At 42.5% G+C, this 576716-nt stretch overlaps 15 protein-coding genes, 1 long non-coding RNA gene and 4 pseudogenes across 28 annotated transcripts; 8 read left to right on the top strand and 12 right to left on the bottom strand.

Annotated features, from left to right (window-relative positions):
- Positions 1–10019: 10019 nt before the first annotated feature.
- Positions 10020–10967, top strand: LOC119514047 (olfactory receptor 139). Its single transcript, XM_037809582.1, has one exon. The coding sequence runs from the start codon at positions 10020–10022 to the stop codon at positions 10965–10967; it is 948 nt and encodes a 315-aa protein (XP_037665510.1).
- Positions 10968–93797: 82830 nt separating this feature from the next.
- LOC119514629 (olfactory receptor 1L4-like) lies at positions 93798–97666 on the top strand. Its single transcript, XM_037810446.1, has 2 exons — positions 93798–93896; positions 96698–97666. The coding sequence occupies exons 1-2, from the start codon at positions 93798–93800 to the stop codon at positions 97664–97666; spliced, it is 1068 nt and encodes a 355-aa protein (XP_037666374.1).
- A 3210-nt stretch (positions 97667–100876) lies between these two features.
- LOC119513743 lies at positions 100877–101822 on the bottom strand (annotated as a pseudogene).
- Positions 101823–149124: 47302 nt separating this feature from the next.
- LOC119513662 lies at positions 149125–150069 on the bottom strand (annotated as a pseudogene).
- Positions 150070–161745: 11676 nt separating this feature from the next.
- On the bottom strand, positions 161746–162690 carry LOC119513578 (olfactory receptor-like protein DTMT). The gene has a single exon (XM_037808908.1). It carries the CDS (start codon positions 162688–162690, stop codon positions 161746–161748), a length of 945 nt encoding a protein of 314 aa, XP_037664836.1.
- A 34321-nt stretch (positions 162691–197011) lies between these two features.
- On the bottom strand, positions 197012–207873 carry LOC119513547 (olfactory receptor-like protein DTMT). Of its 2 annotated transcripts, XM_037808860.1 has the most exons (2): positions 207863–207873; positions 197012–197945 (listed from the first exon to the last, which is right to left on the bottom strand). In XM_037808860.1, the coding sequence occupies exons 1-2, from the start codon at positions 207871–207873 to the stop codon at positions 197012–197014; spliced, it is 945 nt and encodes a 314-aa protein (XP_037664788.1). The 2 variants fall into 2 exon arrangements, with proteins under 2 accessions (XP_037664788.1, XP_037664787.1); XM_037808859.1 differs by lacking the exon at positions 207863–207873 and having other exon boundaries at positions 197012–197956.
- On the top strand, positions 201882–204547 carry LOC119513744 (annotated as a pseudogene).
- Positions 207874–208006: 133 nt separating the features above from the next.
- On the bottom strand, positions 208007–246675 carry SPATA22 (spermatogenesis associated 22). The gene is made up of 8 exons (XM_037809656.1): positions 246633–246675; positions 244870–244998; positions 242926–242986; positions 242701–242796; positions 237004–237346; positions 234963–235092; positions 209886–209983; positions 208007–208198 (listed from the first exon to the last, which is right to left on the bottom strand). The coding sequence occupies exons 1-8, from the start codon at positions 246673–246675 to the stop codon at positions 208007–208009; spliced, it is 1092 nt and encodes a 363-aa protein (XP_037665584.1).
- Positions 246676–254453: 7778 nt separating this feature from the next.
- On the top strand, positions 254454–285041 carry ASPA (aspartoacylase). The gene is made up of 6 exons (XM_037810257.1): positions 254454–254823; positions 258025–258220; positions 259738–259831; positions 266216–266323; positions 278631–278740; positions 284233–285041. Exons 1-6 carry the CDS (start codon positions 254588–254590, stop codon positions 284425–284427), a joined length of 939 nt encoding a protein of 312 aa, XP_037666185.1. The 5' UTR covers positions 254454–254587; the 3' UTR covers positions 284428–285041.
- A 3060-nt stretch (positions 285042–288101) lies between these two features.
- TRPV3 (transient receptor potential cation channel subfamily V member 3) lies at positions 288102–325080 on the bottom strand. Its single transcript, XM_037809975.1, has 17 exons — positions 324962–325080; positions 315062–315166; positions 314808–314894; positions 313939–314093; positions 313083–313259; positions 307597–307737; positions 305438–305718; positions 302834–303010; positions 301708–301866; positions 300879–300980; positions 299676–299749; positions 297336–297501; positions 295764–295830; positions 294158–294432; positions 292711–292823; positions 291528–291607; positions 288102–291264 (listed from the first exon to the last, which is right to left on the bottom strand). The coding sequence occupies exons 1-17, from the start codon at positions 325078–325080 to the stop codon at positions 291170–291172; spliced, it is 2373 nt and encodes a 790-aa protein (XP_037665903.1). The 3' UTR covers positions 288102–291169.
- A 5656-nt stretch (positions 325081–330736) lies between these two features.
- Positions 330737–393585, bottom strand: TRPV1 (transient receptor potential cation channel subfamily V member 1). 6 transcript variants are annotated; one of them, XM_037810626.1, is made up of 23 exons: positions 393081–393216; positions 392504–392598; positions 386283–386424; positions 378322–378505; positions 377600–377752; positions 376474–376649; positions 372901–373101; positions 367825–368114; positions 355103–355407; positions 354294–354460; positions 354063–354215; positions 353489–353629; positions 353033–353331; positions 351980–352159; positions 349411–349569; positions 348182–348277; positions 346880–346950; positions 341033–341198; positions 340558–340624; positions 338230–338555; positions 337159–337286; positions 336518–336633; positions 332650–332822 (listed from the first exon to the last, which is right to left on the bottom strand). In XM_037810626.1, exons 2-23 carry the CDS (start codon positions 392594–392596, stop codon positions 332650–332652), a joined length of 3786 nt encoding a protein of 1261 aa, XP_037666554.1. In that variant the 5' UTR covers positions 392597–392598; positions 393081–393216. The 6 variants fall into 6 exon arrangements, with proteins under 6 accessions (XP_037666555.1, XP_037666553.1, XP_037666556.1 ...); XM_037810627.1 differs by lacking the exons at positions 332650–332822; positions 392504–392598 and adding an exon at positions 330737–331510 and having other exon boundaries at positions 393081–393585; XM_037810625.1 differs by lacking the exon at positions 392504–392598 and having other exon boundaries at positions 332007–332822; positions 393081–393585.
- CTNS (cystinosin, lysosomal cystine transporter) lies at positions 392762–416933 on the top strand. Of its 3 annotated transcripts, XR_005212872.1 has the most exons (14): positions 392762–393828; positions 396449–396528; positions 400304–400382; positions 401687–401771; positions 404531–404634; positions 404758–404889; positions 408264–408363; positions 408453–408572; positions 409655–409825; positions 412151–412268; positions 412571–412685; positions 412983–416183; positions 416321–416521; positions 416662–416933. XR_005212872.1 is itself a non-coding variant. In XM_037810641.1 (12 exons), exons 2-12 carry the CDS (start codon positions 396468–396470, stop codon positions 413098–413100), a joined length of 1203 nt encoding a protein of 400 aa, XP_037666569.1. In that variant the 5' UTR covers positions 393862–394076; positions 396449–396467; the 3' UTR covers positions 413101–415623. The 3 variants fall into 3 exon arrangements, 2 of the variants coding, with proteins under 2 accessions (XP_037666569.1, XP_037666570.1); XM_037810641.1 differs by lacking the exons at positions 392762–393828; positions 416321–416521; positions 416662–416933 and adding an exon at positions 393862–394076 and having other exon boundaries at positions 412983–415623; XM_037810642.1 differs by lacking the exons at positions 392762–393828; positions 416321–416521; positions 416662–416933 and adding an exon at positions 394632–394862 and having other exon boundaries at positions 412983–415623.
- On the bottom strand, positions 405317–408573 carry LOC119514893. 2 transcript variants are annotated; one of them, XR_005212873.1, is made up of 4 exons: positions 408442–408573; positions 407750–407814; positions 406944–407053; positions 405317–406275 (listed from the first exon to the last, which is right to left on the bottom strand). It is a non-coding gene; the product is annotated as an uncharacterized LOC119514893 (long non-coding RNA). The 2 variants fall into 2 exon arrangements; XR_005212874.1 differs by lacking the exon at positions 407750–407814.
- TAX1BP3 (Tax1 binding protein 3) lies at positions 414926–419781 on the bottom strand. Its single transcript, XM_037810644.1, has 4 exons — positions 419549–419781; positions 416783–416902; positions 416294–416371; positions 414926–415967 (listed from the first exon to the last, which is right to left on the bottom strand). The coding sequence occupies exons 1-4, from the start codon at positions 419585–419587 to the stop codon at positions 415830–415832; spliced, it is 375 nt and encodes a 124-aa protein (XP_037666572.1). The 5' UTR covers positions 419588–419781; the 3' UTR covers positions 414926–415829.
- A 41-nt stretch (positions 419782–419822) lies between these two features.
- EMC6 (ER membrane protein complex subunit 6) lies at positions 419823–420706 on the top strand. Its single transcript, XM_037810645.1, has 2 exons — positions 419823–419965; positions 420146–420706. The coding sequence occupies exon 2, from the start codon at positions 420194–420196 to the stop codon at positions 420524–420526; it is 333 nt and encodes a 110-aa protein (XP_037666573.1). The 5' UTR covers positions 419823–419965; positions 420146–420193; the 3' UTR covers positions 420527–420706.
- Positions 420707–422662: 1956 nt separating this feature from the next.
- On the bottom strand, positions 422663–439667 carry P2RX5 (purinergic receptor P2X 5). Of its 3 annotated transcripts, none has more exons than XM_037810638.1 (13): positions 439207–439667; positions 435569–435719; positions 434843–434914; positions 434514–434589; positions 434348–434429; positions 434035–434115; positions 433541–433679; positions 431718–431854; positions 431272–431365; positions 431079–431144; positions 428876–428958; positions 427988–428218; positions 422663–426480 (listed from the first exon to the last, which is right to left on the bottom strand). In XM_037810638.1, the coding sequence occupies exons 1-13, from the start codon at positions 439341–439343 to the stop codon at positions 426411–426413; spliced, it is 1419 nt and encodes a 472-aa protein (XP_037666566.1). In that variant the 5' UTR covers positions 439344–439667; the 3' UTR covers positions 422663–426410. The 3 variants fall into 3 exon arrangements, with proteins under 3 accessions (XP_037666566.1, XP_037666567.1, XP_037666568.1); XM_037810639.1 differs by having other exon boundaries at positions 439260–439314; XM_037810640.1 differs by lacking the exon at positions 427988–428218.
- A 14626-nt stretch (positions 439668–454293) lies between these two features.
- Positions 454294–548640, bottom strand: ITGAE (integrin subunit alpha E). Its single transcript, XM_037810646.1, is given in 33 exon segments — positions 454294–454606; positions 455619–455729; positions 480059–480154; positions 480692–480787; positions 481053–481109; positions 484550–484657; positions 484745–484808; positions 492199–492276; positions 493107–493186; positions 493706–493804; positions 495512–495644; positions 498797–498870; positions 501350–501478; positions 502678–502841; positions 504217–504347; positions 505754–505884; positions 507102–507326; positions 507965–508065; positions 508068–508105; positions 508396–508481; positions 508483–508538; positions 509024–509159; positions 509853–509920; positions 510368–510518; positions 511147–511300; positions 512072–512223; positions 512886–513001; positions 513414–513569; positions 513798–513915; positions 514309–514376; positions 515562–515653; positions 524076–524196; positions 548544–548640. Coding segments are annotated over 33 exon segments (3522 nt in total). The 5' UTR covers positions 548581–548640; the 3' UTR covers positions 454294–454510.
- HASPIN (histone H3 associated protein kinase) lies at positions 481316–484028 on the top strand. The gene has a single exon (XM_037810631.1). It carries the CDS (start codon positions 481316–481318, stop codon positions 483686–483688), a length of 2373 nt encoding a protein of 790 aa, XP_037666559.1. The 3' UTR covers positions 483689–484028.
- Positions 527520–528843, top strand: LOC119514886 (annotated as a pseudogene).
- Positions 548191–575962, bottom strand: NCBP3 (nuclear cap binding subunit 3). 2 transcript variants are annotated; one of them, XM_037810632.1, is made up of 14 exons: positions 575741–575962; positions 573774–573839; positions 571690–571795; positions 561948–562073; positions 558988–559116; positions 558683–558759; positions 557818–557926; positions 555272–555371; positions 554867–554970; positions 553391–553688; positions 551814–551968; positions 550181–550342; positions 549172–549334; positions 548191–548706 (listed from the first exon to the last, which is right to left on the bottom strand). In XM_037810632.1, exons 1-14 carry the CDS (start codon positions 575921–575923, stop codon positions 548598–548600), a joined length of 1887 nt encoding a protein of 628 aa, XP_037666560.1. In that variant the 5' UTR covers positions 575924–575962; the 3' UTR covers positions 548191–548597. The 2 variants fall into 2 exon arrangements, with proteins under 2 accessions (XP_037666560.1, XP_037666561.1); XM_037810633.1 differs by lacking the exon at positions 548191–548706 and having other exon boundaries at positions 549076–549334.
- Between the last annotated feature and the right edge of the window lie 754 nt (positions 575963–576716).

Raw genomic sequence — 576716 nt, 5'->3', positions numbered from 1 at the left:
AACTCTACATCTGACTTCAGAGTGGGGAAAACATGTAATATGTGTGGGGTGACTGCCTTCCTTGCTATGCTCAGAGATGTTTTTTCTATATTGTTTTGATATAGAGTGGCTGAGAATCTGCTGTTTTTTTCTCAGGTTCATATTTTAGTGAATAGAGAAAAATGGCTTGATTTAAGCAAGACCTCTCACAAGTAAACAACCTGGGTATCTCACGTGCTTCTGTATTAAGGAAATGTTTTAATTTGTCCTTCTTAACCTGCTGATTTTGGTGAGATCTAAAGTCACTTTACCTGCATGTCCTAACTCTTCCTCAGACTGGGATTTCCCCTGTACAGGGTCCCGATTACTGCAGCCACAGAACTCTGTCTTCCTAGTTTTGCAGTTTCCTCCCTCCTGAAGGTTCTCATTCTTGGTCATGCTGAACCCAGGAAGGCAGCCTGTTAACCTCCCTGAGCATCTTTCTGCCAAACTAGGTCATGATCTCCTTAATGGCAAGGGCCACATGTTCTCCTTGCTTTGTTGCTTCCAGAGCACTCTGGTTAGGAAAGCTGTTTCTGGTAGAGGAATCATGGTCCAGATTTCTAGAAAGGGGGTCTCTAAGGAAATGTGTCTATTATTTAGGGCAAGGCAGGCTTTGCCATTCTGCTCTGTATCTGAGTACAGCCCTCGATAGAGCTGAAGCTTGCCCAAGCCTGGAGTTGAGATGGAAAACATAACCTCAGTGTACAAATCTAAGGAGTCAGTAGCTTCTCACCTGAAGGGATCAGTGGTGGTCCCGGTTGGGAGGTAAACTCTGAAAAGGAAAGCAGGGCTTGTGAGAGGCTGGAACACATTTTTTCCCCACTGAAGTCAGCACTGGCCCAACAGAGTTCAAGCTCAACAGAGCTGAGAGTATTTGCAGAAAACAACAGGATGGAGGTGTCACCCATTAACAAAATGTATATTCTTTTTTCAGTTCTATAATTTTGAGTGGCCCTATGTGTGACTTTGGGCAAGTTTCTCCTCTTTGTAGCTCAGTTTCTGGTCCCTTTCCCCATGTGCAGTATTAAAATTACTCAGATTATGAATTGTGTAGGGTATCAGAGGAGAGAAAGAACAATTGAAGACTGGGTCCATAAGGAGGACTTCTTTAAGGAAATGGGAAAATGAACCAAGTTTGAGCCTTGAAGGATGGATAGAATTTTGATATGTGTAAGGAGGCAGAAAGAAGCACTAACACAGTCATGGAGAGAGGGATGGCCCAGCATATGCCAGAGTCCAGAAGAAGAGGACCTCAAAGATACCTTTCCAGACTCACCTGTCCCACTCACATCTGAAGAGCTTTGGACATCCCAGGTTCAGCCCTCAAATGTCCAAGAAGCCGTGGGAATACCGTAACCGCCACCATGTGTCAATGAATGGAAGTCCACTTAATTTTCTCTGGACAGCAATTTCCCTCTTCTCTCTTGGAAAAGCTTCTGATCTCCAACCCCCCAAAAGAAATCATCAGTCGTTCCCATATCAGTTAATAGTAACTCAATCTCTCCAATTGCTCAAGCCAAAAATCTTGGATTGATCTTTGCACCTTCTCTTTCTCTCATACCCTATGCCCAGCTGTTAGTTCTACCATCAAAATAAATCCAGAACATTAACACATTCAACAAATAGATAATTTCAGAATGAAAGGATGAGTAGATCTTGACTTCCTTGAATAACCATAATGATGCTAATACCTAAAGTTCTAGGAACACCATTCTTCCCTTTATCACACACATTTTCACTTATAAAGCCTCAATAACAACACACGTACAGACAATATTGTATTAAGGTTGGCTTGGGACAGTACCAGGTTTGAGACTCAGCTCTGTCAAGAGCTTTGTGATCTTTCTAAACCTCAGCACCTGATTATACGGACATAATAGTAGTTTCCCGATAGAGTTTTATGACACTTAAAAGAGAAAATAAATATAAAGTGTATAGCACAAATTTCATAGTGTACACTCCATAACTGCTGTTAGTATTTTCTTAAATTGCTTTCATGTCAATTTTTAGCCTCTGTGTATTTCTGTACTTTGATCTTTTCCTTGCTCCTCTCTTTCCTCACTTTCAGTCATACCTCTTTTGATATCATGGGATCTTGTCTCCTATCCTTCTCTTTCTTTTTTTTTTTTTTTTGTTAATTTCTTTTTTTTTTATTAAATTCAGTTTTATTGAAATACATTCACACACCATACAATCATCCATGATATATAATCCACTGTCCACAGTATGATAACATAGTTATGTGTTCATTACCAAAATCTGTCTCTGAACATTTTCCTTACATCAGAAAGAACCAGAACAGGAATAAAAAATAAAAGTGAAAAAAAACACCCAAATCATCCCCCCATCCCACCCCATTTGTCCTTTACTTTTTATCCCCATTCCTCCACTCATCCATACACTAGATAAAGGGGGTGTGATCCACAAGGTCTTCACAATCACACTGTCATCCCTTGTAATCTACATTATTATATAATTGTCTTCAGGAGTCCAGACTGCTGGGTTGGAGTTTGGTAGTTTCAGGTATTTACTTCCAGCTATTCCAATACATTAAAGCCTAAGAGGTGTTATCTATATAGGGCATAAGAATGTCCACCAGAGTGACCTCTCGACTCCATTTGGAATCTCTCAGCCACTGAAACTATTTCATCTCATTTTGCATCCCCCTTTTGGTCAAGAAGATACTCTCAGTCCCACGATGCCGGGTCCACATTCATCCCCGGGAGTCATACTCTGCGTTGCCAGGGAGATTTACACCCCTGGAAGTCGGGTCCCACGTCGGCGGGAGGGCAGCGAGTTCACCTGTTGAGATGGCTCAGTTAGAGAGAGAGAGGGCCACATCTGAGCAACAAAGAGGTACTCAGGGGGAGACTCTTAGGCACCATTACATACAAGTTTAGACTCTCCTTTGTGGTAATGAGCTTCATAAGGGCAAGTCCCATGCTCGAGGGCTCAGCACGTCAAACCGCCAGTCCCAATGTTTGTGACAACATATGCTAGGGGATCAGCATCTCAAAGTTTAGAGATAGGCCTTACACTTCAGGGATAGAGTTAACTGCTGTAAGAGCTTACAATCTAGGGACTATTACAATTATTGTGTCCACATTAGGCTATGTTCTAAGATTCAATTCTGAGTTTACACATTGTAGTTAGTCCATATTGGTGAGGCATCATCCCTCTCACCATGTTTTCTTCAACACTTTTACTCCTATATATATATTTTCCTACAATTTTATAGAGTTATATTCACATACCATACATTTATCCACAGTGTACAATAAGTTGTTCATGGTATCATCATAAAGTTGTACACTTATCACCACAATCAGCATTTGAACATACTTATTACTACAAGAAAATTTTTTTTTGTTTTTTGTTTTTTTTTTTTAGCAATAAGAAAAAATGATAAAAAGAAAAATAACATGTCATACAATACAATATACTACTAAGGAGAGCAAATAACACCACTACCAAGAATCCCATATTACTCCCCTATATCCCCTTCTCATATACATTTAGCATTGGTGTATTGCCTTTGTTACATTTAATGGAGGTATATTACAATGTTACTGTTGACCATAGACTCCAGTTTGCTTTGATTATGTTTTTTCCTGAATACCATCCCTTTTTCAAATTTCTACATGGTTGACATTCATTTGCTTTCCCACATGCAAAAACATTTTTATATTTGTATATTTAGTAACAGTCATTGGCCACTCCAGTTTTTGCCACATTATACAGTCTCAGTCTTTATCATCTATCTTTACCTCTGGTGTCATACATTCTCCTATCCCACCTCTTTCAGCTTTACTCACAGACATCTTTGTTCAGTGTACTTACAATACCATGCTACCATCACACAGTATTATCCTGTCTATTTCTGGATCTATGCAATCAATCCTAAACATTCTGTAGTCCTTCAGCATCAAATGGCTGATCTCTGCCCTCTTTCTATCTCCTGGTCGCCTGTGTTGTCAGCTTTTAACTCCCAAAGTTTGTTCATTAATGTCTGTTCATATTAATGAGACCATACAGAATCTGTCCTTTTCTTTCTGGCTAACTTCACTTAACATAATGTCCTCAAGGTTCATCCACATTATTACATGATCCATGTCTTTGTTCTTTCTTACAGCTGCATAATATTCCATCATGTGTATATACCACAGTTTGTTTATCCACTCGTCCTTTGATGGACATTTGGGCTGTTTCCATCTCTTGGCAATTGTGAATAATGCTGCAATAAACATTGGTTTACAAATGTCTGTTTGTGTCTTAAGTTTCAGTTCCTCTGAGTATATACCCAGCAATGGAATAGCTGGGTCATACGGCAAATCTATATTTAGCTTCCTGAGGAACCTCCATACTGTCTTCCAGAGTGGTTGCACCATTCTACATTCCCACCAACAATGAATAAGTGTGCCTCTTTCTCCACATCCTCTCCAGCACTTGTCATTTTCTGTTTTTTGGATAATGGCCATTCTGGTAGGTGTGACATGATATCTCATTGTGGTTTTGATTTGCATTTCCTTAATAGCCAGTGAAGTTGAGCATTTTTTCATATGCTTTTGAGCCATTTGTATTTCCTCTTCAGAAAAATGTCTGTTCATGTCTTTTGCCCATTTTTTAATTGGATTGTTTGTCTTTCTGTTACTGAGATGCAGGATTCCTTTATATATTCGGGATATTAAACCCTTATCTGATATGTGGTTTCCAAATATCATCTCCCATTGTGTAGGTTGCCTTTTTACTTTTCTGACAAAGTCCTTTGATGTACAAAAGTGTTTAATTTTGAGGAGATCCCATTTGTCTATTTGTTCTTTGGTTGCTCGTGCCTTGGGTGTGAGGTCTAAGAAACCACCTCCTTTCACAAGATCTTTAAGATATTGCCCTACATTTTCTTCTAAGAGTTTTATGGTCTTGGTGCTAATGTTTAGGTCTTTGATCCACTTTGAGTTAATTTTGGTATAAGGTGTGAGATGGACATCCTCTTTCATTCTTTTGGAAATGGATATCCAGTTCTCCAAACACCATTTATTGAACAGGCTGCTCTTTCCCAGTTGCTTTGGCTTCACTGCCTTATCAAAGATCAGTTGTCCATAGATGTGAGGGTCTACTTCTGAACACTCAATTCGATTCCATTGATCGGTATATCTGTCCTTATGTACCATGCTGTTTTGAGCACTGTAGCTTTGTAATATGCTTCAAAGTAAGGTAGTGTGAGACCTCCCACTTCACTCCTCTTTCTCAAGACATTTTTGGCTATTTGAGGCACCTTACCCTTCCAAATAAATTTAGTTATTGGTTTTTCTATTTCTGTAAAGTAAGTTGTTGGGATTTGAATTGGTATTGCATTGAATCTGTAAATCAGTTGAGGTAAAATTGCCATCTTAACTATATTTAGTCTTCCAATCCATGAACATGGTATGTTCTTCCATTTTTTCAGGTCTTGCTCAATTTCTTTTTGCAGTTTCTTATAGTTTTCTATGTAAAGGTCTTTTGTGTCCTTGGTTAAGTTTATTCCTAAATACTTGATTCTTTTGGTTGCTATTGTAAATGGGATTTTCTCTTGATTTCCTCCTCTTGTTGCACATTATTTGTGTATAGGAACACTACAGATTTTTGCGTGTTGATCTTGTAGCCTGCTACTTTGCTGTATTCATTGACTAGTTCTAGTAGCTTTGCTGTAGATTTTTCTGGATTTCCTACATATAGAATCATGTCATCTGCAAATAGTGAAAGTTTTACTTCTTCCTCTCCAATTTGGATGCCTTTTATTTCTTTTTCTTGCCTAATTGCTCTAGCTAGAACTTCCAGCACAATGTTGAATAGCAATGGTGATAGTGGGCATCCCTGTCTTGTTCCTGATCTTAGAGGAAAAGCTTTCAGTCTCTCCCCATTGAGTGTGATGTTAGCTGTGGGTTTTTCATATATTGCCTTTATCATATTGAAAAAGTTCCCTTCTATTCCTATCCTTTGAAGTGTTTTCATCAGGAAAGGATGTTGAATTTTGTCAAATGCCTTTTCTGCATCAATCGAGATGATCATGTGGTTCTTCTGCTTTGATTTATTGATGTGGTGTATTACATTAATTGATTTTCTTGTGTTGAACCAGCCTTGCATACCTGGAATAAATCCCACCTGGTCGTGGTGTATAATTCTTTTAATGTGCTGCTGGATTCGATTTGTGAGTATTTTTTTGAGGATTTTTGCATCTATATTCATTAAAGAAATTGGTCTATAATTTTCTTTTTTTATAGTATCTTTGCCTGGTTTTGGTATTAGGGTGATGATGGATTCATAGAAACAGTTACGTAGCTTTCCCTCTTCTTCAATTTTTTTGAAGAGATTGAGCAGGATTGGTACTAATTCATTCTTGAATGCTTGGTAGAATTCACATGTGAAACCATCTGGTCCTGGGCTTTTCCTTTTTGGGAGCTTTTTGATGACTGACTCAATCTCTTTACCTGTGATTGGTTTGTTGAGGTCATCTATTTCTTCTTGAGTTAACATTGGTTGTTTATGCTTTTCTAGGAAGTTGTCCATTTCATCTAAGTTGTCTAGTTTATTAGCATATAGTTGCTCATAGTATCTTCTCATTATCTCCTTAATTTCTGCAGGGTCGTTAGTTATATTTCCTTTCCCATTTCTGATTGCATTTATTTGCATCTGCTCTCTCTTTCTTTTTGTTAGGCTAGCCAGTGGTCCATCGATTTTATTGATTTTCTCAAAGAACCAACTTCTGGTTTTCTTGATTCTCTCTATTGTTTTCCTGTTCTCAATTGCATTTATTTCTGCTCTAATCTTTGTTATTTCTTCCCTTCTGCTTGATTTGGGGTTAGTTTGCTGTTCTTTCTCTAATTCTTCCAGGTGAGCAGTCAGCTCTTCAATTTTTGCTCTCTCTTCTCTTTTAATATAGGCATTTAGGGCAATAAATTTCCCTCTCAGCACCACCTTTGCTGCATCCCATAAGTTTTGATAAGTTGTGTTTTCATTGTCATTTGCCTCGAGGTATTTACTAATTTCTCTTGTAATTTCTTCCTTTACCCACTGGTTTTCTAAGAGGGTGTTGTTTAGCCTCCATATGTCTGTGAATTTTATGACCTTCTGCCTTTTATTTATTTCCAACTTCATTCCATTGTGGTCTGAGAAAGTGTTTTGTATAATATCAATATTTTTAAATTTGTTGAGACTTGCTTTGTGACCCAACATGTGGTCTATCCTAGAGAATGTTCCATGAGCACTTGAGAAAAAAGTGTATCCTGCTGTTGTTGGATGTAGTGTTCTATAAATGTCTGTCAAGTCTAGTTCATTTATCATACAATTCAACATCTCTGTTTCTTTAGTGATCCTCTGTCTAGATGTTCTATCCATTGATGAGAGTGGTGTATTGAAGTCTCCAACTATTATTGTAGAGGTATCTATTTCTCCTTTCAGTGATCGCAGTGTTTGCCACATGAATTTTGGGGCATTCTGGTTTGGTGCATAAATATTTATGACTGTTATGTTTTCTTGATGAATTGACCCTTTTATTAATATAGTGTCCTTCTTTGTCTCTTTTAATTGTTTCGCTTTTGAAGTCTAACTTGTCTGATATTAATATAGCTACTCCCGCTTTTTTCTGGTTGTTGTTTGCATGAAATATCTTTTTCCAACCTTTCACTTTCAGTCTATGTTTGTCCTTGTTTCTAAAGTGAGTTTCTTGTAGACAGCATATAGATGGGTCCTGTTTTTTAATCCATTCTGCCAGTCTGTGTCTTTTTATTGGGGAGTTTAATCCATTTACATTTAGTGTTATTACTGTAAGGGCAGTACTTTCTACTACCATTTTGTTTTTTAAAATTTATATGTCATATCTTATTTTTTCCTCTCTTTTTACCTTTCCTGATAATCTTCATTTCTGCACTCTTCTCCAACTCTCTCTCTCCTGTCTTTTCCTATCAGCCTGTAGCACTCCCTTTAGTATTTCTTGTAGTGCCGGTCTCTTATTCACAAACTCTCTCAGTGTCTGTTTGTCTGAAAATGTTTTAATCTCTCCCTCATTTTTGAAGGAAAGTTTTGCTGGATATAGAATTCTTGGTTGGCAGTTTTTCTCTTTCAGTATCTTAAATATATCATGCCACTGTCTTCTTGCCTCCATGGTTTCTGCAGAGAAATCTGTACATAGTCTTATTGACTTTCCCTTCTATGTGATGGATTGCTTTTCTCTTGCTGCTTTCAGAATCCTCTCTTTGTCTTTGACATTGGACAATCTGACCAATAAGTGTCTTGGAGTAGGTCTATTGGGATCTATTCTATTTGGGGTACATTGTACTTCTTGAATCTCTAATTTTCTGTCTTTTATAAGAGTTGGGAAATTTTCAGTGAATATGTCTTCTATTACTCTTTCTGCCCCTTTTCCCCTCTCTTCTCCTTCTGGGATACCCATAACACGTATATTTGTGCGTTTCATGTTGTCACTCAGCTCTCTAAGACCCTGCTCATATTTTTCCATTTTTTTCACCATCTGTTCTTTTGTGTGTATGAATTCAAACAAAGTGTCTTCCAGTTCACTGATCCTTTCTTCTGCCTGTTCAAATCTACTGTTGTGTCCCTTCATTGTGTTTCTCATCTCCTCCATTGTGCCTTCATTCCCATGAGTTCTGCCATTTGTTTTTTTAAGTTTATGAATTCTTCTTTATGGTCAGCCAGTGTCTTCTTTATATCCTTCAGCTCTTTTGCTATATCTTCCTTCATTTCACCAAATTTATTTAGCATTAGTTGCCTCCACTCCTGTGTCTCAGCTGAGCTATTAGTTTGTTCCTTTGGCTGGTCCATGTTTTCGTGTTTCCTGGTATGGCTTGTTATCTTAAGTTGTTTAGGCATCTGATTCTCTTGATTAGTTTATTTTGGAGCTTGTTTTCTGTCTTTTACCTAGTGGTTTTCTTGTTGGTTGGCTTTGTTTTCTGGCCTCTGTTATTCAGTTCAGCTTATTCTAGACCTCTAACTTAGGTTCTATTTAGTTGATCAGAATTTTTCCCCTCTTGTTTTTTCTGTTTCTTGCTCTGCCTCTATGTAACCTTTTTGTGAGTGGGTCTCCTCAGATATGGTCGACCCTAGTCAGATTTTCCCAGTCTAGTGAGGCCCAGGTCTCAGTGGGAGGGTATGGAGTTTTCCTGAGAATGAGACCCTCCTATGAGGCCTTTAGAATTGGTGCTTTTCCTCTCCAGTCCAGCAGGTGGCACTGGCCAGCCCGCAGCTCCCCCACCAGTGTAAGGAGGTGTGGAGCCTTTAGTTCTCCTGGTGACTCTGATCCTGTCAGGGGCATGGCTGACTGAAGCCTCCCGTGTATTGCAGAATGTCATAAGAAGCCTGGGTGTCACTTGGGACTTCCACACTCCCTGGCATCCACCATCCTAATGTTCGCTGTGATCTCAGCTTTTCCTCCAATTCCAAACTTGTGTCCAATGTGTGACTGGTTACTGGAGACCACGAAAACACTGTTTCATATAGTTCTTGGGTAATTGCCAGCTGCTCTAGGGGAGAGACGAAATTCTGCTCCTCACCACTCCACCATCTTGCCCCGCCTCCTCACATCTATCCTTCTCTTTTGCATTGTTAACTTTTTATGTGGTGCTTTATAGAACTTTAAACATTTATTCATTTATGCTGCTATTCAGTTAGTATACGTTCATGCAACCTTAATAGTTGTTAAAATACTGAAATACTTCCATATCATATTGATAAATAGCCACTGTCCTGGGCCTCCAGAGTAGTTCTCTCCACCCCAGTCTCTTCCCTAAGCTTCCCCCTGAGCCAGCAACTAAAAGGTGAATGCCTGCTACAGAAGGAGCCTCTGGGATCCTGGTCAAGCTCTAGGCTGGTATCCATTCCTATTGGTTGGTGCCCATGACATTATCATCCCAGCACCCAGTAGACCTGTATTAAATGCCTACCATGTGTCATTGTTTTCCCTTTGGCAGGTCCAAGTCTCCTCCCACTACCACTCTCAGCAGTGGCCTATGGAGCCAGGTGCCCAAGAGAACAGGACAACTGTCACTGAATTCATCCTTCTTGGCTTGACAGGAAACATAGGGCTGCAACCCATCCTTTTTGCTCTCTTCCTCTTTGCCTATGCAGTCACAGTTGGGGGCAACCTCAGCATCCTGGCTGCCATCTTTGTGGAGTCCAAACTCCACATTCCCATGTACTATTTCCTGGGAAATCTCTCTCTGCTGGACATTGGCTGCATCACTGTCACTGTTCCTCCAATGCTGGCATGTCTCCTGGCCCACCAGTGCAGAGTTCCCTATGCTGCCTGCATTTCCCAACTCTTCTTCTTCCACCTCCTGGCTGGTGTGGACTGTGACCTCTTAACAGCCATGGCCTATGACCGCTACCTGGCCATCTGCCAGCCTCTCATCTATAGCACCCACATGAGCCACAAAGTCCAGGGTGCCCTGGTAGGTATTTGCTGCACCGTCTCCTTCATCAGTGCTCTGACCCACACAGTGGCTGTGTCTGTGCTTGACTTTTGTGGCCCCAATGTGGTCAACCACTTCTACTGTGACCTCCCACCCCTGTTCCAGCTCTCCTGCTCTAGCATTCACCTCAATGGGCAGCTGCTTTTTGTGGGGGCCACATTCATGGGAGTGATCCCCATGATCCTTATTTCCATATCCTATGCCCATGTTGCACTTGCCGTTCTACGAATCCGCTCAGCAGAGGGGAGGAAGAAGGCCTTCTCCACATGTGGCTCCCACCTCACTGTGGTCTGTATCTTTTATGGAACTGGCTTCTTCAGCTACATGCGTCTGGGTTCAGTCTCAGCCTCCGACAAGGACAAGGGGATTGGAATTTACAATTCCATTCTCAACCCCATGCTGAACCCGGTCATCTACAGCCTGCGGAACCCTGATGTGCAGGGTGCCCTGAAAAGGGTGCTCATGTGGAAGAGGTCCCCAGCATGAGAAGGCAGTGGTATCCAACTGCCCCTTCCCTTACTCCTTGAGCACCCCCTATGCTTTCGTAGGCTGAAAGCCTCAGGGTTAGGTTGAGGGATGGGAGGAAAGTAGATACTATGGGCCAGGATAGAATATGGTTTGCTTTGAATTGGGGAGAAAGGCTAAATCTTAGATAAAAGAATATATAAGTTGCTAATAGAAGGTAAATTAAGGAAGAGAGATAGCAGAAAACTATAATGTGGGTCAGGAAATTGGGACACAAACTATTTTTTTATTATTATTTAATGACTGTTCAATTAAAATAAATTGCAGATTGTAATAAAAACAAAAAGTGTGGCCCACTTTTTAAGATAAATTGTATCTATGCCAGAGTATAGGGTCTAGATTTTTAAAGATTCTTCTTCAAGAAATAAGTCCAGGATTGTGAAACTAAATTGGGGTTTGTCATGCTCTAGGAACAGGGTGCTGACCCCTACCAGAAAACAATGCCAACACCGTTCTTCAGAGCAACATCAAACATATGTTCCCCAAACCAGTGTTCCCATCCTAATTCATCAGTAATTCATCCATAGAAACACAATACATACATACATACATTTGATGATACATAAAAGCATCATATTTTCATGAGAAGAAACATTGAGAAGTAGTTTTATGTTTCCTTTTAATGGCAAAATGCACTGATTACATTTGGCATTCTGCTTAGTGTACACATACAGATAATTAGAAAATGTGGGGAGACCATTAAAGAAGGGAAGAATAGAGTGGACATTACTTTTAATTCAGTGTGAGAGGACTGGAACCCATGTTTTTTACAAAAGGCACAAGGCCTCGGTTAAACCATTTAAGGAAATCCAGGAAGGAATGACTAATAGATGGGTCGTCCATTTCATGTGCTCTTGTGGCCATTTCTAGAATTTATTTTGTGAACCATTTAAGATACTTCCTGGTCAAGAAGTTGGAAGTCTGAAAAGATTGACCTTTCCTGGCATGCTTTTTGGTTGCTTGAACAGGAAAGCATGAAACTTTAAGGTGTGTGGGAATTTTTCCCAGTCAGGCAGAGGTATTCTCCAAATCCAGCCACCCACAGTCATTCTCCAAATCCAGCTACCCACCAGGTCCTGCTGAATATTCCACAAAAATCTCTTACAAACAAATTCCTGTCTTCTTTTGGACAGCTGCTACCCCAGTTGCACCCCCGGCCATTCCACTGGGGCTCCTGCAGTTGCCTCTGACATCTGTCCTCCTCCCATTCAGTGATGCCTAGACTGCCAATTAATCCCCCTGGAGCACTGTCTGACTATTGTAGTTTCTTTATCCAGAGGCCGCCAATTTCTGATCACCACCACATCAAACCTAGACCTTTGTCAGGCAAGTGAGGCCCTCCATCATTTCTTCCTGGCTTTTCCACTCAATTTTCACCTCCCCACTACAACTTTTACTCAGGGCTGGCTTTTCCTTGACAGGTGACTTGTGCTTCCTCTATGCTGTCATTCATTAATCTACTCTACTCACAGCACAGCACAATCATATTCTTTTATGCATTTCTTGCTGCTTCTTTTACTCTTCCCAACTAGATTATAAGCTCCTTAATGACAAGGACCATGTCTTATATTATACTGTGTCCTCCAAACACCCAGCATTGTGCTGAATACATGATTGATGTTCAGTCAATACTTGTGACTTGATTACTTAATCACAGAAAGCCTAACCTATGAAAAAAACTTGTCTTCTACATAGGAGGTCAGTGAAACTGCTAGATGTTTTCAAAATACTTCAAAGGGTCCAATATTAGGAAGAGATAAAGATATAAAGAGAAAAGGGGGAAAAAATAGAAAAACTTGCTTTTGATGAAATAAAGATACTCTTTGAGTTTAACATAAACAGGAAGATTTCCTGACTTTGTGTGTGAACTGCGATGCCATTTCTTCTTAAGACCAGGAGAAATTGTTTGAAGCTAAAGCCAAAGAAGTGTCTCCTTCTTGCAAACAATTAGGAGACAGCATTTAGTTAACAAAAGCTAAGCATGGACCACCGGGTTGTGAAATCCTGTAATATCCAAAGACTCTCCATTTAATTGGATGCATATTGCACAGAGGTGAAATAATAACAATAAATGAATGATAAGAAGTTATGCCAAAGTGTTTGCCTTTCTTTAATTCTTGCTCTAAAGTTTTTAACTCTGCTATGCAAATATGAATAATGAATGTTGCATGTTGTTTTAATAAAAAGCATATTTTTGTTTAAAAAGAAGACCTAATATAGTGACATGAAAATATGTATATCACATACTGCTAAATTTAGAAAGTGCTGATAATGTGACATGTATATGTGATTATGGTGAGAAATCCTGGAGCCTCTAAGCTATAGATAGTGACTTCCTCTGTGGAGGGAATAGGGCTGGAGGGAGCAGTGGGAAATGGAGAAGGACTTTACATTTTATTCCATCTGCTCTGGTGTTATTCAAAGTTTCACACTGAGTTCTGTAATTTTAAAAACCAAGAAAAATAAATTTTAAAAATGCTACTAGTGAGAATGTTGGAAGGGAAGGTGAGTTGACTCTAATGTCTTCTCTCCAATTTTCAAAGTTTCATGTATAATCCTCACCTTTGAGAAAACTAGCAAGTTGGCCCCATACAATGCAAGGACACTGGGTTCATTGATCAAGATTCGGAGGCCAGGAGGAGACATGAAGTGGTCATCAGTTATCTTGTCCGTCCCTCGTCTTCTGAGTTAAGAGCCAAACCAAGCCATCCCTCTCCTTAAAAGATTCCCCTCAGTGAACCCTCTGCCTTCTCACCCTATCGCTTAACCTCAGAAATTCAAACATCAACTTCCATCCCATTCTGTTTCAATTTGCTAAAGCTAACAAAATGCAATATACCAGAAATGGGTTGGCTTTTACAGTGGGGATTTATTCACTTACAAGTTTACAGTTCTAAGGCTGTGAAAATGTCCAAATTAAGGCATCAATGGGACAATACCTTCTCTGAAGACAGACTTCTGGTGAGTACATGGTGACATCTGCTGGTCCTTCTCTCCCAGGTTTCATTGCTTCCAGTTTCTGGTTTCAGTGTCTTCCTCTCTTAGCTTCTGTGTGTTTCTCTCTTTTAGCTTCTCTATCTTAGCTTCAGTGTGGGACTTTTTCTCTAAACTTCTCTGGGGTTTTTTTCTGTCTTTTATCCTCTTAAAAAGGACTCTAGTAAGAGGATTAAGGCCCAGCTTGAATGAGGTGGGTCACCTCTCAGCTGAAAGAACCTAATCAAAAGGTCCCACCCACAATAAGGTTAAAAGAACGTTATTTTTCTAGGGTACGTAGCAGCATCAAACTACCACACCTACGAACACTCATCCTTGCTCTACCAACACCATTTCCTTCCCTTACCACTCTTGCACTGTTGCCTTCTTCTGAATCACTTTTATATGATTCCAGTGAAAGGTGCTAATTAATCTTGGTTGATACCGATGTGTGGAATTTCACAGTTCTCTGCGCTGTGCTCATAGGTTCACAGTGTTCTGGCACAATAAGGAACTTTCAGAGATTTTTTGATCCCATGGACCTGACTTCAGATAGCTAACATCCAAAGAAACAAATTCCAGATTTTATCAGTCTTCAAAACACCTATGAACTTTTTTTTTTTTGGAAAATGGAAGTTGTTCTTTTTATTTGTTCTTTTAAGGTATGACAAGTAATTTAAAACACATACACACACACACATAGTGCATAAGAGTTTAAAATTATCAGCCAAATTCTTGATTTTGTTGAGAGCAATTTTTGCCAAGAAATTTTAGAACAACTGATCAAGAAAGTAAAGTGGAAGACCATCTTGGAAATGTCCACCAATAGCATTGTAAAACATTTAGAAGCACTGTTTGCTGACTGGCATCCAGCCTCGGATTTTTTTTTTAATTCAATTTTATTGAGATATCATCACATACCATGCAGTCATACAAAGCATGCATTCAGTTGTTCACAGTACCATTATATAGATGTGCATTCATACCCAAAATTTATTTTTGAACATTTTCATTACCACACGCACAAAAATAATAAGAATAAAAATTAAAGTGAAAAAAACAATTAAAGTAAAAAAGAAAAAAAACACTGGGTGCTTTTTTTTTCTTTGCCCCCATTTTTCTACTCATCCATCCATACACTGGACAAAGGGAAGTATGGTCCATATGGCTTTCCCAATCACATGGTCACCCCTCATAAGCTACATTGTTAGACAATTGTCTTCAAGAGTCAAGGGTTCTGGGTTACAGTTTGATAATTTCAGGTATTTACTGCTAGCTATTCCAATTCATTAGAACCTAAAAAGGGTTGTCTATATTGTGTGTAAGAGTGCCCACAAGAGTGACCTCTCAGCTCCTTTTGGAATCTCTCTACCACTGAAGCTATTTCATTTCCTTTCACATCCCCCTTTGGTCAAGAAGATGTTCTCCATCCCATGATGATGGGTCTAGATTCCTCCCCTGGAGCCATCTTCCATGTTGCCAGGGAGATTTACTCCCCTGGGTGTCAGATCCCATGTAGCGGGGAGGGCAGTGATTTCACCTGCCAAGTTGGCTTAGCTAGAGAGAGAGGGCCACATCTGAGCAACAAAGAGGTATTCAGGAGAAGGCTCTTAGGCACAATTATAGGGAGGCCTAGCTTTCCTTTGCAGCAACAGTCTTCCCAAGGGCAAGTCCCATGGTAGAGGGCTCAGCCCATCAAACCACCAGTCCCCAATGTCTGTGAGCACGTCAGCAACCATCGAGGTGGGGAAGCCCAACACCCCTGCATTCCCCACCAGCTCCTCAGGGGGACTCTGCATAACTTTTCTCATTTTTTTTAATTAACTCTTCATTTTAATTAATTATTAACTATATCCAAAACAATTTTTAAACATACAATAAAAAACATTTCAAACAACCATAACAAGGGAGTAAGAAAAAGACAACTAACCTAAAATAACTACTTTACTTCCAACATTTTCCTACTCTATCCCAAGAAAATAACCTAATATAGCAACATTTCTGTGAATTTGTTCCTACCATACCCAACAGAAATTAACAAACCATAGTCATTCCTGGGCATTCCCAGAGCATTAAATTTACCCATGATAGCTTATCTATTCTTATTGGGTTACCATTCTCGCTTCATTAATTACTCTCTATTACTAGTTCCCCTACATTCTACATTATAAACCATTTATTTTACATTTTTCAATGTTCACATTAGTGGTAACATATTTCTCTTTTTGTGCCTGGCTTATTTCGCTCAGCATTATGTCTTCAAGTTTCATCCACATTGTCATATGATTCACGACATTGTTCCTTCTTACTGCTGTGTAGTATTCCATCACATATATATACCACATTTTATTTATCCACAATATAGACAATCCTTTTCAGGTTCTAATGAATTGGAATAGCTAACAGTAAATACCTGAAATTATCAAACTACAACCCAGAACCCTTGAATCTTGGCAATTGTGAAAAACGCTGCTATGAACATTGGCTTGCAGATATCCGTTCATGTCACTGCTTTCAGATCTTCCAGGTGTATACCAAGAAGTGCAGTTGCTGAATCGAAGGATAACTCTATATCTAGTTTTCTAAGGAACTGCCAGCCTGACTTCCAGAGTGGCTGAACCGTTATACAGTCCCACCAACAATGAATAAGAGTTCCAATTTCTCCACAACCTCTCCAGCATTTGTAGTTTCCTGTTTGTTTAATGTAGCCATTCTAATTTGTGTGAGAGGTTATCTCTTTGTGGTCTTAATTTGCATCTCTCTAATAGCTAGTGAAGCTGGACATTTTTTCATGTGTTTCTTGGTCATTTATATTTCTTCTTCAGAGAACTGTCTTTTCATATCTTTTGCCCATTTTATAATTGGGCTGTCTGTACCGTTGTCATTGAGCAGTAGGATTTCTTTATGTAAACAAGATATCAGTCTTCTGTCAGAAACATGGTTTCCAAAAATTTTTCCCATTGAGTTGGCTGCCTCTTCACCTTTTTGACAAATTCCTTTGAGGTACAGAAACTTCTAAGCTTCAGGAGTTCCCATTTATCTATTTTTTCTTTGGTTGCTTATGCTTTGGGTGTAAGGTCTAGAAAGTGTCCACCTAATACAAGGTGTTGAAGATGTTTCCCTACATTATCTTCTAGGAGTTTTATGGTACTGTCTTTTATATTGAGGTCTTTGATCCACTTTGAGTTAATTTTTACATAGGGTGTGAGGTAGGGGTCCTCTTTCATTCTTTTGGATATGGATATCCAGCTCTCCCAGCCCCATTTGTTGAAATACACTGTTATGTCCCAGTTCAGTGTCTTTGGGGACCTTATCAAAGATCAGTCAGCCATAGATCTGGGGGTCTATCTCTGAATTCTCAATTCAATTCCATTGATCAACATGTCTATCTTTGTGCCAGTACCATGCTGTTTTGACTACTGTGGCTTTATAATAAGCTTCAAAGTCAGGAACTGTAAGTCCTCCCACTTCGTTTTTCTTTTTTAGAGTGTTTTAGCAATTCGAGGCATCGTCTCTTTCCAAATAAATTTGATTAATAGCTTTTCCAAGTCTGCAAAGTAAGTTCTTGGAATTTTGATTGGGAGTGCATTGAATCTGTAGATGAGTTTGGGTAGAACTGACATCTTAATGACATTTAGCCTTCCTATCCATGAACATGGAATATTTTTCCATCTTTTAAGGTCCATTTCTATTACTTTTAGTAAAGTTATGTAGTTTTCTTTGTATAGGTCTTTTACATCTTTGGTTAAGTTTATTACTAGGTACTTGATTTTTTTAGTTGCTATTGAAAATGGTATTTTTTTCTTAAGAGTCTATTCAATTTGTTCATTTCTAGTATATAGAAACATTACTGACTTATGTGCATTAATCTTGTATCCCGCTACTTTGCTAAATTTGTTCATGAGCTCTAGTAGCTGTATTGTCAATTTCTCAGGGTTTTCCAGGTATAAGATGATACAATCTACAAGTAATGACAGTTTTACTTCTTCCTTTCCAATTTGGATACCTTTTATTTTTTGTCTTGCCAGATTGCCCTAGCTAGCACTTCTAGCACAATATTGAATAACAGTGGTGACTGTGGGCATCCTTAACTCATTCCTGATCTTAGAGGGAAGGCTTTCAGTCTCTCACCACTGAGTACTATGCTGGCTGTGGGTTTCTCATGTATGCTCTTTATCATATTGAGGAAGCTTCCTTCAATTCCTACCTTTTGAAGTGTTTTATCAAAAAGTGATGTTGGATTTTGTCAAATGCTTTTCCAGCATGCATTGAGATGATCATTTGATTTTTCACCTTTGACTTGTTGATGTATTCTAATACATTGATTGATTTTCTTATGTTGAACCATCCTTGCATGTCTGGAATGAACCTCACTTGATCATGGTGTATGATTTTTTAAACTGTCTTTGGATTTGATTTGCCAATATTTTGTTGAGAATTTTTCCATCTATATTCGTTAGGGAGATTGACCTATAGTTTTCCTTTTTTGTAGCATCTTTGCCTGGTTTTGGTATTAGATTGATGTTAGCTTCATAAAATGAGTTAGGTGGTGTTCCATTTTCTTTGATGTTTTGAAAGTGTTTAAGTAATATTGGTGTCAGTTATCTTTGGACAGTTTAGTAGAATTCCCCTGTGAAGTCATCTGGCCCTGGGCATTTATTTGTGGGAAGTTCTTTGATGACTGATTGGATCTCTTTGCTTGTGATTGGTTGGTTGAGGTCTTCTATTTCTTCTCTGGTCAGTCTAGGTTGTTCATATGTTTCCAGGGAATTGTCCATTTCCTCCACATTATCCAGTTTGTTGGCATACAGTTGTTCATAGTATCCTCTTATAATTTTTTTTTTTATTTCTTCAGGATCTGCAGTAATGTCACCTTTCTCATTCATTATTTTGTTTATATGGGTCTTCTCTCTTTTTGATTTTGTCAGTCTAGCTAGGGGCTTGTCAATCTTGTTGATCTTCTCAAAGAACCAACTTTTGGTGTTATTTATCCTCTCTAATGTTTTTTTGTTCTCTATGTCATTTATTTCTGCTTTAATCCTTGTTATTTCTTTCCTTCTACTTGGTTTAGGATTGGTTTGCTGTTCATTTTCTAGTTTCTTCAGTTGATCCATTAGTTCTTTGACTTTAGCTCTTTCTTCCTTTTTAATGTATGCATTTAGTGCTATAAATTTCCCCTCAGTACATCTTTTGCTGCATCCCATGGGTTTTGGTATGTTGTGTTCTCATTTTCATTCATCTCTATATATTTATCAATTTCTCTTGCTATTTCTTCTTTAACCCACTGATTGTTTAGGAGTGTGTTGTTTAACCTCCAGATATTTGTGAATTTTCTAAGTCTCCAATGGTTATTGACTTCTAATTGTATTCCATTGTGGTCAGAGAATGTGCTTTGACTAATTTCAATTTTTTTAAATTTATTGAGGCTTGTTTTATGTCCCAGCATATGATCTATTCTAGAGAAAGTTCCATGAGCACTAAAGAAGAATGTGTACCCTGGTGATTTGGGATGTAATGTTCTATATATGTCTGTTAAATCAAATGCATTTATCAGATCATTTAGGTTTTCTATTTCCTTATTGGTCTTCTGTCTGGTTGACCTGTCTATAGGAAAGAGTGATTTGCTGAAGTCTCCCACAGTTACTGTGGAAATATCAATTGCTTCCTTTAGTTTTGCCAGTGTTTGTCTCATGTATTTTGTGGCACCTTGATTGGATGCATAAACATTTATGATTATTTCTTCTTGTTGAATTGCCCCTTTTATTAGCATGTAGTGGCCTTCTTTGTCTCTCATAATATCCTTGCATTTAAAGTCTACTTTATCTGAGATTAATATTGCTACTCCTGCTTTCTTTTTGCTGTAGCTTGCATGAAATATTTTTCCCATCCTTTCACTTTCAACTTCTTTGTGTCCCTGTGTCTAAGATGAGCCTCTTGTATGCAACATATTGATAGTTCATATTATTTTATCCATTCTGCCAATCTATATCTTTTAACTGGGGAGTTTAATCCATTTGCATTCAATGTTATTACTGTGAAGGCATTACTTGAATCAGCCATCCTATCATTTGGTTTATGTTTGTCAGATATATTTTTCCCTCTCTCTCTTAATGTTCTTTAATGTACCCATACTGAATCTCTTTAGTACTGAACCTTTCTCCATATCTCTCTCTCCTTTCTTTGTTTCTCTGTCAATTGGGCTCCCTTTAGTATCTCAAGTGGGGCAGGACTCTTGTTAGCAAATTCTCTCAGCATTTGTTTGTCTGTAAAAAAATGTAAGCTCTCCCTCAAATTTGAAGGAGAGCTTTTCTGGATAAAAAATTCTTGGTTGGCAATTTTTCTCACTCAGAGTTTTAAATATGTCATGCCACTGCCTTCTCGCCTCCATGGTGGCTGCTGAGTAGTCACTACTTAGTCTTATGCTGTTTCCTTTGTAAGTGGTGAGTTGCTTTTCTCTTGCTGCTTTCAGAACTTGCTCCTTCTCCTCAATATTTGACAGTCTGATCAGAATATGTCTTTGAGTGGGTTTATTTGGATTTATTCTATTTGGAGTTTGCTGGGCATTTATACTTTGTGTATTTATGTTGTATAGAAGGTTTGGGAAGTTTTCCCCAACAATTTCTTTGACTGTATTTCTAGACTTTTACCTTTCTCCTCCCCTTCTGGAACACAAATGAGTCTTACATTTGGAAATTTTATATTATCTATCATATCCCTGAGATCCATTTCAATTTTTTCATTTTTTCCCCATTCTTTCTTTTGTTCTTCCATTTTCCATTCTGTCATCCTCATGGTCACTGATTTGCTGTTCAGCTTCCTTTAGTCTTTTACTATGAGTATCCAGAATCTTTTTAATTTGGTCGACAATTTCTTTTATTTCCATAAGATCATCTATTTTTTTATTTACTCTTGCAATTTCTTCTTTATGCTCTTCCAGGGTCTTCTTCATGTCCTTTATATCCTCTGCCATGCTCTTATTATTTGTCTTTAGTTCTTTGATTAATTACACCAAGTATTGTGTCTCCTCTGATCTTCTGATTTGGGTGTTTGGGTTTGAGTTATCAATATTGTCTGTTTTTTTCATATGCTTTAAATTTTTCCATTGTTTTTGGCCTCTGGGAATTTGCTTAACTTGATAGGGTTCTTTCAGGGTATGTATACTGATTCAAACACTTATCTCTATTTGTCAGATTCACAGGTTGGCAGAGTACACTTTCTCTAACCAGCAGGTGGTGTCCACAACCCACCAATTCCCCTCAAACCAGTTCTCCCCAACTTTGTCTTTGTGGTTGAGTGGGGGTCTGAGTCTTGCATGGGTCCAATTAGTGCACCAAGTTTGCAGGTGTAGTTGGTGCTGCCTGCCCTGAATGTGGGGCATGTGTCTGAGCGGTTAGGGAGGGAGGGTGGCTTTAATAATCAAATCTCCAAGGTGTCCCTGGAGATTTAAAACTGTTGCAATAGTCTTATCCTTCACTTCAGTCTCACCACAGTTTGTCTCTGCTGCTGACCCACAAGTCCTTGGTATTGGTGTATGGTCCCTGGGACTTGTGAATGGGTCCCTCTTCCAAGCCGTGCCTCCTAGGGCCTCTGCTGGGGGAAAACTGTGCTGCATCACAGGTGAGTGCCATCCCCCAATGGAAGTTCTGGGCCACAGGGCCATGTAGGGGCATTCCCAGCCTGCTGAAATGATGGCTGTATTGGGTGTGTTAATTTCCCCCTTTTCACACAGCTCCACCTTCCCAGCTCTGGGACAATTAGCTGTGGGTGTGCAAAAGGCTATTGTCCATGCCACATATTGTGGCATGTGTTCGTGTTGCTGGAAACACTTCCCATCACTCTGGGTTGTTTGGGGCAGCTCTAGGCTGTAGCTCTGGCACCATGCAGGAGCATTCCCAACCCTCTGGGAAGCCCCCTTTTCTTGGGAAGTTATGGTGTTTAGTGAATTTTCTCAGCCACTAGACTTATTGCTTTGTCCCTCAGAGCTATCTTAGCTCTGCTCTTGCCTGGGCCCAAATTGCAAGACTTTGAGGCTTTCTGTAATGGGCTTTTTAGAGTAATTATTTTAGAAAAAGAGAAAAAGATTTTAAAAAAAGAAGAAGAAAAAGAAAAAGAAGGGCCCTCCTTGCAGATCTAATGGGCTATTGAAATGATAAGAAACAAGGAGATTAGGATCATTAAGGAATAATCAAGAAAGCAGATAAACCAGCTTTTCAGCCAAGGGTCTTCACCCTCTGGATTTGCATATGCGCCTGATTCTGTTTGAGCCCTGCCCATCTCATTTTATGTTCACCAGAACTCGAAATAGTCTCTGTTTTTATTTGGGGGATTTTTTTTTTTCTGTTTCTGCTAGCCCTATCTCCTCTCCACCAGGCTGACTGCTCCCAGATTCTCCAGTGTCTGGTCTCAGTCTATCTATGTTTGGAGTTTTGATCAGCTATCTGAGTTTTCAATCAGAGCTTCAACTGCAGTTCTCCCTCCTGGTTCCATCACCGATGGCCGCTCCTCCCCCTGGACTGAGCCTGGCAGGGAGGGGTGTGGGTCCCCTGGCCATGATAACTTACAGATTTCACTGATCTGAGCTGTTCCACACATTCATGAGTGTTGTATGGAGTATGCCTAAAGTCAAATTGCTCTGTGGTGTATGGTCCACACATTCATGACTTTCCGTCTACTGCCTTGGAGGAGTAACTAAAACCCACACCTCACCACTCTGCCATATTGCCACCTATGAACTTTTGAAGACATCTATGATCCATTTGTCAGGCTCAAAAGATGTCACTTCCTATACCATGTGCATCTATATATGTCTACTTGGTGATGTTGTCATACACATTCAACAATACTGCCACCCTCAACATCCATCATGCCATCTAGAGCTTACCAAGATATCCAGCACTGAGCAAGATACTATTAGGACTCAAGAGAGTTATAACTCTTATTATTATTTTCTCTTATTATTCTATTAGCCCATAACAATATTTACAAAACACTTTAAAATCTATGTTCTTATTTGAATTTTGCAACAGAACAGTTAAATATCACCCACAGTGACAACTGGGGCCAGGATTAGAGCATAATGTTATTGCACATGGAATGGCTGCTTTTGAAAGACTATTGCCCAGAAGAAAAGATGTTTGGTTTTCACAAGCCAAAGATGTGCTGATGTATAGAGGGTTGCTGTATTTGCAAGGCTAAGTCCTCCAGTTCTTGATTCACTGACAGTAAACACTATGAAGAAGGCTTCCAAAGCTGTTTTGGGAGATATCTGCAATGCTTGTCTTGCCTGTGAAAAGATGGAAGAAGCTGCCAGCAGGATTACTAAAAAAAAAACAAAACTGGAATCATGTGGTAGATACAAGGGCAAGATCCAGTCTAAAGGCTACAGTGAAACCAAAGAAAGTGAACACTGTCTGGAAACAGGGTATAAAGCAGCCAGATGAGTAAACTACAGAACGAATGTAAATGTCACGATCTTGATGCTCACATACTACCTCAAGGGGCTCCCTAGCCCAGTCTCCTGGTTACAGTAACCAGTTAGATGATGGCTCAGATACCCAGATGGCTTCTGGCTCTAAAGGAACACTAGTCTTTTCCTTTTTAGATCTCACATACAGGAAGAGACAGGAAACATGTTGTGGGATTATCTATAAAGACTATTTTGGGGGAGTCCTCTTTGACACACATCTATTCAGACCTTGCTGCAGCAATAAGGAAACAGCTGCTGAGATGCTGAAGGAGCAGGGACAGAGCCTCTACCCTTCTCCACTCAGGAGTGGTGACTGATGTTTATGTAGAAGGGGAACAAAAAAAATAATTTTGGAATGACAACAAAACAACAAACTGATGCTCCTATTTTTAACTTGGATACTTGCTATTCTGCCAAAAGACAATTTTTAGAATGGTTTTGAATTGGTTATTTTTCCTCCCAGTTGCACAAACTCTGAAGCCAGTGTTTAGCTTACTAAAAGAAAGAGAAGTATATATAATAGTTAAGATGCTGAGTATTTCTTAGGAAGCTGAATGCTGCCATAAAATGTTCTTCAAGTCTTTTTTAAAAATCCCCTTCTCATGAATGAAATTAGGGGAATTTCAAAGGACAGAGATGGGATTTGCTGTATGATAAACCATATGTAGTTTTAGTCTTTTCTATGTTGAGAAGCAGTGGTTGGGGCATTTTTAAAGACTTTTTACACCTGTTTTCCCTCATGATAGTAAATCTGTCATAATTCAATAATATAGACTTGCCCCTAGAAGTATTTGTTAATAATTTCGAAATATTAAGGTCTTGTCAAAGTTCTCATGATTCAAACTTGTGCTACTGAAATATTAAGCAGAAAAGACTAAACTTTCTGGTACAAATACCTTGAAAGAAAAAGTAATTACTAAATACACAGAGAGGTAACTTGACTGCATATGTTGCATCTTGTGTCACCTCCCTCTATATTAATATTTTATAAAGATTTTAATTTATATGAAACTTCAAAAGCAGAATCAAAGCTCCTCTTGGGGAAATGGCAAGGCATCAGGATAAGTGATCCTATATGAATAGTACCAAAGCATTACCACATGGTAGAGAACACACACTATCAAAAATGTCTGAGAAATAAAATGAGCAAGTCTTCAAGATGGCACAAAAAAAAGGTTAAGGCTCCTTGGGGCACATTTCTTAGAGGGCTTTCCTAGTGTGTATATAACTGACTTTTGTTTGTGCTATGTAACAGTTTGGTGACTTCACTGAAAATCTGTACAATTCAGTTTTAGCTCTGGATTCCTTCAGTTGACCTTTGCAAAGGTTTTATCTGTGTGGAGTGGGTGTTAGACTTGTTTTAACCTATTAGGGTTTTTTTTTTTCTTTTCAATATTTAAAGTAAAATTCTACTAAAAGAAAGGAGGTATGTGTTAATGCTGAGTGGGTTGGTTTTTGGTTTGGCTTCTTTTAGTCAGGCTTTCTGAACATTGACATGTTAGGTGATAAATAAATCCTGAACATGGAGCTCTTCAATTCTAAAATCTCTATTAAAAACCTGTCAAAAACCTGTCCCTTGAATCAAATTAAAAAAAAAAAAACAGCAACAACGACAACTAAACAGTGATATTGACTCTAGGTGCAATGAATTTCAGAAATAGGAAAGGTAGCTCAGTTTAATGAAAAAGAGTCTTGGTGCACCTGCAGATCTAGGTTCTAATCCAGTCACTGCTGCTTATAGCCCCACATGTCCATTCTAAGCCTCAATTCTTTTTATCTGTAAAATTAGTCTCTTACAAATATCTTGGGCTTTTTTCATTCACCTACCACATGATAAATACTCAGGATGCCAAAGGCTGGAGAAAACTAAGGGACTGAGGGTAATTAAATGCACAGGGTACATGGTTAAGAATGGGTGTACCCATTTTTTCATTTTCTTTGTTTTTGTTTTTGTTTTTGTTTTCATGCCAATAATTTATTGAATGGAGGTCAGTACACAGGCAAACCCTACTGTGAAAACTAAGATGTCAGGATCTCTCCCCAACCCCCAGGCCCTCAGGGTGGGGAGAGGAGGGTGGAGAACTTAGGACAGAGGGGAGACACTGCATTGAAGGGGGAGGGGCCAGGTCAGATGGGGCAAATTGATGTTTTCTTTAAGAAAAAAATTATAACAGTCTATTTACACCTGGGGGCCAGGAAGGGAGGAGGAGCAGGGTCTGGTCTGGTTCTATTACAAGGGACCCAAGATGGAAAGGGGGTTGGGGAGGTGGAGGCCCGGGTGGGAGGGGAGGCAGCCAAGGGGGTGGGAGGTGCCCATGCCTCCAAGCCTGGCTTTCCTTCCTTCTCTTGCCACCCCCACAACCAGTTAAAATCATCTTAAAAATCCCACCACAGGGGTGAGGCTGGTGAGGGAGGGCCTGGAGGTGGAGACAGGGACTAATTTACCTCTGTCCCTAGTTTAGGGGCCCAGCCAGGGCAGGAGGAGCATGGTGGGCTCTGGCCCCCTTCCCAGCCCTCCTTGGTTTACTCAGGAACAACTCATGCATGGTGGGTCCCTGATGGTTAAAAGCTGGTTTCTGGGCTTCTTCAGCTGGGAAGATGCACAGATCAGAGATGGTAGCCATAGGCCAGGCAGACATAGGAAGGGTGGGAAGCAGCAGTAATTGAAACAGAAAGAACTAAGCTTGGGGAGGAATCTTGTAAAAATCTGCCAGAAAATATTTAACCTTGTTTTTAGAGTTTATGTTTCTAGGATCTATGGAGATAAAGATCTCAGGGGACCTAAAAGAGTTCAGAGTTTTATTTGGAATTTACAAATCAGGCTAGGATTTAAGGGAAAGGAAATGTCAATCAAGCATCTTTGCTACTCTAGGCAGCAAGCTGGGAAGCCCATGTACTTTGTAGCATGAAATCAGCTGTCATAAAGTGAAGACAGCATGGGAGTGAAAAGTTGGGATACCTGGGTTCTGAGCTAACATTGCTACTTGCTAGCTGTGTTTGTTGGGCAGGCCACTTAGTCCCTGTGGGCCCCAGTTTTCTCACTTGTGAAATGGGAATCATAACATGCACTACAAGTGACTATTCTGAGGATTAAGTGACTTGAAATATAGAATCATTAAGTCAACAGGCACAGTACAGACACTGTTAAAAATCCACTGGGTTTTGAGTTGAAAGGGTTAACATGTTTCTGAATTTGTGCCCTCTCTCTGAGGGGCTGAACAGGGATTTATCCCCCCAAACTCTAGCCTTCCAGGCCTTTGTACCACACTTGCCTGCACCTCCCTTCATGAGCTAGTAAAAGACTCAGGCCTGTAGAAGCAGCCTTTTAGAATTCCTCTGTGAACACTGGGAGGGAGCATGATTAATCTCCTTTCTTCATTAGCTTTCTTTTAAGCAATAAAAAATGAATTGAAACTTTGTCAACTTGCCCAGCTAGGCAGGGACTCAGGAGACCCCTGCCCAGCAACTGTTCTAACAAAGCTTCCCACTGAGACAGCTCAGGGCAAGGATGGGGAATGAAGTCCTTGCAAGTTCCACAAACAGAATCTACTAATTAGCTCCCAAATGAGGGCTCAGGATAATACATCCTATGGGCCAACAGAAGACTGGGATTTACTGACTGTCTTCTGTAGCTCTGTTAACAAGGCCTGAGGGAGGGGATGCCCAGAAAAGATTTGCTTTCTTTTGGGGCATTAGTCTGAAAGAAACTGAGACCTTAGAAAGTAGAGCAGAGGAGGCTAATTAGTGATGGGTGGTTTCCATAGTGATGTTAGCAGGACTCCTTAGCAAAGCCGTGAAAAGCTGTGAGTAGAGGGACAATGTGAAATGAAAATGCCTGGGCTTGAGATTCAGCCTTGTGAGCACTGGCCTGCCATTTCTGCACTTTTTGTTCTAGTTGTTGGGCTAGCATTCTCCCACCCCCCTTCATGCCCCAGAAGCCTCCTGTTCTCCCACTCCCCCACTGCACACTGTTGTTGTTGTTGTTGTTTTAAAATCCCACTAATGATAAACACATCTGATTCATTGTTTATGTTGGCTATATTATTTTATAACTTCATCACAATCTCCTTAATCAATCCCCTAGTTTGCCCCTTCAGATTGTTTCCAGTTTTTCATTATTACAGGCAATGCATGCTTCAGTATGTCTTTGCACAGCTATTTCCTTGAACTGACTACATGTATGTGGATTTTCAACAATTTTATGCATATTGCCAAATTATCAACTAAATAGTACCATTTTGCTTTTCTACCAATTCAGTATGAGAGGGTCACTTTCCTAACCCTAACTAACCTTAGGTAGAATCATTTTTTAAATCTTTAAAATGTGATAAGTGAATCACTATATCCCATTGCTGTTTTAGTTTTCATTCTTTGTGATTGAGACTGAACTTTTCTTCTCATATTAATGCAAATACTAGCCCTTTGTCATATATGCTGCAAATGTTTTCCTTATTTGTATTTGTTTCTCATTAATGTTTATGGTGCTTTAGTCATACAGAGCTTTTATTTTCTGTATTCAAGTATATCAATATTTCTCTATGATTTGTCTTTGCTGCCACACTTGAAATTATTTTCCCTGTCTCAAATTTTTATGTATATATTTATATTATTTTCTACCATTTCCTTTAAGATTTCTTTTTATATTTTATTTTGTAAATCTGAAATTCATTTTATTACAGGATGTGATATAGGGATAAAATTTTCTTTTTTTAATTCTATAGCTTGTGACCCAAAAGGACATTTGAGGGATCTCTTTTTATCAAATATTAAATGTTTATATATATTTGTATCTGCTTCTGAGCTTTATGTTCTGTTACATCATTCTGTCTAATCCTGTGTCAGTATCACATTCATTATCATTTTATAATACATATTTACATCGCAATCTGGAAATTCTCCCTCCTAGCTCTTTTTCCTCCCAATGTTCTTGATTAGTCTTGCATGTTTTCTCTTCCAAATCAACTATAGAATCATTTTATTGATTGGGATTTTCTACCATTTGTATTTTGATTAAAATTGTGTTAAATTTATAGATTAATTTGAAGAAAATTGACATCGTTACAAGTGGATCTTTCCAAGTAGGGATGTGGTATTGTCTATCCATTTAGTTGAATGTTTATTTCTAGAGAAGAGTTTTGTAGGTTTTTTTAAAAAGTGTCTACTTTTTGGGGGATGCAAAATGAGACGAAATAGTTTCAGTGGCTGAGAGATTCCAAATGGAGTCGAGAGGTCACTCTGGTGGACATTCTTATGCACTATATAGATAACACCTCTTAGGCTTTAATGTATTGGAATAGCTAGAAGTAAATACCTGAAACTACCAAACTCCAACCCAGCAGTCTGGACTCCTGAAGACAATTATGTAATAATGTAGATTACAAGGGGTGACAGTGTGATTGTGAAGACCTTGTGGATCACAGCCCCTTTATCTAGTGTATGGATGAGTGGAGGAATGGGGATAAAAACTAAAGGACAAATGGGGTGGGATGGGGGGATGATTTGGGTGTTTTTTTTCACTTTTATTTTTTATTCTTGTTCTGGTTCTTTCTGATGTAAGGAAAATGTTCAGAGACAGATTGTGGTGATGAACACATAACTATGTTATCATACTGTGGACAGTGGATTATATATCATGGATGATTGTATGGTGTGTGAATGTATTTCAATAAAACTGAATTTAATAAAAAAAAAGAAATTAACAAAAAAAGTGTCTACTTTTTAATTCAGTTTATCTCTAAATATTTAATCTTTTTTTTTACTATTGTGAAGAGGATATTTTAATACGAACATGAATATTTTAGGGCTCTTGATACTTATTGCTAAGCTATCTACCAATAGGAAGGTGACTGCTTTAGTTTCCATTTAGAAATGACCCATGTCCATTTCACTGTATTGACACAAGTATTAATTATTTTAATCAGTGATAATTTGAGAGGCAAAAATGTATCATTATTTTACTTTTTTTCTCTGCTTACTAGTAAAGCTGAGCATTTCTTCCTGTCTGTTAACCATATTTACATTTTTTTGTGTGTCTTTTGTAAATGGCCTGTTTATGTTCCTAGCTTATTCATCCATTGAGATCTCAGTGTTTTCCTATGTATTTCTATTATACTGTTACAGAGTAAACATATTAGCATTTTCATATTTTCTGCAACTATTTCCCTAAGTTTGTTGTTTGCCTTGTAATTTAGGTAATTTTTGTATGTTTTTTTAAAAGTTCCTGTAGTCAAATCCACCGATCTTTTCCTTTATGACTTCTTCCACTGTTTGTATGTCCATAATGCATGCCATCATTCACAATTATGTAAATATTCACTTATATGTTCTCTAGGGTTTTTGTAAATTTTTAGTTTTACATTTAATTCTTTAAAACATACCACATTTATTTTGGTACATTGTATAAATGCATCCAGGAAGGTTTTTTTTAAATGGACAATCAATTGCCTCAATGCTATTTATTGAGTATTACATTCCCCACCAGACTCTATCGATTCATGATCTTTAAGTAATCCACAAATTAAATTATTATAAGTGCAAAAATGTATTTGTGGTCTGCATCTTTCATTTCATCAATTGTCTACTCCTAAATTAGTATCAGTATAGCTTTATTATTGTTACATAATAATAATAATCATCATCATCATCATCATCATCATCATCATCCCCACTTATTTCCATTTATTTAGAGACCAGCCAAAGACTAGGCTTTAAAAACATTATTTCATGTAATTCTTAGAAAAGCCTTATAAGGCAAATGCTAGAATTTTCATTTTACAGATAAAAAAAGCTGTAGGAGGATAAATTCTGACAAAAAATAAATTCTAACACTATCTTCATGTTTTATAATTTGTTTAAAGATACACAACCTGGCTTCTCTCTGTCCCCAATTAATCTTATTTAATGCCCTCAAGACTGAGAATATTGCCTTTCTTTCCACTCATCCTGAGTTGGATTAGCAGTCAGATCAAAGATCTGCCCAAGGTGCCAATGCATAATGAATGCTAAAACATCACTGGAAAATTTCCCCTCTGGTTTTCTCATGCAACTCCTGACATAATTAAGATGTGAACTCCTGCCTTTTCCTGCTGAAATCAACAGAGGTCCCCAGTGGAAATTCAAATCCCTGTCAATTCTGGCCTACCTTTGTTCAATATTTTGTGACGTGCATATAGAAATAATGACCTAATACCAGCTCTCAAACCAGCCAGGGACTGGTCATCTGAAGACAGCTGGTGAACTGGACTGAAATTTTAAAACTGAACAAGTCACCATATAGCACTTTTTAGGGAGAAAAAGTGATTTTATTTTATTATATAAATTTTTAATGCTTTAACCTGTATCTTAAAAGGTTATCTAGGGGACCCAAATAGTCAAAACCATCTTGAAAAAGAAGAATGAAGTTGGAGAAATCACACATTCCAATCTTAAAACTTACTAAAAAGCCACAGTAATCAAAACAGCACTGTACTGGCACAAGAACAGGCATATAGACCAATGGAATCTAACTGAGAGCTCAGAAATCAACCCTCACATTTATGGCCTATGGATTTTTTAAAAATTTATTTTTTATTGAAATATATTCACATATGATACAATCATCCAAAGTTTAAAATGATTGTTCACAGTATCATCATATAGCTTGCATTCATCATCACAATCTTGAACATTTTCATTACTCCAAAAAATAAAAATAAGACAAAAATAAAAGTAAAAAGAACACCCAAACCATCTGTGCCAGTTTGAATGTATTATTTCCCCAAAAATGCCATTATCTCTGATGGAATCTTGTGTGGGCAGACACATAAGTGTTGATTAGATTGTAATTTTTTGAGTGTTTCCACGGAGATGAGACCCACCCAACTGTGGGCGATAATTCTGATTAGATAATTTCCATGGAGGTGTAGCCCTGACCATTCATTGTGGGTCTTGATTAGTTTACTGGAGCACTATATAAGCTCATACAGGAGTGAGCTTGCTACAGCCAAGAGGGACCCTTTGAAGAATGCATCGAAGCTGAGAGAGGAGCTGCAGATGAGAGGCAGTTGGAGGATGGCCATTGAAAGCAGACCTTTGCTCCAGAGAAGCTAAGAGTTGGCAAACACCCCAAGAGCAACTAAGAGTGACATTTTTGAGGAACTGTGGCCTAGAGAGGAACGTCCTGGGAGAAAGCCATTTTGAAGCCAGAACTCTGGAGCAGATGCCAGCCACATGCCTTCTCAGCTAACAGAGGTCTTCCGGATGCCATTGGCCATCCTTCCAATTGCTGATGCATTACCTTGGACTCTTTATGGCCTTAAGACTGTAACTGTGTAACCAGATAAGCCCCCTTTATAAAAGCCTATCCAATTCTGGTGTTTTGCAAAAAGGCAGCAATAGCAAACTGGAACAGATTTTGGTACCAGAGAAGTGGGGTACTTCTGAGTTTCCAAATACCAAACATGTTGGAATGGCTTTTTAAATGGATATGGGGAAGATTCTGGAAGAATTGTGAGGAGCTGGATAAAAAAGGTCTCAACTCCTTTGAAGAAACTGTGGAAATATGGACTCTAAAGATACTTCTGAAGAGGCCTTGAGCAGAAATGTTGAATGTGTCATTGACAACTGGAAGAAAGATGATCCTTGTTTTAAAGTGACAGAGAATTTGGCAAAATTGAGTCCTGGTGTCAGATGGAAGGAAGAATTTGAGAGTGATGAGCCAGGGATACTTGGCTGACGAGATTTTGAAACTAGAAGTTCTGGATATAGCCAGTTTTGGCCACAACAAACAAAATATCTTTCTTTGAACTTTCTATAACTTTCAATATTTATCTAGGTTTTGGGTTTTATCTTCCTTATTCTGGAGCAATAGTCATTTTACTTTAAGACAAGATTACTTTTTTTTTTAATAAAAAATATGTCCTACATACCTTTTGAAGCTACATATACCTTTAGGCTGACATATTATAAAACATAATTAATGTTGAAATAAAATTTATCAGAAAAACAGAATTTGCTTAAACATAAATTTATATTTATCATTATAAATATCTAGTAGATATGCTAGCTTATTTGATCAATAAACATTATAAATTAAGCAAGAACATACACAAGTAGAATAAATTTTATACTTGTAGTTAACTTTAATAACTTAGAAGAGAGCTATTTTTATAAAGCCTTGATGTTGGAAATATTATAGATTTAGCTTTTTTTAAATTCTGGAAATTTGAGGAATATTTAATTTATATAAGCATTTATTTATCTTTAAACCAATTCTAACAGAGCTCTTTTAAGAGATTTTGTAAGTTAATTTGGTAATACCATTCAGAGGTGAGAAAATATCAAATATATAACATATGCACATAAACATATAGATAGACATTAATAGAGGATTTATAGTGTACTCAGCTATGAGCCAGATAAACTGACTCAGAAACACAGAAAGATAAAATACAGACATTTCTATATCCCATAGAAGAGTGCAGCTGTGTAAAGTCCATTTAAAGCTATTTAAAGGGTCCTGTTTTTATAGAAACACTTAATCAAAGAATTACAATCTAATCAACACTAGTACATCTGCCCACACAAGATTGTATCAAAGACAATGGTGTTTGGGTGGACATAATACATTCAAACTGGCATATATATATATATACCTAATCTTCCTCTTTCAACAGTATTCACAGTCATCTTTTTTCAGTGTACTTACATTATTGTGCTACCATCACAGAGTATTGTACTATCAATTTCTAGATCTACCCAATCAATCCTCTAGAAAATACTATACTCCTTCAGCATAAAATGCCTGATCTTTACCCTCTTTCCATCTCCTGGTATCTTCATCTCTACACTCTTCTCCAAACCTCTCTCTCCTGTCTTTTCCTATCTGTCTGTAGTACTCTCTTTAGTATTTCTTGTAGAAGAGGTCTCCTGTTCATGAACTCTCTGTGTATGTTTGTCTGTAAATATTTTAAACTCTCTGTCATTTTTGAAGGACAGTTTTGCTGGATATAGGATACTTGGTTGGCAGTTTTTCTCTTTCAGTATCTTATATATACCATACCACTGCCTTTTTGCCACCATGGTTTCTGCTGAAAGATCCACAATTAGTCTTATCAAGCTTCCCTTGTATGTGATGATTGCTGTTTCCTTGCTGCTTTCAGAATTCTCTCTTTGCCTTTGATGTTTGAAAATCTGATTAGTAAGTGTCTTGGAGTAGGTTTATTTGGATCAGTTCTGTTTGGGGTATTCTGTGCTTCTTGAATCTGTAATTTTATGTCTTTCATAAGAGTTAGGAAATTTTCATTGATTAATTCCTCTATTATTCTTTCTGCCACTTTTCCCTTAGCTTCTCCTTCTGGGACACCTATAAAATGCATATTTGTGTGCTTCATGTTTTCCATTCTTTTCCCTATCTGTTCCTCTCTGTGCAGGATTACAGATGTCCTGTCCTCCATCTCACTGATCTTTTCTTCTGCCTCTCCAAGTCTGCTGTTGTATGTCTCCACAGTGTTTTTCATCTCTTCTATTGTGTCTTTCATTCCCATAACATCTGCCATTGGTTTTTCAAGCTTATGAGTTCTTCCTTATGATCACCCAGTGTCTTCTTTATATCCTTCATCTGTTTTGTCACATTCTCTCTCAACTCATTGATTTGATTTAAAAGATTTATTTGAACATCTATAATTAGTTGTTTCAGTGCCTGAATCTCAGTTAAGGTATTATTTTCTTCCTTTGACTGGGCCATATCTTCCCATTTCCTGATATGGCTCATGATTTTTTGCTCTCTAGGCATCTGATTTTCTTGATTGGTTTACTCTGAAAGTTGTTTGCTCTCTTTCACCTAAGGTTTTCTTGTTGATTGTCTTTGATCTCTATCTTTTCTTTGTTTCTCTCCCTGGCCAATTGTCTGATTGGCTCTGCCCCCCAGTCTTCGCCAAAAATCAGGTGTCCACCATGGCCTGCCACAAGAATGGGAGGTAGGCACTGGGCACACAAGCAAGTTCACATTGTGTGGTAGTATAGATCTGCTGGCTTACAGTGGTGCTGTATTTTCCACCAGCTAACAATACCTGGATTTGTTTTGCAGCCCTGCTTTAACAATTGGGTCTTACCTCTTCCTCAGCCAAAATAGTGCTGGGTTTCCATACATGTGCTAGACCAGCTCCTGTGCTCGTAAGAAAGGACCTGAAGCATCCTTTAAAAAGTATTTTACCTCCCTTGCACTTTCCAGACTTTCCAGCAGATGGCGGTGTTCAGTAACGTAATTGTCCTCAGAAGCTTCTTTGCCTCTGAGCACAAGCTTTGTATGACCCAGGGAAGCTGAAACTGTGGGATTCCTATGCCTTCAATTTTCCAACCAAAACCTACTCAATGTGGGGCTCCACCTGTAGCAAAGTACTCCCTCAGCTGACCCAGCACTCCAGCTGTCTCCAAGGAAACAGCCACTGGCTGCTGCTTCCCTCAAGGGTGGGGGGAGAGCTTTCAGACCCAGGGCTGGAAACAGCCTTTGTCCAGGTTTTCTCAGGCGCTTTGTCCCTCACTGATCTGGGTCTTGAAATGTCCTCCCCTGTCCCCTGGGTCTTCAAACGGTGATGGTATTTTTCACTGCTGTGAGAGATTTAAAATCTGTGTCCCTGGTGGGAGAGTTCCCATCTGCATATTCTTGCCTTTCCTACACTGAGCCCAAGTGAGGGTGAGAGGAAAGGACTGGCTGGTCTGGATTGGAAGATTCCTACCTGATATTTCTTCTCTTTCTTCAATTCAGCATTTGCAGGGTCTTTCCCCCATCTATATCCTCCTCCAGAGTTTCAAACAATTCAGAATTGTCCTCTTTTTTGTTGAATCCCTGAAGAGAATTTTTCAGTAGCTGTTTATGTCACCATGTTGATGACAACAGCTGGCCAACTGATTTTTGACAAGAGGGCAAAGACCACTCAATTGGGGAAAAATAGTCTCTTCAACAAATGGTGCTGGGTAGACTGGATATCCATTTGTTTAAAAAAAAAATGACCCCAACCTCACACCATATACAAAAATCAACTCAAAATTGATCAAAGACTCAAAATATAAAAGCTAGAACTATCAAATGCCTAGAAGAAAATGTAGGGAAGCATCTTCACAACCTTGTGTTAGGCAATGCTTTCTTAGACTACACCCAAGGAATAAGCAAAAAAAGAAAAAATATATAAACAGAACTGTATCAAAATTAAAAATGTTTGTGCCTCAAAGGACTTTACCATGAAAGTAAAATGACAAACTACAACCTACAACCTTCCAAAAATATTTGGAAACCACATATCTGGTAAGGGTTTAATATCCAGAATATATAAAGAAATCCTTCAGCTTAACAACAAAAAGACAAACTACCTGTAATGGTTAGGTTCATGTGTCAACTTGGCCAGGTAATAGTACCCAGCTGTTTGGTCAAGCAAGGAATGACATAACAATAGCTGCAAGGATATTTGTGCCTGGTTAATAAACCAACAGGCTGGTTTATTAAATTATCAGTCAATTGGCTGCATCTGTGACTGATGACTCACTGAAGGGTGTGTCTTCCACAATGAGAGAATGCAATTGGCTGGATTTAATCCAATTAATCAGTTGAAGACTTATAAGTGAGACAGAGGACCTTCATTTCTTTGACTGCCCAGTGAAGCATTTCCTGAGGAGTTTGTTGAAGTTGCTGGTTTGTTTCCTGAGGAGTTCATTGGACATCCTCCTTGGAGTTGACAGTTTGCTGACTGCCCTAAAGAATTTGGACTCATGCATACCCACAGTTATGTGAGTCACTTTTATAAATTTTATAGTCATAGATATCTCTCATTGATTCTGTTTCCCTAGAGAACCCTAACTAATACAACTTGGTACTGGGAGTGGTTCTTGAGAAACAGAATCTTAAAATGGGCTTTTGCAATTTGTTAGCTACTCTGATTATATTCAAAGGCACTAATGACTCTATTTCCAATAATCAAGAGGACACTGACAGTCCATGGCATGAGTTGGCAAAGAAGTTATGCAAAATAGCACCATTTGAGTCTCCTAATCATGCTCTTGTACAAAGCAAGACTCTGGGTGACAGTGTTTTTGACACCTTCACAGAGTTTTGCAGAATTAAGAGGTATAATGATGTTGGCTGGCTGCTCTTAGATATATTGGATAAAGTTGTAAGAGAAAAGGATGAGTTAAAGGCTTCAAATTCAAAACTTAAATGCTGTATGACAGATGTAAAGGTTTCTATGTGTGCCCTGAAATAAAATCTTTATTTCCTGTTCCTTCAGACTTGAGGTTTCTGAAAACCAGATGCAGACTCTCATTGTGTGAGTAGCAGATTTACAACATAAACTAAAATCTCAACTTCTCAGGGTGTCTGCTGTTAAAGGAAAGGCATTGATTGGAAAAGAATGAGATCCCAAAACTTGGGATGGGGACGTATGGATTGATAATAATGGCAGTGAGGACATTGGAACTCTGCATTCTGCTGAGTCATTATTTGATTTACCTGTAGAGGGCTGTCCTGAGGAAACAGCTTCCCCACCTCCAGTCTGCCCTAAGTAGCCTGCCATCCAACCCCCACTTAAAGAGATTAACCCTTCAGTGTCTGCTAATCCTGTAATCAACTCCCCTGAGGAAGCAGCCCTCACATGTCTGTCTGGAGAGATTAATCCTGTTTTAAGAGATGAAAATGCAACAGAATGTCCTGAGGTAAATGGCTTGAGGGATAATTCTAACTCTTCATGACCCACCCCCACCACCAGTCTTTGCTTCAAGACTTATAACTAGACTAATGTCCAAACAGGCCCTGAAGGGTGAGATACAAAGTGTGACTCATGAAGAAGTACACTACACTCCAAAAGAAATGTATGAGTTCTCCAACTTATACAGCCAGAAAGCAGGGGAATATGTGTAGGAATGAATATTAAGGGTGTGGGATAATGGTGGAAAGAATATAAGGTTGGATCAGGCTGAATTTACTGATATGGGCCCACTAAGCAGAGATTCTGCATTCAGTGTTGTAGCTTGAGGGATTAGAAAGGGTGTTAACAGTCTGTTTGGGTGGTTGGCTGAAACATGGATCAAAAGATGGCTGGCATTACCAGAGGTTGAAATGCCAGAACTGCCCTGGTACAATGTGGAGGAAGGGATTCAAAGGCTTAGAGAGATTGGAATGTTAGAGTGGATTTATCATGGAAGACCTGCACAACACACTGCTGGAATGTCCAGAGGACACACCTTTTACCAGGACTGTAAGGAATAAATTTGTGAGACTAGCTCCATCATCCCTGAAGAGCTCTGTAGTTGCCCTTCTCTGTAGGTCAGATATTACCATGGGAACTGCTGTCACTGAGCTGGAATCCTTAAACACAATGGGGATAATTGGGTTCCAAGTTGGCAGAAGCCAAGTGGCTGCAGTTAATCACCACAGACAAGGTGGGCATGGCTACCATAATGGGAAACAGGCTCAAAGCAGCAATCAAACTAGTATGACTTGCAGAGACTTATGGCATTGGCTAGTGGATCATGGAGTACCAAGTAGTAAAATAGATGGGCAATTGACTAAATTCTTGTTTGAACAATATAGGCAGAAGAATTCTAGGTCACATGAACAAAAGTCTCCCCTGAATTACAAAAACAAAGAGTCACAGCCCCTTAATCAATTTCCAGACTTGAGACAGATTACAGATCCAGAGCCCCTTGAATGAAGGGAAGGTCAGGTACCTTTGGGGAAGGACCCTGTTATACTGCCAAAAATTTATAGTGTTAATTCCTCCTAGCCTTCCCCAGGGGGACCTACAGCCTTTTACCAGGGTAACTGTGCACCGGGGAAAAGGAAATGATCAGATATTTCATGGATTATTAGAACAGCCTCAGAAGTGACATTAATTCCTGGACACCCAAAATGTCACTCTGGTCCACCAGTCAGAGTTGGGACTTATGGAGGCTAGGTGATTGATGGAGTTTTAGCTCAGGTCCATCTCACGGTGGGTCCAATGGGTCCCCAGACCCATTCTGTGGTTATTTCCCCAGTGCTGGAATGCATAATTGGAATAGACATACTCAGCAACTGGCAGAATCCTCGCATTGGTTCCCTGACTCATGGAGTGAGAGCTATTATGGTGGAAAAGGACAAATGGAAGCCACTAGAACTGCCCTGCCTAGCAAAATAGCAAACCAGAATCAATACCAGATTACTGAAGGGATTGCAGAGATTAATGCCATTCTTAAGGATTTGAAGGATGCAGGGGCAGTGATTCCCACCACATTCCCATTCAACTCCTATTTGGCCTGTGCAGAAAACAGATGGGTCTTGGAAGATGACCGTGGATTATCATAAGCTTAACCAGGTGATGACTCCAATTGCAGCTGCTGTTCCAGATGTGGTATCATTGCTTGAGCAAATCAACACTTCCCCTGATACCTGGTATGCAGCTATTGATCTGGCAAATGCTTTTTTCTCAATTGCTGTCAGTAAGGACCACCAGAAACAATTTGCATTCATCTGTCAAGGCCAGCAGTTTACATTCATTGTGCTATCTCAGGGTTATATCAACTCTCCAGCCCTATGTCATAAGATTGTCTGCAGGGATCTTGATCATTTCTCCCTCCCACAAGACATCATACTGGTCCCTTATATGGATGATATCATGCTGATTGGACCTCGTCAGCAAGAAGTAGCAACTACTCTAGATTTGTTGGTAAGGTATTTGCATGACAGAGGATGGGAGATAAATCCAACAAAAATACAGGGGCCTTCCACCTCAGTAAAATTTCTAGGTGTCCAGTGATTTGGGGCCTGTCAAGATATTCCCTCTAAGGTGAAGGATAAGCTGTTGCATCTGGCCCCTCCTATAACCAAAAAAGAAGCACAACACTTAGTTTGCCTCTTTGGATTTTGGAGACAACATATTCCTCATTTGGGTGTGCTATTCTGGCCCATTTACCTAGTGACCAGAAAAGCTTCTAGTTTTGAGTGGGGACCAGAACAAGATGAGGCTCTGTGACAGGTCCAGGCTGCTGTGCAAGCTGCTCTGCTACTTGGGTCATATGATCCAGCTGACCCAATGTTGCTGGAAGTGTTGGTGGCAAATAGAGATGCTGTTGGAGCCTTCGGCAGGCTCCTATAGGAGAATCACAATGCAGGCTCTTTTGATTTTGGACTAAAGCTTTACCATCCTCTGCAGATAACTACTCTCCATTTGAGAAATGGCTGTTGGCCTGCTACTGGGCCTTAGTAGAGACAGAATGCTTAACCATGGGCCACCAAGTTACCATGAGACCTGAGTTACCTATCATGAGCTGGGTATTGTCTGACCCACCAAGCCATAAAGTTGGGTGTGCTCAGCAGCACCCCATCATAAAGTAGAATTGGTATATATGAGATAGAGCTCAAGCAGGTCCTGAAGGTACAAGTAAGTTACATGAGGAAGTGGCCCAAATGCCCATGGCCCCCACTCCTTCCACCTTACCTTCTCTTTCCCAGCCCACAGCTATGGCATCTTGGGGAGTTTCTTACAATCAGTTGACTGAGGAAGAGAAAACTCAGTCCTGGTTTACAGATGGTTCTGCACGATATGCAGGCACCACCCAAAAGTGGACAGCTGCAGCACTGCATCCCCTTTCTGGGATATCCCTGAAGGACAGTGGTGATGGGAAATCCTCCCAGTGGGCATAACTTCAAGCAGAGCACCTCGTTGTTCACTTTGCTTGGAAGGAGAACTGGCCAGAGGTGCATTTTTATACTGATTCCTGGGCTGTTGCTAATGGTTTGGCTGGATGGTCAAGGACTTGGAAGGAACATGATTGGAAGATTGGTGACAAAGAAGTCTGGGGAAGGGATATGTGGATAGACCTTTCTGAGTGGGCAAAAACATGAAGATATTTGTGTCCCATGTGAATGCTCACAAGAGGGTTTTAATTGGATTTTAATAACCAAGTGGATAAAATGACCCATTTGGTGGATACCAATCAGCCTCTTTCCCCAGCAACTCCTGTCATTGCCCAATGGGCTCATGAACAAAGTGGTCTTGGTGATAGGGATGGAGGTTATGCATGGGCTCAGCAACATGGACTTCCACTCACCAAGGCTGACCTGGCCACAGCCACTGCTGTGTGTCCAATCTGCCAGCAGCAGAGACCCACACTCAGTCCCTGATATGGCACCATTCCCCAAAGTGATCAGCCTGCTACCTGGTGGCAGGTTGATTACATTGGACCACTTCCATCATGGAAGGGGCAGCAATTTGTTCTTACTGGAATAGACACATACTCCGGATATGGGTTTGCCTTCCCTGCACAAAATGCTTCTGCCAAAACTACCATCTGTGGTTACAGAATGTCTTATCCACCATCATGGTATTCCATGCAGCGTTGCTTTGAATCAAGGAACCCACTTCACAGCAAGTGAAGTGAGGGAATGGGCACATGATCATGGAATTCTGTGGTCTTACCATGTTCCCCATCATCCAGAGGCAGCTGGGTTGATAGAATGGTGGAATGGCATGTTGAAGACTCAATTACAGTGCCAACTACGTGGCAATACCTTGCAGGGTTGGGGCAGTGTTCTCCAGGAGGCTGTGTATGCTCTGAATCAGCATCCACTCTATGGTGCTGTTTCTCCCATAGCCAGGATTCATGGGTCCAGGAATCAAGGGGTGGAAACAGGAGTGACACCACTCACTATCACTACTAGTGATCCACTAAGTAAATTTTTTGCTTCCTGCCCCTGCAAGCTTAAGCTCTGCTGGTCTACAAGTCTTTGTTCCAAAAGGAGGAGTGCTTCCACCAGAAAACACAACAATAATCCCATTGAACTGGAAGTTAAGACTGCCGCCTGGCCACTTTGGGCTTCTTATGCCTCTGAATCAACAGGCAAGGAAGGGGATTACTGTACTGGCTGGGGTGATTGATCCTGACTATCAAGGGGAAATAGAACTACAACTACACAATGGAAGTAAAGAAGAGTTTTCCTGGAGTACAGGAGATCCCCTAGGGGGTTTCTTAGTACTACCATGTCCTGTGGTTAAAGTCAATGGAAAACTACAACAACCCAATCCAGGCAGGACTACCAATGGCCAAAAAACAGAAAAGAAGTTTTGGCTCACCCCACAAGGCTAAGAACCATGGCCAGCTGAAATGCTTGCTGAGGGTAAAGGGAACATGGAATGGGTAGTGGAAGAAGGTAGTGACAAATTGTGAACTATGGCCATGTGGCCAATTCCAGAAACAAGAACTATGATGGCATAAATATTTCCTCTTTGTTTTGTTATTAGTATGTTTGTATTTGTCTGTAAAGCAAATACATTTTCTTTCTTCTCTGTCTTATCCCCCATCATATGGCATAACATGTACTGTTCATCTTGCTATATTTAAGATGAAGAAAATCAATTTTAAGAGCTAATGTCACCCAAGGACTTCCACCCTATTCTGGAGAGGTTTAGTGTATTTCCAGTTGTATGCTGCACAGCAGAATATTGTTAGGCAAAATATATGTGTATTATTGTTATCTACTTAGAGATAAAGTATGGATTTAGGTGATGTGTTGAACTGCCAAGGTGACAAGGGGTGGACTGTAATGGTTAGGTTCATGTGTCAACTTAGCCAGGTGATGGTACCCAGTTGTCTGGTCAAGCAAGCACTGGCATAACAATTGCTGCAAGGATGTTTATGGCTGGTTAATAAACCAACAGGCTGGTTTATTAAATTATCAGTCAATTGGCTGCAGCTGTGACTGATGACTCACCAAAGGGTATGGCTTCCACAATGAGAGAATGCAATTGGCTGGATTTAATCCAATTAATCAGTTGAAGACTTATAAGTGAGACAGATAGAGGACCTTCACTTCTTCTTTGACTGCCCAGTGAAGCGTTTCCTGAGGAGTTCATCAAAGTTTCCAGTTCATTTCCTGAGGAGTTCATCAGACATCTTCCTTGGAGTTGACAGTTTGCTGACTGCCCTACAGAATTTAGACTCATGCATAAACACAGTTGCATGAGTCACTTTTATAAATTTTATAGTCATAGATATCTCTCATTGATTCTGTTTCCCTAGAGAACCCTAACTAATACACTACCAAACTAAAAAATGGGCAAAAGAGTTAAATAGACATCTCTCCAAAGAAGACGTATAAATGGCCAAAAAGCAATGAAAAGATGATCAACATCATTAACCATCAGGGAAATGTGAATCAAAGCCAAAATGAGATACCATTTTAGACCCATTCTAGGCTGAGATAAACAAATGGAAAATTACAGGTGTTGGAAGAATGTGAAGAAATAGGGACACTCATTCATTGCTGGTGGCAATAGTAAAATGGGGCAACCACCATGGAAGACAGTTTTGTGGTCCCTCAGAAACTTATGCATAGAATTATATATGACCTGGTAATCCCAATTCTCAGTATACGCTCAAAAGAATTGAAAGCAGGGACTTGAATGGATTATTTTCATACCAGTGTTCATAGAGTTATTATTCACAATTGCCAAAAGATGGAAGCAACCCAAGTGTCCATTAATGAATGAATGGATAAATAAAATGTGGTATATACATACAATAGAATATTATTCAGTTGTAAAAAGTAATAAGGTTCTGATTCATGTGACAACATGGATGAAACTTGAAGACATGTTGAATGAAATAAGCCAGACACAAAAGGACAAATATTGTATGAGATCACTGATATGAAATAATTAGAATAAGCAAACTCACAGAGTCAGAATCTAGAAAATAAACTATTAGGGAATGGGTAGGGAAAGGGAATGGGAATTTAGGCTTAAAATGTACACAGTTCCTATTTGGAACAATGGAAATGTTTTGATGATGGATGGTGGCAATGGTGGTACAACATTATGAACATAATTAACAGCACTGAAATATATGTTGAATGTGATTACAAGGGGAAATGTTAGGTTGTATTTATGGTAACAGAACAAAATTTTTTAAAAAAATCCATGTTACTGCACTACACAAGCAACACACCCTAAGTTGAACAATAGACTTTAGAAAAGTTATTTAATTTTGAAAATCAGAAAAGGATACTGGAGAGAGAATAAATGGAAAGTGTTTTGTTGATGTGAGTGTCAGGAAAATAACAATTTTCTTATAAATTTTGACAGAAATTTAAAACTATATTCATATAAACTACTAATGATGTTCATATATAAATGGTGGAGTAAAACATGAAATTTAAAAAAAAAAACAATTTCCAAAAAGTTAAAATGTTATGTTCAGTGCAAGTCCTATGTCCATTAATGGTATCTAAATGAAGGAGATATACAAGCTTTATTAATTGAAAGTCCAATTCTACACCTGACAATAAATAAATCTGAGTAAACTATAAAGAATATCAATTTGAAGATGTAACCAAGTATTAGACTGTCTGGGGAGTTCAGATCCCTCAGTTTAGCTCTGCTCACACCTGAGATGCCCTCCCAATTCTTTCCCCTATATACTAGACTGAGATCTCCCCAAGATCAAGAATTTGTGTATTTCTTGAAACTTCCCCAGAACCTGCAAACATGGTAGCCATCAATAAATACTTATTGAAAGAAAAATGCTGCAACCCTCCTCACTCCCAACCTAACTCCCAGTTCTTCTTCTGCCCAGGAAGACAAGTTATTCCACCCCTTTGATTGTATTCTGCATCTTATATGAAAACAATTAGATGAACAACTAGAGACCAATCAAGGGTAAACCATGCACATCAGTTCTGATATATGTGTCTGATTTCACCTCCCCTTCCATTTCCAAACCCCATTTCCAAACCCCAAACCCCAGTTAAGCCCATGCCTCCTTCTTATATGAAAATCTACTGCAAAGACAATACAAATTTGAATTACTGACCAAAATACACTCAGTATCCCCTACTCAATGACTCACTGTGGAGAACACTAAGGTTTTACTGTTCTTCTTTCTTTCATTGACTGTCATGCATTCCAGGAAACAGAAACAAAGAAATAGAAGCCATGGTCCCTTCCTGCCATTCAATAGCCTGTCATGGGGAAAACTAAGACAGAAACTCAATGATTTGAGTTCTAAGTGAGGGGAATGGGATAAAGAAAGAGTTTAGAGGGAGTACATCAAGATGTTTTCAGCATTGTATTGGAAAGTTTAGAATTCATTTGGTCACAGCTTTCCTAATACCCATATCACCTTCTCTCTTTCTTGACAGTAGTCTAATCCTCATCAAACCTTCCCCCTCCCTGATGCAGCCCATGTGCTTTTTGGCAGAATATAATGCCATCCCCACCTATCCCTGTTGCTTCCTGATTGGCGTAAGTAACCCAAGCCTAAGTGAACCAACACTTGAAATTTTCTCCCATTGCCACTGGCAACCTATAGAATCAAAGAAGCAGAAGGGGAGGTTTGTGATCCTACTTTGTCTAGGGACTTTTTCCCATTTTAATCCATGATTTATAATACATCTTAATGTCTTCACCTTGTTGTTATTTTACTCTACAATACATAGAAGATATTAGCATATTGATACACAGACAGCTTAGGTTTTTGTTACTTAGCACTGCTCCTTCTTTTGGTAACCACATTCTGATTTCCCTTTGAGGAACCATGCCTCAACCCTTTTGAAGTTCTTGAGCATAGGGTGGTGGTACACTCCAGCTCCAAAATGGCAAAGCAGTGTACCAAATCTCCATGGTTATTGGTTTAAGGAATTACATGTGACTCAAGTTGGTTTAATCAGAGTAAATCCTAGACCTCATGCAGAGCCATCTGGAGGGAATGTGTCTTCTCTCCCAAGAGGCTATAAGGGAAAAGGTGCTGCTGCAGCCACCTTGCCACTATGAGGGAAAAGTCCATCATTGGTTCAGGGGGATCAAAGTCTTCAGGACTCAGTTTCTCTCTGTCACTTAGAATTGCCTTTTGCTGTGTTGGCCTCAACTTCAAATGGGCTGAAGAGAAAGGTGAAAACAACAAAAGAGTGAAATGTCTCTAAAAAGCATGACTGGATGGAAATGACAGGCAAGGTGAAGTGGACCTTAGAAAGGAAAGATGGTTTCATGGTGCAGATACAGGTAATTTGATAAATTCAGTGGAAAGATGTTAGGTACAGGCAAGTCATTAGAGGATTACTTTCTCAAGAAACTGACAAAAACAAGTACAAAAAAGATATCCAAATACTAATAGTTAGAGACCAACCAATTAAGTAGTATAATTACATCCATTGGTCTCCAACCCTACCCCTTCACAGATATTCCAATCTGCATTTTTAGGGGCTCTCTCTCTTAAATAAAAAGTGCAACCAAAATCATCCAAAAGAAAGTGAAAACAAGATCAAAAGTGAGTGGGGGGAGGGAAAGAGAAAAAGAGAGAAAGAGAGAGAGAGAACTCAAGGGAGCTGAATACTCCTTAAAGAAGTACTCTAGGGAACAGAAGAAAAAGGAATTATAATTGGCATCTTCAGAAAGCAAAGGATATTTTTGCACATACAAAACAAGACCAGAAGACCAACAAAAAGAACAGTTAAATACCAAAAGATAGATCTTGAAAATTAAAAATTTAATCACAGAAATTCATTTAGAACAATAGAATAACTAGAAGATAAAATTGAGGAATTCTCCCAAAAAGTAAAAGAAAAAGAAAAATCAATGGATAATGGAAGAGAAAGAAATTTCTAAAAAGGACCAAAAGTTTCAGCCTTTGAATAATGGAGTTCCATTAAGAGAGAACAAAGAAAATGAGGGAAAGAAATCATGAAAGTAATAACTCAAAAAATTTTCCCAGAACTGCAGAAAATTCCCAGATTCAAAACACAATGGATAAAAATAGATTCATACCAAGGCAATCCTTGTGAAATTTCAAAATCGAAGAGACGTGTCCACAAGCTCCCCAAGTGGGGGTGGGGGAGAGCTAAAGTATCAGTGCACATGCAAAAGGATAAGGACTCAAATGGGCTTACACTTCTTCTAATGGCAGCTAGGTAACTTGGACTAAGCCTCCATACAAGGACAATTAGAAAAGCTAGACACAATTTTTAAAATATATTCTTGAAAGCATCACAGATTTTAAAAGTAAAGAATTTCCAGGATGGGAGCCTAAGAGGGATGGAGTTCTAGCCAGAGGAGCCCAGCTTTCGGAACTGCTTTTTCCCTGGATTGATTTCAGAAAGGGCAGCTGAGAGAATAAGAGGACAAGCAGTACTTTGAGGAGCTTCAAAGATCTGGGAGCAAAAAGACTGGAGTTCAGGGTCTAATAACCATGAACATCACCCACACATTTATGAATAAAACAATAGTAGTATGCTGTACAGTTTAAAATATATATAGGATTAAACTACACAACAATGTCAAATAAGTTAGGAGTAGGTAAAGAGAATTAAAATGTTTTAAGTTCCTAGCATTATTTGGACAAAAGGTAAATGTACCCATTAATATTATATTTTAGTACATTTTTATTGTGAAATATATATACAGAATACTGATAACATTCAAAGTACAATTTAACAAGTAGTTATATGAGCAGTTCCAAAGAATGCTATGGGTTACAGTTCCATGGCTTCAGTTATTTCCTTATTGCAAAGTATAACATATATACAGAAAAGTGATAATTTTCAAAGTACAATTTAATGAGTAGCTATAGAGCAAATTTCAAGGACTGTCATGGGTTACAGTTCCACCATTTCGGTTATTTTCTTCTAGTTATTCTAATAGTCTGGATTCTAATATAGATAGATAGATGATAGATAGATAGATATAGATAGATTGATTCAGTGTTCAAAATCCTTTGTTAAATCCTATTTTTTCTATTGCTACCCCTTCCTCTCATTTAATCACTTTCTCAATCTTCAAGGATGTCTAGTGATGTATGGATGTCAGTGACCACCCTAACTTGTTCATATTGAAATACGTATCAACATTATGGGGAAGGGGGATGCATCTGATTGATGTTCTTGGAGAGGTGGATGCCTCTGGGTTTTGGTGCTTATCTGGCATAGGAACACTCTGGGGGATTTAAGTCTATGAAAAGTAAACTTAGTAAGTGAAACTTTTATAGAGTCTCAGATAGGGACCTAAGTAATTCAGAAGTACTGTTGGTTAGGGATTGGCATCCTGGGACCATTTGGGACATCTGGCTGGAGCTTGCATAAGAGTAACCTCCAGGATAGCCTCTCCACTCTATTTGAAATCTCTTAGCCACTATAACCTTATTTTGTTACCTTTCTTCCCTCCCTTTTAATCAAGAAGGCCTTTTTAATCTCTTGATGCTAGGGCCAGGCTCATTCCTGTCAGTCATGCCCCAGGTCACCAGGGAGGCTCACTCCCCTGGGAGTCATATCCCACAGAGAAGGGATGGTAATAAATTTATTTACAGTTACACTTAAAGAGAGAAAGGCAACATCTGAGCAACAAAATGTTTTCTGGAGGTGCCACTTAGGCATAATTATAAGCAGGCTTAGCCTTCCTTTTACAGCCATAAGTTTCACATGAACAAGCCTCAAGATCAAGGACTTGACTAATTTCACATAGCATATATTCTGTCCAAGATAAACAATCTGTGTCTCACATTATCTTCACTTAGTTGTACAATCATCATCACTCTCAATTTTAAGCAATTACCATAACACAAAACACCCCAATGCTCTTTTCAGCCCCTAATTATTCATCCCTAGTATTAGTGTAGTACTGGTAAGGTATTCCTATTAAATATTGTCTATAATACGCAATGAGTAGTTTTTCCCATATACCATTCTGTTGTTAACTCTTTATACCAATGTCATACCTAAGAAGTATAACCTGCAAACATTTATATTTTTAGTGCTAATCTGTGGGATACATGCCTTTAAACAACCACTTTTGATCATGTTCATCTTCAATGCACCACTGATACTTATCCTCCCATTAAGGAACAATCATCACTCCTGTCAATTCCAATACTTTTAAGTTCACCCTCATTAACATATCTGCATATGTTAGGTTATCAATCCCCCTTCACTAGCTTCTGTCTATCTCTAGATCCCCTATATTCTACATTAGAAGATACTGATTTCACATTGTTCAGGGAGATCATAGTACTGGTTACAAACAATAGCTCTCCTTTAGTGTCTGACTTATTTCACTCATCATTATGTATTCAGGGTTCTTCTATGTTGTCATGTGTTTCACAACCTCATTCCTTCTTACTGCTGCATAATATTCCATTGTGTGTATATACCACATCTGTTTATTCACTTGTCTGCTGATGGACAATTAGATTGTTTCCATCTCTTGGCAATTGCAAACAATGCTGCTATGAATATTGATGTGCAAATGTCTGTCTATGTCACTGATTTCAGATCCTTTGGGTATATACCAAGAAGTGAAATTGCCGGATCATAGGGTAACTGAAATTTAGTTTTCTGAGGAACCACCACACTTTCTTCCATGGCAGCTGTACCATTATATATTCCCATGAGCAGTGCATAAGAGTTCCAATTTCTCCACATCCTTTGCAGAATTTGTAGTTTCCTGTTTGTTTAATGGCAGTCATTCTTATTGGTGTGAGATGTTATCTCATTGTGATTTTGATTTGCATTTCCCTAATAGCTAGTGAAGATAAACATTTTTTCATGTGTTTTTTAGCTATTTGTATTTCCTCTTCAGAAAAATGTCTTTTCATATCTTTTGCCCATTTTACAAATAGGCTGTTTGTACTGTTGTCATTGAGTTGTAGGATTTCTTTATACATGCTGGATATCAGTCTCTTATCAAACATATGCTTTCCAAATATTTTCTCCCATTGATTTGGCTCCCTCTTTACCTTTTTGACAAAGTCCTTTGAGGTGCAGAAGCTTTTGGTTTTGAGGAGCTCTCATTTCTCTATCTTTTCTTTCATGGCTTGTGCTTTGATTGTAAGGTCTAAGAAGCAACATCTTAATACTAGGTCTTGAGGAGGTTTGCCTGCATTATCTTCTAGGAGTTTTATGGTACTGTCTCTTATATTGAGGCTCTTGATCCACTTTGAGTTAATTTCTGTGTAGGGTGTGAGGTAGGGGTCCTCTTTCATTCTTTTTATTATGGCTGTCCAGTTCTCCAAGCTCCATTTGTTGAAGAAACTGTTCTGTCCCAGTTCAGTGATTTTGGGGGGTCTTATCAAAAATCAGTTGACTATAGATCTGGGGGGCTATTTCCAAACTCTCAATTTGATTCCCTTGATCAATATGTCCATCTTTATGCTGTTACCATGCTGTTTTGACTACTGTGGCTTTATATTAGGCTTTAAAGTCAGAGATGTAACTCCTCCCACTCTGTTCTTCTTTCGTAGGGTGTTTTTTGGCTATTTGTGGCCCCTTTCCTTTCCAAATAAATTTGATAACTAGATTTTCCAAGTCTGCAAAGTAGGTTGTTGGAATTTTGGTTGGACTTATGTTGAATCTGTAGATTGGTTTGGGTGGAATTGGCATCTTAACATCTGTGATAGTTAGGTTCATGTGTCAACTTGGCCAGGTGATGGTACTCTGCTGTCTGGTCAAGCAAGCACTGGACTAACCATTGCTGTTAGGACATTTGTGGCTGCTTGATAAACCAGAAGGCTGGTTTGTTAAATCATCAGTCAATTGACTGCAGCTGTGATTGATGATATCAATGAAAGTGGTGTCTTCCACATGAGAGAATGTAGTCAGCTAGATTTAATCCAATCAGTTGAAAACTTTTAAGTGAGACACACAGAGGAACTTCACTTCTTCAGCTGAGCAGTGAAGCATTTCCTGAGGAGTTCATCAAAGTTGCCAGTTCGTTTCCTGAGTTCATTGAACAGGTCCATTGAAGTTGCCAGTTTGCAGCCTGAGGAGTTCATAGAACATCTTCATTGGAGTTACCAGTTTGCTGCCTGCCCTATGGAATTTGGATTCATGCATACCCACAGTTGCATGAGACACTTTTGTAAATCTTATATTTATAGATATCTGTTGTTGCTTCTGTTTCCCTAGAGAACACTAACTAATATAACATCATTTAGACTTCCTATCCTTAAGCGCAGAATATCTTTCCACCTTTTTAGGTCCTTCTTAATTTATTTTAGTAAAGTTTTGTAATTTTCTGGGTAGAGTTCTTTTACATCCTTGGCTAAGTTTATTCCTAGGTACTTCATTTGTTTAGTTGCTATTGTGAATGGAACTTTTTTCTTGAGAGTCTCTTCAGTTAGGTCATTTCTAGTGTGTAGGAACATTACTGACTTTTGTACATTAATCCTGTATCCCACCACTTTGCTGAATTTGTTTATTAGTCCAAGTAGTTTTGTCATCAATTTCTTAGAATTTTCCAAGTATATGATCATATCACCTGCAAATAATGACAGTTTCACTTCTTGCTTTCCAATTTGGATGACTTTGATTTATTTTCTTGCCAGGTTGCTCTGGCTTGAACTTCTAGCATAATATTGAATAGTAGTGGTGACAGTGGGCATCCTTGTCTCATTCCCAATCTTAGGGGGAAGGCTTTCAGTCTCTCACCATTGAATACTATGCTTGCTGTGGGTTTTTAATATATGCCCTTTTTTGTATTGAGGAAGTTTCCTCCAGTTCCTATCTTTTGAACTGATTTTAACAAAAATGGAAACTTAATTTTGTCAAATGCTTTTTCAGCATCTATTGAGATGATCATTTGATTTTTCCCTTTTGATTTGTTAATGTGTTTTATTATGTTGATCGATTTTCTTACATTGAACTATCCTTGCATAACTGGAATGAAGCCCAGGTCATAGTGTATGATTCTTTTAATGTGTCTTTGAATTTTTTTGTAAGTATTTTGTTGAGAATTTTTGCATCTATAATTGTTAGGAAGATTGGCCTGTAGTTTTCCTTTCTTGTAGCATCTTTATCTGGTTTGGGTATTAGAGTGATGTTAGCTTTATAAAATGAGTTTTCCTTTCTCTTCAATTTTTAGGAAGAATTTGAGCAGGAATGGTGTCAGTTCTTTTTGGAAAGTTTTCTAAAATTTCCCTGTGAAGCAATCTGGCCCTTGGCTTTTATTTGTAGGAAGCTTTTTGATGAGTGATTGGATCTCTTTAATTGTGATTGGTTTGTTGAGGTCTTCTATTTTGTCTGGGTTCAGTCTATGTTGTTCATGTGTTTCCAGGAAGTTGTCCTTTTCCTGTAAATTGTCTAGCTTGTTAGCATACAGTTGTTCATAGTATCCTCTTCTGAATTTTTTTACTTATTCAGGATCTGTAGTAATTATCCCCTTCTCATTTCTGATTCTGTTTATTTGATTCTTCTCTCTTTGTGACTTTGTCAGTCTAGCTAAGGGTTTGCCAATCTTGTTGATCTTCTCAACAAACCAACTTTTGATTTTATTTATTCTATTTGGTTTTTTGTTGTCCATATCATTTATTTTTGATTTAATACTTGTTATTTCTTTCCTTCTACTTGCTTTAGGGTTAGTTTGGTGATAATTCCTGAGCTTCTTCAGTTATTCAGTTAGGTCTTTGATATTGGCTCTTCCTTCCTTTTTATTGTATGCATTTAGAGCTATAAATCCCCCCTCAGCACCACCTTCACTACTTCCCATAGATTTTGATATGTTGTGTTCTCATTTTCATTTATCTCTAGATATTTACCTATTTCTCCTGCAATTTCTTCTTTGACTCACTGGTTGTTTAGGAATGTGTTTTGTAACCTCATGTTTGTGAATGCTCTGGTTTTTTGATGGTTATTGACTTCTAGTCAAATTCCATTATGGTCAGAGAATGTGCTTTGAATAACTTCAATCTTTTAAAATTTATTGAGTGATGTCTGGTGTCCCAGCATATGATCTGTCCTGGAGAACACTCCATGAGCACTAGAGAAGAATGTATATCCTGGTAATTTGGGAGGTAATGCTTTATATATGTCTATTAAGTCTAATCCATTTATCACATTGTTTGGGTTCCCAGTTTCCTTATTGGTGCTCTGTCTGGTTCTTCCACCTATAGAAGAGAGTGGTGTATTGAAGCATCTCACTATTATTTTAGAAATGTCTATTTCTTCCTTTAGTTTTGCCAATGTTTGTCTCATGTGCTTTGGAGCAACTTGATTGGGTGCATAAACATTTGTGAGTGCTATTTCCCCTTGGTGAATTCTCCCTTTAATTAATGTGTATTGTCCTTCTTTGTCTCTTATGCTACCTTTGCATTTAATGTCTATTTTGTCTGATATTAGTATTGCTACACCCACTTTCTTTTGACTGCAGCTTACATGGATTATTTTTTTCCATGTTATCACTTTCAATCTCTTTTTGTCATTGTGTCTAAGATGAGTCTCTTATAAACAACTTATTGATGCATCATACTTTTTAATCCATTTTGCCAATCTTTATCTTTTAATTGGGGAGTTTAATCCATTCAGAGACAATGTCATTACTATAAGGGCAGTTCTTGAATCAATCATCATATCCTTTGGTTAAATTTGTCAGGTTTCTCCCCTCCCCCAACTCTTTTCTTCCTTTAAGTTTCCCTTACTAATACTCTTCAGTTCTGTGTCCTTCTCCAGACCACTCTCTCCTTTATTTTTTCTTAGCCAGTAGAACTCCCTTTAATATTTCTTGTAGGGCAGGTCTCTTGTTAACAAATTCTCTCAGCATTTATTTGTCTGTGAAAATTTTAAGCTTTGTGTCAATTTTTAAGGAGAGCTTTGCTGGATAAGGAATTCTTGGCTGGCAGTTTTTCTCTTTCAGAATCTTAAATATGTCTTACCACTCATTTCCATAGTGTCTGCTGAGTAGTCAGTACTTAGTCTCATGTGGATTCACTTGTATGTTGGGTGAATTGCTTCTCTCTTGTTGCTTTCAGAACTTTCTATGTCTCTTCAGCATTTGACAATCTGTTTAGCATATGTCTCAGAGGGGGTTTATTTGTATTTATTCTATTTAGAGTTTGTTGGGCATCTGATTTGCATATTTATATTGTTTAGAAGGAGTGACAAGTTTTCCCCAACTGTTCCAGTTTGAATGTATTGTGTCCCCCAAATGCCATTATCTTTGTAGTTTTGTGGGGCAGAAGTTTTGGTGCTGGTTGGATTTGCTTGGAATGTGCCCCACCCAGCTGTGCATAATGATTCTGATGGGATGTTCCCATGGAGGTGTGGCCCCACCCATTCAGGGTGGGCCTTGATCAGTGGAGCTATATAAATGAGCTGACTTGGGGGGAGGAAACTGAGTGCAGCTGGGAGTGATGTTTTGAAGAGGAGCAAGCTTGCTAGAGAGGAATGTCCTGGGAGAAAGCCATTTTGAGGCTAGAGCTTTGGAGCAGATGCCGGCTGCCTTCCTAGCTAGCAGAGGTTTTCTGGACACCATGGACTGTCCTCCAGTGAAGGTACCCGATTGCTGGTGTGTTACCTTGGACGCTTTGTGGCCTTAAGACTGTAACTGTGTAGCAAAATAAACCCCCATTTTATAAAAGCCTATCCATCTCTGGTGTTTTGCATTCTGCAGCATTAGCAAACTAGGTCACCAACTATGTCTTCAAATACTCTTTCTAGCCCTTTACTCTTCCCTTCTCCTCTGGGACACCAATGATTCTTATATTTGTGTGCTTCATGTTGTCCATCATTTCCCTATGATCCATTTCAAATTTTTATATTTTTCTCACATTACTTCTTTTGTGCACTTGCATTCAATTGTTCTGTCCTCTAGTTTGCTTATTCTTTCTTCTTACTCTTCTGTTGTCTGTCTCTGCTATATTTTTAATTTGATCAATGGTATCTTTCATTGTCACAAGACCTGCTATTATTTTTATTTACTCTTTCAAATTCTTTATGCTTTTGTAGAGTCTTCTAGATGTCTTTCATGTCCTTAGCCAACTCACTGAAGTTGTTTTGGGGATTTGTGTGTACTTGTTTGATTAATTCCTCCAAGTTCTGTGTCTCCTCCAGCTTTTTAATTTTGTCATTTGGCTTGTCCATATCTGCTTGTTTTTTCATGTTTTATGGTATTCTGCTGTTGGCTTTGGACCATTTGCTTATCTTGGGAAGGTTATTTTGGGATACGCAGGATTACTTGGACATTCATCTATAATTTGGCAGAGTTGCATATTGCTGGAGTGCATGCTTCCTGTCCTCCCAGCAAATGGTGCTCTTGAGCCACCTTTTACTCTCAAGCCATCTTTCTCTCTCAACTTTGTCTGTGCACTGGGCAGTGTCCAAACTGGGTGTCCATTCTCCATGTGCACTAGAGACTACTAGCCCTGCAGGTGGGGGGCAGGCCCTGTGCAGTTCAGGAGGTAGTCTGCTCCAGGGCACAGTGGGTCCAACAGATTCTGCATCTCTGAGTGTGTCACTCTTGTGCTGCAGGGCCACACATCTCAACCCCTAGGTCAAATGTGACCCAGACCCTTTCTGCCATGTTCCTGTGAGTCTCAGTGATTGGGGAGGGGCCTCTGGCATTTCATTTGGTGCCCCTGCTGCTCCCCACCTCCCAGCTGTGCACACCATGGGCTTCTGTGGAGGAAGAGGAAATTTGGTCACCACAAGTCCACTGAATCCTGAGTTCCCTCATGGGAGCTCTCTGCCATGGGGTTGTGGAGGGTTGTCTCCCCAGCCAACTGCTGAGATGGGCACATAGGGCATGGAAAGCTGCTCCCTACCACACTTGATGGCTGGCTCCAGCCACCAGTCCCTGCTGGCAGACCCAGCTGAACACCATCACCCCATCCCTTCAAGTGCAAAATTGCCACCTCTCCATCTAAGTCCCCACCATGTGCTGTAGAAGACACTGTCCTTCTGGTCACAACCTGGAACTACTGTTCCAGAGAGATTTCTACCCTTTATCTAGTCTTTTACATGGAGGGGAAGTTTCCCCTGCCTCTCCTAATCTGACATCTTCTTGGAAGTCCTGATATTACATTTTGATAAGTCAAGGATGCCTATGCTCATCACTAAAATAATATTTAAAGAGAGAAGTTAATAGAGGGATGGAAAAGATTAATAATATTTAAAATCCAAAATAAAGCAAAAAAGAAGACCAAAACTATAAAGAGAAAATTCAGGACATATAGAACAATCTTTTTTTTATTCATTTTATTGAGATATATTCAAATACCACACAGTCATACAACACAAATCGTACATTCTATTGCTCACAGCACCATTACATAGTTGTACATTCATCACCAAAATCAATCCCTGATACCTTCATTCCCACACACACAAGAATAACAAGAATAATAATTAAAGTGAAAAGGAGCAATTAAAGTAAAAAAGAACATTAGATGCCTTTGTCCGTTTGTTTGTTTCCTTCCCCCATTTTTCTACTCATCCATCCCTAAAAATACACAAAGGGGAGTGTGGTCCTTATGGCTTTCCCAATCCCATTGTCACCCGTCATAAGCTACATTTTTATACAATCGTCCTCAAGATTCATGGGTTCTAGGTTGTAGTATGATAGTTTCAGGTATCTACCAACAGCTACCCCAATTCATTAGAACCTAAAAAGGGTTGTCTATATTGTGTGTAAGAGTGCCCACCAGAGTGACCTCTCGGCTCCTTTTGGAATCTCTCTGCCACTGAAGCTTATTTCATTTCCTTTCATTTCCCCCTTTGGGTCAAGAAGATGTTCTCCATCCCACGATGCTGGGTCTACATTCCTCCCCAGGAGTCATATTCCATGTTGCCAGGGAGATTCACTCCCCTGGGTGTCTGATCCCACACAGGGGGAGGGTAGTGATTTCACCTTTCAAGTTGGCTTAGCTAGAGAGAGGGCCACATCTGAGCAACAAAGAGGCATTCAGGAGGAGGCCCTTAGGCACAATTATAGTGAGAACTAGCCTCTCCTTTGCAGCAACAGTCTTCCCAAGGGCTAGTCCTGTGGTAGAGGGCTCATCCCATCAAACCACCAGTCCCCTATGTCTGCGAGCACATTAGCAACCATCGAGGTAGGGCAGGCCAATACCCCTGCATTCTCCACCACCTCTTCAAGGGGGCTCTGCATATTTTTTTCCTTGTTTTTTTTAATCAGCTGTATAAAAATTAAAAAAATTTAAAAAACAAACAATAAAAGAACTTTTCAAACAGACCATAACAAGGGAGTAAGAAAAAGACAACTAACCTAAAGACAACTAACCTAAGATAACTACTTTACTTCCAAATGTTGCTACTCTACCCCAAGACAGTTACCTAATATAGCAACATTTCTGTGAACTTGTTCTTACTATACCCATCAGAAATTAACAGACCATAGTCATTCCTGGACATTCCCAGAATGTTAAGTTTACCCACAATAGCTTATCTGTTCTTATTGGTTTATCATTCTCCATTCCTTAATTGGTCTCTATCACTAGTTCCCCTACATTATACATTACAAACCATTTGTTTTGCATTTTTAAAAGTTCACATTAGTTGTAGCATATAATATTTCTCTTTTTGTGCCTGGCTTATTTCACTCAGCCTTATGTATGCAAGGTTCATCCATGTTGTCATATGTTTCACGACACCGTTCCTTCTTACTGCCACGTAGCATTCCGTGTGTATTATCACATTTTATTTATCCACTCATCTGTTGAAGGACATTTGGTTTGTTTCCATCTCTTGGCAATTGTGAATAATGCTGCTATGAACACTGGCGTGCAGATATCTGCTCGTGTCACTGTTTTAAGATCTTCCGGGTATACACCAAGAAGTGCAATCACTGGATTGAAGGGTAACTCTATATCTAGTTTTCTAAGGAACTGCCAGACTGACTTCCAGAGTGGCTGAACCATTATACAGTCCCACCTACAATGAATAAAAGTTCCAATTTCTCCACATCCCCTTCAGCATTTGTAGTTTCCTGTTGGTTTACTGGCAGCCATTCTAATTGGTGTGATATGGTATCTCATTGTGGTCTTAATTTGCCTCTCTCTAATAGCTAGTGAAGCTGAACATTTTTTCATGTGTTTCTTGGCCATTTGTATTTCCTTTTCAGAGAACTGTCTTTTCATATCTTTTGCCCATTTTATAATTGGGCTGTCTGTACTATCATCATTGAGTTGTAGGATTTCTTTATATATGCAAGATATCAGTCTTTTGTCAGATACATGGTTTCCGAAAATTTTTTCCCATTGAGTTGGCTGCCTCTTTACCTTTTTGACAAATTCATTTGAGGTACATAAACTTCTAAGCTTGAGGAGTTCCCATTTATCTATTTTTTCTTTTGTTGCTTGTGCTTTGGGTGTAAAATCTAGAAAGGGGCCACCTAATACAAGGTCTTGAAGATGTTTCCCTACATTATCTTCTCGGAGTTTTATGGTACTTTCTTTTATATTGAGATCTTTGATCCCTTTTGAGTTAATTTCTGTGTAGGGTGTGAGGTTGGGGTCCTCTTTCATTCTTTTGGATATGGATATCCAACTCTCCCAGCCCCATTTGTTGAATAGACCATTATGACTCAGTTCAGTGACTTTGGGGGTCTTATCAAAGATCAGTTGGCCATAGACCTGGGGGTCTATCTCTGAATTCTCAATTCAATTCCATTGATCAATATGTCTATCTTTGTGCCAGTACCATGCTGTCTTGACAACTGTGGCTTTATAATAGGCCTCAAAGTCAGGGAGTGTAAGTCCTCCCACTTCATTTTTCTTTTTTAGAGTGTCTTTAGCAATTCGAGGCATCTTCCCTTTCCAAATAAATTTGATTACTAGTTTTTCCAAGTCTGCAAAGTAGGTTGTTGGAATTTTGATTGGGATTGCATTGAATCTGTAGAAGAGTTTGGGTGGAATTGACATCTGAATGACATTTAGCCTTCCTATCCATGAAAATGGAATATTTTTCCATCTTTTAAGGTCCCCTTCTATTTCTTTTAGTAGAGTTATGTAGTTTTCTTTGTATAGGTCTTTTACATCTTAGGTTAAGTTTCTTCTTAGGTACTTGATTTTTTTAGTTGCTATTGAAAATGGTATCTTTTTCTTGAGTGTCTTTTCAGTTTGTTCATTTCTAGCATATAGAAACATTACTGATTTATGTGCATTAATCTTGTATCCCGCTACTTTCCTAAATTTGTTTATTAGCTCTAGTAGCTGTATCATCTATTTCTTGGGGGTTTCCAGATACAAGATCATATCATCTGCAAATAATGACAGTTTTACTTCTGCCTTTCCAATTTGGATGCCTTTTATTTCTTTGTCTTGCCAGATTGCCCTGGCTAGCACTTCTAGCACAATGTTGAATAACAGTGGTGATAGGGGACATTCCTGTCTTGTTCCTGATCTTAGAGGGAAGGCTTTCAGTCTCTCACCATTGAGTACTATGTTGGCTGTGGTTTTTCATATATACTCTTTATCATATTGAGGAAGTTTCCTTCAATTCCTACCTTTTGAAGTGTTTTTATCAAAAAGGGATGTTGGATTTTAACAAATGTTTTTCAGCATTTATTGAGATGATCACTTGATTTTTCCCTTCTGATTTGTTAATGTGTTCTAATACATTGATTGATTTTCTTTTGTTGAACCATCCTTGCATGCCTGGAATAAACCCCACTTGGTCATGGTGTATGATTTTTTAATGTGTCTGTGGATTTGATTTGCAAGTATTTTGTTGAGGATTTTTGCATCTATATTCATTAGGGAGATTGGCCTGTAGTTCTCCCTTTTTGTAGCATCTTTGCCTGGTTTTGGTATTAGATTGATGTTAGCTTCATAAAATGAGTTAGGTACTGTTCCATTTTCTTTGATGTTGTGAAAGAGTTTAAGTAAGATTGGTGTCAGTTCTTTTTGGAAAGTTTGTTAGAATTCCCCTGTGAAGCCATCTGGCCCTGGGCATTTATTTGCGGGAAGTTTTTTTTGGCTGATTGGATCTCTTTGCTTGTGATGGGTTGGTTGAGGTTTTGTATTTCTTCTCTGGTCAGTCTATGTTGTTCATATGTTTCCAGGAAATTGTCCATTTCCTCTACATTATCCAGTTTGTTGGCATACAGTTGTTCATAGTATCCTCTTATAATTTTTTACTTTCTTCAGGATCTGCAATAATGTCACCATTCTCATTAATTATTTTGTTTATATGGGTTTTTCTTTCTTTGATTTTGTCAGTCTAGCTAGGGGCTTGTCAATCTTGTTGATTTTCTCAAAGAACAAACTTTTGGTGTTATTTATCCTCTCTATTGGTTTTTTTTTTTTTTTTTGGTTCTCTATGTCATTTATTTCTGCTTTAATCCTTGTTATTTCTTTTCTTCTACTTGGCTTGGGGTTGGATGGCTGTTCATTTTCTAGTTTCTTAAGTTGTTCCATTATTTCTTGGACTTTGGCTCTTTCTTCCTTTTTAATATATGTGTGTAGTGCTATAAATTTCCCCTCAGTATTGCTTTTGATGCATCCCATCGGTTTTGGTATGTTGTGTTCTCCTTTTCATTTGTCTCTATATATTTAGCAATTTCTCTTGCTATTTTGAACAGTCGTAGTATGCTGCTAAATTTATACCCAAATATATCAATAATTTCTATCTTACATTCAATTTAAATTGACAATGCTCCAGTTAAGACTGGATTTTAAAAATAAAAAGTTTTATTACGTTTCAATGCAGAAATTTCTAAAGGATGAAGAGGCAAAAAGGGCAAAAGGAGAAATTGCAAGTTAAATGATTAACATAGGTATATTATATACATCACTTATTTGAAAACACCAGCCAAAAAACAGCTACTATATCTAATTAACATCATATACAGTATACATGAAGACAAAAAATTACTAGAGATGAAAAAGGATATTTCATAATGACAAAGGTTTCAATTCAACAGGAAGATAAAGTAATTCTAAATTTGTATGTACCCTAATAACATAGCCTCAAAACACAAAGTGAAAATTGACAAAACTATCAAGAAAAAATGCACACTGAAGTACCCAGGGGTAAAAATCACAATACCTGCAACTTTCTTTAAAATGATTCAGCAAAAGAAACACATATATATGTGGCTAGACAGATAATAAAGGAAATATGACAAAACATTCATAATTGTTGATTTCATGTGGTAAGCATGAAAATGATCATTGTACTATTGTCTTAACTGTTCAGTACAGTTTAATATTTTTATAATGAAAAGTTCAGAAAAGTCACAATTCTAAAAAACACATGGTTTGAAGCAGAAATCACAATGGGAATGAGAAAATATTTTGACTTGAATTATAATGAAAATACTATATATCAAAACATGTGAGACTGGCCAAAGTGATGCTGAGAGGGAAATGTATAGTCTTAAAATCTTATTGGGGAAGAAGAAAAGCTTTCAAAATCAATGATCTAAGATTATCAGAATATATTATTAATAACTTTATTCCAAAAAAATATTTAATATAAAATAGAAATTAAATGGACAAACTCCCAGAAAATTCAAATTACTAAAACAAACACAAGAAAATTATGAAATCTGAACACTTATAATTATTAAAGAAATCAAATTTCTAATTAAAAACTTTTGCACAACAAAAATATTAGGTGAATTTCTTCCCAATATTTAAGGATTAAATAATGCTAATTTTACATGCTTTCTTCCAGAAAATACAAAAACAGAGTTCATTCCCTGACTATTTATAAAACTAGAATAACTTTGATAACAAAACCTGAAAGGATATGTAAAAAAGAAAACGTCAGGCAAATGTTATCATAAACTTTAATGGGAAAATTCTAAACAAATTAATGGTAAAATAATTTCATCAATAAATAAAATGGATATTTACAATACAACCAACTTGGATTTATTCCATATTTGCAAGGTTTTGTTATTTTAAAAATCTGGATAATTCACTGAATTAGCAGAATAAAGGAGAAAAAGTCAATTGATCTTGTCATTTACATGGGATAAAAGACATCTGATAAATTCAACATCTATTCATGTTAATAATGCACAGCAAACTAGGAATAGAAGGGAACTTCCTAAATGTAACAAAGAATATCTGCTAAAACCTATAGCATACATTATACTTAAGAGAAAAATGTTGTGAGCTTTCCCTTTGAGATCAAAAACAAGGCAAAGATGTTTACTATCATCACTTCTATTCAACATTGTTTGATGGGTGGGGGTAGGGATGAGAGGTGGTCCTAGCCAGTTCAATTAGGCAAGAAAAATAAGTTAAAATAATATTAGAAAGGAAGAAATATAATTATCATTATTTCTGTAGAAAATGTTTGTATATTTAGTAACTAAAGAAACATGATAGATTATTGAAATTTAATAATTAAGTTTATTATGATTGCTAACTACAAAGTCAATTGCATTTTTATATACCAGAAACAGTTGAAATAAAATAAAAAAAATTTGCAATAGCATCAAAAATATCAAATATCTAAAAATATATTTAATAAAAAATGTGCAAGACTACTGGATATTGAAACTTCTTTGCTATAGCAATTAAGACATGTGGCCTTGTTGCAAATATAGAGCAATAAACCAGTGGAATAGAAGAGAGTCCAGACTCAACTTCACATATATGGATACTTGATTTACAACAAAGATGACACTACAAAATACTGGAGAAAGGATGGTTTTGCCAGTTAATTGTGCTGGGGCAATTGATTATCTAAACAGAAAAATAAGAAAGTTGACCTCTACCTTACATCATATGCAAACATCAGTTCCAGGTAGACTGTAAGTCTAGATGTAGAAGCAGAAACAATAAAGCTCCAAGAGGACATCATTGGAGAATATCTTCAGAACTCAGGGTAGAAAAAATTTCTTAAACAAGGCACAAAAGAGCTTCAGTCATAAAGGAAAAATTTGACACACTTGGCCTCATTAAAATGAAGAACTTCTGTTCATCAGAAGATACCATTAAGAAACTGAAAAGTCAAACAACAGAGGACCAGATGCAAACACACACAAATGACAAAGGACTGGAATTCATAATATAAGAGGGATGTCTACAAATCATTTAGGTAGAAAGGTGGACAAGAAACTTAGATATCACACAAGAGATATCCAAGTGGCCAACCAACTTATGAAATGGTGAACAGCTTCTGTAATTAGAGAAACGCAAAGTAAACCACACACAGGGCAGACATGTGGGACATGCTATCACTGCCACCACTGGAGCCTGTGCACCCCGCTTGCCATGGACTGTTTCTGGGCTCCATTGTCCCTATTTCTTAGGCAAGGAACTACTTGTGTCCTGGCACCAGCAGAACCGATTGTCCTCATCATGGCAATGGCCTGGAATATTTCTGCTAAAGAACTCTGGGCACTCTCTGGAATCTCTGTCAACAACCAGGCACCCCCATACACAATGGTGGGTGATGGCCACCATCCTCAAGAAATTTGTAAGTGGGCAATAGTGGGTATAGTAAGAGTTGCTTGCTCAACATTTTTGCAAGGACCAGTTCTCAGAGACTTCCACAGGAGTCATTTGAGAACTCCCTTGCAGACATGGAGGTGGAAAGGAAGCAGGTGGAGCTAGCTCTATGGGACACAGCTGGGCAGGAAAACTATGACCCCCTGAGGCCTATCTCCAAGCCAAAGGCCAACAATATATTGATCTGCTTCTCCATAAGTTACCCTAACAATTTACAAAATATCCCAGGAAAATGGACCCTGTAAGTCAAATATTTCTGCCCCAATGTGTCAGTCATCCTGGTTGGAAACAATGAAGACCTTCAGCATGATGAATGCAAAGCAGGAACTATCCCAGGAGAAGATAGAGCCAGTAAAACCAGAAGAAGTCCCCCAGATGGCCTATAAGATTGGTGCATTGCACTACCTAGAGTGTTCAGCAAAGACCAAAGACAGGAAGTGGGGGGAGGGGGTTGAGATGGCCACAAGAGTGGCTTTGCAAGCCTGAGATAATAAAAGGGCTAAATATCTTGTCTTGTAAAACCTAGCTTACCTGGGAAAGCCCTCACACGGTTAATTTTTATTTATTACTGGCTTTTATGGATCACCTACTATTATAAATTACAAGTCCTCTTGCCATCAGTATTTTGGAGCCAGCTAGGATTATTAATAATTGCCCCATGATATTGGACACAATGTCTAAATCAAAATCAAGTTCTAAAATCAAGTCTCCTCTACATTCCTATTCCTCACATCAGACCATAGGAATCTCTTAATTTTTACTCATCTTTTGAAACAGAGAAAGCTCCTAACTCCAGTGAGTTAGTTTGTAACTACATTGCAATTTATCATTTTTCAGTTGCCAAGCACTCTAAAGTTATCACTTTAGAGCGGGCCTGAAAAACTCTTGTAATAGCTTTGAGATAGCAGCAATTTTTCGAAAAATGTGTTGTGCTGGTTTGAAGCTGTTATGTACCCCAGGAAAGCCTATGTTCTTTAATGCAACCTTGTTGGGACAGACTTATTATGGGTGGGATATTTTGATTAGATTATTTCCACAAAGGTATGACCCACCCATTCAAGGTGGGTCTTGATTTGTTTACTAGAGTACTTAAGAGAGCCTGGGGGCTGACACAGACTCATACACAGGCAGAAAGATGTTTGGAGATGGTAAGCTAAGAGATAAAGACCAGAGTTTACCCAAAGTTAAGAGAGGATCCCCAGATGCTTAAAAAGAACAAGCAAGGATGCACAGTACCTGAGAGAGTGATGCTAAGAGAGACAGACACCAAAGACATTTTAGAGAAAGCCATTTTGAAACCAGAACTGAGGACCAAAGGAGCAGCATTTGCCAGCCATGTGCTTTCCCAGCTGACAGAGGCATTTTGGATGCCATCAGCCTTTCTTCAGTGAAGGAATCCTCTTCTTGATACTTTAGTTTGGAAACTTTTCTGGCCTTAGAACTGTAAATTTTTAACCTAAAAAATCCCCTTTATAAAAGTCAACCCAGGGGTGATGTCATCAACATGGTGAGGTAAATAGCTACTGGAAACTCCTCTCCAGAGATTGGATGAAAAAAAAAGATAATTCTCTATTGTTAGAAACTCTGGAGGAGGATATAGACTGGAGAAGTACCTGCAGATGCTGAATTGAAGAAAGAAGAAATATCAGGTAGGAGTCTTCTGTCCCAGACCAGCCAGTCATCTCCCCTCTCCCTCACTTGGGCTCAGTGTGGGAAAGGCACAGAATCAGCAGATGGGACCCCTCCCACCAGGGACACAGATTTTAAAATCTTTCACAGCAGTGAGACATACCCCCACTGTTTCAAGACCTGGGGGACAGGGGAGGACATTTCAAGGCCTGGGTCAGTGAGGGACAAAGAGACTGAAAAAATGTGGAGAGAGACTCTTTCCAGCCCTGGGTCTGGAAACCCTTCCCCCACTCTTAAGGGAAGAAGCAGCTGACAGCCATTTCCTTGCCTGGGGACAGCTGGAATACTGGGTCAGCTGAGGGAGTACTCTGCCACAGGTGTAGCCCCACAATGAGCCAGATGTTGGTTGGCAAAGTGAAGGCATAAGAACCTGTGTAAGATGCAGCCTGTGCTTGGAGGCAAAGCAGCCTCTGAGGATGCTTGAATTACCAAACAGCACCATCTGCTGGACAGACCAGAAAGTGAAAGAGAATAAAAACCCTTTTTAAAAGATGCTCCAGACCCTTTAGCAGCACCATAGGAGCTGATCTACAGGACCTACACAGAAACCAAGCCTAGTTTGGGCTGAGAAATACAGAAACCCCAACTGTCAAAGCAGGGCTCTAAAATAAACCCAGGTCTTGCTGACCATTGGAAAACAGACCACCACTGTAAGCCAGTAGATCTATATTACCACACACAGTGAACTTGCTGGGGTGCCCAGTACCAACCTCCTATCCTTGTGGCAGGCCAAGGTGGGTGCCTGATTTGGGGGGAAGACTGGGGACAGAGCCAATCTGACAACTGGCCAGCAAGAGAAACAAAGAAATATAGAGATCAAAGAAAACCAACACGAAAACCCAAGGCAAAAGAAAGAAAACAACGTCCAGAATAAACTAGTCAAAAAAATCAGATGCCTAAACAGCATAAAATCATGAGCCACACCAGGAAACATGAAGATATGGCCCGTCAAAGGAACAAACTAACATCTCAATTGAGAATCAAGAGTTGAAACAACTAATTAAAGATGTTCAAACAAATCTAAATCAAATCAATTAGTTGAAAGAAAATGTGACAAAAGAGATGAAGGATATAAAGAAGACATGGGGTGACCGCAAGGAAGAATTCATAAGCTTGAAAAGACAAATGGCAGAACTTGTTGAATTACAACATGAAACCCATGAATATACATGTTATAGATGTCCAAGAAGGGAAAGGGGGCAGAAAGAATAATAGGAAATAATCAATGAAAATCTCCCAACTCTTATGAAAGACATAAAATTACAGGTCCAAGAAGTGCAGCATACTCCAAACAGAATTGATCCAAATGACCTACTCCAAGACACTTACTAATAAGATTGTCAAATTTAAAAGACAAAGAGAGAATCCTGAAAGCAGCAAGAGAAAAGCAATCCATCACATACAATGGAAGCTCAATAATACTAAGTGCAGATTTCCCAGTAGAAACAATGGAGGTAAGAAGGCACTGGTATGATATATTCAAGATACTGAAAGAGAAAAACTGCCATCCAAGAACCCTAAACCCAGCAAAACTGTCCTTCATAAATGAGGGATAATTTAAAATATTTACAGATAAATAGACACTGAGAGAGTTCATGAACAGGAGACCTCCTCTACAAGAAATACTAAAGGGAGCACTACAGACAGATAGGAAAAGACAGTAGAGAGATGTTTGGAGAAGAGTGTAGAAATGAAGATAACAGGAGATAGAAAGAGGGTAAAGATCAGGCATTTGATGCTGAAGGAGTACAGAATGTTTGGCAGGATTGATTGTATAGATCCAGAAATGGATAGCACAATATTGGATGATGGTAGCACAATATAGTAAGTACACTGAACAAAGATGACTGTTCCTATGGTTAAAGAGGAAGGTTAGGGGCACAGAAGACACCAGAAGTAAAGATAAAAGATAAAGACTGGGACTGTATAACTTATTGAAACCTAGAGTAGTCAATGATTGTGATTAAATGTACAAATATAAGAATGTTTTTACATAAAGGAGAGCAAATGAATGTCAACTTTGCTAGGTGTTAAAAATGGGATGATATTGAGGAAAAATACAGCCAATGCAAACTAGTCTATAGTTAACAGTAACATTGTTAATATGCTTCCATTAATTGTAACAAAGGCAATATACTAAAGCTAAATGTCTATAAGAAGGGAATATAAGGGAGGGATATGGGACTCTTGGCATTGGTATTGTTTTCTGACTTTTTTATTGTATTTTATTTTAATTTTTTCTTTTGTTGATTTTTCATTATTTTTTCCTTCTTTTTCTTTTTTTCCTTTATTTTTTCTCCTTTTTTACTTCTTTCTCTTTCTTCATGGAAAAAATGGAAATGCCCTCATATAGATAGTGGTGGTAAATGCATAACTATGTGATTATATAGGGAACCATTGATTGTTTACTTAGGACGGAATGTATTGTGTGTAAATAAAACCATCTAAAAAATAAACAGATGGACACAAGTTCTGGATAAAATGTGGAGAAAGAAATGTACCTCATCACCATTGTGGGGAAGTAGAATGGTGCAGCCCTTCTGAAGGACAGTGAAGTAGTTCCACACGAAGCTAAGTATGGGGTTGCTGTATGGTCCTGCAACTTGGCTATTGGGTATATACTTGGAAGAACTGAAAAGAGAGGCACAAATGGACATTTGCACAGTGGGGTTTATGGTGGCAGTATTCATGATTTGCAGTGGATGGAGGTGGCCTAAGGGTCCGTTGACTGATGAACAGAATGGTGAGCTGTGGTGTATTCACACAATGCAATATTGAGCTGCTACAAGAAGGAATGAAGTTGTGAGGTGAATAGACATTGAAGACAGTATGTTGAGTGAAATAAAACAGAAATGAAAAGAGAAACGGTATAATGCCTCATTAACATGGACTAAACTATAATGTGCAAACTCTGAGAATTGAGTCTGAGAGCACAGGTTATCAGCGGAAGGCTTATTGTAAATGTTCTGAGATTGCATGCTCTTAAAACAGTTACATCTATCCTGAGTTGTAATGGCTATTTCTAAATTCTAAGATGCTGAGCTCTTTGTGTATAACCTAGTCGGTCTCTAGAACTTTGGGTAGCTGTGTGAAACCTGAGACTTGGAGCCAGAGTTCAGCAGCTATGAATGTCAGCATTATCCCATACAGAAAATGTTAAAGAGTCTGAAAAAAGAGATCAGACTTCAATTAGAAATAGGAATGACATGGACTTGGTTAGGCTAAGGTAAGTCAGACTAAAGGATAAAGGACGATATTGATGGTGTGTTAAAACTTCAACTTCTGTGTGAGACCAAAGGAAGAGATGTTTATTAGGTGCAAAATCTACATTTTTTGTAACACACTATATAATTTAACTTGTATGGTTAGTTTATTCAAACACTGTATGTGCCAGTTTGAATGTATTATGTCCCCCAGAAAAAGCCATACTCTTTGATGCAATCTTGTGGGGCAGACATAATAGTGGGGATTAAGTTGGAACGTTTGGATTAGGTTGTTTGCAGAGAGATGCATCCCACCCAACTGTAGATGATAACTGATGGGATATTTCCATGGAGGCATGGCCCCACCCATTCAGGGTGGGCCTTGATCTGTGGAGCCATATAAATGAGCTGACTCAAAGAGAAGAAACTGAGTGCAGCTGTGAGTGACATTTTGAAGAGGAGCAAGCTTACTAGAGGGGAATGTCCTGGGAGAAAGCCATTTTGAAACCAGAACTTTGGAGCAGACACCAGCCATGTGCCTTCCCAGCTAACAGAGGTTTTCCAGACGCCATCGGCCATCCTCCAGTGAAGGTACCCGATTACTGATGTGTTACCTTGGACACTATATGGCCTTAAGACTGTAACTGTGTAGCTAAATAAACCCCCTTTTTATAAAAGCCAATCCATCTCTGGTGTTTTGCATTCCACAGCACTAGCAAACTAGAATACTATACTTACATGGAACCTTGAATAGAGGAGAAATCTGGTCAGTTTGTAAAGGTTAATGTGAAGCCCCAATACATACCTGAGTAATTTGGGCAGAGAATAAAAGTGTATTTGCAAAGACCCATTGAGGGACTGGGGGGAAATTTAGAAATATTAAACTTCCCCACCTGGGGAATTACTGATATTCTCACAAGCATTGGGAACTACCAATTTAGAAGGCCAAGCTCTCAATCTTGGGACTTACCCCTGTGAAACTTATTACTGCAAAGGAGAGGCTAAGCCTACTCAAAATTGTGCTGAAGATTCACTCTCAGAGAACCTCTTCTGTTGCTCAGATATGGCCTCTCTCTCTAAACCAGCTCTGCAGGTAAACTCATTGCCCTCTCCCTACATGAGACACGACTTCCAGGGGTGTAAATCTCCCTGGCAACATGGGACATGATTCATGGGAATGAGCTTGGCCCTGGCATTGTGGGTTTGAGAAAGATTTCTTGGACCAAAAGGGGGAAGAGAAATGAAACAAAATAATGTTTCAGTGGCCAAGACATTTCACATAGAGTTGAGAGGTCATTCTGGAGGTTATTCTTATGCATTATATAGATATCCCTTTTTGGTTTGTAGTTTATTGGAATAGGTAGAAGGAAATAACTGAAACTGTTGAATCAGTAGCCTTGATTCTTGAAAATGGTTGTATAACTATATAGCTTACACTGTGTGACTAAGTGATTGTGAAAACCTTGTGGCTCCCACTCCCTTTATCCAGTTTATGGACAGATGAGTAGAAAAATGAGGACAAAAAGCAAATGAATAATAGGGAGGGAATGGGATATGGGATGTTTTGGGTGTTCTTTTTTACTTTAATTTTTATTCTTATTCTTTTTTTGTGTGTGGTAATGAAAATGTTCAAAAATTGACTGTGGTGATGAATGCACAGCAATATAGTGGTACTGTGAACAACTGATTGTACACTGTAGATGATTGTATGGTTTATGACTATATCTCAATAAAATTGAATTTTAAAAAAAAGTCAATCCATTTCTGCTATTTTGCACAACAGCAGCTTTAGCAAACTGGAATATGTGCTCAGCCCAAAAGGCCTTAGATGTGCAGCTGTGACACAGTTACAGATCTGTAGGCTCATATTCTTTACTCTATGGAATTAGTGCATCTATGTTACCACAAATGAGCATATTTACCCCCAGCTTAGAGTTTTTTTTGTTAAGTTTGATTTTCTCAAGCTCATATTTGTCATCTGTGCAAAAAGTTTCTTTAATAAGCAAAGAGTACTTGAAAATAAAGTCAGATAGAAAATTCATTTTTTGGTTCTATTATCTTTTTACATTTTTTATTGTGAAATATAACATATACAAAGAACAATGAAAACTTTCAAAGTATGATTTAACAAGTAGTAAATTTAAAAGAATGTTATGGTTTGCAGTTCCAAAATTTCAGTTGAAAATTCATTTTTAAAGTTCTTGTTCTGTCAGTTTCCTCTAAGGAGAATCAGTCATACATTTCCTTGCTCAGGACTGGGCTAAGTGAATAGGAGTTTGGTATCACCCCTGAAGTCATTTGGGAAGAAGGCAGGAACTATGCAGCACTGTCAGCTGGGAAGCACTCCTGGAATGCATGAACTCTGACCTTTATGAGCTCCTGGCATCACTCTATTCAAAGGTGATCAAATGGCCTCTCTTGGACCCTGGCTCACTCCTTGGCCAGGGGAGGATGTGGCATTGGAACATGGCAGAAAACAATATGCAAAGTAAGATAGGTAAATTGCACAAAAGAAACAGGGGTAGAGAATTAAGGAAGGATGAATGGTAGGTAGAAAAAAATATCCACTATAGCCTTATTCTGATCTTTTAATTCATAATTTCTAATCCTTTCTTTCTGTTTGTTTTTCTGTAATCCTTCCTACAAAGTTCTGAAACCTTTCTACTCAGAGTGTGGCCAGTGAACCAGCAGCATCTGCATGATGGGGTAACTGGCTGGAAACAGGCAGAATCCCAGGCTCCTACCCAGACCTACTAAATCAAAATCTGCATTTTAACAAGATCCCCAGGTACTGTGTATGAATAGTAAAGTTGGAGAAGCATGGTTCTAGAGTCTTAATTCCATTTTCTACGCTGATAATCCCAATTTTTTACTTTTAGAAATTGAGGAGAGGTGTTCTCCAAGAACTCTTTCCTGTACTTATATTGAGGAACTTTCTTTTCAAACTTCTCTTGGATTAACAAAGCAAGGTCTTTCAGGATCTAATTACAATATGCCTTAGAACTTATAAACAGTCTCCTCTGTCTACCATTAAATCTGTTCTAAAGAAAACATCTACTCAGATGATTCAGTGTGGCTCTCTCTCCTAGTTGAAAATTCTCTTACATGTCTATTAATTTTCCCTCATTTCTTGATTCTTGTCTTTAGGGACCCAAACTACCAGCATCATGAGCAAGCATGAGTCCCCTAAGCTTCCATTTAGGTCCAGCCTCAGAACTGTCCCAGGGTGGGGATGGGATGGGGTGATGTAAGTGACAGCCTGGAAACACTCCTTTGAGCAGTTTGGGGAAGACCTCTGTGTTCTCAACATTATCCTCATGTCAAAATCTCAATTCTTGGCTGTGGATTTTACATCACCCAAGGGAGAGGAGCAGAGACAACTATCCCATGGCCCTCAGTGAAGTCTGAGGACAGGAGCATTTGACTCCATGCAGTTATGCTGAATTTACATCTCTTTTAATCCCAAACCCCATGAGGTGGAGTTATTTCTCCAGCACCTCCTGACTTCATCCATCCCAGAGTTTAAATCTTTAAGTCCCTGAGACACCACAGAGCCAAGAACTCCTGGTTCTGGTGCAAGCCTTTTGTGGGCAAAAGTTGTATTCATGTTCCAGAGGGATGGCACTGGACCATCAGCCAGGTTCAAATTCCCATAGATTGTCCCCACAACCCACAAGATTTGCCTGTTGAGAAAATCACTGAATTTTGTCAAATTATACGTAATCCTTTTATTGGCCTTGACCAGAATCAATTACCCAGTAACAGGGACATGCCAACAAGCTCAGTGTTCCAAAATTTCTGTCCCAATCTTGTTAAATGTCAATAAATTATTTTAATAAGGATCATTGTTCTAATTATTAAAGCAAAACCACTGTGAAAATGGACATATTTTAAAAATACAAGGAAGAAAATGTTATAATCCTACTGTTGTCATTTTGGTGTACTACCTCCCATTATTTTTTTTTAATGACTTTTTTATATTTGTTTAACTTGGATGTCAGCTGGGGGACCTCCTAACTCAGAGATCCAGGTAAAATTGCCTTGAATTTTCAAGGGCCATAGTCAGGGCAAGTCCCAATTCCTCCACAAGACTTCTGGGGCTTCTGGGAGGGCTACAAAATCCCCTGGAGTCTAACTTCCAGATGTGAAAAAATTTTGCTGCATTACATCGGCCCAGATTGGAAGCTGGACCCCTTCTTTGACTTCTACATTCTCAATCCAGTCCCTGAAAAGTGTCCCATCATTCCCTCATCCCTGCAGTTGCAGGGTAAGATCTGTCTTATTCCCTAATACAGACTCTTCTTTCTACTCCCTTTTCCCAAGTCAAGTACTTTCTCACTTCAAGAATATACAGCAGTGCAAAATTTAAAACTCTCAAGGAGGTTGAGTCCCAGGCAATTTTGGGATGGGGTGTATGAGGCCATGGGATAGGCAGTGGGTGAATAAGGAAGGCAAAAAAGAAATCTCCTTATAACATCGATTTCAGGGACTTTAAGAGAATCAGGGTCTCAATTACAAAATAAATTTATCAAATCTCAAAATACACAAAACCTACTTTTTTAACACATTTTTATACTTTGAAGATCAAAGTAAATCTTGTCTGTTGACGTGGTCCTATCAGGGACTCAAGAGTAGGAAATCACACAAGCAAATTTGTGTTCCTCTTCCTAGAGCTCTCCAAGGTGATGAAATACAAAAAAACAATGTGTATCACCATTAACATAATTTGGTGTAATGTATAATAATTGCATTATTATAATAAAATATCATTTGTTATTAATAGAATGTATAGTTTTTTTTTTACAGTTAACATTTCCTGAATTTCTATTTTGTGCCAGACTCTGTACTAAGTGCTTCACATACATTATTTCATCTTTACACACACACAAAAATCTCAGGGATAGGTATCATTACACTTATTTTGTGTATAGAAGACTAAAGCTCAGAGTGATTTTAAAACTTGTTCAAAGTTCACACTGTTAGTGGTGGTGCTGGGATTCACCAGGACTGTGAGACAATTGCCCGAAGCCTTAGTAGTACTCCTGACACTGCTGAAGGCTTACTGAGCTTGTGGGGCCTGGGCTGCTGAGTGAGATGGTTACTGAGCTGAGGTCAGCCCTGAGTTGGGAGCTGAGTCAGGGGAGACCCTTTAATGAGATGAGTTGGAAGTTTTTGTCTAAATCTGTACTCTCCACTATGGTGGCCACTAGACACATTTGGCCACTGAGCACTTGAAATGTGGCTAGTGAGACTGACAAATTAAATTATTTATTTTATTTAACTTTAAGGAATTTAAATTTAAATTTAAAATTGATACTTGATTCAGTTTTTGGAAAACTTTTAAGTATGTTTGGGAAAACTTGGGCAGGTAAATCTACCTTTGCAATTGTAAATTTTATGAAATCTAAATACAGATCAATTTATTTCTGATGAAATTTTAGCATCAAATTGAGAGTGTTGTAAGTAAAATATATACATAGTATTTTGAAGACAGTACAAAAAAGGATATAAAATATGTCATTAATAATTCTATATTTATTGCATGTTGAAATGACAACATACATTGGGTGAAATATAATTAATTTAGTGCTTTAAATGTGGATACTAGAAAATTTTAAATTATATATGTGAATCACATTGTATTTATATTGGACAGCAGTGATATAGATTAAGCTTGAACTTCTTAATAACTGAAAATGAAACTGTCCTATTATCTGAAAGTAACCCAAATGTTATGGGACCTGTCCCAGAATCTCATCCAGGGCAAATTGTTCTACAAGCCAGTCATCTTCATTCTACCAAATAAGTAATTTAGGCAAAATAATATATAACAAACAGCAGATATTAAACAGAAGTATTCCAACTTGAATTTTCAGTTTCTTCCACTATAAGAAATTGGTAAAAATCTCTCAGCCAGATGTGGCTAAGAGAATAGTGTCCCCTCTCTTCCAATGTAGAATTCTCTTCTGCTTGTGTTCTCCCAGCTCAGCTGATCTAATTCTGTTCTTGCCAACAGAGATCTGCACTCAGATGTGCCTTCTTTTAGTCAAAGCTCCTCATACCCTTGCTCAAAGTTCCCTTCAGGTTCCAGATCTTTAGCATTCATATTGCTAAAGAGTTTTACTTCCTGTCCTCTGCTCTACAAAATACTTATCTTTACCCGGGGCATGCATTCTCTCCTTGTTCTCCAAACTGAACATTGTGTCACCTTATGCATTAGGAGGAGGGGCTTGATGATGGATAGGTCATATTTTGTTATTTTTTGTAGGAATATTAACTGCTGATTTGGTCTGAGGAAGAATGAGATTTTTTTCTATATGTTAAAACCAATCTGTTAGAGACATTTATTTTTACTTGCATCAACCTTTGCAATGATCCTAACTTAATAAGAAACTTGTTCTCATATAATGGTCAGATAATCTATAAAAAAGATCAGTGAGGTAAGAATGAAGGAGTTAGTTTTACATGGTTGGTGAGAAAGAACGACATCTTCTAACAAAAAGTTTATAACTTTGATGATCAGACATTATCTTCCACCACAAACACTCCAGTAATTCTGGTTATCTGTAATAAATGAACCTAGATATCACCAATCAACAGTGTTTGGGAGCTATCAATTAAAACAGAAAAGTTTTTTGTTCTATTTAACAGACTTAGACAAAAACTCAACTCTTGATGACAATAGGCAAAATAATATATTACATATATAATAATATGCTCATTTTATAATAACTGTATATAAACATTCTCCAACTTTCTCTCACCTTTCTAATAAAAAACATGGCTAATACTGAGTTAAAAACTTCACTTGTGTCAATAATTTCTTCACTGATAGGTTCTCATTAAGTACTATTGAAACTCCTGGGCCATAATTTCAACTATAATTTTAACTAAGTCTCAATCAAAAAAAATGGGAGCTTATGTAAAGGTGAAAATCAATCCCTACTTGAATACCCTCTCTTCTCCCCTTGCTGCAACAGCTCAAGAGTGTGCCTGTTTAACCCCTTCATGTTCACAGTCATGTATGTAACAGTAGTGGGTCCCAAATGCATCTGTAAATCCACATCTTAATAGGTGATACTGATATAGCCAGTCCACAAACCAGCCTTTGGGAACCCTAGGGCTACATTATATCCACAGTGGAGACTGGAAGCATAGGTGAAGAGTTTGGACCTTCCAGGGATAAGGTGAGAGATGTTTCCTCAAATTCCCCAGGACTTCTCCAGGGTATCATCTGGGATTCTATCACTTAATCCCTGGTAGAAGACCCTGGGACATCCAGTTTCCTGTAATGGCAAACTACTTAATTCCAACTCACCCTTCCACTGAACAAACACAACTATAAAAGTCAGGTGAAATAGTAAAAACATCTTCTCAAAGGCAATGAAGAGGCCTTGCCCAGCAGAGATCAGGGTGTGGACCAGAGTTCAGAGAGGTCATTTCTCAATGAAGTTTCTGCATGTAGAGCCACTTTTGTCCAGAGGGATTTGCTGATCCAGAAGAGACCTCTGAGAGGTGAACCTGTGCTTTTGGCAGGGTCATTGCCTGAGAAAACAACAGGGAAACACCCTTCCTGGCAGCTGAGTTATAATCCTATCACTATTTTAAAATTAAAATCAGTACACTAAAAACCTACCCACAAAGAAAACTTCAGCCCCAAATGGTTTCACTGGTGGGTTCAATCAATCATTTAAAGAATAAATAACTCAACATTACACAAGGACTTCCAGAGAGTAAAAAAGGAGGGAATATTCCACAATTAATTTTATGACTACCATAACCTTGATACTCAAATCTGAAAGGAACAGTTGAGATGAGAAGGAAAATGTATAATGGAGTCTCCCTCGTGAACATAGATGCAAAGTCCTATATGAAACATTTGCACACTGAATCAATACACATATATGCAGATTACATAGTTGAGTCAATCACAGGAATGCAAAATTGATTTGACTTTAGAAAACCAGTGTCATTTTTCACAAAAACAGATTAAAGGAGAGAGATCATATGATTATTAAAATAGAGGCACTTATGTTTTATAAACCAGAATTTATTCATGATTTTTAAAAAAAACTCCTAGCAAACTAAGAATAAAAGGGAACTTGCTTAATCTAATCAAAGGTATGCACAAAAATACTTCAGCAAACAGCATATTAAATAGTTAAATGCTAAATGCTTTCCACCTGAGATAAGAATAAGACACATATACCCTCAATCACCACTTCAATCTAATATTATACTGGAAGTCCTAGATAGTACAATAAAGCAAGAAAAAGATAAAAACAGAACTAAAACTAGGACAGGTATTTTAAAAAGAGAAAAATATATCAGGCACAAGAGATGTAATTGTATATATAGAAAGCACAAGAGAATTTATAAAGTGTTAGAGTTAATAAATTTTAAAAGCTAAGGTCCTGAAATAATGACTACAGAAGAAGTAGGTAGCCTGATATGTTTATTTTAAATGTTTATCAGTAAGAAGAACATGTAAATGTAAAGGTCAAAAATAATAAACCACTGAAATAATCACATAGCTATCACATTGTTCTGATGCAATTCCATTATTATATCTAGAGAAATGATTTTTTTGAAAAATTAGCAGCAACAATGACAGCTAAAGAAAGTTATCTAACCAAGTCCAGACCAATATCTGACCTAATAAGATTCTCTCCCATAATCTCTGTAATGGGTACAAAGTGGTCTTTTGGCCACAACAAACTCCAGATGATGTTGTTACAGTTCACCAGCCCACTGAAGGAGAGTGTTATTATTCTTTGAGAAATCTAGGAAACAGCAATTCATTCAACAAATATTTATTGTTCTGGGCTCTCTGTTAGGTATACGGGGTGTGATGGTTTAGAGGCTTTATGGACTTCAGAAAAATAGGTTCTTAAGTTAATTCATTCCTGTGGATGTAAATTTCTTGTGGGTGGGACATTTTGATTAGGTTATTTCAGTTGAGGAGTGCCCTAGGTGAGTCCTAATCCTCTTACTGGAGTCCTTTATAAGGGGATAAAGGACACACAGAAAACCAAGATAAATTTACAGAAGAAAAGCTACACAGAGACACTGAAAGAGACAGAAGCTAAAAGAGAAAAACAGGCAGCCAGAAGCTAGAAGCAATAAAACCTGGGAGAGAAGCACCAGCAGACATCAGTCATATGTCTTGTCATGTGACAGAGAAACCCCAGAATGACAGCAGCCTGTCTTTGGGGAGAAGGTAGCATCATGTCTATGCCTTAATTTGGACATTATCATGGCCTTAGAACTGCAAACTTGTAAGCTAATAAATCCCCATTGTTAAAAGCCAGTCCATTTCTGTATATTGCATTTCACCAGCTTTAGCAAACAAAAACACTGAGGTACCACAGAAAATAAGATTGATGAGATAACTTCCTATACAAAGCTTACAGCAAGGATAAATATAAAGTTCATGGAAGGAGATGCAAGATGATGAGTGCCACCTGCTGGGAGGATAGAAAAAGCACAGAATCTAGAGGCTTCACAGGAGGATCTGACAGCCAGTGGGGTCTCATTCTCAGGTAAACATGATACAGTGTACACCCTCCTCCTGAGACCTGGGCCTGTCTGGACTGGGAAAATCTGATTGGGGTCAATCATATCTGGGGAGACTCTCTCACAAAAAGTTACATAGAGGCAGGGCAAGAACCAGAAAAACAGCTAACTAAAAAAGTCTGATCAACTAAACAGAAGCTATGTTAGAGGTCTAGAATAAGTTGAACTGAATGCCAAAGAACAGATAGAGAATAAAGACAACCAACAGGAAAATCCTAGGTAAAAGAGTGAAAATGAGCTCCAGAATAAACTAATCAAGAAAATCAGATGCCTAGACAGCTAAAAATAATGAGTCATACTAGGAAAAATGAAAATATGGGCCAGCAAAAGAAACAAACTAACACTTCAATTGAGACACAGGAATTGAAACAACTAATTAAAGATGTCCAAACAAATCTCCTAAATCAAATCAATGAGATAAAGGAAAATGTGGCAATGAGATGAAGGATATAAAGAAGACACTGGATGACCATAAAGAAGAATTTGTAAATTTGGAAAAATAAATGGCAGAATGTATGGAAATGAAAGGCACAATAGAAGAGATGAAAAACACAGTGGAGACATACAACAGTAGATTTGAAGAGGCAGAAGAAGGGTCAGTGAATTGGAAGATAGGACATCTGAAATCACACACACAAAAGAAAAGATAGAGAAAAGAATGGAAAAATATGAGCATGGTCTTAGGGAAATGAATGACAATATGAAGCTCATGAGTATACATGTTATGGGTGTCCCAAAAGGAGAAGAGAAGGGAAAAGGGACAGAAAGAATAACAGAAGAAATAGTCACTGAAAATGTCCCAACTCTTATGAAAGACAGAAAATTACAGATTCAAGAAACAGAGCATAACCCCAAACAGACTAGATCCCAATAGACCTACTCCAAGACACTTACTGAACAGATTGTATAATGTCAAAGACAGAGAGAATTCTGGAAACAGCAAGAGAAAAGGAATCCATCACATGCAAGGGAAGCTCAATAGACTATGTACAGATTTCTCTGCAGAAACCATGGAGGTGAGAAGACAGTGGTATGATAAATTTAAGATAATGAAAGAGAAAAAGTGCCAACCAAGAATTCTATATCTGCCAAAACTGTCCTTCAAAAATGAGGGAGAGATTAAAATATTTTCAGACAAACAGATACTGAGAAAATTTGTAAATAAGAGACTTGTACTACAAGAAATACTAAAGGAAGTGCCACAGGCTGATAGGAAAAGACAGGTTTAGAGAAGAATGTAGAAGTGAAGACTATCAGAAAAGGTAAAAGGAGACAGAGAAAAAAATAAGATACGACACAAAATACAAAAGACAAAATGGTAGAAGAAAGTACTGCTCTTACAGTAATAACACTAAATGTTAATGAATTAAACTCCCCCAATAAAAAGACACAGACTGGCAGAATGGATTGAAAAAAAAAACAAGACAGGAGTTTCTAGAAGAAACTCATTTTAGACACAAGGGCAAAAATAGGTTGAAAGTGAAAGGTTGGAAAAAGATATTTTATGCAAACAACAATAAAAAAAGTGGGAGTAGCTATATTAATATCAGATAAATTAGACTTCAAATGTAAAACAATCAAAAGAGAAAAAAGGACACCGTATATTTATAAAAGGGACAATTCATCAAGAAAACATAAAAATCATAAATATTTATGCACCAAGCCAGAATGCCCCAAAATACATGAGGCAAACACTGACAACACTGAAGAGAGAAGTAGATACCTCTACAATACTAGTTGGAGACTTCAATAAACCCCTCTCATCAATGGCTAGAACATCTAGACAGAGGATCAGTAAGGAAACAGAGATGTTGAATTGTACAATAAATGAGCTAGACTTGAGAGATATTTATAGAACACTACACCCCACAACATCAGGATACACATTTTTCTCAAGTGCTCATGGATCATTCTCTAGGATAGACCACATGTTGGATCACAAAGCAAGTCTCAATAAACTTAAGAATATTGGTATTATACAAAACACTTTCTCAGATCATAATGTAATGAAGTTGGAAATCATTAACAGGCAGAAGGTTGGAAAATTCACAAATACATGGAGGCTAAACAACACATTCTTAAACAACCAGTGGGTCAAGGAAGAAATTACAAGAGAAATTAGTAAATACCTTGAGGCAAATGAAAATGAAAACACAACATATCAAAACTTATGGGATGTAGCAAAGATGGTGCTGAGAGAGAAATTTATTACCCTAAATGCCTATATTAAAAGAGAAGAGAGAGCAAAAATCGAGGAATTAAGTGTTCACCTGGAGGAACTAGAGAAAGAACAGCAAACTAATCCCAAAATAAACAGAAGGAAAGAAACAACAAAAATTAGAGCAGAAATAAATGAAACTGAGCATGGGAAAACAATAGAGAAAATCAACAAAACCACAAGTTGGTTCTTTGAGAAAATCAATTAAATCAATGGACCCTTAGCTAGGCTAAAGTAGATAATAGATAGATAGATAGATAGATAGATAGATAGATAGATAGATAGATAGATAGATAAAGTTCATGGGTAAACTGGAAAAATAATCTGGATCTGATGATCCAAACCTTTCTAGGAGCAGCAATTTTTTTTAATTGGGAGAGAGAAATAAATTCAGAGAAAAACAAATTGTCATATACATGAATGTGTGTCAGAAGCCACAGCACTGAATTAGTCACATTTTGTCCTTATCAGTTAGCGCTTTACTTTAGTCAGCATCTGGTAGGCTATGCTAAGGTAACAAATTAACTTCAAAATCTTGGTAGCTTAACAAAACAAAATCTATTTCTCAGTCATGCCATATATCCATATAAGTGATGATAATGCAAGCTCTCTGAAGGCAGGGATTTTGGTCTTCTTTTTTCCCTGCTGTTTCCCCAACAACTATAACAGTTCATAGCACAAAGCAGATGCCCAATAAGTATTTGTTGGCTGAATAAATGAACACATGATCTATCCCATCTAACAGGGTTGGTTTCCCAAACAATTCCCAGAGACAGAACTCAACCCAGCTTCTCTGTCTTAGAGTGTTTTTAATCATCTAGTAAACCTTTTCATTATATTTTTCATAATATAATATACATAATTATATATTTGGGGGGTTTGCTCTTCATACTAGCATCCTCATCAATTTCTTTGTTTAAATTTCATGTTCTCTTAGAGATGTTCATTCTTCAAAAAATATGACAAATTTTCTCTCTCCTTTACACCTTCATAATTTGTGATTTCAAACATGCATATCTCTATTGCATCTCAATAAAATGGCATGCATAGGATTCTCTCATCTTGAGCATCTTTATGAGGAACTGACATTGGTCCAATATGTGATTTAATTTTATTCTAGATTACAAATAGCCATCTCTTTAAATTTTAATTTTCAAGTAGCATGTGCTGGTAAAACTAAACGGAACTTTGACTATTGGAAACTCTCTCTTAGTTTGACTTTTCAAAGAGACTCCCACTTTATTTTCCCCTCTGAGATTATATTCTCAAACATTTGACTGACAAAAACTAACAATTTCCTTCCATTGAAAAGGCATCATAATTTTGACAAATTGATATTTCTTTAGGGACTGCCAATCAAGAATCCTTCTCTATTTCAATATTTTCTAGACCTGATGGTACACTTTGTGCTGTAATGTCAGAGATACCAATACCTGTATCTTACTGTGTGATCTTGAGTGACTTCTACACAACTCCTACTTTGAAAACAGCATCTTAGGAAGCAGATCTACATACTCTAAAATGTTGGCCTTAACTCATTTAGAGTCTTTGGACCACAAGACATTAAGATTGCCTTAAGTAAAGAGTACAACATTCATGCAGAATCATTGGCTTAAGACACATTTATAAATTATAGAATTCTCCTGGCCCAGAATTAGAACACATAATGCATAACACATCATTGTAACAAAGTCTTTTAGATTTATTCATAACAAATTAGATATGTTCTTAATTTTGCAATATATAATCAATATCAAACTCCACACCTAATTCCATTTGTATGAAAGAATATTCTAATGAAGAAAATTATTCAATATAAATTTTTCCCATGAAACCAAGCGATCACATCTCCAGTTGCAAATAAATTCCTCAAAAAATAAAAGATACTTAAAAAGAACCCAAGGTGAAAAACTTAATAGCATGGAGGCAGGGCAAGATGGTGGAGTGGTAAGGTGTACATTTTAGTTACTCCTCCAGGGAAGTAGGTAGAAAGCCAGGAACTGCATGGACTGGACACTGCAGAGCAATTTGACTTTGGGCATACTTCATACAATACTCATGAACACGTGAAACTGCTGAGATCAGCAAAATCTGTAAGTTTTTGTGGCCAGGGGACCTGCGCCTCTCCCTGCCAGGCTCAGTTCTGTGGCAGGAGGGGCTGTCAGTGCTGGGAACAAGGAGGGAGAACTGATCCAAACTCCAGTCATAGATAAACTGAGAACAGACACCAGAGAATCGGGGAGCAGCCAGCCCAGCAGAGAGGAGATAAGGATAGCAAAAACAGCAAGAAAAACCCAAAAATAAAAGCGGAGGCTTTTTGGAGTTCTGGTGAACATAGAAATGGGAAGGGCAGAATTCAGATAGAGTGAGGCTCATATGCAAATCCAGAAGAAAAACCATTCTCTCTGCCCCCCGGACCTTTCCTTAATGGCCCTAATTGCTCTGTCTCTTAACATTTCAATAACCTATTAGATCTTCAAGGAGTGCCCTTTTTTTTTATCTTTTTCTCTTTTTCTAAAACAATTACTCTAAGAAGCCCAATACAGAAAGCCTCAAAGACTTGCAGTTTGGGCAGGTCAAGACAAGAGGAGAACTAAGAGAGCTCTGAGACAAAAGACAATAATCCAGTGGCTGAGAAAATTCACTAAACACCACAACTTCCCAAGAAAAGGGGGACATCCTCTAACAGCCATGATCCTGGTGGACAGGGAACACTCCTGCCTATCGACAGCCCCATAGCCCAAAGCTGCCCCCAGACAGCCCAGTGTGATGGAAGTGCTTCCAATATCACATGCACGCACCACAAAATTGGGCGTGGACATTAGCCTTCCCTGCACCCTCAGCTGCTTGTCCCAGAGTTGGGAAGGCAGAGCAGTGTGAAATAACATGCCCCATTCAGCCATCCTTTCAGCAGACTGGGAGCCTACCTACACAGCCCTGCAGCCCAGAACCACCCTGGGGGGACAGCACTCACCTGTGACATAGCACAGTCATCCCTCAACAGAGGACATGGGGGTGCAGGGCCTGGAAGAGGGACCCACACACAAGTCTCAGGGGCCATACACCAATACCAAGGACTTGTGGGTCAGCAGCAGACACAAACCATGGCAGGACTGAACTGAAGGATTAGACTATTGCAACAGCTTTAAAACTCCAGGAATGCCAGGGATATTTGATTGTTAGAGCCACCACCCCTTGCTGACTGCCCAGACATACGCCCCATATACAGGGTGGGCAACACCAACTACACATGCAAACTTGATACACCAATTGGACCCCACAATACTCACTCCCCCACTCATCACAAAGACAAAGTGGGGGAGAACTGGCTTGAGGAGAACAGGTGGCTCATGGATGCCACCTGCTGGTTAGTTAACGAGTACTGCATGAAACTGTAGATCTGACAAATTACAGATAAGGATTTCAAATGGTCTACAAATCCTAAAAGAACCCTATCAAGTTCAGCAAATGCCAAGAGGCCAAAAACAACAGAAAATTTTAAAGCATATGAAAAAACCACATGATATGGATAACCCAAGCCCAAACACCCAAATCAAAAGACCAGAGGAGATACAGTACCTGGAGGAATTAATCAAAGAACTAAAGATGAACAATGAGACCATGGCACAGGATATAAAGGACATCAAGAAGACCCTAGAAGAGCATAAAGAAGACATTGTAAGAGTAAATTAAAAAATAGATAATCTTATGGAAATTAAAGAAACTGTTGACCAAAATGAAAAGATTCTGGATACTCATAGTACAAGACTAGAGGAAGTTGAACAATGAATCAGTGACCTGGAAGATGACAAAATGGAAAATGAAAGAACAAAAGAAAGAATGGGGAAAAAAATCAAAAAAATCGAAATGGACCTCAGGGATATGATAGATAATATAAAACTTCAAAATATAAGAGTCACTGGTGTTCCAGAAGGGGAAGAGAAGGGTAAAGGTCTAGGAAGAGCATTCAAAGAAATTGTTGAGGAAAACTTCCCAAATCTTCTTAACACCATAAATACACAAATCATAAATGACCAGCGAACTCCAAATAGAATAAATCCAAATAAACCCACACCAATACATATTCTGATCACATTGGCAAATACGGAAGAGAAGGAGAAAATTCTGAAAGCTGCAAGAAAAAAGCAATTCACCACATACAAAGGAAACAGCATAAGACTAAGTAGTGACTACTCAGCAGCCACCATGGAGGCAAGAAGGCAGTGGCATAACATATTTAAAATTCTGAGTGAGAAAACTTTCCAACCAAGAATACTTTATCCAGCAAAGCTCGCCTTCAAATTTGAGGGAGAGCTTAAATTTTTCACAGACAAACAAATACTGAGAGAATTTGCTAACAAGAGACCTGCCCTACTTCAGATACTAAAGGGAGCCCTACAGACAGAGAAACAAAGAAAGGACAGAGAGACATGGAGAAAGGTTCAGTACTAAAGAGATTCAGTATGGGTACATTAAAGGATACTAATAGAGAGAGGGAAAAAACATATATGACAAACATAAACCAAAGGATAAGATGGCTGCTCAAGAAATGCCTTCACAGTTATAATGCTGAATGTAAATGGATTAAACTCCCCAATTAAAAGATATAGATTCATAGAATGGATCAAAAAAAATGAACCATCAATATGCTGCATACAAGAGACTCATCTTAGACACAGGGACACAAAGAAATTGAAAGTGAAAGGATGGAAAAAAATATTTCATGCAAGGTACAGCCAAAAGAAAGCAAGTGTAGCAATATTAATCTCAGATAAAATAGACTTTAAATGCAGGGATGTTATGAGAGACAAAGACAGCCACTACGTACTATTAAAAGGGGCAATTCAACAAGAAGAAATAACAATCGTAAATGTCTATGCACCCAATCAAGGTGCCACAAAATACATGAGACAAACATTGGCAAAACTAAATGAAGGAATTGATGTTTCCACAATAATTGTGGGAGATGTCAACACATCACTCTCTTCTATAGCTAGATCAACCAGACAGAAGACCAATAAGGAAATTGAAAACCTAAACAATCTGATAAATGAATTGGATTTAACAGACATATATAGAACATTATATCCCAAATCACCAGGGTACACTTTCTTCTCTAGTGCTCATGGAACTTTCTCCAGAATAGATCATATGCTGGGACGTAAAACAAGACTCAATAAATTTTTAAAAAATTGAAATTATTCAAAGCACATTCTCTGACCACAATGGAATACAATTAGAAGTCAATAACCATCAGAGACTTAGAAAATTCACAAATACCTGGAGGTTAAACAACACACTCCTAAACAATCAGTGGGTTAATGAAGAAATAGCAAGAGAAATTGCTAAATATATAGAGATGAATGAAAATGAGAACACAACATACCAAAACCTATGGGATGCAGCAAAAGCTGTACTAAGGGGGAAATTTATAGCACTAAATGCATATATTAAAAAGGAAGAAAGAGCCAAAATCATAGAACTAATGGGTCAACTGAAGAAGCTAGAAAATGAACAGCAAACCAATCCTAAGCCAAGTAGAAGAAAAGAAATAACAAGGATTAAAGCAGAAATAAATGACATAGAGAACCAAAAAAAAAAAAAAAAACAATAGAGAGGATAAATAACACCAAAAGTTGGTTCTCTGAGAAGATCAACAAGATTGACAAGCCCCTAGCTAGACCAACAAAATCAAAAAGAGAGAAGACCCATATAAACAAAATAATGAATGAGAAAGGTGACATTACTGTGGATCCCAAAGAAATTAAAAAAAATTATAAGAGGATACTATGAACAACTGTATGGCAACAAACTGGATAATGTAGAGGAAATGGACAATTCCCTGGAAACATACAAGCAACCAGACTGACCAGAGAAGAAACAGAAGACCTCAGCCAACCAATCACAAGCAAAGAGATCCAATCAGTCATCAAAAAGCTTCCCACAAATAAATTCCCAGGGCCAGATGGCTTCACAGGGGATGTCTATAAAACTTTCAAAAAATAATTGACACCAGCCTTACTTAAACTCTTTCAAAACATCGAGGAAAATGGAACACTACCTAACTCATTTTATGAAGCTAACATCAATCTAATACCAAAACCAGACAAAGATGCTAGAAAAAAGGAAAACTACCAGCCAATCTCCCTAATGAATATAGATGCAAAAATCCTTAACAAAATACTTGCAAATTGAATCCAAAGACACATTAAAAAAATCATGCACCATGACCAAGTGGGGTTCATTCCAGGCATGCAAGGATGGTTCACCATAAGAAAATCAATGTACCACAACACATTAACAAATCAAAAGGGACAAATCAAATGATTTTCTCAATAGATGCTGAAAAAGCATTCAACAAAATCCAACATCCCTTTTTGACAAAAACACTTCAAAAGGTAGGAATTGAAGGAAACTTCCCCAATATGATAAAGCACATATATGAAAAACCCACTGTTATTCAACATTGTGCTGGAAGTGCTAGCCAGGGCAATCTGGCAAAACAAAGAAAGAAAAGGCAACCAAATTGGAAAGGAAGAAGTAAAACTGTCATTGTTTGCAGATGATATGATCTTACATCTGGAAAACCCTGAGAAATCGACAATACAACTACTAGAGCTAATAAAGAAGTTCAGCAAAGTAGCAGGATACAAGATTAATGCATGTAAGTCAGTAATGTTTCTATATTCTAGACATGAACAAACTGAAGAGACACTCAAGAAAAAGATATCATTTTCAATAGCAACTAAAAAAATCAAGTACCTAGGAATAAACTTAACCAAAGATGTAAAAGACCTATACAAAGAAAACTACATAACTCTACTAAAAGAAATAGAAGGGGACCTTAAAAGATGGAAAAATATTCCATGTTCATGGATAGGAAGACTAAATGTCATTAAGGTGTCAATTCTACCCAAACTCATCTACAGATTCAAGGCAATCCCAATCAAAATTCCAACAACCTACTTTGCAGACTTGGAAAAACTAGTAATCAAATTTATTTGGAAAGGGAAGATGCCTCGAATTGCTAAAGACACTCTAAAAAAGAAAAACGAAGTGGGAGGACTTACACTCCCTGACTTTGAAGCTTATTATAAAGCCACAGTTGTCAAAACAGCATGGTACTGGCTCAAAGATAGACATATTGATCAATGGAATCGAATTGAGAATTTGGAGATAGACCCCCAGATCTATGGCCGAATGATCTTTGATAAGACCCCCAAAGTCACTGAACTGGGTCATAATGGTCTTTTCAACAAATGGGGCTGGGAGAGTTGGATATCCATATCCAAAAGAATGAAAGAGGACCTCTACCTCACACCCTACACAAAAATTAACTCAAAATGGATCAAAGATCTCAATGTAAAAGAAAGTACCATAAAACTCCGAGAAGATAATGTAGGGAAACATCTTCAAGATCTTGTATTAGGCAGCCACTTCCTAGACTTTATACCCAAAGCATAAGCAACAAAAGAAAAAATAGATAAATGGGAACTCCTCAAGCTTACAAGTTTCTGTACCTCAAAGGAATTTGTCAAAAAGGTAAAGAGGCAGCCAACTCAATGGGAAAAAAATTTTGGAAACCATGTATCTGACAAAAGACTGATATCTTGCATATATAAAGAAATCCTACCACTCAATGATGATAGTACAGACAGCCCAATTATAAAATGGGCAAAAGATATGAAAAGACAGTTCTCTGAATAGGAAATACAAATGGCCAAGAAACACATGAAAAAATGTTCAGCTTCACTAGCTATTAGAGAGAGGCAAATAAAGACCACAATGAGATACCATCTCACACCAATTAGAATGGCTGCCATTAAACAGACAGGGAACTACAAATGCTGGAGGGGATGTGGAGAAATTGGAACTCTTATTCATTGTTGGTGGGACTGTATAATGGTTCAGCCACTCTGGAAGTCAGTCTGGCAGTTCCTTAGAAAACTAGAAATAAAGTTACCATTCGATCCAGCGATTGCACTTCTCGGTATATACCCGGAAGATCGGAAAGCAGTGACACGAACAGATATCTGCACGCCAATGTTCATAGCAGCATTATTCACAATTGCCAAGAGATGGAAACAATCCAAATGTCCTTCAACAGATAAGTGGATAAATAAAATGTGCTATATACACATGATGGAATACTACATGGCAGTAAGAAGGAATGATGTCGTGAGACAAGACAACATGGATGAACCTTGAAGACATGATGCTGAGCAAAATAAGCCAGGCACAAAAAGAGAAATATTATATGCTACCACTAATGTGAACTTTGAAAAATGTAAAGTAAATGGTTTATAATGTAGAATGTAGGGGAACTAGCAATAGAGAGCAATTAAGGAAGGGGGAACATAATCCAATAATAACAGATAAGCTATCGTGGGTAAATTTAACGTTCTGGGAATGCCCCAGAATGACTATGGTCTGTTAATTTCTGATGGGTATAGTAGGAACAAGTTCACAGAAATATTGCAATATTAGGTTACTTTCTTGGGGTAAAGTAGGAACATGTTGGAAAGAAAGTAGTTATCTTAGGTTAGTTGTCTTTTTCTTACTCCCTTGTTATGGTCTCTTTGAAATGCTCTTTTATTGTGTTTTTTTTTAATTTTTTTAATTTATTTTTATTTTTTATACAGTTGATTTAAAAAAAAGGGTTTAAAAAAAACAAACAAGGAAAAAAATATACAGAGCCCCCTTGAGGAGCTGGTGGAGAATGCTGGGGTATTGGCCTGCCCTACCTCGATGGTTGCTGCTGTGCTCGTGGACATGGAGGCCTGGTGGTTTAATGGGTTGAGCCCTCTACCACAGAACTTGCCCTTGGGAGGACTGTTGCTGCAGAGGAGAGGCTAGGCCTCCCTATAATTGTGTCTAAGAGCCTCCTCCTGAATGCCTCTTTGTTGCTCAGATGTGGCCCTCTCTCTCTAAATAAGCCAACTTGGCAGGTGAAATCACTGCCCTCCCCCCTACGTGGGATCAGACACCCAGGGGAGTGAATCTCCCTGGCAACATGGAATATGACTCCCGGGGAGGAATGTAGACCCGGTATCGTGGAATGGAGAACATCTTCTTGACCAAAAGGGGGAAATGAAATAAGCTTCAGTGGCAGAGAGATTCCAAAAGGAGCTGAGAGGTCACTCTGGTGGGCACTCTTACACACAATATAGACAATCCTTTTTAGGTTCTAATGAATTGGGGTAGCTGGTGGTAGATACCTGAAACTATCAAACTACAACCCAGAAGCCATGAATCTTGAAGATGAGTGTATAAAAATGTAGCTTATGAGGGGTGACAATGGGATTGGGTAAGCCATAAGGGACCACAGTCCCCTCTGTCTAGTTTATGGATGGATAAGTAGAAAAATGGGGGAAGGAAACAAACAAACAAAGGCACCCAGTGTTCTTTTTTACTTTAATTGCTCTTTTTCACTTTAATTATTATTCTTGTTATTTTTGTGTGTGTGGTAATGAAAGTGTCAGGGATTCATTTTGGTGATGAATGCACAACTATGTAATGCTACTGCGAACAATCGAACGTACGATTTGTTTTGTATGACTGCGTGGTATGTGAATATATCTCAATAAAATGAATTTTAAAAAAAACTTAAAAAAAAAAATAAGAACCCAAGGTGAAATTCAACAACCTGTGTCCTTAACTCCTGGAGGTGGTGACTCACATATTTCTCAAGTTAGAATTCAGAGGTCCAGTTGTGTAGAAAGTCTTGACCTGGCAATCTGGGGTTTGTTCACTGGACTCTGGATTTATATTTTTTCTAAATCCAAACAAGTCCATTTAGACTTTTGATCCATGGTCAATAATAAATATAATTTATAATTTCAGCATCTTTATACGTCCCTAAATAATAATCAACAAAAAACTAATGTGATATCCTCTACAAAATGTAATGCTAATAATTGTCCATAGAGTGTAAATCCTCACTTTGATACTTCAGAAGGAAAGATGAACATCACAATTATTCAAATGTTTAGATTCATTACATTGCAACCTGATATCATACATACATATACATATATATATTTTACATTTTGTATTCACATGACATGATATATCTTTAGAAACTACTCCACAAGCTAGTTCAAATCAATGTGAAATTTGATGATAGTCTCATCTTGTATTTATCGTTTGTCTGAAAATTATAAATGTTAATATAAAAATAGAATATATTTTAAGAGGTTTATATTAAACAGAACATGCAGGCATTAAATGTCTTTTTTATAGCTTATTACTTTTCAGGAGCAGGGCCCACGAAAGGCCAAGATGCTGATTTGGATTTGGAGATCCTGTCCTGGAACCAAGCAAGTAAAGCACGATAAGCACAGCTACATCTCATGTGACTGTGGAAAATGCATTTAACAAACAAAGAAATTAAAACAAAGCCCTATATTCCACAGAGCCAAAAGTCAAGAAAAGAAAATTTTATGTTAAAAATAATACTAGTACTTCAGTGGGAAGTGGGGAATACCGTGAGGAAGAGGCACATTCACCCATTGCTGATGAAAGTGTAATTGGTGAGAAGCTTGCCTGATAAATACTTTCTCCATATGTGTCAGGAGTAACAGAGACCCTGGGTTGTCTCTTTCTGGGGTCTTAGGAAAACTTCAAGAAAGGAAAAGAAGTTATGTTGACATATGTTCCTGAATAGATTGTTCAAAATTAGAATAATGGTTAAATAACTCATGGCATGTACCCTTCAGGGAACATTGCAGTCATTAGCTTGAATACCAGATTGTTGTTTTTGTTTTTTTTTTAACTTAAGGTGTGTGATTTAAAATGAAAAGAAAAAGTATTCAGCACTGTATATGTACTAGAAAGGAATAAATACAAATGAAAATACTTGTTTTGCTAGGATATAAAAAATTTTGCCAATATTTCTACATATTTTCTATATTCCCTTTATGCTGAAAAAGTATATTTTGAAAACTATAGTTATGTGAATGTGGATATAGATAGATAATAGATATACAGATGATAGATTAATAGATAGGTAAGATAGGTAATAGATGATGCTAGATAGATGTTGGACAGATGGATAGATAGATAGATAGATAGATGATGGATAATTGATAGATGGATAATAGACGAGAGGAGGTGGGAGAGGTGAATGGATGTGAGTTTGTATGAGCTGGGGGGGCTGATTACTTCCAGAGGCTGGGATATGGGGAGGTGGTCAGGAGATATGATTTTTTTCCTTATATATCTCTGTATTTGTCATTTGTTAAAGCAAGTATATATTACTCTTAGAATGGGAAAAGAAAAATACCTAATAAAGAAAATTTAAAGATAAGAAAGGGAAAAAACAAGATTTTTTATTTTTAGGAAGAGATAAATTTCAATAGAAAAGATTCTTTTAGGAATTTATGGCTGGCAATCTCTGAAGGATCCCTTTATTCCAGGTACCCAATTGTAACCACGTTTCCATTGTGCAGTAGTATTTTGCATCATCAAACAATAAGAACACATTAAATGGGCCTACATATCACCACATGCTGTAAGAACATTGATATTCTTAGGGCATTACTCAGTATCCTCAAATCTATTTGAAACAGCCACTAGCAACATGAAGTACCATGACCTCTTTAAAGTTGGCCAACTGTCATTTCATATTTATCAGGGGAATGGAGAGTTTCCAAGTGGCTTCTTCTTAAAAAAAAAAAGTCCAGGTCAGGAGTGTGAAGGATAGGACAAAGCCTAGAACACCCATTTCTAAGCTCTGTTAAGTGATTCAGCACACAGTAGGAATGACTAAGAGATAATAATAGTACTAGACAATATTCGGCTAGTGCTTGCTGTGCTCCAGTCACTGTTCCAAGGGCTTTATGTTATTAACTCATCTGGTCTACATAACATCCATATGAAGCAGGTTTTACTATTTTCTCATTTTACAGGTGAGGCACTGAAGTACAGAAAATTTGAGTCACTTCCTCAATATCTCACAGTTAGTAAGGGCTGAGTGGTGCTGGAGTATTCGAGAAATAGACTCATGGATCTTCTCCCCTACTGGAAATGTGCACAGGCAGCATTTTCTTCCCCTTGTAGTTATCACCTCTGCATAAACTGTGGTTCCTAGATACCTTGCTTTGCCCACACTTCCCTCCCCGTGCCCAAATCTTCCCCATTCTTCTGCTCAGTTTAAACCCAACTTGCTCCCACAAGTGCTCCTGGAACACCTAAGCCTCAGGTGTGCCTTCCTAGCCTAAGCCCCTGGGGCACTTACTGCCCAGCACTGTAACTACCTGAGTGCAAGAGTACTTCCTCAGAATTTTACATCCACAAACATAAAGGGATCATAATCACGCTCCACCGCTTCACACTCTCAATTTACCAGTGAGGAACTGAGACCCAGAGAGGGGTAGTGACTTGTGCAGTGTCCCATGGCTAGTTGGCAGCAAACCCAGGACTTAATACCTTGCTTGCTCCAAAACTACGCTTATGCTCCTTGGAGTACAACAGGGCTGGGTACCCCATGGATGCTGAGTAAACATTTTCAAATGAATGAGAAGTCAAGTTGGAGAAGTTCATCCCCTGGGATGTGGCAATCAGTTCTGCAAACTTTAAAAGGCACACCAGGTGGAGGAAGGGCAGACGAGAAAGAGAAACCTTCCTCAGGAGAAATTGGTCCAGCTTGGGGAATTAGGTTAATCCTCTAGATTCAGGAGGGCTTCTTTGCTGAGGTCAGTGAGGAGGAGAGGACAGTCAAAAGGCCTCAGAACATGGAACAGAAGTCATCTTGCTCTAGCATCAGCTATTCCACCAGCTGGGCAGGTGAAAGCAGGCGAGCAGGGGTGGGGTGCAGGGATTCAGCTGGGCAGGGCTGAGATCTTACAACCTCCAACTGGGCCATGACAGAGGGCAGCAACCCTGAAGCCCACAAAGAGCAGCTCCTCTTGGGGTGTGAGCCTCAGGGGCCATGACACCAACCTGCAGACTCCTGCACAGCTCTCAATGTGCTTGAAAGAATCCATGAAGGTCCCTTTAAATCTCTGGCACATGTTTGCATTTGTAGGTCTGTATTTCAGTCTTCATGTATTTGTGGATTCCGGGCATGTATTCTACATTTTCTCTAAGTTCATGTATCTGTGTGTGTGTGAATATCTGTGTGTAAATGACTGTAAGTGTGTCTTCCTGTGAACCTGTGTATGTTCCTGTCCTGCAGGGGGTGAGTGTGTCCTGGGTGTGCAGGGGGTGAGTGTGTCCTGGGTGTGCCCATGTATCTGGATGTATCAGGATATGTCTGTGTCTGTACAGGCATGTATCACTGTATATTTCTGTGTCTTTGTGCATCTGAGCATTTGCTACCAACAGTGACCCTTTCTGCATAGAGTTTAGGGTTTGGGGGAGTGAGCTGGCTGGGAGGTAGAGTTTCTGGCTCTTGATCCTAAGAATCCCTGATTCGTTTTTTAAATTTAAGTAAATACTTCCTACCCATTTCAAAGCAGACACCTGCTATACCTGGGCCTCAGGAAAGGGTTCTGAGTCAACAACAGCAGCTCAACATCCAAGGAACCCAGTCCCGTACCAGGCACCACAGGCAGAGCCAAAATAAATTCAGTCAACATAGCTCGCTATCACCAAAAGTATTTGGGACTGGGGTGGGGGAGGAAATTGACATTTATTAAGTACCTGCCATTTGCTAAGTGCTTTTATATATTATTACCTCATTTAATCCTCACAGCAAACCATAAGGATGGTATTATTATCCCACTTTTAGAGAAACAAAATGAAGCTCAAAGAAATTAAGTAACTTCCCTGAAGTTTCCCTTGTAATTTCCTTTGTACATGCTAGTCCCTCTTTCTAGAATTCTCTTCCACTCTTGTATGTCCATGGAATGCTTGTCCTTCAAACTTGCCCTGCTCAAAAGCCACCTTCTCTGTAGAGCCTTCCATGACTGTCAGAAGAGTTACAACTAAGCCCTGTGACAGGCTTAAGGTCAGATGGGAAAAGACAACTAAGTATCTTTAGAAGGTTCATCATTTCGTGAGGAAGATAAGAACCACAGCAGAATGCCGGGCAAGTTAGGGCTGCAAGAGATAGAAGAGAGAGGCATTCATGCGGACTGGGAAAGTCAAGAAAGGAGGGGGTGCTTCTTGGAGGAAGTGAGGCCAGAGCTGGGTACTGAGATAGGGTAGAGAGAGTATTCCAAGCAGGGAGCAAGGAGCAGTGTGTGGGGAAGGAATGTGAGAAAGGTCCCTTTCCTGACATGGCCAGGGCAAAGGGAAGGGAAAACATGTGGAGCTAAGACTGGACAAGAACACTGGGAGCCATGTTGGAAAGCTTTGAACACCAAGCTGAGCAGTTTGCACTCTCCCTGGGCAATTGGGAGACTGCCAGGGCAGTAAAGCAGAGTGGGAAGAGCCTGGTTCAGGAATTCCCAGGGATCTGACAGCTTGGGCTTTCTCTCTCTAGAGTTGCTCTCTTTGCCCCCAAGAAACATGCTGAAGTCTCTGGGCTATGATGGATGACAATGAGTCGGCCCTTAGGACTGGGAACCTCTGGCCAGGAGAGCGATCAGCCCACAGACCCTCCAGACAGCGCTGAGGTCTGGTATGCTACCCTTCAGGGGGTGAGACAACCTGACATTTCTCTGCTATCTTCTTGCCTTGTGTCCTGTTTTCCTCCCCATTCCATCTCCATTCTGCCTCCAGCATTAATGAGGAAGAGCCACATTTTATCTCCAATCCACCCATAAAGCATCTTTCTGTGCCTTCACATGCTCTTCCCCCTGCCTGGAATGCCTTTTCCACTCCCATGCCTCTGTATACCTGGCAATCTCCTGCTTATTTTTCCAGACCCAGTTCAAACCCCACTTCTTCCTTGGAATTTTCCCCGAATCACGTAAGCAGAGGAAATCACTCCCACTGTGTTCATACCGTTACTGTAGTGCTTATTACATTCTGCTCAAGGACAGTGGCTAATCTACATCTGTAGCCCCAGAGCCCAAAACAATGCTGGGCCTAAAGCAGGCACTTACTAAATGGGTATGAAGTATGTGGTTGAGCTTTTATACTGCCCCAGGGAACTCCACACCGTCCAACCCCATTTGGAACACCATCACTAATCACCATTGAAAAAAATATTGACAAGGCAGAGGGCAACCAGAATGGGAAGGGACCTGAAAATGAAGTCCTATTAAAAAATTATAATCTAAGGTACCAGGGGGGTTTGGGTTAAAGAAAATAAGACTTAGACACAATAGATTCCTTCAAAAGCTTTGGGAACACAGACTTGGTCTGTTAGTGCTGGGGCCAAAACTGGGACCATGAGAAGTTACAGGAAGCAGGGCAGCTGAGATTAAGAAAAACATACGTAAATAACTACAGCCCCCCAGAGGTGGTCTGGATAGCCTCAAGGAGCCACTAGAGAGCAGGGAGAACCCATCAGAAGTTGGAGGAAAGGGAACTACCATCTATTGAGCCTCCATTCTCTGCTAAGTGCTTGTACATGCATTACCTCATTTACTCTTCTCATCAACCATTTAAAATAGATATCAATATCCCCATTTTATAGAAAAGGAAAGTGAGTATGAAATAAAGGTGGGCCCACATTTACACGGCCAATCAGGATTACACAGCCAATCAGGATTACACGGCTCTGACTCCAAACCTGGTTCTTTTTTCTCTACATCACACAACCTCTCAAGTGGAGGTTGAAGGGAAAGGTCTCTTAAGAGGAGGATCCTCTGAAGGAGAGGTGCTGAGGTACTGGCTCTTTGAAACTAAGATTTATATCAGGGGTGAGGGGCTGGGGTTGGCACTAGCATAAGCATATTACTTCTCTGGACTAGCCATTGGGTGACAATAATAGAGAAACAGAAAAATGAAAAAATAGGATATATCCTATTTTTCTGGGAAATGACAAGTGTGGTCACAGGAGTGTGCCTGTCATCTCCTCTCCTTTACCCTCCCTTTGAGTCTGTTTTCAATCATTGCTCTCAAAAAGCTTTGTTCAAAAACAATTGTAGGATAAATTTTGTGTACAGATCACTGGGCAAGACAGAAAGATGCAGACCCTACCAGCAAGGAGCTTCCCTGCTAAGAGCTGGCTTAGTCTTTTCTCCAAGATCTTGCTGCAGCTCCTCCCTCTTTCCTGATAAAGGGTGGGTGGGTTAGGTTAGAAATAGAACATTTCCAGAAACTTCGGAGCAATGTGAGAAGAGAATACGTTAAAGGAAGAGACTGAGTGTAGGACAAAATGAGTGCATTTTTTTGCTAAGATAATTGAAGTCACTTGGTTAACTGAGAAACTCAAAAGTTTTCTGTTTGTTCAATGTGGTAAGAGCAATAAGGTTAGAGCAAGAACAAGCCTTGTCTCTGGACATTCTTACCCTCCTTACTCCATGCCTCCTCTACAACAACCCCACACAATCTTGTCCCTCCGTCTGAGTGCCCCCTCCCCAGTAGTTTCTTCTCTAGATGATGAATCTCTATTCATTCTTCAAGACCCAGTCCAAATATCACCTTTTTTAATTCTTCCCAAACTCTTTCAGACAGAAAAATTTACTCCCACTTGGTTCACAAAATTAACAAAGTACTTAACACTTTGCAAGCTGCTTCAGGTCAAACTGAAAGCAGAAGACTACCATTCCCCATAGTATCTATTGCAGGGTTCAGCGAACTACAGCCCTCAGGCCAAGTACAGCCTGCTGCCTGTTTTTGTATATAAGTTTTATAGGAACACAGTGATGGCCATTCATTTATATATTGTCTATATCTGTTTTTGTGCTACAAGAGTAGAGTTGAGTAGTTGGAACAGACACCAAATATTCCATAAGCCTAAAATACTTACTACCTGGCTTTTTACAGAAAATGTTTGCCAACCCTTGAGCTAGCACATAGAATAGATGAATAAACATATAGCAAATTTGGTAAGGAGTTTTGTGAGGAAATGTAGACTAGTAGTCAGAAGACCTGGGTTCCAGTCCCAGCTATCTCTAACTACTTGTTTGACTATGCACAGGCAAATAATGATGATGATGATGATGATTGATAGATAATGGTTTTGCATGCTTATTATGTGCTGGGCACTGTGCTAAGTATTTTAGGTTTATTATCCACTTTATCCTCACAACCCACTTCAGGCAAAGCTACCAATACTTTCCTCATTTAAAGAAGAAACTGAGGCTCAGAGAGCCAGGATTATAGATCAGATCTACTCCAAAGCTTAAGACCTTACCCATTACCCTAGAACACCCTTCTGAAGTTCAGTTTCTCCATCTATAAAATTAGGATTATTGGATAAGCAACATGATTTTCAAACAATTTTAGCAAGGAGAAATTTTTTTTTAATTACAAGGAGCCCCAATATCGCAGGAAGTCTACCTAGAGCTCCCGTAATTCAGGCCTGCTGCCTAATCTCTCCTCTCAGCACTGGCACCTATCCGGGCACTCCACGGCTCTGGCCAACCTCACGTCAGTCCCAGGATTCCTCCTCCTCGGCCTGATGGACAGACCCAACGCCCACCCACTGTTGTTCCTGCTCTTCCTTGGCGTCTACCTGCTCAATGCCCTGGGCAACCTGAGCATGGTGGTGGTGGTAAGGTCTGACAGGGCTTTGCGCTCTCCCATGTATTACTTCTTGGGTCACCTGAGCCTCGTGGACATCTGCTTTACCACCGTCACGGTCCCCAGACTGCTGGCCTGCCTGCTCCAACCTGTCCAGGCCATCTCCTTCCTGGGATGCTTCGCCCAGATGTACTTCTTTGTGGCTCTGGGCATCACCGAGAGCTACTTATTGGCAGCCATGTGCTATGACCGCGCGGTGGCCGTGTGCCGCCCCCTCCACTATGGCACGGTTATGACTCCCTGGCTCTGCGCGGCGCTGGTCGGGGCATCCTGGGCGGTGGCACATCTCCACTCGTTGCTGCACACGCTGCTTATCTCCGCTCTCTCCTACCCTTGCTCCGCCCCTGTGCACCACTTTTTTTGTGACATGACGGTGATGCTGAGCTTGGCGACTTCGGACACATCCATGGCAAAGGCTACCATCTTCTCCGAGGGTCTGGCGGTGGTGCTGACCCCGCTGCTCCTTGTGTCCCTCTCCTACGTGCGCATTCTCGCCACGGTGCTCAGCATGCGGTCGGCAGGGGGCCGGCGCCGCGCCTTCTCCACCTGCGGAGCCCACCTGGTGGTGGTGTCGCTTTTCTTCGGCTCGGTTCTCTCCGTCTATTTCCGGCCACGGTCTGCCTACTTTGCCAGCTATGACCGCCTGGCCAGCGTGGTCTATGCAGTGGTCACTCCGACCTTAAACCCTTTCATATACAGCCTTCGCAACAGAGAAGTCAAGGGGGCCCTAAAAAGGGGGCTCAGAGGGAGGGCTACACCCCAAGAAGTGTGAGGGCAAGTCTGGATTCAGTGGCATTTCAGTTATAACTTTATTAACTTTCCAGAGAACTATCAATTTTGATCCTACAGATCTTATTTCTTGTTAAATAAAAATTAGACGTCAAGCAAATATGGCAGCACTCTTAGTGATGGATACATAGCAGGTTAAATTAGATTCTATATTGTCTGAATGTTTGAAATAGATTTTACTTTTAAATTTTAGAAAAATTAAAAACAAGGGTTAGGAAGGTTGGAGAGAGGTGTTATTGTACAAGTCTCGTGGTTTGAGGGAAGGGGGAAGGAAGAAGTTCAACCAGCAGCAACCTGGTGGAGAAAAGCCTTGGGAAGCAGCAAAGGTCAAAAGAGGATTTTAAAGAGGTTTTGTTGCAGGGTGACACATCCCTACAGATATCCTCTGGAAACTTCAGTAAAGATCTGGTTATAGCTTTAAAGTATTTTATTTATTTTTATTCCCTAGATACCACACCCACAATTTTCATGGTAAGAATTCAAGTAGAGATAAAGTTCTTAACTACCACCCAATCCAATCCCCATTCCCATCCCAGTTATTAGTTCTATCTCTCCTTGTCTCTCTCTCTTTCGCTCTCTCTATATATAGATATAGATATAGATACAGATATAGATATAGATATAGATATGCATAATACATGTCTACATACATATCACTTTGGTTGATACATAAATGGTATCATCTCAACATATTGTTCTGCGATTTGCTTTTTTCATGAAACAATATATCTAAGAGATCTTTGCTTATCACTACAAATAGAACACCCTCATTCTTAATCTTATGCTATGCTATAGAACCCTATACCACAGATATTCCCATTCATTTAACCAGTCCTTTACTGATTAATATGTATGCTTTTCCAATGTTTCACTAGTACAATGGTGTAATGAATATCCTTGTAATAAAAATGGATATCAGCTAGCATTTAGCAAGGAATTATTATGTCAAGCACTGTACTAAGTCATCTACACAGATGTCTTACTTAAACCTCACAAGTTCCGTAGGAAGATACTTGTTATACTCATTGTACAAGAGAAGAAATAGGCATAAAGAAACCAAGGAACTTTCCCAAAGTCTTAAGTCTAGGCAGCTCATCCCCTTCAATGATCTGTTGTCTATTAAATTTTTTCTTGTTATGAGCAAATTTTAGTAATATAAAAACTCCTGGAAGATAATTTTGTCCACATTCTCCATTTTTGGGTTTAAAGTAGTTTATTGTATTCTCATTTTTAAATTGCTTTTTTAGCTGTTAATTTTGCTCCTTTTTTACTCCTAAAGTTCTTTATTTATGCCTTTTCTATTTTTGTCTTGTTTTACCTAAAGTTTTATCTGTTATATTAACCTTTCCAAAGAAACATTTAGTTCAATGGTTATTATTAGCTCTGTTGTTTCTTTGCTTTCAACTCCACTGACTTTTACTTTCATCTTTATTAATTTCTTCATATTTTCCTTGTGTTGATTTTGTTGTGCCTTTTCTAGATTCTTGAGGCTCCATAGAGAGGTGTCTCTGCTGATACCAGCTATTGATGGTATTGTCACCTCTTCTCTCAGCACAGACAATATATGAATGTTATTTCCTGGGAGGAACTGACAGCCTTCTCAGGTCTCAAAGGTTCTGTTAGGTTCTCTTAGATTCCTCTGTTCCTCTTAGGTTTGGTTATGTCTTCCTTCTGGTTATGGGCTCTGGCTTTAGCTGCTGCTACAATGTCCCCTCACCCCTTATAGTGACAACTTCTGGAAGCACAGTGGCACTTCCTAATGTATTTTTAAGTTGAAAAAATGAGAAAATAGCATGTATAGTGAAATTATTTTTGTTTATTGCATATAATGTTAGTCTGTGCACAGAAAATATCTGAAAAAATATTCCCTCTCTTGTAACTGCCTTCACAGAGGGCTGAACTATGGGGAACCCTCACATTCTACTTTATTCCTTTCTTTATTCTTTGGATGTTTTCCAATGAACATGTATTAATTTAGTAATCAATTAAAATTTTTTGAAGGGATACAGTGGTAAGCCTAAGAGGCACAATGAACCCTCCCATAGTAAAACGTGGGAAAACTCCCCCCAGAGGTGGTATGGGGCTATATTAGAAATGCCAGGCTTGGGTGCTACTAAACTATTCAGAATACTATTCATTTTCACTATTACACCTACTGTTTGAAAACATACTTTAATCTTTGGCATTATAAGGAAGAATTCATTTTCAAAGACATAAATTCATTTCAAGAGAAGCATAAAAATACATTAAAATCAAATCAAATATTTATTCTATATCTAACAGATGCAAGGCACTGAACTACACATTAAAGAGATTAGAAAGTACCTGCTTATAATACATTTGGGGAAAAAAAAGAAACAAAGAAAGCATCAAATAATTTCAACATAATATTCCAGAAAATAAACCCACCTATCTAGAAATCATAAATAGATCTGCATTACCTCAGGCTGTCCTGTGGGCCATCATTTTATTGTATGTAAACTAAACAATTTATACTAGCACCCTATGATCCATATCATATTTCATATTATACAATTTTAATTCAAAAGAGGAATTCTCATCCAAAATATAGATACTATCAAAAGAAGTAATTCATCATTAACTGACAAACGATTAGTAGAGTCAATTCAGACAAGAAGTAAAGATAATTGTAGAATGTGATAATTAAATAGGTGAATCAATCCACAAACCTGAAAAGAAAATTAGATGCTGAATAGACAGGCAAGAGGAGACATGATGGTTCTGGAGAGTAAAAAAAAAGTACAAGAACACACACACACACACATATATATTAAATTAGAAGATATTCTTCACTGAATAGATTTGTTTGGCAGAAACAAAGCACTGAAGTGGCTGAGGAATTGGAATTTTATTTCTTAGGGAATTAGAAATAACTGTAAATTCTGTAAGTACAACGAACACCAAGGTTAGAGTGGTTATTTATTTAATATTGAATAAGTTTATTGTGTCCACTATATGTCAGGCTTTATGCTACATCACAGCTGAGGTACAGTGGTAAGCCAAAGAGGCACAATGGACCCTCCCATAGTGAGACTTGGGAAGACTCCCCACAGAGGTGGTATGGGGCTACATTAGAAGTACCAAGCTTGGGTGCTACTAAACTATTCAGAATGCTACTCATTTTCACTATTGTACCTACTGTTTAAAAACGTACTTTAATCTTTGAGAGTCACTATCTCAGAGAAAAGTGAATTATCTGCTTTGAAAAGACTCTTCCCAAGGCTCCCTGTATGTCCTTATTCCTTAGGCTATAAATAACAGGATTCAGCATGGGGGTCACCACAGTGTACATCACAGCCATAACAGTCTCCTTTACAGTAGAATTATTAGTTGAGGGACATAAGTAGAGGCCAATGATTGTCCAATAAAAAAGCAACACCACAGAAAGGTGGGAGCCACAGGTGGAGAAAGCCTTGCAGATGCCCCTGGCAGAAGGCACCTTGAGAATGGAGAAAACAATTTGTACATAAGATGAAAAGATCAACAGGAATGGAACAATAATGACAAGCCCACCCAAGATAAATATCACCATTTCATTTATCTCAGTGTTGATGCAGGCCAACTTCAGTAGAGCCAACATGTCACAAAAAAAGTAGGGGATCACATTATCTTCACAGAATGAAACTGAGCCATAAGTAAGGTATGCAACAGAGATAAATGTAGACAGCGCCCAAGACAGCGCTACCAGGGAGAGGCAGAGCTTGGGGATCATGATGGTGGTGTAGTGCAGGGGGCAACAGGTGGGCACATACCAGTCATAGGCCATGGCCATTAAGGAGGAGGATTTCCAGATCTGCAAAAAGTAGGAAGAAGTACATGTGGCCCAGGCAGCCTGCATAAGGAATGGAGGGGACTTGGCTCTGCATGATCTGTAGTAATTTGGGAATGGTCACAGAGGAGAAGCAGAGATCAGAGAAAGACAAATTGCTGAGAAACAAATACGTTGGTGTGTGGAGGTGGGAGTCCAGTCGAATCAGAGCAACAATGAGGAGGTTCCCCAGGATGGTGGTAAGATACATGACTAGGAACAAGGCATAGAAGAGGTTCTACTGCTCTGGCTCAATGGGCAGGCCCAGAAGGAGGAACTCAGAGATGACAGTTTGGTTTACCCCTTTCATGTTGCTTTTGTTTTACCTTTTTAAATTTAAGAAAAAAATTTATGAAAATATTAATAGATATATACACATATATACACACTGCAGAACTTTTGGAAAGATATTTTTAAATTAAATGCCCATAAATCATAAGGATTAAGTTCACAGTACTTTCTTTGTCCTCTCCCAAGTATATAAATAAATATTTACATAAAGAAAAGCTACAAAAGCATATGAAGTTATGGACAAGTTTAACAATATTCCATAATTCTATAAGAATGTTCCATAACTGCACCATGGGTAGGACCAGATTAGCAATGTCTGAAAGTAGGTAGAAAATGGTCTAAGCAAACACTTCTGTATACCTCTAACTTAAGGATGCAAATAATATACTACCAATCAGCAAACCAATCACTAACCTTATCATTCAGGAATGACAGCGATAGTGATTATGATAATGGTGATGGTTGTGTTGATGATGATGATAATGCTGACAATGACAATCAGACCACAACAATATTTGTTAGTGCCAAACACTGGACTAAAAGCTTAATATGCATTAGCTCATTTCTTCTTCATAGCAATTCTATAGGGTAGATATTATCTTCATTTTATAGAGATTTACACTCATTAAGTAACTTGTCCCAGATTCCACACCCATTAATCCCAGAAGTCTAACTTCACATTTGACCCTTAGTCAGGTGTGCTTCCAGAACTGGTTATATATTACAGACTGGTATGTATTATAAAGATAAAGTCTTACAAATGGGAGTGGAAACAGAATGAGTTCTGAGAGTAAAGCATTCTGGGGAGGGAGTGAGAAATTATCATCATCATCATCATCATTATTATTATTAGTCACACATCTAATAATTAGAGAGGAATACCTATAGTCAGCTTCATATTATCCAGACATACAACCACTTGTCTTGGTCAGAGAACTCAGCAGGAGTATGAGCATCTAAGTGCAGTGGAGATCTTGTGTGGTGGAGATAACACAAAATGAATGTCTTGGAGCCATTGAAAACCATGATAAACATGGTGCAAATCAACCAATTCATGGATTGGGGAATTAAACATAGTCCTTGAACACTCTCAATTTGTTAATATTTCCAAAAAATGACCTTATGGATTAGATTTTTGAGACAATCTTTGAAATTTTTGTTTCCTTCTTTTCTACTTTCTCTTCTCCCTATTCAGGTAAGTAGTCAATTCTATGCTCATTGCCTCAAGAAAGAGATGTCGCAGGAAAGCAGAAGTAGATCACAAGATTTCCTGACTTTTATGTACAAAAGCCTGAGCCACAAAGTGAGATCAGAATTTTCTGGCACAGAAAAAAAATGTTGGCTAGGATTGGGAAGTGATGTGACTTTCTTCCCAGCAAAGCAGAAAGACATTCCTTTGATGTGGGGGCAGAGGCAGTGTGCCAGTTTGAATGCATTGTGTCCCCCAAATGCCATTATCTTTGATGTAGTCTTGTGGGGCAGACGTTTTGGTGCTGATTAGATTTGCTTGGACTGTGCCCCACCCAGCTGTGGGTGATGACTCTGATGAGATATTCCCATGGAGGCAAGGCCCCACCCATTCAGGGTGGGCCTTGATCAGTGGAGCCATATAAATGAGCTGACTCAAAGAGAAGGAACTCAGTGCAGTTGTGAGTGACGTTTTGAAGAGGAGCAAGCTTGCTAGAGAGGAAGGTCCTGGGAGAAAGCCATTTTGAAACCAGAACTTTGGAGCAGACGCCAGCCACATGCCTTTCCAGCTAACAGAAGTTTTCTGGATGACATTGGCCATCCTCCAGTGAAGTTACCTGATTACTGATGTGTTACCTTGGACACTATATGGCCTTAAGACTGTAACTGTATAGCCAAATAAACCCCCTTTTTATAAAAGCCAATCCATCTCTGGTGTTTTGCATTCCACAGCATTAGCAAACTAGAGCAGGCAGGTTGGAGAACAATCAGTGGGTCCCAGGAACAGGAGGACCTGGCAGTGCCACCAGGAATATAACAAACCAAGATACAAGCATTGATTCAGAAAAGAGTAAAAACTTTTTTAAAACACCAAATGTAACTTTATGCCAATAAATCTGACGATTTTAACAAAATGGTTGATTTTCAAAGGAAAAAAATAATTTACCAATATTTACTCAAGAAACCAGACAGTGACCAACATTAGGCTTCTCCCATTGTGTCTCTGGATCACCCGGAGGCATTGGGTTGAATTCAGTGTTTCCCTAACCAGGCAATTAGAATCCCAGTCTTCCAAATAAGGAGTCATGACCTCAAACTTCACTGGAGCTGTAAACATAATAAACACTCTAGAGAGGACCCTCCATGAAGGCAAAGACCATGTCTATCTTGTTCATTTTGAATGTCAAATTGTCTACCTGTATTTTTGGTCTCTTTTTGATGACACCTTCATCGTTATATGTTTAAATATCGCATGATGGACAATAAAATATAATAAATTTCTACAGAACTTACAGTAAAAAAATAGAAGTTGTAAAGGCCACATTATCTGAGCATAATGCAGTAAAATGAAAAATTAATAACAAAAATATTAATGTGAACTACTTGGATACTAAGAAAGTCTTGCCTAAATGACTTTTGTGTAAAAGAAGCAATCAGCACAGCAATAATGCTGTATTCACAAATAAAATAAGAGGAATATACTACATACATGACTGTAAAAGAAAAAAAAACAATGCCTGATTTTTATCAATAAACTAGAAAATGAAAATAATGGATAAAGTATTAAGCTGAAATGGATAAAAATAAAGAATGGCAAAAACTCAAAGAAAGAGGATTATCAGTAAAACTAAAGTAAAATTCTAATAAATTAGAAAACAGAAAGCATCAGTAAAATTTATAAAAGAATTTAAGAACTATTTCTTTCAAAAGACCAATAAAAGAGACACAAATGGCAAATCTAACATTTAAAAAGATAAAGATAGAATGTTAGGAATTTTAAAAAGGATATAATCATAGAGACAGATTTTTAAATCTTCCTAACACTTCTCAAATAAATTTGAAAATCTGAATGAAACACATTTCTTAGCAAATATAAACTGCAAAAGTTGGCTCAAGAATATACACAGTATTTGAGTAAACCATTAAAATAAACCTGCAAAATGTAGGAAAAAAATGAAATCAACAAATATAAAACAGAAAAAAAAATTTAAATTATCTCCAATAAAAATCCTCCGGCCAACAATAAGCATTTGAAAAAATACTCAACATTATTATTCATGGGGGAAATGCAAACTAAAATCATAATAAGATACAACTACACACCCAACAGAACATTAAAAGTGAAACAAGTTGACAATGTGAAATGTTAGCAAAGATGTGGAACAACTAAGCACTCCCAAATATTGCTGATAAGAATGTAATATTACCATTTTTAATAAAGTTTAACATTTACCTACCCTAAGACCCAGAAATTTTACTCCTGAGTATATGCCCAAAAGAAATGAAAACAAATGTCCACCAGAAAGTATGTACAAGAATTTTCATGCCAGCTTTGTTAACAAAAGACAAAACTGGGAAATAACCCAAATGTCCATCTATGGATGGACAAAAGGATAAACAAATTGTGGAGTATTCTTACAGTAGAATACTAGAGAGAAATGAAAAAGAATGAACCTTACTGATTCACACAGTGATATGAAAAAATCTCAAGACCTTACATTGAATAAAGTGTCCAGACTCAAAAGAGCATTGTATGACTCCATTTATATGAAGTTCAAGAACTGGCAAATCTAATCTCCGGTGACAGAAATCAGAATCATGGTTACTTCTGGGGGTGAGTGGGTATTGACTGGGAGGGGAATGAGGGAAATGTCTGGTGTAATATAAATGCTCTATATCTTGATCCGTTCAGTGGTTATATGGGTATAAATATCAGCAAGCTGCATGCCTAAGATTTGTGCACTTTTTACTATACATAAATAATATTGACATTTTAAAAAATCATTGGGCCAGGAAGTTTTCTGGGTTTTCCAAACTTTCAAGGAAAAAACAAACCACAGGCTCTATATAAATCATTGCAGAACCTAAAATCAAATTGAAAGCTACCTGATTTATTGAAGGGAAAAAATACATGAAGAATAAAATTATAGGACAATTTCACCTATGAATATGAAAATCAAGTCTAAAATGCTAATCCTATCTTTTCATATTTTAAATTGCACAAATATGTTCAATAAGAAAAATTTAAGAATAACTTATTAGAAGCAAAAAACATTTGAAAAAAATCCATACCAATTCTTGATCAAAGCTCAGAATAAAATAAAAGACTACTTCCTTAACATAATGTTAGATCTGCCAAAATAAGGACTGCTCCCCGCTCTCTGGAGGAGTACAAATGTTATTCTCTAGATTGAAATGAAATGGAAATCACAAGATCCCTGGAGACTTAATCCTATCAAAGTATTTTGCTCTCCAGCTTTGGGGCCCCAGAACTCCGCAGTGGGTTGCTTGTTCCAGACTTACCATCAAGTCTCTGCTAGCAAGACTGGGTGACTGTTAATAGTGGAGCAGATTGTTCTCAGACCTTTAACAGCTTCACTAAGTGCTGATCATGGTGACATCCAAATACCCTCTCCTTTTAGCCCATTTAAGACATTTATGGGACAAACCAGCAAGCAAGCATTCTTTTTAAACCAAAGGGACTTTCAACAAAGTATTTGTGGTCACTGCATATAGTTTGATAGTGATTTAAACTATCAAAATTTGGAAGCAATCAAAAAGGAAGTGGTTAATTAATTAATTAAAGGCAGCACTGTCCACCAAAAATAAAATGCAACCCACAAGTGTGAACCACATATGTACTTTTCAATAAACACATTAAAAAAGGCAAAAAGAAATAAGTGAAATTAATTTTATTAATATTTTATTTAAGCCAATATATCCCAAATATTGTCATTTCAGCACATAATCAATACTAAAAATTATCAATGATATACTATACATCTATTTTGCATAGTCATTGAAATCCAATGTGTATTTTACACTTACAGCCAACTCATTTCAGACTAGCCACTTTCAAGTGCTCAATAGCTGCATGAGGCTAGTGGCTACCATATTGGACAGTGCAGATCTAAGGTATAGCTTCTCCATGGCATATTCTATAGTCAATTAAAATGAACTGTAATTTTTTTTTAAGTGAGTAGCAATGCTGGAAAACAGAGAATGGTGTCATTGACATGACAAAAGTTTTGAGAATTTCTGGAGAATATGAAGCTGGTGGAAATAAGATGGAGGAAAAGTTAATCAAGTAACCAGTTCTCACACAAAGGAAGCAAAGAAGAGACTTGCCTAGAAAATAAAGGGTCCGTTTTCCCCAGAAACTCTAGAAAACTTCCAAATTCAGAAAAGAAAAACCGGGTGTTATAGTTTGCTAATGCTGCCGGAATGCAAAACACCAGAGACGGATTGGCTTTTATAAAAGGGGTTTATTTGGTTTCACAGTTACAGTCTTAAGGCCATAAAGTGTCCAAAGTAACACATCAACAATCGGGTACCTTCACTGGAGGATGGCCAGTGGTGTCCGGAAAACCTCTGTTAGCTGGGAAGGCACGTGGCTGGCGTCTGCTCCAAAATTCTGGTTTCAAAATGGCTTTCTCCCAGGATGTTCCTCTATAGGCTGCAGTTCCTCAAAAATGTCCCTCTTAGTTGCACTTGGGATATTTGTCCTCTCTCAGCTTCTCTGGAGAAAGAGTCTGCTTTCAATGGCCGTCTTCAAACTGTCTCTCATCTGCAGCTCCTGTGCTCTCTTCAAAGTGTCCCTCTTGGCTGTAGCTCCTCTTTAAAATGTCACTCTCAACTGCACTGAGTTCCTTCTGCCCGTCAGCTCATTTATATGGCTCCAGAGATTTAATTTAGACCCACCCTGAATAGGCAGACCAACACCTCCATGGAAATTATACAATAAGAGTCATCACCCCCAGTTGGGTGGGGCACATCTCCATGGAAACACTCAAAGAATTACAGTCTAATTAAAACTGATAGGTCTGCCCACATAAGATTACATCAAAGATAATGGCATTTGGGGGGACATAATACACTTAAACTGGCACACTGGTCATGAGGCCATTGGAGGGCAGGAGGGAGGGCAAACAACAAACTCTCGGAACAGAGTCCCAGATGGGAAGCATTTGATTCAAACCCAAACCTAAACATCATCCTAACCACACTTGGCCCACTGAGTATATTGGACACTTTGCTGAGACAAGCTCCTAATGAGGCCAGTGAGGCCAGATATGGAGGGAAACAAGATCACACAGCAAACACAGCAATTAAGTCCCTGGAGCTAACCCTACCCATGACTCTTCCTACACATTTACAGGGCTGCAGCCCCTGAGAGTCCACCAGTGCATGCTGAAGGAGAAGGGTCAGGGACCAGGCAAGAGTGAGCAAATCAAAGAGCCACCTGAACCTTGAGCTTTACCTGGAGCAGGCACTGTGCAACACTGAGGAGAGGATCTGCCACCCACACATTCATCAGCCACTCACCTCCTTCTCATTGATCTACTCCCATGGCTCCTACAATCCAAAAATATCTACCTACCTATTTATCTACCCACCCAACTTTTCTCACCCCCTGAGCCACCCACCTCAGTGACCTGGGGAAGAGAATAACCAGCCAAAACTGATCCAAGTCCATGCTCCCTGTCTACTTAGCCTGAGGACATCTAAACACACCTGCAGAATGACATGAAGGTCTGAGTTGCTCAAGATTAAAAGGCGTTAGAAGCTCTCTTGCCAATGACAGGCACTGAGCTCTCCCAAATCTTGGAGATCCAATCCACAACACTTGGAACTAATGAAAAATGACTCCTCCACTTGATTCTTTTGTTACCTAGATTAATACCACCACATGAACATCTTGCCTCCTTTCCTTTTGAAGACCTCGTGACCCAGAGAACATTGGTCAGGAAAGTGAGAGTTAGAAGGGAATAAGATTGAAGGGGATGGTCAGGGGACATGGGGCAAGCAACTGGGATTAGAAGGACTCCAGAGCAGCACATAGCGTTTGCATGCTAGATCTCTGGAGCTGGATGGCCTGGGATCACCTAACACCATCCTTTTCCAACTTCATGACTTTGATCAGGATCTTAACCTCCTAATCTGGATTCTCTCATTGGTCTTATGGGGATACAACATGCTACAGGGAGGAAAAAATTTTAAAATCCTTGTAAAAAATAATGTGGCATATAATATGGCATATACATATATGTAGTAAGACAAAGATGAGGCATAAGGGAGACTTACTGTCATGTTTACCTTTTGTAACCCAGATGCAGTATTTTCACAAGTACCCACTATGATTATCACCCTAGTGAACCCAGCACTTCAGTGTGGAGGACCACTGAGGAATGAAAGAAGCTACTGGCCCAAAAATGACAGATCAGAACCCAAATAGGAGGAGTGTTCCTTCAAGTTATACATTGAATCTACCCTATTCCCTGGTTAAAGATATGAATACTAGGACAGAATGATGGAGGGTGAGGAAACCAGTTTTGTGGAAAGGAGTTCCCAAATACTTCTTACACTCTGCTTTCCTAGGAAGGTCCCTTCTAGGCAAAACATTCAGGAACCCAGATGAGTTACACTCCATTTCCTACTGGCCTGCAGCCTTGGCAACTTGCTGAACTTTTTCAACCCTCCATTCCACAATTAATTAATCTTACAAACAAATAAACAATTGATTAGTTCCTTTTAACAGGTCTGGTGATTCCCCAATTACATATGGAGATGGGGGTCACTGCTGGGAGTGGAAAACAATGAGGATGATGACTTCTAAATCATCCTGCAGAAATCTAATTGTAGAATTAAGGAATACTAGTTTTTGGTGTTAAAAAGGACTTTCAAACTCTCTCCCAGCTTACTCAGTTTTTTTGAGTGTGGCTCCAGAGCTTGCTTCCTGTTTCCTACCTCTGCATTATGCATTCCCAGCCCAAATTCCTGTAACTGTCTTCTGACTTCTCTCTTCTGCAGTGCTCTGATGCCTGGGATCCCTGGGTCCCAAAGAAACTCATTAGCAACAAACCTAGTATTTGCCCCACCCAACTTCTACACCTTTCCGAGCCACATTTCTGAATAAGTCACATCCAAAGATGGAATTCTGGATTCACCTCAAATCTAACTTTCTCAGGAAAGCTTTCTCTGACTATCACATCCCACACTGATATCTCTGTTCCATATCGCCTATACTATCAGAGCTTCTACAACAGTTATCAGAATCAAATACTATAACACTTGATCCCCACTGCTTTTTGTTGTCCAGTGATTGTCTCCATATATAATGACCTTCTCTCCTTGCCTGGACTTAAAGCTCCATGATAGCAAGCAATATGTTAATCAATTCACAAAGAAAATATTTAATCCATTGGTTCATTAACGCTTCCTTCAAGAAATATTTACTGGATAATTACTATGAGCAAAGCACTGAACCTTGTGCTGGGGGAAAAACACTGACCAAGGTAGACATGATCCCGGCCCTCAAGGAGCTTACAATCTGGCTAGCAGAGGTGAACACTAAACAAGCTACGACCACTTATTACAGATGTTACCTTAAGGGAATACAGGTTGCAATAAGAGCATGTATCAGGGACAAATAGCCTTATCCAGTGGGTCAAGGAGGATATTGAAGAAAGGTTTAAGCAGAATCTGAGTTTTCCAGGAGAAGGGAATGAAACTATCCAGAGAGAGGAAATGGCAAAAGGAAAAGCCCAGAGGTGAGAGAGAGCCTGGAGCTTTTTACAAATTAAGAAAGTTCAGTATAGCTGAGGTATATAGTGTGCATGCTGGGAGGAGGAGAGAGGATGGTGGGGTGCAGATAGGGGGCAGAAAGGTGAGTGATAAAGCTGGAGAGGCAGGCAGAGACAGGTCTTATAGGGCCATGTAAACCAAGGTTAGAAGCTTATATTTTACACGGAGGTCAATGGAAAATCATTGAAAAAGTTGAAGCAGAGGAGACACATAATCAAACTGGCATTTTAGAAAGATCTCCCTGGCTGCTGTACAGAGAATGGATTGGAGTCATTTGAGACCAGAGGCAAGGAGTGCATTTAGGAGAGTGCCACAGACACCCAGGGGGAGGTAGATGGTGATGGTAGCCTAAATTTTGGTTGTTAAGAGTGAGGATAGAGAAGGAAACAGATTTGAGAGATAATTAAGAGTAGAATTTTCAGAACTTGGTGATTGTCTAGATATAGCAAGTAAAGCAGAGGAAGTAGTTCATCACACTTTAGTTGATACCAGTCCATTTGTTCTATCTGGTTGCATTGTTCCATCATCCTGCTGTATCCCAATTCACTTATAATATATTGGACAATTGCATTGTTCCATACTTTTTAAAATAATAAGCTGCATGAAAAACTTCCTTTAACTAAATCTTTGCATAAAACTCTAGCCATTTTCTACTAATTCCTAGAGCTGGAATTCCTGTGTCAAAAATTGCAATGCCTTTCAGAGGATTTTCATCTATATTGCCACATTGTCCTCCAAAAACTTATACCATTTGCTGTTCCATAATCAGGTTATGAAAGTACCCATTTCCTTGTATGCTGGCTATTAATATTATTTTGGAATGTTTTCTTAGCTTTCAAACAAAAATTAATCTCCTTTTATGTTTTAATGGCATCTTCTCTTTTTGTTGAGGAATTTTTTTCACATGCTTAGTGGCCATTTTTACTTCTTGTGTATCAGTCTGGATCCTAGCAAGAGAAAGAATTGACTCCACATCATTCAAACAAAGAGATTTTAAGGAAAGGATGAATGACAAAGGTGTGATCTGAGTTAAGGGAATTCACAAGGGAATTGAAGCACCCAAAGACTAGCCAGAATCTATTATTACCCCTGGGGCTGAAAGACAAGAGGAGAAAATAGTGTAGACCAGAAGGAATTGGAGCTGTGGAAGAACGGCCATGGGCAGTGTAGTCACAGAGAGAGTTACTGCCAGAGTCATGACACTGAATCTGAGTGAGAACAAGGAAGAAACTGTGAAAGAGTGACCACAGGGCAGTGCAGTCACAGAGAGAGAGAGCTACTGTCAGAGTCATGATACTGAAACTGAGTGGGAACAAGGAAGAAATTCTCTTTCTTTCAGCCCACCAAACTCTTTCTGTTTTTGCATATGTTAAACTCAACAAGCAGAGAGTCTTGCGATGCATTTGTATGAGTCAGCTTCACAAAAACAAAGCAGGCCCTAGAATGGCAGAGAATGGATCTGAAAAGGAAGGAGAAGATAAGGAAGCAACAAAATGGAGACTAGCCAGAAGATCTTCTTTTGTGAGTTGCCTGTTCATGACCCTTAGCCATTTATTTAATTAGAGTATTCTTATTTTTCTTCATTATTTATATGGGTTTCTTAAATGTTTGTGGATAACTATTTCTGTATCATTACATGCAAAAATACACAGCACCAACAAGGTAAAATTAGCAATGCCTGGCATCCAATCAAAAATTACTAGGCATGCAAAGAAGTAGTAAATTCTAAATCATAATGAGACCAAAAATCAATCTGTTGAGAGGCAGGGCAAGATGGGAGCACAGTGAGGTGTGGAATTTAGTTAATCCTCTAGAGCAACTAGTAAATAGCCAGGAACAACTAGTACACAGCCTGGAACTCTGTTGAGGGACATCTGTGACTTGACACACATTGTACACCAGCCTGGAATAGGTGGAATGGCTGAGATCATAGCATAGAACTGTGAGTAAAGCTCCCCAAACTGTGGAGCTGGAACCCACCCTCCCCACCCCCCACCAGCACAGCAGGCTGACTAATAAGATTTCCCTATGGGAAAAAGAAGCAGGCTACCTGGAGCAAGGGAAAGTGATTTAACCAAGCTCCAATTGTGGTTTTAATTAACAAATTTGAACTACTGAATACAAGCTACAAGCACAGATAAACCCAGAGCAAGCAGGAAAGGAACCCAGAGGTCTATCCCAGCAGAGAGGAGGTGGGGCTGATGGAAAAAAAAAACAAATAAATAAAAACAGAGGCTTTTGGAGATGGCTGAGGTCAGAATACTGGAAAACATCTGTGCCCCAAGAAAGGGGCACAGAGAATCGGTACCAACACCAGTTGACCAGCAAAAGTGGGGGCCTGAGGACTAGCTCTGAAAAGGGATTTTCCTTCTTTTTCTTATTTTTTTCTCCCATTCTAAGTAGCTCATTAGAGGAAGTCTCAGGCATTTTTGATTGTCAGTGGTAAACCAGGCAAGGGTGAAGTTAAGAGAGACAGAGAGACAAAGGAGGAATTCAAATGTAGGAGATAATTCCCTAAAGGGTATATCATCCCTAAGAAAAGGGGGACAGGGTCCAGCTCAAGTGGCTGCCCTCCGTCAGAGAATTCAGATCCCAAGGCCTTAGGGGGAAAAAACAGAAACAACTTAAGCTTGGCTTCTGATACCCTCAGCCCCTGGCCAGAAGAGGGTCCACTGAGAATTAAAGGACCACACCTCTTTTTACAACAGTGGGGAGCTGTGGGCTGACAAGCACCACCTGCTGAACAGGATAGAAAAAGCACAGAGTCTAGAGGCCTCACAGGAAAGTCTGACAACCTGCTGGGTCTTATCCTCAGGGAAATGTGATACTGATTACACCTTCAACCTGAGACTGGGCCTGCCTGGTCTGGGAAAATCTGTTTGGGGTAATCAAGGAAACCAGAAGCCTCAACAACAAAAACTTACAAGTCACTTTAGGAAAAACAAAGATATGACCCAGTCAAAGAAACAAACTTACTTCAAATGAGATACAGGAGTTGAGACAGCTAATTAAAGATCTTCAAATAAATATGCTAAATCAATCCAAAAAATCAATTCAACAAGTTGAGGGAAGATGTGGCAAAAGAGATGAAGGATATAAAGAAGACATTGGGCAAACTTAAGGAAGAACTCAAAAGTTAGAAAAAACAATTGGCAGAACATATGGGGATGAAAGCCACAATACAAGAGATGAAAAACAAAATGGAGACATACAGCAGCAGATTTGAAAAGACAGAATAAAGGATTCATGAACTGGAGGACAGGACATCTGAAATCCCACACACAAAAGAAGAGAGAGGGAAAAGAATGGAAAAATATGAGCAGCATCCCAGGGAATTGAATGGCAACATGAAGCACATGAATATATGTGTCATGGGTATCCCAGAATGAGAACAGAAGGGAAAGGGGGGCAGAAACAATAACAGAGGAAATAATCACTGAAAATTTCCCATCTCTTATGAAGGATATAAAATTACAGATCCAAGAAGCACAGCATACCCCAAACAAAACAGACATGAATAGACCTATGCCAAGACACTTAATAATCAGATTATCAAATGTCAAAGACAAAGAGAGAATTTTGAAAGCAACAAGAGAAAAGTGATCCATCACATACAAGGGAAGCTCAATCAGACTATGTATGGATATCTCAGTAGAAACCATGGAAGCAAGAAGGCAGTGTTATGATACAATTAAGGTACTGCAAAAGAAAAGCTTCCAAACAAGAATTCTATACCTAGCAAAACAGTCCTTCAAAAAATGAAGGAGTGGAGGGTTGGCCAAGATGGCAGAGTGGTGAGGTGTGGAATATAGTCTCTCCACTAGGGCAGCTGGTAATTAGCCAGAAACTGTTTGAAACAGCATTCTTCAAGTCTACAGTGACCAGTCATGCATTGTAGACTAGCCTGGAGTGAGTGGAACAGCTGAGGTCAGAGCAAAATTTGTAAGTTTCCCCAACCACAGGTGTGGCACCCTTCCATGCCCAGACCCCATGGACTGACTCACAGCTGGCTCTCTGAAGGGAAAAATCCAATCTGCTGGGAGAAAAAGGAGGGCTCAACCCAGCCTAAACTGCAGAATTAACAAATTATTTTATTAACTATTGGAGTTGGGGGTGTTTGGGGTGTTAGAGAAGGGCTAGGCTCCAGGATGTGGGGGCACATAGAAGTGGGAGCCCATTCTTCAGCTCCAAAAAGGCTTCCTTTTTGCTTTTGGTTTTTTCTACATTTTGTCCCCATTCCTCTATAGTTTTCTGACTCCTTATCTTCTCACACTTCAATAGTCCCTGGCAAGGGCAGAATTAAATCTATTGGAGAAACCTACAGCTGGCTCTCTGAGAGAAAAAAATCTGCTGGGAGATAGAAGGACGTCTCAACCCAGCCTCAACTGCAGAACTAATCAACAAATTAATTAGCTTTTGGAGTTGGGGGGGCACATAAAAGCAGGTACCCATTCTGCAGCTCCAAAAAAGGCTTGCTTTTTTATTTTCTACATTTCGTCCCTTTTCTTTATTGCTCTGTGACTTCTTATCTTTTGACATTTCAATAGCACCCTGGCAAGGGTGAAATAAAAGCTGTTGTAGAGTAACTATCCAGCTGAAAGAGAAAATACACTAAAGAGCATATTTTTAAATAATCTTTACTGACATTGGAGAAAGGCCCCAAAGGGGGATATTTTTTCTTTTTCTATTTCTTTTTTTTTCTTTCTTTTTACAATAATTATTCTAAGTAGCTCTTAACAGAAAGCCTCAGATATTTGCAATGACTCCTGAATATAGGCAGTGGAGAGCTGAAAGAGATATGACAGAAAGCAATCATCCTAGTGGGGGAGACAATAGCCCAAAGGGCATAACTTCCCCAAGAAAAGGAGGCATGGTCCAGCTCAATTGGCAGCCCTCCTTCAAAGAACACAGAACCCAGGGGCTGAAATTCAGAAACCAGTTTCAGTCAGTCACAGCCCAACAGGCTCAGAGTCTGCAGAGAACTAAAGTCTCAGCACCTCCCTACACTAGTGGGGGAGCTGAGGCCTGGCAAGCACCACCTGCTGGACAAGATAGGAAAAGCACACAATCTAAAGGCCTCACAAGAGGGTCTCATTCTCAGGGAAACTCATCACCCTCCTCCTGAGACCTGGGCCCATCTGGCAGGGGAAAACTTGACTAGGGTTGACCATATCTGAGGAGATGCTGTCACATAAAAGGCTACACAGAGGCATGGCAAGAAATAGAAAAACAAGGGGTGTGTTCTAGTTTGCTAATGCTGCAGAATGCAAAACACCAGAGATGGATTGGCTTTTATAAAAAGGGAGGTTATTTGGCTACACAGTTACAGTTTTAAGGACATAAAGTGTCCAAGGTAACGTATCAGTTATTGGGTACCTTCACTGGAGGATGGCCAATGGCGTCTGGAAAACCTCTATTAGCTGGGAAGGCACATGTCTGGCATCTGCTCCAAAGTTCTGGTTTCAAAATGGCTTTCGCCCAGGACGTTCCTCTCTAGCAAGCTTGCTCCTCTTCAAAACGTGACTCACAGCTGCACTCAGTTCCTTCTCTTTGAGTCAGCACGTTCATATGGCTCCACTGATCAAGGCCCACCCTGAATGGGTGGGGCCACACCTCCATGGAAATATCCCATCAGTTATCATCTACAGTTGGGTGAGGCACATCTCCATGCAAACAACCTAATCCAAACGTTCCAACTTAATCCCCACTATTATGTCTGCCCCACAAGATTGCATCAAAGAATATGGTTTTTTCTGGGGGACATAATACATTCAAACCTGCACATTCCACCCCCTGGACCCCAGAAAAACATATTCTTTCCAAATACAAAATACATTCATCCCACAATACCACAGAAACTTAAATCATTTCAGTAACAATAGTTAAGTACAAAATCCCATCAAAATCAAATATAGGCATGGTCAGTCCTAAGGCATACTTTTCCTTTAGCTTTGTATCTGTGGACTTAGAACAAGTTATATGCGTCCAATATATAAAGAAGAGACATAGGATAAACATTCCCATTGCCATAAGGAGAAAGAGTAAGGAAAACAGGGTTAACAGGACCAAAACAGTTCCTAAAACTCGCAGGACAAACTCCATTAGATTTCAGAGTCTGAGAGTCATTTACAAAATGATGTTGCATCCTTGTGGCTTGAGAGAGTGGGATTCTAACCCTTCCTAAGGGCCTTTGTGGCAGCCCTTTCCTCTCCAAACGCTGGGGTGAGTGCGCCAACATATCCACACATTGGGGAGACCACCTTCTCGGCTCCACCCTCCTCAAACATCGGGGCTGCACCTGGATTCCCTTCCATCTCCAGGGCACATGCTCAACCCCTTCAGAACAATGTGGTGGCAGCCAGGCTCTCCCCAATTCCCTGGGAATGTGCTCCACCCTCTTTGGGGCTTGAGGTGGCAGGACATTTCCTGAGCATTGAGGCAGAAGGCCTGCCCTCGACCTCCAGGGCAAACTCACCCTTTCCATGCATGTGGGCTGCTCTGCTCTCCCAGCCCAAGACCTCTTGACTCCAGACCTCAACCTCCATGGCTCTGTCTTTGAAGAAATTTTTCCTTCAGTTTGTTCCTTGTCTGTCTCCTCCAGTCCAGACTGGCAACGGCCCTGTCTATAAAGATCTCACAAAAATTCTGTTGGCTTCGCATGAAGCATACAGGGGTCAAAGCCATCAGACAATAGGACTTTCAACAAATCCTTTCTGGATAATTCCATCTCCAATCTTGGCTTGTACTGAAATGGCGGCTGGGTTCCATGTTTGGTTACATCCTCACGTTGGGCTGTAGCTTCTGGGATTCCACCCCTTGGAATCTCATAATTTTCCAAGCCATTGGCTTCTGGTTTCTTTGAACCCAAGAGTTCAGTTCTAAGTTTATCTCTCTCTGCTCACATTTTACTATAAGCTGCAAGAAGAAGCCAGGGTCTCTCCTCCACATGTAGTCTGGAGATCTCTGCAGCTAAGTATTCCAGGTTGTCACTTTCAAATTCTTCCTTCCATCTGACACGAGGATTCAATTTTGCCAAATTCTCTGCCACTTTAAAACAAGGATCACCCTTCTTCCAGTTTACAACAACACATTCATCATTTCTGCTCAAGTCCTCATCAGAAGTATCTTTAGAGTCCATATTTCCACAAACAGTCTCTTCAAAGCAGTTTAGGCCTTTTGTATTAAGCGCCTCACAATTCTTCCAGAATCTTCCCCTTATCCATCTAAAAAGCCGTTCCAACATGTTTGGTATTTGCAAACTCAGCAGCAAAAGCACCCCACTTCTCTGGTACCAAAATCTGTTCTAGTTTGCTAATGCTGCAGAATGCAAAACACCAGAGATGGATTGGCTTTTATAAAAAGGGGGTTTATTTGGCTACACAGTTACAGTTTTACGGACATAAAGTGTCCAAGGTAACATATCAGTAATCGGGTACCTTCACTGGAGGATGGCCAATGGCATCTGGAAAACCTCTGTTAGCTGGGAAGGCACATGTCTGGCATCTGCTCCAAAGTTCTGGTTTCAGAATGGCTTTCTCCCAGGACATTCCTCTCTAGCAAGCTTGCTTCTCTTCAAAACATCACTCACAGCTGCACTCAGTTCCTTCTCTTTGAGTCAGCACACTCATATGGCTCCACTGATCAAGGCCCACCCTGAATGGGTGGGGCCACGCCTCCATGGAAATATCCCAACAGTTATCATCTACAGTTGGGTGGGGCGCATCTCCATGCAAACAACCTAATCCAAACGTTCCAACTTAATCCCCACTATTATGTCTGCCCCACAAGATTGCATCAAAGAATATGGCTTTTTCTGGGGGACATAATACATTCAAACCAGCACAGGGTGAAAAACTCTGATCAACTAAATGGAACCTAAGTTAGAGGTCTAGAATAAGTTGAATTGAACACCAAATGTTAGAGAACAAAGCCAATCAATAAGAAAACCCTAGGTAAAAGAGTGAAAGTGAGCTTCAGAATAAACTAATCAGGAATATCAGATGCCTAGATGGCTTAAGATAATGAGCCATACTAGGAAATGTGAAAATATGAACCAGTCAAAGGAACAAACAAATAGTTCAACCAAGATGCAGGAGTTGAGAAAACTAATGCTAAATCAATTTGATGAACTGAGGGAAGAACTAACTAAAGATGTTCAAACAAATCTCCTAAATCAATTCAAAAATCAGCTCAATGAACTGAGGGAAGATATGGCAAAGAGATGAAGGATATAAGGAAGACACTGGATGACCATAAAGAAGAATTCATAAAATTAAAAAAAAAAACAAGTGGAATAACTTATGGAAATGAAGGGTGTAATGGAGGGGGTGAAAAACACAATGGAGGGATACAACAGTAGATTTTAACAAGCAGAAGAAAGATCAGTAAATGGGAAGACAAGAAATTTGAATTCATACACACAAAAGAACAGATGGTGAAAAGAATGGAAAAATACAAGCAGGGTCTTAGGGAGCTGAGTAACAACATGAAAGACATAAAAATAAGTGTTATGGGAGTCCCAGAAGGAGAAAAGAAGAGAAAAGGGGTAGAAATAATAATAGAAGACATATTCACTGAAAATTTCCCAACTTTTATGAAAGACAAAAACTTACAGAATTCAAGAAGTACGGAGTATCCCAAACAGAACAGATACCAATAGACCTTCTCCAAAACACTTACTGAGCAGATTATCCAATGTCAAAGACAAAGAGAGAATTCTGAAAGCAGCAAAGAAAAGCAATCCATCATATACAAGGGAAGCTTGATGAGACTAGGTACAGATTTCTCTGCAGAAATCTTGGAGGTGAGAAGACAATGGTATGATATATTTAAGATACTGAAAGAGAAGAACTGCCAACCAAGAATTCTATATCCAGCAAAACTGTCCTTCAAAAATTAGGGATAGTTTAAAATATTTTCAGACAGACACAGAGAGAGTTTGTGAATAAGAAACTGACACTACCAGTGCTGGAAGGTGAGGGGAAAAGAAAGAGACAGTTTGGAGAACAGTGTAGAAATGAAGATTATCAGGAAGGGTAAAAGGAGAGAGAGAAAAAAAAATACGACATGCCTTATAAAATCCAAAAGACAAAATGGAAGAAGAAAGTACTGCCCTTATAGTAATAACACTAAATATTAATGGATTAAACCCCCAATAAAAAGAAACAAACTGGCAGAAAGGATTAAAACACAGAACCCATTTATATGCTGTCTACAAGAAACTCACTTTAGACACAAGGACAAAAATCAGCTGAAAGTGAAAGGTTGGAAAAAGATATTTCATGTAATTGGTAACCAGAAAAAGTGGGAGTAGCCATATTAATATCAGACAAATTAAACATCAAAAGTAAAACAATTAAAAGAGACAAAGAAGGACACTATATATTAATAAAAAAGTCAATTCATCAAGAAAATATAAAAATCATAAACATTTATACACCAAAGCAGAGTGCCCCAAAATTCATGAGGCAAACTCTGAGAACACTGAAAGGAGAAGTAGATACCTCTACAATAATAGTTGGAGACTTCAATACATCCCTCTCATCAATGGCTAGAACATCTAGACAGAAGATCAATTAAAGAAATAGAGATGCTGAATTGTATGATAAATGAACTAGACTTGACAGATATTTATACAACACTATGACCCACAACAGCAGGATACACGTTTTTCTCAAGGGCTCATGGAACATTCTCTAGGATAGACCACATGTTGGGTCACAAAGCAAGTCTCACCAAACTTAAAAATATTGATATTATACAAAACACTTCCTTGGGTCATAAAGGAATGAAGTTGGAAATAAATAACAGGCAGAAGACTGTAAAATTCACAAACATATGGAGGCTAAACCACACACTCTTAGAAAAACAGTGGGTAAAGGAAGAAAATATAAGAGAAATTAGTAAATATCTTGAGGCAAATGACAATGAAAACACAACATATCAAAATTTATGGGATGCAGCAAAGGCAGTGCTGAGAGGAAAATATACTCCCTAAATGCTTATATTAGAAGAGAGAGCAAAAATTGAGGAATTAACTGTTCCCCTGAAGGAACTAGAGAAAACAGCAAACTAACCCCAAAGCAAACTGAAGGAAAGAAATAACAAAGATTAGAGCAGAAGCAAATGAAATTGAGAACAGGAAAACAATAGAGAGAATCAACAAAGCTAGAAACTGATTCTTGGAGAAAATCAATAAAATTGATGGACCCCCTACCTAGGCTAACAAAAAAAGAAAAAGAGAGCGAGAGAGTGGATGCAAATAAATGCATGCAGAAATGGGAAAGGGGACATAACTACTGACCATGCAGAAACAAAGGAGATAATGAGAAGATAGTAAGAGAAATTATATGCTAATAAACTAGACAACTTACACGAAATGGACAACTTCCTAGAAAAGCATAAACAACCAACACTGACTTGAGAAAAGATAGATGACCTCAACAAACCAATCTCAACTAAAGAGATTGAGTCAGTCATCAAAAATCTCCCGAAAAAGAAAAGCCCAGGACCAGACGGCTTAACATGTGAATTCCACCAAACATTCAAGAAAGAATCACTACCAATCCTGCTCAAACTTGTCAAAAAAATTGAAGATGAGGGAAAGCTACCCAACCCATTCTATGAAGCCAACATCACCCTAATACCAAAATCAGAAAACAGTACTACAAAAGAGGAAATTATACACCAAACTCTTCAATGAATATGGATACATAAATCCTCAACAAAATACTCACAAATCAAATCCAGCAAAACATTAAAAGAATTATACACCATGACCAGGTGGGGTTTATTCCAAGTATACAAGGCTGGTTCAACACAAGAAAATAAATTAATGTAATACGCCACATCAATAAATCAAAACAGAAGGACCGCATGATCATCTCAATCAATGCAGAAAAGGCATCTGACAAAACTCAACATCCTTTCTTGATGAAAATACTTCAAAGGATAGGAATAAAAAGGAAATTTCTCTATATGATAAAGGCACTGACAGCTAACATACTCAATGTGAAAAGACTGAAAGCTTTCCATCTAAGATCAGGAACAAGACAGGGATGCCCACTGCCACCATTGTTATTCAACATTGTACTGGAAGTTTGAGCTAGAGCAAGTAGGCAAGAAAAAGAAATAAATGGCATCCAAATTGGAGAGGAAGAAGTAGAACTTTCACTCTTTGCAGATGACATGATTCTATATGTAGAAAATCCAGAAAAATCTACATGAAAGCTATGAAAACTAATCATGAATACAGCAAAGTGGCAGACTACAAGATCAACATGCAAAAATCTGTAGTGTTCTTACACACATGTAATGTGCAACAAGAGGAAGAAATCAAGAAAAAATTCCATGTACAATAGTAACCAAAAGAATCAAGTATTTAGGAATAAACTTAATAAAGGCAACAAAAGACCTATACAGAGAAAACTACAAGAAGCTGCTAAGAGAAATCAAGCAGGACCTTAAAATATGGAAAAACATACCATGTTCATGGATTGGAATACTAAATATAATTAAGACATCAATTCTACCTACACTGATTTATAGTTCAATGCAATATGAATTAAAATCCCAAAATCTTACTTTGCAGAAATAGAAAAATTAATAACCAAATTTATTTGGAAGGGCAAGGTGACCCTAATGTCCGAAAATATCTTGGAGAAGAAGAAAAAAGTGGGAGGTCTCCCACTACGTGACCTTAAAGCATATTATAAAGCTACAGTGCTCAAAACAACATGGTACTGGCATAAGAAGAGATATACTGACCAATGGAATCAAATTGAGAGTTCAGAAATAGACTCTCAAATCTACAGAAAATTGATCTTTGAAAAGGCAGTCAAGCCAAAGCAACTGGGACAGAGCAGCCTCTTCAATAAATGGTGTCTGGATAACTGGCTATCCATTTCCAAAAAATGAAAGAGGATTCCTATCTTACACCTTATACAAAAATTAACTTGAAATGGATCAAAGACCTAAACATTAGCGCTAAGACCATAAGGCTCTTAGAGGAAAATGTAGGGCAATATCTTAAAGATCTTGTGATATGAGGTTGTTTCCTAGACATTTCACCCAAAGCATAAGCAACTAAAGAACAAATAGACAAATGGGATCTCCTCAAAATTAAACACTTTGTACATCAAGGGACTTGGTCAAAAAGGTAAAAAAAAAAGTAGCCTATACAATGGGAGACTACATTTGGAAAACATCTATCAATAAGAATTTAATATCCCAAATATAAGAAACAATCCTACATCTCAACAATAGAAAGACAAACAACCCAATTAAAAAATTTACAAAAGACATGAGCAGACACTTTTCTGAAGAGGAAACAGAAATGGCTCAAAAACATATGAAAAAAAATGCTCTACTTCACTCGCTATTATGGAAATGCAAATCAAAACCACAATGAGATATCATCTCACACCTACCAGAATGGCCATTATCCAAAAAACAGGAAATTACAAGTGCTAGAGAGGATGTGGAGAAAGAGGCAAACTTATTCACTGTTGGTGGGAATGTAGAATGCTGCAACCACTCTGGAAGACTGTGTGGAGGTTCCTCAGGAAGCTAAGTATGGATTTTCCCTATGACCCAGCTATTCCATTAGTAGGTATATACTCAGAGGAACTGAAAATTAAGACATGAACAGACATTTGTAAACAGATGTTTATTGTTGCATTATTCATGATAGCCAAGCGATGGAAACAGCCCAAATGTCCATCAATGGATGAGAAGATAAACACACTGTGGTATACACACAAGATGGAATATTATGCACCTGTAAGGCAGAACAAAGACATGGAACATATAATAATGTGAATGAACCTTGAGGACATTATGTTGAGTGAAATCAGCCAGAAACAAAAGGACAAATACTGTATGGTCTCACTAATATGAACTAACATTAATGAGCAAATTTTGAGACTTAAAAGCTAATAACACAGGCTATCAGGAGAGAGAAAGAGGGTAGAGATCTGGCATTTGATGCTGAAGTACTACAGAATGTTCAGCAGGATTGACTGTGTAGATCCATAAATAACATAATACTGTGTGTTGGTAGTGCAAAATTGTAAGTACACTGAACAAAGAATTCCATGAGTAAAGCTGAAAGAGGTGAGCTAGGGGCATGTATGACACCTGAGGTAAAGATAGAAGATAAAGACTGGGACTGTTTAAGTTAGCAAAAACTGGAGTGGTCAATGATTGTGGCTAAATGTACAAATACAAAAATATTCTTGCATGTGGGAGAACAAGTGAATGTCAACCATATAGAGTGTTGAAAAGGGGAAGATATGGGGGAAAATATAATCAAAGCAAACTGGAATCTATGGTAAACAGTAACACTGTAATATGCTTCCATTAAATATAAAAAAAGGCAATATACCAAAGCTAAATGTGTATGAGAAGAGGATATAAGGGAGGGATATGGGATTCTTGATAGTGGTGGTGTTGTCTGGCCCTACTACTATATTGTATTGTATGTTGTGATATTTTATTTTTCTTATTATCTTTTTTATTATTCATTTAAAAAAACTTTTTCTCATAGTAATCAATATGTTCAAGTTCTGATTGTGGTGATAAATGCACAACTGTATGATGATACCATGAACAACTGTTTGTACACTGTTGATAATTGTATGGCATATGAATATAGCTCTCCAAAATTATAGGTAAAATATAAATAGGGATAAAAGTGCTGGAGAAAACATGGAGAGAGGGATGTACATATTTATTGTTGGTTAGGAGGCAGAATGTTGTACCCTTTCTGGAGGACAGTGTGGTGGTTCCACAAGAAGCTAAGTAAGTGGGTGCCATAAGGTCCTGCAATCTCATTAGGTGGTATATATTTGGAAGCTCTGAGAGCAGGGACATGATGGACCTTTGAATGCTGGTGCTTATGGAGGCAATATGCATGATTTGCAATAGGTGGAGGTGATCTAAGGGTACATCAACTGAGGAACAGAATAGTGAACTGTGGTGTGTGCATACAATGGAAAATGAGCAACTGCAAGGAGGAGTGAAGTTGTGAGACCCACAATGAGGTGAATGGATCCTGTGGACAGCATTTTGAGTGAGCTGCATCAGAAACAAATCTAACAGTATAATACCTCACCAATGTGGACTAAGTACAATGTGTAAACTCAGAATAGAATCTTAGAGCACAGCTTATCAGGAGAATGCTTATTGTAATGGTCCCTAGATTGTAAGCTCTTACAGCAGTCCCATCTTTTCCTGAATTGTAATGGCTATCCCCAGATTCCGAGATGCTGATCCCTTTGTGTATAACCTGATCAATCCCTGGAACTTTGGGTATATGTGTGACACCTGAAATTCAGAGCCAGAGCTCAGCAGATATGAATGTCAGAATTAGCACATACAGCAACTGTTTAAAAAGCTGAAAACGAGTCCAGATTTCAATTAGAGATATGAATGTTACAGATCTAGTTAGGACTAGGCAACTTGGGCCAAAGGGTAAAGGACAATACTGACTGTGTTTTAAAACTTCAACTTCCATGTGACACCAAGGGAAGAGATGTTTATTTGGTTCAGGATGTATATATTCTAAGCAATTTAACTCATACAGTACGTTCAAATACCACAACTACATGGAACTTTGAATAGGAAGTTAGACCTGGTAGGTTTGTCAGGTTAGTGTGAAATAGCGACACATCCCAAAGTAATTTGGGCAGGGTATAAAAATATATATGCAGGACCCCCATGAGGAGCCAGGGGAAAATGTGGAAGTGTTGGCTGTCCTCACATAGATTGTTGCTGATATTCTCACAAACATTGAGGAGTGGAGTTTGATATGCTGAGCCTTCTATCATGGTGCTTGCCCTTATGGCACTCATTACTGCAAAGGAGAGGCTAAAACTGCTTATAATTGGGTCTAAGAGTCTCCCTCTGAGTACCTCTTTGTTGCTCAGATGTGGCCCTCTCTCTCTAGGTAACCCAACTTGGCAGGTGAACTCATTGCCCTCCCCCTACATGGGATCTCACACCCAGGGGTGTAAATCCCCCTGACAGTGCAGGATATGACTCCCAAGGAGGAATCTGGACCCAATATCATGGGATTGAGAACATCTTCTGGACCAAAAGGGGGATGTGAAATGAAGCAAAATAAAGTTTCAGTGGCTGAGAGACTCCAAATGGAGTTGAGAAGTCACTCTGGTGGGCACTCCTATACACTATATAGATAACCCTTTTTAGGTTTTAAGGTATTGGAATACCTAGAAGTAAATACCTGAAACTATCAAACTGCAATCCAGTGGCCTTGACTTTTGAAGATGATTGTATAACAATGTAGCTTACAAGGGGTGAGAGTGTGATTGTGAAAGCCTTGTGGCTCACACTCCCTTTATCCAGTGTATGGATGGATGAGTAGAAAAATGGGGACAAAAACTAAATGAAAAATTGGGTGGGAAGGGGGGATGATTTGGGTGTTCTTTTTTACTTTTTTTTATTCTTATTTTTACCTTTTCTAGTATAAGGAAAATGTTCAAAAATAGATTGGGTTAAGGGATGCATAACTATATGATTGTACTGTGAACAGTTGATTGTACACCATGGATGATTGTATGATATATGAATATATCTCAATAAAACTGAATTTTTAAAAAAAGCAAAAAAAAATGAGGGAGAGTTTAAAATATTCTCACACAAACAGACACTGAGGGAGTTTTTGAAAAACATACCTATCCTACAGAAAATACTAAAGGGAGCACTACAGGAAGATAGGAAATGACAGGAAAGAGAAGTTTAAAGCACATTATTGGGTGATGGTAGCACAATATGGTAAGTACACTGAACAAAGATAACCGTGAGTATGGTTGAAAGCGGAAGGTTAGGGGAATGGAGGACACCAGAAGGAAAGATAGATGATAAACACTGGGACTGTATAACTTGATGAAACCTAGCATGGTCAATGATTGTGGTTAAATGTACAAATATGAGAATGTTTTTACATGAGGGAGAACAAATGAATGTCAACTTTGCAAGGTGTTAAAACTGGGGTGGTATTTGGGAAAAAATATAATTAATGCAAACTAGAGTCTATAGTTAACAGTGACATTGTAATATGCTTCCAGTAATTGTAACAAAGGCAATATATCAAAGTTAAATGTCTATAAGAGGGGGATATAAGGGAGTGATATGGGATTCTTGGCAATGGTGGTGTCTGACTTTTTTATTGTATTTTATTTTAACTTAATTTTTTCTTTTGTTGCTTTTTAATTGTCATTTTTTTCATTCTTTTTCTTTTTTCTTGTTTCTTTTTTCACCTCTTCCTCTTCCTTTGTGGAAGAAATGGAAATGTCCTCATATAAATAGTGGTCATGAATGCATAACCATGTGATTATATAGGGATCATTGATTGTTTACTTAGGATGGAATGTATGGTGTGTGAGTAAAACCATCTGTTCTGCTTTGTTAATGCTGCCATTTTGAGAAACACCAGAAATGGATTGGCTTTTATAAAGGGGGTTTATTTGGTTACAAAGTTAGAGTCTTAAGGCTATAAACTGTCCAAGATAAGGCATCAACAATAGAGTACCTTCACCAAAGGATGGCCATTGGCATCTGGAAAACCTCTGTTAGCTCAGAAGTCACATGCCTGGAATCCACTTGCTCCCAGGTTGTACTTCAAAATGGCCTTCTCCAAAACATTGCTCTTGGGGCATTTTGTCCTCTATTAGCTTTAGCTCCTCTTCAAAATGTCACTCTCCATTGCTCTCCAAGATGTCACTCACAGCTGTTCCAGCATCAGGGCTGTGTGGCTCTTTTTAAAGTACTCCCATGATCCAATTAAGACCCACCCTGAATAGGTGGGGCAACACCTCCATGGAAAGTATCCAATGAAAGGTTTCACCCACAGTTGATTGAGTCACATCTCCATGGAAACACTAAACTAATAGGTTCCAGCCTAATCAACCATAATACATCTGTCCCCATAAGATTGCATCAAAGAATATGGCTTTTGGTGGGACATAATATATCCAAACTAATACACCATCTAAAAAATAAACAGAAGGATACAAGTGCTGAGGAAAATGTGGAGAAAGGATGTACCTAATCACCATTAGCAGGGAAGTGGAATGGTGCAGCCCATCTGGAGGGCAATGTGGTGGTTCCATAGGAAGCTAAGCATGGGGTTACCATATGATCCTGCAACTCTGTTTTTGGGTATATACTTGGAAGAAATGAAAATAGGGACATGAATGGACATTTGCACAATGGAATTTATGGTGTTAGTGTTCACAATTTGCAGTGGACAGAGGTGGCCTAAGGATACATCAATTGATGAACAGAATAGCGAACTGTGGTGAATACATACAATAGAATATTGAGCTGCTACAAGAAGGAGTGAACTTATGAGGTGAATGGACCTTGAGGACAGTATGTTGAGTGAAATAAAACAGAAGTGAAAAGGCAAACATTTTAATGCCTCACTAACAGGGACTAACTATAATGTGCAAACTCTGAGAATTGAGTCTGAGAGCACAGGCTATCAGGGGAAGGCTTATTGTAACTGTTCCTAGATTGTGAGTTCTTACAGCAGTTGCATCTATTCCTGAATTGTAATGACTGTTTCTCAATTCTGAGATGCTGAGATTTTTGTGTATAACCTGGTCGGTCCCTGGAACTTTGGATAGCTATGTGACACCTGAAACTCATAGACAGGGTCCAGCAGCTATGAATGTCTACATTACCCCATACAGCAAATGTTAAAGAGTCTGAAAAAAGAGACTAGACTTCAATTAGAGATAGGAATGAAATGGAGTTGGTTAGGACTAAGGTTAATCAGACTAAAGGGTAAAGGACGATATTGATGGTGTTTTTAAAATTTCAACTTCTGTGTGAGACTATAGGAAGAGATGTTTATTAGATGCAAAATCTATATTTTTTATAACATGCTATATAATTTAACTTGTATGGTCAGTTTATTCAAACAGCCTAATTACATGAAACGTTCAATAGGGAGTGAAATCTAGTTGGTTTGTAAAGGTTAGTGTGAAGCCCCAATACATGCCATAGTAATTTGGGCAGAGAATAAAAATATATTTGCAAAGCCCCCTTGAGGGACTGGGGGAAAATGTGGAAATATTAAATTTCCCCAGCTGGGGAATTAATGATATTCTCACAAGCCTTGAATGCTACCAATTTAGAAGGCTGAGCCCTCAATCTTGGGGTTTGCCTTTATGAAGTTTGTTAATGCAAAGGAGAGGTTAAGCCTACTTAAAATTGTGCCTAAGGGTCACCCCCACAGGACCCCTTTTGTTGCTCAGATGTGGCCTCTGTCTCTAAGCAAACTCTGCGGATAAACTCACTGCCCTCCCTTCTAAGTGGGACATGACTCCCAGGGTTGAGCTTGGCCCCGGCATCTTGGGATTGAGAAAGCCTTCTTGGACCAAAAGGGGGAAGAGAAATGAAACAAAGTTTCAGTGGCTGAGAAATCTCAAATAGAGTCAAGAGATCATTCTGGAGGGTATTCTTATGCAGTATATAGATATCCCCTTTTTAGTGTATTGGAATAGCTAGAAGGAAACATCTGAAACTGTTGAACTGCAACCCAGTAGCCTTTACTCTTGAAGATGATTGCATAACTATATAGCTTACATTGTGTAACTGTGTGATTGTGAAAATTTTGTGGCTCCCACTCCCTTTATCCAGTGTATGGGCAGATGAATAGAAAAATGAGGACAAAAAGTAAATGAATAGGGAGAAAATTGGGGATATTGAATGTTTTAGGTGTTCTTTTTTACTTTAATTTTTATTCTTATTCTTTTGTGTGTGTGGTAATGAAAATGTTCAAAATTTGATTGTGGTAATGAATGCACAACTATATAATGGCATCGTGAAAAATTGCTTGTACACTGTGGATGATTGTATGGTATATGAATATATCTCAGTAAAAATGAATTAAAAAATCAATTAGTTGAAACTGACAAAGAAATGACACAGTTGATAGAATTAGTAGAAAAGGACATTAAAGATGTCATTATCACTGTATTCCTTCTATTCTAGTACAAGCATAAAAGATACATAAAGGGCTCAAATAAAACTTCTGAAGATCTACAATGTCTGAGATGAAAAAGACACTGGGTGGAATTAACAACAGAGTAGACACTACAGAAAAATAATCAGGGAACTTGAAAACATAAGAAACTATCCTAAATCAAACACATAGGAAAAAAAATTGGGGAAAAAAATGAACAGAACACTAGATAGATGTGGAAAAACTTCAAACAATCTAACACATCTGTAATTGCAGTCCCTGAGAATGGTAGAGGGGAAGATAAAATATTTGAAGAAATAAAGGCCAAAAATTTTCCAAATTTATTGAAAACTATAAACCCATAGATTCAAGAAAGCTCAACAAATCTCAAGCACAAGAAATACTAAATGTACCTACACCAAGGTACATACAACCAAATTGCTTTTAACAAGTAAAAAAAGAGAAAATCTTAAAATCAGCCTGAAGGAAAGAACAAATTACATACAGAATAACAAACATAAGGATGACATCAGATTTCTCAATGGAAACAATACAATCCAGAAAACAGTGAAGTAACATCTTTAAAGTACTGAAAGAAAAATGATTAACCTAAAATTCTACACACAGCAAAAATCCCTTTCTAAAATGAGGACAAGTTGATATTGTTGGAACCCTGGAAAACAGTTAAAAGCAGCAATCAAATAAATACTGAATTAAGAGAGAGTCTACCTAAAGGGACAGGAGAATTTTGTGACATTTTCATGCCCCTCCTTGATTTGGCAGCAGGCTTCAAGATAGAAGCCCATGTTTCCAGTGTGGGACCCTGGTCCCTGGTCTTGGGGATCAGTGCAGGCCTTGATCTCAAAGAATTGTGTTTGTCTGTTTTAACCTGTCTGGGGACTATGTGATTAACTGATGCAAGACACAAATGGAAGGACAGAGCTGTATAGCAGTGGAGTTTTTGTGTACTATTGAAGCTAAGTTGGTATTAATTCAAAATAGATTGTTAAAAGTTTAAGAGATTAATTGTATTCTTCACAGTAACCAGTAAGAAAATAAATTTTTAAGATACAGAAAAGGAACTCAGAAAGGAATAGAAAAACGGTATATCACAAAAAGTCAATTATGTAAATTATGGACTATGGCTAATACTATAATTATAGTAATATTGTTTCATCAATTGTAAAGGTACCACACCAATGCAAAGTGTTAATAATAGGGAAAAGTGCATGTGTGTGGGGTGTATATGGGAACTCAGTATTTTCTGCATGATTTTTCTGTAAACCTACAACTTCTCTAATTAAAAGATAAATTTTTAAAGAGTCAATTAAACCCAAAAAGGGCAATAATGGAGGAATTAAGGAAGGAAAAAGCTATCAAACATATAGAAAACAAATAAAAAATGACAAAATATGCCCTTCTTTAACAGGATTAAACTCTAATTAAAAGGCAGAAACTGGCAGAATGGATTTTTTAAAATGATCCTATAATATGTTGCCTACAAGAGACTCATTGTAGATCCAAAGACACAAACGGATTAAAAATGAATGGATGGAGAAGAGAACCTAAGATGGCAGCTAGGTGAGACAGGGCAAAAAAACACCTCAGTGAAAAATACTAGATAAAAACCAGAAAGTGACCCAGAACACCACTGCCAGCGATGCACCAGCCGGACAAGGTCTGCTAAATCCACAGGGAATGTGCATTTGGTGAAATCAGGAGCCTGCATTCTGAAATGAGTGAGTAAGCCGGATGAAAGCCCGCGGCCACACTGCAGTGTGGGGAAATGGTGGGCTGGTGCTTGGAGATGGACTAGTTCTTTTAAAAAAAAGCCCAGGAGTGGCTGCAGATATGACGGGGAGAGCCATGCAGTGAAGCACGGTGGGAGTGGGCTGGGCTAACGCCTTGGTGTCTGGCATGGAGGATACCCCTTACCATACCCACTGCTGATTGTCTCAAGACCAGAGGAGCAGAGGGGAGCCAAAAGGAGAAAAAAAATGGCATTCCTTGCAGCCATCTCCCCAGTGAGGGGGGACGCTCCTGCCTGGGGCCAGACCCACAGCCCAGAGCTGTGCCAAGAAACCCAGTGTGATGGGAAATCTTTCCCACAGCACTACACACAAGCCACAATATTGGCCGTGCACACTGGCCTTTAATACACCCATGGCTGATTGTCCCAGAGCTGAGAGGGCGGAGCTGTGTGAAAAGGGGGAAGTTAACACATTCCATTCAACCATCTTTGAAGCAGGCTGGGAGCATCCCTGCACGGCCCAGCAACCCAGGGCTTCCCTGGTGGGCCGGCACACACTAGTGATGTGATGCAACCCTCCCTCAGCAGAGGTCCTGGAAGAGCACAGCTGGGAAGGGTGAACCACTCAGAAATCCCAGGGACCTTATGCAAATACCAAGGACTTGTGGGTCAGTGGCAGAGACAATCAGTGGAAAGACTGAAATGAAGGCTTAGGCTCTGGCAAGACTTAAATCTCCAGGAACACCTGGGAGGTTTGATTATGAAAGCTGCCCTGCCTGCCTAACCACCCAGACACATGCCCCACATTCAGGGTGGACAGCACCAGCAACACACCCAAACTTGGTGCACCAATTGGACCCCACGAGAATAAGACCCCCACACATCACAAAGACAAAGTGGGGGAGAACTGACTTGAGGGGAATAGGTGACTCACGGATGCCATCTGCTGGTTAGAAAAAGTGTACGCCACCAAGCTGCAGTTCTGTCAAATTAGGGATCAAGTAAAGCAAATGCCAAGAGGCCAAAAACAACAGATAATCTTAAAGCATATGATAAAACCAGATTATATGGAGAACCCAAACCAAAACACCCAAATTAAAAGATCAGAAGACACACAGTACTTGGCACAATTAATCAAAGAACTACAGACAGGCAACAAGAGCATGGCTCAGGATATAAAGGACATGAAGAAGAGCATGGCACAGGATATAAAGGACATAAAGAAGATCCTAGAAGAGCATAAAGAAGAAATTGCAAGAGTAAATAAAAAAAATAGAAGATCTTATGGAAATAAAAGAAACTGTTGGCCAAATTAAAAAGACTCTGGATACTCATAATATAAGATTAGAGGAAGTTGAACAACAATGCAGCCTCCTCAAGGACCACAGAACAGAAAATCAAAGAAAAGAAAGAATGGGGAAAAAATCAAAAAAATCAAAACGGATCTCAGGGATATGATACATAAAATAAAACGTCCAAATTTAAATGTCCCAGAAGGGGAAGAGAAGGGTAAATGTCTAGAAAGAGTATTCAAAGAAATTGTTGGGGAAAAATTCCCAAACTTCTACACAATACACAAGGCATGAATGCCCAGTGAACTCCAAATAGAATAAATCCAAATAAACCCACTCGAAGACATATTCTGATCAGACTGTCAAATACTGAGGAGAAGGAGCAAGTTCTGAAAGCAGCAAGAGAAAAGCAATTCACCACATACAAAGGAAACAACATAAGACTAAGCTGTGACTACTCAGTGGCCACCATGGAGGCGAGAAGGCAGTGGCATGACATATTTAAAACTCTGAGAGAGAAAAATTTCCAACCAAAAATACTTTATCCAGCAAAACTCTCCTTCAAATTTGAGGGAGAGCTTAAATTTTTCACAGACAAACAAATGCTGAGAGATTTTGCTAACAAAAGACCTGCCCTACTTCAGATATTAAAGGGAGCCCTGCCGACAGAGAAAAAAGCTGAGGGTCTTCACCACCAGTAGATCAGTCCTATAAGAAATGCTAAAGGGAGTTGAGCAGGCTGAAAGGAAGGGACACTAAGCAATTGACTGAAACTACGTGAAGAAATAAAGGGTACCACTAAAGATCACATGTTAAATGTAAATACCAATACTACTGTATTTTTGATTTGTAACTCCACTATTCACTTCCTACAGGATCCAAAATACATAAACTGTAATGATAAATCAGTGGTTTTGGACTCAATGTAAAATGTGTGATTTTTGACAAGAACTACATAAAAGTGGGGGAATGAGGGAGTATAGGAACATAGTTTATGTGTCATATCGAAGTTAAGTAGTTATCAAAGAAAAACAAGATTGTTATAGATTTAAGATGTTAAATTTAAGCCCCACGGCAAACACAAAGAAAGTATCAGAGAATATGACCATAGAGATGAAAAGTAGAGTAGGGATTCCAGAAGTGGGGGAAGGGGCAATGGGGAGTTAAGAAATGAGAGTAGGGTTTCTGTTTGGGGTGAAGGGAAACTTCTAGAAAGGGATGGTGGGAAGGTGATAGCATTGCAACATTCTAAATGTGATTAATCCCACTAATGGAATGCTAGAGAGGGGATGGAATGGGAAGATCTAGGCTGTATATATGTTTCCACAATTGAAAAAAAAAAAGACAGTCTAAATAGATGACAATTAAATGCCAAGGATGATACTTGATGGGATCTGAGAATAGAGGAGAGGAGGCTCAAAGGGACACAGATGGGACATAAGGGAAAAAAAAGGAAATATAGAATGTAAGCTTTGTATAAAGGTTGAATTTCTTGAACTTCTTAACTGTGTTTAGTGGGATTGCATAAAAAAATGTTCTTGTTCATGGGAAATGTATATGTGAATTATATTGTATTTTCAAGAATGTGTGCAGCTTGCTCTCATATATTCAGAAGACAGAGCAATGGATCGTGGATGATAGGAAGGGAGAGAGGGAGGGAGGGAGGAAGGGAGGGAGGGAGGGAGGAAAAGAAAGAAAGAAATGGTGGTGTGACAGGATGTTAAAGGTAGTGGATCGGGGTATTGGTGGAGGGGGGTTGGGGTATGCTGGAGTTCCATGTATGGGGTTTGTACTGTTTTTCCAACTGTTCCTGTAAGTTTGAATTTATCTCAAAATAAAATTTCTTGTAAAAAAATGAATGGATGGAAATGATATTCCAAGTAAACAGTAACCAAAAGACAGCTGGGGTGCCTATAATAATATCATGTAAAATACACCTTAAGTCAAAAACTGTTTCAAGAGACAAAGGAGGAAATTAAAAATTACTAAAAGGTTCAATCCATAAAGAAGATATAAACATTATGAATAAACATAACTAACAACAGATCCTCAAAATACATGGTGTAAAAATTGACAGAGCTGAAGAAAGAGACAGATTTACAGTAATAGTTGGAGAGTTCAATACCCCACTTTCAATAACAGATAGAACAACTAGACAAAAGATAAATAAGGAAATGGAGATTTTGAACAACACCCTAAATCAACTAGACCTAATTGACACTCCACTCCAAAACAGCAGAATACAAATTTTTTCTCAAGTGCACATGGAACATTCTCCAGGATACATCAAATGTTATGTTGTAAAACAAGTTTCAGTAATTTTTAACAGTGATATCATACAAAGTATCTTCTCTGATGACAATGAAATGAAGCTAGAAATCAATAACAGAAGGAAAACTTGAAAATTCACAAATATGGTAAATTAAACAACACACTCTTAAACAACCAAAGGGTCAAAGAATAAATCACAAGAGATATTAGAAAACTACTTTGAGACAAATGAAGATGAAAACACAACATATCAAAACTTACAGGATGCAGTAAAAGCACTGCTCAGAGTAAATGTATAGCTGCGAACGCCTACATTGAGAAAGAAGAAATATCTCAAATCAATAACCTAACTTTTTTTTTCTTTGTTTTTTTTAATCTTCATTTTATTGAGATATATTCACATACCACGCAGTCATACAAAACAAATCGTACTTTCGATTGTTCACAGTACCATTACATAGTTGTACATTCATCACCCAAATCAATCCCTGACACCTTCATTAGCACACACACAAGAATAACAACAATAATAATTAGAGTGAAAAAGAGCAATTGAAGTAAAAAAGAACACTGGGTACCTTTGTCTGTTTGTTTCCTTCCCCTATTTTTCTACTCATCCATCCATAAACTAGACAAAGTGGAGTGTGGACCTTATGGCTTTCCCAATCCCCTTGTCACCCATCATAAGCTACATTTTTATACAACTGTCTTTGAGATTCATGGGTTCTGGGTTGTAGATTGATAGTTTCAGGTATCCACCACCAGCTACCCCAATTCTTTAGAACCTAAAAAGGGTTGTCTAAAGTGTGTGTAAGAGTGCCCACCAGAGTGACCTCTCGGCTCCTTTTGGACTCTCTCTGCCACTGAAGCTTATTTCATTTCCTTTCACATCCCCCTTTTGGTCAAGAAGATGTTCTCCGTCCCACGATGCCAGGTCTACATTCCTCCCCGGGAGTCATATTCCACGTTGCCAGGGAGATTCACTCCCCTGGGTGTCTGATCCCATGTAGGGGGGAGGGCAGTGATTTCACCTTTCAAGTTGGCTTAGCTAGAGAGACAGGGCCACATCTGAGCAACAAAGAGGCATTCGGGAGGAGGCTCTTAGGCACAACCATAGGGAGGCCTAGCCTCTCCTTTGCAGCAACCGTCTTCCCAAGGGTAAAACCTATGGTAGAGGGCTCAACCCATCAAACCACAAGTCCCCTATGTCTGTGGTCATGTTAGCAACCATGGAGGTGGGGTAGGCGAATACCCCTGCATTCTCCACAGGCTCCTCAAGGGGGCACTGCATCTTTTTTTTTTTCCTTGTTTTTTTTTTTTTTTTAACTTTCTCTTCTTTTTTAAATCAACTGTATGAAAAAAAAGTTAAAAAGAAAACAAACATACAATAAAAGAACATTTCAAAGAGACCATAACAAGGGAGTAAGAAAAAGACAACTAACCTAAGATAACTGCTTAACTTCCAACATGTTCCTACTTTACCCCAAGAAAGTTACCTAATATAGCAACATTTCTGTGAACTTGCTCCTACAATATCCATCAGAAATTAACAGACATTACTCATTCCTGGGCATCCCCAGAACGTTAAACAGCTTATCTGTTCTTCTCGGATTATTGTTCCCCCTTCCTTAATTGCTCTCTATTGCTAGTTCCCCTACATTCTACATTATAAACCATTTGTTTTACATTTTTCAAAGTTCACATTAGTGGTAGCATATAATATTTCTCTTTTTGTGCCTGGCTTATTTCGCTCAGCATTATGTCTTCAAGGTTCATCCATGTTGTCATATGTTTCACGAGATCGTTCCTTCTTACTGCCACGTAGTATTCCATCGTGTGTATATACCACATTTTATTTATCCACTCATCTGTTGAAGGACATTTGGGTTGTTTCCATCTTTTGGCAATTGTGAATAATGCTGCTATGAACATTGGCGTGCAGATATCTGTTCGTGTCACTGCTTTCCGATCTTCCGGGTATATACCGAGAAGTGCAATCGCTGGATCGAACGGTAACTCTATATCTAGTTTTCTAAGAAACTGCCAGACTGACTTCCAGAGTGGCTGAACCATTATACAGTCCCACCAACAGTGAATAAGAATTCCAATTTCTCCACATCCCCTCCAGCATTTGTAGTTTCCTGTTTGTTTAATGGCAGCCATTCTAACCGGTGTTAGATGGTATCGCATTGTGGTCTTAATTTGCATCTCTCTAATAGCTAGTGAAGCTGAACGTTTTTTCATGTGTTTCTTGGCCATTTGTATTTCCTCTTCAGAGAACTGTCTTTTCATATCTTTTGCCCATTTTATAATTGGGCCGACTGTACTATTGTCATTGAGTTGTAGGATTTCTTTATATATGCAAGTTATCAGTCTTTTGTCAGATACATGGTTTCCAAAAATTTTTTCCCATTGAGTTGGCTGCCTCTTTACCTTTTTGAGAAATTCCTTTGAGGTGCAGAAACTTCTAAGCTTGAGGAGTTCCCATTTATCTATTTTCTCTTTTGTTGCTTGTGCTTTGGGTGTAAAGTCTAGGAAGTGGCTGCCTAATACAAGGTCTTGAAGATGTTTTCCTACATTATCTTCTAGGAGTTTTATGGTATTTTTCTTTTATATTGAGATCTTTGGTCCATTTTGAGTTAATTTTTGTGTAGGGGGTGAGGTAGGGGTCCTCTTTCATTCTTTTGGATATGGATATCCAACTCTCCCAGCCCCATTTGTTGAAAAGACCATTATGACTCAGTTCAGTGACTTTGGGGGCCTTATCAAAGATCAGTCGGCCATAGATCTGAGGGTCTATCTCCGAATTCTCAATTCGATTCCATTGATCTATATGTCTATCTTTGTGCCAGTACCATGCTGTTTTGGCAACTGTGGCTTTATAATAACCTTCAAAGTCAGGGAGTGTAAGTCCTCCCACTTCGTTTTTCTTTTTTAGAGTGTCTTTAGCAATTCGAGGCATCTTCCCTTTCCAAATAAATTTGATAACTAGCTTTTCCAAGTCTGCAAAGTAGGTTGTTGGAATTTTGATTGGGATTGCATTGAATCTGTAGATGAGTTTGGGTAGAATTGACATCTTAATGACATTTAGTCTTCCTATCCATGAATATGGAATATTTTTCCATCTTTTAAGGTCCCCTTCTATTTCTTTTAGTAGAGTTATGTAGTTTTCTTTCTATAGGTCTTTTACATCTTTGGTTAAGTTTATTCCTAGGTACTTGATTTTTTTAGTTGCTATTGAAAATGGTATCTTTTTCTTGAGTGTCTCTTCAGTTTGTTCATTTCTAGCATACAGAAACATTACTGACTTATGTGCATTAACCTTGTATCCCGCTACTTTGCTAAATTTGTTTATTAGCTCTAGTAGCTGTATCGTCAATTTCTCAGGGTTTTCTAGATATAAGATCGTATCATCTGCAATGACAGTTTTACTTCTTCTTTTCCAATTTGGATGCCTTTTATTTCTTTGTCTTGCCAGATTGCCCTGGCTAGCACTTCCAGCACAATGTTGAATAACAGTGGTGATAGCAGGCATCCTTGTCTTGTTCCTGATCTTAGAGGGAAGGCTTTCAGTCTCTCACCATTGAGTACTATGCTGGCTGTGGGTTTTTCATATATGCTCTTTATCATGTTGAGGAAGTTTCCTTCAATTCCTACCTTTTGAAGTGTTTTTATCAAAAAGGGATGTTGGATTTTGTCAAATGCTTTTTCAGCATCTCTTGAGATGATCAATTGATTTTTCCCTTTTGACTTGTTAATGTGCTGTAATACATTGATTGATTTTCTTATGTTGAACCATCCTTGCATGCCTGGAATAAACCCCACTTGGTCATGGTGTATGATTTTTTTAATGTGTCTTTGGATTCGATTTGCAAGTATTTTGTTGAGGATTTTTGCATCTATATTCATTAGGGAGATTGGCCGGTAGTTTTCCTTTTTTGTAACATCTTTGCCTGGTTTTGGTATTAGATTGATGTTAGCTTCATAAAATGAGTTAGGTAGTGTTCCATTTTCTTCAATGTTTTGAAAGAGTTTGAGTAAGATTGGTGTCAGTTCTTTCTGGAAAGTTTGGTAGAATTCCCCTGTGAAGCCATCTGGCCCTGGGCATTTATTTGTGGGAAGATTTTTGATGACTGATTGGATCTCTTTGCTTGTGATGGGTTGGTTGAGGTCTTCTATTTCTTCTCTGGTCAGTCTAGGTTGTTCATATGTTTCCAGGAAGTTGTCCATTTCCTCTACATTATCCAGTTTGTTGCCATACAGTTGTTCATAGTATCCTCTTATAATTTTTTTAATTTCTTCAGGATCTGCAGTTATGTCACCTTTTTCATTCATTATTTTGTTTATATGAGTCTTCTCTCTTTTTGATTTTGTCAGTCTAGCTAGGGGCTTGTCAATCTTGTTGATCTTCTCAAAGAACCAACTTTTGGTGATATTTATCCTCTCTATTGTTTTTTTGTTCTCTATGTCATTTATTTCTGCTTTAATCCTTGTTATTTCTTTTCTTGTACTTGGTTTAGGATTGGTTTGCTGTTCATTTTCCAGCTTCTTCAGTTGATCCATTAGTTCTTTGATTTTGGCTTTTTCTTCCTTTTTAATATATGCGTTTAGTGCTATAAATTTCCCCCTTAGCACTGCTTTTGCTGCATCCCATAGGTTTTGGTATGTTGTGTTCTCATTTTCATTCGTCTCTATATATTTAGCAATTTCTCTTGCTATTTCTTCTTTAACCCACTGATTGTTTAGGAGTGTGTTGTTTAACCTCCAGGTATTTGTGAATTTTCTAAGTCTCTGATGGTTATTGACTTCTAATTGTATTCCATTGTGGTCAGAGAATGTGCTTTGAATAATTTCAATCTTTTTAAATTTATTGAGGCTTGTTTTATGTCCCAGCATATGATCTATTCTGGAGAAAGTTCCGTGAGCACTAGAAAAGTATGTGTATCCTGGTGATTTGGGATGTAATGTCCTGTATATGTCTGTTAAATCTAATTCATTTATCAGATTGTTTAGGTTTTCAATTTCCTTATTGGTCTTCTGTCTGGTTGATCTATCTATAGGAGAGAGTGATGTGTTGAAGTCTCCCACAATTATTGTGGAAACATCAATTGCTTCCTTTAGTTTTGCCAGTGTTTCTCTCATGTATTTTGTGGCACCTTGGTTGGGTGCATAGACATTTACGATTGTTATTTCTTCTTGCTGAATTGCCCCTTTTATTAGTACGTAGTGGCCTTCTTTGTGTCTCAAAACATCCCTGCATTTGAAGTCTATTTTATCTGAGATTAATATTGCTACACCTGCTTTCTTTTGGCTGTAGCTTGCATGAAATATTTTTTTCCATCCTTTCACTCTCAGTTTCTTTGTGTCCCTGTGTCTAAGATGAGTCTCTTGTATGAAACATATTGATGGTTCATTTTTTTTGATCCATTCTGTGAATCTATATCTTTTAATTGGGGAGTTTAATCCATTTACATTCAACGTTATAACCGTGAAGGCATTTCTTGAATCAGCCATCTTATCCTTTGGTTTATGTTTGTCATATTTTTCCCCTCTGTCTATTAATATCCTTTATTGTACCCATACCGAATCTCTTTAGTACTGAACCTTTCTCCAAGTCTCTCTGTCCTTTCTTTGTTTCTCTGTCTGTAGGGCTCCCTTTAGTATCTCCAGTAGGGCAGGTCTCTTGTTAGCAAATTCTCTCAGCGTTTGTTTGTCTGTGAAAAATTTAAGCTCTCCCTCAAATTTGAAGGAGAGCTTTGCTGGATAAAGTATTCTTGGCTGGAAATTTTTCTCACTCAGAATTTTAAATATATCGTGCCACTGCCTTCTCGCCTCCATGGTGGCTGCTGAGTAGTCACTACTTAGTCTTATGCTGTTTCCTTTGTATGTGGTGAATTGCTTTTCTCTTGCTACTTTCAGAACTTGCTCCTTCTCTTCTGTGTTTGATAGTGTGATTAGTATATGTCTCGGAGTGGGTTTATTTGGATTTATTCTATTTGGAGTTCGCTGAGCATTTATGATTTGTGTATTTATGTTGTTCAGAAGATTTGGGAAGTTTTCCCCAACAATTTCTTTGAATACTGTTCCTAGACCTTTACCCTTTTCTTCCCCTTCTGGGACACCAATGAGTCTTATATTTAGACGTTTCATATTATCTATCATATCCCTGAGGTCCATTTCGATTTTTTCAATTTTTTTCCCCATTCTTTCTTTTATGCTTTCATTTTCCATTCTGTCATCTTCGAGGTCACTGATTCGTTGTTCAGCTTCCTCTAGTCTTGTACTATGAGTGTCCAGAATCTTTTTAATTTGGTCAACAGTTTCTTTAATTTCCATAAGATCATCCATTTTTTTATTTAGTCTTGCAATGTCTTCTTTATGCTCTTCTAGGGTCTTCTTGATTTCCTTTATCTACCGTACTATGGTCTCATTGTTAATCTTTAGTTCTTTGAGTAGCTGCTCTAGGTGCTGTGTCTCTTCTGGTCTTTTGATTTGGGTGCTTGGGCTTGGGTTATCCATATCGTCTGGTTTTTTCATATGCTTTATAATTTTCTGTTGTTTTTGGCCTCGTGGCATTTGCTGAACTTGATAGGGTTCTTTTAGGATTTGTAGACCAATTGAAGTCCTTATCCCTAATTTATCAGATCTACAGCTTCGTGGAGTACACTTTCTCTAACTAACCAGCAGGTGGCGTCCACGAGCCACCTGTTCTCCACAAGCCAGTTCTCCCCTGCTTAGCCTTTTGGTGAGTGGGGGAGTGAGTCTTGTGGGGTCCAATTGGTGTACCAAGCTTGCGTGTGTAATTGGTGTTGCCTGCCCTGTATATGGGGCGTGTTTCTGGACAGTCGGGGGGGCGGTGGCTCTAACGATCAAATCTCCCTGGTGATCCTGGAGTTTTAAAGCTGCTGCAATAGTCTAATCCTTCAGTTCAGTCCTGCCACAGTTTGTTTCTGCCACTGACCCACAAGTCCTTGGTATTGGCGTATGGCTCCTGAGACTTGCAAGTGGGCCCCTCTTCCAGGCCATGCACCCCGGGTCCTCTGTTGAGGGATGACTGTGCTATGTCGCAGGTGAGTGCCGTCCCCCCAGGGCAGTTCTGGGCTGCTGGGCTGTGTAGGGAGGCTCCCAGTCTGCTGAAATGATGGCTGAATGGGGCTTTGTTAATTCACACTGCTCTACCTTCCCAACTCTGGGACAATCAGCTGAGGTTGCAGGGAAGCCTAATGTCCATGCCCAGTTTTGTGGTGTGTGCCTGTTATTTGAAGCACTTCCGTCACACTGGGTTGTCTGGGGCAGTTCTGGGCTATGGGGCTGGCGATGGGCAGGAGTGTTTCCTGTCCACCAGGATGATGGCTGTGAGCGGACACCCCCCTTTTCTTGGGAAATTGTGGTGTTTAGTGAATTTTCTCAGTCACTGATTTATTGCGTTTTGTCTCAGAGTTCTCCTAGTTCTGCTCTTGACTTGACCTGCCTAAATAGCAAGTCTTTGAAGCTTTCTGTATTGGGCTTCTTAGAGTAATTGTTTTAGAAAAAGAAAAAAGGATTAAAAAAAACCCAAACAAACAAACAAACAAAAAAAAAAACGGGCCCTCCTCAGAGATCTAATGGGTTATTGAAATGCTAAGAGACAAAGCATCCAGGGCCATTAAGGAAAGGTCCACAGGGCAGAGAGATCAGCTTTTCTTCGGGATTTGCATATGCGCCTCAAGGCCCTTCCCCTTTCTATGTTCACCAGAACTCCAAAAATCCTCCGCTTTTATTTTGGAGTTTTTCGTGTTTTTTTTTTCTATGCCTGTCTCCTCTCTGCTGGGCTGGCTGCTGTCAGATTCTCTGGTGTCTGGTCTCAGTCTATCTATGGTTGGAGTTTGGATCAGTAGAATGAGTTTCCGATAAGGGCTGCCACTGCAGTTCTCCCTTCTCCTTCCCGGAGCTGACAGCCCCTCCTCCCCCGGGACTGAGCCTGGCAGGGAGGGGCGCGGGTCCCCTGGCCGCAAAAACTTACAGATTTTGCTGATCTCAGCAGTTCCACGTTTTCATGAGTGTTGTATGAAGTATGCCCAAAGTCAGATTGCTCTGTGGTGTCCAGTCCACGCAGTTCCTGGCTTTCTACCTACTTTCCTGGAGGAGTAACTAAAACATACAGCTCACCAGTCTGCCATCTTGCCCCGCCTCCAATAACCTAACTTTATAATGAGGAAACTAGACAAAGAGCAAAGTAAACCCAAAGCTAACAGAAGGAAGGAAATAATAAAGATTAGAGTGGAAATAAATGACATAGAGACTAGAAAACCAAAGCACACAAAAATGATTATTATAATAAAGGGGATAAAAATATCCCTTTAGGATCAGGCCAAGTTAGAAAAGGCAATGTAGATGTGAAAGCAGATTTTTAAATGATATGATAGAGATAGGATGATATGAACATTTGAGCAGGGATAGATAAATAGGAGACATATAGATCAACGAAACAGAATAGAAAGTACAGAAATACATCCACACATATCTGGTCAATAGATTTTATACAAAGGTACTCAGGTAATTCAATGGGAATAGGACAGTATTTTTCAACAAATGAAAATAGAACAATTGGATATCCATAAAGAAAAAAATGAAATTTGCCCTTAATCCACACTATCCACAAAAATTAATTTGGTATGAGTTACAAACTTAAATGTAAAATCTAAAACTAAAAAACTTTTGGAAGGAAACAAAATTGTTACAATCTTGGATTGGGCAAATATTTTTTAGACAGGACCAAAAAAAGCAATAACCATAAAAAATACACTGGACTTCACCAAAATTAAAAACTTATGCTTTCAAAATACATTGTTAAAGAAATGAAAAGGCAATCTGCAGACTTGGAAAAATATTTTCAATACAGATATCTGACAAAGGGTTTATATTCAGAGCATGTAAGAACCCTTACAACTCAATAATACAAAGACAAACACTCCACTGATAAATAAGCAAAAGAAAATCTAGGAATAGCCAGTAGGAACAAGAAAGATGTTCAGTATCTTTAGTCATCAGAGAAATATAAATTCTGCTATAAAAACCACAAAGAGATACAATTCTCCACCACTAGAATAGCTGAAAATTAAAAGACTGATAATACTAGGTGTTGGAGAAGTTATGAAGTAACTTGAACCCTTATATATATTACTGACAGGAATATAAAAGGTACCAACACTTTGAAAAACTGTTTGGCAGTTTCTTATGAAGTTAAGCATATTTTATAAACAAGAAATTCCACCCCTAGGAATTTTGCAAGAGAAATGAAAACATATATCCACAAAAATTTGTTAAGTGTTAGAGAGAGCTGCCAGGTGTTGAGGTGATCAATTAAGACAGTGCGCCAAACTGAAAGTAACAGTCAAACCTTTATTCACTTACAAGCAAGAGACTAACCAAGAAAGGGTGTGAGCTCCACCACTGTTCCATTCTTCCCCATGGAATATCACTGGTCAAGGGTCGAGTGGATCAGTGCAGACTAGAGGGGATCATCTTACTGCTGAAGAAGCCCAGAGCAAAAAGTTCCTGCTGGTTTTTGGACCCAGGAACCACAGGAGTGGGAGAAGGGTTAGATGTGGAAAAGTTCTGAGTCAGAGTAGAGAAAGTGTCTTCAAGGACTCCCAGTAAGGAGGTCTTGGCAGAGGAACTGACTACTATCTCAGCCAATGCCTGCTTCCCCTTGAAGAAGGCCTGTGAATGGAAGTGCCTGGATTAGAAAAGCAGATGTGCATGAGTATGGCCAACATGGCATGGCAGGGCTGAGTTCTTGGCTGTAACTCCTTCCAGAGGCTGCAATGCACTAGCGGTGCACAAAGTCTGGGTGGAGAAGGCAGCCTTTCTCCCTTTGTGGCCTGCCAATTAAAGTCTTTGTAATTCTCTTTGCATGTTCAGGCCCAAAAGATCACACATAGAAATTTGGCCTGAAGCTAGACTCCTCACAAAAATGTTCCTATCACCTTTATTCAAAATCTTCAAAAACTTGATACAACCCAAATGTTTATCAGAAAGTGAATAAATGATCAAAATTCCTTTCACAAAGGAATACTACTCAGTGATAAAAAGAAATAAGCTACTGATACATACAATTACATGTCTGAATCTACAAAATATAATGCAGAGCTGAAGAAGACAGATACAAAAGAATACACATTACATGATTCCATTTATACGAAGTTCAAAAACGGGCAAATCTAATTGTAATGATAAAAATCACTTCAGTGGTTGCCTGAGGCAGGAGATGAGAAATTGATTGCAAAGGGTCACAGGGGAATTGAGGGGTGATGGTATTTTTCAGCTTTACATTGAGGTGGAGGTTACATGGGTGCTTATAATTTTAAAAGTTCCTTGAACAATACACTTAAAATAAGTGAATTTTATTGTATGTAAATTATACTTCAAGAAAATTGAAAAACATATATGAAATCCCCCTTATTCCAACATCCTTACTATTAACATGGAACGTCAATCATTTATAAATTTATCCATTATGTGCCCTATGATCATTTATTGTTTTTTTCAATTTGCTTTTTCTTGGTTAGCATTGAAATTGAACTTTTTATACTTCTTATTCTCCTATGAACTTTCTGTTCATATCCTTACGCCCATTTTTTAAGTTTTTTAATTCTTATTAAATTTTGTTTAGGAGCTCTTTGTATATTCTGAATTTCACTCTTGTGTCTGTTAGATATGTTGTAGTCTGACACTTCACTTTCAAATTTGTTTTTTTAAACTTTTGTCCTAGAGAAGAGTTCAATTTTAATGTGGTCAAATCTGTCAAACTTTTTATATAGATTCTGAGTGTCAAAAGACAAATGGGAGTCAGCTTGCAGTTCACAGGATTTTATTTAGGACAACAAGTTTCCTGCAGCATGGAAACCATTCACTGGCAAAAGCGAAAGCAGCTTTGAGGTTAGGGAATTTGTGGCAGTTTTTTAAATAGAATGAAGGAAGTTGTCTAGGTTTTCTTGATTGGAACAGGGACTTGTTAGTCTTATGGGGGTTAGGTGTAATCAGGGCTTTATTTTTCATGGGAACAGATACACTTAACTAGAGGTTTAATTGGCTTTTTAGGGTTAGGTGTCCAGGCAGGGACTTTCCAAAAAGGATGTCTGTCACATAATTCTTTGCTAGTTCAGGGAATTTACTTTTTTGTTGGTTCTGAGAAAGCCTAGGAGCTATTTGTTATTACATTTATCATGTGTTTTGTGGAAATTACATTCTTTTATATTAGAATATTTTATAGATTATTTACTTTTAGCTTTTTAAGCCATCTAAAATTACTTTCACTTAATGTGTGAGGAATTGATTTAAAATTTCCCCATGTCAATTTCCCCAATGCCATTCTTGGAGTAGTACATCCTTTTCCCATTGATTTGAATTGCCATATTTGTCAAGAAATAAATCCAAACATACATGGAACTACTATTCTTGACTTTCTTCCTACTCTATTGATTTTTTTCCTATTCCTACATCAATATATACTGTTTGAATTACTGGGGTTTTTCAAATATATATTGATATTTATTAGGTCAATAACCAATTTATAATATTTTTCAAATATGTCTTAGAAATTTTTACACATTTTCACTTTCAAGTGAACTTGAGAATAAGCTTGCCAATTTCCACAAAAATAGTTCCATTGATATTTGGATTTGGATTGCACTGAATTAAGGACAAGCGATGTTAAAATATTGAGGCCTCAAAACTTAACTGTAAAATTTTAAATGGGGTAAGTTTTATTGCATAAAAATTAAACTTCAAAAAGCTGTTAAAAATGAGCCACTCTAGCACTGAATATGTCCATTTATTGTGTTATGATTTAATGTCTTTCAGTACAAGTTTAAAGTTTTCTTCATATAAGTCTTGCATTAAATTTGTATTGCTATTGAGAATGGGATTCATTTTCCATTGCTTTTTAATTGGGTTTTGGAAATTATTTATTTATTTACAGAGGAAAAGTAATTTAATTTGAATTAATCTTTTATCTTGCCACTGATATTTCTGTTGTATTATGTCACTGAGATTTCAGGGTTTATCTGTAACAGCAACTAGTGTTACCTTAACTACCCCATGGAAAGTATTCAGATACTTCAGGAAATACATATTAAATTTAAAAGGCATAATGCAAGCTTGTATGAACTATAATCTATTTTTGGAAATATATACAGATATACAGAAGATGCCACTCAAGTAACTGGTTGGAAGACGATATCATAAAGAAAGAAATGAATACAGGACAAAGAGCAGGCTTGGGGGAACTATAAAGAGTTCAATTTTGTGCAGGCTGAGATTCAAGTATTCATAGAGCCTCAAGGAGAGATGTCCACCAGATGAGAGTAACAGTTGGGAGCTCTGAAGGAAGATTTGGGCCATAGATAGAAATTTGGAGGTCAGAACAATATATCAGAGGATTACAATGATAGAAGTGAATGCCATTATTTAGAGGAGAAAATTAAGGAAACAAATGGATCAAAGTTGGAATCCTAGTCCATGCCATAAGTGGGGCTAGAAGTATAAAAAAGAATGGCTGCTCCCCTTCTATCTGAGGTGGGGGAAAGTGACAAGAAACTCCAGAATCAGAGAGTCTGAATAGTTTACCAGGCTTGATGACTGTATCAATGACACTGTATGAATAGCAAGTCATAACTGTATGAATGACACTGTATGAATAGCAAGTCATACACTGTATGAATAACAAGTCATCATGCTTCATATGTTTCAGTCTATAAAAGAGTGATAATATTTTTTCTACTTTCGTGGAATTGTCATGAGGGCAGAATAAAAGCATTGATCTAAAGTTTTTTTTTTTTTAATGAAGTCCAAAATACCAAAAGAAGAGAGGCATCAGTAAAAGCTGAAGTCACTTACCAGCTTCTAACTTCCTTCTTTGTTGTTCTAGTTTGCTAATGCTGCCAGAATGCAAAACACCAGAGATGGATTGACTTTTATAAAAGCGGGTTTATTTGGTTACCCACTTATAGTCTTAAGGCCATAAAGTGTCCAAGGTAACACATCAGCAATTGGGTACCTTCACTAGAGGATGGCCAGTGGTGTCCGGAAAACCTGTTAGCTGGGAAGGCACGTGGCTGGCATCTGCTCCAAAGTTCTGGTTTCAAAATGGCTTTCTCCCAGGATGTTCCTCTCTGGGCTGCAGTTCCTCAAAAATGTCACTCTTAGTTGCACTTGGGGTATTTGTCCTCTCTTAGCTTCTCCAGAGCAAGAGTCTGCTTCCAACAGCCATCTTCAAAATGTCTCTCATCTGCAGCTCCTGTGCTTTCTTCAAAGTGTCCCTCTTGGCTGTAGTTCCTCTTCAAAATGTCACTTTCAGCTGCACTGAGTTCCCTCTGCCCATGAGCTCATTTATATGGCTCCACTGATCAAGGCCCACCCTGAATGGGTGGGCCATGCCTCCATGGAAATATCTCATTGGAGTTATCACCTACAGTTGGGTGGGGCGCACTTCCATGCAAATCTAATCAGCACCAAAATGTCTGCCCCACAAGACTGCATCAAAGAATATGGCTTTTTCTGGGGGACATAATACATTCAAACCGGCACACTCGTTCCTTGGGGAACACTTTTAAAGGCCACAGGATATTAGTTAATTCCCAGATGAAGAAAAAATACACTATTATAATAAAGAGGATTTAAAAATCCCTTTGGACACAGGTCAGGACAGATAAACAAAATTGACATGAAGATAAATTAGGAGCATTAAGCAGTGATAAAATGATGTGAAAATTTGTACAGGGACAGGTAAATACGAGACAATTTTATACAACAAAAAAGTTCAGTCTAGCAAAGGGAGATAGGGCAGTTGAGATTTTTAGATTTTATATGAAAATAAGAGTTAAGAGAACTATTTAAAATGATACCACTAGTAAATCAGAATTTTAGTGTGTTTTAAAACAAAATTTTAAAAATGCTCTTCTGATAAAACAGTGCTGTAGCAACCTAGGCATGCTGATCATTTAAAAGTATATTTCTTAAACCATGCATGCCTAGGGTCACATGGTAAAGACAAAGAAGAAGACCTTGCCAGCAAATCACCAAGATCCCTTTGCTACTTTGATAACTGAACCCTACTTCATCTTGTTTACATATTGAACAATTATATAGTATTTAAGTTTAACAGAAGCATCCACAGTGGAAAAAAAAAGAGTTCAGGAATAATATTCCAGTACCTGTATGTATACCAGAGGAAACTATATAAAAGTTCCAAGTGTTAACATCACAGAGAGAAGATGATTTTCCTTTTACAAAAGATTCTTACCAAGGCTCCTTTAATGTCTCTGTTCCTCAGGCTGTAGATGAAGGGGTTCAGCATGGGGCTCACCACCGTGTACATCATAGCCATGACAGTCTCCTTAACAGTAGAATTATTCGCTGATGGGCATAAGTAGAGACCAATCACTGTCCCATAGGACAGTGACACCACGGAGAGGTGGGAGCCACAAGTGGAGAAAGCCTTGCGAATACCCCTAGCAGAAGGAACTTTGAGGATGGAAGAGACAATTCATGCATAGGACATGATGATGAGGAGAAATGGGATGACGAGAATAATTCCCCCCATGAAAAATATCACCAACTCATTAACTCGAGTGTCAGAGCAGGCCAGCTTCAGCAGAGCAAACATATCACAGAAAAAGTGGGGAATCATGTTGTCAACACAAAACCACAGCCGGGCCATAAGCAAGGTGTGCAACAAGGCATGGAACGTGGTCAGCACCCAGGACAGCACCACCAGGAGGAGGCATAGCTTGGGGCTCAAGATGGTGGTGTAGTGCAGGGGGAAACAGATGGCCACATACTGGTCATAGGCCATGGCCACAAGGACGAAGCTCTCCAGATCTCCAAAAAACAGGAAGAAGTACATTTGAGCCAGGCAGCCTGCATAAGGGATGGATGGGACTTGGCTCTGCATGATCTGTAGTAATTTGGGAATGATCACAGAGGAAAAGCAGAGCTCAGAGAAGGACAAATTGCTGAGAAACAAATACATTGGTGTGTGGAGGTGGAGGTCCAGTCGAATGAGGGCAATAATGAGGAGGTTCCCCAGGATGGTGGTAAGATACATGACTAGGAACATGGCATAGAACAGGTTCTGCTGCTTTGGTTCAATGGGCAGGCCCAGAAGGAGGAACTCAGAGAGGATTGTTTGATTTTGTCCTGTCATGCTGTGTTTCTAGTATCTTCAGGAAGAAATAATTACTGTCCATTAAAAACCTGAACAAAATATAGACATATTTTTATGATACATGGTCTATTAGGTGTTCTGCACTAGTATGCGATTTCACCCTCCTCACTACAATTACAATCTCTCAATCTTTATGATCCAATTCTCTAATGAGAAATGACTTATTTTCCTCACTTCTCTTTAACATGTAACAATATTCTCTGCATCCTAAAACACTCTCATCTATTATCTTCCAAGACACAAGATGCACTGGTTTTCCTCATATCTATCTGACCATTCATTCTCAGTGACTGACTGGCTCCAACTCTGAGAGTGCCTTACATGATGATGTTCCTGAGGGTTTTTCACTAAACATTATTTTCTTATAATTCCACATACATCCAAAGACAAATTCATGTACTCCCATAGCTTCTCTTATCATTTCACCTCGGGTATAGACCTCTCTCTAACCTACAGAACTGTATACTCAATTGCCTGATGATTATTTTTCTAGAATGTATCACAGGCAACTTAAGTTCAACAGAGCCCAAACTAAACTCATGATCTCACCCTGCCTGTCTCCTAATCTGCTCTTCTTCCAGACTCCCATATCTCAGAAAAAGGTATCCAGGTGATCAATTCAGAAACCTGAGTTTTCTTTCATTCCTTTCGTTCCCTCAACAGGAACATCCAATTTATCATCAAGTCCTATAGCTTCTGCCACTTAATTCTCTTTCTAATTAGCAACTCCCTACCCCAGCTGCCTTCATCTTAGACACCATATCTTCCATGGACTACTGAGACAGCCTCTTAATTCATCTCCCTGCTTCCATGCTCACTCTCCTGTAATATTTTTCATTCACACTGTGGCATTCTAAGATGAAAATGTGATCATCTCTCTCCTCTTTTAAATTGTCAGTGGATTTGCATTGCTTTTAGGTCAAAGACAAAATTTCTTTCATGGACATAAAATGGTACTTCATGACCTGACCCTGTTCTACCGCCACAGCCTCATCTGGCCCTAAAATGATACTTGGATTCTACTCTCCAGCAATGCTGGACTTAAAAGTCATAATTTGTTGCTTGTAGCCTTTCACGCTTGCTGTTCCTCCTGCCTAGCACCTTTCTCTGCTCCCTCTTCACTTGACTTACTCCTCCTTATCAGGCATAATCTTAAAGGCCTCTTACTCAACAAACCTTCTCTGTCCCCTCACACTTCTATGTTTCCACAGCATCCTCTATTGGCCCCATAGCATTCAATGCACTTGAGGTGACTTGTTACAACTGTCTTCCCTACCCAATTGTAAACTCCATGCAGGAGAGGCCATGACAGCATACTTGAGCTGCAGCATCAGAACTGGCAGTGCCCAGCATATAGCTGATATTTTGTAAATATTTATAGACTTGCCTTCAGGCTGAAACATGCCTTCCTCCATTTAAAGGCAGTAAATTTTCTAGTTAAGTTAGAATAACCACTTCTACTAAATTCTCCCACAAGTACTCACCAGCTTTAACCCCTTAGCACTAGTTTTGACACCATTATAGACTTCATGGATGCAATTTCATACCCATGGAAAACATCAGGGTACCTCAGATACATGTCTGTTTTCATTAATACAAATGACTCGGTCTAAACATCCTTATATTTAGCTCTGCAGGATGTCATTAACATTGGCATGAAAAAATAAGTCTGATGGGGAGTTTTAGAAATTAAGTGATAAACAGAAAGGGTAAAGATAAATTCTACACTCAGGCCTCTGCTCCAGTTCTTCCCATAGATCCATATATCCCAATATGCCTCAAACCTGACAAACAAAGCAAAGAAGGAGCATAAAAGAATATGGGAAGCTCCTTCACTGAAAACACAAAATAAGTCCAACTGCTGGGAGTTTCACCCTGCTGATGCTATTTAATTCAGCAACATTAACATTTTTATACTTGGACATGAAGTGCTAGCATCATGGGGGAAGAAACATCTAGGGAAAATCATACACCTGGTCTCTCAGAATTGTGTTTCTCTGGTAAACAAGTGGGTTCCATTTCTGCTTTCAAGAGTATGATTAGGGAAACAAACCAGGGAGACATCACTTGCAGATGCTGCTGCTATGAAGCAATAGGCTTATCATTTTCTACACCAGTTAAATCCATAGTTCTCAACCTGCACATAAGATGCATTTAGGGCAGTGCTTCCAAAATTTTAATTTAAATACAAATCATCTTACCCAAGGTGTCTGAGGGTGACTCCAAGACCCTAACCCAAGACTCTGCTCTCCTTTATTCACTACAAGCATGTGAAGCAACAGCCGCTCTCATCGTCACTTGCGTCTGCATCATCCCTTCTCACAGCTCCCATTCTATATTTCCCTGGGCCCAAAAGCTCCCCATATCCCGCAGGAGACTAGATCCTGGTGGAAATCATTAAATACAAAGTAATTACCCAGGACATTTCTGGGATGAATTCTCTCAGGGTCCTGGAGCAGGGACAGATAACAGGAAAGTTGGGGATGGAGAGAAGCTTTTATATGGATGTGTAATCATTGCCTCTTTAGTGGATGGACAGTAGTCCTGTATGGCTAGAGCCTATATTTGGGAAGTCAAGGAGAATGATTGGAGAATTCACAAAAGTAGGCAGACACCAGGCTGTGAATATCCTAAAATATCAGGATTTTAGGAGTTTAGGCTATATGCTGTGAGCAGCAAAAAGTCACCAGCGGTCTTTTAGCTGAGAACCACCCTGAAAGGTAACATGTTTTAGATGCAGTTCCAGGGTGGCACAATTTCTCACTGTAACTCAACTCCCCATAAACCTACCCCAGGTGAGAGATAAACCTGCCCCAAATAGGATCAGACTTCTATGACCCATCCATATGCAGTTATATAGAAAGAGCAGAATAGGAGATCTCAGATCATGGTCAATTCTTCCTCAGACCAAGATAGAAAAGGAAACCCAGTTCCCCATCCCACTGAATTGCTTCTAGCTTCTTACCTTTCCAAGAAAACCTGAATAGGACCTCACTACCACCATCATCCCTATCACTTTCCATCTATGTAAGATTGCCACCCTGTGCCCACCTCTTCCTGACCCTGCAATTGATCACATGAAGTCATATAAGACATCTACAACACCTTCCACTATCCATTCCATGTTCCCTTTGTCCTGAGCCATCACCTCAAATCATGATGTTCTTTACACAGTAATATAATGCAAATTTGCATTCTTAGAGAGTCTGCATCCTCAGTGTCTTTGCCTTTGTTAGATTATTATAGTTTTCCATCAACATTTATTATTGGACATGGAAGTATCAAGTGGCATCCCAAATAATCCCCAGAGTTCAGATATGGTCTTCCCTGTTCCACTTGGGTAGTACAACCCAGTTTTCTCTTGGCAATCAATATCAGTCACCCCAGCCAGAATGGCATCCCTGCTCCTTGTATATCAATTCACATAAGAATGACAAAATAACCCTGTGATAGGCTCAACTCCAATTCAATGGAACCACTGTTACATCCCCTGGTAGAAGCCTTCTTCCCTTGAGAACTGTATCAGACTTCTTGTGCACCACTTTTAGTTCTCTCAGCCTCATCTCTTACTCCAGCCACAGCTGCAGTGACCACTTCTGGGCTGGCATTAACTAGAAATGCAACCTTACAGTGCCCCACCTCAATTCCCCTCCACAGTCTTCTTGCCTCCTCCTCTAAGATCTCTGAAGTTCCACAGAGCAGGACAGCATGGGGATCCTGTTCAGCACTCATACGACAAGAAAGTTCAAAGAAGTCAATGTCTCATAAGGCAATGAAACGATGAGGAAGTTATTTATTTGATTCCTATCTCTGCTTTGTTTAATTCAAATAAAATTTATATTTTTAATTTAAAATGGTACATAAAGAATGATCCATAAAGTTATTTTGTTCTACCAAGCTTACTTTTTCTCCAATCTATACAGATGTCCTAAATGTTGAAAATAATATCTTCTGGATAAAATCTGAAGGGATTTTTATTTGCTTTTTTCTTAATTTCTCTGTATCAACTGAGTTATTAATAATGAGAATACATCATTTTTATAAAAACAGGAAATTTTTTAAAATGTTTTATATATTAATAGAACTATTTTAAGCAGAGAAAACAGTAGCTATCAAAACATAAAGATGATAATCTGAATGCAGGAAAATGCTTTAATTTATACCTTTTAAATGTCCTTCATAACATTTAAGTTGAATTCATACATTAACATATTATCTCATTTCAGTGTGTGCAACTTTTAAAATATGCTGGGAAAGCTTATTCAGAAACAGATGCCAGTCTGACAGAAACACACTTGGAAATGTTTTATTGATCATAGTTTCCCATGTACTTATGAACTTGGTTTTTTAGGTCTTAGAAGTTCATTATTCTGTTGTTGTTTTTTAATAAATATCAAAACAGTTGTTTATTACATCATATGAACATCAATATTTTAAAACTAATAATATTGTAGTCAACTAGATATGAATCACCCCAAAATAGCATAATTCTCTCACATGAGTGAGGGCCCCATTACTGACAGGACCATGATAGCTGGGCATATATGGGTCCCCTATCACAGGGGAAAGACTCTCTCTTGGTTACGGCTTCATAAAAGCTAACTATTGTTTCTAAAAGGATTAAATTGACTCTCAATGTAATGGCACATGAATTATCCACTCTTCTATCAAACTGCCAGAGTTCCATTCCAGTGATGGCAGACCAGGTGAGTTGGATTAACTCTCCACTGAGAGTAACAGAAAAGATGGATGAAATACTTTGTGAAAATCTCTTTGTAAGTATCATAGAGCCACCAAGGCCATGAAGAATTGCAGAGTCTGGATCTGGAAGGGTAAGGCAATCTAGGATGAGTATAATATTTGGGGTCCTTTCCATGAGAGGTGTCTACCAATTCCAAAAGAGGCATTTGAAAATTTGAAAAGCTGAGAAGGACTTTTGACAGATTCATGGGACTAGGGAGACAAGAAATGCAGTTTCATAAATTCAGATACCAAAGGAAGACAGAATTTGGCAAAACTTCTCCCTCCCCCAGTCTTAGGATTGGGACCCAAAAGGGCTATGCCTTAGGGGAATGGTAAGCAAAACAAACAAACATATGCCTCGTAAGTTCTGGAGCCCATCTTCAAAACACCTCAATCTCGGATTAAAATAAAGAATTATGGGATAGCTCATGGTCCTAAACTATTTGCCTACCATAATCAAAAGTATTCCTATATGGAAGAAATTAAACATCATCCAGAACTTAAGATTATCACTAGCTTTCCACATACAAGACCTAGCATTCACACAAAAACAAAATCAGATATGGGTGTGGTCTATCTGCTCGTGGTCTGCCTCTCTGCTCATGGTCTTGTGAAACCCAGAATACAAGTTACCTTCTTCCAAAATACAATGGTGTGACAGACAATGGATAAATATTCCCATTCTTAAAGGGAGAAATAGAAGGAAAATAGGGGTCTTGTGTCCCAAATAAGTCCAAAATCCAGGAAACTCTATTAGATTTCAAGGTCTAAGAGCCTTCTGTGTCTTGAAGCTTTGTATTCCAGGCCTGCTGGAGCAGCAGCCCCTCCCTTTCCAAATGCCCTTGTCATACTCATGCTCTCCCTGAATGGCTGGTCCTGGGTTCTACCCTCTCAGAGCACTGGTACAGCAGCCTAGTTCTATCCAAACACTGGGGTGTAGGTCCCACCCTCTTCAAAAACTGAAGTGGCATCTGAACACTCCCAGAATGCCTGGGCATAGACCCCACTTTCTTCGAGCTTTGGTGTGGCAGCCAAACTCTTCTCAATGGGGTGGGAGCCCCGCCCCCTCAAGTACCAGGGCAGAAGGCCTGTTCTCTCTAAGCTTTCCAATGATGCATTCATCATTTCCTTCTAATGTCTCATCAGAGGTACTTTGAATTTCCAGTATTTCCACTAACAGTCTCTTCAGAATAATCTAAATATTTGCTATCAAACACCTCACAATTCTTCCAGCCTGTACCCATTACCCAGCTTCAAAGCCATTTCCACATTTTTAGGCTTTTGTAATAGCAGTATGCCACTTTCCAGTACCAAAAACTGTCTTCATTTTCCAGCTGCTCCGGAAAACACCACACAATGGGTTGGCCTTAAAACAGGAACTTCTTGGCTCATGGTTTCAGAGGCTAGAAGGTTTCCATCCTCTCGGGGTCAGTAGTGTCCTGACTGGTTGGCAATCTTTTGTTTCTTGGCTTTCCTGTATATGACAATGCCTTCTCCTTCTCTTCTGGGTCCACTGACTTGCATATTCTGGCTCCTCCTGGTGGCATTCTACCCTAATATATGTGAATTTCTTTTGCTTATAAAGGGCTGTAGTAAGGCCAATTAAGGCCCACCTTCATCCAGTTGGGACAGACCTTAACTGAAAACTAACATCTTCACGAAATCCTATTTACATGAGTTCACACCCATAGGAATGTGCCTTAAGATTAAAACACGGGTTTCTCTACCACCACCACCACCACCCAGTGGGGCATAACTCACTCTGCCACAGTATTTTTCTCTCATTTTGAAAGTGCGCATTTTCCCACTCCTTTTTTCTCTTTTTACCTCTGTTCCTTAGAGACTTAAGCAAACATCACTTAGTTATTAGATGGTACAACCTGGATTTGAATTCAAACTACCTGGTTCCAAATTCAGTGTCCTTCTGCACAACTTACGATCTATTTAATATAATCCTACTAAAATCATGCAAACCTTAAATATGCCTCTTCAGTACATCACCAGTATCCACAAGTTTCTCAGTCCAAAATGCAAGAAAATCCAGGAAATTAACCTCGAACCAAACTGTCTACTCATAAACAGCACTCATGCCAAGCTTCTGCCAGGACCAGAGTGGTAGGGGAAGTTCACTTGCTCATTCAGGAGCAACCCTTATATACTCGAGAGACTCCATTTTATGTTGCCTAATGTACCTTATGGACTATACCAATCATAGAAGGACTAGATAAAAATGGCTCTTTCTTCTTGAAGCTCTTGAGAAGCACCCACACAAGAAGTAGTTTCTCCCTTTTGAAAACTCATAGCACTTTGTTTAGAGCACTGCATTACCACTTACTGCTTACTGCCTCACTGTAATGGTTGTGACTGCCAGGATTTCACTCCAAGAATAGGTGCTCCACCACTTCCACAACACCGGTCTGAGAAACACATATGTATGTTATATCAGCTTTAGCAGACTCTAGCTGAAATCTAGACAAGGGAACAGTGTGGGCAATGCTACAACTTCTCATAGGGTGAGCACTTCCCCACTCCCGCCTTTCTAGTGTCCTGTCAATCTTTCCCACCTCTCACCCCTCTTATGCAAAGAATCTACTGCCTACTCTCATTATAAATGTATTTAATAGCTAATATAATCTATAATACACAAACTTTTCATACTCTGAGGGAGAAGCGTGTGAAAGGGAAGGAGGACCCTAGGAAAACAAAAGTCTGAATCCATGTCATGAAGCAAGCAGCTCGGGTAGACTATAATAGAAAGAAGTTACAGAGCTAGGTGTAGTTTAGGTTCTAAACGCAGCACACCCAGTAAAAACTTCATATATTCAAAATCACCATGTAAATGCCTTAGCAAGGTGCCCCATTGTCTGTCAGTGACTCAACGCACCAAGATTTTCTTTCATGCTTGAAACAGTTAATACTTCTTTAGTTGCAAGTCACAGAGGTATGTGTCTTGTACTTAGAGGCTGTGATAGAGAAAATAAATGTGTCTCTAAACATTGCACAGTACATGGGATACTCACGGTTCATTCTCATTCTCTCTTTTCTATCTCTATCTCTCTATTTCTATATCTTTCTATGGTTCCTTTTGGAGCATCTATGAATTTATTCAGGTGAGCTCAATTCAAGATGACACCAGTTTGCCTAGGATGGTCTTATTTTATGCCTGTTGTTATTCCCCTTTCACTCTTAAAGCATATCCCAGTGTGAAATGCAAAGGGGTAACACGAGAGAGTTCCTTTGTGGTGATGGAACAATTCAGTACCATGAGAGTGGTGGTGGACATAAGAATCTATACATCTGACAAAAGATATGTGACAAAAAGAATGATCTCATACAAAAATCAGTGGAATCCATGTAAGTCTGTAGACTGATTAATTATATTGGGCCAATGTCCATTTCCTGATTTTGATAATGTACTCTAATAACATAAATTGTTGTTGTTTTGGTTTGGTAAAACTGCCAGAAAGCAATATACCAGAGATGGGTTGGCTTTTACAATGGGGATTAATTAGTTTACAAATTTATATTTCTATGGCCATGAAAATGTCCAAATTAAGGCATCTATAGGAACTTTTCTGCAGAAAGGCTGCAGGCATCAGGGAGACCACTGTCACATGGGAAGGCATATGGTCACGTCTGGCTTACATGGGTTCCTCTCTCAGCTTCTGTGGGTGTGATCTTGTCTTTCAGCTTCTCTGAGGTATCTCTGAGCTCTCTGGGCTTCATCTCTTACAAAAGACTCCAGTAAAAGAATTAAGGCCCACCTTGGGGCAATTCCTCAATGGAAATAACCTAATCAAAAGGTCCCACCTACAACAGGTCTGCACCCAAAGGAATGCGTTAAAAGCATGAGGACTTTTCTGGGCTACATAACAGCTTCAAACCACCACAGTTGTCAATGGGGAAGCTAGATGATAGGCATAAAAAAACATTTCTGTACTGTTTTTGAAACTTCTTGTGAACCAAGTATGTATTTCCAGATTTATATGTATATAAAACTGTGTGTGTGTGTGTGTGTGTGTGTGTGTGTGTGTGTGTGTGTGTGTACACAGTTTGGACAATAAATTATACTGTTCTCTTAGCTAAATGTACATAGTTTAGTCAAACTAAGTTCCTATTTCTGGATTTGCAGTTACTTTATGCAACACTCCTGAGTAAGGGTAGCCACGGGAACTAAGTGGACATCAAAAGTTCATGCTTGATTCTAAAGTATATGTGTAAATACAGATGTGTGTGGAGAAAATTTCTCAACCCTCAGTCCTTGCATCTACTTTGAGCTGTGTGGTTTGAGTTCTAGAGAACAAAATTTAGGTCCAAGTGATGTATCTCACTTCAAGGCCTGGTATATTTCCCGTATGATCTTCTACCCTCAGTCTTCTTCCAGCTGGATGTTAATACCTGGGGCAACTTTGAAAACCCTATGTTAAAGATCTCAGATTCTCCATCAGCCTGAAAGCATGAAACATATTCCCTCGTACAACCAAATGCCAAGTGGATTTTACATGAACAAGAGAAAGCTTTTATTGTCTTACACCACTGAGATTTCAGGGTTTATCCATTATAGCAGCTAGCTTGCCTTACCTAGCACATAGAGAATATTAAAACAAATCAGGAAATATAATATTAAATTAAAAAAGAAACACTGCAAACAATAAAACACTTTTGTATTGTATATATATATGAACAGACACACACACATACATAAAGAATTCCTTAAGTTACTAGAAGGAAGGTAACGTCATGATTCAAGATGTTAAATATTTTTAAAGAGCAGGCTTGATTGGAAATTTAAAGACTTAAACTTGTGCGTATAAAGATTGAAGTGCTTATAGAGACTCAAGAGGAAAGAGAGGTCCACTGGGAAGATGGGAACAAAAATTGGAAACAGGACAAAAGTCTGGGCTGCAGATAGAGATTTGGAGGTCCACAGAATGTAAGAAGAATTAAAATGATGGGTTTAGATGCCTTCACTTAGAAGGGACAATAAGGAAACAAATGGTGCAACATGGAAACCTAGACAATGACCTACATGGAATAAGATTTAAAAATGAATGGCTGCTCCCTTATGTCAGAGATGGAGGAAAATGAGAAGAAATCTCAGAATTAGATAGTGTGAGACCTTAAATAGGCTCATTACTGACCCACTCTGGGACCTTGGAAAGCCATCAAATTTCATATTTTTCAATTTAGAAAATAGTCAAAAGATTTTCTTTCCATCTGTGGAATCATCACAAGAGTAGAGTAAGTTTAATTTTCATTCTTGTTATTTTTGTGTGTGTGGTAATGAAGGTGTCAGGTATTGATTTTGGTGATGAATGCACAACTATGTGGTGGTACTGTGAACAACAGAATGTACGCTTTGTTTTGTATGACTGCATGGTATGTGAATATATCTCAATAAAATGAATTTTAAAAAAAAGAGTAGAGTAAGATCACAGGGTTAAAAGTTGTTGAAAAATTCCAAAACACCAAGCAGGAGAGAGAGAGCCATAATGCGTTAGGGTTTTTGCTAGCACCTGACTTTCTTCTCCATTCCTGGGGGAATAATTTTTAGGGACCCTGGGTATTAGCTCCCAGGTAAAGACAAACACAAAATAAGCTACTGTGGTAAAGGAGTTAGAAAGTACCTGTTAGGCTCAGGAGAGGTCAGAAAAGACAAAGGAGACATGAAAATAATCAGAGGATAAAAGCTAAGAAGGAGAATTCTGTGAACACTTGTTCAGGAAGACGTAACAGAATTTTGTATTAAAAAATGAAAAGCTTGGTTTCACAGGAGGAGTCTGGGGGCTGCGATGTTAGGTTTCAGCCAGTATTAACCTGGGAGGACAGAGAATTATTTAAACCAGTGTTTTGTTTTAAAAAATAAACATACGCAAAATTCTTGGGTTACCCACTAGAGACAGATATTGTTCCAGTTTGCAAAAGCTGCCAGTAGGAAAAATACCAAACTGGATTGGCTTTTATAAAAGGGACTTATTAGTTTACAAATTTTCAGTTCTGAGGCCATAAAAGTGTCCAAACTAAGGCATCAACAAGTGGATACCTTCACTGAAGAAAGGCCAATGGCATTGGGAACTCCTCTTTCAGCTGGGAAGGCACATAGCTGGTGTCTGCTGGTCCTTTGCTCCTGGGTTCTGGCTTCAAAATGGCTTTCTCCAAAATGTCTCTGGGCCTCTGCATCTCTTAGCTTCTCTCTCTCAGCCTCTGTGCATCCTTGTTTGTTTTTTTCAGGGCATTTCTCTCTAAGCTTCCAAGGGTCCTCTCTTAGTTTCTACAGGGCAAACTCTGGGCTTCATCTCTTAGCTTAGCATCACCAAACGTCATTCTGTCTAAATCTCCCAGCATCTACAAGCGTCTAGGTCTGTATTTTCTCTTAGCTTCTCCTGGGGGCAAATCCTGTATTACATATCTTACCTTCTCTCCAAAATGTCTCTCTCAGCTTCTCTGAGCTCTTTCTCTCAGTGAGCAATCTTACAGGATTCCAGAATGGGTGGAGTAACATCTGCATGAAATAATTTGATCAAAGGTCTCAAACACAGTTGGGGGGGGTCACATCTCCATGGAAACATTCGATCAGAAGATTCTACCCAACATGACTGGAATAACAGATCATAGCTTTTCTGGGGTGAATAACAGTTTCAAACCAGCACAGATTCACCACTTAAAACAGTTTTAAAACTATGCTTCTCCAGAGTCACTTGGGATGAAAAGAGGAAGATCTTGCCAGCAGGGCACTAAGAAACCCTCATTATTGCAACTACACAGCTTCACTTCATCTCCTCTGTTTATTAGAAAATTACATAATATTTCACTTTTACAAAAGATTCAGTGGCAGATAAAGAAGATTGGAATAACATTCCAATATCAATATATCTACTGGATAAAATTACTTAAAAATCTCAAGGGTTACTATCACAGAGAGAAGATGATTTTCCTTTTATGAAAGACTCTTCCCAAGGCTCCTTTCATGTCTCTGTTCCTCAGGCTGTAGATGAAGGGGTTCAGCATGGGAGTTACCACTGTGTACATCATAGCCATGACAGTCTCCTTAACAGTAGAATTATTCGCTGATGGGCATAAGTAAAGACCAATCACTGTCCCATAGAACAGCGACACCACGGAGAGGTGGGAGCCACAAGTAGAGAAAGCCTTGCGAATACCCCTAGCAGAAGGGACCTTGAGGATGGAAGAGACAATTCGCGCATAGGACATGATGATGAGGAGGAATGGGGTGACGAGAATAATTCCTCCCATGAGAAATATCACCAACTCATTAACTCGAGTGTCAGAGCAGGCCAGCTTCAGCAGAGCAGACATATCACAGAAAAAGTGGGGAATCATGTTGTCAGCACAAAACCACAGCCGGGCCATAAGCAAGGTGTGCAACAAGGCATGGAACGTGGTCAGCACCCAGGACAGCACCACCAGGAAGAGGCATAGCTTGGGGCTCAAGATGGTGGTGTAGTGCAGGGGGAAACAGATGGCCACATACCGGTCATAGGCCATGGCCACAAGGAGGAAGCTCTCCAGATCTCCAAAAAACAGGAAGAAATACATCTGGGCCAGGCAGCCTGCATAGGAAATGGATGGAACTTGGCTCTGCATATTCTGCAGCAATTTGGGAATGGTCACAGAGGAAAAGCAGAGGTCAGAGAAGGACAAATTGCTGAGAAACAAATACATTGGTGTGTGGAGGTGGGAGTCCAGTTGAATGAGGGCAATGATGAGGAGGTTCACCAGGACAGTGGTAAGATACATGACTAGGAACGTAGCATAGAACAGGTTCTGCTGCTTTGGCTCAATGGGCAGGCCCAGAAGGAGGAACTCAGAGATGACAGTTTGATTGTGTCCTGTCATGCTGTGTATCTAGTATCTTTGGGAATAAATAAATAAGTTTTTCCCTTTAAAAACCTGAACAAAATATATACATATTTCTATGATACATGGTCTATTAGGTATTCAGCACAAATAAGTGATTTCACAGTAATCACCACAATAACAATCTCTATATTCTCAATCTCTATGATCCAATTCTCTAACAAATGGCTTATTTTCTTCATTTTCATTAACACATAACAATATTCTCTATTTTCTACAACACTCTCATCTATTTCTTCTGAGACACAAGATGCACTGGTTTTCCTCATACCTATCTTGCCATTCGTTCTCAGTGACAGAAATTGGCTCCAACTCTGTCAATGCCTTTCTTGAGGATGTTCCAAGGCCTTTTTGATAAACACTATTCTCCTATAATTCTAAATATATCCCAAGACAAATTCTACAGTACTGTATGCTCTATTGCTTAATGATTATTTTTCTAGAATGTATCACAGGCAACTTAAGCTCAACAGAGCCCAAACCAAACTCATGATCTCACCCTATCCATCTCCTAATCTGCTCTTCTTCCAGACTCCCTTATCTTAGAAAAAGGTACCCAGGTGATCAATTCAGAAACCTGACTTTTCTTTCATTCCTTTTGTTCTCTCACCAGGAATATCCAATTTATCCATATGTCTTATAGCTTCTGCCAATAATACTAATTTATCCTAATTTTCCACTCCCTACTGCCTTCCTCGCAAATACCATATCTTCCCTAGACTATTGAGACTACCTCTTAATTCATCTCCCTGCTTCCATGCTCACTCTCCTTTAATATCTTTCATTCACACTGTGGCATTCTAAGATTAAAATCTAATCAGCTTTCTCCCGTTTTAAATTGTCAGCAGATTCTCATTGTTTTTAGGTCAAATGCAAAATTTCTTTCATGGACAAAAACTGGTACTTCATGATCTGACCCTGTTCTACCTCCACATATTCATTTGGCCCTAAAATGCCACTTGCGTTCCACCCTCCAACAGTGCTGGATGTAAAAGTCACAATTTGTTGCTTGTAGCCTTTCACACTTGCTGTTCCTCCTGCCTAGCACCTTTCTCTGCTCCTTCTTCACTTGCCTTGCTCTGACTTATCAGGTATAATCTTAAAGACCTCTTGCTCAGCAAACCTTCTCTGTCCCTTCACACTGCTATGTTTGCAAAGCATCCTCTATTGTCCTCATAGCACTCAGTCCACTTGAAGGGACTTGTTATAACTGTCTTCCCTACCCAATTGTAAACTCCATGCAGGAGAGGCCATGACAGCATACGTGAGCTGCAGCATCAGAACTGACAGTGCCCAGCATATAGCTGATGTTTCATAAATATTTATAGGCTTGCCTTCAGGCTGATACATGCATTCCTCCATTTAAAGGCAGTAAATATTCTAGTTAAGTTGGAATAACCACTCCTACTAAATTCTCCCACAAGTACTCACTAGCTTTAACCCGTTAGTACAAGCTTTGACACTATTATACACTTCATGGATGCAATTTCATATCCATGGAAAACAGTAGGGTACCTCAGATACATGTTTGTTTTCATTAATACAGATGGCTTGGTCTAAAGGTCCTTATATTTAGCTCTGCAAGATGTCATTAATATTGATATGAAAAAATAAGTCTGGTGGGAAATTTTAGAAATTATGTGGTAAATAGAGAGAGTAAAGATAAATTCTACCCTCAGGCCTCTGCTCCACTTCTTACCTTAGATCCATATATCCCAGTATGCCTCAAACCTGACAAACAAAGCAAAGGAGGAACAGAAAGGAATGTGGGAAGCTCTGTCACTGAAAACACAAAATAAGTCCAACTGCTGGGAGTTTCACCCTGCTGATGCTATCTAATTCAGCAATATTAACAGTTTTACACTTGGAATTTAAGTGCTAGCATCGTGGGGAAGAAACATCTAGGGAAAATCATACACCTGGTCTCTTAGAAGTTTGCTTCTCTGGCAAACAAGTGGGTTCAATTTCTGCTTTCAAGAGTATGATTAGGGAAACAAACCAGGGAGACATCACTTGCAGATGCTGCTACTATGAAGCAATAGGCTTATCATTTTCTACACCAGTTAAATCCATAGTTCTCAACCTGCACATAAGATGCCCTTAGGCCAGTGCTTCCAAAATTTTAATTTACATACAAATCACCTGGAAATTCTGTTAAAATACTGATTCTGATTCAATAGTTATGATTTTGCCTTTTAAATAAGCACAAAATGATCCAAATGCTGCTGGTCCACACAACACCCATGAGCAGCAACACGTACAATGCTCCATAAAAATACAGATTACTAGGACTCCCTGGATAAATGTAATCAGAATCTCTGCAAGGAGGCCTGTTCAGAAGTTTTCTTAAGCTCCCCAGGTGATTCTAACATGAAGCTAAGGGTTAAGAATCACCTTATGAAAGCTTACCTCATGTATCTGTCATCTGATTGAAATGTTACAATCTCATGAGAGTATATCACCCAGTGAAGACATTTATGAATACTATCATTACCAAAGAGATTGCAACTGATTAGCATTAATCAAAGTGTTTCTAGAAAGTGCAGAAGTCTTGAGAGGCAGAGGGAAAACAGAGGTATTATGCTACTTGCAAATCTATCCTTCAGAGCAACATACAACCTGGAAAATCAAGACCCTCTGGTTGGAAGGACCTTAATGGACCACCTCATTCACCCTACTGCCCAACTTGCCCAAGGTGTCTGAGGGTGACTCCAAGACCCAAACCCAAGACCCTGCTCCCCTTTATTCACTACAAGCATGTGAAACAACAGCCGCTCTCATTGTCACTTGTGTCTGCAACATCCCTTCTCACATCTCCCCTTCTATATTTCCCTGGGCCCAAAAGCTCCCTATGTCCCACAGGAGACTAGATCCTGGAGGAATTCATTAAATACAAAACAATTGCCCAGGACTTCTCTGGGATGAATTCTCTCAGGGTCCTGGAGCAGGGTCTGATTACAGGAAATTTGGGGATGGAGACAAGCTTTTATATGGATGTGTAATCATTGCCTCTTTAGTGGATGGACAGTAGTCCTGTATGGCTAGAGCCTATATTTGGGAAGTCAAGGAGAATGATTGGAGAATTCACAAAAGTAGGCAGACACCAGGCTGTGAATATCCTAAAATATCAGGATTTTAGGAGTTTAGGCTATATGCTGTGAGCAGCAAAAAGTCACCAGCGGTCTTTTAGCTGGAACCACCCTGAAAAGATAATGTGTTTTAGATGCAGTTCCAGGGTGGCACAATTTTTCACTGTAACTCAACTCCCCATAAACCTACCCCAGGTGAGAGATAAACCTGCCCCAAATAGGATCAGAATTCTATGACCCATCCATATGCAGTTATATAGAAAGAGCAGAATAGGAGATCTCAGATCATGGTCAATTCTTCCTCAGATCAAGATAGAAAAGGAAACCCAGTTCCCCATCCCACTGAATTGCTTCTAGCTCCTTCCCTTTCCAGGAAAACCTGAATAGCACCTCACCACCACCATCATCCCTACCACTATTCATATATGTCAGAATGCCCCCCAGTCCCCAGCTCTTCCTGACCCATGCAACAACTTCTCAGTCTGATAATGTCCCCACTCCTACTTCTCTAGTGTCTTATCAATCTTTCCTTCATCTCAACTCTCTTATGCAAAGAATGTACTGCTTACTCTCATTAAACTGTATTTAATAGCTAATTTAATCTATGATATACAAATTTTTCATACTCTGTGGGAGAAGTGTGTGAAGGGGAAGGAGGACCCTAGGAAAACAAAAGTCTGAGTCCATGTCATGAAGCAAGCAGCTCAGGAAGACTTTAATAGAAGGAAGTTACAGACGAGGTGTTGTTTAGTTTCAAAAGGCAGCACACCCAGTGAAAACTTCATATACCCAAAAGCACCTTGAAAATCCCTAAGCAAGGTGTGCCATTGTCTGTCAGTGACTCAAGGCACCCAGTTTTTCTTATATGCTTGAAAAAGTTAATACTTCTTTAGTTGCAAGTCACAGAGGTATATGTCTTGTATTTTACACTACATGTGTAAAAAAATTATCTCTAAATGCATAACATTGAGCAGTACATGGGATACTCATGGTTCATTCTCATGCTATCTCTTTCTATCTCTCTCTCTCTATTTCCATATTTCTTTCTATGGTTCCTTTTGGAGCATCTATGAATTTATTCATGTAAGCTCAATTCAAGATTACCCTAAACACTAGTTTGCCTAGGACAGTCTTCATTTATGCATGTTGTTACTCCCCTTTCACTCTTAAAACATATTCCAGTTTGAACTATAAAGGGGTAACATAAGAGAGTTCCTTGGTGATAATGGAACAATTCTGTATCTTGAGAGTGTTGGTGGATATATGAATCTATACATCTGAGAAAAGAAATTTAAATAAAAAAAGAATGATTGAATACAAAAATCATTGGAATCCAACTTAGTTTGTAGTTTGGTTAATTATATTGTGCCAGTATTAGTTTCCTTGTTTTAATAATGTATTCTAATAATATAAAGTATTATCAATTGGGGAAGCTAGAAGACAGGTATTAAAAGAAACTTTTTGGTGACATCAACATGGCGATATAAACAGTTACTGAAAACTTCTCTCCAGAGATTCAGTGAAAAAAAGAAAATTCTGAATTGTTTTAAACTCTGGACAAGGATATAGACTGAAGAAAGACCCCACAAATGCTGAATCAAAGAAAGAGAAAAAATATCCCTGGTAGGAATTTTCCATCCCAGACTAGCCAGTCATTTCCCCTCCCCCTCACTCAGTCTTTCTGTGAGAAAGGCACAGAAACAGCAGACAGGAACCCTCCCACCAGGGACACAGATTTTAAAATCTCACAGCAGTGAAAAATACCCTTAGTGTTTGAAGACTCAGTGACAGGGGAGGCCATTTCAGGGCCCAGATCAATGAGGGACAAAGAGACTGAGAAAATGTGGACAGAGATGCTGAGTCTGAATGCCCTTTCCCCAAACTTGAGGAAAGCAGCAGCCAGTGACCATTTCCTTGCCTTGGAGACAGCTGGAGTGCTAGGTCAGCTCAGATAGCCCCAAATTGAGCCAGATTTTGGCTGGCAAAGTGAGGGCATAGGAATCCTGCAGTTTCACCAGGCTGGGTCAGACAAAGCCTGTGCTAGGAGGGAAAGCTGCCTCTAAGGATGATTAAGTTACCAAACAGCACCATCTGCTGGACAGTCTGTATGCCCCGTAAAGAAACCAAGCCCTGTTTTGGCTGAGAAATAGGGAAGACCAAACTGTTAAAGCAGGACCCCAAAACAAACCCAGGTCTTGCTAACTGGTGGAAAATAGAGCACCATTGGAAGACAGCAGATTTGTATTACCACATACAGTGAACTTGCTGGGTGCCCAGTGCCTGCTTCCCATTCCTGTGGCAGACCACAGTGGACACCTGATATTGGGGGGAAGACTGGGGGGACAGAACCAATCTGACAACTGGCCAGGGAGAAAAAAAAAGAAAAGATAGAGATCAAAGTCAACCAACAAGAAAACCTTAGGCAAAAGAAAGGAAACAACCTCCAGAATAAACCAGTCAAGAAAATCAGATACCTAGACACCAGCAAAAAATCATGAGCCACATTAGGAAATGGGAAGATACGGCCCAGTCAAAGGAACTAACATTTCAACTGAGATTCTGGAGTTGAAACAACTAATTATAGGTGTTCGAACAAATCTTTTAAATCAAATCAATGAAGGGAGAGAGTGTGTGACAAAAGAGATGAAGGTTATAAAGAAGACACTGGGGAGATCATAAGGAAGAATTTGTAAGCTTGAAAACACAAATGGCAGAACTTATGAGAATGAAAGGCACAATAGAAGAGATGAAAAACACAATGGAGATGTACAACAGCAGACTTGGAGAGGCAGAAGAAAGGATCATTGAGGTGGGGGACAGGACATCTGAAATCCTGCACACAAAGGAACAGATCGGGAAAACAATGGAAAAAATATGAGCAGGGTCTCAGGAAACTGAATGACAACATGAAGCGCATGAATATACATGTTATAGGTGTCCCAGAAGGAGAAGAGAAGGGAAAAACAGCAGAAGGAATAATAAAGGAATTAATCAATAATAATTTCCCAACTCTTACGAAAGACATAAAATTACAGGTCTAAGAGGCATAGCATACCCCAAACAGAACTGATCCAAATAGACCTACTCCAAGACACTTACTAATCAGATTTTCAAATGCCAAAGATGATGAGAGAATTCTGAAAGCAGCAGGGGAAAAGCAATCCATCACATACAAGGGAAGCTCAATAAGACTCAGTGTGGATCTCTCAGCAGAAACCATGTAGGTGAGAAGGTAGTGGCACAACATATTTGAGATACTGAAAGAGCAAAACTGCCAATGAAGAATCCTATATCTGGCAAAACTGTCCTTCAAAAATGAGGGAGAGTTTAAAATATTTACATATAAACAGACACTGAGAGAGTTCATGAACAGGAGACCTCCTCTACAAGAAATACTAAATGGATTGCTACAGACAGACAGGAAAAGACAGGAGAGAGAGTTTTGGAGAAGAGTGTAAAAATGAAAATATCAGGAGATAGGAAGAGGGTAAAGATCAGGCATTTGATGTTGAAGATGTATAGAATGTTCTAGAGGATTGATTGTATAGATCTAGAAATGGATAGCACAATACTATTATGATAGCACAATATTGTGAGTACACTGAAAAAAGATGAACTGTGCATACAGTTGAAAGAGGAGTGTTAGGGGTCTGTATGATACCAGAAGGAAAGATAAAGACTGGGACTGTATAACTTGATGAAACCTAGAGTGGTCAATAGTGTGATTAAATGTAAAAATATAAAAATGTTTTTGTATGAGGGTGTAGCAAGAAGGAATGAAGTTGTGAGGTATGCAATGAAGTGAATGGACTGTGAGGACAGTAATTGAGTGAAATAAACCAGAAATGAAAAGACAAACATTAAATGCCTCACAAACTTGGACAAATAATAATGTGTAAACTCTGAGAATTGAATCTGGGAGCATTGGCTATAAGGGGAAGGCTTATGTAAATCTTCCTAGATTGTAAGCCCTTACAGCAGTCACATTTATTCATGTGTTGTAACAGTGATTTCTAAATATTGAGATTCTGATTGTGTGTGGTGTGGTCAGTCCCTGGAGCTTTGGATGTCTCTGTGGCACCTGGGACTCAGAGCCAGAGTTCAGCAGCTGTGAGTGTTAGCATTGCCCCATGAATCAACTGTTAAAGAGGCTGAAAAGAAGGTCAGATTTCAATTGGAGATATGAACAAAATGGACTTGGTTGAGATTGGGATAGATCAGACTAAAGGGTAGAGGATGATATTAACTGTGTTTTAAAACTTTGGTTTCTGTGTGGGACCAAAGGAATAGATGGATATATGGTGCAAAATCTATATTTTCTGTAGCACATTACATAATTTAACTTGTATGATCAGCTTATTCAAATGCCATATTTACATGAAACATTGACTAGGGAGTGAGACCTTGGTTTCTACAGGTTAGCATGAAGCCCCAATACAACCCAGAGTAATTTGGACAGAGACTAAAAAGTATTTGCAAAGCCCCCTTGAGGGACTGGGGGGAAATGTGGAAATATTAAACTTCCCCAGCTGGGGAATTCCTGACATTCTCTCAAGCATTGGGGACCACTAGCTTAGTATGTCGAGCCCTACATTGGGGCTTGTCCTTATAAAGTTTATTACCACAAAGGAGAGGCTAAGTCTACTCATAATTGTGCCTAAGAGTCACCCCCAGAGGCCCTCTTTTGTTGCTCAGATGTGGCCTCTCTCTCTAAGCCAACTTGGCAGGTAAACTCACCGCCTTCCCCCCTACATGGGACATGACTCCCAGAGGTAAAAATCTCCCTGGCAATGTGGAATGTGACTCCAGTGATGAGCCTGGACCCTTCATTGTGTGATTAAGAAAGCCCTCTGGGGGAGACCTGAGACATCCCACAGCTAATACCCGGACGACGCTGAGCGATCCTATTGGAAAAGGACGACATGAGCTATTGGGGACGACGGGGACAGGCTTCTGGCTGGGACCGCGACAACACTTCAACTGTTTACATAGATGGCAACTGCAAAAATAATGGAAGAGATGGTGCACGAGCAGGATTCGGAGTCTCCTGGGGACCTAACAATCCTCTAAATGTAAGTGAGAGGGTTTCTGGATGGCAGACAAACCAGAGAGCTGAACTGCAGGCAGCCCACAGAGCAATTGAACAAGCAAGGAGCCTCAACATGGATAAACTCACTATTAAAACTGATAGCAAGTTTGTCGTCAGAGGCATGACAGAATGGATTGATAACTGGAAAGAAAATGGATGGAAAACAGCCTCCGGAAGGGATGTTGTCAACAGAGCAGATTTTGAGAGGATTGATCAAGCTTCCCAAGGAATGGATATTCAGTGGAAGTATGTTCCTTCTCATTCCGGCATCAGAGGCAATGAAGACGCTGATAGACTGGCCACAGAAGGATCTAGAAAATAAGAACTTTCCTCATAGGAGTTACTGTCCTCTTGGAGAGAGCTGTATCTGCTGACACCCATTTCCAAAACCATCCTGCCATGAGCATCTCTATGTGTAGAACTTGTCTGCTCACCTTTACTTGTTTCTACCTTTTTCTGTTGCTGATAGTACCAACCTCTTTGTCAAGTACAGTGTAATAAAAGCAAACTTCCTGCTCAGCAAAAAAAAAAAAAAAAGAAAGCCCTCTGGGCCAAAAGGAGGAAGATAATTGAAAGAAAATAAAGTTTCAGTGGCTGAGAGATTTCAAATAGAGTTGAGAGGTCATTCTGGAGGTAACTCTTATGCATTATGTAGACATACCTTTTTAGTTTTTAGTTTATTAGAATAGTTAGAAGGAAATATCTGAAACTGTTGAACTGCAATCCAGTATCCTTGATTCTTGAAGGTGATCATGTAACTATATAGCTTATATGGTGTGACTGTGTGATTGTGAAAACCTTATGGCTCACACTGCCTTTACCCAGTGTATGGACAAATGTGTAGACAAATGGGGACAAAAAGTAAATGAATAACATGGAAGAGGGGGATTTGGGATGTTTTGGGTGCTCCTTTTACTTTTATTTTTATTCTCATTTTTTACTTTTTAGAGTAACGAAAAAGTTCAAAAATTGATTGTGGTGATGAATGCATAACTATATAATGATACTGTGAACAATTGTTTTACACTTTGGATGACTGTATAGTATGTGAATATATTTCAATTAAAAATTTTTTTATAGTAAATGAGGAGGGAGAAGGGGTATGGGATGTTTTTGTTTGTTTTGTTTTGTTTTTTAATTCAGTTTTATTGAGAAATATTCATATACCATACAGTCATCCATGGTGTACAATCAACTGTTCACAGTACCATCACCCCAATCTATTATGCATCCATCACCCCAATCTATTTTTGAACATTTTCCTTATACCAGAAAGAATCAGAATCAGAGTAAAAAATTTAAATTTACATTTAAATTTAAATTTAAAAGAAACCACCCAGATCACCCCACTCCCATCCCACTCTATTTTTCATTTAGGTTTTGTCCCCATTTTTCTACTCATCCGTCCATACACTGGATAAAGGGAGTGCAATCCACAGGGTTTTCACAATCACACTTACTGTCACCCCTTGTAAGCTACATTGTTATACAATCATCTTCAAGAGTCAAGGCTAGTGGGTTGGAGTCTGGTAGTTTCAGGTATTTACTTCTAGCTATTCCAATATATTAAAACCTAAAAAGTGTTATCTATATAGTGTGTAAGAATGTCCACCAGAGTGACCTCTCAACTCAATTTGAAATCTCTCAGCCACTGAAGCTTTATTTTGTTTCACTTCGTATCCCCATTTTGGTCAAGAAGATGTTCTCAATCCCATGATGCTGGGCTCAGATTCATCCCTGGGAGTCATATTCTGTGTTGCCAGGGAGATTCACACCCCTGGGAGTCAGGTCCCACATAGGGGAGAGTGCAGTAAGGTCACCCACCAAGGTGGCTTAGTTAGAAAGAGAAGGCCACATCTGAGCAACAAAGAGGCACACAGGGGGAGATTCTTAGGCACAGTTATAAGCAGGTTTAGCCTCTCCTTGCAACAACAAGCTTCATAGGGGCCAGCCCCAAAATAGAGGGCTCAGCATATCAAGCTGTCACTCCCCAATGTTTGTGAGAACATCAACAACAATCCAGGTGAAGAAGTCCAACACCTCTGCATTCTCCCCCAACTATTCAGGGGGCCCTGAATATATATTTTTATTCTCCACCCAAATTACTTTAGGATGTGTTGCTATTTCATTCTAATCTATGCAGACCTACCATAGCTCACTTCCTATTCAAAATTCCATGTAACTGTAGTGCTTGAACAAACTGACTGTAGAAGTTATATTGTTTAGAAAATATAGATCCTACACCAAATAAATATCTCTTCCCTTGGTCTCACATGGAAGTTGAAGTTTGAACACAGTCAGTTTCAACCTTTACCCTTTGGCCCAGTTTGCTCTAGTCTTAACCAGATCTCCTTTATTCATATCTCTAATTGAAGTCTGGGCTCTATTTCAGCTTCTTTTTTAACAGTTGCTGTATGCATAAATACTGATATTCATATCTGCTGAGCTCTAGCTCTGAGTTTCAGGTGTAAAACAGATACCTAATGTTCTAGAGACCAATCAGGTTATATATTCAGGGATCAACATCTCAGAGTCTGGAGACAGCCATTTCAATTCAGGAATAGATTTGACTGCTGTAAGAGCTTACAATCTAGGGGCAATTACAATAATCATTTCCCTGTTAGGCTGTGCTCTAAGATTTAATTCTGAGTTTACACATGTAGTTAGTCCATATTGGTGAGGCATTATAGTGTTTGACTTTGTTTCTGGTGTACTTCACTCAACATGCTGTCTACAGGATCCATTCACTTCATTGCTTGTCTCACAGCTTCACTCCTTCTCATAGTTGCTCAATATTCCATTGTATGCATACACCACAGTTCACCATTCCATTCCTCAGTATACCCTTAGGCCACCACCTCCCATTGCAAATCATGAACACTGCCTCCACAAACACCAATGTGCAAATGTCCAACCATGTCTCTGCTCCCAGATCCTCCAAATACACACCCTACAATGAGGTTGCAGGACTCCATGGCCCCACATACCCAGCTTCATGTGGAGCCACCACAGTGACCTCCAGAAAGGCTACACTATTCTGCCTCCTCATCAACAGTAAATAGGTACATCCCTCTCTCCCTGTTTTCTCCAGCACTTTTACCTCTATGTATATTTTTTCCTACAATCTTATAGAGATATATTCAAATAACATACAATCATCCACAGTGTACAATCAGTTGTACACGGCATCATCACATAGTTGTACACTTATTACCACAGTCAGCACTTGAAAATATTGATTATTATGAAAAAGTGGTATATTTTGTGAATAATAAAAAAGATAATATAAAGAACAATAAAATGTCATACAATACAATATAATAGTAAAGACAAAAAACAATATCACTACCAAGAATCCCATATCCCCCCCATATCCCCCTCTCATATACATTTAACTTTAGTATATTGCCTTTCTTTGATTTAATGGAAGCATACTGGAATGTTACTGTTGACCATAGATTCCAGTTTGCTTTGATTATGTTTTTTCCCAAATACCATTCCTTTTTTCAACACTCTGGATGTTGACATTCATGTGTTCTCCCACATATGAGAACAGTTTTTTGCTAAGTTATACAGTACTAGTCTTCATCATCTATCTTTACCTCTGGTGTCACACAAATCCCTATCCCTCTTTCAGTTTTACTCACAGACATCTTTGTTCCATGTACTTACAATATTGTGCTACCATCACACAGTATTATGCTATCCATTTCTAAATCTCTACAATCATCCCTGCTGAACATTTCTGTAGTCCTTCAGCATCAAATGCCTGATCTCTACCCTCTTTCTATCTCCTGGTAGCCTGTGTTATCAACTTTTAACTCTCCAAATTTGCTTATTAGTGTTATTTCATATTAGTGAGACCATACAGTATTTGTCCTTTTGTTTCTGGCTAACTTCATTCAACATAATGTTCTCAAGGTTCATCCACATTATTAAATGTTCCATGTCTTTGTTCTGTCTTACAGCTGCATAATGTTCCATCATGTGTATATACCACAGTTTGTTTATCCACTCATCTGTTGATGGACATTTGGTCTGCTTCCATCTCTTGGCAATTGTGAATAATGCTGCAATAAACATTGGTTTACTAATGTCTATTTGTGTCTTAGCTTTCAGTTCCTTTGAGTATATACTTAGCAATGGAATAGCTGGGTCATATGGCAGATCAATACTTAGCTTCCTAAGGAAACTCCACACAGTCTTCCAGAGTGGTTGCACCATTCTACATTCCTCCCAGCAATGAATAAGTGTGCCTCTTTCTCCATATCCTCTCCAGTACTTGTAATTCTGTTTTTTGGATAATGGCTATTCTGGTAGCTGTGAGAAGGTATCTCATTGTGGTTTTCATTTGCATTTCCCTAATAGCCAGTGAAGCAGAGCATTGTTTCATATGTTTTTGAGCCCTTTGTATTTCCTCTTTGGAAAAGTGTCTGTCCATGTCTTTTGCCTATTTTTTAATTGGGTTGTTTGTCTTTCTGTTGTTGAGTTGTAGGATTGCTTTATATATTAGGTTAATTAAAGCCTTATCTGATATGTGGTTTCCAAATATTGTCTCCCATTGTGTAGACTGCCTTTTTACTTTTCTAACAAAGTCCTTTGATGTACAAAAGTTTTTAAGTTTGAGGAGATCTCATTTGTCTATTTGTTCTTTGGTTGCTCGCACTTTGGGTGTAAGGTCTAGGAAACCACCTCCTATCGCAAGATCTTTAAGATAGTGCCCTACATTTCCTTCTAAGAATCTTACGTTCTTAGCACTTATGTTTAGGTCTTTGATCCAATTAGAGTTAATTTTTGCATAGGGTGTGAGGTAGGAGTCCTCTTTCATTCTTTTGGAAATAGATATCCAGTTCTCCAAACACCATTTATTGAAGAGGCTTCTCTGTCCCAGTTGATTTGGCTTGACTGCCTTATCAAAGATCAATTGTCCATAGATGCAAAAGTCTATTTCTAAACACTCAATTTGATTCCATTGGTTGGTATCTCTGTCCTTATGCCAGTACCATGCTATTTTGAGCACTGTAGCTTTGTAATATGCTTCAAAGTCAGGTTGTGTGAGACCTCCCACTTCATTCCTCTTTCTCAAGATATTTTTGGCTATTTAGGGGACCTTGCCCTTCCAGATAAATTTGGTTATTGGTTTTTCTATTTCTGCAAAGTAAGTTGTTGGGGGATGTTTTTTGAGTGTTCTCTTTTATTTTTATTCTTCTTTTCATTTTTATTTTTTGGAGTAATGACAATGTTAAAAAAACTTGATTGTGGTGTTGAATGCCCAACTATATGATGAAACTGTGAACAACTGTTGTACACTTTGGATGATTGTATGGTATGTGGATATATTTCAATAAAATTGCATTTAAAAAACTTTCTGTACTATTTTTGAAACTTCTTGTGATCCTAATATTTCAAAATACTAGGTAGATACATAATCCCTGTTTGGACAGTAAATTCTATGGTTTCCTTAGCCAAATATACATAGTTTAGTCAATCTTAGTCCCTATTTCTGGACTTTGCAGTTACTTTACACAATTCTCCTGAGTTAGGGTAGCAAAGGGAACTAGGTGTACATCAAAAGTTCATTCTCTTTGAGACTTCCAGGAAGACAGTGGAATAAGGACAGGCAAATGCAGTCCTCCACCAAAGGCACCTATAAAATAGGCAGAAATGATCCAAAACAGTGGTTTTGGGGCTGAGCAGACCAGAGAAGGACCATTTCAGCATTTAAGGAAAAGCTGGAAGAGAAAATGGAGAGAAACTAAGACTGAGAAATTGTGGTGAATGATCTCAGTCATGGCACTTGGTGCCCCTCTTCTCCCCTGAGCCTGGCAGCTGTGGGATGGCTTGGTTTTTGCTAGCTGTTGAAACACAACTAAGTCCTCCAACTGGGGGCCGGCAAAGTTAACTCTCTTGGACCTGCAGCCTAGAGCCTTTTTATGTAGAAGCTCAGAAGCTCACAGTTCCATTAATCCTACAATCTGGGAGACTGCAGCAAGAGATTAATCTCCATTGTGGTTCATGTCACCCATCCCCCACCCCTGTGGCTGGCAGACAGGCACAGTCCTAGGCAGGCTCTTGGCCAGTGAAGTTAATGCTCTCAGTCCTGCAGCCTAGAGCCTTCCCACATAGAAGCTCAAGAGCCTGCACCTCAATTAGTTCCACAAATCAAGAGACTGTGGCAAGAGTCTGATCTATACCAGAGTGCCTGGCATCCATTCCCCACTGATGAGGCAGGTAGATCTTGGTATGTCTGGCTCTCATCCAGCTGCTGCAGCAGGCTGGGAGAGACAGGGAGGTCCTCCCCTCATGAAAAGTGATGGACATGGCACAGCTCTGTTCCAGCTGCTGGACAGAGGGGTGACCCTCTGTGTCTCACAACTTTGAACCTTTCTACACAGGAGTCCAGGGAGCTTATGACTGAGCTCCACAGCAGCCCCAGGTGCCCTTCCCCCCATCCCTGTGGCCAACATCCACAAGCATGCCTGGGTCTTTCCCAGGGGGCTGCAATAGTCTGAGAGAGACAATGAGGTCCTCTCCTTGGGAAAAGAGGGGGACATAGGACAGTTTTGACCCAACTGTTGCCTGTTAAAATAGGACAGTAGATGTCCACAACTGTGGTCTTTTCTGGACAAGCACCTAAAGGGGCCTTAATACCCACTCACTGTAGAAACAGAGGGGTCAGAGGGATTAAAAAATAACTTACTTTTGTAGGGCTCTACAGAATAGTCACCAAAGAGAACCACCTGCTGTGAAGGCTGGCAAAGTGCTGTTTGAGAAGCTACTTTCCTGACCCTTTCTCTAGGACCCTTTGGTATGGGTCTGCATCCCCTGGTTGGGTTGATGGCCCTGGTTTCTATGAAGTACTGATGAATCAAGTGCCAAAGGAAACCTTCAGTACAAATCCAATCAACAACAAAATCTTAGATGAGAGGGAAACCAACTTTCAAAATAATCTTATCAAGATCATCAGATGCCCAAAATTCAGCAAAAAAAAATTACAAGGCACTTTAAGAAAAAGAAGATATTGCCAAACCAAATGATCAATTTTAAAAATCCAAAGAAATCCAGAATTTGGAACACTAATCAAAGATGATCAAACCAATCTCCTAAATAATTTCAACAAGGTGGTTAAAGAGATAAATGATATTAAGAAAACACTAGGAGAGCATAAAGAAGAATTTGAAAGATTTCATAGAAAAATAGCACATATTGCAGAAATGAAGGATACAGTAGATGAATTTTAAAATATACTAAAGACACACACAGAAGATTTGAAGAGGCCAACAAAAAGATCTGTGAACAAGAGAACAAAGCAACTGAACATGCAAAAGAACAAATGGAGAAAAAATGGAAAATTTTGAGTTGGATCTCAGGGAAATGAGGATGAAGCACACAAATATATGCATTACAGGTGTTACAGAAGGAGAAGAGAAGGAAATAGGGCCAGGAAGAATATTTGAGGACATAGTGGCTGAACATTTCCCACCCCTTATAAAAGACATAAATATGTGAATCCAAGAAGCCCAATGTACTCCAAATAGAATAAATCCAAATAGACTTACCCCAAGACACATACTAATCAGACTGTCAAATGCCAAAGAGGAGGAGAGAATCCTGAAAGAAGCAACAGAGGAGCAATTCACCACATACAAGGGAAGCCAAATAAGGCTCAGTGGTGACTTCTCATCAGACACCATGGAGGTGAGAAGGCAGTCATATGATATAGTTAAAATACTGAATAGAAAAATTGCCAGTCAAGAATTCTTTATCCAGCAAAGCTGTCCTTCAACAGTGAATGAGACACGATGGAATACTACATGGCAGTAAGAAGGAACAAGATTGTGTAACATATGACAACATGGATGAACCTTGAAGACATAATGCTGAGTGAAATAAGCCAGACACAAAAAGAGAGATATTGTATGTAACCACTAATGTGAACTCTGTGAAAAATGTAAAATAAGTGTCATATTGTAGAATATAGGGGACCTAGAGATAGACAGCAACTAGCGAAGGAGGAATGATAATCTAATAAGAACAGATAAGACATTGAGGTTTAATCTTAATGATATGGGAATGCTCAGGACTGACTATGGTTCATTAATTTTCTTGGGGCATGGTAGGAACATATTGGAAGCAATGTAGTTATTTTAGGATACTTGTTTTGCTTATTCCTTTGTTTTATTTTGTTTTGTTTGTTTTGTTTTGTTTTTAGTTTTTTGATAAATAACATTTTTTTAAAAGTGAGAAACTGAAACTATGGTATTATAACCCATAACTTTCTTGGAAATTCCTATATAACTACTTGTTAAATCATACTTTGAAAGTTACCACCTTTTTGCATATATGTTATATTTCACAATAAGGGAATAACTGAAACTTGGAAGTGTAACCCATAACATTCTTTGAAATTTGCTCTCTAACTACTTGTTAAATTTCACTGGGAAAGTTATCACTTCTATGTAAATATGTTATATTCCACAATTTAAAAAAAAAAACTCATTCACAAATTTCCAAACCCCAAGTGGGTTTTATCCCAGTATGCAAGGGTGATTTCACACAAGAAAATCAATTAAGGTAATACATCACATCAACAAATCAAAGGAAAAAACCACAATCATCTAGATTGATGCAGAAAAGGCATTTGACAAAATTCAGCATCCTTTCTTGATTAAAACACTGCAAAAGGCAGGAATAGAAGGAAACTTCCCCAAGATGAAAAACCCACACACAACATAGTACCCAGTGGTGAGAGATTGAAAGCTTTCCCCCTAAGATCTGGAAAAAGACAAGGATGCCCACTGTCACCACTGTTATTCAACATTGTGCTAGAGGTTGTAGTTAGAGTAATCATGCAAGAAAAAGAAATAAATTTCATCCAAATCAGAAAGGAAGATGTAAAACTTTCGCTATTTGAAGAAAATATGTTTGTAAAGGACATAAAGGATGTAAAGGATATGTATACAGACAACTACAAAACACTGCTAAAAAGAACAAAGTTAACCTAAAATAAATCAAAAGACATCCCATGTTCTTGTATTGGAAGACTAAATGTCATTAAGATGTCGAATCTACCCAAATTGAGCTACAGATTCAATGCAGTATCAATCAAAATTCCAAAAGCCTACTTTGCAGAAATGGAAAAGTTAATTATCAAATTTATTTGGAAGAGTAAGGGGACTTGAATAGACAAAAACATCTTGAAAAAGAAGAATAAGGTGGAAAGACTCATGCTTCTGAACTTTAAAGCATATTATAAAAACACCATGGTCAAAATAGCGTGGTACTGGCACAAATATAGACATACTGATCAATGGAATCAAATTGAGAGTCCAGAAATAGACCCTCAGATCTATGGTCAACTGGTCTTTAACAAGGCTCCCAAATCCACTCAACTGGGACAGAATAGTCTCTTCAATAAATGGTGTTGTAAGAACTGGACAGCCATACCAAAAGAATGAAAAAGGACCCCTATCTCAGAGCCTAAACAAAAATTAATTCAAAATGTTTCAAAGACCTAATTATAAGAGCCAGTACCATAAAACAAAATAAAGTTTCAGTGGCTGAGAGATTTCAAATGGAGCCAAGAGGTCACTCTGGTGGACATTCTTAGGCACTATATAGATAACACTTTTTAGGTTTAATGTATTGGAATAGCTAGAAGTAAATACCTGAAGCTATCAAACTCCAACCCAGTAGCCTGGACTCTTGAAGATGATTGTATAACAATGTAGCTTTCAAGGGGTGACAGTGTGATTGTAAAAACCTTGTGGATTGCACACCCTTTATCTAGTATATGGATGGATGAGTAGAAAAATGGGGACAAAAAACAAATGAAAAATGGGTGGGATGGGGGATGATTTGAAAAATGGGGACAAAAAACAAATGAAAAATAGGGTGGGATGGGGGATGATGTTCTTTTTTACTTTTATTTTTTATTCTTATTCTGATTCTTTTTGATGTAAGGAAAATATTCAAAAATAGATTGGGGTGATGAATGCATAACTATATAATGGTACAGTGTACAGTTGATTGTGCATCATAGATGATTGTATGATATGTGAATATATTTCAATAAAATTGAATTTAATTTATAAAAACTCTTAGAAGAAAATATTAAACAAAAACAGGAACCCACAAGGGTTGGAGAGGGTGTGGAGGAAGAGGAACACTTATTCACTGCTGGTGGGAATGTAAAATGTACAGCCACTGTGGAAGACAGTCTGGCAGTTACTCAGAGACTAAGTATAGAGTTGCCTTATGATCCAGCAACTCTGCTACTCATTATATACCCAGAAGATCTGAAAGCAGGGATGCTTTCACACCAATGTTCATAGCAGCATTATTCACAATTGCCAAAAAATGGAAACAACCCAAGTTCAAACAACAGATGAATTGATAAATGAAATGTGATATATACATATGAAATATTATTCAGCAGTAAGAAGGAATGAAGTTTTGACGTATGCATGCATGAACCCTGAGGACATTATGATGAGTGAAATGTCAGACACAAAATGACAGGTATTGTATGATCTCACTAATACAAACTAATTATAATATGTGAAGTCACAGACATAAGATATAGAACATAGGTTACCAGAGGACAGAATGAGTCTAGTGAACAGGGAATGGTTGCTTAATATGTGCAGAATGTTTAACTATGTTGAACTTAAATGTTTGGAAACAGAGAGAGGTAACAGTAGCACATTATTATAGGTATAATTAATAGTGCTGAATTGTGAGTGAATGTGGTTGATAGGGGTAGTTTACAGTCATGTATATTACCAGAAGGAAGGCTAGAGATGTGGTCCACAAACACTGTGATTAACAGTAAAATTATTAAAAAGTCTCTTATGAACTAGACAAAGATATGACACTATTACAAAGAGTTAATAATAGAGGGAAATATGAGAGTAAATGAATTTATTGCAAACTAAGGACTATAATTAACAGTAATATCTGAATGTTCTCTCAGCAACAGTAATAAATGTACTACATCAATACTAGGGATCAAAAATGGGAGGGGATAAGGAGTGTGGGATATTTTTGTTTTTCTTTAATATTTTTATTTTTATTATTATTAGAGTAATGAAAATGTTCTGAAATTGATTGTAGTGATGACTGCACACCCATGTAATGACACTGGGAGGCATAGATGGTATACTTTAGATGGATTGTATGGTGTGTGAAATATGTCTTAATAAAATTGCATTTAAAAAGTTCATTGTAGTTAGTCCATATTAGTGAGGTGTTATAAGGTTTGTCTTTTCATTTCTAGCTTATTTCACTCAATGTACTGCCCTCAAGATTCATTTACCAAGTTACATACCTCACAACTCTATTTCTTCTTGCAGCTGCTCAATATTCCATTGTACATATACACCACAGTTCACCTTTCCATTTATTAGCTGGTGCACCTTTTGGCCACCTCCATCCATTGCGAATTGTGAATACTTCTGCCCGTAAACACCAATGTGCAAATGTCCATTCATGTCCCTGCTCTCAGTTCTTCCAAGTATATACCCAATAACAGGGTTGCAGAACCATATGGCAACCCCATATTTAGCTTCCTGTGGAACCACCACACTGCCCTCCGAATTGGCTGCACCATTCCAGTTCTCCACCAACAGTGATTAGCTACATCTGTCTCTCAACATTTTCTCCAGCATTGCATTCCTCTGTTTATTTTTTAAACATTCAATCCTAAGTAAACAATCGGTGGTTCCCAGTATAGTCACAGTTACACATTCACCACCACAATCTATATGTAGACATTTACATGTCTTCCACAAAAAAAGAGGAAGAGGAGAAAAAGGACAAAAGAAAAAATGATGAATAAAAAATAAATGAAAAAAAATAAGATACATTAAAAAGTTCAGACAACACCACCACCACAAAGAATCCTATACCCCTCCCTTATATCCCCCACTTACAGTCATTTAGCTTCAGTATATTGACTTCACTACAATTAGTGGAGGCATCTTACAATGTTACTGTTAATTATAGACTCTAGCTTGCATTGTTTGTAATTTCCCCCAATACCATCTCATTCTCAGCACCTTGCAAAATTGACATTAATTTGTTCTCCCTTGTGTAAAAACAGTCTTATATTTGCACATTTAATCACTATCATTGACTGCAGGATTCACTAAGTTATACAATCCCAGTCTATCTTCTGTCTTTCATTCTGGTATCATACATGCCCCTAACCTTCCTCTTTCAACTGTACTCAAACTCATCTTTGTTCAGTGTACTTACAGTATTGTGCTACATCACACATTATCATGCAATCTATTTCTGGAGCTATACAATCCATGCTGTTGGACATTCTGTACTCCTTCAACATCAAATGCCCACTCTCTAACTTCTATCACGTGATAACCTGTGTTCTCAACTTTAACTCACAAAGTTTGCTCATTAATGCTAGTTCATATTAGTGAGACCATCCAGTATTTGTCCTTTTGTTTCTGGCTAATTTCATTCAACATAACATCCTAAAGTTTCATCCATGTTGATATATGCTCTTGACTTTATTCTGTCTTACAGTTGCATAATATTCCATCATATGCCTATACCACTGTTTGTTTATACACTTATCCATTAATGGACATTTGGGCTGTTTCCATCTCTTGCTAATCATGAATAATGCTGCTATAAACATTGGTGAGCAAATGTCCATTCATGTCCTTGCCTTCAGTTCCTCCAAATATATACCTAGTAATGGGATTGCTGGATCATAAGGCAAATCTCTGCTTAACTGAATCTGAGAGCATAGGCAATCAAGGGAAGGCTTATTGTAATGGTTCCTAGACTGTAAGCTCTTACACCAGTTACCTCTATTCCTGAGTTGTAATGGTTATTTCTAGATTCTGAGATGCTGAGCGCTTGTGTATAACCTGCTTGGTCCCTTGAACTTTGGGTATCTGTGTGACATCTGAGACTCAGAGCTAGATTTTGGAGATATGAAATGTCAACGTTCATACCACAAATGTTAAAGAAGCTGAAAAAGAGATCCATCTTCAATTAAAGATATGAATGAAATGGCCTTGGTTAGGACAAAGGTAAATCAGACTAAAGGGTAGAGAATGATATTGACTATGTTCTAAAACTTCAACTTCTGTCTGAGACCAAAGGTAGAGATGTTTATTTGGTGAAAAATTTTATTTTCTGTAGCATGCTATATAATATAATTTGTATGGTCAGTTAATTCAAACACAATAATTACATGGAACCTTGAATAGGGAGTGATAGCTGGTTTGTTCAAGCAGCTTAGTGTGAAGCCCCAATACATCCCAGAGTAACTTGGGCAGAGGATAAAAGGTATTTGAAAAGCCCCCTTGAGGGACTGGAGAAAAATGTGGAAATATTAAATTTATCCACCTAGGGAATTCCTTATATTCTTGCAGTAAGCCAAGCCCTCGATCTTGGGGCTAGCCCTTATGAAGCCAGTTTCTGCAAAAGAGAGGCTAAGCCTACTTATAATTGTGCCTAAGACTCTCCCCCAGAGACTAGCCTGGAGTGGGTGGAACAGCTGAGGTCGCAGCAAAACTTGTACGTTCCCCTGACCACGGGTTTGATGCCCCTCCCCAACCAGACCCCACAGACTGTCTCACAGCTGGCTCCCTGGAGGGAAAAAAAACAATATGCAGAGCAAGAAGGAAGGGGCAACCCAATCTGAAATGCAGAATTAATTAACAAATTATTTAATTAACTTTTGGAGTTGGAGGTGTCCTGGATGTCAGAGAAGGGCTAAGCTCTGGGAAGGGGGGACACATAGAAGTGGGCACCAATTCCACAGCTCTGAAAAGGCTTGGGTTTTTTCTTTTTTCTACATTTTGTTCCTTTTCTTCTATTGCTATCTGACGCCTTATCTTTTTACACTTCAATAGCCCCTTGGCAAGGGTAGAGTTAAAGCTGTTGGAGAAACCTACAGCTGGCTCTCTGAGGGGAAAAAACAATCTGCTGGGAGCTAGAAGGAAGGCTCAACCCAGCCTCAACTACAGAACTAATTAACAAAATAAGTAATTAACTTTTGGAGTTGGGGGTGTCTGGGGTATTAGGGAAGGGCCAGCTCCAGGGGGCACATAGAAATGGGCACCCATTCTGTGGCTCCAAAAAGGCTTCTGTTTTTTTTCTACATTTTGTCCCTTTCTTTTATCACTCTTTGATTCCTTATCTTTTTAAACTTCAATAGCATCCTGACAAGGGCAGAATTAAAGCAGTTGGAGAGTAACTAACCAAGTGAAAGAGACAACACACTAAAGTACAGATTTTTAAATAATCCATACTGACACTAGGGAAAGGCCTCAAAAAGGTATGTTTTTATTTTTTTTCTTTTTTCTTCTTTCTTTTTAAAATAGCTATTCTAAATAGCTCTTTGCAGAGAGCCTCAGATATAATATTTGCAACTGGCCCCTGAACACAGGCAATGGAGAGCTGAAATAGATCTGAAAGACAAAGCAATCAAACTAGTGATGGAGACAATGCCCCAAAGAGCGTAACTCCCCCAAGGAAAGGGGGTGTGGTCCAGCTCAATCAGCAGCCCTCCTTCAAAGAACTCTGACCCCGAGGGACAGGAATTCAGAAACCAGCTTCAGTCAGTCACACCCCAACAGGCTCAGAGTCTGCAGAGAACTAAAGGCATTGCACCTCCTAACACTGGTGGGAGAGCTGTCACTGGCAAGTGCCACATACTGGACAGGATATGAAAAGCACAGAACCTAAAGGCCTCACAGGAGGGTCTCATTCTCAGGGAAATTCCATATTATCATGAGACCTGGGCCTCTCTGGACTGGGAAAACCTGACTGGGATTGACCATATCTAAGGAGACCCTCTCACAAAAAAAGCTACATAGAGGCAGGTCAAGAAACAGAAAAACAGGAGGTGAAAAACTCTGATCAACTAAATAAAACCTAAGTTAGAGGTTGTGCCAGTTTGAATGTATTATGTCCCCCCAAACACCATTATCTTTGATGTAATCTTGTGTGGGCAGACCTATCACTGTTAATTAGATTGTAATTCTTTGAGTGTTTCCATGGAGATGTGCCCTACCCAACTGTGGGTGATGACTCTGATTAGATATTTCCATGGAGGTGTGGCCCGACCCATTCAGGGTGGGCCTTGATCAGTGGAGCCATATAAATGGGCTGACAAACAAAAGGAACTCAGTGAAGCTGTGAGTGATGTTTTGAAGAGGAGCTACAGCCAAGAGGGACACTTTGAAGAAAGCACAAGAGCCGCAGATTAGAGAGAGTTTGAAGATGGCTACTGAAAGCAGACTTTTGCTCCAGAGAAGCTGAGAGAGGACAAATACCCCAAGTGCAACTAAGTGTGACATTTATGAGGAACTGCAGCGTAGAGAGGAATGTCCTGGGAGAAAGCCATTTTGAAACCAGAACTTTGGAGCAGATGCCAGCCATGTGCCTTCCCAGCTAACAGAGGTTTTCCGGACACCATTGGCCATTCTCCAGTGAAGGTACCCAATTGCTGATGTGTTACTTTGGACACTTTACGGCCTTAAGACTGTAACTGTGTAACCAAATAAACCCCTTTTATAAAAGCAAATCCATCTCTGGTGTTTTGCATTCTGGCAGCATTAGCAAACTAGAACAGAGGTCTAGAATAAGTTGAACTTAACACCAAAGGTTAGAGAACAAAGCCAACCAACAAGAAAACCCTAGGTAAAAGAGTGAAAACAAGCTCCAGAATAAACTAATCAAGAAAAACGGGTGCCTAGACAAGTTAAGGAAACGAGCCATACTAGGAAACATGAAAATATGGACCAGCCAAAGGAACACAGTAATAGCTCAACCAAGATACAGGAGTTGAGACAACTAATGCTAAATCAATTCAATGAACTGAGGGAAGACAAATTAAAGATGTTCAAACAAATATCCTAAATCAATTCAAAAATCAACTCAATGAATTGAGGGAAGATATGGCAAATGAGATGTAGGATATAAGGAACACAATGGATGAACATGAAGAATTTGTAAACTTGAGAAAACAAATAGCAGAACTTATGGGAATGAAGGGCATAATGAAGGAGATGAAAAACACAAAGGAGGGATACAATATATATTTGAACAGGCAGAAAAAAAGATCAGTGAATTAGAAGACAAGACATTTGAATTCATACACACAAAAGAACAGATGGTGAAAAGAAAGGAAAAATTCAAGCAGGGTCATAGGGAGCTGAGTGACAACATGAAGCACATGAATATACATGTTATGGGTGTCCCACATGGTGAAGAGAAAGGAAAAGGGGCAGAAAGAATAACAGAAGAAATATGCACTGAAAATTTCCCAACCATTATGAAAGACTGAAAATTTCCCAACCATTATGAAAGACTGAAAATTACAGATTCAAGAAGTACAACATACTCCAGAAAGAACAGATCCCAACAGACCTACTCCAAGACACTTACTGATCAGATTGTCTAATGTCAAAGACAAAGAGAAAATTCTGAAAGCAGCAAAAGAAAAGCAACTGATCACATACAAGGGCACTCAATAAGACTATGTACAGATTTCTCCGCAGAAACCATGGAAGAGAGAAGATAATGGCATGATATATTTAAGATACTGAAAGAGAAGAACTGCCAACCAAGAATTTGATATCCAGCAAAGCTGTCCTTCAAAAATGAGGGTGAGATTAAAATATTTTCAGACAGACAGACACTCAGAGAGCTTGTGAATAAGAGACTAACACTACAAGAAATACTAAAGGGAGTGCTACAGGCTGATAGGAAAAGACAAGAGTTCTGGAGAAGAGAGTAGAAATGAAGATTATCAGGAAGTGTAAGAGGAGAGAGAGAAAAAAATAAGATATGACATATAAAATCCAAAAGACAAAATGGTAGAAGAAAGTACTGCCCTTACAGTAATAACACTAAATGTTAATGGAATAAACTCCCCAATAAAAAGACAGATTGGCAGAATGGATTAAAAAACAGAATCCAACTATATGCTGTCTATAAGAAACTCACATTAGACACAAGGACAAAATAGGCTGAAAATGAAAGGTTGGAAGAAGATATTTCAAGCAAACAACAACCAGAAAAAAAGTGGAAGTAGCTATATTAATATCAGACAAAGTAGACTTCAAAAGTAAAACAATTAAAAGAGACAAAGAAGGAGAGGCGGGGCAAGATGGTGGAGTGGTGAGGAGCAGAATTTCGTCTCTCCCCTAGAGCAGCTGGCAATTACCCAAGAACTATATGAAACAGTGTTTTCGGGTCTCCAGTAACCAGTCACACTTTGGACACAAGTTCGGAATTGGAGGAAAAGCTGAGATCGCAGCGAACATTGTAAGTTCCCCGGACCAGGGGTCTGGCACCCCTCCCCATCCAGACCTCACAAACTGTCTTGCTGCCGGCTCCCTGAACGGGGGAAAAAAAAAACCAAAACACAGCAATCTGCTGAGGGCAAGAAAGGAGGCTCAACCCAGCCTCAACTGCAGAATTAATTAACAAATTAATCAGCTAACTTTGGGAGCTGGGGTGCTAAAGAAGGGCTGGGCTCCAAGAAGTGGGGGCACGTAAAAGCGGGCACCCATTCCCAGACTCCAAAAAAGCCATTTTTTTCCCCTACATTTTGTCCCTTCTGGCTTCTCACTGATCCCTTATCTTTTTGCATTTCAATAGCCCCCAGAAGGGGTGGAACTGAAGCGGTTGGAGAGTAATTATCAGACAATAGCCCAAAGCATATCTTTAAATGCTCTATTCTGACACTGACAAAACTTCCAGGCTGGGGAAAGACGTTTAAAAGAGACTCTTTTTTTTTTTTTTTTTTTTTTTTTTCCTTTTTTTCTTTTTCTTGATTTCTTTTCTACTTTTTTTTTTTTTTAATTTAAAAGTAATATATGTGGTTATTTTCTATCGGAAAGCCCAGGTTGAGGGACTAGGCTGGGCTTGGAGGAGACAGAGTACCCACAGTGTCTTTGAATTCCGTATTCACTACTGAAGGCCTCCACCCCCGTCTTTAATTGGCAACTCAGGCTGACCAAGGAATCTACCTGGAGAGGCCCCAAAGAGGAGAGAGGAGAAGGGAATAGTGCCCCTGAGAGACAACAGGAGTTCTGAGGATTGGGAGAGTGGAGGGAGGTCCAGCTCAACTGGCAGTCCTCCTCCTGGGAATTCAGACCCCAGGGGCTGGAATTCAGATTCCGGCTTCAGTCAGCCACGCCCCTGACAGGATCAGAGTCACCAGGAGAACTAAAGTCTCCACACCTCCTTACACTGATGAGGGAGCTGCGGGCTGGCCAGCACCACCTGCTGGACAGGAGAGGAAAAGCACCAATTCTAAAGGCCTCATAGGAGGGTCTCATTCTCAGGAAAACTCCATACCCTCCCAATGAGACCTGGGCCTCACTAGACTGGGAAAATCTGACTAGGGTCGACCATATGTGAGGAGACCCACTCACAAAAAGGTTACATAGAGGCAGAGCAAGAAACAGAAAAAACAAGAGGGGAAAAATTCTGATCAACTAAATAGAACCTAAGTTAGAGGTCTAGAATAAGTTGAACTGAATAACAGAGGCCAGAGAACAAAGCCAACCAACAAGAAAAGCACTAGATAAAAGACAGAAAACAAGCTCCAAAATAAACTAATCAAGAAAATCAGATGCCTAGACAACTTAAGATAACAAGCCATACCAGGAAACACGAAAACATGGACCAGCCAAAGGAACAAACTAATAGCTCAGCTGAGACACAGGAGTGGAGGCAACTAATGCTAAATAAATTTGATGAAATGAAGGAAGATATAGCAAAAGAGCTGAAGGATATAAAAAAGACACAAGGACAAACATAGACTGAAAGTGAAAGGTTGGAAAGAGATATTTCATGCAAACAACAACCAGAAAAAAGCAGGAGTAGCTATATTAATATCAGACAAGTTAGACTTCAAAAGCAAAAAGAGACAAAGAAGGACACTATATATTAATAAAAGGGTCAATTCATCAAGAAAACATAAGAATCATAAATATTTACGCACCAAACCAGAGTGCTCCAAAATTCATGAGGCAAACACTATGAGAACACTGAAAGGAGAAGCAGATATCTCAACAATAAGAATGGGAGACTTCAATACACCATGCTCATCAATGGACAGAACATCTAGACAGAGGATCAGTAAGGAAAGGGAGATGTTGAATTGTACAATAAATGAATTAGACTTGATGGGCGTTTATGCAACACTACACCCCACAACAGCAGGATACACATTTTTTGCAAGGGCTCATGGAACATTCTCTAGGACAGACCACATGTTGGGTCACAAAGCAAGTCTCAACAAATTTAAACATATTGATATACAAAACACTTTCTCAGGTCATAACAGAAAGAGTTGGAAATAAATAAGAGGCAAAGATAGTAAAATTCACAAATATATGGAGGCTAAACAACACACCCTTAGAAAAACAGTGGGTAAAGGAAAAAATTACAAGACAAATTAGTAAATGCCTCGAGGCAAATGACAATGAAAACACAACATATCAAAATTTATGGGATGCAACAAAGGCAGTGCTGAGAGAGAAATTTATTGCCCTAAATGCCTATATTAAAAGAGAAGAGACAGCAAAATTTAGGAATTAACTGTTCACCTGGAGGAACTAAATAACGAACAGTAAACTAACCCCAAAGAAAACAGAAGGAAATAAATAAAGATTAGAGCAGAAATAAATGAAATTGAGAAGAGGAAAACAATGGAGAGAAGCAACAAAATCAAAAGTTGGTTCTTTGAGAAAATCAATTAAATTGATGGACCCCTAGCTATGCTAATGAGAGACAGAGAGAGAGAGAGAGAGGGAGGGAGAAAGGATGCAGATAAATGGAATCAGAAATGGGAACGGGGACATAACTACCAACCCTGAAGAAATAAAGGAGACTATGAGAAGTTACTATGAGCAACTATATGCTAATAAACCAGACAACTTAGACCAAATGGACTGCTTCCTAGAAAAGCATAAACAACCAACATTGACTTGAGAAGAAACAGATAACCTCAACAAACCAATTGTGCATAGAGATTGAGTCAGTCACCAAAAAGCTTCCAAAACAGAAAAGCCCAGAACCAGATGGCTTCACATGTGAATTTTACCAAACACTCAAGAAAGAATTAGCACCAATCCTCCTGAAAATCTACAAAAAAATTGAAGAGGATGGAAAGCTACCAAACTCATTCTGTAAAGCCAACATCACCCTAATACCAAAATCAGACAATGATACTACAACAAAAGGAAATTATAGACCAATCTCTTTAATGAATATAGAGGAAAAATCCTCAAAAAAATACTCATAAATCGAATCCAGCAAAACATTAATAGAATTACACACCACAACACAGTGGATTTATTCCAGGTATGCAAGGCTGTTTCAACACAAGAAAATCAATTAATGTAATATGCCACATCAATAAATCAAAGCAGAAGAGCCAAGTGATCATCTCAATCAATGCAGAAAAGGCATTTGACAAAACTCAACATCCTTTCTTGATGAAAACACTTCGAAGGATAGGAATAGAGGGAACTTTCTCAATATGATAAAGGCAATATATGAAAAACCCACAGCTAACATCATACTCAGTGGGGTACTACTGAAAGCTTTTCCTCTAAGATCAGAAACAAGACAGGGATGCACACTTTCACCATTGTTATTCAGTGTTGTACTGGAGGTTCTAGCTAGAGCGATTAGGCAAGAAAAAGAAATAAAAGGCCTCCAAATTGGAGAGGAAGAAGTAAAACTTTCACTGTTTGCAAATGACATGATTCTACATGTAGAAAATCCAGAAAAATCTACAGCAAAGCTACTAGAACTAATCAATGAATACAGCAAAGTGGCAGGCTACAAGATCAACACACAAAAATCTGTAGTGTTCTTATATACAAGTAATATGCAACAAGAGGAAGAAATCAAGAAAAAAATTGCATTTACAATAGCAACCAAAGAATCAAGTATTTAGGAATAAACTTAACATAGGCCACAAAAGACCTATACAGAAACTACAAGAAACTGCTATAAGAAATCAAACAGGACCAAAAAAAAAAAAAATGGTAGAACATACAGTGTTCCTGGATTAGAAGACTAAATATAATTAAGATGTCAATTCTATAGATTCAATGCAATACCAATTAAAATTCTAACAACGTACTTGGAAGAAATAGAAAAGCCAATAACCAAATTTATTTGGAAGGGCAAGGTGCCCCGAATACCCAAAATATCTTGAGAAAGAGGAATGAAATGGGAGGTCTCCCACTACCTGACTTTGAAGCATATTACAAAGCTGCAGTGCTCAAAACAGCATGTTACTGGCATCAGGATAGATATACCAATCATTGGAATCAAATTAAGTGTTCAGAAACAGACTCACATCCATGGACATTTGATCTTAGATAAGGCAGTCAAGCCAAAGCAACTAGGACAGAGCAGCCTCTTCAATAAATGGTGTTGGAGAACTGGATATCCATTTCCAAATGAATGAAAGAGGACTCCTATCTCACACCTTATACAAAAATGAACTCGAAATGGATCAAAGACCTTAACATTAGCACTAAGACCATAAGACTCTTAGAAGAAAATGTAGGGCAATATCTTAAAGATCTTGTGATAGGAGGTAGATTCCTAGACCTTACACCCTAAGTGCAAGCAACCATAGAACAAATAGATAAATGGGGTTGCCTCAAAATTAAACATTCTTTTACATCAAAGGACTTTGTCAGAAAGGTAAAAAGGCAGCCTATGCAATGGGAGACAAACTTTGGAAATCACATCTCCGAGAAGGGTTTAATATCTTGAATATGTAAAGCGATACTACAACTCAACAACAGAAAGACAAACAACCCAATTTAAAAATGGACAAAAACATGGACAGACACTTTTCTGAAGAGGAAATACAAATGGCTCAAAAACATTTGAAAAAATGCTCAACTTCACTGGCTATTAGGGAAATGCAAATCAAAACCACAGTGAGATATCTTCTCATACTTACCTGAATGGTGATTATCCAAAAAACAGAAAATTACAAGTGCTGAGTAGGATGTGGAGAAAGAGGCACACTTATTTCACCGTTGGTGGGAACATAGAATGGTGCAACCACTCTGGAAGACAGTGTAGCAGTTCCTCAGGAAGCTAAGTATGGATTTGCCATATAACCCAGCTATTCCATTACTAGGTACATACTCAGAGGAACTGAAAGTTAAGACACAAACAGACACTTGTAAACCAATGTTTATTGTGGCATGATTTACAATAGTCAAGGGATGGAAACAGCCCAAATGTCCATCAACAGACGAGTGGATAAACAAACTGTGGTATACACACATGATGGTATATTACACGGCTGTAAGACAGAACAAAGACACAGAACATATAATAATGTGGATGAAACCTGAGGACATTATGTTGAGTGGAGTTAGCCAGAAACAAAAGGACAAATACTGTATGGTTTCACGAATATGAACTAACATTAATGAGAAAACTTTGAGAGTTAAAAAGCTGGTAACACAGGCTACCAAGTGATAGAAAGAGGGTAGAGATCAGGCACTTGATGCTGAGGACTACAGAATGTTCAGCAGGATTGACTGTATAGATCCAGAAATAGATAACATAATACTGTGTGATGATAGCCCAATATTATAAGTACACTGAACAAAGATGTCCATGAGTAAAGCTGAAAAAGATGGGCTAGAAGCCTGAGGTAAAGATAGAAGATGAAGACTGGGACTGTTTAACTTAGCAAAAACTGGAGCGGTCAATGATTGTGACTAAATGTATAAATATAAAAATGCTCTTGCATGTGGGAGAACAAATGAATGTCAACCATGCCGAGTGTTGAAAAGGGGAATGTATGGGGGGAAAAGTATAATCAAAGCAAACTGGAGTCTATGGTCAACAGTTAACATTGTAATATGCTCCCATTAAATGTAACAAAGGCAACATACCAAAGCTAAATGTGTATGAGAGAGGGATATAAGGGAGGGATATAAGGGAGGGATATGGGATTCTAAGTAGTGGTGTTGCTGTCTGACCTACTGTTGTATTGTATTGTAGGATACTTTATTTTTCTTTTTATTATCTTTTTATTACTCATTAAGAAAAAAACTTTTTTGTGGTAATCAGTATGTTCAAGTGCTAACTATGATGATAAATGCACAACTATATGATGATACCAAAAACAACTGATTATATACTGTAGATAATTTTATGGTATATGAATGCAGCTCTATAAAATTATAGGAAAAAATATAAATAGGGATAAAAGTGCTGGAGAAATTATGGAGAGAGGGATGTACCTATTTACTATTGGTTAGAAGGCAGAATGGTATAGCCTTTCTGGAGGACTGTGTAGTGGTTCCACAAGAAGCTACGTATGTGGGTGCTATAAGGTCCTGCAACCTCATTAGGGGGCATATACTTGGAAGATCTGAGAGCAGGGACATGAATGGACATTTGCACATTGGTGTTTATGGAGGCAGTATGCATGATTTTCAATGGGTGGAGGTGGCCTAAGGGTACGTAGACTGAGGAACAGAATGGTGAACTGTGGTGTGTGCATGCAATGGAATATGGAGCAACTGCGAGGAGGAGTGAAACTGTGAGACCCGCAATGAGGTGAATGGATCCTATGGACAGCATTTTGTGTGAACTCCACCAGAAACAAAGGCAAACACTATAATGCCTCACCAATATGGACTAACTACAATGTGTAAACTCAGAATTGAATCACAGAGCACAGCTTATCAGGGGAATGCTTATTATAATGGTCCCTAGATTGTAAGCTCTTACAGCAATCAAATCTATTCCTGAATAATAATGGCTATCTCCAATCTCTGAGATGCTGATCCCTTTCTGTATAGCCTTATAGGTCTCTGGAATGTTGGGCATCTGTGTGGCACCTGAAACTCAGAGCTAGAGCTCAGCAGATATGGATGTCAGTATTAGTGCATACAACAACTGTCAAAAAAAAAAAAAAAAAAAAAAGGCTAAAAAGAGCCCGGACTTCAATTAGAGATACGAATGAAGCAGATCTGGTTAAGACTAGGGCAAATCAGGCCAAAGGGTAAAGGTCGAAACTGACTGTTTTAAAACTTCAATTTCCTTGTGGGACCAAGGGAAGAGATGTTTATTTGGTGCAGGATATATATTTTCTAAACAATATATCTTCTTCAGACAGTTTGTTCAAACACCCTAATTACATGGAACTTTGAATACGAAGTGAGATATGGTAGGTTTGTATACACATCCCAAAGTAATTTGGGCAGAGAATAAAAATATATATGCAGGGCCCCCTTGAGGAGCTGGCGGAAAATGCAGAGATGTTGGACTTCCTCACCTGGATTGTTGCTGATGTTCTCACAAACATTGAGGGCTGGTGGTTTGGTGTACTGGGCCCTCTATCTTGGCACTTGCCCTTATGGAACTCGTTACTGCAAAGGAGAGGCTAAAATTGCTTATAATTGGGCCTAAGAGTCTCCCCCTGGGTACCTTTTTGTTGCTCAGATGTGGCCCTCTCTCTCTAGCTAACCCAACTTGGCAGGTGAACTCACTGACCTACCCCCTACATGGGACCTGACTCCCTGGGGTGTAAATGTCCCTGGCAACACAGGATATGACTCCCAAGGATGAATCTGGACCCAAAATCGTAGGATTGAGAACATCTTCTGGACGAAAAGGGTGATGTGAAATGAAACAAAATAAAGTGCCAATGGCTAAGAGATTCCAAATGGAGCCGAGAGATCACTCTGGTGGGCAGTCTGATGCACTATATAGATAACCCTTTTTAGGTTTTAAGGTATTGGAATAGTTAGAAGTAAATACCTGAAACTATCAGACTGCAACCCAGTAGCCTTGATTCTTGAAGACAATTGTATAACAATGTAGCTTACAAGGGATAAGAGTGTGATTGTGAAAGCCTTGTGGCTCACACTCCCTTTATCCAGTGTAAGGATGGATGAGTAGAAAAATGGGGATAAAAACTAAGGGAAAAATAGGGTGTGATGGGGGGATGATTTGGGTGCTTTTTTTTACTTTTATTACTTATTCTGATTCTGATTCTTTCTGGTGTAAGGAAAATGTTCAAAAATAGATTGGAGTGATGGACGCATAACTATATGATTGCACGTGAACAGTTGATTGTATGCCACAGATTGTATGATATGTGAATATATCTCAATAAAACTGAATTTTCAAAAAATGAGTGGTTGCTCCCCTTATGCCAGAGGTGGAGGAAAATGAGAAGAAACCTCAGAATCAGATAATGTGAGACCTTCAATAGGCTCAATACTGACCCACTCTAGGACCTTGGAAAGTCATCAAATTTCATATTTTTCGATTTTTAAAATAGTCATAAGATTTCCTTTCCATCTGTGGAATCATCACAGGAGTAAGATCATAGGGTTAAAGTTTGTTGAAAAATTCCAAAATACCAAACAGGAGAGATAGCCTTAAAGCATTAGGCTGTTTGCCAGCATCTAACTTCCTTCTCCATTCCTGGGGGAATAATTTTTAGGAACCCTGGGTATTAGCTCCCAGGTAAAGACAAACACAAAATAAGCTACTGTGGTAAAGGAGTTAGAAAGTATCTTTTAGGTTCAGGCCAGGTTAGAAGAGACAAAGGAGACATGAAAATAATCAGAGGATAAAAGCTAAGAGAGAGAATCGTGTCAACACTTGTTCAGGAAGAGGTAACAGAATTTTGTATTAAAAAGTGAAAAGTTTGGTTTCACAGGGGGAGTCTGGGAGCTGCAATGTTAGGTTTTAGCCAGTATCAACCTGGGAGGACAGAGTATTTTTTAAAGCAGAGTTTTGGTATAAAAAAATACATATTCAAAATTAGTAGGTTAGCAACTGGAGAAAGATACATCATTTAAAACAGTTTTAGAACTATGCTTCTCCAGAGTCACCGGGGATGAAAAGAGGAAGATGTTGCCAGCAGGTCATGAAGAAACCCTCGTTATTTTAATCAAACAGCTTCACTTTATCTCCTCTGTTTATTATACATCTACATAATACTTCACTTTTACAAAAGATTCAGTGGTGGATTAAAAAGTCTGGAATACTAATCCAATTATCAATATCAGTATATATATTCTATAAAATTATTTAAAAATCCCAAGTGTTAATATCACAGAGAGAAGATGATTTTCCTTTTATGAAAGACTCTTCCAAAGGCTCCCTTCATGTCTCTGTTCCTCAGGCTGTAGATGAAGGGGTTTAGCATGGGGGTCACCACCGTGTACATCATAGCCATGACAGTCTCCTTAACAGTAGAATTATTCGCTGATGGGCATAAATAAAGACCAATTACTGTCCCATAGAACAGTGACACCACGGAGAGGTGGGAACCACAAGTGGAGAAAGCCCTGTGAATACCCCTAGCAGAAGGAACTTTGAGGATGGAAGAGACAATTCGTGCATAGGACATGATGATGAGGAGGAATGGGATGACGAGAATAATTCCCCCCATGATAAATATCACCAACTCATTAACTCGAGTGTCAGAGCAGACCAGCTTCAGCAGAGCAGACATATCACAGAAAAAGTGGGGAATCATGTTGTCAGCACAAAACCACAGCCGGGCCATAAGCAAGGTGTGCAACAAGGCATGGAACGTGGTCAGCACCCAGGACAGCACCACCAGGAGGAGGCATAGCTTGGGGCTCAAGATGGTGGTGTAGTGCAGGGGGAAACAGATGGCCACATACCGGTCATAGGCCATGGCCACAAGGAGGAAGCTCTCCAGGTCTGCAAAAAACAGGAAGAAGTACATTTGGGCCAGGCAGCCTGAGTAGGGAATGGATGGGACTTGGCTCTGCATGTTCTGTAGCAATTTGGGCATGGTCACAGAGGAGAAGCAGAGGTCAGAGAAGGACAAATTGCTGAGAAACAAATACATCGGTGTGTGGAGGTGGGAGTCCAGTCGAATAAGGGCAATGATGAGGAGGTTCCCCAGGATGGTGGTAAGATACATGACTAGGAACATGGCATAGAACAGGTTCTGCTGCTTTGATTCAACAGGCAGGCCCAGAAGGAGGAACTCAGAGATAAATGTTTGATTTCTTCCTGTCATGCTCTGTCTCTAGTACCTTCAGGAAGAAATAATTACAGTCCATTAAAAACCTAAACAAAATAAATAAACATGTATCTATGATACAATGTCTATTAGGTGTTCCGCAATAATACTTGATGTCACCCTCAAATCCATAAAATGAGAAATATACCATATTACTAAATCCTGCCACTTTTCAGAATTTTTTCTTCACTTCTCATTATCATGTAACAATATTGACTCTTTCCCCTCTCTAAAATGCTTGCCTCTTTAGCTTCATGCTGTCCTACTGGTTTTCCTCCTACTTATCTGTACATTCTTTCTCAACAACTGTAATTGGCTTCTCCTCAATACTTTATATGTTGGTTTTGGGGGGCTTTTTCTGAAACACTGCTCTACTAGAATTCTACATATGCATCCCTAAAAAAGCTCATCTATTCCCATGGCACTGATTATCATCTAAATCTGAGTGGACCTCTCTGTCATCTTCAGAATTGTATTACCAATCACTTTCTGATTATCTCCCCATAGACATATCACAGGCATCTTAATCTCAAATATCACGAAATGAAACGTGGTCTCACACTGCCCCCTCCAATCCACTCCTGCAGTCTCCCAAATCTCAGTAAAAGGTATCCAGGTGCTCAGTTCAGAAAACTGAGAGTTTTCTCTTATTACTTCCAGTCTCTCACCTGGAACATCAAATTTATCATCAAATCCTACAGCTTCTGTCTGCCACTTGATTCTTATTCTAATTATCCATTCCTTACACCAACTGCCTCTATATCCTTGGCACCATATCTTGCGTAGACTACTGAGACATCTCCTTGCTTCCAGGCTCACTCTCCTTCTTACCCTTCATTCACACTGTGGCATTCTAAGACAAAAATATGATCATTTATCTCTTGCTTTAAATCTAGTGGATTCTCTGTTCTTAAGTCTTTTCATGGACAATAAAAGATAATTCCCAACCTGACCCTTATATATCTCCACAGCCTCATCTGGCCCTAAAATGACACTACATTCCACTCTCCAGGAATGCTGGTCTTAAAATTAATAATTTTTTGCTTATTGTAGCCTTTTGTATTTGCTGTTCCTCCTGCCAGCACCTTCTCTCTGCTCCCTCTTCACTTGGCTTACCCTTACTCATCTTTCAGGCATAATCTTACATGTCACTTACTAAGCAAACATTCTTTGTTCCCCAGACTAGGTTGTACTTATCCCCATAGGACTCAATGCAGTGGGGTTCTTGTTTATAGCAGTCTTCTGGCCTACCAGATTGTACACTCCATGCAGGAAATGCCATGCCTGCCTTCTTGATTATGCAGCACCAGTACCTGGCAGTGCCCAGCATGTAGCCAACATTTCATCAATATTTACTGGCTGTTCTTCAGACTGAGAATTGCATTCTTCCAATTTTAAAGACAGTAAATACTCTAAGTTAAATAACTACTACTACTAAATCCTCTCAGAACAGGGACTCATCTTTAACCACTTAAAAGTTTTTGACACCTTATTACAGAATTTCAGGGTTTAACTTTAGATGCATGGAAATATTAGACTAGCTCAACCACACTACTCTTTAGCTAAAACAGACAACCCAGTATATACACTCATGCTCTCACTGTTCCTTGTGCTGATACCCACATGATTCAGTGATATAGGTGTGAAAAAAATAAATCTTACAGAGAATCTTAGCAATATGTAAAAGAAAAAATAAAGATAATTTCTACCCCTGAGACTTAGCTCCAACTCTTCCAGATACCCATACCCCAGTGTGCCTCGGAACTGACTAAGAAAACTTAGTAGAAACATTAAGGGTCATGGGAAGTTCCTTCCCTGAAGAAACATAACTGAGTCCAACCACTGGATTTTTATCCTTCTGATGCTGTTTAGCCGATCAACATTAATAGTTTTTTACACTTGGACATAATGTGTTGACATTGCAGTGGAAAAAGCATAAAGTGAGGTTTCATACTTCATGAAACTTAAAATATATTTGATTAAAGTTCTCAGAACTTTGCTTTTCTGGAAAACAGATGGGATACATCTCTTTTGTCAAGAGTCTCATTAGGAATCACAAACTAGAAAGACCTCATCTGTGGTGAATGCTGTCACTGACATATGAGCTTCAGCTACTCCATTACCTATGTCTCTCATCTTCTTTACCAGGTAAATCACTTGGACTGCATGTAAGAATAACCTAGGTCAGTGCCTCTAAAAATTTAATTTACATACAAACCACCAGAGGATCCTGTTAAATGCTGATTTTGATTCAATAGGTCTTGTGTGGGCTTAAAACACTACATTTTACAAAGCTCGCTGGTGATGCCAACCCTTCTTCCTACGGACACTTTGAGTAGTAAGGATTATAATACTTTTTTAAAACTACAGATTACTGGGCCCCTCCCAGCAAATTTTATCAGAATTTATATGCAAAGATTTTTTAAAGCTCCCTTAGTAATTTGAATATAAATTCAAGGTTAAGAACCACCATATTAAATGCCTACCTCACAGAGCTGTCTTTATGTTGAAATGATAACAATCTTATGAGAGCATATTGCAAAATAAGTGATATTAATGAAGGCTATGATTAACAAAGAGATTGTAATGGTGAATATTAATCAAAATATTTCTAGAATGTGGGGAAGTCTTGGAAGGCAGACAGTTAGAAAAGAGAAGGATTATACTACCTCAAAAACTATCTTGCAGAGCATCACACAAGAAATTAAGACCCTCAGGTTGGAAGGACTCTAAAAGGACCAGCTCATTCACCCTCCTACCCAACTTACCCACTGTGTCTCAGGGTAACTCAAGACCCTCACTGACCCCGACTCAAGATCCTGCTCCCCTTTATTTACTACTAGCATGTAGAGTAACAGCCTACATCATAGTCACCTGTGTATGAACCATCCCTCTCACATCTCCCATTCTAAAATTTTCCTGGGCCTAAGGGACCATGGATCCCAGAGGAATCTAGATCCTGAAGGAACTCATTAAAGACAAAGTAATTACAGGATGTCTTTAGGACGTATTCTCTGGGAGGTCTGGATCAGTGACTGATCACACACCTGACTATTCTTTGAGGCAAGTTTGGGTGTGGAAAAGTTCATGTATGGATGTTTAAGGACTGCCTATTTGGGGAATAGATATAGTCCTGTGTGGATGAAGCCTACAACTTTGAAGGCAGAGGAAAATGGCTGGAGAAGCCATAATTTAAGCAGGGACCAGACTGTAGAGGTCTTAAAATATCTTAGGAGTATAGGCTTTATCATCTGGGTAACAAGAAGCCATCAGTGGTAATTTAGCTGAGTACCACCATGCAAATATGCTTGTTTGGCAAAGGCTCCCATTGTGGCATGATTTCTCACTAAAATTCAACTCCCCCAGGGGAGAGAGAAGCCTGCAGTTAACAAGGATCACCTTTCTGTGACCCAACCGTATGCAAATAAAGGGTAGGAATAGGAGAAAAGATAAATTCTCTCAGATTATGTTCAATTCTTCCTCAAGCCAAGATAGAAAAAGAAACTCAGGGTCTTATCCCATTGAGTTACCTCTAGTTCCTTACCTCTCTGGGAAAATCTGAATGGGACCCGTCCACCAGCATTATACCTACATTCTCCATATATGTCAGATTGCCTCCTAGTGCTCACAGATGTTCCTGATCCTGCACTTGATAAGGCCATAGTTGACTTTATAATGCCTTCTTCCACTACTCATTCCATGCTCCCTTGGTCATCACTTCAACTGGATGGGATTCCTTACACTCAACCTTCACTCCTTGGGAGTCTGAATCCTTGGTGTCTTCCATTAACTTTCACTATTTATATGGAATTATCAAGTGGCAACCCAAAGAATCATCTGGATATCAGGCATGGTCCTCCCTTTCCCCATTTCTTACAGAAACCCAATTTTTCCTTAAGCAGGGCGGAATTAACCAGGCAGTATGGCAGCCACCCTCCCTCCCCCCAAATTTTCTTTTCGCCTGTGGTTCAGTGACATCAAGAACCCAAATGGCCAGGTGTCAGGCAACTTCCAATTCAACGGAACCACTGAAGCATTACTGATAGAAGTATTTCCTCATTTGGGAAATATATCAGACACTTCTTGCGTACCACTTCAAATTACCTCAGTCATCATCTCTTACCCAGTCACAGGTGATGTAATCTGCACAGCTTCAACCAGCTTCATATAGATGCATCCTTATAGTATCACCTCAGGCCTGTTCCACTTTCTTCTTGTGTCCTGCTCTCAGGTTTCTCTGACTCCATGGTATGGAATATCATGTGAAACCTGCTCAGCACTCATACATACACAACATGAAAATATAGAGCATGATCCAACCCTTAAACAACATATGATGAGAGCTGATGGATATACGCTTTCCCCTATTTTCACTAAAGTGGATGGTCCTGTGATGCATTTCATCAGCCCTAATATCAGTTCTCCTTTTTTTCTTATTTTACACTCTTCCATCCCTCATTCCTCTTTATAACATTCTCAAATAAACTACTTGTAAATAAGACTTTGTCCCAGGCTCTGCTTTCTGGGTAACCCAGGCTACGCTAGAACATATGATCTCCAAACCAGCAGAGCCCAAAATTGTGGGGATGGGAAGCAAAATTTCTGTGAGTGCATTATTTGGTGTAATAATGAGAGGAGTCCATTCCCAGACTTATGATGGCTATGGGAGAATCAGCACCATATATCGGTTGCTGGTTCAAAACACCTTGCGGTGGGGGGGGGGGGGGGCGGTACGCAGCAGAGCTCCGTGTCTGGGCCTGGAGAACAGCAGGGGGTGGCAGAGGCGACAAGCAGTGCAGGAGCAGTGCCCAGACACAGTGCGGGACACGGGCGCCAGGAAGGGGGAAGAGTGTAAAGGTTCCTAAGAAAAATCCTTATAGTTAACAGCAGAGGCTTCAGAGTGTAACCTATACTCGGACCTAGAAATTATTTCAAATGGTGACTGATAGTCTCAAGATGAACTGTCAGTCCTAAGGCACTCCCATTTATAGTAGAAGCTCAGCTGATCCACTAGGACAAGTTACGCGAGAAGGCAGAAGATAGTATCATGCCATTCATCGAGCTGTGAATTCTACCTGGGAAACTCCTCCCAAAAGCAAGCTTGCTGCAGGCAAGGAATAAAAGCCAGAACCACACATAAGTTCAGAGAAATCTGTTTCCACTGTGGAAGAGCAAGAGAACGAGTCTCCACTGGCTACATCTAGTGAGACAGAACAACCAAAGGGGAATCTGAGAATGAAGAGAAGGAAGAAAACAAGTCTGCTGAGGAAACAGAAGGGATGAGAAAGATCAGCCTAAAGAAAAGGAGAAGAAAGTGAAAAAAAAAAAAGCAGTACCTTCCTGGGCTACCCTTTCTGCCAGCAGCTAGCCAGGGCCCAGAAACAAATACCGATAGATGGCTTCCTCCCCACATCCCAAGATGGATGCAATCTTAACTGAGGCCATTAAGGCATGCTTCCAGAAAAGTGGTGCATCAGTGGTTGCTATTCAAAAAATATATCTTCTATAAGTACCCTTCTCTAGAGCTGGAGAGAAGTGGCTATCTCCTTAAACAAGCACAGAAAAGAGAATTAAATAGAGGAGTCACCACATAGATAAAAGGAAAAGGTGCTTCTGGGAGTTTTGTGGTGGTCCAAATATCAAGTCAAACATCTCAAAAATCCAGAAACAAAAAGAAGAGGAGCTCAGAAGTGGATCCAGACCCTCAAGTAAAATTGGAGGATATCCTCCCTTTACTCGCCTTTGTGAACTTAAAAAAGCTTCCTACAGTCTCATCAGGAAATATGTGTCTCAGTATTAACCTAAACTTAGGTGGACATCAGGCCTCAGTTGTTGAAAAATGCTCTGCAGAGAGCTGTAGAGAGAGAACAGGTAGGACAAATAACAGTCAAAGGTGCTTCAGGGACTTTCCAGCTGAAGAAATCAGGGGAGAAACCCGTACTTGGTGGAAGCCTGATGGAATATGTACTCGTCTGCCACTGCTCCCATGAATGAGCCGAAGACCTGCACCACTACTGCTCTGAAGAAGTATGTCCTGGAGAACCACCAAGGAACCAATTCTAACTATCAAATGCATCTGTTAGGAAGAAAACCCTGCAGAAATGCAAAAAGAATAGGTGGGTGGAACATACCTCTGATTCAGTGGCACCTTCCAGCTCTGTTTTCCTTATTACCCCAGCCGAGGAGTTCTATTCCCAAAGAAAGAGCCAGATGATTCTAAAGATGAGGATGAAGATGAAGACAACTCATCAGAAGAAGACGACTTTGAGGATGAAGAGCTACTACCTCAGAGAAGGCAGCAGAAGAAAATCCCAGTCAACTCCCAATGGAAGGCTGCATCCATGAAGCAGACAGGGTCCAAGCCCATACCTAAAGTGCCCACTGCCCAGCAGAAGAAAGCTAGGCCCCTGCTCAAGAAAGCCCCTCCCAAGGCCAAAACTCCTGCCAAAAAAAGTCAAACCCACACCCCCAGTCATCAAGAAATCTAGTGGTGGCTCTTCAAAGAAGTCTACAGCCAGTGTGAGAAAGGAAGCAAAATTACCTGGCAAAGGCAAATCCACCATGAAGAAGTCTTTCAAAGCAAAATAGTAAATTTTATAGGAAAAGAGGGTATCATCATGAAATTCAAAATCTTTTTTTCTAAGATCAGTGTGCATTTGTTTGAGTTTTGATGCTTTTGAAATTACATTTTTTTTTCCTCCCCAATGAACATTGTGAGGAGGGAATATAAACAAACCAACTTAGGCATTTGTTAGCTTTAGCCACTTTTCTTAGTGACTGCCCCTTCCCTAAGTCATTTTAATTTTCACAATAGTCCTGGACTTTCCTAAACTACGTAATCTATTGCTTGTCCTTTTTTCCCCACATCCACCAACCCCCCCATCCCCTTTCTTTTTTTATGGTCAGCTTTGGCTTTTTTGTTCCTTCCAGTTTTATCTAAATAGTTGCAAAGATTTTTATATTTGTGGGAAACATCTAGAATAGGATGCTGGTCAGGTGCTGAAAGTTCAAAAGGAGGCAGTACAGCACTAGCTGAATTGTAAAGCCTCGTGCCTGGAGACTTCAGTTGTAACTGTAACAATGAATCTTATTTCTAAAACTACTCCAGTAACCCTTTCTCTCCAACTACAGACACAGATGTCTTCTTAGCTTTGGGAATAGGCCAAAAATATTTTGATCTTACTAGATTCTGAAGATACACAATGCCCCAGTAATCAGTTTCCAGGTATTTTTCACTGACTCAGGGCCTTGTAGCCCTTAACAACAAGCACAAATTCTCTCCACCACTTGGTTTTTGACTGAAGGAAAGTATGGGAATATATTGAATTTGTGATTTCTGGTGTCACCCATGTTACCAAAAACCGAAACATAAAATCTTCTTGATGAAATTTTTAAATATATTTTTAAATATTTGGAGCATGAGTTGTCACTTCTATTTGCCTTTTTATAAGGAAAGTTGGAGAGTTACATCATTGCTAATGTAGAGATGTTAAGTGGAAAAACATACAACTTGCTAAAATAAATCAAATTCCAGATTCATCTGTGAGTTTTTTCCCTCCTTTCTTTCCACAGCACTTTTGATATCAATAAGTGGCTTCCTTTTTTGGGATATTAAAAAAAGAAAAAAAGCAAATGAAGCCCAACTACCTACCCTTTACTTGTATTTGTTTTGGTATTGTGAAGTTGTATTAAATAGTACTAGCTTTCTACTTAAGAAATATTGATTTCTGCAGCACTTGACATTTTAAATGTCTTAAGCTTTTTGGTGTATATCTTCTGGCCCTTTGAGTACTGCCGGAGGCTAAAAATGTTTGTTTCATATTCATTCCACTTGCATTGTCTTCTGGGATCCCTTCTGCAGCTAAACTATGGCTGGGAAATGGTCTTGAGAAAATTGGCTTGAATTAGATCCATAATCATGTGTGATCCCAACGTGAGTTCACTGGAATTTGTGTTGCATGTAAGGCAATCTTTCCTACTGTAAATCTTCCTTTTATGTGTAAATATGTTTTGAAAAATATGAATAAACATGAAATTTTAAAAGCTACTGACCTTTAGCTTATATTTTTAAAAAAACATATATTGTATTTTGTAGGCAAGCATACAAAGATTTCTGGATGTGGTCTCCCAACTGGTGCCACAGCTGAACCTGGCAGGCATAACTATACAGCTTGAAAAGAACTTGATATCATCCTCTATATCCTCCTCCTTTCATGTATCTTCCTGGAGATTCTTCCAACTTTTCTGCTTTTAAATCTACAGAATATCATCCCCATCCAGCAAGGACTTGCAGAGGCTTGCTTTATAGGTTGGTAAGAAAGAGATTTAAAGATGAGGGCAGAGAAAGGATGAGAGGAAAGGCCAGAGGGTAGATATGTTCATACGGATAGGCTTGAGAAGAGAGAGAATTAAATAGAAAAAATTCATATATTTAGAAATTTGACACTCTTTCCTTCAAATGGTGGCGCCTATTCCTCTCCCCATAAATGTGTACCAGGCTTAGTGACTCCCTTCTAGCAAACAGAATGGGGTGGAAGTAATGCTATGTGACTTCCAAGACTAGGTCATAAAAAGGATAGCTTCCACCTGGTTAAGTCACTATTAGATCCTTCACTCTGGGGGAAATCAGCTGCCATGTCATGACATTAAAGCATCCCTATAAAGATCCTCACATGGGAAGAAACTGAGGCCTCCTGCCAAAAGCCAGCACCAACTTGTCAGCCATGTGAGTGAGCCACCTGAGAAGTAGATTCTCCTAAGAGACCCCAAGCCACAGCTGCCCAACCAAGCCACTCCTGACATCCTGACCCTCTGTCACTGTGAGAGATAATAAATGTTTTAAGCCACTAAATTTGGGGGTGATTGGTTATGCAACAATAGGTAACTAATGTGTCTAAGGCTTTATAATATCAAGATGATTCTCCATTGTTCTTCTTTTATGGAGTATTCCTGATTATTCTCATTTATCTTATATAATCCTTAGTATCAGCTTGGCTAATTATATACATTCAGAGACACAGAGATTACATAATTCCAAATTAATTTGAGTTACAAATTAATTTGAGGAAATTCAACAACATCTTTGTATTGAGTTGTCCTATCCGAGAAAATGATATGTCTTTCCATTTGTCCAATTCTTCTTTTGTATCCTTTAATAGTATTTTAAAGTTTCATTCATATACTCTCCATCATTATTGTTTAGTCTTGATTAGTCTTGGATATTTTTTCTTCATTTTTTTTCTATTTTAAATCATGTCTTTACCCATTTTATACTCTAATGGTTGTGGACCATATATATAACATCTACTGGTGATTTCTGCTTATTAAATTTTCTGTTCCACTGCCTTATCACATTATCTCATTTTTGCAGTAGTTTCTTTATTTCTTTAACATGGATAATATTACCATGTTGATGATATTCTTGGTTGATTCTCTCAGATTTTCCATATATACAATTATATCATCTGCAAATAGTAATGATTATTATACCTTGAATTTTTCTATTTTGTCTAATGTGTTCTCTGGGTCAAAGAATATAAATTCCATAATAAACTCAGAAATTTTTGTTGCTTTGTTACCTGCTTTGTCTCTGGTACTTGAAAGAGTGCTTGGCATACAGTGGATGCTCATTAAACGAATTGCATAGATGAGCAGCTCCAGTACAATGTTTAAAACTAGCACTGACAGTGGACGCACTTGTCTTGTTCTGACTTGAGTAGGAATGCCTGTGGTATTTCCCCATTAAGCCTGATGCTGTCCTTTGGACTAACTCAGATGTATTATTATTATCCATGTCAAAGAATTATCTATCTATTCCCAATAAATTGAATGTTTTTATCTGTAATGATTGTTGAATTTTAACAAATACATCATTTTTATAAAACAAAATTATTCTCCAAAAACTCTTTCCACATTTAAAAGAATTTAAATATTTTAATTCAACAGGTGAAATACAAACAGTAAATATAAAACCATAGAAACAGTAATTCAAACAATAACAGAGGAAAATGCTTCAAATTCAACTATTTAAAGTTAGTTCATTATTTTTTAAACTTCATTCATAACATTAGTATAATACCTCATCTCATCATCCGCAATTTTAACAAATGTCTGGAAAGTTTTTTGTTCAGAAACAGATGCCGGCCTGACAGAAACACATTTGAAAATGTTATTTTTCTGGTCATAGTTTCCCACACACCTATGAACTCGCCCTCTAATCAGTCTTGGAAGTTCACGGTCCTGTTTATCAAAAAATGAATATCAAAAAAGTATTACTTCATTTGAATTTCAATTTTTTTAAAACTAATAATATTATCAATTAGATGTGAATTATCCCAAAATGTTGTAATTCCTTCACTGAGCAGGGCCCCTCTGCTGACAAGATCATGATAGCTGGGCATATATGAGAGTCCTGACACTTGGGTAGAACTTACTACAAGACAGCTACTGCTGCTTCTTAAAAGACTGAGTAATTTCCAATGTAATGGCACATGAATTATCCACTCTTTAATCAGACTGCCCAAGTTTCATTTCCAGTAGATAAAACTACTACAGACCAACTTTTCAGCTGAAAACAACTAGACTAGTTGGATTAAATATTTTATTAAAAATTCCTTGTAGGCATCAGAGAGATACCAAGGCAGTGAGTTATTAGAGAGCCTTGATCTGGGAGAGGATGGGAATATAAAATGGGGCCTCTCCCTGAGGTATCTGCCAATTACAAGCAAGGCACTTGTGAGTCTAAGAAGCTGAGCAGAGCTATTGATAGATGAATGGGACTGGGAAAACAAAAAAAAGGAATCTGAGGCCTCAAAGGAAATAGTCCTCTAGCCCACCCTACCCCAACCCCCCTCACCAGGACCTAAAGGGGTTATGACATAAAGAAAATGATAAACAGAAAAAGACCAGTCAACACCAAATCCCAATCTTGGGATTGCTTTCATTAAAAGGTCATAAAAATCACTAGCTATAAAAAAATTGATAAAATGACTACACTAAAATGAACTTTTGTTTATCAAAAGACACCACTGAGTAGGAAAAGGTAAACCATGGAGTATGAGAAAATATTTGCAATACACATAATGGACAAAGAGCTTGTATCCAGAACAGTGTTTTTTAAACTCCTATAAATCACTAAGAAAAAGACAAATAACTCAATAGAAAAATGAACAAGAAACTTGAACAGACTTTACAAAAGAAGATAACTAAATGACTAGTAGACATATGAAGAGGTGCTCAACCTCATTAGTCATCAGGGAATTGTAGAGAAATGAGAAACCACTAACTGAATGGCTAATTCAGTTTGGTTTTATCTCAGAGTGGCTAAAGTAAAAAAGACTAACAATAACAAGTGTTGACATGAATGTGGAGAAACTACAACTCTCCTATGCTGCTTATGAGCATATGAACTGGTACAATCCTTTGGAAAATTATTTGGCAATAACTAATACATTAGAACATATGAATGCACCATGACCCAGCAATTTTACTTTATGCAACAGAAAAGTCTACAAGTGAACAATAAGAGACATATACAAGAACGTTCATAAAGCATTGTGCATAATAGCAAAAAATATGAAAAACAACCCAAATGCCCATCTACAGTAGAAAGGAAAACTAAATTGTGGTATATTCAGTCAGCAAAATACTATCATACTATCCATCATATTACCATGTAATGTAAACTCTTTTAAAGAAAGAGCAATTTACCACTTATATTCTGCTTTGAATTGCTTTTCCTGGCACATAGTAGACTTTCAGTATTAGTTAAGCAAATAAAAAACTTTAACACCCAAACTAAAATCAAACAAAATGTTGAGCGTGCAACTAAATTGTTAAGAGAATTTCTATTGCAATGGAATTACAACCTGTATTTGTATGTTTTGTTGGCATAGGCTCTGCAAAGAATAATGAAACAAGTACTCACAATTTCATAAAATACACAAGACAGAGTATTTTTCCCATCTCTCATAAGAAACATCTTTGAAGAATATGGGCCAGGTGAAACCGCCGAATCAAGAACAGCTAAGCAACATTGAAACAGGAAGGAAGAAAATTATCAATGCTGGTAAAATGGAAGAAGTTAATATTTAAAATAACTTTTCCCACAACCATCTCTCATAGTTCTATTTATACAGTAATAAAGAAGACATTTTGTAAGAAAAAACTACTTCTGAAACTTTTATACCAAGGAAAAAATTTCTGGCTCTCTGCAACTTAGGAAAAGGTTATAATGCCAAAGTTCATACAACTAAAATAGTTGGCCATCTGAAGCATTTCCCTTAGAATGTATTCTATGGAGTGGTTAAATTCTCAGACCAGTCTATTACATTGTAACAATAAAGTATACATTTAAAACAAATGAGTGTCATGGTTTAATGAAAAGAAACATTGAATTAATTAGAATCAAAAGTCATACATTTGAGTCCCAGATCTTCAACTTACTAATATTTTGAGACTTTGAGCAAATTGTTTAACCTCTTTTAAATTTTTCTTCATCTATAAAATACAAATAGTAATTTATCAAATGAGAGCATTTATCCATCCATTTAAAAACCATTTATTGAGTCTGTTGGAGGATATTTGTTATTTTGAGGCCAGCCTCGATTTCCCCTCCCAGATTTTCCTTTCGGAAACCCATTCTAGGGACAGGAAATCTAAGGGTAACCCTTGGCTTAAGCCAATCAACATATTCCATTCCCCAGCTTACAGATCAGTTTCAGTGACAAACATTGTGCCCAGTCAGAATGATATGAAACACAAGATATTTATCTAAGAATATGACAATGCAGATTAAGGATGTACGGTCTAGACAAATTTGATAATCATTTTGCTACCATAAGAGGAAAGCCAAAAGCTGCTAGAGGCCACAGTGTGGAGCTTTAGGATAAAGTCAACACTGTGGCAGGACAGAAAGATGGAGAGAAGCCATTGTGCTATCTCTTGAGCAGCTAGATCAAGCCTTGCCTGAAGTCAGTAACCTAGCAAATTTTCAGTTCTGTAAATAATTCCTTGCTATTAAACAGCAAAAGTTGTCGGTTTTGTTTGTATTGTCACTTGAAACTGAAAGGAACTTCCTACACGCCAACACTGTGCTAGGCACTAATGTTGAATAAAATGAAGTCTCTACCTTTGATAAGACTAGAGTCTAGTCTGAGAACTTGGGGTTATTATACACTATGGTAGATAACTATCACATATGCTAGGAACATCTACTGCTGTTTATGTCAGGTACTGTGATATTTTGAAGAAAATTCTCAGATGGTGGGTTAGAAGAGACAGAGAAAAATTCTCCTCCATGAAAAACACTATATAAAAGACAGAAAGTGCTCCAGAATAGTGGTTCCAAGGTTTCACCAGCTGGGCAGGGATTTCTACACCCATAGTGACTGTGTACTTCAAAAAACTGAGAGACTGTGTTCAGAGACATGTGAGTGTTCAGTCCAGAAAGCTGCTGGGGAGTCGCAGTCGAGTGCAGTGGGGAGAAACCAAGAGATTACATCCAGTGACGTGTGAGTGTTTGGTCCAGAAAGCCACTGGGGAAACAGCAGCCAGAGTCGCAGTTGAGCATGGTAGGGAGTACCTTCCACGCTCCAGGCACCCACCTCAGTATCTGTCATGGGTGATAACCCTTCGTACGCCTGCAGCTAAGAGTTCCTGTGCTAGGGATGGGCCGCTGCAGCAGGCGGACTATGAAAGAAATGGGTAGTTTCACGCTCTGAAACACCCCTTCAAAGTGCAGTGGCCGAGAGCTTCCTTAAGGGAATTCAGGATTTGGCTAGCTTGTGACGGTACACACTCCTCCTCTGCAGAAACCTGCAGTGTGCATAGCCTAGGGGCAGGTGTGCCTCACGGAAGTACCAGGAGCCCTACACCAATCCCAGGGACTTGTGGGCCCTTAGCAGAGAGGGACTGTGGGGAATATGAGCTGAAGGGTTAGACACGTTCTGCAGCCCCGAGAATGGCTGAGAGTACTGTGTCTTAGAGCCATCTTCATTCCAAATAGCACAGGGCATGACCCCCAACCACAGGGCTGTCAGTCCCCATTGTACATGGAAAACTGGTACACTGATTGGACTGCCACATAGTTGGGCCCCCACTCAATGCACAGAGGAAGTTGGGGAGAACTGGCTTGAGAGTAAGAGGTGGCTCAGGAGCGCCATCTGCTGGTAGGTCAGGGAAAGTGCACTCTACCAAGCTGTAGCTCTCTCAAATTATACATAATTATTTAAATAAGCCTGCATATCCTAAAATAACCCTATCAAAATAAGTAGATGCCAAGAAGCAACAGAAAATTATAAAACACATGAAGAAACCAGAAGATATGGATAACCCAGATGGCCAAATTTAAAAAACCAGAGGAGACACAGAACTTGGAGCAATTAATCAAAGAAATAATCACAAACACCAATATCATGGCTCAGGATATAGAGGACATCAAGAAGACCCTAGAAGAGCATGAAGAAGAATTTTCAAGAGTAAATAAAAAATAGTGGATCTTATGGAAATAAAAGAAGCTGTTGATCAAATTAAAAAGATTCTTGAGACACATAACACCAGATTTGAAGAAGTAAAGGAACGAATAAGTGAACTCAAAGATAGTGTGGTGTAAATTGAAAGCAAAAAAGAATGAATGGTGAAAAAAATCAAAAAATTTGAAACGGATTTCAGGGACATGATGGACAACATGAAGCACACAAATATAAGAATCATTGGTGTTCCAGTAGGGGAAGAGAAGGGTAAAGATCTAGGAAGAGTATTCAAAAACATTGTTGGGGAAACTTCCCAACCCTTCTAAACAACATAAATACACAAATCATAGATTGCCCAATGAACTCTGAATAGAATAAAGCCACTCCAAGACATTATTCTGATCAGACTGTCAAATGCTGAAGAGAACGAGAAAGTTCTGAAAGCAGCAAGAAGAGAAGCAATTCACCACATGCAAGGGAAACAACATAAGACTAAGTAGTGATTACTCAGCAGCCACCATGAAGGCAAGAAGGCAGTGGTATGACACATTTAAAATTCTGAAAGAGAAAAATTGCCAACCAAGAATTCTTTATCAAGCAAAGCTCTCCTTCAAATTTGAAGGAGAGCTTAAGATTTTCACAGACAAATAAACAAATGCTGAGAGAATTTGCTAACAAGAGACGTGCCCTACAAGAAATACTAAAGGGAGCCCTACCAGCTGAGAAAAAAAGAAAGGAGAGCTCTGGAGAAGGGCACACAACTAAAGAGTTTTAGTAATGGTACATTAAAGGAAATAAAGAGAGAGAGGAAAAAATACATCTGACAAATAAAAACAAAAGGTATGACGGTTTGATTCAAGAACTGCCTTCACAGTACTAACACTGAACTTTAATGGATTAAACTCCCCAATTAAAAGATATAGATTGGCTGACCTGGATGAAAAAATATGAACCATCAATATGTTTCCTACAGGAGACTCCTCTTAGACCCAGAGACACAAAGAAATTGAAAGTGAAAGGATGGAAAAAAAATATTCCATGAAAGCTACAGCCAAAAGAAAGCAGGGGTAGCAATATTAATCTCAGATAAAATAGACTTTAAAAGCAAGGATGTTATAAAAGACAAAGAAGGACACTATATACTAATAAAACGGACAATTCAACAAGAAGAAATAACAATTACAAATGTCTATGTACCCAATCAAGGTGCCCCAAAGTACATGAGACAAACATTGGCAAAACTGAAGGGAGCAATAGATGTTTCCACAATAATTGTGGGAGACTTCAACACATCACTCTCTGCTATAGATAAATCAACCAGACAGAGGACCAATAAGGAAACTGAAAACCTAAACAATCTGATAAATGAATTTGACTCAACAGACATATAGAGAGCATTACATCCCAAATCACCAGGATACACATTCTTCTCTAGTGCTCATGATCATATTCTGGGGCATAAAAGAAGCTTCAATATATTTTAAAATATTGAAATGATTCAAAGCACATTCTCTGATCACAATGGAACACAACTAGAAGTCAATAACCATTAAAGATCTAAAAAATTCACAAATATCTGGAGATTAAACAATCAGTGGCTTGTTTAATAGGAAGAGAAATTGCTAAATATAGACAAATGAAGATGAAAACACAACATATCAAAACTTATGGGATGCACAGGGATGAATCTGGGCTGGCATTGTGGGATTGAGAACATCTTCTTGACCAAAAGGGTGATGCGAACTGAAATGAAATAAAGCTTCAGTGGCTGAGAGATTTTAAAAGGAGTCGAGAGGTCACTCTGCTGGACATTCTTATGCATTATATAGATAACACTTTTTAGATTTTAATGTATTGGAACAGCTAGAAGTAAATACCTGAAACTATCAAACTCCAACCCAGTAGCCTTGACTCTTGAAGATGATTGTATAACAATATAGATTACAAGGGGTGACAGTGTGATTGTGAAAACCTTGTGGATTGCACTCCCTTTATCCAGTGCATGGATGGATGAGTAAAAAACTGGGGACAAAACCTAAATGAAAAATAGGGTGGGATGGGGGGCATGATTTGGGTGCTATTTTTTATTTTTATTTTTTTTTCTTATTCTGATTCTTCCTGGTATAAGGAAAACATGCAAAAATAGATTGAGGTGGGGCTCGATCTAAGATAGCGGCACAGAGAGGAGTGGAAGCTAAGCAGTCCCCCTGGAACACTAAAAAAAAAACAGAAACAACTAGTAAATAACACGGAATAACTGTGGGGGGACAAACGTGACCATCCCCTCATCATACACCAACCTGAATTGGGAGGAATGCCCGAGATCACAGCATAAAATCTGTAAGTAAAAACTGAGGATCCAAATCGGGAGACCCCTCCCCCCACAGCCTGAGCTGCAAAGCCTCATGGTACCAGAGAGAAGCTCTCTCCCAGCAAGTGAATATAGCTCAGCTGAGCTCCAACTGGGGTTTTAATTAGCGAATGTGAACTGCTCACTATGAGGTACAAATCCCCAACAAGCAGACAGAGGCTTTGGGTGACAACTGACCTTGGAGAGCCAGAGGGTCATCACGGACTAGCTCTGAAGGGGACTCTCTGTTCCTTTTTTGGCTCAGTGGAGAAAGCCTCAGCCATTTTCAGTTCCCAGTTCTGTGACCCAGACAAGGGTATAGCAAAGGCAGAGAGAGACCACTGAAATGCTAATGACCTCTGCATAGGGGGTCTATCTTCTCTAAGAGGAAAAGGGTGGGGCCCAGCTCTACTACCTGCCTTCCATTCAGAACCAAACCCCAGAAGCCTGGGGGAAGAAAACAGCCACACTTTCTTACACCAGTCAAGAATTACAAGGACTAACAGGCGCCACCTTGCTGGGCAGAAAGGCACAGTGACCAGAGGCATCAGAGGGTTGTACCCAATTTTCTAAGACACCACCCTCAGGGAAACTGGATACTGAGTATTTCTTCCTTCTGGGACCTTAGCCCATTCTGGTCCGGAGAGGCCTGATTGGGGTAACCAAGGAAACGATGCCTAGACAACAGAAAACTACAACTTACACCAAGAAAAATGAGGTTATGGCCCGGTCAGAGGAACAAACTTGCACTTCAACTGTGATGCAGGAATTGAAACAACTAATAATAAGTCAATTCAAAAAGTTTAGGGAAGATATGGCGAAAGAGCTGAACCATATAATGAAAACACAGGACATACATAAGGTAGAAACTGAAAGTTCAAAAAACCAACTGGCAGAATCTATGGAAATGAAAGGCACAACACAAGAGATGAAAGACACAATGGAAACATACAACAGCAGATCTCAAAGAGGCAGAATAAAACAGGAACTGGAGAACAAGGCATCTGAAAGCCTACACAGAAAAGAACAGATAGAGAAAAGAACGGAAAAATATGAGCAACGTCTCCGGGAACTTAAACACAAAACGAAAAGCAAGAATTTATGTGTCATTGGTGTCCCAGAAGGAGAAGAGAAGGGAAAAGGGGCAGGAGCAATAATAGAGGAAATAATCAATGAAAATTTCCCATGTCTTACAAAAGACGTAAAATTACAGATCCAAGAAGCGCAGTGTACCCCAAACAGAATAGATCTGAATAGGCCTATGCCAAGACACTTAATAATCAGATTACCAAACACCAAAGTTAAAGAGGGAATCCTGAAAGCAGCAAGAGAGAAGTGATCTATCACATACAAAGGAAGCTTGATAAGGCTATGTGTGGATTTCTCAATAGAAACCATGGGGCAAGAAGGAAGTGGGATGATATATTTAAGATACTGAAAGAGAAAAACCACCAACCAAGAATCCTATATCCAGCAAAACCATCCTTCAGATATGAGGGAAAGCTTAAAATATTCTCTGACAAACAGACAATGACAGAGTTTGTGAACAAGATACCTGCTCTACAGGAAACACTAAAGGAAGCACTGCAAACAGAAAGGAAAAGACAGGAGTGAGAGGTTTGGAAAACAATTTTGGGAGATAGTAGAACAGCAATGTAAGTACACTGAACAAAGATGACTGTGAATATGGTTGAAAGAGGAAGGCTGGGACCATGTGTGACACCAGAACAAAAGACAAATGATAAAGACTGGGACTGTGTAACTCAGGGAAACCTAGGGTGCTCAACAATTGTAATAAAAAGTATGAATACGTTTTTACATGAAGTAGAAAAATGAATATCAACATTGCAAGGTGTTAAAAATAGGATGGGTTGGGGGAAATACAGTCATTGCAATCTAGAGGCTAGAATTAATAGAAACATTGTATTATGCTCCCTCTGATGTAAGAAAGGAAATATACCAAAGCTAAATGTATATTGGGTGGTGCAGAATAGGGGATGGGTGTGGGACTCTTGGCATTGGTGATGTTGTCTGACTCTTTTTTCTACTTTAGGTTAATGTTATCTTTCCTTTTGTCGCTTTCCAGCTATCAATTTGTTTGTTTGTTTGTTTTTCTCTTTCTCTTGCCTTTTTCTTTTGCTTCTCTGCCTTCTTTGACTCTTCCTCCGTCTTTGTGGAAGAAATGTCCTTATATAGAGACTGGCGATGGTGGTCAATACATAAATATGTGACTATGTGGGGAACCAATGATTGTTTACTTAGGACAGAATATATAGTGTTTGAACAAGACCATCTTAAAAGAAATGGGTTGATGATGAAAACTTGAAGGCACTATACTGAGTGAAATAAGACAGATACATAAAGGTAAATATTGCAGGGTCTCACTGATATGAACTAATTACAATATGTAAACTCATAGACATGAAATATAAGTTACCAGGATACAGAATGAGGCTAAAGAATGGGGAGCGGTTGTTTATTATGAGCAGAATGTTCAACTAGGGTGAACTTAAATATTTGGAAATGGACAGGGGTGATGGTAGCACGTAATGAGAATAACTAACAGTGCTAAAAGGTGTGTGAATGTGGTGGAAAGGGTAAGCTCAGAGTCATGCATGTAACCAGAAGAAATGTTGGAGGTTAAAAGATGGAAATGCATAAAACAGTGAATCTTTGGTGGACAGTGTCCATGATTAACTATACAAATATTAGAAATCTCTCTCACGAACTAGAACAAGTGTATGTCACTACAACTAGAGGTTAATAATAAAGAGGCATATAGGGAAAAAATATATACCTATTGCAAATTATATACTATAATTTGTAGTATTTTAACATTCTTTCATCAACAGTAACAACTGTACTATACCAAAACTATGAATCAATAATGGAGGAGGGGGTGTGGTTAGGGGTATGGGAAGATTCCAGTTTCCTTTTTTTTGTCTTTATTTCTTTTCTGGTGTAGTGAAAATGTTCTAAAAATTGAAAAAAAAAAATAATTGTGTTGATGGATGCACAGCTGTATGGCGGTGCCATGGGCAACTGATTGTATACTTTGAATCTTTGGATAGTTGTATGGTATCTGAACAATCTCAGTAAAAAAAAAAAAAATATATATATATATATATAAAATATATTTGGTGATGAATGCACAACTATATGATGGTACTGTGAACAGCTGACTGTACACCATGATGACTGTATGGTATGTGAATATATCTCAATAAAACTGAATTTAAAAAAAATAGATAGGGGTGATGAATGCACAACTATATGATGGTACTATGAACAGTTGACTGTATACCATGTGTTCTAGTCTGCTAATGCTACCAGATGCAAAACACCAGAAATGGACTGGCTTTTATAAAAGGGGGTTTATTTGGTTACACAGTTACAGTCTTAAGGCCATAAAGTGTCCAAGGTAACAAATCAGCAACTGGGTACCTTCACTGGAGGATGGCCAATCATGTCCAGAAAACCTCTGTTAGCTGGGAAGGCACTTGGCTGGCATCTACTCCAAAGTTCTGGTTTCAAAATTGCTTTCTCCCAGGATGTTTCTCCATAGGCTGCAGTTCCTCAAAAATGTCACTCTTAGTTGCACTGGGGTATTTGTCCTCTCTCAGCTTCTCTGGAGCAAGAGTCTGCTTTCAATGGCCATCTTCAAACTGTCTCTCATCTGCAGCTCCTGTGCTTTCTTCAAAGTGTCCCTCTTGGCTGTAGCTCCTCTTCAAATTGTCACTCTCAGCTGCACACTGAGTTCCCTCTGCCCGTCAGCTCATTTACATGGCTCCACTGATCAAGGCCCACCCTGAATGGGTGGGGCCATGCCTTCATGGAAATATCTCATCAGAGTTATCACCTACAGCTGGGTGGGGCACATTTCCATGCAAATCTAATCAGCACCAAAATGTCTGCCCCACAAGACTGCATCAAAGAATATGGCTTTTTCTAGGGGACACACATTCAAACTGGCACACCATGGATGAACTGTATGGTATGTGGATATATCTCAATAAAACTGAATATTAAAAAAAATTATGGGATGCAGCAAAGGCAGTACTGACGGGGAAATTTATAGCTCTAAATGCCTACATTAAAAAGGAAGAAAGAGCTAAATTCAAAGAACTAATGGAACAACTGAAGAAGCTAGAAAATGAACAGCAAACTATTCCTAAACCAAGCAGAAGGAAAGAAATAACAAGGATTAAAGCAGAAATAAATGACATAGAGAACAAAAAACAATAGAGAGAATAAATAACACCAAAAGCTGCTTCTCTGAGACAAACAAGATTGACAAGCCCCTAGCTAGACTGACAAAATCGAAAAGAGAGAAGACTCAAATAAACAAAAAAATAAATGAGAGAGGCAACATTACTGTAGATCCTGAAGAAATTTTAAAAATCATAAGAGGACACTATGAACAACTGTATGCCAACAAACTAGATAATGTAGAGGAAGCGGACGATTTCCTGGAAACACATGAACAACCTAGACTGACCAGAGAAGAAACAGAAGGCCTCAACCAACCAATCACAAGCAAAGGATCCAATCAGTCATCAAAAAGTTTCCCACAAATAAATGCCCAGCATCAGATGGCTTCACAGGAGAATTCCACCAAACTTTACAAAAACAACTGACACCAATCTTACTTAAAATCTTTCAAAACATTGAAGAAAATGGAACACTACCTAACTCATTTTATGAAGCTAACATTACTCTAATAGCAAAACCAGGTAAAGATGCCACAAGACAAGAAAACTACAGGCCAATCTCCCTCATGAATACAGATGCAAAAATTCTCAACAAAATACTTCCAAATCGAATCAAAAGACACATTAAAAAAATCATACACCATGACCAAGTGGGGTTCATTCCAGGCTTGCAAGGATGGTTCAACATAAGAAAATCAATCAGTGTAATACAACACATTAACAAATCAAAAGGGAAAAATCAAATGATCATCTCATTAAATGCTGAAAAAGAATTCAACAAAATCCAGCATCCTTTTTTGATAAAAACACTTCAAAAGGTAGGGATTGAAGGAAACTTCCTCAATATGATAAAGAGTGTATATGAAAAACCTTTGGCCAGCACTGTTCTCAATGGTGAGAGACTGAAAGCCTTCCCTCTAAGATGAGAAATGAGACAAGGATGCCTGCTGTCATCACTGTTACCCAACACTGTGCTAGAAGTGCTAGCCAGAGCAATCCAGTACAACAATGAAATATAAGGCATCCAAATTGGAAATAAAGGAGTAAAACTTTCATTATTTGCAGACAATATGCTCTTATATCTGGAAAACCCTGAGAAATCAACGACACACCTACTTGAGCTAATAAACAAATTTAGCAAAGTAGCGGGATACAAAATTAATGCACACAAGTCAGTAATGTTCCTGTACACTAGAAACGACCTAACTGAAGAGACACTCAAGAAAAAGATACCATTCTCAATAGCAGCTAATAAAATCATGTACCTAGGAATAAACTTAACCAAAGATGTAAAATACCTATATGTAGAAAACTACATAACTTTACTAAAAGAAATAGAAGGGGACCTAAAAAGATGGAAAAATACTCCTTGTTCATGGATAGGAAGGCTACATGTCATTAAGATGTCAATTCTACCCAAACTCATCTACAGATTCGATGCAATTCCTATCAAAATTCCAACAAACTACTTTGCAGACTTGGAAAAGCTAGTTATCAAATTTATATGGAAGGTGAAGATGCCTCAAATTGCTTAAAACATTCTAAAAAAGAAAAACGAAGTGGGAGGACTTACTTTCCCTGACTCTGAAGCTTATTATAAAGCCACAGTAGTCAAAACAGCATGGTACTGGCACAAAGACAGACATACTAATGGGTGGAATTTAATTGAGAATTCGGAGATAGACACCCAGATCTACAGTTGACTGATCTTTGATAGGCCCCTAAAACCACTGAACTGGGACATAACAGTCTATCCAACAAATGGGGCTGGGAGAGCTGGATATCCATATCCAAAAGAATGAAAGAGGACCCCCCCATCTCACATCCTACACAAAAATTAACTCAAAGTGGATTAAAGACCTCAATATAGGACACAGTACCATAAAACTCCTAGAAGATAATGTAGGGAAACATCTTCAAAACCTTGTATTAGGAAGTCACTTCCCAGACCTTACACCCAAGACACAAGCAACAAAAGAAAAAATAGATAAATTGGAACTCCTCAAACTTAAAACCTGCTGTACCTCAAAGCAATTTGTCAAAACGGTGAAGAGGCAGCCAACTCAATGGGAAAAAATATTTGGAAACCACGTATCTGATAAAAGACTGACATTTTGCATATATAAAGAAATCCTACAACTCAACGACAATAGTACTGACAGCCCAATCATAAAATGGGCAAAAGAATGAAAAGACAGTTCTCTAAAGAAGAAATACAAATGGCCAAAAAACACATGAAAAAATGTTCAGCTTCACTAGCTATTAGGGAGATGCAAATTAAGACCACAATGAGATATCATCTCACACCAATTAGACTGGCTGCCATTAAACAAACAGGAAACTACAAATGCTGGAGGGGATGTGAAGAAATTGGAACTCTTATTCATTGTTGGTGGGAGCATAACAATGAAGACAGTCTGGTGGTTCCTTAGAAAACTAGATATAGAGTTACCCTTTGATCCAGCAATTGCACTTCTCAGTATATACCCAGAAGATCTGAAAGCAGTGATATGAACAGATACCTGCACACCAACGTTCATAGCAGCAATATTCACAATTGCCGAGAGATGGAAGCAACCCAAATGTCCTTCAACAGGTGAGTGGATAAACAAAATGTGGTATATACACATGATGGAATACTATGTGGCAGTAAAAATGAATGATGTTGTGAAACATATGACAACATGGATGAATCTTGAAGACATAATGCTGAGCCAAATAAATCAGGCACAAAAAGATAAATATTGTATGTTACCACTAATGTGAACACTGAGAAACATAAAATAAATGGTTTATATTGTAGAATGTAGAGGACCTAGCAATCCCAGGAATGACTATGGTTTGTTAATTTCAGGGGGGTATGGTAGGAACAAGTTTGCAGAAATGTAGTTATTTTAGGTTATATGCTTTTCTTATTCCTTTTTGGGTTATAGACTTGTCTATTTTCTTGGGGTAGAGCAGGAACATATTGGAAGCAATGTAGTTATCTTAGGTCATTTGCTTCTTCTTATTCCTTTGTTTTGGTTTTGTTTGAAATATTTTTTTTAATTTTTTGATAAAGTTAAAAAAACAATGAATGAGTGTGAAACAAAAGGAAATGAACAATGGGGAGAGGAGGGAAATGAAATGTTTTGGATGTTCTTTTTTATTCTAATTTTTATTTTATTTTTTGGAGTAAAGAAAATGTTCAAAGATTGTGGTGATCAAAGCACAACTATGAACAACTGATTGTCCACTTTGAAGGACTGTATGTTATGTGAATATATCTCAATAAAATTGCATTTAAAAATGAGGGATAGTTTAAAATATTTACAGATAATACACTGAGAGAGTTAGTGAACATAAGACATGGTCTACAAGAAATACTAAAGGGAGCACTACAGGCAGAAAGGAAAAGACAGGAGATAGAGGTTTGGAGAAGAGTGTAGAAATGAAAATTAGCAGTAAGAGTAAATAAAAGGGTAAAAAGAAAGAAAAAATAAGGTATGACTTAAATTGCAAAAGAAAAAATGGTTGCAGAAAGTACTGCCTTTACATTAACCACATATACAGGTTGAAAGTGAAAGGCTGGAAAAGATATTTCACACAAACAACCAGAAAAGAGCCGGGGTAGCTATACTAATATCAGACAAATTAGACATCAAATGTAAAACAATTAAAAGAAACTAAGGACACTATGTATTTTAAAAAGGGACAATCCATCAAGAAGACATAACAGTCATAAACATCTATGCACTAAGCCAGAGTGCCCCAAAATACATGAGGCAAACACTGATAAAACTGAAGAGAGTAGTAGACACTGGAGAAGTAGACATTTCTACAATAGTAGTTGAAGACTTCAATTCACCATTCTCATCAATGGATAGAACATCTAGACACAAGATCAGTAAGGAAACAGAGATTTTGAATAATATGATAAATGAACTAGACTTAAGAGACATTCACAGGACAACGTACCCAATAACAGCAGGATATACATTTTTCTGAAGTGCTCATGAATCATTCTGCAGGACAGATCTCATGTTGGGTCACAAAGCAGGTCTCAATAAATATAAAAAGATAGAAATTATACAAAACACTTTCTCAGATCATATATGAACTTAGAAAGCAATAACAGGTGGAATCTTCACAAATATATGGAGGCTACACAACACACTCTTAAACAACCAGTGGGTCAAGGAAGAAATTACAAAATAAATCAGTAAATATCTCGAGGGAAATAAAAATGAGAACACAACATATCAAAACTTATGGGATGCAGCAAACGCAGTGCTGAGAGAAATTTATAGCCCTAAATCCCTGTATTAAAAAAGGAGAAAGAGAAAAACTTGAAGATTTAACTGCTCACCTAGAGGAACTAGAGAAAGAACAGCAAACTAACCCCAAAGCAAACAGAAGGAAAGAAATCACAAAAAAATAGAGCAGAAATAATTGAAATTGAGGACATGAAAACTATACAGAGAATCAACAAAACTAGAAGCTGGTTCTTTGAGAAAATTAATAAAATCGATGGACTCTTAACCAGGCTGACAAAGAAAAAAAGAGAGAGGATGTAAATAAATAAAATCAGAAATGGGAGGTGGACATAACTACTGACCAAGCAGAAATAAAGGTGATAATGAAAAGATACAATGAACAACTATATGCTAACAAACTAGACTACTTAGACGAAATGGAAAACTTCCTAGAAAATCATCAACAACCAACACTGACTTGAGAAGAAACAGAAGACCTCAACAAATCAATCACAAGTAAAGGGATTAAATCAGTCATCAAAAAACTCCCAAAAAAAGAAAAGTCCAGGGCCAGATGGTTTAACATGTCAATTCTACCAAGCATTCAAGAAAGAATTAGTACCAATACTGCTCAAACTCTTCAAAAAAATTGAAGAGGATGGAAACCTACCTAACTTATTCTATGAAGCCAACATCACCCTAATACCAAAGCCAAAAATACTAGAAGAAAAGAAAATTACAGACTAATCTCTTTAATGAATATAGATGCAAAATTCTCAACAAAATGCTTGCAAATCTAATTCAGCAGCACATTAAAAGAAGTATACACCATGACCAAGTGGGTTTTATTCCAGATATGCAAGGGAGGTTCAACACAAGATAATCTATTAACTTATTACACCACATCAATAAATTAAAGAAGAAAAATCACATGACCATCTCGATTGATTCAGAAAAGACACTTGACAAAATTCAGCATCCTTTCTTGATGAAAACACTTCAAAGGATAGGAATAAAAGGAAACTTCCTCAACATGATAAAGGGAATATACAAAAAACCCAAAAAGCTAACATCATATTCAATGAGGAAAGATGAAAAACTTTCCCTCTAAGATCAAGAACAAGAAAAGGATGCCTGCTATCACCATTGTTATAGTCAAATTGTGCTGGAAGTTCTATCTAGAGCAATTAGGCAAGAAAATGAAATAAAAGGCATCCAAACTGGAAAGAGAAATAAAACTTCCACCATTTGCAGACGACATGATCCTATATGTAGAAAATCCAAAAAAATCTACAGTAAAGTTACTAGAACTAATAAACGACTACAGCAAAGTGGCAGCGTCTAACATCAATGCACAAAAATCAGTAGTGTTTCCACATACTAGTAAGGAGCAATCTGAGGAGGAAATCAAGAAAAAAATTCCATTTACAATAGCAACCAAAAGAATGAAATATTTAGGAATAAATTTAACCAAGGACATAAAAGATCTACACACAAAAAAACTACAAAAATTGCTAAAAGAAATCAAGGAAGACCTAAATAAATGGTGTCAATTCTAACCAAATTGATTTATAGATTCAATGCAATATCAATTAAAATCCCAACAACTTACTTTGCAGAAATAGAAAACCAATAGTTAAATTTATGTGGAAGGGCACGGTGTCCCTAATAGCTAAAAATATCTTGAGAAAGAAAAATGAAGTGGGAGGTCCCACACTACCTGACTTTAAAGTATATTACAAAGCTACAGTGGTGAAAACAGCATAGTACTGGCATAAAGATAGGTATATTTATGACCAACAGAATCAAACTGAGTGTTCAGAAATAGACCCCCTCATCTATGGAAAATTGATCTTTGATAAGGTGGCCAACTGGGACAAAGCAGCCTCTTCAAAAAATGGTGCTTGGAAAACTGGATATCCATATCCAGAAGAATGAAAGAGGACCCCTACCTCATACCTGATACAAAAATTAACTCAAAACAGATCAAAGACCTAAACATTAGAGATAAGACCATAAAACTTTCAGAAGAAAATGTAGGGAAATATCTTAAAGATCCTGTGATAGGAGATGGCTTCCTAGACCTTATATCCAGAGCACAAGCAATGAAAGAAGAAATAGATAAATGGGATCTCCTCAAAACTGAAAACTTTTGCACATCAACGGACTTTGTCAGAAATATAAAAAGGCAGCCTATGCAATGGGAAACAATATTTGGAAACCACATATCAGATAAGGGTTTAAATCCAGAATATGTAACGAGATCCTACAACTCAACAACAAATGACAACCCAATTAAAATATGGGCATGTAGGAAAACATCTTCAAGACCTTGTATTAGGCGGCCACTTCCTAGACTTTACACCCAAAGCACAAGCAACAAAAGAGAAAATAGATAAATGGGAACTCCTCAAGCTTAGAAGTTTCTGCACCTCAAAGGAATTTCTCAAAAAGGTAAAGAGGCAGCCAACTCAATGGGAAAAAATTTTTGGAAACCATGTATCTGACAAAAGACTGATATCTTGCATATATAAAGAAATCCTACAACTCAATGACAATAGTACAGTCGGCCCCATTATAAAATGGGCAAAAGATATGAAAAGACAGTTCTCTGAAGAGGAAATACAAATGGCCAAGAAACACATGAAAAAATGTTCAGCTTCACTAGCTATTAGAGAGATGCAAATTAAGACCACAATGAGATACCATCTAACACCGGTTAGAATGGCTGCCATTAAACAAACAGGAAACTACAAATGCTGGAGGGGATGTGGAGAAATTGGAACTCTTTTTCACTGTTGGTGGGACTGTATAATGGTTCAGCCACTCTGGAAGTCAGTCTGGCAGTTCCTTAGAAAACTAGATATAGAGTTACCATTCGATCCAGCGATTGCACTTCTCGGTATATACCCGGAAAATCGGAAAGCAGTGACACGAACAGATATCTGCACGCCAATGTTCATACCAGCATTATTCACAATTGCCAAGAGATGGAAACAACCCAAATGTCCTTCAACAGATGAGTGGATAAATAAAATGTGGTATATACACACGATGGAATACTACGCGGCAGTAAGAAGGAACGATCTCGTGAAACATATGACAACATGGATGAACCTTGAAGACATAATGCTGAGCGAAATAAGCCAGGCACAAAAAGAGAAATATTATATGCTACCACTAATGTGAACTTTGAAAAACGTAAAACAAATGGTTTATAATGTAGAATGTAGGGGAACTAGCAGTAGAGAGCAATTAAGGAAAGGGGAACAATAATCCAAGAAGAACAGATAAGCTATTTAACTTTCTGGGGATGCCCAGAAATGACTATGGTCTGTTAATTTCTGATGGATGTAGTAGGAACAAGTTCACTGAAATGTTGCTATATTATGTAACTTTCTTGGGGTAAAGTAGGAACATGTTGGAAGTTAAGCAGTTATCTTAGGTTAGTTGTCTTTTTCTTACTCCCTTGTTATGGTCTCTTTGAAATGTTCTTTTATTGTATGTTTGTTTTCTTTTTAACTTTTTTTTTCATACAGTTGATTTAAAAAAGAAGGGAAAGTTAAAAAAAAAAAAAAAGAAAAAGAAAAAAGACAAACAAGGAAAAAAAAAAAAAAAGATGTAGTGCCCCCTTGAGGAGCCTGTGGAGACTGCAGGGGTATTCGCCTACCCCACCTCCATGGTTGCTAACATGACCACAGACATAGGGGACTGGTGGTTTGATGGGTTGAGCCCTCTACCATAAGTTTTACCCTTGGGAAGACGGTTGCTGCAAAGGAGAGGCTAGGCCTCCCTGTATTTGTGCCTAAGAGTCTCCTCCTGAATGCCTCTTTGTTGCTCAGATGTGGCCCTCTCTCTCTGGCTAAGCCAACTTGAAAGGTGAAATCACTGCCCTCCCCCCTACGTGGGATCAGACACCCAGGGAAGTGAATCTCCCTGGCAATGTGGAATATGACTCCCGGGGAGGAATGTAGACCCGGCATCGTGGGATGGAGAACATCTTCTTGACCAAAAGGGGGATGTGAAAGGAAATGAAATAAGCTTCAGTGGCAGAGAGACTCCAAAACGAGCCGAGAGATCACTCTGGTGGGCACTCTTACGCACACTTTAGACAACCTTTTTTAGGTTCTAAAGAATTGGGGTAGCTGGTGGTGGATACCTGAAACTATTAAACTACAACCCAGAACCCATGAATCTCGAAGACAGTTGTATAAAAATGTAGCTTATGAGGGGTGACAGTGGGATTGGGAAAGCCATAAGGACCAAACTCCACTTTGTCTAGTTTATGGATGGATGTGTAGAAAAGTAGGGGAAGCAAACAAACAGACAAAGGTACCCAGTGTTCTTTTTTACTTCAATTGCTCTTTTTCACTCTAATTATTATTCTTGTTATTTTTGTGTGTGTGCTAATGAAGGTGTCAGGGATTGATTTAGGTGATGAATGTACAACTATGTAATGGTACTGTAAACAATCGAAAGTACAAAAAAAATAAAATAAAATAAAAAAATAAAATATGGGCATGTAGGAAAACATCTTCAAGACCTTGTATTAGGCGGCCACTTCCTAGACTTTACACCCAAAGCACAAGCAACAAAAGAGAAAATAGATAAATGGGAACTCCTCAAGCTTAGAAGTTTCTGCACCTCAAAGGAATTTCTCAAAAAGGTAAAGAGGCAGCCAACTCAATGGGAAAAAATTTTTGGAAACCATGTATCTGACAAAAGACTGATATCTTGCATATATAAAGAAATCCTACAACTCAATGACAATAGTACAGTCGGCCCCATTATAAAATGGGCAAAAGATATGAAAAGACAGTTCTCTGAAGAGGAAATACAAATGGCCAAGAAACACATGAAAAAATGTTCAGCTTCACTAGCTATTAGAGAGATGCAAATTAAGACCACAATGAGATACCATCTAACACCGGTTAGAATGGCTGCCATTAAACAAACAGGAAACTACAAATGCTGGAGGGGATGTGGAGAAATTGGAACTCTTATTCACTGTTGGTGGGACTGTATAATGGTTCAGCCACTCTGGAAGTCAGTCTGGCAGTTCCTTAGAAAACTAGATATAGAGTTACCATTCGATCCAGCGATTGCACTTCTCGGTATATACCCGGAAAATCGGAAAGCAGTGACACGAACAGATATCTGCACGCCAATGTTCATACCAGCATTATTCACAATTGCCAAGAGATGGAAACAACCCAAATGTCCTTCAACAGATGAGTGGATAAATAAAATGTGGTATATACACACGATGGAATACTACGCGGCAGTAAGAAGGAACGATCTCGTGAAACATATGACAACATGGATGAACCTTGAAGACATAATGCTGAGCGAAATAAGCCAGGCACAAAAAGAGAAATATTATATGCTACCACTAATGTGAACTTTGAAAAACGTAAAACAAATGGTTTATAATGTAGAATGTAGGGGAACTAGCAATAGAGAGCAATTAAGGAAGGGGGAACAATAATCCAAGAAGAACAGATAAGCTATTTAACGTTCTGGGGATGCCCAGGAATGACTATGGTCTGTTAATTTCTGATGGATATAGTAGGAACAAGTTCACAGAAATGTTGCTATATTAGGTAACTTTCTTGGGGTAAAGTAGGAACATGTTGGAAGTTAAGCAGTTATCTTAGGTTAGTTGTCTTTTTCTTACTCCCTTGTTATGGGCTCTTTGAAATGTTCTTTTATTGTATGTTTGTTTTCTTTTTAACTTTTTTTTTCATACAGTTGATTTAAAAAAGAAGGGAAAGTTAAAAAAAAAAAAAGAAAAAAGAAAAACAAGGAAAAAAAAAAGATGTAGTGCCCCCTTGAGGAGCCTGTGAAGAATGCAGGGGTATTCGCCTACTCCACCTCCATGGTTGCTAACATGACCACAGACATAGGGGACTGGTGGTTTGATGGGTTGAGCCCTCTACCACAGGTTTTACCCTTGGGAAGACGGTTGCTGCAAAGGAGAGGCTAGGCCTCCCTATGGTTGTGCCTAAGAGCCTCCTCCCGAATGCCTCTTTGTTGCTCAGATGTGGCCCTGTCTCTCTAGCTAAGCCAACTTGAAAGGTGAAATCACTGCCCTCCCCTCCCCCCTACGTGGGATCAGACACCCAGGGGAGTGAATCTCCCTGGCAACGTGGAATATGACTCCTGGGGAGGAATGCAGACCTGGCATCGTGGGACGGAGAACATCTTCTTGACCAAAAGGGGGATGTGAAAGGAAATGAAATAAGCTTCAGTGGCAGAGAGATTCCAAAAGGAGCCAAGAGGTCACTCTGGTGGGCACTCTTATGCACACTTTAGACAACCCTTTTTAGGTTCTAAAGAATTGGGGTAGCTAGTGGTGGATACCTGAAACTATCAAACTACAACCCAGAACCCATGAATCTCGAAGACAGTTGTATAAAAATGTAGCTTATGAGGGGTGACAATGGGATTGGGAAAGCCATAAGGACCACACTCCACTTTGTCTAGTTTATGGATGGATGAGTAGAAAAATAGGGGAAGGAAACAAACAGACAAAGGTACCCAGTGTTCTTTTTTACTTCAATTGCTCTTTTTCACTCTAATTATTATTCTTGTTATTTTTGTGTGTGTGCTAATGAAGGTGTCAGGGATTGATTTGGGTGATGAATGTACCACTATGTAATGGTACTGTAAACAATCGAAAGTACGATTTGTTTTGTATGACTGCGTGGTATGTGAATATATCTCAATAAAATGAAGATTAAAAAAATAATAATAAAATAAAATAAAATAAAATAAAATATGGGCAAAAGACATAGACACTTTTCCAAAGAGGAAATACAAATGGCTCAAAAGCATATGAAAAGATGTTCAACTTCACTAGCTATTAGTGAAACACAAATCAAAATCACAATGAGATACCATCTCACACCTACTAGAGTAGCCTACAAGTGTTGGAGAGGATGTGGAGAAGAGGTACACTTATTCACTGTTGGTAGGAATGTAGAATGGTGCACCCACTCTGAAAGGCAGTTTGGTGGTTCCTCAGGAAGCTAAGTGTAAAACTGCCGTATCATCCAGCAATTTCATTACTAGACGCTCTGAGGAACAGAGGGGTAGGACACAAATGGACATTTGTAATCTGATGTTTACAGCAGCATTATTCACAATTGCCAAGAGATGGAAACAGCCCATCAACGGACAAGTGGATAAACAAACTGTGTTTACAATGGAAGATTGTGTAGCTGTTAAGAATAACGTCATAACACGTGCAACAATGTGGATGAAACTTGAGGACATTATTTTGAGTGAAATTAGCCAGTAACAAAAGGACAAACGCTGTATGGTCTCACTAATATGAACTAACTATAATGAACAAACTCTGAGAGTTCTAGTTAATAACACAGGTTATCAGGAGGAAGAGTTTGGACATTTGATGCTGAAGGAGTAAAGAATGTTCAACACGATTGTAAAGATCCAGAAATAGCACAATGTTATCTGAGGGTAGCACAATATTTTAAGTATAATGAACAAAGCTGAGAGTGAACATGGTTGAAAGAGGAAGGCTAAGGGCATGTATGACACCAGAAGGGAAGATAGAAGATAAAAGTAGGACAGTATAACTTGGCAAAATCTAAAGTGAACCATCATGGTGATTAAACTGTAGAAATATAAGAAAGTATTTACATGAGGGAAAACAAGTGAATATTGACAACGCAAGGTGTTTAAAATGGGATGGTATATGGGAAAAAATACAATCAATGCAAACTAACAATAACATTGTAATATTCTTCCATTACCTGTTACAAAGGCAATACACCAAAGCTAAATGTCAACAGAGGGGGTTACAAGGAAAGGGTATGGGATTCTTGTTGTTGTTGCTGTTGTCTCTCCTTTTTTATTTTATTTTATTCTTTATTCTTTTCTTTTTTTCTTCCTCTTCTTTTTTTTTTTTTTTTTTTTGCTGAAGAAATGGAAATGTTCTCATATACATTGTGGTGGTGAAAGCATAACTATGTGATTATACCAGGAACTACTGATTGTTCACTTAGGATGGATTGCATGGTGTGTGGATAAAACTGTTTAAAAAATAAACAGAAAGATACAAGTGCTGGAGAAGATGTAGAGAGTGAAATACACCTATTCACTGTTGGTAGGGAAGTAGAATGGTGAAGCCCCTCTGGAGAGCAGTGTGGTGGTTCCACAGGAGGCTTCGTATGCAGGTGCCATATGATCCTGCAACACCGTTATTTTGTATATACTTGGAAGAACTGAAAGCAGGGACACGAATAAGCATTTGCACACTGGCATTTATGGCAGCAGTATTCACGATTTGCAATGAATGGAGGCAGCTTAAGGGTACGCTGACTGGTAAATGGAAGAGGAACTGTGGTGTATATATACAACGGACTATAAAATGGCTGCAAGAAGGAATGAAGTCATGAGACTTGCATGACTAGGTGACTGAAACTTGAGGACATTATGTTGAGTGAAATAAGCCATAAATGAAAGGACAAATATTGTAAGGCCTCACTACTATAAACTAACTATAATGAGCAGATGCTGAGAATTGAATTCAAAAGCATAGGTATCAGAGGATAGAACATGAACAGAGACAGCAATTGACGATGCAGGAGTGTGGAGTGTTCAGCGAGACTTGTTGTAAAGGTTCAGAGACTGTAGGCTCTTACAGCAGTCACATCTGTTCCTGAGTTTTTACTGTTATTTAAGAGATGCTTATTTGATACAAACTTTATATTCTCTGTAGCACACTTTCTAAATAACCTGTACGGTCAGTTTATTTAAACAACACAGTTGCATGGAATGTAAAATGGGGAATGAGATCTTGTTATTCTGTACAGGTTAATGTAATACCCCGATGCTCCCCAGAGTATTCTGGGCAGAAAATTAAAAAGTATTTGCAAAGGACCCCTGAAGGGCTGGGGAAATGTGGAAATATTAAACTTCCTCACCTGAGGAATTCCTGATATTCTCACAAGCATTAGGGACTTCCAATTTAATAAGTCTAGCCCTTGATCCTGGGGCTTGCCCTTATGAAACTTATTCTTGCAAAGGAGAAACTAAGCCTACTTATAATTATGCCTAAGAGTCACCCCCAGAGAACCTCTTGTTGTTGCTCAGATGTGGCCTCTTTCTCTCACCCAACTCTGCAAATAAACTCACTGTATTAGTTAGGGTTCTCCTTGGAAACAGAATCAACGAGAGATGTCTCTGATTATCAAATTGTAAAAGTGACTCACGCAACTGCGGGAGCGCAAGAGTCCAAATTCTGCAGAGCCGTCAACAAGCTGTCAACTCCAAGGAAGACGTCCGACGAACTCCTCGGGAAACGAACCAACAACTTTGACGAACTCCTCAGGAAACAAACCGGCAACTTCGACGAGCTCCCCAGGAAATGCTTCACTGGGCAGCCGAAGAAGAAGTGAAGTTTCTCTAATCGTCCAGCTTATAAGCCTCCAACTGATCACCCAGACCAAATCCAGCCAATTGCATTCTCTCATTGTGGAAGGCACGCCCCCCTTGATGAGTCATCAGTCAGCTGCAGTCAATTCACTGATGATCCGACAAACCAGCCCACTGGTTTATTAACCAGCCTCAAATATCCTCACAGCAATCGTCAGGCCAGTGCCCGCTTGACCAGACAGCTAGGCCACCTAGCCAAGTTGACACATGAACCCAACCATCACACTCACTACCCTCCTACCTATGTGGGACATGACTCCCAGGGGTGTAAGTCTCCCTGGCAACGTGGGGCATGTCTTCCGGGGATGAGCCTGACCCTGGCATCCTGGGATTGAGAATGCCTTCTTCACCAAAAGGGGGAAAAGAAATGAAACAAAATAAAGTTTCAGTGGCTGAGAGATTTCAAACAGAGTTGAGAGGTCATTCTGAAGGTTATTCTTATGCATTACATAGAGACTGCTTTTTGGTTTCTAGTGTATTAGAATAGCTAGAAGGAAATACCTGAATCTGTTGAACTGTAATATAGGAGATTTGATTCTTGATGATAATTGTATAACTATATAGTTATTAAAAAGTAACTAATTACACCTGCATGAACCACCATGGCTAAAGCTCAAAAACATAGTATTGGGTGAAAATATAAGATGTATATTTTTAAAACACACCCCACAATACTGTGTGTGTGTCTATACATAATTTATGGAACCAGATATATATAGTAAAATTATAAAGGCATGGACAGTAAAAATACCATAGTGGTTATCCTCAAGAGTAAGAGGAAAAATGGTGGGGCTTAAAATATATCCATAGCATGGTATGCAGATATTTATTATATTCTGTATATTCTTCTATTTGTTTGAAGTATTTCACAATTTAAATGAAATATTTATTTTATTTAAACTATGGAAATAAATATGTTTTGAATCACTACTTCTTAGATGTTTATCTCTTCACTCTAGGTAAAATCAAGTGCCAGAAGTATTCTATAAAACTCTTCCCCTTTTAAATAATAATTTATAAAACAGCTCAATTTTAGGACATTTACTCATATTGCTAAAAGATTGTTTATTTTATAAATTTTCTTCCATAACACTTAAAATGTGAGTTAATTTATATACAAAATTACAACTGGATTTAGTGTAGTATAGTAGAAAGAACACTAGATTGAGAATAAGGAGACTTGGGTCCTAGATCCATTTCTGCTGCTAACTAACTTTTTTTTTTCAATTAAATTCAGTTTTATTGAGATATACTCACATACCATACAATCACCTATGGTGTACAATCAGCTGTTCACAGTACCATCATATAGTTGTGTATCCATCACCCCAATCTATTTCTGAATATTTTCCTTACATCAGAAAGAATCACAATAAGAAATAAAAGTTAAAAAGAATACCCAAATCATCTCCCCCATCGCACCATATTTTTCATTTAGTTTTTGTCCCCATTTTTCTACTCATCCATCCATACACTGGATAAAGGGAGTGTGATCCACAAGGTTTTCACAATCACACTGTCACCCCTTGTAAGCTACACTGTTAGACAATCGTCTTCAAGATTCAAGGCTACTATGTTGGAGCTTGATAGTTTCAGGTATTTACTTCTAGCTATTCCAATACATTACTATATGGTGTTATCTATATGGTGCGTAAGAATGTCCATCAGAGTGACCTCTCGACTCCATTTAAAATCTCTCAGCCCCTGAAGCTTTATTTCGTTTCATTTCAGATCCTCCTTTTGGTCAAGAAGATGTTCTCAATCCCACGATGCCAGGTCCAGATTCATTCCCAGGAGTCACATCCTGCATTGCCAGGGAGATTTATGCCCCTGTGAATCAGGTCCCACGTAGCAGGGAGGGCAGTGAGATCACCTTTCGAGGTGGCTTAGTTAGAGAGAGAGGGCCACATCTGAGCAACAAAGAGGCACTCAGGGGGAGATTCTTAGGCACAATTATAAGCTATGCTGCTAATTAACTTTTGATTTTAGCCAAGTATATTTTAATTATTTGCCCGATTTCCTCACCCACCTGAAAAGGTTGGGTTAAATTATTTGTAAGATTCTCTCCAGTTTTAACATTATGAATCAGAAGAATACTAACACTTTTTTTAAAAATGCTTATTTGCATTAATTCACACAAATCAGTGACAGATCCAGGAACTGAAGAAATTCCTAACAAACCAAAAATCTCATTTTGCAAAGCTTCATTTTTCCTTACGATCCCCTGGGTATTACCATTGACATACAAAACTGTTGTCCAAGTATTATACCTACCCAATACTTCAAACAGAAGTACAGTTTTCTGTGTATGTTCACGCCAGTACTTCATGCTTTCAATAACTGCAGATATAATTCTTAAAGAATTATCTTTTTCCTTAAATTTTAACTGATATAATGAGCCTTCCTTTTGAAAAAAGAAAAACACAGCATTAGAAAAATCTTTCCATTTTTTCACCACACCTTTTCACCCTGTATGTAAAGTTTTTAAGTCCTTGCACCCATAGCAATTCACAAATGTGTAAAAAGAACTCTGGAAAATTTTAATACAATTACTTCCTTAAATTAAAGGCATCATTAGTACATTATAGGAGGAGAACCCAGGATTCATTGGAGACAATTAATCAAGATGAGAATTACCTATATGAGCATTCATTCACACATTCACTCATTTGTTCATTCTTTGAATATTTTTTAAGTACCATCTGCCAGATCTTGTGATAAACACAAGTGAGTAAAACACAATTCCTTTCCCTAATGTGCTCATACTCCAGAAAGGGATCCAGATACATTCATCATTCCAAAAATACTTATTGAGCACCTACTGTGTGCCAAACATAGCTCTTAAGGAAGTGAACAAAACAGATAAGGTATCTGCCCTCACAGATTTTACAGTCTAATGAGGGATTCAGAGTATAAATAAATATAAAATAAAATGTCAGGAATTGATTCATTCAGTGCATTAAAAATAAAATAAAGGGATAGATACAGGGATTATTATTTTAAATGGGTTGCTGAGTGAGGACAGAAGGAACAAGTATAAAAGCCCTGAGAAGGGAAAACACTTTGCATTTTTGAAGACCAGTTAAGAATAATAGTGTGTTAAGATACTAATTTTCAAGGGTGGAGGATACTTTTATTTGTGGGGACAGAGGATATTTCAAAGAACACCTGATGGGACATGTTTTTATAACTACCAATACCTTCTTTTCTCCTCCTCCTCCTAATCAACATTCTGATATGCCTCCCATTGAGGATTACTGCCAGTGAGTCACTGTTACCAAGGTAACTATGCCATATCTTAGTTGAGAAACACTGTGTAGCAAACTATGTTAGTCGAAGTTCCAGAAGAACCAGAATTCACCCACCCACCCTTTGATGTCCTGCCAGTGACTCCCATTGGCTGACCCCTACCAGAAACCAGCAAGTAAGGGTTCCTGGGATGATGCATTGCATCTGAAGATTCAGCACAGAGAAGGGCTGTGTACCAGTGAAGAATCTATTGGGCCTGTGGGCAAGGGAGGGAAGATAGAGAACAACCAGCACACACAATTATAAAAGGCTTGTACAAAGAACAATGAGAGACTGCAAAGAGAGGACGTAAGATTCAGGTACAGGTACAGGGAAGAATATAAACCAAAGCAGAAATATATTAAAGTACATGCCCTGTTTAGAGAATTGTGAGGAGTCTGAAATGGCTAGAGGATTTCCGAAGTACTGAAACATGGAAAATGAGGTTGGAAAGGTAAAATAGGACCAGATTACAAAGCAGGGGTTGGCAAACTACAGCCCACAGGCCAAATTTAGCCTGCTGCTGCTTAACTTTTATTGGAATACAGCCATACTTATTCATTTATGCACTGTCTATGGCTGCTTTTGAACTGCAATGGCAGAATTGAGTGGTATAGTTGAGTAGCTACAACAGATACCATATAGCCTGCTAAGTCAAAAATATTTGCTGTCTGGCCTTTTTCAGAAAAACTTTGCTGATTTCTGTAATCAAAAACTTAAAATGCCATATGAAGAGTGGTATACTATCTGCAGACAACAGATAAAGTGTCATCATCTCAATAATTAATACAGTGAACGATGGAACACAGTAGGAAACTCTAAAGCAACTATGAAAGGGAGCAGCAATTCACACTTTCTGAGAAAATATTTTGGAAATTAACATTCACCCACTCCAATGGAATCTGATATTTGTGCTAATCAAATAATACGTCATAGGATTGATTTCAAATGCTTTTATCTCTGTAACTTTCTAAATAGTTATTACATTGTTAACATGTAAATAATATATTAATATTTTAACATTTACCTTGAGAGTGTTTTCTTCTGGAATATCATCCAACATTTTTTTCTTAAATTGATTTTGATGAAAATTGGGTTGAAATGCATGTAACGCACTGTTTTTGTCTAGAGCTCTCACTGTGGAGCCAGATATATTTGATGAATGTGTTTGTTTGAGTACTTCCATTTCTCTCTGGTGAGATAATTTAGGATATTCAGAAAATCTTAATTGTTTCTGTTGTTGAGCTCCCAAACTCACTGGAAAAGGACTTTTTCCTTCATTTGCCACCAGATTTGTACTTTTGCATTGAGGCCTAAAATCATTTCTATCCCAAGTTTTCAAGCTACTATTTTTGTTGCCATCTCTGTAGCTGTAATAGTAAGAGAATAAATAAAATAAATAATAAAATATTTGTTTCTATATAGTTTTTTAATTAAAAAACCAATAATGAAAATTTGCATTTATATGGTAATTTAAGGTTTTTAAACTTCTTTGTAACTATTAACAAGTTAGAAATTTCAAACACATCATCATAACAACCCTAGGTGGTGAGATTTTGAGGACTTTTGATTACTTCTTTATACTTTTATTTCTTAATTTTTTACCAAGTAAAATTTTAAAAAAGTTAAACTATGGATTGTCAGTGATTTTAAATCCTAAGGAGAATAAATACAGGCAGGGTAAATAGCTATTTAACAATTAGAAATTTTGCACTTTTCATATAAAGCTTAAAAGCTCTACTAACGAATCTATTACAGCATTTTACTACTACATTAATCCAAGTTAGTTGTATCAGCTGATCAGAACATGATATTTATGAGGTCAAGATCAAAAGTATAGTGGGACCCGACTCCCAGGGGTGTAAATCTCCCTGGCAACACAGAGTATGACTCCCGGGGATGAATGTGGACCTGGCATTGTGGGACTGAGAGTATCTTCTTGACTAAAAGGAGGATGCAAAATGAGACGAAATAGTTTCAGTGGCTGAGAGATTCCAAACGGAGTCGAGAGGTCACTCTGGTGGACATTCTTATGCACTATATAGATAACACCTCTTAGGCTTTAATGTATTGGAATAGCTAGAAGTAAATACCTGAAACTACCAAACTCCAACCCAGCAGTCTGGACTCCTGAAGACAATTATATAATAATGTAGATTACAAGGGGTGACAGTGTGATTGTGAAGACCTTGTGGATCACACCCCCTTTATCTAGTGTATGGATGAGCGGAGGAATGGGGATAAAAACTAAAGGACAAATAGGGTGGGATGGGGGGATGATTTGGGTGTTCTTTTTTCACTTTTATTTTTCATTCTTGTTCTGGTTCTTTCTGATGTAAGGAAAATGTTCAGAAATAGATGGCAGTGACGAACACATAACTATGTTATCATACTGTGGACAGTGGATTGTATATCATGGATGATTGTACGGTGTGTGAATGTATTTCAATAAAACTGAATTTAATTAAAAAAAAAGATCAAAAGTATAATGTCTAAGCAGTTTAGTTAAGAGTTTCACAGGGAAAACTAGTCCAAGTCACAAATTTTTAATTCTGAATAATTATCCTGAAAATATCACAAGTATCACAAAAGAGCAATGAATACAACCATCCCTTGCTAGGGAAAATAACCCAAAACAATGTCTAGAACAAAAGTGTTTCACTAGCAACCAGGAGCAGATCTAGGTTTTATGGGACCTAAAGCTTCTATAATTTGGGAGCCCTCTTTAAGTAAAATTAGGTACAAAATTAGGTATGAAAGTAATAAGAAAAGAAATCACAACTAATTACAATTTTTTAAAAGCTGTCAAATACCAAAACATCACCATATCCAGGAAAAATATTATTAGGATTGCTGTTAATCAACTGCCTGATACACCTCCAAAAGACTTTTTTCCTACATTGATCATTTCTTCATATGACAATAATTTTGTAATTTTATTTTCAGTAGAGATAATAGAGACAAAATTTTGTCTTTTCCCTAGAAGGGTTGATGGAATTTTTTATTATTATTCATGGTTTAGAAAAGTTTCTTTCAGCTTCACAACTTCTTATTGGTAACAGCACATTTGAAATTTCCACTCAAGTTTCTGCTCAGGAGGTGCTCCTAGCCTGAGAATGAGCCCTGGAAGAACTACAGTCCTTTGATCTCACTGGGTGTACCCTCCCAAGCACAGATGCTACCTCAGCAGCCAATCCAGCTTGGCCAGGCCTTTGACACCCCCACCAGGCCATGAAGACTACACTGAAGTGGCTCCTGACCAGGGCAAGGAGCAGTCTCTCTTACATCCTTCTCCCTGGGGACAAAGGTGAGGTTCAGATGTTAAACAAAGTTTCCAAGAGCAGGCTGTTACTAGGGCCAGATGGACCTAGAGGTAGAACTAGCCACCTGCCAGCCCTGCCTGCAGCCCCAGCACCTGCAGCCCCAGGGTGGGAGAGTCCTTCACAAGGCCTACCCTCTGTTCAAACTGCTGCTTTCTTCTTTGGACCTCAGAAGAGAATGCACCTTTGAAGGGAACAATGAATATGAGAGACCCTGATGCTTAAGCACATTAATTTCATGGTAAATTCTCCTCTGTATAGTCACCTAGACAATGTAGAAGCATATCTGATTGGACGATACTCAACTGCTCATGGTTCAGAACAGTAGGAAAACAAATAACAGCTCCTTAAGTTGTAGTAAAATATTAAGAAAAGTCAATCAAAAATATATTTTATATTTATACTGTATAAAAATATTTATACTGCATACAATCTTTATAATACCTATTGTTATAACATTCTGAAAAGAAGTAACATATCTAAAAATGAGGAAGACCCAGCAAAATGCTGGATATAATCAATTACAGGAGGAGTGATACTATAAAGGCTCAGAGAGAAGTTAGAAAAATGTTCTTCCATGAAAAAGTCAAAATCATCTAAAAGAAGAGAAGATGTTGGAGCAGAGAAACACACTGACATAAAAGAAAAGATAACATGGTAATTTTAAGAGAAAGAAACTAAAATCCTCTTCCTCTTCATCAAATAAATGTCTGTGGAGACATGAGAAAATTCTGGCTTCAGAGATTTAAGCTAAGGATGTCCAGAGTTTAAAAATCTCAGTAAGTTAAAACTATAACATTCAACTGTGGCCCAGAACTATAACACGGATGGGAGAGTTAAGAGAGTGTTTCAGAGGCAAACAGAGTCTGAAACAGAAGACTTTTCATATCTTTGGCCATTTGAGCAAGGTGAAGGAGATTTAAAAGATCTGAAATTTAGTGATACAGATATGAGGGATCTTCCTGCTCTTTACATGAGTTACTAACCTACAATTATATATTATATTTTTTTATTTTTATACAATAGTTAACAGGAATGGTTGAAAAACATGATGTGTAGGAAGAAAACAATTCTGGATGAATAAGGCAATAGGGATTCTAAATATTACACAAACAAGAAGAGCAGATAAAATTATATATTTGTAATATCCTCAATCAAGGGCTTTCATGAGAGTTATAGACAAGGCAGTACAAAGGTTACAAAAACATATCAAAAAATTATATGGTTTATCTACTGTACACATTTAACAATGAAGGAACTTTAGATATCATCTAGTTTAAATTCTCTAAAAACATAAGACTCAAAAAAAGGAGAAATGGCTTGACTTTTCTGCTTTAAGATGGATTAATGATTATTTCTGGATCAGTGTAACTATGAATAACTTTCTTCTTTTTATTTTTTTCTAGAATAATTGTATTATTTTTCTAATGAGATAATGAGAACAGTAAGTTAATTTAGAAAAATATTGTATCTCTATTTTCCCTTAAAACCAATTTATGGATCTACCTGAATCTGTTTGCCAGGTGGTGCTCAATTCCCAGCTTCCAAAGTACTCATCTCCTGTCAACTGAGATTTTCTAACTACCATGTGCAAACTAAATTTCTCCCCAGATTCTAAAACCAACAGTAGAATCCTTAGCATAAAAGACCAAAGTTGTTGCACAACTATGTGGTGATACTGTGAACCACTGAGTGTATACTCTGGATGAATTGTGTGGTGTGTGAATATATCTCAATAAAATTACATTTAAAAAAAAAAGTTGTAATATCAGTTTTCCCTTGCTAATGCCCAGTACCCTAACTGTGGCAAATGAATTACTATCTTGATAACTTGTCTAATAGCACAATACCTATAAGAATGGGAGTTTGTATTGCTCTTGCAAATCCCATGTCTCAAGAGAGCCTAGACTAAGGTTACCAGATAAAATAAGGATGCCTAGTTAAATCTGAATTTCAAATTAACAATAATTTTAGTAATAATTATATTCCAAATATTACATGGAACATAGTTATTACTTAAAAGAATTATTCATTGATTACCTGAAATTCAATTTTAACTGGGAATCCCATATTTTAATTTGCTGAATCTAGCAACTCTAGCCTAGACTCTAAACCTAAGCATAGAACCAGTTAAAAGACCTTCAGATTACTAACTGCCTGCTTGGTTTTCAAATGCCTTCTGCTCCTGGACTTTCTGTTGTATTCCAACTGTCTTTAACAGATCATCTATCATTCCAACTTTGAATATCCAATAGTGGCTGCCTGTCCAAAGTGCAATCTGTTAATTAATTCCCTATATAATGCCCGCAAGAATGGATTTTTTCCTAGCACTTGCAGCTGGAATTATCCCTCCAACCAGTAAACAGGCCTTTTTCAAGTCCTAATCTTGAAGAAGTTAGCATAAATAATAAAATCAAATTTAATTTTTTAATTAAAAATGATTTTGACATATTTGTTAACTACTCTATTAAACAGTTTTCCCATTCTAAAAAAATATATAGTATCTTTATCTAATAAAAGTGAGGATAATCTTAACTTCACAGAGTTGTTGTAAGGATAATCAGAATAACATATCAAAGCACTTAACAATGAGTGATTATATAATAGGTGTTTAGTGAGTTTTTCCTAACACTTTTCTCCAAAATTATTTTTCAATAGTAACCACTTAATCTAAGAATACTAAAATCTAACCTAATAATAATCTATATATTTTTTTCATCTATTCATTTTTTCATAATTTGTAGACATTAAACTTAGATCCTTATGGCAATGGCCCACAAGTACTTTCCCATCTTCCTTAATGGTCCTCTTCATTTCTTGAGCTGCTAACACTGCAGTCACATATGCATCTCAGCCTCCGTATTTCTTTCTTAGTCTGTTCTGTTTACTGTGGAGCTGACTATCTTATTGGGGCAAACTTGAACATTCTATTTGGCTCTCAATTTCTAAATATATCCAACATCGAGATACAGAGATCCCCACTCTATCTATTGTCAATTAGGTCAAGATACATTAACAAAATGATGAAATCATGGTGACAAATATTTACAGAAATTTCACCATAACATGAAGAATTCTTTGGAAACATTAATAACTGCCAAATTGATCTATTTTTCAAGTTGTATATAGCATGGTCTCTTCTTTTATAAAATGTAGCTAATACTGCTACAGTTAATTATTAAGTATAGAAATTTACTAACTGTAATTGTTTAAGAAAGGAGGAGGATATGGGAACTCTGTATTTTGTGCATGATTTTTCTATATACCTACAAATTCTCTAATAGGAAGGAAGGGAGGAAGGAGAGAGGGAGACTGGACGAGATGAAGGAGCATGGAATAGCAAATAGGAGGAGAAGAGGAGAAGAAGGAATAGAAGAAGAAAGAGAAATTTTAAGTAGACTCACCTCCAACCACTCTGGCTTCTTTCAGTACTCAATTGAAGAGATTTAGAAGGGGAATCCTGACTTCTCAGGGGACGAGAAACAGAATGTGGCATTTGCCTTTCAAAGAAATATGTCTTGTTAAATATTAATAGTTTGTTTTCAAATTCAGAAATATAAAACACACAGAGAAGAATAGCATCAGTCAGTAACAGACACACATTCATTAGTTTATATGTTTACACATACCCTGTGTTCGTTGTTTTCGTTAAAGGAGGTAACTCTGGATTCATAGCTTCCCAGGCCCAATCTTAAAAGATATAATTAACATAGATAAAAGTAATATAGATAGTATTTTTCAAAATAATTATTTCATAACATTTAATTTGAGGGTTTAAAAATCTGAAGAAGAGAAAAACCTGGAAGATTCAGACTTGCTTTTCAAAGCGCTTTGTTGTGAATTTGTCACAACTTGGTTTATTATTTTGCCTAGAATATCTTACTTCCCCATGGGTTTTAAGCAAAGGAAATAGTTTAATCTTTTTCACAGTCAATCCTAGTATATACAGTACCTTGTGCTTTATAACATGAATGCGGTCAAAAGCATCTTTTTTCACAGTCAATCCTAGTATATATAGTCCCTTGTACTTCATAATATGAATGCAGTCTAATCCAATGTTTCTGAAACCTTTTTGATCCCAACCGATTGCAAGAAATATACCATAACCCAGAACATATATACACATGGTGTATAAAAGAGGGACAGAGAGATGATATAAAAAAATTTCACCATTAATTCTTATCCTTATTATGTGTGATGTACCCTGATATTTTCTATTCTACTCTACTCTAGTCATTCTCTTCTATTTCATGTTTTTTAAAGATTGGTTGTGTCCCAGACTAAATAAAAGCTCAGGACAAAAATGTGAAAAACAATGATCTAGTCCTATCTCCTATCCAACACAATAATTTCATCTATAATATCTCTAAAAGATAGTGATGCTCTCAGAGCTTGGAGAGTTCATTACTCCAAGAGGAAGCACATTTTCCCCTAGTGTTATTTTTCAAAGTCAAATTCATGCTGCTTATAACAATTTTCAAATAATGGAGAAATTTTTTAATGGTGGAGGATGACCCAATAACTGCCCACTTCTCCACACTCATGTGAATTTCTAAATTCTAATTTTTATACATAAAAATGAACTTCATACCTCAAACTCCTCAAATGTGGAATAAAATAAAATAATTATAGATTTGGAAGTAGATTTAGGCCGACGGTTATACACTGGATAAAGTTAACAAGTATTAATATATATAAAGATGTCTTAAAATTCTAGTTGCATATTATTCTATTAATGATTTTAGAGTGCCAAAAAATGTAAATGCATATAAGCAGCATGTACCAAGTAAATTTCAGAATGTCTACCTGCTCATGCCTTCCTCCAGAAGGGAGTAAGTAGTCAGCAAACATTATGACCTCTCCACATCTACCACCATGACAAATTAGTTCTGAGGTGAGAGACCTAACCAAAATCTAAGCCAGGATTTGAGTGGCTTCACTCAAAAAGATAAGCTGAACCAAAGGCTCCTTGTCTCTAAGTTTTAGATCAAGAGATACAGAGGGCAGTCAACAAGTTCTGAGAACTAGAACTAAAAGGTTATGTAAATTCTCAGCAAGGGCAATATAGTTCATGTGATGGTTGAAGCTATAAAAAGTCAACTGGATTAGAGAGTAAAGAGACAACAAATGAAGGACAAAATTGCTATAAGAAGAGAAAAATTTCTAGGGTCAAGCCCCAGAAATTCCTGGATTCTTCCTGTGTACCCATACACACTTATCCTTGTTCCTGGAACAACTTGAGTCTTTCTGTTCTTTACCACAGGTCTAAGTCATAATATCCATATGTGTTTTGAAAATGTAAAAAATTTTTATAGTATAAGTTACAACTTCATTAGAACAAAGGTTCCAGACCCAAGATACTCCATTTAAATGCTAAGCCACCCTTGTACACAAGGAAACTCAACCTCCTGTACTGGAATGTTCAAAAGTGACAAGTAATATCTGTATTTGGATAGTGGAAAGAAGAAAAAAAAAGCAGACTTTCTTTTTTTCATTATTAAAAACAGAGTTGGTAATTTTCTATAATTCTAGTTTTTATTTTCTGAAAATTTTTATCTTACTAATTTTCTTACCTGTTGGTAGAGGCGGGAAATCATAACTGTCAGAAACAGTACTGATACCTGCATCATTTTTAAGTGGATTAGAAGTTAATGGTTGTCTATTCCTTTTTTTCTGGTTGAATAATGGTACAGGCAAACAGCCTAAATTGAACATACCAATTAATTCAGATATACAGATCTAGTTATAGAATAATTACTAGTATACATAATATACAATTTCAATTTATCTACTTCTACATGTTAATTTTATATTTATTATAAATACATTTCTATAGCTTTAGATTGAGTTTTACATTCTTTTTAAGATCCTGAATAGCCTCATTTGTCTCTCTAAAAAGTCCTTCATTGTTCTAACTTAAGAGTGCTTTCACTACTTTTGTTTTGGTAGTAATTTCCCTCTCTTCCTCCATTCTCCAAATCCACTTTTTGTTTTCCTTATTTCCCTCCTTTGTGCTTGCCTATTACCATCTCAACTGGAGGGGACCTCTCAAGTACAATGGAAATGAGAGAGAATTAAACTTTTCCCATGTCTTCCAAAACCCTAATCTCTCTTTGGACTATGGTGGGATACCCATTAGGGTTTGCTTAAGACCCACCTGGAGTTCTGCATAATGTTCAGGCTCCTGAATCCCTTCCTCACAGAATTTATTTCATCACATTTTGTCTGAAACTCAAAATTCTGCAATTTTAACAAGCATCCCAGGTGTCTGTAATGCAAATGTTCTGTGGATTACTTTGAGGATACTCTAGAGAGTAACATCCAACCCAGATGGGAGACCTGGGGTATCAAGTCAGGCCAAAAATCAAAATTCATAAACTTTAAAACTAGAAAGGAACTCAAAGGAAAAGAGGTTCAAAAGTTTCCATGGAGCAAGTCAGTGGAAGAATCTAGATTAGGACCCAAGGTTCCTAAAGCTAATTCAGATATCTTGCCACTATACCATGTTCTGGTCCATCTTCACTTATGCTCCTTGATGAAAGGCTGGGAGAATGATGTGAGCTCAGGAGTCAGACTGCCTAAGTTTGAATTATGACTTCAAAGTGGGTTTGAATCACAACTTTAAATTATAAACTTGGGCAATTTCCTTAAACTCTCTGAGCCAACATGTCATTCACTGAGAGGGAGGATAGTGTAGTGATTAAGAGCATGGACTCTAGAGCTAGATTTATATGCTCAATTTCTGACTGTGATTGCTTATTTAACCTCTCTGTGCCTCAGCTTCTCATCTGGAAAACAGGAATGATAATAATAATACCTACCTCCAAAAGTTGGTGTAAGGATTAAATGAATTAATATGTACAATTAAGTGTCAAAAATACAGTACATATACACCATAAATAATAGCCATTAATATCTTCATTGTGCATTATTACCATTACCCTATTTCTCATCATTCTTGCCCTCTATTCTTATACCAATAAATAGGGAAAGCAGAAATAGTAGGGGAAGCTGTTAGGAAGTGCTTCTGGAAATATTTTGAGTAAGTCACCAATACAAAGAGATCTATTTCCTGGCTTTCAGCTTAAAAGCACCTAGGGTTTATAGAAAGAACACCAGAGTAAATCCAAGAAAGTGATTCTACTCCTACCCCTGCACTAAATGTTTTCCCTTGAATAAGCCATTTCATTTCTTTGGGCCTGAAAACTAAAAGGCTGGACTAGATGTTCCATCTTTTCAAAAGTTCCTTTCAAAATGCTCCATTTATAAATTATGCAAGCTTTATATAGTATATATAAAAATACAGAAAAAATTAAAAATAAAATTGGTTCAATACCTGCTGTACTTCGCGTTGATTTTTCATTTAAATTTCTCTTCATTTCCTTTACAATATCCAACTCTACAATTCTTCTCCTGAGCACTCCAAATTTACGTGAAGTTGTTTGACTATAACTTCAAAGAAAAAAAAAACTTGTTACTCATATTGTATCAACAATAAAATCAAATTCTCAGCCTCATAATTACTAAAATTATGGTTTTAAACTACTTTCAAACCTGATAATTTAAACACTTTAGGGAGGTCTTTACTATCTGAGTAAGAATTTACAACATAACCCATTTTTCCAACTCTTTTCAAAATAAGGCAGGACTAGGGTGGCTATAACCTTGCTTCCTAAACAATGTGGGTTTCTAAACATTCTACATAATTTATTTCAGAATCAAGGACCCACAATAAAACTTATTCTGAATCAGATCTATAAAGAGGGAAATTCACTATAGCCTTATCAAATTTATATGCTTACAAAGGCCAGGAAAGAAACATAAATGATTGAACTAGCCACGTGAGAGTATGCTCTATGTACACATTAAAACACTGTGCAGACCATCACCTTTGCTCATTAGTTTCAGACCCCTGGATTATATACACCCCAGACTAAGGCCTCACTTAACATCCAGAATAAATGTAATAAGTTTCCACTCGGTTTCTACAACTTCAGCAGATGGAACAAGTTTTTTCTTTGTTTTTTTTTTTCTTTTACAACATAATTTCTGTTGCAACTTTTCCATGTTTTAGCCCCGTAATATATTTCAATCCCAATTTGATTCAACAAACTTACCTATTAGGTGAAAAATCAAGATACAAACCTAAATAAGGTAATTTCTGCTCCCAAATTCACTATCCAATAAGGCCAACAGACATGAACACAACTAAGTATTAATGCAAATCAGATGAAGTAAACACTAATTTCCAAACATCATTTATAGAAATAAAACTTCGGACACACGGAGGTCAGGAACTGCCTCTGCTTTGTTTCCCATATCTTGGACTTGAAACTGGACACAGTAGGCCCTTTAGACAATGCTGAAGGTGTCATTCTAGGGATCACAACAGAGGTCATACGACTTTTTCTCGAAATCGAAATACCAACTGCAATTCATAACCTAGGCAGCAACTTAGGAAAGCTATCCTTTTTCAGAATAGCATGCAAACAAACAAAAAAGTGCAACATCCTCCCCCTGAACCCACCAACCCTGGGCACAGGGACCCTGGAGGTGCCACCTGAATGGCGGTAGTAATGTGGTTGGTGGCATCAACGTGCAAAAAATTTGCGCAATTTGTAAACGACACACACACACACACACACACACACATACACAGTATCTCCTAAAAATCGTGGCCTCAGATGGGGCCCGGTAGGGCCTAATGTGGCCCCTCACGGGAAAAAAAAAATAAGCTCCAGTCAGGACCCAGTGGTCTCGTCCAACAACCTCTCCGGACCTAGGCGGTTTGGGAACTTCGGTCAACACACAATCTTTCCCTTTTTGACCCCCTGCCAACAGGACACGCAACTTTAAACCTCGAGTTGCCTCGCCTGGGCTAACCGCCGCGGAAGCCGACGAGTCAGGCGTCGCCGACCTCCCCACCTCAGGAAAAAAAAAACCGCGAACAGGCTGTGCGCAGACACCTCGAACCCGCGCAGGCGCACCGGGAGCCCGCGCCAGCGAGCGCGCAGTCGCACAGTCACCGCCTTGGCGCGAAGGCTGGGGGAATGCGGCAGTGCGGTGGCGCGATGGTGTGGCGGCGTCTCTGAGTAACCCTCAGGGACGCCAGAGTCGGAGAAAAAGACAGTTGCACCCTCATCCAGGAACAATAACAATAACCTGCCTTCCCTTGCATTCTCACACTGTGAAGTACGCGACACAGGAATGGCGTTCCGTCTCTTTCGAGTTTGGCCCGGAGGGAGGAGGCCGTCCCAGTGGCCAGTGAGGCGAGGGTACATCTGTACAGCCCGCCTCTACGCTGCTTGGTCAGGAAATAGTGCCAAGGGCTGGTCATCCAACCCGCTACACACACCGCACGGTCATTTCTTAGGTTCTAGATTTCATTTTTTAAGATGTTGGTGGCAACATGGAGTATGCCTAGAAGAGAATGACTCAAAGGCCACAGGAATCAACACCAGGTCATAGGTGTCTTTTTTTGGGGGGTCCCACTGTATGTCTGACAGGGAATTAGAGTCCCAAGGAGGCTGGTGGGGAGAGCTGAGGCTTGGGTTTAGATGACAGCCCTGCAAAGCGGAGCTTTCCGTGAGGCAGGGCCAGAGATGCAGGAGCTTGGGGGACCGAAGGGCCACTTGGGCCTCAGAGATGGGGGATCCCTGGCAGATGAAGCAAAATGGTGACCCAGACTGTTGTCTCGTGGTCCTCTCTAAACCTGCATTGCTCTGCTCAGTAAAACAGGAACAGCAATATTTACTAAATTGCCATACGGTATTACAAGAGAAGTTGGACAGTCTCTGGCACACAGTGCTGGATAAATGTTAGCTCTTATTTAGTAAGAGTAGCTGGCAATTATTGAGTACTTTCTGTGGGCCCGGTATTGTTAACCTAGTTGTGTCTGAGTTCAAAGACCATGTTTTGTTACCATATCTTCTGACCATTTGAAGGCTGGGGGAGGTGAAGTGAAGAGGTGGAGAGAGCTGAGAGAGGGAGAGGACATTGTCAGTCGAGGTCTAGGACTGTGAGATCATGAAATGTATTAGCAGTTTCTTTGGACATTAGGTTAAATGACAAAGAGTGTTAGGATACGATTAAAGGTAGGTTGACACCACATGGTAGAGAACCTTGAATGCTAGACTAAGGAAGAAGCTTTGAAGGAATAGGATCATCTTTCAATGTGGAAAGAAAATTTCAGACTATAACATGTCTAAAAAGACTTTTACTCATTATGGCTCCAGAAAGGACACTTAAAAAAAAATGAGTAAATGCTCCAGGAAAGCAGATTTTGACCTTATACATGCATAGATAACATACAAATATGATACCCTCCCCCCCACCACCGAAAAATATACCCTATTCATTTAAAAATTAAATCTAAGCATATTTAAGGGATGCATACAAGAGCAATATGGAATCTTTTCCAGCAGTTTATAAACTTATCTACTCCATCTCCATCTTCTGGTTACCATTTATTTATTTACACCCAGGAAATTGACCAAGATGGGCTTCAACAGTAGGTTCATAGGGGGAGGAGAAAATTAAAGTACTGGAAGTAGTTTGATTATGTGATTGCTTGGCAACCATATTATGCATAATATACATTATGTATCGTATTGCAAAGCAAATCTCCTTATCCCCCCACCACTATACTATTTTGGAAACAATCTACCCTACATCTGTTTCCTAGAAAATTTTTGGCATCTATTTGACAGCTATGAAGGAATAATTTCTCTCCCTTTAAGCTGCATTATTTTATGATAAATCAAGTGCCTCCATTCCCACAGAACAATTTTGTACGGCTAGAAGTTATTAGGCTTACTTAAGTACTTCAAAACATTAAATATTTAACCTAATAGTGAGATTGTGACAACTAGAATGGGTTTCACTTTGTGTATTTTTGGTTCTCTGAACTCTCAATAAAGGACTAGACTAATAAAAATGTGTAGTTTTTGTGGGGCCCAAAAATTTATTGTGCTTTGGGAAACAAAGAGTTAAAAATCTTTTGGGAGTTAACTTAGTGTAAGAGTATGAAAAGCCTCTGTTGCTCTAGTTCTAAGGAAATTCTCTCCTGTTTTTTTCTAATAAAACTTTCCGCAGAAGACAAACTCTGAACACAATAAACAAGGTAAGTATAGGATAGGATTACTGCAATTCATTAACTCTCAAAAAAGTTATTCATTCTGACATGTAAGAGAAATTTTATTTATGAATGGTAAATGTGCTTCAAAGTGCTGATCTGTTAAAATTCCATAAAACAAGCCTCAGAATGCAAGTCATTTGTGCCAGCTACTAGTAAATAGCTGAAGCAGCATTTCCAGAAAGACTAAGGCAAAGGACAGAACTAACCACAAATTGGCAGAAAAGAAACAAGATGTAACGAAGTGTTAATAATTCACCATAGTTACTGTTCCTAAAACCAGAGTAAGTAAACAAAATAACTATCATCTGTTTTTGTTCACCTGTGTTTCCATAATCTTTACATTGACTGAAGTGTTTAGTGTACATTGATGTGGGTAGAAAATCAAAGACTATAGGGGCTTCCTCTTAGATTGGGCATTAATGTGCAAATTTAGATTTTCTTAATTTACTTTCTCTGTGTCTGCATTTTAATCTCTTAAGAACATAGAAATTGATTTATTAGATATGAAGCATTTACATTTCATGTTTCCATCAGGTATTTTCTTTGTATGTTTATTTCCTGAGTAAACTGTAGTGACTGTTCATGGAGATTCAGAAAGGGAAAAACTAGAACTTTAGGGAGGGCCAAAAATAATAGGGAGACATCTGATTGTCTTGTGAAAAACACTAGACTTTGTGTCAGAAAACCTGGGTCCCAGGCCTAGTTCTGCTTCTGGGTAGCTGCAGATCCTTAATCGAGTTACTTAACTTCTCTTTCTTTATTGTTACAAGGGTATGCTAATATCTAGCTCACCCCTCTCACAAAGTGGATGTATGAATAAACTAAGACAATGTATGTGAGAAAACATTATGAATTAAACTACTCTGTAATTGTAATGAGATACTCTTTTACCTTTTTCAAACAACCTAGTGTTGTTAGCACATACTATTTCTAGTACTGAACATATATGGCTTTCTGGAATGGGCATGAAATCAAATCAGATTTGACTCAGAGTCATTTCTCCAAAGGGATGTAATCATCTTAGTGTTCTGGATAGTTTCTCCTAATAAGACCCCTCTTGTGTAGCACATTCTGGAAAAGAGTCTCCACTGCCAGTATGTTAGGCCATGTCTATACAAACCCATATAATGTGGTCAGTGTAGATGGTATGTTCCAAGACATTTTAAGGCAATGCAAAGACTTGAAAACTACTAACAGTTGCTTTTCCTTTATTATTTATGCAAAAAGTGAAGAAGTTTCCTAATAATATTGACCCAGAATTACCAAAAACTCCATGAGAAAGAAATTAAAGAATGTTTGAAGTTGCTTTTTAAGCACCCATGATCATTTATTTGGTCCTTGTGTCTCTAACCATGAAAAAGCATTCTGAAAGAAAGGGTATTGGCTCAACAGGAGGCCTCTGAGGATCTGCCTTTGGCTGTTTATAGAGATGAGATTCAATTCCCTTAGATGATGAAAAATGTCTGTACTCATTTCAAAGAAATTTTTAAATGCCAGTGGCAATACAAATATTGAACAATGACATGCACATATATGGGCCACTTCTTTATATTTTTTGGAATTAGAAATGTATAAACTATTTTTATTATTACCAATAATCATTAAGGACCATTAGATGACATTCTAGCTGAAGGGATATCTGTATTAGTATAAAATGCTGTGCTGGTTTGAAGCTGTTACGGACCCCAGAAGATCATGGTCTTAAAGCTAATCCATTCTTGTGGGTGTAAACCTATTGTGGGGAGAACCTTTTGATTAGGTTATTTCAGTTTAGGCATGCCCCTACTTAATCCTCCTTCTAAAGACCTTTATGAGACAATGAAATAGAGAGAAAGAACAGAAGCTAAGAGAAAAGGACACACACACAACACAGAGAGAAAGCCACAGAAACAAAGAAGAAGCCGCTGAAGCCAGATGCTGGAAGCAATAAAACCTGGAAGAGAAGGGAGAAACCAGCTGACATTGCCATGTTCCTTGCCATGTGACAGGGGAGTCCAGATCACCAACAGCCTTTCTTCAGGAAGAAGGTATGGTCTTGATGATGCCTACATTTGGACATTTTCATGGTCTCAGAACTGCAAGCTTATAAACTAATAAATTCCCATTGTTAAAAGCCAGCCCATATCTGGTATATTGCATTTCAGCAGTTTTAATAAACTAAAACAGATTTTGGTACCAAAAGAATGGGGGACTGAGATGCAAAAAACAAAAATTCTGGAATGGCTTTATATATGGGTAAGGGAAAGATTCTGGAAGAATTGTGAAGTGCTTGAGAAAAGGCCTAGATTGCTTTGAAGAGACTGTTTGTAGAAATATGGATGCTAAGGTACTTCTGAGGAAGCCTTGGACAGAAATGATGAATATGTCATTGCAAACTGGAGGAAAGGTGATCCTTGTTTTAAAGTGGCAGAAAAATTAGCAAAATTGAGTCCTAATATCGAATGGAAAGCAGAATTTGGAAGTGACAAACTCAGATATTTAGTTGAGATTTCCAAAGTAATTGTGGAAAGTGCAACCTTGGCTTCTCTTTGCAGCTTAAAGTAAAATGCAAGAGGAAAGGGATAAGCTGAGAACTGAACTCCTGGGTACAAAGAAAGTAGAAACTGATGGTTTGGAAAATTCAGAGCTTCAGGAAAGCGAGTCCAAGGAGAGTTTAACTGAACATGGAAACATTCAGCCATTTCAGCACAAGTCAGGATTAGAAATGCAGTTATTCAGGAAGGATCTGTGGAAGGTCTTACTGTCTGATGGTTGTGACCCCTGTGTACTGCATGAGACACCAATAAGTTTTTTGCAAGATCTGTGTGAACAGAACCACTGCCAGTCTGGACTAAAAGGGACAGCAAAGGGACAGACTGAAGGAAAAATGACTTCAAGGGCAGAACTGTGGAAGCTGAGGTCTGGAGCAAAGACACCTTGGGGCCAAGAGAGGAGGCCCACCCATGTATGTGGAAAGAGTGAGTATGCCCCCCCAGAGCTTGCAGAAGGCGGGCCTCCCACCCTTTGTTCTGGAAGAGTATTACTACCCCCAGGATTCTCGGACACCTGGGAAATTGTGGAGAGCTTGGCCGTGCCCATGTTCAAGAAGAGTGCTACTGTCCCAGGCTTCAGAGAGGCTGGAGCACATTCTCCAGGCATTGGGGAGAGTCTGGCCACCACCTCACTGTTCTGAGATTGCAGAGAGTCCATCCACCACCCCAGTGTTTGAGAAGGATGGATCCGAGAGACTGGCCATCACCCCAATGTTTGGAAATATTGGAGTCTTTACCCCAGTGTTTGGGGAGAGCATGGCAGCTGTGCAAGTACTTGCAAAGGGTGGAGCCGTTGCTCCATAAAACCCCAAGGACAAAAACGTCATTCTATAGATGACTGTCAGAACTTGAAATCTAATGGACTGTGCTCTGTGGGGTTTCAGAACTGTTTAGAACCCATGACCCCTGTTTTCCTTCCAATTTCTCCCTATGGCAATGAGAATGTTTACTCTATGACTGTCCCTCCTTTGTATATTGGAAGCAGGTAACTTAGAACAAGTTTCACAGGTCCACAGAACAGACCAAACCTATCACTGATTTTAATGAGACATTGGTCTTAATATTGTCACTGAAATGATTGCCTTTTGGGATATTGTGATGGAATACATGTATTTTGCATATGGAAAGAACATGTCTTTTTGGGGTCCAGAGAGTGGAGTGTGCTGGTTTAAAGCTGTTGTGGACCCCATAAGATCATGTTCTTAAAACTAATCCATTCCTGTGGGTATAAATTTCCATTGTTAAAAGCCAGCCCATTTCTGGTATATTGCATTTCAGCAGTTTTAGCAAACTAAAACAGATGCTAATTTATTACTGTATTTAGAACTACTGACCATATGAGGGAGTTAGAAGTTAAGCTAAACAGCTGTATCTCTAGTTGATCTTTGCATATTGAAATCCAAATATGGTAAGAGGCAGGGCTAAAGAAAGGAGTGTCCATATAATAAACAGGACTCAGAACTTGTAACAGAATTAAAATACACTCCACTCAAGGGAACTTTGTACTTTGCACTTTGATTAAAGACTCTTAGATTTAGATTTCTAAACTTTTCTTCAGAAATTAAGTTTTCTTTTATCTCTTCTCTTCTAAATTGCAGAAATCGAATAAAGCTACTTGGTAAAATGACCTCTTGTCACATTGCTGAAGATCCTATAAAAAAGGTTGCTATCTTTGGAGGAACTCACGGGAATGAGCTAACAGGAGTATTTCTAGTTAAGCACTGGCTAGAGAATGGCACTGAGATTCAGAGAACAGGGCTGGAGGTAAAACCGTTTATTACTAACCCAAGAGCAGTGAAGAAGTGTACCAGATATATTGACTGTGACCTGAATCGAGTTTTTGACCTTGAAAATCTTGGGTAAGACCATGTTTTGTGTTGTATGTGCGTGTGTGTGTATGAAAAGTGTTATGTATGAGAGGACACATATGCATATGAATACTCTAAATATTCATATCCATACATACTGTTGCTATTGTAAATAAGATCACTTTCACTTTTAATCATGCTCTTATGAATTACATAGTTATCTAAACTGGGCATTCACACGCTTTCGTATGAAATTTTGAAAATGCCAGTCCATTCGTAACTGATTTTCTTTTAAATGCGTTCTTTGTAGATCAACAATAAATAACAAAGTTTTTTTAATTTTTAAATTATATCTTTAAGTAAACAAATTTAATAATTCTTTGCATTAAATTATGTTTGACCACTATGCTTGTGTAAAAGTTTGTTAGCTTTCTCGATAATTCATTACTATTTTTTCCTGCAACTGTTTACATTAGTGCTTATCAAAGTTGTAGTTTAGAAAATTATGATGTTTCAATTAATTGTTATTAAATGAAATAGTGAATAAATGCCCATCATCGAATAATATCAGACTGCTCTGTGACCTAAAGGGTAGACGTACTTACCTTCAGTGATGTATTGACATAGATGGGAATAATGAGGGGAAAAGGCATTTCTCCTGAATTACCTGCATTTTTAAATTGTAGCTCATTTATAAAATTTCATAAGCAATGCACGCAGTCATAACACTCTAGATATGTCCTCATGAACTACTTTTACCTTTGTGTATAGCATGATATAACCTTATCTATATGACTATATATATGTATATTATACGTATATAAATGTATGTGCATAACATATGTATATATGTTTACATGTATGTATATACATGTATATACACCTCTAAGTATTTTTTATACCCCCTCTGTCCTTTCTTTAATCATATTTTTAGATAAATACCTACTTTTCTCAGGACAGGTACTGTGGGAAGTACAAAACTATGTAAGAGATGGTTTCTACCCTCAAGGAGTTGGTAGACAATTAGCTAAGATATAAGACACACCCAGGCACAACTAATGCAGCTCCACTTTATGTATTCATTTTCTGATAAATGCTCATTTAATTCTAGAAAATTAGTTAGATTTAGTCTCACTACAGATCAAAAGATAGTTACTACTTTTAGTATAAATATGGCTCATCTTATGAAATAGATATTTTCCAGGGCAATTATGTATTAGTCATACTTTGTATATCAAATTATATTTTTACTAGCATAAATTTTAATTTCAGTAATATTTTATCTTCATGACTGAGGTTATGTTAACACAATTAATGTTTATCTATTCACCTAAAATAAGTATTAACTAACTCATATTTCAAGTAGGAATTTGTTGCAGCTCAGCACTTTTAGTTGGCATGTTAACTTCTCAGATAACTCTGAAATGGACTAGTGTGAGTTTTCTTATTATAACCTCCCACTAATATGCAGCTCAGTGAGAGCAGTCTTTTAAATTAAATTAGCCTTCTGCTTCTTGCCCTTAAACACTATCCAGAGGCTCTGGATGGAGACTCTGTCTCTTGCGGTGAATATGAAAATTTATCAGTCAGATAAACTAATAACTATTCTCCCAACCTCCCTCCCTCCCTCCCTCAAACTTGGTGATGACACCTTTAATGACCAAATCTCCTATGGAAATCATCTTAGAACCTTCAGGGTTCTTCATCCCCCATGTCCAATGCGTCACTAAGTCCTCCTAGTTATTCCTTACAAGTGTTTCTCAAATATAGTCTCTCTCCATTTCCACTACCTTAGTTTACTTCTTCTGTGGACAGTTATAATAGCCTCCTGAAGAATCTCCCCGTGTCTAGCTTACTTCAGTTGTTCCTCCCATCCTTTCTCCATTTGATCGCCAGAGGGATCAGGCTAACTTGCAAATCTTATCGCATCTCTCTCTGATGAAAATTCTTCAAAAATCTCCCATCCACAATAAATCTAAGCAACTTAGTATAGCTGCCAGGGACCTTCAGGATCTTGTCCCTGCCTATTGTTCCAGTCCCTCATCCTTTAGAACTCTTCCAGCAGGGCCTGGACTGAAACATAAAAACTTGAACATTCCATTATCTCTCAAGACTTCAGTCCTTGACTCTGAGCAACTGGGTGGGCTGTGGTGCCATTTACTAACTTGAGGGAGAATGATAAAGAAGCAGGTTGGTTGGGGAAGACCTCATGGGGTTGTTTCATGAATTAACTTTTAAAATGCATATATATCCATTGGAAATTGTGTTTGGTTGCATGTAACAAAAAACAATGGCTTAGACAGACCGGGATTTCTTTTTCACAAGTAATACGTTCGGAGATGAGATATCATCAAAGTCGCAGGCTCCTCTAACTTCCCGCTGCACCATCCTTAGCATGTAGCTTTGTCCTCAAGGTTTTGCCTCATAGTCACAAAATGGCTGCTCCACTTTCCTTATTATATTCCAGGCAGGAATTACCCAGGTGCAAATTTTAAATTTCTTGATGATATTACAAAAATATTCAGGGTATGAAATTATAGAGAACTTCAGTGGAGTGGTTTAATGAGGAAAAATAAATTTAAACCATCGTTATGTACAGCAAGAAAAATGCATGCCTACCTTTGTGGGGGGATGGGGGAGGGGGGCTGATGCCAGAAGGGAGTAGAGATCTATTTGAGAATTCAAGGAAAACTAAGAACCCTTATCCCAGAAAACTACATATATGTATTTCAGAAGATGTATGGACTCTTGTCCATAAAGCTTGTCCCTGGACCACTAGTGGTTCCTGGTCCTCAGTTAAGAATCCCTAATTAATCAGATGGTACGGGCACCTAAATTGGACTATTTTGTGCACTAAAATTAGCTAGAATGCAAAAAAATATATATAGGTGCTTGTGGTGTCCTATTCCCATAATAAGTAGCCCAATGCACCATAATAAGGTGCCCAGAAACTGTTTATCAAATTATTAGATAAATTTTGTCCAAGGTTGAAGTAAAATTCTGTTTTAAACACCCTACCCTGTTACCAGTCACATCAACAAGCTCATATTTTGCCATCATGCCACTGCAACATTAGTTATAGGGAATCAAATGGAGAAAAATGTAGTTTTTCACTATAGAATTTTAAGATAAATTTCCACTTCCCTCACTGACTTTTCATATTAAAGTTTTAGCAATCAGTTCCTTGTGCGCTGTGTTTTTTGTTATCTTAGTCTCATGTGTTGTTAATCTTTTTCCTTCTGCCATTAACAGCAAAAAAATGTCAAAGGATTTGCCGTATGAAGTAAGAAGGGCTCAAGAAATAAATCATTTATTTGGTCCAAAAGACAGTGAAGATTCCTGTGACATTATTTTTGACCTTCACAACACTACTTCTAACATGGGGTGCACTCTTATTCTTGAAGATTCCAAGAATGACTTTTTAATTCAGATGTTTCATTATATTAAGGTAATGTCAATGTTATTAATTTATAAGTTGGCAAAGGACCTGAACTTTTATGTCAATTATAGATGTGAAGCAACCAGAAAAGGTTCAGGAAGGAGGGCCCAAGAGAGATGGAATCTGCTTCACAGCCAGGCTGGGGGGCGGGGTGTTCAATAATATTGGGGGAATGGTGAGAGGCAGGAGAATGGGGAGGGAATGAGTAAAAGAATGTATGCTAGGAATAATATATGCTAGGAATAAAATAATAAAATGCTTGTAGATCCATGTATCTATAAAATTATAAGTCTTTTATCTAAACCAAATTATGTGCTGTTTGATAAAAACAAGTAAAACTACTATTAAAATTTAAAATATTGTGGTTAAAGTAGTTCAATTACATAGTTTTAGGATGTTCAAGAAATAGTCATTTAAGTTGACTAAAGCCCAGTGATAAAAGATTGGTTCCTTTAGTCCTGCCCTTGGAACCTCATTTTATTCAGATACCTCAACACGCATCTGATCTTTCAGTACTTCATAGTCCTTTTAAGGCTCAGAAATCTACAAGACGAAAGATTCAGCAGTCCAGTGACTAATCTACAGCCAGAGAAAAATTGCTAGAAAATAACCAAGCAAAAACACAATTAATGAATTATATGTTTATTTCTGTACATGGATGCCCTTCCTTCCTAAGATGCAGTGTTATTTAGTGGAAAGAGTTTGACCCATGAACCCAGGAGGACCAGTTTAAATCCTAATTTTCTCATTCACTAACCTTAGATAAGATACTCAACTCCCAAAACCTCATTTTATAAAAATTGACGTAATAACTTTACTTACCCCCATATGGCTGTTTAAAAGCCTTAAATGAGGTAAAGTATTTAAATGAGATAAAGTATTTAAAGCTCTTAGCAGATAGTAAAGGTTAGCTATTATTTTTGTTTCCCCCAAGTTTTTGACGGTAACTAGATAGTAGTTCTGGTAGGAAATCATAATGAAGCTCTTCTTTGTTGCTCATTAAAGAGAGAGCTCAATGCTTTGATTGCCAGACACAGAAACAGCAAGGCTGAAATTCATTTGATTATCAAAACTGAGAGGCCTGGCTTGAGTTCTCCTTCATTTAAGGGGGGGCGGGGGCTTTCCACCTAGCGTCTGTAGAGACCTAGACCACTGGGGTAGAAATAGAATTCTTAAAAAGACAACCAGTTAGCTATATAGTAGGTGTAATCAGTGGGGAAAACAAAAATAACCAAATCCATTCAGAAGGAAAATTGATTTAATGTCCTTTTGTCATGTTTCTAGAGAATTGCTAAGTGTACATTTCACCCAAAAAGCTCTGTATAAATTTGATTTTAGCTGTAATGAATTTATATGTTTTCAAAGCTATAAAATAACGTATGGTTTTAGAGTATGTTTCCTAGAACTGTCTTACCAATCTTAATTGATGATGTAAAACATATGCAAAGCTATTGAGTCTGTAGTAGCAAAGAGAACAAAACATATGGACTTTACACAATAAGAAAGATGTTTTAATTTCTTTTCAGACTTCTTTGGCTCCATTGCCTTGCTATGTTTATCTTACTGAGCATCCTTCCCTCCAATATGCAACTACTCGTTCCATAGCCAAATATCCAGTTGGTAAGTCTTATTTTTCCCATTGTCATAACTGAACAAAATATATTATGGCTTAAATTCCAAGAAAACTATTTTTAAAGAACATTTATAGCCACTTGCATATCATTATAGCTTCTAATTGTCAAGTAACAAGCAAATTAACCCCAGGCAGGCAAGCACTCTATATCAAACTTCCTCAATTTCATTGAGCAGCCTTCTGTTTTGTTCATATTGTTTCCTTTGCTATAATGCTTGGTTCCTCTAAATTACTCTAGCAGAATTCTTCTCATCCTTACAGCCAGGTTCAAATGCCACCTCCTGTAGAGCCTTCCCTGAACCCTACTCCAGAAAGAATTAATTATTCTACAAATTTCTCTGATTACATTGTATTATAATTTGTATATCAAGAAATACTTATCATGTACCTAGTAGAGACAAACAGTATGATAGGTGCTGAGAGATAATGAATAAGACATAGAATCTGTCCTCAAAGAGCTTAGTATCTGATGAGAAAATAGACAAGTAATCAGGTAATAACGGTATAGAGTGATAAATACTACAGTCAGGGTAAGTGCAGAGGACCTGGAAGAGCCCAGATGAAAAGCAACTAACCCAGCCGTGAAAAGTCAGAAAAGGTCCAAAGAAAGTAGCCTATATGCTTAAATCTGAGAAACAACAAGAAGGTAACTAGGCAAAAGTTGGGGTGGGATGGGGGTAGGCAACAGTATTCTGCACCAGTTCTTCTAAATTATCGATGGTGAAGGACCTTTGTTTTTTTCTAACCCACTGTAGAAACTATAATACTTTTGAAAAATATGTTGAAAAATTAATTACAAGAGAAATGGTCACATGCTTGGATGTTGCAACAATGTCATATTACTATAAAAGTTTCTAAACATTTTCATTTTCTGTACTTATCTCTCCTGGAACTGCTAACAAACAGTTGGTGGGCCAGCCCTGGTCCTCAAACAACACTTTGAAGCAAAAGGAACATCATATACAAAAGCAACTCTGTTATCCCCTCTACTCCGTGATCTCCATGTTTCTTAGTGTTCTCTGTCCCCTACCTCTTCCGCAGCCTAATAATGTGTATTTAATAAATATTAGTTGAAATTTCTGGTGAGTACACAATTCAAACTTATAAATCACAGTTTTAATCATATATCCCACACAGACAACTACAAATACATCTGTTCAATATCATGCAGTTCCTCTATCTATGACTACATATAAAATATTGGCCATCTAACTTTGGTTTTATGTACATTCACGAGTTTATTCAAAGTAGTCATGTTTGGTTAGGCCAGAAAAGCAGTGATCCTGTTTCTCCAAAGTGCTTGTGGTCCCAGTGGACTTGTTACTGGACGAAGGCAGTGGATTCTTTTGCCTGATGCAAGCAAATGACCAATTCCTGAGGCACCGGAATTTCAAAAAGAGAAAGAATTTTATTGCTAGGCATGAAGCAGGAGAACAGATGTCCTATTGGTCTGAAATGTCTCCCCAAACTGCAGTAATTATGATAGTTTTCTAGCGTCAAAAGATGGGCAGGCTCTCTCTCTAGCTAAGCCAACTTGAAAGGTGAAATCACTGCCCTCCCCCCTACGTGGGATCAGACACCCAGGGGAGTGAATCTCCCTGGCAACGTGGAATATGACTCCCGGGGAGGAATGTAGACCTGGCATCATGGGATGGAGAACATCTTCTTGACCAAAAGGGGGATGTGAAAGGAAATGAAATAAGCTTCAGTGGCAGAGAGATTCCAAAAGGAGCCAAGAGGTCACTCTGGTGGGCACTCTTACACACAATTTAGACAACCCTTTTTAGGTTCAAAAGAATTGGGGTTGCTGGTGGTAGATACCTGAAGCTATCAAACTACAACCCAGAACCCATGAATCTCGAAGACAGTTGTATAAAAATGTAGCTTATGAGGGGTGACAATGGGATTGGGAAAGCCATAAGGACCATACTCCACTTTGTCTAGTTTATGGATGGATGAGTAGAAAAATAGGGGAAGGAAACAAACAAACAAACAGACAGTGTTCTTTTTTACTTCAATTGCTCTTTTTCACTTTAATTATTATTCTTGTTATTTGTGTGTGTGTGGTAATGAAGGTGTCAGGGATTGATTTAGGTGAAGAATGTACAACTATGTAATGGTACTGTGAACAATCGAATGTACGATTTGTTTTGTATGACTGTGTGGTATGTGAATATATCTCAATAAAATGAAGATTAAAAAACAAAAAAAAAAACAAAATAAAAAAAGATGGACAGGCTTTAGGATAATGAGTACAATGTCTCCAGATGATGTAATTAGTGGTGATCTAATGTTAAGCATGCGCAGATTGATTATATGCTTAGTAACAGAATGTACGTAAGAAAATGGCAACCTTAATATGATGATGGGCATGAATTTTAGTATTATAATGCAGTATAGGTGACTTGTATGTTAAAGTCTAAGCTACTGTGCATGTCAGGCGGGCCCATTTTGGTTAGATCCAGCTTCCGTTATCAAGATTACTTTGGACTTGGGATGGGTTAGTTCTGGGCTGACCCAAGACCCTTCATTAATAAGCATTAGGGGCTGTCTTTAGTGGTCATGAGACTTTGAAGTCGAAAAACTGGAAAAATGGGTACAGGTGAAGGTTAGTCACAAGGTTTTTACAATCACAAGGGCACAAGATAAAGGCTATACAACATTATCAGAGATCAAGGCAGCTGAATTACCATTTAGGCTTCAGGTGTTTTCCTCTATCTACTCTAATAGAGTAAAAAGTAATCTCTATATAATGATTCAATAATCATCATCTGTCCTCAATTCCTAACTTCTGGATACAGACTGGGGCCCTTAGTTCTGACCCAGGCTGCTTTTTGGCTTTCTCCTTGTCAAGAGCTGTCTTGAGATTTTACCCTACTAGCAAGCTAATGAGATAGCCTGCCACTGTTTTGTGAGTGCTGGTAGAAAACACAAAACTAATACAAACATCCTTGAAAAGACAGTCTGGAACAAAGGACAGTCAGTGCCTTGCTCTCAAAACATGCAGAAATGCAAAAGACTCATGTAGAATCTACTCCCAACACTCCTCTTAGCACCTGCTTGGCGTAGAATCTCTCATAAACTTGTATTTGTCATCCTTTCCTTTGTTTGCCCTGTCAGTTGATGGACTGCGAACTCACCTTTACAATCTGGTCATTTCCACCATGCAGTCACACATCCTCAAACACCCTCTCAGAGAGACATTATCTTTTCCTCTATTCCAGTCTCTTTCCTGGGTGACCTATTGAAATAATTAATTGTTTTCAGACTACACTATAATCATTAAAATTGCTGCCACAATTTAAGTTTTTTTGTCAGGTCTCATATGATTTAACCAAGAGCAATTTAATTTAAGAGCAAGTTGGCCAAGACAATACAAGCAAAAAGATAATCAAAAACTATTCTGGTTCTTCAAGTATTGATAATTTTTGTGCACAATTAAGGGATCATTTGGAGCAAACTAAATATCCAAGTACAGGTAATTAGTTGAAATAAACCAAATGCTTATCAGCAAAGCATAGAGATGCTGTTTCTTTGTGACACCAGATAAAAACATAAGACATCCGTATGACTTCTGGATCAACCTTGGTCCGTGATATTATGGGGCAATGCTGCTCTTAACCAGAACAAATATTTCTCAATATATTTGGCCATTAAAAATAGAGGCTAAATCTTTAAAACATTCAATATAGAGTATTAAAGTTCATTGTAAACAGTAAGAAATATTGTATGTTCACCTTCTAATTTTGCTATTTTATTTAGAACACTTTCAGGTCATCCACTCATTGAAAAAAACACTTAACATCAGGGAGATACTCTCTCTATATAAGTCTATTACCCCATACAAACTTGCTTTAACTTCTATTACCCAATACAAGGATCCCTTTGCATTCCATTTTATCATTCTTCAGCCTTATCTGATCCTCCGGTAAGCAGCTAAAATGTGGCAGGGTCATTTTGGGTAAACTTTATCTTATTCCAGGAAGAAGCAGTTTGCTGCAGCCAGCCTTATGATCATTCCCAGATTCTTCTTCCTTCTTTCCACACACACAAAGTGGTGACTGGACACGGTCTTCTCCTAACTTTCCCAGATTGACCATGGCCTCGATAAGGACTCAGGAAAATTATTTTTATGACTATAATTCCTTCAGCTACTCTCCTGACTAGGCCATGGTTATGTCCTACAAATTTAAATATTCTGCTCTGATATGAGATCTTGTGTCAGAGTTAACTTTTAGTTTGGAAAATATGGCCACTGTTTAAGTTTCCTAAGCTGCTCAAGTAAATACCATGAGATGGGTCAAGTTAACTAATGGGAATTTATTTTCTCACAGTTTGAAGCTGGGTAAAAGTCCAAATCAAGGCATCATTAAGGTGATGTTTTCTTCCTGAAAAATTGTGGCATTCTGGGGCTGGCTGCTGGCAATCCTTGGTCCTTAGCTTGTCACATGGCAAGGCACATGGTGACATCTCCTGGTGTCTCCCTTCTCTTCCAGTTTCCATTGATGTTCAGCTTCTTGCTTCCTGTGGCTTTCTATCCTATATCTGAATTTTATTCCACTTATAAAGGATTCTATAATAGGATTAAGATCCATCCTGATTGAGGTGGGTCAACTTTAACTGAAGTAACCTTATCTAAGCGTCCTACTTACAATGGGTCGCACACACAGGAGTGGATTAGGTTTAAGAACGTGTTGTTCTGGGGTACATACTGCTTCAGACTACTATAGACACCCTACTATTATCCTCTACTCACAATCAGAAAAAAAAAAACTTCAATAAACTGGCTTTTCTGGGTCAGGCACCCAATCCCATCAGTCCCATGGATCTTCACATTGGACTTCCATACCGCACCCTTTATCTCCACCTAAGACAAGCATATGTAGAATGCTTTTGGCTGAAGATAATTCAAATTGGCTTAAGCAATAAAGTAAATTCATTATTTTACATAACGACATCATGAGGGGCAAAGTTTTTTCATCTTTCTCTTCTACCATCTGCAGTGTGTTTTTAGCTGTCCTCATGGTCACAAGATGTCCTCTGTAGTTCCAACATCTTTACTAACATGACAACACCTAGTGGAAGAAAGGGGACTCAGGAAATCTCCTGCAGACCTCCCGTTATGGCCCCTTGGTAAGAACTGGTCACATGTCCATTCTTAATCAATCACTAGGGTAAGCAGATTACTATGATTGACTTAAACTATTCAGAATTTACCCCTGAACTGGATAGAATTCACCTACCTTAAAGACTGGATACCCAACTAAAATCAAGCAAGGAGGATAATATAATGAATTTTGGGTGGAAAACAACAATGCCTTCTACAATGCATATATAGACATATACATGAGCATACATCTTCACACATATGTACAAATCATTTATGCCCAGATGCACTCCTTCACCACAATTATGATACCATATACTTAAATATATGTCTATACATATATACAAGAAAACTAGGCAAGACAAATGAAAAATGAAGATGAAAGAGAATATTGTAAATTGGAAAATAACAGAAGAGGATAAAAAGTAGGATAGGTAAAATATATATATGTATGTGTATATATATGTATGTTATATATAAATTGGGTGGAAGAGAATGGGGATGAGTACTATTATACTTGGTACTTGATAATTGGCCTGATAAGCAGAAAGAGTGATGATTGAAGGGATGAGTGTGTGGGAGACTTGAGCAGAAGGAAAGAGGATAAATAAGTGGTTAAGACAAGGAGTAGTTTTGTACATGTAAGGATGGATGCTTCACAGCCATCAAAGGTATACCTGATAGTACAGACATAGTTGAATTGGGGTGAGAAGAAAGGAATCCAAATTTTATCTATGAAAAGTTAAAACTATTGCACTATTGTGGCAGGATGGGTTGTTGTGTTAAAACCAAGAATATTACTCTAGGGTCACATAAATTATGTTGACTTAAGTCCATGGCTCGTCCAGGCTAGATTTCTACAACTAAATGTATGTCCTTCCTCCCGTCAAACAAAAAAAATTCTCTTTGTGGCCATGTGGCATAAATTGGTCTACCCTTTTACTGTATTATAATTTTTAAATATTTTGACAGTATTGAAGGTAATTTAAGGAAAAAAGACCCTATGATCCTACTACTCTAACACAATTCTGATTTTTTCCATGTTCTTCCTTAATCTTTATTCACTATGCATATAATTTGTATATCTAAATGTTCTGCTTTGTTTTTTTTGCCTTTATGTCTCAAACATGTTCCATGATGCTACATGATCTACTTTTTAATGATTTCAATGATGAGATTCTAGATCTTGACATTTAAAAATGTTCAATCTTAAAATATATTCTAACACTTACATAAATGTGACAGTCTCTCCTTCTCTACCTAGGTATAGAAGTTGGTCCCCAGCCTCAAGGGGTTCTGAGAGCTGATATTTTGGATCAAATGAGAAAAATGATTAAATATGCTCTTGATTTTATACATCATTTCAACAAAGGTACGTGGTGAGTAGGAATTGTCTCCTTAATTGTTAGCTTATATATATATACATATATAAATGTATAAAAAGATCAGAAAAGGCAGGTGAAATGAATACACATAATGACTTAACCCCTAAACATTGAAATAGCAACTGGAACCCAGGTCAGATTTGCCATGTTCATCGCCTTGGGTGCTTTTTAAAAAGTTTAATCACTTCAGCTATTCCTCGATGACCAGAATAGACACCTTCCAAGAAAAGCAGCTACCAAATAAAATTCCCCAAAGCAAATCTATTTTTTCTATTAAACTCCATTTTTTAAAACAAAGAAATGCCACAAAATACAAATGTCCATTATACATATGAAAAGATGTTGAATATTATTAGTAATAAGAGAAACACAAATCAAAATGAGAAAACCATTTTCCCCCCAATAGATTGAGAAAATATTAAAATCTGCTCATATTTAGTGTTGGTGAGGGGGTAGAAAAAGGAAATACTCTTATTACCAACTGATGAAAATATAAATTGTTAAAGATGCTTTAGAGAGTAATTTTACAGTATCCACTTCTTAAAATGCACAAATCCTATGACCTAGGAATTCCACATCTCAGAGAAAAATAAGTGCCTGCATACGCACCATGTTGAATGCAAAGGTGATCATAGTGGCATCAATTGTAACAGCAAAACAAAGTGAACAACCCAAATATCCAGCAGTTGTGAAACAGCTAAATAAACTAACATGGAAAGATCTTAAAAATGCGTTGTTAATTGAAGTAAGCAAGTTGCAGAACAGAACATATGGTACACACATTTGCTTTAAAATAATAATAATTACATAATAGGATAATTTATAGAGAGATACATATATATTTAATTACACATTTCTTTATGGTTATTTATTTATTTATTTATTTATTAATACACAGAAAATGTTCTAGAAGAAAACGCACCAAAAACTGATAATATTGATTACTGGGGAGAAGAGGACAAAGCATGTTAATTTGGTTTTAATTATTTTCAAGAAGAATGCATTCATGTATTATTTGTGTCATTAAAAATTAATTTAAAATAAAATCAAAGAACCTTGAGAATATAATGAAGAGTGAAATAAGTCAGACACAAAAGGAGAGATATTTTATGTTACCACTTCTATGAACTCTTTGAACAATGTAAAATCAATGTTTTATAATGTAGAATATTGGGGACCTAATGATAGATCTAATGATAGAAGCTAGTGAGGGGGAATGATAATCAGATATGACAGTCTTTAACAATTGTCTAAACCAAATGTTTAAGATTAAATACATCAGGGATAAAGTTCCTTGTGTTCAAAATCCAAGAATGGGAGAGGTAATGATCTCTTCTCTGTCTTGGATAGGCACCTCCCCTCAACCTGCAGAACCGTGAATGAATTCTGAATCCATTCTTCAGGAGGGACATCAAAAATGCAGAGCTTAGCCACAGGAGACAATTAAAAATAGTGAAGGGTTTGAAACTATTATATGATTCCTAAGATGTATGTAGAACTTCACAATTTGCAAGGTTTCTTCACACATATTCTCACTTACTGACTACATACAAGTAATGAGTGATAGAACTAAGGATACTTAGACTAGCTAAAAGAAAGCTGAAGAGTAATTTAATTTCAGAGTTTCAGAAGTGCTATATAATTAGACACAATTTTTTGTGACCTGGAGGGAAAAGCTGGTTAATAATGAGATGGAACACACTTTGTGAAGTTTTTCAAGCAGGAGAAAGAAGACCACTTGGCCAGAACGAAACGGAAAATGCTCAAGCATTGGACAAGTATTAGACTTTCAAGACTCCTTCCAATTCTGAGATTCTAAGTAGCAAAAACATACTTTTTCCTTTTCTTCCAACGGATAGTGTGGTTTGAAGAGATGACATCAGGTAAGTTCTCATCTTCATCTTGGAAGATACAACAGATTGTAAAAATGACCACAAATTCTTCCCCTCCTTGCATCCATACACTTTTAATGTGATGTTTCATCAAGAGATGGAGTTTATTTCTCCACTCCTGAATTTGGGTTGACCATGTAACTTGCTTTGTGCCATAAGAAAAGGTTTGCAAAGCATTTGTGCATTGGGGGTTTGTTCTCCTTGCTCTTGACCACCCCATATCACCATCATGTGACTAAGTCCAGGCTAGCATGCTGGATAATGAGAGACAACGAACCGGAGAACTAAGACACCCTAGACAATAATAATACAGCTCCAGCTGACAGCCTAGCAAATGCCAAGCAGGAGAATAAGGCAGCCCTAGATCACCTAGCCTCCAGCCAACCTGCCAACTCACTGCAAATACATGAGCAAGCCAAGCAGCAATCAGCCAAGCCCTTCCAGACCAGGACTGCCCAAACACATCACTGAATCATGAGCTAAATTAAATGATTGTGGTTTTAAGCCACTAAGTTCTGGGGTAGTGTATTATACAGCGGAAACTAACTGATACAGAAGATATCAAGGAGTATCCCCATTCCCACTCTGGCTGCACTTTGTTTCTTAGAGCAAAGGAAAACTTCCCTTTGCTTTGGAACCATAGCACATTATATAGGCCCTATTTTGGATGAAAGTTCACCCTGTTTGCTCAGTGATTGCCTGCCACAGATGTAAGCTACTCTTTTTTTAAGTTTCAGGGTATCAGGTTATTTAAAGATGCTGCATCTTTGGGGTCCACTGTTGGCAGACTTCTGCATCCCATGATCTCACTGCTCAGAGTATGGGGACCTGATTGAAGAAAAAGACCACTATACAAAACCATTTAGCTCGCTGGAAGTCTTCCTGGAAATGTTCAGTCATAGAATGTCAGAGCTGGAAGGGCCCTCCAAGCTAAACTAATCTCAAACCTTCATTTGACAGATTAAAAAAAAGCAAGCCTTGGGAAGTTAAGCATCTTGCTCAAAATCTTACAGCTTGGAAGTTAGAGTCCAGGTGTCCTGAATCCAAGTCCTAAGTTCTTTTTCTCCCACACTGTCTTTAAGTTTTATTTTCTACCTCTGCCCACCAGTTTATTTGAGGTCAGTATGCCTATAGAAATAATAAAGAACATCTTCTGGCAGTAACTGGATATCCATATGGAAAAGAATGAAGTTGGACTCCGATCCCATGCTATACACAAAAATTAACTCCAAATGGCCAATGGCCTAAATACAAGAGCTAAAATCATAAAACTCTTAAAAGAAAATATAGGGGGCGGGGCAAGATGGCGGACTGGTGAGCTGTATGTTTTAGTTACTCCTCTAGGAAAGTAGGTAGAAAGCCAGGAACTACGTGGACTGGACACCACAGAGCAATCTGACTTTGGGCATACTTCATACAACACTCATGAAAACATCAAACTGCTGAGATCAGCGAAATCTGTAAGTTTTTGCGGCCAGGGGACCCGCGCCCCTCCCTGCCAGGCTCAGTCCCGTGGGAGGAGGGGCTGTCAGCTCCGGGAAGGAGAAGGGAGAACTGCAGTGGCAGCCCTTATCAGAAACTCATTCTACTGATCCAAACTCCAACCATAGATAGACTGAGACCAGACACCAGAGAATCTGAGAGCAGCCAGCCCAGCAGAGAGGAGACAGGCATAGAAAAAAACAGCACGAAAAACTCCAAAATAAAAGCGGAGGATTTTTGGAGTTCTGGTGAACATAGAAAGGGGAAGGGCAAAGCTCAGGCCCTCAGGCTCATATGCAAATCCCAAAGAAAAGCTGATCTCTCTGCCCTGTGGAACTTTCCTTAATGGCCCTAATTGCTTTGTCTCTTAGCATTTCAATAACCCATTAGATCTGTGAGGAGGGCCCTTTTTTTTTTTTTTTAATCCTTTTTTCTTTTTGTAAAACAATTACTCTAAGAAGCCCAATACAGAAAGCTTCAAAGACTTGCAATTTGGGGAGGTCAAGACAAGAGCAGAACTAAGAGAGCTCTGAGACAAAAGGCAATAATCCAGTGGCTGAGAAATTTCACTAAACACCACAACTTCCCAAGAAAAGGGGGGTGTCCACTCACAGCCATCATGCCTGGTGGACAGGAAACACTCCTGCCCATCGCCAGCCCCATAGCCCAGAGCTGCCCCAGACAACCCAGTGTGACGGAAGTGCTTCAAATAACAGGCACACACCACAAAACTGGTCGTGGACATTAGCCTTCCCTGCAACCTCAGCTGATTGTCCCAGAGTTAGGAAGGTGGAGCAGTGTGAATTAACAAAGCCCCATTCAGCCATCATTTCAGCAGTCTGGGAGCCTCCCTACACAGCCCAGCAGCCCAGAACCACCCTGGGGGGACGGCACTCACCTGTGACATAGCACAGTCATCCCTCAACAGAGGACCAGGGGTTGCACGACCTGGAAGAGGGACCCACTTACTAGTCTCAGGAGCCATACGCCAATACCAAGGTCTTGTGGGTCATTGGCAGAGACAAACTGTGGCAGGACTGAACTGAAGGATTAGACTATTGCAGCAGCTTTAAAACTCCAGGATCACCAGGGAGATTTGATTGTTAGACCCACCCCCCTCCCTGACTGCCCAGAAACACGCCCCATATACAGAGCGGGCAACACCAAATACACACGCAAGCTTGGTACACCAATTGGACCCCACAAGACTCACTCCCCCACTCACCAAAAAGGCTAAGCAGGGGAGAACTGGCTTGTGGAGAACAGGTGGCTCGTGGACGCCACCTGCTGGTTAGTTAGAGAAAGTGTACTCCACGAAGCTGTAGATCTGATAAATTAGAGATAAGGAATTCAATTGGTCTACAAATCCTAAAAGAACCCTGTCAAGTTCAGCAAATGCCAAGAGGCCAAAAACAACAGAAAATTATAAAGCATATGAAAAAACCAGACGATATGGATAACCCAAGCCCAAACACCCAAATCAAAAGATCAGAAGAGACACAGCACCTGGAGCAGCTACTCAAGGAACTAAAGATGAACAATGAGACCATAGTACAGAATACAAAGGATATCAAGAAGACCTTAGAAGAGCATAAAGAAGACATTGCAAGACTAAATAAAAAGATAGATGATCTTATGGAAATTAAAGAAACTGTTGACCAAATTAAAAAGATTCTGGACACTCATAGTACAAGACTAGAGGAAGTTGAACAACGAATCAGTGACCTGGAAGATGACAGAATGGAAAATGAAAGCATAAAAGAAAGAATGGGGAAAAAAATTGAAAAAATCGAAACGGACCTCAGGGATATGATAGATTATATAAAACGTCCTAATATAAGACTCATTGGTGTTCCAGAAGGGGAAGAAAAGGGTAAAGGTCTAGGAAGAGTATTCAAAGAAATTGTTGGGGAAAACTTCCCAAATCTTCTAAACAACATAAATACACAAATCATAAATGCTCAGCGAACTCCAAATAGAATAAATCCAAATAAACCCACTCCGAGACATATTCTGATCACACTGTCAAACGCGGAAGAGAAGGACCAAGTTCTGAAAGCAGCAAGAGAAAAGCAATTCACCACATACAAAGGAAACAGCATAAGACTAAGTAGTGACTACTCAGCAGCCACTATGGAGGCAAGAAGGCAGTGGCATGATATATTTAAAATTCTGAGTGAGAAAAATTTCCAACCAAGAATACTTTATCCAGCAAAGATCTCCTTCAAATCTGAGGGAGAGCTTAAATTTTTCACAGACAAGTTAGCTGAGAGAATTTGCTAACAAGAGACCTGCCCTACTGGAGATACTAAATGGAGCCCTACAGACAGAGAAACAAAGAAAAGACAGAGAGACCTGGAGAAAGGTTCAGTACTAAAGACATTCTGTATGGGTACAATAAAGGATATTAATAGACAGAGGGGAAAAATATATATGACAAACATAAACCAAAGGATAAGATGGCTGATTCAAGAAATGCCTTCACGGTTTTAACATTGAATGTAAATGGATTAAACTCCCCAATTAAAAGATATAGATTCGCAGAATGGATCAAAAAAATGAACCATCAATATGTTGCATACAAGAGACTCATCTTAGACACAGGGACACAAAGAAATTGAAAGGGAAAGGATGGAAAAAAATATATCATGCAAGCTACAGCCAAAAGAAAGCAGGTGTAGCAATATTAATCTCAGATAAAATAGACTTTAAATGCAGGGATGTTTTGAGAGACAAAGAAGGCTGCTACATACTAATAAAAGGGGCAATTCAACAAGAAGAAATAACAATCATAAATGTCTATGCACCCAATCAAGGTGCCTCAAAATACATGAGAGAAACACTGGCAAAACTAAAGGAAGCAATTGATGTTTCCACAATAATTGTGGGAGACTTCAACACATCACTCTCTCCTATAGATAGACCAACCAGACAGAGGACCAATAAGGAAATTGAAAACCTAAACAATCTGATAAATGAATTAGATTTAACAGACATATACAGAACATTACATCCCAAATCACCAGGATACACATACTTTTCTAGTGCTCACGGAACTTTCTCCAGAATAGATCATATGCTGGGACATAAAACAAGCCTCAGTAAATTTAAAAAGATTGAAATTATTCAAAGCACATTCTCTGACCACAATGGAATACAATTAGAAGTCAATAACCATCAGAGACTTAGAAAATTCACAAATACCTGGAGGTTAAACAACACACTCCTAAACAATCAGTGGGTTAAAGAAGAAATAGCAAGAGAAATTGCTAAATATATAGAGACGAACGAAAATGAGAACACAACATACCAAAACCTATGGGATGCAGCAAAAGCAGTGCTGAGGGGGAAATTTATAGCACTAAACGCATATATTAAAAAGGAAGAAAGAGCCAAAATCAAAGAACTAATGGATCAACTGCAGAAGCTAGAAAATGAACAGCAAACCAATCCTAAACCAAGTACAAGAAAAGAAATAACAAGGATTAAAGCAGAAATAAATGACATAGAGAACAAAAAAACAATAGAGAGGATAAATATCACCAAAAGTTGGTTCTTTGAGAAGATCAACAAGATTGACAAGCCCCTAGCTAGGCTGACAAAATCAAAAAGAGAGACAACCCATATAAACAAAATAATGAATGAAAAAGGTGACATAACTGCAGATCCTGAAGAAATTAAAAAAACATTATAAGAGGATACTATGAACAACTGTATGGCAACAAACTGGATAATGTAGAGGAAATGGACAATTTCCTGGAAACATATGAACAACCTAGACTGACCAGAGAAGAAACAGAAGACCTCAATCAACCCATCACAAGCAAAGAGATCCAATCAGTCATCAAAAATCTTCCCACAAATAAATGCCCAGGGCCAGATGGCTTCACAGGGGAATTCTACCAAACTTTCCAGAAAGAACTGACACTAGTCTTACTCAAAGTCTTTCAAAACATTGAAGAAAATGGAACACTACCTAACTCATTTTATGAAGCTAACATCAATCTAATACCAAAACCAGGCAAAGATGCTACAAAAAAGGAAAACTACCGGCCAATCTCTCTAATGAATATAGATGCAAAAATCCTCAACAAAATACTTGCAAATCGAATCCAAAGACACATTAAAAAAATCATACACCATGACCAAGTGGGGTTTATTCCAGGCATGCAAGGATGGTTCAACATAAGAAAATCAATCAACGTATTACAACACATTAAAAATTCAAAAGGGAAAAATCAAATGATCATCTCAATAGATGCTGAAAAAGCATTTGACAAAATCCAACATCCCTTTTTGATAAAAACACTTCAAAAGGTAGGAATTGAGGGAAACTTCCTCAACATGATAAAGAGCATATATGAAAAACCCACAGCCAGCATAGTACTCAATGGTGAGAGACTGAAAGCCTTCCCTCTAAGATCAGGAACAAGACAAGGATGCCCGCTGTCACCACTGTTTTTCAACATTCTGCTGGAAGGGCTAGCCAGGGCAATCTGGCAAGACAAAGAAATAAAAGGCATCCAAATTGGAAAAGAAGAAGTAAAACTGTTATTGTTTGCAGATGATATGATCTTATATCTGGAAAACCCTGAGAAATCGACGATACAGCTACTAGAGCTAATAAAAAAATTTAGCAAAGTAGCGGGATACAAGGTTAATGCACATAAGTCAGTAATGTTTCTATATGCTAGAAATGAACAAACTGAAGAGATACTCAAGAAAAAGATACCATTTTCAATAGCAACTAAAAAAATCAAGTACCTAGGAATAAACTTAACCAAAGATGTAAAAGACCTATACAAAGAAAACTACGTAACTCTACTAAAAGAAATAGAAGGGGACCTTAAAAGATGGAAAAATATTCCATGTTCATGGTTAGGAAGGCTAAATGTCATTAAGATGTCAATTCTACCCAAACTCATCTACAGATTCAATGCAATCCCAATCAAAATTCCAACAACCTACTTTGCAGACTTGGAAAAGCTAGTTATCAAATTTATTTGGAAAGGTAAGATGCCTCAAATTGCTAAAGACGCTCTAAAAAAGAAAAACGAAGTGGGAGGACTTACACTCCCTGACTTTGAAGCTTATTATAAAGCCACAGTTGTTAAAACAGCATGGTACTGGCACAAAGATAGACATATAGATCAATGGAATCGAATTGAGAATTCAGAGATAAACCCTCAGATCTATGGCCGACTGATCTTTGATAAGGCCCCCAAAGTCACTGAACTGAGTCATAATGGTCTATTCAACAAATGGGGCTGGAAGAGTTGGCTATCCATATCCAAAAGAATGAAAGAGGACCCCTACCTCACACCCTACACAAAAATTAACTCAAAATGGACCAAAGATCTCAATATAAAAGAAAGTACCATAAAACTCCTAGAAGATAATGTATGAAAACATCTTCAAGACCTTGTATTAGGCGGCCACTTCCTAGACTTTACACCCAAAACACAAGCAACAAAAGAAAAAATAGATAAATGGGAACTCCTCAAGCTTAGAAGTTTCTGCACCTCAAAGGAATTTCTCAAAAAGGTAAAGAGGCAGCCAACGCAATGGGAAAAAATTTTTGGAAACCATGTATCTGACAAAAGACTGATATCTTGCATATACAAAGAAATCCTACAACTCAATGACAATAGTACAGACAGCCCAATTATAAAATGGGCAAAAGATATGAAAAGACAGTTCTCTGAAGAGGAAATACAAATGGCCAAGAAACACATGAAAAAATGTTCAGCTTCACTAGCTATTAGAGAGATGCAAATTAAGACCACAATGAGATACCATCTAACACCTATTAGAGTGGCTGCCATTAAACAAACAGGAAACTACAAATGCTGGAGGGGATGTGGAAAAACTGGAACTCTTATTCATTGTTGGTGGGACTGTATAATGGTTCAGCCACTCTGGAAGTCGGTCTGGCAGTTCCTTAGAAAACTAGATATAGAGTTACCATTCGATCCAGCGATTGCACTTCTCAGTATATACCCGGAAGATCGGAAAGCAGTGACACGAACAGATAACTGCACACCAATGTTCATAGCAGCATTATTCACAATTGCTAAGAGATGGAAACAACCCAAATGTCCTTTAACAGATGAGTGGATAAATAAAATGTGGTATATACACACGATGGAATACTACATGGCAGTAAGAAGGAACGACCACATGAAACATATGACAACATGGATGAACCTTGAAGACATAATACTGAGCGAAATAAGCCAGGCACAGAAAGAGAAATATTGCATGCTACCACTAATGTGAACTTTGAAAAATGTAAAACAAATGGTTTATAATGTCGAATGTAGGGGAACTAGCAATACAGAGCAATTAAGGAAGGGGGAACAGTAATCCAAGAAGAACAGATAAGCTATTTAACGTTCTGGGGATGCCCAGGAATGACTATGGTCTGTTAATTTCTGATGGATATAGTAGGAGCCAGTTCACAGAAATGTTGCTATATTATGTAACTTCCTTGGGGTAAAGTAGGAACAGGTTGGAAGTAAAGCAGTTATCTTAGGTTAGTTGTCTTTTTCTTACTCCCTTGTTATGGCTTCTTTGAAATGTTCTTTTATTGTATGTTTTTCTTTTTCTTTTTTTTTTTTTTTAATTTTTTTTTTCCATACAGTTGATTTAAAAAGGAAGAACAGGTTAAAAAAAAAAAAAAAAAAAAACAGGAAAAAAATATGTAGTGCCCCCTTGAGGAGCCTGTGGAGAATGAAGGGGTATTGGCCTATCCCACCTCAATGGTTGCTAACATGACCACAGACATAGGGGACTGGTGGTTTGATGGGTTGAGCCCTCTACCGTAGGTTTTACCCTTGGGAAGACGGTTGCTGCAAAGGAGAGGCTAGGCCTCCCTATAATTGTGCCTAAGAGCCTCCTCCCGAATGCCTCTTTGTTGCTCAGATGTGGCCCTGTCTCTCTAGCTAAGCCAACTTGAAAGGTGAAATCACTGCCCTCCCCCCTACGTGGGATCAGACACCCAGGGGAGTGAATCTCCCTGGCAACGTGGAATATGACTCCCGGGGAGGAATGTAGACCTGGCATTGCGGGACGGAGAACATCTTCTTGACCAAAAGGGGGATGTGAAAGGAAATGAAATAAGCTTCAGTAGCAGAGAGAGTCCAAAAGGAGCCGAGAGGTCACTCTGGTGGGCACTCTTACACACACTTTAGACAACCCTTTTTAGGTTCTAAAGAATTGGGGTAGCTGGTGGTGGATACCTGAAACTATCAAACTACAACCCAGAACCCATGAATCTCGAAGACAATTGTATAAAAATGTAGCTTATGAGGAGTGACAATGGGATTGGGAAAACCATAAGGACCACACTCCACTTTGTCTAGTTTATGGATGGATGAGTAGAAAAATAGGGGAAGGAAACAAACAAACAAACAGACAAAGGTACCCAGTGTTCTTTTTTACTTCAATTGCTCTTTTTCACTTTAATTATTATTCTTATTATTTTTGTGTGTGTGCTAATGAAGGTGTCAGGGATTGATTTAGGTGATGAATGTACAACTATGTAATGGTACTGTGAACAATCGAATGTACGATTTGTTTTGTATGACTGCATGGTATGTGAATATATCTCAATAAAATGAAGATAAAAAAAAAAGAAAATATAACCAATGGACTCTTAGATATGACACCAGAAGCCTGGGGAATTAAAGAAAAGTAGATAATTTGAAATTTGGCAAAATTTAAAACTTTTGTGCATCAAGAAAATGAAAAGACAACCTACAGAATGAAAGAAAATAGTTACAAATCATATATCTAATACAGGTCCAGTATCCAGAATATATAAAGAACTGTTAAAACTCAACAACAAAAAGGCAAACAACCCAATTTTTAAATGGGCAAAGGACTTGAATTGACACTTCTCCAAAGAAGATATACAAATGACCTACAAGCACATGAAAAGATGCTTAATATCATTAGTCATTTTGGGAAATGCAAATCAAAACCACAATGAGGTACCACTTCACACACACTAGGATGACTATAATAAAAAATAATAATAAATATATAATAAAAAATAATAAGTGTTGGCAAGCATGTGGAGATATTGGAGCTCTAGTACATTGCTGATGAGAATGTGAAACAGTGGGCTATGGAAAACAGTTTAACGGTTTCTCAAAAAGTTAAATATAGAATTATCATAAGACCCAGTGATTCCACTCCTAGTTATCTACCCCAAAGAATTGAAAACAAGTATGCAAACAAATCCATGTGCACACATGTTTGTAGCAGCACTATTCACAATAGCCAAAAGGTAGAAAGTCCAAATGTCCATAAATGTATGTATGGACAAATTGTGGTATATACATACAATGGATTATTACTCAGCCATAAAAAGGAGTGCAATACTGATATACTACAAGTGGAAAGATCTCAAAAACATTATGCTAAGTCCAGAAAATCAGACACAAAATGTCACATATTGCATCATTCCATTTATGAAATGTCCAGAATAGGTAAATCCATCAAGACAGAATGCAGTCTGGTGGTTGCCAGAGGCTGGGAGGAGAGAAGAATGAGTAGTAACTGCTTAATGGGTACAGAGTTTAATTTTGAAGTAATGGAAATGTTTTGTAACTAGAAAAAGGTGGTTTTAGCACATTGTGAATGTACTAAATACCACTGAATTGTTCACTTCAAAATAGTTAATTTTATTGAATTCCACCTCAGTAAGCTTTTTTTAAGATAATTTAAAAAAACACCTCCCCATGAAAAGATTATCTTCTGGTTTAGTATTGTTTATGAACATCCTTACTAAACATGGTATGTTCTCCCTATAACCGTCTGTCTTATATTTGTGTGAATTCCTTCAATTATCAAGTTCTCTTTTTTCAGGAGGTTTCTTTTAGTTGCTATTTATACATTTTCATTTTTGCCATAGGAAAAGAATTTCCTCCATGTGCTCTTGAAGTCTATAAAATAATGGAGAAAGTTGATTTTCCCAGGAATGAAAGTGGAGAAGTTGCTGCTATTATCCATCCTAATCTGCAGGTAATCTTTGCTGTTTCTTTAAAGTATGGAAAATAATGATGCCTTACCTCTGGGTAAAATTCTACAGTTCATTAAGCATTTTAAATACATTAACTCATTTGATGTTCTCAAAAACATTGCAGTGCAGATAAAGTGTTCAGAACTTCACTCAATAAATATTTATTAAGCATGTGCTGGGTGCTGGGGACAAATCAGTGACCATGGTCTACATTCTTATGGAATTTATAGCGATAGGTGTCTTTAGCGATACTAAGGCCTAAACTGTGGTCTAGAAATCAAGGTAAACAACCAGGTCCTATAACAGAATAATAAGGTGACAGGAGGAGAATCAGACGAGGATCCCCAGAGCAGGTGAATTCCTACTGAAGTGCAATAATATCCAATATAACATCAGAAAACTGAGGCCCAAAAGTTATATCCTTCCCATAGCCATACAGCTATCAATGGTAGATCCAGAACTAACTTTCTTTGTAGTTGACAACATTGCTGCTACATCCCTGTGGTCAATTTCACCACAAAATAAGTTACAGCAAAAAAATCAGAACCTCTTTCTTTGGAAGATTTTCTGCCACCATTTCCCTGACTTTCTTAAGAACCCCTATATCTACCCCTTACCTGGTTTAATCACCTCATTTCTTATCAGCATGGTGAAAGGGGAGGACAAGGCCACCAATGCCCTGTCTCAAGGAGCATTTAGGAGATTTAAATCTGAAAAAGGCAAAGGGAAAAGCAGAGAGGAGCAAAGATTCCAAAAAGCTAAAATATCTTCTCTCCCGTTGTGAATACTCCGCACAGCTTCAGGTCATCAGCCAGTTACACTTATGAGTGGAGTTGTTGAGGAACAACAGTAGCAATGAGCTGAGAATGTTGTGGACCCTTAGAGATGGAAAAGACTTGGGAAATTTTCTACCCTGGGGTTCTCAACCTGGGGGCACATTACCTAGGGAATTTAATACACACACACACACACACACACACACACACACACACACACACACACACACACACACACACACACACACACACACACACACACACACACACACACTGATGCCAGGGTCCCACTCTGAGAAAATCTGACTTTATTTTTCAGGGATAGCCAGATTTGAAAACCACTGATCCAGTTCAATCTCCTATTTAATGATACTAATTAGTGGTCATCCATACTTGATTGAATACTTCTAGTGACAGAAAGCTCACTATCTCTTGAGACATTGTGCACGGTTGTGTCTATTGATCTATGGTTGATTAAGACTCCCAGATCATTTTATATGAACTGCTGGACTTACATACTTGATCTTTTTAACCAAATACAAAACTTCACATATACCGATGACACAACCTCATTGGTTTTGATTCTGTCATTCATACTCTTTGCTATCCATCCCAAATTTGCATCATCAGTAGTTTGAGTAAGGCTGTTAATACTATTATTGGGCCATTTCCAAGCATGATGTTAGCAACCAGAGATGGTTAAGAATACCTTCAGGTCCTTGCGGAGCTGCTCCATGGTCCACCCTTGGGGTCTATGCTCTTTTCTCCAACTAGGAGCAGTTATCTATCTCCACAGAGCTTTAGACCACCAGGTACCACTCCTCTAGAGCCCTTGCCAGACACTGTCATTCATCACAGCCCCATCTCTCTGTGACCTTAGGGGTTACCATGTTTGTTGCAATCCCCTTTCAGAAGAGTAGAATATAGCCTAAGAGGGGGGCAGAAGCAGTGGAGTTGAGAATTACTTCCCATATTCTTCCTGAGATCTGAAAGGATTCATTTGTGGGAGCTTTCCAGCTCTACCTATCAGACTGAAGCATTTATTGAGCCCTTGTTTTGTACAAAACATGCACCAAGTACAATGGGAAAGACATACACAAAACTATGGGTATAATCTTCATACACAAAACTATGGGTATAATCTTCTGGAAGATAAAATCCAGATATCATATACATATGTGGAAAAGATTTAGGCACTTAATAAAGTAGTCTGCCCGAAAGTAAACACTGGCAGAGCAAATCCTGCTTTCTGGCTTAGTGGGATCCAGATAGAATCCTGAAGAAGGAATCTTAGGCAGTGTTTTGAAGAAAGGAAAGATGAATATTGGGAGAGAGAAAGGAAGGAAGCATTATAGGTTACAAAAATTACAACTACAAGAAACAAGAGGCCAACGTGATGATGTCATTAACAGAGTGTTTTTTAGTTTTTCCTGAGAAGTCCAAAAATAATCCTGGGAAGACTGAGAAGTTAGATTAATGACATCAGTAACAAACAGGACAGTTAGTAGTAGGTCTTAAAAGTCAGAAATGATAGGTTTTATTTGATGAACAATAAGGAACAACTCCTTATGCTCTAGCAGGGATTGGTTGGTTCATTAATACAATAAATATTTTTTGAAGGCTCTCTAAGCCTGTTCTGGACCCTGAGATTCAAGATAAGCAAGGTCCCTTATGGATCTTCCATACTAATGTGGGGAGAACAGATCATGAATAAGTAAATAAATGCATAAACCAGATTATTTCAGACTGCAATAAGTGCTATAAATGAAATAAACAATAATGTAGTAGAGGATAACAAAGGATACCTATTAGATAGGATGGTCGGGAAGGGACTCCTTGAAATGGTGACATTAAAGCTGGAACCTGGAGGATCAGAAGCCAGCCAGGTGGATAACAGTACAAAGGCCCTCAGACTGAAACAAACTTGGAGTATTTGAGGAGCAGCAAGAAGACTAGTGCCAATGGAATGTATGAACTGAGCAGAGATGATGTAGACCCTGGAACTAGAGACACAGACCTGGTCACAAGTCCAGATTTTGTTCTAAGAATGATATTCTCAATCAGGGATGTTCATTGGAATTACCCAGGGGGTCCCCACCCCCACGCCTGGAATCTAGCACAAACCTACTAAATCAGTGCTTCTCAAATTCGAGCACATGCAAATCACCTGGGGAGCTTTTTAAAATTCTGAATTCCCTGGTCCCCATCTCCAGAGGTTCTGATTTAATTCATCAGGGTGAAGACAGAGAATCAGTGTCGATTTGTTTGTTTTTGTTTGTTTGTTTTTGAAGTTCCCAAGGTTGCTTTCTTGCTGATCAAGTTCAAGAAGCTCTGCACTGCATCAGAAGCTTTGGGGGTGGAGTCCAGCCACGTGTATGTGGAAGAAGCTCCTTCAGGGGTTCTGAGGCACATCTCTGAGTGAAAACCACTGTTCCCAAAGCAGTAGTTCTCAACTATGCTGCATTTTCAAATCACCTTGGAAACTTTAAAAAAACAGTGGCATAAGGGAATTTGGGGAGGAAGTGAAGGAACTGTTCTGTATCTTGTCTATGGTGGTGGTTACATGACTATATGCTTTGTATTTGTCAAAACTCATAGGCGTTTTTATTTTTTTTTTTTAAATCATCATTTTATTGAGATATATTCACATACCACGCAGTCATACAAAACAAATTGTACTTTCGATTGTTTACAGTACCATTACATAGTTGTACATTCATCACCTAAATCAATCCCTGACACCTTCATTAGCACACACACAAAAATAACAAGAATAATAATTAGAGTGAAAAAGAGCAATTGAAGTAAAAAAGAACCCTAGGTACCTTTGTCTGTTTGTTTGCTTCCCCTACTTTTCTACACATCCATCCATAAACTAGACAAAGTGGAGTTTGGTCCTTATGGCATTCCCAATCCCACTGTCACCCCTCATAAGCTACATTTTTATACAACTGTCTTCGAGATTCATGGGTTCTGGGTTGTAGTTTAATAGTTTCAGGTATCCACCACCAGCTACCCCAATTCTTTAGAACCTAAAAAAGGTTGTCTAAAGTGTGCGTAAGAGTGCCCACCAGAGTGATCTCTCGGCTCGTTTTGGAATCTCTCTGCCACTGCAGCTTATTTCATTTCCTTTCACATCCCCCTTTTGGTCAAGATGTTCTCCATCCCACGATGCCGGGTCTACATTCCTCCCCGGGAGTCATATTCCACGTTGTCATAGGCGTTTTTAAAACATCCAAAGTGATTATAAGGTGTGGCCAGAGTTGAGAAAAATTGCTGTAATGCAGTGCTTCTCAAACTTTAATGTTGTGTATATGAATCTCTGGAGAATTTGTTAATATGAGGACTTTGATTTAGTAGGTCTGCAGTGGGGATTGAAATCCTGCATTTCTAACAAACCCCCAGGTGACACCGATGGTACTAGGAAATTAAGTTCGAGATGAAGGATCTCAAACTTCTACCCCAGACCTATAGAATCAGAATCTGCGTTTTAACTAAAATCATCAGATAATTTGCAAACACATCAAAGTTTAAGAACTGTCCTAGAGTTCCTGTGTTGTGACAAATTGGTGTTAAAGTGCTCAAAGATCCAAATTCCTGGTATAGGGCCTTTCAAAAAACTTAAGTGTTCTCATATAATTGGGGGTACATATGGAACACATCCACCTTGTCTTAGACTTTTCCCCAGTCCGCCCCCACCTTCTCTCCCCAATTCCCATTAGAATAGAATCTCCTTGAGTGAACACACAGTGTTGCTCATGTTTATATCCTCAAAGGTAGAATGTTTTGCACACAGATTTCTAATAGATATTTCCTAAATCTTGCTGAACAGAATTTAACTTCTGCTGACAGGAGGTAGAATATATGGATATATATATATGTTTAGTTTTGCCTTTTAATATTATAAATCTCTTTGGCGGCATTCAAGGCAAACCTGGTATTGAAGCAATTTCAATTATATGTGTTGTGCCAGTTTGTATATTTATGTCCCCCAGAAAAAGCCGTATTCTTTAATGCATTCTTGTGGGGGCAGGCGTATTAGTGGATTGGGTTGTAACCTATTGGTTCCGTGTCCATGGAGATGTGACCCACCCAACTGTAGTGATAACTCTGATTGGATAATTTCCATGGAGGCGTGGCCCCGCCCATTCAACATGGCCTTATTTAGTTTACTGGAGCACTATATAAGCTCAGACAGAAGAAGCTCATAGTTAGCTGGAGCTGAGACAGACATTTTGAAGATGGCCATTGGAAGCTGATGCAGACATTTTGGAGAATGCCATTTTGAAACGCAACATGGAATCAAGCAGACACAGCCACGTGCTTTCCTATCTAACAGAGGTTTTCTGGATGCCATTGGCCATCTTCCAGTGAAGGTACCCTTTGTTGATGGACACTTTATGGCCTTAAGACTGTAATTGTATAACCAAATAAACCCCCTTTTTAAAAGCCAGTCCATCTCGGGTGTTTTGCATTCCGGCAGCATTAGCAAACCGGAACATGTGTCAATTATAAAATTAAAAGGGGAACTTTAAAAAATGCCGCCAAAACTCATTACACGATTTCAGTTCAGTCAGATCACAGATATGCCTCTCAGTGTCTCTCTTTTTAAAAGAATAGAAGGCTTTAATTTGTTAGTTGTCTAGAATCTGACATAAAATGTTTAAAGTAGGAGAAAGACCAAATGTAATTTATTTATTTTAATTTTTTCCCAAAAGGATCAAGACTGGAAACCATTGCACCCTGGGGATCCCGTGTTTTTAACTTTTGATGGAAAGACTATTCCATTGGATGGAGACTGTACCGTATACCCAGTGTTTGTAAATGAGGCAGCATATTATGAAAAGAAAGAAGCTTTCGCAAAGACAACTAAACTAATACTCAATGCAAAAAGTATTCGCTCTTTACATTAAAAATCTCTTTTAGCTCACTTTTATAGTAACTTGAAAAACTGTACTAGTCTGTAAGCTCCTCGAGGGCAGGATTGTGCCTTATTCAACTTCACACCTGTAGCACCCAGCTCAGTGCCTTGCACTCACTAGACATTCAGGCAATATTTCTTGAGTGAATGAATTTATGAATATATTTTTAAGGTGTCATATTTTATGTATGTAGCTTATTCAATGAAGTGTATTTCCTATTTCCGTATAGCTTTTTATACATTTTACTTTAATAGTTTAACATTCTTAATAAACAGTCTTTAAATTCAAAATATAAAATTGAAATAGATGCTATATACAAAAAGTGATTGAGCATAGTAATAAATTATCTTTTTGAGTAATGTATAAATGCTATTAATAATAAATGGTGCATACTTGCTGATTTTTTAGTATGCATATTAAAAATGGACATTTTAATTGTTCATTGAATTAAAAATGCTAATGTGCCATGTATCCAGTCTGTTAAACTTTAGCAACAGTTGTGATATCCTTAAGCAATTTCTAAATGCTCTTTTGCAGAGAAATGTGAAAGAGAAATGGGGGCTGATTGTAAAGGTGACATTATGAATAAATCAAGAAACTATGAATAGTCCTTTATCCCCAGAAAGACAATAACCCACACAAAGCATCACTGCTCTGGTAGGTTCCATTGTTCTGCATTGACCTAAGATGCTGAAAGCCTCTTTCAGATGTTTAACATGCCCCAAGAGCAGCTAACGTTCCTCTCCAGCATGGCACATTTGGAGGAGGCATGTTCCTCACAGCTGTCCCTTCTCCTTTTGAAAGAATGCAGTCTCCCTTATTCCCAGCCAAGGTGTGGGGAGAGAGGGCCTTTCTTTGGCTCTAACCACCAGCACAGGTGGTGAAGACAGAAAGAGTAGAGAGCAATGGGCTCTAGAGGAAAGGTGACCCAAACCCATGTCTATAGTTTGCAAATACATTCCTCCAAGAAATTTTCCCATGGCCCAAATGTCCACATCCCTCACCTCCCATGATTCCTCTCCTCAAAAGTCCCCTGCCTGAACATTGCCTCCCTCCCTCGCCAGCCCCTCCAGGTCCCACCCCTCCTCTTCACTGATGCCACAGCAGCCTTTATCCCATCATTTAGACCCCAAAGTTTATGGTTTCAAATGTATTTATCAAAATTATACTAACATTTTATTATTAACATAATTATATTAACATTGCCTAAATTACACTGATGTAACTATACTAACATAATCTGGAGCCTGAGAGTCCCATAGAAATGACCAAAGCCACAGTGCTCGAGAGGGGCCCACCAGTCACAAATGCAGGACCAGGGGGTGTCTGAAAGGCCTGGATTTGCATACCCTACAAAGACAGAATCTGAAGGGGACTGGCTGCTTAGAGGACTCTGAAAGCTTTTTGAATCTCTCTACCATGTGGACTGGGCTCATCATCTAGCTCTTTGTATTCCCCACCCTAAGGCAGACTTACAAACAACTAGTCCAGTGCCTAACACATAGTAGGTCCTTAATACTTTACAGATTAACAGCTGAGGGGGCACATCCAGAGAGAACTTCATGCAGTGCTACCACATATGTCTGTGTGGGTTGCACAATGCATAAGTCCCAGGGGCACCATTCACATAAGCCACAAAGTGAATGGTGCAGCTCAGATCCCATCACGCCAAAAGACAGGATGGAGTTCTTCAGAGTAGCCAAGAGAAAAAACAGGGACTTAACTAGTAAGCAAAGTCAACCCCAAAACTGGGGCCTAGAAGGGGTTACAGCAGTGCAATTTAGAAAAAAATATATACCAGAACACAAAATTAGCTACAGATGGACTAAAAAGTTTAACATAAAAGTCAGTTTTGGGAAAATAGATCTATTAGGCAGAGGAATAACTTTCATCATCTTGGAACAACATAAGAAATGTCATGGAAATGGAAAAAGGTCCTTGTGCAGGGGTCAGGGGTCCCAGAGCAGGTCCCTGGTGGGGGGCAGGGCAGATAAATTGTGGGTTTGGCAGTCAAAAGTCGAAGGTGTTTCTGTCTGATGTCTTCCATTTTTGCTGTAAAGTAGGAAGTAAAACCAACAGCAGCTATTGAAAGGGAAGTAATGAGAGTCATAGGTTTAAGAAGTATAATAGTTTTGAAATAACTGCTAGAAAATAGAGCCAAACTGATGAGAGAAATAGAAGGACCACTGGGTAGTATTAAGTGTTGCTGTAAACATTAAATGAGATGATGTATGCAAAGTGCATGGCACATAGTAGGCACTCAATCAATATTAATTTCCTTCTCCCCTCCTTTCCTCCACCTATAAGGGAAGAAACTGTCTTATTCATATTTGTTATCACCCAGCATTGCACATACTGGATGTTCAATTTTTGTTAACTTGGTTCTAAGTCCTCACACGTAGTAAGTAGTCCTCACACATAGTAAAACTGGATTGAATTCCTTCCTTTCTGCAGAAATTTGTCATAACCATCAGAGAGGTAGCTCAGTGCAGAGAGAAAAGTATCCACAGCCCAGGAGAAAGATTTTTTACCTTCACATGTCCTTCAATCTCTTTCCAAGTAAAATTTCCCCATCTATTAAATGGGGATTAAATCTCGTCAAAACTACAAAACCGTATTATTGAGATAATCAACATAAAGGAAAGAGCTTTATAAGTAGTAAAACATACAATCTCAAAGGCTGAAAAAATCAACATAATCTTTTGGGGAGTTAATTTTTCAGCAGTATCAAAAGCCATAAAAATGTTCATACCCATTGACCCAGACATGCCACTTCCAGACATAAATCCTACAAAAGGGGTTTCCACCCTTTTTCTATCAGTCCACTCAGAATGTTCCCATAGATGGCACTTTCCTAGACTAAAGCCTATTTAAACTAGGATGCGGATTATGTACAATTCTCATTTCTCTGCCATTCAAAAAGACACATCCCAGTGAAGGAGGCTATTTATGGGAATCATTCGAATTAAGTAAATAATTTACCAAATGCAGTACATCATTCTTTAATAAATTGTTTGCAGGTTCTGCAACTCATCAAGACATGGCAGTATCCAGGCACTCAAGTTGAGAGTGGCCATCTTTATGAAATAACTCTAAAGAACAAAAAACTGCATATACACAAGTTGGGCTGCTAGGCAATAATGATAGCAACTGTATCATCTCTTTCATATCCGTTGTTTCATTGCCTCTTCACTAAGGTCCTGTGAGGTGGACAGGAGGGATTTAAGCCATGGACTTACATTCCATACCTGACATGCAAGAGAAATTGAGAACCAGCAGGGTGCAATAAATAGAGCATGGCTTAGGGATCTTATGGCCTGAACCTCTAACATTTTCTGGCTGTGACTCCTTGGGCATGTCACATCAACCCCCTGAGCCTCCTTTTACTCAAACTGCTTCCAGAGTTTCTGAGTGATTCAAATGGGGAACTAGACATGAATGAACTTTGAGATGTAAACACTGGACGGAGGTGTACTACAGCACGCTGGCTGTGCCCTGAGCCAGGACCGATGATAATGCTTCAGTTCCAAACTGTGACCTCTCCTTTCTCCACTCCTGTTAAGTAACACTTTAGGATTTCTAGTTGGTCTTCACATTAGCATGCTTAAGACAAGGACAGACATGGCCCCAACAAGGCAAAATAAATATTTATTAGAATTCGAGAAAATCATTTCTTCAATGGCACTAAAATGGTCTTCCATACACAACACTAAGAACAAGTATGTTAATTAGAATTCACAAGGATCAGGCAATTCAGTAAGAAGAATGTGACAATTCTGTGTTTGAGACCAAAATCACAGTAAAAACATGACAAAGCAGAGATCAAGTATGGCTTACAGGCCTGGATGATGGTCCACCTAGCTGGGCCCTGCCCAGAGCAAAAGAACACAACTCATCAGGCCTTGAGGAAGGAAAAGAACATTGATAATACTGGGCTGTATTTGGCAGAGGCCTTCTAAGAGCTTAATGACTTCACAGCACAATCTCATACACCTCCTCCCACGTCCCAGGGAGGAAGGCAAATGTCATTTTTATTCCAAACAGATACATCTCATAATGTCTAGAATAATGGCTTCTTCCTGAGGAGAACCAAGCCTGGGAGATCCCATCCCTGGGAAACACCTTCCCCTTAAATTACTGAAATGCAAATCATGGAGTCATAAGATGTCCCCATACACCTATGAGTTCAGTGTGGTGTGTATATGTGTGTGGTTTTGTGCACACCTGAGTTTTCCACCAGTCTCGGGGATTATAGGGACAATGTAGACTGCCACCATGAGTAATCTAGCAAAAGCCCCTAGCATATGCCAACCACAGGTACCATATAACTGTAGGTATGTATGTCTATATAGAGTAGGGGGGAGATCAGTGGTCCAGAAATCAGTACACTCTGGTTTCAACACCTCTCATGTGACTTCCCGGATGACTTTGAACAAGTCCACTTTCCTTTCTGGATTTTAATTTCCAAGTTTAAAATGAGGAAACTGGTCCTTTCTGGGTTTGATGCCCTCTGACTCACTGCTTCACTTCGCTTTGGTGAACCCACCTTGGCTCAGACCACCCAGGCTGAAAGCCTTTTGGAGATGCCACTGTTCGGAATGATATCCAGTACAGAAAATGTTCTTGCCAACAAATTTCATCCAGATCCACAGAAAGCAGCTCCCCATATGAGTGAAAAAACAAAGAGCCTATTATTGAATTCTATTCACCAAACCTCCCAGCTTTTGTCCAAGAGTGAGATGGAGATCTGTGTGATTTTATCCATTAATATCTGAGTCAATGCAATTCTGGAACTCTCAGCCCCACTGTAGAGAGATGGTGCCAGCAACATAAATGCAAGTACTTTTCTCCACATACTGGATGCTGATTCAACTAGGCTAAAAAGAATCCTAAAGTTCTTCCAATGATGCATTCCTAACAGCATTCCTAATAAGTGCTTGACTAGCTTCTGCTGAAACACATCCAATATCTGGAGCAGTTGCTGGGCTGAATTGAACCAAATCTTTCTCTCTGAAATTTCCAAACTTTGGCGCTAGTTCTGCCCATCTGGAACATATCTGCGCCCCCTGCCTCCATGACCATTCCACCCAAATCTTATCTTCTCCAGACAACACATGCCCAGCCTCCTCTACCCCTGCTCACGCCTGAGCTTGGTCTGACCACAATGGCTTAGATCCCTAGTTGGCTTCTCAGATCAGCTGGGAGTGCAGGGGCTGCTACAGATTGTGCAGTTCTCTGAGCTGCATCCTCTACCCTCCCTACCTCTCACCAAGAGGGTTCATCGGGGACCCAAAGGCCAAATTTCTCTCCACCCATCTAAACTGGCACACAGAGTGGCCCAGAGCAGGGAAACTGGCCCAGAGCAGACTGCTTGGCCAGACTCCTCAGTCTGCCTCAATCAGATTAACTAGCCAACTGCCAAGTATCTAAAGGCCAAATTTATTTTTGTGCCATTTAAAGTTAAGATTTATGGTAAATATCTATAATTCCACCTCAGAATTTCCTGCATGAATCTTCTTATCGCATAACTGAGGCAGAGTGGATTTTCTGGGTGTTTAGGCTCCAGTTATCTGGAAAGCTCCCCACTTCACCACTAAACTACCTCTGTTTAATTTCCAGTGGGGGCAGGGGGAGAATCAGAAGATTCTAAAACAAGCCCAGGGTTTTGGCAAACGCTCCTCTCTCATAAGCCTTCCTTTGCAACCTCAAAATTCACAGTTAACAAAGATATTCAATGCCAAAACATTGCAGGTGTTTTGTTAAATTCCTCCAATGAGAAATACTAATTATAATAGTAACCTCTGAGATTTCAAACCACATAAATAGCTCAGCTGCTATTTTTGTTTCAGATGAAGCCACAATCCCAGCTCAGAGGCCTGCACTATTGCAAGACCGGGACGAGAAAAAGAGCCAAGAGCTTTCACCCAGATTGCAGTGGCCCGGACAGGACCTGCCAAGCACGTCCCCGTGGACTTTGCATGTATAAAGAAAAACTTTTTGTGTTCGCTGTAGCCACCCTGAGGCCAAGTATATAATATTTATGTCCAACCCCAAACCCCAAACTCTATTTCTCAGCTTGTAAAATCACATACTTCCTCTGAAGTTATTTTCATTCAAAACTGAAATGTCTTTTCTATATTGAAAATTAAAAACCCTGTGTTAATTATGCTGCTGAAAAACATCTCTCAGTGTGAAACAGTTTGAACCTTGGGGTACCAAGGACACTCATTCCAAGGGTGGATTCCAGTTCCTTGAAGGTTCGGGAGGGGCATTTCCATAGCTCACACCCTCACCCCCACCCAGGGCATTCCGTTTAGCTCAGTCCCTGCACATTCTGGGTCAGGATTCTGCCACAGTTGCAGATGACCCAGTCATGTGAGCTAGGGTCAGGGTGGTGCAACAGCTGTCAGGGAGATATTGGCCCTGCTCCTTCCCCCACCACCCCTCTCCGCAGTTTGAGAAACTCAGGGGCTTCACCTAGGACTTCAGGAGACCCAGGCCCAGGACTGCTGACCCTGGGTTCGCAAAGGCTTTGCCGAGTAACAAAATCTAGAGCGTTTCCCACTCATCCAAACCAACAGCTGCCTCTCAGTTCAACGACCTGCTCAGCAGGAAGGTGCCTTCAGCTTCTCGGCAGGCAGAGCCAGGCTCCCTCACTCTGCACAGCCCTTCAGGGCCACAGTCCAACTGCGGCTTCAGTCATCCCAGCTCACACCAGTTCTGGGTTCTGCTGCTACACCGAAGTTTCTGGAAATTCATCTATTTCGCCAAAGGCATTGAGGGTGGTTTTGCTATTATTCCTGGAAGAATCTTGGATTTTGTTGAGATCTACTTGTAAAAAAATAAAAAAATAAAAAATTTAAAAAAAGCTATTTTAGAAATACAGCACTCTGCACTGGGTACTTCCACATCTTCAGTGCACCACCCAATTTTTGGAAGTTATTCCAACCAGAGTTATAAACTGTCAGAGCTGGAAGGGACCTAAGGAACCAATTTAATCAGCCTTTCCATTGGGGATATCAGGGCCCTCAGACTTGATTTGTCCAAGGTCACACACACACAGTTAGACGGGAGCAGTCACCACACGGTACCTGTCCGTTTCATGGGCCCTGGATCTTCATTAAGGAAAGAGACATGTGTCTTCCATTCAGTCCACTTCACCTCATTGATCCTGAAAATGCAATAATCCTTCTCACTACTTCACAACTGCACTGCATTAAATGCAAACAAATAGCACCATGTTTGGGGTGTCCTGGTTACTAGACAGGTTACACAGCTCCTCTCTGCCCGTCCCAGGGAGCTGGAGCCCCACATGGGCAGGTCAGCGTAGTGAGGGTTTGAAACCTGTCCAACTCCCCCTTTTCCCAGGACCCAGAAATCCTGTAAGTTGCTCAAAAGGTACATCTCAGCCCCCAGCAGCTACGCCTTACTGGCAGGAAGAAGCACCTGCAGGGAGGGAGGGAAGGCGGGCTGGGGTGAGAGGTCGTGAGCGTGTGGGATTAACCTCCTAGAAGTCTAACTGAAGTTAAGGTTATGCCAAGAGAAGGTAGTTAGATGTCTAGCCACGGTAAGAGTGGAAAGGGTCCAGAGTGCTGGATTACAACTGGGGACGCTGGTTTGGCTTAAGTTCACATTCAGAGACCATCTCTAGAATGAGGGCATCAGAATCAGAGACATTGTTAGGGTAACAACTGCAGTCAGAAATGATGGTTTCCTGGGGGGTGGGAATTTGAGTCAGAGAAGTAAGTTAAGCTAAGGTCATTTTCAAACAAAGTAGTCTGTAGGTCAGGGTGGCGGGTAGGAAGAGGTGGACTTGATCAGAAGAGGTGGTCATGGGATATGTGAATACTTAAAAAAAATCAAAAAGCCCAAGATCTGTGCAAAGGAGCTGTCTCATGTTCAGTTTGCCAGTGACATTATGTGCCGTAGGCCCCTGTTGTCCCAGGAGGCCACATGGGGTTGACAGAAGGACAAAAAGTGACAGATTGGCAAATCTTTTCTTAACGGGACAAGCAGGAAGAGGCTGTGAAGGCAACTCCAAATGGCAGGGAGGGCAACTGCAGACAGCAGTCTCACCCCTTCTCACTGCTGAAGCCGAGGATCCTCGCCACAGGGCCAACGACCATGCAAAAGCACATTCCGTCTTCTGAATGCACTGGTGGCTGTAGCTAGGGCAGGCGAGGGCAGCACCATTTCCCTAATAGCCGTTTGCCGACTCTTCTCCCTTCATCCACTCCAAAGGCTTCCCCCAAAATGCCTCTTTCCCTTTGTTACCTCAAACACAGTCGGAAATCTTCCTCTGCTACTTTACACAGCTCTCCCATCCGGAATCTGCTTCTCAGCCATTCTGGTAACATTTTCTCAAACTCCAAGATTGTCCTGGCTCTCTGGGGAAATAAACAAGCCTAAGTGCCTTCTGAGGAGCCAGGACTCTGCACCAGCCCAGGGAGCACAGCAACATAGAGTGCATGTGTGTGCACACATACACATACATACATACACATATACATACACACATACAGGCACACACATACACACATACACATGCATACATAAGAGCACATGCACACATGCATAATACACAATGCACACATATATACATACATACTCGCACATACACACATACACATGCATACATAAAAGCACATGCACACATGCATAATACACAATGCACACATATATACATACATACTTGCACATACATACACACACATACATACAAACACATACACATACATAATATACACATATGCGTACACACATACATGCATACACACATACACATACATATATACACACACATATATACGCACACACATACACCCACACGCACACACAAACACCACAAACAGTCCACTGGATGCTTAGTGCATAGATACTGAAGGTTTGGCTAACCTACAGAATTCAAAAGTGAAAACGCAGAAACTTGGGTAAGAAGTTCAAATCACTTTACACATGACATAAGCAATGTTCTCAGAAGCCCAGGAGTTTCCTAACTGAAATTATCAGGCTCCTGGCAACCCATGGTGGAGGGAGACTTAGACATCATGCAGTCCCCTCCCATCACATGCCTGCAATCCCCTCAGCAGTTTTCCTGGCAATAATTTGTCCAATTGCTCCTGAATATCATCATGAATCCAATTAAGCAGGCCCTGGTTGTTAAAAAGTCCTCATGTTAAATCAAAGTTCCCCCATTGCCTCAGTTCTGCCCTCAAAGGGAGCTCTCTCTTTCACAGGGAGCTCTCCAAATGTTGACGGGACTCTCATCTTCTGTTACTCTAGTTCCAACAGCTATTCCTCAGAAGGCACAGTTTCCAGTCCTCTCCTGAACCTGGTCACCACCTCTGGATGTATCCTGTGGGATGGTATGCGAGACCCAGGACATGTGAGGAGAGTAGAGGGCAGGATGGAGCAGAGCAGGACTGTCACCTCCGTTGTCCTAGACCCTATACTCCTCTTATTGCAATCAACATTCACACATCACACCACTGGCTCTGAGTGGAGCACCCCCTAAGCCAAATTTCTCTCACACATGGCTGTCGTTCAGCCACATTTCCTACTCAGGGAACGCAAACCAAGGCTTCCCCAAACCTGGCCGGTACAGGGGTGGCTTATGCAGATTCCCAGGCCCTGTCCCACTGGTGATGATGGTTGTCAATAAGCATGTGCTCAACCAAGTCCCCGTGGAAGCCCCTGCACCAGGGTCTCAGCCCAGACCCACCTGGAGGCGCCAGATGCGCTCACTCTCCTTGGAGACATTCTCCACAGTCTCTCCCATCAGGGCGATGAGCATGTTGAGGAGGAGCACGAAGGTGAGGATGACGTAGGTGATGAGCAGGAACAGAAAGAGGATGGGGTACTTGGAGTTCTGCTGGATGTTCAGGTCTCCCAGGCCTATGGTGAGCTTGAAGAGTTCCAGCACCGCATCGCCGAAGCTGCCATAGGAGCTACAGTTGCTTCTGTTCTTGGAATGTTTCTCAATCAGTGAGGCCAGGGCTGGGGGTACATAACAGGTGTTCTCTTCAGCCTCTCTGCCTAGTCATTTACCCAACAAGCTCATGCGTATTGCACTTGCACACACACGCGCATGTGCATACACACACACTCACTGAATGCCTCCTTCTCTCTGACCACTCAAAGTCTTTCTAACTTTTAAATTCCTTCTCAAGCCTAAGCCCCTTCGGAATCCTCTTCGCCTGTTTTTTTTGCCCTGACCTCCTGCATAAAAGCCCTTTCTGCCTAACAAAGCCCACACTCTTCTCCCTCATTGACTCCACAGTTCAGCCCTTGATAACTCATAGCCCTGCAAAATTCCTCTTTATAATCTATGTATGTGTCCCTGGCTCCCCATCCAGGCTTTGGGCTCCCGACCTCCTGTAGCCTGGGTGTCCCTCCCCTCTGCCCCCCAGGATTGTGAGATCCTGAGTCTCCTCCCGATACTTGGTAGTGAGTTCCCCCTGGGCAAGGCCCGGGGCTTGCTCTTCTCTTCTTTCCAACACAACATGGTAGTGGCTCATTAATGAAATAAATGGATGAGTGAATAGGATGGATGGATGGATGGATGAATAAACAAGCAGGTGAAGGAGCAAATAAATAAATAAATTTTGCCCAAAAAAAAGTATCACCCAGGTGGGAACAGCTGCTTAATTTCGAATGCCGATGATCACTGAAAAAAATACTGTCATGGGTAAATAAAACCATTCCTCTCTATATGGAGGTTAGAAATAAAATCAGGTAGTGCTGTTCCCTCTGCTGTAAATGGAGAGATTTTAAGAGAGGGCTCACCACCCACAACCCCGAGCAGACCAGAAGGTTCTCCCAGATATTTTGGGGGCAAACTGCAAGAGTAAAATAATGTGGAGGGCGGGACCAAAGGAAGTTATCCCAAGGTATTACTTAACTCCTATTTTTTTCAAAGTCCATCAATCAAATTTCTGTGAGCTTTAGTACCCCAGCTGTAAAATGGGGCCCGAAACACCTGCCAATCCTACCTCAGGTGGAGCAGGCCACGTGAGATGATGGCTATGAGAGCGAGGGGCGTATCACACAGTGGGGAGGAGAGGGACAGACCTGGTTCAAGTCCCGGACTCTCTGAGCATCAGTTCCCTTATTTGTGCACAGAGATGATGATGCCTACTTAATCAAGTTGTTGAGAGAAGTAAATGAAATAACGCTTATAAAATGCTCAGCACAAGGCCTGGCACTCACAAGTGCTCCAGTGGTAGCCGATGTAATTCTTGCTGAGGCTGCTGTGTGCTTTCTCATTTTGACAAATATATGAATTGCTGTACAAACATGAGAGTTACTATTATTGATAAATCAATTACCTACTCCAAATCCAAGTAAGAACACGATATAAACAAACAAGAACTTCAGAACATCATGCAGAATAACCTACAAAGAAATAAACATGGTTCAAATGTAAGGCTTGAGCACATGTTCACTATGCACTGCTCTCACTTTTTCACACCCTTTCCCCACCACTGCCCTAACCATACCTTCACTCAGCCCACACACCCTCTCCCCTAACCAAGTTCTCCTGGTCCTCCAAAGGGCGGCTCCGGGACCCACCTCCTCCAAGAAGCTTTCTGTGCCTGCTCCAGCCCCATTTTCTCTTCTCCCTCCACCCTCCCAAAAACAGTCTGCCTGTCTCTGCAGATTCACCCTGTTCTTCGGTGCCTTTCTTCGTAGGGTCTCACATCTGGAATCCTGGGGGCAGTGGTGTGCTGGAGCCCGCTCATACCAGATCATAAGAGCTGATGGTTAAATTTTCATGAATTTATTGACTGCTTGTTAAACACAGCCAATATTCAAAATTAAATTATATAAACTTATCACTAAATGAATCCTATTAAAAACAAAGATAATAAATATTGAAAACTCATCACTTTCTAGTTATTTTTACTACGTCTTACTACTATCAATGCTCTTGAGATTATTTACATCCACTATGGCTGCCTGGTGGAAATACCACAAAAATGGTGTGCACATTTCTTTTCAACTCTGCGTTTAGTGATCTTGTGTTGGTAGCCAGAAACTAACCAGAGTTGGTGAGAGTATTCACACCATGGACATTGGTAAATGCTAGAAATCAGAAATTTGTTGACTGTCTAGATCTAGACTTAAGAAAGTAATGGAGAAAAATGTTAATGCAGATTCAGCTTAAAAGTGGTCCTGTCTGTAGCCTTTATATTGTGAATATCACAAAAGTATTGACCAAATATTCTTCCAGCACTTGGAAACTATTATCCAATTCAGCAAAGAAGTTGCTCACATTAATGACAAGCAAGTGAAGTTACAACATAAGTCTTCATTGTTCCACTTTCATCTTACTCCTTAAAGTAAAAAAAAAAAAAAAATAGCAACCAATATTCATGTCAGAGAACAATAGTTGTTTGTCAGCTGTAACCATTGATTGGATGACAACAGATAGGAGAGTTCAGAAAAAAACAACAAAAGCATTCTGTGACACTCAACTGGTGATATGGAATTTGCAATAAAAAGTCCTGTATATCCTATCATTATTTGTAAATTGTGAGCTACACATCCTTTATGTGGTAACATGTATAATAAATGTACGTACATATATATGTGCATTATTCCCAGAGAGCCCGTTTACCAGCACACCACTGCCTGAGGGTGAGAACATTCCTTTAGAAAGTTGTATCCCTTCCCAGTGCCCAACAAGCCCAGGTGCTTGAAGTTCTGGGCATTTAAAGCCTGACCAAAGGCAAAAGAGACCATGGCATTCTGGAGAAAGAGCAGAGGCCTGACCCTTGGGAAAGTCCCCTTTCCTCTCCGGTTTCCCTATCTGAAAAATGGGTGTTCTCTGCCGGACCTGCCGTTCCTGGGGGCCCTCCCGCCTGCAAGTCCCTGACCCTGGGCAGCTCCCGACGCACCTTCTGGATCATGACGCTGTACATGCCCATGGACTGGAACCCCCGCGTGTAGTAGAGCATGTTCGCCCAGCCCAGGGCCATGGCCAGCACGAGGCAGGCGAGGTACTCTTTGTAGGCAAACAAGTACAAGAAGACAGACAGTATCACAAGCACAGCTTGGATAAAACTGTTCAGGAGACACAGGAGACAAGGGCCTTATTTACTTCTCCTCGGCATCAGGGCAGTGTTATCCTAATCCCCCAAATCTCCCTTAAACCCCCAGTGCTGTGCTGAAGAGATAAATAAGGCCGCCTCAGCTCCGCTTGACTGCGTCTAAAATCCAGCCTTGCAGACCACGTCACCAGACGTGAGTCACGCTGGCTGCAGCTGACAGGGACTTCTTAAAAATACAGATCCCCAAGGCCCCAAGAGTGTCTGTTCAGAAGGTCTGGGGTGCAGCCCAGGCTGCCATATACTTTCTAAGCCTCCCACATGATTCCACTTCATCTGCATAGATTTGGGAACCACCTGGGTAGACCAAACCCATGGTAAACGATTGCATTTTTAACCAATTTAACAAAAGTTGTCAACATCTCTGCTAATAAGCCAATCATAACCAAAACGCCCACCCTGAAACCTACTAATTTTTTTAGCTTTTTATAAGTAAAATAAATACCAAACATACAAGATCAAAGCCTACTCCTAAACAGTGTGTACAGCAGCTATTATTCAGATATCTGGATAAAAGCCCTCTCTTGGTTATAACATTGGGCAGTCTCCCTGACAACAAAATGGCTGGCTTATTAGGGTTAGGATGCAGGCAACCTTGTTTTACTGGTACAGTAAAGAGTAAACATCTGGATGATCAACTGCATTTAGGACTGAAGGGAGGAAAAATATCTATACTTTCATCTCTGCTAACAAAACAAACAGGAAGCAGAAGAGCAGGACAATGCATTGGTGTTTTTTTTCTACACTAAAACCAATAGCTGTATGAATGGATTTTTCTCTGGAATCATCCTACATCTCAAAGGTACCAGAACCATCTGTTGCTCACACCAGGGCCTGACCTATACATTCACTGCAATTTCTTGGGCCTCACCTGCCCATGGGGATGAAGAACTTGGTTATGTTCTCTGAAAGGCAGGTACATACTTAATAAAACTACCAAGTATTCTGAAATGTCAGGCCAAGACTCAAGGTGATATAGATCCAGCCTCCCAGATGCTTGGTCTAGGGATCTGGGTGGGATCTACAGAGCTCAGGATTCTTCATCCCAAGCTGAGGCCCTGTTCTGTCATGCAGCAACACTGCTCAATCAGCCTTTGTTCATTTAGAGAGCGGAGTCATGTAAGACTTCAATGTCAGCAGCACATGACCTCATTCAGAGAGACAGCTGAGCTGGACTCTCTCCCTAGGTCCCTTGGCACTAGCTTGGGCTGAAGATGACACAATTAAGCTCCACCTGACTGCGAGGGACTCCAGTTTTCATGCCTACAGATGCAACTCAGTGACATCTCAGGTATCTTCCAGCTCTGACCTGCCAAGGCCCAAGATGGCAACTTCTAGAACCCATGCCAGTAGGAGGGGCTTCCCTGGAACTTCCCTCCCCCAAAATGTGAACAGGCAACAGAGAGTTACCATTTGATCCAGCAATCCCCGTCCTAAGTTATACCCAACAGCTTTAAAATATCTGTCCACACAAAACCTGAAAAAAAATGCTCATAGCAGTATTATTCCTAATGCCAACATACGGAAACAACCCAAATGTCCATCATGGCACGATGAAAGAAGCCAGAAACAATGGACCACATATTGTGTGAGTCCACCTATATGAAATATCCAGAACAAGCAAGAATAGATTAGTGGTTTCCTAGGGCTGGGAGGATAGGAGGATTAGGGGGTGGGGGTTGACAAAAAGATGCAAGGTTTCTTTTGAGGATGATGAAAATATTCTAAAATCAATTATGGTAATGGTTGCACAACTCTGTGAATATACTGAACATCATTGAATTGTACACTTTAAGTGCATCAATTGTATGGCATGTGAATTAAGCTAGTACCAAAAAAAAATTTTTAAATAAACAAGACAGCTAAGCCTCTTTATGCCTTCTCCACATTGCCTGCCACCTGGGGCTCTGTGACAGGATGGAGTCAGCCCTCACCTGCAACGAGACATGGGCACCGTCCTAAGGTTTTCAGTCCTCCACGGGCTAGAAGGGGGTGGGGGCCTGGCCATGTGACTATGGCAGAACGAATGGGACATGGTACCACGGCAGGTGGCCGTGCCAGGGGGGCACCCACAACACAGGATTTCAGCTGTGCCAAGGAGGGGGTGGCCAAGGGGACTGACCTACTTACAAGACAAAGTGAAACCAAGCATCGGAGAGGATGGACTGCAGATCCGAGGGCCTCAGCAGGAAGATCGCCATGCCCTAAGGCCAGAGAGGAAGGAAAAGCTGCGCCATCCGTGGGTGGGTCTTCCTACCCCTTGCTGGAGGCCCAAGGAAAGGGGTGCTTCCCCAGGACTGAGAATCAGTGAGGGCATGTGTGAAGGCCCAGCCAGAGCCTGGGTTAGGGATATGGAAGGGAACCTGCATCTGGGGAATACAGGTGACCCCAAGGTGAGGGTGGATGCTGCCCCAAATCTCCTTACCTCTCTCACTCCTCCCCCCATCCTCACCCCAGAACTTGCAAGGCAGCACAATCACCACAGCTACTTGCCATTGCCCACTATGTCCTAGAGTTCCAGCATCTGAGCCTCTATTCATGCTGCTCCCCATGTTCACTCTGTAGTGACCTTCTCCCCAAAGTCCTCATGCCCGATTCTACCCTACTAAAGTACGTCCCATACCCTCTCTGCCTTCAAGCCTCGCCTGATTCTCCTTGTCCCCAGATAAAAGCCATCTCTCTTCCTCTGAACACTGGTCTGAACCCAACTTATGGCCCTTTTCAGAGTCTACCTTAGAATCTAGATGTTTGTGTTCAACTTAAATCCCCCACCAGACTGAGAGTTCAAATGCCCTCTGTCCCTAAAACCTCCCCCAAGGCCCCACATATAGAAGGTGTTCAGGACATATTTGCTGATTAGTTGGTTGGATGGATGGATGGATGGACAGATGAATGGACAAATGAGTAAATATCTGGAAAGATCGTTGGATGAAGAATGAATAGGAAAATAAATAGGTGTGTGGATGAATGGATGGATGGGTGGATGTATATTTGAATGGGCAGATAGGTAGATGGGTGGTGGGTGAATGGATTAGGGTAAGTAACTGGATGGGTAGATGAGGGTAGGGAGAAGTGGATGGGTTGCTGAGTGACTGTGGGGTAGGTAAATGGTGTATAAATGGACAGATAAGTAGAGGGTAGATGGAGTAGATAGGATAGGCCTGCCTTATTAGCTTATTCTTAGTTTGTGGCTAAGAAATCTATGACTTAGGGAAAAAAAGGTCTTTCTCAAAACCCCCAGCAGTAATGGCAGAGCAGGGAAGGACAGAAGCCAGGCCCGCTTTCACCCCACCTGCCTCATGGGGAGTCCAGACAGCCTTCATATCCACTCACCTCTTTCACAGAGATGCACATGGCCCAGATGAGCACAAACATCCTTCCTAGGAGCTGCAGCCACCCCATCTTGTGTGTCAGGGCCAAGGGGTGTGGGAGGGACTGAGGAGGAAGGGGGAAGGATGGTCAGGGTTGGGAAGGAAGAGGACAGGGGAAGTGCCTGCTCTGGAGGGACCGTGAGCCATACATATGCTGAACCAGAGGCCAGCCTAAAGCCTGACCTCTGTACAGGATAAGAGAAGGAATGGCAGCCCCTCACCCCTCCTCCCCACCCACCCTGCCCACCCTCAGTAGGAACCCAGAACTCTACAGTGAGGAGCACGAGCCAATCAGTGCTAACAGCTCCTCACATCTCATGGCATTCATGCTTTCCAGGCCACCCACGTCCAGACACTCACAGGGCCTCATGTCACAGTTAAATAGAACAGAGGTTCTGTGCCCATGTGACAGATGGGAAAACCAAGGCCCAAAGAGTTCTCCCAGTGACAGAGCCAGAGCAACATGCCCACCTCCCATTTCCTGTGGTCCTCACAGCTCCCCTCACACAGCTCTAGATTTAGACAGAGAGCCTGGGCAGAGCCTGGGTCTCCTAATCCTTCAGTTGTCCCCCAATATGGGCCAGCCTGGGGCTGGGTACCTGGAGTTAAGCCCAGGTAGACACAGGAAGCATTTTCAGTTCCCCCCAGAAACTGTGAAGGGCACATCTGGGGGACCCCAGGCAAATCTCTTGGCCTCTCTGGGCCTCAGTTTCCCCATCTGTGCATGGGTCAGCTCCAGGCCCCTCCAGCTCTGAACACGCCAACCCCCCACCCCCAAGGGACCCACGTACTTCCTCCTCTCGGGGACGATAGTAAGAGACGAGAGTCAGGGTGATGTTGTAGAAGAAATAAAAGCAGAAGGACATGAAGAACATGTACTTGGCAAACTTCTTCCACTTCATATGCAACAGCGTGTGCAGGGGCTCCAGGGTCAGCATCTCGTGCCGGTTCTGGGGGTAGAAAGTCACCAGTCACCAGAGATGAGGGAGGCAGGAGGGGGAGGGGTCCATTTTCAAAGGGCCCACTAGCAGTTCTGAATCAGCACCACCCTTGGCAGAAGGGGGCCGGTCGTTAAGTCAATGGACTGATTTGGCTGGAAATGTTGGGAGGGTAATTTCGGGCTCCTGAGGCTGCCGTCCTGGCATGCTCAGGCAGCAGCCGATGCCACCTGGGGCTTCCAGCAGGAGGGACTGAAGGAGGGGGAGTCTGTTGGCTGAGGTTCCAGCCCCAGTTTGCACCCCCCTCACTGTGTGACCTTAGGGCAGTCTCTGACCCTCTCTGGGCTTCAAGCTCATGGTCTATAAAACTTACGACAATGTCTACCTCACCAATCTCACAGGCTGCTCCAGGAATCATAACTCTTGGTAAAATATGAAGGATGAAGACCCAGCCTGCTGCCTCACTTCTCCCAAGAGTTGAAACCCTCTCCCACTGATCTCTCTCTTCCCCTCCAGCTTCGCTAACCACCCCCTCCCCCATGACACACACACATACCTCCTCCAAGGAGGCTTCCTTTATTGCTCCAGCTGGGCATTCCCTGACCCTCATTTGGGACCAGATTTGAGAAAAGAGGGGGTTCCAAGCCTGGCCATATAGAACCAGCAAGATTAGAAAGCACCAACCACCCCCACCCCCATATCATGCAGGGTTCTAGGACCAGGAGACCCCACCACCACTAGAGTCAACGGTTCAAGGCTGGCCAGGAACAGCTGAGCCTGGTACCTGCTCTGGGCCCTTCCCTGTCTGTGCCCAACCCACCCACTGAGGCAAAGGAATGGGGGACTCCAGATGCCATCAGACTAGTGGCATGGGGCCTTCCCAGTGCGTCCTGAGCTGCGGGCCTGAGGTCTGGCCTCTGCTCCCTGCCCTCCCCCAGCCCACCCACCCCACTCCCACCCCACCCCACCAGAGACCCACATCGATGTTGGTGTTGTAGACGATGATTTCCAGCACTGAGTTCTCGGTCGTGGTGTCCACATTGGTGAGGTCATAGAGCGAGGACGACACGGGTCCGTAGGCCCAGTCGGTGAACTTCCTGGACAGGCTCCGGAGTGGCTTCTCCTTGATCTCACGACTGAGGATGTACTTCAGGATCTGGGGACAGGAAGAGGAACAACCATCAGCCGCAGAACAGGGCAGGGGCTGCTTTGGGCCCGAAAGATGCTCCCATCAGGACGTGTGAGCCCTGGGCCCCGGGTTTATCTGGGAACCGTGTGAAGCTCTCTGCTCTGCCCATCTCACAGGGGACTGAGACGACCAGCCATATAAAGGTGTGAAAGCCCTCTGCACACTGGGGAAGGCTGCACACCAGCTGGTAAACCCCACACCAGCTGGGGACCCCGTTCAGTGAAGAATTCGGGGAATGACAGTTTTGAGAAATCATTTCCATTTGGCCTTGATTTGAGGAGCTAGAAGTTCTTCCAGTTTCTCCATCCCACCTTCAGTCAAGATCCCTCTTGTTCGGCTCACTGCTCTGGACAGATGGACGGTGGTAGATAGCAGCCTGGACAGAAACACCCCATTGCACACACTTTCCAGGTCAGACACCCTCAAACTTCACTTTTCAGTCACTAAGGAACTGAAAAAATCCCTCAGAATGTAAAATGGTAAAGCCACCATGGAAAACAATTTAGTGGTTCCTCATAAAGTTAAACATAGAATTAGCACATGACCAGGCAATTCCACATATATGTATGCACCCAAGAGAAATGAAGACTGATGTCCACACAAAAGCTTGCACCCCAACATTCACAGCAGCACCATTCACATCAGCCGAAAGGCAGAAACAACCCAAATACCCATCAACAGATGGATAAACAAAATGTAATATATTCATACAATGGAATATCATTCAACCATAAAAAAGAATAAAGTTCTGAAACATTCTACAACATGGATGAACTTTGAAAACATTATGCTAAGTGAAAGAAGACAGACACAAAAGGATAAACACTGTATGATTTAATTTACATGAAATGCCCAGAATAGGCAAATCCATAGAAACAGAAGGAGATTAGGGGTTACCAGAAAATAGGGGAAGGAAGGCAATGAGAAGTGATTACTTGATGAGTCCAGGTGTTTCAATGGGATGATAAAAAAGTTTTGAAACTAGAGAGAGCTGATGGTTGCACAACAGGATACACTAAATGCTACTAACTTGTACAATTTTAAATGGTTGGTTCTATGTTATGTGAATTTCTCCTCAATTTTTAAAAAAATAATTTTTACAAATTCCCACACTACCCAACTAATTAAATCTAAATCTCTGGGGGTGGAACCCATGCATCTGGATTTGCTCCCAAGATGGTTTCCAAGGGCAGGAAGGAATGAGAGCCGTTGCTCTCCAGCTCACCACTTCTGGAAAGCTAAGCCCTGGTGCCCTAGGATGGGGGCTGGGGCTTTCTGGGGGTACCAACCTCAAGAAGGTCCTGTTGGAAAGCACAGGGTCAGCCCTGACCTAACACCCCACAATGGGCTCCTGTCTCATCTCCCATGACGTCCTTGTCTCTGCAGCCCAGGCAGAGAGCTCCTAGGGATGGGTCCCAGCCTGTGCCCCAGCGGGAAGAGCCCCAGGACAGGGTCTGTCTCTCTCACTCTTCTCTGTCCCAGCATAGTGGCCAACTTGAGGCAACATCCAAAATGTTTTCCAAAGGATGGTGAAGGGAGGAGAGAACGAGCTGGGAGAGAGTGTGGGTGCCTCTCCGGGATGGCTATGGGGAGCACAGTACCCCCTGGAGAACAAGGGGGTCCTGGGCTCAGGCTCCCTGCAGAAAGCCTCATGCCAGGGGAAGTTCATGCCACAGTGGCAGGCTGGGAAGAAGGCCTCGGAGGAAGCTCAACCTGCAGCCACTATCAGACTCTCCTCAAAGCCCAAGCTGTGTCTTGGGAGCGGGCAGGGGATGGAGGGAGGCAGTGCACAATTCCTCTTCTGTTGAAAGCGTTCTCCAACCTCTCCTCCCCCCACTAGAGAATAAAAAGATCCCTTGTGGGTCCCAGGCTGACCACTGGGACAGGACCCAAGGCCCTCGGGCTGGCACAGCTGTGACTGCTCAGCAGTCCCCACCCACCCGACTCCTGCAGCCTCCCAGGGCTCAGGGACAGGGAGGACGCCAAGGATCCGTCCCCTGAGAAGCTAAGGCTGACCACGACCCCAGCCCCAACCGGAGCCCTGCCCTTGATCTCAGACCAAGCTGCAGCCCATCGGCTCTGTATGCCGAGCAGCAGTTCTGGAACTCTGTCCTCAGGAGAGGCTTAAGGCCCCAGGGTCAGACACGCAGATGCCTCACCGTGACACAGGAATTCTCAGCCACAAAGTGTGTGAGGTATTGTGTGGCCTCGGAGATCCCAGGGCTGGAGATAGAAAATACAGGCTGTCAGGTTTTAAAGCCCAGAAGGTGGCCCCATGCTGAGTCTCACTGGCTCTGTGGGTCACTCTGAACAAACTCATCTCCAACAACAGCTGCACTTCTGTGCCTGAGGCTGGGACCCTCCCAGGGTGCCTCCCCGAGCCTCCTGCCTCACCTCGGCCTTGCCCATTTTGGCAGCCAGCTGCAGCGGGGTGAGGCCGTCTTTATTGCACATGGTCTCCAGCTCCCAGTTGCGGCTCCTCAGCAGGATCATGTCATACATGTGCTTAACAAAGTCATTCTGCGTCTTGAAATCCTCAGCCACCGTCACCAGCGCGTGCAAGATGTTATTTCCCCGCGAGTCCTGCGAGGCAATGTCCGTCCGCTCATTCTCCATCAGCAGTTGCACAATCTCAGGCTGGTTGGTGCATGCCGCCAGGGCCAGGGGTGTCTCACCTGGGGGAGGGGAGCACTGGGAGTCAGTTCCCTCATGGACCAGAAGCAGAGTTCCCCTCCCCAAGCCCTAGGAGCAGAGCACATATCCTGACCATCAGAGCAAGACTGACCCCTGGGGTTCCCTGTCCCTATATGCCCATGTACAGGTGAGAAGACTAAAGCTGGATCACTGCAAGAGCCTCCTAACTGGTCTCCCTGCCTCCCCCCTGACCCCCCAACAGTCTGTGCTCAACACAGCAGCCAGACTTGATCCTGTTAATACATAACTTCCACCTTCCCCAGAACAAGAACTCCTGTTCCAACAATGGCCTCAGGCCTCACATCTTCTCACCTCACCTCCTCCTCTCCCTCTCGCTCACCTCCTTCCAGCCACGATGGCCTCCTTCCTCTTCCTTGAGCACACCAGGCTCTTTCCTCCCGTGGGGCCTCTGCACAGGCTGTTCCCTCTGTCTGGGAGGCTGTTCCCCAGATACCCGCATGGCTCATTCCCTCCTCCTTCAAGTCCTTGCCCGAATGTCAGATTTTCAATGAGACCCACTTTAACTGCCCTATTTAAAAGTGAAACCTATCTCCCCCACTCCCCAAACTCCTGATTCCCCTTCCCTTGCTTTACCTCTTATTTTTTCAACATCACTTATCCTTTTCTAATGTGTTATATAAAGTTTGTACTTACTATGTTTATTGTAGATGGCCTCCCACCCTCTAGAATGCAAGTCCCATCAGGGCAGGGAACTTTGTTTTGTTCACTGACGTATCTCAAGCACTAGAAGAGTGCCTGATATATATAATAAGAGCTCAGCATATGTTTGCTAAGAAATGAGAGGGCAGGTTATAAGTGCATGGTCACACGGCAAACCCAGGACAGACGAGGACTGGACACCAGGTCCCCAGAAGCCAGTCCTGAGCTCCTGCCTTACATCTGCTGCTGGCCTCCTGGTCATCTTCCTCCTGTTCCAGCTCTTTCTCCCACTAGACTGGCTCCAGCCAAGCCCTATGATGGGTGACGGGGACACAGGATGAATTGGACAAGACCCCGCCCTCAAGGGCAGCCAGACCCACCTAATCCTGCTAATTGAAAAGCCACCCAGAACACAAAACAGATCAGTGGTTGTCAGGGGCTGGGGTGGGATGAGGGATTGACCACAAAGTTGCACTGTGTATGACAGCAATTTTCCCTGTCCTGATTGAGACGGTGGTCACATGACCACATGCATTTGTGAAAACACATGGAACTGTTCACTAACATAGGTGACATTCACTGTACTAAATTGTAGGTTTAAAAAAAAAAAAATTCACCCAGAGCGTCCTAACACCAGATGCTTCTGGACTTCCTAGTTTGTCAGTCGGGGGACTGTGGTCCTCTCACTTTTGACTCCTTGTTTGCCACCATAGACGCAATGGGCACAGGAGACAGAGGCCAAAGCTGGGGGCTGGGACACCCACATCGACTCCTGTCTACACTGGGGCAAGTCGTTTCCCTTCTCAGAACCTACCTGAGGCTGTCTCTCTCCCTCCCCAGGTCTCTGTTCCCTACAGAGAGCTGCCAAGGCGGATGCCTATGTCGCCCCCAGATCCCCAAGTGACTTCCTTGAATGAACCACGCACCCACCCAAGCCCCAAGCCCTCCCGGCTCTCATCGGGCTGCTCAGATGGATCTGCCCCTATCGCCTCCCTGGTCCCGGCCCTGTCCCCCAGGGCCTTGCACGCGCCCGCAGGTTCAGCCCGCAGAGGTTTGCAGCGGAGTCTCCTGGCCCGGGGCCTTCCAGCGCCCCTCCCTCCGGGCAGGGACCCAGACGAGGACAGCAGAGCGCGGAGGGCCCTCCTACTCCCAGACTCCACCCCCTCCCGAGCCCGCGGCGGGGCTCGGGCTGCACTCACCGAAGTAGAAGCCTTCGTGCTGGTACTTGGGATTGAAGAAGACCCCCTTGGCGTGGGCGTTGACGTCGGCGCCGGCCGCGATTAGCGTCGCAGTGATGTCTCCCTGCCGCCGCTCGATGGCGATGTTCAGCGCCGTCTGCCCTGCAGACCCAGCAGGGATGGGAGGGGGCGCTCAGTGTCTGGGACCCTGGGCGACAAGCCCCTGCCCTCTCTGGCGCCTCTCCTCCACGGAACCATGGGGAAATAATAGCTGCTTGTCTGTCACCGGGCTACCAAGTTCCCAACTTCATTCCTTGCTTCATACATTCTTGCAGGGATGCAAAGGATGTGTATTGAGTGGCTGGGCCAGGAGTGGAGATACAGTGGTGTACAGGGTGCATTTGATCCTTCTCCTCAAGAAGCTCACAGTCTTACTGAGAGCAAAGTGCAGTGATACAGGCAAGTATGGGGTGCGGGGGTGGGTGGTTACCCAGACCTAGGGAACCACGAGGGCTGTCCAGAGGAAGCAGCCCCCAAGCCGAGACCAGGGAAGTTCAGCGGGGCCAGATGGGGCTGGAGGGTCTGCTCAGGGCCTCATCAACCAGGTTATGAGGTTAGAACTTTATCCTAAGGGTGATGGGGAGTCACAGAAGATGCTGAAGTAGGGAAGTGACATGACTTTGTGTGTGTGTGTGTGTGTGTGTGTGTGTGTGTGTGTGCGCGTGCACGTGCATGTGCATGGGTTTTCAGATCAATGGCTACAGATCTGGAGGATGCATTGGAAGGAGCAGAGATCTATGAAAAACCGTTACACCAGTGGAGAAAGAGATGATGAGGCCTGAACTAGGGTGGGGACAGTGGGGTGGAGAGAGGAGGAAGTCAGAGAGAGGGTGGTCAGAATGGCCCAGGGGGCTGGGGGAGAAGGGCCTGGGTGCGGTGGATAATGTGCCAGTGACTGAGGAAGGGAACTGGGACAAGCAGCAGGAGGAGAAGGGGTCATTGACTCTGTTGCAGGAGCCTGTGGAGCCTCCATAGGGAGGGGATCAGAGGGGATCAGAGGCTCAGGGTCTCAGAATGCCCCACCAGAAACAGCATTTTCCAAAGAGCTGCCACTATACCATACACAAAAAGAAGTTCCAGGCGGATTAAAGAACTGAGCATTAAATCTACATAGAAAAATTTGTTTATAACTAACCTTTTAAGACTGAAGGACTTCTTTAGGAAGTCCCAAAATGCAGAAACCATAAAGAAAAAGACTGACATATTTGCTTGCATAAAAATTAAAGATTTCTGTATTTCAAAATATGTCTTAGAGAAAATTTGAAAAAAAACAAGTGATAGGCTGGGGGAAATATTTGAGACAGATACAAGAGATAAGGTGTTTTTTAAAATCCATAATATATTGAGCTCTTACAAATAAATAAAAAGGTAAACAACCAAAAAGAAAACTGAGAAAAGATTATAAACAAGCTCCACACAGAGGAGAAATTGTGATGGCTAATTTCATGTGTCACCTTGGCGAGGTTAGGGTTCCCAGTTGTTTGGTCAAGCATGCACTGGCCTAGTGTGTGGGTATTTTATAGATAGGCTTGCGTCTTTAATCAGTTGATTGCATCTACAGCTGATTACATCTACAATCAACGAAGGAGATTGCCTTCGGCAATGTCCGGAGTCTCCTCATCCAGTCAGTCAGAGGTCGTAAAAGGCAGAACTGAGGTTTCAGAGATCAAACAAAAGAATTTCTACCTCAACTTGACTCAGACAGCTTCTCCTGGAGAATACTGACTTTCCAGACTTCAGAATCAACTCTACTGGAGGAGTTTCCAGCTTGTAGACCTACCTTGTGGCATGCAGACTTTCCACCCCCCATGGTTGCATGAGCCCATTCCTCATAATAAATCATATAAATGTCAGTTCTGTTTCTCTGGAAAAAATAAAAACCCTGACTAATATACCAATAAACACAGTGAAAGATATTTGTAATCACCAGTCATCGGAAAAATGAACATTAGAATCTAATAAGTTAACACTTTTCACCCACCAGATTGTCAAAGACAAAAAGGAAAAAAAAAAAGGGTAATATCCAGTATGGGGGAGCTGGGGATAGGATTAGTACTCTTACACTATTGATGGGGGAGGGAGTAAATTAGTATCTTTTTGGATACCCTTGAACCCAGATATCCCAACTATAAGTGTTTGCCTTCAAAATGTGTGCACCTGCATACAGGGTCATAGACCAGAATGTGCACTGCAACACAGTCATAGAGAAAAACTGGAAGCCACCTGGATGTCCACCTGCAGGGGCATAGAGAAATAAGCCATGGGACAGCTGTACTGCGGAGTGAACAGGTAAAGGGAAGCAGACTCATATTCTGACATGAGATCTCTAAGACATAATTAATCAAAAAAAAAAAAAAAAAAGCAAGCTGTAGAAGGATGTAGGCAGTATTTTATATTAAATAACTAAATAAAATTCTCTTTCTACATGCACTTATGTAACACTTATGTCAAATGCCTAGAAATGGCCTCAAAGATGCATGCCATAATAGTCATCTCTACAGAAGGGAGTGGAAGACAGGTGAAGCTTTTTTTAAAAAATTTAACTAAAATGTTTGAATGTTTTACAGTGAAAATATTTATGTATTATTTATATAATTAAAAATAAATTGTGTTGGACATCCTCACCTGGGCTGGTGCTGATGTCACAAACATTGGGACTGGCAGTTTGATGTGCTGAGCCCTCGAGCATGGGACTTGCCCTTATGAAGCTCATTACCACAAAGGAGAGTCCAAACTTGCATGTAATGGTGCCTAAGAATCTCCCCCTGAGTACCTCTTTGTTGCTCAGATATGGCCCTCTCTCTCTCTAACTGAGCCATCTCGACAGGTGAACTCGCTGCCCTCCCCGCTACGTGGGACCCAACTCCCAGGGGTGTAAATCTCCCTGGCAATGCAGAATATGACTCCCAGGGATGAATCTGGACCTGGCATCATGGGACTGAGAGTATCTTCTTGACCAAAAGGGGGATGCAAAATGAGACGAAATAGTTTCAGTGGCTGAGAGATTTCAAATGGAGTCGAGAGGTCACTCTGGTGGACATTCTTATGCACTATATAGATAACACCTCTTAGGTTTTAATGTATTGGAATAGCTAGAAGTAAATACCTGAAACTACCAAACTCCAACCCAGCAGTCAGGACTCCTGAAGACAATTATATAATAATGTAGATTACAAGGGGTGACAGTGTGATTGTGAAGACCTTGTGGATCACACCCCCTTTATCTAGTGTATGGATGTTTAGAAAAATGGGGATAAAAACTAAAGGACAAATGGGGTGGGATGGGGGGATGATTTGGGTGTTCTTTTTTCACTTTTATTTTTTATTCTTGTTCTGGTTCTTTCTGATGTAAGGAAAATGTTCAGAGATAGATTGTGGTGATGAACGCATAACTATGTTATCATACTGTGGACAGTGGATTGTATACCATGGATGATTGTATGGTGTGTGAATGTATTTCAATAAAACTGAATTTAATTTAAAAAAAATAAAAATTTAAAATTTAAAAACACACACAAAAAAAATTAAAAAAAAATAAATTGTGGTGTTGAATCTGGATGATGGATATATAAAGATTCATTATGCTAATATCTCAACTTTTATGTTTAGATTTTTTTCTAATAAAAGAAAAAATTGTTAAAAGAAAATTGTTGAAAGAAAAAAGTAAGGCTCCAAAGGCCTCTGATAAAATGCTACAAAATAATAGTATTAATAAAGTTGATATTGGATCCTCATAGCAGCAAAGAGAGGAAACACAAGCCCCAGCCAGATGGGGAAACTGAGGCTTGGAGAAGCAAGGTAACCTGCCTAAAGTGAAGAAAAGTGCTACACTGCTGATCCTGGAGTCCCCCTGCCCCAGGATGTGGGGACTGCCTAAGAACGCCAAAGGGAGGTCATCAGCAGATACCATCAGGGGCAGGGGCAGGACAGTTTCTGCAAAAGCAGGAATAAATGGCTCCTCTCATCATGCAGACAAAAAGTGGGGGCCTACAGCCCCCTGCAAGCCCGCTGGCAAGAAGCAGATTCAGAAAACGGAAGAGGTAGGGGGAAGCTGAGAAAGCAGAGAGGTAAGGATTTACAGACAGGGCAGCAAAGGCCTAATGGAGAAACTATCAACATTCATTTATCCATTCATTCAAAAAACACCCATTAAGGTACTCTTATGGAGACCCATAAGGCACCAGGGCAAGACTTACTCCACCCCTACACTGGGGAAAAGTGCGCTGCTGGATTAGGGGAATCTGTAAGCCCTTCCCTCCTCCCCTTCACCCCTCATCCCCACATTAACAAGAAGAAAGGAGGGGGCAGAAGAGGACTGAAAAGGAAGAAGAATTAGGATGGGGAAGCTTGAGGACTGGCCTGAAGCCTGGTTTCAAGACTGTTGTCAATATCCTAGTGATAATCTGAGAACACTATATAGTTCATCAAGTTTCTCTCTTTGCTTTGGCTGCCAGGGAGCTCAGGGTGCAGTCCAGCACTTAGTTGTAGCTTTCTTCTCTGGGTTTCCTCTCTGTTGAGTAACATCTAGTTTTTCACAATCCTTTACTGTTTATCTTATGTAACAAAAACCCTGTTGAAAGTCTCCAGAGTTTAAATAATAAATCAAAATGCCTCATGAGACAAGCTAAGGTCCCAAGGTAGACTCCCACCTGGGAAGCAGCTGAGAGGTTCAATGCCCCTGGCACATCAGCAAGACAATGTCCAGTTATTCTCAAGCTAGTCATTTTTTGCTATGGGAACCTTATAAGACCCTAAGGGGGCTTTTGCTGCCTCCAAAAACAAAAAACAAAAAAAAACAAAAATGAGGATACATGGCCTGGGAGACACTATCCCTGATTCAGTCTCCCTGTCCCTTCCTGGCCCACCTAAGAGGGAAGCCACAAAATTAGGACCCAAATGAGGCAGTTAATAATGATGATGCTGATGATACTCATAGTCACCATTTTTTGGCCCCTGCCTAGATCTCTGACCTATTCTCCAGCTTTCTTCCCACTGCTTGAACAGGCCAAGCTAATTCCATCTCTGATCTTTCACCTTTGCCTTGCCCAGGATCATTCTCATCACTTAGGCTTCAGGTCAAAGGTCACCTCTCTGACCACCCACTCTAAAGTTGCCCACCACCAGCCGCTTTCTTTCACGTTACCTTCTCTTATTATTTGTATAGCATTTTCCATCTAAAACTATCTTCTTGGGAGCAGTGGCCTTAATCTGCCTTATTCTCCACTGCACACTGGTGCCTAAACCAATGCCTGACATGTAGTCAGTGCTCAGATTTATTTGCAGAATGGAGGAAGGAAGGAGTGCCTCCAGGTGCCGGACTTTGGGCTTATCAGTGACAAGGTGTCCCTGCAAGGCACGGCCCAGGCCCGCAGCACTGGCCTGGACCCCCACCTCACCCCACCTTTAGGAATTCCTGTGGCACCCAGCCCCTCCTGCAGGCAGGGCACCTTCATAGGCCTCCTCTGTGTACTCGGCGTTGATGAACCTGTCCAAGATGCCGTTCTCCTCAGCAAAGGTGAGCAGGATCCGCACGATCTCCTTGGTGTTGGGGTTGATGTTCAACAAGGCCTTCATCAGGCAGGTCTTGCCGGTGTCTGAGGCTGTCAGCTTGTGCATGAGGAAGTCTGCAGACAGGTTCATGGGATGAAGCTGCTGGAGGGCCCCAGCTGCCCTGGGCCTCATACCTCACAGCCCTGCCCCACGCCCTCCCCTGGCCCCCCTGGCCGCACTCTCCAGCTCTCCTCCTTACTCTCCAGCTGCTCCTCCTCTGTCCTCTTCTCCGCAGCCCCAAGAGCCTTATCTGAGACCTGCTCCTTGCCCTCTACTCCCTTCCCTGGTGGAGGAGGGCAAACTCACCCACACCATGGCTTCCCACTGTCCACGTCAGTGCTGACACCCTGAAATCTCCATTTCCAGCCCAACCCCTCTGGCCTCCAATTAGTACTCATCATCTTCCCCCTAAACTGCTACTCCTCCTGGTCCCCAAGACATCTGTGGCTCCCCTATCTGCCAAGTACCCAGGTCAAAATGTCACCACTCTGGACTCCCCCTCCTCCTTCAGTTCTGCCAATGACACTGCCTGAAGGGCCCACCAGAACTGCCCTTCCCCTCCCCAGCACTGTTACTGGGGTCCCAACTCTGCATTCTCCCTGCCTTCAACTTTACTGCCATCCTTCACACAGTAGCCAGGCCATGACACTTACCTGCCTAAACCCTTCCATGGCTCCCCACTGCCCTCGCTCCTTAGCCCAGCATTTAAAACTCTTCACACCCTCACCCCTTCTGCCAGGACCAAGCACTGACCAGGCACATCCTGGCCTCGACGCCTTTTGCACATCTCCTGCAGCTCCACCAGAAGTTCCACCAGGTCCTCCACGCAGCCCTCAGACACTGCCGCAAAGATCCACTTCTTGAGCCGCTTCTTTCTTCGCCTCTGTTCTTCCTTGGCCAGGTTGGTACTGAGGTTAGAAAATGTTTCTGACTCACCATACGTGCACCAGCTCCTCCAGTCTCTCCACTTTCCCTGCCAGAGCTGCTGTGCCTACCAGCCTCTGTACCAGCCACGCCCGTCCGTGCCTGAGCTCCCTCCGCTGATGCTCCAGTGCCCCGTGCAGGCTCCTTTTCTACTCTACATGTGATCACATTTTGTTAAATTATTTACTTGGATACACATAGTAACGACCAGGAAGGGTATTTGCCTAATTGTTGATGGTCACTGAGTGTGGGATTGGGGAAAAGGACAATTTCACTTAACACTTTTTGTTGTTTCAATTTCTTTCATCTATCCCTCCCCACTCCTACACTTCAAATAGGTAAGCTTTCTATCGCATTGATGAATATCCTTCTGTTTTTATGTATTCTTGCAAAATGCATACTGGTATTTAATATGCATACATTTTTAATCTATATGAATGGTATTGTTTTAAAACTCTCATTCTGCTTCACACTGTTGTTTGAATGTTTTATAATGAATGGGTATTACTTTTATAGTTGACAACATTTTTTACTCCCATCTCCGCAAATTTTCCTCCAAGTCACAGCTGTGGGCCCAGGCCTCCGGACATTTGTCCCCACGCCCCACAGATGGTGGGCTCTTTTTCTCTCCTGTGGGGGCCTGATCCCTGCGCTCTGGCCTCTCCTCAGTGGGCACAGTGGGAGGAGGCCAGGCTCACCTGGGACTGTTGGGATTGGATGGGGTCTCCGTCGCGTCATCCTGAGGAGACTGAGGGGAGTCCATGTCATCACAGTTGCCAGGGAGGCTGGGGATGGAAGAGGGCAGGGAAGAGAGAGGGTCAAGTTCAGAAAAGGACCATGGTAGCAGGCCACAGCCTGGCCTGACCAAGTGGCCCAGGTGAGACAAAGCCAGCACAGGGTGCTGAGGGCGGGGCCTGGCCTGGAAGGGGGTGGGGCCGGGACCAGTACTCACCACCGACGAATGTTGGAGTCCATGGGCTTGGAGAAGATGGGTGGAGAGGTCTTGGCCACAGTGGGGTTGGGCTCGAACCCTTCTATCTCCAGGAAGAAGTGTGCGCTGCAGGGACACCCAAGCAAGGCCACTGGAGCTGGGCATCTTGAGTGCCTAAGGATCCTGCAGCCCTTCCCCAAGCCCAGTCCTGGACTCTGCACCCTTGGGACCTCCCTAATCCGCTCCACACGCTTTGGACTGGGCAGCATCATGATCATCCAAGTTTCACAGATAGGCATTTGGAGAATACAGTGTACAGGATGCAAGTTTCTCAAGGTCACACGGCTGAGAGGTGGCAGAGCCAGGTGACTCTTGCCACTGTCTCTACTGGGGAGCCTAACACCTTGAGGGGCTTGCCCTGTCCATAACTGCACCTCCAGTGCAGAAGGCCTCACTGACAATAGGGAACGTGGGTAGGGGATCTAGGTTTCCACATTGCTACAACCATGCAACTACCCCCCCACACACACACCCCATTCCCCAGTCCTCAGGTCTGAAGAAAGAGCCTTTCCTGGGGGCAGGTCCCCAGACTCAGATCTGTGAGGCAAAGATTACTTCTATTTTATTCAGTCTGCTATGTTCAGTGCTTAAAAAAATGTCAAGCACAAAGTAGATGCTGAATAAATATGAAGGATGAATGAAAGAATAAATGAGGGGAGGGAGAAAGGAAGTTGTGGGACCTCTACCCTGATCTTCCACCTAAAACCTGTTCTTTCTGGAGTCTTCCTTGCCTCAGTATATGGCAACTCTGCCCTATCCAGCTTTTCAGGCCAAAAGTGTTGGAGTGAACCTTGACTACTCCTCGACTACTCCTCGATCTCTCTCTCTCTCTCTCTCTCTCTCTCTCATCCCACATCCAATCCCTCAGCAAATCCCGCCAGCTTTACTGTAACTGAGAAGTTAGGATTTAAGGACTGATTATGATTAGTGAATCATTATATAGATATTCCTTTTTATTTTCTGGTATATCAGAGACAGCTACACCAGAAACCTGAGCTGTAATCCAGCTGCCTTGATCTCTGATAATGACTGTATAGCCTTCATCTTGTGCCCTTGTGATTGTAAAAACCTTGTGACTAAACATTGGGACTGGCGGTTTGATGTGCTGAGCCCTCAATCGTGGGACTTGCCCTTATGAAGCTCGTTACTGCAAAGGAGAGTCTAAACTTGCATATAATTGTGCCTCAGAGTCTCCCCCTGAGTACCTCTTTGTTGCTCAAATGTGGCCCTCTCTCTAACTGAGCCACCTCAGCAGGTGAACTCACTGCCCTCCCCCCTACATGGACCCAACTCCCAGGGGTGTGAATCTCCCTGGCAACGCAGGATATGACTCCCAGGGATGAATCTGGACCCGGCATCGTGGGATTGAGAATATCTTCTTGACCAAAAGGGGGATGCAAAATGAGACAAAATAAGTTCAGTGGCTGAGAGGTTTCAAATGGAGTCGAGAGGTCACTCTGGTGGACATTCTTATGCACTATATAGATAAGACCTCTTAGGTTTTAATGTATTGGAATAGCTAGAAGTAAATACCTGAAACTACCAAACTCCAACCCAATAGTCTGGACTCCTGAAGACAATTATATAATATTGTAGATTACAAGGGGTGACAGTGTGATTGTGAAAACCTTGTGGATCACACTCCCTTTATCTAGTGTATGGATGGATGAGTAGAGAAATGGGGATAAAAACTAAATGATAAATAGGGTAGGATGGGGGGGATGGTTTGGGTGTTCTTTTTTTACTTCTATTTTTTATTCTTATTCTGATTCTTTCTGATGTAAGGAAAATGTTGAGAAATAGATTGTGGTGATGAATGCATAACTATATGATTGTACTGTGAACAGTTGATTGTATACCATGGATGATTGTATGGTATGTGAATATATTTCAATAAAACTGAATTAAAAAAAAAGAAAAAAGGTGTAATAGTAAGGAAAAAAAAAAAAACCTAGTGGCTAACCTTCACTTGTACCCATTTATACAGTTTTTCGAATTTAAAGTCTTATGATCACTAAAGACAGCCCCTAGTGTTTATTAATGAAGGGTCTTGGGTCAGCCCAGAACTAACCCACCCCAAGTCTAAGGTTATCTTGATAACCGAAGCTGGATCTAACCAAAATGGGCCCACCTGACATGCGTAGTAGCTTAGACTTTAACCTACGAATCACCTATACCTCACTATAATACTAAAATTCATGCCCGTCATCATATTAAGGCCACCATTTTCTTACATACGTTCTGTGACTAAGCATGTAATCAGTCTGCACATGCTCAATAATTAGATCACCTCTAATTGCATCACCTGGGATCACTGTATTCATTATCTTAAAATTTGCCCATGTTTTGATGCTATAAAACTACCAGAATTACTATAGTTCAGAGAGACAGATTTTGGACCAATAGGCCATCTGTTCTCTTGCCTCACACCTAGCAATAAACTCTTTCTCTCTTTGAAACCTGGGGTCTCAGGAATTGGTCATTTGAGTGCATCAGGCAAAGGAGTCCACTGCCTTGATCCAGTAACACTACCTTCAAATAAATCCAGAATCAAATCACTGCTCACCACCTCCGTGGTTACTGCAAGCCTCCATCATCGCTCAGCTGGATTATTGCATTAACCTAGTAACTGATCCCCCAGCTGCAACTCTTGCCCCTAAAAACTGTGCTCAACAGAGCAGCTGGAGAGAGGCTTCTAAAAGGAAAGTCAGATGACACCACCCCTCTGCTCCCTGTCCAACTCAGAGTACTTACTGTGACCTACAGTAGAGTTGATATTTAGCTGGTTAAATTCCTGAAATATTTCCACTCCAGAAGTTAAACCTTAACAAACCTGCATGTCCTCCCTCCACTGGCCCCCTTCCCAGGCACACCTGCCAGACCCTAACTGCCAGCCCCCTGTCCTGTACACAGGGTCCTACACAGATACACTTCCTAAAGTTGCCCTGTGGGGTACTTGTAGAAATCTTAGCCTCCACAGTTTATTGTACAGATTAGTACATATTTTGAATATGACTCTTGAATACAGAACCCCGTTACCTCTCTCCTACAAGCCTCTCCCTTACATACTCTGCTGCAGCCATGTCAGCGCCTTTTGCTTCTTGAACACACCAGGCAAGCACCCCTCAGGGCCACTGCGCTTGCTGTTTCCTCCATCTGAAATACTGTTCCCCCAGATACTCTCTTGGTTCGTCCCCCATCTCATTCAGGTCTATACTCAATGTCATCTTCTCAGTGAGGCCTTTCCTGGCCCCCTCGCTCCTTCTGCAATATGCTCTCTTGAGAACACAATTTACATTGGCTGTTTGGGCACTGCCCCCATCCCATGGTGAATCAACCCCATATGAGCATCACACACCTTATTTGTGAAAATAGACTGAGAACAACCAAACTAGAGCAGAGGCTCCAAGAGGTCAGGGGTCAGGGCTAACCCCTAGTCAAGAAGAAAAATCCAGGAAACCATTTCAAAAGGTAGAAGTGGGGGGTTGGGGAGGGGAGAGGTGGGATCAGCTCCACGGGCTGGGGTAAGAGAGGCACGGCCCAGGGAGCTCACGACCAGGTCCAGAGGCCCTGTTACCTGGCCTGAGCTCCAGGGGAGGGCAGAGACCCACGCCCCCTGAGAGGCAAGATACACACTCAGGACACAACTCCCTGGCCAGACACAGCCCCTGCCTGTCTACAGAGAAAGGCAGGCACATTCAGGCATACCCACAAATGCTGTCATAAGCTGTAGCCACACACTCAGAGATGAGCCTTCGTGTGACAACCAGGGTGGGGGGATTGGGCTGAGGGGGATCTCAGTTGTAGCAGCCCCCTGCCCCCATCCTAGGAGTGCTGCAGCCCAGCTGCTGGCTCTGGAACCTGGCCCTGGAACTGTGGCCTCCTGACCAGGGCCTTCTCTCCATAGCAGGGAACTCCTGGGCCCTTTGCTGCCTGCTTCCTTCCTGGGCCTGGAAGGTCCAACACTCCCTCCTCCCTTCCTTGCAAGGCCCCAGAACACTCCCAAAGTGCAGACCCAGCCCTGTTGGGTTCAGTCTTCGGGTCTGGAAGGGAGGACAGCAGGGGAGGGAGGATGGCTCCCACTGCCTGGATGAGGACACTGGGGCCCAGTGTAGGAAGCGATTCACCTTCAGTTTCCCTGCAGGCAGAAGCCAAGCTGGCCAGAGACCCTGACTCCTGACGTCCAAGCTCACAGCTCATTGCACACTCCAACTGCTCTGCTCTGGCCTCAGCTCTCAGGGCCTGCTTCCAGGCAAACCAGCTCCAGGGGGAGCTGCAGAGAGAGGCTGCCTGATTCAGTCACTTCCCAGCGGGGGGCAGGCGGCAGGGAGACCTCAGGCTTGGCTACGAAGTTCTGTCCTCTCCTCCAGGCACAGACAAGGCCCAGAAGGCCCAAAGCTGATCCCCACGGTGTGCAAGTGGGACACCGGACAGTGCTGGCTGACTCATCGGCCCTCACCTTCCTGTCTCCCATACATCAAGGGGAGGCTTCTGGCCTGGCCTAAAACCAAATCCTTCTTCCAAATGAGAAGACAAAGGGAGGCGCAAACCCTAGGCTGGGAACCCAAAGCCTGAGCTCTAGTCCAGCTCTGCCTCTGCCTCCTGTATGACCCCAGGCAGTCATTTGCCATCTCTGGGCCAAGAGTCCTCACTGGATAGAGAGTGGTTGGGCTAGATGAGCTCTAAGTCCTAGACTCTGGAGCCAGGGCAGCTCCAGGATCATCTACTCATGGACTGTCCTGCTGAAGTGGACATCAGAGGTCATCCAGTTCTATTACCACTCCTCTGCCCTCCCCCACAGTACCCAGAAATGCCATCCCAAAGCTGTCCCCAATCCACTATGGTAACTCTGACCCAGGGGCTTCAAACACATCCACTGGCTCAGCCCCAGAACATTCTGGTTGATATTTGAAGAATTCTCTCCAGGCAGAGCCCCCAACCCCCAGGCCCACAGCTGTCTCCATAGGACAGTTGATCCAGCCCCTGCCCTGGGCCCCACAAGACATGTCTGGGCTCCTCAGTGGTGCATTTACTCAACAAATATTTATTGAGAACCTACTTTGTGCCAGACACTATTCTAGAATACAGTGTTTTCTGGAGATATGGTGGTGAACAAGTGGGCAAAAATCCCTTCCCTGACAGATCTGCTCTTCCAGTGGATTGGGCAGAACCAGCCCCGAGGTCAGACCAGGACAAGGTTCAGTGGGGCCATCGCTTTCCTTGCTCTGGACAATACACTTTCCTTTAGCTGTAAGGTCCTCAATGGCAGGGACTGTGAGTGCATCATCCTTGATTTCTCAGAACCCAATACTTTTTCTGATACTCAGAAGACCACACTGAATGAATGAGCAGAGGATGGGTAGGTGATGAATGAAAAGATACATGAGTGGAAGGAAGAATGTCTGGTCAGATAGATGGGGAGATGAGTGGATGGATGGACAGATGGATGCATGGATGGATGGATGGATGAGTGGATGGATGGATGGATGGATGGATGACGAATAGTTGGGTGGATAGATAGGTAGAGATATGGAGAGACTAATGGACAGAACCAGTGAGCAGATAGACCAACCCAACCCTAAACTAGTAAATATTGTTGAGAGAATGTGTCCCTCAAGTGACTCCCAATTGAGCTCTTGGTTTCCTGAAGTCCTCACCCCTCCTAAGTTCCATCCTCTTCCCAGTCTTGCACAAGAACTGAGGACAGGTCCTTTTCCTCTCCATCACTTCTCCACCTTCCCAGGGCCTATTCCCAGAGGCCACAAGGGCCTCAAGAGTGGTGTAGGCCCCTTTTCAACATGAACAGGTTAGGGTGGTCACTGCCTAGACATCCCTGAATATCAGGAAAGTGATTAAACTAGAGGAAGGGGTAACAACAGACAAGATGGAATTTAACAAAGGATTATGAATACTGAATCTCTATATTATTTTCTTCTTCTTAGTAGCTAGGGTATTAGAATAGCTAGAAGGAAAGAATTGAAATGGTGGAACTGTAACCCTTGGCAATCTTTGAAATTTGCTATATAGCTACTTATTAAATTGTAATTTTTGTATATATGTTATATTTCACAATAAGGAAATAACTGAACCTATGGAACTGTAACTCAACATTTTTGGAAATTTCCTATATAACTACTTGTTAAATCAGACTTTGAAAGATATTACCTTTTTGTATTTTTGTTTTATTTCATAATAAGATAATAACTGAAACTGTGGAACTGTAACCCATAACATTCTTTGAAATTTGCTCTCTATCTACTTGTTAAATTGCACTTGGAAAGTTATCACTTCTATGTATATATGTTATATTCCAAAATTTTAAAAAATATGATTAAAAAAAGAAAAAGTGGTGTAGGAAACCAAGTCCTGAGAGCATCTATGTACTCCAGGCCTGGAGAGTGAGGGCTGGACGGAAGGGAAGAAGCATTTCTTCACCTCCCCGTGAAACCTGTCCTTGCTCTGGCTGAAGGGCTGTGCTGAGCCTCCAGGCTGCATGCTCACCAACTTACCCACTCCTCTCACTTTCTTGCCCGCTCCTTCATTGACTCACCCACTTACTTAAAACCTTCCAAGAGGCTGTGCAGGAAACTTGGGGGGAAGAGAAGAGATGGCCCTTCCAGGGCTCCTGTCCTCAGAGATCTCAAACAGACCTAAGACACAGTCCCAATAACCATGTCAATGTCTTCAGAGAGGAGCTGAACTATGGGAGCTCAGGGGAATGTCCCAGTCAGTGGCAGGAGCCAGGGTGGGCACTGTGCTCCTTCAGGGTGGTGTTTGGTTTAGGTATTTAAGCAGACCTGGGGGCAGAAAGAGTGGCCTGAGAAAAGCTTTCTTGGCAGGAAGATGAGAGCTGTGTTTGAGGAAGGAAGAAGGAAGCCTTGGGTGGCTGGAGCACAGGACATGAGAAGGAGAGGGTGAGAGCCAGAATGCGAAGGACCTCGATTATTGGGCAAGGACCTAACCCCTGGGGCAAAGGAGCTGCTGGCCCATGAGGGCCTGTCCTACACCTGCCCCCCTTGCCTCTCTGCACTCCACATCTGATGCTCCATCATGAGCAACTGGAATGCTCTTGGCCACATGACATCCTGGCCACCAACATGGAGCAGATGTTGCTTGTTCATTCCTACTTTGGGCCCAGGCCAGAGGGCACCACCTGAGTATTGTTAACTCAAGTGATCAATAGGCCATGCCCCATTTCTCCTGAACTTCTGTCCCTTTGAAGGCAAAGAACTGTCCCCAATAGATCCAGAGCTGGGAGGAGCCTGACTGGCCACCTGCTTTGTCCCAAGAAATGCCCAAGTGCTCTCCAATCTACAAGGCCAGCTCCTCCACTGCCTTTGTCGGGCTGTGTCCCTGTCCCTCGCCATCACCTTGCCGAGGGCCCAGTGAGGAGGCAGCAGGGGCAAGTGGAGTGGCATGATGGTTCGGGAAGCGCTCCCAGGCCCAAAAATATCTCCTTAATCCAGACTTCTTGGTGCCTTCAATTCCACCATCAGTGGAATTTCCTTAGTGTTCAGCATCACTTTCTTTACATATATTTTTTTTCTCTTTTCTTTATACACAATTTTCTCTCTTCCCCAAGACAAGTCATATACTCAGTTCTGATGGAGATACTATAACCTTTGGGGTCTGAAGAAAGGTAGGTGTGTGGGGGCCTACAGAGAGCCTTTTAGGGAAGGAGACAGAGGTCATGCCTCACCTCCTTGGCTGCAGCTGGCAGAGCCAAGCCTGGAACTAAGTGAGTGACCCAGGAGTGCTCAGAAAAGGCAGTTTGCCTGGTCCTGCTGTGGGAAGAACCTGGGACTTTCCTGAAGCCCTGTTCTCAGTCCTTCTCCTGAGAAGGCAAGAAAGGAAGGGGAGGGCAGAAGAGAGGCAGGGAGGGCAGCCCTTACTGGCTTAGCTCAGGGATATCTCTGCTCTTATCTGGAAAGCCCACCCAGGTCCAGGCTGCCCCCACATTCCCACCTCATGCCAGTTTCCCCTCCGAGACTCCAGCCAGTGCCTTTGGGATACCTCCACCCGGATGTCCCTCAGGCACCTCTCACTCAACATTTCACATCTGAACTCAGCGCCTTCCTCCCGACCTTGCTCCTTCTACTCCGTAGTGCCCATATCAGAGACAGCCCCACCATCCCCCCAGGATCCCCACCAGGAAAGGGGGGTGTCTCTCAGCTCCTCCTTTTGCCTCTGCCCCCATAGTTGATCCTGCAGACCCCATGACACTAATACCTCTCTGATCTGTCCCCTCCTTTCCATCCCTGACCACCCAGGCTCAGCCCTCAGCACCTCTCACCTGCCTTCCCAACAGCTTCCCCACAGTCTTGCAACCTCCAGCCTCCCCTCCAGTTCATCATCCCTATAGATCACCCACAGCAGCCTTTCCAAAATGCTAACCTCATCATGCTCCCCACACTCAAAATCCCTCTGTAGCTCCCTCTGCCCTCAAGATTGTCCAAGCTCCTTAACCAACTCCTAAGACCCAGTCTCCATGGGACTCATCCTCCCAAAGGCTCCTCTGCCCACCCAGCACCTCAGCCACACCGGGCTCCTCTCCAGTCCCTGCCCCAAGCCTTTGCTCACATGTCCCACTGCCTGCAGTGCCCTTGCCCTACCTCTCCAACTGCCAATGTCCACTCTAACACCACTGCTTCCAGGGAGTGCCCCAAAACTACCCACAGGATAACCCACCCCTCCTTAGGCTCCCACCCTGCCTAGTTCACTCTCAGGGGACTTTCCACATTCTCCTTGAAGCCCTCTCACCAGACTGTGAGCAGGGGTACATATTACTCTTCTCTGTGCCCCAGTCTCCCTGTCCTGGGCCCAGCTCCAGGTCAGTGATTTTTACTCAAACCAATAGACATATGTTACAACACCAAGCTCATTTCTGGCCTAAGAGGGGCCTCAGATGGGGACAGGGAAGGCGGAGAAAATGGCCACACTAGACTGGGGTCCCACCCTGGCCATGGGAACCACAGCTGGAGCGGGGAGCCCTCAGCTGATGGGGGTGGACTCTGCAATGGAGGCAGCTCAAGGGTCAGGGGATGAGAACCTAGAGAAGCACCTTCCCAGCTCCAGGCCTCCATGTCCCCAGCTGTGAAGTAGAGGTCACCATCCCAGCCCTGCCTAGCTCCCGGGGCCCACAGAGTGATGATGACAAGGATGATGATGAAGCTCAAGATAACAAAAACAACAGTGATGAGCAATGACTACATACCAGGCCCTGTGCTGAGCACTCTGTCCACATGATCCCAATTAACTATCAGCCCGTAAGCTGATGCCATTGTGGTGTCCCCATCACACAGGTGAGGTTAGAGGGCTTGAGTGATCCAGCCAAGCACACAGTGAGTATGAAAGCTGTTGGTGTGGGGAGGCCTCGGGGTGGGGAGTTACTGGAGGAACTGTTGGAGGTCCACTGCGGGAACCACTGAGAAGGCCACTGCAGGGCGGGGGTGGGGGGGAGGTTATTGGGAAAGCCATTGGGGAAACCACTGGGAAGGTCATTGGGGGAACCATTAGGAAGGCCATTGGGGGGCCATTGACATTCCAGGCAACCTGGATTTCCCACCCCCTTTAGTGCTGCTTCTCTCAAAGATGGCTCCAGCAATCCCTTGCTTCCTCCAAGAGCCTTCCCAACTGTTCCTGCCTCACTGCTCCCCCGACCCCAGCACGGAGGCCTCCCTGATTGTGCCAGTCATACTGACCTCCTCAGCTCAGCCCCCCAAGTATACAGTGCTGTTCCTGGCCTCACCCCCCAGTTATACCTCATCAGGCAACAGCCACCCAGATGAGACTAAGGGCTCTCTGAGAGTGGATGCTGGGTGCCCTCCTGTGCCCCTCACAGTGCAAGCCTGCCAGTCCTACCTCTTCTTGGTAGGGGTGAGCTCGGTGGGCTTCATGTCCTGCAGAACAGCAGGGTTCCCACTGGGGACAACGACTTTCCTGCCCATGAGGGGCACCATCTCCTTGGGGTGGGCGTTCATGGCTGGAACACAATCACGGAGCAGATGCTCAGGTTGAAGAGATGCAGAGGAGGGAGCTGTGGAAGGGCAGCCCCTATACACACCCCTGAGGCATGGAACCCCTCCCTACCTTCCCAGGCAATTCATCCCTCTCAGGGACTGAAAGAACATTCTTCCTTATCTGCCTGGCTTCCCCTAACCCCGCTCCATCAGGGGAGCTGAGCAGAGCTGCCATGTAGAGATCACTGGGGCTCTCTCAAGAGGTACCTCTCACCATCTCAAGCCCCACCAATACCCTCATCCCTGGGTGGATTCCAGAGAATTATCTCTGCTTTCTCAATGTCCCTCTCAGATTTTGTGTTCAGAACACTCCTCAAAAATGTTTGACCTTAACAAAGCAGGACTTCCTTTGCACTTGACACCATGGTCATGGTAATGCATCCTCAGGGCCCTCTGGTGTTTTGGCTCCCTCAGCACCTTGGTGGTGTCTGCAGCTAACACATTGACCATCTCTCTCTCTCTCACCTACCCAAAGCTCAGCATAAGAAACCTCATGGCTGTTGGTCCATTGGGTTCATGTCTATGACTAAAGCTCCAGGAGCACACAAACAGACCCCAAATTGGCAGGGGGCATGGCTGTCTTCCACCTGACACACCTTCCCCAAGGCAGCCCCTCAGTCCAGACCTGCTCTATTGATGCTCAGTCTGGGCTGGACCCTGGGCTGGGATCAGAGGGATGAAGAGATGCCAGGAAAGGGACTGATTTCAGCTCCCATCATGAAGTGGACCTTAAAGGTTTCTGTGTGGACGATGGCACGGCAGGCTGAGGGGACGGCTGAGCAAAGGGCAAGGACCAAGTAAGTACGGTGAGTACAGGGAACTGGCGTGGCTGAAAAACATGGTTCATGGGGAAAATTGCCAGTGAGAGGCTCGGAAGCAAGTTGGGCCACATTGTGAAGGCCTCGGACACCAGTCAGGAGCTTGGCTGACCCTGAGGGCTATAAGGAGCCTGGAGCCAGGGGCAGCCACTTTAGAGAGGGCAGGCTGGGGGGTGGGGAGATCAGAGACCAGGGGGCCAGGAGAAGGATGTTGTGATGGTCCTGCAGAGGAGATGCGGCCCAAGTAGGGGCCCTCTGGATGGAGGGGGCAGGGCTGGCCAACATGATGAGATGGACAAGGGAAAGCGTCATGTGGACAGGATGTGACTCTGCAGTTAATGGGGTCTGTGCTCAGCTTGAGTCACCCTCAGAGAACTCACTCAGAGACACAGAGGTAAAGGGAAGAGATTTTTGGGTGGAGTGGAGCTGGGGTCACTGGTCTTCCTGCCCCAAGTGGAAAAGCTTCCTGGAGGAAGTGTCTAGAGCAGAATGTCACCAGACTTGAGTAAGGTTTGGAAATAGGACAGAGCCCCAACTCCACCAAAAGTGAGCAACTTGGGGTTGGCCAGGAGTCAGCCAGGGGAGGGTTTTGGCCCTGAGGCAGCTGGGGCAGGGAGGCTATAGGCACCCCCTCAAGGCCAGATGGGGTGCCCAGGCCCCTGCCCATATCCCCAGGCCCCTGATGAGGTGGGGGCCACCTTTACCACCTCCACAGCCTGAAGGGACCTGTGGGCAGCTGGAGCTGGAAGGCTGAGCTGGGCTGAAGAGGAGGTGGTAGAAAGCACGTCTACTACCCCTCACTAGGCCTCTGCTCTCCCTTCTGAGAAATGGGTTGAGAGATCCCAGGCACCCCATGACAGCTGACCAGTGCATCCTCCCAGCCCTGGGCCCATGAATGTGGGGAAGTCCTGGGCAGCCAGGGCAGGAGAGAGTCGGGAAAACTCTGGACTGGGCCTGTAGCAACTATAATTAGATCCCTGAGTCACCCCATAAACCCTGCGTTCTCACCTGTGAGACTCTTGCTGCCCCAGCCCTCCCTCTCTCTGGGATTCAGCTTCGTCACCTGGGAAGAGGGGTGTTGGGCCTCCCAAGCACTGAAACTGACCCAAAGGCCTGGGGGCCAAGGGGAGCAGCTCCTTGTCCAGGGCTGCGGACACAGGCCCAGCTGGGCCCAGGGGCTGTTGGCTCAGCTCCTGTAGAATGCCTGTCCCCATCTCTTCCAAGCTCTGGGGCCACCTCATGACATCATGAACCCCCATCACACTCCTGCCCCCCAGAGTGGGGAGCCCTGCTGGGGAAGACAAGGAGCCTCACCCTTGCCTCTTGACAGCCATGAGACTGTCTCCCACCCCAAATTTCCAAACCTCAGGGAAAGGTTCCTGGGTCCATTGGAACCTGTGTTCTCACACACCCGGTGGCCAAGAGCTGCCATCTAGCTTAGCTTCCTCCACAAGACTGCCCAAGCGCCCTCCCAACCCCACCCGAGGCCTGTCAGCAAAGGGCAGATATGGCCCAAAGGACCCCTGAGGTCCATGCCCTGGGCTCCCGGGACCACAGAAGGACAGGCGGCCGAGTGCGGAAAGGACTCACCCTACACGATTTTGGGTGGCAGCAGCCTCCCTGGCTCTGAGATCACCGCATGTCCCGGGCCCGAGGCCCCCTGGCGGGGCTGTGGCTGGAGTGTTGGGAGGCTCTCATCGCAGGCAGAGGGATGGCTGGAATGAGGCATCAGAGGCAGAACTGGCTGGGTCACCTGCTCTTGGCGCCAGGTAGGTCACGCCCACCAGCCACAGCTGCAGCACCCACCCACCCACATGCCCCGGATGAGTCACCAGCCACCCGCAGAACAGCCTCACCCAGCCAGGGAAAGACAGAGGAGGTCATGGGTGCTGAGACCACAAGTTCTGGTCCCAACTCTTCCCTCTCTTGCATCTGATGTCAATCGAGTCCTTCCCATCACAGGCCTCGGTTTCCCCAACTGTGAAATGGAAATCACAATATCTGCCTCCCAAGGATGCCGTGAGAAGCCAGAGATCACGGAGAGGGGAGGGCTTAATGAAAGTTCCTGCACTGACCCTGAGAGGCAGGGCCGCACCCGAGGGCTGGCCTGGTTGGCCCCAAGAGAGCCAGCCCCAAGAGCCGGCATCCACCCTTCATCAGATGCCTCAGCGCTGGAAGTCCCCATCTAGTACTTCTTAGCAGAAATCAGACACCACGGCCCTGGGTGTCAGGCCACCGCACCCCTGCCTGGCAAGTTATTTCTCCTGAGCCTCAGTTTCCTCATTTCTCTACACTTGCAAGGTTGTCATGGGACTTAAATGAGAGAACACATATAAAGGGCTAGAACAAAGCCTAGCACACAGAAATAACTCAAAACAGGATGACAGCTATTAGTTATTATTGTTTTTGTCCTGCCAATTCCTGCTCCCAGCGACTGCCCTGGCCACCTGCCTCCCAGGCCGGAGTGTCCGGAGAAGACTGTGTGCCCTCCCTCCTGGCCTGGCCACAGCTGGGAAGGAGGTGGAGCAAGGCCAGGAGGCCCTGTCTGCCTCCACGTCACTCAGGAATTGCACATCCACGATCTACCATGGGCAGCATGGAACTGGGATGGAAGTGGGAAGTCTCTGCTGGCAGGGTGCTGCCAGCAACTGCTGGAGCAGGGACTTCCCCGAGTGTCATCAGGAAACAAGCCCCTCGATCCCTCATCGTCGAAACCTGCCAGGGATGGGGAGGAGGCAAGAGCCCAGGAGAGGCTTCCAGGATGGGAGCGCAGGACCCGGGGCCAGCAAGGGCAGAAAACACGGCTTCGCGTGTCCACAGCTTCAGGTCCTACCAGTCCTGCAGGTGGGTGAAGCGGGAGGTTGTTTTGGAAGTTTAATTCAAGGGGTCTCAAAGTTCCCACTCCCACAGTTCAAAATGTCATCACTGTCCCTGAAACTGCCCCATTAGAGCCCAGCCTTGGGTGAAGCAGGGTCCTCCCTCTCTTACTCAGTTGCCCCCACCTGACTCAGCCCCTCACCCCTCCTGACATGCTTCTGACAGCCTCAGAGCCAGGGAGGATGAGGCTTTTACTAAATTTCAGTGTTTTGCCCTGTACTAGTTCTCGGTCTCAGAGGGCAGGTTGGACTGGTTCAAAAGATCCCTTGTCTCCCTCCCAAAGGCATGCAGCATGCCCAGTAAGGGGTGAGGGGAGCCACTCTCCTGGGAGATGGAGCAGGGACCAGGTCACCTGCTAGAGTCACAGCCACAGGTATTCCCCCACACGTGGAAGCAGCAGCCCAGCCCCTTGGACTGGCCCAAGTCGAAGCCTACATCATCCCACACATCATGGGAGCTCTCGTGGGAGGCCAGGCAGGGAGGCAAGGGGACAGTGGGAGGTACAGACCTGGAGAAGGTAGTCTCCACCCTCAAGGGAATTGTGGGCTGGGGAGAGACAGGCTCAGGAAGGTTAGAAGGACAAAAAGGACTCGGACCACCAAGGAGGGAGGATGTTCCTTTGATGGGGGTGGGGGATGGGTCCAAGAAGACTCACCCAAAGCTGGGCTTTGAAGGAGGGAGGGCAGCCCCCACAGAGAGAGCTGCATGAGTGGAGGCAAGGGACCCCAGCATGTTCCAGGAGCAGCGATGAGCTTGGGGCAACGTGGAATGTGGTGTGGTGACCGCAGAGGCAGGGAGTTGCAAAGGGCAGTGCTGGTCCAGCCTGCCCTGATGGGGATTCTGTCACCAGTGTGGTCAGGCAGGGAACTGAGCAGCTTGCCAAGCCCCACAGGCTCCATGGCATTGGGGCAGCTATGACCAAGTGCTGAAGGCCACTCGCAAGGCACCAAGGCCAAGAGGGCAATGCTGGGGTCTGCACCAGCAGAGGGAGACAGGACTGCGCTGTGTCCTGTCTGCCCCCCCACTCTCTGGATCCTGATTTCCTGGGCCAGGTCATGCCCGCCTTTCATCAGTGACCTCAGAGTCTTCTCCAACAGTGGATGGAATAAACAAAGCCTGAAGAGGCAACAGGCCCCAGAACAGGACCTTTTAAATTAGCTGCAAGTGTGGAGGAAAATGAGGGGAGATGGGGCAGGGCGCAAGCAGAAAAAAGGAAGGGAAAGGCCACCCCCAGCCCCAGCCCACAGAGGCCTGAATTCCAGGCAGCCCTGAGACCTGCGGCCCTGCCACATTCACCATGTGGATCCCCCTCTTGCCAGGCCTAGGTCCAAGCAGAGACCTTAGTCAGCAGTGAGTCTGTCTGCCCCTGGCAGAGGTCGTCCTGCCATCTTCTGTGGACTGTAAAACACCCCACAGAGGACATACCAAGGGGGCGTCCAGCAGACCCTCCCCACCTCACCACCCCTCCCACCCCTGGGGGAGGAGGGAGAGACAGGGTCTCTGAGGAGTGGGTGCAGGAATGGAGGGGCCGGGGAAAGGGAGCCAGCAGACCCCCATCACCAGCCTGGGGTCTGAGCAGACCGTCCCTGACTGGGCCCAGCCACAGGCATGGTCCGGGGGAGGGAGCCTCTGTGTCCTGCCAGGCCACGGCTGTTCCTGGGCTAGCAGAGCCGGGCAGCCGCCCCATCGGGGTCCTGGGCTGTGGCTCATCCTGCTTCCAGGTGATAAAGGGAGAGTTGTGGAGACAGAGGAGGATAAAGAAACAGGAAAAAAAAAAAAAACAAATGCAGGTGTGTCCTTTAAGCAATCCCAGGTTGTGATCATTCATTTTATAAAAGAACACCCACAAGGAAAAAAAAAAACACTCTGCAGGATTCTTTTCAATTCAGAGCAAATTTAAAAGCAAATCCAACTGACAGAAATTTGCAGGTATTTGGCATACGCAGGGGATCAGAGCAGAGCACGCTGTGCCGAGAGCAGAGGGCTCTGTGGAATCCAGCCTTCCAGACCACGAAAGGAAGCACAGAGCCCGGGCATCTCTCTCCGTCCTGGGGGTGGGCCGGCCTGCCCCAGCCTGCTCTCTGCTGGGAAGCCTGGCCCAGCAGTTAAGAACCGGCTTTGGAGTCAGACTGCCCGGGGTCAGGACCAGGCAATCCTGTTTAACCTAAAAACAGTTTAAAAGGTAACCTGTGTAACCTTTACTAACTGTCCCAGCCTTGGTTCCTCATCTGTAAAATGGGGCTAACATGAAGGCTACTTCATCGGGCTGTTAGGAGACTCCAGGGCCATCAAGCCCTTTGCATCAAGCACTTTGCATAAACACTCGATACATCTGGGCGTCAGCCTTACTCCACGCTCACTTCATATGAGGGCACCTTGTCGACCAGCTCTGGGGCTCCTTGTTGGGGCTCCTTTTTGGGCCTTGTGCCTGGAGGCAGACACGGTGCTGGGGAAGATGGGGGGGGCGGCTCCCCAGTCTTCCCTCCCAATAAGCCTGTCACTGGAGGGTCAAGTTCCGGCCTCAGCTGATGTCATCTGTCCTGCTGTGAACCAGTGTCCAACAATTCCACAACCACGCAGCTCAGTCCACACTCCACAGACAGTAACATGATCTGGTCAACGTCTGGGGCAGATCATTCACCTGGATCATTTGTCTTTTAAGTTCTCTTCCATAAAGCAGGGGTCAGCAAACTTCTCTGTAAAGGGCCAGAGAGTAAATGTTTTAGGCTTTGTGGACCACTCAGACTCTGACAAAACTACTCAATTCTGCCACCACTAGCAATGCATAAATGAATGGGTGTGGTTTTGTCCCAATATGACTTTATTTGCAAATACAAGAGGCCAGCTGGATTTGGCCCATAGGCCCTAGTCTGCTGACTATAGTAGATGTATATCCGTGAAGGCGTGCCCTCACCCATGGATAACAAACAACTAGATTGAACTGGGGCCACTAGCTGCTTGGGGTAGTACACACGCACACACACGCCTTGTACACACAGGTCACACAAAACCAATTAGCTATGCCAGCCCCATACCTGGTGCAAAGTTCACACTTGATACAATAATTAATTTGTTTATTTATTTGATGGATAACAAGATAGATGGGGGCAGATGCAAGAATCGCTGCAGGGAAGCAAGGCTACGGTTATTACATGGAAGGCCATTGAAAAATTTTTGCCAATGACTTTGGGACATGGTTCTATACCTTTATTTGAATAGCAAAAGAGCAAATTTATGGGGACTGTAATATATCACATGGAAGGATGAAGTCACTCTGGCAGAGTTGATTCTGGCCGAGCTGGCAATGGGACCAGCCTCCCCCACCATCCCACCATCTCTGGGGAGCAGATTGCATCACACATACACCCCCAAACCACTCTGGGCAGGTGCGGTATTAAGCACAATAGGAAGGAAGGCCACAGCACTTTACGTCAAAGGAAGCATTTTGTTCTAAAAGGTGTTTTCCTGGGCTTCATTTACTTTTTCTCCCAGTAATGTAGAATCAAAGGAAACAAGTCTCTAACGTGTCAAAGGAGAGGTTTATCATTCATGCTGTTTAATAAAGTCAGTACAAACTTGAAAGCAAGATCTTTTTCTGTTAGGAGAGTCTCTCAGGGACAATGAGGGCTGGATGCATCTCTCTCCCCTTTCCCAAGGAGGAAATAGTTTTTCTTTGGGGAATAGCATAATGCTTGTCCAGTGCCATCCTAGGAAAGGGCTGGGGCAGGCACAGACCAGGCTGGGCAGCTTCCAAGAGCTCTGGGGGTCCCTCAGCAATGCCCCAGCGACAGAGGGCAGCCAAGGCCCAGCATCAAGAGCACCCAGGGAGGGTCCCTCACTTCTCCCCTAAAGCAGTGGAATCCCTGAAGACTTCAGCATCTTCCGGCTTAAGGGACCCTGCAAAAGACCTCAGATGAACTTCCTCAGGCTGGGCAGGGGGCCTTTCCCGAGTGCTTGCATCTCTTAAAAGGGGAACCAGGGCAAAGTTCTTCCAGTTTCTCCCTGAAACTGAAGGATAAAACATCATTACTGCCTTGGATGTAGTAAAGCAAATATTTATGTGCTAGCCTCACAAATCTCGAGGTGCAAGAAGGCCAAGGCAGGTCAGGAACCTCATAAGGCACAAGGACCAGTGCCTCTTCCTCTCCCTCGTTGCTTGAGAAACCTCATCCGCCCTAGCAGAGCCCTAAACTCTCCTCCTCCATCCCACGCCAACTCTCTTGTCTTGGCCTCCATCTCCTCCCTGCCCAAGTGGAAGGAAGAGAAGGTCCCCACAGAGCCACCCCATGGTCTACCTGTAAGTGGTTCAACACTGGGTCCACTCCTAAGTGACGAACGCCAGTCAAAGAATTAGATTTGGGGCCCAGGCCCCACCAGAGCCCAGTAGATTGGGAACATGCCACAGGGAACATGATGACAGTGGACCTTGAACAGGGCCTCAGGTAAGAGCTGAAATCCCAGGAAGCTCCTGAGGAGGACCCAGTGGTTGCCCCCACTGCTGTCTCTAGCCCACTGGCCATCACAGAGAAATGACGGCCAGAGGTAAGCTGTGAGTGCTCCCCCCCTCCGCCCGCCAGTACTCAGGCAGCCAAGCCCTCTAGTTGACCAACTTGAGTCTGACCCCTCTGGAAAACCAGCCTAAAGTTGTGCCCCGCCGTCTCAAGCCACGATCCAGGCCCCTCTGCTGGTGTCAAACACTGGCCACATCTCAAAGGTGTCAGGAACGCCAGAGGCTGGACCCACAGTGACCACTCCAGGTGAATTCTCCAGGTCCTGGTGTTTCCCCCAGGCCCACAGCCTGGCACTAGCCTGCCCCCAAACCCTAGTCTGACACCTGGCACCAGGTGCTGAAGGAGGATCCCTCAGGGAAGCCAGGCATAGAAGCAGGAGGGCTCCATGGAGAGACAGGCCAGGTTCTCCTTGGGATCCATGTACTGGCCACGCCAGCTACAGGGAACCTCGAAGTGGTTATGGGACTTCCAGTGTCTACTTCCCACAAGTCCCAATATCCCCTCACACACACTCCCTAACTCCTCTACTGACCACTTTTTCCCTGGCCTTTCTCTCATACATTTCCTCACTCCATCCTAATTTCATGCACTGTGTGGACAGGAATAAATCCTTGTTATCTGAGATATCTGACTATTAGAGTTCCCACTGTTAAAAAATTGGGTAGGGAAGTAAAATCCTCAGGAAATATTCACTAATTATAAGTATGAAAACAAGGAACTTCCAACCATCCCCCATCTCCCGACCCAAAGAACACGAATGGGTGTATCCTTGCCACAAAGCCAACATCTTTATTAATCTCATAGTGAATGTGTGATGTTGTAAACAGCCATGCAGACATAGCACAAATCAACTGCAAAGTGAAATGGTAAATCTTGCAAAAGATGTGGGATTTCTCGAAATGTTGATGGAAAACTGCTCAAATCACATGAAAAGCCATCTTCAGTTAGCATTCTGGAAAAGTTAGAGCAGTTAGCAACTGAAGAAGAGACACGTATTATGACATGACACAAGGAGTGCTTCCAGTGAGACTCAAGGGGAAATCACAAGATTGTTGGAGGCCCTTGGGAGGAAGCCCTTGAGTGATTTCCAAAAATGAGCCCAATGATAAAGTAGATCTTTACTTCCAGATCTGATGCAGAAACTAGTATTGGACTAGTGTCCTGCTGTAAACAACCATAAAACTGGACAGAACGTATGCAACAGTTTTCAGGCACTAGGACAACAGAGAGTGAAAAACTGCAATCCCTGAGACAAGTGAAATTAGCAAGGTGAATCCCATGATTATCCTACTCTTTGCCTAAGGACAATTTCCTGGACGGTGGTGCAGCAAGCTGTAGTTCAAACAGAGCATGGCAGTCCCTCTGAGCTGAGAAAAAAGAGATAAGGCTTTTGGGCAGCTGAAGCAGCAAAAATCTGTATGGTAAGGCACAGGAGAAGAAAAGGAAGGGAATGTGGGGTGGAGGCCCAGAAGTCTTTTGGGGGGATCCCCACAAGCCCTTAGTTGAGAGATGGGCTATGCTTGTACAAGGTGCAAGAGGCTTACCTGACAGTGGCTGCTATAGGTTTGAAAGAGAACACAAATACTAGAGGTTGATCAATGCTAAGGGATTCTGGAGGTTCAACCTAGCCAGACTGGAATCCTCCTTAACACCCTTTTAATATCCTGACGATCCAGCTGAGGTACCAACAGGACCCCACTTAGAAGTAAGGACCACATCCCAGAAAAAGGTATGCCCTAGACCATCCTACTAAAGCCTAAAACCAAACCCTGATGAGATCCTCAGTGGAGCCAGAGTTTGGAGGTTGAGTCTCACAAGTTGAAGGTCTTGGAAAATACCTTCGGGTTTCCATACACCCACCACAACACAGTTAGAACTAAGCCTACACAAGTTCAAGGTGATTCATCAGGAACTGAACTGCCAACTCTAACAAAAATTCAATACTCTTTAAAAGAAGATAACAGAATCCAGAATCTCACATATCATCCACAATGCCCAGTATACAATTAAAAATTACAAAGAAACAGAAAAAAAAGCAATCACTAGAAACTGACCCCAAGATGGTACAGATGTTGGATTTGGCAACTGAGAATTTAAAGCAGCTATTACAAATATGTTCAAAGAATCAAAGGAAAACATCCTTCAAAATGAGGATGAAATAAAGGCATTTTCAGATAAATAAAAACTGAGGAAAAACTAATCTATATTGATAAAAATCAGATTAATATTTACCTGGGATGGGATGGATGGAATTGACTACAAGGCGTTTTATTTCTTGATTGGGGTGGTGGTTGCCTGAGTGTGGTTTGTCAAAACATATCAAACTGTACATTTAAAATATGTGCATGTTATGGCATGCAAATCATACCTCAATAAGGCTGATTTTTTAAAGGTTTATAAAATTTTTAAATAAACTTCTCTATGAAGCAATATCAAACGTTCGAAGACGCAATCTCATGCTACCAGGTAAGCTAGTCTGAAAAATTAGGCCCCCTACTGCCCCCTCCCCCCACCAAAAAAAAAAAATAGACAACTATTAGCACTTGATTCATTTTTTGTTCACTTTAAGAATTAGTGCAGAATTATAACTCAAAATTTGTTCAATGTAAACTATTTTTGCTTCGTTTTTAAATGAGTGTCCTCAATCAGACCTCTAATTTCCCATTTACTGCTCAATGTTTACCATTTTACTGTTAAATGACCTCATGGTTTTCTGCTCAGAATGCAGCCCTTACTCTTCTCATTCTTCCTTCCTCTCTTGTTTGCCCAGATGTGCCCACGTGTACCTGTTGGTGTCTGTTCAGCTCACAGAGGAGTGAGCGCAGGCACGGGGTGTGAGGAGGCAGCGTGGCCCACAGCCAGAGTGTCACACCAGGTAGCTGGCTGTGGGCTGACCTGCTTCCTAAGGAGCATCGAGGGCAGGTGCCTGGGCCAGGGGTGCTGGGCAGAGCTGGCTTGCATGCACTTGTGGAGCAGCCAGCTGTGCAGGCATGTATGAGAGCACATGAGAACAACCAGAACTCAGTGCATGCATACGGCTGGCTACTTGGGGTTCTTATGGCACCCAGGTCCTGTGGGGGTGAGGAAGGCCCACGAGGAGCGGGGGGTTCCGAAGGCTTCACCTGCCTAATGTCAGGCCACCAGCTGAGTGAGCCCCATCCATGCCACAGGACCCCTCTCTTCACCCCTCACCTCTGCCCGCCCGCAGGGAGAAGCTCAGGTTCCGCTTGACGCCCTCACAGTTGCCTGGATCTTCATTGATGATGCCCACATTGGTGTTCCAGGTGGTCCAATTCACCTCATCCACCCTGTGGGGTGAAAGTCAGGGGGAGCAGGCAGCCTAAGCGCCACGCCCAGCTTCCCAGGCCAAGGGCTGGGCCCCGGAGGCCAATCCCAAGAAACCCATAGATCTGGATGGAGACATAGCAGGTGGGGGAAAGGCAAAGGGACCTGCCTTTTAGACAGCACCCCAGAGAGGTGTTCTCTGGCCACACTACAGAGCCCTGGGCCTTTCAGTCAGGATTGCTGGTTCTGGCCCTGATCACTGGGTGACCCTTTCTAGACATCTCACATTTTCCAGTGTTTAATGTCTGGGTCACACCAGCTAAGACCTAAGATGGGTCCCTTGTGCCCGGAGCTGAGCCCTGGGAAGGTAACCTATGCCCACGGCTGACCCCAAGAAGCCTTGGGGCAGGTCTCTGTACCTACAGCAGGCTCTGGCTGCGTCCCCCATGCCCACAACTAAACCCTGGAATGGCCTATGTATGCAGTGCTGGCTCTAGTGCATCCCATGGCTGAGCCCCAGAGAGATCTGGTTCCTGCTCAGGCATTACCTGAAACACCACCTGTTGTCATCTTTGCCATCGGGGGTGTACCCCACCTGCAGCAGCTTGCCTGAGCGAAAGGCCTTCCTCATACCTTTAAGGAAGCTCTTCTCTGTGTCCAGAATGGTAATGGCTCTCTGCAGGACAAAGGGCAGAGGGGCAGAGGGCTTATCCAGCCTCTCAGGGGTGTCTCCCAGCCCCGGACACCTCTGAGCCAGATCTCCAGAGTCCCTGACACCAAGCTTGGTCCTGCAGCCATAGGAGGAGCTCAGCCTGGGCACCTGCCCCTCTCCAAAGCCTTCCCTGCAGAGCTCACCAAGGGGCAACGCAAGGTACGAGCAGGAGGCTGCATGGCGTGCATCCTGGCTCTGCTACTTTCTAGCTTTGTGGTCCTGGACACAGATACCTAACTCCGCTGTGCCTCTGTGCCTTCACCCAAAACTGGGGATAGTAATAGTATCTACCACAAAGGACTGTTGAAAGGATTAAAAGAGATAAGGTAAGATACTTAGAAGAGTGCCTGGCACACAGTAAGTGCTTCTCAATAAGAACGAGACTTTCATTTCTATTACTTTGGGGGGGGCAGATGTGGACCTGGTGGCTCAGAAAGGTACTGTGAGAGGACTCCCCCATACCAGCTGCGCCTCCAGTCTGGTCCGTGGCCCCGCCCTCTACTGACTTCCTCTGAGGCGAGTGCGCCATGGGGCTGAGCCCTCCGTCTCCCTCCCTCCAGCCCCAGCCAGCCCACAGCCAAATCCAGTGTCTACAAACAACAGCTGAGCTAATCTTACAGAGGCACTCTGCTGGGAAACCCTGGGAGAAGTGCCAGAAGAGAGTCAACCCAAGGGGAAGCCCCTGCTTCATCCCCTGGCGTGGCTCGGCCCTCTGCCGCCTCCTCAAATTCTACAGAGGCTCCAGTTCCCGGCGGTGGAAAACAGGGGGCAGAGCGACCGGCTGCACTGCCCCTTCTTGGCCGCGCCCAACCCCCTATCAGCCGCCGCCACCCCCATCGGCCGCACCCGCTCCCCTCCCAGCCGCACCCCCCGGGCTCCGGGCTCCACCCGCCCACGCCCGCCCCACCTGCAGCTTCCAGATGCTCTTGCTCTCCTGCGCGATCTTGTTGACGGTCTCGCCCATGAGGGCAATGAGCATGTTGAGCAGCAGGATGTACGTGAGGATCACGTAGGCCAGTAGCAGGATGATGAAGACGGCCTTGAAGTCATAGTTCTCGGTGAACTCCAGATCGCCCATCCCGATGGTGAACTTGAACAGCTCCAGACACGTGGAGTACAGGCTGTTGTAGTTGCTGTCGGCTTGCCGGCAGCCAGGCACCCGCCACCTGTGCGCTGTGGACTCAGGCGTAGAGTTACTCTTTCCGTCCTCGTCCTCAATCAGTGTTACCACCGCTACAGGGCATGGGGAAGGGGAGTGCGGCTGGCTGGAAGCCAAGACCCCAGGTCCCATGAGGGACGCACCACCTAGCCCAGGATGGGTCTGCAGCACAAAGGCTGCTCAACCACACAGCTTCTTTGTGTGAGTTAGGAAAAATGCACCCCGTCCTCAAGACTATAAGAAAATTGTCATAATATACTATTCTGCTACCACAAGAACTTTATCTCCATCTGTTAGAAAAATGTTAAAATAAATATACAAATTTATATGTACAATATGAAATTTGTGCAGTGTGCAACCTGCTTAACCTTACGTGTCAGCCTGGATCCACATCCACTTTCTCAGTCACACTGTTTCGCCTAGAGAATGGCCTAGAGCCAGCCCATTCCAGAGCCATGGGGCTGAGCAGCTCAAGGCAGGATGGCTTCTTCCTGCAACCTGCACTGTTCTTTGGAAAATGTGGTCAGGAGCTGGGAGCTTCTAGAGCAGTTGTGCATCATGGTTAGTACAAATCCAGCGTTCACAAACCCCCTTGGCCTAATCCCTTCCTGTGGCTACTGATATTCAGGTTTTTCAGACCCGGATGCTGGAGCCCATACTGATCCCTACTGGGTCCTCCCAGTCAAAGTTGTCCATCCTTTCCCAGACAGTAGCTTTAAGACTGGCTGCAGGGTGGGGACAAGGGAGGGTACACCATATAACCCACAGACTCCAGGACACGGATGAGGATCAGAGCAGAGCCAAGTGCTTGAAAAGCACTTGAAGAGACCCCCACAGTCCAAATCTCAGACACACTGAAGGTCAAAAGTAATGATTATACTAAATAACTTATCTGATTTAGCAAAGTGAGAATCCGTGGGAGGGGGAAGAATCCATGGGGACATACTGCTATGAATAAATAAATGTGGGAAAATGGGAAGCTTTTCCTTACAGTAGAAAACCAACTAATAAATGTAGAAGGATGATGGAGTTAAAATCATCATTTGACAACCATCATAGAATTAAGTTGATTCAGGTAAGAATCATCGATGGATGCTAAAACTATTAGGTGAAAAAATAATGAGAAAAAGCATATTTACATAGTTTCCAACTATCTCCTTACAAATTACTTATCCTTTAGAAAGACAAAGTAGTAACTTGACAGTGGAAAAACTTGGCAGACCCACCAGAATCAAGTAATTAGAGCTAACCTCACCAGTAATGGGACAAACAGACCTCCTCTGACTCCTGATAAAACACAGAGGAGGACACGGCATTAATAATTTGATATGCTGGCTGAAAAAAATGCATGTCTGAATCCAATCCTGCCCAAATTGAGGGACCTTGTACTCACTGAAAATGTTAAGGTTGCAAAAGACAAGGAAAGATTGAGAAAATGCTCCAGATTAAAGAGATATGACAACTGAATATAATGCATTTCCACTTTCTGTAAAAGATATTAGGAGGAAAATTGGTAAACTTTGAATAAGGTCTATGGATTAGCTAATACTATTGTAGTGATGTTAATTTCCTGATTTTGATCAGGGCACTGTGTTTATGTAAGATAATGTCCCTGTTTTAGGAAATACGCACTGACGTCATTGGGGCCAATCACATGTACAACTGACTTTCAAACAGTTGAGAGGGCTGGGGAGTGTGTGTGTGTGTGTTTACATGTGCAAAGGAGTGGCAGGGAGAGAAAGAGATAATGTAATTTGGTATATTGGGGAAAATCTGCATATAGAATCTAAAGAAGCTATTTGTATCATTCTTACAGCTTTTCTGTAAGTCTTGAAATAATGTCAAAATAAAAAGCTTAAAAGAAAAACCTGAACCAAAATGTGACTGTACTATAGATAAGCAACGCCTTGTACTTCAAAGTTTACTTTAAATATTTTGTGAATTGCATTTCCAAGTTCTCCTGTTTGTTCCGGTTCGTTCTTTGTTCATCCGCTCTGTCACTTCCAGGTCTTCACAGGCCCCCAAGGGGACACAAATCTGTATACCCCTCCTACCAGCCCTGACCCAGCCCATTACCTGTGGAAAACCCGAACAAGAAAACGAGGTAGACAAACATGAAACGGCACAGGTCTCTCAGGATCATCTGCAGGAGAGAGCAGCCTTGTCAGAGCCAAGCCCAGGGCTGGAGAAGCTGAGGGGGGAGCCAGGACAACAGCAGCCTGGGGAGAACCTTGAGTCCAAGCAGAGTCGGAGAACATGCAGGAGGCCTTGGGTTGGGGTTTTTATGCTCAGGTGTCATGACAGAGTCATCCACCCCTCCCCTCCCACTGTGGTCTTCAGTGGGAGGAGAAGGGGGCCTAGTATGCAGAGGGTTGAGTTTCAGGGGAGCCCCCAAATCTCCACCAAGGCAGGATTGCCTGGTTGGGGGAATGGTCAGAAATGCAGATCCTGAGCTAAACCAGCACTGCCCCAGACAATGCAGAGAGGATGGCTGGGGTTTGTCAACAGTGTCAACAGGCTCCAGAGGACCCACCTGGGCACGGGAACCCACCTTCTCAATCATGACGGCATAGATGCCCATCTGCTGGAAGCCACGCGTATAGTAGAGCATGTTGGTCCAGCCCATGGCCAGGGAGAACACCATGGAAGCCACGTACTCCTTGCGGTGGCTGAAGTACAGCACCACAGTCCCCAGCATGAACAGTGACTGCACAAAGCTGGGTGGGGGAACAAGAAATGCTGTCTAAGGGCAACTGGAGGCCTGGTGCCCCCACAGACAAGAAGGAACACCCTGTAAGCCATCTAGGAGCAAGGGCTGGGCTGGGCTGCCCCAATTCCTTTAGCCCATGCTTTCTCAGTGGGGGCAATATCACCCCTAGGAGGCAAAGATTGCTTCTATGGGGGTGGGGTGCAAACATTTTATTCTTTTTATGTATAAAGAATGGATATAAATGCAGTACATAAATGGATATAGAATATATTTGCAATGTAAAAATTTCATGAGAAGAGAGCTTCAGGGGAAAAAAAATGTCTAAAAAGACTCCTTAGGGGGCAATAATGAAGGAAAAGGTTGAGAAATGCTGCTTTAGCCCAACAACCTCTCTGCGCAGACTCCAGGAACAACCTCACTGGACAATGGATAATAACCTGGGCCTCAAGGAGGGGTAGGTCATGCTCTCCTGAAAAGCCACAGGCTGGTCACAACTCCAAACTCAGGAGCAGACCCAGGGGATATGTCCCTCAGCTCCTTAGGCCAATGGGGCCTGCCCAGTAAGGAACCCTGGACCAGGTGGAGAACAGCTGGATGATCCTGTGACAGGTCTGCACAATGGTACCTTCTCTACTTGTTTGTCCCAAGTCTTCTTGCTCATGGTGGCCTCCTCCAGAAAGTTCCCCTAGCTGCACTTATACTGTAAACCACACTGAACACCTTACCTCCCATTTGTGTGAGAGAACCCAGCAAAAAGGCACCATTGTGCTGATGTGGGTCTATTGAAAACTGTCATCAATAAACTGGCTCATCCCAGACTTCAATTAGTGATATGAATGAAGCAGGTCTGGTTAAGACCAGGGCAAGCCAAGCCAAAGGGTAAAGGTCGAAACTGATTGTGTTTTAAAACTTCAACTTCCGTGTGAGACAAGGGAAGAGATATCTCTTTGGTACAGGATCTAAATTTTCTAAACGGTACAACTCTACAGTCGATTTGTTCAAACACCACAATTGCATGGAACTTTGAATAGGAAGTGAGATATGGTAGGTTAGTATAGGCTGGAGTGAAATAGTGACACATCCCAGAGTAATTTGGGCAGAGAATAAAAAATATATTTACAGCCTCCCCCTCCCCAGCCCTGAGGATCTGGGGGAAGGTGTGGATGTGTTGGACATCCTCACCTGGACTGGTGTTGATGTTGTCACAAACACTGGGACTGGCAGTTTGATGTGCTGAGCCCTCGAGCATGGGACTTGCCCTTATGAAGCTCGTTACTGCAAAGGAGAGTCTAAACTTGCATGTAATTGTGCCTAAGAGTCTCCCCCTGAGTACCTCTTTGTTGATCAGATGTGGCCCTCTCTCTAACTGAGCCATCTCGACAGGTGAACTCGCTGCCCTCCCCCCTACGTGGGACCCGACTCCCCAGGGTTGTAAATCTCCCTGGCAATGCAGAATATGACTCCCGGGGATGAATGTAGACCCGGCATCGTGGGACTGAGAGTATCTTCTTGACCAAAAGGGGGATGCAAAATGAGACGAAATAGTTTCAGTGGCTGAGAGATTTCAAATGGAGTCGAGAGGTCACTCTGGTGGACATTCTTATGCACTATATAGATAACACCTCTTAGGTTTTAATGTATTGGAATAGCTAGAAGTAAATACCTGAAACTACCAAACTCCAACCCAGCAGTTGGGACTCCTGAAGACAGTTATATAATAATGTAGATTACAAGGGGTGACAGTGTGATTGTGAAGACCTTGTGGATCACACCCCCTTTATCTAGTGTATGGATGAGTAGAAAAATGGGGATAAAAACTAAAGGACAAATGGGGTGGGATGGGGGAATGATTTGGGTGTTCTTTTTTCACTTTTATTTTTTATTCTTGTTCTGGTTCTTTCTGATGCAAGCAAAATGCTCAGAGATAGACTGTGGTGATGAACACATAACTATGTTATCATACTGTGGACAGTGGATTGTATACCATGGATGATTGTATGGTGTGCGAATGTATTTCAATAAAACTGAATTTAATTAAAATAAATAAATAAATAAAATAAAATAAACTGGCTCATCCATTAGAGTCTGTTTTCTAGTTCTGCTGTTCCATCCCTCAGCAATTGTAGAAATGTGGGCCAAATGAGAAATGAAACAACACCAGTTAAAATCTGTAAAGCATTGCTTCTCGTGGCAAATGGGGTCCCTGCATAAGAATTTTGAAAGCTGGAAAGCAGTGGACAGATGGAAACTGACTTAGGAGACCCAAGAAAGCCAAATCCAGAGTCAGCAGGGGGGAAAGTTGAGAACCAATCCTTTTAATGAAAAACCCTTGAAAGGCTTGGGAACTCCTGGCACCAAGTATCTCTTGAGTAGAGGTACAGAGAGACTTAAAACAAGGAAGACTGGAGGTTTTGTCTCTAAAGAAGATAAAATAGAGGGCCTTTGGACCAGAGATTATCAGCACCAGTGAAAACATTGATATTTTACCAAGAACAGGGAGATTATGTGATTGTATACTGTACTGATTATAAAAAGCCTTCTTCCCCCACTCAGCTTTCAGAAAGCTGGCAACCAGACTTTTTCCCTCCAGGTAGAAGAGTGAAAAAAGGCTCCCTGTGGGATGAGACAAACTCAAAAAGACCTCAACAGACTTGACTCTGAGTATTCCCTAATAAATGCTTATCTAGACCACCCTATAGCAAAGTTCAAAATTGGTAAGTCCCACCTACACATTAAGAGCTTCCAAACAGCTTTCCAGTCCTCCATTCATAATCATGAGCAGACATCAAGGATTTCCAGATCCCAAAGATGGCCTCTAACATGTAAGAGAGAACAAAACAAAAATAGGAAACAACTTGGAAGAAATAAAAACTATGTAAGGAGGAGAAAAGCTTCCCCAAAATTATTTTAATAGTTCAGAGACAAAATAAGTTATTGCATCCAAGAAACAAGAATAGAATACTAGAAATAAAGAATGGAGAATTTTTTAAAAGAGTACTTGGAAATTAAAAACATCATGTCAAAAATAATAAACTCAATAGAAGCGTTGTAAAGTAAAGTTGATTTAAACCTCCCATAAAGAGCTAAAGATAAAGAGAGACAACACAAGTTAGAAATTATAAGAACTTATTCAGGACTAGTTGAGGAGGTCCAACATACAAATCATAGGCGTTCCGGGGAGAGATCAAGAAATAAGGCAAGAAAATATCTCAAAGCTAAGGGACATAAATTTCCAGATCAAAAGAATCCACCAAGTGCCCAGAATATTGGATAAAAATAAAACCACATAAAGACTCATCACTGTTAAGTTTCAGAACACTGGGGGCAAAAAGAAAATGCTATAGATTTCCAAGGAAAAAAATCAAAACAGTTCTTAAAACAAGATCCAGAATCAGAATGGCTTTGGACTTGTTGCCTGCAATACTGGAAACAAGGAAACAATGGAGAAATATCTTCAATATTTTTAAAGGATTTTATATCCAACCAATTTATAAATTAAATATTAAGGTATAATAGGGACATTTTTAGACATGCAATACTTAAAATAAATTTTTCTCCCCCCTTACCATATGCTTTCTCTCTTAGATTGAGAATGTCCTCCCCAAAACAAGGGAAAGAAAGAGGAAGACATAGGGTTCCAAAAAGAAGAGCTCAAACTCAGGGAAGAAGTGGCAGGACTAAGGATTCCCCAAGGTGACAGTGAAGAGACGGCACTTGTATACAGGGGAGCCATGGGCTTCAAGGTTCAGCCATGTCAAAAGCCATCATCACGAGGCCCCCTACAATTGTCCCATCTTCATGCCAGATGAAAATATTGAAGGATGTGAAACATGTGTTCAAATAAAACAAGGAAAAGATCAAGAAAAAGGAAAACATAAGAAACAAGAAACAAGATCTCTAATGCAGGAGAAAAGCTGTGAAAATTCCAAGGCTGTCTGAAAAGAAAAGGCCCAGGATGACAGCCAAGCAGCAGGCCTAGAGAGCCACGAGCCCAGTTAGAAGGAGAATACAGGGCTCCAAGAGGACATCCCTCAAGAAAAGAAAATTGGGGAACCGATCATGTAATTCATGGGATTGATTTTGAGGACAATTGAACCAAGAGGCATGAGAATAAGTAACAATGGGTACAAGGGAAAACAAGCAAGTGAAGAAAAGGGTAATTATTAACTTTAGGAGAATAAAAACAAAAAGAAAATAAATGATAGTATAGTGTATTGCAAAGCTTGGCTGCATAGTATTTATAGAGGAATAAAAATGTAAATACTGAATACTGATTAAAACAAAAATTATTACATAACCATATTGGGAGAGTGGGGATGGGAGCAGAGGAGAAGGCGTTATAAGGATGCTAAATCCTCATCTACCAAATGTGCAAATGTCAGAAGAAATTGCCAAAAGTATGGAAAGTGATTGCCCCTGGGAAGGAGGATTGCAGGAAATGGGAAGAGTTGGGATGGGAAACTCCGATATTTGGTTGTAAGATTTTCAATATTCTTTTAATTTTTAAATAATTATAAAATTAAAATGTTATATTATATATATATTTATATATATATATATATATAAATGCTACCACAGTGGGTCCTTCTAGGAATAGAATCTTGGGTTTATTGGCATAATGCTGTGTGCAAGAATGCTACCTCTCTTATTAGAGCAAACCAGGGTTATGCTAACCCTATAGACCCTGCTTCTTGAGTTTGCCCTTTGGAGTTAAGTGTAGATATCTCAAAACTGGGGAGAAAGTTTGAGGCTTGTGAGCCCTAGGAACAAGCTAGCTGCAATAGGATCAAAAATTAATTATTTGCAGGTGCTAAGAATGAGAGGGGCCCAGGAATGAAGGGGGACTCTGGGGTTCAGAGAAGGCACAGTGCATAGAGACCCCAGGAAAAGGACTTCTCCCTGTCTGAACGTCTCCTTACCATGCTGGGCCTTGGAGGTTCTGGGATTATGAAGCAAGAAGTTTCCCTGTGACATTCACATTGTTTTATATAACTGTTTTTGCTTATCTGTCTCCCTGTAAAGCAGTGTTCTCAACCAGGAGGGAGGCAATTGGCAATATCTGGACACATTTTTGATTGTCAAGAGTTGGGGGCAGGGAAAGTGTTACCAGCATCTAATTGGTAGAGACCAGGGATGCTGTTAGACATCCTACAATGCACAGGGAAACCCTCCACACACACATGTGTGCACACACACACACACACACACACACACAGATGACTGTGAGTTATCCAGTCCAAAATGCCAATAGCTCTAAGGTCAAGAAACCCTGCCCGAAAGATTGGAAATTCCTTGAAGGCAGGAACCATGTCTATGTCATTGCTATATTCTAGTGCCAATTCAGTGAATGCCATGGATGAGTTGGACAAATGGATGAGAAGAAAATGAACAAGGGTACATTTGCATCAGACTGTAAGCCACCTGAACCCAGGGGACAGGTCTGTGAGGTCTGCCAAGCCCCAGCACCAGTCAAATACTTGGCACCAAGTGGACACTCAGTATCCATTCATCCAAACATTTGTTTGGATGAGCATCTTCCATCATGCACTCCACATGTTTACTGAGGCTCCACTATGTGTCAGGCCCAGTGTAAGTGAGAGAATGGGTAAGAGCCAGATTGCTGTAACCTCAGTACTAGACCAAAAGATGCTGTCTGCTGCAGAGGCAGGGAGTCAAAGTGTCACTTACAAAAGCATCTCACTGTAGCTGTCCACAAACAAGGTCTTCAGGGACGGCCTCCTCTGCAGGAAATATTGAATCTGCGGGGAAACAGAGTAAGATCCCAGAAAATGTTAGATGTGCTAAATGGGGAGCCCCCCGCATGCTTCCAAATGGCCCAGTGACAGGACATTATAGCAGCAATTCTGAAAAGAGTGGAGCAGCACAGGGTAATGTTACGTGGCTCAGTTAGGAGAGATTAAAAAACAAAGAAATAGAGAGAGTGGAATTACAACTACACCAGAAATAAAGGCCAGGAAGGACAATCACCAATATGTTAATTGCTCTATTGGAATGAAGGAATTGGGTGATTTTATTTTCTTCTTTCTAATCTGTGTTTTTTCCCTAATTTTTTAAAGAATTATGCATTACAATGAAACAACCTTTTATCTAGCCTCCACTAAACTAACTCACCAGATTAGCTAATGCTCTCCACTCTCTGAAAATGTTCTAGACCAACACCTACAGACTGCTAACTGCTGGTGGCAAAGAGATGCTCCTGAGAACACCTGCACATTTCTGCTCCCTCCCACCACTTAATCCTACATTTGCAATGATTTGGAAAGACCCACTAAAGGTGAATGACTAAAAAAAATACGAACAACAACAAAAAAAAAACAATGGGGTATAGTTTAGACCAACAAGATTTGGGGGCAGATCATAAAACTCAATTTCTGTATTCAGATCTCTTTGTTTGTGTCTAAGTTCTCATTCCCCCTTTAAGAAGCTGAAACTAGAAATCATAAATGATGCATTCTAGGTATGGTTTTTGTAAAAGAAATTGTGGAACCAAATAGGGGGCCCACATTCAAAGAAAAGACTAGTGACACATGAAAAATCATGTATGTGATTTCAAATCATGAAAATGATCAAGGAATATGCATGTCTGAGTTTTCTGTTGAAATAAAATGGTTCCAGTACCCATGCAGGTTTCTTTCATTATTCTGAGCTTTAGTGAACTGTTTGGATTAATTAACCACAGTCATGATCATGTTGCTTAAGAGAATTCTACTGTACTTCTGCCAGTGTAATAAATATTACCTCAGCGCAGAGCTCCAGGGTGGAGAGCCCTGGCTCCCTACTTCTGAGGGTGACAACCCTGGGTAGGTAGGGACCCACTGGGCAGGACCCCCTCCTAGCTGTGAATGCCCGAAGGGCTCTCATCATCTTCATCTGTGTCCTTTAAAAAGGTGAGCAATGACTGATCCTCTTGGCTCTGGGCTTTCTATTCTGGTGATAACGGAAACTCACAGGGTGGGAAAGAATGCTTACCCCTCGAAAAAAAAAATAGACGCCCCCTAATACAGTCAGAATCTCTCCAGTGACTCGGAAATAGTCTCCCACGGTATTCTTCAGCTTATAGGGAGGCTGCAAGAAGTAGAGAAGTTGGTGATTCCATTCTGTCATTCTTTCATTCCACAAACTTTTATCAGGTGCCATGCCCTGGGATTAAAACCCAGCCTCCATCATCAGAGAGAGACACGCACAAATGTAACGTATTGTGTTATGCGGACACCTGCAAGGATGCCACATGGGAACTGAGTCCCAGCATGGCAGCCTCCAGGCACCAAGCGGAGCATCCTTACAATGCTGTTGTCTCCTGGGTGTGCCAGAGGAGCACGATGGGCGAGGCTGAGGTGCTCTTCCAGCTCCTACGCCATGGGAATCCTGTGTCCAGAGCCCGTGGTAAACACCTGGTCTCCCAGGATGAGACCGGCCCCCACACACATGTGTGTGTCATCCCTGTGATTGCAGCCTATGTTTTCTGCAATGGGTTTCCTTTCAGTTTATCATCGATGTTTCATAAGCATGGGTTTACTACCCCATCTTATTAGCCCATTTCTCTGTTATCTTAAAATGAAGTCATTAAATGGCCTTAATAGGTGGATAGAAATCAACTTTCACTAATTATGGAAGTTGAGGTTTTGAACCAAATTTACAAGTAAGGCACCCTGCAAATGAAGTTCCCTAGGTGTGGCATGGAAAGGACTCAATTCAGAAACTTGATGGGGCCTGTAGTCCCCAGTGGAGGACAAAGTCTGGTCTGAAGCTGATTTGAAGGATGGCCCAGGGCCTGGCATAGAAGTGCTCAAAAATATGGGTCTAGGGCATGAAAGATGAGTGAGTGAGTGAGCAAAGAATTGAACAAAAGAGGGTGGGTAAGCAGGAATAGGTTTGGGGCTTATAGGATCCCAGAACCCTGGGGACACCCAGCCCAGGGAGAGATGCTTCCTGAACACCAACTCCTCCATCCTGTCTATCTAACCCCTGCGCAGCCAGGGACCTCGTGACCACCACCCAGCCTTGAAGAACCATGAAGCTGAAGGACAGGGGCTGAGAAAGGAAAACCTGGGCATGGGAAGACCATGAGCCCTCCAGGGAAAGACCGTGCACGCTCCAGGGGATCCTTTTATCTCTCCAGCAAGACTGGAGGGAGTCTGGGGTAGGACTCAGGTCTAGGGGTGGTCACCCCTTTCTGAGGCTGGAGGCTTGGGCCATACCAAGCCGTTTACAGGCCTGTAGTAGGCAGCGGAGGTGAAGATGATCATATACAAGCAGTAGACGAAGAAGTTGAAGTAGAAGATGCGCTTGACAAATCTGTCCCATTTGTCCTGCAGGAGGCGGTTCAGTGGTTCCACCAAGAGCATGTCATGGCGATTCTGAGGGGGGCAAAGAGAGGCAAGTCTCATTCTCCTCACTAGGAACCGCCTTCCAGGGCCAGAGTCTGCCAGCAGCCCAGGGAGATCCTTGAGCCCACATCTGCAGGCATTGCCAGGCCCTGGTGCCGTGTAGGTCACAGGAGATGTGAACCAGCAAGCAGCCAGAGTCTAGAGGCTGGTCCCAGCTCTGCCATGGCTCTCTATATGACTCATCCTCTCAGCCCTCAGTTTCCCCATGTGTACAGGGAATGAGGAGTTAAATTAGACAAGCCCTACATGCCCCTGATATTTAACAGCTCCCAAATGTTGCCCAACATTCTATGCCCTTATCTCTAATAACTCACTCCCAAAAGCCCCTTCCCTATTTTTCCCCCCAATAGTGGAAGAGGCTAACACAGTCAGGCTTGCATGACAGCAGGCAGGAAGGGGCTTCTGCATTCCTTCTTTCTCACCTTTCCAGACCAAGGTGACAATTCCTGTGCATGAGATGTGAAGGGAACTAGGAAGCCTTTCCTGAAGAGGGTGGGCACAGAGCCTGGGAAACCACCATTACAAGCAGGCTTTGGGGCAAAAGTCTCATATCCAGGAGATCCTTGTTAAAGTTCAACTATCCCTAGGACAGACGAGCTGAAATCAGATAAGCTCAGCCCCTCTCAACCACCATCCTAAGCTTGAGCTTTCTCAAAGAGGTCCCCGTTCAGTATCCTCTTGAATACCTTTGGGGATGGGAGACCCCAACTGCCTCAAGAAACATATGGAAAAATGCTAACTGTAGGAGGAGCTATTCTTTGGAGTAAGGTCGATCTTCTCTACTGCTCAGAACAAGTCTGCAGCCCTACCCCTTAAGAGCCCTCGGGGGCATAAAGATGCCAACAAAGGTGCCAGGTCAAACACCTTAGTCATTTTTTAGGCTGTTTCCTATCAGGCCACCCTTCCAGCAACTCTGAGTCAGAGGTCATCTCAGCCTGGTGGCCAGGAAGGGGCAGACAGGGCAGAGCAGGCAGGCCAGGCCTCCGCCTTGTCCTGGACTCTGCACCTGTAAATGCAGCCTCTGAACCTGAGAAAGGGTGTAGCCGTGCCTCATCGCAGACATCACAGACTCCAGCCCTCAAGTCTGCCTCAGGGGCTCAGAGCATCACCTTGGAAAGAGGGGATAGGGAGGTGGCCTCTCAAAGCAGGATGGACTATTCAATAAGTGCCATTGGACATTCATTGAAGATGAAAAAATTGAATTAGATGTCTATCTCACACTTACACACAAATTGATTCTGGGTAAATTAAAGAGCTCATCATCAAATAGCTACAAAGGAGTTAAAAGAAAATATGTGTGTAAATTTAAAGTGGAAAAGGACTTCTTAAGTAACACAAGTCTCGGAAGCTATATGAGAAAAGATTAACCAATTCGACTCTATCAAAGTGAAAAACCTTTATAAATAACTGATGCTATAAACAAAGATGGAAGAAGAGACAGACTGGAAGAAAATAAAATATTTGCAACATATACAATAGATAAGGGATGAATTCATATATAAAGAGAGCATTGGCAAATCGAGAAGATGTGCCAACAGTCCAGTGTAAGAGATGGGCAAAGAACAATCAATAGGAAATCCGTGGAAGAAGTATAAATGGTCAGTAAACAAATGGGAAAATGTTCAACCTCATAGATATCAGGCAAATGAGAATTAAAGACTTCAATGAAATGCTCTTTTTGGCTCTATGAACTTACAACTGTTAAGAGGAAAAAAAAGCCTGTTATGTCCAGGTTGGCAAGGATGTGGGCAGATGTGCATCAGTAAGCATATACACAGACAGTCTTTTCGGAGAATAATTTGGCAGTGGCTATTAAAACATTAAAATGTTCATACTTTTTGACTCAGCAATTCCTATTCCAGGTACCCATCATAGAAAAATCCTCAAACCCATGCAAAGTGGCAGGCAGCATTGAGGTAGCAAAAAATTGGAAATAACTCAAATGTCCCCCTATGTATATTTACTGCCCACCTACTGTGGAATATGAGACAGCAATTTTTTAATGAAGTGGACCCACATATACTGATATAAATCTATCTACAAGACATGCTATTAAGTGAAAAAACTGGCTGTTCTATATTATGTATGGTATGATCCCATTTATGTAAAAAAAATGAAACTATGCATTTTTATATGGTAAAAGTGGGTTATCTTTTTTCTTCGTACTTCTGAAATATTTACAGTTTTACAGAAATACTGATTGTATATGGTTGGTATAAAAGGAGAGCCTTCAGTGGGATTGAATGGGAGGTGTGGCTCCAGGGCCCAGCCCGGAGCAGTGGGTTTTGATGGATGAGAGGGCAGGCATAGCTGTCCCAGGAGCTGGGGGTGGTGGGAGGTGGAGTGCAGTGAGACCCGAAGCCCTCCCCAGCCTACTCACGGGGGTCTCACTGCTGCTGTAGGCGATCACCTCCAGCACTGAGTTCTTCTCACAGGTGTCGATGCAGGACAGATCGTAGAGAGAGGAGTGGACCGGCCCATAGGCCCACTCGGTGAACTTCCTCGACAGGTGTCTGCACTCGGGCTCCTGGATTTCCCTCTGGAGAATATAGGCCAAGACCTGTCCGGGTACAAGAGCCTGTCAGAGGCCAGCCCCAGGCCCAGTTGCAGGCTACAAACAGACCCAGGCCACTGGCTCTGCTCAGAGAATAACTGCTCCCCACCCGGTCAGAGTCCCTGACTCTCCCCAGGAAAGACCTGTCTTCTACCCAGCTGCCACCTGACCACCATCACGATTAGCCCGTCTGCTACTCCACCCCCAAACGCAGCCCCATCCGACCAACCCTTGATCACATTTGGACCCCCCAAGCTCTACCATCTCAGAGTGAGGACTAGCAGTGGCTCCATTCTAGAAAATCTCAAGGAGCACCAAAAGGAAAGAAAGAAAGAAAATCCAAGAAATGAAATCAAGGTCATCAAGCCAGGCTCATCATTTTAAGAGGCTCAGTTTGAGTGGAATGAGCTTCTGGAATTCCCCCTCCTTTTAAATTCCCAACTGCTCCAACCCACCATTGGTCTCTGTGACCTGACAAAATCCACAGGCTCTTGTTTTGGTTCAAGCCTGCCCTTCCCCAAAGTCTCCTCTTAGTACCCTCCCAATCACCTAAAAACCTTGCCTGCCACGAAAAACCACCAACAGCTCCCTTTTCTATGTCATACTTGGCTCAGCTTGTCCCCCATGCCCCGACACCCCTATCCCATATCTTGTCCATGATGTTCAGAGTTGGAAATCAGAAATGGCCACCTATGCCATCCTGAGTTCCACCCAGCTCCTCACAATTTCTGACTTATCCAATAGCCCCTGCCCTTGCCCTACAGGCTGGTGTTACAGAATCATATTTCCACAGAGCAGTGGCTCCAGGCACATGGAGAGAGCAGGCAGCACCCTTGCGGAGTCACAACCCCAGCTCAAGGCCAGAAGCCCCTCCCCTACCCCAATCTTCCCGCTCCCGGCAGCCAGAGCCAGTGGTGTCAGCCCCTTCTTGTTGGTGAGCTCCTCCAGCTTCAGCGTAGGGTGGAGTTTGGCCCCCAGGATCAGAATCTCATTGTACATGCTCGTCACAAACTTGGTGTTATCAGCTGTGTTGTCAGCCACTTCCACCAGAGCGTGCAGCACTGTGTTGCCCACCGAGTCCCTGGCGCTGATGTCTGCCGGCTGCCACGAGTTCTGCAGCAGGAACTTCACGATGCCCAGCTGGTTGGTGCATGCGGCCAGAGAGAGGGGCAGCTCACCTGCAGCCAACACAGGGCACGGAGCTGGGCCCAGGCACACACCTGGCCTCATCAGTGACACTCGGTGGGTCCCCGAACAACAGGGCCTCTAACTCCCTCTGCGTCTGCTCCAAACCTCCCCTCTCACAATCACATAAAAGCCACATGGTCTCCCTACCAAAGTAGAAGCCAGGCCTCCCTTTGGTTTTCTTAAAGAAGTCCCCATTGGCTGCAGCCTGGACATCTGCTCCATTCTCCACCAGGAGGGTCACCAGGGCCATGTTCCGCCTCTCAATGGCAATGTGCAGTGCAGTCTGGCCTGTGGAGGATGCACGCTCTTGGCTTTGTGATCAGAGTCCTGTGGGGGAGCCCAGCAGGGACTGGGGAAGACCCTTGGACAGGCAGCAGCTGCCACAGTGGGGACTGGACAGAAAGTGCCCGGATGATGCCCCACAGGAGAAAGCCAGGCCAGGATCCCCAGAGGAGGCAGGGTAGCCTCTGAGGTGGGGGAGAGCCCCTTGGGAACAGGGATACCAGACTGGGAACTGGAGGAGTCAAAATTGCACAGGGGCAAACTACAGTATTAGAGAGGGGGACGATGACTTCCAGGGACAGGGAACACCAAGTCAGCAGGGACCTACCCAGACCCAGGAGACACTAACTCAGTGGCTGGGACAGGGAGTAAGTTCAGAGATTTGGTTCCAGGTGCTAGTGGGGCCACGGCCCTGCAGGACCTTGCCCCATCTCCTCACCCTTGTAGTAGCTGTCAGTGTAGCTGGCGTTGACAAACTCTTTCAGGCTGTCCGTCTGCCGGGCAATCTCCAGGAGCAGGGGGACGGTGTTGTTCTGCCCATCATGCAGGTTGAGCATGGCTTTCAGCAGACAGGTCTTTCCTGTCTCAGGGTCTGCAAGACAAAGTGAGGGTCAGCGCAGGGCATGGCAGCCAGGCACCCTCCCAGGCACCCGGCCCTCCGGTGGGCCACCTTTGAACTCGCTGTCTGTCAGGTGCTTCTTGGTCTTCTGCAGAAAGAACAGCAGGCTCTCCAGCTCCTCGCAGTTATTCTGAGCAACGGCTTCAAAGATCTTCCTACGATCATAGAGCTTGAGGGACTTCTCGGTGGTGATAACAACAGAGTCCTGGGACAGCTGCCTGGGGGCCAGAAGATACCCTTGTCTCATGCCTCATCTCCCTACAGCCCAGAGCCTACAAAGATTATGAAAGGGGCATAACAGAAGCCCGAGGCAAACAATAAGGGAAAATGAGTGATACAAAACCCACCCCTCAGTCTATGTGGGCTGTCCAAGAAACCCATGTTGACCAGGAACAGTGGGGTGCACACGCCCCATTCCATTCCCACCTGTCTGTAGAAAGCCTCCACCACTGCCACCCTCCCTAACATCAGACCCCTCTCGTTTCTCTGCCTGCTGGGAGCTGGGGACTCAGGAGGCAGTAGTCTAGAGAGGCTGAGGGCAGGGGTCCCTGCTAAGTGAGAAAGCAGTCCTCACACCTCCCCAGAACTCAGCCAGCCTGTGTGCCCTCGCTGCCCTGCCTTGGAGGAGACAAGAAGGCTGGTGGCTTCCTCACTGCAGCTCTTCCATACTTTCTGCCTAACAGCATCTTGGCCTTGAGCTTTTAGACCTCAAGTCCGAGTGTTTGGCGCTGGTGGGCATTCAAGGCCTGGAGACCTAGAGATGAGCTGGCAGCTAGGATCAGGCTGACCATTTGTCTCATGAGGTCTTATTATGAGTGCAGGTGCTGGACCAGATGACCTCTGAAGCTCCCCAGACCTACCTGACACAGGTGGGGCCATCCCCCAGCCTCTGGAGGATGGCAGCAGGGCAGATGTTGATGGCCGGGCAGGAGGCAGGCTTGCCTTCCCCGTAAGAGCAATCCATAGGGGTAGCCTCCTCCGAGTCTCCCCTCCCAAAGAGCCGGGTGCGGCTCCTGGCTGTGGAGATGTGGGGCTTGGCTGGAGGTGGCTTGGAGTTAGGGTCACCATCCAGGGGGTCCTCTTGGTGCAGGTTCTTGGGCTCCCCCGAGTCTGAGCTACCACATTTCTTCATCCTTGCGAGACCCTCTGTGGCCCAAGAAGCAGCCTGCAGGGAGCCATTGAGATCAGGTTGGCTCCCAGCTTGAAGACAGCATGATCTAAACAATACCTCCACCCTCCTTGCAAAGGCCCCCGTGAAGCAGGACCCCTGAAGGTCCAACAGGCTACTGCCCCACCTCCCAGGGTTGAAGCTTTCCAGGTGGTGAATGAGCCAGCACAGTACCTCCCACCCCAGAAGCCCCAGGGGTGAGCAAATACTCAGCATCCACTGACAATCAACATGCAACAGTGGACAGGGCCCCTCCACCATCCCACCCCACACCCAGCTTGGACCCCCAGGCCCTGTGGGAGGGACTTGGATGGATCCCTCCTCTTCTCTGGGTCTCAGTTGCCACATCTGTCGAGTGGGGATGAAAGCGAGTGATCTGCTCTGCCTCCCTCCCCGGGTCAGAAACAAGGGAAATAATGGGAGGGGCTATCCTTGGCTGTGCGTTCAGGAAGTAACTAGGTGATGAGGCTGACTCAATCCCAAAGAGCCAGAACAGTCCGTGTCCCCAGGAACAGGATAGGTGGGGCCCTAAAGTGATGGCGGGGACTGACACACTCACGCCCTGCGCTGCACAGGCCCCCATGGACCCTATGTCCCTGTGTCATCAGCCACGCATGCAGCCTTCCTCTGAGCATCAACCTGGCTGCTGCAATGTGGAGTTTGCAGGCAACTTTTCATACTTTTTGTCATTTTTGTGAAATGAATATATCTCATGCATCCTGGCCCCAAACTTTTCAGCTTGCAATGGTTTGGGGCTGCCTGAGCCCCCTGAGACAGGCCGGCAGCTAGTGTCAGCGTACATATCTGTAAGCATGTATTGATACCATTTTCCACCTTCACCCCTAACTTCATCTCTGCATTTCCCCTCTGCCCATCTGGGCATCCACCAAACCAAGCCACTCCCTGATACCCAGAGCTGTCCTACATGTTGCGTCTCAAGGGCCTTTGCTCCCGCAGTTCTGTCCACTTGGAGTGCTTTTTCCTCCTTCTCCCTTTGCCCAAATCCTACCACCTCTCAAATGCTACTTTCCCTCGGGATCCAGCCCCCATAGCACCTCCTCCATGAAGGCCCCCAGTCTGCACTAATCGTGTCCCTCCCCTCTCCAGAGTGCACCAGCTGGTTGTCCACCCATCCCTTGTAGCCCTCTGAGTCCAGTCCACCTAATGATCTAGCAGTTTCTGTCTGTCACTGCTGTGTCCCGCATGCCCTGTGACTCCTCTTGGGAAAGGCCCTTGCCTGAACCACTGCTGTATGAACAAAGCTGTGCTGGTCCCCATGGGGGAAATAAGAGATTAGGTAAGACTCTTGCAATTCCCATTTCCGTGGGAAGTCAGAGAGATGACTATTCCAGCAACGGTTGGATACTGGAAAAGAGCCACTGAAGGAGAGGGAGGCTTCACAAGTCCTGAGTTTTCTGGTGAAAGTTCAGGCTGTAAAAACCCAGAGTTCATGGCTGGGCCATGGCAATTAAATGACTGCCACCTGATGCCCAGATCTGTAAGGGGAAAACAAGAAAAGGCCTGTCCGCTTGACATCCTGTGAACATGACAACTGACTGCTGGCCCCTTCCCACTCCTGGCTGCCTGGCCTGTTCTGCTTTCAGGAGAACCTGAGTCTTTCTCTGATTCATCCATCAGGTTGAAATCCTATAGCAGGAAGTGCCCCCCGCCACAGAAAGTCCCACTTCCCAACCATTTACCCATTATTTTGTCCAATTGTTCAAAGCCCACTGACTGAGTCCTGCTCTCACTGCCAAACCTGGGGTGTGTCCAGCTCATGAGCCCCACGGCCCTGGGCTGGGGGCACAGACATGAGTCAGACTCCATCTGAGACAGAAACAAGGTGCTGGCCAGAGCAGGGGGACCACAGGAGGGGCTGGAGTGCTAAGAAGGCTTCATGGAGCAGGTAACAGGTGGACCAAACCTTGAAGGGGGAGCAGCATTGGGCAGGAGGTGGGGAGGGGGCGGGGCCCCCCGGAGTGGCTGAAGAGGAAACCAGTGGGGTTGGAACCAGATGGCCCTCGAGTCCAGGAACAGAATGTGGACATGGCATGGATGGGAGGAGGCCATGGGGTGCTTCGGGAGCATGGAGACCAGGTGCTAGTCTGTGCTATCAATGCTGATAGTGTGAGAAGCCCATCAGCACTTATAAGGCACAGGAGGCTAACGAGAATAAAAATAATTGACATTTTTGAGATTTTGCTATGCACAAGGCATTATTCTGAACACCTTATACATTTTCACTCACTTAATTCTCAGTGTCCCTAAGAGGTAGATTATTTTACAGATGAGGAGACTGAGTCACAGAGAGATTGAGTTACTTGCCCAAGGTCACACAGTAAGAAGTGAAACCTGGATTTGATCCCTGGCATCCTGGCTCCTGAGCTTCTCCGGTACTGTACCCTCTCTGGAACTTGTTCTCTTTCTCTGCCATTAAACTCAATACCAAATCCTACACTAGGGCCTGGGGGTTGATCAGAGCAGCCACTCCCACCCCTGGGGCCAGGCAGGTGGGGGCAATGCACTTCCAACCAGCAGCACCGCCCTTCTGCTCAAACAAGCACCTCAGAAAGTACAAAACCCCAAAACAAAATACGAATGAGACCCAGGCCATATCCCATGCCCGGCTCTACCAGGAATGACTGTGGACTCCGCTTGGATAAGGCTGCCTGCAAAACCAAGAATAGAATCACTTCCTGACTAGCAGCCCCCAACAGCCCAGCAAGACAGCACCCAACAGTGGGAGCCTCCTAGCACTTCCACCTGTTCTTTAGTGACTTTGCCTCTTCCTCTGACCAGTCCAAATCTAACAAACCCAGTAAATACGAGCAGCCCACATGGTGCTGTCGTCCATTCAGTTGACAAACACTGAATCTGCACTGCACACCCTTCATCTGATTTCCCACTGGAAACCAAGCTTCTCTCCTGGCCATTTGCTCTGGGCCAGGAGGGAGGAAAGGGACAAGACAGGCTGTCACTGCCACGCCTGAGGTGTGCCCAGCACATGAGCCCCACGGCCATGCATCTGTCACAGCAGAATGTTCTACAGCCATCGGGGGAATTTCCAACCATGACTTAGGCGACCCATGTTGGCTGTCTGATGGAGGTGGGGGTTCTGTTTTACACAAGATTCACAAACTCATCAACCTGGACTAAAGGAGGGTCATGAAAATAATGGCCCTGCCCAGCAAAGGCCTGCTTCGATCTCTGGGTCTTTCTCAACTCCAGAGCCAGGAGAGGCCCTGCCTGCCACCTGGAAGAAAGCTCCCTTCTTCTCTTCCCCATCCAGGTGAGACATCCTGGGACATGGCTCTCCTGCATCTCTTCTGCCCCAAGCATCCATCTGCTTCCAGCCCCAGGCAGGCTCCTAGAAGGCCCTCCCTCTCACTGCCCGTGAGTTTCGGAGATGCTGGGAGAATGCCAGTCCAGGACCCAGCCCCCGATTATTCCCATCTCATCATCCCACCCAAACATCTCCTAAAGAGGGGAAGCTATGGGCTTCCCAACCCAGAGATGAAGGACTAGAGGGACTCTGCCAAAAACAGATAGTGGAGCCTGGACAAGACCCCAGCGGTGCTGCCCCCAAGTCCAACACTCCTTCCCTCTACAGAGAGGGCAATGCATGAAAACGTGCAGCCACAAACCACCAGCACCAGCACCAGCAGCCACTGCAGCCCCTTCAGCCCATCCTGACACTGGTGCTGGAGCAAATAATGAAGAGCGGTAACAGCAACCAACACTGCCAGGTACCAAGTGCTTACAACTAGCTGGGCTCAGTGCATCTAAGCCTCCCAGAGATCTTGGAGGCAGCCACCGTTCTCATTCCCATCTGCAGAAGGGGTAACTGAAGCTCCAAGAGGTAGTAGAACAGCCCATGATCATGCAGCTAGAAAGCGGTCTGTGTTCCAGATGAGGAACACCAGTTGAGAAAGGCAGGGACCTGGAAGACCCAGACTGGGTAGAACAGATGGTCGGCCCAGGGGCCCAGCTTTTGACTACTCACTAAGTCACTCTAAAAGCTCACATCTGTGCAGGCCATCGAACAAAAGAAGGGACTCACCAGCTGGACACGGGCACACCTCAGACCAAGCGGGCACCAGTGAGGTTGAAGGTTGGTTGCAACGTGCAGGAAGAGCTGGGCCAGTTTGGAGAGAGGAGTTGCCTCCTCTGCCTTTGGGGGTCCCCGGCCCCTCCTCTGCCCCTCCCTGGTCACTGGCCACTCTGCTCTGACACAGATGGGCTGTGGGTGCGGTCTGGCACTCAAGGAAAACGTTTCCAGCAATGGCAGCAGCTGCTGTTGCTGCGGCTCCGATTCCCAGAGGATCCCAAAGCTTTTCCCATCATTTCTGCCCTTTTTCAGAAACCACTTAGCCGCTGCCCCTCCTCCAATCATGCCAGGGCCAAGGTGCACTTTTCCAGAGACACGCAGCCCAGAGCCAGCCAGACCTCAGCTCTCAGAGACGGAGGGCACTGCTGGAGCCTCCCAAAGCCACCACTCCTGCAAACAGGGGTCTGGGGAACAGCTGGACAAAGGCACTTTCACCACCAGCGCAGCCTGTGACTGCTCCATTTTGTAAATGTAGAAGGAACAGAAACAACCAGGTCACCCGTCATGCTGTCCTGGTCGAGCATTTAGGGGCCTGGTTTTGAATGCCAGCTTTGCCACCAACACTATGTAACTTTGAACCACTTCCTGCCTGTCTCAGTCCCCAGGTTCCCTGTGTGCCTAAATGTGGGGCGGAGGCTGAGAGGGAGTTTCTGGGTCTGCCAGGTCCCTGCCTTTCTCAACTGGTGCTCCTCATCTGGAACACAGAACCCAGAAGATTGTCTATTTTCTCAGTTCTTCTAGTACCATCCTGAATGCACAGGGGAGAAGTTAATTCATTATATTCAATGGGGTGTAGGGCTTAAGTCTCTCCTGGAACCTCCTGGAACCTGGCTGAGCAAAGCTGCAAGGTCTTTCTGGGTGTGAATACAGGCTACAGCCCCAAATTCCCTGCAGAGTCATTCTAGATGTCACTTAATGTCAGGACTCCAGCAAGCTGTGGGTCAGATCACAGCCTGAAGTGAGTGGCCACACGCCAGGAGGGCCTGCTGCAACCCTGCTTGGAGTAGCTCGTGAGCTCTGACCTCTGGGTCAGGGCATTAAAGTGTGGGCGCCCCCCACCCTGATTCTGCATGACACTTTACAGTTAAAGAAGAGCTTCCACAAACCCACTCTCCCAGGTCATACCACAACCCCGGTGGTCGGGCAGAGGGTGTCATGCCCATTTCACAGATGAGAACACCACAAACAACATGGAGTGACCAGACAATTGCCCAGGTCACACTGCTGGCCTGGGCACAGAAGCTGGGCCCATTCCACCATGCCGTATATCCCTGCTTAGAAACCTCGTTATGTGGGATACCTTCAATCAATTAACTTGAACCTGAGGTTTATTCTCAATCGTGATGTGATGATCTATGCTATAAAAAAGACTTGCCAGCAGGGACCCTCAGACCCCAAGTCCTCTGGGGTCATTTTTCCTTCTAACCATGTGGACCCAAGGTGTCCCTGGGAATACCTTCTCATCTCCTTGGAAATGGAACACTGTGACAAGCTGACACTGTCAGGGACAGACCCCTCACTCACCCACTGGCGGGAGCAGACCCAGGTCTCCACAGTGGGCAGCCTGTGGGCATGGGTGGGAGGCATCCAGAGAAAGGTGCTGAGAGATCCCAGCCCCAAACCAACTTGCAGGAATGGGGAGGGTCTTGCTTCTCCCCTGTAGCCATCTCCTTTGCCTCCAAGATGATTTCTGCCTCCAGTGAGGACAACTCACATTACCAAATGTGCCCCCTCTGTTACCAGAGCCAGTGGATGCTAACAACATTTCCCAGAGTCGACATGTACATGCATGCTACAACACCTGTACCCATGGGGCAAATCTGCCCCTTCTCCTCCCTGATGGCTCCTTTTCTGTCTCCTTGGTGAACTCGCCTCGCCATGCCTTCCCCTACATACAGGTGTCCCCGGGATCCTGTCTTTAGTTCCCATCCTGCACGCCCTCCCTCGACACTCTCCCCACTCCCAAGAATCCATCTGGCATTTCCAAGCCAGCAACTCCTTCACCCAGGCCTCCAGCCCACCCTCTGCCCTGAGCTCCATCCCTGCCTCCCCTGCATCTCCAGGCAGAAGGCCACAGCCCTCACCTCTCAACATGTCCCAAGATGGACACCCCTTCCCTCTATACCCAGCTCCCCCTTGGCATCCCCTGCTGCAAAGGCACCAACTTTCCTTCAGTCACCAAGCATAACATACTTTGTGATCTCCGAACTCTCCTTCTCTGCCCTTGCCATCTGGACTTCATCTCTGTGGCTCACACCCCTCTCTTTCTTTCGGTCCAGCGGCCCCTGCCTCAGTGAAGGCCCCTTCTTCTCACCCACAGGACTAGAAGTACCTCCTTTCCCATCCAGCCTCCCTCTTCCCACCACCTCCCATTAACCATCCTAGAACCTCACCCTGGTTGTTGTTCTTTGCCTCTCAATGGTGCCCAGCCCTCGGCCTGGCACCCTGAGCCCAGAATCTCCTCTTCCACTGTGACCCACCCTTCTCCAACACCTATGCACACCCCTTCCCAGATACACTCACCTGAGTCTGCCTCCTACCTTCCCCCTGCCCTCCTTCTGCCTTACATGCTCACACTATCCATCCCATTTAACTCATCACAAGGCCCAGATGACAGGTGAGACCTCAGGGGGACTGAGATTCTATCCTTCACATCCCACCTCTGCCAAAAAATGCCTCCCTGCCCCAAGGGGCACAGACCAAAGTGCTCACCTGGAAGCTCCTATGGAAATTTCAACCTATATACTTCCTATGGTGATTGATTACACATGATAATGATGGCAATAGAAGTAGTGACTTATTTATTGAGCACTTACAATGTGCCATTTTCCAGACTAAGCACTTTGATGCATTATCTCATCAGATCTTCACCAAGTTTCATGAAGTCAGTATGATTTGTCCCCATTTTATAGTTAAGGAAATGAAGCACAAGCAGGCTATGCAACTTGCCCAAGGACAGGAACAATTGTACAAGTCTTGTCTGGAGCTTCCTAAATCTTGTATCAAGATTCAACTTCCCTGAATCCTGTGTCTTGCTTAGCAGATTTTAAATAGCTTCCAGGCAAGACAGGGCTCTGAAACCCTCCATTTCCGTTCTCTAAACCTAGTTCTGGGTCTTGCGCAGAGTATTGCTCAGTAAACATCAAGTGGTTTGGTTTTATCTGAACAGCACCTGCCCTGAGTGGTTCTACTGAATCCCAGGTAGTGGAGGCTAGGACAAAACCTCAGGGGATGAACCTCACCATCATCGGTGTGATTTCCTGGGCCATAATTTGTAAGATGATGTTTTCAAGTCTGTATAATGATACATCCATTAAAACTCTTTGTGACTAGATCAGGCTATGATGATGACTTATGGGAGGAAGCGCTTCTCTACGCTTGGGTGTGGTGGGGACCAGAGGCCGGTCAGGGGCAGGGTGGGAAGAGGCTGCACCTGCAGGTGTGTGGGCCAACTCTGGAGTGACAGACATAACCATCCACGCCACCATGGCCACAGGTCTCTCTTCATTCTTTTACCAGAAGGGGACACATTCACTCAAGCTGAGCCCTTGGACCTTGTCAGTAAGAGCCAAATTTATTTCCTTCATCCACCTGGGTTCCTCTCCAATTTAAGGCCAGACATTTTAGCACAACTAGAAACCAGCAAACTCCCACTTTTTGAAAAATTCTGAGTACCAAAATTGGGAACTGAAAACTTGGCACCTCCAGTAGTGGGAACTGGAGGTGGGAACTGGGCAGAGTGGTAAAGGCACCACTTCGGGCTGAAGTCCCGGATCCAGATGGCAAAGGGCACCCCTGGAAGAGAAACACCTTCCTTCTGCATTTGCTCTGTGAAGTAGTGTCAGCAGGTGTCCTCACAGGTCTAAAAGACCAGCTCCTCTGCAGGGCAGGGGCCTGCAGGAGGGGTCAGGACCCTCCAGAAGCAAATGGAGTTGGGGAAGTGAGCATGGAAGGGATCAGGTGTCCACTCAGCCCAGGAGAGCTGTGACTAAGGGCAGGAACTGGGAACAAGAGGGCAAAGCAGGTGGAGGCTCAGCTGTGCCAGCAGAGAATGGAGCCACAAGTCAAGAGGCCCACAGTGCCAGATGCTGGATGTGTGGACTCGAGCTGATGGCTGAATCTCTGGGTCTGTTTCTTCATCCACAAAACAGGCAAGAGACCTGCCCTGCCTACTCTACAGGGATGTTCTAGGGATTAGTGAGGATGCTGGTGTGAATGAGCTCCATGAGCCAGTACAGCCCTAGACAAGCATGAGGGGGTATTATGCTCATGATCATTATTTCAGCATGAGAGCCATGTCTGCTGACTGCTGAGCTGTATCCGGCCATTAGCTTGAGGTTTTGACTAATTGCTTTATAATGAAAAAAAAAAAAAAAACAAGATTTGCTTAATGTTGCCTGAGTCACGCAAGCAAGCATCTCTCTGTCAAGAGCATCTCACTTTCAAAGACTTGGCCCATCGAGATCACTGGGACTGAGAGAAGTGGTCAGACAAAAGCCTCTTTGCTGAGGGCCCACTGCATGCTTTGCGAATCCCACAGCAGTGCAGCGCAGTGAGTACAGTGGTCTCTGCCATCAAGAAGCCCATGATCGAGGAGGGAGGAAGACATGCACTGGCTCTCTCTGACACTTACCAGGGTGGAGCACCCTGTAACAGACACAAACCAGGGGACTGCAAAGCCAACAGGTCTTGCCAACAGCAAACACTGAGCACAGTCCTGGATGAGTTCCTCCTACCATAGTGTGGGAAGCACATCGCCAATGAGAATGTGCAGCAGGCGGAAAGCATGTGAGCTGGGCCTTGGATAAAGGACATCAGCCCACATCCCAGAGCAGGAGGAGGACAGGGAAGACTTTTAAGAAGCTTTCAGTCCACATGGAAAGAAAAGAAAAATAGAAAACATGAAGCCACATGAACGTTAAGTAGATCTAGCCAAGAACCAAGTAGGGGTGTATGGCCAGAGGCAGTAAGGAAGGGGAGAACGTCAGCTGAACTGGAGTTAAGGGGAAGACTTCACTCCTCTGTCCCTGCACTAGTCCAAACCCCACCACCTCGCAGCAGGCTTCCTCTAATCAGGCTCCTGACTCCTCCAACACCATCCTCCAATCTACCAACACACCACCAGCTCTCCTCCTAAAGCCTGGGAAACCCCAGTCCTCTAAACTTCACTGCCTCCAGGAGAAAGTCCAACCCCTCAGCCTGGCATTCAAGACCCACGGTACTCCTTCACCTATCCTATGACCAAGTTACACCAGACAATTCATCATACCCTGAACCCGCCAAGCACTTTAAGGCAAATGCATTTTCCTAGCCTGATTCCTCAACCTAGAGTGCTAAAAGGAGCAGACTCTGGTGTTGAATCCTTTTCTTGTGATCTTGGGTAAATTTCCTTGTGTCTCATTTTCCTCATCTATGAAAGGGGAATAACAACAGTACACACCCTCTAGGATTATTTTGAAGATCAAATGAGTTCAACAAGTAGAGTTTGGATCAGTTCCTAGTACACAGTAAGCACTCAAAACTGTTGGCTATCGTTACTATCAATGGACTGAAACTCTACAAAGTTTAGTTCAATGTCACTGGCATGAAGAAAGACTTGCTTCTCCCTCCGAGGAAGTGGTAACTCTGTCATAGTAGTTTACTTCATTCCCTGGTGATGTGAATTCAGCAATACATGGCAGTACCTGACAGAGCACCCAGCTCGTAGTAGATGCTCAATAAATGAGACTAGTCTGGGTCTGTGCTACGTGCAATTGAAACATCTTAGGAACAGTCTCTACCAGCTGTACTGGTCAGGATGAGCTACATTATGTTGTGGTAACAAACAACCCCCAACTCTCAGTGGCTTCAAACATCAAAGATTTGCTTCTCAATCACACTGCATGTCCCTTACTGGTTGATGAGGGCTCTACACCACATTGTCCTCACTCAGAGACCCGGGCTGGCAGAGCTTCCACCATTTGGAACACTACCGGACACTTGTGGCAAAAGGAAGGGAGTGTGGTAAATCTTACACTGGATCTTAAAGGCTTTTGCCCACAAGTTACCCACTTCTGTTCACATTCCATGGGACAAAGCACATCACGTGGGAAAGTGCAACCCTACCATGTGCACCTAAGATTAGGCTATGGGTGGACAGCCCTAATGACCCAGTTCATCGTTTTCAGAATCATGCTGGTCTCACACACTGACCAGTACCTCCAGGGAATGAAGGCAGAAGCAGGGAGGGGTTTGTGAGTTCAGGGTGGAGAAACGAGGCCCTGGCAGCAGAGGCTCTAAGACCCCCAGCCCATGGACAATGTAAGTAGCAGCAGGTTAGCTGACAAACTTGAACTCCTTGAGGCTTAGCTCTCAGAGGTGGAGTGAACACCTGGTCTCAAAAGGAGACAGAATTCTGGTGCCACGCCAGGCACTAGGCTGGGCTACCTGGGCTTGCAGGGCACTTGTCCAGTTCCTAATCTTATATATACATGCTTCAAACGCAGCACCCTGAAAATGCATGACAGGCTGCCTCCCTGAGGTCACAGAGGCCTAGTTTCTCCTTACATCTAACAGGCCTACCTGAGGTACCTGCTCTCTCCTAAGGCCTTTCTCAGGGACTCCAAAATGATGCCGTCTTAACTCATTCTGGATGAGAACATTATACACTTTCTAAGTGATTTTCAAACTGCTCATCTTGATAGGAAAACTGTGGCAGGGCTTTCCTCTAGGACAACCTACTGATTCCTTAGAGCTGTATTCAACCTCCCAAACCGAGCTTTATGGCTGGGCTGTAAACTTAGTCTTCCCAAAACAAAGAGATGTGTATTTTATTGAAGAAAGAAGAGTCTAGAATAATGGGCTTTATTAATATCTGAAATTCAATCAACATGACCAGGCAAACCAATCTAGTAGCTTCAGACAATTATATAATGTGTAAAAGGACATTTACAAAGAGACAACATCCCTGCTTCCCAAATTCATGATTGCCTGGCTGCTCCAGAGCCAAGCCTTCCTGGGCCTGGGATCACCCTTTGGGACTCTGGAAGTAAATGCAGCAATGGCGGCCAGCATCCCTACCAACCCTGGGAAGGTCTGAAATGCTCTGGGATCCCTGCAGGGACACCAGCTCACACTGGGTGTTTCTGCTGAACCAGCAGCACAGGATAGGACACTGAGGCCACAACAAGCAAGAGAAGAGTTGGAGCCTGTAAGAGATGGGGTTTTCTCCAATTAAAGTGGCCAAACCTTCCCATGGAAGGCTCCCTGGGGATGTATAGGGACAAAAACTACACTTTTGCACAGATGCGCTCCTGGAAAAGGATCCTGTGAGACTCTTCAGAACAATGTGTCTGAATGGTGGTGGCCACAGAGCATCCAGCCCCTTGCTGGTTATGCCATCTGCCTTTCCTTCTTTGTTACATGCCTTCAAGACAGCTGTGTAGTGAGACTCTAGGGCACCCCCAGTGTAGCAGGCTCCCCTGTGGGGAGAGAAAGCCAACACGATCTCTGAGACTTCATCTGGGCCAGCCAGCTCCGCTGGCCTTGGTCACTGCCTACCCCAGCTAACCAGAGGAGACTGGGAGCAGGGTCTCAGGGCCACACAGCACAAAACAAGGTCCCCTGAGCACTGTTCCCTTCAACAATGGCCCTTGCTGGAGTTGTTTTCTTTAGAAGGGAATGTGGGCGGGGAAGACCACATAATTAAGATATCTGGTACAAGCTACTGGAGGACTTTTCCAACAGTGAATGTGACCCAAGTCTGTGGTTCATGTCTCTGAAAACAGTCAATTCAAAAGCTGGACATGGGGCAGGTCTTTTCTTACTTGGAGCCCAGAGCCGCAAGACTTTTGGTGTCTGGAGTCCACATTTCTCTTTCCTTTGTCTACGAATCAATAACAGAGGATCCTGGGGGTCAGAGAACTGGGCTGCTGTTTTTCCTCTTTCTTCCTTTTTTCTACATTTGCATTTGCAACCAGTTCCCAGCTGGGTCTCTTTTGGAGGTCACTAATTTGGGATCTGATTGATGATTTCTAACTGCATTATTATCGTGTTCCCTGAAGGTAAGTTCCTGGTCAAGATCGTGCCCCACAGCACTGGTTAAAAGTTGCCCACAGAGCTATCCAGGAAAAGGATGAGCCCAAGATCATGTCAGGAATGTTATCTAGATAAAATTCATAGCAATCCTTTGGCAAGTCTGCTGACTAAGACTACTTCTGGTTGAGGTTTCTCTGGAGCATGACCAGAGCTGCTCCGACAGCTGCGTCCACATCCTGCCCAAAGGACACAGGGAGAGGGAAAGCCCTCTGCACCTCCTGCTTCAGCACCTCATTCCTGGACAGCGCACTCCCACTCGCGATCACCCGCTCCACACCCCACTCCTTGAGCTGCTGAAATGAAAGCATCGAGTGCAAGTTCTGGACAATGCCTCGGCACAGGGCGCGGGTCACGTGGCCCAGGGAGAGATCCGAGGAGGAGATCCTGGTCACTGAGGCCAGTTGGTCCGGAAGGTGCCTCTCTCCCAACATTGTTGGGTTGATGGTGAGGCAGGTGTCTTTCTGCTGGGCAGCTGCCTTGATCATGCGGGAATACACAGTAGACTCTTCGACCGCCAGGCCTGCCAGGAACAGAGAAGACCTCTGTGAGCTCATGCACCCCTGTGCTGCAGGCTACTTGATCCCCCTCCTCACACTGTGGCTGGCTGCTTCCAGACCCCAGCTCGCTATCTCTCTGCTGACCCCAGACTTCAGCGAGGTATCCCCTAAGAGTTGCCATGAGCCCTAAAACCCAAGTCAGCTGTGGGGGCCCTGGTCCAAGAGGGTCAAATGTAAACACTTATCATTTAGTATTGTCTTTACTGCTATTAGTTATTGGTAGTGTCACAGAAATCCCAGTGATGCAGAGCTGGGAAAGCCTAGTCCCCCGCCTCCCCACCGCCTTTATACACATGGAGCACCCAAAGTTCAGAGAGAAGTGATGTGTTGACATCTCATAGCTTACTGCTGTCAAGCCAGACTCCTGGTCAGATTTTCCTCCCCTACCCTACATGAGCTCTACATTCTAATGAAAGCGGGCCTTTGTGTTCAGCAGGCTTTGACCTTAGAATCCCTTTTGGTCTCTAACTTGCCACGAACTGAGAGAGAGCAAATCTGGCCTTCAATAGGGAGAAAGTAATCAAGAAGGGGGGCTCTCCACTACTGATGCACTTTGGAATCAATAGGGGAGCTTTAAAAACCACTGGGCCTGCCCCCATCCCTGGAGACTCTGGTTTTATTGGTCTGGGCAGCAGCCTGAGCACTGGAATTTTTAAACATTCCCCAGGTGATTCTAATATGCAGCGCTGTTGAGAATTGGTCTAGATCAGTGCTGCTCAAAAGCCAATGTGCATTTGAGTTATGTGGGGATCTTAATAAAATGCAGCTTCTGATTCAGTAGGCTTGGGTGGGGCCTGAATTCAGCATTTGTAACAATCTCCCAGAGGATGCCAGTGCTGTCGGTCCGTGGACCACACTTTTGAGTAGCAAGGCTCTAGAGCAGTGGTTATCGACACTCACAGGCATCAGAACCACCCAAAGAACTTTTACAAAATGCCTTGCTCAGGCCCCACCCTAGGCCAAAAAATCAGCATTTCTAGGGGAAGGAGAGGATGTCAGTCACATCATTGGCATATTTAACACGCAAATTCAACCATACATGCTCAGGAATGGAAGACAGAGTGAAATAATTAAAATACCATAGGCAACTAGTCAAAATTTGATCAGCAGGACCCCTGGTTAAATGTTTCAGAATGAATATAAGTATCTTTCCTCTTCCTCTAGAAATTCCACTAAAATACTGGCATATTTAGGAAAGAGACAAGAGAAAGCCACAGATCTTAAAAAAAAAAAAAAAAAAAAATAGGAGAGGAAATAAGGAATGAGAGATTTTGACACATTTTTGGAAGACAGGTAGCAGATACAATGAAAACTGACTTTTCAGAGCAGAGAAGAGGAAGCTACAGCCTGGGAGTCTGCAGAGGAAGATGCTAATGAGCAAGATACTTCAGAAGGTGGAGGTGATACCAGAGTCTTCAGGATGAAAAGTGGCCACTGTCAGTTGTACATATGTTACAAAAATAAAACTTAAAAAAAAAAAAAAAGCAGCTATTGTCTACCAAGCCCTGAGCCCTAAATGCTGCATCCTGAGCCGGTGCTTGGAGAAAGCACGAGATAGGAGGCTCTGAAGCTCCAGCTCCTTCTGTTTCAATTCCCTTGTGCCTCTCATGGTGTCAGCATTTTGCAGTGTGATTCTAGTGTTTGAAGATACGTATTTTTCATACAGTAAAGTCCCTAGATACAAGCTAACTATCTAGTGCTCAGCTAAATAGCAACTGTTCCAACTCTGGGCAAGAAAATTTAGGAACAGACCTTCTAGAGGCAGTGTAGTACAGTGGTCTAGGGCATGGTGCTGGAGCCATACCTCCCAGGGTGAAGCCAAGTTCTGGTAGGGTTACCTGGGTAGGTTAGTTAACCTCTTAGTTTCCCATAAAATAGGTATAATAAAGGTGCCTATCTTCTAGGGTCATTGTGATGATTAAATGAGTTAATATGCATGATTTACACTAATGCACAGTGTCTAGTACATGGTGAGCATGCAGCTGTTACCTATTATTCAACAGTCTTCAACACCCATTGCAACCTTACACCATCTTCCTTTCTATGCTGATTTAGATCTAATCACTGCATTTGATATAATTTGACTGTGTTCAGAGAAATGACCTATGGGAAGGAAACTGATGAGAACAAGGGGTGAGCCAATCCCAGTGAAAGCTCTCGCAGATCCCTGGAGAGTTCCAGGTCCACTGGCTCCCTTCCACAACTCACCCATCATAAGTTGGAAGCCGACTCTGAGAAAAGATGAGCCCTCCTGAACCTAATCAGCCAGCAAAGCCCAGCCATCTCCCTTTAAAAAGATTTCATGCCAGAAAATTCTTCCCAGCTTACAGTAGCACGGAATACAAAATTCAGGCCCTGGCTCCAGATGCTCTGCAGACTCTGCTGGCCTTGCCACTTCCCACTTGCCCCAAGAAGGGACTTGCCCAAGGCCCAAATGTCTGACTCCAGGGACACAGAGCCGGGTGCCTCACAGCCCTCAGTCTGATGCCCATGGGCTCCCCCAGCCAATCGTCCTACAACTGGCCAGGATGAAAATGTGCTCTGACTGCCACACACTGCCCCAGTTAAAACCACCAAACCAAAGCAAAGACTCAAGTTTTTAAAAACGCACATGCAATAGCTGCAAGAGCATACAGTGATTGCCTGTCAGGAACAGGAGAGGGGTGGAAAGGGGTGGCAAAGGGACTGCTGCTTTTCTCTATAAATCCTTCTGTATTATTGGATTTTTAAAGTTCATATGCTTGTATTACTTGAATACAGTTGTTGTTTTTTTTTTCTTTAATTTTAAGGAAATGTTAACACATACTCAAAGTCTTCTTGCTTACTGGGAACCTCCTGGGCCATGATCTGGGCCTTTGGGGAACCTGAAGGGAAGGTGTCTAGCCAGCTGGAAGCCCAAGAGACCTGGCCTCTAGCCCTGACTCTGCATGCTTTGGCTCACCACTTCGTCCTAATCTAAGAGAAGGTATTAACAGAGGTGGAAACTGCAGTGAGCTGCCGCAGGCTTAGAACCACAGAACACCAGAGCTGGGGAAACAGAAGGGAAGGGACTTGCCGAGGCCACATAATGACTCAGGGCTGCAGCTGCAGTAGGAGCCGAGGCCACTGTCCTGGGTCCACCTACCACACTATGCTGATTAACAAATACACATCACAGTACGGACCAGGAACTGATCAAAGTGCTGCACAACATTAACATATTCCACCCTCACAAGCCTTTGAGGTAGGTACTGTGATTGACCCATTTTCAGAGGAGGGAAGTGAAGCACAGAGAGATTAAGTAAGCTGCCCAAAGGCACACAGATCATAAGTGGCAGAGCTGGGGTTGAAACCCAGGCTGTGGGCTCGAGTCCCTGCTCCTAACCACAAGGGTGGAGATCCCATTTGCTGACCTCTGGAAAACGATGCAGAACTAGGGCATTCCGAATAGAGTGAGACCTCTATTTTTGCATCTTATACTTTAATATTTCTATTTCTGGTTAATAAACACAATTCTTTTATGTAAGTAAATTTTATCATATTTGCCTCTATTTTTTTTCAACCAAATGACATAATTGTAGAAACTTCATAAAAAGGTTAAGTTATATTAAAAAAAAAAAAAATACTAACCTTCAAAGCACTCACTGTTTAACCAAAATAAGAGCCACAAAAATGCAAAAGACTTTCTAAAGGCCCTTACAGAGAAATGAAATGTTAACACCCCTTTCAGGGGTAAGAAAAACAGTCACTTCTGTAGAGAGAGAAACACTGTCAACCCAGGAAACAACTAAAAGACCCAATCCATCCAGTTAAACCAGTATCTTGATAGAAAACCTTTTCTGATGCAATGCAAAACAAATTCAAGGTCCAGTTCTTTAAATGAAGCACTCCTGCAGGAACCCCAGGCAATCCTGGGGAGGGGGGGGGGCAGGGGCAGAACCCCCTGGCAATCCTGGTATCCATGGCCTGCCTGACAGGACCAACATCAGTGGGCCACACTTGCCTGTGCCACCAGCACAAGCTTCTCATGTGCCCTCTGCTGCCTGTGTCTCCCACTCTTACTGTGTTGAACGTCTCCTGGAATTCCTGACTTGGAGCTCCTACAGGGCTCCGAAGCATCTGATTTCCCTTGACCTGGACAGCTGACCAGAAATTTCATTTCAACCTTAAATACTTGAAAAGGGAAACTCTGCTGGAGGAAGGAGGTTACATGTTTTGCAGCAGAGGAAGACTTGATTCATTTTACCTTGGGAATTAAAGAAGAGAGTGGGAGGGTATCAGTTTCCAAGGACCATTGCAAGAAAGCCATCAGGAAGTACTCACCAGGAATAAATGCCAAGGGTGTTTTTAATATTGTAAATATCAGGGGTCTTTATACTGACTCATGTTTGAGCATTTTCTTTTCAGCTGTCCATAGTCATCAGAAAGAAAACCCTTAAGTACAAGGGAACCAGGAACTTACTGGCACAGAAAGTAAGACAGTGGGGCATGGCAGAGCTGGGGAGACCATATGATACCCAAAGTCAAGGTTAGGGGAAAAGGACCTCACCCCACCCCACCCCCAAAAAAAAATAGGGCAGGTGATGGCAGCTCAGAAGATGAGAGGAAAAGAGGCTGCAAGCCTAGGTTCTGAGGGAAGGAAAGAATATGCCGCAATCTGGCTGGACCTGAAATGAAAATCTGGAAGCTTAAGCAGCATGTTAATTTCCAAAGCACTGCCATGTAAAAAGGACAAGCAGAGAACACAGCCCTGTGTGGTCCACACTTTACCTAGATCTGCCGTCCACTGAAGCAGCATGTGGACGAATGTGGCCAGCACATTGCCCCCATTGAGTGAGGCTGCCACCCCGAGGTAGGACCCATCAAAGTACGGGAAGTAGGCGACTGGAGCTGAAGGATCTGGAGTCTGCACCGGCTGGAACCCTGAAGGCATGGAGGCTGCCAACTGAACCGAGGTGCTGATGTTGAGAACTGGGGGTCCAAAGAAAGCAGAGGTTAGGCCTGTTGAGCTAATTCAACTTGTGGAGAGCGCAAGTCACAACAGGGCAGTGAGAGAGGGTGGTGGTCTAAAAATTTTGGTTTTACAAATTCTCTGATATGCATCTACATCCATTTAAGAAGTAGAGCCTAATTCCTTCCTCTTGAGTGTGGGCTGGAATTAGTAACTTCTTTCTAAAGAATAGAATGAAACAGAAGTGACTGTGTGAGACTTCAGAGAGGAGGCCATAAAAAGGTCTTGGCCGCTTTCTCTCTTGGGTCCCTTGCTCTGAGGCATCCGGTTGCCGAGTCTTGTGCAGCCCTACAGAGAAGCCCGCATGGCCCTCGAAGAAGCCCTCATGGTAAGGAACTGAGACCTCTGGCCAACAGCCACATGCATGAGCTTAGAAGCAGACGCTCCAGGCTCAGGCAAGCCTTGAGACCAACTGCAGCCCCAGGTGACTGCTTGACAGCAACCTCAGGAGAGACCACGCGCCAGGACCACCCAGCCAGCTGCTAAGTATTGGGTGTTTGTTACGCAGTAATAGATAACTCTGATAGGGAGTAAGACCTCAGGCCAAGTGTTTTAGTCTCTGGGAGACTTCATTCAGTTGTTGCAAGTACCGTCTCCTCATTTCCTGGGGACACTTCCAAAGTATGCTTCTCCACCTCCCTCCACCAACAAGGGGGTAGCTCCTAGATCCAGAACTGAAAGGACGGTTTTCCCCACTAGTTCTAGACTTGAGCCTGCTGACTGCTGTAGCAGCCTCTTCTTCATTTCTCATGAGATTTGGCCCCAAAAATCCTGCTCTTCTCAGTCTGCCAAAAGTAAATAAGGTCAGCATTCAATTTTTCCACATACGGGGGAGTGGAAAGCAAGAAGCACACAAACAAATCTTAGAAAGCCAATGACCTTCACTGTATGTCATGTCAAGCCTTTTAAGCATGAACATAACCTGGAAGCAATAGGTGAAGGTGCTAGCAATGGGGTGCTGACTAACGTTACCTGTTGCCAACTCAGCATAGGCCAGCGGCTCCAGTCCAGAGCCAGAGAATGCTCCCACTCCATCTCTGGAGTGACCTCACCATCTAGAAAGCACATTTATATCCAGGCACAGGGCAGCCCTCTGTGGAGGGAAGAGCCTAAGATTTGAAAACTACCAGGTAAGAGGAAAGGAATGAACACTTATTGATGCCTTCCCCAGGTGCTCTGTCCAGGCACCATCCCATTTATCACAGCCACCCCAGGAGAAAGGCACCATTATCCTCCTCTTGGATGAGGACAAGGGCTCAAGGAGGAGACACAGCCTGCGCAAGATCACGCAAGGGGAAATAGAGGGACTGAAACCCCAACCCAGGCCTGTGTGCTTCACTCCCCAATACCCATGCCTTGGGATGCAGGGATATAAGGCAAGAGTTGGGGTACTGGGAAAATTAAAAAACATAGAAAAACTTAGTGCTTTCCTGGGACATTGATTTTTGGTGAAAATTTGGGAGAAAAAGGAGGTTCTGAACTTTGTTGATATTGAAAGCTTTTACCACATATATACAAAAAAAACAATATAGGCAGAATTTTGCCTCTCCTCTCAGCTAATTTTGTATTTTTTCACTTGCTGACTACATTGGTACCACACCTTGCATCAAAATGTCTGCATCTTCATTTTCTCTGTGTGTTCAATACGGTTTTTAAAAAGCAGAAATTCTGTTTCAAAAAAATTACTACCACAACGCAAACAAAAAAACACAGTTGCTTGAAATTTTGTCTTTTAATAATATAACGGAATGAGAATAAATTACTACACAGAGGATTGTGCTGGTTAGAATTTTTGAACTCAGGGTTGAACTGTAATATTTCTAATTGATGGACGAGACAAAGATGTTAATGCAAAAGGAAAAACCAGGGTAAAAAAAATGAATTCGTTGTCCTCTCACTAAGAAGGAGGGACACCCAGATGGACTTGCTCAGCCAGGCTGCTGGGAAGATCGGACGAAACTTGTACTGGGATGCACTGTGCATCATCCTGCAAACACCTGCTCGGAGAGGCAGGCCCAGGATTTTACCCTAGACCAGGGATCAGCAAACTATTTCCCACAGGCCACCTGTGGTTGTATGGTCTGTGAGCCAAGAATGGGTATTACATTTTTTTAATAGTAACTTTATTGAGATTTAATTCATATAACATAAAACCCACCCATTCAATGGCTTTTAGTATATTCACAAAGTTGTACAAGTGCCAACACTATTTAATTTTAGAATATTGTTATCATACCTGTTAGCAGTCACCCTCCACTTCTACTTCTCCCCAGCCCCTGAAAACCATCAATCTGCATTCTGTCTCTATGGATTTGGTTATTCTGGGCACTTCTTACAAATGGAATTATACAATTTATGGCCTTTTGTGACAGCACTTAATATGTTTTCAGGATTCATCGTGTTGTCACATGTATTGATATTTCATTCCTTTTCTATGGCTGAATAATATTCCATTGAATGGATGTACCATATTTTGTTTATCCATTCATCAGTTGATAGACAAAACTAGTCACTTTTGGCCTTTATGACTAACGCTGCTATGTAAAAGTTTTTGTGTGAACATGTTTCCCATATAGACCCAAATCTTGGGTATACATCCAGGCGTGGAATTGCTGGGTCATATGGTAACTCTATATTTTAACATCTTGGGGAACTGTTTCCCAGAGTGGCTGTACCATTTTATAATCCCACAAGCATATTTTTACATTCTTAAATGAATGAAAAGAAATCAAAAGAAGAATAACATTTCATGACATGTTAAAACCATACGAACTTCAAATTTCAGTGTTTCATAAATAAAGTTTTACCGGAACACAGCCATGCTGGTTTATTTATGTACTGTCTACAACAGGAGAGTTAAATAGTTACAACAGAGACCATGTGGCCCTCAAAGCCTAAAATGTTTATTCTCTGGCCCTTTAATGAAAAAGTTTGCCAACCCCTACCCTAGACTGCTGCCTCCAGCTCACTGTGATGTCTCTCACGGTGAATACAGAAAGATCCCACACTTCCAATCAGATCTGACGCGCTCTTATCAACAAACACATAAAAACAAAATACTGTCATCTATGAAGCTATTTTCTCACTCACGGAATTACATACCAGTCAACTGGAGAGGGCCATTCTCCCTCACCTGCCCTTAAGGGAGCAGCACAGTTGTGTGCACACCTGTCAGTGCTCGGGGAGGAAACTTGCCCTGTTGGGACTGTACACTCCCCTGAGCAGAGGCTGCTGAGGCTGTTAAGTTATGTGTGTCCTTCAAAACCTAGCCCAAAGCTGGTGCTTAGGAGGCGCCAGTATAAGTCTGAGGAGCAAACAAAAGAAAGCGTTACCTGCATCTGTCCTGTGGGCCATGCAGGAATAGACTGAGCACTGTAAATCGCCCATGGCCACGCCCACCTCTGTCCCCTTTGGGATTTCAAACCATGCGTGGGAAGTTCTGCCTGCCACACTTCCAGGCTCAGCAATGTCTGGGAGCAGGTGGATGGGAAAGCCTGAGGCCCTCAGTCTGTAAAATAAAAGTGGACACCTGTGTTTACCTGGTATCTGGTTTTCTGTTTTTTGTTGTTTCCAGGTAACACATCAAGGAAAAGAACTATAGGATGCACAGATGAGAAGGGAGGGTAGAATCTTGTGCTTCACAAGCAGGCTCTTTGGCTTTTTTAAAATCAGGAGCCATAGGCTTGGGTTTTTAAAATAGTGAACACTGATTTCCAAAAGCTTGGGATTCACCTTCCTTGGGAAGAAAAGAGCCAGCATAAGCAACACTGATCAGGAAGAATTAGCTAAGAGCCAGATATCACCAGAATATACACCTCCTATGTTTGAAGGGAACACAAAAACACTCTGCAAAAGGAGGTAGATGAATTTCAGAGCAAGGTGATAGTAGGTTAACAAAATGCAAACCAAAATCACACCCGTCAGTCTCCTGGATGTCAAGTGTAGCATTCGAGGTTAGTGAGTATGGGGCTGTCAATTTATAAAACATGCTAGAAAGTCCTTTACCTGAACTACCAGGTGCTTTTATTTCAGAGCTCAGAATCTGAGCCCTGAAGGAAGTGACCTTATAGGGGCACTGGACTTCTGTACCTGAAAAGGCAAACGATTGTTTAAAAGGAACTTAGAAGGCATCCCTCATGCTTGCTACTTCCATTTCTTAATCTTATTTTTAAATATGTTTGAAAAGTGAAAAGTTCCTTGAAATTCACAGGCTGAGCCCCAGTCACAGAGAACTGGGGTGCCCATCCCAGGTGGGACGAGTGTGGATGAGGAATAGAAAAGCACAGTGCAGTGGGCAGAGCATGAGACCACACACCACACAGCTTCATGACAGCCAGGCCCACGCCAAGTGACCTTTGGAATCTGAAGCCTGCCCTTCCCAGACACGAAAACCTCACTGAAGGTTGCACTCCAGAGCTGCACTTCAGACTGAAGCCAGCCTGCTGAGGTTATACCCACATGTCCAAGTTCCAGCGTTGGCTCTGTGTGTTGAAATATCCCCAACTAACAGCATTCTGGTCTGACATCAGGGGTCTTTGCAAGCCACACAACATGGCCACCACATAGTCATGGATGGTGCCAGCTGCATCGTAGGACTTCAGGAACTCTGGGCTGTTTTTCATACCAAAAACAATGCATTGGAGTCTGATATTGTCTCAAAAGCATTTGTTGCACCTAGCTGTGGGCAGTACAGACAAGAAATGGCATAAGCAGCCAGACCCATATGCTGTGGCCAGTGGCTAGAGTACAGCTGGACTTCCCCAGGTGAAGGCCTCCCAGCTACTCCAAGCAATGCTGGCAGGAGTCAGCCCTGGGGTGGGGTGGGGGTTGGGGGGACACAATGTGGGAGAACATGCCATGCCTGGGAAGGCAGGACAGGGGCCCTTCTCAGCAACCCTATAGCTCTGACCCACCAGGCACTCACCATGTGACCCTTGGAAAACCACTTGCCTCCTCTGGCCTCTTCTTTTCACCTCAGGGTTAGAATGGCATAACCAACAGAAAGCCCATTAAGAAATGAAGCCCTTCTAAACCATGACTAGGCCTTGGGACCACACCTGTGCCAGACCACACTCTCCAAAGCACAATCCAGCAGGAAGAATGAGGCTGACAGGATGGAGTTGCAGCCTCCTGCCCACTCACAAGTGGAAATCCAGAACTCAAATCACAGTTGCCCATACCTATTTTTCAAAAGCCAGAAAATAGTTGCACAGCCAAACCCTGTGGCCACACTGAAATGGGACTCCGGCAGGGGAAGAGAAGCCAGGAACCTGCTGCTGCACCGACCATCCTGCCAGGTGACCAGCTGGCTCACAGCTCTGGGCTCGAACACAGGGGCAGCCCCTCCCTCTGTCCATTCACAGCCTGGAACAAAAAAGATCATCAAAAACAGAGAATGCAGCAACTGGTCAGGCACCAGCATGTCCTGGATTCAATTCGGCTAATGAGATTATAATATACACACTTATCACCCTATGAAAAACTCTGCTCACACATGTGGATTCCAGTATCAGAGTGCCAGGGTTTAGTACCTGGCTGTACTACCCAGCAGCTGTATGAGCCTGGGCAAGCCACTTACGTCTTCATTTGTCCCACTTCTTCTATGATTCTTTTTATTCATTTTCTTTAAGTTGTTATTATATCTCACCCCCTTCCTCCAATAAAATAAGTGTAACATATTCTCAAATTCCCTTGTGTCCATCCTTCCAACCCTCAACATGATGATATTATCTAGACTCAATTCTGGATGATTATGAATATACTGCCCCTTTTTCTTTGGTCTTAGCTAACTGAATTGTAGACATCAAAACTTTACTAAATGTACACCAATGTTCATAGCAGCATTATTCACAATAGCCAAAAGGTGGAAGCAACCCAAGTGGTCATCAGCACATGAATGGATAAACTAAATGTGGTATATCCATACAGTGGAAATTATTCCATGATATGTGAGGCAACATGGATGAACCCTGAAGACAACATGTTGAGTGAAATAAGCCAGGTACAAAAGGACAAGTACTGTGTAATCTTACTTTTACAAAATAACTAGAATATGCAAATTCACAGAGACAGAAAGTAGGTAACAAGTTATTAGGATGGGAGAGGAGGGTGTTCACATGCACAGAGTTACTATTTGGACTGATGGAAAAATTTCGGTGATGGATGGTGGTGATGGTGGCACAATATTTTGAATGTAACTAATACCACTGAATTGTACTCTTGAAAGTGGTCAAAACGGAAACCACAATAAAAAAAAATTAAGGGTTAAAAAAAATCCTTACTAACATATTTGTCCATCTTTATATATTTTTTGTAACATCTTCTGGATTTTTCTGTGTTATTTAAATACTTCATCCAAAAGTGTTTCCAGTTTAGGTCTTTCTTTGGCAAAACTTCTGAGGCCTATATGCCTCAGCCTACTTTTATCATGTTCTCATATGAAAGTCTGATCCGCTGTAACATTCTAGGTTCTAACTTCCTTTTCTTCAACACTCAAAAGCACTATTTGTGGTAGATTCAAAATGGCCACAAATTCTATGCTACTTCTCCCATTGAGAGGTGGAGTCTAAATCCTCTTTCCCTGAATCTCTGCTGGCCTTAGTGACTTGACTGATCAATAGAACATGACAGAAGTGACGTCCTAGGACCCCCAAGGCTAGATCACCAGAAGTCTTGCAGTTCCTGTCCAAGCTTCTTGGAACACTCACTCTGGGAAAACCAGCCACCATGTAAGAAGTCCAACTTCCCCGAGGCCCCTGTGCTACCGAGATTATGTGGAGAGGCCACATAGAGGTGCTCTGGCCAACTGTACCCAGCCTTCCTCACTAAGACACCAGGCCCTGAATGAAACTGTCCTGGATCCTCCAAACCAATCACCAGATAAATATACCGAGCAACCTCTATCAACTCCATGTAGAATAGAAGAATCACCTAGCTGATCCCTGCCCAATCCCTGACCCTCGAGATCATGAGATATAATAAAATGGCTGTTGTTTTAACCCACTAAGATTGGAGGTAGTTTGGTAGGCAGCAATAGATAACTAAAATAGAATTCCATTGCCTTCTAACAAAGTACGTTACCCTAATGTCAATCAACTTTGTATGCCTTTATATGAGGTGTGAGCCTTTGCTCTGTGAGCTTTTAGAATGTTCTCTTTGTCTTTGAAATCCTTAAAATTTCACTGTAAGTTTAGCTGTGGGTTTTTCCTTATCTCTCTTCTTTGGTATTGTATGGGCCTTTTCTGTCTGGGGTGTTCCATCTTATTTGTCAGTTATGGGAAATTTTTCTCCATTACATCTTCAAATATTTTCCTCCTCTGCACTTTTAATTTTCCCTGTCTGGGTCTACTGTTATTCAGATGTTGGCACTTCTATTTGTAGCTTCCATATCTTTTAGCTTTTCCTTTATATTTTCTACTTTGTTCTTTCCTCCTTCTTTCTGAGAGCTTTCCTCAATTTGATCTTTCATTCTCTAATTTGTTCTAAAGTTCTATCCATTCTGCTATTAGTTCCATTGTGTTCTTTATTTCAACTATTATATTTTTCATACATAATATTTCAGCTTGGTTCTTTTTTATGTTTTCTATTTGCTGTTTCCTTGATAATATCTTTTAGTATGTGTATTAAGGTAATTTGAAATTCTTAATCTGTTCACTCTAATAGTTCTGCTTCTGATAGAATCTCCATCAAAAAGCCCAGCATAATCTTTCTCTTGCAAAATCCTTGTGCTCTTCAGATTTCCTGTTATTCTGGCCTGTGAGCTCATTTTCCCCTGGGGGTTCTGGCTACTCTATGGGGCACTGTAAATGCGCCAAGCCACAGTGAGCTGGGGAGACAGGATGGGTGAGGAAGGGGAGAGGAATGAGTCCTGGGGTAGATCCACAAAACATCTCCTCAGATGAGGGTTTCCCCTCTACCCCCCAGGAAGAAACAATGTTATGAGGATCCTTCAATTGCAGGTCACCTGTCCTATGGGGTGGAGGAACACCTGCTTTTCTTGGCTGCCTTGGTGTTTCTCCTGAAGACACCTGGACCAGAGCTATGAGTTACTGCCTGCGTGGGGGACAGGCACTGCTTGTCCGAGGCCATCGTAAGGGAGAAACAAGGACAGAATTTCAGCATGTTTTCAGCAGTTCCCTTCCTGGTTTATCCTCCCACACACAAGACTGGTTGCCTCTTGCCTCAGACCCGAACCATCCATCTATAAACGCCAGCTCAAAACAGCCCCATCACCCCAGGGTTTCTCACAGCATTCTCCCCTTCCCTTGGTGTTTTCCTCTTACGAGTTCTCTGAAACTCATCTGGGGGAAAGAGCCAGCAGTCATTTCAGCATCTTGGAGACAACTGTATCTGGAAATCCAGAGGCAGGGTGGACTTATAGCTGTTTCCCTGGATCCTGGTGGCTCTGCCTGCCTGTGTGTTGACTTTACTCTTGGGCTAGCAGCAAGGGTAACGGTGGCAGCAAAAAGAGGGTCAGATCTTGACCTAACCTTTCTGTGCCTCAGTTTCCTAATCTGTAAAGTGCAAATCATAGAATATTTATCTCAGGGTTGTTGTGAGGATCAAATTAATAAATACATGTAAAGAAGTTAGAACACTACCTGGCATATGGTGAGTGCTCCTTGTTAGTGATGATGATGATTATGAACCTTTACCTTCCAAACTTTGTCCATGGTCCCAATACTTTCCCAGCAGCCTCTGAGAAAAAGAATCCATCTCCTTACAAACCTTTTGTTCTCTCTTGTCTTCAAAGAAATTTCATGCAATATAAATACAAACACCGCAGCAGAATGGGAAAAGAACACTGACATTAAGGGGCAGTACAGAAAAGTTGTCAGCAATTGAGCCAGATGTAAAGGATGAAGATGAGAATCCGGTCTCCACTGCAGAGTGATACATGCCACAAAGCAAAGCAGGGCATAGCACCACACAAAGCTGTTTCAAGGCTGTGTCTTGATCTCAGAAACGAGATTTGGGAGCCAAGGTCATTACATTTTCCTATAAATTTTCTCATTGAGAACCAAAGAAAAAGACCTAATCCCTCTCGCCCTTAGTTCCAGGTGATGAAATATCCATTCATTCATGCATGAATGCATGATATATTTATTGAGTATCCAACATGGATCAGGCAATGGTTCTAGACACTGACGATGCAGCAGTGAACAAGAAAATGCCCCTGCCTTTATGAAGCTTATATTCTAGGAAGGGAGATAGAATATAAACAAGCAAATATAAAATATCAGGTACTTTTAGGTACTATGAAGACATGTACAAATCGCCCATACGGTCCCCTTAAATAAGACATCTCGATGGACTAATGACTAATCAGCCCATGATCACACATAACTGTGGTGTCATACATTTGGTATCTTTTTTTCATGGAAGTGGACAAAGAGTGCTGGAGGGTGATCAGGGACATCCTCTCTGAGATGACACGTGAGGAGGGACTTAAATGAAGTAAAGGAGTGAGCCATAAGGATGCCTGGGGACATGTGTTCCAGGTGGAGGCCCTGAGCGATTTCATCAACCAATCTCCGATTAGTGTCCTGGTTGGTACCCAGCAGGAGCAGGGAGGCGTGTTACACCTGAAGGCTCTGGGGTCCAAGCACCTGAAGCATTTGTTTGGAATCACTATTTCACCTGGGCCTGGGGGTTTCCTCCTGGCTAGAGAGATGGCTTCCTTGGAGTAGTCCCACAGCTACATTTACACCTAAACTAAAACTTGAATTCTCATCCCAGCCCTAAAGATAGATTTCTACAGTTTTGTTTTGTTTTTTAAACTGCTTGATTTGCTTTCAAAACTCTCTTGATCCAATTTATTTTCTTTTTTTAAAAAACATTTTCATTTTTATTTCATTTTTATTATAAAACAAATACATAGTGTTTACCATGTACCAGGTACTATTCAAAGCACTTTAAAAATATTAACTCCCGGGGTGGGGGGGGAAGGGGTATTGTGTATAAAAATTAAAATAAAGATAAAAGAAAAAATATTAACTCGCTTAATCTACATAATAATGTGATAAGGTAGATGTGATAATTATCCCCATTTTACAGAAAAGAAAAATTAAACACAGAGAAGTTAAAAAATTGTCCCAGGATTCAAATTCAGGCAGTCTCCCCAAGAATCTGGGCTGACAGATATGTTCTTTTTTCTTTTTTTTTCCCTTGGGGGGTGGTGCAATATACAAAGAATTGGTGTATTTTTTAATTTTTAAAACTCATTCTCAATATAAGGGTTCAAATATTACAGATGAAGCAAAGGGCCTGCTTGACCAGGATCCCACCCAAGGCCAGCCCTTTCTATCACTGTTAACACTCCTTGGGTAAACAGCCAGAGGTCATACATTTGCATACATATGTCTATTTTGTTTTGTTTTTCGAGGGGCTATAATTTTAAATAAATAGTACTATATTGTACTGATTGTTCCACAGGGTTTTTTGTTTTTGTCTTTGTTTTGTTTTGTTTTACCATCAAGAGTACATCCCAGAGGTCCTTCTGTGTCAGTACACAAGGATCTGCCTCATTCTTCATAACTACTGGCTAGAGTTCTACAGCATGCACACACTGGCCTTTACTTAACCATCTCCCTACGGTTAGAATATCCCTTTTTTTTCCCCAAAAAAATACATAAATAATAAAGAAAGAAAAAAGAAAAAGAACACACACACATAAACAAATAAATGTCCCACTTTCCACTGTCATAAATAGGGAGGCAATGAACAACCTAAATTACGCCTCTTTGTGCCCACATTCAAGTTCTTTTGAACAGATTCTAAGAAGTACAATGCTGAGTCACAGCAGCTTCATTATTTTTAATAGGTCCTGCCAAACTGCCCTCCCAAACAGCTGAACCAATTTACACTACTAGCAGCATCATTAAGAGAAACAATTTTCCAGCCCCTTGCCAACATTTCCCTAATTACTAATGACACTGAGCATCTTTTCAGAACCTTATTCGCCATCTGTATTTCCTCTTCTAAGAACTGCCTGTGGGTACCCTTTGTCCATTTTTCCACAGGGCCATTTGTCCTTTTTGTTACTGGTTCTTCTTATGCACTCATATGAATCTTTTGTCTGCTATACATGGTGCAAATATTTTCTTCCAGTCTGCTGCTTGCCTTTTAGCTTTGTTTTATGATTCCTATTTCCCTCCTGCTATTACTGAGCCTGAAAATGCAGTTAGGAAACAGGCATAACCACAGCTTCTCAGAAGACATTGATTGCTCCCTGTCCTCTCTTCCAACTTGCTCACCTCCTACCCTCATTGAAGCACTCAGCTCTCTGCTGGAGTTACTGTTGCCCACATTGCCCATTAGTCCATGTGCCCCGGCAGGTAGAGGAGTCTTCCCACTCCTTTCTGTATCTCCCATGGGGCCCAGAACAGAGCCTTATATATTGTAGATACTGAAACCAAACTGAATTAAGGCTGCCACTAAAAGCAGCAGGACTTGATCCCGATTATGATTTCACTCAACTCCACTAAGCAGGTATCATCATCATCAAGCAGTGGTTTTCCTCCTTCCCAGAAACAGAAAACAAAACAAGAAGGCATGTGGCTCAGTTCAATGAAATATTAAGCAGCTCCCTCCAACGATGTGGGCAATGGTTAGTGTGGCTGGTACAAAGACCAGGAGATGAGGAGAAAGGAGGGCATATAACCAGACCACAAACATTAGATCTATGCTGTCCTCTTTGGGAAAGGTTTTAGTATTAAAAGGGCATTTATCCTCGTTAATGCAAAATTAAGGAGTTTAAGACGACTTTTACAACCTAGACTCGGAGAGGTCAACTATTAATACCCTGGTTGGCCTTCTGCTCCTGCCACTGCTTGGAGACAAACAGTCCCTGTGATCCCAGTGGCTGCACAGCAGGCAGATGAGGGGGAGGGAGACTGCGCCAGCTTCTACAATTACCCCAGTCCCATCCTCAGGACCCATCAAAGGATGCATCACTAGACGCCAGTCAAGGTCATGAGAGGCAAGACTCCACTCACGTGGCCAGGGGACTCTCCAGGCAGAAAGGGATGAATCCAATCCCATGAACTGCATCTCCCCAAAGTAGCCATCCATTCTCTGCTTAAAATACCCACAGCAAACTGTTTATACTATTGAAGTTTGGCAATGGGTATATTTTGGTTCATAATAGTCTTCTACTTACGCATCTACATAAAATTTTTTATAATTAAAAAATTTTTAATGCCTGCCCTAATGGGCAGCTCACTCCCTCCTGTGGGAGCCTAATCCTTCTTTGGACAGCTCTGTCATGAGCTTCTTTCACTGAGCTGTTGTGGCTTCTGTAGCTCTGGTCTTCCCAGAGACCTTTAAAGCTCAGTGTCAGAAGTAAGACCTGGGTTGAAAAACTGGAGTCGCCACTCGCTCTCATATGACCTTGAGCATATTATTTTACCTCTCCGAACCTCAACTTCTCATTTGCACAATGGGGACAGTAATGTAAATAATGTCATAAAGTTGCTGGGAAAGCTCAATGACATCAGGCAGGTAGCATCCTTAGCCCATCACCTGGCATGTGAAGTGCTCCTTGCTGTTATACTGGCTTAGTTTTTCCCCCACCTCTTGTGCTGTGATGGGCCTTGGGATAGAAGAAGACAGACCAAAGAATGCTTAGCAACTGAGCCTGAAGAAAGGACCTGCCCTGGAATAAAGAATCACAAATCTCTGATGATGCTAAACAACAGAAACTAGGCCCAAATTCAAAAAAAAAAAAAAAAAAAAAAAAGGTACGCTTTGTGTCTTGGCATCTCCTAGAGCTACAGCCAAGTTCTTGGTTACTGGAGCTAATACTCTAGGACAGTGACCCAAATAAAGAGAAAGCTGTAGAAAGTCCACTGCACTGAATCCTATAGAAGAAGCATAGGAAATGTACCCTCTTACCTCTCCCCCATTCATGGATAATGCACTGATAAGCTGTGAGTTACGGAGTTCACCTATTCATTACATTTTTGTATAACACAGGGGGTACACACAAAATATAAGAGGCAGCTTATGCCATTCCATTCCAAGCGCAAGACACCGTTCCCACTGGAGGATAACCTGACCCTTCGCCAAGAGTCCTCAGAGCACTTTTCTGGTTCAAGAAGTGATGTTAGCAGCATGAGATCATCTCCTGAGCCCAACTTACCTTTACCTTTTTTCCAAAACACAACTCCATGCATCTGTCCTGACACTCCGATGCTGCCAACTCTCCGGAGCTGCTGCCGGGGAAGGGCAGCAAGGCACTCGTTTAGGGCTTGGGTGATTCTACTCACATCCTGCTCCCGCCCCTGGAAACAGAAGAGGACACATTGGGCAGAGGCAAGCAAACAGGCCAGGGGAAGAGGGCAGAGGCCTCAAGGGATCCCCCCTGATGGCGGCTGCCCAGCTAATCCCACAGAGGTCACTGCTGGGGCTTGCTGATGGGTCTCTGGGATGGGATGTGGGCCAAGGGTTCTCTGCCACCTCCAGCAGGCCTGGAGTAGGAATGTGGTGGGCAAGTCCCCACTGCCCCCCTTCACAGAGGAGGCACTGCTGCAGGTTAGGTTAAGCAGATAGCCCAGGCTCTGCCCTCCACAATAAGTGAGTTGGAGCTGAGTAAAGCACTGCCCCTGCCTATAAGGAACTTACAGTCCAGCAGGAAGGGTATAAAGGCACAAGAAAGACCATGCTGCAAGGAGAGATCAGGCAATGGTCTTACATAGGGCACATAGAGTGATGGGGTGAGCTAAGGATGGAACACTGCGGGGAGGAACCTGGCCCAAGAAATGTGGCCAAGCAAGGCCCCGTGGACTAAAGTGCTTTCGTCTGCTTGGGCTTTAGTTCATCCATCTAGCAAAATATTTTCTGAGTGATTTGAGGGCCAAGCCCTTGACCTTGAGACAAAAAACTGCCTGGGGTGTGGAGGGGGTTCCCAGCAGCTCTGGCAGGAGGAGTGGCAGCAGCCAGGAAGCTCAGTTTTGAAAGGGTTTTCAGTATATCACAGCTTGCAGATACCCTCCCCACCACCAAAATGCCCAAGAAGGAGGTCAGTTCAGCAGAAGCAGTGGTGGAGGAGGAGCCCAAAAAAAACTGCCTGGGGTGTGGAGGGGGTTCCCAGTAGCTCTGGCAGGAGGAGTGGCAGCAGCCAGGAAGCTCAGCTTTGAAAGGGTTTTCAGTATATCACAGCTTGCAGATACCTTCCCCGCCACCAAAATGCCCAAGAAGGAGGTCAGTTCAGCAGAAGCAGTGGTGAAGGAGGAGCCCAAGACGAGCTCCGCAAGGTTGCTAGCTAAAACTGCTCTTTAAAGTAGAAACAAAGCTACAAAAGGCAGCAGGAAAAGATAAACCTTCAGACAAAAAGTTCAAACAAAAGGGGAGGGAAGGGAAAACGAGGCAAAGTGGCTAAGAAGAAACTAAAGAATATTTACCTCCAGAAAATGGAGAAACTAAAAATGAGGAGAGTCCAGCCTCTGATGAAGCAGGAGAGAAAGCAGCCAAGTCTGATTACTATCATATACCATGTCTTATTGGTGGTCCCTGTATCTCCCTTCTTGTGCAATCCAGAGGAATATTTTTATCAACATTTTGTAAACGGAAGTTTTTTAGTAGCTGCAGACACATTTTTAAGGAGGGACTCTCACCTCATCCCATTTTTTAAGTAGAAATGCTTTTTTTTTTTTTAAAGAAGTAAAATTATTTGCTGGTTTGTTGTTTTTTTAACACAACCAGAAAACAGCGAGACACTGAATTACGGGAGACTCTGACTGTCTTGGGTGTCAACATTCCCCAGGTAGAGGGGCAAAAATAGTTTTTATGTCCTAAATACAATGCATAAATGGCAATGCAGTCATGCATTTAATATGTCTCAAATATTTTAAATTACTTCCATTCCCATGTTGTTTTTTATAAAGAAAACCACTCCCTAATCCTGGCTCCCTCTGTCAGAACTGTGTGCACTCTGTAGCATCTTTAGTTGTGGCAGTCCAGTTTTTCTAACACCTTTGTTATGTGCTGTGAATGACTGGAAAACAATGAGTATGTAGAGTGCATGATAACAAATTGTGAATTAGTGGAACTTATGCTGTACCAGCTTATCAACATTTGAAGATGTCCTCTCAATGTCCCCTTAAGGAAAATTTCCTCCAAATTTTAAGCTGGAAAGTTACTGGAATAACTTTAGAAAAGAATGACAAGTACATGGCTTTTTAGATTTTCAGTATATAAACTACACTAATAATTGTGAGCAAATTGTTCATAATGTCCACATATTGAACCAATAAAATCAATTACGAAAGATTTTAAAACCACCTAGGGAAGGCAGGAAAGGCAGGTAAGGAAGAAGTAGGGAACATATGGGGCACAGCACCAGTGGGGTGATAGGAGATGAGGCTGAAAAGAGTGCAATCACAGGCCCGAAGCTCCAGGGTGAAGAAAAGTGCTCCTGAAGCAAACATGGAGACCTGGGGCTTGCTGAACAAGAGAGTAGAATCATCAGAGCCATGTTTACAGGAAATTAACTAAGCAATGGCATAAATTAGACAGAGAGAGACTGACAGTGTGGACTTTACAGAGGTGGGGAGGAGATTCAAGAAAGTCAGCACCATCTTTTCCTGAGGGCACCCAAGGACTCCTAGGTGGAGACTGGTCTTTTCTTCTGGCTGTCTCCCTCCTTAAAAACTACTCTAGACAGACTAACCTTGAAAGACAAAGTCATGAGAGGTAACCACAATTTAATCTAATATATTATTGTATATGAGAGTCAAGTGGTCCTCAGAGGCAGAATATGAAAAGAATGCAGGATTCGGTCAAGTTCAAAGGTCTTCAGATCAGACGGGAAAATGCATTTAGATATTCTAGAGCTAAAGAAACACCAAATCCAATCAAGCAGTAAATCTAAATGAGTATGTATTACAGACCCTAATATAACTTCAAAATTAGGCAATACTGTGACTCAAACCTAAGAAACGTGTGTTCCATGACCATCTCTTTCTTTAAATTATGAAGTTGCTCATCGACTGACTATAAATAGCTCTCCAGGATCCCATCCTATTCCAGTAGATGCCTCTAATGAGTTAGAAACCTCAGTAAGCTAAGAAAGCTGCCACAAAATATTCCCTTGGGAAAGCAATCCAGATGACATAACTGTTTTCTTGGTGAGTAAATATATTTTAAAGTGGGAAGACAGAGAATTAAATATATGCATGTTTAAATTAGACAAACTCATGTTATTAATATATGTCAAAAGGAACCTTAATTTGATATTTTTTATTTGATACTTCAAGTAAATGTACATGTTTAAGAGAATTTGGCCTAGGTTGCCTTTGTAACTCCAATTTAAAATGTGAAATTGAGTAACTGATCTAGATTTGTGATTATAAATTCAAATCTCACTAAATTTACAAAAGGATTTGAAACATTACGAGCATTTAAGGATTACATATTTGTATTTCTTAGATTTATAAGAATAACACATATTCTGGAAAGGTTTAAGTCAGTACCTACTTACTACAGTACTTAAAAAAGAAAATATATTAAGTATACAACTGCATGTTAAAACATCTAAGATAATTAACTATTTTCATAAAATGAGATTAAATAATAATCAAAGACATTCAAAAATAATGGTTAAAATGTTAGGTTTATAAACGGAATAAAGTCTATAAGCTAAATTTAAATGCTTAAGAACTAGCATTCTCAATTTAACAAATTGAATATTTATTTGATTTCAACCAAAGTAAACTCTTTCCGGCACCAAAAATCACCTCAAGGCCCAAAATAAATTTACACTTAACTAGAAAAAGCCATGGAAATTCAGAAGAAAGGATGGGGAAGAATGACGTGGTTCAGCTCTCAATTAACGGTCTGTTCTTTTGGGAACTAAAAATGCTTATGGTCCCAGAAAAGCATCTGAAGACTCAGCCCTCAGGCTTTTCACTTCCCTCCAGAGTGCAGCCCACCCCACCCTCATTTGACCCCGGTCAGCCTGTGGCCTTGGTCAGGGGCAGCCCTTGGCTCATAACAAACATGAACAAAGGAGAAGGAGAAAGGTGAGGAAGGGGAGTCTGGGGGAAGGAGAGGTGAAGGAGCTCAAAGCAGAGAAGGTGGCCCAGGTCTTAACAAGGACATCTTTAGGTGGAGGAGAGACTAGGGCAGAACTGACTCGGCCATGAAAGACTGAAAGAGGAGGTACACAGCTGCACACGATCCCCCAAGGAGAAAAAAGGCGGCAACGGGGAGGAAAGAAATCAGCAAGGAAGAGACCTGACTGTCTAATATGGCATTCATTAGACATATGCAGCTAGTCTGAATTGAGATGTGTTGTAAACATAAAACACCCAATGAATTTCAAACCCAGGATGAAAAAAAGTGTTCAATATCTTGCTCATAATTTTTATATTGATTATTACATGTTGGAATGACAATAGGTTGGATTCATTGGGTTAAATAAAATTAATTTCACCTGTTTCTTTATACTTTTTTTAATATGGCTACTAACAAATTGAAAATTAGGCATGTGGCTCATGTCTGTGGCTCCCATTTCAATTGGAAAGTGCTGGTTTGGGGAGTCCTCACATGACCATGAAATGGTTATCTTGCCAGTACAACGGAGCTACTGTTTCAAATGGGCCCAGATGGGTGAACTGTGTGGGTGGAGGTAGTGGTGGAAGAGACCTACTGGATGGGAGTGAAGAAGAGGAGGAAATGTACAGTGGTCAGGTGAGTTTTAGGGTGAATGTGATCAGGGAGTAGCAGGGAAGATGTTGCCCCCATTCCTTGGTTGAGAATACCAGTTGGTCTATATCAAAATCAAATCCTGGAACTTTAGATTGGAAACACATTCTTAGGAACTCATTCAAATCCACTCCCCCACCCCACCCCCACACACCATTTTACAGATGAGAAACCTAAGGCCCAGAGAGAAAAAATAAATAACTCAGAAGAGTCACAGAATTTCCCTCAAAATCCTTGTAGTTTAAATTTGAAAATAACTTTCCATGTAGCTGTCACATTTGGCTTTAGTGTACACAGTAAGTCTGGTGAGTGAAAAGCATGCACATGAGGTTAACAATAGAGGAATCAATTATTGCTGTAGATCAGTGGTTCTCATTTGGGGTGATTTTGTCCCCTAGGGGACATTTGGCAATGTGGAGACATTTTTGGATGCCACAAGAAGGGGGGTAGGTAAGGCTGCTACTACTGACATCTGGTGAGTAGAGGCCAGGGATGCTGCTAAACATCCCACAACGCACAGGACTGCTCCCCTAGAACGAAGAATTACCCAGCCCAAAATGTCAATAGTTTCAAAGACTGAGAGACCCTACTATAGAGGAAATTACAGTAATGCTGTTTATCTCATAATTCACATGTGAAGGATGCGAGGGGGGCTATTGTCGGCATCCTCAGAGCCCCTCATTAAGCAAGTGTGGCCGACAGGGTATGACTGTAAGCACAAAACAGCCTGCTGAACACTGTAGGATGTAGGAAAAAGCAGAGTTTTCTAGAAATTGCCCTATTTCAAGAGAAAAGGGTACACATAAACTCAATCTCCTGTAACCCAGCTCTGCTGATCACCCCCAGGCTCAGAGTGACTCAGGCTCAGATGGACTTTGTCTCCATTTCATAGTCCGTGAAGTAAGATAATCATTCTAAGACACCCTGATGCCCCAACCAGACCAATCTTTAAAACCTCTATGAAAATGCAAAGTGCTCCTGAAAATCTTTATCTTCTAAAATGCTTCTGAGTAAAACAGATTCTGAACCCTAAAGGACTAAGTCCAGATTTATGGCAAGAGCTTATGAAAAACAACACAAACAGTGAACCCTAATGTAGATTATAGACTACAGTTACTGGTACAATTATAATAATATTCTTTCATCAATTGTAACAAAGTACCACATTAATGCAAAGTGTTAATAATAGGGAAAACTGCCTGTGTCAGGGTGGGGAGGGAGGTATATGGGACCTCTGTATTCTCTGCATTTTTCTGTACACTTAATTTCTCTAATAAAAAAAATTATAAATGTTTAAAAAGAGCTTATGAAAAACAAAATTCTTGGGAGTGAGGCTTGGCTCAGAAAGTCATTAATTATGGCTGTATGGGGCCTTTAGAGGTCACTTATTTCAATTTGGAGAACAAGATGTCATGGCACAGAAAGTCCCTTGATAATAATTTCTACTGTCAATAAACCGAACATAGAGCTATTTTTTCAGGGAATTAAAGGAATACAGCTTTGACAACTGACACCTTTTCTGAGCCCACATCTACCTACAGAGCATGTTGTGAAATTGTCCATTTCTACCTGGGACTTTTACAAGACACCAATTGTAGAGTATTAATCTGAGTTTTTAAAACATGTTAATCGACTTATCTCTGGATGTCTTTCTACCTGCTCTGACATCTTTCCTCCAAGGTGTCTCAGCCTCAGGGGCTGGGGGACTTTTGCTGACCACGTATCTGAGTTTCTCAGTTCACGTTCCATCCCTGTGGAATGAGAGAGGAGCTGGTTAGACCTGATTCAGCATCTGCCTGGAGGAAAACCCAGACTCTGTCCTGGGGAACAAATTGAATCCTGAACTTGAGTGCACGTGACAGATGTGAGGCGCAGAGAGCTGCACAGGAGAGAGGGAGCAGGGCAGAGCTCAGAAAGTGGACATCAGAGAGCACAGAGTTAGGGCGCCTGGGCAAGTCCCCAGAGGAGACGAAAGTGGTGAAATCGGTGCAAAGCAGATGGGGAAACTTCTGGAACAAGAGCTAACATATTTGAGAGAGCTGCAGCAGGCAAGGAGGCCTGGAAGGAGCTGGGGGAAGGTGGAAGTAGACAAACTGGAGCGGCCAGTTAGGGAGGATTCTTTGAGGACGGAAGGTGTAAAGGAGGCTGAAGCAACCAGGGAGGCCTCCCCTGAAGAGACAGAGGGCTGCCTAGAGGCTCCCGGAGGCGGCGCGGCTCCAGGGCGCTGCCTCACCTGGGGCCCGGCCGCCGCGCTCTGGGCCGCTGCCTCAGCCCGCGCAGCCCGGCTACAGCTCGCCAGTACCACGAACCCGGATGGCTCGCCCGGCGCGGCCTCCACCAGGGCCGCCTTCACAGACGTGGTGCCCAGGTCGATGCCGAGAATGACCGACCGCGCACCCATGGCCGTGGTGCGGGACGCAGCTCGTGTCTGCTGCACCGAGAGCCCCCACCCAAACACTTAACCCCGGAGAGAGGCGACACCTGCGGACCTCTCCTGCCAGTCCCTCAGACACACTCAACATGGCGTCTCCTCGTCTTCCCATTGGCCGAGGAAGGAGGACCACAGGAGCATCACTCGGGGCGAGTCCCGGCTATAGGCGGACAGGACATGGAAGGCGGGATCAAGACGGCCCCGCCCCGTCTCGCCCTAGTAGCGTGGGGTTCGCTGAGAGCCGCTGGAGGTTCTGGGAGCGCCTGTGTTCCTAGAAGTGGCTCCATCCTCTCTCATACCCGAGCTTCCATCTCTGCCAAGGTGCCTGCTCCGCCCCAACTCCGCCCTGCTTTGTCGGACTGAGATTCGCAAACACTACAGCTCCCAGAATGCATCACGCGCGCTCGCTACTCCGCGTGTCAGGTGACCTCTGCCCCGCCCTCACACAAAGTCAAGCCGGCCGGGGGAACCGTGCACGTCCTGGAGTTGCACCTCGCCTGAGATTCCCGCTCCTTGTGAGGTCGGTCCCCTGAGCCGGAAAGGCTCTCAGGTGAGAGTCGGCGCGTCCCGGACAGACTCCGGCGCATTTCCCGGGCGGAACCCCTGAGGCCCAGAGACTGGCACAGCAAGTCGATAGGGAGCCTGCCGCGTACCCAGCCTCCAGCAGCCGCGCCTGGGTTCCATCCCCTGCCACCGATGCGGGGAGACGGCTCCAGTGCCGGCATCGCGACACTGGACGCCCGCTCACCCACCCACCCCACTCCTCCGGTTGAAGGGCTGGGGTGGTGGCGAGCGGAGGTAGGGGACACCGGGCTGCCGGGGTGGTGCGGGGGGGCGTTTTTGAGCCTTTTCCCCGCCTCCTGCTCAGTTACTGCCCGGATTCTGGGTCGGAGAGTTTGCAGATTGTTTTGAAGAAAGGGGACACTGAGAGGACTGTGTCCCGGAGCCCCTGTTGACATGCTGGGCTCCGGGGCATAGAGCAGGAGGAGACCTCCGCCCTGCCCTCCCTCTTTCAGCTTAGAGGAAGGGAGGATAACGGGGTCCTGCTTTTTCAATAATATTGAGGATGATCATGACCCATAAATGAGAGCTTGCTAGTTGCTCTAGGCAACAATGGTAATCACTTTATCATTGTTTCTCAACCTTTTTTTTCGTTATCACCCCCCTCCCAGATCCTTTTAGACATTTTTTTCCCCTAATCACCCCCCAACACCATGAAATGTTAATGCAACTCTTTATCTGTTTTTGAACTGTGGCCCTTTGAAGGATCACAAACCATTGTAATACCTAAAGTCCCTTTCTCTGCCCCTCCTCAACCAATTTTAGCTCCGTTGATAACATTTTCTCATTTAAGTCTTAAGAGGTAGGTAAGAGGTAGGTATCATCGTCTCTGTTTTCACAATAGGAAATGGAAGCTTGAAGAGGTTAAGTAGCACCCCGAGGGAGGGGAGCCCAGGTTCAGACCTGTGTATTCTGTTATCTCCTGGGCACACATTCCTTGCAACTACCTATATTCCCTCTCCTAGAGGAGAGACCCATGGAGTTCCAGGCTCTCTGGAGACAGCACTAAGATCCCTGGCAGAGGCAAGTTGCTGTAAGAGACCCCTAACCCCAGTTGCTCCAAGAAGGGAGTAATTGATTGGGGGCGGGGGGGGGGGGGACTTCCTGCAGCATCTTTGTGAGGCCTGGAAGATGGTTAGGATTTCCATGGGAAGAAGGGCATGCTTGACAGAGCCCCCACTGGCATAAAATTGTCCATTTCTATCTTGTAGCTTCCACAAATCACTAGTTGTAGTGTTTTAATTATTAATCTGATCTTTTTTTAACCTTTTCAATAGACTCATCCTCAGTGTATCTCTATCTGCTCTGACATCTTTCTTCCAAAGTGTCTCAGCCTTCAGGACTGGGAGACTTTTTGCTGACCATGTTTGAGTTTCTCAGTTCACTTTCTGCCCCTATAAAATAAGAGAGGAGGCAGGTAGGCCTGATTCTGCATCTACCCAGAGGAAAACCCAGACTCTGTCGTGGGGAACAAACTGAGTCCTGAATTTGAGGGCATGCAGCAGATGTAAGGAGCAGAGAGTTGCATGGGAGATGGGGGTGGCCTGTGGTCATTCTATTCACACAGGAGAGCAGTTACCCCACAGGTCAAAATACAGACTGGAGATCAGAGAGCACAGGGCTATAGCACTACGGGCAGGGCCCCAGAGGAGGCCAGAGAGTGGGGAAATTGGTGCAAAGCAGATGGGAAAGCTCCTGGAACAAGATCTAATGAATCAGGGAGTGCTGCACCAAGGAGGGAGGACCCCAGAGGAGATGGGGACAGGCTGGAGCAGTCAGGGAGACTTCTTTGAGGAGAAAAAGGGGGTCGGAAGGCTCTTGGAGGCCTTTTGGGAAAAATGAATACAGCAAAGGAGCAGAGACGTTTCCACGCAGACCCCTCTCAGATCTTTTCATAGTTTGCAGGAACACGAGAGGTAGCATGTGGAGACCAAGGACATCCTTACTGCCCCATCTTGACCCGTGGTTCACTTGCCGTGTGTTGGGGTGATGGGTGCGCAGCAGCCTGCCTCCCTCCCTAAATCGACGAGCTCCTCCAGGGCTGATCTGAGCTTGTCCATCGCTGTGTCCCCATCGGGAGTGATCCCTTCCAGGTCTGGAGAGGTGATACTTGTCGATTGAAAATGTCTTAGAGTCAGTTGGTGCCATTAGCCCTTGGACTCTCATCCTCAGGACACAAAATGGAATTAATTATTAGGTTTATAGGCTCACAAAGTCAAATATTTGACCACAATTTTAATAACTTTTTGAAGAACAAAAAGCAAAACCTCCTAGCCAAGAAAACTGCATGCCTTCTACCTGTTGCCTATATTGCAAAAAGCAGTTAAAGAAGGAAAAATTTGGGTCTTTGTCTACTTCCTCAGAGTGGGACCTTACACAACCCACTTAGCTGCTCTGAGCCCATTTCCCCATTTACCAAAGAAAGATAAGTCCTCCCTGGGGTCCCCTTTTCTGAGGTTAAGCTGCAAAGTCTGTGAGGTCACAGGTGTGAAGTGAAAGTCCCTTATGAGCTGTCCTTTGCCACATTTCTGGTTGGCATGTTGTCTACCTGATACTGAGCTCATTCAACTTTAACTTGAACTTCTCTTGCTGTTTATGTTTCTTCCTAGTTCTTTGAAATTGAAGAACATGCTAAGGAATTGGCTGATTGTTTTTATACTTTTTTCCCTGAAGCTCATGGAAAAATGTGGTAAGTTTAGAAATGGGCCATCAACTTTGTAAAGAGGGAAATGGTGACTACAGAGTGAGTAGCCTGATCTCTTTGCAGCCAAGGGTTTAGTGCCGTCCAGATGGCTGCATATGCCTGCCTGCCCCTTGGCCAGCCAGACCCAGGTCCATAGTCCAGGAGCTTTACAAGGAGCCAGATGGTTCCACAAATAATTGGCCTTCTTCTCCAGGGTGCCTGTTGCCTTTTCTGTTTCACTAAAGTCAACACTTGGTTCTTAAAATCAGACTATGCGGATGGCTCTCAAGGTCAAACTAAGGAGGCCAAAGTCTGGGATAGTCTCTGTAAAGAAAGGCTAATGCCCCTGCCCTGTGGACCTCACAAAGGGGGTTGCAGGTCCTGGGAGCAGAGGCAGGTGAGGTGGCCTGCCAGCCATAGACACCCTGGGGAGTCTGCCTGGGCATCCACTTGTAAGATGAGAAAACTCAGGGTGCAGCAGCCGAAGCAGAACTAGAACTACCCAGAACGCAGGCTGGTTGTTGAAAAACACATCAGGGTTTGTCCAGCCTCGTGAGGCCTGAAACTTGAAAGCAGGCCCCTTGGAGGTCCCCATCATTTTAGCAGTTCTCCCACTGCCCAGAACATTGCTGGGATTCCTTCTAAAAAGAGCCGTATCCAGATCTGCAAGGACGTCAGGCCCATTATTTTGATCATGGACTTGGCTGTTGCCAAAAAAGCAAATATATCTTAAAATCCCTGACCGAAGATTTTTAAATGAACCTTGTACAAACAGCAAAAATCCTGTGGGAGTTTCCCAAGAGCCCTGCATGAGGGCTATACAGTTATTGTTATCTGGCCTCTTGAATCTCTGAGGAAACAAAAGTCATCTGATTGATTCTACCGGATTTGTTAAACAATTAGTCAGGTTACTTTGCAGTCACACCTTGTGAATAAGCAATTTCCAAGAAAGGAAAGGTCCTTTAAACCCCAGTGTTTCTCAATTGAGCCTGTGCCTCAACTCACCTGGCAGGGGGGGGTGGGTACCTGGTGCCTGTAGAGGGGAGGGGGAACCCAACAGATGCCAGACCCACTCCAGACCTGCTGGATCATATTCTCTGGGACTAAGGCCCAAGAATATATATGTGTGTGTTCAGATGTTTGTGCACATATGCATGCTCGCTTTATAGCTCCATTAGTAATTTTAATGTACTCCTTTGGGAGAGAACCACAAATCCAGCCACTATGCTGGTTATACAGAAGGAAAACTGAGGGTCAGAGAGGGTTGAAGAATTGCCCAAAGCCACAAAGCTAGAAAGAACAAAGCCAGGACCAGCACATAGGATCTCTGTTTCATTTTATCACTTTACCTCCTTTCCTGAATGTCCTTTTAAAAGAATCAAGTAACTGGGGTTGGATTTCTAACCCCACCCCATTCTGCCATGCCTTTCTTCTCTTTGCTTTGAGGAGAGATCACTAAGGACCTTAAATGAGATGGTTGGCCTTCAGAGTTTTTGTCTCTGACTGCTTTGCCTGAAATCTTGAGGCATTGTGGCCTAGTGGCTAGAACCTGGGCATTGGACCACACAGGCATGGGTTTGAGTCCTGCCTCCACCATTTCCCAGATGTGTGGGCAAGACACTTTCCCTCTTGGGATTCTCAGTTTCATATCTAAAATAGGAATAATAATACCCATCTCTAGAAGAGGGAAGTTGAGAGTAGAGCAGAGTGGCTAGCATGGAGTGGGGTGCAGAGTCATTTGATGCCAGCTTCCTAAGTACCTCCCACTTGGGCTAAAAATGTCATGCAGTTATGCATGGTGATAATAATAGTAACTAACAATTACTTAGCCCTTAATGCATACCAGACAATGTGGAAAGTGTGTTACAAGCATTACCACATTTCATCTTCACAGTAACCCTCAAGATAGGTCTCCCTGTTTTTCAGATGAGGAAAATGAGGCTCAGAGAGGTTAAGTACCTTACCCATGGTCACACAGCTAGGAAGTATTGGAGCCAGATGCAACTTTGTGACTTCAGAGCCCAGTCTCTCAGCTACTCAGTGAGCTATCTTCTGTGGGTGGTAATAAATGGGAGTTCAGAGTTTCCTGATCTGGTTCTTTAAGAGCTCACTGCCTCCTCTGTAAAAACAGCAAAGATTCTGGAAGAGTTAAGGTCATGTGGCTCTCCCACTAATGCTAACCACTGTCCTAGCAGAGCTGTAGGACGCTCAGGTGTGGCTGCCAGCATCACTTTCAGTAGACAGCATCATATATCCCTTTTCTGGGCACTAAATCTTGTCAGAGACGCAGATTCAGGAACTTCTGTTTCAGATGTAGGCCTCAGCTTACTAGGTAAAATTTAACGGGCAGGAACATTAAGTTCTACATTTGCCCAGCTAGGCAAGCCCAGGACAAAACCTCAGATTAATATCAGAGCTGTGAGTATGGAATAAGAAAGGGCACAGTTGCCAAAGCTGCCTCTGGGCCGTGAGCCTACACATAAGGGGAGAGCCTATCCTGTTCCACTCTGAGCAGCCTGGCCTCTGCAAGGGCCGAGTGGGGACATCTCCCTCTGAGGGACCCAGCCAGGCAGCCCTAGGGGGAACTGGAGACCTGGGACTATGGGAGCCTGGAGCCTTGCAGCCTTGGGGGACAGAGCCTCAGTCTGCATACACACACACAAGGCTCACTTGGAGAAGGCATCTCAGACATAGTCTAAGAGGCCCCAAGTAGCAGAGCCAGATTCATGGGGCAGGTTCCCGGGGGGTGATTCCCTTGGAGGAGGTGAGGTTACCGTCCCTGGTGTCCAGGAAGAAGAAGAGAAACTACTGGTAGGGGTATTGAGGAAGGGAATCAGAGAGTAAAAAATGAATTAGGTAACTTAAGTTCCTTCCCAACCCAAGCATCTAATCTTCACTTCTCAATTCCTCATGTCCTGCTTTTGAGGGGTCTTGGTAGAGGGACACTTGGGCCCTGCCTGCAGCCTTTACTCCTACAAGAACCATCTTTATCAGAGCTGAGCACAAGATTCATAAGCATGCCCTCTGGGCCACGTACACTCCCTAAGGCTGTGAAACAGGGTAGGTGAGCTGGGCCAATGTGGCATGTGCTTGGAGCATACCTGAGAGCCTGGGGTAGGGTCAGGGATGAGGTCTGCCTGAACAAACTCAGGAAGAGGTTAGAGAGGCTAAATTGGACATGTTCTATGGCCAAGTTGCTTCATAGTACTTTCCACAACTCCCCAAGGGACCTATTTCTGTAAACATCTTAATGCCAAGAAGAAATTCCTGATAGTGGAAGAATGTGTACTGTTCACCATTCTTCCCCCAGTGCCCTGATACATAGCCTCAGGAAGGAGATCAGTGAATGGGTTGAGTTGGGTTAGTAAGGGAGCCTAAAGGGGGTTCTTTAGTAACAAGTTAAAGTCAGCATTTTTCAGTCAGATCATGGCTTGAATTCCTTGCAACAGGTGTTGAGCCCCTTTGGTCTCAAACTGTTTCTGGGTAACTCAGCCACAGACCCTCAGATCCTTTTGAGGAGGAGAAGGAAGCATTTTCTGCTTTGGCCTGTGTCCTCCCCTATCTCCATCTCTGGTGGCAGGAGAGGAAACAGCATAATGAGGCCTTGGGTTTCCAGTCCCATCACTTAACCTCTCAGCACCTCCCTGTTTCCACCTAGAAGCTAGGGGTCGTCAAGAATCAGAGCTCATGAATTCAGAGGTCAGGGGCCCTCATCCCAGTTTCTCCCCGTGATCCTGAGTTCTCCAACCTAATCACTCGTCATTGATTTGGGTCCTGCCAGAGTCAACCATCAACCTCACTGTTCCTCCCGTTGTGAAGCTGGAAAATGGCAGCTCAGCCAATGTCAGCATCACCCTTCGGTGAGTTCCCAGACCCAGCTCTCCTCAGTCACCCCGTGGCCTGCTGAGGGCTGACCCCCTGCGTCTTTCTGTTCACATTTGAAGTGCCTCTTAACTGTAACACAAGCCATAGAAAGAGAGGCAGTAGCTCCAGGCTGCAGATGGAGGCCCCAAATTAGGATCTCCCCACCCTCCGCTGAATCCTTGCTTCCTTCTGATGGGAGGAGGAGGAAGGGGGGCTTTTCCCCAGGCCAGAAGAACCAAGAGTGACCTGCAATTGATGCCAGACTTTAAAGTGATCCTTTCCAAGGCTCTACATATTTAGGGAGAGCCCTGAAGATCAGGGGCAAGTTGAGCTGCTGACCAACATTTCTGAGTTTGCTTATAGAGCCCAAAGCAGAAGTGACCATTCCAGGTGGATCCCATTCACACAGCTCTCGTGTTTACCCTTTGTCCAGAGAGACTTTCTTGCTGATCTCTGCTGGCTCAGGCATGAGGGTCCCAACGTAGTCCAGCCTGTGCTGAGAGCCTGCCTCTGCCTTCTGTAGCCTTAGCTGCTTTGCCCTGCTCTTGCCTCCCAGCAGGAGGATTCCCTAGGGTGAAGATTTAGAACTCTGTCCTTTTCTCTGGACCCCAATCCTCTTTCCTCACTTCTCCTGGGACCACAGGAGGTGTAATCTGAAAGCAAAGCTTTGGTACCAAGGCCCCCCTAAACAGGCCTGCCCTGCCATCCCCAGCTCCTGCCATCTTTGCACATCAGCACCTTGTAAATTTTACAAGCCATCCTTTTACCACCACCACTCTTCCCTCTCTAGAATCCTTGAGTGGCTCTCCTCTGCCTCCCAAGTTAACTCCAGGCCTGTAAGCCCAGATTTGAGGTCTCTCATGGGCTACTCACAGCCTGCATGTCTGCCTTATCCAGACACTCTGATCCCTTCTCATGCCCTGCCTGGAAGGCCCTCAACCTTATTGGTCAAATCTGACCTTCCTGCAAATCTCAGCTCAGACCGAAGCTCTGGGAAGCCTTCCCCCCAATGAAGGATACCACAGTCCTTCCCATTCCTGGACGCCTCATTTGGCATTCATAGCCAATTTCCTCACTTCCTATGTCCTCACCTTTTCCCTATGTGACATCTATACCTGATAAAGATAGAAAGCACCTAAAGAGCAGGGACTCTACCCTTCCACCCTTCAGGGTCAAGCACATAACATTTCTTAACCCTAATTGCTTGAGAAATGAAAGCCTGGGGTGAAATCCTGAGGGTTGGTTGAGATCTCACAGTGACCAACTTCTTAGAAATAATCCAACTCTTTGTCTTCCATAGGCATCCGTTAAATGCAACCTTGGTGATCACTTTTGAAATCACATTTCGTTCAAAAAACATTACTATCCTTGAACTCCCTGATGAAGTAAGTAATGAATCTGATTGATAGAGAAATGCTGGGTAACAAAACACATTTTGATCAAGAGCTTGTGAAAATAAGCCACCTTATCTTTATACCATGAGGCTGCCCATATTCCATCATTCTAGAAATCTGTGGCCTCTTTGGGGATGGACATTTTATGTGTTCCCCATGTGGATGGAATTGGGAAGACAGTGGTAAGAGGCCAGCAGCATTGGCTTCTTGAAAACCTTTTAGAAATGCAGAATCTTGGGCCCCATCCCAGACCTTCTGATTCAAAATCTGCAGATCAGCAAGAGCCCCAGGTGATTTGGGTCTGCATTAAAGTTTGAGATGCATACTCTGAGACACCACTGGTGGGGTATCATTTCCAAAACCCAGGGCTGGAGGCTGGTATCACAGCGATGACCTTTATGCATTTATCTATTTCTGTGTACTCTGCCTCCACCTCACCAAAGACTTGAGCCAGTTACCATGAATGGGGAGGCAACAACCCAGAGGGTAAATAAGGAGCAAAAGGAACAGATGAATCCAGGGATGAGACTGATCCTCGTGAGGCATGTTCTGAAGGCCTGTGTGGTTAGAGAGATGTGGAGATGGGCTGCAGATCAACTTGGAGCTCTCTAGCAAGCAAACAGTATTGAAGTATGATCGGTCATGACAGTTTGGGAATCTGTGGTCTCAAAAATAAAGCATTGCTGAGAGAGGAGTCTCAGAGTATCCCCTGAAGGGACCATGTGTCGGAGACAAGTTTCATCCCCTGGCAAACACCATACATCCTCAGTGGGGCCATTTCTCCTAACTTCCCACACTCCTGCCCCAGGGCATGAGGCCAGGGCACAGGTGAGAAAAGCAGTTGGCTGTAACAGCGGGTTCTGGCACTCAGCTCTCTGAGGTCTGACTTGATCCACAGATCACATTTAGGTCACATTTAGAGGAATGGATGCTAACCTGTTAGGGCCAGACATATAAGTGAAAGTCTCATCTTTTAAAATTTGGTGAAAGTCAAGGATAATACTAAGCAAAAGAAGCATGGTGCAAAAGAGCCTGAACTATATGATGCCATGTATATAAAGTGCAAACATAGACAGCTCACTTACGAGCTTAGAATAACAGTTACCCTCGGGGATCAAGTATGCCTGGAAAGGAGCAAAACGGGGCCACTGGGGTGCAGGAAATGTTCCTTTTCTCAGTCTGGGTACTGATCATAGTCAGTTTGTGAGCATTTCATCAAGCTGTGACGTGTGTACTTCTCTGTATACAGGCTATAGTTCAATTTAAAAACTTTTTTTTTTTTAATAGTAAGAATAAGGTCCATTTGTAGGATGTCCTGTGTGGGCACCAGCTCACCTTTCCAGACTCAGGCTTCACTGGCCCCTTCCCAACCAGCTCTAACTGCTCCTGTCCTCCCCCTGTGCCTTTGGAAACCAGGGTTAGAATTTGGGTGTCAGGAAGCCTGGGAGCCTGACATGTGAGCCTTGGGTGAGGCACTTCACCCAGACACATCGCAGTTTCCTCGTTCGTAGAAATTGGGTTTATAATGTCTACTTGACAGGATTGTGGGGATTAAAATACAACAGTGAGCATAAGCTGTCTTGGATTAGACCTAGAAAGCATTCAGAAGAGGTAGTGAGAGTTGAGATTTCATTCTGTCTTGTATAAGTCACTTTCTCCCTGCCTAGTTCCAGAAGGGATTTAGTGGCCACTTAGAAATATGCAAGAAACATTGCAAGGAAAATCTGTTACAAATAAGAAAATACTAGGTGACAGGAAAATAAAACAGAGCCAGGAGCAATACACATCACACAGAGGTAGCTTGCAAAACGTGGACCATAAATTGGACTCTAGGCTTTGCAGCAGCCACTTACACCATTTCAGCTTTCCTGGCAAAGCCCCTGATTTCTGATGTTAGGACCAAAAAAACAAGTGTTTCAAGGGTCCTCATAAGGAAGCCACTGGAACCTGATGAACAGCATCCTCAGTACCTTTGAGGACGAGCTGCATGATCTGGATTTCCCTTTGTATGGGTGGAGGATGGGATCCAGAGTATTTTCCAGGGAACAGACAGGTTCAGGAGGCACAGTTTGGTTCAGTAGTGGTATTCTCCAGATTGCTGCCACTCAGAGGGAATTGGAGAATTTCAGGAGGAATGATTGGGAGGTATATGTTGCAGACGGGCCTCCAAGTACTCTTTTCTTGGATTAGAGCTTTTGATAAATATTGGGCAGAAGTGGGTGAGAATATTCTCCCTGCCCAGTGTTTCATGTGTGCAGCTCTTGTTTGGCCGCTTGGCAGCCAGGCTGACCATGGGGCAGATAGCCTAATAATGATGGAAATAGAGGCAATATAGTAATTGTAGTATAGTAGTGGTAGTAAGCACCTGAAAGCTTGCTATGTACTGGGCACTATACTGTAAGTGTTATGGTCATACATCATTCATTATCCCCATTTTACAGATAAGCAAACCGAGATCACAGAGATGGAATAAGTTGGGTGAGATCACATGGCTAGCCACAGGGAGAGAGCTGTCCCACCTTCCATCAGAGATAAGGTGGGGAGGGCCAGTGTTCTGCCCAGAAAGCCTACCACACAGATGGGGTGGGCACATTTGAGTTGGTGGGTTGGACCAGTGTTTCTCTCCTTGCTTAGCCAGCTTCTTGAAGACAGGGCGCGTGTCTGATCTGTCTCCAGTGCAGAGCCTGGAGCTGGGCACTCAGTGGGGCCTTCCATGTGTGACAGCCGATTGAATTGAGTCCTCCTAACAGGTTGTGGTGCCTCCTGGAGTGACAGATTCCTCTTTTCAAGTGACGTCTCAAAATGTTGGACAAGTTACCATATATCTGCATGGAAACCATTCCCAGCAGCCCGGGTAGGCTGGCCTCAGTCCAGGGAGGCCTTCTGTGATGAGAAGGGAGGTAGTGGGGGGGGGGTGGGGGACACTTCTGTCAGAAGCCCAGCTTCAGCTAATCCCTGTCCCCAAATTCCTTTCTAGCCCAAGAATACGCTTCTTGGTGATCCACAGCAACATCGTGGGCATCATAAACCAGGTGATCGGCTGGATCTACTTTGTGGCTTGGTCCGTCTCCTTCTATCCTCAAGTGATCAAGAACTGGAGGCGGAAAAGGTAATGAGCTGAGCTTTACTGCCGATTCGTTTGGGGCTGGGAAGACTGAGGCATTCCAGTGTGACTGCCGAGAGCTGCTGTTCCCGCTTTCCTCCTCTGCTCTCCTCTCTTCCCACCCTGACATGAAAGTTGCCCCCAAGAGCCTGAGGTAGGACGGCCAGTGCTGGGCCTTTGGTCCCTCCCCCTGTGAAAGTAACCAAATGGAGCCTGGGCTAGCTGGAGGAAGGTTTGCCCTGACCCTGCTCTGCTCTCAGCCCTTCTAGTCCAGAATGAGGTGTCAAATCATGCTATGTTGCCAGATTTATATCCTTTAGCCTTAGAGATTAAGCAGTTCCAGCCCTTCCTTTTAAAGACCAAGCAGACCTGGGGTTGTGGAGTGTCCCCCGAACCTCAGGCAGGAGTGTGAGCCGAGACTGCCTGTTGGCTGGGATGGTCAGTAACCCCACTGTGCCAGGTACCAATTCTTAGGCATTTCTTCTCCATCAAATGCATCTCCCCAAAGGGAGGGTTCTTCCTGTGGCCTTGCACACAACCCAGGGGGGCAGAGTGCCACACACCAAAGGGAAAGTCAGATGGACCCATCAGGTGGCATGGAGTGCCTCACCTGTGCCCCGGGGTCTCCTCCTCGCTGTGTGGGAGGCTCTGCGTTGGGCCAGGTCTTGGATGACACATACACCCCTGTCTTGTCATCTGCCTTGTGGAGTTCAGTCATTTTGGGGGGACTGTTGTCCACAGTCAGCCCTGAGGGCACTGGTGACCCTCAGAGCGATGCCCAGTCTACCCTCCCACTAGGTGTGCAGGTACCCACCCCTTTTTAGTCGACCTCTCCCAGTGACCAGAGGCCCCCAGCCTGGTGTCTGTTCCCAGCACACACATAAGCCAGGTCATGCAGACACTTTACCAACAGCCATTTCTGTGCTGCCTGAAACGTCAGGAAGGGAAAGGGGGAAGCTGGGGAATTCCCTAGGGAGCTCACCTGGGTCAGGCAGCCACAAGTTCCAGCCACGCCCTTACTGCTGCTGGAGACAGATTGGCTTCTGCCAAAAGCACCAGCTTTTCTAAAGACCAGTGCGGTTTTCTGCTTTTTAATGATGTGGTCTACTGGGAAGTGATCATCATTCTCAAATGCCAACAGGGAGTCTGCGTTTGGATCCAAGGCCGAGATAATGGCACTAGGAAGACCGGCGGTGAAGTTGAAGGGCTTTGGTGCTGTCTAAAAACTGTCCCACAGAGAGCTGGCAAGTGGGCAAGGTGGCTAGCCGCCTCCTGGAGCTCCTGGAACTTGGGCTCAGCCTGCCCCCGGGTCTGAGCTTTGTGCTCCCTCCATGGACTGACGAGGCTTCCATCCCCCGTCATTTCTCTTCCATGTGACCTCATTCACAGGCCCTGGGAGGGAGGAAATATTGTCCCATTTAACAGACAGGAAGCAGAGTGGTTTGACTGACCAGCTGTGGGTCCACAGGGAGCAAGTGGTAGGGCAAGGTTCCAAACGTAGGTCCTGACTCTGAAGCCACTGTGTGCCCTTCCCTGATATGGCCCCGGGACGCCTGGGGAGAGACTCCTTGCTGGCCTGAGCTCATCAACTCATTTCCAAGCTCCCAGCAGCCTGAAGGGCCCTGTGCTCAGTCTTACCCCAGGGCTCCTGTCCCTCTGGTGGGTCCTGTCCAGCAGTGGGGACCCCATCCTGGCTACTGCAGCAGGGTAGGAAGGCCACCTGCTAAGCCCATTCCAAGCCCCTGGTCTGGTCCCTGTACCCTGTGCCCCAGGGACAAGCACCTTGTGCCACCTCCTTAAGTCCCAGACAGCTGCCCCATACCCCCAGGTCCTCTGGCCTACCACATCCATCCGCTGAGCAAGCCACACTACCCGCAGCTAGTAAGACAGGGGAGCTCAAACTTGCAGCAGACGTTGTATCCAGTCCCACCCTTGGGCAGCACATTCTGACTATGGGCCTGTCAGGGATCCTTGGCTGCTGTCTGTCATGTGACGGAGGAGATTTGGGGAAGGGGTTTGGGCTCAGAACCTGTGCCATCTACTCTACATTTAGATCTCACATTGGAGTGTGATGTTTGGTGAATCAGATGCTTCTCGACACCGTCCATGGGTATCTTCCAAATGCAGACTGGTCCTCTTCCAAGAGCATTCTCTTCCTTGGCCAACAGCACTGCCAAACATCCATTGAACGGGGTCGTTGACACCATCCCCCCTCTCACCCCCATACCCCACACATCCCCAAAGCTAATTAATTTCCCCTCCTAAACCTCTTAAATCCAATCAACTTGTTTCCAGCTTCACCACTATCCAAATGCCAGCTCCATCACGGCTCAAGTAGACTTCTGCCCTGACATCCTTATGGGTCTCTACTTCTTCTTGCCCCATCCTCATCCAGAGTTCTCCCTGAAACCAGAGTGGTCTTTGCAGAAATCAGATCTGATTACATTCCTTCCAGTGTCTTCCCATTGTTCTTGGCATAAAAACAAAACCTCAGAATCTAGCCTGGCCTCCCTCTCTGCCTTTCCAGCCCCATCTCCCCCCAGCACCTCCGCCCACCTCTGCTCCAGCCACCTTCATGCTGTTCCCTCTGTCCTGAATGCTCTTCCCTGTCCTCCTGGATGCCTCCCGCTCATCGTGAGCTCACACTTAGGAGACACTTCTGGGAGGCTTTCTGAGCTCCCTGATGAGGTCAGACCCCCAACCCCTGGTCCTGGAGGACTCCACCTTGGTGCTTGTGACAGTGACAGTGTTACTTTTGTTTGGGATTGCTAATTATTACTTCTCTGCCACTAATTAGGAGGGCAAAGACTGTTTCTTTCTAGTCAGCCCTGAGAGCCTGGCAATACCTAAAACATAGTGGACTCACAATAAGTATTTGTTGAATGTCTGAATGTGCCCACCATGGTCCACCATGGTTAGGGCTTCCACAGCCTGTTGATGAGAGCAGAGAGTGGCCTTTCTGGCTACAATGGCAAAAAAGGCATCCCCCCCTCCACCGCTCCCCACAATTTGGTCTGCATCTCTGTGCAGCAAGAGCACGAGCTCTGCCACAGTCCCCTGAGCCACATGGGCCTCTGAGGGGGCTGCTGCATGGGGAGCCAGGGAGGAAGAAGCTTCCTTTCTACAAGAGGCCTCCAGACCTCCTACCAGGGGTGAGAGCTTGGGGAGGCAGGATAAATCTCAGATGGGAGGGGAGAGAGGAAGAGAAGGGCACCAGCTCTGAGAGGGCCGAAGTGGGTGGCATCATTTGTGATGTCAGAGGGACCTGAGGACAGTCCTCTCCTTGGGGAAAGCCAAGCCCCTCTTCCCATTCCCAGTCCTCCCATCCTGCCGATGTCCAGGCCTCACCTCCTCCTGTCTGCTGTGGCCCCTCCCCACAGTGTCGTTGGCCTGAGCTTCGACTTCGTGGCCCTGAACCTGACAGGCTTTGTGGCCTATAGCGTGTTCAACGTTGGCCTCCTCTGGGTGCCCTCCATCAAGGTATGCTCTGCCCGCCCACCACAGCCACCCACGCTGGCCCGTGGCCTGCTTGCCCCTCAGCACCTTGCTTCTCCCCACCTTCCAAACAGGAGCAGTTTCTCCTCCAACACCCCAATGGGGTGATCCCCGTGGACAGCAACGATGTCTTCTTCAGCCTGCACGCGGTCATCCTCACGCTGGTTGTCATTGTGCAGTGCTTCCTGTATGAGGTGAGAGCTCGCAGCCCCCTCCCCCACCACTCACCACCCACATTCCACCTGCTTCCCACACCTGCCACATTACACGGAGGCCCTCAGAAAAGAATATGCTCATGCCTTCGGTGTCTGCTTACTGGCACCCAGGTAATATGCCAGGCCCTGCACGGGGAACACCATGCCCCAGTCTTGGGGAGGGACACAGAGAGAGACCGTGATGACCCAGCAGGCTGAGAGCTGTGTGGGACAGGGAAGCCCAGGCAGCTCATGGAGGCAGAGTGGGGGCCCCAAACACAGCCAGGAAGGAGCAGGACCAGGGCACCACAGGAAACAGGGCCAAGGTGCTGTCCATAGGATGAGTTCCTTTCTCGTGAAGATGGGGAAGACGGGAGAGTGATGCCCTCCCCGTGAGGGGAACAGGGGCATTTGAGAGGCACTGTGGGCAGCTGGGTTGATGGGGGTTCAGGGTACCAGTGGGGAGCAAACTCCAGAGATGCATGAGGAGTTTACACTTGGTCTTGTTAACAGAGAACACACAGCAGGGAAGGGTTACAGCTGGATTTTCCCATTTTCCAAGGAACCCTGATGTTCCCAGCTTCTTCCCATGCAGTTTCTAGGTTTCCTTAACCTTGGCTGGGAGGCTTCCTTCAGAATGAGCTCTGAGCAGGCACCCAATTCTGCAAAGTGAGATCAGAGAGTACTAGATATTCTTGCCATGCTAGGGGGATACTGGGAAGTCCAAAATGGACTGGTTGGGAAACCCTGGAGAGTAGAAAGGGTGTGACTGGTGCTGGGGACATAACCCCACTCAGCCCAGCCCAGCCCAGCTATTGACTCACTCTGTGACCCAGCTGGAGCCCCACTGGCTCTGGTATCTGCCCTCCACCCCTGCATTTTCCCCAGCCACAGCCCCAAAGCAGACCTCCCCTACCCAGACAGCTTCAAAACCAGAGCCCACCTTCCATGCTCTCCCCTTCCTGCATAGACCCTGCTGACATTCCCCTGAGACCCTGCAGTGGCTCTGTCACCCCAGGCTCTCTGTGCGCCCTGACCCTGCCTCCCCTCCCCTCCCCCTCGCCCCTCACTCTCATCCTCAGCGAGGCGCCCAGCGCGTGTCCTGGCCTGCCATCGGGTTCCTGGTGCTGCTGTGGCTCTTTGCTCTCGTAACCATGATTGTGGCTGCAGTTGGAGTGACCACTTGGCTGCAGTTCCTCTTCTCTTTCTCCTACATCAAGCTCGCGGTCACACTGGTCAAGTATTTTCCACAGGTACCTCCAAGGCCTTCCTTCCCTTTCGCGTGTCCGGTATCGTGAAAGGGATGAGGTGCAGACCCCAGGCCCTGCTCCCAAGGGGCATCTCCTGGCTGGAGTGAGGAAATGTGGACGGAAGCCTACAGTGGGAGCTGGTGAGCCCAGCAGGAGCAGCACTGGGCAGAAAGCCAATCATCACTGCTGCCGGCTCATCCTTGGCACCCAGAGTCCCATAAGGAAGTCAGCAGAGACTTCTCTGACCTCACGCTTAGCTCTAGGAGTGGTAGTTTTAGTTTCCCGGTTTCCATGATAAAATACCATGCAATGGGTTGGCTTAACAACAGGTATACTGGCTCATGGTTTCAGAGGCTAGAAGGCTTGCCTCCTCCCTGGGTGGGTATCTTCTGACCAGCCCGCAGTCTTCAGGGTTCCTTGGCTTTTCCATCATGTGGCAGTGCACATAGCAGCGTCTTCCCTTCTCTTCTGGGTTCCTTTGACTTCCAGCCTCTTGCTTCTCCCAAGGCTTCTCTCTGAAGGACTCCAGTAATAGGATTCAGACTTATCCTGATTCAGTTGGGCCACACCTTAACTGCAGTAACCTCATCAAAAAGTCCTATTTACAGTGGGTTCATACCCACAAAAATGGAGTTAGATTAAGATATTTTTCTGGGGTACGTAGCTCCAAGCCACCACTAATGGGTTGTGCAGGTCATTCCCCTTCTCCACGTTTCAGGCTTTCCTTTGGGCCTTCAGTTCTGTTGCTGCTGCTTTCCCTATCACCACCCTTAATACCCCCTCGCAAGTAGCAGCAGGGGAAATGGGAGAGGGAGCCCACACTGTACCTTTCACCCCATGGTGAGATGTCTTCTTTGGAGGCCCCTCCAGGAGCCTCCTTGTGGGCCATTAGCCCCCAGGGGCTCCAGCATGTCCTACTCAGATCCAGGGACTTAGAGCCAGGACAAGGTCAAGTTTGAAACAGCTGCCAACTGCAGACTTCCACCCCTTCATGCAGGGCCTCATTTCACTGGCCCCATTTCCAGTGAAGAAGCCCCTTTGCAGCTTCCCCAGCCCTGGGAACTTTGGGTTTTGTGGGCTCAGAGGAAGGAGGGCATTTTGGCTGGAGGTTGGGGTCAACCTCTTGGGGGGCAAGGAAACAGAGCCAGACCCTTGATGATGAGCAGGAATTCATTGCATGGCCAGGGAGAGGGGCATTCCAAGCTGGGGCCACCTGCACAAAGGCATGGGCAGGTGAAGAGGTCAGGGGGAGACCTTGGCTGGCTGAGCAGCGCTGGGGATACTGAGGCTGGGAAAGTAGGCTAGGTCCGAGGGGCTAGAAAAGAAGGCTTTTGAGGAGGGGAAGGTCTTGAGGGAAGTGGGGCCTCAGTCCCTGAGTGCAGAAAGTGTTGGAGTGGGAAACCCGGGAGGCTAGAATTGGCCAGGACTGGAGAGGTGGCAAGGAATGTGGAAGAGGCGGGAGAGAATCTCAGGATTCTGATGGCTGACTAGGAAAGGATCACTAAAGAGCCTAAGGCATCCCTCCCAGGTGAGGCAGGAGGCAGTGATGTCAGAGGAGCCCTGAGGCTCAGTCTTGTCAGTGGAGAACACAGGGCAGGGGAGGGTTAGGGCTGGATTTTCCAATTTTCCAGGGATCACTGATACTCCCAGCCTTTCTTTCCTATGCTGCACCACTTCCCTTGAGGGAGGTTCCCTCACATACCATGGTCTTGGGTGCTGTGTGCTGTGGGGCATAGGAAGAATGGGGGTTCCAAGGAGACCCACCCAAAAGACCCAGGGAACCTGAGACAGCGTGGGAGCCCAGCCAGAGCTGAGGGGTCTCAGCTTCTCTCTACACATGAGGAAACCAAGGTTGGGGAGAAGGTAACACAGCTCCAATGAGGAGCTGGGATTCCAAAGCAGGGAGCCCGACTCCCAGCCAATGTTCTTCACAACATTATGTCCAGGCAGAGTCTGGGGAGAATCTTCACTGGAGGTGAGAAGAAAACTCAGAGTTACTGGAAAGTCAGAATAGAAGTTTGTTCCAGAACGAGGAAGAATGAGGACACTCAGGAAGGCAACATCCCCTCCACCTGTTGGGTTTGTTAGTTTCAGGGATGGGGTGAGGGTGGGCTCTGTTTGCTGTGCCTACAGATGAGGTCACAGGCCGAGCCCAAGCTGTTCCCTTGAACGAGGCTTGTCACAACCCAAAGGTCGTCGTGTTCCTTGGAGCCCAGGCCCAAGCACATGAGTGGGAGGAATTAGAGCCACTTTTGTTTGAAGTGAAGGTCACAGGGCTCATGAGGCAGCTGCCTAGCCCCCTCACCACCTTCTGTCTGTCTGCCCCAGGCCTACATGAACTTTTACTACAAAAGCACCGAGGGCTGGAGCATTGGCAACGTGCTCCTGGACCTCATTGGGGGCAGCTTCAGCCTCCTCCAGATGTTCCTCCTGTCCTACAACAATGGTGAGTCAGCCAGCAGGCTGCCTCCCTGCCATCTGGCGGGCTGGGGGTGCAGGGCAGGGCTAGCCTTCCCGGGACCCCCAGCCAGAGCTACCTACCCACCCACCCCCATCCCAGACCCTGCAGCCTGGGAGTCCAAGCCAACCCAGCCCCCAAAGGAGACTCAGATCTAAGGGGTCTTTGCAGCTGCAGCTGGAGGATTTGTGATTTCCTCCCCCTCCCACCCCTCCCCCCGCCACCCCACCATGCTCCATCTGCTTTAGGGGCCAACTAAAACCAGTTCCATCCCCTCTGGCTCTTAACAGACCAATGGACAGTGATCTTTGGGGACCCAACCAAGTTCGGACTCGGCATCTTCTCCATCTTCTTTGATATCATCTTCTTCATCCAACACTTCTGTTTGTACAGAAAGAAACCAGGGTATGACCAGCTGAACTAGCACCCAGGGACCCAGTGTAGACAGCCCAGGCCCTGGGCCTTGGTTGGGGAAGGCTGCACTCACTTCCTCAAGACCAAACAACTGAAACACAAACCAGCCTGCCTTTGTCCAGGCTGGGGAGGAACCTCCCTCTGGGACAGACACCTGACTTGGCTCCAAGACTAAAAATCAGACCGCTGGCAGCCCCTCCTTAGAGGCCTTGGCCCTTCCTGGGCCTCACTAGCAAGGCATCTGGCCCTCCTACATCTTGATGCCGCCATCTTTCTCTTTTTTTTAAGGCTTCAGGCAACACGCACAGGTTCTGACAGCCATCCCAGGCAGGATTGGGTGCTGAACTTGGACCCGAAGGCCTTGCCCCATGCCTCCAATGTTTCTGGGAGCGGCCTGAAGGGCTGACCTTGCAGCCGGGGGAGCCAAGGGCGCTTTGCTGCCACTGCTGTCTTCCCAGAGACCAAGCAGCCAGGTGCTGGGGCTGGTGGTGGAGGGCTGAAACTTGGGGGTCAGGCCTTGGGCCCTTTCTCTGAAGGCCACGTTGTCTGAGCACTCACGTTCCTGACACTTGTTCTGCATAACTCAGCTTCCATGACTGCAGGTGCAGGTGGCCCCACTCAGGGCCTGATAAGGAGACAGGATTTCGCAGCCCCGAGGTGCCCACCAGATGGCTTCTGAACTGGACCCAAGCCCAGAGCCCTCTGGATCTTTGTCACACAGATTATCAGACTAACCACCCCCTTTGGATTTTTCAGAGGGATGTTTTAGAAGGGAGTGGCTTATTCTCTCCTGCCCTCTCTGCCTACCTCCACTTTCCCAGTCAGGACCCTGGGGTTCCATCCGAGCCCTCCTCCTGCTCCTTACCTCCTTGCCTTGTGTCTGGAATGCAGGACACACATACACACACACACACTACCAGGCAGTGCCTTAGAGGCCTGTTAAACTTGCCAAAAGGTGACAGAAGCTCCCCAGAAGGGGCCTTCTCTCGCTTTCCCCAGCCCCCTACTTGAGACCCACCAATGTTTTGGCTGTCAGGGGCCTCAGAAAAGGACTTGAGACCACCTCACACAGTCCCCACCCTGTTCTCAAACCTCCTCCCCTCCCACCCAGAGCTGCTGTTCTTCTGATTGCAGGAGGGGAGGGTCCAGGACGTGCCTTGTACATACCTTGAGACTGTCAATCCCTTCAGACTTTTTTTTTTTTACCACAAAGTCAATGTGAGGGGACTATATCCCTAATTAAAACCTGACTTGCTTCCTTTCTCCACACTGAGGATGTGCTATATCAGGAGGCGGGTGTGTTGACCTTCAGAATCAATTCCTCGGGGCTTAGCAAGGCGGCCTTACTGACTTACTGTAAGGAAGCACATAGGGCTGTGAAGTGCGCTGATCCCATGGTGGCCGCGAGCTGACCCCGCACTTCGTCAGGGGAGTCCTCAGCTGGTGCAAGCTGCCTGCCTCTCGGGGCCAGGCCAGGTAGGTCTCCCGAGGACCCTGTACTTGCCATTGCCAAGGGCAAGCAGCTGAAGCTATGAACATGCCACCCTCTAGGGAAAGAGGGACCTTATTTTTCAAATCCTCTTCCTATCCAGTTGTAACAAACATCAAAGAACTTAGGATCTTATCTCCCTAAAGCAGAGATTGCAGTCTGATCCTACAGACCTGTCCGATTTGGGCCACCCAGTGATTTTTTTTTAAATGGGATATTTTACCTGAAATTCCAAAATCTTCCCTTTCCTTGAAAAATCTAACTTGACTTTGCCAAGTGAGTCTGTGTTCCCACCTGGCAATGACTTCCTGGAGCCGGGAATGCTGCCAGCACTAGGAGAGGCAGCGGGACATCTGGGCTCCAGTGTACCCCATCTGCCCCTGGAAACATTTGGGGCTACAGCCCTGGCTGTGATAAACCAAGCACTCCTAAGTCTTAGGAGCAGGTGTTTTTTTCCCTGTGACCCCTGTTGGTGTCCATGAGGCCCCTCCCAGGGCTACACAAGGGAAGTTGGGGGCACTTAGGGACTCCACAGTGACACCCAAGAGCCTCCCCCAGTTCTGCTGCAGGTATTCTCAGGCCCTCCCACAGATGCAGTCCTTGCCAATTATAGGGTGTTTTCACAGGTGTTCCTGGGCTCCACCAGCCCAACTTTCCTGGCAGGTCAGCCATCCTTAAAACCAAAAGTTCTCACCCCAAACCACCCCAATGCCCCATCCCATGCTTCAGCACATACCCCTTCTGGACTCCAGCATGGTTTATTGGGCACAAGATGTCAAGTGTGGGGCGGCATTATACTGCCTCACAGCCACGGGAACAAAAGTAAGGCTTGTTAACTTGCCAAGAGTAGTTGTTACCCCCGGATGCGAGTTAGTGAGCTAAATTCAAAAGCAGAATTGGCATCTCCAAATAGTAAGATAAAAATGCTTTGTATCAAAGTTGTGATTAAAAAAATACAAAAGTTAAACCCACAGGCATAGAGAAAAACAGCAATCCTGAGAGCTGCCCTGAAATGTCAGCCTTGAACCTCATCTAAATCCTGTAAGCAGGTGGATCCTGGGGAGGCCATTGCCCTTTGGGGGGGAAGTGGGGGTGTGATGGGTTGACACAAACCTGCCCAGATTCTGTCCAGGTAAACCTTCTGTCCAGGTAAGCCTTTGTAGCACCTCTGGTAGTGAGTGTAGCCAGTCTCCCATTTGGGCAATGCAGGGACAAGCATGGGGCACAGGTGCTGCAGAGTTTAGATAAGAGGACAGGACCAAGCCCTGCCACCTGTGCATGCAGGGAAAGGCCCAGCCCCACCTGTCATTTTCCAGCTTTGTGGCAGCTCTCAGGAATTGGTGTTTCCGCACTTGCCCAAGCACTGCTGGGCAGCGGGGGCTGGGGGCTGGGCCGGGGGTCACTGCAGGCTGTTGTTTCCAATCCCCAGTGTCCAAGGGAGGGAGCTGCTCCCAGAGCCACAGGCAGTGGTGGGAGAGGGGAAGGAGAGGGTGGGTCAGGCCTCAAGGACATGCCTCTGGGACCAGTTCCTGCCCTTCTGAGGTGGGGCCCGGCCCTCGGCAAACACCAGGAGGAGGGGCAGAGAGTAGAAGTAGTGTCACTGTACAAACAGGCAGCAGGCACTCGCTGGGGACCGTGGCAGGCTGCTAGGACAACATCGACTGCTGCACAGCCTTCTGCAGTGACTGCCGCGTCACCAGCAGACGTACCACCTCCTCCGAGCGCTTGGTGAGCCGCTTCCTGGCCTGGTCGTGCGTGACCATGGTCATGTCCCAGCCATTCACCTGGCCCAGGGAAAGAACACAGCACGCCTCAGCCCCTCACCCACCCTTTGGGATCTGGAAGGAGGATAGGCTTTGGGGGTCTGGGTCACCCAAACAGGCCCCCAAGCTGGTATCCACAGGGCTGGGAGATGCCAAGCACTGGGGCCAAGGCATGCAGAAGAGGGAGAGCCAACTTCCTCTGAGGACAACACCAGCATGGACTCCAAAAGAACTTTGGTGAGTCTCTTCCAGATGTCCTAGGAGGGCTGGGAGGCAGGAGCACCCCCACCCCCATTTTCAGACCCTCTGGCCCAAACCTTGTTTTCCTCCTTTGGGACACCTGTTACCTGCATGATCTTGTCTCCAATCTGCAGCCCAGCAATTTCAGCAGGGCCTCCCTCAGACACCCGTGTGACATAAATGCCCTGGAAAGAGACAGCGGGTCAGGCAGTGTGGCCACTGGATTGGCCCCTTCAGCCATGGAGCAGAGCCCAGCATGGTCAACTCCCAGCCATCTGTCCCTGCACCCAGCCTCCCCCCAGTGCACATGACCAGCAAAGGCTGTGCCCAGACAGGTGGGAAACCTCGCCTGCCCCACCAGGGGCTTCCACCCCTGCTGCTCCTGAGCTCTGAGCAGCCATATGAGGTAGGTGGGAGGCCCCAGGAGGGCTGGGGAGGGCCACCCCCACCTACACACCCACTTAACTCCCACCAGATCATTTCTCAGACCATCTTAACAAGGACAGAGAGAGGAGGCCTGCAGCATCCGCCCAGACCCAGAAAGCAGAGACTCACCATGGCAGGTCTCTGTGCCCCACAGAGAGGTCCCCCCTCACCTTGTCTGTCTTATCTTCCGAGAAGGGATTCTGGGAGGGATCCTGGTCAATTCCACCTCCAATGCTGAAGCCCAGGATTAAGTTCTCACCCTGACGCAGCTTATGAATTTCAACTCTTTGCTGGCAAAGAAAAAATGAGCGTGAGAAACAATTCTGGTCTGTGTCCTCAGCAGCAGAGCCAGGGCCGTTCTGCAGGAATCCAGCTGGTCAGCAGCCTGGGAGGCTGGAAATCAGGATTCAACCCAGCCACAAGGACCCACCCACACAGCCTTCTGTCCCCAGCCTCTCCCCAATTCCCCTGTTAGTCCCCAGCCCCAGCCTTGGTCAATATGTGCTCTAAGCCCCTTCTGGCCCAAAAGCCAGGGTGCTGTGGGTGGGAGGCCCATCTCCTAAAGGAGAGACCACACAAGGGTAAAAAGGCTTAGGCCCGGAAAAGGTGCAGACAACCTTCCTGAGGCAGCTCAGGTTGCAGACCTAGTGCTGCAAGAGCAGGACAGGAGATGCTCCAGAAAGACATCGAAGACCAAACCTGCACAGGAAGGAGGAAGGGCTTTCCAGGCCAAGGGAACAAGCAAAAAGGCTTGAAGGTGCTGTGGTCTGTGAGAGCAGGGTGCCCAGCCCAGGCTGTGGAACTAGGAGGCGAGGGGAGGCTGGGGCCAGTGCAGGAAGGCTGTAGGATGCTGGTGAGGCCATTCTTCCTAAGCCCCAGGCAGTGTAGACACGAGTGCCCTAGGGCTCTCTCCTACCCTGCTCTGGAGTTCAGCAGGCATCCCCAACTCACTGGATGCTGTGAGCCAGACCAGATCACCCCATCCCAAAAGTTGTTTTAACAGAAGAAAAAAAAAGCAAGAGGTAACTTAATCTGGGCCTGAGAGGGCCTCAGGAAAGGAGGATCATCAGCACCAGGCTTGATGGGTTGATGAGTAGTTTGTCCACCTGACCTTGTCCTGGAGCTCACTGGGGTGGGGCGGGGCGGGGTAGGGCATAGTTAAGATTGAGTGCCAGAACGGCCACTCAGTCAGTAGGCACAGGAGAGAAGGCCTCTCACAGGGGAGAGGAGCTGCTTGGAAAGTGAGATCAACAGACTTGGGACTGCTCGTGGAGCAGGGAGGAGTCAAGACCACACCCTGCGGCCTGGCCTGGCTGAACACAGCCACCACGGAGACGGGGACCAGGAGGAAGACAAGCGTGCTGAGTGGGAGTGACAGGCGCCATCCCCAAGGCAGAAGGATTTGTGGAGCCAGAGTTCAGACAGGCCAAAATAGTTTAAACATTCTCAAAATGTTGACACGGAGAGGGTGGGGGCCTGGAAAGGAAGCCTCCTCACCCCATCCCCAAGCCAAGATGCAAGAGAGAGAGGCCAGACCCCACCCACCATGTTTAGATAGGAATACAAGGTCCAGAAAGGGTGGGACTGTGCAGAGAGTTCTACGATGAAGTCTTGGTGATAGAAGAATTGGGGGCAGAGGTCAAGTCCCTTGGACCAGCTAGGGGGGTGGGGGGTGGGGGGAATCATGACCCAGCAGAATCAGGGGCCTCATGCCCCAAAGTAAGAGTAGGGGGCCTCTTTCCCCTCCCCAGCATACACCTTGGCACCCACCCCAGGGTCAGAAGAGAGTGCAGGTGCAGGTGCTGGGAGTCAGGGTCCTTTCTGGGTGAGGACAGGTGGGTTGCTGCCCCTTTTTGGTTCCTCACCTGCACCCGCTTTTCACCAGCTAGGGAGTAAACTTGGCCCCTTCTCTCTGGGCAGCTAGAGATCTGGAAAAGCCAGTGTGAAGGTTAGGACAGCTGTCAGCAGGTCCACCCTTGGTGCCTGGTAGACTGGGCCAGTGCTCTAAGCTCACTCTCACGTGCCACCTTTATCTGAGGCTTCCTGCCACCACCCGCCTGGCCTGATACTGCAGCCAATGCCTCTGGCCTCCGGGCTGAGAATTCCAGCTTCCCCATTACCAACCTGCAGACATTTCTTCCCATTTTCTGAAACCTCTGGCGAGCTTGGCAGGAGACCTAGGTCCTTCCTGATGGGGGAGGGCTTTATGGCCAAACATCAACAGACTCCTCTCTGAGACTCAGTTCCCCTACCTCTGCCATGGGTTGGCCTCCAGGCCCCATCTGGCTGTGGCCCTAATGGGTCTAACGTCCCAGCCTCTTCCCTTTTCGTATCTTAACAGCACCTGGCACCAAGACAAGCCAAGAGGGCTGGGAACTGGGGACCCGGGAGGCTTTGGAGCAGGATAGAGCCACTTGTATGAGCCTTCACTCTGGACCGGGAGGCGAAGCGTCGGAGCGCGGGCTCCGGCGACCCCCACCCCTACCCCTCAAATCTTCCTCCGCTGGGCTGTGGCGGCTGGAGCGCAGGAAGCACTTCCTCATTCCAGAGGCTACGACTCACGGACATCGGAGCCGGCGCCCGCCCCCTGCGGCTGCCCAGCTGGAGACACTGAGACCGGGGGAGGGCGGCGCTGTCCCAGGCTCCCGCAGCCGGGGCCTTTCTCCTCCGTCCGCCCCTCCTTCGTCCTCTCCAACAGCAATCCCCGGGCTGCGGCCTCCGTCCAGGGTCTCAGGAGGCTCTAGGGTCCCGGGCCATCTCTGTCTTACGGCTGGGGAAACTGCAGCCCCTTCCGGCGAGGGGGAACCGGCGCCCAGGCCGCCGGTTTGCAGGAGCCCGCGCTCCGACGCTTTGTCAGCCTGTTTGGGGTGTCAGTTTACCAATCTGCGAACTGGGGACAAGTCAAGACGAGAAGGAATCCCCGCGAGCGCACTCACCACGACGGCGGTGACCGGCTGGCCCGGGATGTAGGACATCTCGACCGCAATCCAGGTCAGCCAAATACGGCTCAGTGAAGCCCACAGCGAAATTCACCGCGGCCGCGCCCTCTCTGGTTAACAAAGACAGCCCGATTCGGCCCGCCCCCTTATGAATAGGTAATTACTCTCTAGCCAATCACCGACCGGAGCGCCGTCCGGCTATCGGGAGTCTCAGGGCGTGCGTAAAACAGCAGGGAGAAGGTGGAGCGTGTTCGGGGCGCCGGGAGTGCAGGCGCCAGTGGGCGGGGCGAGGTTTCGGCGCATGAGCGGCTGCAGTCTTCCCAGCATCCTCCAGCGCAAGATGGCTCCGTGGGAATTTCTTTCCTTGTCCGTCTGAGGAAACGCTAAGTGCCTGCATCCGCTTCCGTGTTCCAGGTAATTGGGCCAGCCTGGGAGGGAAAGACAGAGGCGCTTCCCCACCGACTGGCCCAAGCCCTCAAACTTAAGTCCCGAGACCCTGAGCGGTGCAAGGGCTCGGATGCCCCAGAGGGAGGGGCAGAGGGAACCCAACTCGCCAAGCTGTGGGCGCCACTTGTAACTTCGTTTTCTCCGCAGCTCCGCGTTGTTCCACAAGATAGCAGAGGCTGAGCCCCGACGGGTGCGATGGCCGCCGTGGTGGCCAAGCGGGAAGGGCCGCCGTTTATCAGCGAGGCAGCTGTGCGGGGTAACGCCGCGGTCCTGGATTATTGCCGGACCTCAGTGTCAGCGCTGTCGGGAGCCACGGCCGGCATCCTTGGTCTCACCGGCCTCTACGGCTTCATCTTCTACCTGCTTGCCTCCATCCTGCTCTCCCTGCTCCTAATTCTTAAAGCGGGAAGGAGGTGGAACAAATATTTTAAATCACGAAGACCTCTCTTCACAGGAGGTCTCTTTGGAGGCCTCTTCACCTACGTCCTGTTCTGGACATTCCTCTATGGCATGGTGCACGTCTACTGAAATGGGGGGCAGGGATGACTTTTTTTAAAAACCAGATTGGGAGGACTGTTGCTAGAAATTAACACCGTGTAGACTTAGTTTTTAAATTGTTGAATTCGCTGCTTGTTCTGTAATGTTATAATTTATATCTGAAGATGAAGAGCCTGTAATATTCTTCAGATTAAATGAAGCGTGAGACACTTTGTAGAGTTCTTTTCTACCTTAATGCTTACTCCCTGTCTGTCATAGGTCCAGAATTGCCAAGTTTTGACTCCTGGAGAGGTGGAACTGCACTTGAGCCAACTGTAATTTCTTTGCATTTACATATAGGCTATCCAGAGAGGGGCTGCCAAGACCCAGAATAAGGAGAGGATTTACTTTAACATCCTAAGGACTAATAACAGTTACTGTTTATTAAGTGTTCCCTATATACCAGGCACTGAGCCTTACACTTTACACCCATTTAAGCCTTGTAATAGCCATGTATGGATTAGATGCTGTTATCCCCCTGTAGATGAGAACCTGAGGCTCAGAGAGGATAAATACCTCCGCCTGAGGAGGTGCAGCTAGAAAGAGGCAGAACTGGTATTCAAATGCAGTTCTCTTAATGGCACTTGCTGTATTGGAATGTTGTCTTGCCACATCTAGCTGCCTTTTCCATAATAAATAAATTTAAACTTATTTTCCAAGAACATTTCTAGTGAAGATTAAACTGAGACTGTTGGGATATTTAAGCTAAATTTTGGGTTTTGTTAGAGTGTAAATCCCTCTATTTCAATTAGTGGTCCCTTCTTTTCAAAGGGGACCTGAAAGCCTGAATGAATAAAACTCATTCATTTAAGTGGGAAATAAATATCATTGCTTTAGTATTATAATAATGAACAACATGTTGCTTGTGGAATTTACAGTCTTAGTTGGGGAGACCAGCATTACCTCTCATTTCACAAATACTTCAATTATGATAAGTGCTATGAAGAGTACATAGGAGCCCCAAAGGATGGAGGTCAAGCAAGTCTTCCTTGAGGAAATAACATTTCATCTAAGACCCAGAGGTTGAATAACAACCAAGTAAAGTATGGGGAAGGGGTTACTTGCAGGAAGGGGCATGTGTTAGGGTTGTTGGGCAGGGAGCAGTTGGGCCTGTATCTGGAGAGTAAAAGAATAAGAGAAGAGGTTGTGAAGTAGACCAGAACCAGATCATGGAGGGCCATGGTGGGGAGTCCAGTCTTGATCCTAAGAGCAGGGGGGAAGCCTTAAAAGTTTTAGTCAGGAGAGATGTGACCAGATTTAGGTTTTTTAGAAATGAATCAGTTTTAGATCAAAAGGGGACCGGAAAGCCTAAATCCAAGCCCCCTTTTACAGACAATAGGTGGCCCATGGCTCATCATCTAATGCAATATTTGTATCTAATAGCAGAAATGGATCTGGGACCCAGGCCTCCTGAATTCCATTTTGGATTCTGGAGCACGTTTGCACATGAGGCCAAGGAACTAAAGCCACAACATTGCCTCTCCCTTTTAAAGACCTCTGAACCCTTTCTCAGCCCATCACTGAAGACATCAACATTCATGGTTTGCCCTAACACACACATTCCAGCCTCCTGCAGTCCTCTTTCAGCATCTTCTCTGGAAAGGGAAGGTTTATTCCTGATACAGAATAAGGAGGAAATGGAGTGGGTCCTACTGGGAGGGAAGAGAGAAAAGGATGGAGGATAAGTAAGCTGACTTACTTAACCAGTCCCTTGTCGTTGGGCACCAGGTTTTTTTTTTAAGATGTTCACTATTATAAAAAAAATTGCAATCAATGTCTTCATGTTATATCACTTTTAAGGGAATTTAATAACCTCCTGCGGCAGAGGATAAAAACTTGATACCAAATGCTGTACAGAGTTATATCAGATTATACTCACTGAATGTAAAGTACCGGTTTTATCAGTGCCTTCCTAATCTTTAATTTAATTTTAATGTTTGGTCACTTAAAGAGTAAAATGTTTTCTTTTTTCATTTGCATTTCTTTGCAAGAAAACAAGGAACTTAATATCCTGTTTACTAATTGTTTCTTGCCTCTGTCTCTTTTGGTCTTACTTGCTCCTTATGCTGTCTCCTGAAACAGAGTGACCATGAAAGTTTAGCCATGAAGAGAAAGAATCAAGACACATTTAACGTTGACACCTTTTATTGTTTTTGTAACCAAATAAAAATGTGAGAGTATACATATATTGGGCAGGTCCTGGAAAATGTTTGCCATCTTCCCACCTTTAATTCTCTGTGGCTTAAGGGGAAGCAGCTGGCAAAAAGATGGAGTCTCTTGATGAGAAAATGTCCTTGGGTCCACTGGAGAGTATGCTCTGAGGAAAGTTGCATCACTTGGGTCTGCGGAGAGGGTTGAAAACAAGTGGAGCTCTTTTCCAGACATGCAAAAGGCCATTCCAAGTGGGGTGAGTTAGAGAGTCTCCAGGGCACCATAGTCCTTAGCTGGGGTGCTAGAGACACCTAAGCACCCGAGGTGCTCAGTTTATCAGGGACACCCAGCCACTGATAAACTGGAAGAACTGGTGAGGAGGCAAAAAGGCAGCTGTGCCTAGTCAGTCCTGATGGCCCCTGCGTCAGGTGTAGAGGGCACTTGGCTCTTTCATGGCTGGTCCCTGTAATGCCACATTGATAGCACCCGATTTACAAATTTCCTGTTGGCCAGCTTCTTGGCACTCCCAAGGCATGGGATAACTCAATTATTAGGAAAATACTAGGTGGGTAGGTTTAGGCTAGGGTTTGAACATAAACAATTCATGTGATCCTGGAATAGCAGAATGGAAAGGGGCTCTTGAGAAGTCAGAGTTCTCATTTTCCTGATGAGACAACCAGTGCCCAGAGGAAAGGGGCTTTCCCAAGTTTGAAAAGAGCTCAGGTTCCTGCTTCACTTCTCCCCATTTAAAAGAAGTTTCTACAGGATTAATGAGCCTCCCACTCACACACCATGATTATGCAAAAAGGTGGGGGGAGTGGGCTGTGCAAAAAGCTGGCCCACTTGGGTAGAATATGCAACAGTGTCCCAAAGCTGTAAGGGACCTTTCTGAGCATAGGGCTCCTCACATGTAGTAGAAAGGCCACCTAGAAAGGGTTGCTGGACTCAGAGAAACTATTAGGTTGAGTAAGTCCTCTGTGACAGTAGTGTTTCATGGGCACTCTTACAATTAAGGAGTCAACTTGATTGACAGAAACCCTCATACAACCAGTAAGGATAATGGATGACATAAAGCAGAGGGAGAGCAGAGACCCACTTCCAGGACCTCTCCAGACATCTCCCACTACTCTCCCTCTGAGCTCCAGTCACACTGTCTCCATCCAGTTCCTTTGTTGCTGAATCCCATGTCAAGGCGATTCTTTACATGTGTGGTTTCCTTTTCTGAAATGCTTCCCCATCACCTAAACTGCTACTCATCATTCAGATTTCAGTTGATATGCTACCTCCTTGGGGAAACCTTCCCTGGCTCACCCCTACTCCTTGTTGAAAACTCAAAGCACCCTGTTCGGTCTGTGGTGAGATGCGTGATCATTTGACCAAGATTCAACTCCCCACTAGACTGTAAGAACTTGAGGGCAAGGAGCATGTCTGTGTTGCTCACCCTGTATCACCAGCATTTAGTCCCACACCTGAGACATAGTAGGTACTCAAATACTTACTAAATGAACAAATAACTGGAGAAAAACATTTCATTCCAATATAAAACAAATGGTACGACTATCCCCAGATCATATGACTGCTGCAAAGCAATTCCAAAAACAGGATTAAAAAAACCAGACCAAATCCTAAGCAGCCAGGATTCAGAAAGAACCCCTGCCCTTTTCACTTCCTCCCAAACATAAAGGTAACATGCTAGATTATAAAAATCCAAAAATTTGCATTACTAAGGAAGTTAAACACCTCAGTGGATCGTGCAGATTTTTCACCTTCAATTCAGAGCAAGTTGGGCCTGTCAGCAGGTTCCCAGACAATCCACAGGGAGGGATTGTCCAAAAGGGCTCCTGTCCACCCTCAGTGGTGGCCTCACCGGGGACCTTCTGCCAGCTTCGGCTGACCCTCTCCAAAGGCCCCAGAGCAGTGATGCTTCCTGCCCCCTTCTGTGTGCAGAGGAGAACCAGGCTCTTCTGACAGGAGGGAAGCCTCAGAGAAAAACTTCCCAAGAGGATGCTCCCTCATATCCAGCACCTGGGACTTAGCAAGTCAGGGCAGTATGGCAGGACGCTTCTGCTGAGCGGTTTGGATAATGGTGAGTGATGGGCTCTGGATTTCCCACCTTGGGTTAGACAAATACAATGGGATGGGGAAAGGTGAGCTAGCTCGTCTCCTCAAGCACAGTGCTTAAGCATATTTTGTCATGTGCATTCTTGACCCGGGAGGCTTGGTCTTCTGTGCAGACGTCAGGAAAGGCTCACTGCCCCAGTGGGTGAGTAAGCAAGAGGTTTTGCATCTGGGTACAGGAGCCTCTCAGAACTGGTGGCACTGGTTGCCCTTGGGCAACAGGATGGGAGGGAAGTTTTTCACTGTGTTCTTTCATAACTTGAATTTTGAATCATATAAATAGTACTTAGTCGAAACATTTTAATATAAATAAACTGAGCATAATGCCACTTTCCCTGGGGGGGGGGGGCGGCAAGACTGGGAGCAGGAGTCCTGGTCTCAAGTCTGACCTAGAAATTGGCTTCACCCACCAAAGCTGGCCTTTTCCTTCCTCAGAACCAGGGCTTTGCATATCTCCTCATTCAACATTTCTCAAACCGTAATGTGTGCACAAATCACCTTGGAATCCTGTTAAAATGCAAGCTTCTGATTTAGTAGGTCTAGGGAGGGGCCCGAGACTGTCTTTCCGAAGAGCTCCTAGGTGATGCCAATCCTGCTGGCCCACAGACCATACTAGTGGCAAGGCTGAAGGCCACTGAGGGAGGGAGGCCGCAGAGTCTGCAGGGTGGGGGTAGAGTGGGAACGGGGGCTCAGATCTAGGCTCCCTAACAGTTTTGACCTCCCTAACAACAGCTGTTAACCCCTGCCAAGTGAGCATTTCCCATCCATTATCTCATTAGTACTTCAGACCAAGCCTTGGGAGAGAGGGAGGGAAGCAGGGTAGGATCACCCACCCCACAGAACAGCAAGAACCAAGCAACACAGGCAGATGCATCTCCTGTATGGGAAAGTCAGTATCCCCAGAGCTTCCGCGGGCTGGATGGTCAGACCCGAGCAGAAGCCTCCCTGCCTCGCCTTCCCCATCCTCTCTAGAAGCCCTTGGAGTTTGCCTCTCCCCTCCCCCAAGAGCCAGCTCTCTCCTGACAGTCTGGTCCTTTCCTAATTGCCTGCTGAGACACGTTTAAATTTTATCCCTAGGGGCAAAGCCAAATGTCCCCTTGGTTGTTGGCCAAGGGCCCTCTCTAAAAAGCCATCAGTCTCTACAGGGATTTGTGAAATCCTCAGCTAGAGGCTGGAGGATGGCCAGAGTGGCTGGGCCTGGCTGGGACACCTCTGTTGGCTCTGAGGGAACTGCACCTGTGTGTCTGTCCCCAAGCACCAGGTCAGTGTCTCATTTAAGCGTCTCTTGGATAGGGCCCAGCCCACAGCAGGCAATCAGTAAATGTTTATTGCATGCATGTATGAACGAACGAATGTTCAACCGGGGTCCCGGAAAACATTATACACTCTAGTCTCCATGCTTCCAGATCTGGGCTACTGTGGCTACTGGGTGGCTTCCCTCCTCTCACAACCAAAAGCTTGTAGCCAGATCCCAAGTTTCCTGCCGTGGGGCAGGGAAGAAGGCCGTGCCCAGAAGGCATGATGAATCGTCTTCCCAGGTCAGAGCTGTGGGCTATTCTGCCCCCAATGCCTTCCCCCTGAATCTGTTCTCGGCTGACACCTCTGGCTAAGTCTCCACTGTCTGCAGGGTCCGCAGCTGCTCCACATTCACCTTTCCATTCCCCAGATGGCCAGACCTGTGTGGGGGTGGGGGGCAAGGGACACAGAGAGAACCGTCAGGAACCCTGCGGTCCAGGCAGCCTCCCTAAAGGCAGACACATGCAGCAAGCAGGCAGAGCATTCTCGGCCGTGGCAGAGGGGCCGTCTGTCTGGGTCCCTGGCTACAGCCCCAACACATGGAGGGGTTCAGGCTGAGGCCTCTGAAGCTGCCCCAGCAGTGAGCAGCAGTAACCATGGTGGCAGGCGGAGCCAGGGCCCACAGTCACGGAGCCCAGGAACACGGAGCCTTGCACAACAACAGACGCAGCTGAGCAGAGACCAGGCTAGTCCCCAAAGCCAGCAAGGACCATTCTAATCCCCTCACAGGCTGAGGAGTTTAGGCAAATGCCCAAGAAGCCAAAGTCAGCCCAGTTTGCACCAGCACTTTCAGGCCTGTGGGGCCCTGGTCCCCAGCCTCCACTGCTGGCCCCACCCCCACCCCCACCCCCGCCTCTCCATCTTTCCTTACTTCTCTCCATCCTTTGCCCTTCCTCTCAGTCCCAATGTATTTCTCACTCCTTCGCTACCCAGGCCCAGCTCCTCGCTGGAGTTTGCTAATCCCTGAGTCATCCAGGAATGGAAGCCAGGGGCCAGAGGAAAGTCCAGTGAGGGCCACCGAACTCCCTGGGGATCTGGCTTATAAAAGGAGAGACACAAAACACTAGCCTGAGCTGGAGGATCCCCTGCATCCAGCACCCACTGGAAAGAAAGGAAAACGAGGCCCAGAAAGAGCCAGGCACCTGCTCAAAAGCACCCAGTGAGACAGAGGCAGAGCAGGCCTGACACAGGCCTCCTGACTCAGCTAGGGCTCCTTCCCCATGCCAGGCTCTGCGTAAAAGGCCAGGCTGCTCAGGGCCTCTGGGCAGCGCCTGGTAAGGGCAGCCTGAAGGTCACCTGTCGGCACAGCCACCACCACCCCGGGCCTGGGGCAGTTCCAGAATTTCAATGCAGAAGAGGAAGTTAGAGGAATAATCTGACTGGGGGCAGGGGGCAGAGATGAGGACTTGATAAGGCAAATTAACCCAGGGGAGAAGAACTGGACTCTAGAGACAGCTGGGTTCAAATCCCAGGTCTACCATTTGTTAGCCGGGGAACTGGACAAGTTACTTAACCATTCTGGGCCTTGATTTACCCATTAGTAAAACAGGGAATATTAGTATCCACCTCATTAAATTGCTGAGAAGCTTAAACGGGTTAATATATACAAAGGGCTTGGAGCAGTGCCTTGCAGAGTAAGTGCCATGTTATGATAATATTATCTAAGCTCTAAGCTAGCACAGCAAGCACACATGGTTTGCACGGTTATTGAGGGGACTTGGGGAGCTAACGGAGGAGCCAAGCACCACCTCACCACCCCCAGACTAGCTGGGATGGGGGTCTCCCGGTCCCCGCCCTGCCTTGTGGCCAGGTCACCCCAGAGCAGAATATCCCGCTGGGGCCGGCCCGGTCCTCTCTGCAGGCCCCGTAGCCCCTGCGGCTCCTCACCTGGCGGGCTGGGCGCCGCCCTCGAGGAGCTGCCGGCTCGCGCAGCCATCCCCTATCCGGCCGCCGCCTCCGCGCTGCGCCTCGGGCCGCTCCCGCTGCTGCCCCTCGGGCTCCCTGCGCGGGCTCTGGTCGCCGCCCCGAGGCCCCGGGCCCGGCCCCGCCGCGACCTCGGGCTCCCAGTCCCCGGCCCGCCGCGGGGACTCTGCCTGCCGTGCGCGGGCCTCTCGGCCCCTGGGCAGGACAAGACCGGTAAGCCTTCACCGGCCCCAGGTGGGCGGCGCGGCCCTTCCTGCCCACGCATGGGAACCTAGGCTTCCCTCCCGGCCTGTGCTCTGCACAGAGGGCACGTGCACGCGAGATCACACGCACACACACACTCGGCCAAGCTGAAGGCCAAACCCGCAGCCTGAGAAAGCCTGGAAATAAGTCCCTGCAGTGGAGGGTAAAAAAAAAAATCTGTTTTGTTCTTTTCTTACCACTCCATCTTCTCTCAACCTCGGCCCACCAGAACTTCCAAGTCCAAGAATGTTAAAAAAGTGCTGGAAAGCACCATGTGTAAATCAACTATCATTTCACAGGTAGAAGAAACTGAGGCCCAGAGAGGCCTGGGACTTGTCCAGAGTCACACAGCGAGGCAGTGGCAGAGTTAGCCAGCTCTCCCACCCTCAGCCTGTGACTTTTTCTTCTGAGGCTGCTCCGAGACTGAGCCCAGTTCTGTGTCCTCCCTCCCTGGCCCCTCGGGGGGCTGTGAGCTCCCAGGGTCCCCCTGCCTCCACACCCCAATGCCCATCTCAAAACTACATTAAAGCCAGAGAGAGGGAGGCTGGCGGGAGGGGAGAGGGAACCGCAGGGCTCCCCTGGGGCTGCTGGGGAAGAAGCATAACTGACCTCACTTCCTCGTACTTCTTGCCACGATAAAAGTGGCTCTTTTTGATGAGGTAGATGAGTACCAGGTCACAGAAGAAAGCCGCCTGCAAAAGATTGGGATTGAGAGGGGGCACCCACTGGAGGCCGGCTATTTGAGGTACTTCATACCGTTTGATCCTGTAACAATCCCAAGAGGGAAGCATCGTTTAATAGATGAGGAAATGGCCACAAGGCTGCCCATGGCAGAACCAAGGTTAGAACCTAGTACCGTCTGATTCGACAGGCCTCACTCTCTCCCCTACCCTGAACTAGCTCCGTGGAATCGTTCATTCCACAAGTGTCTGCTGCACTCCCACCACGTGCCAGGTGCTGTGCTGAGGTACAGGGAGGGCTAAGACAATGCAGACCCTCTGGGGAGTCTCCCTCGGTTGCAGGAGAAAGCAAGTAAATTATGGGACAGAGTGGCATGTTCTATGATGAAGAAGGGAACAGAGAGAAGACCAGACCTCACTCAGCCTGGGGACGGCACCTGGGCTGAGCATTGAGGGCTGAATAGGAGTTTGTACAAGGTAAGGAAAGCTGGAGAAGGGCATTTTAGAGTAGAAACACCTGGAAGAGTCCACAGGCGCTGTGGGGGAAGAGCTGGAGGGGACCAGCCTGTAAAGCTTCTTAGAATGCTATAAGAATGGTCTTGATTCTTAAGCCCCCGGGAAAGGCATTGAAGGGTATTTGAATAGGGGAGTGACAGGGTCAGAATTGTGGCATTTTAGAAAGATCCCTCTGGGGGTCAGCATGGGGGATGGATTTGGGGGAATCCAACTTGATCAACATGGAGGCTACAGCCATGGTCCAGGAGAGAGAGGGGGCTGCCCCTGAACTAACCCAGCTGGGACCCACTCCCAGATGACACTGTGCACGTCCAGCTGGGGGATGTGCCAATGCCACTCTCCTCCACCAGAGGGCAACTGCACCCAGAGCACAGGGTGGGCCCCGCGATGTGTTTGCTGAAGAACCCAGGAGGGTGTGTGTGAGAAGGTGGGGAGGCAGCTGATGGGTGGCCACTAGATGAAGCTGGTTCCCTGCACACCTCCCTCCCTCCCCCAGATGCCAAAAATACTATCAATCCCTTGTCCCACAGGAAACACCCACCCACCCCGGTATCTACCATACCAACTTCTCCGGGCACCACTGCCTTCATCTCACCTGCTTCTCCTCCAGATTTACCCACTACCTGAGAAAGTGATGGCTGAAGGCAGCCCCTCCCTAAGAACGTTACCAATAAATATCCAGGGCTCCCTAACAAATAAAACAGCAGTGACTGCTTGTCGTGAAGAGGAATCTGTTTGGACTTCACGTTCATCTACGACCCTTTGGAAGCATGGCCTCTGTGTGTCCTGTTTCAGGACCCAATTTTCTCGTCTTAATGAAAAGTGGGTCCTAAGTGTGGTGGGACGCTCCAATGGGGCTGCTCTGGCCACCCAGGCAGAGGAATGGGGCAGAGAAACCTGAGGAAGGGGCTGGATGGACACAGCCATTCATTAATGACTCCCCCTGTCCTTTAAAAACCTTCCCAAAGCCCAAAGAAACTACAAAGATTCCAAGGAAGCCTCTCCCTGCCCCCCAGCCACTCCCTCCCCCCTCGGCCCAGCCCAAGGGCCACCTCTAGGAAGAATTACAGAGCTGCCCCCCTGCCGCTCATCCCAGAGCCCAGTGGTTCTCAGTGGAGGCAGTTTCTCCCCCCAAGGGACATTTAGCCATGTGGAGACATTTTTGGTTGTCACATCAAGGGAAGAGCTCCTGGCATCTAATGGGGAGAGGCCAGGACTGCTCTTAAACATCCTGCAATGCACAGGGACAGCCCCCCACAGCAACAAATTATCCAAAAGGTCAATGGTGCTGAGATTAAAAATCCTGAATAGCCTGACCCTCCTCCTTTTAGCAGAAATGGAGATAGAAGCTTAAGAGGTTCAGGGCTGACCTAGGATGGAACCATGGCTGGGGGCTGAACCTGACCCCACCCGCAGCCCCAGCACCACAGGCAGGCTCCTCCCAGCGGTCACTGAGATCCTGGAAAGCCCCCTTCCCCTACGTCTACTCTGATCTCCCCGGCTCTCATTCTGTCTGGGGCACTGGGCCGGGTTCTTTCTGGGCAGGGACCCCCCCGCTCCTCGGGGATGCTGCTGGGTCAGAGGGTGGGAAAGGGAGGGAGGAGACAGGTACTCACGGCACCCATGAGCGCCACCCCGGAGCCCACGTTGATGACCGTGGGGATGATGCTAAACTTCCCCGCCTGAAGGGAGTAGAAGGCACGGTGAGTGCAGCAGGGCGGCCAGCAGCTCCCCGGGGCCCCCACCCCACCCCTCAGCTTCCCCGCCCCCCCACCCGGCCAGCCTCAGAACTGGGGCACCACCGCGCACCTTGCCATTCACCATCACATCGAAGCGGATCCCGTAGGCCTTCATCAGGGTGCGGAACTCCACCCCGGCCGCGTCTCGGTAATATTTGGCAAACCTGGGGAAGACAGGGCCCGGGGAAGGGGGGTCCTCAGCCCGATTGGGCCTCCCCTGTTAGGCCACACAGCAGCAATCCCTCAGGGGAGAGGGCTTTCCTGCCACACCCTGGGCCCCCAAAGCACTGATGGAACCCACCCTTATGGCCAGCGCAGGGCGATGACAGACACGCCTCTCCTCTGTCCCTGGCCACTGGGCTGGGATCCACGCTTCCCTTTGGCCATCTCTCCTGGCATCTCCAGCTCTGACACCCCCCCACACACTCCCTCCAGGAAGGGGGGGTCACAGTGCTGGTACCCAGAAAGGACACGAAACTGTTCAGGGTACAGGGTAGCCCACTGAGCCCCCATTACCTGAAGTTGTACCCAGAGGAGATTGACTTTTCTGCAAACTTGTTGTCCAGACGGCTAAAAGAATAGTGAGGGTTGCATTCAGAGGCAGCTTTATCAAGGTCACAGTCCCATTCGATCTGAATTCCTATCACACCACCCTTGATGAAGGAGAGACAAAGGTCAGCACACAGAGCCCTCTGGAGACAGACACACATCACAGATCACAGACGGGTCCGCAGCACTGAGGGCGGGTGGGGGAAGGTGCAGGTCAGGGGGAGGAAAGGGGCGGGCACTGGCTCTTGCCCCAGTGCTTGCTTCCGGGGAGGAGGGAGCTACCAGGAGTGAGCACCTGCTAAGGGACAAGAACTTCCCACATGTGCCGGTGGGTGCTTCGGGCTCAGTGTCAGCTGATGCCCCAAAGCCTAGAAATTCATCAGCAGACACCAAGCCTGCCCACGCCCCCAAATGCGGCACTGGGTGGCCTCTGCCTGGAGCTTAGAGGAGCTTAGAGAAGAGGCCAGCTAACCAGCCTGAAGGGTGTCCAGGGGTTAAGGCTGCAGAGGCTGGACAGAGGATTTCTTTGGAGAAAGGTGTTGGGTGTTCTTACAGCCACCCCCATAGAGGCAGGGTGGGTGCTATTGTCCCTGCCTTAGGCTTTGTGATGAAAGCATAAATGGGGAGCCCTCGGCGAGCTTTGTAAGCTCTTCCTGGATTGGGGGACCAGATGGCATCTGTCTCGAGCTTGAGAAATAGCAGTCTGCATGAAACCCAAGGCAGAGAGAGAGTGCCTGGGGAGAAATCCTCTGTGACACGGGCCACTGGGAGGGAGAGCTTGCTGGGGCCTCTGACAAGGGGCCACTTGAGAGAGCCACCCAGAGGGGCCATGAGACCCCACAGAGGGCCTGGGTGGAGCAGACCCCAGGATGCACAGGGATTGAGCGTTGAAGCCCCAAGAAATAGTGGCACCCAAGTCACAGGGATTGCAAAGGGCTGTTTCCAGTGGGATTCTCTAATAATAGTAATAGTAATAGTAATGGTAACAGTAATAGTAACAGTAGTAACATACCCCATGGGAGAAAAGCAACCAGCCCTATGTGCCCACCAAGCCCAGAGGGTACCAGCTTCTCCCCCTCCTCCTGAGCCCAGCTGGCCATGGAGAAGCCGCCCACCGCCCCTGATGCAGGCCGCACCCAGGGAGGGCAGAGGTGCATCTTTAAATAGAGTCATGGGCCAGGATCACTGTAGTGAATGGGACATTTTAATTTCTGAAAAGAAACTGTCCTTGTGACCAAAAGTTGCATTATCTGAGATGGCACTGCCCAAGAGTTCACTCAGTGGTGAGTACACCGAGTGAGACCGAGGGATAAGGAAGAGAGAGAGTCAAGTTCTGTTTACTCCCCATGGTGAACATCTTATGGTGTTGGGTCCACTCTGCAAGTGACACACATCGTGATCCTAGATACTCCAGACTACTCTGCACAAAGGAAGACCCCAGGCTCAGGGAGGTGATAGCACCCACCGAGGGTCACATCACTGACAGGTGAAGCACCGTGGGGGTTCAAGCCTGGGCCCACCCACCTGGCCCCTCTCCCTCTTGCCCTCCCCAGTGCCTGATGAACAGGGGCCTGGGGCAGGGGCTCCAGGGCAGGGTCTAGGGCCCTTACACCTGCATCCACCCATCCTCCCCTGTCTCTCCTCCCTGAGTGCCTGTGGCCTGAGTGCAGCACAGCCTGGCTGTGTCATGGCTAATTCTGAAGACAGAGAGTCCTTGGGGGCAGGTGAGTTTGCGGGGCCACCCCTACCTCATGTGTCCCCATCCTCATGGCAAAAGACACGCTACCCACCTCCACAGCCATCTCCCAGAAGCTGCTCCCAGCCCAGTGGACCACTGACCCCAGTCGGAAGATGGGGCAGTAGTGGTTGTTGGGGCCAAAGCGACAGGTTTTTAGGAAAGAGCGGTCTTTGGTGTCCAGCACATTGGTCCTGGGTGGAGGCCGTCAACAGCGAGGAAATGAGGGTGAGCCGTGCTCTTCCCAGGCCAGGGAAGGGCCTGCCCCTGGCATCCCTGGGCCCCACACCCCAGCCCCGGCCGAACCCCTCACTTTAGCCCCAACTGGGGCCATGACCCATTCTACCAGCTAACATCCCACTCCATTCAGGGCCAGCCCCCCTACCCAGGGTCACCAGGGGTTCAGTCACACACGGACATCATACATCCATGCACACAAGGCACCGGGCCTGTGCATGCCACAGGGAGGCCAGGCAAGGCCCTCTGGGGGGTCCCGAGTCACACACCAAGGCCCTGGTCCCACAGCCCCAACAGCCAAGCCCCACATACTTGGAGAAGTTGAATTTGGGGAAACGAATGGAGTTCTTGATGTAAACGGTGAAGTCCTCAGCCTTGCCCAGGAGTGGCTTCCTGAAAACCAAACCAGGATAGCCCGTCCAGGAGGCCCTGCCTGCCCCTGCCTCTCCGTGTCCCCTGGCCCATGGCCTGTTCCCTGGGGTCCCCTGGAGCCTTTGCCTGTGGTGGGATAGGCTTTAGGCCTCTCTGGGGAGTCCTGATGTCCCCTGGGAACATGGCCCCCACAGTGGGTGTGTCTCCTCCCCTGGCTGGGAACCCCCGGGGGCCCCAAAGCTTGACCACTCACACAGGCTTGGACTTTGCCTCCACCGGGCACCAGGCGAAGATCTCACAGGTGCCCCTCTCCGTGCAGCGGCCAGTCTTCACACCTGTGGGGATGGGACAGGGGCACTGCCAGGGCCTCCGGGCTCCAGGACCCCTCCACCACCCAGCCCTCCCACTGTGGGCCTCACCATTTCCAGCCACAACCGCCTCCCCGGTGGGGCAGTCGCTGTCCTCAGAGCACACGGCGTCGGGAATCCCTTCGCTCTGCCAGGAGAGAGAGGGCGACTAGGTGGGGAGGGGCCCCTGCGGGACTCACCCGGGTGAGAACAAGGCTCCTTCCCCACCCTTTAGAGGGCCTGATTAAAGCTCTGCCCCACACAATGCAGGGAGCACCACAGGGTACACACACACCCCAGGGCCCTGGAGCAGGCAGAGAAGCCCCTGCCCCAGAAGAGGGCTAGACCCGCTGTGGCTGGTGGTCGGCCACCCACTCCCAGCTGCAGGTGTCCCGTCAGACCTCAGCACAGGTGTCCTGCCGCTGGTTGGGGGTCACAATCAGGTTGGTCACCACAAAGAAGACGCTCTCTCCCTGGGGAACCAGAGACGGGGTGAGGACTCTCCTCCCGGCCTCTTAGGGCAGGGGGTAGGGCCTCTGCTGGGTCTTGGGGAGGATGGAGCCACAAAGTTTGTAGATTTACCCCATCTGCCTGCTAACCCTGGAATCCTTGGTCAGATGCCTTTTGATTGGTCCCTTCCAGGCCCACTTCTCCCCAGCTGCCCCCACTCCACGAATCCCCATTCTGACTCAGACCCTGGGGTCCAAGCCCCCATCAGCAAGAAGGGGCCATGACGGGGTTGGCCCAGACTGATTCTGAGCAGTACAGGGAACCATTTCCCAGGAGAGTGACTAATAGAAGGGAGGGCTCCCTCCAAGTGGGCCCCTATTTGCCTACTGTGAAAATAATTCTGTTCCTCTGCAAAGCCACCTGACCCATGTCAGCCTGTCAGCCTGGAAGCTCTCTGGGCCCCATTTGGTCTCAGCAGGCTCAAGGGTTCTTTGCAGAATGGTCAAGGGCAGGAGTGGGGGTGGGGTCTGGACAGGTCTCTATCTGCAAACCCTGGTGGCCATCCTGAGCGAAGGGAGGAGATGCATAGTGTCCCCGGGGGCCAAGCAGCTTCCCCCACGACCCACCCCACCCAGGCCCCGCCAGCCTGGGCACCAGCTCCGGGTAGGGGCTCTGACCTGGGGCGGGATGACGTAATCGGCCACATCCCAGAGCCGCTCCCCCAGCTCCGAGGTGTTGGTGAAAGCCACGCCCTTGACTTTGGTGATGACGGCACTCTGCAGGGAGGTGTCTGTGTCTTGGTAGCCCTTCTTCACCACGAACACCCAACTGTGGGGAGGGGGCCGGCGGTTGGGCATCAGCCGCACCGCTGCCCTCAGCAAATGTTCCCCAGGGTCAGGGTGGGATGCCTTTCCCACCAGCTCCTGGACAGGGGCCACAGGTCCCACCAGCGCCTGAAACCCAGTCCTGCAAGCAGCAGAGGCCACGAGCACCTCCAGGGGGAGGGGCTCTAAAGAGGCCAGAGAGACCACGGATCTCAGGAGCTGAGGCCCTCAAGTTGGACAGGCCTGGGCTGAAACTGGTTCAACCACGTCCTGGCTATGTTGTCTTGGGCAGGCCAATTACATCCCTGAACCTCGGTTTCCCACATTACATGGGAATGTGGTGAGGATTAAATGAGAGGGTACATAGCCCGCAGTGATATAAGACAAATGCAAACTGAGGAGCATTCTACAAAATAAGAGTACAAAATCCTCTTCTCTTTGATACCAAAACCACAAGCAACAAAAGAAAAATAGGTAATTTGGACCTTGCCAAAACTAAAAATAGATAATTTGGACCTTGCCAAAACCAAAAATAGATAATTTGTACCTTGCATCAAAGTACACTATCAAAAAAATGAAAAGATAGCCCACAGAATGGGAGAAAATATTTGCAAATCATGTATCTGATAAGGGTCCACTATCCAGCATATATAAAGAACTTCTACAACTCAACAACCTGATTAAAGTGGCCAAAGAATTTAAATAGATATTTCTACAAAGAAGATAATTAAATGGCCAATAAGCAAATAAGCACATGAAAAGATGCTCAACATCCTTAGTTATTAGGGAAATGCACATCAAAACCACAGTGAGATACCATGTCACACATACTAGGATGGCTATAATCAAGAAAAAAAGAAAATAACAAGTGTTGGTGAAGATGTGGGGAAATCAAAACACTTGTACATTGCTGGTAGGAATGTAAAATGGTTTAGCTGCTATAGAAAAGTCTGGCAGTTCCTCAGAAGGTTAACTGGTGTTATTCAATGACCCAGCAATTCAACACCTAGGAATATTCCAAGAGAATTTAAAATGTACATCTACACAAAAACATGTACATGAATGTTCATAGCAGCATTAGTCATATTGGCCAAAAAGTGGGAACAACCCAAATGTCCATCAACTGATGAATGGAGAAACAAAATGTGACATAGCCATACAATAGGATATTATTCAGCTATAAAAAGGAATGAAGTACTGATATATCCACGTAACATGGATGAACCTTGAAAATATTATGCAAAGTGAAAGAAGCCAGATATTTTATATCATTTTGTTGATATAAAATGGATAGAATAGGCAAATCCATAGAGGCAGAAAGTAGATTAGTGGTTGCGAGGGGCTGAGGGGGTGAAGAGGATTGGGACTAACTGCTAATGGGGTACAGCGTTTATTTTGGGGATGTTGGAAATATTCTGGAATTAGACAGTAGCAATGGTTGTACAATATTTTGAATATACTAAAAACCACTGAATTGTATAATTTTAAATGGTTAAAATGGTGAATTTTATGTTATGTGAATTTTATCTCAAATAATGGTTAAAAAAAATCCTGTACTCGTCAAAAGCTTCAATGTCATTACAAAATCTTTCTTTGTATTTCAATGTCAGTGAAATACAAAGAAAGACTCAGGAACAATTCCAGATTAAAGGAAATTAAGAAGACACACAACTGAATGCCAGGCATGATCTCAGATTTTCTTTTGTTATATAGGTAATTTGGGGGACAATTTACAAAAAGGTCTATAGATTAGATCATAATACTGTCTTAAAGTTAATTTCCTGATATTCATACTTGTAGTTGGATAAATAAGAGAATTCCATGTTTTAAAGAAATACACACTAAAGTATTTAGGGCTAAAGAGGTACATACCTGTAACTTAATCTTAAAAAGTTATATATATACACACACACACAAACACACACACATATATATGTATGTACATAGGTGTGTTGTGTGTGTGGAGAGAGAGAGAGAGAAAGATAAAACAAGTGTATTAAAATGTTAATATTTGGGGAATCTAGGTGAACGTTATTAAAAAAATTTGTACTAGTCTTATAATTTTTTCATAAGTCTAAAATTACTTCAAAATTAGTCTTTTTACAAAATGAGATGGCTGTGAAAATTGCGTGCACAGTGCTGGCACAGAGAACGGTTCAATGACAGAAGTCCTTAATGTTGATGCTGTTCCTTTAAGAGATTGTCCAGGCCAACCCCTCTTGGTAAAGCAGGGGAAACTGAGGCCCAGAGAGGGCAGGAAGTCCCCCCCGCCTGTGGTCACGGTGTGGGAGGGTGGAGGCTGCCCTGCACTGGCCAGGTCCCAGTAAGGGTTCCCTGAACGGTAGGTGCCGACTGGGACACGCCCACCCCCTCCTTCCTGGGGGCAGAGCCAGGACGCCCAGGTGGTCATGTCGCCAAGCAACTGAAAGGCCTGCGACCACTGAGCCAACCAGCCGCTCTATAGGAAGAGACAAGGCTCAGCCCCCACAGGAACATTCTGCACATCCTCAAGGAGCAATTTCATTCATTCTCTCGTTCATTCCATACCTGTTTCCTCAGCAGTTAAGTTAGGCCAAGCCCCACCCTCATGGTGCTGGTAGGGACTCAGACACAGACGTTAAACAAATGATCCCCCAAATAAGCATGCGATTATAAAAAAGGATGGGGTTAAGTGAGAACCCTGTTCTGCAGGATGAGAGGGCAGCAGGAGAGTGCCAGGTGCCTTAGGGACACAGCTCACGGAATGCCGGACACTTGGCCTCCAGCAGGGAATGAAGTGAAGTCAGGGCCACCACCCCCCACCCCCAGAAGGAGTGTCTGCAGCCAAGAAATGAGTAAAGAAGGTGTCACTTCCTCCCTCCACCTGTGTCTCTGGGGAGTGGGGAGGGCTCTGAACAGTCCCCATGAAGCAACCCCAGTGAGCTGCCCCCTGGGCTGGTGGCAGCAGCATCTGCCAAATGGGATGGGGATGGGGAGGTGGGCGGACGATGCGTGCAGGAGGCAGAGCTTTCTGGATACCAGAGGCCAGCCACGAGTGGGACAAGTTGACCGGAAGTGGCTCAGGGCCATCATGCCAGGCTCATGAGTTGCCCAGCCCCGAGCATGGCACTGACACTCAGTGATTATAAATAACTTGCCTGGCCCTGGGCCAGCCGCCAGGATAGGGCCCTGGGAGGCAACAGCTGCAGCCCCCTTCCCAGAGCCCTAAGCCTGGGGGCTCGAGCCCCGGGGGGAAGGAGCTGCCCAGGGAGTCTCATAAATCAAGAAACTCTGGAGCAATTGCCCACATATCATCACCCTCAGAGCTGGTGGGGGAGGAGAGGCCTCCTTCCTTACTCCCCACCCTTACGCCCAAGGGCTCCGGGAAGGCCCCCACCCCAGGCAGGAACACAGACCCCAACGACAGGGATCACGTGCACCCTTGCAAATTCCAGGACACAACCGCCACGCCCCCCTCCCCCCACCTTCCCGAGAGCCCCGGGAGAACTCACACCACCAGGTACATCATGATGGAGACCTGCAGCAGCCGGTAGAGCAGGCCCACCTTCTTGTTCTTGGCGATGACATACTTTTCCGTCTTGTAGTCAAACAGCGACAGGCAGAGCCCCTTCCAGCCCCCCTGCCCCATGGTGCTGTCTCACCTGGGCCTGCAGACAGCCCAGCCCCCAGGGTGCCGCATGGGGAGTGCAGCCCTGGGCTCCAGAGCCCACCACCCCTCACTAGCCTGCCTCCCTGCCTGCCGGGCCGCCCGGCCAGCCCTTCTACCCCGACACTGCGGCGGCCCCCGAGGCGTGCAGCTCCACCGGGCAGGAGCCGGGAGCCGCGGGGTGGGTCGGGATGGCCGGTTACTGGCGTGGCTAATAAAGCCTCCGCTGGGAGCCGGGCTGGGGCGAGTGCTGGAGCCTGGACTGCGACCTTGCCACCACCTCTTCCTCCTCTTCCTCCTCCCCTGACACAGTGACAGCACTCGCCCGTCCTCCCCAGCCACTGGCCTGGCGGGGACACTGCCGGAGTCTGCAGGACCGCGCTCCTGGAGCCCGGAGTGGCTGCCCCTGCTGGCAGAAAGGAGCGCTGGGCTGAAGGAGTGAGGGGGCGAGGAAAGTTAGGGAGGAAGGGCTCCTTTTAAAGCAAAATCCCCCTATCTTTCTCCACTTCCAAAGAAATCCTACAGGTTTTCTTCTTACCCATCAGATGGGGAAACTAAGGCCAAGGATGGAGGAACCTACAGTACAGTAAATAGAGGTAAACACACGGGTTTCTTGATTCACCTGGTGCCAGGATCTCCTGGGAGGCAGACGCTCTCTTGCTCCCTAGGGCAGCACTAGCCCACCCAGCTCTCCAGGAGGACCCGGCCAGTCTGGGAGTGACTCAGAGGACACCTCAGACCCATGGCTGCCTGAATGCAAGGCAATCAAGTGGGCGTTCCTACTGCAGTGGTTGCTACTGTCTAAAACCCACAATCCCGGGAAGTCAGCTGCCAAGCAGGTCCAGAATGCCCAGAGAATGAAGACATCTGACCCACACCCAGGACACACAGTGGTGAGTGGGGTCGAGATGTGGGGCGGGGGGTGGGGCACAGGCAACCGAGACCCAGGATCACAAAATACGCTTGGACAGAGCACATGCACCAACTGCTTGAAATGATTCCCCAAATAAGAGACAGACCTAACCCAGGCTGCTATTTACTGTCCCCTCACAACACATTTAATTAAAGTGAGACAGGGCAGAGGCAGCCCGGTGACCAGTTTTAGAGCTCATGACAGGGTTAGACAGGCCTGGGTGAGCTGCACGTTGAGGAGCCATGAACAACCCTTTCCTGCCCACAAGCAGTCCTGCTCCTCTCCCAAGGCCAAGTCCGCACACACCCATGAGCTCCCGTCCCTGAACCATACGGGATGGAAGGGCCCTTGAAGTTCACCAGTGTGATCCTCTCTAAAAGTAAAAGCCCCAGGGCAGTAGTCTTCAGTTTGAGTGTGCATGGTTATAATTTGGAACAACAAAAAGGCAAATTCCTGGGCCATACCTTTGATATTTTCCTATACCAAGTCCAGGATGGCACCTGGGAATCTGCATTTTGTTCTCAAACTGTCTTTTCGGAACCAGATTTTTGCCTCTTTTCATTAATTTCAGCTCGTGTCATTTCCTCAAAAAGGCCCGTTCTCATTCCTACCCACCAAAAGTAGCTCCCAGCCCCTCTCCATCACCCTATCTTACTCCTTTGGAGCACTTGGGTCTGGTATGATCTCACTGACTTGTGTCCCCCACTCAGATCGTAAGCTCTGGGCATGCAGGAGTCTTTGGACATGTCTGTACCCCAGGGCCAAGCACCTTAGTGGTTCAATACGTATTTGCTGAATGAGTGAGCAAGTCTAGGCCTGTGTTTTGAAACAGGAAGGGGATCTGGAGCTGCCACCCTGTCCCAGGTGTCCCAGGCATGACTGGGGATTTCCATCCTGGGGGACAAGCTTGACAGTTGTCCCAGCCTCTTCCTCAGTCCCCTAACATGGCTCTCAACACTCAGGGGAGGCAGCCTCCATCACCAGACCTCTCATGAACCTGAGAACACTGCTCCAGGGCAAGGCCTACAATTCCAGGCCTGGTGAGAAGGAAAGGTGGTCTTTAGGAACTTCACAGGAGTCTCCTGAGTTGAAGTCTGGCCTAGAGAAGGGCTCCAGAGGCCGTTGGTCACCCAGAAAGCATCACCCCCACAAGGTCCCACACCCTTGCACAAGCTGCACATGCCGTGGCAGTGGTAGGGGTAGGCAGCCTGCAGGGCATGACAGGTCAGCTCTCTACTCCCCTAGAGGAACTCCAGGTTTTGTATCCGGGGCAATGCCAAGTGATTCCCAATATCAGGGTCCTCACTTTGCAGGTGGGGTAACAGGCCCCAGGGCACACAGCGGAGCCTTCCACTAGCCCACATCAGAGTACTCTCTTGATTCCTCAGACTTTTACTGAGCACTTACTATGTGCTGCCAGGCACCCACCCATCAGCAGCTTGTCATTACTGCCACTCTGGCTTTAGAGAAAGGGCTCTGCTCGTGCTTACCCTCCACTGTGGGCAGGCCCCCCAACTCCCTAGGGTACCTCCAAGGCTAGCCTGCAATTCCTGACACAATTAGAGAGCCCTGGAGGTTGCCCAAAGGACAAAGGGCAGCTCTCAGGGCAGGAGCCAGACTCTTACAGCACAGCTCCTTAGTCTGGGTCTAAATCCCTTGGTGGGTCAGGACACCAATTTACTGGGTTACAACCAGCCACGTCCAGAAAAAGAAAATAGAGAACAGCAGTGTATTTAAGGAAGTAAGGGTAGGTTCTGTTCTGTGAAACTTGTTTCAAGTGTGAGTGTCTGTGTATGACATGATGTGGAATATACTTCCTGTGGGTCATGATCAAAACAACGGGAAGAAAATTCCTCACAAGCCATGACCTGGGATCCTGTATTCTGCCTCCGCATGGCTAGGGCCAGCTCACCACCCCCACAATTCAGGCCCAACACTCATTATGTCCAAAGGGGAAGATGAAGTCTTTGCTTTACATCTGCATCATCAAAAATCCAAGTCAGGGATGTTTCTGTGGCAGCCCCTGGCCTGAACAGAACAGGGCTGCGGACTTGGGTGCACAGCAGTCTGTGTGACCTAGGCAGCTAATGTTTAACCTATCATCTTTGTAAGCCAGTAAAGAGAAAAGGGTAAATTAACCTTCAAATACAACTTTAAAACATGAAATGAGAAGTAAGCAGGAGGTGAGAAACTCTTGGTCTCACAAAAGAGCAAGACGTAAATGTACCCCAGACCTTCGCTGTCAAATGTTAATCTAGTCTACCTGCCTCCTGGCTCCCAAGTGTTATCACTCTTGTGGTTATTTACTAAGCCCCATCCTATAATTCTCTCCTTCCTGCATCACCCCCACATCACAGGACCCTGTTCCCACATTCATGCTCTCCCACCCTTAGGAATGTCTATGTCTTAAACCCTTATAACACGCTTTACTAGCTAGCTTAATGGCGCAGTCAACTTCCCTGCGAATGCAATGCGAATGCAATGCCCGCCCGGTGTAAGAGAGCTGTCAGGATCTCTTTGTGACTTCTCACCCTGTTGGTAAGCCCTGAATAAAAGTTCATGTATCAGAAAATGCCCGGTATCTTCTTTGGCCTCCGGACTGGCAAAGCCCTCATGGGCCGCAACAGTTTCCAAAACCAAAGATGAATTCTCCCCTTTTGGAGAGAAAATTGCCTGCTGCTTTTAAGTGACGGTTTTTGTAGTTTCTACCAACCCCATCTCAACAGTCTTAGAGCCCCAAGGCACCCTGTTAAAATGATCTTCCCACCATAATCATAGGGGGTGCTTACTGAGCACTTAGTACCTGCTAAGCACTGTTCTACATGCTTACACATATGGACTCACTCATCACAACAGCCCAAGGTGGCTGATACCGTCACCTCACTTTCCCTAAGAGGTCACATGTGACCACAATTATACCATCAGTAAGCATCTGTGCCAGAATCTGAATCCAGGCGATTCAACAGTCTAAAAAAATCATCTCCTGATGCCATGAGCACAGTGCTTTACAGTTTCCATATCCACTCGCTTGATTCACTCTGAGTGCGGGCCAGAGAGGTTTCTGTAAAGCCCATTTCCCACTTGATGAAACGAGACGCAGAGGCTGACCAGCCATCCACACAGGGCTCTGTCCTCTGGAGCCCTTGGCTTCTTCCGGATGCTGCTGACGAGGGCAGGCACTGCAGGGCCGAGGTCCTGGGAACGCAGAGAGCCAAAGGGCCATCTTCCCACCCAGTCCCATCGCACCCCGCAGAGGGAAAAGGACTCCTTGCTCATGAAGCCACCTGAGAAGCGGGTCTCAGTCAACAGAATGAGCACCTTCTGCAGCAACTCCCACAGCCCCTGCGGCCAAGAATGCTGCCATGGCCATGCCAAGGGCTTAAACTTCACCCCCTGGGCCAGGAGGCAGAGTTGGATTGCTGGTCTTCAAGGCAAAGCCCCTTCTCTACCCCCCTCCCCTCCCCGACACACCCTGCCCCAGGAGTCCATCTGCATTCCCAGCATGCTTCATTATTTCCGGTTGTCCCACTGGAAATGAACCATTCTCACCTGGTTCACAAGCCTTTGCCTACTTGGATAATTTACGTTCCCTGCAGTGAGGTGATGGGGGATTATACACTAAATGTATAAAAGGCCTTTTTTTTTTTCAAACTTCATCTCACTTGCTCCTAAGACTTGCCAAATTTTGTCTATTGTTCTTTGTGGTTTGGACCCACATCTGGGGTCACTGGTACGCTCTTGGGTCCTTGGGACAATATCCAGTAAACTCCATGTGGTTCCTCAGGCACCTGGAATTGAGACAGAAAGAGCCCCTCCTCCCCCACCCCCACCCCAGACCGGAACCTAAAGAAATATGCTGGGGGCTCCACCTGGGGGGATAAAAAGATCCTCCTGCCTCTGATTACAACCTCTCCCCACACCATTTGTTCTTCCTTCTCTTAAGAATTTTATAGGATTGTAAGGAAGTATGGTGCAATGGGGTGAACCCTTAGAGGCAAGAGAATTACAAGGTCGACCCTCAGTCAAGAAAAATGCCCATTTCTCCAAGGATGAACAGAAAGAGCTTCCAAGAGGACAAACATCAGCTGCAGGTGAGTAGCTGCAGGCATTGCCAGCAACATGGCCTGGTCATCACCGCAACTTCCCAAGACACATAGGTTACCCCTTTCTCTTCCAGCCCTAGTGAGGGTGAAATAAAACCTTCCCCCCAACGTGAGAAGCTAATAAACTCAAAAAGCGTTTGCCACAAAATTAAAGGAAAAAGGAAACACAATACAAATAAAGAAAGCACATAGCCCATAAGATAATATGGCTAGTGGAATAAAGTTCAGATATTACTTATTAATATTGCAACCCGGTTCTACTTCCTACCCCCAAGGAAAGAGCTCGTGCAAGGCCTGGAGGTAGATGTGACTCTGTCCCAGGGCACAAAGGAAGTTTCATTAGGAGACAAGGAGGGCCTTGGAGAACCACCCGCAGGCCCCCGCCTTCCTTCTAGACTTCTAAGTATCCTCAGATGGCCAAGAAGAGAAGGAGAGTGGGAAGAGGTGAGGGGTGGAAAGGGTTTCACAAAGGGTCCACCAAGTAATTTATCCTTTAATATTTCTTTTGCTCTGGGCCGTCCTGCTGTGACAAACATTCCATCAGTAGACATTACTGATCCACGTAGTAAACAGTGATGTATTATTAATGTCATTTACATACAGTCAACAGGAAAAAGGAAGCTCCTCTCTGGGGGAAGCATTTCCCAGCCCATCAACAGCTCCTGGAATCCACCTCAATTGATGGTTGGTATTCTTTACTTAGCTCCCAAAATTTGACCTGGGAAAAAACTCTAGTGAGGTATCAGGCACTTAAAGCATAAAAAGTCAAACGCTAGTCCACTGGATTTGAGGTACGTAATAGAATAAGGGTTCAAACTTGAGTCAAAAAAACCCCCAAAGCAGTGACAACTCAAGCACGGTACATCTCAGAGCAAAAGACATCTTCCGCTTCCTCCTGCCCCTGGCAGCCATTTACCCCCACAACCTTCATGAAATTTCTCATGCCGCTCTCCCCTCTACTCTCCTCAAGCTCACAGGACTATAATAGCAATGAAATGACAGCAGAAAATCCATATATAAACCCCATAAGTACTTGTGACTACCCAGCGTTCCTGTACACAAGTCTTATGTATTGTCATTACTGTTCACCCAGGAATTCCTTAAGCATATGAAGCAGGTCTCTTAAATTTGTATTTGATCTCAGTGCTTAATACTGAGGAGGTTCTCCAATGTTTGTGGAATAAATTATCCCCCCACCCACCCCTGCCAATGCACCTACCTTCCTGCTGGCATGGTTAAATTTTCCTAAAGCAGAACTCTGATCATGTCATTGCCCTGTTGAGTCTCTCAATTCCTCCTCATCAGTTACGGGATAAAGGACTAGATCCTTAACCTGCCAATCCAGGTCCCGCACGACTAGTCCCCATCTGCCTTTCCGACCTTTCCCCATTACACATGCTGTGCTTCAGCCAAACTGGCTTTGTCACATCCTTCACTTCCCTTCCTCTCTGGCCTTGCAGGTTCATCTCTCCTCAGTCCTTGAGGGCTTCAAGGCTCAGTTTACAGGGATCTATGTCCTTCTTGAAGGCCATTATCTCCACGATTCAGGGAGTTCATGACTTTCTCCCTTGCTATTACAGTTGGGGGTGTATGTCTTAACTGTCCTATAAGGTTATGAGGGTAGGACAGGGCTTCACCAGCTTTTGTACCACAGAACCTTCATGAAGTTGTCAGCAGTGCTTGTAGAGGGAGGGAGAAAGGGAGGGAAATTAATTCCGGATCACCCTGCCTCTGCCCATTAGCCTGTGTATTTAAAGTGTTTGGAGTAGACTACTCAAAGTGACTAAGACTTTATTTTTGTATGTATACTCAAAAAAGATTTCAACAGAAATAATTCTACAAAGCCTTATGCTAAATTTGTTCCATGAAGTAACTTATTAGTCTTCAAGACTTTGGAGTCTGTGCTGAGGGCTACCTATTGACAAAGTGTAATCACATGAATAAACTCTGATCTCATAACTGGTATCTCACAGGGTGTGGTCCTTGCATCAGAATCACCTGGACTGCCTGCCAAAAAAAGCAGATTCCCAGGCATGACCAACACTACAGCATCAGAGTCTTTAGGGGATGGGACTCAGGACCCTGAACAGCTGAGCTCAAGTGATTCTTATGCCCACCAAAGTCTGAAAAACACCCCTGTGTCATGCCCAGTCTGTATGAAGCTTTTGTGGAAAAAGCATGGGACTTGGAGATCCAAAAACCTGCTAGACCACTGGCTCTGCCATACACAGGCCCTGCAGCCTCAGGCAAGCTGCCTCCCCTGCCGTAGAACAGGGATGCCTCCTGGATAATTATTAGGATCAGCTGCAAAAGTGCCCAGTCCAGCATAAGACACATGCTTTTATTAACAGGGAATTTTCAAAATCGTTTTCAAGTTGTGTTGGGGGCAGGAAGCTGGACATCTACATATAGATAACTGGCAGAGCTCTGAAGCCAGAATATAGAGAGTAAGACATCTGTGAGCTCAGACGGGAAAAAATCATTTATTTTTACTACCCATTAACTAAAATCTAACATTTCCTCCATTTATAAATTAGGCAACAAACCACAGAAGCATTAGCAATATCTGTAACCTTGGCAGCATTAGAAATTAGACATTTTCCTATCACAATACAGCTTTTACAGATATCTTAAAACACATTTTAAGCTCATTACTGCTTTGAAATTGTGGTAGTTATTAGACTTATTGTTATAATGCTATAGCGCATTAAGAAGCACATACATCTTGATACCATAAATTTCCAAAAATATTCTGATCCTGTTTTTCAGTATAACTGGTTTCTTTGTAAACACATTTTAGGCATTTAAAAACGAGCTGATTCATTACTGCAAAGGAGAAGCTAAACCTGCTTATAATTGTGCCTAAGAGTCCCCCTGAGTACCTCTTTGTTGCTCAGATGTGGCCCTCTCTCTCTAGCTAGGCCAGCTTGGCAGGTGAACTCGCTGTCCTCCCTGCTGTGTGGGACCTGAACTCCCAAGGGTGTGAATCTCCCTGGCAACGCAGGATATAACTCCCAGGAATGAATTGGACCTGGCATCGTGGGATTGAGAACATCTTCTTGACCAAAAGGGGGATGTGAAATGAAATGAAATAAAGTTTCACTGGCTGAGAGATTTCAAATAGAGTTGAGAGGTCACTCTGGTGGACATTCTTACACACTATATAGATAACCCTTTTTTAGGTTTTAATGCATTAGAATAGCTAGAAGTAAATACCTGAAACTATCAAACTGCAACCCAGTAGCCTTGACTCTTGAAGATGATTGTATAACAATGTAGCTTACATGGTGTGACTGTGTGATTGTGAAAACCTTGTGGATCGTACTCCCTTTATCCAGCATATGGATCAATGAGTAGAAGAATGGGGAAAAAACTAAGTGAAAAACAGGATGAGATGGGGGGAATGATTTGGGAGTTCTTTTTTACTTTCATTTTTTATTCTTATTCTTTCTGATGTAAGGAAAATGTTCAAAAATAGACTGGGGTGATGAATGCACAACTACATGAAGATAGTGTGAACAGCTGATTGTACACCATGGATGATTGTATGGTATATGAATGTATCTCAGTAGAACTGAATTTAAAAAAAAACAAGCTGATGGGTGGCGAGACAGAAAAATACATGAATACATGATAAAACAAGCAAAATGCCAATGGTAGAATCTCAGTGGTAGGCAGGTAAGTGTTCACTGTAAAATCCAATTTTTCTATATGTTTGAACATTTCATAAACAGTGTTGGGGAAAAACCTAAGAAGGGGTCCCTAGACTTCAGCAGGCTGCCCAAGGGATCTGTGGCAAAAAAAAAAAAAAGTTACCAACCCTTGACTTGGAGGCCCTGAGTCCTTAAGCAGCCAGCCAATCCACCCAGTGAGCTCTTCATCCAGGAGGCAAAGGACGCCAGGCCCCACAGTAGAATTCTAGGAGTTGGGCTGGGAGACTTTTCCTAGTCTGGGAAGATCTAAAAGAAGCAGAACCCAAGTGGGCCAGTAGTGTTTTCTCCCACCTCAGCATCCCAACCTTAATTTCAGACCCCACTGCTCTAAAAGGAGGGAACATGAACCCACAGCAGGACACTAGTCACACCCAGGAAAACAAGGATGGGTGCTCGAAACCTCTGCAGCCCAGGCCACCTGCCCAGGACTTGGGGAGAAGCAGCACCTGGAAACCAGGTCTCTGGTCCTGCTGACCACCCTGCCCACCCTCGGGACTATAGTGTCCTGGGACAAGACCAACGTGATCGGGAATCCATCCTCCAGGAAGGAGGGGAGGGGAGGGGTGGAGCCTCCAGCTCCCTCCCCTGGAGGCTGTCACAGTGGTTCTGTCCTATAAAAACTTCCCCTTAGGTAAAGTTTCTCTTTTAGGGGACGCCAATAATGACTACTGCTTCCTAATGCCCAGGATCTAATCTGCAAGACTAATTCCTCCATTTGGAGGCACAAATTGCTCTCCAATTCCATTAATGTCAAACCACTCTTACTTGCCCAAAGACTCAGAAGTTCAGCAGTAAAAATGCAACTCCTACTTGTATCCCAGAAACGGAGCAGTTCAGAAAGAGCTAATAAGAAAGCACCAGGGCCACATTTTAACTGAACCAGAAAGAGAAAGCAAAGCACAGAGCAAAAAACTGGCATCTATTCCACAGAAAAATACACGGCCTTGCCAACAATCAAAGAAAAGCAAAGTAAAGCAAACAAATTAAGAAAAACTGGGCATGTTCACATGGCTAATAATTGTGTAAAGTGGTTCAGTCTTTCTGGAAAGCAATTTGGCACCACATTAAGTCACAGAAACGACTTTAATTCCACTTTTGGAAAAAGCTGAAAGGGCTTCTTTAAATTGTAACAAGCTATACAAATTTAAGTTATTAATTCCCCAAAGACACATTAACCCAGGGTCAACTCTCCCCAGTCCCCCAGCCTTTAATAGCAGCACTTGATCTCTGACACTGGTTCCTTGAAAATGGTCACAAATTATCATGAATGGCAGAATCCATGATTCTATTTATGTAAAAAAATATTTAAAGCTATGTATGTGCATAGGTACTGTCCTAGTTTGCTAATGCTGCAGAATGCAAAACACCAGAGATGGATAGGCTTTTATAAAACGGGGGTTTATTTCACTACACAGTTACAGTCTTAAGGCCACAAAGTGTCCAAGGTAACACATCAGCAACCGGGCACCTTCACTGAGGATGGCCAATGGCGTCTGGAAAACCTCTGCTAGCTGGGAAGGCAGCCGGCGTCTGCTCCAAAGCTCCGGCCTCAAAACGGCTTTCTCCCAGGACACTCCTCTCTAGCAAGCTTGCTCCTCTTCAGAACACCACTCCCAGCTGCACTCAGTGAGTTTTCTCTCTCTGAGTCAGCTCATTTATATAGCTCCACTGATCAAGGCCCACCCTGAATGGGTGGGGCCACACCTCCATGGGAACATCTCATCAAAATGATCATTACCCACAGCTGAGTGGGGCACATTCCAAGCAAATCTAACCAGCACCAAAAACGTCTGCCCCACACAAGACCACAAAGATAATGGCATTTGGGGGACACAGTACATTCAAATCGGCACAGGTACATACATAATTATTTACAAATGCACAGAAGCAGCCTGGAAGAATACTCACTAACTGGTTCAACTCAGCTTCTAAGGTGGGGTACAGGACAGGGCAAGGTTGTGATAAAGGCAAGTTTTCACTTTTTTACTCTGATTTTACTGTGAAACTGTATCTATATATTACTTATGTACTCTTCAAAATGGCCCTCCACTAATAAAAAAAATAAAGTCAAATGAAATTGGGAGTTGTCTATTTAGGTATATCCAGCTACCTCCCGAACTCTGATACTAGGACAATTACTCTTCCTGAAGTAATTAAAGTTTCCCTTGGTTACATTGATTAAATTTGTTCTTGGAAGTAATGATAAAATTACGGCACTATTATGAGGTTATTCTTATGGCTACGAGACCTAGAAATAGCTAAATTCTAATTTAGCTACCTCTCCTTGTAAGTCCTCTCCTTGTAAGTCCTTAGAGAAGATATACACAGAATAATGCCCTAGTGCAGATAATTTAAGGCAGCTGGGCTCAGTCAGATGGAGCAACCTTCTTATAATCTAATCAGGCCTAAATAGTTTTTAAAAACTTAGGTTTTCTGATCTGCTCTATTTCATCCCTCCAACAACCAAATCCACAGTTATTATGGATGTCTTTATGAGAGAAAACATTTATTTGAATCCACATTCACTAGCTTGTAACGGGAAATTTTAAAAAAGAGAAATGATAAGGGATTTATCCCTATGCTTAACGCCCAGATGGCCCCATCTTCGTCCATCTCTGACCAGGACAGAAGGCTTGTGACATGAGCCACTGACCTTGAATCTTAACAAGCTTTAGTACACTGTTTCCAGGCAGAAGAGGGTGAACAGGAAATGGGAAAGGCCTGGTGCCAGAAATGCATCTTTCAGAAGAAGGACAAAGCCTTGGCCCAATCAGACCATATGAATTGGCAAAATCCAATCATGCCTCCATTCCCTGGCCCTTACATTGTCTTCTGTCTGCACCTGCGATGGCCTAGTCAGCACAGCTCAGGCAGTCAATAGCTCAAAGGTGGTCAACATCAGGCTCGACTGTTACCATGGCAGTGGGATCTTATTTGCAGTAAAAGTCATAAAAGCAGGCCACCAATGATATTGAAATACTGCAAGTCACCTATAATATTGAAAACTTGGACACAACTCCTAAAACCAAAGCAACTTCTAAAAACTAAGCAAACTTACCTCTCTCTTTTCCTTTGAAGGTAAATCCCACTGAAACAGCCTAAGAAAATACAAAAAATAAAAAAGTGTGATAGCACTGGAAAACAGAGAAAGATATAATAAAGGGACCAGAAGTCCAGAGCAATCCTTGCAAGTTATGAAGATGGAATTAGATCAACAGAAATGTTCATCATGCCAAAGAGCCTGGTGAATTACTGCAGGGAAAATAAGGGCCTCCATGAGAAGTGGATGGCTTTCCCCAACCAAGCCCCAGAGAAACCCCAAACTCTGAGTGGTAGGGCCTGGGTTCTGAGCAGGCTGTGAGGCAGGCAGCAGATGGTACACAAAGCAATCCCATTCAAGTCAGGTGCAAGTCAAGGATATCTTCCCTCAGAGCTCGACAAGCCCTGTCAAAGAAATACAGATGAAAGAAGGTATAAGTATTAGAATAAGTCAAAATTACTATTATTTGCAAATAGGTTTGAGTCTTTAAAAATCCAAGAGAATCAAATGAGAAGCAGTTAAAAAACAAAAAGTTTAGTAAGATGGCCAGGTAAGATGAAGCAACCGACTGTCCTAAATACAAACACTCATCAGATCAGATAGTGACAATATTTTTCACAAAACAACAAAAAATAATACAGGTAGAAATAAAAGTCTTCATAAATTAAGACCTCAATGACAAAAATTATAAAACCCTGCTGCAGGATATTTTAAAAAATCTAAGCAAGTGGAGAAATGTCATACTTCTGAGTAGCAAGGCAATATCAGTTCTCTCCAACTGAACCTGGACATTTAAATTAAAACCCCAAAGGGTTTCTTTTGTAAATCTGAAAAACCTACACTAAGAATAATCTGAAAGAATATGATCAATAATTATTAATAAAATGAAAACTTGCCCTATCAGGTATCAAAATTTACTGCAAAGCTAAATGAAAACTGTGGTATTGATAACAGGACATTCTCAAGATACATGGAATAATAAATGCCATTTAATGCTGTGTGCTACTGAACTCCTCATCAGGTTTACAAGTGGGGTAAAAATACTTAAAAAGCTCATCAAACCTGAAATTACACAAAGTAATTTATACATGCAGTATTGAACATTAGTCTAGTCCACTGAAACAGATTAAATTATGGCACCAGTTATTTTTTTTAATAGTGGGATGTGCACATTTCCATATAATAAATGTTTTCTGATTGTTTTGCAAAAACAAAAAAAACAAAACAAAAAAATAGGACACTATTCTTCACACTAATCAGATAGGTAAAACAGTTAAAACTTGACAATACTCAGTGGTGGCAATGGTATAGAGGGGCACTTTCACAAATTCTAAGAGGGAACATAAATTGGTAAAATCTTTTAGGAGCCCGATCTGACATCATCTATCAAAATTTTAAATGCAAATAGCCTTTAAGCCAGTAATTATGCTAGGAATTTACCCATTAATATACTCAAAAGGTACATAAGGATACTTACTTGAAGATGTTTGTCACACCTATCCTTTAAAAGAAAAAGTGGATACAACCTAAGTAGCCGCTTGTTAAAGAAATTCTGACATATCCACAGATGTTACAGCATATTATGATGCTGTTAAAAAGAATGAGGTGGATCTGCAGGTGTTGCTATTGAAAGATATCTAAGATCTATTCAATGGAAAAAAATTATATATAATATTATCCCATTTATGTACAAAAAATTATGCTGGTTAATTTGAAGGAATATCTAATAACCTATAAGCAGTGGTTACTTTTGGAAAAAGAGATACAGGTGAGAGAGGGAGACCTGGAATAAACCTAACAATAAAACAAAATTAAATTTCCAGACACATACATCCATCTGCATAGGGATTCCATATAGGAAACAGAAGAATTTCAAATTAATGGCATTGCAATAAATGATACAGAAACTGTTAATCATTTAAAATAATTGATTCAAGGAGCAGTCAAAAACACTCTAGGTATTTTAAGCAGAAAGGGATATTTAACACAAGGAATTAAGTTTCAACTTTGTTACAAGAGCTGGAGAACAAAAATGGGAGAGCTGGTGATACCCAGAGATCAGGAGTGGCAAGAAGCTGCTTCCGTCACTGGAGCCCACGTTGTTGCAGAGGGTCCTGAGCTTGTCTTCTACTGCCACTGCTGCCAGCACCACTGCCAGCACCAGAGAATGGCTTCTCCCATTTTTTCACCTTCTAGTCGCATGCGAGTGTCTCTCACTGGCAAGATCTTAACTAGGACACCACTGCAAGGGAATCTGGGAAATGTTTAAAGCCTCCAGCCTTGTGATATGGAGAGAGCAGAGATGAGCAGAGAAGATGGTATTTCAATAGTGGTGGTGTGAAAATCACACTTCTGGGGAAAAAAATCAGGTTAAATTCCTTAAACTGCATTTAAACATAGACAAATTTCAGAAAAACAAATTTGAAGAAATAAAGCATCTGAGTTAGATATAGACGGTGATCATGGAATCACAAGGATTACGTTCTGTATTACATATGTTAGTACTGTTTAATATTTTACATATTTTACAGTACACAAAAACAGAGAGAGTTCCATTGTAGGGCTGGGAGTAGAGAGATGCTGTCAAGTTTTAACAGCATGGGCATAAACATGAAACAAGATGCTAACGGCAAAGCCAGCCTGTAAGAGGGTCTAGCCCTAATCTCTGTGCCAACTACCAGGCTATGTTCCATCTCTTTCTGTGATGAGTTCTCTCTCATTCGACAATATTTACTAAAGAATTAAAATCTCCCAAAGCAATCCACTAAGCAGGAAGCCAGGCAAGAATTAACACAATATTTATTAGAGGGACATGTTCATACACAGAGCAGAAGTGAGACTACAGAACAAAATCCTTGTCTTGTCTTTTCTCCTCCCTAGTTCCTGTTTTGTCGGGCTTTTTCCTACTTTTTGTTTGTTTTGGCCTGCTTTCTGTGGCCTAATTTGAAAAAATAGGTGATATCATAGGATTTTGAAAATACTAGACTAGGAATTGCTTTGGATCACTGTTTCCCACAATGTACTTTGCAGATATTTCGGAGATGTTAGTAGAAACGCCAAGAAAAAAGCATTCTTGGGCAAATAAGGTTGTGAAATGTTGTATTTCCCCTTGAGAGGGAAAAAAATCATAAAAAAGTATAGGAATATATTAAAGGCGCTGCTGTAAGGAAAACAGTTTAACTTTATTTAATATCCAATGTTTCCCAGGTTTACTTTAGCACAGACTAGACAACATATGGTTACAAAACAATATTCTATATACAATTTGTTAGAGGCTGCTCTAGATTATCCTGAAGGAAAAGGTAATCAGTGAGACACCAAGTCCCAATGCATCCAAGGACTGAGCTGATGGTCTCTCCCAGTGGATGAAGACACAGGTCCTAATTTTCTTCTGTATGCAGATTCTCTGATTTCAGCTGGGCCTTCTTCATGCTGTCCAAGTTCAACTGCTGATATTTTCTTTTAAAAAAGCCACACTAAAACAAAGGGAGGGGAAGCCCAGTTATAGACCTAAGATACTCTTCTGCACTAGAAAACCTTTTATTCTGCTGTTGCCTAAATAGTCCCTACGCTCCTCTGCTTCTCCTCCCACTGTTTTTCCTTCCTGAAATCCCTTCCTCTGAACCTATCCCTGAGAGTCCAGTCCTTAAATGCTGCCTGTCCACAGCCTTTCCTGCTGCTCCTTCCCCAGCAGAGGTGATCTCCCACCTTCCTTTGAACCCCCAGAGCACTTTCACCTTTTTAACTTATGAATTCTGCAAAGTGTTATAGTTTCATCTGTACAGGATCTAATCTTATGTATGTAAAAATACAGCTACTCTGCTGAGGACAGAAAGACAAAGGGCTTAGCCTCTGACAATGAGAAGCTCACAATCTAGTGGGCAGAGAAAATAATTACAAGACAGTGTGATAACTGTCACTTGGAAGGGTTTGCAGAACAGAGCGCACAGCAAAAGCACATAACCCAGCCCAAAGGACTCAGGAATCTCTGGGCTGTGTTTCAAGGGAAGAATGTGAACAAAGAGAAGTGGGGAAAGGCATTCCTGGCAGGGAGAACGGCCCATGTGCAGGCATACAGAAATGAGTCTATTTAGGGAACAATTCAACATGCCTGGACAAACAAGCAAAACTTGAGGGTGGGGATGGGCAGAGGACAGAAAGTGGAGGGGCCTTGAGTAGCAATGAGAGTTTGAACTTTAAGATAAGAGAAGCCAAGGAAAGGATTTAAACAGGGGAATGAGAATTGTGTTAGGAAGATCTCGCCATATTGTAATATTTCCATTAGATTTTTATCTTTTCCAGATAGAAACTGTTTTACAGATTTGCCCAAACAGGGGAGGAAGGGGGGCTGAAGGAGGAGGGCAGAGTGGCTCATGAGGCCAGGGTGGCTGCTCTGAGTCCAGGGCTGGCTGGACTGGAGAGTACTGTGCCCACCACTGTAGCCCAGGTTAGTCCTCTCTCGCCTTTAGGAACATGAGAAGAACTGACCTTGAATAGGATGACTATAATTACAATCAAAACCAGAAGGCCACCAACACTGCTTCCAATGATGACAGGCAAAGAATAGTACTCTTCATCTTTCAGAAGGATGACAGTTATCTAGAAAAAGACAAATGGATCATCCAATAAATCAGGTGAAGCAAATGAGAAAAAATTTCATGTTACTTTAACAGCAAAATATGAAGACTTGGCAACATTCTGTGTATTGATCAAGACTGATGACAGTAAAGCAAAACTGTTAAAACGCTTCCTGATGCACATCTTAAATTACCTAACAATCAAAATACTTTATTTATAAGAAATTATTTTTGGTCTCCTATCTAGAAGAGCTAAATCTGTTAGGAGATTGTGACCTTCTGTCAATGTAAAGATACTCTGACAGCTCAACAGAGTGTCCTGGGGAATTGGAGTCTCTAGGTTTTAAAGAATACTAGACTGGGAGACAGAAAATAAAGATTCTACATCCAGCTATGCACCATCATTCTCTATGTCCTTGAGCCCCATGCCCATTATCTTCAAAATGATGACCTACACTGTGATGTCCAAGTCCTTTCCAATCCTCTTCTGACAGCTCTTTTTGAACCTGCGCAAATCACTAGCCTTTGGTAATACATTTTTTCCCACATGAAATATATGACAAAGACACTGAGCTGCTCTTCACCAGACTCAAAGTGATGTACATTATCTTAGGAACACAATAATAAATGCAAAGTGGCATCCACATGTTCACTTGTTGAACCCTCCCATCCCCAGCTTTTCCAAAGGCTCTCAATCTCAGGAGTCTAAGCGCTCTGCTTACTGACACAGCTCAGCTGGAAAGCTCAGGGGATGTGCTTCCCCAGTGAGACTCAGGCAACAGCCCTCTCGACATCCAACCAACAGGCCAGCCTGCAGACCACGGCCGGAGTAGGTGCCCAGTATTTAAGTGGGGCCAAAGGGCCATTAAGATCTCTCTGCCTGCCCCAAACTCCAAGTGCCCTCATGCAAGTGATTAAGCACCAAGGTCACAGATGCATTGGAGAGGATTTCTGTATGGGCTGGAGGTCTGGACTAACTTAAGGCCTCTTCTGACTGAAGTTATAAATGCTGGTGTAGAAGATTGAGTTATGTACCCAATTTAGACATTTTCTTAAACTTAAACCATATCCCTGGGGGTGCAAACCCACTGTAACTTGAAAATATTGAAGATATCTCTTGAAGATATTGTTTTTCGTTAAGGTATAGCCCAATTGAAGCAAGGTGGGCCTTAATCCACATTGCCAGAAGCCTTATACAAAGAGGAACCCTAAAACCAGAGTTGAAGGTAACAAGGAGAAGCCAGAAATCAGTGGTAACCTGGAAGAGAGAAAGGAGAGGACATTGACATGTGAACCCCAAGGATGGTGGCAAGCTAGCACCAGAATGCCACCAACCACAGGAGGCCTTGTAGCCTCCAAAACAGTGGGCAATAAACTCCAGTTGTTTAAGCCAACCCATTGGGTTGTATTTGTCAGAGCAGCCAGAAAAATAAGACAGCTGGTTAGGTTCATGGATAAGATGTAAGGGAATCTCTGCAGGGAGTTTTTAGGAAAGATTCTCCTCCCTGAAAAGGGAGAGGCCCATGAAGAAAAAAACATTTTGCTACTGACCTCTTGCTTCCTATTTGTACTCTCTCAATGGAAATATATAAATGTGGCCACTTTGTGATGGCCTTGAGAAGAGATGTCACCAAAACACTGAAATGACAGAGCACGAGGGTCAAAGGAGCCAGGCCAATGACCCTGAGTCTATCACTCTCACTAGAGAAATATATGCCCTTATGGTATATTAGCTGGATTTTCCCTTATTTGCAGCTGGAATATATTTGGATACACAGCTAATGGACAAGCAGAAACTGTCTGAAATAATTGTTCTGGGACTCCAGAGACCAGGGGAGTACTGCACAGCATCCAGGGAAGAGGACTAAGAAACTGAGAAACTGCAGTGAAAACTGACTAATTCGCATGGTCGAGGCTCCTGGAGTCCACCTCCTACCATCGAGGCAAGCAGCTTCAAGTGGCCCAGTCCCTGCCTGGCAGGCTGCTGCGAACTGGAAGGGCTGCAGAAGCCCTCCTCCCCAAGAACAGAGGGGGACAGAGCTGGCAAATTTAGACTGCTGGGTCCTGCTGCTTTAGCCTGTCCTGGACAGATGCTGCCTGCTCCATTGTTTCAACCTGTGTCAGAGGCGGAACCACCAGGGGGCTAAAAATACTCTGCCTCCTTAGGGCTGCATGGAATAGGTTGCTGAAGAGTGCCATATTCAGTTCAGGCCAGGAAAGCGCATCCTTGGGGAGTGAAATAAAGGACCTTTTGGAACCGGTCTGCACCCCCAGTGTGGGTCCCTGGCCCTCTTTTGGCTGGCAAATACTGATGAACAAGGTCAAAGAAGAGCTTTAACACAAACTCAAACAATAATAAAATCCTAGAGAAGAAAGAGAAACCGACCTTCAGAATAATCTCATCAAAATATCAGATGCCCAGATATCAGCAAAAAACTACAAGCCAGCAAAAAACTACTAAGAAACAGGAAGATATGGTCCAATCAAAGCAACAAATTAAAAAGTCAGAGGAGATACAGAATTTGGAGCAACTAATCAAAAATGTTCAAACAACTCTACTAAACCAATTCTAAGAGATGAAGGAAAATATGGCTAAAGAGACAAAGGATATTAAGAAGACAATGGGTGAGCATAAAGAAGAATTTGAAAGCATGCAAAGAAAAATAACAGGACTTATGGGAATGAAAGGCACAACAGATGAGATTAAAAATACACCACAAAAATAAATAAAGATAGAGGCATAGAGAGGAGTAGAAGCTAAGTAGTCCCCCTGGAACAACTAAAAAAACCAGGAACAACTAGTAAATAATCCAGAATAACTGCGGGGGGACAAATGAGACCGTCCACTCATCATACACCAACCTGAATTGGGAGGAATGCCCAAGATCACAGCATAAAATCTGTAAGTAAAACCTGTGGATCCAAGTCACCAGACCCCCTCCCCCATAGCCCAAGCTGCAAAGTCTCGTGGTGCCAGAGAGACGCTCTCTCCCAGCAAGCGAATATAGCTCAGCTGAGCTCCAACTGGGGTTTTAATGAGTGTGAACTGCTCACTATAGGTACAAATCCCCCAAAAAACAGACAGAGGCTTTGGGTGACGACTGACCTTGGAGAGCCAGAGGGTCGCCTTAGACTAGGTCTGAAGGGGACTGTTTCTTTTTGGGCTCAGTGGAGAAAGCCCCACTCATTTTCAGTTTCCAGGGCTGTGACTCAGAGAAGGGTGGAGACAGCACAAGCAGAGAAAGAGACCATTGAAATGCTAATGACCTCCCCCTAGGGGGTCTATCTTGTCTAAGAGGAAAGGGGTGGGGCCCCCTCCACTCAGAACCAGACCCCAAAGCCTAGGGGAACACAGCCATACCTCCTCACACCAGTCAGGAATTATAGGCTAACAGGCATCACCTGCTGGGCAGAAAAGCACAGTGACCTGAGGCATCACAGGGTGGAGCAATTTTCTAAGACACACCTTCAGGGAAACAAGATACTGAATATTTCTTCCCTCTGGGACCTGAGCCTGTTCTGGTCTGGGAAAACCTGATTTGGATAACCAAGGAAACCATGCCTAGACAACAGAAAATTACAACCTACACTAAGAAAAACAAAGTTATGGCCCAGTCAAAGGAACAAACGTACACTTCAACTGAGATACAGGAATTTAAACAACTAATGCTAAATCAATTCAAGAAGTTTAGAGAAGATATTGCAAAAGGGATAGAGGCTGTAAAGAAAACACTGGGTATACATAAGGCAGAAATTGAAAGTTCAAAAAAACAACTAGTAGAATCTATGGAAATGAAAGGCACAACACAAGAGATGAAAGATACAATGGAAACATACAACAGCAGATCTCAGGAGGCAGAAGAAAACACTCAGGAACTGGAGAACAAAACACCTGAAAGCCTACACGCAAAGGAGCAGATGGAGAAAAGAATGAAAAAATACGAGCAACGTCTCCGGGAACTCAAGGATGAAACAAAGCACAATAATGTATGTATCATTGGTGTCCCAGAAGGAGAAGGGAAGGGAAAAGGGACAGAAGCAATAATAGAGGAAATAATTAATGAAAATTTCCCACTCTTATGAAAGACATAAAATTACAGATCCAAGAAGTGCAGCGTACTCCAAACAGAAGAGATCTCAATAGGCCTATGCCAAGACACTTAATAAGCAGATTATCAAATGTCAAAGACAAAGAGAAAATCCTGAAAGCAGCAAGAGAAAAGCGATCCATCACATACAAACGAAGCTTAATGAGACTATGTACAGATCTTTCAGCAGAAACCATGGAGGCAAGAAGGAAGTGGTCTGATATATTTAAGATACTGAAAGAGAAAAACCACCAACCAAGAATCCTATATCCAGCAAAGCTGTCCTTCAAATATGAGAGAGAGCTCAAAATATTTTCTTACAGACAGACAATGAGAGACTTTGTGAACAAGACACCCACCCTACAGGAAATACTAAAGGGAGCACTACAGAGTGATAGAAGACAGGAGTGTGTGGTTTGGAACACAATTTGGGGAGATGGTAGCACAACAATGTAAGTACACTGAACAAAGATAACTATGAATACAGTTGAGAGGGGAAGGTTGGGAGCATGTGAGACACCAGAAGAAAGTAGGAAAGATAAAGACTGGGACTGTGTAACTTGGTGAAATCTAGTGTTCAACAATTGTGAAAAAATGTACAAATATGTTCTTTTACGAGGGAGAACAAGCAAATGTCAACCTTGCAAGGTGTTAAAAATGGGGAGGCATTGGGGGAGGGATGCAATCAACATAAACTAGAGACTGTAACTAATAGAATCATTGTATTATGCTTCCTTTAATGTAACAAAGGTGATATACCAAGGTAAAAGCAGATAAGAGGAGGGGATAGGGGAGGCATGTTAGACACTTGACATTGGTGGTATTGTCTGATTCTTTACTCTATACTTTTGATTTAAGATTATTGCTGCTTCCTAGCTGTCATTTTTTTTTTCCTCTTTCTTTTGCCTGTCTGCCTTCTTTGACTCTCCCTCCTGCCTTGTGGAGGAAATGTAGATGCCCTTATATAGATAGTGGTGAAGGTGGTGAACACAAAAATATATGACCATACAGAGAACCATCAATTATTTACTTAGGATGGAATGTATGGTGAGTGAACAAAACCATCTAAAAAAAAAAATGGGTTGATGACAAAACCTTGAGGGCAATATACTGAGTGAAATAAGCCAGACACATAAGGACAATTATTGCAGGGTCTCACTGATAGAAACTAATTATAATATGTAAACTCATAGACATGAAATATAAGGTACCAAGATATAGGATAAGGCTTAAGAATGGGGAGCAGTTGCTTAGTATGAGCAGAATGTTCAACTAGGATGAACTTAAATGTTTGGAAATGAACAGACATGTCAGTAGCAAGATATGAGAGTAACTAACAGTGCCGAACGGTGTGTGAATTAGGTGGAAAAGGGAAGCTCAGGGTCATATATGTCACCAGAAGGAAAGTTGGAGGTCAAAAGATGGGAATGTATAAAACTGAATCCTGTGGTGGGCAATGTCCATGATCAACTGTACAAATACTAGAAATCGCTTCCACAAACCAGAACAAATGTATGACAATACAATTAGAAGTTAATAATAGAGGGGCATATAGGGAAGAAATATATACCTATTGCAAACTATATACTACAGTTAGTAGTATTTCAACATTTTTTCATAAACAGTAACAAATGTACTATACCAACACTACGAGTCAACAATTGAAGGGGGTTGGTTAGGGATAGGGGAGGATTCGAGTTTCCTTTTCTTTTTCTTTCTTTTTTCATCTTTCACTTTATTTCTTGTCTGGAGTAATGAAAAGTTTCTAAAAATTGAACAAAAATTAAGTCTGGTGATAGATGCATAGCTGTATGAGGGTACCAGGGGCAAGTGATTATACACTTTGGATCTTTGGATAATTGTATGGTATCTGAACAATCCCAATAAAAATTAAAAAGGAAAAAAAAAAATAAATAAATAAATAAAAATACACCAGAGACATAAAACAGCAGATTTGAGCAGGGAGAAGAAAGGATCAGTGACCTAGAAGACAGACATCCAAAATCGACTGGACAAAAGAACAGACAGAGAAAAGAATGGAAAAATTTGAGCAGGTTCTCTGGGAACCTGAATAACAGCACAAAGCACACAAACATATGCATCATGGTGTCCCAAATGGAGAAGGGGAAAGGGGCAAAAAGAATATTTGAGAAAACAATGGCCAAAAACTTCCCAATACTTCTGAAAGACATAAATACACATATCCGGAGGCGGGGCAAGATGGCAGACTGGTGAGCTGTATGTTTTAGTTACTCCTCCAGGAAAGTAGGTAGAAAGCCAGGAACTGCGTGGACTGGACACCACAGAGCAATCTGACTTTGGGCATACTTCATACAACACTCATGAAAACGTGGAACTGCTGAGATCAGCGAAATCTGTAAGTTTTTGCGGCCAGGGGACCTGCGCCCCTCCCTGCCAGGCTCAGTCCCAGGGGAGGAGGGGCTGTCAGCTCCGGGAAGGAGAAGGGAGAACTGCAGTGGCAGCCCTTATCGGAAACTCATTCTACTGATTCAAACTCCAACCATAGATAGTCTGAGACCAGACACCAGAGAATCTGAGAGCAGCCAGCCCAGCAGAGAGGAGACAGGCATAGAAAAAAAACAACACGAAAAACTCCAAAATAAAAGCGGAGGATTTTTGGAGTTCTGGTGAACATAGAAAGGGGAAGGGCCCTGAGGCGCATATGCAAATCCCGAAGAAAAGCTGATCTCTCTGCCCTGTGGACCTTTCCTTAATGGCCCTGGTTGCTTTGTCTCTTAGCATTTCAATAACCCATTATATCTCTGAGGAGGGCCCGTTTTTTTTTGTTGTTGTTTTGTTTTGTTTTGTTTTGTTTTTTAATCCTTTTTTCTTTTTCTAAAACAATTACTCTAAGAAGCCCAATACAGAAAGCTTCAAAGACTTGCTATTTGGGCAGGTCAAGTCAAGAGCAGAACTAGGAGAGCTCTGAGACAAAACGCAATAATCCAGTGGCTGAGAAAATTCACTAAACACCACAACTTCCCAAGAAAAGGGGGGTGTCCGCTCACAGCCATCATCCTGGTGGACAGGAAACACACCTGCCCATCGCCAGCCCCATAGCCCAGAACTGCCCCAGACAACCCAGTGTGATGGAAGTGCTTCAAATAACAGGCACACACCACAAAACTGGGCGTGGACATTAGCCTTCCCTGCAACCTCAGCTGATTGTCCCAGAGTTGGGAAGGTAGAGCAGTGTGAATTAACAAAGCCCCATTCAGCCATCATTTCAGCAGACTGGGAGCCTCCCTACACAGCCCAGCAGCCCAGAACTGCCCTGGGGGGACGGCACTCACCTGTGACATAGCACAGTCATACCTCAAAAGAGGACCCGGGGTGCACAGCCTGGAAGAGGGGCCCACTTGCAAGTCTCAGGAGCCATACACCAATACCAAGGACTTGTGGGTCAGTGGCAGAGACAAACTGTGGCAGGACTGAACTGAAGGATTAGACTATTGCAGCAGCTTTAAAACTCTAGGATCACCAGGGAGATTTGATTGTTAGAGCCACCCCCCCTCCCTGACTGCCCAGAAACACGCCCCATATACAGGGCAAGCAACACCAACTACACACGCAAGCTTGGTACACCAATTGGACCCCACAAGACTCACTCCCCCACTCACCAAAAAGGCTAAGCAGGGGAGAACTGGCTTGTGGAGAACAGGTGGCTCGTGGACGCCACCTGCTGGTTAGTTAGAGAAAGTGTACTCCACGAAGCTGTAGATCTGATGAGATAAGGACTTCAATTGGTCTACAAATCCTAAAAGAACCCTATCAAGTTCAGCAAATGCCACGAGGCCAAAAACAACAGAAAATTATAAAGCATATGAAAAAACCAGACGATACGGATAACCCAAGCCCAAGCACCCAAATCAAAAGACCAGAAGAGACACAGCACCTAGAACAGCTACTCAAAGAACTAAAGATGAACAATGAGACCATAGTACGGGAGATAAAGGAAATCAAGAAGACCCTAGAAGAGCATAAAGAAGACATTGCAAGACTAAATAAAAAAATGGATGATCTTACGGAAATTAAAGAAACTGTTGACCAAATTAAAAAGATTCTGGACACTCATAGTACAAGATTAGAGGAAGTTGAACAACGAATCAGTGACCTGGAAGATGACATTCCAGGCATGCAAGGATGGTTCAACATAAGAAAATCAATCAATGTATTACAACACATTAACAAGTCAAAAGGGAAAAATCAACTGATCATCTCAATAGATGCTGAAAAAGCATTTGACAAAATCCAACATCCCTTTTTGATAAAAACACTTCAAAAGGTAGGAATTGAAGGAAACTTCCTCAACATGATAAAGAGCATATATGAAAAACCCACAGCCAGCATAGTACTCAATGGAGAGAGACTGAAAGCCTTCCCTCTAAGATCAGGAACAAGACAAGGATGCCCACTGTCACCACTGTTATTCAACATTGTGCTGGAAGTGCTAGCCAGGGCAATCCGGCAAGACAAAGAAATAAAAGGCATCCAAATTGGAAAAGAAGAAGTAAAACTGTCATTGTCTGCAGATGATATGATCTTATATCTAGAAAACCCTGAGAAATCAACGATACACCTACTAGAGCTAATAAACAAATTTAGCAAAGTAGCGGGATACAAGGTTAATGCACATAAGTCAGTAATGTTTCTATATGCTAGAAATGAACAAACTGAAGAGACACTCAAGAAAAAGATACCATTTTCAATAGCAACTAAAAAAATCAAGTACCTAGGAATAAACTTAACCAAAGATGTAAAAGACCTATACAAAGAAAACTACATAACTCTACTAAAAGAAATAGAAGGGGACCTTAAAAGATGGAAAAATATTCCATGTTCATGGATAGGAAGGCTAAATGTCATTAAGATGTCAATTCTACCCAAACTCATCTACAGATTCAATGCAATCCCAATCAAAATTCCAACAACCTACTTTGCAGACTTGGAAAAGCTAGTTAGCAAATTTATTTGGAAAGGGAAGATGCCTCGAATTGCTAAAGACACTCTAAAAAAGAAAAACGAAGTGGGAGGACTTACACTCCCTGACTTTGAAGCTTATTATAAAGCCACAGTTGCCAAAACAGCATGGTACTGGCACAAAGATAGACATATAGATCAATGGAATCGAATTGAGAATTCGGAGATAGACCCTCAGATCTATGGCCGACTGATCTTTGATAAGGCCCCCAAAGTCACTGAACTGAGTCATAACGGTCTTTTCAACAAATGGGGCTGGGAGAGTTGGATATCCATATCCAAAAGAATGAAAGAGGACCCCTACCTCACCCCCTACACAAAAATTAACTCAAAATGGACCAAAGATCTCAATATAAAAGAAAGTACCATAAAACTCCTAGAAGATAATGTAGGAAAACATCTTCAAGACCTTGTATTAGGCGGCCACTTCCTAGACTTTACACCCAAAGCACAAGCAACAAAAGAGAAAATAGATAAATGGGAACTCCTCAAGCTTAGAAGTTTCTGCACCTCAAAGGAATTTCTCAAAAAGGTAAAGAGGCAGCCAACTCAATGGGAAAAAATTTTTGGAAACCATGTATCTGACAAAAGACTGATATCTTGCATATATAAAGAAATCCTACAACTCAATGACAATAGTACAGTCGGCCCAATTATAAAATGGGCAAAAGATATGAAAAGACAGTTCTCTGAAGAGGAAATACAAATGGCCAAGAAACACATGAAAAAATGTTCAGCTTCACTAGCTATTAGAGAGATGCAAATTAAGACCGCAATGAGATACCATCTAACACCGGTTAGAATGGCTGCCATTAAACAAACAGGAAACTACAAATGCTGGAGGGGATGTGGAGAAATTGGAACTCTTATTCACTGTTGGTGGGACTCTATAATGGTTCAGCCACTCTGAAAGTCAGTCTGGCAGTTCCTTAGAAAACTAGATATAGAGTTACCATTCGACCCAGCGATTGCACTTCTCGGTATATACCCGGAAGATCGGAAAGCAGTGACACGAACAGATATCTGCACGCCAATGTTCATAGCAGCATTATTCACAATTGCCAAGAGATGGAAACAACCCAAATGTCCTTCAACAGATGAGTGGATAAATAAAATGTGGTATATACACACGATGGAATACTACGCGGCAGTAAGAAGGAACTATCTCGTGAAACATATGACAACATGGATGAACCTTGAAGACATAATGCTAAGCGAAATAAGCCAGGCACAAAAAGAGAAATATTATATGCTACCACTAATGTGAACTTTGAAAAATATAAAACAAATGGCTTATAATGTAGAATGTAGGGGAACTAGCAATAGAGGGCAATTAAGGAAGGGGGAACAATAATCCAAGAAGAACAGATAAGCTATTTAACGTTCTGGGGATGCCCAGGAATGACTATGGTCTGTTAATTTCTGATGGATATAGTAGGAGCAAGTTCACAGAAATGTTGCTATATTAGGTAACTTTCTTGGAGTAAAGTAGGAACATGTTGGAAGTTAAGCAGTTATCTTAGGTTAGTTGTCTTTTTCTTACTCCCTTGTTATGGTCTCTTTAAAATGTCCTTTTATTGTATGTTTGTTTTCTTTTTAACTTTTTTTTCATACAGTTGATTTAAAAAAGAAGGGAAAGTTAAAAAAAAAAAAAAAAAACAAGGAAAAAAAAAGATGCAGTGCCCCCTTGAGGAGCCTGTGGAGAATGCAGGGGTATTCGCCTACCCCACCTCCATGGTTGCTAACATGACCACAGACATAGGGGACTGGTGGTTTGATGGGTTGAGCCCTCTACCACAGGTTTTACCCTTGGGAAGACTGTTGCTGCAAAGGAGAGGCTAGGCCTCCCTATAATTGTGCCTAAGAGCCTCCTCCCGAATGCCTCTTTGTTGCTCAGATGTGGCCCTGTCTCTCTAGCTAAGCCAACTTGAAAGGTGAAATCACTGCCCTCCCCCCTACGTGGGATCAGACACCCAGGGGAGTGAATCTCCCTGGCAACGTGGAATATGACTCCCGGGGAGGAATGTAGACCTGGCATCGTGGGACGGAGAACATCTTCTTGACCAAAAGGGGGATGTGAAAGGAAATGAAATAAGCTTCAGTGGCAGAGAGAATCCAAAAGGAGCCGAGAGGTCACTCTGGTGGGCACTCTTACGCACACTTTAGACAACCCTTTTTAGGTTCTAAAGAATTGGGGTAGCTGGTGGTGGATACCTGAAACTATCAAACTACAACCCAGAACCCATGAATCTCGAAGACAGTTGTATAAAAATGTAGCTTATGAGGGGTGACAAGGGGATTGGGAAAGCCATAAGGACCACACTCCACTTTGTCTAGTTTATGGATGGATGAGTAGAAAAATAGGGGAAGGAAACAAACAGACAAAGGTACCCAGTGTTCTTTTTTACTTCAATTGCTCTTTTTCACTCTAATTATTATTCTTGTTATTCTTGTATGTGTGCTAATCAAGGTGTCAGGGATTGATTTGGGTGATGAATGTACAACTATGTAATGGTACTGTGAACAATCGAAAGTACGATTTGTTTTGTATGACTGCGTGTTATATGAATATATCTCAATAAAATGAAGATTAAAAAAAAAAAAAAAAAAAAAAAGACATAATGCTGAGCAAAATAAGCCAGGCACAAAAAGAGAGATATTGTATGTTACCACTAATGTGAATTCTGTGAAAAATGTACAATGTTTTATACTGTAGAATGTAGGGGACCTAGAGATACCAATTAGTGGAGGGGGAATGATAATCTAATAAGAACAGATAAACTATGGAGGGTAATCTCAATGTTATGGGAATGCTCAGGAATGATTATGGTTTGTAAACTTTCTTGGATATAGTAAGATCATGTTGGAAGCAATAGAGTTATTTTAGGTTTTTTTTTTCTCTTATTCCTTTGTTTTCTTAGGGGTTGTTAATTTTCTTGGGGTATGGTAGGAACATGTTGGAAGCAATGTAGTTATTTTAGATTATTTGTTTTTCTTACTCCTCTGTTTGGACATGGTTTATTAATTTTCTTGGGGTATGGTAGGAATATATTGGAAGCAAAGTAGTTATTTTAGGTTATTTGTTTTCCTTAATCCATTGCTTTGTTTGAAATGTTGTGGGGTTTTTTTTGGTTGTTGTTTGCCTGTTTGTTTTTAATTTTTTGATAAACAAAGTTAAAAAATTGAAAAAAAATCAGTAGAAAAATGGGAGTAAAAACTAAATGACAAATAGGGTGGGATGGGGGGATGGTTTGGGTATTCTCTTTTCACTTTTATTTTTTATTCTTATTCTGATTCTTTCTGATGTAAGGAAAATGTTCAGAAATAGATTGTGGTGATGAATGCATAACTATATGATCATACTGTGAACAGTTGATTGTATACCATGGATGACTGTATGGTTTGTGAATATATTTCAATAAAACTGAATTTAAAAAATAAATAAATAAATAAATAAATAAATAAATAAATAAATAAAAATACACATATCCAAGAATCGCAACATACTCCAAACAGAATATATCCAAATTGACCTATTCCAAGACACATACTAATCAGACTATTAGCTGCCAAAGATAAAGAGAGAATTCTGAATGCAGCAAGAGAATGCGATCCATCACATTCAAGGGATGCTCAATCAGATTAAGTTCTGATTTCTCATCAGAAACCATGGAGGCAAGAAGGCAGTGGTATGAAATATTTAAGATACTAAAAGAGAAAACTGCCAGCCAATAATTCCTTATCCAGCAAAACTGTCCTTCAAAGATGAAGGGAGTTTAAAATATTCACAAATAAACAGAAGCTGAAAGAGTTTGTTAACAAGAGACCTATCCTACAAGAAATACTAAAGGGAATTCTGCAAGCTGAAAAGAAAAGACAGGAGAGAGAGGCTTGGAAGAGAGTGTAGAAATGATTATCAGTAAGGGTGACTAAAAGGGTAAAAAGAGAAAAAACAAGATATGACATAAAGTCAAAGGATATAATGGTTGAAGTAAATACTGTCTTTACAGTAATAACATTGAATATTAATGGATTAAACTCCCCAATCAAAAGACACAGATTGGCAGAAAGGAAAAAAATACACAGTATACAAGAGACTTACCTTAAACAAGTAGGTTGGAAGTAAAAGGCTAGAAAAAAGCTAGTCCATGCAAACAGTAACCAAAAAAGAGCTGGAGTAGCTGTAATAATATGAGACAAAATAGACTTTAAATGCAAAAATGTTATGAGACAAGGAAGACATTATATATTAATAAAAGGGACAATCCACCAAGAAGAAATAATCATAAATATTTATGCACCTAACCACGGTACCCCAAAATATGTATATGAGGCAAAAACTGGCAAAACTGAAGGGAGAAATAGATGTCTCTACAATAATATTGGAGACTTCAACACACCACTCTCTTCAATAGATAGAATATCTAAACAGAGGATCAGTAAGGAAACAGAGAACTTGAGTAATATGATAAATGAACTAGACCTAACAGACATATATAGAACACTGCACCCCAAAACAGCAGGATATACATTCTTCTCAAGTGCTCATGGAACATTCTCAAGGATAGACCCCATGTTGGATCACAAAACAGGTCTCAATAAATTTTTTAAAACTGAAATTATACAAAGCACTTTCTCTGATCACAATGGAATAAAGCTGGAAATCAGTAAAAGCCTGAGAACTGGACAATTCACAAATGTAAGAAGGTTAAACAACACACTCTTAAACAATCAGTGGGTCAAAGAAACTGCAAAAGAAATGAGTAAGTATCTCGAGAAGAATGAAAACGAGAACACAGCATATCAAAACTTATGGGATGAGGCACTGAAAGCTAAGACACAAACGAATATTTGTAAACCGATGTTTATAGCAGCATTACTCACGATTGCCAAGAGATGGAAACAGCCCAAATGTCCATAAACAGACGAGGAGATAAACAAACTGTGGTATATATACACAATGGAATATTATGCAGCTGTAAGAAAGAACAAAGTCACGGAACATATAACGTGGATGAACCCTGAGGACGTTATGTTGACCAAAGTTAGCCAGAAATAAAAGGGTAATACTCTATGGTCTCACTAATATGAATTAACATTAATGAGCAAACCTTGAGAGTCAAAAGCTGAGAACACAGGTTATCAGCAGACAGAAAGAGAGCAGAGATCAGGTATTTGATGCTGAAGGAGTATAGAATGTTCAACAGGATTGATTTATAGATCCAGAAATGGATAGCATAATACTGTGTGATGGTAACACAAAATTATAAGTACAGTGAACAAAGATGTCTGTGAGTAAAGCGGAAAGAGGAGTGCTAGGGGCAGGTACGACACCAGAAGGAAAGACAGATGATAAAGACAGCAACTATATAACGTATAACTTAGTGAAACCTAGAGTGGTCAATGATGGTGACTAAATGTACAAATATAAAAATGTCATTACACGTGGGAGAACAAATGAATGTCAACCTTGCAAAGTGTTGAAAAAGCAATGGTACTGGGGAAAAATATAATCAAAGCAAACTGGAGTCTATGGTTAACAGTAACATTGTAATATGCTTTCATTAAATGTTAACAAAGGCAATATACCAAAGCTAAATGTCTATGACAAGAGGATATAAAGGATGGATACAGGATTCTTCGTAGTGGTGTTGTCTGACCTTATTATTATGTTGTATGGTATGGTATTTTAACTTTTTTTATCTTTTTATTACTATTTTTAAAAAATTTTTTTGAAGTAATAAATATGTTCAAGTGCTGACTGTGGTGATGAATGCACAACTACATGATGGTACTGTGAATAGTTGCCTGTACACTATGGATGATGTAGAGTGTGTGAATATATCTCAATAAAACTGTATTTTTAAAAAATCTATAGCACACCAAGAATTATACAAATCCGGATGAAAAAAAATAAAAAAAAAAAAAATGGACCAAGGAATAAACTGTCATTCAGAGAAGTGAAATCCAAATATCCAATAAAACAATATGTAATCTGAACTCATTAATAGTCAGGGATATGTTTCCACTCTTCAGACTTATAGAAATTGAAAAGGGCTATAATACCCAGCAGATATGGGGAACTGTCTTACCTTACTAATGGAAAACTATGTATTGTTAGAAGCCTTTTTAGAAAGCAAGCTAGCAGCATCTATTAAAATGAAAATATATCTCACTTGACTCAGCAATACCCTTTGTGGGAATCTATCCCATCAAAATAAAAGCACCTATAAGTAAGTATATCTGTTCAAAGATGTTTATTGCAGCCCCCCTCACAGATGCAAAAAATTAAAACAAAGTAATGCCAGTAATAGGGGAAATGCTGAATAAATCATAGTCCATCCACCCCAGGGAATGAATTAGAATTACACCAATTACCTCAGCAAGATTTTTAAGAGGCATCCTTGAGTGAGAAAAACAAGATGCAGAAAAGGGTGTTTAATATAATCTCATTTTTATGAAACAATGACAAAAGCCTGTATATGTATATGTCTGTGTATCTATATGCACATTGGAATATAATTATGAAAACCTGGAGAAAAATACAAAAGATACATGCTAGGTTGTTATTAACATGGGTTATCATGTGAATGGATGGAGATGTGTATGGATATGGGGAGTAGTGAGAGGGGAGGCAAGCAAAACTGAAAAAGCCTTCATTATAAATCCCATCTATATGATATGATTCAATTTATGGAGAGTATTCATTTTGTGTATATACAGAAATATGTTTTTGAACAATATTTTTACAAAAGATGAGTTAGCTTTGTTATCTACCAACATGTAGGGATGGCCATGATAAAATGACAATAAAATAAAATAAGGCAATAAAGAATCAGGAAATCAATAAGGAAGAAGTTAATATCTTGGTAGAAAAATGTTCAAAGGACATAAATAGCAATTCAGTGAAAGATGAGTACAAATCACCAACCACCATGTGAAAAATGTTCAACTTGATTAGTAATCAAAGAAAACTCAAGTGGAAGTATTATGAGATACATTTTCACACGTCAATTTTTGAAAAATTTTTAAAATTGGTAATCCTTGGTACTCTCAAATGTACTTCCAGAGAGGATAAATATTAAAACAGTTTTTCTGGGGAAATTTTCAATAGTATGCTTCAAAACATGTATGTTTCAATGTCAACACTGATTCCCTTTCTAAAATTTTACCCTAAGTGGGAAGAGACATTTTGGGTATAAAAGGATGCCCATTAAATGAATGAATAACAGAATCCCAGTGTTATTCATTGTAGTAAAACACTTGAAACCATCTAAATGCCCAACAGAAAAGAATTAAATATTGTACACCCTTGTGATGCATTTATTGTTATAAAAATATGCTCACAATATGTTGTGATTGAAAATGCAGGTGAAACAATAGTATTAAAATTTTGCTGATTTTTTAGTAAAATATACATTTATATGTAGAAAAAATTGGGGAGACAAACATAAAAATGTTAAAAGTAATTTGGTCAAGTAGGGGGAGGTTGGGATTATGGATAACTTTTTTTCTTTGTGCTGTTCCATAGTTTCCAAGTGTTCTGTGTTAAGCATGTATTGGTTTTTTAATTAGAATTTTAAAAGATGTTATGAAAATGTTAAAAGGGTATAAAGATTACCATCTTCTGGAAGTGCTCTCGGAAGGGAGATTAAGCAGATAGGAGTTATGTGCACTGTGGCAGCCCCTGGCCTGAACAAAACAGGCCTGTGGACCTTGGCGCACAGCGTCTGCGTGACCTAGGCAGCTAATGTTTAACCTATCATCTTTGTAAACCAGTAAAGAGAAAGAGGGTAAATTGTAACTTTGAACGGGAAGTAAGCAGGAGGTGAGAAACTCTTGGCCTCAAGAAAGACCAAGAATGTTAATCTAGTCTCCCTGCTTCCTGGCCCCCAAGTGTTATCACTCTTGTGGTTATTTACAAAGCCCCATCCTATAATTCTCCTCTCCTTTCTGTTACACCCCCATGTCACAGGATGCTCTCCCACCCTTAGGAATGTCTTTGTTTTAAAACCTTATAACCGGCTTGCTGTCCTCTTTCAATAGCGCGGCCAACTTCCCTGCGAAAGTGGTACCCGCACGGCGAGAAAAAAGCCATTTGATTTCTGCTGATTTCTGCCTCCCTGTGAGTAGGCCCCAAATAAAGTTCATGTTTCAGAAAATGCTCAGCATTTTCTTTGGTCTTTTGACTGGCAAAGCCCCCTCACAGAGCTATGTCACTCTCTCAACATCAGTTTGGCATATGAACTCTAACTTTTTGCTTTCAAAGCTGGAGATACAATCAAAGGTAGGTCATTAGTTAACTGCTTTGAGGTTATTTCTGAAGTCCCAAGTGGGTTCTTGTAGAAGATTAGTAATATCATTATTACTTATACAATTGTGGGCCAGGCTATTATTGCTTGATCAGCACTGATTTGAGGTTTTATAAGCAAATGGCTATCAAGTTGAAGTTCCCAAACCTCAAGAGGTGCAAAATGGTGGTCAGCTCTCCAAACTGCTTGTTATACATGAAAAGCGTTAATATGAAATTTTGCATTTATCTTTACAGAGTCATACAAGAATGACAAAAGCTCATTTTATTTTACTTTATTTTATTGCTTTTAATGGAATTATTCAATTCTCAATTGATTCACTGTGATGGGTTGGTAGTTAGAATAGTTTTTGATAAATATATAAATTGGGAAAGTTGGTTTGACTAAGTAAGTAAATAAAATTTGCTTTAGAAAAGTCTTTCAAAAAAAAATTATGGGATGCAGTGAAGGCAGTGCTGAGAGGGAAATTTACAGCCCTAAATGCCTACATTAAGAAAGAAGAAAGAGCTAAAATCAAAGACCTAACTACATACCTGGAGGAACTAGAAAAAGAACAGCAAACTAATCCCAAAGCAAGCAGAAGGAAAAAAAATAACAAAGATTGAAGCAGAAATAAATGAGAACAAAAAAACAATAGAGAAAATCAACAAAACCAAAAGTTGGTTCTTTGAGAAGATCAGTAAAATTGAACAAACCTTATCTAGACTGACAAAGAAAAAAAGAGAGAAGATGCAAATAAATAAAATCAGAAATGAGTGGGAGGATATTACTACTGACCTCACAGAAATAAAAAAGAACGTAAGAGGATAATATGAACAACTGTATGCCAAGAAATTAGACGGCTTAGATGAAAAGGACAATTTCCTAAAAACACACAATTTCCTAGAAACATATGAACAACCTATATTAACTCTAGAAGAAACAGAAGACCTCAACAAACCAATCACAAGTCAAGAGATTGAACCACTCATCAAAAACCTCCCAACAAAGAAAAATCCAGATAGCTTCACAGGTGAATTCTACCAATCATTCCAAGAAGAATTAATACCAATCCTGCTCAAACTCTTCCAAAAAATTGAAGAGGAGGGAACACTGCCTAACTCATTCTACGAAGCCAATATCTGCCTAATACCAAAGTCAGGTAAAGAGACTACTAGAAAAGAGAATTACAGACCAATCTTTCTAATGAATATAGATGCAAAATTCTCAACAAAACACTTGCAAATCAAATCCAACAGCACGTTAAAAGAATTATATGCCATGATAAATTAGTTTTATTTCAGGTATGCAAGGGTGGTTCAACACAAGAAAATCAATTAATGTAATACACCAGATTAACAAATAGAAGCGAAAAACCACATGATCATCTTGACTGACACAGAAAGGCATTTGACAAAATCAAGCATCCTTTCTTGATAAAAACACTTTGAAAGATAGGAATAGAAGGAAACTTCCTCAACATAATAAAGGGCATATATGAAAAACCCACAGCTAACATCATACTTAATGACAAAAGCCTGAAAGCTTTACCTTTAAGATCTAGAACAAGACAAGAGCGCTCACTGTCACCACTGTTATTCAACATTACTGGAAGTTCTAGCCAGAGCAATTAAGCAAGAAAAAGAAATAAAAGGCATTCAAATTGGAAAGGAAGAAGTAAAACTTTCACTATTGGAAGAGGACATGATCCTATATTTAGAAAGTCGTGAAAAAATCTACAACAAACCTACCCCATGCGCTAATAAATGAGTTCAGCAAGGTGGCAAGATACAAGATCAACACAGAAAAATCAGTAGTGTTTCTATACATTAGTAACAAGCAATCTGAGGAGGAAATCAAGAAAAAAAATCCATTTTCAATAGCTACTAAAAGAATCAAATATCTAGGAATAAATTTAACCAAGGATATAAAGGACCTGTATTCAGAAAACTACAAAACACTGCTAAAAGAAATCAAAGAAGACCTAAATATATGGAAGGACATTGGATGTTCATGGATTGGAAGACTAGATATCATTAAGATGTCAGTTCTACCCAAATTGACTTACAGAATCAATGCAATCCCAATCAAAATTCCAATGGCCTACTTTGAAGAAATGGAAAAGTCAATTATCAAATTTATGTGGAAGGGTAATGGATCCTGAATAGCTAAAAACATCTTGAAAATGAAAAACAAAGTTGGAAAACTCACACTTTCTGACTTTCAAGCATATTATTGCAAAGCTACAGTGGTAAAAACAGCATGGTACTGGCATAAAGATAGATGTATTGATCAACAGAACAGAACTTAGGGTTCAGAAATAGACCCGGACATTTATAGTCAACTGATCTGCCAAGTCCATTCAACTGGGACAAAACAGTCTCTTCAATAAATGGTGCTGGGAGAACTGACTATCCATATCCAAAAGAATGAAAGAGGGCCCCTATCACACCTTATACTAAAATTAACTCAAAATGGATCAAATTCGTAAATATAAGAGCCAGGACCATAAAACTCCAAGAAGAAAATGCAGAAAAGCATCTTTAAGATCTTGTGATAGGCAAGTTTCTCAGACTTTATACCCAAAGCCCAAGCAATGAAGGAAAAAATAGACAAATGGAACCTCCTCAAAACTGAAGACTTCCAAACTTCAAAGGACTCTGTCAAAAAAGGGAAGAATGCAGCCTACTCAATGGGAGAAAATATATGGAAACTACATATTTGATAAGAGTTTAACATATCCAGAATATATAACGAAATCCTGCAACTCAACAATAAAAAGACAAATAACCCAATTAAAAATGGGCAAAAGACTTGAATAGACATTTTTCCAAAGAGGAAATAAAAATGGCTAAAAAGCACAAGAAAAGATGCCCTGCCTCATTAGCTATTAGGGAAATGCAAATCAAAACCACAATGAGATATCATCTCATACCTACTAGAATGCCCACTTTTAAACAAAGAGGAAACTACCAGTGTTGGAATGGATGTGGTAAAACAGGAACACTTATTCACTGCTGGCGGGAATGTAAAATGGTACAGATGCTATGGAGGTCGGTTTGGCGGTTCCTCAGGAAGGATCCAGCAATATGATCCAGCAATCCTGCTAATAGGTATATACTCAGAAGAAATGAAAGCAGGAACGTGAACAGACATTTGCATATGATGTTCATTACATGAATATTCACAATTGCCAAAAGATGGAAACAACCCAAATGTCCATCAACTGATGAATGGATAAACGAAATGTGGTATAAACATACATTAGAATATTATTCAGCCGTAAGAAGAAATGAAATCCTGATGCATGTGACAATATGAATGAATCTTGAGGACAGTATATTGAGTGAAAAAAGCCAGACTAAAAGGACAAATATTGTATGATATCACTAATATGAACTAAATAAAATTAGCAAACTCATGGAGGTAATATCTAGAATATGGATCACCAGAAGATAGAATGAGGGTAGAGAATGGGGAGATGATGCTTAATTTGTGTAGAATTTTTAATAAGGTTGATTGTAAATGTTTGAAAATGGATAGGTGATGGTAGCACATTATTGTGAATGTAATTAACAGCACTGAATCATATGTGTGTGTGTGTGTGTGTGCGCGCGTGCGCGCATGTGTGATTGTGGTTGAAAGGGCAAGTTTAGGGTCGTGTATATCACTAGAAGGAAAGCTAGAAGATGAAACATGGGACCATAAAGCATAGTGAACGAACCCTGTTGCAGACAACAACAGTGGTTAATAGTACAAATATTAAGAATGTTCTCATGAACTAGAAAAAATGTATGTCACTATTACAGGGTCTTTTTTTTTTTTTTTTTTTTTTTTTTTTTTTTTTTTTTGCATTTTATTTTAATGCAATTTTATTGAGACCTTATTCATATACCAGATAATCATTCAAAGGGTACAATCAATGGTTCATGGTATCATAATATAGTTGTGCATTCATCACCACAATCACCTTTTGAACATTTTCATTACTCAAAAAAATAATAAAAATAAGAATAAAAATAAAAAAGGACACCCAAAACATCCCATACCCCTTATCCTTCCCCTATTATTTATTTATTTTTTGTTTTTATTTTCTTACTCATATGTCCATATCTTGGATAAAGGGAGTGTCAGTCACAAGGTTTTCACAATCACACAGTCACACAGTGTAAGCTACATAGTTATATAATCATCTTCAAGAATCAAGACTATTGGGTTGCATTTCAACAGTTTCAGGTATTTTCTTCTAGCTATTCCAATATGCTAAAAACTAAAAAGGGCTATCTATATAATGCATAAGAATAACCTCCAGAATGACCTCTTGACCCCATTTGAAATTTCTCAGCCACTGAACCTTTATGTTGTTTCATTTCTCTTCCCCCTTTTAGTCCAGAAGGCTTTCTCCATCACTCAATGCCAGGTCCAGGCTCATCCCTATGGGTCATGTCCCACGTTGCCAGGGAGACTTACACCACTGGGATCATGTTCCACATGGGGGGAGGGCAGTTCACTTATGGTTTTGAGGCTATAAGAAAGTCCAAATCAAGGCATCATCAAGGCAATGCTTTCTTCCCAAGGACTGTGGTGTTCTGTGGCTCGCTGCCAATTGATCCTTGTTCTTTGGTTCCTCTGTCACATGTCAGTGTACATGGTGGAATTTCCTGGCCTCTCTGTTCTCTTCTGTGTTCCGTTGAATTTCAGTTCCTTCTTCCATGGCTTTCTCTCCGGCTTTTTTTCCTCTTTCAGTTTCATTCTTCTTATAAAGGACTCCAGTAATAGGATTAAGTCCCATTCTGATTGAAGTGGGCCACACCTTAACTGAAGTAATTCCATCAAAAAGTTCACACCCACAGGAATGAACTAAATGTAAGAACATGTTTTTCTGGGATCAATACTGCTTCTAACTACCATAGTCTTTAATTTATTGTTAAATGCATGGCCATTTTTAAGGAGCTCATTTATTCTCATTTATTCTAAATGAGCTCATTTATTCTCATTTATTCTCATTTATTCTAAAATGAAAACTTTGCATATAGTAGGTATTCAATATTTGCTGACCAAATAAAATTAAAATCTAAAAATATAATTATTTCCCCTTGAATATGATCAGTAATGAATCAACAGCTAAAAACAGAGTTTTCAAACTCCCATCTCTTCACCACCACCCTTAGTTCAATACTTGTAGGAGTCCCCTCCAAAATGTCAGTCTTACTTTTCAGGCTCTGTTTTGTAACTGTATTCCTTGAACTCATTATGAATTGGGATCCTTTGAATGAGGAGCTATTGCACTAGCTATGAGGGAAGGGTTTACTGAGCAAATTAATATTAGAAACAAAGTTGCAGGAGCCATGCTTAATCTCCTCACAAGAACTGAGCATATCTATTATAAATCAATATTTCTGATTACAAATGATTCATGTCTATTTATTAAGGCAGATACCTCAAGTTTTTGACAGCCTTTGTAAACTGTGAATTCAATTTATTGAATAACTCAAGAAGAAAATAACTGAATTTTAGATTTCAGTCAGAAAATATTTATTGAATGCCTGCTATATTAATAATATCCCACTATGGGTAATCCTGAATTTATAGGTGAGAGACTTTAAAAAGTCTTTGTCTTTTCACTTTCGTAAAACTACTCCATTTTCAAATGCATTAGGGGAGCTTTCTAATCAAAGAAAACCTGTAACAAAATTTAGAAGATAGAAATATTTTGTAATATGACTACTTGTATGGTTCCTGTTGTCTCTGTTTGCTAAATTTAGATTTTTTTGTAGTAGATTTTATCAAAATGAGTTATCCTTTTAACTTACACCAGCTTTTTGTTCCCAATTATTATAATCTGCAAGGTGGGACCCTAGATTTAAATGGGCTTCCAATAGCAGGCATCAGGGAAACATCTACCACTACACATCTAAAACCTCTTTCGTAAGACAAAAATCAAAGAGTATATCTTTTTCCAGTACAGTGTGACCTCTTTCTCTAAGGAAGGCATTAAGAGCAAAAGTTAGCTTCATTCTTCCTAGAATGCATCCTTGGGGAAATTCACTAGATGCATTTTTCTTTTTTTTTTTTTTTTTTTTTTTTTTTTTTTTTACAGGGTCTTAATAATAGGGTGGTACATGGGAAAAAATATACCTAATGCAAGCTATGGACTATAATTAACAGCAATATTATAATATTCTTCTATCAATTGTAACAAAGGTACCAGACCAATGCTAAGTGTCATTAATTAGGGTGGTATAAGGGGTATGGGGTTTTTCTTTTTTGGCGCAATGAAAATGTTCTAAAACTGACTGTGGTTCAGGGATTGATTTAGGTGATGAATGTACAACTATGTAATGGTACTGTGAACAATCAAATGTACGATTTGTTTTGTATGACTGCATGGTATGTGAATATATCTCAATAAAATGAAGATAAAAAACTGACTGTGGTGACAAAAGCAAAACTTCGTGATTACACTAAAAGCCACTGATTATACACATTGGATGAATGGTACGGTGTGTGAATAAAACTGCTTTAACAAAAAAAAGGTCTTATCCACAAGCATGGATTAAGTTTAACATGTTTTTCTGGGGTACATAACTGCAAACCACCACAAATACTGTAACTAAACACTGATCCTGCACACTAGAAAGAAAGTTACCAAACACAAAAAATAATTTATCATTTTAGGGAGTCAAAAAATTTTTTCAAATCAAAATATATTGTTGTTTATTCCAGCCTAGTTATTTCCACTTAGACCTCCTCAGTTTAGTCCTCTTATTCAATGCCTCATTTTACAGATGAAAAACTTGAGGCAGAAGCAGATGATTCACTCAAGGTCAAAAGGCAGTTGGTGGCAGAGCCAAGTTCAGATAAGCCTGGAAAATGGGAAGAGACAAACAGCAGAGTGCCAGTGCATGGATTCACAGGCTAGGTACAGTTTTCCGAGAATACTACTAAGAAAACCAGAAAACAGAGATTACCTTGGTTCTGTGGTTCTCTGAATTCAGCCCTTCATACAGAGACTTGTTGAAAGATATTTCACCAAGGATCTGTAGTTCACTTATGGCTTTTAGTAACTAAAAGATGGGAGGGGGAAAACACATTTTAGACATGGGCTCATTGTTTCTGGAAATCATTCACCATCTTTCCCCTTAAACATGTTCTTTCTCCTGTATCCTTCGGCCTAGTTAACAGCCCTCGCTTACACAAAGTTACCCAAGCCAGTAACCTACCCAAGGTATTCTTCAACCTCTTTTCCCTCACCCTTCACCTCATGCTGTACCTCCATCCCACCCCATCCCACCCCCAAAAAGTTCTTGACAATTTTTTTGTTTTAGTCTCTTGCACCTGTCCCTTTTTCTCCAACCCCATTGCTACTGCTTCATTTGAGGTCTCTTCACTCTCACCTGGATCACTGCAAGTTACTAAACTAGGTGAGTGGTTCCCACTTTAAAATGAGTGATCAAGGAAGGCTGCTCTAAGAAGGTGACATTGAACTGAATATAAGAAGAAGAAATCACCCATGTCAAGATCTGGGGAAAGAAAAGTGTCATAAAGAGGTGCCCGTTAACAGCAGAATAACCGAATCTGGAGTATTTTACAGTCCCAAGTACCTGCTCAGCGTGACTAAAGGAGAGCTCTGCAACCACGGTAACATTTTCTCTATCGGAAGTGACGGCACAGCTCACAGAATGCCATTCTTCCACATGCTGGAAAAGGAAAATCTAGTTAGCATAATCCCTTTCCGTGCGCAAAGGCTGAAAAACTTAACACTTAGCACAGAGCACCAAAAGGTCCCAGAATACAGAGTGTGAACAGTGTCGGCGCTCAGCGTGACCAAAGCAAAGGTGCTTTGAAGTTAAGGAGGTCCTGGGGTGGGGTGGGGTAATTCGGAAAAGTGGACGCCTGGCCTCTCCTCGAGTCACCCGCTTCAGGCCCTCCCTCCCTCAGCCACGTCGGGAGGGCCGCGCTCACCTGAACAGGGTCCCTCCCACAAACGCGCTCCTGACTCTGGGCGCAGACAGCGTAGGCCTGAAACGAGAGCCATGCACCGCGCCACAATGAACAAGCAAGTACACCATGATTATCTGCTTCTCCCAAGTTGCGAGGCCGACAAGATGCGCGTGCGCAAATCAGGCGCTAGGACCCGGCGGGCAAGCCGGCGGGCGGGCGCGAGCGTACATGTAGCAGGGAAGTCTCGCGGTGTTTGAATTTGAACTGCTAGGCGGGTGCCGGCTATGGCGACCTCGCTCCGGCGGTCCGGGAATCGGCCCTTCCGAACGTACGGGGCTGCTGGTGGCTGGGGGCCGCGGCAGCGGCCGGGGCGGGCAGCCGCGCAGTGGTTCCCACCGCAAGACCGGAAGCGTTTCTTCAGCAGCAGCAGCAGCAGCGACGGCAGCGGCCGCGGCCACTCGCAGTCTGTCGCTTCCGATGATCCTGACGATCCCGACTTCCCCGGCAGCCCAGTCGGTCAACAGCAGAGGCGCCCCGGCGGCCGAATCTCCAAGGACCGGCAGAGCCTGATCGTGACCCCAATTCGCCTGAGGCTGCGAGCTCGGCCCCCTCAAAAGTGCAGTACCCCCTGCGGCCCGCTTCAGCCGCCGTTCTTCCCCAACAGCAAGTCGGGCCGCCTCAGTCCGGACCTCAGTGTGTGCAACCAGTCCAAAGACCGCGACGAGCTGGGCACCAGTGCCTCCCTATTCAGCGCTCCGGCCACTCCTCGCAGCTCCGGACCTGGGTTCCCAGCGCCTGGGGACAGTGTCATCTGTGCCGGACCCTCCCCCACTCTAGATGCAGCCTCTGAAGTTCCGAGAGGCTTCGACTTTCCGCCAGTGGACTTGGACCGAGCTTCTGGAGAAGGCAAGTTCACCAGTGCTGCCTACCAAACCCGTGCCACCCGCAGGTCAGCTCTTTTCAGTCTGATGAACTCAGGAAATCCTGAAGATTCTGAGTTTAGGGGAGATGGGAAGAATATGAGGGATTCCTGCTGTAAAAGAAAACTGGTGGGAGACAGGCTGGAGGGCCCGGGTTTGTCAAGTACAGGTAAGAGAAGGGCCACAGACCAGGACTCTTGTCAAGAGAATGGGTCTCAACGGACTGTCCAGATAGAATACGAGGAGGCCAATGGTTGCAAGGGCTGTATAATACCTGGGAAAATCAACAGGACTGAAAGGACTAGGCCACGCCGGAAAATCAACAGGCCTGAAAGAACTGGGCCATGTCGGAAGATAAAACATGAGGAGGCAATGGGAACCTCCCCCCTCCATCACCACCAGTTTAAAAAGAGCCAAAAGGTGGAAAAAGATTCATCCCTCTCCCTAGACCTGAGTCATTTACAGGATGCCTGTTCTTGGACTAAAACCAGGCTGTCCCTCAATTTCCACAAGAAGAAGACTGTGACTGCTGCGTCAGAGATATGCAGCGGCTATGACCATGCCAATTCTCCCTCTGGGTCCTTTATATCAGAATATTCAAACCTTCCTGTCATGAACAGAACAAATAGTGCTCTGTCCTCTTGGCACTCCTCTTCCTTATTTTTGCTAAGCCCCTTATTAAGGACTCTACATATTGCAGATAAAAAGGCATCTGATGCTGAAAAGGTTTATGGGGAATGCAGTCAGAAAGGTCCTGTTCCCTTTAGCGACTGCCTTTCTAGAGAAAAACTGGAATGCTGTGAGAAGATTGGGGAAGGGGTGTTTGGTGAAGTGTTCCAGACAGTTGCTAATCACAAGCCTGTAGCCCTAAAAATCATTGCTATTGAAGGACCGGATTTAGTCAATGGAGCCCATCAAAAGACCTTTGAGGAAATCCTGCCAGAGATCATCATCTCCAAAGAGTTGAGCCTCTTGTCTGATGAGGCATGCAACCGTACAGAAGGCTTTATTGGGCTGAACTCGGTGCACTGTGTCCAAGGGTCTTACCCTTCCTTGCTCCTCAGAGCCTGGGATTGCTATAACTCAACCAGAGGATCTGCAAATGACCGGCCCGACTTTTTTGAAAAAGACCAGCTCTTCATTGTGCTCGAATTTGAGTTTGGAGGGACTGACTTAGAGCGAATGAAAACAAGGTTGCCCTCTATCGCTGCTGGAAAGAGCATTCTACACCAGATCACTGCATCCCTCGCAGTAGCAGAGGCATCACTGCGCTTTGAGCACCGAGACTTACACTGGGGGAACATACTCTTAAAGAAAACCAACCTCAAAGAGCTCCACTACACCCTCAATGGGAAGACAAGCACTATCCCCACCCATGGGCTACATGTCAGCATCATCGACTATACCCTGTCACGCTTGGAGCGGGATGGGATTGTGGTTTTCTGTGACATTTCCATGGATGAGGACCTCTTCACAGGTAAAGGTGACTACCAGTTTGAGATCTACAGGCTAATGAGGAAGGAGAACAACAACTGCTGGGGTGAATACCACCCTTATAATAATGTGCTGTGGCTGCATTACCTCACAGATAAGATTCTGACACAAGTGGTCTTCAAGAAAAAACCTAACACTTCTGCCATGAAGCAAATAAAGAAAAAGATCCAGCATTTCCATAAGACAATGCTGAACTTCCGTTCTGCCACTGAGCTGCTCTGCCAACACAGTTTATTTAAGTAAGTGAAATGTGCCTTACTGCCCCAAACTAAGAAGGCACTGATCTTGAAGCCCCTGATGCTGTTCTCAGTCTCTATCCCCAGAATAGGAGCAGGATGGAATTTCCATTCTTACATGTTCTCAATCAGCTTTTCAAACAAGAATTTTGTTTCCAAGTGGTACTGCCAAAACGTTTAAGTTTGCTGTTAACAAATGTTCTTAAAAAATAAAGGAGACATGAGAACAAGTATTTACAACTGATAAGTCCTCTTTCTAGCTGTCAGCAGAGGCCATCTGTAAATTCCTTTCCTTAATTTCATTTTTGAGCCTTGACACTTTATATAGCCTGGGCAAAAAAAATCAGGGCCTCCACTGCTATACTGATCAGAGCCTGTTGTTTTCGGTATCATAGGCTGGCTTTGGGAACCAGACTACAGATGGGGATTCATAGTCAAAAGCAAAGAGACTGTAGCAAAGCAGAGACCAAGAGAAACAGACTAGAGGAAAAGTGGAATGAAAAATAGTAGACAATTTATAGGGAGCTGTGTTGAGAAATGCCACATATTTATCAAGCTCACTCACTGATCATATAGAGAAGTAGAATTTCTCTATCTCCAAAGGGAAAATAAATGTTTCCATATAGCTATTACAAAGGTTTGAATATTTGCTTATTTTTCATCAAGAGGAGAAAAACTGAGATGTTACTTTAAGATCTGAGTGATTTATATTCCTTCTAAACAGGACTTTGGTAATTTATTACTAAAGTTTTCCCATGGCAATCTAGTTTTACTCCTTTTCTACAACTCTAGTTTTTATACCTCTGAGAATCCATAGTCATTGGAAAGAGATAGGATGGTAATAGGATAAAGAACTGCCTTTCAGTACCTGAGTCCTTGTCAGGTTCTTCACTCTTACAATCTGGAGACCTTGTATTTTGATTGGAACACAAATTTGCAACTGGAATTCTGCACCAAAGAGATTTTCCCCATGTATCTGCAAAATAAAATTAGAGAGTGGGAAGTCAAAGCTGGGTTGCTTTGCAACTTGTAGCTTTGCAATCCTAGGCTCTTAAGAACTTACACTGAACAGGAATTCTTTGTGGTCAGAAAGTCCCCGGCTTATGTTCATGTACATCACTGATGGTCTACAATTGAGAGGACACATGTTAGGCCTTAAGGTTCCCTTCTCATTTTTTTTTTTTAATTTAATAGATTTTATTTTTAAATAAATTCAATCTTACAGGAAGAGTTGCAAAAACAGTACAAACCCCATACATAGAACTCCATCATACCCTGACCCCCCTCCCCCAGATACCTGGATCCACCACCTTTGACATCCTGTCACACCACCATTTCTTTCTTTCTCTCCCTCTCTCCCTCCCTCCCTCTCTATCTATCATCCATTATCTATTGCTCTGTCCTCTGAACATATGTGAGCAAGCTGCACATATCTTTGAACAAACAATATAATTCACATATACCTTTCCCATGGACAAGAACATTCTTTTATGCAATCTCATTAAGTGCAGCTAAGAAGTTCAAGAAATGCAACCTTGATACAAAGCTTACATTCTATATTTCCTTTTTGTATGTGTGTGTGTCCCATCTGTGTCCCTTTGAGCCTCCTCTCCTCCATCCTCAGATCCCATCCAGGATCATCCTTGGCATTTAATTGTCATCTATTTAGACTCTTTTTTTTTTAATTGTGGAAACATATATAGCCTAAATCTTCCCATTGCACCCCCTCCATAGCATTCCATTAGTGGGATTAATCACATTTAGAATGTTGCAATGCTATCACCTTCCCACCATCCATTTCTAGAAGTTTCCCTTCACCCCAAACAGAAATCCTACTCTCATTTCTTAACTCCCCATTACCCCTTCCCCCACTTCTCGGAACCCCTACTCTACTTTTCATCTCTATTGTCATATTCTCTCATACTTTCTTTGTGTTTACTGTGGCACTTAAATTTAACATCTTAAGTCTGTAACAATCTTGTTTTTCTTTGATACCAACTTAACTTCAATATGACACATAAACTATGTTCCTATACTCCCTCATTCCCCCACTTTTATGTAGTTCTTGTCAAAAATTACATATTTTACATTGAGTCCAAAACCACTGAATAATCATTACAGTTTATGTATTTTAGATCCTTAAGAAGTAAATAATGGAGTTATAAATCAAAAATGTGGTAGTATTGGTATTTATATTTACCATGTGATCTTTACTGGAAATCTTTATTTCTTCATGTAGTTTCAGTCAATTGCTTACTGTCCCTTCCTTTCAGCCTGCTCAACTCCCTTTAGCATTTCTTATAGGACTGATTACTGGTGATGAAGTCCCTCAGTTTTTGATTATCCGGGAATGTTTTTATCTCCCCCTCATTTTTATCCTCCAGGTATTTGTGAATTCTCCAAGTCTCTGATGGTTATTGACTTCTATTTGTATTCCATTGTGGTCAGAGAATGTGCTTTGAATAAATTTTTTTTTTTTTAATTTATTGAGGCTTGTTTTTATGCCCCAGCATACAGTCCATTCTGGAGAAAGATCCGTGATCACTAGAGAAGAATGTGTGTCCCGGTGACCTGGGATGTAATATTCTATATATGTCTGTTAAAATTGTCTATATCTCTCTCTCCTTTCTTTGTTTCTATGTTGGTAGGGCTCCCTTTAGTATCTGAAGTGGGGCAGGTCTTTTATTAGCAAAATCTCTCAGCATATGCTTGTCTGTGAAAAATGTAAGCTCTCCCTCAAATTTGAAGGAGAGTTTTGCTGGATAAAGTATTCTTGGTTGGAAATTTTTCTCTCTCAGAATTTTAAAGATGTCATGCCACTGCCTTCTCGCCTCCATGGTGACCGCTGAGTAGTCACTACTTAGTCTTATGTTGTTTCCTTTGTATGTGGTGAATTGCTTTTCTCTTGCTGCTTTCAGAACTTGCTCCTTCTCTTTAGCATTTGACAGTCTGATCAGAATATGTCTTGGAGTGGGTTTATTTGGATTTATTCTATTTGGAGTTCACTGGGCATTTATGCTTTGTGTATTTATATTGTGTAGAAGGTTGGGGAAGTTTTCCCCAACAATTTCTTTGAATACTCTTTCTAGACCTTTACCCTTTTCTTCCTCTTCTGGAACACTTATGAGTCTTAAATTTGGACGTTTTATTTTATCTATCATATCCCTGAGATCCATTTCAATTTTTTTTATTTTTTCCCCATTCTTTCTTTTGTTCTTTCATTTTCTATTCTGTGGTCCTCGAGGAGGCTGAGTTGTTGTTCAGCTTCCTCTAATCTTGTATTATGAGTATCCAGAGTCTTTTTAATTTGGCCTACAGTTTCTTTTTTTTTTTTTTTTTTTAATCATCATTTTATTGAGATATATTCACATACCACGCAGTCATACAAAACAAATTGTACTTTCGATTGTTTACAGTACCATTACATAGTTGTACATTCATCACCTAAATCAATCCCTGACACCTTCATTAGCACACACACAAAAATAACAAGAATAATAATTAGAGTGAAAAAGAGCAATTGAAGTAAAAAAGAACACTGGGTACCTTTGTCTGTTTGTTTGCTTCCCCTACTTTTCTACACATCCATCCATAAACTAGACAAAGTGGAGTTTGGTCCTTATGGCATTCCCAATCCCACTGTCACCCCTCATAAGCTACATTTTTATACAACTGTCTTCGAGATTCATGGGTTCTGGGTTGTAGTTTAATAGTTTCAGGTATCCACCACCAGCTACCCCAATTCTTTAGAACCTAAAAAAGGTTGTCTAAAGTGTGCGTAAGAGTGCCCACCAGAGTGATCTCTCGGCTCGTTTTGGAATCTCTCTGCCACTGAAGCTTATTTCATTTCCTTTCACATCCCCCTTTTGGTCAAGAAGATGTTCTCCATCCCACGATGCCGGGCCTACATTCCTCCCCGGGAGTCATATTCCACGTTGCCAGGGAGATTCACTTCCCTGGGTGTCTGATCCCACGTAGGGGGGAGGGCAGTGATTTCACCTTTCAAGTTGGCTTAGCCAGAGAGAGAGGGCCACATCTGAGCAACAAAGAGGCATTCAGGAGGAGACTCTTAGGCACAAATACAGGGAGGCCTAGCCTCTCCTTTGCAGCAACCGTCTTCCCAAGGGTAAAACTTATGGTAGAGGGCTCAACCCATCAAACCACCAGTCCCCTATGTCTGTGGTCATGTTAGCAACCATGGAGGTGGGGTAGGCGAATACCCCTGCATTCTCCACAGGCTCCTCAAGGGGACACTACATCTTTTTTTTTTTTTTTTTTTTTCCTTGTTTGTCTTTTTTCTTTTTTTTTTTTTTTTTAACTTTCCCTTCTTTTTTAAATCAACTGTATGAAAAAAAAAAGTTAAAAAGAAAACAAACATACAATAAAAGAACATTTCAAAGAGACCATAACAAGGGAGTAAGAAAAAGACAACTAACCTAAGATAACTGCTTAACTTCCAACATGTTCCTACTTTACCCCAAGAAAGTTACATAATATAGCAACATTTCAGTGAACTTGTTCCTACTACATCCATCAGAAATTAACAGACCATAGTCATTTCTGGGCATCCCCAGAACGTTAAATAGCTTATCTGTTCTTCTTGGATTATTGTTCCCCCTTCCTTAATTGCTCTCTACTGCTAGTTCCCCTACATTCTACATTATAAACCATTTGTTTTACATTTTTCAAAGTTCACATTAGTGGTAGCATATAATATTTCTCTTTTTGTGCCTGGCTTATTTCGCTCAGCATTATGTCTTCAAGGTTCATCCATGTTGTCATATGTTTCACCAGATCGTTCCTTCTTACTGCCGCGTAGTATTCCATCGTGTGTATATACCACATTTTATTTATCCACTCATCTGTTGAAGGACATCTGGGTTGTTTCCATCTCTTGGCAATTGTGAATAATGCTGCTATGAACATTGGCGTGCAGATACCTGTTCGTGTCACTGCTTTCCGATCTTCCGGGTATATACCGAGAAGTGCAATCACTGGATCGAATGGTAGCTCTATATCTAGTTTTCTAAGGAACTGCCAGACTGACTTCCAGAGTGGCTGAACCATTATACAGTCCCACCAACAATGAATAAGAGTTCCAATTTCTCCACATCCCCTCCAGCATTTGTAGTTTCCTGTTTGTTTAATGGCAGCCATTCTAACCGGTGTTAGATGGTATCTCATTGTGGTCTTAATTTGCATCTCTCTAATAGCTAGTGAAGCTGAACATTTTTTCATGTGTTTCTTGGCCATTTGTATTTCCTCTTCAGAGAACTGTCTTTTCATATCTTTTGCCCATTTTATAATTGGGCTGTCTGTACTATTGTCATTGAGTTGTAGGATTTCTTTGTATATGCAAGATATCAGTCTTTTGTCAGATACATGGTTTCCAAAAATTTTTTCCCATTGAGTTGGCTGCCTCTTTACCTTTTTGAGAAATTCCTTTGAGGTGCAGAAACTTCTAAGCTTGAGGAGTTCCCATTTATCTATTTTCTCTTTTGTTGCTTGTGCTTTGGGTGTAAAGTCTAGGAAGTGGCCTCCTAATACAAGGTCTTGAAGATGTTTTCCTACATTATCTTCTAGGAGTTTTATGGTACTTTCTTTTATATTGAGATCTTTGGTCCATTTTGAGTTAATTTTTGTGTAGGGGGTGAGGTAGGGGTCCTCTTTCATTCTTTTGGATATGGATATCCAACTCTCCCAGCCCCATTTGTTGAAAAGACCATTATGGCTCAGTTCGGTGACTTTGGGGGCCTTATCAAAGATCAGTCGGCCATAGATCTGAGGGTCTATCTCTGAATTCTCAATTCGATTCCATTGATCTATATGTCTATCTTTGTGCCAGTACCATGCTGTTTTGGCAACTGTGGCTTTATAATAAGCTTCAAAGTCAGGGAGTGTAAGTCCTCCCACTTCGTTTTTCTTTTTTAGAGTGTCTTTAGCAATTCGAGGCATCTTCCCTTTCCAAATAAATTTGATAACTAGCTTTTCCAAGTCTGCAAAGTAGGTTGTTGGAATTTTGATTAGGATTGCATTGAATCTGTAGATGAGTTTGGGTAGAATTGACATCTTAATGACATTTAGCCTTCCTATCCATGAACATGGAATATTTTTCCATCTTTTAAGGTCCCCTTCTATTTCTTTTAGTAGAGTTATGTAGTTTTCTTTGTATAGGTCTTTTACATCTTTGGTTAAGTTTATTCCTAGGTACTTGATTTTTTTAGTTGCTATTGAAAATGGTATCTTTTTCTTGAGTGTCTCTTCAGTTTGTTCATTTCTAGCATATAGAAACATTACTGACTTATGTGCATTAATCTTGTATCCCGCTACTTTGCTAAATTTGTTTATTAGCTCTAGTAGGTGTATCGTTGATTTCTCAGGGTTTTCTAGATATAAGATCATATCATCTGCAGACAATGACAGTTTTACTTCTTCTTTTCCAATTTGGATGCCTTTTATTTCTTTGTCTTGCCGGATTGCCCTGGCTAGCACTTCCAGCACAATGTTGAATAACAGTGGTGACAGCGGGCATCCTTGTCTTGTTCCTGATCTTAGAGGGAAGGCTTTCAGTCTCTCACCATTGCCTACAGTTTCTTTAATTTCCATAAGATCTTCTATTTTTTTATTTACTCTTGCAATTTCTTCTTTATGCTATTCTAGGGTCTTCTTTATATCTTATATCCTGTGCCATGCTCTTCTTCATGTCCTTTATATCCTGAGCCATGCTCTTGTTGCCTGTCTGTAATTCTTTAATTGTGCCAAGTACTGTGTGTCTTCTGATCTTTTGATTTGGGTGTTTTGGTTTGGGTTCTCCATATTGTCTGGTTTTATCATATACTTTAAGATTTTCTGTTGTTTTTGGCCTCTTGGCATTTGCTTTACTTGATCCCTAATTTGACAGAACAGCAGCTTGGTGGCGTACACTTTCTCTAACCAGCAGATGGCATCCATGAGTCACCTATTCCCCTCAAGTCAGTTCTTCCCCACTTTGTCTTTGTGGTGTGTGGGGGTCTGATTCTTGTGGGGTCCAATTGGTGTACCAAGTTTGGGTGTGTTGCTGGTGCTATCTGCCCTGAATGTGGGGCCTGTGTCTGGGTAGTTAGGCAGGCAGGACAGCTTTAATAATCAAACCTCCCAGGTGTTCCTGGAGATTGAAGGCCGTTCTTTGCCGCTGACCCACAAGTCCTTGGTATTGGCATAGGTTCCCTGGGATTTCCGAGCAGTTCCCCCTTCCCAGCTGTGCTCTTCCAGGACCTCTGCTGAGGGAGGGCCGCGCCATGTCACTAGTGCGCGCTGGCCCGCCAGGGAAGCCCTGGGTCGCTGGGCCATGCAGGGGCACTCCCAGCCTGCTTCAAAGATGGTTGAATGGGAAGTGTTAACTTCCCCCTTTTCGCACAGCTCTGCCCTCTCAGCTCCGGGACAATCAGCCATGGGTGTATTAAAGGCCACTGTCCACGGCCGATATCGTGGCTTGTGTGTAATGCTGCAGGAAACATTCCCCTTCACACTGGGTTTCTTGGCATGGCTCTGGGCTGTGGGTCTGGCCCCGGGCAGGAGCGTCCCCCACCCACTGGGGAGATAGCTGCAAGGAATGCTGTTTTTTTTCTGCTTTTGGCTCCCCTCTGCTCCCCTGATCTTGAGACAATCAGCAGCAGATGTGGGAAGGGGTATCCTCCATGCCAGACACCAAGGCGTTAGCCCAGCCCGCTCCCGCCGTGCTTCACTGTGCAGCTCTCCCCATTGTATCTGCAGCCACTCCCAGGCTTTTTTTTTTTAAAGAACTAGTCCATCTCCAAATGCCAGCCCACCATTTCCCCACACCACAGCATGGCCGAGGGACTTTCAGCCGACTCACTCGTTTCAGAATGCAGGCTCCTGGTTTCACCAAATGCATGTTCCCTGTGGATTTAGCAGACCTTGTCTGGCTGGTGCATCACTGGCAGTGGTGTTCTGGGTCACTTTCTGGTTTTTATCTAGTATTTTTCACGGAGGTGTTTTTTTGCCCTGTCTCACCTAGCTGCCATCTTAGGTTCTTCCCTTCTCATTTTGAATGAACTCAAATGCTACCAATTGTATACACTAGGATAGAGGGCATCAGATCTTAGGAACCAAGGTTGCATGTCAAGATGTAAAGTGGCTATAGGGCATTTGGGATGAGGGGGAATATTTGCATCTTGTATAAATGGGCTGGTTCTATCTCTATCACTCCTCAGTGTGGCCTTACTTTTCTCCCTCCTTACTTCCCAACCCCATAGCCCCTCTTGTCTTCCCTCTTTAGCATCACATCAGTATCCTTTTGCAGCAAGACCACTTGGCACTACTCTTTGATTATCATGATGGGTCAAACTATTAGTGCCCTAGAGGTCAATGTCAGAGCCTAGGTTCTAAGCAGCCTCTTTTCAAAGAAGGGCAATTCCCACATCCACCCTGAACAGTTACATCCATAGAGGAGAATGCCTAAAGCTGTTCCCCAGGCACGATCAGTCACCCGGATGTAGGCTCCCTGGAATTACTTACTTGGTAAGAACTGCAATGAAGACATGCCTGACTTGAAGGCTGTGGGTCTTGCTTACCAAAGACCTTTTCTCGTTGTAACTAGGAAATAAGAGTGTTAGTTCCCAATATCCCTTTGTATTGTAAAAGCTGCTTCTGTACCTTGCCTTCCCAGGGTCATCAGGGGTCAGATAAGAAAAGGGTCAGAGATAAGCAATTAGTATGCAGAAGAGTTGACTGGAAAGTTTGTTAAAAATGCAGATTCTTGGGATTCCCCCTTGTTGATTCAGTTAGTCTAGGTGGCGTTGAGAAACCTGCATTTTAACAATCTCCCTCAGTGATTCTAATGCTGTGAGGCAGGAGGGTGCTGAAAATAACACTTGCAGAACCACTGATATAACCAGATTTTCTCAATCTTGGCACTACTGACATCATCTGGGGCCAGGTAATTCTCTTTTGTAGGAGGCTGTCCTGTGCATTACAGGATGTTTAGCAGCATCCCTGGCCTCTACCTACTAGGTGCCAGTAGCACACAACACCATACCCCTACCCCCAGTTGAGACAATCAGAAATGTCTCCAGGAATTGCCTTTGGGAGGCAGAACTGCCCCCAGAGGAGAATCACTTTCCAGCACCATACCCGACTCACCCCCAAACACAGAGGCTTTGCAGATGATACAGCTACTCGGAAGTAAATGAGCCAGAATTGAAACCGCAGACTCCCAGCCCAAGGGGCTTATTCCAGACCATACCATATTACCACTTTGGGTGAAGGAAGGAACATTTGAAATATCTTCTGATAACAAGAAGGGGAAGCCGAGTCACAACAGGGCACAGGTGCCTTTTGTCTGTTCCCTTCCTTCCTGGGAGTGAGGGAGGCAGATTTCTTCCAGGGCTACAGCCAGGGCCTGCTGTGATGCAGGCATTACTTACTTGGTGATCATCACAGCGATGTCTGCTGTCCTGTTTGGAAAGGCATTTTCCTCTAGCTGCCAAACTACTGAAAAGTTGGCCTATTTTAAAGGGGACAAGAAAATGGTCATTTGAGTCTTCTTTATGCCACTCCCAATTCAAATCCCTTTCTAATCACTAAACAAATATAAGAAACATCATAGCACCTCACATTTGTGTAGCACAGCATACTTCCACATCTATTTCATTTGAGCCTCTCAGTGTCCATATAGCAAAAGCAGGGCAGGCAGCATTGTTTGTGCCCACCAGCACAAAGATAATCAGTAGCAGATCAGGAACTTATCTCAGGACTAAAAACTTAGTGTAATGCTCCTCCCATACCACCCCTGCCTGACCAGGGTGAGCCAACAGTTTGTCTATGGCTGTATATTGGGAAACTCCCTCCCACCTCACCACCCCTCCTTTCAGAGCAAACTTATCAGTTCTAAGCACCCTTATGGATTGACTGTACAGTAAAGGGAAGTGAGGAGACCACAACTGGGAGATTCAGGTGAGCCTGGGATGTAGAAGACACCGATTCCAGGGTAATGAGACGAGCCAACCAATCAAAGCAGACTCACAGACAACCTCTTGAATATGGGGTGACCAATCTTGCAGTTCATGACCAGGATAGAAGCAATTGGCTTTGGGTCATCACACTGAATGTCTGGAGAGGGAGGCTGTTAACACAGAAAAAGACAATTCAAGAACTTGAAGGGCAAAAAAAAAAAAAAAAAAAAGGAGCAGTTTCCTTACACCAATTGAACAAACATCCATGGATTCTGTATATGCCAGGCATCCTGTCAGGAACTGGGAACACACACAAAATCAGACTTGATTTTCCTTACAAGTAGGGCAGGAGGGCTTAGTGGTAGAACAGTGAGGAATTTAAATACAAGCCCTAAAGAGTGGCTTTGTGAGAGATACAGAGAATACCAATGGAAAAAGAAATTAAGTTCAACTAGTAGGAATCTGTAAAGTCTTCCTGGGGAAGGAGAACTTGAACTGGGATTTGGACCAATGCAGATTGAACATACTGAGATGGCCAGCATAAGCCCAGGCACGGCCACCGCCTTTCTCAGCCATGGCTCTTCACCTGGACCACAGAACACATAAAATGATTTGAGTGTCTATTTTTTTAATCCTACCAAGGATGGTAAATAATGTTCCATTCTAGCTGCACAGGAGATAAGCTAATTCTTTTCAGATAATGGATGCTGTCCTAGCCCAGTTACCATCACTAACATGTAGTTGGGCAAAGTCAGGTTTATTAACTCACTGTAATGAGGAAAACTCCACCATGGTGAGTGGTGAGTCTTACCAAACAAAAGACAGAATTTTTAAAGAATTATGGGAAAGGATGGAACATAGGTGAAATTTAAATGAAAGGCTCAGAGCAAACTAGGGCTATGAGGAATGTGGTTAACATAGGGTCTGGACTGTGAACTGGACCCAGGGACCCAGGTCCTCGGAAACTAGAAAGTTAAGCTGGGCACAGAAAGTTTTATCTGAAGCTCTGCAACTTGGTTGGAAATTGAGGCTGTTTCTCTTTGTCAAAGTGAATTAAATTCTTTAAGCAAGAGTGAGATCATTTCATAATTACTGCTATAACTTCAAACAGCAAAGTGTCTGGTAGCCTATGATTTTAGGGAACAAAATTTCTCAGTGTTATGATACTTGTCAGCTGCAGGATGTTCTTGGGAGAAATATTGTTTCATATTATCTTTGCTGCTGGCTTTGTGTCTCTGTGATCCCAGCCTGATGAATGGTAGGGCAGAGTTTTACTTTCCCAAACCAAACTAATTCTTACTTTCTCAGTGACTTAGGGCATTAGAGCTTATTTATCTCTCAGAATCCTGGTTAAGAAGGGCGGGAGAATTCATGGAGATGGAAAGTAGGTTTCCAGGGTTTGGGATCGGGTGTGGGGAATTGATGCTTATTAGGAACAGAGTTTCTGGTTGGGGTGATGAAAAAGTTTTAGTAATGGATAGTGTTGATGGTGGCACAACATTGTGAATGTAATTAATACTACTGAATTGTATCTTGAAAGTAGATTAAAATGGGAAATTTTATATTGTATATATGTTACCTCAGTAAAAATGTGCTTAAAGAAAAAAAGAAACACTGCAGCCAGGGAGGGGTAATTTTGCAGCAAAAGCATGCCATTGAAGGTTTTGAGGCAGAGAATGTCATGATTGGAACCATGGCATATGGATGGATTGGAAGGAGGTCATCTAGTTAATAAACATTTATTGGACAGACCAGGATAAGCCTGGAGGCAAGGAGATCAGAGAGGAAGTTACCATTTAAAAAGTAATAATAATAAAGCAGGTATGCAGTAAAAGAAAGACATGAGTGGCATGTTTCAAAGTTACCCTCATAGTTACCTTTTGTATCCTCTTAAACTGTAAGTTTTTTGGGTATTTCAAAGCCAAGCTTGTCATGTAGGAATCTTCCCCAGAGTTAGTTACACTAATGTTCATGGTCAGCTCCTTCGTGAGACCCACCACCAATTCCTGCCTGCACAGGGTATAAGGATAAATTAAAATGTTACCAGTTTATTTTAATACATAAAACCCTGGATGCAATAAAATAGCACATTCTTAATCAACTTCTCAGATAAGCTGTCTGAAGGATACATTTAGCCTAGACCATCTTTCCCTCAACATAAGCAAACACCTGGACTATACCACCCCCTCCATTGATATGTGAGATGATAATTAAGGCTACCATTTATTTAGTGCTTGCCATGTTCCAGGGACTGTGCTAAATGCTTTGCATGCTCGATAATTGTCATAATAACCCTATGAAATAGTACAGTTATTATGGTTCTGTTTTACAGAGGAGGAAACAGAAGCCTAAAGAGGCTAAACTAATTTGCCTGAGTTCTACAGTTTGAGGAGGGAGTTGTGAGAATTGGGACCAAATCCTGTTTTTACCACCAATTCACTATGACCCTAGGCAAATCCATCCACTCGGCAGATATTTATTGAGTACTTGATGTGCCAGGTTGTCTGCTCAGCACAGGGGATCAGTGGTACAGAAGACAGACACTGCCTCTGCTCTAATAGAGCTTCACCTTTCTTGGCCTTGACTTTCCCATCCACAGGATAATGCCCCTTCCAATTCAAAGGCTTTGACTTAAGGCATGAATCTGTTCAGCCTGGAGAGGAGAAGACTTGAGGATATGGGGGAGCTTCCTTCTGACGGCTGAGGTACTGGTGTAGCCAGTATCAGTAGTTGAGATGTACAGAAAAATACATCAACAATGCAAAGACAACTTTTTAACCTTCTGAAATGCCCAAAGATGTAATCAATGATGCAACTCTGGGAAGTAATGAGACATGGTTTTTTTAAAATTATCACTCTGAAAAAATAAAAAATAAAAATAAATAAAAATAAAAACTATCACTCTGGCAGCTGAAAGAGGATAGATTGATTGGAGAGAGACAGGAGGCAGAAACCAGTTATACCTGAGAGATATCATGTGCCTGAAATAAGACAGTAGTAGGGGGGATGGAGAGAAGGGGTAGAAACCAGAGACTTAAGGCCGTACTGTGAACAGAGCAAAAAAGAGAGAGGAATCAAGGATGATCCTGAGTTACAGGTTGGGTCACTGAGAGGCGCTATTCACTGAGGCAGTGAATACAGGAGGAAGACCAACCAGGTGGTGGAAGACAATGGGTTCAGTTTGGGACAGAAGAGGTGCCTATAGTATAACAAGATGTTGAAATGTCAATTGGATATACTGTTCTAGAGCCCAGGAGGGAGATCTGAGAGTCATCAGAATACTTAACAGAGGTTCTTAACCTGAGGTCCAGGGATAGTTTCAGAGGGTCCTGAATGTAAAGATTTTGGTATGCACATGTGATCTGGGGAGAAAGGTCTGCAACTTTCTTAAGATTCGTTAGGGGATCCGTGTCCCCACGTAGGTGCCATAATACTTTTGAATATTTTTGCTACATATACTAGGGGGTGCTATAGGGCAAGCTGCATGTGCTGTGTCTATATCCCATAGGGGTAGTTCTTGGCTCTAAATTCCCTGTTGGAAACAGCTGCACCTGCTTGTTAGGCTGGATTCCAAAAGCCTCTAATGCCTTGAATTGAGTCCCCAGTGTTTGGGACAGGCAGGGCTAAGCCTGAACCACATCTGAACCACTATTTCTGCACATGTGTGTGAGGGGGTCACCCAGGATTCCAAGGGTCATGTTACACACACAGCACTGGTAACGAGAGCGCGCCCCATATCCAAAACCAAACTCATGATCTCTCCCTCCCCTCCCTGCCCCGGGAACCGTTCTTCCCAAAGCTTCCCCAATTCAGTCACTGCCAAATCCTTCAGTCTAGAATTCAGTAGTCCAACAGAACTTTTTGCAGAGATGAAAATGTTCTATAACTTTGCTCTCCGATACCACTAGCCATATGCGGGTACTGAGCACTTGAAATGTGGCTAGTGCAACTGAGAAACTACATTTTTAATTTTATTTAATTTTAATTAGTTTAAAGTTAAATAGCCAAATATACAAATATACAGAATAGAAAAAAAAATACAGTGGTTACTGTATCAGACAGCACAGTTCTAGATGCTCACAGGCTGAAACCTCTGGAGATATTTTACAGAGATTTCACCACATCCAATCTGTCGGCAAGTCCTGTGAGCTCTAACTTCAAAATACAACCACCTTCACTGCTACCACCCTAGCCCAAGCCACCATCAACTCCACTGAGGTATTTAATAGGTCCTTATTATCTATTTGCTCCTACCAGCTATTCTCAACTCAGCAGCCAGAGTGATCCTGTTAAAATGCAAGGTGATGTGCTTCCTGGCTTCCCAGCTCACAGTAAAAGCCTACGGAGCCCTAAATGACACCCCCACCCCTACCCCCATCCGCATTAGCTCTCTGACCTATTCTCCTACTACCCTCCCCTCCCTTGCTCCACTCCCACCACACTGGTGCCCTTGCCAGGCAAGCTGCCATCTCAGAGTATTTGCCATAGCTCTTCCCTCAGACACCAAAATAGCTTGTTCCCCACCTCCTGCTGTGCTGGCCAAAATGTCATCCTCTCAGTGATCCCTGCCCTAATCACCCTGTTAAAAATTGCAACTTCACCCCCATCAGCCCTCCCTCCCACCTTCCCTGCCTTATTTTTCTCCATAGTTGCATCTCATCAAAATACACTATATTATTTACTTAGTTATCTTTTCCCCCTAAAAGTTTCAGGTGGGCAGGGATTTTTTTTGCTTTTTTTCACCTGGCACAGGGTACATCCTCCATAAATATTTGATGAATTAATTAATTAATTTGGCCAGGAGGGAAGCCAGGGAAGATGTTACCCCTAATTGGAGTAGTCCTATGAGTGAGGGTCATGAAAATAGCTTGTCCAGGATGTCAAGAGACCTGGGTTCATGTTCACCAAATTGACACTGTGACTCAGGCAGGACCCTTAATTACTGAACCTCAGTTTTCTCATCTATAAAATGGGAATACAAATCTATCTTGCCTCCCCCTAGGGTGGCTGAGGATGCAATAAAGTATAAAATGCAAAACCCATTTGTGGGCAATGAGGGAAAGGGGGAGGAGGTGATCGACCAATCCTGATGAAGAGTTTGCCCAGGAAAGCCCTCAAGGGGAAGTTAATTGCAAAAACCACAAGGACTGGATCTGACTCACTGTGAGATGGTGGTGGCCACGTGTAACTCTGCAACACAAAACAGCGTATTGTTGCAGGCCTTCTCGTAGGACAGCTGTAAACAGACAAAGAGGGACAGGATCAGCCCAGGGACCCCACCATCTTCTCCAGAGGACATGCCTGCCTTGCTTACTCTAAGAAGGGCAACTCCAGGGATAGGAATGCTGACAGGCTGGGTTTGTGGAGATTGGATGAAAACAAACTAATTCAGAAAGTTACATTCGGTCCAAAAGTTCCAATCCAGGTTGAGAAACCAAATCTTCTAAAGACGCAAGGTCTATTATCCATTATGAAGGAAACATAATTCCAAATGGGAAATCTCTGCCATTAGCTCCCCAGTGGGCAGTGATCACTTCAGCAGCTTTATGCAAAAAGTACTACTGTGGGCTGGGGCTGGAATGGGAGCCCAGAGCTAGGAAGGAGACTTCCTATATCCTGGAGAAGGGAGACGGAATTTGCAGAAGTCAGAGCCTAGAGCTCCATCTGGCTAGGGCAATAGTTTTTTTGTGCAGGCTTTTTATTTTGTTTGTTTTATTTTGTTTTGTTTTTAATATAGCCAAATAGCCTGCTCTCTTTGATCCAATCCCAGTGAAAGAGAGCAGGGTTAAACCACCTAAGCTTCCAGCTAGAACTCATTTTCTGTAAACATCTAAATGCCTAATGCCAAATAATTTCTCCTCACCCATTTTATAGGTAGAATAATTTTTTAAACATTTCTTTGCCAAACCATCATAGTTATAATTGATTATGGTAAGAATCATGAATGGATGTAAAACAGGATATGTAAATAACCTCAAAGTATCTCCCCATAAAATACTTATAATTACAAAGGGAACTATCACCTATAATGGGACAAATCAACATTATGTGCCTCCTAATACGATGCACTGGGGACACAACATCACTTCAGTGATATTCCTGCCAAAAATTCGTAATTTGAATCTAATCATGAGAATATATCAGACAAACCCAAATTGAAGAACATTCTACAAAATAACGTTTGCCCTGTGCCCTTCAAAAATGTTAAGGTCATAAAAGACAAAGAAAGATTGAGGAACTGTTCCAGATTAAAGACACTAAAAATAAATGGCAACAAAATGCAATGAATGATCCTGGACCTGAATTTTTTTTTTTTTCCTTTTGCTATAAAGGACACTAAAAGGCCAACTGGAGAAATGTGATTAAGGTTCTGTAGAATAGATAATAGTATTTTATCAATATGAAAATTTCCTTATTTTGATCATTGTACTGTGTATGTGTGTGTGTGTGTGTGTGTGTGTGTGTGTGTGTGTGTGTGATAGAAAGAGAGAAAGAATGATAAAGCAAATATGGTAAAATGTTAACATTGGGGAGTTTGGATTAAAAGAACATAGGAATTCTTTGAACTATTCCTGTAGCATTTTGGTAAGTCAAATATTTCCAAATTGTTTTTAAAAACAATATACATAATTAGCAATAATCTATGTATCACAAAAACTTTATTGCATTAGTTCTAATTTTTTAAATCATCTAACTTGCTATCAATACCAAGTTTAAGACTTCTTTAAAAAATAATACACTATTATAATTGAAAATAAAATCTCTTCACTTAAAAAATTAAGATGACAACCTTTGCTCATAGGAAGCCTGATTCTCCTTCTTCCTGGGCAGATAAGCAGCAGAACAGTCACCCCAACTATGTTGTTTTCCTATTTTATTTACTATTTGTGACTGGTATATTGGGTACTGATGAAAACTGAAGCTAACAGTTTATATAATTCAATTAATATAGAGCATTATTGTAAAAATATGGGACAGTCATGAGGGTCCTATGATTACCCTGAAATATACTTTATGTTACCTGAAACTTTTCTGTGCCAGCATGAACTACTTTTGACTTTTTTCATTTTCCTTGAGACTCAATTCATTCCAATTGACTGGAATGATTACTTTTTAATGCTCACATTGTCACTTTGTTCCTACTGGTTTTTCTATACTCTATGAAACTAAATGGAGATCAACAGAATAGCCTGGATAGGAGCAAAAGCACAGGCTCCAGAACCCTGACTGTTTCCTTCCCCCTCTGATTTCCCTTCACCATGAAAAAAAAGTCTCCCGTGGCACTGCCTGCCTGTCTTCACTGCGTGGATGGGCACTAGAGGGAAACGTTAGGGGGCAGGTTTGGTGCCTGAAGGCCCTGGGCAGGGGGGTAGGCACATACACCAAAGGGCACCCACACAGGACCCTCCCCACACTGCCATCAGAGATCCTTCTCAAGGGAGGGCCCCAGGACACAACTCATTCATGTGCTGCATTAAATATGCAACAAGCACTTTTTGTGAACATAAACGAATTGACCCTGGGGGGTGATTTGGAGACCTGCTACCCACCAGGAGGCCTGGGGCAAGTTAATACCCTCGTAGGGGCTCAATTTTCCCATTTGTACAGTGAGGGGCCCAATTGCTGTTGGAAGGCCCTCCCAACTCTAACACTGTTGGAAGTCAAGGGAGCAGGTCCTTTTTTGGGATGACCCCCCAGAAGGGGGGCAGAGTCACCTGGAAGATGGCAGAGGGCTCAGTGTAGAGGTCCAGGATGGGGTGGAGATGGTCCCTGTGGCCAGTGAGGGTCTGGAGTTGATAGCTGACCTTGAGGCTGACGTTGGAGAAGCAGTCCTCCTCACAGAGCTGCAGGGTCAAGGAAGGCAGGGTTCAAGTTGGGTGTGGGGCAGAAGATGACAAGGAGAATGCTTCTAACTTTGCTGTAGTCATAATAAGAAACAATGAGTGAGGAGTTGGAAGTCCTAAGCATCTTCCAGATAAGCCAAGCTGGAAGCAAACTTCCTTTGACCAAGCTGCTAAGAGCTTTTGAAAAATCTTTTTTGATATGCCTATGGCCTTGCAAATCATAACTTCTCATGGTTCCCATTACAATCATCAGGCACTAAGAACTGGCTTGGACTTCATTCAGAGGCCAAATGGAAGCTACTGAAGGGAAGAGACATGGTCCTGTTTGTGTTTTACAAAGCAACATGGAGGACATATTAGAGAGGTAAACACTGGAGATGAGGAGGTCACTCCTCCCAAGGCTTGTACCACGATCCAGGCAGAAATGTAAACTCATGTATTATGCTTCCATTTGCCATGCTTTGTTTAAACAAACGTTTCTGCCATCATAAGAGCTTTGAGCACATGAACATAAGTGAGTATGAATCCCTTGTGGAAAATTACAGTAGAGCTTTTATTTAAGGAAGGCCCTAGATTGGCTAGAAACCTTCCTCATCCAATTAACAATCATCTTGGGAACAGATGTCTAGCCAGAAGCATAATTCATGAGTTTGTTTATTGGAATAAACAATTTATATAAGTGGCAAAGTTCTAGGCCCTGTCAGGCTCTGAGTCTTGACAAATACATTTTTTCATGCCTTGGATAATTTGCCAGGAGTAAATCTTCCTAAAATTTGTCATTTCTACCTTTTATTTGTTCCTTTTTTTTTTTTTTTTTTTTTTTCTCCTGATGCTGACTCCTAAAAGGGCCCTTAGCCTCACTTCTACTGTCAGGTGAGGTTAGATAACATGGGAAAGGGACAGCTGTTACTCCTGACTTATCACCAAGAAAAATGTCAGCAATGAGAGCATTTCCCTTTTTGACCAGGTTTCTAGGAAGCTCAGAGATATACAGTCCAATTTCAGGAGATTTTTGAAAACTTGGGTTTCTAGTATAATCATCTCTATTTCTCATGACATTAGGTGGTTCTAGATCTAGTATCATTATTTTAATTGCCTTATGTGTATGCATGGGTCTGTATCCTTCATTGCAAATACCTCATATCTTCTCTCAGTGACACAAACCACTCTGGACTCTCTTCTAACCCCCTCTTACTTACCTCTCCCTCTGTGGGGATGAGCAAGAGATTCTCACAAAGACGTGACCCACTGTTCCACTCCCTAAAGTAGCTCAGACAAGTTTTTGTGTCTGAACACTGCAGCCTTTTCCTCTGCTTCTTCACATCTATGTCCACTGTGAAGCGAAGAGACGACTCTCTGAGGCCTGGGAATGAAGACCAGACTTTCCTGATGAGGCTAGGATGGGCAAGCCCAGACAGAGGGGCCCCCAATCTCCCTGAAGTTCCTCTGGGCCCGTCCTGAATGGTTTTCCCATGCTGACACTTCTTTGGGGCTGGACTCCCACATGTCTTCTTCATTTCAAAGGAAATTTTCTCATGGCCTCCCGGCCCCTAGCTAGGGACCCTCAGTGCATCAGTCCCAAACCCAGACCAGCACATTCCCAAGGCTGAGGCCACCTTCCTTATGGAAGGAAGGAGGGTTCTGGGAGGAGGCCGACACTGGGGAAGAAAACAAGTTGAAGGAAGAAGAATACAAACAATGGAGAGAGAAAATGAAGTGCAAAACAAGGATGGCAGAATTGGAAGCACCTTGGAGATCACCTGGGCCAAGTCCCTTATTGTTCAGAACAGAAACTAGGGCCCAGAGAGGGAAAGACCCCTGCCCAGCATCACATGGCCACACAGCAGCTGCCATTCAGGCACTATACCCTGAATCTTGCAGCTATACAACTGGCTCAGCCTGTCATTTTCTATCCTAGATTCAAAAACAGTCTCCTTCTGAGGCAAAGCCACCCCTCCCCAGGAGAGGGCTCTCTGAGTTCTGAGAAGCAGAGACAACCCAGGGATTACCATTTGGAGATGAACCCTTGGGGACTGTTGCTGAGGGATTAATCTGGAGGGGAGCTCTTGGGCTGCCAGTAATTAGATGGGCCATGAAAGCCGTGCCCACCTTCTGCCTTGGGAAACAGTCCCTAGTGAGGGTCAGGTAAGGGGGTGTAAAGGGAGGCCAGGTTTCCAGCTCATCCAGTTCCACCTGAGCCGGGAAGACTTGAGAGGAGGGGAGGAGAGAGGATGAGGATCAGAGAGAAAGAGGAAGGGGGAGAACTGGAAACAGGAAGGTCCAAAAAGGAGAAGAGGAAAGAGAGTGTTCAGCCAGGATCCCAGACCCTTATGCCCCTTCTTTGGCCAAGGCACTTCTTAGAAGCCCCTGCACACACACGTGCACGCACGAGGGCACAGTTCCAGAGACCTGCAGAAATGGCTGCCTTTTTCTGAATCCTCTTCTTCTTTCAGAAAGTCAATACTTCAACCCTGACAAAGGGACCCAATTCCTCTCTTCTCAACAGGGTCAGATAAACCCCTTCACCATGTAGACGCAACTCAGACCACCCTTTCCTGGGGCAGTTCATATTTAACGGATCCTAACACAGCTTATCTCTAACAGAGGGATTTCAAGCCAGAAGATTTCACACCCCCACCCCATACACACCAACACCCACACCCACACCCACACAGGCCTCTTTCCCTTCCCCTTATATAACCCAACTAGGGATGACCACAACCTAGGCTGCCTGTTACCTGTGTCACCAGCTGGGGTGGCAGAGCTGACTTCAAAGCACAAATGTACATTCACACTGTTGTTGAAGTCAATGGGCAGTGCCCTGGGGGTGAAGGTCATGGACACCTTCAGGTGAACCACAGGTCTTGAGCTAAACCAAGACAGCAAATAGGACCATGAGAAGTGACCATAGGGCTCCTTGCTCAGTGCTTGGCTGAGCTTCATTCATCCAATGAATATTTATTGAATATTGCCAATATGCTCCGTGCTGTTCTGAGTCCTCAGGATTCAGCAGGGAAACAGACAAGGTCCCTGCTCTAGTGGGAAAGCAGAGAACAGGCAAATAAGCAAACAGGAAAATACTGTGTAGTGGTAATGCTATGATCAAAATAAAACAGGAAAAGGTAATAGAGACTGGGGGCCACTTAGATTGGATGGTCAGGAAAGGCCCCACTGACAAGGCATTTAAGTTGAGATCTGTTAAAAAGAAAGAGCCAACCATGCGAAGATCTGGGAAAAGAGCATCCCAGGCAAAGAGAACAGCTAGTGTAAAGGGCCTATAGCAGGAAAGAAACTGGTTTGTTTGAGGAACACAAAGGTCAGTGTGGCTGGAGCATAATCAGTGAGACAGAGGATATTAATAGGAGAAGGGAATGGAGGGGTGACAGGGGAGAGCCTGTAGGCTCTGTAGATTTCACTCCAAGTGGGGGCCACTGAGGGGTTTTAAGCAGAAGAGCAAAGGACTCACTCTGGCTGCAGTTTGGTGACTAGATCATAGGGAGTGGAAACACGGAAGAATGCCATGGCAGTGGCCCAGGTTAGAGCTGATGGTGTCTTGCATTGCAAAGCAACAGTAGAGATGGAGAGAAAAGGATGGATTTAGAGATATTTTAGAAGCAGAGTCAACAAAACCTTGCTGATGGAGTGCCTGGGGCAGGAAAAAGAGGATTCCAGGATGACTCCTAGGTTTTTGCCCTGAACTTTTGGGTGGATGGCGGTGCTATTTGCTGAGATGGGAAGATTGGGAGAGGGGCAGGTTGGAGAAAGCGGGGTGGGTGAGAATAGAGCTCCAATTTAGACGTGTTTACTTTGAGAGGCCTGGGAGCAATAGCCAGTAAGGGTGTTCAGTAGACAGGCATGTCTGCAGATGAGTGGAGAGGACAGGGCAGAGAGGGAATCCATCAGCATATTTACAGCCACTATTTATAGCCATGGGACTTGATAATTCACTTAAAGATGGAGCCCAGAAGCTTTCAAATTCATCATCATCATCATCATCATCTCCATCATGGATGCTAAGCACTTTGCATACAGTCCTTCATTTAATCCTGTGAGGTAGACTCTGTTATTATTTTCATTTATAAATGAGAAAATTAGGACCTAAGAAAGTTAAATTACCTGCCCAGTGCACACAGTTGCATGACAGCTGAGGTTCAAACCTAGAGCCTGCGCCCTTAGCCACTGCACTTACTCCCTCCCATGAGGGAGGGAAACATTTATGTCAGGGGAACAAATGAGGCAGGGCCTGGGACCCCAGAAGGCAGGGCAGACCCCTACCAGAGCACAGCTGCTCGACCCAGAGTGCCCACGGTGATGTCAACAAGGCCGTCGCCACTGAAATCTAAGCCACCAGCCACGGACATGCCGAAGTAGCGGAGTCCTGGGGCCACTGCTGAGGCTCTGATCCACTGGAGGTAGGGAAGAAAAAGAACCTTTTAGTCCTATTCAAATCAGCATGATGAGGCACAGTCCCACCCCAGGGAGCCCTCAATCTAGCCAGAGGAAAGAGAGGAGCAAGGCTTCCTGGAGGAAGTGCATTGGAAGGGGCTGAAAGTGCAGGTAGGAATTGACAGGAGAGAGGAGGGCAGGGTCCTCCTGGCAGAGCAGCCAGAGTAAGCAAAGCAGGAGGTGGGGAAAGAGCAGAGTCCTCAGAGGGGCGAGTGTGTGTGTGTGTGTGTGTGTGTTGGGGCAGCGGGGACAGGGGAGCAGGAGGAGATCTGGGTGTGATGGGGCTTGATGCAGGACTGAGGCCAGACCTGTAGTAAGGGTGGAGTGTGGCATCAAAAGTCTTTTTGAAGAAGCATAATCAGAATTGCATTTTAGAAACGCAGCTAAAGACACAGGGTGGAGGGTGGAGGGGAAGCAGGAGGCTGGGGTAGGAGTCCAGGGGAGGGGCCACAGGGCCTGTGCTGGAGCAGCGGGGCAGGCATGGAGGGTGATTTGGGAGTGAGCTGGAAGGTAGACTCATTAGGACCTGGGGACTGACAGGCCATGCAAGGTGAGGAAGAGGCTGAAGTGTGGCGCTTGTCCCAGGTTTCTGGTCTGAGTGATGGGGGTAGTGGGGAGCAGCAGTTTTCAGGGTGGGGATGTTTTCTGCTGGGCAGGGTGAGCATGAGATTCCTGCGGCCGTCCAGGTGAGGTGTTCAGGAGGCAGCTGGAATTCAGGACTGATGTTAGAAGGGAAAGAGGAGTTGGCGGAGAGTGAAAGTACCCGTAAAAGATGTAGCATGCGTGACTGGCAGTGGAGCCCTGAGGGACAAGAATTAAGGCATGGAGGGGCTGAGGGTGGGACAGGAGCCAGAGAAGGGACAGAAAGAGAGGAAGAAGGGCCCTGGGGTAGGTCCATGGTCAGGAATATCAAAGAAGGAGGGAGATCAAGTCAAGGGGTAGATGGACATTGCATAACCTCTCCCCCCACTGTAAGGGTCTGGGGTGAGGTGCTGACCTGGATCCTCCAATGGGGCCGCATGATTTCTTTCCCTCACTGTGTATTCCCAGCCCCCTGAGGCCTCCCCCACACTTAGTACTGGGCCTGACATAGGGTTCAGACATCATGTCTGGAGCAGGTCAGAACCCCAAAATAGAGGCAGGGGAGAGGTGGGCACTGTGAAGCTCTGCGGGTCACCTGCGAGGGGCTGGCAGAAAGGCCGTCCCAGCGTCCATTGTAGATGTACACGCTGCCGAAGCTGGTGCCATCGTCTGCCCCAAAACCCTCCAGGGGGGCCCCGATTGCCACATCTGTGAGCTTATCCTGACTGATATCTCCCACCGCCGCCATGGCAAAGCCAAACCGGGCATTGGTGAATCCCGGTTGCCCACTCAGCTTGCGTGCCAAGGAGAAGGAACCATCCTGTAAAGCAAACAGGTAGCTCAGACCTCAAAAGAGGGGCACAGGGTGCCCATCCCATTACCACCCAAGGGGGCATGCTCCCTGGGCTGGTTGATTCTGATTCCCCAGCAAGTTCTCTAAGGCTCAGAAAAAGCAAGGGACCTTCCTAAGGTCACATAGAGAGCCAGTGGTAAGGCTGAGACCCTCCTGCCTTGCAGTTCAGGACCTAGAGCCCACCCCACTCTGCTCCCACCACCATTAGGACTGGCCATTGGAAGGCTTGTGTTCCTGTCTTGGCTTCACCACACACTTGCTATGTAAACTTAAGCAAGTCTCAACAACACTGAGCTTCAGCTGCCTCATTTGTAAAAAGGAAGAGACAGCTCTCCCATGGTTATTGTAAGAAACAAGTGAGATCCTGGACAAAATGTGCTTTGTCAGCTGTGCAGCTATAGGGGACATTATCATCAGCAACTGCCCGTGGATGCGGAAGGTGGGGTTGTGGAGTGGCTGCCCCACCTGGTAGACATCCAACGTGAAGCACCTCCCTCCCCATCACTGCCCACCCTCTGGGGCAGCACTCTCCCAGCCCCCATCACCTTTGCACCAGGCTGAGCACTCAGCGCCTCAGTGAGCTGGCAAAGATGAAGTCCCCCCACCTGTTCATTCAAGCGGTACACGTAGACTCTGCCTTCTTCCCCACGAATGTGGTAAAACGGCGCAGCCACCAGCAAGAAGTCAGTGGTCCCATCCATGTCGATGTCCACGGGGCACAGCTCAGAGCCAAAATAGGACCCCATCTGCAGCCCAGGAGAAACTCAGCTCACTGGGAGTGCTGGGGAGGGCCCCCTGTACACGGGAAGGCTAGACAACCACGTTTGGGTTATTCTGTATCAATTTGTTTACCAGAGTAACACAGGGGAGAGGGTGAGCAGCCAGATCCCCCACACTAGAGGAAACCACCTGGGAATCAGACATGCAGAGGCCGGGCGGGGCTCCTGAGTACTGCCTGAGTTCTGCCCACTGTGTGCCTGGGGCCTCAGGATCCCTCAGGTATAGTAACGAGGAGGGGGTCTGACCCGGGAGGTACCTGCTCTCCCTCCAGCACTGGAACGAAGTTGGCCTCTTTGGCCTCCTTCTGGATCGCAAACACGGTCCCCCGCTGCCTATGCCGCGGAGCCCCCGCCACAAAGGAGCGGCCGCAGGCCTCGTGCAGCACGGCCACCGCATAACCTGGGGCGGGGGTGAGAAGGGGGTTGGTGCGGTCGTGAACAGGAGCGCCCCCGGGCCATTCCTCGGGCTCCCCACCTTTCCAGCCAGCCTCTGACGTGGCCTTGGAAGGCGGGCAAAACGGGAGACACCGTCGTTCCCGTCCTTTTAAAAATCGGCGTTAGTGATTGCCCCCAGCCACCACTGTCGCAGGCCACACGCGTGCCCTACCACACCGACGGAATACAGCCTTGCTAGAGGTACACACGTTCACCACCCACGTTCATTCGCGCAGTCGGTGAGGACCGACGCGAGCGGTGAGCGGACGCGCAGCGCCTTCAGGAACCGCGAGCCCCAAGCTGCAGCCCAAGGCCCCACCCGGTGGCCGAACCTCAGCCTCAGGACCCCTAATAGCCCCGCCCCGTCAGTCCACGTGACCGACCAGGGCCCGCCCCCACGAGGAAGCCTAATCCTCAGGCCCAGGGTCCGTAACCAGGCCCCGCCCTCACCCAGGTAGCTGTACTGCGCAGCCTCGGCGTCCGCCGCCGTCTGGTTCAGGAAGTGGCCTCGACGGCTGCGCGTGTCGTAGAGCAGCGCGCCCCCCGACCAGTTGAAGGCTCCGACGGCGCCGAGCAGCACTTGCCCCTGCAGGGGACAGGATGAGACCCACCTGAGCGTGAGGGACCCACGGGCCGACCGCGGTGTCCGCGAGTCTGCAAACTTGCTGGGAGAAGGGGGTCGTTCGGTGGCAGTGTGCTGTCCAACCAGACACGCAGGCAGGAAGGTGAGGAGACAAGCGCTGGGTTTCTGCGCCTCGGTACCAGCCATCCCCCCAGAGCAGAAAGCCGCCAGGGGACCCGACGATGAACATATATAAGAAGGATGGTTGAGCAAGATAGTTGCCATGGCATTCTCCTGAGGGCCTGGCCCACAAGGCCCACTTGTGTTCAGTGAAGGTGCTAACTGCCCTTCCACTGTGCACAGGGACCACCTTCTCACCAAGCCTGTTTCTTCCTCATTTGCCTCCCACCCAGGCCAAATCCTGTCTCACTGGTCTGTGTTAACAGGAATTGCTCAATCCTTGAGCACACCGAACAAAAAGCCTTCTGTAATAAATATGGCCATCCTTTTATCTAACTCCTTATGTCCAGATAAGGGCATAAGAAGTGTTTCTCTTTATCCTAAAATGGCTTCTTCAGTGGCATCACCATGGGAAGGCAGAGCCCTGCACTGTGAGCCAGGACTCCCCAGGCTGGGTATCCCTGGGGCCCCTCCTCTCCCAGGCCGTTACTGCCGCCTCCATGAGCAAGCCCTCCTGCAGCTGAGTCCACCATGTACCTCATCCAGAATCTGGGCGCTGAACCCAACCTGTGCCATCTGGTAGTGAAGGGCCTCTCCGACCGTGCCTAGAAGCCAAGAAGCACAGTGAGACGCTGCTGGGGCTGAGGTGAAGGCAGGAACCAGGTCGGGGAGTGGTCCAACCCGGCCCCGCTCCCAGGGGGAGCACTGTTTGGTGAGATGGGAAGCGTGCCAAGCTCCTCCCTGGTTCTGTCTGGTCCATGCTTTAGGAACTACTGGCTAAGAAGGCTTGGGCAGTTCCCTCCTGGGCCTCATCTCTGAGCTCCTGGGAGCAGGAACTACATCCTAGTCATGTAGGATGTAGTTTCTCCAGCACCGGTTCAGAGTGAGGGGAGGGGTGCTGGGGGTACTGTTATCTTTTAGAGATGGAGAAGCTGAGGCTCAGATGGGGATGGGAGTTGCTCAGAGTGCCACATCAAAGTAGAGCAGAGGCAGGGCTGGTGCCTCCTGCTGACCTCTGAGGGGGCTGCCACAGGTGGCCCTGGGGCCCTCACCTTCCATGTGAATGATGTTCTGCTGCAGTTTGCTCAGTAGCCCATCCAGCGCTGTGTAGTTGGTCACCTTGAAGGCATGGGTCTCATCAGGGTCCGAGGCGATCAGCTTCAGTTCCTTGTCAGTCTTCTCCTTCTCAAATGCCTCTCCCACCTGCACAGGTGGATCAGTGCCAGGAGGTCTGGCTCCCTCAGTCCCTCAAGCCCCAGGGGCTCTCCAGACCCAGGGAGAAGGCCCCCCCTCAGCCTGGCCTTCAGTGCCCTCCATCACCTGTCTCCTTCCTTCCTTGCCCCCTGTTCTCACTTACACACCCTGGGCTCCAGTTTTCCCAGACGACATGGATTTTCCTGAACATACCAGTTCCTTCTCACCTCTGCACATGCTGTTTCCTCTGTCTGCAAAACCTTTTCTGCTTTCCTTATGCCCCAGGCTAGCTACTCCTTTTTGTCCTCCAAGACCCAGCTCAGCAACACCTCTTCCAGGAGCCTTCCCTGATGTGCTTCCTGTGGGCTCCCAGAGTGTCCACTGCTCTCCCATCACTGCTTGGCAAGTGAGCCGTGACCCCATTGGGAAATGAGCCCTCTGTGGGAAGTCCCAGGGGGATGGAGGCCTTAGGTACCAAGAGATGAGAATGGGGAGTGTTTTTGTGAATAGAGCAAGGTTCGGGTTTACTGCTTACAGAGGGTGATGGAAACCAGAAGCCCTTACCAGGATCCCTGGCCCTTCCCTGTCCCGGGCTGCATGGGGTCAGGTGGCACTTCCCCCAGCTTCTGGCTCTCACCCCGATGGCAAAGCGCTCAATGCCTCGCATCTTTGGGGAGCTGATGACATTCATGAGGTTGAGGGGGTCCTGGAATATGTCCCCATCCGTGAGCACCACCATGACCTTGGATGCATTTTTTCTGGAACCATGACTTGGCGTGAAGATGTTGTCTCTAAGTAGGGAGAGTAAATGAAGAGGGGAAATTTGCAGATGGATGGCTGAGCCCTGGGGAGATTTTATTCGTTGACCTGTTTTAGAATTGGAGAGGATTAAGAAGCCCTCCCAAATGGGGAACAGAAAGGGATGGTGATGCCCCCTACATCACACAGTGGGGCTGGGCGGAGGTAGGGCCGCCAGCCAGATGTTCTGGCTCCCCATCTGCTCCCAACAAAAAGGTGCAGGATGGCACCTGAGTCTGCTCCTTTTACGTATGTGCAGGAATAGCAGTGATGCTAATGTCAGTGGCTAATACTTACACAGCACTTATATGCCAGGCTCTGTACCTGTTTTAACTGTTTAATCCTCACAAAATCCTATGAGGTGAGCATTATCATTATTCTCATTTTAAAAATGAGGAAATTGAAGCACAGAGAGGTTAGGCAACCTGCCCAAAGTCACACAGGTACAAACCAGAGCTGGGATTTGAACCTAGGCAGCCTGCTCACTGAGTCCACCCTTGTAAGCACTGTGCTATATTTCCTTTCACGATAGGAAGTCTTTGGAAGAATTTTTGGAGGACAGTCCTGGGTGTCATCCATCAGCGAAGGCTGGATTGAAAGATCTCACAACCCCCTCTCAGCTGGGAAGGAGCTAGAACCCTGATCCCTCCTCTTCATGGTTCTGTCCAGCCACCTTCTCCAGGTATGATGCCTGGAGCCTCTGGGCAGGGCCCCAAGCTGCACCCAGGAGGAGCTCAGCTAATTCCCACTGCCCTCGTACTTACAGGACATACTGCATGGCTGAAGCGGTCTTGGTGACACTCTTCACTTGAGTGATGTTCTGAACTCTGGCAAGGGAGGCCATCACATCCTGGCTGTCCCGAAGGTCAAACTCAGTCTGGATCACTTCCCCATACTGTACCAAGGCAAAGCTGCACTGGAAGGGAGAGGCCAAGGTAGAGAAGGGGTTGGCAGAGCCACCATGCTCAAAGCCATGGATGGTTTCCCCAGGAAGCAATGAAAGAATCCACTGATTCCACCTTGTTCTGGGGCAGGAGGAGATGCTATGCTAAGGGAAATCTTAGCTTAGATGCTAAGGAGGGAAATCTCTGAGCAAATAAGTGTAGAGGAGGATGTGATAGTAATGGTCCCCAATGCATTACAGGCTTCTCCCTGAATCTATGTCCTTCTGTCCCCCTCCACATTGACTCTGGACATGTGACTTGTTTAGGCCAACAGAGCATCGACAAATGTGAAGCAATCAGAGACCTGAAAGGGCTTGCACAGTGGGTCCTGTCCTCTTGGAATGCTGTTGCTGTGAAAAAGTTGGGCTGGCCTGCTGGAGACACATGGCCCAGCTAACAGTCAGCACCAACTGCTGGACAAGAGAGTGAACCCATCTTAGGCCATCCTGTCCCAGTTAAGCTACCAAATGCCTACAGTTGCAGCAGTAACCCCAGGCAAGACAAGCAGAAGAACCACCAAGCTGAGTCCCAGAATTGTGAGCAAATAAAATTGTAGAGGCTTTAAGCCACTAAGTCTTGATTGTTACAGGGCAATAGATAACAGAGAGTGAGGCCATCTCTCAGGGAAGCCTACCTCAAAGCACTTCTCATGGAAGTTCCTCATCATGTTGGAGATGAAATCTTTGGCTCTCTGGAAGTCCGGGGGCTCAATGCTTCCTGAACCATCCAGGATGATGGCAATCTCGGTGCCTGGGCAAAGACAGGGAGCAGGTTAGGAGTGGGCAGGGGATTTGGGGCGGGGGTGAGGGCAGCTTGTCCTGTCCCATAGGGCATCTGCCCCCATTCAAGCCCCTAGAGCTCAGTTCAGGGAGGAAGTCAGTGGAGTTTCCCGGAGTGAAGCTTTTGTCTCCAAGGCAGAGAGAGAGCTAGAACCTGCTGAGGCTCTGACTCACTGTGTGAATCACTTCCATCACTCCTGCTCTCTGGGCCTCAGTTTCCCCATCTGTAAGATGGAGTGGGGAGAGCTGGGACTGGCCCAGCCTGTAGAATCCAGCCACTGCTCTCCATCTACCAGATCTAGGTATACCTCACCCCTGGGGCTGCCAGCCTGGCGGTTGGCCTTGGAAGTTTCTGGGAGCAACCCAGATCTGCCGTTCCTCACCAGCTTCCTCTTCCTCCTCCTCCTCCTCCTCCTCCTCCCCTGCCTTCTCCAGGGCCCGGCGGTGCCTAGGTGTGTTCTCATCCTCCTCTGTGCTGCTTTCTTTGTTCCTGGAGCAGTCTCCAGCATCCATGTGTACATCTGGATCCAGGATATTTTCTTTAAAAAACACGCATAGAAGAGGTCAGATCCAGAAAACCCCTTGTTCACATTCAGGCAAGCCCCCTCTTGACTCTGCCCTGATTCCTTTCCTGGGTGCAGGGATCTGCCTTGCCCCTCACTGGGATACTTGGTCTCCTCTGCCTCTGCCATGAGCTAGTGCCTCTCCTTGAGGACCCAAGAAGATCTCTTTAGAGCTGGCCAAGACCAGTGAGCTTCCAACCTTACCAAGGTCAGAGAAGTAGACTTGGGCCTGGAGATGGAGGTCAGGGGCCAGTAGGCTGCAGTTGCCTGTAAATTGTGAGGTGAGGCTGCGGGACCGCCGGGCTGTCACTTGAATGCAGATCTGGGGGACAAGGCGGGCGGAGGGGTGGAAAAGCTGGATCACCCCCAGCCCAGACCCCCTGGCTACAGCCACACTATCACTCTCATCCCAGTACTCAGTGCCTGAACTGGCCAGGGGACACAGGAACAGCTTGCTCGCCCCTCACCAGGGTAGAGGTCAGTGCTGGGGCCAAAGCTGAGGTCAGGGTCGCACAGAGTACCCAGGTCAGCCCTGGTGCCAGCATAGTGGGTCAGAGCAGGGGTCCGTCTTGGGGCTGGCACCAGGGAAACAGCTGGGCTCAGCCCTGAGAATAACATGCCAGTCAGGACTGCTGTAGTCAATACTGGGGTCAACGACAGGAGTCAGCACCAGCTTCCGTGAGGCCTCTCATCCTTGCACCCCACGCACACTCACCAAAACACCGTGGTGGTTCCGGACAACTGTCACTCCCTGGTGCCTCCCATTTGGGATGAAGACATGCTCTGAAATAGTTAAACTCAGATGAGAACGGAGGGATGCAGGAGGTAACTGGGAACCAAGGTCAGAGGGCACAAAGTCTTCTCGGTCAGGGCCCTGTGAGGAACTGTTGGCCACTCAGAGAAACTTCTAGAAACCCAGGAGTGAAGTGCCTGACCCTGGGACTCATTCAACAAATGCTTCTTGACATCTGCTTGGTGCCCAGCCTTGTGCCAGTGGGTGACGGGGATTCAGAGTTGACTGAGACCTGGTGCTTGTCCTCAGTTCTCCTGGTCTGGGCAGGCAGGCAAGTGGAGGAGCACTACCTGGTGGGGTGAGTGCAGCACTGGAGACAGGTGCAAGATGTGTACCCTCGAGCGCAAAGAGCCTCCTCTGGGAAACTTTACTGTCTCACAACCCCAGGGGCAGAAGTGATAATTCTCCTTCTTCCTCCAGCACTGTGGGCCTCAGGACACAGTCTTATTTTCAAGCCACAATGTTGCCTGGTGACCCACTGGACTGTGTACTCTTCCAGTGCAGAGACTTGAGTTCTATTCAACTCAGTGCCTCTCACAAGACAAGGATTCCAGTTTATGCAGCCTAGTGGTTGTCAGTAAATGTGTGACTTCAGTCATATTGGGTGGGATGGATCGAGTTTGGTTAATGAATGAGTTAGGTTCATTTGTTCATTCAGTCACTCATTTGAACAGCATTTGCTGAGTGCCCTAATATATGACGGCCACAGTCAGATTGGGATGGATTTCACTGAGATGTGGATGAGTTGGGTTTTGGAGTCGGGTAGATTTGGGTTTGCATCTGTAGTGCCACCAAGACTAATCTGTGACTTTAATTACACCAAAACCAAAGCACTTAAATTCTGTGAACTGCAGCTTCCTCTTCTGTAAAATGATATGGTTGTGAGGATTAAAACTGGATAAAGCACTTAGCAAAGTGTCATTCACTGGCTGAGCACTCAGTAACTTTTAGTATCATTTTTGTTGTTAGGATTAGGTTGGGAAATGTAGGCTGGGGATTAGGATTGGGTCGAGTTGGGATTGGGCATTCAGATAGGATGGATTGCCATGGATGGTGCTGGAGTTTGGGGGTAGCATATTGCATTAGGTGAGGCTGCATTAGGGGTTGGAATGGTTTGGATTGGGATGATTCCTAGAAAGGTGGAACCAGGGAGCACTTCCTGGGGACTGACTTACCTACTGGTTGACAGTGGATCTCATCCTGGCCGAGGGAACATCGATGCAGGTGCCCTGCTGTCCCCTTGGTTCTAGGGCTGGTGACCAGGAGCCTGGGTGGGAGGGTAGAGACAGCACAGTCTTCCCACTTGAGACCCATAGGCTCACAGTCCCCCTCTGTGGCAGAGAGAAGGCCCTGACCTGGGAAAGGCAGGCAGACTCCCAGCCTAGGATTGCAGACTGCACGCTATGGGGGAGGCATTTTCTCAGCTCATGCACAGCTCCAGGCAGGAAATGGTTAAATGCAACCCCTCTCTGCCTCACCCCTTCCTGACAGAGGTGGGGGAGGTGTTGGTGGTAAATGAAGTCTCTCCACTCTCTTGTGGGGTTGGGAACCGGGGAAACCAGGAAGCCACCAGCAACACCGTTAATTCTGTTAGGGACAGTGCCTGCTTCCTGGTGGCCACCCAAGGGCCTGCCCCACACAGCCTCGGTAATAGTATTTCATGAAAAGAGCACACAGGTGCCCCTATCCTATGGGTCAGTCTGAAGTGGAGTTGGGGGGAGGGCCTGATTATGGCAGTCTCAAGAGATGTGGTTCCCAACTGCAAACCTCTGCCCCCTATGCCAAGCCCAGACCAGGGAGACAAAAGAGGAGCCCAAATGTTCTCACTGTTCACACTTCCCAGAGAGGGCTGGGCTGTCCAGAGGCAGGGAGTGAGCTCCCCATCCTAGTGGGTGTGAGTAGTTGAGTGAGTAGCTGGTGAGGAAGTGACCTGAGACTCAGTCTGGTAACAGTGAACCAAGTCCAAGATCTTAGGCTGAGGGCAGTAGGAAGCCTTTGTAAGAGGAAGCACATAATCAGTCTAGACTTTCAAAAGGTCATGATGTGGTGGTGGTGGGAGCAGACTAGCGAGCACAGGGTGGGGGCAGAAATGAGGTACTGCCTCCACTTCCTTACCTCCTGTCACTCTACATTTTTAAAATTATGAAATATATCATTCACATATCTGCATGGCTTACAGATGATAAGAAAGTCCACACCCAGGTGGGTACATCCCACCCCAAGCCGACTTCCACCTTCATCTCTTGTCAAGGTCACAGTGATCCCCATGTTGCCAAATCCAATGGACATCTTTCTGCCCTCATCTTCCTCAACCTCAAGCAGCCCTGGGCAGAGGTGACTACCTCCTCCTAGAAACACTTTCTTCTCCTTGGGTTCCCTTACCTCTCTCATCACTCCTTCTCAGATAACTTTGCTGGCTCTTTTGCTGCCCAACCTCTAAATGTCACTGGAGTCCTGGTGTTTTGTCCTTCTCGCCCTTCTCAGCACTCTCCCTGGTGATCTCCTCCAATCCCATAGCTTCAGTGCAGCTATAAATGCTGAGACTCCTGCCTTTACATCTGTAGCCTCGCATCTCGCCACTAGATGTTAGACCAGCATAGCTGTGGTCGGCAGAATAATGGTGCCCCAAAGATTTCCATGTTCCAATCCCTAAAACCTGTAGAATATGTTACCTGACATGGCATTTTTGCAGATTCACATAAATTAAAGATCATGAGATGGGCAGATGACCCTGTATTATCTGGGTGAGCTCAATGTAATCAACTGATAAGGATTCTTGTAAGAGAGGGGCAGGAAGATCCGAAAGCAGAGAGAGATTCAAAGATGCTATCTGTGCTGCTGGATTTAGAGATGGAGGAGGAGGCCATGAGTCAGGGAATGTGGGCTCTCGAAACTGGAAAAGATGAGGGAACGGATTCTTCTCTAGAGCCTCCAGAAGTCACACTGCCCCACCCACACTTGATTTTAGCCCATTAAGACCCATTTTGAACGCGTGACCTTCAGAACTGTAAGATAGTAAGATAATAAATTCATGTTGTTTTAAACCCCTAAGTTCAAGGTAATTTGTTATGGCAGCAATAGAAAACTAATACAATAATCAACTTCCCATTGTCTAATAACATCTCAAACTTAGAATGTGCAAAATAGAACTTGTGGTCTTCGCAAGCTTGATTTTTCCCATGTTCCCCAAAGCAAGAAATGTCACCACCAGCCACTGAGTTCTAAAGCCTGAAGCCTGGGGAGCATCCGTGCTTCACCTTTTCCCTCATCCCCTACATTCAATCCATCCGTAAGCCTCTACATTACATCTAGGGAGCACCGCTTCTCTCCATTTTCCCTGCTACCATGCTAGCCACTGTCACCTTTCCTGGTCTATGGTAATATCTTTCTTTTTTAAGTTTACTCTGTTATTTACACCATGTCACTCTCCTGCTTCAGTAGCCTCCCTTGCACTTAGGAAAACAAGTCCACATCCTGTAGTGCTGCCCACAGGGCCTTGGAGATTTAGCCCTTTGCTGCCTCTCAGACCTCCCTCCTCCCCACTCCTTTTCACTCTGACCTCCAGCTCCACACTGGCCTGGCTCCCCCCCCCCAGTGCTTTCTGGCTTCAGGTCCTGGGCCTGACTGTTCCTTAGCCTGGAACCCCCACTTCCCCCTCTCCCCAAGGCAGGCTCATTCTCATCCTTCTGACCTCACTTAACTGTCACCCCCACACAAATGCTTTTACAGACCAGCCCCGCCCCGCAACCCAGTTACTCTGCATCACCGTTTTATTTCCTTCTCAAAGCTCGTCACCATCTGATAGTATCTTGTTTACTTGTTTACCTGCTTATTGTTTGTCTCCCTGCTCTAGACCATAAGTTCCCCCCTGGACCTGGTCTCTCTTGCTCACCATTTTATTCCTAGGGCCTGGGACAGTGCCTAGCAGAGAGCAGGGGCTCAGTAATCTTTGTTGAGTGACTGGATCGACAGCCCAGGAAGCACTGAGGGGGCTGATCTGGGGCAGGCTGAGGGGTGGAGGGCTGGTTGCAGCTGAGCTCTGCTGCTCTGTGTGGGCTCTGCTGCTGAGCCCCCAAATTAGGTCGCTTTCTCAGCAGCCCTGCCTCTTTCCCCACACCCCCTTTCCCAGCCTGCGCCTCAGTCTGGGGCCTAGCACCGTGACCCCAGCAACTTGATGAGAGAAGGACTTAGAACTGGGCTCCACCGCAACCACGTTTTGATGTCAAGGCCTGGAACAGCTGTGGCTCACCCTCCTCCTTCAAGCCTTTGCCCCAATTGTTTCCTCTATCCTCAGCACCTTTCACTTCCATCTCCTGCAGAGAAACAATCTTTCCCAACACTGGCTTCCCAGGAAGACTTCCCAAAGGAAGGAATAACTCGACCCCTTCCAGACCCTTCAGGTAGCCCTGATTACTGGTCCCAACCCCCACCCCCAGCCTTTGTTCCCCCCTAGACTGTGAGTTCCCCAGAGACCACAGGCTGCACACTGAAGAAACCCAAGATTGTTGTTCAGATCACAGTCATGCGATGCAGTGGCTCTGGGGCTGGGCTGAGCTGCCTCTGCTCCCACCCTTTTTACCCTCTGTGTTGGGTGGTCTCTTGATCTCTAGGTTTGTTGACTAAACAAATAACTGACCAGCTGTGACACAGGACCTTCCATCGCCTGACAGCTCCAGGGCCCCTGTACTACACCCTGGGCTAGGTGCAGCCCTGCCACTCCCTGCCCATTCCCTGCCTTCACCCTGTTCTCAGAGCCTATTCCCAGATATCCCAAGGGGAAGTCCTTCTTTATGTCTGACTCCATTCCCCCCGCAGCAGCCAAAGCCCATGATGCTGCCAGCCCTGGTCTCTTATGTTTGAAGGAGAAATATGTGAGGGAGTGAGAAGAATATGTCATCCTTGCCATAACAGGGGAGCCCAGCCTGTTCTCTCTGTGGCCCAGAGTGGCTAGCCAGTGCATTTCCTGCCTTGTGCAGCAGGCCCGTGGTCTCGGGCTCCATTATCTGCAGCACGAATGGGCCTCCCACCACATCCTCTCCCTGGCATGTTCAAACCCATGACCCCCTCTCTGCTTTGCAGGTGCTCAGGGAGGTTTTCAGGAGCCCAGCTGAGCTTTCCCCACCTCTTTGGGGTGCCCATGGCCCTCTGTTGCAGGGCTTCAGAACCCCCCACCCACTCTGGCCTTTATGCTTTGGCCTAAAGTCTGTCAGGCCTGGAGCTGGGGTAGGCACTGCTGGATACTGGAGGGAGAGAACTTGGCAGGTGAAGTCGGTCAAAGAACTTGGACTGAAACCCAGGCTTTCTGAGCACATGGGGCAACCAGAATGTTCACGCAACCCTTTCACGGGAGTATAAACTGGTACAAACAGTTTGGAAGACTATTTGGCAGTTTCTTCTATAGCTGAAACAACACATAACCCATGACCCAGTCATTCCACTCATAGGACACACCCAATAAAAATAGGTGCATCTGTGCATCAAAAGAAAGTGTAGAGCAGAGCCACTCATAGTAGCCCAAGAAAACTGCCCAGTTGCCCACTGTCAGTCCTCTTCACACAATGGAAAACTCTATGGCAACGAGAATGAGCATTACTGCCTTAGGCAACACCACGGATGAATTCACAGACCTTCTGGTGAGTGAGAGAAGCCAGACACAATAGAGCACACACTATATGATTCTGTTTATATCAAGGTCAAAACCAGGCAAAACTAATCAATCTACGGAGGGGAAGGTCAGATGAAGGTTACTCTCGGCAGGAGTAGTGCCGGGAAGGGACCCCACGGGCCAGTAGGGGCTTGTGTGAGGCTGGTCACGCTGTGTTCCCCAATCCAGATGCTGCCTACATGGATGGCTCACTTGGGGAAACTTCCTGGAGCTGCACCCTGATGGCATGTACATGTTTCTGTGTGGCATTTGTCAATAAAATTTTACCAAAGCAAAAGAAAACACAGCCAAACTCAGCCTTTAATTCGTCCTCCCTGAAGCCAACACCTTCCTAACAACCTTCTCACCATCCTTCCCTGCTTCCAGCCCTTCTGGGTCCTCCAAACACTTGGAGCCTGGGTGACAAGGCACTGCCCGCCCACCCCATCTTATTTCTCCTTACCCTCAGCTTCAGCCACGCAACATTTTCACAGTCCCTTGAGATTGCTCAGGCTAGTGTCCAGGATGCTGCCCAAGCTGGTCTATCTGCCTGGACTTCCCTCTTCCATCCCTTCTCACGTCTAATTCCTACACTGCCCCGAGTCCCAGCATAGATGATGTGCCCTGGCTGAGGGTCCCCCTTGCTTCTATGTTCCCATTGCGCCCAGGACATCATCGCTGGTCTTGCCATCATCTGTCTTGTCTGCTTCCCTCATGAGCCTGGGATCCCCATGAGGGCAGGGACTGTGTCTCCTTCACTATTTTTACTTCTCAACCTGGTCAGACACCAACTAGGTGCTCCATGAATACTCACTGAATGAAGGAATGAATGAATTGGCCCTGCCTTCACCCCTTACTTCTAATGATCACCAGCCTCTTCCCAGGACAGATGAGGAAGCTGAAGTTCACAAAGGGATCCAAGCCTGCTTGGCCAGCGGGCTCATGGCCCATGGCCCAGGACCCATGAGGCTGCCTTAGGAACCACCACACTGCTGCCCATCCTCCTCCAAGCAGAGCTTCTGCCCTGCTCGCCTCAGGGAGATGTGGGGTTCCACTCAAGCAAAATAAAGCCCACCTCACCTGGCTCAGCTCCTAAGCCTTTCTAGATCCTGGGCTCATTTGCTCATGTGTGCTGGGTATGAAGGAAACTTGACCACTGAGCAGAAGCGAAGCTATGGAATAGGGGAACCAGCCGGGGTGGGGGCTCTCTGGGCCTGGCTCCAGGTAGGGTGTGCCAGTTTGAATGTATTATGTCCCCCAAAACGCCATTATCTTTGATGCAATCTTGTGTGGGCAGACATATCAGTGTTGATTAGATTGTAATTCTTTGAGTCTTTCCATGGAGATGCGACCCACCCAACTGTGGGTGATGACTCTAATTGGATAATTTCCATGGAGGTGTGGCCCCACCCATTCAGCATGGGCCTTGATTAGTTTACTAGAGCACTATATAAGCTCAGACAGAAGGAGTGAGCTTGCTACAGCCAAGAGGGACACTTTGAAGAACGCACAGGAGCTGAGAGAGGAGCTGCTGCTTACAGATCAACATATTAGAGATGGCCTTTGAAAGCAGACTTTTGCTCCTGAGAAGCTAAGAGAGGACAAATGCCCCAAGAGCAACTAAGAGTGACATTTTTGAGGAGCTGCGGCCTAGAGAGGAACGCCCTGGGAGATAGCCATTTTGAAACCAGAACTTGGGAGCAGTCGCCAACCATGTGCCTTCCCAGCTAACAGAGGTTTTCTGAATGCCATTGGCCATCCTCCAGTGAAGGGACCCGATTGTTGATGCATTACCTTGGACACTTTATGGCCTTAAGGCTGTAACTTTGTAAACAAATAAACGCCCTTTATAAAAGCCGATTCATTTCTGGTATTTTGCGAAAAGGCAGCATTAGCAAACCAGAACACAGAGCAAACAGAGAAAATGCCCTTTGATCTTTATGTAAAAGAAAGCAGGGAGGGACTGTGCTAGATTTAAAGAGACATAACAGCAATATGCAATGCATGAACCTTGACTGGATCCTGGTTTTAAAACAAAACAGCTCAAAAAGTTATTTGAGGACTACAGAGGAAATTGGAAGGTGCGTCAGACATCATCACTGGGCCAGTTTGAATGTTTTATGTCCCCCAGAAAAAGTCATACTCTTTGATGCAATCTTGTGGGGCAGACGTTTTAGTGCTGATTAGATTGGAATCCTTTGAGTGATTCCATGGAGATGCACCCCACCCAACTGTGGGTGATGACTCTGATTGGATAATTTCCATGGAGGTGTTACCCCACCCATTCAGCGTGGGTCTAAATTAAATCACTGGAGCCATATAAATGAGCTGGCAAACAGAAGGTACTCAGTGGCAGCTGAGAGTGACATTTTGAAGAGGAGCTACAGCCAAGAGGGATACTTTGAAGAACGCACTGGAACTAAGAGAGGAGCTTCAGCTTACAGAGACATTTTGGAGACAGCCTTTGAAAGCAGACTTTTGCTCTGGAGAAGCTAAGAGAGGACAAACACCCCAAGAGCAACTAAGAGTGACATTTTTGAGGAGATGCAGCCTAGAGAGGAACATCCTGGGAGAAAGCCATTTTGAAACCAGAATTCTGGAACAGATGCCAGCCATGTGCCTTCCCAGCTAACAGAGGTTTTCCAGACGCCACTGGCCATCCTCCAGTGAAGGTGCCCAGTTGTTGATGCCTTACCTTGGACACTTTATGGCCTTAAGACTGTAACTGTGTAACCAAATAAATCCCGTTTTATAAAAGCCGATCCATTTCTGATGTTTTGCATTGTGGCAGCATTAGCAAACTAGAACAATCACCTTCAATCCAGAGTATCTCTGAAAACTAAAAACAGGTACCTACATAATCACAACACCACTAACACCTTCCAATACAGCAAATATTTTATTTCTTTGCTTATTGTCTGTCTCCCCCTGCCAGCATGTAAGCTCGCCAAGCCTGGGGATTTTTGTCTGCTTTGCTCACTGCTGTATCCCAGTGCTGGAATGGGCCTGGCACCTACTAGGTGCTCTGTAAATATTTATTGAATGAACAACCACTGTATATGTAACTCTGCAACATGACTTTTTCAAGGTTGAGAACCACTGAACTTGTTTCATTTATTTTGCTTGCTTTTACCATTGCATCATTTTCCATTTCATTTTCTAAGGATGAACATTGCCCAACTTTCACTGTTACAGACAATGCTAAAATGAATATTTTCACGTGTACTGGGAATTTCTCTAGGGCAGACACCTGGGAGTGGAGTTGCTGAGTCAAAGGGTATGTGCATCCGCAACTTTACCAGACAGGGCAAAATCACTCTCTAAGGTGGCCATAGCAGTTTACACCCTGCAAGTTCCTGCCTGTCTCAGTGGCATCCTCGCCAACATAGTGCAGTCAGACTTTAAGTGTGTGGCTCATCTCATGGGTGGGTACAGATAATATTTTCAAAATTTAAGCTAATGTATATTGAGCCTTAATTTGTCCAGAAACCAAGCCAAACCTTTGCGTGCATTGTCTCCAACAGTCTTTGCAGTGACCCTGTGAGGCAGGTCAAATCACCAACCCCATTTTAGAAATGAGGAACTGAGACTTGGGGGCCCAGCCCTCCACCGAGGTCGCACAGCAGATACTGAGTGCAGCTAGCGTAGGACAGTGACTTCCAGGATGCAGAGTCTGCCTTTTCACCACTACTGTTTTGCATCTTGTGTTTTCATTTTCTTATGTTTTTTGTCACTTTCCAAATTTTCTATGTTGAGCATGTGTGTCTTTCATAACAGACAAAAAGAGCCTTAATGAACTTTATTTTTAAATAGTTTTTAAGGTCCCCTGCAAGCCCTTCCTGCCATCCATTCTCCAGAACCCAGCAGGTCATCCCAGGCTGTGGGGCAGGAGAGCCCTGAGTGGGGAGAGGGGGCCCAGGCTCCTTGTGGACTGGCCTGGTGCTCACAGCCCCCGCCTGCCTTCTCCCTTTCTCCTGCATGCCTTTCTGAAAGTGAGTGGAGTGGGTTCCCCAGAGGCCCCTGCTGCCTGCCAGGCCCCACTCACCAGGTCTGGCCGGTGCTGGAATCTTGGTGCAGAAGGGAGCTGAGCACAAAAGGCGTATCTCCCGCAGGCGTGACCCAGGTCCGGGCCAGGTCCACATTGAAGCCCCCCAGCGGAGCCAGGCCTGAGGGGAAAAGAGGAACAGTTAACAAGGAAGCACCTGCCAAGGCTGGGGCCCAGCCTTTCACTCCTATGATTGCATCAAACCCTTCCACTAACTCTGCAGTGTCAATATCCCTGTTTTATGTCTGTGGAGAGTTAGACTGCAAGGTTGCACGATTTTTCCAAGGGACTAGGATGAGAACGCAGGTCCGTCTCACCAAAAGCCCCGGATCTGCCTTCTAAACCAAGATGTACCAGTAGCAGGTCCCCTCCTGCAGGAGGCTCTCCTGGTTCTCCCCACTTCTCACACCTCTCAAGATATGCTTTCTGTACCTGTCACATGGCACATCCTCATCACTGTGCCTTATACCAAAGTTAAAACAGGCTATGAAACCCAGGGACAGTCCTGCATCGATTCTACATCCCCAGCCCCCCAACATCATCAGGTGACCCAAGAGAAAACGTGTGTCCTCAAAAATACCTGCTCAATCCACCAGCAGTGAACAAGTGTTTCTTTCCAATACTTATTATCTGACTTGTTGATTATAGCCATCCTAGTGTGTGTAGAGAGATAGTTAATTGTGGTTATGATTTACATTTCTGTAATGACTAATGATATTGAGCATCTTTTTATGTGCCCATTGGCCATTTATATGTTCTCTTTGAAGAAATATCTATTCAATTCCTTTGCCATTTTTTCTCCTTTTTGAAAGGCAGTTTTGTAGAGATATATTCACATACTGTAGGGTCCATCCAGAGTACAATCAGTGGCTTTTAGTGTACTCATAGGTTGCACATTCATCACCACAGTCAGTTTTAGAACATTTTCATTGCTGCAAAAAGAAAAACCCTATTCCCTTTAGCAGTCATTTCTCAATCCCTCTATCCTTCTCCAGCCCTATATAACTACTAATCTATTTCTGTTTCTATAGATTTATTTATATTTACATTTTATATAAATGGAGTTATACAATATGTTAAAAAAAAAAAAAAAACTGCCACAGGAATCTTGTAAAGCAGCTTTATTTGTAAAAGCCCTGTGCTGGTTTGGATGTATTATGTCCCCCAAAACACCACTATCTTTGATGCAGTCTTGTGTGGGCAGGAAACTATTGGTGTTGATTGGGTTGGAGACTTTTGATTGGAAGTTTCCATGGAGATGTGTTCACTCAACTGTGGGTAAGATCTTTCATTGGATAATTTCCATGAAGGTGTGGCCCTGCCCACTCAGCATGGGCCTTGATTAGTTTACTAGAGAACTATATAAGCTCAGACAGAAGGAGCGAGCTTGCTACAGCAAGAGGGACACTTTGAAGAATGCACAGGAGTTGAGAGAGGAGCTGCAGATGAGAGACAGTTTGAAGACACGTTGAAAGCAGACTTTTGCTCTGGAGAAGCTAAGAGAGGAAAAACGCCCTAAGAGCAACTAAGAGTGACATTTTTGAGGAGATGCAGCCTAGAGAGGAACATCCTGGGAGAAAGCCCTTTTGAAACCAGAACTCTGGAGTTGTCTCCAGCCACGTGCCTTCCCAGCTAACAGAGGTTTTCCTGACGCCATCAGCCATGCTCCAGTGAAGGTACCCTTTGTTGATGGACACTTTATGGCCTTAAGACTGTAACTTTGTAAACAAACAAACCCCTTTTTTAAAAGCCAATCCATTTCTGGTGTTTTGCAATCTGGCAGCATTAGCAAACTAGAACAAGCCCCTAACTGGAAACACCTTATCTCACAGAACTGTTTACCTAATGAATTTTTGCCATAACAGCTCTTGAAAAGTTGTATCACCTTTGGACAACAACTTCTTTTTTTATGGTATCATGACTTTTTCATCCCTAAACACACTAAATAAACATGCTATAAGGAATGATAGTCTGACATTACAGCTTCAGGCAAAGACACCCTCACCACTTTCTTACAGCAATATTTTCTAGTCTGACAATCATGGAACAAATCTAGATTGTGTGCCGTGCTTGGATAAACTCAAAATGCTTTGTTTTGCCTTTGTACCAATGGAGAGAGCTAAATTACCATCTTTTATGATTCTGCTGTTTGTTGAGTATATAAGCTACTTCTATGTGTTTTGAAGTGCTTATTTTACCCTCAAGGTATTTTTCTGTGCTGCAACTTTATTTTTAAAGGTAGTTTGAGTGCAAGATAACTATAAGTCCCCACAAAAGTTTGAAAAACTGTGAAGAAATGGTGCAGAGAGAAAAATGTACCTTCTCAATGTTTCACCTGTACCAATGCTCCACCACCCACTGTCAAGTCTTCTCTTCTTCCTTTAATGAGGACAATAAGCCCGTATTACACTAAATTATTTATACAGACTATATTTTTATTTTCAAATTATTGTGTTTTTTTCATTGATATAAACTTGTCTTATTGGTCAGTGGATTAACTTTTCTATCAGTAAAAATCGTTTGGGTATATTGGGTTAGATGGAATGCATCACAGCTTTTCTATTGAAATTTATGAAAAATTTTTTCTCAGTTTGTGGCTTTTTACTTAGCAGCAGAGATTTAGCAATAAATTAAAATCATTACCTGAGGGACAGGTACATAAACTATGTTGTCTTTCATGTAAGGAAGAAAAGGAGATACAGTCACACAAATATGTGTGTATACATACATATTTGTGTATGTGTGTGTGTGTGTGTGTGTATATATATATAAACAATAGGAAGTATAGGTTAAAAGTTAATTAAACTGGGTGGAGGGGACAGAGATAGAAGCAAACAAGCTTCTCTAAATATTTTTTGTTATACAATTAATAATAAGACTGACAGCTATTTTATGACAGAAATGATAAAGTAGCAGACAGAAGACATTGGATTGACATATTTTTTTACATTCAGTTTTATTAAGATATATTCACATATCATACAATCATCCATGGTGTACAATCAGCTGTTCACAGTACCATCTTACAGTTGTGCATTCATCACCCCAATCTAATTTTGAACATTTTCCTTACACCAGAAAGAATCAGAGTCAGAATAAAAAAATAAAAATAAAAAAAGAACACCCAAATCACCCCCCCACCCCACCCTATTTTTCATTTAGGTTTTGTCCCCATTTTTCTACTCATCCATCCGTACACTGGATAAAGGGAATGCAATCCACAGGGTTTTCACAATCACACTGCCATCCCTTGTAAGTTACATTGTTACACAATCGTCTTCAAGAGTCAAGACTACTGGGTTGGAGTTTGGTAGTTTCAGGTATTTACTTCTAGCTATTCCAATATATTAAAACCTAAAAAGTGTTATCTATATAGTGCGTAAGAATGTCCACCACAGTGACCTCTCGACTGCATTTGAAATCTCTCAGCCACTGAAACCTTAATTCATTTCATTTCTCATCCCCCTTTTGATCAAGAAGATGTTCTCTGGATTGACATATTTAAAGTGCTGAAAGAAATTAAATGCTAACCTAGAGTTCAATATACAATGAAAATATCTTTCAAAAATGAACATGACTATCATCTGTACAATGGTCTTAGAGCATGCCTTCTAGATGCCTATGAACTACCAGAAATTTTGAGAACTCCTTTGGAAGAACTTTGTCTACAAATAAAGATTTTAAAGCTAGGTGGAATTGCTTATTTTCTGAGTAGGTTAATGGATCCACCAGAAATGAAGCAGTATTCCTCTCTATAAAACACCTGATGGATCTGAATGCTTTGAATAAACAAGAAAAATTGACACGTCTTGGTGTCCACTTAGCACGATTACCAGTTGAACCACGTATTGGAAAAATGATTCTTTTTGGAGCTCTGTTTTGTTGCTTAGACCCAGTACACTCTATTGCTGCTAGTCTCAGCTTCAAAGACCCCTTTTTCATTCCATTGGGAAAAGAAAAGATTGCAGATACAGGAAGAAAGGAATCGGCAAAGGATACTAGAAGTGACTTCCTGACAGTCGTGGATGCATTTGAGAGCTGGGAAAAAGCTGGGCAATGTGGTTTCAGATATGAGAAGGACTATTGCTGGGAATATTTTCTGTTTTCAAATACACTGCAGATGCTGCAAAACATTAAAAGATAGTTTAATGACAATCTTCTTGGAGATGGATTTGTAAGTAGTAGAAGTCCAAAAGATCCAAAATCTAATATAAAGTCAGATAATGAGAAGACAATTAAAGCTGCCATCTGTGCCAGTTTATACTCCAAAGTTGCTAAAATCTAGCCAAATTTGGGTAAAAAGAGAAAAATGATGAAAATTTATACAAAAACTGATGGATTAGTTGCTATTCATCCTAAATCTGTTAATGTTGAACAGACTTTCACTGCAACTGGCTTATCTATCACCTGAAGATGAGAACAAGTAGTATATACTTATATGACTGCACAGAGGTTTCCCCATACTGTTTCTCATTCTTTGGAGGTGATATTTCCATCCAGAAGGATAGTGACTCAAGAAACTATTGCTGTAGATGAAAGTATTATCTTTCAGTCTCCAACAAGAATTTATCACCTTGTTAAGAAATTAAGAAAGGAACTAGATATACTTCTGCAAGAGAAGATCGGAAGTCCTCATCCCGTAGACTGGAAGTACACTCAATCCAGAGACTGTGCAGTGCTGTCGGCTATCATGGAGTTGATCAAAACACAGGAAAAGGCAACTCCCAGGAACTTCCCACCTCGAATCCAGGATGGATATTACAGCTGATAACTATTCTGTGATGGTCTGAAAAGGCAATTTGTCAGCCATTTTTCCATCATAGTTTAATTTTTGACTAGATGCTGAACTCTGGGATATGACTAATTCTTGTGTGCAAGATAGAAACTTTCAGTAAGTAGTAAAGACAATGTGCATGACTAAACTGTAGCTGTTGTCAGTATTCCATGAAAAGCAAAATGTTCTGTGATCCTACATTCTATGGTCATGCCCACACTTTCGTGGCACTCATATATATTGAGTGCTGTACAACTTCAGATATTCCTTTGTTCTGTTAAGAAAAATTAGGCTTTCTGCCCGTAATGACTGATTATAGAATCAGTAAAAATAGAATAGAAATCAAAAGCAGTATCAGTAAAGGATGCATTGCAATCTCCAGGTTAACTACCAAAAGAATGACAAATAAATGCATAACCAACATGATAACAGAGGGAAATAAATGTAAGAAAAAAGAGAAAAAGGAACATAAAAACATGTGGGTCAAAAAAAAAAAAAAAAAATCAGTAAAGGGTAGCCAGAAACCCATTAAATGCAAGTAGACTAAATACTCTAAATAAAAGATAAAAATTGCCAGAATGGATTTTAAAAAATCCCATTTTATATGCTGTTTGCTTATAAGAGACACACCTTAAATATAAGAACTGGGAAAGGTTGAAAGGTAAGAAGACTTAAATTACAAGATAAAAAGGCACATTTCTTAATGATAAGAGGTCAATTCACCAGGAAGATAAAACAATTAAAAATCCTTATGTAACCAATCACAACACCTTAAAATATATAAAGCAAAAATTGAACTGAATTAAAAGGAAAAATACAAAAATCCACAACTGAAGTGAGAAACGTTAACAAACTTCTCATATTAGCTGATAAAGGCAGACAAAATAATCAGTAAGGATATAGAAGATCTGAACAACACGATAAGATTGACCAAACTGACAAACAGAGCATGCACCCAACAATGGTAAAATAAACATTCTTTTCAAGTTCATATTTACCAAAATTGACCATATGCTGGGTCATAAAACAAGCCTCAATAAATTTCAGTGGATTGAAATAATTGAGAATATGTTCTCTGACTACAGTAGAATTAAACTAGAAATTAAAAACGAAAAGAAAACTAGGAAAATCTGAACTTCTTGGAAATTAAGCCATATACTTCTAAATAACCCTGGGTCAAAGATGATGTCACAATGGAAATTTTAAAATATTTTGAACTGAATGAAAATTAGATAAATCATAACTTATAGGATACAGTTAAAGCAGGGCTTAGAGGAAATGTACAGCTTTCAATGCAGGTTAAAAAATAAGCAAGCCTGAAAATCAATGATCTAAGCTTCCATCTCAAGAAGCTAAAAGAAGAATAGCAAATCAAACCTAAAGAAGAAAGAAGGAATAAAACACATTATCAATGAAATAGAAAACTAACGTATAGAAGGGAACATCAACAAAGCTGAAGTTTTTTTGTTAAAATGACTAATAAAATTAATAAACCCCTAGAAAGACTTCTTATGGGAAAAAGAGAAAACACAAATTACCAATATCAGGAATGAAAAAGAGAATCATAATAGACCCTAAGACATGAAAAAGATAATAAGAGAATATTGTATACAACTTTATGCCAGTAAACTTGACAATTTATATGGACAAATTTCTTGAAATAATTTACCAAAACTGACAAAAGAAGAAAATAAAATCTCCCATATCTATTTTAAAAATTGAATCCATTATTAAAACTTTCCCATAAAAAACTCCAGGTCCACGTAGCTTCATTGGTGAATTCTTCCAGTGATGATGAGGATGATGTCGAGCAACTAGAACTCTCAAATACTGCTGGTGGGAGTGTAAATTGGTACAAGTCCTTTAGAAAACTGTTTGACAGCATCAGCTAAAGCTGAACATATACATGCCCTATGACCCAGCAATTCCAACAGAAATGTGTTCAGATGTTTACCAAAAGACATGTACAAGAATGTTCACAGAAACACTATTCACAATAACCTCAAACTGCAACAACCCAAATGTACATCAATAATAGAATGGATAAATAAATCCATTACAGCAATGAAAATAACCTACAACGTCGTGGATGGACCTCATAAACATAATGCTGAGTGAAAGAAGCCAGAATAAAGCAGAACATATTGTATGGCTCCATATACAAAGTTTAAAACAGGCGAGACTTCTATGGTATTAGGAATCAGGACAGTGTCCTTGGGGCCAAGGTAATGCCTGGAAAGGGCCATGAGAGGGACTTCTGGGGTATTGATAATGTTTCGTTTGTTGATTTGGGTGAAAGTTAGATGGATTTGATTTAATGGAAAATACACTGCTCTGCAATTGTCCATTTTTCTCTATGTCTGTTGTTCTTCAAAAAAAGTTTACATTAAGAAATAATAATTGCATGGAATATATAAAATTCCTTGAGTTCATAATGATATTTAAAAGGAGAGAGAGAAATAAAAACAAAAAGAAATCAAGAGCATTCATTGGACATCAATTAAAGTAATGAGGGCCCCTTCTTACTCTGAAAATAGATGATTAAAGGGAAAGTATTAAGCCTTAATCCTTTCTTGCCTTTCCAGTATGAACTGAATTTAATGGTCACCTAATAGTCTTAGTTGATGAGAGAAAGTTCTTCTTTGCAGAAGAATTATTACTAATGAAGGTAGGAGGAATAATAGAATCAGAAAAACACTATTTTGCACCCCCTAGTGAAATACAATAATTAATTTGGGCCACAATCATCAATGGACACAACTATTAGATGAAAGTTTGATGGAGAACTTTACAATTAGGCTGAAACCATGTGAGCCCACTAATCAATGTTGGCATCCATGAGTGAGATCACCAGGCATATGATCTTGGAGTGACACCCTAGGGAGATTCAGGGGCCCAAGACTCTTTACTTCTAACGAGCTCCCAGGTGATGCCAAAGCTGTTCGTCCTAAGTCCAGGTTTTGAGTAGCAAGGCTTTAACATACTGCAGTAAAGGAAACAAAAAGGGGGTGTAAAATAAATGCAGTAAGTGTGGCAAAATCCTCATAACTTTTTAATGTATGCTTGTCAAAAAGTTAAACTTGAATTTAATGACACCATTAACACCAACTTCCAGTTTTCAGGAAATTTAGGGGAGAGAGGAACAAATCACACTGTGAGAAAACAAAGACATGAATCCCATATGTAGGTGTTTTACAGGATAAATGAATGAATCAAAGACATGAAGAAGACAAACAAAAAATGGGTGGGGGAAGCCATTCTAGACTAAAAGAGACATGGCAACCAAAGGTATTGTGTGGCCCTCATTTGGATCTTGATTTGTACAACCTAACTGTTAAAAAAGACATTTTTTAGACAGTCAGGATGGTTTGAATACAGACTGGGTATTAAACAATACAAAGGCATTATTGTTAATGTTAGGTGATAAGGACATTGTGGCTAGGCAAGAAAATGTCCATGATATTCAGAAATGCATACTGAAATATTTAGGAGTGAAATGACATGATGTTTTGGCTTTGCTTTAAAATAATGCTTCAGAAACTTTAATGTGCAAACAAAGCACCCGAGCTCTTGTTAAAATGTGGATTCTGATCTAGTAGGTCAGGGAGTAGGGCTCGAGATCCTGAAATTCTAACAATCTCCCAAGTGATGCTGAAGCCACTGGTCCTCAGACCACATTTTGAGTATCGAGATTAAAATACTTTGGCAAAGGAAACAAAAGGGGAGAGCAAAATGAATGCAGCAAGGGTAGCAAACCCTTGATAACTGTATAAGTTTAGTGATGAGTACATTTGGTTTATTATCGTTATTTTCTTCGCTTTTGTACATGACTACAATTTTGGTGTTTTGTTTTTTTTTTGTTTTGTTTTGTTTTAAATGAGCTTCCAAAGGCTCATGGAGGGCCCTGAGGCGTCTGCATCTCTCATCTCCGAATGTCTGGTCCCTCTCTCTTTGCCTGAGCCAAAGTAGACATCTATGCTTTATTAGTTTTTCTTTATACCTCTGCCTCACCCAGAATGATTTGTGGTGACTCATAAAAATACCCGATACAATAAGATCAAACTCATTTTTAAATAATGGGACAAGCAGAAAAGGACAGGTAGAAATGAAAATGACAGTTTGAAAAAAAGAGGAGATTCAATCACACCAGGAAGGAGGCCAAGAGCTAATCTGTATCACCTTCTACAGTCGGCCCCACAGCGCTGGCATACAGTAAGCACTTAAGAAAGCTTTTGAAAAAAAATGCATAAATGAATTAATTTATGCTTTTTTGAAGCCAATATAAAGATGAAAACAATCAATTACATCATTCATAGTGTCCACAAAGTTGAAAAAAATACTATTATGGGGTAGAACAAATATTTCTGTTATTTTAACCAGAAAATATTTCCCTGAGGGTCCTCTTAGCTCAAACACTGTGAATGAACAAACCCTACACCCTGGTTTCTTGAAGCTTTATCCATGTCCTCCCCACCATCACCCCAAAAGAGAATGCAGAAAGCAGAGCCAGACCTTCAGTTCTTTTTTTGGGGGGGGTTATGGATTCCTTTGAGAATTTGATGGACGCACTGGAACCCTCCCCAATGCCCCACGTGCATATTTGCATAAAATCTCACCCCCTGCCCGAACTGCTGTGCCCTCAGATTGTCCCCTGCCTTCTCTTCATCCCCACCATTCACCTCCTCAGGGGACCCTTCCTGACCCCTGGATCTCCCCTTCCTCTCTGCCCACCACCCAGGTACCCCACGAACCTTGACTCTAGCATTTACCACTATCTGAAACTACCCTGCTCACGTCCTTGTTTACAGAATTGCCAGTGACTGTCCCCCCCATCGATGAGTCCCATGAGGGCAAAGACAGGGAGTCTGCCTCGTTCAGCTCGTTATCCCACGGCCTGGCATGGAAGTCCACACTTGGTGGCTGCTGGGGGCATGAAGGGGGTTCACAGACCCTCTGAAGTCTACCATGTACCCTCAAGGATTCCAGATCAAGACCCCCAGTCGAAGATGCACTACCCTCCATGAATGCAGAGCTTAGGTGGAGGATGGCCAGCAGGGGGTCTGGGCACAGGCTCCTTGGCCCATTCCATGCTGAGCCCTGGGTTTCTTGGTCAGCCAGGCTGGGGTAAGAGTGAGGGTCAGCAAAGGGGTGCTGAACTGGCAGGAAGAGAACTAAAAAGTGAGAACTACCAGCTTGTTCCAAGGGGTGCTTGGCCCTTATCTTCCGCCTGTGAAAGCCTCGAGAGGAGTCCATCTTGGCACCTGTAGCACTTCCCTGTCCAGCCTGAGGTACCCTGCTGCCACTGTGCTCTCCAGCCATGTCCTCAGCACCCCATTCCCAGAATGCCACTTGTGCACTTCCCGCCTCCAGGCCTTCGCCCAAGATGCCCCCTCTGCCCGGCCTCCTTCCTCCCCACTCTCGCCACCTCCAAGGATACAGCCTGTCCTTTGTGGCCCTGCTCAGACACTCCCTGCCCCAGCAGTCAATCCAGATTCTGTCAGTGACTCACAAGTCCCCAGTCCCCTCACTTTCCCTCGGTATCTCTGTCTGGCTCTGACTAAATCCTGCATGGGGCAGAATGATCTGTGATTAAGTCTGTCTGCCCCAAACTGTGATGTTATCTGAGTCACCCACGACACCTCAACCACAAAGCCCAGCTCAGCACAGAGCAGCCAAAAGAGGTGTCCTGGAAATGTCAGGGTGGGTCAGATATTCCTGTGCCCCCTACCCCATCCCCAGGTTTGCTTTGTTCAATGAGAGGCCTCGGTGGAAGATCCCTGACAGGGAGAGGAAGAGGAAAAGCTGAGCAGAGGGGCAGTCACAGCTCCCCACAAGGAGCACCTACTGCCTGCAGTCTCCAGGCACTGTGCTGGAACCTAAGGCTCAGAGAGGTCGAGTGATTTGCTCATGATCCATCAGTATATTGATGGAGGCCCAGGTCTGCCTGATTCCAAAACCTTTAGTAAAAGCTGGAGACATTAAAAGGTTGGTAAATAGAGAGAGTGGTGTCACAATGGCCCCCAGAAACTGGGCCCCACTCCTATTTGGCACAGCTCCCTGTTGTGCTAGTGGCCCACTGAGTTGGGTCAGAGCTCCAGCTTAGAGAGCTGGTGATTAGGTCAACAAGAACCTCCTGTGGGAGGCAGAGGAGCAGGAGAATGTGTGGCGGTGAGGGGGTACCATATTCATTAAGCTTTCCCCGTCACCTTCTTCTAGCAGGCCCCTTCCAGGCCCCACGGTCAGGTAATTCTGCTGAGACTCAGAGAAAATAGCATAGGCCTTGGAGGAAGCCAGGCATGAGTTTAAATCTTTGCATTGCCACTGAGTCACTGAGGAACCTGGGGCATGTTGTCTTGCCTCAGTTTCCCTAGCTGTGATATGGGGAAGTACAGACAAATTGAGGCAATATGCAGCACAGAGTCTGATGTGTTGGAGGTTCAGGATGTGGAAGCTAGTGTTAGAGTGTTATAGTCACAAGGGAGGGCCTGCAGCATTTTCTGACAGCCATGCCCTCCCTCTCGAGACCCGCCCCCCATGCTGTCAGACATGAGAACTCAGCTGAAACCAGTGTCTGTCACCACACTACCCGCCGGGCTGCCTCCCACAAGCTGTCCCGAGCCACAGGGGCCTGCTGAGTCAGACTACAATCCCCCCCCTCCATCCTGTCGCCACCGCTGCCTCCCCCCACCCTTCCCCCTCATTTACCCCATCACACTGGGTATTTTAATTGCACCATCTCACAGCACAACGGCCAGCACCATTCCCGCTTTAGGAAACCATGGTCCAGAGGGCATGGTTTGCCCAAGTTCATACAAGGAGCCAGTGTTGAGCTGGGGCTGGAGCCCAGGTGTCCTGATGCCCAGCCCAGGACACCCAGCCAGGCCTGGGCTTGAGAGCCCTCTGCAGAGTGTCCGCCCAGCGGAACAGCTCCCGGACCACCTGCCCTCAGCCCACCCACCTTGGCCTTTTACACGGAGACCTCATCACCTCAACCCCAGACCTCCCAGTCACCATAGCCTCTGCCCCACTGTCCCCGTTCCTGGTCTACCTGATAATAATGGCCAGCTGACCGGGAGCTAGGCACCAGGCTAAGTGCTTTGGGACTTTCCGATTTTCCTCTTAAATATTTCTCATGAGTGTCTCTTCCCAACAGCTCTAGACTGGACCATGGCAGCAGCTTCCTCACTGGCCTCTCTACCTCCCCTTTCTCCTGGACTCCATTTTCCATGCAACGTACAAATCTGACTGTCACTACCCTGCTTAAAACCTTCTGTGGTTCCCACTGCCCGGGGGTAAAGTCCAAGATCCCTCTGCCTGGCACTCTGGGCCGGCCACACTCCTCACCACGTCCCTTCCCCATTGTGGACCCCTAAACTGGCCACCCACAGGTCCTCCCGATACACACCCTACAAGCCAAACTTCCACATGGGAGACAGGTTCCCACATGGCCTGCATGCCACCCACCCACCTTGACCACAGACTCTGCACTGCTCCCATATTTTCCTTTGCTGGGGCTGTTCCCTCTATCTGGAACGGCCTTTCCCCATTGCCCTGGTTGTGGGGCCCGAAGGCATCCTCAGAGGTCCCTCAGGCTGGGGCTAGTGGGCTTCCCGTGAGTGTGGGGCTGCTTTCTTGTTACACAGGAAGCCCCCAGACAGGAACAGTGCCACTACTGGGGCACAGCATGTCCTGGGTGGGGGGGTCTCAATAACATCAGAGCACAATCTTCTGTCCCTATACAAACCTCATCCTCCATCTTCCTAAAAAAAAAACTACCCAGGCCGTTGTCACCTGCAAGAACCCCTCCCCTCCACTAGTCTGTACTTGCTTAAGACCTCCCCTGTTCTTCAAGGCCCACCACCAGGGCCAAGTCGACTCCCTCCTTGACCCAGCAAGGCCCTGCAGGCCACAGGCCATCAGCCTGAGTTGGTACAGGGGTCAGCAGAGCACACCTGGACTTCTGTCTCTTTCCTCCTCACCACTGTGATGTTTTAGAGGCTGATAGCACAGTTCCCTTTTTCACACAATGAGGGATATAGACCCAACCTCTGAGACCCACAGGGGAGAAGTGAGTTGCCACGGTCACATGGTGAGTCAGGGGTACAGACTGACCTGGGGACAGTGGGCTGTCTGGTAGCAGGGTGTGATGGGAGGGTGTGGGGGTTGTGTGGGCAGCTCTGGGGTCTCAGTGTGACTGAACATCTGCACCCAACCCTTGTATCTAAAAGCTCCCTCAGATGGTTGGTATTATCACATTTGTTCCCATGGATAAAGGAAGTGCGGACATCACAGTGTTGGTCTGGGAGGGGTGTAAGCTCAAGGTCAGGCCAGGAACAGTTCTGACTTCCCTCTAACCTATTGGAGACTGAGCCAGGCAAGGATTCAGGGCCCTTGGCCAGGGGTCACAGTCTGAGGGGCTCCTCCTATTCTTCCTGGCACCCCCTTGCCACTCAGACTCTTCCCAGCCCTCGAGACTCAGAGCCAGTCCCATCTCCTCAGAAAAGCTCTCCCGAACTGATCCATCCCTGTCTCAGGACCTTCAACCTGGAGCAGATGGCCACAGCTTCATTTCTCCCACCCAGACTGGAGGTACTGGGGCCAAGCTGAGGACTAAACAATCTCACTGCAAGTCCCATCCATCTTGCTTTCTGTTGTCCATCAGCTTGAGGAGTGCCTAAGCCTCAGAAGGGGTTTGATAAATGTCATCTGCTGAAAAAGGTACTGGGGTGATAGCTGGTTGTCCCAGAAGCTGCAGGAGAGAGACAAACAGGAGCCTAGAGTGATGCCAGAGTTAGTGTTCCAGGTCATGGGATTGATTATTCTAGAGCTGGGAGGCAGGACAGACAGACGGCTGAGCTCAAGCCCCAGTTCTCCTGGTATTTGCTCGCAACACTGAGTCGCTGCCCCTCTGGGCCTCATCACCTCCTCTGTACTAGGAGGGGTGAACCAAAGTGTCTAGTCTAAGCATCTTCTCTGGACATTCTTGGTGATGGGGGACCAAAGCTGTAAGCCACAAAAAGAGTAAGACTCTCCACACCCCATAGGTAATTGAAAATAAAAACAAACCTAAACTGTAAAATAAGGAAAAGGAAGTTCAACAAAGTTTTGATTTTTCCAAGATGACTATTTTGATGTTTTTGAAATACCAAATATTTAAAATGTGTTGTGAATATATCTCAATAAAATTGAATTTAAAACAAAACAAACAAATGTGTGCTGTGCTTTTGTCTTTGGCATGCTGTGACCTGCCTCTGGGGTGATCTGGCCCCAGGGCAGGTGTTAATCCCAAATCCGAACCCAGCCTGGACTCAGCTTTCTCCAGATACTCTGTGGGGCTCACTGGCTACTGTGGCCCATCCTTCAGAGCATGAAGCCTCCCAGGAGCCTCTGAACTATGGACACCTGACTGCCTGTCCAATTCTCACTCCTGCCAAGCTTCTGACTGCAGCAGGGGACCCCCAGGAAGCCTGCCCAGATCACTGGGTGGGACCACCCTGGCCTCAGTCTCATCTGAACAGCCTTCTGGGGCTTGCAGCCCATGCTGTCTTGTCCCTGGGGCTTTGTGGGCAGGTGCAGCTCATGGCCTGGCTTGCCCAAGAGGCTTCCATGAGAGGATTAAAGGCCAAAATGGGACCCCAGAAAACAGGAGGAGGACGTGCCTGCCCCCTCCACCCACATACCGGTTCTCACTCCAGCCCTAACATCAGCAACAGGAAACAGACTCCCCCCAACACACAGGCCCTCCAGCATGCCAACACACAGCACCCACAATCTCGCAGGGTTCTTACCCTCATCAGCGGAACCCCCGGTCTGTAATAGCAGGGTGCTCTGCTGGGCTGAGCGAGCAGCATCAGCAGCCTCTGCCCTCAGAATAAACTCAACACAGACCTGAGGACCTGCCCAGAATGGGGCAGAGGGTGAGGGGGAAAGGATGGGTGATTGTCTGGAGGAGCTGGGTGGCGGGGAAAGGGTGGGTGACCGTCTGAAGGAGCAGGGTGGCAGAGCCCTGTCATCTGAAGCCATAGGATGCCAGCACTCTCAACACAGAGCCACAGAGGCCCTTCCCAGCAAGCCTGGAGATCTAACCCACAGGGAAAGAGAACTTCCCTGGGGAAGTTCCTCGCTGCTCATCTGTTGGCCCCTGACTCCCACACGTTCTCTGACCTCTGGCCCTGACTGAGCCCCATCAGAGACACAAGGCTGTGTTCTGCAGGCATCTAGCCGGGGCTGAGGGCACAGCAGCCCCCTAACTTACTGGTCATGTAGAGGAGACTGTGGAAGAGCCACATCCCAGCTGGAGCCGAGGGAGCTGTGTGCAAGCTGAGCCAGGATCCACAGGTGGGCCTCTGCCTGCTCAGCTTCCCTTCCTCTTAGCTGGGGCGGCCGGGAGGCGGGGACAGGGGCAGATACACAGGCAAGGACCCACCCTTGTACACAGCCAGCCGTGTGGCTTCCTTAGCAGCTGCAGGCTGGGTCTTGGAAACTTAGAGACCACTGTCAGTGGGGCCCCATCGCCCAGGCTTTGACCCATACTTTGGTAGAACGGTGTACTGAAGTTTGACTTGGGGCTTCTTTGGTAGATGTTTGAAGTGCAGATGCAATATTAATCCAGCCTGCTGTCTGTATCATCCACGTGAGTCCCAGTCCCCACCATCAGACACCTTAGCCCAGCTCCCAGCCGAGGGGGCTTGGTGCTGCTTGCCTCAGCAGTGAATGGGGTCTGCCCACCACAGGAAGTGTTCCCACAACCAGAAACTGGGCTCCTGCAGCTGGCCCATGCACTCAAGACCCTGGGGCTGTGGGGGGCTGGGTGAGTGGAAAGATCCAAGGCATTGAATAAAGTTACTGCCTCAATTAACCTTTGGGTTTTCTTTAAAATCTGGCTATATCATCATGATGCAGCAACGGATTTAATAGTGCTCTGGGCTATCAGAGTAAGAGGAGATAAATTCATTAATCTTTCAGCATACCGCTGATCCATCCCAGCATCCCAAAGAATAAACTGCCAACAGTGTGCAGCTCTATTTGAGAGCAAACTTCACAATCTTCGCAATTTTCCTGGGACCAAGTCTTTGTCACACAAGTTAAGTTTCTCTTGCACCCACTACCTCCAAGTGGCTGGAAGTTAGAGCCACAACAGGAGAACCCTCTGTGAGGGCGGGTTGTTCTTGCGCTGTCCAGTACAGCAGCCAGTAGCCATCTTGGGCTACTGAGCCCTTTAGATGTCACCGGTGCGACTGAGGAACTGAAGATTTAAAAATCTTGTTTAAACGTAATCTAAATTAAATAGCCAGAAGATTCCATGTCCCTCTCACTGAAGGCCTGCATCACCAGGAAGAGCACAGTGAAGTGTTAACATAAGTGTTAATATATGACAGAAGAGAGTGTTGACTTCATGACTACAGGAAATCAAATTTATTTTGTTTTTCACATTAAAAACTTGCTTGGCCAAAGTTCTTTGACAATCTAATGAAGCTTAAAACATTTTTGCTTTGCCTGCTTTGGTCTGACACAATACTTTCAACTTGTATGAGTGCTCCCTGATCTTACAGTTATTTGAGTAGAGATTAGAAGTCACCTTTTTTTACCCTGCACACCTCCCAGCAGAGAAGTTCAACAGCTGAAAAGCCAAGTTCCAAGTCTGATGATTTTCCTGCCAGATGACAATGAAGACTGTTGTAGATCTGCTTAACCTTGTCATAGGCCCGGTGGCGGTGGGGCTGCCACCTTGGCCTTCCTCCTACCACTCCAGGACTCAGTGAGCCCCCTCACCCCATCTGAGTTCAAGGGTGCTTGGTAGAGCCACAAGAGGACTCCTCTCCCCATCACTGGCCCAGTGCGAGGAGAGAGTAGCCCGAGGTCACAGAGCCGATAATGGTAGGGCAGGGCTAGAATCCAGGTCTGCAGTTCACCGGAACTTTCTGAAAGAAGCAAGACCACATTTGGAGTAGGTACTTCTGGACACCTCAGGAAGTCAGGCAAAGATGATGGGGAGCAGGGCTGGTTTCCACATCTTGGAAGATGTCTGGAATGCTGACTCATCCTGCATCCATCTAGGATGTATTTATCCAAACTTGCAGATGCCAGCATGGCAGATCCCCAGTCATGCACACACACACGGGCCCTTCAAGCCCAGCTGGCAGGAAGTGCTTTCCCCACAAACACAAACTTAAGATCCCAAGAGCAGAATTTGTTCTGTAATACACCCCTCTCGCACCATCTAGTACAAGGCTGGGCATTCAGTAACTGTGTAATCAGGACCAAACTTATCCAAAAGGAATGTAAAAATGGCTTCCTAACTCATTTTGCTTTAAAAAAAAATGTTAGGGACCACCTTGAGGGACATTCTACAACAAACCTTGACTGTATTCCTCAAAAATGTCAATATTATAAAAGACAAATAAAGGCTGAAGACCTGCTTCAGATCAAAGAAGACCAAAGAGAGGGCAACTAAATGCAGTGTGTGAACCTCTTCCTGGACCAGGAAAAAAAAATTGTTTTCAAAAACATTGGGACAGTTGGCAAAATTGAACCATGAACTACAGATAATTCTGTACTGATTAGAGAATATATTTCCTGAAATTGAGAATTATACTATGGCCATATGAAAGAATGTCCTTAGTCTTAGGAAATATAAACCAAAATAATTAGGGGGTACAGGGGCATGAAATGGTCTCAAATGGTCCCTCATTCAGAGAAAGGAGAAGACAAAGGAGGCAGAGGAAGGAGGGAGGGAGGGAGGGGAAGAGGGAGAGAATGAATGGTAAAATAAAATATGGCACAATGTTCTTTGTTCTACCCTTGAAACTGTCTATAATTTGAAATTATTTCCAAACAAAAAGTTAAATAAGGGATGGAGGAAATTCCTTCTAAACACATGTTCATCCTGAGGTAAAAGGACTAACTGCTCTGTCTTGGAAGTGAGTCAAAGGACTGATGCCTGCACCCACTGGTGGATGACTGGGTCCTCCCAGAGCCCTGCACACAGTCCTGCTCCCCAGTTTCCAGGCTCTGGGGATGTTTCTGATAACCCACTTACCTTAGAAACAAGGTAGATTCTGCAGCAGGACAGAGTTGGCAAAGGGGAGTTCAGGGCAGACTGAAGAGTAGCTGTGATCACTACCACTGACGGAGTGCTCAGTAGGGAGTGCCAGGCTTAGGGCCAAGGGCCTCACATGCAACCCTCAATGACTCCTCACAGCCACCCGCCAGGCAGATAAGGATGGCAGCTCAGAGAGGGAGGGTAAATAATCTGTCCAGGGCTACACAGCCAGGAAGTGGTACAGCAGGGACTCAAACAGGACTACCTCCTCAAATGGGACACTTAACCACCCTAGCCCTACTGCTTTAGACCCAGGGGTCTTGGCCTCTCCTAGCTTGTGAGCTCTTCAAAAGCAGAGACCTTATTCCAAACAAATGCCAGGATCCCTGCATTACTGGGCCACCTCCTTGAAAATCCCCCAAACAAAATATTTGGGGGGGTGAGGGCAGGGAAGAAGAGATGGAGTCAAAGGGGATCTTCTTGTCCTTTCATAATTGGGGTGGGGGGGGTGGGGCGGGGTGCTGGAAGGAGGGTTGCACTGGGTATGGGCAAGGGTCCAAAGGCTCAGGCCTCTTGCTTGCTCCTACCTCCTTCCTGCCCTTCAAACACTCCTAATGCTTCTTGGGGAAGTACAGCAAAGATCCTAGAACTCACACTAGAAAGATGCTGGAGATCATCCCAACTGAGCTCTTCATATGATAGACGGGGACACTGATGCCCAGAAAGGTGACGGGACTTGTTCAGTCTTTTCCAGTGAATATGTGATGTAGAATATGCCTCTAGGGCTCCCAGCCCCAGCAGTCATCCTAGTTGACCCTCCCTAGAAGACATTCTACCTGAGCTGAAAGTGCTGCCTCCCTTCACAAACACTCTTAAGAACCTTTGCTAACAAGGAGAGAAGGGGCACATCACAGGATTAACCATAACAACCCCAGGAAGGGACGGGAAGGCCCATGGTGTGGGCCTCTCACCCTCACTACTCTCCTGGGGGTTGTTGGTGGCCTGGGGGGTGGGGGTGGAGAGGACTATCAGTCTGAGAGAACACAAAATCTCAACTACTTATCTGGTCATCCAGAGAGAGTCTCTTAGAATTGCTCAAACAGATAAAACTCCAGGGAAAGCCATTCTCTTTGGTAGGTTAAATGCCATCCATACCCTAGGAGTTTTATTTATAGAACAGCAAAATCCCTCTTAAGAGAAGATTGGTGTTACCACCATTCCATGGGGATGGAAATGGCAGATTTATGAAAAAAAGTGAGTGTGGTAGAGGGCCGAGTCCCGGAGTTGGAGGCCTGGGCCTGAGTGCCACACCTAGACACAACTAAGTGGGCAGCCTCTCCAAGCCCGGAGCCCTCTACAGAATGGAGCTTATAAACCGCTGCAATCACCAAGGACACGATATAGCGGGAGCACCTGCTTCCCTGCACTATCCACTTGCTATGGAGCAAGACACAGAGATGCCTCAAAACTGTCTAAAATAAGGCTTTTGAGCCAGCATTTCCCTAATTGCTCCAAAAACATCAAAATTCTGTGAAATGTTCATAGAATTCCATTAAAAAATAAAAGACACCGCAGCATTGTTTTCTTCTTAAATATATTTTATAAACATGTAAGGAAACTTCTAGATGTTTATTGTTTGCCAGATTATGCAACAACAATCTGCCTTGGGTAGTGTGCTGTTCTCAAGATTATCAAAAGCATTGTCCCCTTAGTTTTTAAAAGAAAAAAAAATGGTTTAACTTCTAATTTACTTCTTGTTATATAAGGTTTTGAAAGTAAATGCATATGCATCAAATGTATTTGTGCAGCAATTAATCTGTGCAGCCACATTTTGCTGCTGACTTTAATCCGAAGTACCTGTTAGCATCAAAATGCTTCCTGTGAGAAGTTTGAGGAATGCTGCTTTAGGCAAAAGAGCTGCTACTGGGTATGAGTTTTGTTTCCTTTTGGATTCTTTGGACTGCTGTTACTTTTCCTCACCAACAGGATTAGAAGCTTAAAACTGGTTCAGTGTCCCTTTGGGAGCCTCTCACATATTTGCCAGCTTCCTTTCCTCCTTTCCTAGGACAGATGAATGCTTCCCTGGAACAACTATTCCAGACTAGCTGCATGCTTCTCTAGCAAATTCTTTATAGAGCTGGGTAAACTTCAGCTCAGATATGGTTATCATCAAAATTTGAACTTTATTAAGGCCTAATTAATGAGATTTTTCTTACGCAAGCACAATTTATGTACTTTTGAATAAACTTCCGCTTTTGAAATCTGGTGGTCTCATCTAGAATTAAATTAGTCTGCAGACAAAGTTGCCAAAGCTAGGGTGGTTACCACAATTCATTTACTCAACACTTAGTAAGCACTATTTACTCCGGGCTGGCCTAGTGGGAGGATACAGAGATAATGACACAGGCAAGAAGGGAAAATAAAACACGAAAATATTGTGTTATATGTACAAAACAGAAAAAGGAGGACTGGAATGTAAGGGGGCCCCCGGGGCCTCAGGAGAGAGCTGTTCCTGCAGATGGGGGCTTTAGGCATTAGTTCAAGCACTTATTAAGGACCTGCAGGATACCAGACCCTGAGGAACCACCGTGAGCAATTCAAACAATGGTACCTGCTCTCACAGAGCTTCCAGTCTAGCAAAAGAGACAAACTAGGAAATAGGGAATAAAGCCTATAGGGAATAAAGCCTATAGTATAGGTGTTGAATTGTGGGAGTACAGTGATTTCACATTATATACACATTCCACTTATGCAAACACAACCTATGGTTGTCTGAAAAAGTTAAAAAAAAAAAAAAAGGAAAAAGACACCCAATTTTACATTGTTTGGGCCCTTCCCTCTGCTGCCCCTCAGCACTAGCAGGCAGGAGGGCCTGCAGGGGATTGAGCCTCTGCTGCCCTGTAGCCTGCCTCAGTTATCCAAGAGCCTCTTGAAAAGTGAGCTTCTCACCTGAGTGTAATTCTAATGCTTAAAAATAAGTGTTTTCTATACAAACAACCTTAAATCACTTTCCCTAGTGCACAACCAAAAAACAAAACAAAACAAGTGATCTTGTTCCCACATAGGCACGAATTGACTAGGGTGGACCTTGAAATTCCTGTCTTCACCATGGCATCTCCCTCAGGATTTCCAAGAGGAAATTTGATGATACTTGAATTTTAAGTTAGACAGTGACTTTATAACCTAACCCTGGAATGAATGGAGACTGCCTTGTTAACCTGGCTCTGGAAGGTGGAAATAGCCTCCTAGAGGGCACCCTAAGACCCTGAAGAAAACGGAGAGTGTCACTGGGGGAGCAGCAGCACTGTGCACAATCTGGGAGGCCAGTGAGCTCTCAAAGGAGTTTGGAATTTATTCCAAGGGCCTGGTGACGCTTTGGAAGGGCTTTAAGCAGAGGAATAATAGGAGCAGATTTGTATTTAAGAGAGTTCATCCTGAAGCACATGGAAGGAAGCTCAACATCATTAGTCATCAGGGAAATACAAAGCAAAACCATAATGAGATACCTTGCACGATACACCCACTTGGATGACTATAATCAAAAGGTCAGATAACAACAAGGACTGGTGAGGATGTGGAGAAATTGGGGCCCTCAAACACTGCTGGTGGGAATGAAAATGGTGCAGCTGCTTTGAAAAACAGTCTGGCAGTTTCTCCAATGATTAAACATGGAATCACCATATGACCCAGCAATCCCACTTTTAAGTACATATTCAAGAGAAATGAAAATATATGTCCACACAAAAACCTGTATGTGAATATTCACAGCAGCAATGATCATGATAGCCAAAAAGTGGAAACAACAAACTGTCTACCAACTGATGAATGGATAAACAAAATGTGGTATATCCATACCATGGAATATTATTTGGCCATAAAAAGGAATAAAGTTCTGATTCATGCTATAACATGGATGAATGTTGAAAATATTATGCTAAGTAAAAGAAACAAGACACAAATGGCCACATGTATGATTCCATTTATACAAAATGTTCAGAATAGGTAAATCGATAGACACAGAAAGTAGACTGATGGTTGCATAGGGCTGGGGTGCTGGGGATATTGAAGAATGACAGCTAAGTAGTTCAGTGTTCCTTCTGGGGGTGGTGAAAATGTTCTAAAAATGATTGTGATTGTTGGCTGCACAATGCTGTGAATATATTAAAAGTCACTGAAGTATACCCTTTCACTTTAAATGGGTTATATGGTATGTAAACTGTATCTCAATAAAACTGTTACTCACCCACCCACCTACCCCCAAAAGCTCCTCCTGGTTGCAGTGTGCAGAATGCATTACAGAGGGTGAGACAAGGAGGAGACCAGTGAAGACGCTGCTATAGGGATGGAGCAGAAAACAGTGGCTGGACTAGGGAAGAGGATTTGTGAGTTTAGACTAGATAGCCAGGGAAGGAGAGTTGACACCTTGTGGTGGTGTCCACAAGTTCTCCTGGGTTCCTGGTAGCTCTTCAAAGAGAAAGGGGGAGAAACAGAAATAAGGTTATCTGCAATTATTATCAAGGATCAAATAAATCATTTAAAACCTCCTACATAAAAACACTAGGGTACAATTTGTTTTGTATGACTGTGTGGTATGTGAATATATCTCAATAAAATGAATATTTAAAAAAAAAAAAAAAAAAAAAACTAGGAGAAACACAGGACATGTAGCCCATGTCCAGGGGGAGTGCCTGGGATACAGGCGCACAAAGCTGTCTGCCAAGACACTGCCCTGACTGTCCATCCTTACTCCTATCTGCCAAGGAAAGAGCCTGGTGATTCAAGGCATACTCACAAGTGCCTGAGAGTGGGCTGGAGAGTGAGAGAGGCTAATAATGAGGTCAATAACTTTGGGAAATAAACTTAAAAGCTTGTAATATAATCTTCCAGAGTCTCTCTGATTTTGAGGGGAACTGCAAGGCTGCTGAAACGATTAGACCAATGACCCACGTGTGACTACACAATACCCTCTCTCCAGGAAACCTTCCCTGATCTCTAGCAAGAGAATGGTAGGGCTGAAAGGCCATAGGACAAATGGTGGGAAAGGGACATGCCTGAGAAACAAAAATGAAGTCAAAGAAGGGGCATTTTCTAAACACTGCAGAGACCATGTCTGTTGGGGACCCTGACCACAAGAACACCTCTGTTCTACTAGTAGACCCAGAGACTGTAATGGGTCAGGGACAAGTCCATGCCCACAACCTCATGTACCCCTTCCTTGTCTCCTTGACCTTCCCTCATGTGCTGCAGAAACTAGCACTCAACAGCCCACTGCAGCCACAAATTCAGAAAGAGCAAAACACCCTTGAGACACAGCAGCCAAATCATAAGCTCCATAAGCTCCGCTGCCATCCCACTCATTTGGTAGATGGGGCAACTGAAGCCTAGGCTCATCATGGAGCAGAGCCAGGGCTTGGCAGCCAGGTCTCTGACTCTGCAGCCCTTGTACTTCTCACTGTATCAACTCCCCAAACGTGGACCCCTCCTCAAGGACCTGGCTCTCAACTGTGTGCTTCACAGGGCAAGAAGAGCTAAGAATCCTCAGAAACCTTAGGACTCAACTGGCAGAGAAATCAGAACCACCTCTTTCCTAGAATCCTATTAGGGAGATGAAGCATATCACAGTTATACGTGCTAATCCTTCTGAAGGGAGGGAAAAAGCATGTTAACAAACAACATGGTACAATACAGTTTTTGTTGCAGCCCTCAAGTCTCACAGCCTTTACTTTCTTTATTAACAACAGTGTCCTGCATTCATTGGCACTAGTGTCATCACCTATCAACATGACCATTAGCTCAGCCACAAGTAAAGACCTCTAAAATCCAGGGTTGCATCATGACGGCAAGGAGCTGGGCCGTCATGAAAGGAATGGAGGCTTACTATCTCTAATTCCCAAGTTCTAGTGAATGGAAGTGAAACATGACTTTTAAGCCTGCAAAGAAACACAAAAATTAAGCACTTCAAAATAAAAAGCAAACAGGAAGATAAAATAATCTACTGCCTTTGTGGTAGAATAATCTGAAAGGAAAACAAACAAACAAAAATCTGAAAGGAGTTTAGAAACAAACTAAAATTTCTGTGACTATTCTCTTATTGCCAGTTTTGAAGAAGTCTTCAGGTACCAGAACTTGGAGGCAGAAAGAATAAATATCAACATATCACTTCTAAAGTGATAAACAACATGTCTCCATCTCAGATGGATGGACTTTTTTTCTGACAGTGGCCAAAAATCAAGACAAACTCTATATACAAAGGACTGTACAATTAGGATCATTAAAAATAATGAGACTCCTCCCTTTGCCTTCTTCCAAAGTATATAATATATATATTTAACAGCACATAAGAAGACACCACTTGAGCTTCCCCTGTAGCCAAACAGGAAGAATTTTCACATATAAAAATTAAAAATTTAAACTTTTAAAACATTAATATTTTTTAAACATAATACAGACTTAAAAATTGTTCAACATTAACCCATGACCCGGCCCCTAGCACAAAAAAATCAATCCCAAATCCAGAAGTCACAGTTTTTTGTTCCTAAAAACCCAGTTGTGAACTTGATCTTCACATCACACAGATGGCTAACAAGAGGCCCCTAACAGAAAGCCCTGAGGGATGACCAGAAGCTCAATCACTGCCGTGTCTCTCATCTACCTGGGCGGCACTGGTGCACCTCTGAGGTCAGGTCCATGGGATTCGGCCCCCACACTAGGGTCCTGGAAGGGTGAGCTGGCAGATTCCCTCATCTTCCCCCTCGAAGGCTGTCCAATAAGCACCTGGGAATTGACTTTTCTTGGGAAAAGGGTGCTGGTAACAGCTGTCAGGGCCAAGGCAATAGTGAGAAGTTCAGTTCTCTGCTCTTTGGATGAACTGTGTAAAACATTTCTTTTAAAAGACACAATGTTAAAAATATTAAGAAAAATGTCTACAAAATCTGGAGGGCTGCCTTTTTCTTAAAGGGCAAAGCTTGTGGGGTGGTGGTAAAAGAATGGAGGGCCCAGAACCATAACTCTGCAGCAAAAGATAGACAGATGCCCTTCAAAACACGTCACATTCTTAAGATGTCTTGCTGAAGAAGCAAGAGGTAAGGGTGACTGTATGAGTAAGAGTGGGAGGGGCGCCAACCCCAGTGGGGGGAGGTTCCTATTGTGCGCCCCACCCTGTGCAAGAACGTCAGGCTTTAGGGCAGCTGCTAGGGTGCCAAGGTCATCAGGACTCTGCCTCTGAGCCAGAGCTGCTTTCCCGACTAACTTCAATCTGGAGAGATGGTAAGTTATCTAACCGGCTCTTCTTTTGGCGAGACTGTTCTTTCTCCTTAATCAGAGCCCCCCACGCCCTCTGCAGCTCTGAGTCGTCTTCCTCAGTACCAGGTGCCCTGTGCTCTACTTTCTTCGTATTCTTTTCTTTGGTCTTGGGTGCAGATCCTAAGCGAGTCCATAAACTACCTGTTCAGATGAGAAGACATTGCAATTTTGGTAGAGTTAATGCTGAGAAACAAGGGAGAACTGAGGAAGCAGGGCCCTGCCAACATGCACGTGTGGGAAACAGGGTCTATGGCACTTCCAACCATTGTGCAGCCTTGGGCAGGTAATCCCATGGCTCTGGCTGGGGTCCTAGCCTGTCAACTGAGGGATCTGGATCTGATAAGTGGGTCTCACTGCAAGGGGGCAAGCAGCCCTCCACCAGCGCACTGGAATCACCTGGGAGGCTGCTTCATGCTACAAATGCCCCTCCCTGACAGACTCACCACCCTGGTGCCACTTCATTCTGCCAGGAGTGGGCCATTCTCAGATCCTGTCCAGCTCTGACATTCTACAAACCAATGGGCCTGCCACACTCTAAACTTTCAGACATTTTGTTCACTTTCAGAAATGTTGTTCACCTTCAATTTCAAAAATAAACTTTATTTATATCTAACATTAGGGAAATACGTGTTTGGAATTTTATGGTATAGCCACACCATAAGTCAAAAGTTTCATATATGAAGAATATAACAATGTGGAAAAATGACTATGATAAAATGTGACGTGAAAAAAACAGGATATATTTATATGGACAAAAACTGAAATAAAATTCAAGAAACTAAAAAATACTTGTGCTAAACAGAAAGAACCGGGGTGCAGTTCTGAACTTTCTATACTGTTATCATTATTATTAGTGTTATTATGACAATAATTATAAAGGAAGAGGAAAAGTAATTTATTCTTGGCATGTGCTACTTCCTACCTGCCTCCTCCGTTGTCCTCTGCATTTACCCAATCCCCACTCCCATCAGTTTAAGGGTTACCGACCTGATTTCTTCTCCCGAGTATCCGAGTAGAGGCCTTTTACATCTTGCCTGGGAACACCTAGCCTACTATGTACATCAGAAATGGGCTCTCTCCGAACAACTGGGTTACTACTAAAAGCTTTTTCTGGAGAATACGGTCTTTTTCCTAAGCGTTGGCGTATATCTGGAAAAAGAAAAGAAGTCCTACTGTGACCAAGCATGTGTGCTTTGCTGTCTGTACTGTCAACCTGAGAACACCAAAGGACCTGGAACCAAATCTCCCTCAGTGAGGACACGAGACTTGACACAATCAGGTAGGTTTCTAAAACCCCATCATTGTTCGGAATCAGTCTGGATTCCCTTAGGAAAATTCATATGTAGTGACTATAGAAGGAAAAACCTAAGCTGACTGATCCAAAAAGGAGTTTCTGAGGCAGAATCTACTTTTTCTTCCTTTAGTAGAATCAAGCAGATCAAATAATTTATTATACTTTCAGCTAATGAATGATCCCACAAGCTCCTTGAGAGCAAGAGCCACAATCTTTGAACAAGACCTTCAGGAAAAAACATATAAGAAGTTCTCAGTAAACAACACATTGAGCCAGTAAATGTACTGAGACTGGCAAAAAGCAAGGCTCAAGGCAAGATGTCCCAAACCAAATTTGTTTTTCCTCCAATCCCTCCAGAAATCAGCCTGTTCTCTTGTGTTCCCTATAACAACAAAGACATTAATTAGCAAGGCATTGCACTGGGGCTCTCACCCATCTTGCCTAACCTCTCAGAAGGTAGCCTCCCCATCTTTCCAGTCACTCATGCCCAAGCCCCTTGACTTCTGACTCCCCTTCCTCCCTCACTTCCCAGGACTAAATGAACCTTCCTCCACAAAGGAACACACCCTCATCCATTCTGTCTCCACTGTCCCTGACCCAGTTCAGGCCCTCCTTAGTTTGTACCTACTCTCTACTTCACCCCATCCCCAAGTATCTTTCTAAAATGGAAACCAGATCAGGTTACTTTCCACCTCAAAAAACTAGGTTGGCCAACTGAGATCCTATTCCCTCTCCAAAGTCCAGGTCTAAAGCCACTTCTCTAAGAAGCTTTCCACAATTCCCCCAGTAGACTATCTCTTCTCTCTGCTCTTATAGACCACTACTGATAAACCTATTAGAACATTTCCTTTATTCTGCTGTGGATAGAATTATATGAATGTGTGTCCTTACTTTTCTCCATCTAAGTCCTATGGTGGTTTTGAATCCCCTCGAAAGACTTCTGACATTGCCAGTACCTAGTTGAGGGCCTGGCACACAGCAGGTGTAGCCACATACCTACTGAATGTGTGTTACACATAGAAACTATCTAGTTCAAACTTAACTATTAATACAACAACCAAACTTAATTTCTGTTATTCCTGCACATAAAGTCTATCAATGACATACACAGTAAAATAGTCGTTTGGGCCAAAAATATTGAAATTCAGTATTTCAAAAATCTTATTAATCTTCATGTCCTGAAATTCCCATGCCCTGCATGAAATTTAGAAATGATGAACAAAGACAACTAAATAAGTCCACAACAACTGCAACTTTCTAGCCAAGAACCTATTCCCTGCCACAATTTACTATCTGGAGCCCAGAGACACAACTGAAGAACAATACCTGATTTAGTACTATTGACTGATGGTCTTGGACGAGTGTGCTGACGCTTTTCATCTAACAGATGTCGCACATCTGCAAATTTCTCTGGTGGTAATTTGTTACCAATGCGGTTTTTGATGTTGCTTGTGGATAAACTATCTGCCCTCATGGAGTTCCTTTAAAAACAAAACAAAAAAAAGGGCATGGTTAACCAACTTCAACTTTAGGACAAAGCCCAAACAACAATTTCATACTCTTTGGAGAAAACAACTTAAGAAACCCAATCAATTACAGCCAACACTCTCTTGTAACATACCATACGTCAATTACATCAATATGTTTTTTGCTTACCAAAAAATCATGAACAACCTGCTGTAAAGAGACTGTCTAGGACAAGCAGATGACTAAGTTTTCCAGGATGGTTTCTACACATGATATATGTTAGCTATCACAGAGCAAGTAACTGCAAGTCCCCTTCCTCTAGGACAAACATTAAGTAGTGACCTGCAAAGGGCTCAGGGCTATCTGCTCACCCAGGCTGCAATTTGGCCATAATCAAGACACAATAGAGTCTGCAATCCCCTTCTTTAAAGGGCAGACTTCTCTGTCAAAGAGACCTCTTACCATGCTAGGTACCAGCATTATTCCACCAGCATTCTGATCCACAGAAAGTCTCTGAAAACTAAAAATAAGGATGTGAACAAGGCCATATAAATAAACCAGCTTGAGTATTTTTTTTCTCTCCCCCCCTGGATATGCCACACTAAAAACATCTTAGAGAGCATCCCTGGAACTCCAACTCTTTGTGTAGCAGATATACATTCTGGCCTCATGTAGTCTGCTGATCCCCAACAGTAATCAAAGAAATGCACACTGAAATAACTATGTTTTGCCCATGAAATGTGCAAAGATTAGAAAGAGTGATAATATCTAAGATTGGTGACTATTAGGTAATGGGTAATATGAGTACGTAAAATCCTTCTGGAAAGAAAATTAGCAATACTTACCACACTTTTAAATATTTTTAAAAAATGTATATTGTTTTGTGCTTTAGGATCACAGGAATTCATTTAGTTAGTGCAACAGTAAGAAAACAGAAACCTAAATGCCAATCAATAAGGGATTGGTTATCTAATCATGATACTTTCACACAATGAAGTACAATAAGGTTGAAAAGATAACACATGTCCACAATGTATTAAATGGAAAAAAGCACACTGCAAAACAATATAAATAGTATAATCTCATTTTTGTATAAATATATCTATAATTTCTCCATATATTATGTATATACATAAAAAAAGCTGGGAAGTTATTCACCCAATTACTAACAGTGGTTACCTCAGGAGAGGATGGGATTATAGACACTTTTAACTTTCTATATTGTCTATGGCTTTTAATAACAAGGACGCAGTGCTTGTGATTTTGGGGTAAAAATTTCCATTCTGATAAAACAAAATTGGATTCTTTTATTCAACTCCTCCTAAAAAGGACTGAAATTAGAATAGATAAACGTAATTATAAGATTAAAAGGAAGTTAGCAATTGGTATTTAAAATCAAATTAAAAGTTAACATTGATAAGTAAAAATAATTTTACCTAATATTTTTCAACTGAGATTCTACTTCATCAGCATACATAGTCATTTTCATGCTTTTCTTTGGCGAGGGAGTGGAAATCATTTTCAGTTCTAGATCATAGTCCATTTCATCGGAGTCTGAGCTACTGGCACTAGACCGCCTAGATGCACTCCGTTCCCGGGCCTGCTTGACAGCCGGAAGCTCCTCACGGTACTCTACCACCACCCTGTCATCTGCATCCATGTCCTGGTCTTCCTCCTCCTCCTCTTCCTCTTCCTCCTCCTCTTCAATGGGTTCCTCAGGAACATTCACTAGTCCTGAAGAAATTTAACCAAAAAAAAAAAAATATATATATATATATATATATATATATACATATAGGAAAAGCACTAAAACTAACAAGTATGATTTTCTATTCTACATCGGTGACCTTTTTAAGATATCCATGCCCAAGATTTTACTGGGGCATTATCAATAAGAGTGCCAATCTGGACACAACAGGAGAATGGCTAGGTAAAGCACGCTCTATCAGCCTATTGGAATATTATAATGCCATTCAAGATAACTTTGAAGTTCATGGAAAAATGCTTATAAGTGGAAGAACATAAAAATATATGTTCATAACAATTACAATACTTAGTAAGAAAACAGGAAAAACATAAAGTGAAATCAGTAGTTATATTAGGGTACTAGGATTAGGTACAATGTGCTTTTAAATTTCTTTAATGTAAGGATTAGATAAAAAAATCTGAAAGTAATTGAAACTGGAAAAGTATAACTGCAGTAGAAAAGTGTGCGCAATATTAATATGCAGATTTCCAATAAATAATTTTGGATATATGCATTAAATAAAAAATGTACAGACCACCTCTCCTTGTTCCTGTTACAATGGTAAATTGTTATTCTGTGACTGTTTGCTGACTTGGCTAGTTGTGCAAAGCATTATAGATGATTCCACAGATTAGGTTCAAAAAAAACCTCAAGTCTTTATAAAACAAAATGAAAATGATTCTTCTACAATAAGCACAAATATAAAAAGAAAAGAAAAGAAACCCAAGTAGTTGTATCTGAGGCATTCATGTGCATAAGCCAATAAATGTAAAACATTAGACACAGCAGCTCTGTTTTCATTATCAGGCGAAGAAACATAAAATCAGCTCATCTGATAAAAATAATTTAAAAGGATATTATTTTCATGCAGCTTTTGACAGTAACCGCAGAAAAATTAGGCTCCCAAGAAAAGTTATATTTTAATTTTCCCTATGTCATATTTGACCTTTTTTTTAAGAACAGGTTTTATAAAATTATTTGACCTCTTTGTATGGGCAATTCAAAATTAACTGTGACTTGACTTACTTTCCTATATGTTGGCAGAGAGTGAGGGCAAGGAAGATAGGATGATAAAGTTTGGAACCTTTAAAAGACCGAATTAAGAATAAAAATAGGATTTCGGGAGCCAAACATGTGTCTACCCAAGAGCTGAGCAGGCAACTACCGGAATGTCGGTGTTTATACGACGTCAAGCCAACATCATCCCCAATCAGGGCTCTCTTCTTGATCACATCCCGCTGAATGCGTCGGGAATGATATCTTCGCTTCCTGCAACAATGCGAAAATAAGCATATAATCAAAAACCAATAGGTAGGACCTTGAAATCCACCAATTCAGTTCAACTTACACACTGACACAGGGTTATATACTGAAACAGAGATGTTCTAAATGAAGCTGAAACTCAGCATTCCCACACAATTTACCATGGTTAAGTTATCCTGAATTCTTCTCTTCTGTCCTCCGTCAAATCCACATGTGGCTTTGACATTTCACTGCAGAATACCAACTGAATGATTAAGAAAAGATTAAGTACTATTTAAGCTATTGTATTTTAAGGTTTTGGACTCACCAAGAATTGCTAAGAATTCCTTTCATGCCTCCATAATTTGGATTCCCATATTTCATATAATACTGACTTCTTCTGGCTGCTCCAAGTTCCTTTTTGTCATCTAAAAATTAATTACAACAGTTACCTAGGATTTCCTGTGGGAGTGAAGACAATGTTGAATGTTAAAAATAAAAATGTTTCCCATAGCTGGAATCAGATCAGTGCAATCTGCCAACATAAAGGGAAGATCTATAAACATTCACTCTCTGAGTGCCGACTAAGGCAGCGCAGCATGGAGTGGGTAGAGGAGAAAACGGAGATGAATGAAGTTAAGCTGCCGTTAAGAAGCTGACTGATTCACCAGAGGAAATACAGTACAAAAATAAATATGATATAAGAAAAAGTGGTTCCGAGAGGGATAAGAAGGTTCAGTTATTACAGCTATTCAGGGATCAAAAAGGCTTTCTAGAAGAGGTAGCATTTTAACTGTCCCCTGAAAAATGAATGACAACATCCAATAACACAAAATTGGGTTAGAGAAACAGATTACACGCATTTCCATATATTTGGTAAATCATTTTTCTAGTTTATCATGAGATTCCTCAAAAAGTGACATAAAGAAAACGCCTGAGTACCATACACCCATATACCTATAATGCACTCAATTAGCCACTCAAATGAGTAAATGCAGAAAAAATTCCATTATCAAGTTAAAATGCCAATTAACAGGAAGGAAACGTGGTTAGTGATCATGTGTATTTTCATCAAGGGCAATAATGTAAAGGCCTTTGTCAGCTCTTTGGACACTGTATGACTACAAAGGGCAAATATCATTGTAAATGCATCCAGTGCTATGGGTAAATGTGATGTCATAAACTGGTATATGCACCCTACAAAAAAACATGCCCAGCAGCATCTTGAAGAAATAGCTGATTCCAGGTCTTGGGCAAGGAACGTATGAGCTGTTTTATGGAAAAAAAATGAGACGTTTTATTGTGTCATAAAGTACGAAAATGCTCAAAGAATCATGGGGAAATGTCAAAAAAAAAAAAAAAAAAAGAAAGAAAGAAAGAAAGAAAAAGAACAGTTTGAAAGGGATCTATCTGCCAAATCCAAAACAACTTGAGAATCAAAATGATGACAGTAATTGGTGATAACCTCCCGAATAAAATAAGAACCCACAAGTTTAAACTGATATAAATAAATAAACAGATAAAAAGGGAAAGTTCTTCCTTGCAGCAGACGGCCAACTAATAAATAAATAAAAAATGATGGAGTTAGAATATCATCAATGGGTGCTAAAGCTATTGGGTAAAAGTTTGATGAGCAACAGAATATCTACATAATCCCAAAGACCTCCCCACACATTTCTTTTTAATTACAAAGAGAAAAATAGTAACTTTACAGTGGAGAAACCTGGTGCTCATTACCTTAAACAAGTGATAAAAGTTAACATTTCCAGTAACGGGACAAATATCATGTGCCTCCTGATATGATGTGCTGAAATGACAGAACATCACTTCTGTGGTATGCTTGCCGAAAGTGTATAACCTGATTTTAATCAGGAGGAAACATATGACAAATTCAAACTGAGGAGTACTCTACAAAATAACAAGCCTATACGCTTTAAAAATGCTTCAGTCAAGAAAAACAAAGAACAGCAGGGGAACCATTTCAGATCAGGGGAGACTAAGGAGATGTGAAAAATAAACAGAACACTCAATCCTGAAGTGGATTGTATACCTGAGAGCTGGGCTGGGGGGAATCTAAAGGGACACTGTTGGAACAACTGATGAAATGTGAATATGGACTGTGGATTAATAACAGTATTATATTAATGTTAAATTTCCTGATTTTGATAACTGTGCTGTGTAAAAGAGAATGTCCTTGTTCTTCAGAAATATGTACTGAAGAACTTACAGGTAAAGGGTCATGTTGTCTCCAACTAACTCTCAAATGATTCAAAAAACAATATGCATACATACAAAAAAAGTTCAGAGAAAGAATGACAGAAGCAAATGGGACAGAATGAAACAACTGGTGAACCAGGGTAAAGGGCACAGGAGTCCCTTTTAGCATTCTTGCAACTTTTCTCTAAATATAAAATTACAACCAAAAAAGTTACTAAAAAAGTTTTGTAAAAGCCCACCAAAAATCATTGTGTATAAAAAAATCCTTATGAATAGGGAGTTAGAGCTAAATGGGACTACTAGCAATGCCCAGGAGGATATTGCTGAGGTAAATAAAAATATATAACTTAAAAAATCAGTTTTTTTAATTCAATGATAACTGGCTGAAGAGCAGCACATTGTGCAAACCAGCCTTAGTAGAAAATAATTTACTTTAGCCAAAAATAAAAAAATATATACAAATAGTTAAAATTCACTTTCAAAGTCAGAAATTCCAACTCCGGTAGCAAGCCATTACTTCATAAGTATAGACTATTGTAATTTTGAAGGGAAATTTGAGATTACTTGATCTAACTTCCTATTCAAAGGAGAAGGATGTCACTCAAGAATAAATCATTTTGATTAAATATAAAAATTGACATCAAATATTAAATTTACCTTTCGTAGCAAATCTCATGAATAACCTATTTCCTTTAGCAAGTTTGTTAGCTGGACGAAGATCGTTTCTTAACAGAGATTCTTCTTCTACCTGAGATAATGTGTCCAACTTAAGAAAAAAGAGGATTTTCAATGTAAAAATTTTAATGTCTTTTTCAATATCTACTGCTTCAGTAGCAAACTTACCATTAAGAAAGCATTCTACTTTGATTAATATTCATTGGCATTAAGTACAAGTTCCTCTGCAAAATTTCTCAGAGGGCTGCCCTAACCACCCAGTCTGAAAGGACAGTCTCCATCATTCTCTCTTCTCTCCCTTCTTTACTTTTCTTCAGAGCACTCACACCTCCTGACATTCTATTATACAGCTATCTGCATATCTGTGTATTACCTGCAACCCGCCCCACCCCCCACCAGAATTTAGGCTCCAAGAGGGCATGGACTTTGTTTTGCTATATCCCTAGAACTTAGAATTTGGTGTATAGTAGGCACACAAAAAATATATTTACAATGAATACACTCTAGTATTTCCCACAATTGTATATATCCATTAAGAACTATGCCATTACTTGCTTTTATTTAATTTTACTGATAGGTAACATTTAAAAATATTTCTCAATAACACCATATTCTTTTAAGCTGGTGTGGGTACTATCCTAAGACCTCAAGAGGAATCATTATAGTCACATAAACATAAGAGCCAAGAGAATGGGTGAACCTTCAGAAGGTTTAATGGTGAAAGCTTGAGGAAGAAAACAACTTAAAGTTTTTATAATAAATAAGTCCTTAAGCCTTGAATAAAAAAAAAGGCAGTAAACAGTTTTTTACGATAAAACCTTACATGTATCTTTGCCCTATTACTAACCTCTACATCACTTGAGTTCTCATCTTCAACTTCTCCTTCTTCAGCCTCATCATCATCTGAACTGTCTTCCTGTTTGTCTAAAATGGAATGTGAGGGAGAAGATGAACCTTAACATAATTCATATATTTTTAAAAGTCCGATATTTTATCCTCCAATTTACTGATGATCCAAAGCATCCTGATTTATTTCAGAAATAACTGGTAACAAGATGCTATAAAACATTCTGCACAGAAACCCAAAGGCCCAAGACAAGACTGTGTAAAAAGGACTTTCACTCCAAAGTTCTCTCTTTCCTGTTCAGTTACCTTTTTTACTTTTCTCAGATGACTTGTCCTCATTGGCATCCCTGCTTCTTATCTTATCCAGGGCTGGCAGAGAGCTCATATTGATAAGGGCCCGGGTGGCTGTCATTTCATCCAGCCAAACCACATTACCTAAAATAAAATACAAAATAAAATGCTACATTCCATCCACACTGTAAGTTTTCTGAGAGCAAAGCCTGCTTCATATTCATTGCTGCAGCATCATCTAGCTTACAGACTGGCATCAGTGAAGGTACAAACCAACTACTGAAAGGAAATACAGAAAGTGGTAGTAAAACATCTTTGATGAAATTAGCTCAGAGCTGCATACCCAAACTGGGTCTCATAATGTTAAGTGTTCCATGAAAAAAAGAGTTCTGTATATTAAAACTACCTGGCACATAGTGAGTGCTACATAAGTGTTAGTAGTTCTCTTTGATGATGATGACATCAAATCAATTTGGAATATCCTTTATACTATTGCCCCCTATAGGGGAGCCCTCTGGTGTTCCCCATCATCCCCAGATGCTAAATGATGTTCCCCCATCATGAAGTGTGGGTGATGATTATATCCATGGGATACAGTGGAGGCAAGAGAGCTACTAGGCCTTGCAGCAACTAATTTAATTTGCCTCTTTAAGGAAGAGGATTTAGCAAGAGAACAACTTTGAGAAGCCCTATAAAGAAATCTATTTATCTCGGTTTAAAACAGCATTTCTCAAATTTATGTTACCCCTTCTCAGTTTGGGAAATTAAATTCTAAAGACGCTCGCTTCCATCACTAACATACCACATGGGCTTGGGCGAATAATTTCCCTTCTCTGTTTCTCAGTTTCTGATGCACAATTCAAGGCAATTGAACTGGATAATATTAAGGAAACTGTCTACTCTAATATCCCTTAGCCACAGTTTTAATGAATTAAATCAGTGGTTAGCAAACTATGCTGACCAAATCCAGCCCTCCCTTTATCTGTTTTAGTAAGTAACATTTCATTAGAAAATAGCCAGACTCATTCATTTGCATGTTGTCTATGGCTGCTTTCATGCTTCAATGGCACAGCTGAGCAGATGCTAGAGAGACCATCAGGCCCACAAGGCCTAAAATATTTACCTTCCAATATTTTACAGAGTTTATTTTCTGACTTAGATGGTTTAAGTTAAGCAGAAAGAAAAAAGGAGAAAAATCTTTTTCTCAGTCATGTTTCTTCTTTCAATGAAAGCACTGAATCAACATCTTAAGATAGCAGCTGTTGGACTTCCCACCTGGGTTACTGCTGATTTTCCCGCAAACACAGAGGACTGCCAATTTAGTGGGCCAAGCCCTCGATCTGGGGGCTTTCTCTTGTGAGGCTAGTTGCTGCAAGAGAGAGGCTAGACCCACTTATAATTGTGCCTAGGAGTCCCTTGCAGAGAGCCTCTCTGTTGCTCAGATGTGGCCCCTCTCTCTAAGCCCACTCTGCAGGTGAACTCACTGCCCTCGCCCCTACGTGGGACGTGACTCCCAGGGGTGTGAATCCCCTGGGCAACGCGGAAAATGACTCCTGGAGATGAGCCTGGACCCAGCATTGTGGGATTGAGAGGATCTTCTTGACCAAAAAGGGGAAGAGAGATGAAACAAAGTAAGATTCCGGTGGCTGAGAGATTTCAAATGGAGTCGAGAGGTCACTCTGGAGGGGCTATATAGATAACACCTTTTAGTCTTTAGTGTGTTGGAATGGCTAGAGGGAAATACCTGAAGCTATCAAACTGCAACCCAGTGACCTTGATTCCTGAAGACGATTGTATAACTAGGTAGACTGCGTGGTGTGACCGTGTGGCTGTGAAAACTTTGTGGCTCGCACTCCCTTTTATCCAGTCTGTGGACAGAGGAGTGGAAAAATGGGGACAAAACTTAGATGAAGAATGGGGTGGGATAGAGGGGATGCTTTTATTTTTATTTTGGAGTAAGGAAAAGGTTCAAAAACTGATTCTGGTGATAAAAGCACAATTGTATGATGGTGCTGTGAATAACTGATTGTACACTGTGGATGACTGTAGGGTGTGTGAATATACCTCAAACTGTATTTTAAAAAAAGTAATGAACAATGGGGAGAGGAGGGGAAATGGGATGTTTTGGATGTTCTTTTTTATTTTAATTTTATTTTATTTTTTGGAGTAATGAAAATATTCAAAGTTTGTAGTGATGAAAACACAACTATACGATGATACTGTGAACTGGTTGTACACTTTGAATGACTGTATGTTATGTGATTATATCTCAATAACATTGCATAAGAAAAAAAAAAGAGAGAGCAGCTGCGAAAACCAGGCTGCTATCTAAAGTACTGCCTAGCAGGTCAGCAGACTGGGCAGCAAGTAAAGCCAAACTTGAAGTGAGTCAGGACAAGAAGCTAACAGAGTAGTTACCAGAAGTCAGACCAGACTTGGAACCAGAAGAGAAGGTAAAAACGTTAGCTCACAAGTTGGACAGTCACAGGTTAGAGAAAGCAAGTAGAATTCCAGAAACAGTTCAAAGCAGGCAGAAGTAAGCAGTCTGATACAGTGTCAGAGGGTTCTGGCCTAGTACTAGGTCAGAGACACTGAGAAAGAGCCAGCCCTCCAAATGGCAAATTTTAACGACAAAGTCTTAGGCCCTGAAAACACAATCCCAAGCCTATGCAATTGAATCCACCCCTTTGTTGGGAAATTCTGGGTGTTGAAGAGGCCTCAATTGTGTACACTGGACTTAGGTGCCAGCAACCAACCTCCTAGACCCTGGCCCTTACCTCAGACCTGGCTTGGAATACTCATGGGGTATGAGCTGGCAGACTAGTTAAGTGGACCATTTCTCTCTCTCCTAGGCTAAAGGCAGAGGTTAGGCAAAGGTTAAGTAGTCTGGGCCGTAATCATTCACCATCTCAGATGGCAAGCACTCTTAAAATAATAAACAGAGCATATTCAGCAGAAAATGTGAGTATACTTACAGGAGGTATCATCCAACCATTCAATGTGAGCTGGAGGATATTCTTTAAAATAGGAAAAGATATCCTGGGTACTCATCTCATCTACTCCACAAATGTAGATGGTCTCTAGTCTCACTTTGGGGATTGCTAGAAAAACAAGACAGCAAAAGAGATGATAGAATTTTCCCACCTGTTACTGCCCACACCACTAATTCCCTTTTATAACAATTCAGATAATATGTGTTCAGAAAACAAGTATGCTGAAAAATACAATTATTCCAAAAGAAAGAGATATGACAGTAAGGTAAACTATTTCCACTTTTATCACTGCACAACTGCATTAATAAATTACTTAATTCAGAACACATTAGGCTGAGAAAGATTAAGCAAATAGTGTCAATAAAATAGAAATCAGAGGTCACTCTAATATTCAAAGCAATACTAGACTGGCAGGATTATTTACTGAACTTGACAAGCTGATTCTAAAATTTGTAAATGTACATCAAAGAGAAACATGCAATAGTAGAGACAATTCTGAAAAAAAAGAATAAAGAGAGGTTGCCCCTGCATATATGAAAGTATAGTATGAAACTATGTTAAAGAAATCCTACAAATCAATAAGAAAATGACAACCCAAAATAAAAGTGGCAAAGGCAATTCACACAAAAGGCCAATAAACATATGAGGAGATGTCAATCTCACTACTAAGCAGGAAAATGCACATTAAAAGAAGAAAATATCATTTTTCACTGACCAGTGTTTTTTAAATGTATCTCTTTTAGTATCAAGGGTACTGGGCAGTGTGTGCGGAAAGAGCCACTCCCCCCTGCTGACGGGAGTATGAACTGGCACAGTCACTATGAAAGGCAATTTGGAAATACCTCTTTAAAATGTAATTTAATTTAGCACATGCTCTGTAGACCTAGGAAATCCACTCCCCAGTATCTACCCTTAATAAACACACACATCATAAAGAAGCTCATAAAAAGATGTTCACTGTAGCACTATTTGTAATAACCCAATAGCTATCAGGGTAATAAATTATGGTTTCTCCACAGTAAATGAATTATGGTTTATCCATATAATGGAAATTACTATGCAGATAAAAAACAACAAAATAATTTATTATATACCATGTAAAGATTCTAAGACACATTACTGAATGAAAAAAGCCAGTTGTGGAAAACTGAGTGTGATTAACGGTAAAAAAGATAAAAACATAAACTACCACCACAAATTTTCTAAGGGTACATATTTGCATACACAAATGCCTGAAAAAAAGGCCTGGTAGGATTCATACCAAACTAATAATAGTTTTTACCTCTGGGGATAGAGAAAGGCTGAGGACTGTGCCCAAAAAGGGACCTTAGCCTTATTAGGATTGTGTTAATTTTTTACTAAATAAGTACATTATCTCACTTAACCTTTTTAATGTAAATATATCAAAGCAAATAAAAAATAATTTAACTTTCAAGTATACAATTCAGTGAATAAAAAATAATTTTAAAATGCACGTATACCCTCCTGCTAGCTTTATGCTTAATTTCTTAAAAAGATCTGAGACAAATAAAATACTATGTATAAAACTGGGGCCCATGTAACCTCTCACATCTTATTTCTCTCCCTCCCTCCTCAGAAGTAATTCTGCCAGGAATTCAGCATCCACTATTCTCAAGCATATTATTATAATTTACATATTAGTTTTATTTAAAATGAACAAACTTAAAATACATGAGAATATTTCAGATGAAAAATTTTTGGGGAAAAAAAAGTTTTGGTCATTTTATTCTGAAGAGAGAGAGATGGGCATTGAGGGAGCTTACGCAGATGTGGCCAGACTCTACCAGGTGAGTACCTTCCTGCCAGCCCAGAGCCACGAAGCTGGAGGTACCATCAAGACTTAGAAACCCCAGCAATCCCTTATTAGTTACCAGCAGTGAAAGAGTGAACAGATGCCCCAGTCCAAAGCAAATAAGAAGGATGTCCAAATTGGACAGCTATAGTAGTACCACGCAGGATGGGAAACTGAATGGGTTAGCCCAAGGAGTCTTCTCAGTTCTTCAAGCTGAAAGCTTGACTTCGGACAAAGAAAAGGCTGTGGGGCATTTGAGTAAAGTATGCCAGAAATAATAAAGGCAAACACTATAATGCTTCACCAATATGGACTAACTACAATGTGTAAACTCAGAATTGAATCTTAGAACACAGTCTAAGAGGGGAACGATTATTGTAATGGTCCCTAGATTTTAAGCTCTTACAGCAGTCAAATCTATTCCTGAATTGTAATGGCTATCTCCAAACTTTGAGATGCTGATCCCTTAGTATATAACCTGATTGGTCTCCGGAACAATGGGTATCTCAGTGACACGTGAAACACAAAGCTAGAGCTCGGCAGATATGAAGGCCAGTATTAGTGCATACAGCAACTGTTAAAAAAAAAAAAGTTGAAAAACAGCCCAGACTTCAATTAGTGATATGAATGAAGCTGATCTGGTTAAGACAAGGGCAAACCAGGCCAAAGGGTAAAGGTCAAAACTGTTTTAAAACTCAACTTCCATGTGAGACCAAGGGAAGAGATCTCTATTTGGTGCAAGATCTGTATTTTCTAAACAGTATAACTCAATAGTCAGCTTGTTCAAACACCACAATTACATGTAACTTTGAATAGGAAGTGAGATATGGTAGGTTAGCATAGGTTAGAATGACATAGTGACACATGCCAAAGTAATTTGGGCAGAGAATAAAAATATATTTACAGGGCCCCCCTGAGGAGCTGGGGGAAAGTGCAGAAGTGTTAGACTTCCTCACCTGGACTGATGCTGATGTTGTCACAAACATTAGGACTGGTGGTTTGATGTGCTGAGCCCTCTATCATGGGACTTGTCCTTACGAAGCTCGTTACTGCAAAGGAGAGGCTAGGCCTCCCTATAATTGTGCCTAAGAGCCTCCTCCCGAGTGCCTCTTTGTTGCTCAGATGTGGCCCTCTCTCTCTGGCTAAGCCAACTTGAAAGGTGAAATCACTGCCCTCCCCCCTACATGGGATCAGACACCCAGGGGAGTGAATCTCCCTGGCAACGTGGAATATGACTCCCGGGGAGGAATGTGGACCTGGCATCGTGGGACGGAGAACATCTTTTTGACCAAAAGGGGGATGTGAAAGGAAATGAAATAAGCTTCAGTAGCAGAGAGATTCCAAAAGGAGCCAAGAGGTCACTCTGGTGGGCACTCTTACGCACACTTTAGACAACCCTTTTTAGGTTCTGAAGAATTGGGGTAGCTGGTGGTGGATACCTGAAACTATCAAACTACAACCCATGAATCTCGAAGACAGTTGTATAAAAATGTAGCTTATGAGGGGTGACAATGGGATTGGGAAAGCCATAAGGACCACATTCCACTTTGTCTAGTTTATGGATGGATGAGTAGAAAAATAGGAGGAAACAAACAGACAAAGGTACCCAGTGTTCTTTTTTACTTCAATTGCTCTTTTTCACTCTAATTATTATTCTTGTTATTTTTGTGTGTGTGCTAATGAAGGTGTCAGGGATTGATTTAGGTGATGAATGTACAACTATGTAATGGTACTGTGAACAATCGAAAGTACGATTTGTTTTGTATGACTGCGTGGTATGTGAATATATCTCAATAAAATGAAGATTTAAAAAAAATGAAATGAAATAAAGTTTCAGTGGCTGAGAGATTTCAAATGGAGTCGAGAAGTCACTCTGGTGGACATTCTTATGCACTATATAGATAACACCTGTTAGGTTTTAATGTATTGGAATAGCTAGAAATAAATGCCTGAAACTCTCAAACTCCAACCCAGTAGTCTGGATTCCTGAAGATGACTGCATAACAATGTAGATTACAAGGGGTAACAGTGTGGATCACACTCCCTATATCTAGTGTATGGATGGAAGAGTAGAAAAATGGGGACAAAAACTAAATGAGAAATAGGGTGGGATGGGGGGGATGATTTGGGTGTTCTTTTTTACTTTTATTTTTTATTCTTATTCTGATTCTTTCTGATGTAAGGAAAATGTTCAAAAATAGACTGTGGTGATGAATGCACAACTATATGATGGTACTGTGAACAGTTGATTGTACACCATGGATGACTGTATGGTATATGAACATATTTCAATAAAACTGAATTTAATTAAAAAAAAAAAAAAGAAAAGAAAATCCTGTGGGAAGTAAAGAGAAGGCTAGGTACAAGGTAACAAAGAATGGGAAAGCTCTAGTGATGCAGAGAGAACAGGCTGAGGATCAAGGAGAAAGCATCTAGTGGGAGACTTGCTGATCTGATAAGAAGGATCTAACCATAAATACCATAAATCAGACAAGCAGGGAAATAAAGACCAAAAGCAATGACAAAAGCAAATACCAAGAACATCATAATATTGTTCTAATAAAACATTACAACATTAAAAAAAACAAAAAACAAAAAACACCTACAGTAAAGAAATAGCTTAAAAACCAAAGAGAAAAGAGTGTGAGGACAAAAAGTTCTGGTTTTGGATGTCTATCTTTCAATGTATGGAGAATAGAAAACACACACAGAATTGGACAATAGACAATCTCATTCAAAAGAAACAGGTAAAGATAGCAAAAAAGAGATGCAGAAACAGTATCACAGAAGAGATAAACTAGTCTCAATTAGCTGGAGGATACAAAAGGTTCATCTTCCCAACAGGATCCACTAGGGATGGGAACATCATTAAACTCAAGATTTGATGGGAAGATTGCCAAAGGAAAATGCTCAATACTTTCTTACCTTACTGATAATGTCACTGCTCATAATAAAAGAAAGCAACAAAGAAGGTTCCTAGATCTATGCCCAACCAAAGAGAAAGGGGTAATTGCTGAGGGGGTAGTGAAAAGACGCACTGGGAAATGAGAACTGGACATTTACTGAGTACTGACTACAAGCCAAGTAGGGAGAGCATCATCTTGGATTTTCTAAAAAGGAAAGAAGACAGTGAATGGCAGGTAGTGGGACACAAAACTCAAGTCTTTGGGAAAGCAGAATTCAGAAAATCCAGAGAAAAAGTAGCAAATCCAAAGCCTCAAATTAGAATGATGAGAAAAGTCAGAAAACACTAAAAAAGGCAATTCAAAGTATTAGAGATGATCCCAAGGAAAGAAAAGGAAGGAAATGGGATCTATTGCAGAACCTAGGTGACTACAACTCATCAAAGAATACATATGGGAGACAGATAAAGGGCAAACTACTAATGACAAACGTAAGAGAACACAAATCTGAAAGATTAATGTCAGGCTATATAATAACATGGAAAATGCTGATAAATAGACTGTCAGGTGAATATGAGAATATTCAGCCCTCTATTTGAAAGGACTGAATATGAGAAAAAGCAGTATGACTACAAAGAGGAAAATAAAAGAAAGCCAATGTCCAGAAAAGAAATTAGAAAGAAATACACAAAATGTTAACAACGGCTGTGTTTGGGTAGTGAACTTGAATTTTTTTTTATAACATTTAATGAAGAAAAGGTTAGTTCAAAGTGAACAAACTCATCAAAAAAAAAAAAAGTGTTTGGTATAACACTGCTTTGGAAACATCATGCAAGAAAAAAGGCAGAATGGTTGATCTATTTTGCTGTGCTACTATTTGGCATAAAATAGCTATCATTAAGAAAGAACCAAAACCCAAAATAGGAGACAAGAGTATAAGAATTAGTTTTAACAGATTTAAAATTTCTAGTCTAGAATTACAACCCAACGTACTTACTCAAACACACAGCTGCAATATCAGAATTAGGCAGTTATCTCTGAGAAGTCACAAAGAGAGAAGTACCTTAAAACCTGTGCTGATTTTCATAAAAAAGGGAAAATTTCCCAAACCACAGATTAGAAAGCTTAATGTCATTCTCTGTATTCAAAAAAAAAAAAAAAAGCTTTTTAGACCGAATCTATGATCCCTTTAGAAATCAGTCTTCCCCAAAGGAAATGGTAGGAGTTCATTAAGAAGCAAGACACACTAACCTCATTTCTTTTTGGATACGATTACTAGGCCAAGAAAGTCAAAGAATACCATAGACAGTGTTCTACCTTGAGTCCTTTAAAGCATGTAATCAACTTACTCATAATAATAATACAAAAATTGGCCTTGATGATGATAGCATAAGACTTATAATTAATGGATCTATGTTTCATGGCATTATATGGGATTATCCTATTTAACATTTCTCAACAATGGGATGAAAATGCAGAAATCATGCACATGAAGGCTGAAGAGGACACTAAGTGAGGAGTACAGCTAAAATGCTGAAAGGTAGAATTAAGATGAAAATTAACTCATTAGACTGAAATGAAGTTTTGAAATCAACAAGATGTAATTTAATAGGGATATATAAAAAGTTAATTTTTTCTAAGTATAGGATGAGAAAGACCATTTTGATGAGTGCAATTCCCGGAATAAAGACCTGGGTGTTTTGGTTGACTAGAAGATCGTGAGACTATGAAATGGATGGGACAGAGATGATGGTGAGTAATGGTCCATCCCATCATAAGCTCAATGAATCCAACCGCATCTGCAATCCACACCTCATCTTACAAAGGACATTTAGAAACTGGAAAGAGTCTAGAGGAAAAAGATTAGAAAGCCATTTCATAGAAAGGAAATTTAGGAGATGGGCTGTAAGCCTGTACTTCTAGCACCTGAAGTTATTCTGTGAATGAGGAAAGTTGTTCTAAGAGTCATACAGCAACTAACTGACTAAAATTAGTTGCAATTTCTGCTCAATACAAGGAGGTGGGCTGCTTCATAAATAGTTCTCATGCCATTAGCAACTTTGCCAAAAGGCTTGCAGTGCTAGGTAGGAGGTTGACTCAGATGACCTCTAAGGTCCCTTCCAACCTTGATAGCTTTGATCTTGGGGATAAGACCAAAGCTGCTTGATACCGAGTCACTTGAGTAGTGAGCCACTCTCGATGCAGAATGGCCTAGTGCATCATATCCCAAATAGTATCCCTGAATGGTGGCACAGCAGTTAAGAGCACAAGCTTTAGTCAGACCAGCTAGCGAGGACACATGTGCAATTTACCCAACCTTGGGCAATTTACTCAACCTCCCAGTGCCTTTCCTCATCAGTAAAATAGAAATACCTTTCCCTCACAGGGTTGTTGAAAGACTATGTTAACCACATAGCAGAGTGACTGGTACACAGTAGGCATTTAACAAATGGTATCTATTATTATTGGTGTTAACATAGAAAGAATTAACAACTGGACACCTAGTGTGGCTACAGGAGTGAAGATGTTTATTCCAACTTCCCCAATCCCCCAATAGGCGAGGTCACTTAGATGACTGCTTAGATGATAGAAAACACTGGATAATGATAATAACTAACATTTATTGGGTACTTACTATGCGCCAGGATTCTAAGAGCTATAACATCTTGTCAGAGCCTCCCAATGACCCTATGAGATAAGAAATACTATTATCTACCTTTCTAGTCGAGGAAACTGAGTTCTGAAAGGCTAAATAATTTGCCCGGGGTCACAGAGCTAGAAAATGAAAGGTCAGGATTTGAATCCAGGCAGTATGGTTCCAGAATCTGTGCTCTTAACCATAACCTGGGAGATATAAAAACAATACTTATCTCCCAGCCCTATCCAATCTCACCAACCCACTCCCATTCTGATTTAAGCAGATCTGGAATGGGCAGCAGTATTTTAAAGTTCCCAGGATTCAGTATCCTAGGCCATGCTGCCTCCTGGATGAAGAACAGGTTGTGCTGAGCCTCCTGCCCCAGCTCACATCCCACACAGACCCACTGCCTATTCTCCTAGGAAATTCTTCAGAACTATGATACCAGGGTTGTTTTCAAGAAAAGAAAAAAAAAGAAAAGGCATAAAAATTTTTAAAATAAAATTTAATCCTGACAGCAAGCCTATTAAGGTAGGTATCATATTCCCATTTTACAGACAAGGAGACAGAGACCTAGAAAAGTTCAATAACATCTCACAAAGGAACTGTGACCAGATTCCAGGAACTGCAACCAGTTCCCTAAAGAACTCTAACAGAGGTGGGGGAGAATTTTGAGTGCGCAATCAGGGATGCGTCATGAAGAAGGGACATCTGAACCAGCAGATGAAGCATGGGGCAAGAAAGGCCACCTCAGCAAAGTGAATGGCAAGACAAGATGGGGATCAAGACAGCACAAGGGACGTTCGTAGGACTAGAAGTAAACAGGCACGGTGAGACTACAGTTCACTGAAGGCAGAAGAGTAAGAGGACTCACAGATCTGCTCGGACTCACACTGTGCAGGGGCATGAATGCCAAAGTACACATCTGTCCCTGGCCTGCAAAGACTTTTCCTGAAACAGAAATCCACTCAAGTAAAGGCCTAGAAGCCCAGCTTCTGCAGGGAAACAAGGTCATATTTCCAACTTAAACTTATGATGCATACAAAAGAGTAAAGCAGCTTCCAGTTGAGCCTCCAAGCTACTCTGCCCACTAGGATGGACTTAAGAGGGACATGGTTTTGGGTCTATGATATAATATATTATAAGGTATCATATATTATAAGGCAATAGAGCAAAGCAAGGCTTTAGAGTCTTTGATCTTGGGGACAAGACCAAAGCTGCTTGATACCGGGTCACTTGAGTAGTGGGCCACTCTTGATGCAGAATGGCCTAGTGTATCATATCCCAAATAGTATCCCTGAATGGTGGCAGATAAACCTGGGTTCAAACCTGACTCCACCTTTTACTGGCTGCATGACTCTGGTCAATTTATTCAACTTCTATGTGCAGGTTTCCTCCTTTGTAAAACAAGATAAAAATATATCCTCAGGAGGTTGGTGTGAGAAACAATTATATATACATGTAATGTGCTTAACACAGTGCTTGGTAAGAGAGTAAGTCCCTAACAATTGTAGCTATTCATTCATTCAACCTATTTATTAACCTTTTGTTCCTTTCAACCAAGGAAGCTGAGAGAAACAACAAAGCAGAGCAGAGCAGACCTTTACCATGCATTCAGAGGGCTGCCTCTTAAGCCCTTCACACATATTCAAATTTGCAAATACAACAGAGGGAGACCTTTTGTACTCATGGACTTTTATTAGAGTGGAATAATAAATATGGTTGTGGACTCACTAAAAAAATAATAATTTTCCCTTTTATTTATAAATTGCTTTGGAAGCCTGAGAAAGATTACTACATATAATTAAGGGTGAGTTCTAGGGAACAAAATACTTACCCTAACAAAACACTCACAGAAAACTCACAAGTCAAACTGTAGGACTATAAAATCTAGGGCATTTTATGTCAACTATAAAGTATGGTCTGCACACATCTTCAAATTATCAATAGAAGTATTAATGTTTTTCCCCCAATATTGCTGCAACTCCCCTAAAGAAGGTCACACCATGATATACTTTCACTCAATTTGAAGGCAAAGAAAAGTTAACAACTCTGTAATAAAAGCAGAAAATGAGTAAAGGTCCAGAGAAGCAGCGATTCTAATCTCAGCTCTCCCACTACTGTGTGACTTTCTCTGGGCCTCTTCAGACAAGACAATCTCTTTTTTTCCAACTCTAACATCTGAAACACTGCTAACGGCATCTCACTTTAAACATGTGACCTCAGAAATGGAGACTTCACAAGTCCCTTCCTTTGGGAGTATCTGGATGAGGATTGGACATGCATAGCAAGTCCAGGAGCATGAGGTGATGCCAGAGAAAAGTTATTCTCTGGGGAAATGGAGAAAAACTCCCCTAGTACACCCTGTACCTTTCTTCATCATGTCTCGGTCCAGGGCTACATTTCTTTGGGCAAGATTTACTTCTGATCGAAAATGGAAGCGCTTGGCTCGCTGTTCTTTCTTTTCAATTGCTTCCTAGAAAGGATTAAAAAAAAAAAAAATCAAAGAAGTGGAACATGAAGGAGGAAAAAGTTAAATCACAAACAAAGCTTGATGCATCAGTGACAACCCTAAAATAAATCTGAAGAAATAAACAACATTGTGCCTTGAATAATTTTTGCTGAGAATTGGATAATCACATTAAATGACTGGGAGGGAGTACATTAAAACTTCTATAATTTGATAATCTCCACGATGATCCAATGCCTATTGCTGGGCCTGGGACATAACAGGAACTCAATAAATATTTGTTGGTTGAATGACTAGGGCTTTAGAGCTTATAAAATTCTCTGAAATTTCATTTATTATCAATAATCATATGAACAAATTGCAATTAAACAATCTCAAAATCCCAATTTTCCAGGTGCAGAAGTGGAAGCACAAAAAAGTAAAAAGGTTTGCTGAATGTACTTGAGCTAATAAAGGGCAGATCTTCTGATTCCAGTGCTATTTCTAGCAGCCTCCCCACTACCACCACCACTTCACATCCTCTGTGAGCATGGTAATCACACCTATCGCGCTCTTCCACATTATGTCTGCCTGAGCAGTCTGCTCCCTAAAGCTACTTCCCTGTTTAAAAATAACACTGATGCAAAGAAACTCTCTCCTCCTTTCTAGCCTTGTGTCCATGGAATTGCCAGTTTTCATTTTTAAGTGACAAGAAGCACTGATGCTTCACTCCCCCACCCCACCCCCCAAAAAAACCCACGAAAAAATCAGCTTCATAATCCAGGTCCAACTATGGGCTTCTGGTGGCTCTTAGGAACCCTTTACTGTCCATTGACTTGGCCACACTACTTGAAGGTCTGACTAGAGAAAGCTTGTGGGAATTGGTAAAGTGGCAACACTTCTGTTATCTCCCAAAAGCTATGCTAATTTTCTTCACTGAAGTCTTCGCAGTACAAACAACTAATCTACCTTCCTTTAGCAACAACTTAAGTACCAACTCGAGCTACCACCCTTTTCCCATATAATGGCCAACATATAGGATTAAGAACAGTACAGTCTTCTTTTTCGATTACACTAAGAAAATATTTTCACTTTATTTTCTGCTTGCTAAAATATGATCAGTTCTCTTTTTTTGATCTTTAAGCAACTGAGACAGATTGAGACTGGGATGAAATATAAATAGGTAAGCAGGACAAAATTTAATTTTTATTTTTGCTTTTATGCAGAATTCTGAATTCTGTTCCTATCTTAATTACACACATCAAAACAGAAAGAATGGCTAAATTGCATATTACTAATCAAAGCAACAAATGGGTATCTACTGTTTATAAGGAAAATAACAGTAGGTCATTGAGCTGCTGCAATGAAGCTGGTAATTTAGTTAATAGCAATCACTAATAAAAGACAATACTTTTAGGTATTCTGAGAATACCCTCAGAATCTAAGTTTAGAAAGCCACACAATCAGGAAGCCCCATTTTTCTAAGCCTGTAGCCAGTGATGAATAAAGACATTTACGAGGGGCCTACTATGTGCCAGGCACTTTTCATGTTTTGTTTAATTAAAAATGGAAATAGTATACATTCTTTTTAATCCAAATAACAAATCTGTATCAATTGGTCAACTGATTATCCAATGCAATTTTATTGAGATATATTCACACAGCATAGAAACCATCCTAAGTACAGTATACATTTTTAAAGAATGAACATGGCATTAAAAAAACATTCCCAGTGCAGAACTTTTTCCTGGAAATGGTTAGGCATAAGCATCTAGGTATAGTGGTTTTATCTGTTCGTGGATGTGATAACACAAATACCGCCTGGATGTTTTCGGGCTGCAAGAGGGCCACATTGTATAACACAAATTTTAAAAAAGAAACAATTTAATCCAGCAACACAAGAAAAAAATGAAGTAAAGAGTAATTACAGCTCTGCAAGTTCTAACAGTCAAGTTCAAGTTTACCCACTTATCAAATCGAATAAATAAATCATGTTCTGTCTTACCTTGGAGGTAACATCGATTCCAGTGATGAAGCTGCCAGCCTTGTTTTCATATCTTCTACTTGTGTCCTAACACAAAGGAGAAGAGTAAGAAATGCTGACAGCAACTGAGGAAAAACCCATGACAAGAGATGCCTGACAACTGATTCCTTTCAGATAGTCATTCTTTCCAGCAACCATTCCCCCACACTGACATCCCCTTATGAGGACGCCTGTCCCTATGACTCCATGATAACAATCAACCACTCTAAAGAGTTCTTTCTAGATCAGAGCTTATCCAAAACTTTAAGTAATTCCATCAACTGAAGGTATTCATGCAAATGAGAACTGGAAGGCTTTGGTGAAAACCGTCAAAGATGGAGCACAGTTGCTTTGGATCTCCCCAACCCAGAATGGACAAATTCCCCACGCCAGGCCACCAGGTGGAGTAAAAAGCCTCCCCCAAAAAATGCAGAAAGTGCAGATACCTACAGCTCATAGGGTAAGCTGTACAGCTAGATGAAAAGAGAACGGGATCTGGAAACAGGATTAAAACTGCAGCTGTGATGTTCACTAATTACATGCCACTGTATCATTCTTTTGACCTGTCTGGGCCTCGATTTCCTCCATGGTATCTGCCTACCTTTCTGATGTGTGATAGTACTCCCCCACTTGCACCGAAGAACATTCCATTTCTCCAACAAAGCAACCTTTTTCCCATCTCAAAACCTTTGCACTTGCTGCCCTGTCCTGCCCTCCCTCTCCCCAGGAATGCTCCCTTCCAAATGTGTACATGGTTGATTCCTTTCTGTCATTCAGGGTTCAGCTTAAATGTCACTATCTCAGAAGGCCTCCCTGAACATCCTATCACATTCTGCTTCCCAATCTGCATACACCCCCCACCTCCTGCACTCTCTATCCCATTATCATGTTTTATTTTCTTCACGGCACTTACCACTATCAGAAATTATTTGTTTACTTGTTTATTATGTGTATTCCCCAACTAGAACATAAATTCCAGAAGGGCATTTGATCTTTGATCAGACACATAGGACAGTGCTTAGTACATAGTGGAGGATGCAATAAATACACGTTGAATTGAATGAAGAGATGATAATAGCTACTTCACAGCTGCAGTGAAATTTAAATGATACATTTTATAAAAAGAAAAATGCTATTATGTTAATTATTGTTACCCTAATCATTAGTGTTTACCTTTAGTGATCCTACCTTGACCTTTTCCCATAGCTTCAGCTTAAAAACAAAACTTGCTGATACGCAGTTAAAAGTAGTCCATGTTAGCTTAGATAACAAGTACAGGAGAAGAGCCACCCAGACCTGAGACCAGCTCTAAGAACCAGACATACAACTACCAAACCACAAGCCAAACACCTCTCTCACTATCCCCACTGGGATAAACAAGGACCCAGAGACCACTGCTGATCCCGGTACTTGGTTTCATTAAGGGTCAGATGCTGGGGCCACGGTGTGGGTGCCACACAGCAGTGGAGCTGCCCGGAGGCAAGATGACCCTCAAGTCACAAAAGAAAACACAGTGAGTCTCTGCTGCTGACAAGTGCAACCCTCCCAGGAGAGGGAGAGAGTGCCATTTTTAACAGACACCAACTACACCCCAGAGCAGGACCCACAGGGAGACCTGAATGTCGGCGCCACACCATAGTCCCTTCTGGGCCGCTCCTGGTTCTGTTCCCGCCCGGGGGTCCCCTTTAATCTCAAGGCCCCACAGACAATCCCAGCTCCTGTTCGCTGGCTCAGAGGGGCAGCTAGCTGTCCCATCTCCTCCAGCCCCCTCAACACCCATATCCGGGCGCCCCGGAGTCCTTTCTCTCCATCCCCCCGGGCGCTGGCTCTCCTCTCTCCCCCTCCCTCGGCTTCCCCCGCCCGGGCGCCGGCCACCTGCCCCTCCGGCCTCCTCGGGCGCCAGCACCCCCTCCGCGACCTCCTCCTCGACCTCCGCCCCCCGCCCGTACCGGGATCAATTCCTTCAGCGAGCGCCGCACCGGCACAATCTCCAGCTCGCCCTCCTCCACCTCCATGGGCTCCGGCTCTCCACGCTCCAAATCGGGCTCTGCCTCAGGCGACGGCAGCCCCAGGGCCGGTGCCGCGGGGGCCTCCGCTTTCACCGACACTCGCAGGCCCCGTACGGCCGCCATCGCTGCCCGCCGGCCGCACCACCGAGCGCCCGCCCCGCACACCCGCCGGCTAGAGCGCCGCCGCCACCAGCCACAGAGCAGCCGCCGCCGCTGCTACCTAGAGCGCCGCCTGCTTCGTCAAGAAGGCGGCCCTCAGCGCTGTCGCTCCCTGGTGGTGGGAGGAACCCGGGCGGGCTGGGGACTTGGTGAGGAGGGAGCAGGACCTGCTGGAGGGGGCGGGGCCTAGAGGGGACCCCCTGTATTCCGGGGCTAGAAAACAACTGGACCTTGAGGAGTAAACCCGTAATAAAAGCTAACTTTACTGCGTGATCACTTTGGGCCTGAGGTTGTAAGCACTTGAATCTTTACACTACAAAGTAGGTCTTATTATTATCCCCATTTTACATGTGAGAAAACCGAGGCATAGAAAATAGTTATTTACTCAAGGTGCCAGGTTATTAAGAGGTAAAACAGGGATCTGAGCCTGGGCAGTGTGACTCCAGAGCCTAAAATGAGATTTCTTCTATCCCTACTGGGCAGTCGGCATATGTCTGGCCAACTTGCGTGTCTTTCAAGTCTCTGGATAATTGACCTTTTTACATACACAAAAGTCGATAATTGACCCTTTTACATATACAAAGTCGGGACCCCACGTGGGTAGCGGCCTACACAAAGGCCAGAGCTGAACCCCAATTGCCTGACTCCTGAGGGCTTGATCTACTGTAGACCTCTGAGCCTAGTTTCCACCCAGACTAAAAAGAGCCCGGTTGGAGGAGGAGGTGTCCTCTAAGCTTCTAGTGGGTGCCATTGATCA

This window comes from Choloepus didactylus, chromosome 18 (genome assembly GCF_015220235.1).
Source record: "Choloepus didactylus isolate mChoDid1 chromosome 18, mChoDid1.pri, whole genome shotgun sequence".
Lineage (NCBI taxonomy): Eukaryota > Metazoa > Chordata > Mammalia > Pilosa > Megalonychidae > Choloepus > Choloepus didactylus.
This window is presented reverse-complemented; position numbering and strand designations above follow the sequence as displayed.

What these genes read in the sequence shown, in the direction of transcription:
- LOC119514047 (XM_037809582.1), top strand. Translation starts at nt 10,020, where the DNA reads ATGGAGCCAGGTGCCCAAGAGAACAGGACAACTGTCACTGAATTCATC.
- LOC119514629 (XM_037810446.1), top strand. Translation starts at nt 93,798, where the DNA reads ATGAGTCGGCCCTTAGGACTGGGAACCTCTGGCCAGGAGAGCGATCAG. An exon ending in GGTATGCTACCCTTCAGGGG is followed by an intron (nt 93,897 to 96,697) that starts GTGAGACAACCT and finishes CTCTCCTCTCAG; the next exon opens with CACTGGCACCTATCCGGGCA.
- LOC119513578 (XM_037808908.1), bottom strand. Translation starts at nt 162,690, where the DNA reads ATGACAGGACACAATCAAACTGTCATCTCTGAGTTCCTCCTTCTGGGC.
- SPATA22 (XM_037809656.1), bottom strand. Translation starts at nt 246,675, where the DNA reads ATGAAGAGAAATTTAAATGAAAAATCAACGCGAAGTACAGCAG. An exon ending in TTTCCCGCCTCTACCAACAG is followed by an intron (nt 242,987 to 244,869) that starts GTAAGAAAATTA and finishes ATATCTTTTAAG; the next exon opens with ATTGGGCCTGGGAAGCTATG. An exon ending in ACGAAAACAACGAACACAGG is followed by an intron (nt 242,797 to 242,925) that starts GTATGTGTAAAC and finishes TTTCTTTGAAAG; the next exon opens with GCAAATGCCACATTCTGTTT.
- ASPA (XM_037810257.1), top strand. Translation starts at nt 254,588, where the DNA reads ATGACCTCTTGTCACATTGCTGAAGATCCTATAAAAAAGGTTGCTATC. An exon ending in CATAGCCAAATATCCAGTTG is followed by an intron (nt 259,832 to 266,215) that starts GTAAGTCTTATT and finishes TTCTCTACCTAG; the next exon opens with GTATAGAAGTTGGTCCCCAG. An exon ending in TTATCCATCCTAATCTGCAG is followed by an intron (nt 278,741 to 284,232) that starts GTAATCTTTGCT and finishes TTTTCCCAAAAG; the next exon opens with GATCAAGACTGGAAACCATT.
- TRPV3 (XM_037809975.1), bottom strand. Translation starts at nt 325,080, where the DNA reads ATGAACGCCCACCCCAAGGAGATGGTGCCCCTCATGGGCAGGAAAGTC. An exon ending in GACTCCAACATTCGTCGGTG is followed by an intron (nt 314,895 to 315,061) that starts GTGAGTACTGGT and finishes TTCCATCCCCAG; the next exon opens with CCTCCCTGGCAACTGTGATG. An exon ending in ATCGTCCCCGAGAGGAGGAA is followed by an intron (nt 300,981 to 301,707) that starts GTACGTGGGTCC and finishes CTTCCTCCTCAG; the next exon opens with TCCCTCCCACACCCCTTGGC.
- TRPV1 (XM_037810625.1), bottom strand. Translation starts at nt 393,248, where the DNA reads ATGGGTGCGCGGTCGGTCATTCTCGGCATCGACCTGGGCACCACGTCT. An exon ending in GGCCCACAGGACAGATGCAG is followed by an intron (nt 373,102 to 376,473) that starts GTAACGCTTTCT and finishes TTGGACCCCCAG; the next exon opens with TTCTCAACATCAGCACCTCG. An exon ending in GAGGCCTGGCTTCTACTTTG is followed by an intron (nt 353,332 to 353,488) that starts GTAGGGAGACCA and finishes TGTTGGCTGCAG; the next exon opens with GTGAGCTGCCCCTCTCTCTG.
- CTNS (XM_037810641.1), top strand. Translation starts at nt 396,468, where the DNA reads ATGCTAAGGAATTGGCTGATTGTTTTTATACTTTTTTCCCTGAAGCTC. An exon ending in AACCATTCCCAGCAGCCCGG is followed by an intron (nt 404,635 to 404,757) that starts GTAGGCTGGCCT and finishes ATTCCTTTCTAG; the next exon opens with CCCAAGAATACGCTTCTTGG. An exon ending in TGGTCAAGTATTTTCCACAG is followed by an intron (nt 409,826 to 412,150) that starts GTACCTCCAAGG and finishes TGTCTGCCCCAG; the next exon opens with GCCTACATGAACTTTTACTA.
- TAX1BP3 (XM_037810644.1), bottom strand. Translation starts at nt 419,587, where the DNA reads ATGTCCTACATCCCGGGCCAGCCGGTCACCGCCGTCGTG. An exon ending in CGGAAGATAAGACAGACAAG is followed by an intron (nt 416,372 to 416,782) that starts GTGAGGGGGGAC and finishes GTCTCTTTCCAG; the next exon opens with GGCATTTATGTCACACGGGT. An exon ending in TTGGAGACAAGATCATGCAG is followed by an intron (nt 415,968 to 416,293) that starts GTAACAGGTGTC and finishes TCCCTGGGCCAG; the next exon opens with GTGAATGGCTGGGACATGAC.
- EMC6 (XM_037810645.1), top strand. Translation starts at nt 420,194, where the DNA reads ATGGCCGCCGTGGTGGCCAAGCGGGAAGGGCCGCCGTTTATCAGCGAG.
- P2RX5 (XM_037810638.1), bottom strand. Translation starts at nt 439,343, where the DNA reads ATGGGGCAGGGGGGCTGGAAGGGGCTCTGCCTGTCGCTGTTTGACTAC. An exon ending in ATTACGTCATCCCGCCCCAG is followed by an intron (nt 434,915 to 435,568) that starts GTCAGAGCCCCT and finishes CTGGTTCCCCAG; the next exon opens with GGAGAGAGCGTCTTCTTTGT. An exon ending in GGCGGTTGTGGCTGGAAATG is followed by an intron (nt 434,430 to 434,513) that starts GTGAGGCCCACA and finishes CCATCCCCACAG; the next exon opens with GTGTGAAGACTGGCCGCTGC.
- HASPIN (XM_037810631.1), top strand. Translation starts at nt 481,316, where the DNA reads ATGGCGACCTCGCTCCGGCGGTCCGGGAATCGGCCCTTCCGAACGTAC.
- NCBP3 (XM_037810632.1), bottom strand. Translation starts at nt 575,923, where the DNA reads ATGGCGGCCGTACGGGGCCTGCGAGTGTCGGTGAAAGCGGAGGCCCCC. An exon ending in TCTCAGTTGAAAAATATTAG is followed by an intron (nt 551,969 to 553,390) that starts GTAAAATTATTT and finishes TTGTTTTTAAAG; the next exon opens with GAACTCCATGAGGGCAGATA. An exon ending in TCTCGCCAAAAGAAGAGCCG is followed by an intron (nt 548,707 to 549,171) that starts GTTAGATAACTT and finishes TGGCCCTGACAG; the next exon opens with CTGTTACCAGCACCCTTTTC.